At 33.8% G+C, this 485436-nt stretch overlaps 93 protein-coding genes, 4 long non-coding RNA genes and 2 other non-coding genes across 163 annotated transcripts; 56 read left to right on the forward strand and 43 right to left on the reverse strand.

Moving 5' to 3' along the window:
* The first annotated feature begins 3288 nt into the window (after positions 1-3288).
* Positions 3289-6900, forward strand: LOC127239819 (uncharacterized). Of its 2 annotated transcripts, none has more exons than XM_051258170.1 (6): positions 3289-3572; positions 3889-4149; positions 4236-4409; positions 4494-4600; positions 5651-5979; positions 6052-6900. In XM_051258170.1, the coding sequence occupies exons 1-6, from the start codon at positions 3450-3452 to the stop codon at positions 6609-6611; spliced, it is 1554 nt and encodes a 517-aa protein (XP_051114127.1). In that variant the 5' UTR covers positions 3289-3449; the 3' UTR covers positions 6612-6900. The 2 variants fall into 2 exon arrangements, with proteins under 2 accessions (XP_051114127.1, XP_051114121.1); XM_051258164.1 differs by having other exon boundaries at positions 3290-3572; positions 3886-4149.
* Positions 6901-8072: 1172 nt separating this feature from the next.
* On the forward strand, positions 8073-9993 carry LOC127239835 (mitogen-activated protein kinase kinase kinase 20-like). Its single transcript, XM_051258180.1, has 2 exons — positions 8073-8269; positions 8434-9993. Exon 2 carries the CDS (start codon positions 8482-8484, stop codon positions 9724-9726), a length of 1245 nt encoding a protein of 414 aa, XP_051114137.1. The 5' UTR covers positions 8073-8269; positions 8434-8481; the 3' UTR covers positions 9727-9993.
* Positions 9994-11168: 1175 nt separating this feature from the next.
* LOC127241354 (uncharacterized) lies at positions 11169-11786 on the forward strand. The gene is made up of 2 exons (XM_051260367.1): positions 11169-11354; positions 11430-11786. Exons 1-2 carry the CDS (start codon positions 11246-11248, stop codon positions 11663-11665), a joined length of 345 nt encoding a protein of 114 aa, XP_051116324.1. The 5' UTR covers positions 11169-11245; the 3' UTR covers positions 11666-11786.
* A 22-nt stretch (positions 11787-11808) lies between these two features.
* LOC127241347 (shikimate O-hydroxycinnamoyltransferase) lies at positions 11809-13556 on the reverse strand. The gene is made up of 2 exons (XM_051260359.1): positions 13100-13556; positions 11809-12807 (listed from the first exon to the last, which is right to left on the reverse strand). Exons 1-2 carry the CDS (start codon positions 13505-13507, stop codon positions 11917-11919), a joined length of 1299 nt encoding a protein of 432 aa, XP_051116316.1. The 5' UTR covers positions 13508-13556; the 3' UTR covers positions 11809-11916.
* Positions 13557-17645: 4089 nt separating this feature from the next.
* On the forward strand, positions 17646-18476 carry LOC127241154 (lamin-like protein). Its single transcript, XM_051260068.1, has 2 exons — positions 17646-17947; positions 18040-18476. Exons 1-2 carry the CDS (start codon positions 17785-17787, stop codon positions 18372-18374), a joined length of 498 nt encoding a protein of 165 aa, XP_051116025.1. The 5' UTR covers positions 17646-17784; the 3' UTR covers positions 18375-18476.
* A 27-nt stretch (positions 18477-18503) lies between these two features.
* Positions 18504-20919, reverse strand: LOC127241142 (putative receptor-like protein kinase At1g80870). Its single transcript, XM_051260062.1, has one exon. It carries the CDS (start codon positions 20678-20680, stop codon positions 18548-18550), a length of 2133 nt encoding a protein of 710 aa, XP_051116019.1. The 5' UTR covers positions 20681-20919; the 3' UTR covers positions 18504-18547.
* Positions 20920-22790: 1871 nt separating this feature from the next.
* LOC127266356 (phosphatidyl-N-methylethanolamine N-methyltransferase) lies at positions 22791-24821 on the forward strand. The gene is made up of 2 exons (XM_051296574.1): positions 22791-23065; positions 24292-24821. Exons 1-2 carry the CDS (start codon positions 22821-22823, stop codon positions 24539-24541), a joined length of 495 nt encoding a protein of 164 aa, XP_051152531.1. The 5' UTR covers positions 22791-22820; the 3' UTR covers positions 24542-24821.
* A 421-nt stretch (positions 24822-25242) lies between these two features.
* Positions 25243-28281, forward strand: LOC127239891 (uncharacterized). Its single transcript, XM_051258258.1, has 5 exons — positions 25243-26069; positions 27067-27124; positions 27219-27302; positions 27393-27534; positions 27720-28281. Exons 1-5 carry the CDS (start codon positions 25559-25561, stop codon positions 28083-28085), a joined length of 1161 nt encoding a protein of 386 aa, XP_051114215.1. The 5' UTR covers positions 25243-25558; the 3' UTR covers positions 28086-28281.
* On the reverse strand, positions 28221-29983 carry LOC127239898 (probable WRKY transcription factor 40). Its single transcript, XM_051258271.1, has 5 exons — positions 29700-29983; positions 29548-29610; positions 29116-29445; positions 28906-29022; positions 28221-28807 (listed from the first exon to the last, which is right to left on the reverse strand). The coding sequence occupies exons 1-5, from the start codon at positions 29799-29801 to the stop codon at positions 28466-28468; spliced, it is 954 nt and encodes a 317-aa protein (XP_051114228.1). The 5' UTR covers positions 29802-29983; the 3' UTR covers positions 28221-28465.
* A 6465-nt stretch (positions 29984-36448) lies between these two features.
* On the forward strand, positions 36449-41368 carry LOC127266425 (metal transporter Nramp6). Of its 4 annotated transcripts, XM_051296695.1 has the most exons (15): positions 36449-36552; positions 36729-36849; positions 37330-37408; positions 37492-37532; positions 37630-37708; positions 37798-37902; positions 38121-38230; positions 38390-38571; positions 38656-38725; positions 38810-38983; positions 39074-39178; positions 39383-39514; positions 39610-39705; positions 39840-40209; positions 40335-41368. In XM_051296695.1, exons 2-14 carry the CDS (start codon positions 36748-36750, stop codon positions 40185-40187), a joined length of 1623 nt encoding a protein of 540 aa, XP_051152652.1. In that variant the 5' UTR covers positions 36449-36552; positions 36729-36747; the 3' UTR covers positions 40188-40209; positions 40335-41368. The 4 variants fall into 4 exon arrangements, with proteins under 4 accessions (XP_051152652.1, XP_051152631.1, XP_051152645.1 ...); XM_051296674.1 differs by having other exon boundaries at positions 39840-41368; XM_051296688.1 differs by having other exon boundaries at positions 36518-36552; positions 36707-36849; positions 39840-41368.
* Positions 41369-41657: 289 nt separating this feature from the next.
* LOC127239361 (probable CCR4-associated factor 1 homolog 7) lies at positions 41658-43253 on the forward strand. The gene is made up of 2 exons (XM_051257470.1): positions 41658-41898; positions 42119-43253. Exon 2 carries the CDS (start codon positions 42243-42245, stop codon positions 43068-43070), a length of 828 nt encoding a protein of 275 aa, XP_051113427.1. The 5' UTR covers positions 41658-41898; positions 42119-42242; the 3' UTR covers positions 43071-43253.
* Positions 43254-43383: 130 nt separating this feature from the next.
* LOC127239370 (zinc finger protein 1-like) lies at positions 43384-50563 on the forward strand. 4 transcript variants are annotated; one of them, XM_051257488.1, is made up of 4 exons: positions 43384-43532; positions 43638-43712; positions 46035-46747; positions 50450-50563. In XM_051257488.1, exons 2-3 carry the CDS (start codon positions 43682-43684, stop codon positions 46724-46726), a joined length of 723 nt encoding a protein of 240 aa, XP_051113445.1. In that variant the 5' UTR covers positions 43384-43532; positions 43638-43681; the 3' UTR covers positions 46727-46747; positions 50450-50563. The 4 variants fall into 4 exon arrangements, with proteins under 4 accessions (XP_051113445.1, XP_051113456.1, XP_051113439.1 ...); XM_051257499.1 differs by lacking the exon at positions 50450-50563 and having other exon boundaries at positions 46035-46392; positions 46486-47358; XM_051257482.1 differs by lacking the exon at positions 50450-50563 and having other exon boundaries at positions 46035-46942.
* On the reverse strand, positions 49370-52134 carry LOC127239393 (uncharacterized). The gene is made up of 4 exons (XM_051257513.1): positions 51754-52134; positions 51568-51617; positions 51413-51465; positions 49370-50510 (listed from the first exon to the last, which is right to left on the reverse strand). The coding sequence occupies exons 1-4, from the start codon at positions 52026-52028 to the stop codon at positions 50169-50171; spliced, it is 720 nt and encodes a 239-aa protein (XP_051113470.1). The 5' UTR covers positions 52029-52134; the 3' UTR covers positions 49370-50168.
* Positions 52135-52893: 759 nt separating this feature from the next.
* Positions 52894-56414, reverse strand: LOC127265975 (uncharacterized). Its single transcript, XM_051296035.1, has 9 exons — positions 56143-56414; positions 55085-55169; positions 54509-54583; positions 54092-54128; positions 53884-53967; positions 53733-53793; positions 53526-53632; positions 53338-53403; positions 52894-53183 (listed from the first exon to the last, which is right to left on the reverse strand). Exons 1-9 carry the CDS (start codon positions 56222-56224, stop codon positions 53088-53090), a joined length of 693 nt encoding a protein of 230 aa, XP_051151992.1. The 5' UTR covers positions 56225-56414; the 3' UTR covers positions 52894-53087.
* A 3499-nt stretch (positions 56415-59913) lies between these two features.
* On the forward strand, positions 59914-60902 carry LOC127241025 (ethylene-responsive transcription factor ERF003). The gene is made up of 2 exons (XM_051259908.1): positions 59914-60179; positions 60358-60902. The coding sequence occupies exons 1-2, from the start codon at positions 60097-60099 to the stop codon at positions 60779-60781; spliced, it is 507 nt and encodes a 168-aa protein (XP_051115865.1). The 5' UTR covers positions 59914-60096; the 3' UTR covers positions 60782-60902.
* Positions 60903-63129: 2227 nt separating this feature from the next.
* Positions 63130-67715, forward strand: LOC127241262 (ABC transporter D family member 2, chloroplastic). Its single transcript, XM_051260190.1, has 10 exons — positions 63130-63613; positions 63689-63887; positions 63991-64058; positions 64764-65090; positions 65255-65419; positions 65840-66068; positions 66379-66611; positions 66707-67007; positions 67085-67344; positions 67415-67715. Exons 1-10 carry the CDS (start codon positions 63344-63346, stop codon positions 67595-67597), a joined length of 2235 nt encoding a protein of 744 aa, XP_051116147.1. The 5' UTR covers positions 63130-63343; the 3' UTR covers positions 67598-67715.
* Positions 67716-71792: 4077 nt separating this feature from the next.
* On the forward strand, positions 71793-75291 carry LOC127241388 (uncharacterized). The gene is made up of 5 exons (XM_051260415.1): positions 71793-72234; positions 74385-74435; positions 74527-74589; positions 74684-74752; positions 74942-75291. Exons 1-5 carry the CDS (start codon positions 71905-71907, stop codon positions 75179-75181), a joined length of 753 nt encoding a protein of 250 aa, XP_051116372.1. The 5' UTR covers positions 71793-71904; the 3' UTR covers positions 75182-75291.
* A 323-nt stretch (positions 75292-75614) lies between these two features.
* Positions 75615-79506, reverse strand: LOC127241376 (acetylornithine aminotransferase, chloroplastic/mitochondrial). Of its 2 annotated transcripts, XM_051260398.1 has the most exons (4): positions 79369-79506; positions 77616-78115; positions 76330-76764; positions 75615-76244 (listed from the first exon to the last, which is right to left on the reverse strand). In XM_051260398.1, exons 2-4 carry the CDS (start codon positions 78021-78023, stop codon positions 75705-75707), a joined length of 1383 nt encoding a protein of 460 aa, XP_051116355.1. In that variant the 5' UTR covers positions 78024-78115; positions 79369-79506; the 3' UTR covers positions 75615-75704. The 2 variants fall into 2 exon arrangements, with proteins under 2 accessions (XP_051116355.1, XP_051116361.1); XM_051260404.1 differs by lacking the exon at positions 79369-79506 and having other exon boundaries at positions 77616-78151.
* LOC127241359 (BRAP2 RING ZnF UBP domain-containing protein 2) lies at positions 79369-83024 on the reverse strand. Of its 3 annotated transcripts, XM_051260372.1 has the most exons (13): positions 82615-83016; positions 82017-82132; positions 81836-81944; positions 81620-81734; positions 81096-81193; positions 80856-80962; positions 80545-80779; positions 80367-80420; positions 80141-80290; positions 79943-80007; positions 79789-79843; positions 79524-79707; positions 79369-79430 (listed from the first exon to the last, which is right to left on the reverse strand). In XM_051260372.1, exons 1-12 carry the CDS (start codon positions 82960-82962, stop codon positions 79531-79533), a joined length of 1629 nt encoding a protein of 542 aa, XP_051116329.1. In that variant the 5' UTR covers positions 82963-83016; the 3' UTR covers positions 79369-79430; positions 79524-79530. The 3 variants fall into 3 exon arrangements, 2 of the variants coding, with proteins under 2 accessions (XP_051116329.1, XP_051116326.1); XM_051260369.1 differs by having other exon boundaries at positions 79369-79707; XR_007836506.1 differs by lacking the exons at positions 79369-79430; positions 79524-79707 and having other exon boundaries at positions 80095-80290; positions 82615-83024.
* A 384-nt stretch (positions 83025-83408) lies between these two features.
* LOC127239204 (putative UPF0481 protein At3g02645) lies at positions 83409-85046 on the forward strand. Its single transcript, XM_051257242.1, has one exon. It carries the CDS (start codon positions 83409-83411, stop codon positions 85044-85046), a length of 1638 nt encoding a protein of 545 aa, XP_051113199.1.
* A 15-nt stretch (positions 85047-85061) lies between these two features.
* Positions 85062-87289, reverse strand: LOC127241370 (amino acid transporter AVT6E). The gene has a single exon (XM_051260384.1). It carries the CDS (start codon positions 86942-86944, stop codon positions 85505-85507), a length of 1440 nt encoding a protein of 479 aa, XP_051116341.1. The 5' UTR covers positions 86945-87289; the 3' UTR covers positions 85062-85504.
* A 739-nt stretch (positions 87290-88028) lies between these two features.
* On the forward strand, positions 88029-88555 carry LOC127239210 (phosphopantothenoylcysteine decarboxylase subunit VHS3-like). Its single transcript, XM_051257254.1, has 2 exons — positions 88029-88088; positions 88247-88555. The coding sequence occupies exons 1-2, from the start codon at positions 88029-88031 to the stop codon at positions 88553-88555; spliced, it is 369 nt and encodes a 122-aa protein (XP_051113211.1).
* Positions 88556-89487: 932 nt separating this feature from the next.
* Positions 89488-94054, reverse strand: LOC127240944 (zinc finger BED domain-containing protein DAYSLEEPER-like). Of its 3 annotated transcripts, XM_051259828.1 has the most exons (3): positions 93906-94054; positions 90556-91669; positions 89488-90393 (listed from the first exon to the last, which is right to left on the reverse strand). In XM_051259828.1, exons 2-3 carry the CDS (start codon positions 91666-91668, stop codon positions 89665-89667), a joined length of 1842 nt encoding a protein of 613 aa, XP_051115785.1. In that variant the 5' UTR covers position 91669; positions 93906-94054; the 3' UTR covers positions 89488-89664. The 3 variants fall into 3 exon arrangements, with proteins under 3 accessions (XP_051115785.1, XP_051115783.1, XP_051115774.1); XM_051259826.1 differs by having other exon boundaries at positions 89488-91622; XM_051259817.1 differs by having other exon boundaries at positions 89488-91669.
* Positions 94055-97365: 3311 nt separating this feature from the next.
* On the reverse strand, positions 97366-102840 carry LOC127239955 (uncharacterized). 2 transcript variants are annotated; one of them, XR_007836267.1, is made up of 12 exons: positions 102340-102840; positions 101933-102001; positions 101628-101717; positions 100940-101064; positions 100571-100766; positions 100153-100328; positions 99794-99923; positions 98931-99091; positions 98451-98542; positions 98087-98183; positions 97561-97669; positions 97366-97425 (listed from the first exon to the last, which is right to left on the reverse strand). XR_007836267.1 is itself a non-coding variant. In XM_051258354.1 (11 exons), the coding sequence occupies exons 1-11, from the start codon at positions 102655-102657 to the stop codon at positions 97624-97626; spliced, it is 1500 nt and encodes a 499-aa protein (XP_051114311.1). In that variant the 5' UTR covers positions 102658-102840; the 3' UTR covers positions 97366-97623. The 2 variants fall into 2 exon arrangements, 1 of the variants encoding a protein (XP_051114311.1); XM_051258354.1 differs by having other exon boundaries at positions 97366-97669.
* Positions 102841-103042: 202 nt separating this feature from the next.
* On the reverse strand, positions 103043-105760 carry LOC127239967 (uncharacterized). Its single transcript, XM_051258369.1, has 5 exons — positions 105423-105760; positions 104569-104701; positions 103877-104070; positions 103462-103635; positions 103043-103354 (listed from the first exon to the last, which is right to left on the reverse strand). The coding sequence occupies exons 1-5, from the start codon at positions 105612-105614 to the stop codon at positions 103268-103270; spliced, it is 780 nt and encodes a 259-aa protein (XP_051114326.1). The 5' UTR covers positions 105615-105760; the 3' UTR covers positions 103043-103267.
* A 1796-nt stretch (positions 105761-107556) lies between these two features.
* On the reverse strand, positions 107557-109952 carry LOC127240631 (adenine phosphoribosyltransferase 5-like). Of its 2 annotated transcripts, none has more exons than XM_051259423.1 (7): positions 109691-109952; positions 109367-109477; positions 108949-109041; positions 108690-108839; positions 108503-108561; positions 107980-108050; positions 107557-107876 (listed from the first exon to the last, which is right to left on the reverse strand). In XM_051259423.1, coding segments are annotated over exons 1-7 (576 nt in total). In that variant the 5' UTR covers positions 109782-109952; the 3' UTR covers positions 107557-107875. The 2 variants fall into 2 exon arrangements, with proteins under 2 accessions (XP_051115380.1, XP_051115371.1); XM_051259414.1 differs by having other exon boundaries at positions 107980-108062.
* A 5557-nt stretch (positions 109953-115509) lies between these two features.
* Positions 115510-126667, forward strand: LOC127240716 (pre-mRNA-processing-splicing factor 8A). The gene is made up of 26 exons (XM_051259539.1): positions 115510-115985; positions 116838-116961; positions 117070-117162; positions 117299-117689; positions 117929-118415; positions 118514-119304; positions 119408-119493; positions 119601-119783; positions 119868-120182; positions 120338-120642; positions 120723-121177; positions 121290-121416; positions 121511-121752; positions 121865-121988; positions 122069-122258; positions 122344-122451; positions 122558-122811; positions 123167-123783; positions 123864-123970; positions 124087-124341; positions 124432-124905; positions 125025-125186; positions 125273-125470; positions 125565-125843; positions 125928-126170; positions 126264-126667. The coding sequence occupies exons 1-26, from the start codon at positions 115678-115680 to the stop codon at positions 126453-126455; spliced, it is 7110 nt and encodes a 2369-aa protein (XP_051115496.1). The 5' UTR covers positions 115510-115677; the 3' UTR covers positions 126456-126667.
* A 108-nt stretch (positions 126668-126775) lies between these two features.
* Positions 126776-128730, forward strand: LOC127240725 (phosphatidylcholine:diacylglycerol cholinephosphotransferase 1-like). 2 transcript variants are annotated; one of them, XM_051259550.1, is made up of 3 exons: positions 126776-127406; positions 127636-127773; positions 128142-128730. In XM_051259550.1, the coding sequence occupies exons 1-3, from the start codon at positions 127065-127067 to the stop codon at positions 128421-128423; spliced, it is 762 nt and encodes a 253-aa protein (XP_051115507.1). In that variant the 5' UTR covers positions 126776-127064; the 3' UTR covers positions 128424-128730. The 2 variants fall into 2 exon arrangements, with proteins under 2 accessions (XP_051115507.1, XP_051115516.1); XM_051259559.1 differs by having other exon boundaries at positions 126776-127232.
* A 1582-nt stretch (positions 128731-130312) lies between these two features.
* On the forward strand, positions 130313-131850 carry LOC127266657 (protein LURP-one-related 5-like). Its single transcript, XM_051296998.1, has 2 exons — positions 130313-130925; positions 131039-131850. Exons 1-2 carry the CDS (start codon positions 130695-130697, stop codon positions 131411-131413), a joined length of 606 nt encoding a protein of 201 aa, XP_051152955.1. The 5' UTR covers positions 130313-130694; the 3' UTR covers positions 131414-131850.
* Positions 131851-131987: 137 nt separating this feature from the next.
* On the reverse strand, positions 131988-134173 carry LOC127266641 (glucan endo-1,3-beta-glucosidase 14-like). The gene is made up of 3 exons (XM_051296978.1): positions 133762-134173; positions 132621-133642; positions 131988-132527 (listed from the first exon to the last, which is right to left on the reverse strand). The coding sequence occupies exons 1-3, from the start codon at positions 133826-133828 to the stop codon at positions 132444-132446; spliced, it is 1173 nt and encodes a 390-aa protein (XP_051152935.1). The 5' UTR covers positions 133829-134173; the 3' UTR covers positions 131988-132443.
* A 135-nt stretch (positions 134174-134308) lies between these two features.
* On the reverse strand, positions 134309-136664 carry LOC127266646 (methyl-CpG-binding domain-containing protein 11-like). The gene is made up of 3 exons (XM_051296989.1): positions 136446-136664; positions 136245-136350; positions 134309-135320 (listed from the first exon to the last, which is right to left on the reverse strand). The coding sequence occupies exons 2-3, from the start codon at positions 136314-136316 to the stop codon at positions 134544-134546; spliced, it is 849 nt and encodes a 282-aa protein (XP_051152946.1). The 5' UTR covers positions 136317-136350; positions 136446-136664; the 3' UTR covers positions 134309-134543.
* A 448-nt stretch (positions 136665-137112) lies between these two features.
* On the reverse strand, positions 137113-140962 carry LOC127266666 (uncharacterized). 4 transcript variants are annotated; one of them, XR_007842211.1, is made up of 9 exons: positions 140669-140962; positions 140059-140245; positions 139624-139711; positions 139210-139318; positions 138878-139128; positions 138697-138770; positions 138238-138321; positions 137764-137862; positions 137113-137669 (listed from the first exon to the last, which is right to left on the reverse strand). It is a non-coding gene; the product is annotated as an uncharacterized LOC127266666 (long non-coding RNA). The 4 variants fall into 4 exon arrangements; XR_007842210.1 differs by having other exon boundaries at positions 138238-138336; XR_007842202.1 differs by having other exon boundaries at positions 138697-139128.
* Positions 140963-141637: 675 nt separating this feature from the next.
* On the reverse strand, positions 141638-145455 carry LOC127265958 (phospholipase D alpha 1-like). Its single transcript, XM_051296011.1, has 4 exons — positions 145275-145455; positions 145093-145195; positions 142895-144791; positions 141638-142261 (listed from the first exon to the last, which is right to left on the reverse strand). Exons 2-4 carry the CDS (start codon positions 145183-145185, stop codon positions 141828-141830), a joined length of 2424 nt encoding a protein of 807 aa, XP_051151968.1. The 5' UTR covers positions 145186-145195; positions 145275-145455; the 3' UTR covers positions 141638-141827.
* A 3774-nt stretch (positions 145456-149229) lies between these two features.
* Positions 149230-150297, forward strand: LOC127241056 (ethylene-responsive transcription factor WIN1-like). Its single transcript, XM_051259950.1, has 2 exons — positions 149230-149410; positions 149549-150297. Exons 1-2 carry the CDS (start codon positions 149334-149336, stop codon positions 150078-150080), a joined length of 609 nt encoding a protein of 202 aa, XP_051115907.1. The 5' UTR covers positions 149230-149333; the 3' UTR covers positions 150081-150297.
* A 645-nt stretch (positions 150298-150942) lies between these two features.
* Positions 150943-162335, forward strand: LOC127266558 (pentatricopeptide repeat-containing protein At1g80150, mitochondrial). Of its 18 annotated transcripts, none has more exons than XM_051296901.1 (11): positions 150943-151100; positions 151278-151378; positions 151502-151619; positions 151828-151943; positions 152548-152722; positions 153018-153142; positions 153245-153310; positions 153744-153823; positions 158766-160235; positions 160386-160453; positions 161152-161780. In XM_051296901.1, exon 9 carries the CDS (start codon positions 158798-158800, stop codon positions 160052-160054), a length of 1257 nt encoding a protein of 418 aa, XP_051152858.1. In that variant the 5' UTR covers positions 150943-151100; positions 151278-151378; positions 151502-151619; positions 151828-151943; positions 152548-152722; positions 153018-153142; positions 153245-153310; positions 153744-153823; positions 158766-158797; the 3' UTR covers positions 160055-160235; positions 160386-160453; positions 161152-161780. The 18 variants fall into 18 exon arrangements, 10 of the variants coding, with proteins under 10 accessions (XP_051152858.1, XP_051152832.1, XP_051152801.1 ...); XM_051296875.1 differs by having other exon boundaries at positions 153018-153138; XR_007842179.1 differs by lacking the exon at positions 158766-160235 and having other exon boundaries at positions 153018-153138; positions 161152-161749.
* Positions 162336-162571: 236 nt separating this feature from the next.
* LOC127266628 (transport protein particle 20 kDa subunit-like) lies at positions 162572-165146 on the forward strand. Its single transcript, XM_051296951.1, has 6 exons — positions 162572-162788; positions 162901-163017; positions 163130-163215; positions 163341-163401; positions 164681-164767; positions 164899-165146. Exons 2-6 carry the CDS (start codon positions 162937-162939, stop codon positions 164989-164991), a joined length of 408 nt encoding a protein of 135 aa, XP_051152908.1. The 5' UTR covers positions 162572-162788; positions 162901-162936; the 3' UTR covers positions 164992-165146.
* Positions 165147-165834: 688 nt separating this feature from the next.
* Positions 165835-166599, reverse strand: LOC127266635 (MAPK kinase substrate protein At1g80180-like). The gene has a single exon (XM_051296964.1). The coding sequence runs from the start codon at positions 166401-166403 to the stop codon at positions 166029-166031; it is 375 nt and encodes a 124-aa protein (XP_051152921.1). The 5' UTR covers positions 166404-166599; the 3' UTR covers positions 165835-166028.
* Positions 166600-169946: 3347 nt separating this feature from the next.
* On the forward strand, positions 169947-174457 carry LOC127266073 (uncharacterized). Its single transcript, XM_051296184.1, has 10 exons — positions 169947-170485; positions 170865-170990; positions 171637-171724; positions 171968-172053; positions 172151-172366; positions 172631-172797; positions 173318-173476; positions 173565-173645; positions 173722-173776; positions 173919-174457. The coding sequence occupies exons 1-10, from the start codon at positions 170375-170377 to the stop codon at positions 173985-173987; spliced, it is 1158 nt and encodes a 385-aa protein (XP_051152141.1). The 5' UTR covers positions 169947-170374; the 3' UTR covers positions 173988-174457.
* Positions 174410-175354, reverse strand: LOC127266078 (uncharacterized). The gene is made up of 3 exons (XM_051296195.1): positions 175200-175354; positions 175040-175105; positions 174410-174894 (listed from the first exon to the last, which is right to left on the reverse strand). The coding sequence occupies exons 1-3, from the start codon at positions 175248-175250 to the stop codon at positions 174622-174624; spliced, it is 390 nt and encodes a 129-aa protein (XP_051152152.1). The 5' UTR covers positions 175251-175354; the 3' UTR covers positions 174410-174621.
* A 1073-nt stretch (positions 175355-176427) lies between these two features.
* On the forward strand, positions 176428-178837 carry LOC127266474 (uncharacterized). Its single transcript, XM_051296737.1, has 5 exons — positions 176428-176591; positions 176977-177090; positions 177786-177865; positions 178152-178276; positions 178548-178837. The coding sequence occupies exons 1-5, from the start codon at positions 176539-176541 to the stop codon at positions 178617-178619; spliced, it is 444 nt and encodes a 147-aa protein (XP_051152694.1). The 5' UTR covers positions 176428-176538; the 3' UTR covers positions 178620-178837.
* A 538-nt stretch (positions 178838-179375) lies between these two features.
* On the forward strand, positions 179376-181688 carry LOC127266459 (uncharacterized). The gene is made up of 2 exons (XM_051296725.1): positions 179376-179694; positions 180349-181688. The coding sequence occupies exons 1-2, from the start codon at positions 179522-179524 to the stop codon at positions 180983-180985; spliced, it is 810 nt and encodes a 269-aa protein (XP_051152682.1). The 5' UTR covers positions 179376-179521; the 3' UTR covers positions 180986-181688.
* LOC127266448 (uncharacterized) lies at positions 181683-184089 on the reverse strand. Of its 2 annotated transcripts, XM_051296716.1 has the most exons (9): positions 183982-184089; positions 183706-183820; positions 183208-183244; positions 183057-183126; positions 182855-182959; positions 182575-182725; positions 182381-182463; positions 182164-182257; positions 181683-182066 (listed from the first exon to the last, which is right to left on the reverse strand). In XM_051296716.1, the coding sequence occupies exons 1-9, from the start codon at positions 184010-184012 to the stop codon at positions 182000-182002; spliced, it is 753 nt and encodes a 250-aa protein (XP_051152673.1). In that variant the 5' UTR covers positions 184013-184089; the 3' UTR covers positions 181683-181999. The 2 variants fall into 2 exon arrangements, with proteins under 2 accessions (XP_051152673.1, XP_051152663.1); XM_051296706.1 differs by having other exon boundaries at positions 183057-183244.
* LOC127266482 (uncharacterized) lies at positions 182065-188326 on the forward strand. Its single transcript, XR_007842151.1, has 4 exons — positions 182065-182242; positions 182372-182979; positions 183059-183272; positions 188195-188326. It is a non-coding gene; the product is annotated as an uncharacterized LOC127266482 (long non-coding RNA).
* Positions 187179-192544, reverse strand: LOC127266469 (cytochrome c oxidase subunit 5b-1, mitochondrial-like). The gene is made up of 6 exons (XM_051296732.1): positions 192182-192544; positions 191955-192037; positions 191765-191815; positions 188391-188457; positions 188222-188301; positions 187179-187595 (listed from the first exon to the last, which is right to left on the reverse strand). The coding sequence occupies exons 1-6, from the start codon at positions 192330-192332 to the stop codon at positions 187527-187529; spliced, it is 501 nt and encodes a 166-aa protein (XP_051152689.1). The 5' UTR covers positions 192333-192544; the 3' UTR covers positions 187179-187526.
* Positions 192545-193293: 749 nt separating this feature from the next.
* On the reverse strand, positions 193294-194876 carry LOC127241130 (probable 2-oxoglutarate-dependent dioxygenase AOP1). Its single transcript, XM_051260040.1, has 3 exons — positions 194422-194876; positions 193973-194303; positions 193294-193717 (listed from the first exon to the last, which is right to left on the reverse strand). The coding sequence occupies exons 1-3, from the start codon at positions 194805-194807 to the stop codon at positions 193478-193480; spliced, it is 957 nt and encodes a 318-aa protein (XP_051115997.1). The 5' UTR covers positions 194808-194876; the 3' UTR covers positions 193294-193477.
* Positions 194877-198268: 3392 nt separating this feature from the next.
* Positions 198269-198353, forward strand: TRNAM-CAU (transfer RNA methionine (anticodon CAU)). Its single transcript is given in 2 exon segments — positions 198269-198306; positions 198318-198353. It is a non-coding gene; the product is annotated as a tRNA-Met (tRNA).
* Positions 198354-199172: 819 nt separating this feature from the next.
* Positions 199173-200576, reverse strand: LOC127266150 (protein CDI). 2 transcript variants are annotated; one of them, XM_051296316.1, is made up of 3 exons: positions 200496-200576; positions 200380-200418; positions 199173-200295 (listed from the first exon to the last, which is right to left on the reverse strand). In XM_051296316.1, the coding sequence occupies exon 3, from the start codon at positions 200277-200279 to the stop codon at positions 199485-199487; it is 795 nt and encodes a 264-aa protein (XP_051152273.1). In that variant the 5' UTR covers positions 200280-200295; positions 200380-200418; positions 200496-200576; the 3' UTR covers positions 199173-199484. The 2 variants fall into 2 exon arrangements, with proteins under 2 accessions (XP_051152273.1, XP_051152265.1); XM_051296308.1 differs by having other exon boundaries at positions 200380-200576.
* Positions 200577-201326: 750 nt separating this feature from the next.
* Positions 201327-202999, reverse strand: LOC127266174 (auxin-responsive protein IAA16-like). The gene is made up of 5 exons (XM_051296340.1): positions 202737-202999; positions 202246-202424; positions 202022-202124; positions 201858-201919; positions 201327-201601 (listed from the first exon to the last, which is right to left on the reverse strand). Exons 1-5 carry the CDS (start codon positions 202931-202933, stop codon positions 201579-201581), a joined length of 564 nt encoding a protein of 187 aa, XP_051152297.1. The 5' UTR covers positions 202934-202999; the 3' UTR covers positions 201327-201578.
* A 10087-nt stretch (positions 203000-213086) lies between these two features.
* LOC127266183 (uncharacterized) lies at positions 213087-219608 on the reverse strand. 3 transcript variants are annotated; one of them, XR_007842090.1, is made up of 8 exons: positions 219497-219608; positions 218779-218898; positions 217842-218085; positions 217462-217724; positions 214903-215015; positions 214699-214813; positions 214211-214290; positions 213087-213481 (listed from the first exon to the last, which is right to left on the reverse strand). XR_007842090.1 is itself a non-coding variant. In XM_051296350.1 (7 exons), exons 3-7 carry the CDS (start codon positions 217999-218001, stop codon positions 213429-213431), a joined length of 399 nt encoding a protein of 132 aa, XP_051152307.1. In that variant the 5' UTR covers positions 218002-218085; positions 218779-218898; positions 219497-219608; the 3' UTR covers positions 213087-213428. The 3 variants fall into 3 exon arrangements, 1 of the variants encoding a protein (XP_051152307.1); XM_051296350.1 differs by lacking the exons at positions 214699-214813; positions 214903-215015 and having other exon boundaries at positions 217462-217537; positions 217695-217724; XR_007842091.1 differs by lacking the exons at positions 217842-218085; positions 218779-218898; positions 219497-219608 and having other exon boundaries at positions 217462-217537; positions 217695-217807.
* Positions 219335-222610, forward strand: LOC127266139 (probable sulfate transporter 3.4). 2 transcript variants are annotated; one of them, XM_051296296.1, is made up of 11 exons: positions 219342-219851; positions 219944-220151; positions 220229-220400; positions 220486-220551; positions 220638-220751; positions 220859-220975; positions 221055-221181; positions 221257-221734; positions 221830-221915; positions 222031-222107; positions 222237-222607. In XM_051296296.1, exons 1-11 carry the CDS (start codon positions 219464-219466, stop codon positions 222378-222380), a joined length of 1977 nt encoding a protein of 658 aa, XP_051152253.1. In that variant the 5' UTR covers positions 219342-219463; the 3' UTR covers positions 222381-222607. The 2 variants fall into 2 exon arrangements, with proteins under 2 accessions (XP_051152245.1, XP_051152253.1); XM_051296288.1 differs by having other exon boundaries at positions 219335-219851; positions 221055-221734; positions 222237-222610.
* A 987-nt stretch (positions 222611-223597) lies between these two features.
* LOC127266164 (uncharacterized) lies at positions 223598-225999 on the reverse strand. Its single transcript, XM_051296329.1, has 3 exons — positions 225269-225999; positions 224049-224120; positions 223598-223743 (listed from the first exon to the last, which is right to left on the reverse strand). The coding sequence occupies exons 1-3, from the start codon at positions 225869-225871 to the stop codon at positions 223738-223740; spliced, it is 681 nt and encodes a 226-aa protein (XP_051152286.1). The 5' UTR covers positions 225872-225999; the 3' UTR covers positions 223598-223737.
* A 115-nt stretch (positions 226000-226114) lies between these two features.
* LOC127266221 (uncharacterized) lies at positions 226115-227010 on the forward strand. Its single transcript, XR_007842099.1, has 4 exons — positions 226115-226251; positions 226349-226404; positions 226738-226779; positions 226862-227010. It is a non-coding gene; the product is annotated as an uncharacterized LOC127266221 (long non-coding RNA).
* On the reverse strand, positions 226952-228705 carry LOC127266198 (60S ribosomal protein L37-3-like). 3 transcript variants are annotated; one of them, XM_051296369.1, is made up of 5 exons: positions 228591-228705; positions 228332-228467; positions 227923-228024; positions 227768-227816; positions 226952-227082 (listed from the first exon to the last, which is right to left on the reverse strand). In XM_051296369.1, the coding sequence occupies exons 1-4, from the start codon at positions 228591-228593 to the stop codon at positions 227770-227772; spliced, it is 288 nt and encodes a 95-aa protein (XP_051152326.1). In that variant the 5' UTR covers positions 228594-228705; the 3' UTR covers positions 226952-227082; positions 227768-227769. The 3 variants fall into 3 exon arrangements, with proteins under 3 accessions (XP_051152326.1, XP_051152332.1, XP_051152322.1); XM_051296375.1 differs by lacking the exon at positions 226952-227082 and adding an exon at positions 227443-227461; XM_051296365.1 differs by lacking the exon at positions 226952-227082 and having other exon boundaries at positions 227536-227816.
* Positions 228706-229316: 611 nt separating this feature from the next.
* Positions 229317-231691, reverse strand: LOC127266489 (uncharacterized). The gene is made up of 3 exons (XM_051296748.1): positions 231092-231691; positions 230753-230938; positions 229317-229899 (listed from the first exon to the last, which is right to left on the reverse strand). The coding sequence occupies exons 1-3, from the start codon at positions 231584-231586 to the stop codon at positions 229618-229620; spliced, it is 963 nt and encodes a 320-aa protein (XP_051152705.1). The 5' UTR covers positions 231587-231691; the 3' UTR covers positions 229317-229617.
* A 1277-nt stretch (positions 231692-232968) lies between these two features.
* LOC127241465 (glyoxylate/hydroxypyruvate/pyruvate reductase 2KGR-like) lies at positions 232969-238543 on the reverse strand. 4 transcript variants are annotated; one of them, XM_051260524.1, is made up of 5 exons: positions 238424-238543; positions 235510-235850; positions 235220-235253; positions 234370-234863; positions 232969-233678 (listed from the first exon to the last, which is right to left on the reverse strand). In XM_051260524.1, exons 4-5 carry the CDS (start codon positions 234802-234804, stop codon positions 233160-233162), a joined length of 954 nt encoding a protein of 317 aa, XP_051116481.1. In that variant the 5' UTR covers positions 234805-234863; positions 235220-235253; positions 235510-235850; positions 238424-238543; the 3' UTR covers positions 232969-233159. The 4 variants fall into 4 exon arrangements, with proteins under 4 accessions (XP_051116481.1, XP_051116499.1, XP_051116491.1 ...); XM_051260542.1 differs by having other exon boundaries at positions 235205-235253; XM_051260534.1 differs by lacking the exon at positions 235220-235253.
* On the forward strand, positions 235788-237996 carry LOC127241457 (rho guanine nucleotide exchange factor 8-like). The gene is made up of 7 exons (XM_051260519.1): positions 235788-235920; positions 235998-236114; positions 236222-236376; positions 236455-236529; positions 236623-236898; positions 236986-237306; positions 237383-237996. The coding sequence occupies exons 1-7, from the start codon at positions 235824-235826 to the stop codon at positions 237779-237781; spliced, it is 1440 nt and encodes a 479-aa protein (XP_051116476.1). The 5' UTR covers positions 235788-235823; the 3' UTR covers positions 237782-237996.
* A 117-nt stretch (positions 238544-238660) lies between the features above and the next one.
* LOC127240598 (protein CURVATURE THYLAKOID 1C, chloroplastic) lies at positions 238661-240633 on the forward strand. Of its 2 annotated transcripts, none has more exons than XM_051259350.1 (7): positions 238661-238734; positions 238844-238949; positions 239730-239812; positions 239965-240051; positions 240166-240228; positions 240317-240354; positions 240444-240633. In XM_051259350.1, the coding sequence occupies exons 2-7, from the start codon at positions 238844-238846 to the stop codon at positions 240496-240498; spliced, it is 432 nt and encodes a 143-aa protein (XP_051115307.1). In that variant the 5' UTR covers positions 238661-238734; the 3' UTR covers positions 240499-240633. The 2 variants fall into 2 exon arrangements, with proteins under 2 accessions (XP_051115307.1, XP_051115318.1); XM_051259361.1 differs by having other exon boundaries at positions 238663-238729.
* A 147-nt stretch (positions 240634-240780) lies between these two features.
* On the forward strand, positions 240781-240854 carry TRNAT-AGU (transfer RNA threonine (anticodon AGU)). The gene has a single exon. It is a non-coding gene; the product is annotated as a tRNA-Thr (tRNA).
* Positions 240855-241103: 249 nt separating this feature from the next.
* On the reverse strand, positions 241104-244356 carry LOC127240303 (transcription factor bHLH133-like). 3 transcript variants are annotated; one of them, XM_051258909.1, is made up of 8 exons: positions 244305-244356; positions 243417-243780; positions 243210-243287; positions 243036-243101; positions 242219-242284; positions 241985-242038; positions 241807-241854; positions 241104-241485 (listed from the first exon to the last, which is right to left on the reverse strand). In XM_051258909.1, exons 2-8 carry the CDS (start codon positions 243708-243710, stop codon positions 241264-241266), a joined length of 828 nt encoding a protein of 275 aa, XP_051114866.1. In that variant the 5' UTR covers positions 243711-243780; positions 244305-244356; the 3' UTR covers positions 241104-241263. The 3 variants fall into 3 exon arrangements, with proteins under 3 accessions (XP_051114866.1, XP_051114847.1, XP_051114856.1); XM_051258890.1 differs by lacking the exon at positions 244305-244356 and adding an exon at positions 243905-244254; XM_051258899.1 differs by lacking the exons at positions 241807-241854; positions 244305-244356 and adding an exon at positions 243905-244254.
* A 3120-nt stretch (positions 244357-247476) lies between these two features.
* LOC127240289 (peroxisome biogenesis protein 2) lies at positions 247477-250935 on the reverse strand. 3 transcript variants are annotated; one of them, XR_007836321.1, is made up of 9 exons: positions 250619-250935; positions 249894-250007; positions 249644-249797; positions 249207-249343; positions 248929-249029; positions 248549-248666; positions 248304-248470; positions 248020-248207; positions 247477-247792 (listed from the first exon to the last, which is right to left on the reverse strand). XR_007836321.1 is itself a non-coding variant. In XM_051258869.1 (8 exons), exons 1-8 carry the CDS (start codon positions 250754-250756, stop codon positions 248081-248083), a joined length of 1056 nt encoding a protein of 351 aa, XP_051114826.1. In that variant the 5' UTR covers positions 250757-250935; the 3' UTR covers positions 247477-248080. The 3 variants fall into 3 exon arrangements, 1 of the variants encoding a protein (XP_051114826.1); XR_007836320.1 differs by having other exon boundaries at positions 247477-247862; XM_051258869.1 differs by having other exon boundaries at positions 247477-248207.
* Positions 250936-251826: 891 nt separating this feature from the next.
* LOC127240315 (protein THYLAKOID ASSEMBLY 8, chloroplastic-like) lies at positions 251827-252595 on the reverse strand. The gene has a single exon (XM_051258921.1). The coding sequence runs from the start codon at positions 252538-252540 to the stop codon at positions 251911-251913; it is 630 nt and encodes a 209-aa protein (XP_051114878.1). The 5' UTR covers positions 252541-252595; the 3' UTR covers positions 251827-251910.
* A 1238-nt stretch (positions 252596-253833) lies between these two features.
* On the reverse strand, positions 253834-256001 carry LOC127241122 (protein JINGUBANG-like). Its single transcript, XM_051260029.1, has 2 exons — positions 255638-256001; positions 253834-254945 (listed from the first exon to the last, which is right to left on the reverse strand). Exons 1-2 carry the CDS (start codon positions 255999-256001, stop codon positions 253834-253836), a joined length of 1476 nt encoding a protein of 491 aa, XP_051115986.1.
* Positions 256002-261585: 5584 nt separating this feature from the next.
* LOC127266349 (probable aquaporin TIP2-2) lies at positions 261586-262876 on the forward strand. Its single transcript, XM_051296569.1, has 3 exons — positions 261586-261851; positions 261975-262225; positions 262324-262876. Exons 1-3 carry the CDS (start codon positions 261725-261727, stop codon positions 262693-262695), a joined length of 750 nt encoding a protein of 249 aa, XP_051152526.1. The 5' UTR covers positions 261586-261724; the 3' UTR covers positions 262696-262876.
* Positions 262877-264646: 1770 nt separating this feature from the next.
* On the reverse strand, positions 264647-265213 carry LOC127239222 (uncharacterized). The gene has a single exon (XM_051257280.1). The coding sequence runs from the start codon at positions 265211-265213 to the stop codon at positions 264647-264649; it is 567 nt and encodes a 188-aa protein (XP_051113237.1).
* Positions 265214-273056: 7843 nt separating this feature from the next.
* Positions 273057-281672, forward strand: LOC127266086 (ABC transporter G family member 35-like). The gene is made up of 22 exons (XM_051296209.1): positions 273057-273451; positions 273588-273797; positions 274006-274090; positions 274189-274348; positions 275034-275110; positions 275192-275245; positions 275560-275650; positions 276969-277270; positions 277338-277936; positions 278016-278176; positions 278245-278354; positions 278437-278590; positions 278668-278823; positions 278898-279073; positions 279153-279485; positions 279594-279884; positions 279969-280052; positions 280125-280258; positions 280340-280567; positions 280659-280830; positions 280913-281167; positions 281255-281672. The coding sequence occupies exons 1-22, from the start codon at positions 273093-273095 to the stop codon at positions 281525-281527; spliced, it is 4464 nt and encodes a 1487-aa protein (XP_051152166.1). The 5' UTR covers positions 273057-273092; the 3' UTR covers positions 281528-281672.
* Positions 276826-282132, reverse strand: LOC127266095 (uncharacterized). The gene is made up of 6 exons (XR_007842077.1): positions 281965-282132; positions 280336-281493; positions 280100-280234; positions 279583-279828; positions 277402-279456; positions 276826-277235 (listed from the first exon to the last, which is right to left on the reverse strand). It is a non-coding gene; the product is annotated as an uncharacterized LOC127266095 (long non-coding RNA).
* Positions 282133-285250: 3118 nt separating this feature from the next.
* On the forward strand, positions 285251-289880 carry LOC127240250 (NADP-dependent malic enzyme, chloroplastic). The gene is made up of 20 exons (XM_051258813.1): positions 285251-285458; positions 285555-285859; positions 286472-286592; positions 286687-286761; positions 286857-287008; positions 287094-287199; positions 287293-287358; positions 287439-287534; positions 287622-287693; positions 287786-287869; positions 287946-288044; positions 288119-288166; positions 288263-288316; positions 288414-288512; positions 288614-288703; positions 288795-288872; positions 288953-289027; positions 289116-289206; positions 289285-289413; positions 289526-289880. The coding sequence occupies exons 1-20, from the start codon at positions 285429-285431 to the stop codon at positions 289612-289614; spliced, it is 1959 nt and encodes a 652-aa protein (XP_051114770.1). The 5' UTR covers positions 285251-285428; the 3' UTR covers positions 289615-289880.
* A 2845-nt stretch (positions 289881-292725) lies between these two features.
* On the forward strand, positions 292726-294772 carry LOC127241249 (histidine-containing phosphotransfer protein 4-like). Its single transcript, XM_051260180.1, has 6 exons — positions 292726-292813; positions 293139-293269; positions 293475-293543; positions 294295-294366; positions 294440-294512; positions 294620-294772. Exons 1-6 carry the CDS (start codon positions 292766-292768, stop codon positions 294662-294664), a joined length of 438 nt encoding a protein of 145 aa, XP_051116137.1. The 5' UTR covers positions 292726-292765; the 3' UTR covers positions 294665-294772.
* A 1727-nt stretch (positions 294773-296499) lies between these two features.
* On the forward strand, positions 296500-302600 carry LOC127266517 (protein PAF1 homolog). Its single transcript, XM_051296779.1, has 12 exons — positions 296500-298026; positions 298634-298702; positions 299468-299575; positions 299655-299838; positions 299928-300001; positions 300087-300206; positions 300826-300931; positions 301467-301553; positions 301644-301712; positions 301797-301868; positions 301949-302092; positions 302188-302600. Exons 1-12 carry the CDS (start codon positions 297128-297130, stop codon positions 302326-302328), a joined length of 2073 nt encoding a protein of 690 aa, XP_051152736.1. The 5' UTR covers positions 296500-297127; the 3' UTR covers positions 302329-302600.
* A 5591-nt stretch (positions 302601-308191) lies between these two features.
* Positions 308192-310769, forward strand: LOC127266526 (auxin-responsive protein IAA26-like). The gene is made up of 7 exons (XM_051296789.1): positions 308192-308308; positions 308397-308625; positions 308725-308848; positions 309692-309981; positions 310189-310324; positions 310397-310461; positions 310585-310769. Exons 2-7 carry the CDS (start codon positions 308472-308474, stop codon positions 310623-310625), a joined length of 810 nt encoding a protein of 269 aa, XP_051152746.1. The 5' UTR covers positions 308192-308308; positions 308397-308471; the 3' UTR covers positions 310626-310769.
* Positions 310770-310861: 92 nt separating this feature from the next.
* On the reverse strand, positions 310862-313286 carry LOC127239231 (hexokinase-1-like). Its single transcript, XM_051257291.1, has 9 exons — positions 313013-313286; positions 312772-312937; positions 312489-312671; positions 312341-312415; positions 312097-312252; positions 311913-312011; positions 311471-311601; positions 311276-311357; positions 310862-311200 (listed from the first exon to the last, which is right to left on the reverse strand). The coding sequence occupies exons 1-9, from the start codon at positions 313282-313284 to the stop codon at positions 310862-310864; spliced, it is 1503 nt and encodes a 500-aa protein (XP_051113248.1). The 5' UTR covers positions 313285-313286.
* A 2228-nt stretch (positions 313287-315514) lies between these two features.
* LOC127241101 (protein IQ-domain 26-like) lies at positions 315515-317171 on the forward strand. Of its 2 annotated transcripts, none has more exons than XM_051260001.1 (4): positions 315515-315601; positions 315935-316291; positions 316358-316528; positions 316619-317171. In XM_051260001.1, the coding sequence occupies exons 2-4, from the start codon at positions 315938-315940 to the stop codon at positions 317105-317107; spliced, it is 1014 nt and encodes a 337-aa protein (XP_051115958.1). In that variant the 5' UTR covers positions 315515-315601; positions 315935-315937; the 3' UTR covers positions 317108-317171. The 2 variants fall into 2 exon arrangements, with proteins under 2 accessions (XP_051115958.1, XP_051115963.1); XM_051260006.1 differs by lacking the exon at positions 315515-315601 and adding an exon at positions 315683-315777.
* A 3903-nt stretch (positions 317172-321074) lies between these two features.
* Positions 321075-323001, forward strand: LOC127239237 (protein CHUP1, chloroplastic-like). Its single transcript, XM_051257305.1, has 4 exons — positions 321075-321228; positions 321311-321390; positions 321466-322017; positions 322168-323001. Exons 1-4 carry the CDS (start codon positions 321075-321077, stop codon positions 322999-323001), a joined length of 1620 nt encoding a protein of 539 aa, XP_051113262.1.
* Positions 323002-323587: 586 nt separating this feature from the next.
* Positions 323588-324484, forward strand: LOC127239244 (uncharacterized). Its single transcript, XM_051257316.1, has one exon. It carries the CDS (start codon positions 323588-323590, stop codon positions 324482-324484), a length of 897 nt encoding a protein of 298 aa, XP_051113273.1.
* A 1798-nt stretch (positions 324485-326282) lies between these two features.
* On the forward strand, positions 326283-328363 carry LOC127266030 (60S ribosomal protein L28-2-like). The gene is made up of 4 exons (XM_051296109.1): positions 326283-326426; positions 326510-326676; positions 327028-327188; positions 328024-328363. Exons 2-4 carry the CDS (start codon positions 326529-326531, stop codon positions 328150-328152), a joined length of 438 nt encoding a protein of 145 aa, XP_051152066.1. The 5' UTR covers positions 326283-326426; positions 326510-326528; the 3' UTR covers positions 328153-328363.
* A 1151-nt stretch (positions 328364-329514) lies between these two features.
* LOC127240978 (serine/threonine protein phosphatase 2A 55 kDa regulatory subunit B beta isoform-like) lies at positions 329515-335684 on the forward strand. 4 transcript variants are annotated; one of them, XM_051259855.1, is made up of 14 exons: positions 329515-330091; positions 331248-331351; positions 331440-331538; positions 331707-331826; positions 332370-332582; positions 332854-332945; positions 333392-333510; positions 333735-333858; positions 333990-334113; positions 334625-334693; positions 334776-334867; positions 334980-335057; positions 335133-335224; positions 335294-335684. In XM_051259855.1, exons 1-14 carry the CDS (start codon positions 329974-329976, stop codon positions 335428-335430), a joined length of 1581 nt encoding a protein of 526 aa, XP_051115812.1. In that variant the 5' UTR covers positions 329515-329973; the 3' UTR covers positions 335431-335684. The 4 variants fall into 4 exon arrangements, with proteins under 4 accessions (XP_051115812.1, XP_051115820.1, XP_051115827.1 ...); XM_051259863.1 differs by having other exon boundaries at positions 332370-332579; XM_051259870.1 differs by having other exon boundaries at positions 329516-330091; positions 335154-335224.
* A 2378-nt stretch (positions 335685-338062) lies between these two features.
* LOC127241207 (inactive protein kinase SELMODRAFT_444075-like) lies at positions 338063-342228 on the forward strand. Its single transcript, XM_051260140.1, has 10 exons — positions 338063-338303; positions 338833-339129; positions 339423-339580; positions 339658-339752; positions 339836-340803; positions 340872-341032; positions 341122-341198; positions 341272-341419; positions 341487-341636; positions 341744-342228. The coding sequence occupies exons 2-10, from the start codon at positions 338934-338936 to the stop codon at positions 341942-341944; spliced, it is 2154 nt and encodes a 717-aa protein (XP_051116097.1). The 5' UTR covers positions 338063-338303; positions 338833-338933; the 3' UTR covers positions 341945-342228.
* Positions 342229-348911: 6683 nt separating this feature from the next.
* On the forward strand, positions 348912-354417 carry LOC127241034 (beta-galactosidase-like). The gene is made up of 19 exons (XM_051259916.1): positions 348912-349215; positions 349289-349384; positions 349483-349595; positions 349681-349747; positions 349831-349923; positions 350021-350164; positions 350329-350417; positions 350495-350600; positions 350686-350773; positions 351134-351252; positions 351328-351492; positions 351573-351748; positions 351844-351953; positions 352056-352165; positions 352254-352364; positions 352437-352547; positions 352628-352833; positions 353421-353757; positions 353830-354417. The coding sequence occupies exons 1-19, from the start codon at positions 349066-349068 to the stop codon at positions 353938-353940; spliced, it is 2502 nt and encodes an 833-aa protein (XP_051115873.1). The 5' UTR covers positions 348912-349065; the 3' UTR covers positions 353941-354417.
* Positions 354418-354917: 500 nt separating this feature from the next.
* On the reverse strand, positions 354918-358779 carry LOC127241047 (transmembrane 9 superfamily member 7). The gene is made up of 7 exons (XM_051259940.1): positions 358543-358779; positions 357561-357725; positions 357286-357395; positions 356994-357102; positions 356806-356918; positions 356449-356599; positions 354918-356365 (listed from the first exon to the last, which is right to left on the reverse strand). Exons 1-7 carry the CDS (start codon positions 358639-358641, stop codon positions 355208-355210), a joined length of 1905 nt encoding a protein of 634 aa, XP_051115897.1. The 5' UTR covers positions 358642-358779; the 3' UTR covers positions 354918-355207.
* A 1167-nt stretch (positions 358780-359946) lies between these two features.
* Positions 359947-368015, forward strand: LOC127241042 (protein ROOT HAIR DEFECTIVE 3-like). The gene is made up of 23 exons (XM_051259926.1): positions 359947-360211; positions 360921-361070; positions 361293-361359; positions 361437-361539; positions 361931-362001; positions 362099-362162; positions 362242-362307; positions 362416-362463; positions 362574-362636; positions 362728-362784; positions 362999-363157; positions 363243-363311; positions 363413-363504; positions 364043-364121; positions 364736-364901; positions 365204-365328; positions 365668-365930; positions 366072-366168; positions 366261-366422; positions 366611-366715; positions 366886-366980; positions 367125-367221; positions 367389-368015. Exons 1-23 carry the CDS (start codon positions 360208-360210, stop codon positions 367635-367637), a joined length of 2451 nt encoding a protein of 816 aa, XP_051115883.1. The 5' UTR covers positions 359947-360207; the 3' UTR covers positions 367638-368015.
* A 1381-nt stretch (positions 368016-369396) lies between these two features.
* LOC127241189 (NDR1/HIN1-like protein 6) lies at positions 369397-370265 on the forward strand. Its single transcript, XM_051260118.1, has one exon. The coding sequence runs from the start codon at positions 369471-369473 to the stop codon at positions 370257-370259; it is 789 nt and encodes a 262-aa protein (XP_051116075.1). The 5' UTR covers positions 369397-369470; the 3' UTR covers positions 370260-370265.
* A 544-nt stretch (positions 370266-370809) lies between these two features.
* On the forward strand, positions 370810-372938 carry LOC127266225 (uncharacterized). Its single transcript, XM_051296397.1, has 2 exons — positions 370810-371301; positions 372234-372938. The coding sequence occupies exons 1-2, from the start codon at positions 370863-370865 to the stop codon at positions 372692-372694; spliced, it is 900 nt and encodes a 299-aa protein (XP_051152354.1). The 5' UTR covers positions 370810-370862; the 3' UTR covers positions 372695-372938.
* A 1144-nt stretch (positions 372939-374082) lies between these two features.
* On the reverse strand, positions 374083-375476 carry LOC127239251 (transcription factor MYB26-like). The gene is made up of 3 exons (XM_051257329.1): positions 375344-375476; positions 375113-375242; positions 374083-374929 (listed from the first exon to the last, which is right to left on the reverse strand). The coding sequence occupies exons 1-3, from the start codon at positions 375474-375476 to the stop codon at positions 374083-374085; spliced, it is 1110 nt and encodes a 369-aa protein (XP_051113286.1).
* A 7347-nt stretch (positions 375477-382823) lies between these two features.
* Positions 382824-384940, reverse strand: LOC127240760 (protein IQ-DOMAIN 8-like). The gene is made up of 5 exons (XM_051259609.1): positions 384646-384940; positions 384247-384498; positions 383831-384040; positions 383637-383750; positions 382824-383556 (listed from the first exon to the last, which is right to left on the reverse strand). Exons 1-5 carry the CDS (start codon positions 384709-384711, stop codon positions 383098-383100), a joined length of 1101 nt encoding a protein of 366 aa, XP_051115566.1. The 5' UTR covers positions 384712-384940; the 3' UTR covers positions 382824-383097.
* A 215-nt stretch (positions 384941-385155) lies between these two features.
* Positions 385156-386961, forward strand: LOC127266236 (uncharacterized). The gene is made up of 2 exons (XM_051296416.1): positions 385156-385286; positions 386615-386961. The coding sequence occupies exons 1-2, from the start codon at positions 385244-385246 to the stop codon at positions 386824-386826; spliced, it is 255 nt and encodes an 84-aa protein (XP_051152373.1). The 5' UTR covers positions 385156-385243; the 3' UTR covers positions 386827-386961.
* Positions 386962-391185: 4224 nt separating this feature from the next.
* Positions 391186-394199, forward strand: LOC127241218 (GDSL esterase/lipase At5g03980-like). The gene is made up of 5 exons (XM_051260152.1): positions 391186-391431; positions 392007-392231; positions 392630-392790; positions 392899-393169; positions 393844-394199. The coding sequence occupies exons 2-5, from the start codon at positions 392183-392185 to the stop codon at positions 394092-394094; spliced, it is 732 nt and encodes a 243-aa protein (XP_051116109.1). The 5' UTR covers positions 391186-391431; positions 392007-392182; the 3' UTR covers positions 394095-394199.
* Positions 394200-400315: 6116 nt separating this feature from the next.
* LOC127265982 (acetylajmalan esterase-like) lies at positions 400316-402827 on the forward strand. Its single transcript, XM_051296047.1, has 5 exons — positions 400316-400638; positions 401417-401638; positions 401737-401897; positions 402036-402306; positions 402407-402827. Exons 1-5 carry the CDS (start codon positions 400371-400373, stop codon positions 402652-402654), a joined length of 1170 nt encoding a protein of 389 aa, XP_051152004.1. The 5' UTR covers positions 400316-400370; the 3' UTR covers positions 402655-402827.
* A 2814-nt stretch (positions 402828-405641) lies between these two features.
* Positions 405642-408331, forward strand: LOC127266362 (acetylajmalan esterase-like). Of its 2 annotated transcripts, none has more exons than XM_051296584.1 (5): positions 405642-405954; positions 406557-406799; positions 407082-407239; positions 407601-407871; positions 407963-408331. In XM_051296584.1, exons 1-5 carry the CDS (start codon positions 405693-405695, stop codon positions 408211-408213), a joined length of 1185 nt encoding a protein of 394 aa, XP_051152541.1. In that variant the 5' UTR covers positions 405642-405692; the 3' UTR covers positions 408214-408331. The 2 variants fall into 2 exon arrangements, with proteins under 2 accessions (XP_051152541.1, XP_051152549.1); XM_051296592.1 differs by having other exon boundaries at positions 405647-405954; positions 406578-406799.
* Positions 408332-413887: 5556 nt separating this feature from the next.
* Positions 413888-416844, forward strand: LOC127239259 (acetylajmalan esterase-like). The gene is made up of 6 exons (XM_051257340.1): positions 413888-414223; positions 414710-414952; positions 415339-415432; positions 415529-415697; positions 415793-416063; positions 416153-416844. Exons 1-6 carry the CDS (start codon positions 413950-413952, stop codon positions 416416-416418), a joined length of 1317 nt encoding a protein of 438 aa, XP_051113297.1. The 5' UTR covers positions 413888-413949; the 3' UTR covers positions 416419-416844.
* A 9359-nt stretch (positions 416845-426203) lies between these two features.
* LOC127240891 (probable phospholipid-transporting ATPase 4) lies at positions 426204-431622 on the forward strand. The gene is made up of 11 exons (XM_051259743.1): positions 426204-426322; positions 426805-428797; positions 428876-428986; positions 429078-429354; positions 429465-429553; positions 429619-429703; positions 429798-430007; positions 430094-430219; positions 430325-430423; positions 430533-430724; positions 430799-431622. The coding sequence occupies exons 2-11, from the start codon at positions 426993-426995 to the stop codon at positions 431468-431470; spliced, it is 3666 nt and encodes a 1221-aa protein (XP_051115700.1). The 5' UTR covers positions 426204-426322; positions 426805-426992; the 3' UTR covers positions 431471-431622.
* Positions 431623-432617: 995 nt separating this feature from the next.
* Positions 432618-435661, forward strand: LOC127241229 (uncharacterized). The gene is made up of 14 exons (XM_051260163.1): positions 432618-432850; positions 432961-433001; positions 433173-433242; positions 433329-433477; positions 433574-433669; positions 433741-433811; positions 433947-434008; positions 434104-434167; positions 434251-434335; positions 434420-434546; positions 434627-434709; positions 434779-434883; positions 434957-435196; positions 435308-435661. The coding sequence occupies exons 1-14, from the start codon at positions 432661-432663 to the stop codon at positions 435413-435415; spliced, it is 1491 nt and encodes a 496-aa protein (XP_051116120.1). The 5' UTR covers positions 432618-432660; the 3' UTR covers positions 435416-435661.
* A 377-nt stretch (positions 435662-436038) lies between these two features.
* Positions 436039-436371, reverse strand: LOC127239267 (uncharacterized). The gene has a single exon (XM_051257346.1). It carries the CDS (start codon positions 436369-436371, stop codon positions 436039-436041), a length of 333 nt encoding a protein of 110 aa, XP_051113303.1.
* Positions 436372-440021: 3650 nt separating this feature from the next.
* LOC127240426 (mitochondrial import inner membrane translocase subunit TIM23-1-like) lies at positions 440022-440978 on the reverse strand. Its single transcript, XM_051259122.1, has one exon. The coding sequence runs from the start codon at positions 440908-440910 to the stop codon at positions 440335-440337; it is 576 nt and encodes a 191-aa protein (XP_051115079.1). The 5' UTR covers positions 440911-440978; the 3' UTR covers positions 440022-440334.
* Positions 440979-442390: 1412 nt separating this feature from the next.
* On the forward strand, positions 442391-445704 carry LOC127240411 (protein phosphatase 2C 16-like). Of its 3 annotated transcripts, XM_051259099.1 has the most exons (5): positions 442391-442467; positions 442549-442652; positions 443368-444019; positions 444103-444208; positions 445181-445704. In XM_051259099.1, the coding sequence occupies exons 2-5, from the start codon at positions 442639-442641 to the stop codon at positions 445531-445533; spliced, it is 1125 nt and encodes a 374-aa protein (XP_051115056.1). In that variant the 5' UTR covers positions 442391-442467; positions 442549-442638; the 3' UTR covers positions 445534-445704. The 3 variants fall into 3 exon arrangements, with proteins under 3 accessions (XP_051115056.1, XP_051115065.1, XP_051115048.1); XM_051259108.1 differs by having other exon boundaries at positions 442409-442652; positions 443382-444019; XM_051259091.1 differs by lacking the exons at positions 442391-442467; positions 442549-442652 and having other exon boundaries at positions 442667-444019.
* Positions 445705-446101: 397 nt separating this feature from the next.
* On the forward strand, positions 446102-448533 carry LOC127239919 (60S ribosomal protein L18a-like protein). Of its 6 annotated transcripts, none has more exons than XM_051258319.1 (7): positions 446102-446212; positions 446317-446373; positions 446505-446557; positions 447155-447223; positions 447453-447585; positions 447656-447773; positions 448005-448533. In XM_051258319.1, the coding sequence occupies exons 4-7, from the start codon at positions 447214-447216 to the stop codon at positions 448056-448058; spliced, it is 315 nt and encodes a 104-aa protein (XP_051114276.1). In that variant the 5' UTR covers positions 446102-446212; positions 446317-446373; positions 446505-446557; positions 447155-447213; the 3' UTR covers positions 448059-448533. The 6 variants fall into 6 exon arrangements, with proteins under 6 accessions (XP_051114276.1, XP_051114290.1, XP_051114262.1 ...); XM_051258333.1 differs by having other exon boundaries at positions 446505-446519; XM_051258305.1 differs by lacking the exon at positions 446505-446557.
* A 491-nt stretch (positions 448534-449024) lies between these two features.
* LOC127239906 (polyadenylate-binding protein-interacting protein 4-like) lies at positions 449025-457644 on the reverse strand. 2 transcript variants are annotated; one of them, XM_051258292.1, is made up of 16 exons: positions 457500-457644; positions 455120-455320; positions 454909-455049; positions 454682-454815; positions 454268-454458; positions 453801-453978; positions 453469-453705; positions 452383-452504; positions 452157-452226; positions 452036-452069; positions 450466-450716; positions 450155-450301; positions 449960-450052; positions 449820-449879; positions 449474-449520; positions 449025-449400 (listed from the first exon to the last, which is right to left on the reverse strand). In XM_051258292.1, exons 2-15 carry the CDS (start codon positions 455253-455255, stop codon positions 449491-449493), a joined length of 1824 nt encoding a protein of 607 aa, XP_051114249.1. In that variant the 5' UTR covers positions 455256-455320; positions 457500-457644; the 3' UTR covers positions 449025-449400; positions 449474-449490. The 2 variants fall into 2 exon arrangements, with proteins under 2 accessions (XP_051114249.1, XP_051114241.1); XM_051258284.1 differs by having other exon boundaries at positions 449025-449520.
* A 6038-nt stretch (positions 457645-463682) lies between these two features.
* Positions 463683-465143, forward strand: LOC127240621 (protein BIG GRAIN 1-like A). Its single transcript, XM_051259403.1, has one exon. It carries the CDS (start codon positions 463959-463961, stop codon positions 465048-465050), a length of 1092 nt encoding a protein of 363 aa, XP_051115360.1. The 5' UTR covers positions 463683-463958; the 3' UTR covers positions 465051-465143.
* A 5575-nt stretch (positions 465144-470718) lies between these two features.
* On the reverse strand, positions 470719-476004 carry LOC127241273 (developmentally-regulated G-protein 2). The gene is made up of 12 exons (XM_051260213.1): positions 475905-476004; positions 475586-475675; positions 475181-475248; positions 474986-475062; positions 474540-474720; positions 474369-474425; positions 474165-474239; positions 473275-473394; positions 472114-472284; positions 471870-471983; positions 471590-471760; positions 470719-471112 (listed from the first exon to the last, which is right to left on the reverse strand). The coding sequence occupies exons 2-12, from the start codon at positions 475653-475655 to the stop codon at positions 471017-471019; spliced, it is 1200 nt and encodes a 399-aa protein (XP_051116170.1). The 5' UTR covers positions 475656-475675; positions 475905-476004; the 3' UTR covers positions 470719-471016.
* A 1765-nt stretch (positions 476005-477769) lies between these two features.
* On the reverse strand, positions 477770-483293 carry LOC127240165 (uncharacterized). 2 transcript variants are annotated; one of them, XM_051258679.1, is made up of 9 exons: positions 483073-483293; positions 482692-482826; positions 481980-482160; positions 480982-481058; positions 479765-480583; positions 479172-479306; positions 478608-478889; positions 478462-478518; positions 477770-478142 (listed from the first exon to the last, which is right to left on the reverse strand). In XM_051258679.1, the coding sequence occupies exons 2-9, from the start codon at positions 482791-482793 to the stop codon at positions 477963-477965; spliced, it is 1833 nt and encodes a 610-aa protein (XP_051114636.1). In that variant the 5' UTR covers positions 482794-482826; positions 483073-483293; the 3' UTR covers positions 477770-477962. The 2 variants fall into 2 exon arrangements, with proteins under 2 accessions (XP_051114636.1, XP_051114629.1); XM_051258672.1 differs by having other exon boundaries at positions 477770-478154.
* Between the last annotated feature and the right edge of the window lie 2143 nt (positions 483294-485436).

Below are 485436 nucleotides of genomic sequence, written 5' to 3' on the forward strand. Positions count from 1 at the left end.
GATATTTGCAAATATGCAAGTATTTGATATCCGAATCAAACTGAACTGAACAAATATTCGAAATCACGAATCGTATTCGAAGCAAAAATTTCGGTTAACCGAATTTTCGATTAACTCTAAACCCTAAACCGAATTTTAGGTTAACCGAAAATATTTGCAAATAATTTGAACCGAACCGAAATAAAATATAGATACTGCAAAATAATTAAAATTCTAACTAAATAAAAATATTTTCAAATATTCAAACCGAAACTGAATATAATTATTAATATAAATTTAAAATATAATAATATAAATATATTCAGTTCAGTTAAGCGAATTAAAAATATATATATATAAAAAATTGAAACCGAATCGAACCGAATAAATATCAAATATACAGTATTTGTATTCGAACCGAATTTGTTCAGTTACTTTAAAATTCAATTTGATTCAACTGTTCGATTCTATTCTTTTTTGCCCAACCCTACCGGCCTCTGCACTGTACTAAGAATCAAGTAGATTCTACCCTACAAATTTGTATAGTGACATGTAGAGAGAAGAAATAAAGAGGAAGAAACATTCATTCTGCAATGTATTATTACTACTGAAAAATCTTCAACTTATGGACTACACATGTACGTTATTTATATACATACCAAAATCTTTATTTGAATCTAAAAAGCCAAGTTCGAAAAATTTCGAGCCGTGCTTAGCCCAGCACGAGTATAAACAGAGCCATGCTTGGCCCAACTTGATTTTTAAATTAAATATAATTTTAGAAAATATTTTTATAAAGATATTGACAAATAAATTTACAATTAAAATAAAGGTGGACTAATAAAGGTGTAGTCCAATAGTTTAGTCTGTGTAGTGTAGGTATGACTTCATTTTTACACTTAATATAAAAAAAAATGTTTGAAAAGAAAATAATGGGCCAAACGGGTCGGTTCGGCTTCGGCACATTTGAAATCGGACTATACTTGGGTTTGGCTTTTCAGGTCCGGATTAAAATTGGGTCATGTCTATCTGGCCCAAAATATTATTGGGTCGGGTCTGGCTGGGCCGATTTACGACCAGTGATTAAGTATTTCCCTTTAGTGAAAATTGAGAAGGACCACTATCAAAATGTATGTACACTTACCTTGAGTTCCATGTAATAACCAGCAGTGTGATTAGAAATGTATTTAGACTAAGGGTGTGGTTGTTTGGTGGTTTGGATTTTGAGTTGGGATTTGAACAGTAAGAATTTTGAATTTGAATAGTTGTTGATGTGATATAAATAGGTATTGATGTGATGTTTTGAATATATAATTAATTTTTAGTATAATATAAAAAATAAAAAATAGGTGTTTGATTTGATATTTTTTAGGGAAAAAATTGAATAAATAGTGGAAAAAAAATCCAATCCCTCGAACAAACACACCCTAAACCGACTTCTTGACATCCTTTCGCATAAGGTGTTTTTTGGGGTTTTACGGTAGATTAAAAGATATATTCCATCCCTTTTATCTGTCACGTTCACATATTGTTTTTGTTCGTTTTATATTTTATGTTATTTTTTTTTCGAAAAATAATTACACATATGAATCTCATTTTAAATTTTTTTAATTTAATTTTTTTATTTTAATTAATTAGTTAGTTATCTTAATTTTAATTTTTAATTATTTATATTATAAAAAATTATTTTTACTAATATATTTTTAATTATCTATTAATTATATTTATCATAAATTCACGTGTGCAGTAGTTTTTTATATTTTTGTTTTTACCTTTTGTATAAAAATAAATGTACGTATAATTAGTAGTTTTGTAATTTAAATTTAAAATATTATAATAATAGGATATGATTAATTTTTTTAAATAAAAAATAAATATTTTAACGTGAGACTAATAAAAATAATAAAAAAATATTTATATTGAAATAAAAAAAAAATAATTATACTTAAAAAAGATAAAATTGATGAACTTGATGTAATACAAGTTTGAAAGTGGAGACATAATTCTATAAATAATTAAGGACAAAGGTGCATTTATTAGTCGAAATGAAACACAATTAAACAAGACACGATTTGATTATTTGATTTTATTCATTTTATTTTTCCGATCACCGTGACAGAATCATTAGACAGCCGCCGGAATAAATTACGTCTGAACCTCCTCTCCACTACACGACAAACTCCATCATTATCCACATCCACGTGTCACCATCTTCCAATCGCCACCGTTGCCTGCTGGAAGAACCTTCAAGAAAAAAAGAAGCATATACAGTAGTATATATTTATATATTTATCCACTGCATAAATAAATATATAAATAATCCTTTATTCTCAAGAAAGTACTCCCTCCATATACAGGCATACGAAAATCTATAAATTAAGTCCACGGCCGCTGGCGCAAGGTTGGATTTGTAATAATGAGATCATGAGTTCAAATTCCTGATATCTTAAGTTATTTGTCATACATAATTTATCTAATTTAATTTTTTTAGCGGACAAATTTGAATATTTGTTGATTTTTTTTATTATAATTTTATACAGAATAACTAACAAAATGTAAAATAAACTCATGACCGTAAACTTATATATTATCTTTAATTATAAATATATTGAACGTTCATATATTATATTATTTATATTTTTGTTAACATAAAATGAACTATATATATGATAGCTTTTTAAAAAAAAAAAAAAAAACAGCTAATTTATACTTATATTTAATTTGTTTATATTTTTTATTTTTCTCTTATTCCACCTAATTTAAATTTTTTTAAAAAATAATTACATATGCATTTTAAATTCTATTTTTATATATTTTTATTTAAATTAAATTAATTAATTATTATAATTTTAATTTATAATTATTTATATTATATAATAATTATTTTTATTAAAATTTATAAATTATTTACCATTTATATTCTTATTTAAATTTTTGTATTTATAAAAAATTGAATAATTAAAAAAAAGTATAAAAATAGTATTTTCTCTATATTTTTTTTTATTTTCGTTTATTTATATTTTAAAATTTATAATTTATATTTTTTTATTTTTATTAAACTATTTAGTGAATATTTTATTTAAAAAAAATTATTACAGCAATACACGTAAATCTAGTAATTAATGTTTTTACTTTAATTAGTTTTCTTTTTTAATTAGGAATATTTAAATAATAGCCACCGGAATGGATCGTCCAATAATGGAAAGAGGCGGTGCGGCGCACGTGCCGAGGCGCCCAAGGCCGAATGCTGTGTGGCGGCGACACGTGTGGCGGCGTGTCCCAATTAAACATGTCTGTTCACGCACAAGTTGAGCTCCATCGTCAATTTGTTCTTCTCCCAATAAAATCGAAAATCGAAAAGAAGGCGACTCTGCAGAAAAGGCTAGGTTGATCTCGCTTCTCTAACTGTAGCTAATTTGTTGTTGATCCCATAGTTGGGAAAAAGAAGGCAGCTGTTCGAGTGCTTGTTAATGCTGCAGTCGATGAAGGGCGGCGAATCGGGATCTCAAACTGGAAGGATGGCGGCGGCGGCGAAGATTGAGGTGGAGGATTTGTCGGAAGAGGAGCGCGGGCCACTCCACAAGCGGTCTAAAGTAAGTTTCATTTCTTCAATAGATTCAATTTGAAGCTTTTTCGAATTTGGCACTTGTTGTAAACCTAATTTAAGAGAATATGAAATCGATACTCTGAGAACTTTTAGTTTGTAAGTTTCTTGATGCAGCTTAATTTATTGAGAACACAGTTTTGTTGTGGAGATCAAGTTCAGATCAGTAACGGTTACTAAATATAATTATCGTTATTGATTTGATCAACTAGACCTAATTAAGCTTCTGTTCACGAGAAATGTTTTTTTGTCGAATCTGGTTCTGTTGAAATCGATTGTTGTTTATGATTTTTTCACTGCAGCAGCAGAGTTTGGGATTCAGTGGTGTTGCAGTGTCTGCTTCACAATACAACCCTCTTGATGAGCCAAGTCCATTAGGTTTGAGTCTCAGGAAAAGCCCATCCCTTCTGGAGTTGATTCAAATGAAGCTCTCCCAATCGAATTCATCGAAAGGTGGAAATCAAAGTCATCGTAGTAAAAAAGAGTCCAGATCAGGAGCTGCTTCTGGTGATAAGTTGAAGGCCTCTAATTTTCCTGGTTCAGTTTTAAGAATTGGAACCTGGGAGGTACATTCTAGCACATGATCTTTGGATGTGCTAAAGTAGTATAGTTTATGTTTGAAATTTTGTAAGCGTGTTTATTGGATTTTCAGTACAAGTCGAGATACGAAGGAGACTTGGTGGCAAAATGCTATTTTGCAAAGCATAAGTTAGTGTGGGAAGTTCTTGATGGGGGTCTCAAGAACAAGATTGAGATCCAGTGGTCTGATATTATGGCTTTGAAGGCGAGCTACCCCGATGACAAGCCTGGCACATTAGATGTTGTGGTAATAAGCATTATCCATTCTGCTTACTGTTTTAGAAATTTGATGTTTGACTATCTGTAATGAATCTTGGTGGTGTTCTGGCAGCTGACAAGGCAACCACTTTTCTTTAGAGAGACTAATCCTCAACCTAGGAAACACACTCTTTGGCAAGCAACATCAGACTTTACTGGGGGGCAAGCTAGTATGCATAGGTAAGACTCTTGCTTTGTCCATGATTGGCTGCATAGAGTTTATATTAAGCGTATAAAACTCTTGGGAATTCTTGATAATTGCTTTTCAATCGATGCTCTTGCATACTGTTAATAGTATACACCTCTGCTTAGGATGTTATGCCACGGAAATTTCCATTTTGAGCATTGCTGTACAATGCATGATAGCTTTTTCTGATATTGGAAGGAGAACTGTTTATCACATTAGAGTCTTGAAACGTTTAGGGTTTATTGATATTACAAGCCATTATTCAGGTACTTTAATTATCCTCCTGACAGTGGATCATATGTATAGACCAACTTGGGCATCTGCCATGACCTATAAGACCTTCTAAAAGCTACCCTGTGATGTAGTAGAGCTTTTAATACATAAAACAGGAGGCACAATTTATTTTCAAATAGGGAGTTCATATTATATTTTTCTCCTTGGAACATAGAACTAAAAGTTTTTCCCCAACATAGAAGAAATGAAAAGGAAAAATGACCATAGCAATCAGAAATCTTCTGTTGAAGAAATCCAGCAAATTCATCTCGTGAGAGTTCTCGAAACTTAATTGTAGAGATTCTTCTTAGTTATTTGAATTTATGAGGACGATTGTGTGTGCTGCTTGCTTCTCTTTTACTAGGAATGTTCTTCAAAGAAATGTAATCTGGAATTATCTTTGGCCATTGCTTGAAATTGTACCTATTCTGAGACCCTGAGTTAAACATTTCTAATATTGCAACTTGCACTATTATGTACATCCTCTGTCCATGAAATTGAGTGTGTGAATGATTATGTTATATTTTCAAATAAGTCTAATATAAATTAAAAAGTATGTAAGAAACTTTTGCTATAAATAGAAAATTCTTTTTTTTTTTTTTAGACAAATAAAAAAGAAAGCAGACATATTATTATGAGTTCGTCACTTGGCAGTTGGGAGTGAAATCTGTAATGACTACCTGAGCTTTCAATATGAAATGTCATGTTTCATTTTTAGTTTTATTAAGATCCTATCACACGGTCCTTGCGTTGTAACTTTTACTTTGCAGGCAACACTATCTGGAGTGCCCACCAGGTCTGCTGGGAAAACATTTCGAAAAGCTTATACAATGTGATCCCCGACTGAACTTTCTCAGTCAGCAAGGAGAGATCACAGTGGACTCTCCATATTTTGAACCAAAAATAATATCCGGCTTTGATGAAGAAAATGAACAAAGCAGCGAATTTGATTTGAATACAGAAGGAAGCCCTTCCCTTTTCAGCTTACAGGACACTACTTCGCCGTCTAGAGCTCAATCCTCTTCCTCAAAGAATGATATAGATGTCGTCAGCAGACATTCCGAGTCTTACCCTCAGGAAACACTGTCCCCAAGCTCAGGTAACCTTAACTGTTTATTTCTTATTTATTGCATAAGTGGTTCTTACAAAGTATCCATGGTGGATCTCTCAGGTAGGGGTGGAGGGCCAATAGTCGAAGATATAAAGCACGGTGGATTTGAGCAGCTGAAGGAGCTCAGCAACTGGGATCAGATCCAGGTTCCAGGCCTGCGATCCTCCATGTCCATGACGGATCTGGTGAGCCATCTTGAGCATCGGATATCGGAACAGGGAGCATCAAACAAGCCGAGTCTGTCCACTGAGGAATGGCAGAGCCTGCAGATTTTAGACGACATCAAAAGATGCTTGTTCAGCGACGCACAACACTTGCCACACTCTGACGAGAAGTCCCTCATGTCCAGGGTCGATTCTCTCTGTTGCCTCCTGCAGAAAGATACACCCGAGCAATTCAAAAGCGACGACGAAGCTGCTGCCACCAATCTCTCACTGGCTACAAAGCAGAACGTGGAGGATGTTAAATGCAAAGATAATTCCGAGGCGAGGGAAGACGCGGCTGGAGCCATGTCGAGGAAGGACTCTGTCGGGGATTTGCTACTGAACCTGCCAAGAATAGCTTCTCTCCCACAGTTCTTGTTAAACATTCCAGAAGATTATGAGAACCAAGCTAGATAATATCTATCTATCTATATCTCTATATATATATAGATACATAAAATCCAGGTGCAGCAGCAGCAGCAGATGCAGATGATGAATTTGCCTCAGTTAACTTGTATATGACGATAAATCTTAAATTAAGATTACCCTGTCTCGATCAATATCTGTGAGTAAATTTGGTGGTGTGGTGTGTAGTATTTAGGGATTCGGAAATTTTAAGATTGATGATGAATCCTCATGTAATATGTTCGTTTGTTTTGTCTCCTCCGAGGTATGATGAATCTTGGTGGGTTTCTATTTTTGTTTACTTGTGTGTTTTTTCTTATCCATTTTGACCAAAGTCCAAATCCCAGAATGAGTGATCATTCATTCATTCAAGTCCAACTATAAAAAAGTCACTTAACTTGGCTATAATAGCTGAGTAGAGATGTCTGTTTCTTTCTTCGATTCCATTTCGAAGAAATGTGTCGTGACGTGTGGTGTGTGGTGTCATCAGTCAATCATCAACCCGTTGAACAACAAACAATAAATGCACGCTAGTCGTATTTGTTTTATTTTCTTTGTATGGGTCAATAAATAAATCTATTGGTAACGCGATTCCAATAAATGAAGTGAGAAGAGAAGAGTCACATTGTCACATTGTAACCAGCTAAGGATGTTTGTGTATGTGTGCCTGCAAGATTCAAAATTAATATTAATAATAATAATAATAAGTGAGTTAACCTTTACTTGAAGAAAGCTAAAGAAGCTTTACTTGGGTGCCACATTACCACCCTCTTCTTCTTCTTCTTCCTCATCCTCATCTTCCTATAAACTAATCTCTGTATTATATAATAATATGCCTTCTCTGCATCATATATTATGATGGTGGTTTCTTTAGTTATTCCTAATTTTTGCATTAATTTATTCTACGTGCTGATTTATTATGCATGTGGATTGTCGTCAATGCAAGTGAGTAATAGGTAGTAGTAAAAACTGCATGTTGTTTGGAAGAGAAAAAACATTATGTATAAAAATATATATGTATGTATTTAATTAGTTTATGTTTATGGGGTGGGTTTAGCTTTAATTTGCTTTGTGTGGTTATCAGAACAGCATATTGCATTACTTATAACACACGCATTATATACATTATCAAGAAATATTAAAGAAAAGAAGAAACAGTTAGCCTGCAGAAATGAAGTCTCTTAAACGACGTCGTTTTAATGGCTGGCAAGCAAGCAACGAAAGAAGAAAGGGAGACATTGCGCATACGCTATGGTACCCATGCCATGGCTATGGAGAAATACAACATGTGACCGTTATTACTGTTATATTATTATTATTATTATTAATATCACACAAATATATACACATACATTGCTGGCTGGCTTTGACGCTTTTTTGGTGCAAGCAATCATTTTAATTCTAATTTCATTTTTTTTAATTTTTTTTTTTATTTTGAATTTATTTATTTTAAATAGAACAGAATAGAATAGAAATAGATGGTGTGGTGTTGATGCTAAATAATTTGTTTGAAGATTCAACAAAGCACGCCTCTTTTGCAAAATCTTCCCTAAATTCCAAACAGGAACCCGCGGAGAAAGAAGACCAGACCAGACCAGACCTAGCACAACACTTGGAGGAGGAAGAAGAAGAAGAAGGAGGAGGAGGATTGCAGTTTCAATTGCAATTAGGTAAACCCTAATTAATCTGCAATTCAATTCAATTCCCTTTCTTTCGCTTTTGAGGAGTTTTTTCAAGAATTCGGTTACCCTAGCAAATTAGCTTAACTCTTCGTTTCTCGCTCGACGCATTCATTCGTTCATTCGTTGATTTCCTGCAATTTGTTAATTCGTAGTCGCAGTGCTTCTTCGTTGTTAATTTCCTGCAATTTCTTGCTGCTCCAATGGCGGACAAGGGCAAATTTGGCGACGGCGCGTCGTGGATTAGGGGTTCAATCATTGGAAAGGGGGGTTTCGGCTCCGTCTATTTGGCCACTCTCAAGAACCCTAAATCCAAATTCAGTTTCTACCCGCCGTTAATGGCCGTCAAATCGGCCGAGGTTTCAGCTTCGGCTTCGATTCAGAAGGAGCGGGAGGTTCTCAGCAACATCAAGGGTTGTCCCTACGTAATCCGGTGCTTCGGCGAGGAGACAACAATGGCGGCCAACGGCGCCATGGTTTATAACCTTCTGTTAGAATACGGCGCCGGCGGTACATTATCCGACAGAATCAGGCAATCCTCCGCCGCCGGCTTGCCGGAATCGGAAGTCAAGTTATTCGCAAGGTCGATTCTCAGAGGACTTAATCACATCCACACCGTCGGCTACGTCCATTGCGATTTGAAGCCCGACAACATTCTCCTCGTCTCCGATCCCCGCCGGAAAATCGATCCGAAAATCCAATTCAGGGCTAAAATCGGCGATTTTGGATTGGCGAAGAGGGTAACGAATTCGAAACAGAGCAAGAAGAGGAAGCTGGAGCCCTACTGGCGCGGCACGCCGATGTACTTATCGCCGGAGGTTGTCCTCGACAATGTCCAAGAGCCACCGGCCGACATTTGGGCATTGGGTTGTCTTGTCCTCGAAATGCTGACAGGGAAGCCGCCATGGGAGAGGGGCGGCTCCACCACCGTCGACGACATTCTCTGGAGGATCGGCGCCGGGCGCCAGCTGCCGGAGATTCCCTCCGGCCTATCAAAACCCGCCATTGCCTTTCTAAAAGGATGCTTTGTGAGGAATTCTAAGTTCAGATTGACGGCCGAGATGCTTTTGGTACATCCCTTTCTCGAAGGGCTGCCCGAGGATGACTTCAGCGCTGATGATCTGTCGGAAAAGGCTGAGAATTTGGACGAGGATCAGCTGATCTTGGTGTTGTCTGAGACCGAGGATGACAGCTGCGACTCGTTCGATTTGTCTGAGGACGAGGATTCATTCTCAGACGAAAATGCAGAAGAAGACGAAGACGAAGAAGAAGAAGAAGAAGAGGAAGAAGAAGAAAATGTGTCGGGAATTTCTGAAGAAACAGAGTGCAAAGCGCGAGAATCCTCCCGAGCAAGAATTGATCCGCCAAATGAAAAGGCTTCGCCAAAAGTCCCGTCTCGGAGTAGACAGCATTATCCGGTTAACATCATTGTCCGCGCAGGCGTATAGCTGTTGCCTGCCTACAGACACATTTGGTAACATTATAGACTCGAATTTTTGCTCTAGTGGTAGATATTATTCGATTCATTAAGGTATAGCCGTAGGCTATCCTCGATTCATATGTCATAGCCATTCGTTTGTCTTTACTAATTGTTGCGAGTTTCCTGCTCGAAGATCAACCCTAGTCGATCCATGTCTCAGACTATACATTTCCCGGTCGGATATTTTGAACATATATATATATATAGATTTCGTATATTTGCTCATTATCCTAACTGCATTGTTCCTTTCGATTGCGTAAATTAATAGCATCCTCGGCTGCGAAAGCTCAAATCTTTCGATCTTTTTCAAGTTTTCCATCTCATACTTAACCTACATTGATCATATTCAGACACTATGGTACAAAAATGGCGTATGTACTTGCATTATAATCCTAATTCCATGGCTGTTTTTACATCGCATTACGGTAGTTATTGCTGCAAGAAAAATTTGCAGAAAAGAATGATTGCATTTGCTTTCAAGATCATGAGAATTAGTCACTCAAAATTGACTCCCACTTAACCTATAATGTAATGGATATCGATCAAATTATCCACTCTATCCTTTTCTTGCAGTCCCTCCAAAAAATCATACAACCTTTGCAGTCGAAAAGATGTTCGATCATTTCTGCGTTGCATATCCTTACCCCTTTCCCCATTCTTCGACACAGACAGAAATCTCTCTCGAGAAATCGAAGCCACCACCGCGCATTTGCTGCAAGAAGATACGACAATCAATCTGCTGAGGGCAATCCTCGAGAAAGCCTCGGCAAACAAGATTGAATCTTTAAAGTTACTAGGCCATGTATAAAATATAAACAAGAATAAATTCTTCGATTATCCCTCTCGAGCAGAAAGTAGAGAGGAATATGATTCTTATTACAGCCAGCGGCTAAAGGAACTGCAAGAATTAGTTCTGAAACCAAATATAGTTTAGTTATACATTCATCTTTGAGCATAGATTCCTGTTGTCCTTAAGAAGTAATAGATTTCGCCAATAAATAGGTCGATCGTCAAAATATTCTCGTGCGAATCGAGCTTTATCTTGCGCCCAAGGTCCTACCAACACAAAAAAAGTGTCGAATCCGCCTGATGCTAGAAGAGTATGCTAAAAAACTAGGATCATTCGCCGTAAGCTGTCCACAACAAAATTAAATCTCATCTTTTTCGAAAGCAATATTCCTAACTCAACCCATCTTCCCTCAGCATGATCTTTATAGATACATATATACATATATATATGCAGTTTCATGGTAGGTGAAAATGTTGGCCATGGCTGTCTGAAAGAAACCACCACATTTGAACCCCACCTGATATCGAAACATCTTTTTAACAGTGACCTTCCATACATTGTAAGGGAACTCATTTTCTCTCTCCCCCCCCCCCCCCCCCCCCCCCTCTCTCTCTATATATATGTATATATCTACATAATACCTTCATCTGTCATAATTTGGAAAGGGATTAAGCTCTCCTTGACACCCTCCATTGAAATGAAGAAATCTCTCTTCTTGCTTCTCTCACTCTGGGTCTTGTCATCTGCTGCTACTTTGCTTCAGTGCTTGGCTCGCGAAAGCTCGAAAGATCGAGAACATGGCCATGGTGAGAAACTCTTCATCGATCAGATCTTGAAACTTGTTTAGCAAGTGAATGTTTTCTCGTGTGGTGTGTGTTCAGGAATAAACTACACGAAGGTAGCGACGAAAGAAGATCGCAACGAAAGAGAACTCGCGGATTCAGACAAGATTTATTCGACAGAAAAGTCCGGTAAAGGAACTAAAGGATCCAACGGCGCCTCCAACGTCGTCCATCAACACCCAGGCGAAAAGAACGCTGCTGCACTGTTCTATTCGCCTTATCTCGTCGGCTCTATCTTCTTTACGCTTCTTGCTTTCGTTGCGCCGTTAATCTGATGTCGATATTGCCTTATCTGTAGTTGTCTTTGAGGGTGTGTTGTTTAGTTTTTGTTTGTTTTGCTAATCAGTTCTGTGTAGAATTCTTCCCAAGAATGTATACAGAAACTTAATAATCTCATAGCATTTTATCAATAAGAAGATGAAAACAAAGACAAATATCTTTGTGCATAAATGTATCTTAAAACAGGACATGTTGTAAATTTAAGGCCTTGCCATGTCTAAAAACATCGATTTTTCGAGCGACTCGATTAAATATCGTAGAGGAGCTTCTCGAAAACCTTCATATGCTCAGCCTGGAGAGAGATCGCGACGGATAAACTCCCATCGTTTGTCGCGCTAGGGATGATGAAGCTGAGGCCTTCGTACGCGATCCCGCCCGGTCCCATGAAGATCGGTCTGCCCCATCCGAAATCGGCGTCGTGGATAGGAAGTCGAACCCAGCTCGTTATCCCGAGATTAGGACACTTAAAAGTGTGCGCGCCGCGAACCAAGGCCTTAAGATCGGGCTGGATTTCGAGATAATCGAGAGCCGATCTTAAGTACTCGTTGTCCATTTGACCCAACGCGTCGTGAATTTTACTTGCGGCATACCAAACAGGCTTCGAAACGAGATCGCCGGACGCGGCGATTGGCGTGGTTGTGAAGATTACGTTGCCGAAGTATCCCTCCGGGAGCGGAGGCCGGAGCCTCGACCGGCCGTCGGTCGCGATGTACAGCTTGGTTTCTTGATCCTCCGGCAGGTCCCGGGACTTGCAGACGCTGCGCCAGACGTGGCCGGAGAGCATCTCGTAGGAGCTGTAAGTGACCGTGTTGCCATCCTCCTTGGACTTGGCCTTGAGGGAGGTGAGCTGATCACGAGTTAGCTTGAATATCGACACGGCCGTGTCGGGGACCGTGTTGGTGATTTTATCCCCTGTTTTCATTGACGGAGGCGGCTGGTACTCAATGTGCTTGAACTGCGGCTGCGGCGGATCTCGTGCTCGGAGCAGTGTCCTGTCGATGTACGGCGCCACCGTCAGGTCGAGGCCGCGGGCCATGTCCGACCACGTGTTGACGAAATGGAGGCCGGAGAATCCGTCGGCGACGTGGTGCTGCATACCCACGCCTAAAGAGACGCCGCCGCATTTGAAATGCGTGACCTTCAAGCAGCCATTAAAAAAACAGTTGGTAAAACGGAAATTTTGCAGGTAGGAAAAATCAATGTCGAATTAATCGCAATAAAATAGTGTTGTTCATTTCTGAGATTGCAATACGACGACAGATTTGCAGGCGATTCGATTTTCGAGGAGGATTGTGAGGCAAAAATAACTGTTTTATGTAACAGAGTAGCAGCCAATAGGTAGAGAGGTTGAAGAAAGCTAGGGTTTCGTGAGATTTAAAAAATAGGATTATAAATTTTCACGCCAAAACGACAATCTAACTAAATCTCACCTGCAATACGAGAAGTGCGTAGCTAGAAATCCCCTGGGAATAATCGACCGCCGGAATGAGGCGGCGGAGCTCCAACGTCGGAGCAAAATCGCCGAAATCGTCGATCGTGCCGTCGGACTCCGCCTCGACGAACAGCACTCCTTCGCCGTTGCAATCGATCTCGATTCGTCCGTCTTCGTCTCTTTTGAGTCTTCCTCCCATCGGATAGAACGGCACCAAGGCGCGGGAGAGCGCCGCCTTGAGCACCGCCGCGTCGAAGAAATTCTCGGCTCCGGTGGGACGGTAGAAGTAGACGCTGGGGGTGTGAAAGTTGGGGACGACCAGGTCGACGTTGGAGTTCCAGAGGCTCACCGTCGGCGTCGCCGCCGCCGGCCTCACCATCGTCGAATCCCTAATTTCGATCTTCATTGCAGAGAGATGCTCGCCGGCGGAGATCAGTTTAATTGCCAACTTTGGAATGAAGAGAGTATGGCAACCGCGTTGAGTGCGTATTTATATATATAGTGCGGGAGCCGAGTCGAGCCGAGCCGAGCCGAGCCGAGCCGAGCGGGGCCCATAGAAGCTGACTCACTAACCAACGTCATTACCACGTCACCGTCTACTCTAGAGCGCTTTCTAAAAATTTATACTTGGCTAGTTTAATGGATCTTCTTTTTAAAAATACTTCCCCCATCCAAAATATATATGTTATTAGTATTAAATTAAAATAATATATAAAGTAGAATGTAAACAATTACATTCTTTAGTATAATTTTGTTATATAATGAAAAATCATGATTACTAAATAAATAAATAGGACAATTGTTTTTTAGATAGACGGAAAAAAAAATTTCTTGTGGGACGAGGAGGGAATATAAATTAATTGAATTTGAGTTTTTTTTTTTATTAAATTTCAATTTAAATAGTATTTGAATGTTGTATTTTTTCTTTCATGAAATTAATTATGATATAAGTATCACTATAAAAACGTATTAATAAGGTAAAATAAAATTTTGAATAAGTTCAATGTATAAATGATTGATATTTTTGTAAATAAATATAATATTAAATTTGTTGAAATCATATTGGGTGAATTATGTGTAACATATAATTTTAAATTATTAAAAATTTAAACGATAACTTCACAGTTACAAGTTCAATTCATATCATTTTTTACAAGATAAGTTCAAAAACTTTATATAACATCTGAATTCGTAAATGCTATTTGACAAAAAAAAAAAAAACAGCAAGTTATCACCTTGTTATTACAAGATATTAGGATGTGTTTGATTGAAATTTCAAATCAAAATTAATATAATTTAATTATTACGATTTTTAATAAAAATATATTATTTTTATAAATATTACATAAATACCTTTTGTTTTTAAATAATAATAATAATAATAAATCAACATATTATTTCAAATTAATTTTAAATCATCAAACAACCATTAGCAATACAACAAATTAAATACAGCTTACGTTCTAATTCTATTAAGTCGATTGGAATCGACCAAACTCATTATAATAATATATTAATTATTTAAATTTATATATCGGACTTAATTAATTACACGTGTCCAAGCCACAGCACGGCTAAGAAGGTATGATAATTCAAAAAAATTAGAATGTACTAAATCGGAATTGGGTTGGTGAGACGGTGACCTATATTATTTTTTTTAAATAAAAGATTTTATTATTTTTTTCAAATAAAAATATTTTATTATTATTATTATTATTACTTTAAAATAAAATATTAAGGTTGAAGGATTGGTTATATATGGCTATATATCATTGCATCTAACCATGGTTATTCTCACCAACCTCCACAGACACTGAGTGGCCATTTCATAAATAATTACAAATTTTATTTATTACGCCATCTATATATTGTTGGAAAATGATTTTGCCTTTCTCGAAATATTATTATTTTTTTATTATTCATCCACAATATTATATTCAAACTTTAAACACTATTATTTTAAAAAATATGTTTGATACTTATTCATGTAGGGCAGTTTTAAATTTGAAAATTATTGAATAAAGATAATTTTTTAAAATATAATATTTTAAAGAGACGTAGTGTATTTATTATAAATTGTACGGTGCAAAAATAGCTACTTACTAATAACCATATAGGGAAATTAATTGCATAATTTTTTGGTAGTTTGAAATAATTGCAAGTTGGTGGGGAGAAACCAAATGAATAGGCAGGCTCATATAATGGAGGGTAGGAGATAGTTCGGACCACATAAATGGTGTATTTTTTTATTTTTTTTATTTTTAATTAGTTTGATTTTAATTACCAATTTTTTTTAAATATATATATATATATACTATTCCCTCCGTCTCAAATACCATGTCCACGTTGTCGTTTCTATCCGTCCCACATATCATGTCATTTTCTTTTTCTGAAAAATTATTACACACTTTAATCTCATTTTAAATTTTTAAATTTTTTTTTAATTTTAATTAAACTAATTAGTTATTTTAATCTTAATTTATAATTATTTATATTACAGGATAATTAATTTTTCACTAATATATTCTTAATTATCTACTAATTATACCTCTTTTAAAATACCGTATATACAATGTAGCAGATACGGTATTTGAGACGGATAGAGTATTATTTAAATATTGTTGGAGTTGGTGAACGTAAATGCAACGTTAGCTAGAGTGGATAAGGGCTAGCTAAGGTTAGGTTACTGCGGCTGAGGTTTGGGTCATCACGTGTACCCCACGTGCCTTCAGGAAGAATAATGAGTGAGTTGGCTTACCCGTGGGACTATTCACTATTCTATTAAATCATTCAATTTTTTTTTAATAAATAAATATATTTATATATGTATTCAAATTTGTTATTTTTAATAAAAATAATTTATATCAATTATATATTATTTATTCGCCTTTTATAGAATTTTATTTTTTATAAAATAATATTAGTATTATATATATACTTTTATTGAAATAATTTGTTTTTTTATATATTTAAAAATATTTTTAGAATGTTTTAATTATATATACTGCATCATAAATATATAAATATTAATTAAAAATCATTCTATCTCAACATCTAATTTAAATCTGAATAGATTATCTAAGGCAAGGTACACCCAATGTCATTTTGCTTATAATTAGAATTAACAATGGATTGATTCGTGCCGGGTTGAATATTTTAAACGGGTTAAATTACTTAATTATAACTTAATTCATTTATTATCGTGTCGGGTTCGTGTTAACCCGTTTATTATCGTGTCGGATTCGGGTTGACCCGTGTTAACTCGTATATATAATTAAGTCGAATTTTTTGATTCAAATTAAATACTCCATTCGTCCCAGATACCGTGTCTACTACACTGTATACACGGTATTTTAGGAGGGGTGTAATTAGTAGATAATTAAGAATATATTAGTGAAAATAATTATCCTATAATATAAATAATTATAAATTAAGATTAAGATAACAAATTAGTTTAATTAAAATTAAAAAAAATAAAATTTAAAAATTTAAAATGAGATTAAAGTGTAATCATTTTTCAAAAAATGAAAATGACATAGGTATGTGGGACGGACAGAAACGGCAACGTGGACATGGTATCTGGGACGGACAAAAACGACAACGTGGACATGGTATCTGGGACGGAAGGAGTAATTTTTTGCTATGTTAGTTTTTATTGGTTTGATAGTAAATTAGGTTGAATTATTTAAAATTGAACTTAGTTTAAATTAATTTATGAGAAAATTATTAAATTATAACTATTTTACATATATAATAAATATATTAATCAATATTAATATATTATAATCGGGTTGTCGTATTGGGTTCGAGTTGAGAGCCTCAAATCTAACCCAACCTGTTTACTATCGTGTCGGGTTCGTGTCAACCCGTGTACATAATTGAGTTGAAATATTTGACCCAAACTCAATTATTTTGTATCAAATTATTGTGTTGGATCAATAATTTTTGCTAACTCTACTTATAAGTAGTGCCTTAGTTATCATTTTGCCCGTGTAGATCGTCTTTAAAATGAGATTTTTTGGGTTGAAGATAACAAATATAGTCTACAAAAATATATGATGTATTACTGAAATTGATTTAAATTTTTATTTAAATGGTATTTTAATTTAATATTTTATAAAAAAATAAATAATATTAATTTTTTAATATAACATTCTTCATGGGCTTATCTTAACCCTCGTGTTAACATCCTTCAATGAGCCCAAGCTCCTTTGAGGACCTTTTTATTTAAAATTTGTTTTGGGTTTATGTTACGAACGAACATAACATTCAAATTTAAAATACAGAATCAAATAATTGCGAAATAAAAACGAAATTGCAAATAAACAAAACAAAATGAGACATTTTGTACTAGTAGAGAACATGATCCAATAAACAGGGCCCCACGCACGTGATGATGACGTGGCCCTTTACACTACACGCTTATAACAAAATCCGATCTTTGTCCCCCCCGCCCCAACTTGCCAGTTGCCACTAATATTCAAAACTCCACTTTCCTATACACGCTCTACCAGCCGTCGATATCTAGTCAAACCAATCCCCACCGTCCGATCCAGCGATGGGCAAATTCTTAACGGCCACTGCCCCGCCGTTAACGTTCCGTTATCCATCCGTTATCGACAATTACTCCTTGCAACTTTAAAACCCCAACGCTCCTTCCTACCCCCAATTCCGTCTTCCGCCATGTCCACCACCGCCACCGCCGCCATCGCCGCCGCGCTCCTCCTCCTCCTCCGCTACGCCGCCGCAACCGACCACATTGTCGGCGCTAACAGAGGCTGGAACCCCGGCATCAATTACACCCTTTGGGCGAACAACCACACCTTCTACGTCGGCGACCTCATCTGTAATAAACCCTAATTTCTAATTTTCCCCCAAATTTCTGAGCTTAATTTCCATGGATTTTTTGAGCTAAAAAATTGTTCTTCCTTCCTCCAGCTTTCAGGTATCAGAAAACGCAGTACAACGTGTTTGAGGTGAACCAGACGGGCTACGACAACTGCACCACGGAAGGCGCCGCCGGAAATTGGAGCAGCGGCAAGGATTTCATCCCGCTGAACAAGGCCAAGAGGTATTACTTCATTTGTGGAAATGGCGGATGCTTCAGTGGAATGAAGGTCTCCGTCCTCGTCCACCCGCTTCCTCCTCCGCCGTCTTCCTCCGTCGCGGGACGCCCGGAGAATTCCGCCGCCGTATCTCCCCGCCGGCGAGTTCTCGGGGCGGCGCTCGGTGTAGCTCTGTCAGCCTGGATTGGATCTGCTAGTATCTTCTGAAAAGCTTCTGGATAAATAGATAATCAATCCCACTTCCCATTTTTCTGTATAATTTTTTATTTCATTTTTTAAAATTATGTATGAATTTATGAGTGAACATTATTTCAATCGTCATCCAAATTGAGCAAAAAAAAACGATCAAACTCAATCCAATCACAGCCGTCCAATGCACTCTAATCAACGGCGCTGATGATCTTCGGCTTCCTCTTCTTCCTGCTATACGCGTTCGCCGGCGGCGACGGCGAGAACTCAAACGGCAGCTCCGGCAGCTCCATTTCCCCGCTGAGTATCCGTACAACATCTCCAACGTCCGGTCTCAGCTCCGGCGTCCTCTGCAGGCAAGCCAGAGCCAAATGGATGCACAAACTCGCCTCATTCTTGCTATAGTCATTTTTCAGGCGACCGTCGACCAAATCGAGCACATTTCCGGCGAGCGCCAAGCTCCGGGACCAGCTGATCAAATTAGCTTGCTCAAGCTTCATCGGCGACGATAGAACGTGCAAAGGACGCCGTCCCGAAACAATAACAAGGATCAACACGCCGAAGCTGTACACGTCGCCCTTCTCCATCAAATACCCGAACCCGCCGCCGTACTCCGGCGCGACGTAGCACAACGTCCCCCGCATGCTCGTCGTGCTGCTCAGCTCCCGACTGAAGAGATCGCCGCTCCACATTTCGCTCCCGATCGACTGCGCCGCCGCGCCACCCGTCTTCTTCCTCCACCCCTTCCGGAAACTGAACTCGCCGCTGTCCCGTTTCTTTTCTTCCTTACCATCCTGGCTCTCAGACAACATCGTCGTTCCATTCCTAGCCAACACGAAACATTTCCCTAATCCGAAATGCGGCACAAGTCTTCGCCTACTTCGCCTCTGTTTTTCCGAGTCGTCCATTCGCTCCTCCTTCCACCATTCGTGCATCTTCCGATGATGCATCTTCCATTTCTTCGACTCCGCCTTCTCGCCGCCGTCGAATGCAGATTGTTGTGCCGCCGGAGGAGCATTCTTATCGATATCCGCCGCGCATGATTTGTCTCGACCGGCGCTGCCTTTCTCCTCGTCCCAATCGAGTTCATTCGAATTGGGGCCAATCTGGCTTCCGATCCATTCCATTACATAGTCTTTACTACACAACTCGCCGCTCCCGTCCTGCCGCCACCACCAGTCCTTCCCCCATTGTTTGCCGCCGGCCGCCGCCTCCGGCGGCGGTGCAGCATTTAAGTTCAAATCATTACTATGATCATCCTCCTCATTATAAGACGCATCCTTACCCTTCACGTTCTTACTTTTGACAGGACGATCATCCTTATCATTATCATTATCATTATCATCATCGTCGTCGTTGTCACGCCCAATTTCAGAACTGAAATTGAAATTCAAAGAATTGAAAGCTAACCCTAATCCCATCACATTGTGGTAAATTTTACAGCTACTTTTCGACGAAGACGAAGCCTGCAAGGCCAAAGCGAAGTCCACTTCATCGTTTTCATGACTCTCCAATGGAGTCCCAATCGCAGGGCTCTCAATGTCGCCGGCGCCGGCGCCGGAATGCCGCCGTGAAAGCTCCTGACTCTTCCCCAAATCCTGGCTGAACAAATCACCCCCAATTTCAGGCTCGATTTTCAATCTCGACAGCCCAAAATCAGAAATCTTCGCCCTAAAATCCAAATCAAGCAAAACATTGCTCGGCTTGACGTCGCCGTGAATCACCGGCGGGTCACACTCACTGTGCAAGAAATTCAGCGCCTTTGCAACATCAAGAATTATATCGAACCTTCTCCCCCAATTCAAGGCCGGAGCTTTGTCGGAAAACAGACACTCTTGCAGGCTCTTATTCGGCATGTATTCGTACACGACAATTCTTTTCTCCTTCTCCAGGCAGAATCCCAACAAAGAAACCACAAATGGCGACGACGCCGGCTTCAGCCCGCCGAGAATCTTGAGCTCGTTCTGAAACTCCATTTCGCACTGGTAAGAGCCCGAGTCTAGAAGCTTCACAGCCACCATTTTCCCGTTTCTTAAAATTCCTCTGTAGACAGTGCCGGAGCCGCCCTTACCGATCGAATTCGACCCGCTGAAATTACACGTGGCATTCTTCAGCTCTCTGAAGCTGAACCTCTGCAACTTGTTCAGCGGGGAGGGGGCGTCGAAGGGGCTGGTCCGGGAGCGGCGGAGCAAGGAGTACCAGAGGTAGTAGAAGAAGTAAAGAATGGCGGAGACGATGATGGCCGCGGCGGCGACGGTGGCGGCGAGGAAAACCATGGTGGTTTTAGGGTTTTGCGGGGAGGAGGATTTATGGGTTGAATCCATTTTTTGTTTGTTTTGAGTTTAATATTCGGAAATGCGGGGTTTGTTTGAGGTTCTCTTTTAGGGTTTTTTTCAGAAAGATGGGTTCTTTCTTTTGGTTTGAATCGGGTCGACCGCCATGGATGAATTGGAAGAGGAGTGAGTTGCAGGGAATATATTATTGGAAAAATGGTTTCTTCATACTGATTTCTTGGTTAATTTTGTTTTCTTTGGTGGGATTGAGTTGAAGAATTGAGGAAAAAGAGGTTGCCTTTTGACCACACACAGCATTTTGCAGGTTTGCAGGAAGAAAATTCTGGGGAGACTTTTGAGGCATATGGATTTGAAAGGTCCCGGGAGTTTTGATCCTAAGAAATCTGAACTAGTAGTGAGGCGCTACAATGGTGTAGATGTGTCGGGTGTTGGAGGTCCTAGGCGTTGTTAAGGATTACCCAATCGGTGAGTAAAAGCCAAAGTAAATTCCTTGATGATGATGATGATGATAGTTGATTTTTTTTTTTCAACTTTTATTTTAAATTTGTTTGTTTTTATTTTTTATTTTTTTGTAAGTGAAAATATCGCCTTAATTGTTTTTAAAATTTTAAAATTGAGTGCATGAGGCTTTAAAGCAACAATAAAGTGAAGTATACTTGAGTGTACTTTATCTACTCATAGAGAGTGGCTAATACAAGGATGATGGCCTATTTCATTTTTTATATTCTTATTTAATTGTATTCAATTCATAAATTTTAATTTTAATGGTTAGAAAAGGGCAATAATAGTATAATTTTAATTTTCCTTTTGAATGCTACCACATAATTCCTTAATTTTAATTCCAAAAATACTTTCAACCAATAATTTGACATGATTAATTATAATTTTAATAATATTAATTTGTATTAACTAAAATGAAAGACAATAATTCTTGATATTGATGTTGATCATTAGTGAATCCATTTGCTAGTGAAAAATAGTTATAACCCATCCTTTTATCTTGTCTCTTCATTATTTGTCCAAAAAAAAAAAGCCATAAAAGAAAAAGGGTGTCTCTAATAAAGTCATGAGTCATCATTCCACTTGATGGATTGATTGTAGCCCAAAAGAGGCCACAAAAAACCATTCCCAACTTTCACTTAACAAAATTACCAAAACCCCTAAAAGAAAATTACCATCTCCTTATTTGAAGTTTGTTTGTTTTTTTTCTTTTAGTTATAAAAAAGGCCCACCTTTTTTTGTGAGTTGGTCAAAAGGGTCATGCTAAAAAGTGGCAAGAATTTACCCAAAATTGTAAGGGAAATCCCACTCAACTAAAGGGTTGGTTACATATCTAATATCTAATGTCCCTCAAGTAATAAATGCTTTTTTAACTACCAAATCCTTATTGTTATTTAATTTATCTTACCATCTTTCTTGCAATCCACAACATGGTAAACTCAACAGTCATTTTCCAATAGAGACCATATGCCCTACTTAGGAATAGTGCTATGCAAAACAACATGGATGGTGGGCCCATGAGATTCTTGAGTTTTTATTTTATTTTATTTTAAACTTTTTTCATGGCACATCTCTATCTCATAAATTCTTCAACAATTTAACCACTTTCCCACAATCTTTTTTTTATTTTTTATTTTTATGTGGTGTACAGCTATGTATTATATATATAACTATAATGTTCTTTATTTTTTTTTATTCAAGTAGTTTCTTGCAAAGATACATATATATATATATATATACATTGTATATTGTGTTTTATTATATGTATAAAATATTTTGTATGAATTTTTTATTATTATTATGTTAAAATATGCATAAAGTACTATTTTTAATATTTGCATTATTCGTAAATGTGCACTTAATTATATAAGTGTTATTCGGATAAATTAATTTAAGTAAAATATCTTACATATAATTTTTTTTGAATAAAATAAATAAAGCAAAATTTAATTAATTGTTAATTTTATAGTTTATAAAAATTAAGTGTGTATTTACTAACACCATCAATGATTTTACGCAAAAAATTTATAATAAAATATACTTCACTTTTAAAATTGGGTTAATAATTTTGTATTTATGGCCCAATATTGGGCCCAAATAAGGAAGGCCCAATTGAAGTCTCTGAAAGAATGGCGGACGAAAGCTCCGGGAATGGCTGCTGCAGGAGGAAATGGGGATTTTGGCATGCATAGGAGTGATATCGCCATTTCCATTCTACTACTGGCTTTGGAATTATCCGCAGGCATGGGTTGATCTGTGCGGCAGAGGGCGTGACCCCTGCAGAGTTATGGCGCTGGTCGCGCATTTCCTCAAGGTTGTCCAATTTGTGTCGGTGCTGTCTGTCTCCACGCTTTCGTGGCCGCCGCCTTTCTACTTCTGGCCGCTGCTATTCATCGGGCAGTTCCTTAATTTCAGGTTCGAGAAGGAACTCATTTATTGTGTTGTCTTTAATTTGTTCGATTAGGTTTTTGGCTTGTTGTTGCGTTTGGTGCGTACAATTAATTGGTCAATCGTGTGTTTGGAGTATATTCTGGATCCTTAGGATCTAGGAAGAACTTTTTTCTTGTTGCTCGATTGAAATGTTGTGGTTTCTGGCTTTTTAGCGATTATCCATTTGAAATTTGGAATCACTCCTCTTTTTCCTTTTTAGGTCAAAAAGAGGATCAGACTATGGTGATTAGATCGAATTGAATAGACAGTACTTTTGCTTCGAATATTTGGTCTGAGTTTGATTCATATCTGAATTTGGCTGATCACATTGATTATAGCTAATTTGATTGAAATTCATGCTTGCTGGCTTGGTGTTTATTTTCTATCTATGGATGAATTGAGCTCAAATTAGGTTTTGTTTATCAAATTCAAATCTGGTTTGAATTGATTCATACAAGGTGGATGAATGCAAGAAAATGTAGTTACAGACTCTACATTCGAATCTTGCCTTGAGTTGAATACAAGATGTAGTTCTCTATTCGTTTTCTTAGTTTCCCTTTTCCTTTTTCTAAGATAAATATGTTTGTCTACTAAAGTTTCTATACTTGATTGTTGGTTGGTGCCAATTCCGGGTTTTTGTCGCCTCTTTGTGTTATATTAAAGTGTTTAGAAAAGGGAAGCATTATTTAGGTCGGCATTGGAAGTATGAACATGAATCTAACTTTGAAAGTTCGTTTGTGATTTGGTATTTTAGAGTGTTTTGCATTTCAAAGTTTTTCAAATGGAAAGTAAGTTTTAGATGTGATGTTTATAGAAGAAAAATTGGTAGCATTTGGATATAGACTTTTGGGGTTTTGAAAAAATTTAGAAAGGTTAAAAAGTTAGTATTTGACGATGTTTTTGAAAAAATTACCGAAGATGAAGTGCCAAAAATGTCAATATAAACAGAACATTATTTTACTTTGGCAAAATTGCCCATAACTTTTCCGTATTTTAGAAACTCAGCGTACTTTAAAGTATAAAGAGACGTCATACAATTTTTAAAGTACATGGGTATTTACGCTGAGTATTGAAACTACATGGGAATTTTGAGTAAATTTTGCTTTTACAGTTTACTTTTGTGAAACATGATTGAAATCACAAACATTGCATTTGAGAGTGATATTTGCTTTTGCCGTAGGAATTACCTATTCCCATTTTGGATAATTCAGGGTATTCAAGCTGCTGGGGGAATCGGGAACATATTATGGCATACGATTCGGGAAGAACATTCCATGGGTGACAGAATTCCCCTTGGGAACAATCAGAGATCCTCAGTATGTCGGAAGCATCTTGAGTCTCCTTGCTTGCTTCCATTGGACCCCCTTGGGGTACATTTTGCTTTGGATTATCGGGTATCTCATCATCATGCAAGTCGAGGCCAAAGAAGATCCATCGACTCGGGCGAAACCGATATCGTGAGCTCATTCAGCTGCATGCGTATCTTTCTGAGGCTCTTACTCATGCTCAAATTTTGCATCTTCTTTTGTCTGGAAGATCAGTTGTTCTGTATACTTGCTAATTTGTGAGGATGGAAATAAGCAGTTTCTTTGGGGGTACTTTCGTCATTTCAGTCCTTGCTCTTAATTTCGATTTTCCTTTTAGCTGAATAAATTTGATAACTAACTTTTGTCGGTTAGTGATGCATTGATTAATACAAATCATCAAATCAGATATTTACACCGATGTGTATATATATTTTTTATTTATTTTTTCATATATAAATTATCAGTGCAGTTCCTGTGCTGAGTAGGTGATATTAGATTATTTCATTAACACAACATATGATGTTGAATTTGTATTTATATTGAACCAGCAGTATACATTATAGTAAAATATATAATTAAATTCAATAAAAATAATATATTTACAATTTAAAATAAAAATTAAATATATTTTTATATTAATATATAGTTATTTTTATTAAAATAATAAAAATAATATTTTGAATTGAAAAAAAAATATATATATTTAGTATGTCATTTATATTTATATAATATGTTGACGGTCTTTTTACAGCATAAATTATTTAGGATATATTAATAAAAGTACAAAATTAGATTAATAAATTAAAAGGAAAAAAAGAGTTAATTAATAAATAGGCTGCCTTGTCTGAGGTGGCAAGCATTTAATGGTTCGTAGTGTCCTCACCTACTTCTCCCTCTCTAGAAACATCCATAATTGCTCTCCCCGTCGCTGATCGGCCGCCGCACCAATTTCTCCTCCGCCGTCAGTGGCAGCGCCGCCACACCGGGACTGGATCGTACCTCTGTGGAATGATTTGTCCACTATCTCTCTAGTGTATTGATCGATTTTCTGCCATCGTCACTGTGCCACGATGCGCTGCCCGGAGAAGCCCTAATTACCTTTCTGCAATGCTCGTTCTGAAATTCCGCTTTCTAACTGTGATTTTGAGGAGCCTCGCGCTTGGATTCGACAATGTCTGGACCACCGGTGGCTAAATCGATGAGTTTTGCGGACCAGGAGGCGCGTTCCGTGCTTGGACCAGCTGGAAATAAAGCCAGATCTGTGGAGTTACGGAAGCCGGTAGTGAAGCTGAAGAGCGAGAAGGTGCTGCATTCGTCCGAGACGGCGTTTCAGGCGCCGGAAATGACGGTGGAGCAAATTCCATCTCCGGTGGGTTTTAGGAAGAGTGTAAGCAATGCCGCCTCGGTTCTGAGGCAGCGCCAGCATAATTTGTCGCTAAATGCTTCGTGTTCTTCAGAAGCCTCGACGGATTCTTCACACAGTAGGGCTTCTACAGGAAGGATCAGCCGTCGGACTTCCGCTTCGACTCCGCCTTTGAGGAGGAAGCAACAATGTGGCTGGAAAGGCGAGAAAATTGAGAAGATGGAGGGAAATGGGAAGATAATTGGAGCTGAGAGTGAATGTACGATGGTCGATGGTTCCATGGTTAAGAAAAGGTGTGCTTGGGTGACTTCCAATACTGGTATGATTTTCATGCCCTTCTTATTCAATTAGATGAGTATTCTCTCTGTTCGGTGTTGGATTGTGGATGTTCGTTACTGAATTAGGGTTTGTGATGTGGTATACAATGTAATGCAAGCGATGAATTTACCTTAAATTTTAGATTTGTAATCATAATCTGTTTCTGATTTCAGTGTCAGGCCATGAAATTTGACAATTTGTTTTGATCATGGAGGAGGATGATATAGCAACTAGAAATGCATATAGTTCTTTCTAACTGCAAGTCATGTTTTTTTGCACTGACGAAACTTCATAGTTTTGATCTTTTATGGTCTTCTTAATTTAGCTGGTCGATTAATGCTCCTTATGTGTGTTTACTCGTGTTTTTTGGTTGTTTTGGATTTGAATTTTCGGAGTGGAAAATAGTAGTTGCTCGTGATATTTGGGGTAGAGCTTGTGTCTAAAATGATGTTTTTGGGCGGAAGTGGAAAAGAAAAAGCTTGAAAACACAATGGAACATAGTGAAAATTATTGTTTGTTGAAGACAACTTTTCTTTTCATGGGGTATGGACCATCTATGATCTTCAAGATTCGTATGTTTGATTGTGTGTCTCGAATGGAGATACAGATACCATATAAGCATAATATTTGTTTAAACCCTCCGAATGAAATTTCTGTTACAGCCCTTTAAAGGCATTTATGCACATCTTAACCTCTGAAACTTGTCTGTGATGAGATCATAGAAACAGAATATATATATCGCAAGGCTTTTGGCAACCAAATCAATACGGCAAAATGTTTTTTCGGACCCTTTCTTTTTCTTTTGATATGGTGCCACACCAGTTTGATGAAATGAGTCTTTACCAAAGTTTAAATGACAAGATGTTTTGTTATTACTTGCATTTCATTTGTCTTTCATCTTCTATTGATTGCTTGAAACATTTCGATGATTTTCTTAAATGCATATAAAACTGCATTTTCAATTCTGTATGCTGATTTCTTTTTTGTTTTACAAAAAGAACCACTGTACACCGTATTCCATGACGAAGAATGGGGGCTTCCGGTTCATGATGACAAGTATGTATCACCACTTGCCCTATTCACTTAGAATCTAAATGGTCGCTTCCTGTTTCTCCAATCTTTTACTCATTTACCTCAAAACATTTTTCAGGAAACTTTTCGAACTGCTTAGCTTATCTACTGCATTGGCTGAACTAACATGGCCTGCCATTCTTAGCAAAAGACACATATTCAGGTATTACAGCATTTTGATGCGAATGCTACGGTTTCGTTTTATTCACTTTCTGTGGATACTAATTTGTCGCGCTTGTGTTGGATTTTACAGAGATGTCTTTATGGATTTTGATCCGGTGGCAGTGTCTAAATTAAATGACAAGAAGATTGCATTGCCGGGAAGCCCTGCAAGCTCTCTTCTGTCTGAACTAAAGCTACGAGCAATTATCGAAAATGCACATCAAATCTGCAAGGTATATGTCCCCAATCCCTTATTGGTATCAATTCTGCATCCTAAGTTAATCCTAAGTGCTTAAAAGTGGAAATGTTCGATGAAAATCCACATAATGTATAAATGAATTGAGAGAATTTGTCGAATACCAATGTTAAGTGTCCATGGACAAAAGAATCTGTACAATCTTTCGAACTTCTCCTGCAGATTATAGATGAGATCGGGTCATTCGACAAGTACATTTGGAGCTTCGTGAACTACAAGCCTATCGTTTCTAATTTTCGCTATCCTAGACAAGTCCCGATCAAGACATCGAAAGCAGATACCATTAGCAAAGACCTTGTCCGAAGAGGATTCCGGGGAGTTGGCCCTACTGTCGTCTATTCATTCATGCAAGTCTCGGGAATCACCAACGACCATCTCGTCAGTTGTTTCCGATATCACGACTGCATAATCGCCAGCGATATGGGATGTAAGAACAACGACGAGACAGAATCCAAGAATAAAGACAAACCATCCGAAGATCAGCTCGATTTATCTGGAGACATCGATGATTTAAACCTGTCGAGGTAGGAAAAATCTGTGTCTCATTCATTCAGTTTATCATCATCGATATCCCGCAACACTTTTCCCTGCTTATGTACAAATCCTTATAAAATTGTTTCCTCCAATTCGTGTATATTACGATAGAGCTTGCTCGCAAACCCGTCTGAAAATGTGAATTCGCTCGATAATTCTTACAGTTCCAATACAATCTCAACTAGGAAAATCGAATCGAAGATGTCTACGCTACACGAGAACTTCTCAGGAGGTTACCCATCGTAGTACAATATCACTATTTTCTGCTTTAACTTTTTCGACTCATTTCAAATGAATTTGATCGCGTCTTTTCTCCCGTCGCTAACGATATATATATATATACATACAACCGGCATTGATCGATCCTGCTGTCGCTACCATTTCTCCGTCCGATTCTTCTGCTGAAGAAACTTCCCGGAGATCGCCGCCGCCAGTGCGGCTTTAAAATTCGGATCTTGAGTCAATGTATTCGCCATTTGTTCCACAAGGTAATGCTGCAATTCTTGCCCATCAATTTTGCCTTCCTGACTAAGTTTTGGCTTAGTCGGATCGGTCGTCACTCCGGAGGACCCGACGCTGGTCGAGCAAGGCGGGGGCGGCGCCAAGGTTCGATTAGTCCCGGTAGCGGGAATCTCCGATTTCGACGAGTTTGGGTGGTTGTGTTCCCCCTCATAAGTTGCTACTACAACTGATTGATCCTCTACACTTCTCTGGACCTGAAAATTGACAAAAACATACAAAAGACACCAATGAAGAAGATGAAACAGAAAAAAGACACCATTTTTTGTCTGAATTTGAGGTTGTTTTTTCGAACCTTCTTTTTGACAGGACAGCTTGGAGCAAAAGAGCATTTGAAATAAGCTCTTGGACAAGGATTGTCTCTTGTAACCTTCTGTCCGTACTTCCTCCATTGATAACCATCCTTCACTATCTGCAATTATCGATCAGGCCATGAATAAACAAATCCTTTTTTTTTTTTTTTAAATCACTGCAACAATAGACGATGAGGTTCTGTTGTTCTTACAAGGCTGGTGTCGGAGGGGTCTGTACGGACATAAACGCGGGTAATTTTAGCCTTGATGTGTTCTTCCCTAGGCTTCTTTGAAGAAGAATCTTCATCACTTGAGCTGCACTCAGATGGCCCAATATTAGCAGCAGCAGATTCATTGTTGTTGTTGATAATGGCTTCTGCTTTCCTCTTTCGAACATCATTTGGAATTGGAGGATTCTTGGCTGTCTGAACCACCAATTGGCTCCTCAATTCATTGTAATTTTCACACAAAAGTGTAAGCATTTCTGTGAGCTTCTTGTTCTCTGCACTAACTCTGTTCAGCTCCTCAATCAAAGCTCCTTTCTGAGACAAAACATCCAACACGTTCAGGGCATAAAACTTGGTTAAATTTAAACCCCACTTTCTTTATTTTATTTTTTTTTGCATCCATTAATAATTAATTACCTCTTCTTTCACATTCACTTGTCTCCTAAATCCAATGAAATCACTCTCCACCACTTCTTGTTTCTAAAAACACCATCATCATCATAAGTCTCTAAAATTAAAAAAAATATATATACTAAAATTAAAATTCAAAAATTGAAAATTGTAGATACCATTGAAGAAGGGGTTTCATCAAGAAACTTGATGGGCTTTGAGTTAAGATCCAATGAAGCAGCTGCAGCAGTGTTGTTTGTAAGAAGACTGGTGAATTCCATAGCCCCTTTTTGCTCAAACGCCAATTGGATCAAAGACAAGGTTTTGAGAGGATTATAAAGACACCCACAACTTGTGTAGGAAGGTTCTGAGGAAGAAGAAAGAAGAACCACACGGATAAAATTAATTAATTAAATAAATAAGAAAAAGGGGCAAATGGGTAGAGAGACCAGAAGACAGAAAAGAGGTGTAAATTGGTAAGATCTGATTTAGAAATCAAAAACACCCACACACACTACTACTACTGAGTCAGTGTGGGGTGGGTGGGGTGGGGTGGGCAAGAAAAGTATTAAACCAAAACCATAATCTTGTCGGTTCATTTCATCCAAAAGGGATTTTGTCAAAACAAATTAAAATTTAAAATAGCCTTGAAAAACAGGCATTGAAATGTTGAAATTCTTGGGGCAAAGTCAAAGTCAAGCCCACCTAAGAAAAAGGGTAGTGAAGAAAAGGCCACACCAATTTAATTAATTAATTAATACTTCATTTCCTTTGTAATAATACAAATATTCCTTTGTGTTTATTTGATTGGACACGAATTCTAATAAAAATGAATAATAATATTTTTTTATAATAAAAAAATATAATAATTTTTTATTTAAAAAAATGAGAATATTTTTTTGATGACGACCTAAAAAAATGAGCATAAATTGTTGAATTTAAATGTCTGATCCTTAAAGCGGAAGCGTACCTGATGAAGCATATACAAATCTTGGGTAATTAAAGGTTTGGTCTTCCAAGATCAGAGAGCCGGTTTCCTTTCTGTCCTTTACGGGTGAGGAGCCGAAACTGCAGGGAGAATCAGATATGGCGTGCTGATCCTGGAGATCTAAACTTAGCCTATTTATAATAGGACAAACATAATTGCAATTACAATTATACCCTTAATTAATATCATTAATTTATCACGTCACGAAAATAATAATATTATACGGGTAGCTGCAATTTCATTCCATAACAATCAAACTTATCGGTCAAAAATTAATTAATTAGATCACTTACATAATAAGACTGAATAAAATAATAACTTTAACAACATATTCGATACATATATTTGATCCCAAATCCAACATAAATTTGAAGGATGGATGGAGTATATTTTTGTAACAAGAAGAAGCAAAGAAGCTCAACTTATTACATACAATCTCCATTGACCATTCTTTCCTCTTATTCTTTTTCCACTTGTCCTTATCTCCTCACTCTGTGTTTGTAATAACAAATCGAGGGTACTTTCGGTATTTCATCTCTGCTGGAGCGCACGCGCATTTCCCACGTTCCATTTCTCTTTTTATTATTCCTACCTACTAATTTCCCTTCACGCGCTTTACCCCTTCAATTGTTTTTCTTTTTTATTTTCTAATATTGGTGGTTTTAAATTTATTTAATTTGCATTTATTATTATTTTTTAAAATATAAAAAATGAAGAAACCCTAAATTTTGTATATAAATAATAAATTCCACGACTTATTATACGTAGTGGTCTTCGTTTTCATACTAGTGAATAATTTATCATAAGTATAGATGATATGTAGATGGAAATATCAGTTTTTAAGTTTAATGAAATTATTTCATGGTGATTTTTTATTTTTTATTTTTAAATTTTAGAACTTTGCGTTTAGAGATGGACATAATTATTGTATGATTATTAGGACAGATACGCATGCTAATTTTATTTCTTGTTAATAAATTAGTAATAATGAGAACGTCCAATCATTTAAGCCATAATAAATAAATAACCCTTCTAGAAGGAGGAGATCATGATTTGCACACGTTTTTATTGTCCATACCCAACAACAAATTGTTTTTATCATTTTTTTACATATATATATTTGTACTCATATATTTTAAATGATTAATTCAAATACAAGATGTAACCTAAAACAATTAGTGGGATATTTATAGTTAGATTTGAACATATCTTTTAAAAACTTTTTAAAAAAATACATGTAGTTTATATGTACTGTTTTTTTTTTTTTTTTTTTTTTTTTTTTTTAAGGGATGTCAATGGGACGGATTTTGCAGGCCCGGGACCTGCTTCGCTAGAAAATTTTAGGATCCAAGATCTGCTCCGCCCCACTTCAACCCGGTCTCAGGACCCGTCTCGCTCCGAACCCGGAGGGTTCGGGGTCAATCCGATAAATCCGTTTTTTTTTTCAAAAAAAAATTAAAATAATTTTTTTAAATAATTTAATACTAAAAAATATAAGTATGCGTCAAAGTATCAAAAAACTATAGTTCTAATAATAAGAACAATCAAATATTGAACATAGTTCGTAGTGATGGCGGTTAGCAGTAGTCACAATTATAAAGAAAATTGTAAGAGAAACAAATGCGAAAATAAATTTGATTTAGAATTAAAGTTCTATTTTATATTTAAATTTTTTTAAATAAAAAAATAATATAATTTATATTGTATAAAAATATAAATAAATTATTATAATTATTAAAATATTCGGGTTCGGGTCCGGGGTGGGACGGGACGGATTTATAGTAAAACCCGAAACCCGCCCTGAACTCAGCCGGGTCTAAAACTCAAAATCCACAACCCGGCCCGAACCAATTTTTTTAGACCCGAACCCGTCCTATTAAGATCGAGTCCGGAACTAACCCGCCCCATTTGACATCCATAATTTTTTCATCCTTATATATTTATTTGACGTAATAATATTAACTTAAATAAGTATACATTTGAAAATATTTATAATTTAATGTGGTTAAAAAATAAATAGGTAAATGGTATTTCCTTGTATGGGCTAATTATGTTATTTTATTATTAAAATTAAGAAATAATAGTAAAAGTTGTGGATAAAAAATAAAATAGAAGTATTAAATAACTTTATAAAAAAAAATGATAAAAATAGTAGAATAAAAAAACAATGAAAAATTAATTATTATATAATAAAATTAAGAAGAAGAGTAAAAAAATATTAGCATGATTATAACGAGAAAATTGCATATGACATTGAAAAATTGAATTGAGTAATGTAGGAGTCACCAAGTGAGTCTAATAATCCTTTCATTTCATAGTACAATTTGTTAGAAAATCAAATGCAATGAATTGAATTAGGATTTAGGACAACGTGTCAAAGTTTGCTATGTTTATATATATCCAATAAATATTTTTATTTTTATTGAGAAATTGGATAGATTTTGGGGCTTTGTAGACGACTTTGAAAATTGACACGAATTCTGTACTTACGAGGTGGGGATCTTACAATTCTTTTTATTATTATTATTATTATTATTATTATTATTATTATTATTATTATTATTTCAAATATATGTAAATATAATTATATATTTACCAGAGCTGTAAATATAAATGAATTGATTGCGAATTCAATTCAAAATTTAATGAAATTTTGTTAGGGAATTTTAAAAAGTCCATCACAAGTGAAGATTATAGTCTGTTATAATTTGAAAAGTGGATTCATTTTTTATTTTTTTTTCTTTTTGGGTGAATTTATATGTGCAAATTTTGTTGTAGAAAAAATATAAATTAGGATTATACTGTAAACAAGTTTAATTTAAAGAGTTATATATATATATAATAGTAATAATAAAAGCTCGAGTAGCGATTGGTGGTTTAATTGAAGGGTGTGGCAGTGGTGTGACGTAATAAATATTAATAAAGAAAACAAATTATTATGTAATTTAATTTGAAAAAAAAGTCAAAATCTGTGCAACACTATATTGACTTGAGAATGGACTGAATAGCTATCCAGGGTACAAGTGGTGACAGCGTGGAGTCGAACAGGAAGGAACCTGCCCAGTTGTACCTTTGGTTTTTAGTGGGGCCCACGTTTCCAGATTTTTAAGTAGTATTGTTATTATTATTTCTAATGCTCTATAAATAAATATAATATTTAAAAAAATATAAATTAAATAGTGTCTAACAAATCATTTACCATAAATTGAAAATAAATATTTTTTATAAAGAAGTAAAAAATAAACATAAATCTCATGGACAATGAAATACTGCTATTTCTGTATTTAGATTTTATTTATTTATTAGAAAATAAATAATTGTATTTGTTAATTGTTTATTTATTTTTATTATATAAAGACCAAAAAGACAGTAGAGCATGGGAAACAGGGGCGGCTGATTTATTATCTTTAAAATTGCATATTTTGACGGAAATAAAGTAGTCTCGTTTGTTTTATATATAGATCGTATACGGACAATACGACGTCGTCGGAAGAAAAATTTATATAGATTTTTGTATTTTTTATTAATATAATATTTTTGTAAATGCCACTTTTAATGTGGCAATGGTTTGCAAATTTGACACGCCTTTCTTCTTCAACTTAATTAATTAATTAACACTGTATGTACGTAGTAAGTATTAACGTGGGTTGACTTTTGGCGGTGGTTGACTTTCTTTTCTTCAATCACAGACATGCGGATGTAGTTAACCCTCCATTATGTGACCCATCAAAGACTTATTAATTATCTCATGCAGTCATGCATGACGTCATCCAGAAGTTTAATTAATTCATTCATTACCTCAAAGTACAATTAAATCATTGCTGTATTAATTCCTACCTTATGTTTAATTTATTCTCGCAACTTGTTTTTTTTTTTTTTTTTAAAAAAAACTGAGGTAATATTTTAAGGTTTATCTGGTTGGAAATCCAAGAATAATAAAAAATAAATAATAAAACAAAAAATTTGACATAATAGAAATATAAATATAAATATACGTATATTTAATTTAATATAATATAATTTAAGAATAAAGAATAATAATAAATAACATTAGACTAGAACGAACTCTAGGGATTATTACAGTATTTCTTTGTCCGTACTGAATGAATGTTCTTATGATTTGACCTTTTATTTTAATTATCATTAATATTAGTATAAAAAAGGGATGATGGCTTTCTAAAATAATTCAAATTCAGCAGGACCATAAATACGTTTCAAATGTTAGATTGAATATTAATTATGTGGTAAATAGCTTGGTCAATCTACTAAGTCTTTTTTAATTTATTTTTGTAAAGTGTACGTGTGAGATCAGTAGTATTTGTTTATTTAATTATTTAATGATATAGATATATATATGCTTTAAATGAATTTCTTACAAGACACGAAGTGGCCGACATTGGAACAGCAGTTGACGTCGGCGTTGCACATTTCTAATTATGCACACAACTATTAAAATATTATTGTTTTTATTTCAATCTTTAATAAATAAATAAATAAATAAAATATTCACACCAACAAAGATTCATTAATAATCAACCTTGATCTGTTCTGGTTTTTCTTTTTAATTATTTAATTTAATATATATATTTTAAAAATATTAATATACTACTAATGGACATATTTTTTTGTATAGGCGTCCACGACCTTCAATATATTTTAAATAAAATTAAAATAATGACTTAATATAAAAAATAAAAATCAGATTTCAAATTAACAAAATTATTTTAAAATTTTAATATTTCTATAAAATAAACCTAGTCCAAACAAAAGAAAGTAGTGCATATTGCATCAGTGGCTCCAGTATTGGGCTAAGATACTGGGCCATTTTAGACTGGGCCCAATTAAATTTATTAAACAAAAATAAATAAACAAATAATGACTTCTTATATAAATAACTAATTTGAAATATAGTTATGTTCATTAAATAATATGACATGTGAACAGTTACTCTTTTTATATACATTTTTTTTCTATAAAAAAGTTATTATTTATTTTTCAAGAGTAAATTAAAAAAAAAAAATCACACGAAATATATTTTCTCAAATAAATATTAAGTTAATACTTAATTTTTTTATTATTGTCAAAACTTTTGAAACTTAAAAAAAAAAAAAAAAAAAAAAAAAAAACTCCTATTTAAATAAAGTGTGAGTTAGATTTAAGCTAATCATAAAAATCACATATGACTACCAAATCTTGCAATAAAATCTGATTCATCCAAAGTGCCTCTGCTTGCACTTTTCTCTTTTGGACCCAAACCACTTATTTACTATTCTCTACTTTAAATGGTGGGCATATATTAACCCACCTATTCCCTATTTTTTAACTTAATTAAACAAAAATTAAATAAAATAAAATATCCCACTTATTATTATTATTATTATTTTATAATTTGTATTTTCTATTTTTAACTCCATTATTTGTACAAAGATTTTTTTATTGAGAATTATAAACTAATAAAAAATTAAATATTTGATATTATAATTTAAAAATTATTTTTTAATAAATAACGTGAAAACTTTCAAAAATACATATATGAACAAAACATCTTCTTTGATAAAATTTTGTTAAAAATAAACTACTATTAGTTTGTATGTTATACTCTTTACCAATACATAAATGGTATGAATTTATTTTTTATTTTAAAAATATTGCATTCAATTAATTATTTCAGACATAATCTAAAATATTTTAACTCAACAAAGTAAAGAGACATCACTAATTTATAATAATAATAATAGTAATAATAATAAAACACCATGGATTGATTCTGTCTTATAAATAATTGAATTCCATTTTTTGCGGCTTTAATGGGATGCCATTTTTATTTATTTATTTATTTTTTAGCTATATAATAGTAGTTAACTTTGATGCTCTTTGTGTGTGAATAATTAGAATTATTATTATTTTTAAATAAAAAATAATAAATTACTAAGCAGGAATAGAGACATAAGTCACGAGCATTGGTTGAACTATAAATGCTTCAGAGATGGCAGTTTACAGTTGAAGCAATTGGCGAGAGCAGTGGCTACAGCGAGCGAGCCAGAGTAAGCATTTCCATTTCTCGATTGTTTTCCATCTTGATTGCTTTCAGTTTTGATTTGTGAGTATTCCTGGTTTTGTTGATTGCAATTTGCATGTATGGTGCTTCGTCGAACTTCGAATTTTTGCTGTTTTGATTTTAATAGATTGAAATTTTAGTTTTCGCGAATAATTCATTCAGTTACAGAGAGCTTAAAAGCATGGCGGCGCTGCCATCGCAACAGCCACAGTTCATGACCAGAGCTCGAACCAGTGAGCCGCTTATCGATAATATTGAATACGAACAGATTGTTGTACCTGAGGCGAGTTCTTCTTTTGCCTTTTTGTATATATGGATGTATTGGCTATTGATGAGTCGCTATATTTAAAGTTGAGATTTATTGGAACAAAATTTTCAAAAATTAACTACGAGGAAGTATTGATTAATTATTTAATCATCAGTTTCTACTCGATAGGTTGTTCAGTCATTATCTATGTTGTGTGATTAGTTTTTTTGAAGCAGTTTACATGAAATAATTAACTCACTACCAGTTTCTGAACTTAAGCTACATGAGTTTCTACGGTGAAGTAACTAAAGTGATGCAGTAGATATTCTAGATGATCTTACTTACTTCAATGGACTTTTTGTGAAATTAATAAACGACAGACAGATATATATGTTGTCTTGCAATAAAACTCAAAAATGAAAATTTACATAGTTTTCACCAAGATTTATCACATCTAAATAATGCATCTTACTTTTTATGGATAGCATGAATTTCTTTGCGTTCTTTTTTCAACAGAAAGAAAGCTGGAAGAACTTATTTGCATACATGGGTCCCGGCTTTCTTGTCTCCATTGCCTATATTGATCCTGGAAATTGTAAGGCCTAATGATTACGTTTTTACCTTCTTCAATGTAACATCCATGGTTAGTGATTTTTTTCATCTCCTCTGCGTCAACAGTTCAAACTGATCTCCAGGCAGGAGCTCAATACAAGTATGGGGTGAGCAAAAGTTAGTTGTGGATCATGTAAAAGGTTTACTAATTTGGTAAATTCTCTCCTGGCTGATCAATTGTGTATTACTCTATTTATCTCACAGCTGCTATGGATTATATTGTTAGCTTCATGTGCTGCTCTTGTCATACAATCTCTTGCAGCAAACTTGGGAGTTGTTACAGGTTCAGTATTTCTTCAATTGTGTCCTTGCACATGAAAACCAGAGGTTCTTCTTTTTGGTTTGATTTCTAATGTAATGTATCTTCCACAGGGAAGCATCTAGCTGAACATTGTCGAATGGAATATCCAAAGGCCCCCAATTTTATTTTGTGGGTCCTTGCTGAAATAGCTATTGTTGCTTGTGACATTCCTGAAGGTTAGTTATTGTCAATTAAACACACACATACAGATACAATGATAAAGAGATGCTATGCTGCAGTTTACTTCTTGCTCATGCTTTAAGTGATAATGCAAAAATGAGTACCACTTTTGTATATTAACTACAACAATCGTGTTGTTAAGACAGAGGTTGCTAACGTAATGTTGTCATTTGTTTTCTTCACTTTCCCTTGATTATGCTACTTCTCGTTTCAGTTATTGGAACAGCATTTGCACTAAACATGCTTTTCAAGATACCACTTTGGTGTGGTGTTCTTATCACGGGACTCAGTACATTGATTCTTTTATTACTGCAGCAATACGGGGTACTTGAAAGTTTCATGGCTTTCATATAATTATCTCTGTGTTGTGTTAGTAGTAAGCAATGTAAATTTAGGGAAAAAAAAATAATAATAATTGTGTTACACAACCAGTATGATAAGTGATGTCCTGCTCTTTATAAAATCATATGTGAACTTTTACAGGTTAGAAAGCTTGAAATCCTTATTGCTTTGCTAGTCTTCACAATTGCTGGCTGCTTTTTTGCTGAGCTTGGATATGCAAAGCCCAAAGCTCCAGATGTTTTACATGGCCTTTTTGTTCCCCAACTTAGTGGTAGTGGAGCAACTAAGCTTGCCATTTCACTCCTTGGTGCAATGGTTATGCCGTGAGTTTCAATGCATTTTTCTATCAACAAATTGTCTTGCCATTTGATGAGTTCTAACTGTTACTCCTCCTAATTTTGCTTCAGGCACAATCTTTTTCTCCATTCAGCACTAGTACTCTCAAGAAAAATACCTCGTTCTGTTGGTGGTATCAAAGTAATAGTTTCCTTCTTTTTTTATTTTTGGTTGAAGTTATTGCATTTCTGTGCGAAAGCCTTTTATTATTTCTTGTCTTTGCAGGAGGCGTGTCGATTTTATTTGATTGAAAGTGGTTTCGCTCTAATGATTGCCTTTATCATCAATATATCAGTCATCTCGGTTAGTGGAGCTGTTTGCAATTCACCATATGTGAATGCAAATGACCTTCAAAGTTGCAAGAACTTGGACTTAAATGAGGCTTCATTTTTACTCAAAGTATGTGACTAGCATAATTACTGCAAAATATAATACTTCACGATTCCAATGTTTCATCATAGTTCTATGCTATATATTGTTTAATTACAGAATGTGCTAGGGCATTGGAGTTCCAAGCTTTTTGCAGTTGCTTTGCTGGCATCAGGTCAGAGCTCTACAATAACGGGAACATATGCAGGACAATATGTTATGCAGGTCAAATATCTTATTCCACATTTTCATTTAACCATGTATTTCATATTCCTGAATGCACTTCGTGCTACTTAGTTTTTCCTGTTATACTGTTCTGGCAAATTTTATGGATCTATATTGACATTCTTGAATTTACATTCAAAAAATGACCATCATATTTGCCTTCACACCTTGTTTTCTAATACCTTTGTCATGTTTTTCATATAGGGTTTTCTTGATCTACGATTGACACCATGGATTAGAAACTTTTTGACAAGATGCTTAGCTATTGTCCCTAGTCTAATTGTAGCTATTATTGGTGGATCTGAAGGGGCTGGAAACTTGATCATCATAGCATCGGTAAATACTCTTCTTGCCTTCAGCTTCAGTTCAATGTCATAACTACTTTACATATTACAGTCATTTTTGTTTCTTGAAATTTATTGATCTGGCAGATGATTTTATCCTTCGAACTTCCTTTTGCACTAATTCCACTTCTCAAGTTCACTAGCAGCAAGACCAAGATGGGATCATACGCCAACTCAATCTCAGTAAGAACTAATAAAACATCAATCCTTTCCACATATATTAGTACTATCTCATAACATTTTTATTTTGTCATACACTTCATCCTCATTTCGATAAACATCTTGAAACTCCATGTTACACTTACACCCCTTTTCAGGTTTCGGCCATCACATGGATCATCGGCTCCTTCATCATGGGGATAAACATCTACTACCTCGCCGAGAAGCTAGTTACTTCTCTTCAACACAGCCATTTGAACCTCGCAACCATTGTGCTCTGTGGCGTGCTAGGATTCTCAGCAATGCTCGTTTATTTAGCGAGCATTGCGTATTTAGTCGTCCGCAAGAACAAGGAGGGCTCCCATTTGTTGGCACTTACTGCAGCCGAAAATCAAGAAATGGCCAACGATAATGCACAAGTTAACAACCTACCTAGACATGATCTGGTAAATATGCAGTTGCCACAAAGAAGGTCCTCCTCATCAGCTCAAGATGATCTTCATTGAAAGCTGCTGCAACCATTATCTGGTTTGTTTTCTTATTTATGACTTCAAAATTCCTTCACTTCACTTAGATATATTAATTTGTCAATAAATTAAAATGTAACCATATTATTGACAATGCTTTAGATTGATGATCGTGTCCTCAAATAGGTACAGGTAATATTTAGGATTTCTAATACAAAACTTGAAGATGATCATTTTTTTCTGAAGGCTTGTAACTGTGTGGCACAAACACATTGGTATGAATTTCAATTTTGAATTTTAAATTTTGAGTTTTTTTTTTTTAAGTAAAGTTTTTTTCATGTGAGCTCAGGGAATCATCGCATGCTTGTATATTATTAAAAAAAATGATAAATAACACGAAATTGAAATTGAAAATGATATTCTCAAATTTAGACCAGTTTTCATTCAGGCCATCATTATAAAGTAGCCCAAATAGATGTTGGGCCGAAATAAGGTCCAAATAAAATTTGGGCTATTATTTTAGTGGCCCAATTACACATAAATGGCAATGGCACTGTTGCTTGTACTCTGATCCATCCACCACGCCTCATATCATATGCCATAGTCCATAGACTATAAAATGGAATTATTTATTTTATTTATTTTTTCTAAAGAAAGAAGGGAAGTGGGGAAAAAAGAAAAGCAAAGGTGCATCTGAGGCCACGTTTGGTTGTCGGGTGCATTTCCAGCATCTATATATATATATATATTTCTCTCTTTAGTTTCCTTTGATCAAAGATCAGATCATACCACAAAATCTCTATTAATTAATTAATTAATATGTAGTTTTGGTTGAAACCTTGATCGTTTCATCCCAAATTTCATTTCATGACAAACAAACCAGAAGAACAGAAGAGAGAGATAGAACCTTCATCATTTATTCATTATTCATATACATATATAGAATTATAGATGCAGATGCAGATGCAGTGCACACAGCACAGCACAGCACATAGACAGCAAAGCCCCAACCTAATTAGGGGAGGGGGCCCACCATTAACAAACCATGCTAAATATACCCACATACAAAAATTAAAAAAAAAAAAAAAAATCGTTCAACCCCACTCCAATCACATCACATTCATACACAAAACCCATACACTAATAAAGAAACCCTTTTTATTCCATTCCCCAACCCCATTCAATTTAATTAATAACCTCTTTCTTACTCTAAAAAAAGAAAACAACCCCACGACAGAGAACGTTTGAGATTTAATTTCAATTTTATTTTATTTTAGTTGTAATTAAAGAATTTCTATTAAAAAATACAGTGAAGAAGAATAGACCAAACTCTCGTTTCTAAAGTGGGCCCGGCCCATTCCTCTTTGGTCATCCTTTTTAATACTTTTCCTTTTTTCCTTTTTTTTTTCAAGAAAACAACAATAAATTATTTAAACGATGAAATTAAAATTAGAAAATGGGATTTAATTTAATAATAATAAATAAATAAAGAGGTAGTCGTCTCTAACCTCTGTTGTAGAGTTAAAATGGGAAGTATCGGTGAGTAGTGTTTTTTCTCCTTCCTTAGCCGCCTTACACTCCTTATCATTTTTCAAACCCTAATCCCCTTTTACACACGCACACACACACATATATATATATATATATACCCCCTTGGGGTAGTACGCCGTCGGTGTTCGTCTGCGAGCAATTTGGTACTGGATCTCGACGTTTTCGAGCCAAGATCTCTCCCTGCCTGTTTTGATTTAGGGTAAGTTTCTATGGTTGAGGTTTATCGAAATTTTTGACCTCGATTTGGGTTTATTTTCAAGGGAATCTGGGAATTAAGTGAGAAATTAGCTTAGATCTGGACGAAGGATCGCCGAAAAAGTTGTAAATCGTTCTAAAAGTTTGGAGGGTTATGAGGTTTTGTTGGGTAGGGTTTATGCCGATCTCGAGCTGATTCACGCTTCTCTTCAAATATTCTGCAGATTTTGCTTGGAAACCTCAGATCTGTCTGGAAATTGGAACTTTGACTTGACTGATTCGGAGGGTGTAAATCTGGAGATTTCGTACTACTTTAAGCCAAAATTGCTCAGATTTCGTTCGTGAGAAATGTCTCTTCTTCCCAAAAGCGATTCGATTCAAATCCGGGAGGTTTGGGCTGACAATCTGGAAGACGAATTCGTTTTGATTCGTAACATTGTCGATGAGTTTCCTTACGTCGCCATGGATACCGAGTTTCCTGGAGTGGTTATCAGACCGGTGGGAAATTTCAAAAACTCTACTGATTACCATTACCAGACCTTGAAGGATAACGTTGATCTGCTGAAGCTGATCCAGTTGGGGCTAACCTTCTCCGATGAGCAGGGGAATCTTCCGACTTGTGGAACAGATAAATACTGCATCTGGCAATTCAATTTCCGCGAATTCAATCCAAATGAGGATGTCTTTGCGAATGATTCGATCGAACTGTTGCGCCAGAGTGGGATCAACTTTGTGAAGAACAATGAGAATGGTATTGATGCAAGAAAATTTGGGGAGCTCTTGATGTCGTCAGGGATTGTTTTGAATGATAATGTGTTTTGGGTGACTTTCCATAGTGGATATGATTTCGGGTATTTGCTCAAGGTGTTGACATGCCAGAACCTTCCGGACACGCAGGCCGGGTTCTTTACTTTGATCAAAGTGTACTTCCCTGTGCTTTTCGACATTAAGCATTTGATGAAGTTCTCAAACAGCCTTCATGGTGGGCTGAACAAGCTGGCTGAGCTGTTGGAAGTTGAAAGAATTGGGGTTTGTCATCAGGCGGGTTCCGATAGTTTGCTCACTTCTTGCACTTTCAGGAAGCTGAAAGAGAATTTCTTCAGCGGCTCGATGGAGAAGTACACCGGTGTGTTGTATGGATTAGGAGTTGAGAATGGACAGAGTACTTATAGCTAACTTTGTTGTGGAAAAAACAAATTAAATAAACAAAAAATTTAAATAAATTTGTGAATTTTATGTGTTGATTAAAACTACATGTGTTGTGCACAGCTTGTTAATGATGCCACACTGTTGTACAAGTTTCTGCAGTGCTGTAGTTCTTGAGATTTAAATTTAAATTCTGCTTTGTTCTTGGTCTTCTGTATGTTTGTCTTATATTTTGGTTGGATTCTTGCAATGTTCAGTGATCTGAAGTTGTCGGATTTGCCGAGCCCTGGGGTACAGAGAAGTGTTTAAGCTTTAGGCTTTGCGGGCATGGTGATGTATATATTTAGCCGTGTGCCATTGTTTTGTATTAAACAAAGTTATTTTGTTGTGTAGCAATTTGATTTTGCAGGGCCAGATGACCTGTAAGTTACCAGCATTCTTTGAAAGTCAGTGATTTATCTACAAAATGGCACATGTTGGTGTAGATCGAAGGTGATTCATGAAGTAGCAAGTGCCCGCCACTGGATTTGATTTTATTTCATTTTGTGTTTTGGTTTACCCCTTGCTAATTCTGATGTTGTCTTTTCTTTGCAACAGAGACATATCTGCAGAGCGACGAGTGGAATTTGTGGACAATAGTGATGCGGCGTCAACCAATTTCTACTGCTAGAGGTAACATTTTACTAAATTTCCCTTCTTTTACTACAGAATTAACAGTTGAATCTGCATTTTTTGTATTTTTTTATTTTTTATGATTAGAGGGGAATGGAAGTATTGAAAGTAATGAATTAGTGTCTTCATGGCATGGCTTTGATCTTGCAAAGTTGTATCGATATTCTTAGAGAGATATGTTAGTAATGTATAATTTGAGTTCTGAAAGGATCCTTGTCTACAATCTCACAATGGATATATATATATATATATATGTATATATTAAATCCCTAAATATGATAGCAAAAGCATTTGATAAAAGAAGGAAAGGAATGATGGTATTTGAGAGTGGACTCTCACTTATTACGCAGAGATATTCAGACAAGGAGATCCATTGACATCTCAAGCTCCATTTCTTGAGCAATATATAAAGCCATTATTGCCGTTTTTTTTTTTTTTGTTTTTTCTTCTACATTTCATTACCAAACAATGATGAATATCTAACTGCATTCATTCATGTTTCACTTATTCAAATTTTCTCTTGCAAACTTTTTGGATGCGTTTCGAGGATCATTTGTCGTCGAAGCTTGTTTTGTGATTCACATGGTATCAAAGTGGTTAAATTATGCTTGTTTGAGTAAAATTTTCATTGGGTTTTGCTTAAAAGATATGAACCTTTATTAATATGTTGGCAGCCTTGATTCGACTCTCATATTGATATCATCTTTATGTGCAAGGGTTAGGATCATTTGTTTGATTGATTTTAAAATTGTATTATTGAATGATGACATAAAATATTTACCAAGCTTTACACGAAATTTGCTGAACTGTGAACCTTCTTATAAATATATTGAACTTAATTGTTGAATTATAGTTTAAATCTGTTAAATATATATATTAAAATATATTTGATCATATCATACGACTCCCACCGTCATCTTCATTACAAAGTTGCTAGTCAATATCTCTGCCAGCTCAACCATGATTGACGCCATATATATATACACTGAGATTAAGAAAGTAACAAGTAGTAGTAGTTGAAATATGTACAACTGATTCTCACCAGACAGCAGATAATGAATGATTCATACAAGATATTTTCACCACTTATGATGATTACATTTATGGTGCTTTGACCTTGACCTACACACAAATCATACATTATCATTAGCTTTCATATGCATAGTCAGTCAATTCACTAGTTATGAAGAAAATTCAACACCCATATTTTGACAAAGGGATTTTCCATTCCAAACACCCACAATAATTAACAACACAAAATAGCACTTATTAGTAACTGAAACACAATCAAGAAATGCCAAAATAAAATAAATCATGATCATTGAATGAATAAACACATAAGCAATCAGGGTGTCAGAAATACTCATCTTTATGCCAACTTTAACACACTCCACGTGGTTGTGTTCATCCACATATTGCTCTATTTGGCCTAATATGTGCTCACTATTCATCAACAGTCATCGTTCTATAAGAGCTTTTGCATGCATCACCCTATATAAAAATTGCATAGCATATCTTCCCACTATGGAGACAAGGTGGAGTGAGCATCCATGTGATTGTGATGTTGATATAATATGATCATGAATGAAAATTAAAGGGAATACAATGTTTCACCAATCAAAATCCAAATAATTTCTACATATTTATCTTTTTCCCTCTTGTTTTTTTCTAAGGGGGCTTTGACACCCTAACTATCTTGGATTTCAAAAATCCTCTAATACTATACATGTATCAAGTAGGCCCTTTACTTTAAAATAGAAATCACAATTATTTCCACTAAACTTTTAGAGGGCTTTTTTTAACATTTCCAATAATGCTAAAAGTTGTTTCTATTGCTAATCTTCATAGCTTCACACCAAACATTCCCTAAATGTGTAACCCAAAATAGAGAGTATTGCCCTTTGGACACTAAATGTCAAAGATGACATGAGAAAAGCAGATCAACACATTTAATGGGGTATGCATGTCAAGAATGTGTTTCTTTCATTAGTTTAGTTCCTATCACAACTTTACCACACATGCACACCTTCCCCACCTCTAAGTTCTGTAATTCTGAGATCAGTCAATAAGACCTAATGGTTTAAGTTCATCAAGCTTTCAAACAAACATATAATATTACAACCCCACGCTTTGTTTAATTCCCACAAGAAATGTAGATCAGGTTAGAGTAGGGCCTAACTGCTAATTATAAATAGATGTTCTAACCATAAAATCTCTCCCATCTAGATGGTACCATATAATCATATCATATTCCATACTTCTTCCTCAACCCTCTCCAAAATAACTAAACTTAGCCTGAAGAATTCAATGATCAAATGGAAGCAGGCAAAGTTCAAGAACAAGAAGGGCTCACCAGAATGATCGACTGCTCAGATCGCCTGGTGTTGGATCTAAACCTCTCGAGCAAGGAACTAGACGGAAATTCAAAGCAAGAGCTCATCCTTTTCGACAAGAATGATCAAGCTCAAAATGCCGGGAATGAATCAGACCAACCCCGGGTTTTTCCATGCAACTACTGCAACAGGAAATTCTACAGCTCACAGGCTCTTGGAGGCCATCAAAATGCTCATAAACGGGAAAGGACCATAGCCAAGAGGGGAGCAAGTAGCAGTATCTCCTTTGGAAAACATCGGTACCTTAACATGGCCTCTCTCCCTCTACACGGCTCTGCTTTCAACAGGTCTCTTGGAATTCAAGCTCATTCCATGATCCATAAGCCAGGTTTTACAGTCTCGACATCATCTAGTTTTGGTAGGATTAATCCCATTTACAGGCATTCAGGGTCAGTCCGAAAGCCGCTTGAACAGCAGCCAGCAGTTGGACGGCTAATTGCATTGGAAAATCGCCAGGTTATACCATCTTCTACTGGACGAGTGGCCTGGTTTGACGGTGGTCAAAAGCTTTCTCCAGCAGTAGATCGATTCGGAGGTGGATTCAGATGGGATTCCGGCTTTCATCTGAAGACTACCAACAAGGAAGAGTTGAAGCCATTAGACTTATCTCTCAAACTTTAGTGTTCTACTTTTATGTCTCATGTAACTTTCTAGCCTTTCTTAATTCTTCATATGAATTAATTTCTGTATTAGACTTTTTCTGTTTTTTGGAATTTATTGCTGTTTTTTTCAGTTTCTGTATACATATTTATGTATAAATTCTCAATGTAAATTGCAGTATAGATTTCCATCTCCAGAGAGTAAATTTGGTTCATTAAAAGGAAAGAAACCTATACTTGAGCTATTTTCAGGCAGATCTTGCAATCTTACAACTGAATTGTTTGAAAAATATTCCAGATTTTTTTATTCTTTAAGTCTATTATAAGACACCACCACTACAGAGATTATCAATCATTACACTCTAAGAGAAGAGAGAATATGCAACAAATTATTCATGCATATCTTCCTAAAACAATTAGAACCATTGACTCAAAGCATACACTACATATTGGATGGTTAAGATTTGCCCTGGACCCTAACAAACAGTATTGCTATGGCCCATCTACAGTTTAGCAGAAATTGACTTGCTGAGCATTGATGTTTCTCATTTGGAATCTTAAAGTAGTGTTTGGTTAATCTTGGATAGTTTTCCTTAACTTTCAATGATGGATTTTTATAGAATATAAATAATCCTTAAGCTCCTAAATTACATCACCTTTCCCAATTAAATGTTCACAAAACTGGAATCTTAACTTGGTGGTTGGGCCAAATCATTGCCAATTATAGTCATGTTTCATGTTAAACATAGTATTGATCATTTCACTCTCAAGAAACACAAACATATCTAATCCAGATCACACATGATCTTATTTTAGATGGCTTCTTTTTCAAAGAGTGTACACTACAAGTAACGTTCCGAGAATGCATATTTAATTTCATCGTACACCTAACATCATATAATTTCCTTAACCATACCTTTTTAAAATGTGTTCATATAATTTCCTTAACCATAGCTTTCAAGAAAGGGTATCCTTTTTACACAGTATTTTCAATAATGCATAATTAATTTCATCATACAACAAACATCAGGTATCCTTAATGTTTGCCATAAATTCTATAGCAAAAAGGAAGCTGTACTATCATTACATGGTTTGTTTTTAGGTTTTAGGTAATGATTCAGATGGTTATGTATGAGAAGATGATTGTTTGTTTGGAGGATTGGATTGGATTTACACTATTCATCCAATTTTTCCCTCCCAAAAAATCAAATCAAACACCTATTTTTTATAATTTATATTATACTAAAAATCAATTTTACATTCAAAACATCACATCAACACCTATTTATATCACATCATACAACTATTCAAATATAAAAATTTTTCTATTCAAATCCCAACTCAAAATCTAAACCCCCAAACAAACACACAAATTCTACATAATGATATGCCTTAGGAAAGTAGCCCCAACGGCGTGCTATGTAAGAGGAAATGATGATGTGGGGTTGGTGGGTAGAACACCAGCCTCTCTAATTATATCAAGGACTACGAAAAACACACAAACAAGTTCTTTAAAGTGTTTCTGTGAGCCATCAAACCTTAATATATATGTGGGACACAACACATAAATCATACCTGGTTTGACACTTCCTAGTTAGAGGATGTTCTTATTCACTTTGTTTCAATGAGAATAATCTATGTACTTTAACAGTAAACAACCCCAACTACATCATTTCCTTGATACAAACACAAATGACTTTTATAAGCTCCTATTTCTATAGTCATTTAATTAAAGCAAAAGAGATTATTGTGTTTGGATACAGTTTTGAATTGTTGGTGATTTGAGAATAGTAAAAAGTCAGAATGGAAATAAGTGTTGGATATTACTCTCTTTAGAGAGAAATTTTGATGAATATTGTGAAAATAAAATTGAAAACATAAGGAAACAAAGCATTTCAATGAAACATAAGGCGAATCTGACATCAACACAGTGAAACAAGTAACAACCACTGTGTGGATGCAGAAAAATGAAAATAATTACCATATCTCTAAAACTAAGAAAAGAATTCAAAGTTCTTGATTTAACTGATTTTCCTGATAAATTTTGTGGCTTTTAAAACTAAAGAATAGGCTCTTACCCTGAGCAAATGGGGAATGTGGTACCTACTATTCTCAACTGTGATGGGACTGGCATGAAACAGTAGTGTAAATAACTAAAGGAACACCTGCTGTCCCTAACTGTCTATCTTATCCAAGAGGACATTGATCATCTGTGATAAAGTAGTTTTGCTCAATGAATAGATGCTCAACACTGACAGCTTTTGGGACCTCTTACTGACATCATTGGCCATATATTCTCCTAAACACACTCATCACTAGGTCATATCAATCTGCTTTGCCTACATTAGTACATCGTTCATGTGTTATATATATGACTCACCAACAAGATCATTTTTTCAGAGAAATGCACTAGGTTATTTTCTCACTTAGTGGTTTGAGAACGGTAAATTTCAGCTCAATACCTGACATTTTCTTTGAAGACTAGGTTATTCCATTGAAAACATTATATCTTTGAAGACTAAACAAACCAGTTGATAGCATTCAAGGACTACCAGAACAGATTATATGAGTAGAAGCTTTACCAAAATGAAAAGAATTTGACCTTCTCTATCAGGTAGATCAACAAATTCGAATTTACCATCCTCTGCAGCCACTTATTATCCTCATCTGTGTGTACATTGGATCGATGTGGTAACTAATTGTCCACGTCTACCATAATCTGAAAGTAATGAGAGAAACCTATAAGAAACAAATTATCACTACGATCATGCTAAGCATAAGAAGGATTAATTTAAGGGTTCGTGTGTAATTATAAAATACCCAACATCTATTATGCAATGAAGTTGTCTGGAACACAGAATCATCGTCCAAAAGCACATCCTTCATACTTATAATGGTCCGAACAGAATGCTACAACTAGAGTAATAGTAAAGGTTTCACTGCAGAAATTACTATGTAAATAAGATTGGCAAATTAAAGACATATGTAAAAAATTGTGAATCGCATTGCCAACTGCCCATGATTATCTAGAAGACTTCAAAACATGGTTATATTTGCCCTTTAAGAGACACAGGGGGAAGAAGCTTCAACAACCTTCAAAAAAACCTTGTCAAGAAGAATGAAATTTCATATGGTAACAAGACAGAATAATGCCTTGGGCAACCTCAAAAACAAGACATTTAAGTATTTGAGAAGAATCTCACCTGGAATACAGGACCTCAAGCCTACATCTTGAAAATTACAACTAGAAACAAGTATTTCCGCAAAATCTTCAAGTCACTTTAATTATAATTTACAAAAAGAATCTGTTCAAGACATGTTGTTCAACATCACCCGATACGGCCTTCAATTGGCTAGTTAGAATCTTGTAATGCTTTTCTGCAAAATGCTTCCATGCTACAGTCAATAAATTTTTGAGAAGTAAAGCTAGGCCAATCGCTATTCTGTGCATCCGGGAAGGTCACTCATATATTGTTGTCCTTTTGATTAGTTTGTGAGGGATGAGTAGCTGGTTCTGCTCCTCTTTCTTTTGTAGTCTTCATTGATGATTCATTTTGACTATTATCTGGTTCCACCTGAGTAGCACTTCTATTCTCACCAACTTCTTGTCCATCTGTTACGGATTTACTTGGTTGCTTCTTAGCTACCTCAACAATTTCCTTAACTCTTTCTTCCAGTTTATTTAGTCTTTCTTTCACCTCCAAAAGCTGGGGATTTGACTCCATTTTTTCTTTTTCTTTTGCAGCCTTGAGCTCCATTTCCTTTGCTTGTGCCTCAAATTCGGCTTGTTTCTTTTTCTCCAATTCCTAACAATCAACCATGATGGACCCATTTAGAACCCATGGTTTCGGACTCACCACAAATAGTGCTAGCATGCATCAGAAACAATATCTTTGCATTTTGTGGAATTTAAAGCATATAGTTCTCAAGTACAAACGAATAAAAGCACTGTTGATGTGTCTCTAACATCGAAGACTGCCAATTACTAAAGTATGTGATCTGAATCTTACATTAGCTGTAGAAGGCAAAGAAAATATGTTTGCTTAAATAAATATTTCAGTCAAACACTACATTTTAACATTATATTCTGAGGTGGGCATGGTTTCACTAGTGTGAGAAATGATGCATCAAATAAAAAAAGTATCCATATTCTCACAATTCCCATAGATAACACTGAACACATTTTGTATAACTGATGTTTATAACCATTTATCCATGATACTTCCGCACACAATTTAATAAACTTATATGCTACAGAGGCATGCCTTAATATGAAGAACCCATAAAATGGATCTGTTAGTGTGCGCTTGTGGGATGAGATAGTATCTAGAAGGTAACACTAAAGGTTATTCTTGTTCCTTCTTCATGATTCGCCAATCCATCAAAGTTCCATTGCACATAAACTTATAAGTGGAAAAAACATAGAGTTAAATATATAATAAATTTATCTTTGCAAAGAGATACCCCCAAGAACATGTTTCCTTATTTTTCAGATTAAAATACATCCCAGTATTTCCATTGCAGGCATATAATGAAGCAGTCTCGATAAATTTAATGCATCATTCGCATGTTACATTCTGAATTCATATAAAAATATCACCTATTGACTTTGCTATAGTATGGTATTCAGATTTATTTTGATAAATCATTTCCAGCAAAAGGAGATTCAAATGCAAATCATTATGAGCAACACAAAATGATAGCATACCGCATCCATTCTTCTCATTTCACTGCGAGCATACTGAGCAACAAGATACACGGCTGCAATAGAAATTCAAATAAATAACCTTACATCAGACCGAAATCCAAACCTAAAATCTAGTGTGTGTGTGTGTGTGTGTTTTAATGAATAAATTGATGTACCCAATGATGGCAAACACACAAAGAAGAGCTGCACCAGGTGGAAATCCAGCCTAAAAACCATCAAACAAGCTAATCATCAGCAGAAAACCAGTGAGAATATCCATTCAATGTGAGGTCAACATAGAATAACTATGCTTTTCGCGAGTAAAAGCAGCTCGCTAACACCATAACACGGACGAAACACACCCAAATTTCTTCTTCTTAGGAGGATCGGAAAAGAGAATCTTTGCGGCCGTCGTGAAATCAAGCTTCTCAAGGGCTTTATACTGCTCTCCATAATTGCTCAACGAAGGTGCTGGCGAAGGGGCGTTGCTGCTGCTGCTGCTGCCACTGTTAACGACGGAAGGCTTCTTACTGCTGTTAGTGTTTGATGAACAAAAAGTTCTGTTCAGAATGTATTTCAGCCGACTCGAAACAGAACTGCAATTCGAAACACTCTTCCACCTATAAACCATTGTCATCCTTTTCGATTCTACATTTCACGACGAATCACCATTACAGAAAGTGCAGCGCAGAGAAAGAGCCAGCAGCCTGCAGGGAGAAAAAGTCGCCACGACCAACTGGTGCTCTCAATACTCTCTCTACTTATGGGCCATTTGGGCCTAGAATTCATCATGGTCATTTGGGCCCAGAACTATTATGGGCTGTAGTAAGATAGTGGCCCGGAATAAATAACTGGTGTAAACCCGATAGGCCCAATTTATATTTATCAACTTCTAGCACAAAAATTCAAATCTACTGTGTGTTTGTTTGGGGGTTTGGATTTTGAGTTGGGATTTGAATAGTAAAAATTTTGAATTTGAATAGTTGTATGATGTGATATAAATAGGGTTTGATGTGATGTTTTGAATGGAAAATTGATTTTTAGTATAATATAAAAAATGAAAAATAGGTGTTTGATTTGATGTTTTTGGGGGGAAAAAATTGGATGAATAGTAGAAATCTTATTAAATCCCCCAAACAAACACACCAATATAAACACAATATTAATAAAGCTCAAAACATAACTAGGTTTTTTAAATTTAGCTCCTGTATTTGTTTTTAATTTATATTTGGGCCCCTTGGCCCATTTTAGTTTATTAGGCTTGTTTGGGGTGCAGCCCATTATGGATCGTTAGTTTCTTTATATTATGTATGGGCCTCGCCCATTTTTTACATTAGTAAGTTCATTTTGATAAACAGAGCGTTATGGGCTCTTAGCATAAGTAAACCTGCATTAGACCCGAACCCTACCCAATTTCTGGTCAAACCCGGACCCGGGTCGGGTTGGGTCCTGCCGCGAGTATGAAAATATGTGTATATATATGCATGAAAATGAGCAACATCAAAGCATCAAAAACGCTTTTAACTTTCCAGACATCATAATTATACAAGTCCCGAACACGATTTATACTAGTAAACAATCTCCTCAGTATTGTAGGAGTTGGACGACAGGATGCTCTAAAAAACACAGGACACTGAACTGATGTATGTGCTGGAACGAACAACATCAACTAGTGATCCGGCGAGAGCCGGCGGGCTCAACCGCGCTTGCATCTTAACCATTCGACAAAATTGTCCAGGATCACCGGCCATGCAAGTTCTGGATCATAATTTTGGAGATCCAGGAAGCTAATCTGTTACAAGATCATTATCAATAGGGGGCCTGGATTAATTTCAGAACTGCATTCAATTCCATCATCTGCAAATTCTTAAAATGTCTGCAGATATGTTGAGAGGAAATGAAAGGGATCCAGGAAATTTCATTCCAAGGGATCAATAGTAAGTTACCTCATTGCAGAACCGGCGGAACCCCAACCACTGATCCATGTTAATGACCTTGTAATCAGTTTGTACCTGGATATCATTTTATTAGTTATTTTGGTTTTTCGAGTGTTAGGGAAGATAAAATGCCAAGAACATCTGAGTCACAGGTTAAAGTGTAAAAATAGCAATTGAATGTCATTAAAACATCAAACCTGCAGATACTCAACAAGTGCATCAACTTGAGGCCGATATTCTGATTTAAGAACAAGATCCAGCAATACACAAATTGTTTCGATATCTACTGTTTTCTGCTTTTCCTCTGAGAAAAACAAAATAAAATAGAAAGCCACACGTTAAGCAGAAGAATGGGATGTTCAGCTTCCACAAAAGAGCTCAAAACATTGGTTTGGATACGAAACCTGTCAAGCAATATTTGAATGCATAGGCATAGAAATCCGCAAAATTCGATGGCCCTCTGACCTTTTTACAAGGAGCATAAGAAAGGAATGTGGTTAGTAACTAATTGCATCCAGTACTTGATTTCAGGTGCACCAGTCAGTAAATACGCACCTCTCTCTCAAGGTGTGGAAGTGCCTTCTTCAGTTTAGGCATTGTGTCGGCTTTCAGCGCTTTAAGACCTCTTCGCCACTCATCCTAACAAATAGAAGCAACATATGAGAAGGGAGTACACATCATGTAACAGATTAATTTGGCAAAGTTGTAAGGCTAAGAAATGATTTTTCTATATAAACAATGAGCATTCGAAAAGGAACCTTACCAGGGTGAAGAATCCTTGTTTCCCTGCTTGCATTTTCCTGAGACCAAAAATCTCCCAAGTAAGGTTCCATATGGAAGATACCGATAAAAGATCGATATAACTGTTAGGAAAATTTAAATTCTCTCATACACCTTGTTGGAAATTTTCCAAAAAAATGAATTTTCCGCCTAGAATGTAAGAAAGGCGGGAATAAACAAAGTGCACAAACAATAAAGAAGGAAAAAATATGGGGTGGGAGAGCCCCACAAATGCCGAGACTTTACTCTAAACAATAGAGAATTACAATTTGGACAAAAGAATGATCAGTGGATACAGTCACCATTCCTACCACACAAATATAATTCTTTGAATAACGTTTACAACGGCTACTAGACTTCCAATAAACATTGGATTACAGCAACAATGCCATTAACTCACCATGCGAGCATTAATATCCGCACATCTGTATGATTGACTCCCAAATCTGAGCAGAAATTCTCTATTCCTTCTGGTCTGGTCACAAAGATCCCAAACAAGCAAGAATATAAATAAAATATAGTAGCGAATCACAGACAGCAGAAACGACAAATTTGTCTCTTACACATATAGGAAGACAGAGTAGAGATTTCAACTGCTATTGCATTGGATTTAAAGTTTCAACTTCTAATGATCACAAAGGAAAAAGGGAGCAGACAGACTGGAGAAGAACAAGCTACTAGAGGAACAAAACTGGAAAAGGAAGGTGTAGAAACAAGCAATAGAAATTCAAATCGTCTAGTTCTAAAATTTAAGGGGGTGAGAAGGAAACATCAATTATATCACATCCTCTTTACATAATTTGAAGATGATAGCTTTAGATTTTTCTGGATGAAATTTAATATCAGGTTTCTGGAGAAGAAATATATGAATTAGCAAATTTATTAAATTGATACTCAACGAAGGTTACATTAACTTCATCTAGCATAGCATATATCATCATGTGAACAAATCAGAGTGCATGTTGAGGACACTTACTCAATCATACCCGAGGAGTTGTTATAATATGCATAAAAGAGTTGATCAATCCTCTCCAGCTCTTTGGAAGCCGATCTACCCGAAGCTGACGTGACCAAGAAAAAATGAAAGAATGTCAAAAAGGAACAGTAACAATGTCAGATAATTTTTGTCTTCTCTTTATTTCGTCATAATCATCCCCATCATTCAGGGAGTTCATACAAGCTAATTTCACTCATGAAAAAAATCTATTTAATTTCATTTCCAAAATTCTCATAACCTGCTGTACTCTTTTAATGAGAATAAACCGAATAATGTACAAGCTAGTCCATCAGTTGCCTTTTTCATACACACTTATATCCTTTTATTTGACTAACATTCATAAAATTCTACCACGATGGCATTGTCTCACCTCCATACTTGGGAATTCAGCAGCTCACTATCTCTTTATTAAAGTAATTCCAGCTACACACCCACACTCTTTCTATATTTACATTCAAACCCACCATTGAAGTGTTCAACTGAGAAACTAATTTCACCATTTTAGCAACTCAAGAATGCTTAAACATGACATTTCAGTGTTCTTACGTAAATTGCATTCAGTTGTTGAAGACTTGCTTTTCCCTTTTGACTAAACATTGATTCTTGATTGAGAAGTGCAATCATTATCAAGTGAAAAGGGACCACTTCGTCTCCCAATCCCAAACATTTGTACTCAATTAAAAGCTAGAACCATTTCAAATATATATATATATACATATATATGTACGTATATATCATTCAGAAGGCCATATTTCAATCAGGATCAAAACCAATTGTTTAACAGCATGATAATAACTTCAAACAACAAATGCAGTAGAAAGCAGAAATTACAATTTACAGCTGCAATCCTTTCGAATACAATACTGATAATTGTATTTCAACAGACGGACGTAAAGATCACATTTGTAAATCAAGAGCTAAACAATACAACAGAATCGAGTGTCATTCTCATGTCATGCTCCCAACAGATAAGTAGTATTAATTCAAAAAATAAATAAATAATTCCCGAATTCAATCCAAATGGAAAGGCATAGAACCTGCACGGAAGAGATCCACAGCCGATGAATTGCACGATGCAGCCGCATTCGCGGCGCCTTTCCTGGATGAAGCGCGAGGCATGTTTCAGTTCAGCAATTCCGATTGATTTTATTTTAAATTCAGAAACGCCCTTCTCTTCTCTGTCCTTCCTTTCAACGAAGAAAAAGAAAGAAAAGAGAATAGAGGGGCTTTAGCGAGGAGGAGCGGAATCTGCCCTTCCGAAGGAAGAAACCTCCAGAGCAGAGACGGTGCGCGATTTCCTAAGCGGATCTCGCGCTGCCATGCCTTGAAGGCGGCGTACGATAGCAGTTATGGGCTCAAAAAAAAAATTAATAAAAAATTTGGGCTCTGATCCAAAACTTCTAGAAGTTCTTTATTTTTTTCCTTTTTTTTTTTCAACTTGGGCCAATGGTGCAAAAACGGTTTTAATTTACATATCTAATAATTAATTGTACTTAGAACTATTAAAGAAATCAAATTGTTAATTTGATTCGATTCAGTTCGATTTGAACTCGTTTGCGAAAATAATCGATGGAGACGGTGAGACTCGAACTTGAGATTGAGATCTAACCTAAGGTTTGATATTATGTCGGATATTAATTACCGTCTCATCTAAAAGTTCGAACAATTAAAAAAACTAAGCCATAGAGTCCCAACAGAATTGTATTATTTTACTTGACATAAATAGTTTATCTGTTTATGATATTATGAATATAAAATTAATTTTTTTTTATATAATATAAATTTTATTTTTTTTATTTTGCATTTTTAAAAAAAATATATAATAAATGATATAATTAGAGTTGGAAATCACAAACAACATAGGCTAAATAATGTCAAAAAGGGGTTTTGGACCATACATAGGCACAGACATGCAGTTGTGAGAAAATTGTCTAAAGTTAGATGATTATTGAATAAAATCGAAATGTTAAATAATGAAATAATTGAAAAGGTTGGGAATTAAAAAGGAAAAGCAAATAAAAAATATATGAATGTTTGGATTGATGAGTAAATGTGAAGAAAGGGAAACACTAATGATTTCTCAATGAATCCTTTTGTGTCTGATCCTCAGTGCATGCGCAAATCTTACCACTTTTTTTGGCTTTGTCATGTAGCCCCCTCAAAGCCCTATTACATCGTTCATTATGCCTTATCTAATATATTGAAATCAAATAACATAATTCTAATATTATATAATATAGTATAATACACTCTTCCCATCTCCTACAAATATATATACTTCTTTCGTCCCATATCTATTTCTCAATTTGTCTTTCATACGAAATTTTAAAAATATTTGTATTATATTGAGATATAGTATAAATAAATATAAAAAGAATAAACTAAATTTATTAGTATTGTATGATATAAAATTAATGGCATTTGTGTAATATATTGTAAATTGAAAAGGTATTTGTAATATTAGGTAGATAGTACAGTTACTTAAAATTTTTTTTTGATATTTTGTTATAAGACAGAGCAAAATGAATAAATTGGTATAGACGGAAAGAGTAATAGATTAGTGAATAATACTAAGGTTTTTTTTTTTCATTTTGGTTTTGGTTTTGCTTTGAATTTGAATTTTTTTTTTTTTTGAATTTTTTATTTAAATAATATTTTAATATGATTGAAGAAATAGTAGTGTATAGAGAGAATACAATTATTATAAATTCATTTTTTATAATTATTTTCTTACAAATAAATAAGGTTATGATTACACTTTTTTTGAAAAAAAAAACAACTTATATTATTCATTGAAAGTAATTTTTTCAAAGAAATATTATATCAAATACATATTTTCATTTTTTTTTCAAAAAAAAAAAAATCAAATACTAAATTTCTTATTACCTCTAAAATTCTTCAAAATTTGTTATATAAACTAAGTTATGCAAATTATAATCTAGGAAGAAATTTAAGTGTATATATATATGGAATCATTGTCCAATAGAATGTGACTAGGGAAAATAAACTATAAGAAAATCCAGTATAAATAATTACAAAATTATGTGTATATATATATAATAAATTCAATGCAAAATGCAAGGTGGTGGTAATAAAGTAGTGTTAAGCAATGATGCAAAAAAAACCTCTCATAATAATGATATTGACACACTTTGTTGAGACATATGGAAAAAGTAAAATTGTATGGACTCGGAAATAAAGTCATCAAACTCATTATCATAATTGAAATAATTTCTCATAAATATTTTATATAATATTTAAAATAAAAATAAATATTAATTATTTTAACACAACTGAATTTATTCGAAGTTAATAGACATTAAAACTAAGTAAACATCGAGATGGGGCGCTGAAGTGCGCTCTCGGCGACGCTAATTTAAAAAAATTATAATTAAAGAAAAAAAAAAGGAGAAACTTCTAAAAATAATCCATGATGTGACCACGCCTAAAATGTTCTCTAAATTATGGATAATAAAATGTATTTTTTTGTTAAATAATATTTTTCTTTTTTTTTTTTTTTTAATTTTTGAATTGAAAAGTAAATAAATGTACCCATTATTTAAAATGATTTTAAAAAACAAAATAAAATTCAAGCGTTCTTCGTATACAAAATTTCTGATACCTATAACAAAATGTATGGCGAAAATTATTTTATTTGAAAAGCATACTCAAAGTTATACCATGATGTTGAATTAATAAATATAATAATAATAATAATAATAATAATAATAATCATCATCCATACCCTATTATTTTAACCCCAAAATATTATTATTATAATATAAAATAAAATATATATTATATTATTGGATAGTCTTTTAAAAAAGTGATCAAGGATGACTCTATTCATTGGGGTTTAATTATTTGCATGATTACTACTGATTAACTCCCACCTGGTCATGTTTTTCATAATTATTATGTGTGTTTAATTTGTATACATTATACATTTTCTCAATTATTTCATTGGTATTATTATTTCATTACGTATCTTTATAGCCGTGGCTATTATGGTCAAATATAGCAGCTGTTGCAATGAAACCCCTTGTCGCAATTTTGCATGGATGGGTATGGATATTGGATTTTAATTTTTTTGTTTAAATAATAATATAAATATAATATATATGTTTGTAGGATGAAATAATACTATATTTCTATGAAAAATTATAATAATTTCAAAAAAAAAAAAAAAAACTTGAATAAAATTAATATCCTGTTTATTTTTATTTTCATCCACACCACCTATTCATCGTTTACCGACTTCGAGGAAGTAATTTTTTAGGTTGTCTCAAGTCAAGTCCAATTTCAGTAAAAAAAATGGCCTATGTGGCGATGTACTAATGACTGTGGGGTAATGAGTTCAAATTCCGATATTTTAGGTTTTGTCTTCCATACATCATAGTGTGACTTGTCTTGTGGAGATGAACTAGTAATCGTGAGGTCATGGGTTCAAACTCCGAGATCCTAATGTGACTTATGTTGTCGGGTTCGACATTATCTAAAAAAAGTAATATTATCTGTATCTATGTGTATTTATAAACCCCTCATTAATGATCTTCTACACATTCAACACCTCTCACAAAGAATATACATACATACATATACATATATATGTATATATATAGTCTGTCGTTTTAACAGACATCGCAAAATCTATGAATGATATTTGGTCTGAAAAAGAAACCAAAATGATATATATATATATATATGTATATTTTATATAACAAAGAAGGGTCCATCTCATAAATCCCCTAAATATATATACATACATATATATATATATGTATAGTTATTGCATTGCAGTTGCATGCCAGCTGAACGCCGCAAAGCATTGCCTTCCTACATAAAACTCTCCACACCCCTGAAATTACTCCGTCTTCATTTCCATCTCCCTTCTTAATTACAACATTAATTACATACCTTAAATTCCCCGAACTGACCAACCTCCATTTCATTCTCACACACACAAATATATATATATATATAATATATATATGGCGAGGCCTCAGCAGCGCTACCGCGGCGTCCGCCAACGTCACTGGGGATCATGGGTCTCCGAAATTCGACACCCTTTGCTGTACGTATCTAAATATCTATATATATATATATATATATTCATTAATTTTGGATGCGCAGAGTGACTGTCTCAGCTCAACCTATGGATACACGTCATTAATACACATTGAATGTCTATATATGTATATATCTGTATCTATTTGTATGTATAGGTTGATTAACTATACGTTGGTTTGCAGAAAGACGAGAATCTGGCTGGGGACATTCGAGACGGCGGAGGATGCGGCGCGTGCGTACGACGAGGCGGCGAGGATCATGTGCGGGCCACGTGCGCGGACCAATTTCCCTTACAACCCACACGACCCTCCCTCGGCGGCGGCGCGGCTGCTCTCGGCTACGCTCATGGCTAAGCTCCACAAATGCCACATGGCGTCTCTTGCATTAATGACGACGACGACGACGGCCAAGAATAATAATAAGCCGTCACCGGCGCCGCCGCCGAAGCCGCCAGTGTTCACTACAAGAAATGATGATTCAAACACGGCCGTGTTGGGGAAGAATGATATTAAGCCCCAGCTGGAACTGGAAGACGACAGATTATACATAGAGCAGATGATCCAGGAGCTGCTTGATTGTGGTTCAGACATTGAATTTATTAATTAATTAATTAATAATTAGTTATTACATATTTATATATATATATATGTATGTATGTGTGTAAGAAGAAGCTATGATTTATATATATATATATATCTCGATGGACCGACGAATTAATAAAAATCAATCGATGAATATAATTTGAATGATGAGCAATAATTAATTAATATGTAGTATAATGTATGAATAGGGTTTGATTTGGGTAATAATGGTGTGTTCATATATGGAGGGACAATGCAATTTGATGAAATGAATAACAGCTGCTGCACACTAGTCTAGTCTAGTCTAGTCCAGTGCAGATTCCATCATTTCAAAAAAAATAAAATAAAAATAAAGCATGCAGCTAATTATAAACTGGTACTGTTTTTTCTTCCCCTTTTGACCACTCATAATCATCAGTTCACATGTAGAATGTTTTTTTGTCAATATATATATATATATATATATATATTATACTGGATCGTACATACACATCCAATTTTGGTATATTTGTTGTTTCCATTCACAGATATATATGGGCCTGTCTGTTTCTATGTTTGTATACACTTCACTATCATCTTCTTTAATTTGTGGTTAATACTTTCTAATTTCTTACACCATCCACTACTGTAATAAACTAATTAAGTTAGAATATTTAGGGTGTTAATTAGGGCTGATATTAACATTAATTTTTATAAGAATGTTGAAATATTATTATTATTATTATTATTATTATTATTTTTAAAACAACACCTATCAGATAAAAGAAAATAATAAATATAAGGGCGAGATGCATGAATGAAGGTAGAAAATTGATGGTTTAGTTATGATTCATTTTCCAACATTCATTATGTTCCCGCGTGCAACTTCTCTTCTTACAAATCCATTTGAAAATAAGTTTTTATCGGATGTTTTAAATTGAAAACATATTTTTAATACAAAAAACTATATATTTAATTTGATATTTTTCAATAATTTCATTTTTGTTATAAGATTCGTGCTTGAAAGTAACATTTGTAACAAATTGCAATGAAGTCATAGCCTTATTATTTGTGATATATGTCAACATTCAAATTACACATTGGCATTTTTCTTTCTTGCCACGCATATATTCATTTTGTCTCTAAAAATGGATTAAGACGCGGATATTATGCTAGCATGATATAATATTCAATAATTCTCGGCAACGCTGTCCAAACCGGGTTGCCAATTATCACAAGACACGAGCTTTAATCGTGGCGGTGGAGCCGCCGCCGCCGCTGCCGCTCCTCCCCTCCGATCGGCCGGAAAATAACCCCAATCATCCTCTTTTTTACTACTACCATTTTTTCTCGTCTCATCGCTCGATTTTTTCTTTATTACAGCGTTCATACTCGCCAAACATCCGCTATCGCTCTCGCCATCGCTACTCTTATTCGAACTCTTGAACAACCAACACGGCGATGACAAATCGTCGTCGCCGTCCCTACTCTCATGAAACCGATCATCGGGAGCCGGGGGAGGGTGCTGTAATCGAAGCTTCCTTATCGTACTAACCGGAACCACATAGTATTTCCGGCCGGGCATCAGCATTGTCTCCGGCCGGACAACATCATACGGCTGGCGGAACACGGTGGGATGCGCGACGCAGCACTTGGGGTTGCGTTCGAGGACTTCGGCGGCGGGGATCGGCCTATCTTGGAGCTCCACGTGTCCCCCGGGATGGACGATCTTGATGAACGAGTTTTTGGAGCTGTTACTACATAGCCACCTGGAAATTGAACTCATTTTTGCCTTTGCTTTTCTTCTCGCATGAAATATTGTTCTTAATTAAGCATATGTTGTTTGGATTCGAACCAAATTAAGAATGAAAGAATACATAGGCCGGCCGTGAATATTAATTATTCTGTGGTTGGGATTAAATTAATTTAATTAGTTAAGTTTGATACTGTCGGGGAATCCTATGATTCGTCTTCGTAGCTTCTTATGTTTGGAGTTAACTGTCGGGTTCCGACAACTGTGTGTGTTCTCTGTGCCTATGGTGTGCCGTCGTAAAATTTACTTTATAAGTAAAATAAAAAAGTTCAAAAACAATTTACATTTTTACTGATCAATTAAATATTATTAATTTTTAAATTTACTAATTTCATCCTTGAGTATTTTATACATAAAAAAATCCATTTAAACTACCGGTAAAATAATACAAAATGAAAACAAAGATTGAAATCCAAATAACACACATTGTAATTTAAATTTGTTTATATAACTTTTTGTCTTGAATTTCATGGACGTTTTGGGCCTGTGTACAGAATCCAACTCGTCTGCCTGTCGAACGAACAGGCCACGAGGATGAGGAGAAGCATTCAGTGGGCTCGAAGCAGAATCGGCTGCAGAGTTACAGACGACGTGGCTTCGCCAGAGCTCTGCAATTCTGAGATAATTCTCCCTCCACACGGAATCTGGATTTTCATCCTAAACAGAGTCCTCTAATTTCGAACAAAAGTTCAGGAGCGAGGCTCCCGCCGATCGAGTGCACAATCACCAACGTCTTTGACTTATTCCGCTGGCAATCTACAACTTTGGTTGATTGATGCTGCTGCTGTATGCAATATGATTGGATTAGGATTGGAATCCTCTGCACATCTACCTGCTCAGAAATTCCAAAGAGCTGAAGTTTGTGGTAGGGCGACTGGATTCCTTCTTAGCTGCTCCCAAGGCTATAAGGTCATTGAGAGGAAGCAGTACCGCCTGGCATTGCTGAATTACCGCTCGTTTTCCATCTCTAGAAGACGGCCAAAGCCAATTCTATCTTCAGTCTCAGCTACTGATTCGTCTTCTTCCGATTCACCGGCGCCGCCTGGCTCACAACCACCGAGTCAGGTTTGACTTTGAACTTTTTTGTTTGAGCTAATTTTGGCTCCTTTTCTTCTGAATAATTAACACGCATGTGTCCAGGGTGATTCCGAAAGAAAGGCTCCAGATGTGCAAACCCTAGCTAGGAGGTTTTGGAAAGTGGCTGCTCCGTATTGGTTCTCCGATGATAAAGTTGGGGCGCGTTGGCGGCTTGCGGCTGTTTTTGCTCTGACGTTGGGAACAACTGGAATCAGTGTCTGCTTCAATTATCTTGGCCGTGACTTTTATAACGCTCTTGCCAGTAAGATATCTTGAATTTCCAGTACTTGTTGGTTTCTTTGTTACCTTGTATCCGGTTATTTTGCTACTGTGATTTACCTTTTACACCTTCTGATTCATTGAAGACAAGGACCAAGAACAATTCACTAAACAATTGTTGTACTACCTTGCTGGTTTTGCTGTTGGAATTCCGGTGAGCTCATTGCTCCACTTTCTTAGGTATTGCTTGTTTGAAGTTTCTCTGGATTTGGTATAGGCGTGATGTAGCTTTTTATGTACTTATCATTAATTTGCTTGTGATTTGTTCTTCCTTTAGTTGATTCCCTTTGGAGTGTGGATCCTAATTCATAAGAAAATTCATCCTCCTAGCTGTTGTTTGTCTAGGTTTAGTATATTGCTTGTTGCCTCTAATTCTAGCGTTGGATTTGCAAATCCCATAAAGATGTGCTTAGTTATATATGAACGATGAAAAATAGTTACCACTGTAATCTTAAAGTGTTGTTTAGCATGTTTGATATAGAGGACCTAGTCGGTATTTATTTTCTTGGTACTCTGGAAAACAAGCATTATTGAGTATCTCAAGAATCTGTCTTACGTTTCTTATCTTCAATAGATGCACGTTACCTTTTTGCCTTCAATACTAGCTTTTACAAATTTTTGGTATACTATATTATGTTACATGAAGGATATAGAGGATCTGGATCATTCATCATTTTCTTTTGTTCCACTTGTTTTTCATCAACATCTACCCCCCCCCCCCCCCCCCCAGTAGATCTAATATGTGCTTGGTCAAGGATTGCTTCTTTTAATTTTCTTCTTGCTACTGTTTTTTAGAAATTCAGCTATAGTGTTAAAGTTCTCCTGATTTCATGTCATTTTTGAATTTATTGCTGATCAGGTTTTTGTTGTGAGAGATTATGCCAAAGATACACTTTCTTTAAGATGGAGATCTTGGATGACAAGCTATTACATGGATCGCTATCTGAAGAATCGAACATTTTACAAAATACAGTCTCTGTCAATAATTGATAACCCGGATCAGCGAATTGTCGATGATTTAAGTTCTTTTACTGGAACAGCTCTCGCATTTTCCTTGACACTCTTCAATGCTACTGTGGACTTGATATCTTTCAGTAACATTTTATATGGTATCTATCCTCCCCTTTTTCTTGTACTACTTGGTTATTCTCTTGGTGGAACCGCTCTCAGCATCTTTCTTGGGAAGGTAATATTTCATCTTTGAAAAGTTTTCTAGCCATGATTATCACTATTATGTCAGTTGAATAGTACTTTGTCCTAATTCCAGTTGCCTGTCATTTTTATTTTTTTATTTTGGTATTATTTGTATGTGAAAGTTTTGCTTCTGAATAACAAAATGTTCTTCTTCAGGGATTGGTGACTCTAAATTTCTTGCAAGAGAAGAAAGAAGCAGATTTCCGATATGGGCTTGTGCGCATCCGAGAAAATGCTGAGTCCATAGCATTTTATGGTGGGGAGGGCAATGAGATGCAGCTACTGTTGCAACGGTTCCGCAGTGCATTTGAAAATCTTTCGGTATGGAAAATGCTTACTTATTTTAAAAGAGTGCTTACAAGTTTTATTCTATTTGGTGCTGATATGTACTTTTGCTTCCTCCATGCATGTGAAGAATTTGATACTTTTGTGGCAGCAAAAGGCTTTACTGAATTTTAGAACATAAAGTAGCCAGGGACAATTTGAGAGATTCAATATTAAACATATAGCTTCAAAGTGGTGAGAAATATATGCGGAGAAATGTGCATACTCTTAATCTGTTTTCTGTTGAGTAAATATTGTTAGCGTAGTCTATACACAGGATTAAGAACATCTTTGTTAGGTGGCAATACGCATTGTTCATTGACTCTTCTTAAAAATTGGTTTCAGAACAAATGTGTGATGCTTGATATCATTAATTAATTATAATGATCATTTCTATGCTATCTTTAACTTTTACAGAAATTGTTGATATCTTCCAGAAATCTGGAGTTCTTCACAAACGGCTACAGATACTTGATACAAATACTTCCCGCAGCTGTTGTGGCTCCGATGTATTTCTCCGGAAAAATTGAATTTGGTGTCATAAATCAGTCTGTGTCTGCGTTCAATCACATACTTGGAGATTTTTCTCTTGTTGTATACCAGTTTCAGGCTATCAGTGCCTTCTCTGCCATCATAGATCGACTAGGTAAAGTACTTCCCCTCATACCCACAAAAGTAAGGTGTTAATATATGCATAAAGAAGTACAGAGATATCTTAGAAGAAGATTGATATATTTAAATATGAACAGAGTTAACGGTTACAATTTTTAAGAAAATCATCATAAGGAAGCAGTATTATCTGTAAGTTCCTTCAAGTGAGGCTGCTTAGTTTTCATGCCTGTACATGTCAATGACATCTCAGTAATTAAACTGCATAATTGGCCATAAGTCTATTAATTGCGGAAAATGAATAGTGTTTTGTTAAAAGAATTCTGATGTATTATATCATGTATTAGGTGAATTTGACGACCTTTTAAGTAGTAGTGAATCAAGAAGTGATGATGAACTCCCTGAAGAAATTCGTCGTGAGCACTGCAGTATTAGCAAACCTGGAGACTCTAATGGATCTATGCCCCTTGGTAGAGGTTCAAAGTTACTAACCATCGAGCATTTGACCTTATTGACTCCAAGTAAAGCAACTCTTATTCGGGACTTGTCCTTGGAGATTTGTGAGAACGACCATGTTCTGGTTAGTCCTTCACTTACTGTCTGTGATTTCAGCTTAGGATATTTTTTGACATTTTAAGGTTTGGATTGATTCCTGGTGGATAGCTGCATTAACAGATTACAGGACCGAGTGGCAGTGGTAAAACCTCGTTACTGAGAGCTGTAGCCGGTCTCTGGAGCTACGGAAGAGGAACCATCACATTCTTCGAAAATGATGGATGCAACTCTTCTGAAGTACCTTCGGTGGATAACATCAAGAACAGTTACGATGAACCAGAAAACAGCAATGCAAGAGGTGTATTTTTCCTTCCACAAAAACCATACATGGTTTTGGGCACTCTTCGTCAACAACTACTTTATCCCACCTGGAGCGTCGACATTGATTCTGCAGCACTGCAAGACAGTGAAAAATCGAATGGTAAAAAAAGCAAGAAAGACTCGACTTTACCAGCTCCTGTTTTGATGCTAACTTTGCCAAAACATACTTTCCTTTAGGTTCACTTCCTTTCCTGACGCGTACCAAAGGCTCAGACACCCGAAGAGCTAAGCCAACAACTGATGATATAATCAAAGTCCTAGAGGATGTTCGACTCGGCTATATACTGTCGCGGTTCGATTTGGACAGTATATACGAATGGTCAAGTGTTTTCTCCATCGGCGAGCAGCAACGTCTGGCATTTGCACGGCTGCTGCTTTCAAAGCCGAATTTGGTCCTCTTGGACGAATCCACGAGTGCTTTAGACGAAGCTAATGAGGTAATAAATGGATCGGGACCAACCCATTTTCATATCCTGCAAAATTTATGGATTCAAACTGTGGTTTCAGGCACATTTGTATGAGCTAATTGAAGGTTCAGGAATAACTTATATAAGCATCGGACATCGAAGAACTTTATTGGAACATCACAGGAATGTGCTGCGTATAAACCCTGCTGAGGCAACAAGTGATCTCCCTAATTGGCAATTTGAGGAGCTCAATAAGGATTTGATCATAAGCAAACCAGGTTAGCAATCTTGAGCACTAACATGTTTTAATAATGAAATTGTTGATATAATATATGTATATTTGTTTATTTTATTTTATTATATTGAAGCATGTGCAGTGCTGAAGTGATTCCTTTCTACTCTGTTTAAGTGTTAGTAAGATCTGTTGTGAGTGTTGTCTGTAGAGGAAATACATAAATACACGAGAGTGCTTATTTGCTCTCATTAGCAAATATAATTAAGGCAAATAGCATATATGTAATAACATATGATATGATTTCAGATAGCATATATTATGTCTTGACATTACATAATAACATATCTATACAATACAATAGGGGTGGGTAAAAAAATCGAATCGAATCGTCGAACCGAATTGAATCGAACCGAATTTTCGGTTAACCGAGCAAATTCGGTTTGAATACAAATAATGCATATTTGATATTTGTTCGGTTCGGTTCGGTTTCGATTTTTCATATTTTTTTCGGTTCGGTTAACCGAACCTAATATATTTATGTATTTATATTATTATATTTTAAAATTTATATTAATAATTATATACGGTTCGGTTTCGGTTCGGATATTTGAAATATTTACAAATATTTTTTATTTAATTAGAATTTTAATTATTTTTTTATATATTTTTTCTTAATTTCGGTTCGGTTCGATTTATTTGCAAATACTACAAATATTTTCGGTTAACCGAAAATTCGGTTAAGCGCACTTTTCGGTTCGAATACGATTCGCGGTTTCGGGTATTTGTTCGGTTTGGTTCGGTTATTAAATACCTGCATATTTACAAATAACCGAACCGTGTCCACCCCTACAATACAATACTTCTATACAGCACAACACAACGTATGGATCTGAACTTTCAACTTAAAATCAAATTCTATTATTAGGATGAGTGACCCTTCATTCTTACAAGATAAGAGAATTCTCACATTATATCCAAGGTGATAGATAGTCAATACTTTTCATCAAGATGATAATGTAAAAAATCCAAACAGTATCAATACTCAATACGGACATCGGTTTTGATACTATGTTAAAAAACAATCTGAACTTTGGTATTAAGTGGAGTGGTTTTTTACTCTTATAAATCATATCTAATGTGGGAGATATTCAACATTCTTTTCTTGAGATAATAATGTAAAAAAGCAAAACAGTATCAATACTCAATTTTGATGTTGTGGCTCTGATACCATATTAAAAAATAATCCGAACTTCTAACAAATTGATACCAGGTGAAATGACCTTTCAATCTTATAAATCAAGTGAGTTTTCATACAGTCAACTTTACAATGGCCCTAAAATTTGGATGTGGCCTTCTCTGCACAAGGCAGCATCCATGGTGTTTTTTTTTCTTCAATTATGTGTCTTTTTGTTTTTCAAAAATGAAAAAATTTAATAATAATAATAAATAAACAAACAAACCTCAGATGCTATATCCGGTCTCTACAAATTATCCATGGTATGCTAAGCGCATATTCACGAGTCTTATGGATTAATACGGAGAAAGCATGTGGGAGCTGAACTCCCGGGAGTTTTGTTTGTAGGATTCTGAATGGTTGAGGAAGTGAGATTTGTGGGAGGGAGGAGAGCGTGAAGTAGACGCTCCAATGATAAAGAGAGAAGGTTGCTTTTTGGTAGGATTCAGGTGAGAGTGTGGGGTCCCACACTAAAAATGGCTAATGATTCCTAATATGAATAGGCATAGAAACAGGAATGAATGACTCTAACCGTCATCACTACTCACCCACACCCGACGGTATAGATCCATCCGGTTCTGAGGACCCGGGACCGTCCAAATCCTGTATAAATATAGTATTAACCTTACACGCGTGGGCCCCACGCATTTACACAATGGAGCGTGCTGTCACGCTCCTCACCTTCACGGTCACACGCCAATACTATGAGTATATAAATATATGTTTTTTTAAAAAAAAAAAAATTCAGAAAACATGTAGGAGTTATATAAATACAAGTAAAATAATAAATTGCCAATAAAAATGCAATAGATAGATCGGTAGATAAATGCGGTGGCATTATTTTATTAATATTATTAGGTGGGGATGGCTGGCACGTGTGGGGCTTGCTCTTCAACTTATCCATCAAATTTATTTCATTACCAAGTTCATACATGATTCGTGTTTCTTGGCAAATTATAGAGATACATGGTAGGTTTGTTTGCTCTCTTTTTCTGTGCATCTGTTTTCTTTTTTTCAATTTTGTTATATTTGAAGTTAATTTGTTATTAAATAATACTATAATAGTTCGAATAGAAAATAAGAGTTTGATGTAATAAAATGAGTTTTGAAATAAATATATATATATCATAGTATAATAATAGGTTTCTAATGTACTTTGCAAAAAATTAACCATCATCTTCATTACCCAATTAGAAATCTTAGCCTTTTTAATTGTCTTGTCAAATCTAATATTGACTATGCCTTTATCCCACTTACTCATTTTTGCAATAAATGGTTTTGAGTGTGGGCTCTTGCTTACCTTTTAAACAATGTACTATATATACTATTTACTGTTTAGGGCATAAATTTTGAATTCTAATTAGTCTCTTTCAGGACTATGTTCTTTTTAGATTATTTTATTTTTTTTAATTTTAAGATTTCTTATAAAAACTACACTAATTTTATCTCTTGAAATATTTATACTTGATTATATATATAATAAATTAAACACAAAAAGAACAACCTCTTGACTCTAAACACTTTGTTCCAATGCATTAGCTTCTCTCTCGAAAAAATTAAAATGAGTAAAGCTATAAATATGGAAAAGTGTTAATGAGAAGAAATTGCAATACATAATATTAATTAGGTGTCTATAAAGAAAGGAATATTTATTCATCAATCACATGGAACTTTTTTTAGGAAAGCCAAAAATTTTCATGATTTGTACTTTTATTTTTATTTAATTATTTTTATTAAAGCCTAGAAAAAAGAAGGCATTCAAATAAAAGCACAAGTTTTTAGTAAAGAAACACACACACTCTCCTATCTTTAATTATTCTTGTTTTTATAGCTCATTTTTTAAACCATACAATTTATAATAATAAAAGATTTTAAATTTTTAAAAATACTATTATTTCAATAAAAAAAAAAAAAGTTAAAGCAATCCGGAATATCTAGAATAACAGCAATATCAATAAGAAACATACGCATAGTGTAGCTATATATAAATTTATATATATTGAATATATAGAAAGTACTATATAGTTAGAAATTAAATATGAATTAAACCAAGGCTTGCCGTTCTCGCTGCACCACTAATTTAGTGGGAGCTCCGGGAGTAGCAACACCGTAGATCTGCGCCGTGCCCCCGCGTCTTTAACGGTGTAGATCTCCCCGGCGTTGCGGAGGAGCAGTAGCAGCCATTAAAAAAATAAAATAAATATTATTACAATAAATACATACACACATACATACATACATTGGATAGGAGGCTTGTAATAAATGCACCAGCCCATGCCAATGGCACACCTCACTCATGGGCCCCACTTCCCATACTTGGACTCGACTCCACTCTTTTTTTTTTTTTTTTCCTCTTTTAATTTAATCAATTTTAATTATTTAAATATTTCCAGTCTTGAATTAATACAAATAAATTTCGACTTTGTTCACCCCAAATCGGTTTTTTCATAGGATTGTTATTGAATATTATTAAAAAATATATATTGCAATATAACATATATTTTATCCACTTAATTTAATTATTCAATTTAAAATATTATTATTTATATTAAGAAAGCTTATATGCTATTTAAATTACTATATAAATATATATAAAAAATAAGAATAAAATACAAACAAACACAAAATTGTTACTAACCAACAATGACTATACTATACTAGAAATCAAATCAATTACAACAAACATGTCCACCAAATTATTTTGGAAAAAATATATACACATTTATATTAGGAAATTTAATGACTAGTACCGCTATTCCCACACTTGATCCAACGGCGTAGATCATTTCTGGACCTCCAACTCCCGGGAGTTGCCAAGAAAAACCACAAGAAGTTGTCAATAAGCATCTTCACCCCCCACACACAAACACACACGCACACGTATGTATGTGTGTGTGCATATACACGTATGCATACAAAAGAAAATCACTCATGTCATACCTTGAGTCCTCATCACACACACACACACACATATATACATATATATATACATATACATGTACATATATATATGTATAGTGTGTATTTAGTGAGGTTCTGATTTTCTTTGCCACCACCATTCCCTTTTCCACGCCTCCACACTCTGAACCCTTTTTTTGGCCCTTTTTTCTGATCGGAACTTATGAGCGCCGCCGACGAGGAGTGGGTCAAAGCGGCCATGTCCGACGACGCTATGGTCGTCGAGCTACTGGTGCGTCTCCACGGCGCCGCCGGCCGGACGAAGGCGGCGGTGGCGCTGCCGCTCGAGTGGACCGTCCGGCAGCGGAGGTCGAAACCTATGTCGGTTACCAACAGCCTGAAGAGTCAATCGCAGGCACAGAGAGCTAGCCCTACCACGCCGCTGTCGTGGAGCGGCGCCACCTCCAACAGCGGTGGATCTGGCGGCGCCGGCTGCGAGGAGTCGTCCAGCCGACCAGTTCCGCCGAAACCGTCCTGCCAGAGAAGATCTAAGGTTCGTTTCACTCGAAATTTCCTCACGAAATACGTGTATATATATATATATATATCTATTCCTGTGTGCTCGTACGCGTTCCTTCGCCGGCGACGGCGTCGGAGCGTCGTCAGGGTTTGCCGCTGCCATAGCTACAGAGTTCGTTTTTTTATCCATCTTCATCAGAGTCTCGTGTCAGTTACCATGTGAATTGACCAAAACACCCCCTCCCAACCCTGATATTCCCCTCCCTTGCAATCCGCGTGGCGAATACCTCCGCCACTCTTGCCCAATCATCGCCGCCGGAGATTCACCGGAATCTCTTCCTTCCTCGATTCCGCCGCCGTATTCTAATGGCGATTCAACCCCTCCTCCGGTCAGACGATCCGGCGGGTGGAATTTCTCCCCACTTTTCAACCCAATCCCATCCCAATATGCGCCTTGTTGTCGCACGACAGCTTATCCACCAAATGACCAAAACAGCCCTCTCTATTGTGGTCAATTTGTCCGATTCCCATTCCTGAAGTGACCCAGAAATTACATCCAAGAAAGTCCACGTTTCGATCGGGTCATCAGACTATTCCCTCAACTCCAAGTCTCCCAAAAGCTATCCCTAGTCAATTTCCTCCCCAAACCATTTTACTGGGCACATGTATTTTTTTTAATTTTTTTAAAATTCCAAAACAACAGCCTACCAGATGACGTCATTGAGGAGACAGGTGTGGAAGGCAGGGACAATAGGGTCATTTCAGTGGCCCCACCCTGGTTAATCGGTGGCGTGTTTTCGTGGCAAATAGGGTTGGGTCGAGTTTGGTGGGGGGCGTTTTAGTGGTTGTGCACTTTATGCATAATAACCTAAAGCTTCCAATTCTTGTAGTTTTGTGGAATGGCAGCAAATCTGGACCCTATATTGTAGACTAGTATTCATTCTTAATCCACTCTGCTTGCTTGCTTGCTTCTTCCCTTCATGGTTTCGCCACTCTTTTGGTGCCATATGTATGTGCTGCCAATTCTTGGTACTTGTTTTGTTTTCTTTTTCTTTTTCTATCATCGCCTTTGGATCAGTTGTATAGACGACCTAACAGGCCACATGGTCATTCCTTTGGTTTTAGCTTATCAAGTGTTGATAAGGGATGATGCATAGTAGGACAAAAAAATCAGTTAGGGGGAGTGAGGAATGTGACAGCTGCTTTTACAGCCTTTCATTTTTATCTACAGAATGAAAAAAAGAATCTTGGTGAGGTTTTCTTGCAAGGGTTCTTCTTAGTAGTGTTTTTTTTTTTTTTTTTTTTAATAACTGAGAGCATTATTGGCCATGGGGATTATTTGGGGGGTTTAATTTGTAGATTGCTGATGGAGTGGGGAACTCTGATGAAATGAATATGGCTTTGCTTTAAAAGAGTTGCAGAATTTTAAGATTTACTTTGCAGTCAAAAGTTAGGTGTGTTACTTTTGATATTTTAACCAGTGGGTAGAAGAAGTTTGAAGAACTGGATGGTTTTCAATGTATGTGAGGATCAAAATCAATTTATGGGCTGTGTTTGTTCTTTTAGTTTTTTGGTTTTCATAGTTCCTTTTTGTGGGTCCAATAAAGTTTGATCATTGATTGAATTGAATGTCCTTTGTGCATGAAGGATTAGAAAATGAATAGTGCTGGAGGTGTGATTTAGTAGAATTTTGTGCTTAAAGTTGTGTGGTTCGAATTAAGTTTTTGTGGGGGATAGGGGGGGACCATGGTGACATAGTTTTGTCACCAAACTATTTGGTTGTAAAAAGGGTTGATGTCACATTGGATAATCAACATCTACAAGTAAGCTTGCCTTCTTGGATTCCTTCAAGTAACTTTCCAAATGTTTATTCATTTCCTTTTGGCCACAGTTGTCTATATCCACATTGGTTGTGATATTATGGAACCAATTATTTATTTGGCCCTGAAAAGATTAGCTATGTCTGATGATAATAGAAGAACAATAATGTCTCCATCTAAGGGCCCTTTGATTACCATTTCTTTCTTCCTCTTGTTTTAGAAAGAATGCCCTTTGCATCAAGCGAAGTAGACCTTGCTTGAGCTAAGAACTTATGGTCGGGCAATTGTTGTCCTATAGAATTCAATAATAATATTCGGCATCGAAGATCATCTTCTTACAGTTATCCACACAATTCTGTTGCAGGTTAATGGAGATACTGAGAAAACAACCTTGAAGAGGTCAAGAAAGAAGAAGGTGATATCTATTGCAGTTGATCTGCAAGCCTTCAGAATTTTGTAATGTATACAATATGCCTAATTCGGTTTAAATCTTTGGGTTGCTACAGACCTTAGCTGAACTTCGAGTTGAAGAGAGCACACTACTGAAGGAAAAAAGAGAGTTGAATAGGGTACTAATTACTACTATAGTATACTTTCCTATGAGCTCAAACAGATTCACCCGTGCTGGTTGCTTAAATTTTGCTATTGTTCTTTACTTTGCAGGAAATAGCTGCCATACGCCTCAATGTCGAGAAACAAAGAACTACTAATGAAAGCTTGAAGAGAATGAAGGTGAATCATAATAACCAAATTCTTCACATATTGATCGATGATATTTCTAAGTTCAGCTTCATCTCAACCATGACCCTCATATCTAAGATCAAAAATTATAATCTAATTCACAGTACTTTTAGCATCGATCTTCATTGATGCATTCAATAAAGCATATAATAATTACCTGAACCCATCTTCTATCCGCAGATTGAACTGCAATCGCTTCCCGGTGGAGCCGAGGAATCAACATCTGACCAACTGAAGCAAAAGACAACGACGACCTGTTGTCCTACCCCTTCCATCACTCGACAGCCCTCTTTGCCTAACGGCTGTCCTGAACCAGATGATCCCGCTGCTGCATCCAATCCTAAGCTCATGCTTCCTGATCTAAACATCCCCTTTGACGAGAATCCCTGTCCTGATGTTATCTGGACTCGGGTCGGGTAGATGCCTGGTTGATTAGTGGTGAAGGTTTTCTTCAACTATGCGGCAAAACACACACAGCAGATGACAGATTCCTATACACTACTAAATAATGCCTATGCTAACCTTGCTTTAGGATCAAGTGTAATGTACTATACATACATATATATATGTATCACAGATCATTTTACCTTAACACACCCTTAGTGTGGTGCCTTGTAGCTATGAATATACTACCGGTGGTTAGGATCTCTAATGTTTTTGTTTAGTTATTACTGAAGTCCTGACTGAGTATAGACAAGCTTATAGATTTCAACATCAAATGTTCTAACATTCTTTTTCTGGCTGTATTCTACTAAAGTAGATTATGTTAGTTCCTCCATGGAAATTCTTTCCATGTTCGCATAAAAGAACTGAGTAAAAGCCAACATGGTGCACATAAAAAGAACACTAGGAATTCAGTCCATGGAAGAAAATCTAACACTTCATTCACTTTATTACATCCAAAGCTTAATATAAAACAAACCTGAATGGGAAATGTAGACTGCTACCTTTTGGCAACTTGATCAAGAACTGGAAAGCACTTGACCAAGATCTCAACAGCCTGGGCCAATTCCTGCTTGGTTATGATCAACGGGGGCACAATCCGGACAACGTTTCCTTTTCCGGCTGTCAGAATGAGAAGGCCCGATTGTTGGCATGCTTCCACCAAAGGGGAGGCAGGCCCGTCAAGTTCTATCCCAATAATGAGGCCACAGCCACGGATTTCTTTCACGTGGGCATTTCCTTGTAGTTTCTCGACTAATAGATCCCTCAAGAACTGACCTTTCTCCACCACGCTAGCCAGGAAGCTCGGGTTTGATATTTTTTCCAGCACTGCAATTCCGGCGCTGCAAACAAGAGGATTGCCTGCAAAAGTGCTGCCGTGATCTCCATAATTAATGGCTTCGGCAACTCGCTCGGTGGTCAGTACAGCACCAATGGGGAGACCTCCAGCAAGAGGTTTGGCAAGAGTCATTATATCAGGGTAAATGCCATATGCTTCATGAGCCCAGAGATTTCCAGTTCGACCCAAGCCACATTGTACCTAGGCAGTCGCCAAGAAGTCTTTCATGTTAGGATTGCACGCAAAAGCTACGCTGTTGGTTATTTCAAGGTAAAGAAACAATTACCTCATCAAAGACAAGAAGGCTTCCAGTTCTATCACAAGCTGTTCGCAAGGATTGGAGGAACTCCTTTGTTGCACTGTGTATCCCGCCTTCTCCCTGTACAGGTTCCACAAATACTGCAGCAATCTTTCCGGTCTGAATCAAATCTACTGCTGCTTGAGAATTGCCATATTCTAAGAAAGTCACTCCGGGCATGACGGGCTCAAAGGGAGCTCTGTACTGCTCTTTGCTTGTTAGAGCAACAGCACCCATGGTTCTGCCATGGAATGAATTAGTGAATGCAATGAACTCCATGGGCGGATTCTTCTCGTCTGGATGAGAAAACCTCTGGAATTTTCTTGAAAATTTAATTGCAGCTTCATTAGCCTCAGTTCCAGAGTTGCAGAAGAACACACGCTCGGCAAAAGAGGTTGCAACCAGCTGCTTTGCAAGCTCTATCTGCAGAAACAAACATGGTCAAGAAAAATCACCAATTGAAAGACATAAAAAGGGGCGAAGTAATCATCAAAGCTAGGAAACAACTGAAAACAGACTCGGGATGCCAATCTAGAGTTTTCAAACAGTGTCGGGATGCTAATATAACATCTAGAGTTTCTGAGGCTTTCATCAAACAAGAGACACATAACATTCAAAGCTTAAAACAATGATCCACGTTCTGTGCTGAATAATGCAAGGGATGCATAAGAACTATCACAATAAGACAGAGAATCGAAAAACAAGACAGAGATTCAGATTATCCTTTTTTATGGTTGTATGTATAGCCCTTAGTGTAGAGGCAAGGGGCTAAGGATCCCAACCCTCATTTCAATAGATCTTTTTACACCATTCAAACTTATAAGGGCTCAACCGATTACTGACAACATTTTTCACTATATTTAATTATAAATCTCAATCAACAATTTTCAGATAAAGATTGGAACAAAACTCTGAAATAAAATCTGGTTGCATACAATCAATCTTCATGATATGTACATCCTACAACAAGAAGACGTAACAGTAGCAAACTTCTATTGTCAAGCAAACTACATAAACTAGCTTCTCAATCAGAAAACAATATTTACAGCAAGCAGATTTAGAAATAGTATTTTAACGTGATTGTTATCGCAAGAGATAATAGTGAAATTTTATTAGCCATGGTGAGAACTCATAGAGAATCATATCCTTGATGATCATAATTTTTAATTGCAAACAAAAAATTGAATATCCTACGGCACAATTCTCGATCAAAACAATCTGTACTATGAAAGGAATAAAAATGACAGTAAGCGAAACAGAGAGAAAATCCTTGCCTGCGGAACGGTGTAGTAGACATTGCTAGTGTGCGCCAGCGCTTCAGCTTGATTTACTAAAGCTCGGAGCCAATCGGAATCCCCGTGCCCTAGGGCATTCACGGCAATACCAGAAGTTAGGTCGATATACTCCTTCCCTTCAACGTCGTACAATTTAGAGCCTTTCCCGGCCGAAATAACCACCCGCTGCCGCGCATAGGTTCCCACCAGAAATTTCTTCTCGTCGGCGATTATCGCCGAGGTCTTGTCCTCTTGAACAAGGTGAATTTTGGTCGAATCGGCGGCGGGGATGTCCACATTGAGGCATGCTTTGGATGGACCGGCGTAGCAGGGAGGTTTTAGGGCTAGAGAGCGACGGAGGCCAGGGGATAGCGAAGTGTTGAGCGAGAAAGCCGTCGTCCAGCTCATTATGTCGGCGGTAATATGACAAAGCGAGGTTGCTGAGTGGCGGCGGCGCGGCGAGGCTGATACGATCTAAGAAGATGACTCTCGTATTTATTCTATATAGACAAAATTGCCCGTTCATCTCGGTCAAGGATGGCTCGGTATGAGGTCATGGTTTCAAACATGTCAGCTCACTTGTTAAACATAGTTCACCATCTAATTCGTTATTAGTGTAACCAAGGTTTCATGAACAATTTTTGCTTCAATATATTCAATATGCAAAATATACCATTTATTTATTGAAATTTGAATTATAATTTTACGATTACAAATTTATGACATTTTTGATAATTTTTATAAATAAATAAAATATATATATATATATTATATTTTATTAATATATTATATCTTTTATAATATTTATTGAGTTTTGGCAAACCTTTGTAATTTCTTTCAAATTTATTTATTTTGTATTTTAAATTTGAATTTTTTTTTTTGTTAGTATTTTGTATGTATATGTATTATATTTTGTAATAATACTTAATTGTTAAAAAATTTAGTTAGAAAATAAATTAATTATGCTCATTTGAATCTTAATTTAAAATCTTTGATTATAGTTTAAAATTAAAATTAATATAGGATGTTTATTTAAATTTTTGTTTAAATAATTTTTTTAATGCGAAATTTCTGGTAAGATAAAATAATAAGTATATTTTTATTGATAACATATGTAGTAAATAGTAATTGTTTACATTTGAAATTACAACCAAATTACTATTTCTATCAAAATATTTTATTTTTTTCTTTGTAAATGTTAGAAGTTTTGAAAAAAAAATTATAATGGTAGAAAATCTAATACTCACTCAGTACCAAATAAAATTCTATTTTTATCATAAAAATAATCACATTAATATCAAAATAATACATATGACAGAATATTAAAACTATCTTATACATTTATACTAACCAAAGTAAATTCCTTTAAGCTGGAGAGTATGTATAATATTTTGTTGGAAAGAAGAAAAAAATTAATATATAAATAATTTTAAAAGTATCCATAAGACTTTTCATTTGTTCGGTGAAATAGTAATTCTATAGACATCCGTGGTCTGTAAATTCATAGCGTACGTATGTTAATTACTTCATTATTAAATATACATCTAGATATATACATAATTTAAGCACAAACTAAAAAAAAATAAAAAAATCCCAATCTATTTAAAGAATTTGGGAAAATCTCAAATTGTAACTGAACACCCGCAAATTCTAAAAGTTACCAATACCATTTGGCCTACCTTAAAATGAAAAAATGACATCCTGAAACTAAACCATTTTCTTAAGATAAGAATTCGATAGACAAATTATTTACCAGTAAGCAAACGAGGAAGAGCACAGAGCATTTCATTTTTACTGTGTAGTCTCCTTAGGCACCTATGCATCATCAAAATTATTTTTGCATCAAGCACATCGGGAATTTACGGGCGTATTCATCGTATATCCAATGCTGCATTTGGAGAAGCTTACCTCAAAGTCATCCCTTGTTTTTTCTTCGGCTGGAGGTCTTCTTTGAGGTGCCTTGGCTGCTATTTTTGGAAGATGATGATTCTGCAACATGGGGGGATGGGTCGCCGACTGTTGATTCATTTGTGGTTGGTGCTGACTGTTGCTCTGCATTCTCAGTTTCGAGGCACGCCATCATGGCCCTCAACTGCATTCAGTGGGGGGAAAGATTTTATGTCATGTAAGTGATGAGTAAAAGAACATATATGGGATAAACATGAGATGATACCTGCTCCTCTAATTCCGATATCTTTTTGTCCTTCAGTTCCAGAAGCTTCTTCTCCCTAACATGACAGAAAAGCTCAGATCCATACGTAGGTGAATGGTAATTATGAGTTACGTCAAATAAGTTGTCCTTCATATTCGGTGGAAGAGTGTATTACCTTTCTTCGATCTCTTTTATCTTAGCTTCCCATATGCTTTCATTCCTCAAAAGATTGTCATCAATCTACATGAGATCAAAATTAACCACTATGAGACCAAAATCAACAATGTAGTAATAGAGTGAATCCCGAATATGCAGACTCTAAATCACCTTGCATTGACTGTATACAATAAGATTTGCAGTGCAACATACTCACATCATCGAGGAATTTCTTCTCCTCAATAAATTTGTCTATCTTGGCCTGTAATTTCAGCAATTTTGGATTATGAGTTAAAGCTTTCTCAACAGCTGCAGACATTTCTCGTTCCGTGTCTTCTTCAACTTCTTGCAGCAAAGATTCAAAATACTGTGGCAAAAATAAGAACTTTCAGAATAAGCATATGTATATATATATAGTCATGCACAACAAGAAAGAAACTCACGATTTTCTGGTTTTCAAGTTGCGCAGTAAGAAGCTCGTTATACTCGTTCACTATCTGTACCAGATATGTTCAAAATTATTAAAGGATTGTAAACAATAAAAAGAATAATTAAATAGATTAAGAACCAAAACAAGATTAAAATTATGATATGAAAAGATGAATTTAAAGCTGAAATTACAAATTCAACTTCACTGTCCAAAAGAGTGTCATTGGATCCAGTCGAATCACCCTGGCCATCATTCTTGTGCACGCAATGGCTGTTCAACTCGACCAACTTTCCATCAGTTTTAGATTGGATCAGTCGATGAACATAGTTGTCACCAGCATAGTCCCACACCCTTTGTGTTTCCAGTTCAAGGGAATAACAATGTTCAGTCTCTTTCCAATGGCCTATGGCGTGCCCTTCTTTGTACCTACACCAAATTGAGTGATGACAAACCAGGTTTTATGTGTCAGGGTTTTGAATTGACAACCAGAAGGATAAATTACCTGCCACAACCGACAAAGCCACAAATGATACACATCCAAAGGTTTTCTGAGGTATGACATATATAGCAAATCGATTTTTCAGGTTGCTGCTGGCAATATCGACATACCTAAATAAGTTGCAGCAATTATCAGTCAGACATCCAAGATGTGGGTTACAAACCCCCAAAGAACACACACTAATCCTAAGGCCTAAGAAAATCCATGAAATTGTAATTTCAATCAAATCAAAAGCGTACACACCGGGCAAGAAGAATCTGTCCATTTAGATATACAAGAGCAGTGAAAGGAATGGTTGCAGATTGTTGTAAGAATTCCACTGGTATCCTGGTCCAGTTTCTCTGCAAGTTGTGTGTTTGTGATAAAAACATAAGTAGCAGCCAGTTGAGTGAAAATTCTAGTTAGCTAGCAATAAATTTAATCACTACATTGAAATAAAAGTAAACAGAAATTCTTAAGAGCAGCTGACAAGAAAGATTCAATTAGCTTCCGGCACATAAGCAGTATGTATTATTATCATGGAAATTAAAATCTTCCAAACAGATGGCATAAAAAATACTGATAGTGGAAATCTAATATCTTAAATACTAGTAATTACTCAATAATGTATTTATTATGTATTGATGTTTTTCAAAGAACAGAAAAACACTGCAGCAGCCTACATCCACTTAACAATACTGTGATTCAAGTGACAATTGACTTCCAACATCTACAATCTTCCCTACTACTTCAGACTCTTTTCCGCAATGAGAGTTCAAAAGCAATACCAAGACAAACCGGACATGAGGGCTGATCTATATGGCTTGGAGGGGAGGGTTGCGAATGCTCAATGGATCCAGTGTACTGTATATCAACAGCAAAAAATACACAACAGGTTTCCTCCTGTGTTTAAAGAGACAAATAGTTAAGAAATGGAGAGCTCCTTCACAATAAATAATCCTTAATGCGTCTGAGAACATAGACAGTGTAAGGAGCAAAAGTACCTCAAGAGATGAAAAGAGCTTTCCATTGAAATGCTTGTGAAAAGAATCAGCTGAATTTTGCTCATCAAGTCTAATCAAAATACTATAACGATCCTCCAACCCCTCAGTCCTGAAATGTATAGGAGATCAATAGTGACAGACTATCAAACACAAAATTGACAGCCATAAACCAGAAACAAACCTGACAATTCTCATTTCCGATATGTGTTGAATAAATGAACCACAGAATTGACAGAAATCAGCATAGGTCATGTGATTGGGAACCCCGAGTATAACAACAAGAGGCTTCCGTTCAACCTAAATTTGAAGATGATTATTAGCAATTGCATGTAGTCGGCAAACCTCAAAACAAAATGCAATTCCAACAGAACATCCTTCATTTCTACCTTACATCTACTCCGTTTAACAAAACATGTCTCAAAACAAAGTTGCAAGGCTATCCTAAGCAAAATTACGCTAATTGATTAATTATACGTTCTGCAACAAGTCAATGAAATTAAGTATAAATACAGCAGGAGGATAACTTCCTGCCTCAAATGAGAAGTAGCAAACAAAGAAAAGAGAAGATGAAACAATTTTACACATTAAGAGCGAACTGTTTGAAGGAAGAAGAAAACGCATACACACACATTAAATCGTCTAATTTTACACAAGTTGACATGTTAATCGCGTAGTCTTTAATTAGGTTCAATTGAAGCCAACTGTTATTCCATACACCACACAAAACATAGAGACAGTCGCGCAGAAATCAAAGGAGCTAAAGAGCACATCCAGCTCACCGGCAGTTGAGCGGAAGAACGAGAGAGATCATCGCGGTAGAGATGCACGACGCCTCTGATCTCTTCAATTCTAGGGTTTCCGGAAGAGAAATGCAACGCCTCAGCAGTAGCGGAAGCGGAAGAATCTCCAGCTCCTATTCTGGAACTGGTTGACGTCTCTTCGAACATCTTCTGTCCCCGTAGAGTAGACGACGCCCCAGCGGTAGCAGGCGCGGAGGAAGAATCTCCAGTGGCGCTCAAATTAGTCGAAGAATCTTCCATCATTTTTCGCTCCGGTGCAGACGACGCCTCAGCGGCGGACGAATCTCCGGCGACCAAGCTAGAGCTCGTTGAAGTCTCGTCCAACATCTTCCTTCACCGTAACACCACGCGAAATGGATTGTAGCCCTATTTATACATTCTACCTAACAAATATTTAAAATTACGTTCTACTGCTTCCTTTTCTCCTTTTTCCACATCGGCCCCTCCACTTTCTTAAATTGCATCAACTCCACATAGTTAGATCTCCTCCCGGACCTGCAAGTTAAGGGGCGGCTCTGGATACAAAATGTTACTATATTTTAAGTTTTTATTTATACCATATTATATAAGCTCTATAACAAATTTAAAAAAATGTTATACAACAAGTTTTCCGAGTTGGCTTCCTACTGTACTGTTACATAAAAAGAAACAAAAAAAATTGATGTTATAACTTCTAAAGATCATTCACTTCACCTATACCTTTAACAGCCACAAACCTTTCTTAAATGCATCCATTGATTCATTCACTGCAACACAAGAAAACAGCATTAGACATGTATTCTTGTTCTTCGTCTTCCCATCCTCTTCTTAGCCACATCTCCAACACCATCATTGACGAGCACCGTTGGATCATCCATATCCGCCAGGCACTCGACGACGACGAAGATCTCGATCAAGAATCCGACGATATCCCAGTCTCCATCTTCGCTGCTCCTAAAGCTCTAGTGCAAATCAGCCCCGAATCGTACGCGCCGCAGCACCTCGCCATAGGACCATACCACCATTGGAGCCCGGAGCTCTACGAAATGGAAAGGTACAAACTTTCTGCGGCAAAGAAATTGCAACGACAGCGAAAGGGCCCGAGATTTCACAGCCTTGCAGACCATTTAGCCCGGTTCGAGCCGAGGTTTCGAGCCTGCTACCACAAGTATTTGAACTTCAACGGCGAGACATTGTCGTGGATGATGGCCATCGACGCGTGTTTCCTGCTCGATTTCCTTCAGATCTTCGACGGGAAAGCGTCGGCAACAGGGCAAAAATCGGGGCACATCGCCGTTCTGAGGGACATTGTGATGCTCGAGAATCAGATACCGTTGCTTGCGATGAGGAAGGTGCTCGAATTCCAATTAGGTTCGGTCGATGACGACGACGAGCTCCTGTATCCGATGCTGATCGCATTCTGCAAAGAGCTTTCGCCTTTTAAACCACTCCAAGAATTGCCCGGCGTTCGTCAGGTTACGAAACGCGCTCATTTGCTCGACCTGCTGTACTTTATGATTGTCCCGGAAGTAGAGGGATCGTGCGGAGGAATTGGAATCGAATCGCCAGAACCTGAAAAGGAACGAGACAACGAAAGAGATGAACGTACCAGTTTCCAGAAGGTTACTTCGATCATCGAAGGAGGCGCCGGCGCAGTGCGTTTGATCAAACGAGCGTTGATCTCGAGACCTGTTAAAGCTCTCATGGTATTGCCATTGAAGATTTTGTCGAATCTTCCAGGTATAATGATTTTAAGGCAAGCTGAGTACCTGTTCTTCTCTCGGGAGGCCGGAGGGGAAGCCGAGCAAGAAAATCGAAACAGTGACTGCAATGAAGGCCTCAACAAGCCACCATTAATGGAGGAAATAGCAATCCCTTCTGTAACAGAGCTCTTCAAGGCAGGAGTGACGTTTTCAGTTACAGATTTAGGGATTTCCGGGATCAAATTCGACGATAAAACAGCGGCGCTGCACCTGCCGGCAGTTCGTCTGGATGTGAACACAGAGGTGACAATGAGAAACCTGGTGGCGTATGAGGTATGCGCCTCGTCGGGGCCACTGGTTTTCACACGATACACGGAGTTGATGAACGGGATCATCGACGTACCTGAGGACGCCAAGATTCTGCGAGAACAGGGAATCGTTTCAAACCATTTAAAATGCGACGAGGACGCAGCAAACCTGTGGAATGGGATGAGCAAATCCGTTAAGCTGACAAAAGTCCCCTTCTTGGACAAAGCCATCGAAGACGTAAACAGTTACTACAACGGCAGATGGAAGGTAAGAATCCGAGGATTCGTAGAGACACATGTTTCAGGATCATGGAAGCTCCCGGCGTTCCTCGCAGCCACTATCTTCCTGTTCTGCATCAGCTTGAAAGCTTTCTGCGCAGTCGTTCGCTGCACTCAGAGATCGGGTCATCTCAAGAACTGATTAGCAGCAGTAACAGATTATAACAGCCACATACCTTCAATTCATCCTGGAAATGACAAATACTTTGCAATGTTCTAACAGAATACAATCAATTGTCTGAACTGAACACAGATCAAGATTGTTCTGAGTTCAATCAACATTAGAAGTAACAGAAAAGAAACATTATTTTCAAGAGATGCATTTCAATATAAGACAAATAATACATAAAAAGATAGATCGATGTATAAGTGGTGCATCAGAAGCAACACTAAAAAATATTGTTATGTATCTCTAGTAAAGAACAAAGTATAAAGAAGAAAGGCATCGGATTTTCGAACTATTACATTTATTCAGCAGCAAAATACGTCTGCTAAGTCGATCATGCTTCGCTATTAGAAATACTCTGTCACCGGAAAACTCAGGCAAATAAGCAAAATCATCGTCTCGAACGAGCAAGAAACGAGGTTCTTACATTCGGTTCAAGCACTGTTGAGCGTATAGATATTTCCGATAATTCCAGCAAAGCTAACGATAATCGCAAGCGAAAGCATCGACCACGACAAGCATCTTTCGACACGGCTCAATTTGGTTCCTCCTTCTTTGTTTAACCTCAACGCGATGAGCGCTGGAAACGTGAATCCCAACGACACGGCTGTTGTGGCTCCAGTGAACTTAAACGCCATCCAAATATTTGGGATCATAGTCGAGCCGAAATATACGAGCCCTAATAGCACCATAGTTAATATCAGACACCTCTTCCGACTCTCGGTCAGCGGATTAAGCCCTTCAAAAATTAACGAATCGACCGTCTGCCTCAACGAAAAATGAATCACGGGGAACACGAGAACCAAATGCAGAATATAACCGACGCGAACGATGTAATCCAAAGCTGTGCTGAACCGGATGCCAAGATCCTCGTCAAAGTTAGTAAGCACGTCGGATTCGGTATCCTGCCCGAAGAGCAAATATCCTGCAATGGCCGTCGACGCATACACCAAGATGCATATAGTAGTCGTGATTCTTCCCACTTTGTACATTTTCCGCGGGGATCGATCCTCGAGCTCATTATAAATCGGCTGAACATTGAAATGGCACACGTAAGAATTCGACATGACTGGAATCACCACAAGCAATTCGAAAATCGCGTTGCTGGAACTGAAGTCGGGAGCCATTCTCGGAAGCTCGACTTTCCCCTCAACAAGTTTTATAGCGGCGACAACAAACACGATCACTACAAACACTACTGCAAGTGCTACAGAAGCGGCTGAAGTTGTGCTCAGCGAATCGATCTTATCTAACGAGCATAACGGCGCAAGAAAAATCACAACCGTTATTAGAATCAAGAGCTTCCGGTGATCCCAAAAGCCATGGCCGAGCCATTGGTCGAAAACACCAATGTGTCGAATGGATCCCGACATTACATCACCCATGATGATCAAATAAACAATCAAAACGCCGGCATTGTTAATTATTATGCATATTTCGGATAAAACCTTAGCCGTCTTCCCCAATGCAACTTCGACAACTTCACCATACGTATTCGCCTTACACAAGACTGCGTACCGAATCAACAATTCCACGCTGATTTCCGACAAAATGCCTATAAGAAATATCAGAATCACCCCCAAAACCAACCCTAAAACTTTCAATGTGGCAGGCAAAGCCATAATTCCAGCCCCAATAATAGAGGTAGTAAGGTTAAACACAGCGCCATAAATCCCCGATCCAGATTTCTTCCCTCCTTCACCAAAAATAAGAGGCAAATCATCAAAATCAACGTTGTGTTCGACATCCGAATCATCCGCATTGCGTGGATACAAATACTCGTCTCCTTCATCGGGTAAGATCCGCCGTAAAGACGAATCTTTCAATTGAAGGCTTCCATCTCTCGCCTCTAATTTAGAGTAATTACTATCCATCTAGATTCCTCACCACATAAATGTACGAATAAGTACAAAAAATTTCAAACACGAAGGCGTAACAACTGCAGCTGTCGGTGGAGCAATCGCCGGAGACTCGACAACAAGAAGAATAAAAAAAAACACAAAAACGAAAAGCAAAAGAAGAAACACAAAACCGCAGAAATTGATGAGGCTTTACCAGAGATCAATTGCGATGAGGAAGGTATAGATCTCAGAATCAACGATTGAGTCGTCCTTGTTTGCTTGACGGAGAGAAGATTTTGGGGGTCTGCCGCTTTTCTATTGGAGGAGGATTCAATTGAACTTCTGCGCTCTTTTTCAACTTTATTTTTTCATTTTTTATTTTTGTTATCCTTTGGGCCAACACAACAACGTAGTATTATTTGAATTGAATTAAAAATATCTTATAGGGGTGTCGAATCGTACAAGGTCCCGGGAGTACAGCGCCGGGATGGAAATTGTGTGTGTTTATTGGGCTAGACCTGGAGGCAAGAGTAGAGTAGCCCATTAATAGGCCCATCAGTGTATTTTTTTTAATTATATATTCCATTTGTTCTATATTTTTTATCCATGTCATATATTTCTTTTTCTTTTTTTGGCAAAAAAAAAATTATATATTTTAATTTTACTATGAATTTATAAGCACATGATTATGCACAGTTAAAAAAATAGCAGCTGACTTGCATGTAAGAAAATTATAACAATAAATAAATAATAAACATGGAAGACAAAGATTTAATCTTTTTAAAAGAATAAATAGATATAAATGCATAGCAAGAATGCATATGGGAAGAAAAGATTACCTTACAGAATGGGGAAATGGAAATTACTTAATATACACTGTATGTAATCTTAAGATCTTTGTAATTATTATTAGTAGTAAATGATTGTACTAAACCTTGACCAATTACGGTTTTTTGATTCTTGGCCTTCCACTTTCCTTGTCTCTCCAAATTTATATTTTTATTTTTGGCAGTTTTTCTTCTTCTTCTTCTAATTATTATTATTATTATTACAAGGTTTGTTTATTCAAAACTTCATATTATTGCAAGGTGAGAAAAAACAAGAAAAAGGGACGGATATGGAGGTAGAGAAGCTCAGGTCTGCAACTGCTTCTGTGGAGAGGATGATGATGATGATGGTGATGTGTTCTCTTTCTTTGATTGATCGATCTTTTATTGGTACATTATTTGTGGATTGAGCAACATTTTGAGGATTTAAGCCTTATAGTTATGATATAACCATCCTCAATGAGCACATGATTTGTTGGAAAAACTAAATATGAATAATTTTTTGTAGAGTGGAAGAGTGGTGGCGCTGTCCGAGAGGCACCATGATTCGGGAGATGGTGGAAAAGAAGACAACAAGGATGGCGGAGAGGATAATGGCGGGGATGATGATGATGATGATCCTTTGGAGGAAGTAAGTGGAGATGAGGATGGTATGGATTCGGACATTGAGTTAGAGTTTAATGGAGATGATGGGAGTGACAATGATGATGACGAGGACGACAACGATAATGTTGAAGATGATTATGAGGATGATGAGGAAGAGGAGGAGAGTGAAGACGAGGAGGAAGGTAATAGGCCATCCAAGAAGAAGAAATGAAGAAAAAACAAAGGGTGCGTGATTTTTTGTTTTAGTTTAAATTTACTGTTTTTACTATGCAATTATTATGATATTTTATATAAAATATATATATATATATATTTACTATTTTTATTTCTATTTCAAAATATCACATATAAAAAAATAAAAAATAAAACAAAAAGATCAAAGGTGAACATTTGAGTGTTTAGGTTTATAAATTGGGGCTTGCATAATGCATTGCAGCTGAAAAGGAGAAGAATTGATAACTGAGAGGAGTGGGGCTCTAAGAACAATTTTATGTTTAGATAGAAGTTTAGAAAAATCTTGAAAATAGTAAAAATATTAATATATATTTTCTTTCATTGTATAAATCTTTGCTTAAATATTTTGGATAGATGAATAGTTATTTTTTTTTTTACGGTAAATAAATACAAAAAATAATGTACTTATGAAAATAAATAAAAATACTTTTTTATAATCATCAAAGAAAATTTGAACAGTGAAAAAATATATATAATATTGTAAAAGAAAATTACATTAAGAGAGAAATTTGAGTAAGAAAATAAACTAAGAGCAATCACAATAATTACTCTTAAAAAAGCTTGGAAATTCACATGAATTGAATTTGAGTGGACGAAAGAGAGAGAGAGAGAGAGAGGAAGGATAAAAAAGGAGGGAAAAGGGTAAGAAGAAGAAAGAGAGAGAAAAATAAAGTTAGTTGACACCCACAAATAGGAATCTAGGCATTTTCAACACACCATGCATGCAAGCAATCTACAATATAAACGTATCTAGTGTTGTAGTATAAACAATCCAACCACTAATTTTCACTTCAAAAAACTCAAATTCTAAACAATCCTAATTCAACATCTGTGGATAGACAAAACTAAGCGCATGCATAGTAAGTAAAACGAGAAAAGAAGCAAACAAATGTACAAAACATACTCTACTAAAAAACATGTGGTTTGTAAAACATTAACATACATCACTTCACTTCACTTACTTTAAGTCACTCTACTCAAAAACATGTGGTTTGTAACGATAACAACGAACAACAAATGAATGGCGCGTACCTTACCTTTCCATTCCCATAAATAGCTAGCTGTCGTACGCTACAGACACCTCCCTCAGAACAAACGGAAAGTCCCGGGAGTCCCCGAAGATCCCTGCCGCAGCCAGTCCTTCGCACAGATTAGCGCCTGGAGCGTCGCATCTTTCAGCGAAGTGTGATTCCGATCCAGCTTCCGGCCCCTCGTGTCGAACACAGATTCGCCATAGGCAGTCGAGAGGGGAATCGACAGAACATCACTAGCCATCTTGGCTAAGGTCGGGAACCTCGACTTGTTCTCTCCCCACCATCCCAACACGTCAAATTCATGGACGCGGGGGAGGAGAGATTCTTCCAGATACTGATCCAGCTCTGAACCCATGTGCTGTTCGCCCATTATATCAGAGAGGTATATGTCGAAATCAGTGACGCCAACGCTGTTAGAGAGGAGGAAGCCATCTTCATGAACGGCAGAAAGCGGTGTTGCCGCCACTGCATCGATTCCTTCGATGAACGAGGGTGCGGGTGGCGGGAGGGGAAGCACCGCATATTCGAGATAGAGTTCCCGCAAACCGTCTTCTACAGCCTTGATCCAAGCTTCCGCATCTTGGCCATATAATTTTGAAAAGCTGAACTCCACGAGCTTCATTTTGAATCTTGGGTCCATAACAACAGCAACGGCTAAAACCATATTGCAACCTTCCCAATACGTAGTGAAGATATCCAACAACGGTTTAGTCAGGCTGCTAACAAAGGGATCCTCGCTAACAACCGAATTCATCAGTTCAAGGTGAATCTTGAAGGCCTCCTGGAAGAACATATTTGTTGTCGGGTACACCGGCAAAGTCAGAATGTTAGCCGCCTCGTAAAAGAGTTTCAGGTATCCGCAAAGAGTTTTTATCTTGCCCCAATCTTGCATCGACAGGTTGGGACGGTACTCTGGATCAAAAGTGTCTAAACAAGCGAATACCTCCTTGAATTCTGAAGCCGAGATCAACATTTGATAGGTTGTATTCCATTTCGCAAGATCATCGACCACTAAGTCCTTTGTGCTGGGCACTTGAAGTTGTTCTTTCAAATTGTTAAAGCTTTGCTCACGCCCCGGGGAAGTTTTAATAAACTTCACACTGTACCGAACTTTCTCAACAACTTCCTTATTACGCCCTATAGCCTCCAGCGCAAGATCTTTCAAAAGACGGGCATAACAGCTGTTGATTAACAGCTGGCCACTGAGAATGAAGGGACTCCTCAGCGACAATATATATCTGGTTATTTCTCTTGTCGTTTCATTGGCAAAAGAGCGATCCAGAGCGAACGCAAACAACTTGCCCTCCGAGCACCAGTCATTGAGGCAGTAGGCAATGGCATGACAATAAGCAGTGTCAGATTCCGGATAGTGTAGTGTAACAACATTCATTATCCGTCTCTGGAGTTTCCAATTTTCATCGACAAAGTGACCTGTTAGAACAGCATATGCCGAGCTCTGATCAGAAGTCCACAAATCAACTATGAGGTTAAGGCATCCAGAAACCTCATTAAGAACATCAAGAACCCTTTGCTTCTCCCTGAAGTAGATGCGCATGATTTCTTCCTCAACCGCAGCGATGCTAGTAATGTTGAACTGTGGCTGGAGGGCAAGTGCGAAATCACGAAATCCCAAGTGTTCAACCATGTGAAGTGGGTAATCATGCATGATTATCATCATCGCAAGTTCATGGCAACAGCTATCACCATTAAAAGCATGGGGGCGCTTTCTTCTTACTTTGGTCCGACTTCCAGAAGTCTCAGCTCTGCGTGCTGACATCATGAGAGGGCCCGATCCTTCTGCCACTTGTCTGTGACGGTAGACAGGGCAGATTCCCAATGTAATATGTCGTTTTAGGTGACTGGTGCCTGATATTTTAGCGCCAGATATGTAAGAAAATGATTTTTTGCACTGGTTGCAACAGGCCCTCATGCAATCAGCATTAACAGTTTCGATTGTGAAGTGTTCCCAGACCAAGGACTTTCTCCGCCTTGGTTTATTGGACTGGGCACCTGAATTTGGCAAACCATTTTTATCAGATCCATCCATTGGGCACATGCTGCATCAAATAAGGAAATCAGAGGCATGAATTTCTTTTATCTAAGAAAAAAACAAAATTGGATGAGCAGTAATCACTCGATGTTGAAAAATGCAGGAGCCTCCTAATCTAGAAACAGAAACATCTAAAAACTAAGCACCCACTGGTGGTCTACGAAAAAAACACTTCTTCATAAGTAATCCAAAATGATCTCTGTAAGTTATATGAATTCTAAACCACAGGCTTAGTATCAATCACAGGGACAATCTACTTATTCACTATGGCACTTCACTGAATCCATTTACAGGAACATTAACAAAATATAGCGGGACAAACATTTATCAACAATGGTTAAGTGTTTGGAGAAAGATTGCTCAAGGGCGGTGAAGTTCATGGCAAATGCCACGTTAGTATTAGACAGAAGCAAATGTTATTTTGTGAGATGCATAGAGAAGAAACAATTCACTAGGCTAACTATTCAGTATTCCCATACACAGTATATAATATAGCAAGCAACAAGAGGATACGATCAGGGATATACTATAATTGTAAGTAGCACGTGGCGCAACATGGCATATGTGTAAAGTCAAGAGAAAGGCATAGAGTGGATGAAAGATGAAACTGTGTGGCATAAGTCCAGATTCTCTATTTCAAGATCAGAAAGCCCAAAGCCGTTGCAATGCTACATAGCAAGGCACACAGCGTGGCACGTGGCAAACACCATAAATATTAATATATACTTAATATGCAAATATATATGTGCAATCAATAAATATTTAATGAAGTATTCGCGTCACATAGTACATAATCTAGCAACCAACAAGCGGATATGATCAGGGACATACAATAATTGTAAATAGCATGTGGCGCAACATGGAATATTTGGAAAGGCGAAAGCAGGCTACAGAGTGGATGAAACTGGTCTGGGCATTAAGTTCGGATTGTCTACATCTAGATCAGGAGCACAAGGCCTTTGCCACGTTATGCAGCAAGGCGCACAGCGTGGCACGTGGCACACAACGTAACTATTAAACTATTAATAGATAATTAATACCGAATGATATATATGTACGACCAATAAATATACTGTGATCTATGTTTTAACTGTTAAAGTCTTCTTACAAAATCTTGTATTTTGTCGTTAGTATTGGAATTTACAAGTATGCTATAAAAACAATATAATGTTATGACATAAATGACTCAAACTAAACACATTGGTCGCAAGTGGATAAATAGCAAAGCAGAGTAGGTGAGAGTCGAAAAGTAGGAAAGTAAAGGAAGCAGAAAGATGATTTTAATGCTAAAAACACCCTAAGATTTGGTGTCTAAAATACAATAATGAACGCAAGTCCAAAAAGAGCAACTAAAACCCTATAGCAGACAGCATTGTGCCACACACAGATATACGCACCATTTCGCACCTTTCGCGCCATCGGGCTCAGAAGTTTGATCTGGTGTGTATCTATTTGATTTCATATGTAGATACAGACCCATGGAAGGAAGGTATACCACGACAAAAATGCAAGCAAATTAGGTGCTATTTCACAAAAAAGGTTTTGCTACAAAAGACTTTGTAGTGGAAGAAAAGCATGGATGGTTTTCTAGGGCAACAGAATTAGCTAACTGAAGCCCCAACTAAGGTAGACTCATGTGGGAGGCTGCATAGGACTGAATTTTCAGTACTCATAATCTGAGATGCTGAGGAAGGATTTGGAAGGATCAATCAATCCTCCTTTGTAAAGGAGGGATGAAACATTCTACATATGGTTCTCCATTTTCCTTGCTATGGATGCTTACATGATTTTTTGACTCTCTGACGTTGGAAATGGAAGTCCGGTCAAGAATAAGAAGTGATCGGGGGTTAGGGAGAAGATGTTCCGTACGATCTCGCCATTTTTCTGAACCACATCGTGCATGAAACGAAACAAACGTATCAAAGCATCGAACAACATACTTCAATTACGATTCCATCTAATCAAGAAGAAACAGCGTCGATCGCTACCACGTTTCCAACCTCCGACATGGTTTCGACTTCGATGAAACTTTAATCATCACCAAATACTTCAATCCAAGACGCAAAACCACAAAAACTAAAAATAAAACCTATACGCCGGAAAATCGGTAAATATACATAATCACAAACAGAGATACACTACACAGAAGAAGGACGTAAAATCTCAGATTAACCATCGGAAATTGAAACTGCTCAACGAACGAACATTCATGTAACGGGAGAAGAAATGGAGACAAAGATCACCTGAGAAACGCAAGGAGATTCCGCGACGGAGAACCCGCGAAAGGGGTTCGGGGTTTTAGGAAGCACTGTTGTTGCTTATTTAAGGGAAGGAGTGATGAAGAAGACGATGCAGGTGGGCTCCGAAGGCTTCAAACCCTATGTGGCGGCCTATTTCGATTTGTGGACTCAATAATCGATATATATACATGTCTTATATATATAGCTTCTCTAGGATGTGCTCTCAGCCGTTCGATTGCGCCACCGACTTAGCTGGGCACATTGTAGCCGTCGATTAAGTCACCTACTATTACTTTTATTATTATTATTATAATATTTTTCAAATATTGGACAGTTTCAGTCCGGAAATGTCAGACAGTGACAACTCATATTTTTTTTTTTGAATTTTGATACTCCCTCTCTCCCCGTATTCGGATTATGTAGACATATAAATCTAGGGAAATATGATTAATGAAATTAAAATATATAATTATTTTTTAAAAAATAAAATTAACATAAGATGTTAAACAAATATAAACTATGTATAAGGTGTGGGACCGAGGAGCACTATTTGAATTTTTAGAAGTGCCACATTAGTTTTTTGTTCTTACAAATATTGCTTCAACGCTAACTAGTTGTTTGGCATTTTATTTGACATAATTTTAATATATATTTTATTTTTCAAAAAAAATTAATATTTAATAAAAAATACTCCCTCCGTACCGCATACCATGTCATTTTTTTTAAGATGATTACACACTTTAATCTCATTTTAAATTTTTTAATTTTATTTTTTTAAAATTTTAATTAAACTAATTAGTTATCTTAATCTTAATTTATAATTATTTATAATATGGGATAATTATTTTCATTAATACATTTTTAATTATCTATTAATTACACATCTCCTAAAATACAGTGTAGCATGCAGGACAGAGGTAATATTATTTTATATATTATCGATACAATTTTTTATATTTTATATTAAAAAAAAAATAAATCAAAACAGTAAACAAACATACTCCTTCCGTCCACCGTCTATCTATTTGTTTACTTTATGCACATAGATTTTAGTATATTAGTATTATATTGATATGTGATACAATTGATATACATAAAACTATTATATCCCTTAATATTTATGGTATTAAGTGGTGTTATTTGATTGCATTTGTGTAAAAGGTGGGATAATTTTATATTTTTGTGAAGTGAGTATTTTCAAATTTATCAAAGTTTGTTTGATTTTTATTTGAGTTTTTATTTAAATATTATTTTAATATAATAGTTTCTGATAAAAAAAAATAATATTCCCTTCATTAACTATAGATGACCTTTTTTTTTTCTTTGTCTCTTATAGAAGATAATTCATTTATTTTAGTAAATTGATTCACTTTAATTATATTTAACAAATATAAATTAATTTAATTAGAATTTTAACATCGTATACATACTACTCATTCAAAATCATTTTATTTATGTCTCTCTTCAATAAACAAATATTTTTATTTATATTTAAAACTTTTTTATTTTTAATAAAATTAATTTTAAGTTAATTATAAATAAATGAATATACATATTTTATTTATTTGTATTATATAAAATTTTATTGTCTACAAAATAATATTCATATTATATATATTTTATTGAAATATAATTTTAAAAATATTTAAAATAATAATAGCATTATTCATACAAAAAATAATATTAACAATTTGCTAATTCATACTATCTAAAATATTCCCTCTGTTCCCTCAACGATCTATTATTTTTTATTTTAGTCCGTTCTCATAACAAAATCAATTTCTTTTTTTTACAAATGGTATCATCTACTTAACATTACAAATATCCTTCCAATTTACAATATATTACACAAATGTCATTATCTTTATATCATACAATACTAATATGGATAATTTAGTCTTTTTATCTTTATTTCTACTTTATCCAAACTTGGTGCAAAACGGATGGAGTATATTTGTTTATTCTTTATTTCATGTGGATTAATTATTCATCGAGTTTGAATTTATTTGCTTTTAGTTATAAATTTGCTACCTTTATTTTATTAGATTTTAAAATATTTATTTTGTGTTTTACTATTATTTTATCAATTTTCAGCATTACTTTCAGTCCTTTTACTAATTCTTCTGTATTTGTAGGTGTCTAATTTCAAATTTTGTAAGATCAAACTCCGACCTTTTATTGAATGGATTGGAAAATATACTTCCAAAGTCTTCCGACTAGCCAAAATGTGGCAAACCATCTAAATGAAGAACTTCATAAACAACTATACTATTATGTTTCAAATTTGTGAATAATGAATATTAATATGTAAAGATTTTCTATTTTTACATTGAAAACAAATAAATATTTTTTTGTCTATGTTACCATTTCAATCATTTTTATATTTCTTGTCCCATTCCCTTATTTTTCTAAGATTACATACTTTATTTATATTTAAAATTTGGTTGTTGTAGATCCAATGCTGATGGACATACATCAGCACTATATTAATCATCTCTCAGTCGTTTGATGAAAAGGCAATAGTCTAGATCATACAAGAGTATGATGATCTTTATCTAATTCAGATATCTCATAGAGCAATTATGCAAGTCCTTTTGTTGTAGTTCATGTTGTTGTTGTCCCACCGTCGCTGCCCCTGCCACGGTTGTCACTGCTACTGCCACTGTTTTGACAGTGATCTTCATTTTATGGTAAAATATATAGACTTGGTTGATGGATGAAAAACCATTGATGATAGATGGCAAATCGTTGATGTTGAGCTAGATGTCATTTTAGTAGTATGGAAGGATTGAACAGAAAACGGCAGTTATGGTAGAAAAATGGCGATGATGGTAATCGGAAGACTAATGATAAAGTTTGTATCGACAACTAATATCGTGCTAAATAACATAGTATAAAAAGATCTTGATGCACGTAAATGCTAAAATCAATGAAACAAATGCTTATTTATTTTAATTAACAATAAGATTAGTATTTTTATATAACAATGTATGTTTAAATAGAATGAAATTTTTTTTTTTAATAATATCTTCTTCTCTTCTTCTTTTTTTCCAACAAAAATTAATATTATAAACTATATTTATATCACATATTTTATCGATAGAATACATGGTTGTGTAAGATAGGATAATTCACCATTAATCAAGATAATACATATAGTTATTGATGCATAATATTTTTAAAACAAGAACAAATTATGGAATCAATTTATATCTATATTTTAGGCATTTTCGAACCAAAATCAACACTATTTATTTACACCATACGTTACCTAATAAAAATACATCATTTTCTCTCCCAATACATCAAATGAAAATACTAATTAAACAAAAATTTAAATAAGCGCTTCATTTTAAATCAATTTGAAACCACAGCCAAACAAACTCATACTAATTTTACCTCACATATATATATATGTATGTATGCAAAAACCATGTCAATGTTATCCCAGAAAGCAGAAAAAGAAAGCAAGAAGAGCAAAGTGTACCTTGAAATACTATCAGAATGTGGTCTGTCATTCAGGCTGTAGTAACAGAATAGAACTGAGATGAGCTACAATTTGCAGCAGTTCAGAGAGGGAAAAATTAAAGAATTCATCCACAATTCTCATCCACTGATGAGATTCCTTGTTTCGAATCTACTAGAGAGTGAAACTGACCGGCAAAATCCATGGCGCCTGCTCAGGTGACTGTTTATGCTACGGGTACATGGTGACGAGAAGTTACATGTTATCTTTGAACCATTTCATAGCTCCACTTGCAATGGATCTGCAAGGAACCAATTGTTGTTACTGCATAAGTGGGAAAAAATATACAATGGCAGGGAAAAGAATGCTAACTGAAGACAGGATGATAAAGATTCATTGCTCAATTTATTTACATTGTGAAAAAGACAAATCAGTGTGGCGTTTTTAGTTTTACTTTGTTTCACCGAGCACAATTATGGCCATTATTTCCGTGTGGCTTAAACAACTGCCTGAGTGATTCGGACAAATGCTTTTCATATAACATTTGATTACCTTAACAAGAATTATGATCTTTGGACAAGATGACAAGCAATGACATATGGAGGAAATATAAGAAAAATTGAAATGCAAATTTGTGTGGCGTGAATGGGATAAATCTAGTAACTCGACGCAAGAAACTCTAGATAGTTAGTAGGAAAAGGAGAAGCAGAAGGTTTACCCGGCGAAATCTTTCAATTTCGTCAACAAGTCACTTTGATCTTCTGATTCATCTTTGTTTTCTGCAATGGTGTCTGTTTGATTCACTGTACTCTCAACTGAAATATAAAAAGTGGAGCTGCTGTTAGCATATGTAAATTGCTGTTTCAGATACAATCAATCATACAAATAAAGTATATCAGAAATATTGCATCGCAACACACAAAAAATAGCTGTCGTCTAAGTGTACCATGCAACCAGGGCATCAAATCTCAAGAGTTAAAAATAATAGTCTTAAAAGGTTGAGTAATGCAACAAATATCAAGCATTAAAGATATAGGGTTGAGTATAGTTTACAATTTTGTTACATATATGGAGCTACTCACCAGATTGTTGAACCTTTGTACGAGTTTTTGACGGATTGACAGGGGCTTTCCCAAGAGAAGAAAGCTCCTCAAGCAGTTCACGTTCTTTTTCACTGAAAATAAAAATAAAAAATAAAAGGAAAGGAAAGGAAAAGACATCTTAAATTTAAATCAAACTCAAGGGCAACAAATGTCTATAAACATTATTTAGTGGACAAAAAACATATATGTACAGGCAATAGCGTAAAGTATTGAAATAGATTATGTAATTTGCTAGACTCAAAACGCTACAAGAAACTATTTGTGCCAAATCTCTTTAACAACTGTTCACAGCCATTAAAAGAGGATTTCAGAAAAGCAATATTTAAGAAATGTGTAATTCAGAAAATGCGTGTGTGTGTAGGTAACTATATAGCAATGGCCTATGCACTAACATACTAGAATCTAGAATTCAATGTCTACAATAGTCATAGCAATGAAGGACAAAGGCCTTTGACGAACCTGACACGCTTCGGAATATTAACTTTAACGGTGAATAGATGATCGCCACGTATTGATGGCCTATTTAGCTTTGGAGCACCTTTTCTTGCCAAGACGAGCACATCCCCAGGTTGTGTGCCTGGAGGAATCTGGAGGTCAGCCATCCCATCTACCGTCTTAACCTAATCAGAAGCCACATATCAACATTTATCAATTTGCCAACACCAACAAAATACTACACTTATTACCATGCCATAATTGGAACATGATTACCTAGACACAGTTTTTGTAAGAGAGAGTCAGAGACAAGGTCATACTAAAGATACGCATGTTACAGAACAAACTTTATGTCTCTGAATTTATGATTGAATAAATTGTTTTCTTGCTATTCCGAAAATTGTCTTCTTACTAACGTCCCATAGAAGAAGATAGATAGTACTTTTTGTTTCTTCTTCCATTCATAATAGTAGCCACAACCAACATATGAAAAACTAATTAATTCCGCATACTGTTTGGAAAAAAAAAAAAAAAAAAAAAAAACCTTCCATGCTTCTATTACCCAAAAAAAAATGCAATGATAGTAAGATTGTTAAATTAAATACAGACTGTTCAGATTTTTTTAAAAAATAAAGGAACAAACCATATAGGCATGTTAATAACTATGCTTATTGGTCACCAAAACCATACGACTTTTCAATATACTCAACATAATATGTATATTGTACCTTGCAGGGAATACTGTTTGGATTATTAACCCAATAAAAGAACAAACCATATATGCAACTCAGGAACTGTGTCACCAAAAGTGTATGGTGTTTCAATATATTCAACATAATGTGTATAGATTGATTGTAACTTGCAGCGAGAAATGAAGACAAAAGTACCTTTACAACAGTCCCCAGTATAGCATCCAGATAGTTTATTGAAATGGTTGAAAGAAGATTTATGCCATCTCTCTGAATCTCTGGTATCTCTTTGATATCAAGATAGACAAATAGATCTCCTGGTGGCCCCCTATATAATTAGATAGAACCCCTATTAACACAGAATCCAAGATAAGGATCTCTAATTTTACTAGAATTCACAACAGACTAATTTGTATCAGCCACAATAATGAATGGACAAACTGTTCATCCATGGCATATTTCTTTGCAGTATTGGTAACAACTAAGTATGAAAATCAAATGAAGATATTATAGAATCTGCACCTGAAGAAAATACAGAAAACCAGCATAGTACATACCCTTTTAACCCTGCATCACCCTCTCCAGCAACTCGAAGAATGCTTCCCTTGCTGACTCCAGGAGGAATTTTGACTTTGATTTCTTTTCTAACCCGCATCCTTCCTGTGCCAGAGCATTTACGACATGTTTCTGATATCATTTCCCCATCGCCTCCACAACTCGGGCACACTGAAACCTAATTCATTCCGCATGTAAGCGCATGTTTTAAATAACTGGATGTTTCAGAATGCAGATAAAGCAACAAGCACTAAACAAAAAATTAGGTTAAAGCCTGCATAAACTTCTTGAAAACATACAAGAACTTTCAAGCTGTAAATGGAATTTATAAGTAGGTAGCTATGCAAGCAAAGACACAGCACAATCTTAAATAACTGGCATCGTTTGAAACAGGAGCAAACCCCCTGCATAGATAAGTACCTGTGAAAACATGCCAAAAGGTGTTTGCTCAGTTCTCATGACTTGACCTCGCCCACCACATGTTGAGCATACCCTCATTTTGGACCCAACTTTTGCTCCAGTACCAGAACAAGCATCACATGATTCAAGATGGGACAGCTCAAATTCTTTTTCGGCACCAAATATAGATGCCAAAAAGTCCAATGTCATGTCATAACTGCAATCCATTTTAACTGATATATCAATACTAATGAGCCCAAGTTGTTGAGAATACTTCAATACAGCAAATGAAGTCATCATAGAAAACTATGAAGAACCTAGAAGTGATACCCATGAGACTTGATTATGTATAGGAATGTTAAAAGAAAAGTTCTCTCAAAATTGACTCACCGAAGATCTTCACCTTTGGAAACTGCACTACGACGAGTTGATCCAAACGCTGATCCCTCCATTCCAGCAAATCCACCCATGCTAGGCCCAAAAAATGCCTCAAATAGATCAAAAGGGTTGGTTGACTGTGACATAAGACATTATCATCAACATATGCTATATTTCTCAAGTTCAAGTTGCTAATGAAGACTTGATGAAGCTTGAAATAGATGTTTTCCCAAAAATTAATCTATTGTTTGGAGATGCCATATCCATATAAAAAATGAGAAGGGAGTCATATTTGGTGTAATAAGCAAGAAGAAGATGAGCAGCCATCCAATAATACTTTCCTGTCTGACAATGGTGTGTTCTTTAGTGTTTTTCTCTCTCTTTTTTATCCTATTCAAATTACCATTTTTCCTCTAAAAACAATACATCCAATGCCTATTTTCTATATAAAACATTACTTCCAACAACTATTTTACCTCGAAATTATCAAAACCAAAAACACAACAAAAGTAAAAATGAACACAGCCACAATTTGCATTCAAATTTAGATTACAAAAACAAGTGTTAGCTTATATTTAATTAACCACTGAAGACCAAGAGCCTTGCCCCAAAAATTGGAACAGCTTGGGGAAGTTCATTCAATAAAAATGTGTTGCACTAGAGGAAGAGGGGGGAAAGGGTTAAGAAGTTCCGAAAATACCGTGTAACCACCTGCTCCACCTACGCCAGTTTTCAGTCCATCCTCACCATATCGATCATACATGGCTCTCTTTTTGTCATCTGATAGTACCTGACAAAGTGACAATATTGTGCTTCAAAATTATCATCACAAGAAGGGTACAATACTGCATAAAGCAAACAGAACTCTAGTTATAAAATTTACAACATATTAACCCTGATACTCTTTCAAGAAGATACATCTAAACGGATACTTCACAGCAACAAGACAAGCAGATAATAACAACAAACAAAAATATACATGAAATGATTACCTCCTGTGCTTACCTCATATGCAGCACTAATCTCTTTGAATTTTTCAGTTGCTCCAGGTTCTTTGTTGACATCAGGGTGGTACTAGGGAGAAAAACGAAATGCCATTCAGCAATTCTAAAATCAATGTATCGACAATGCAATGTTATCCCAGATAAATGTCCGATCGGTTGTCAATTCAACGTAAATAACAATGTTTATATTGTATGATGCCGAAGCACAAATGACGTCTAACTAAGCTGCTCCACGATCATTTCACTATGCTAGATAACGTACGGAAACTAATAAGACTCGCAGGGATCAACCTCATCATACACACGCTAAACAACGCTCGAATTCCATAAAATCTAGCCGATTTCTATTTCAGCCTATAAACTTTTGACAGAATAACAAATAAAACCAGGCATTTCCTGCACTTATACCTGCCTTGCCAGCTTCCTGTAAGCAGCCTTAATCTCCTTGCCACTAGCAGATTTTGTCACTCCAAGAGTTGAGTAATAATCAGCTGCAGCAACTACAACCACTCTCGAAAACCTCCTCGCAGACATTTTCTTATTCAATTGCGCGGCAGAGGATAACTGAACTTGCATAAACTTCCCACCCGCGAAGAAGCAGGACGATGAAGAACACAAAGGAGCCGAAGGATTGCTCTGGCATAGCCGCGTATAGCTCAAGGAAGAAGGAAAAGCCAACGCCGACGATGTAGCGGCGGCGGAGGCGGCGGCAGCAGCTACGGCCATCGGAGATTAAACCCACGATGTTGTCACTGAAAATTAATTAGGGAAAAGTTTTGAAGTCACTCCCAACAAACGTTCTCAGAGACTGCCGAGAAATCTCGGATTTTTTAAAAATAAAAATAAATAAAATAATTGCTTCCGAATTTATTTTAAAATTCATTATTTATATATTCTTTTCAATTTATTTGTGTGGGTGTGGAGAAACGAAACTGCGGCAGGCATAACCTTACACGTAAACGCTTTTGCGTCGGTACCAAAGCACGTTTTTATAAATGCATCACATTGGGCAAAAAGAGCTTTTTACACAAACAAGTAGATAAAGCCTAAAGGAGCAAATTATATTCCGGAAAAATAGTAAAAAAAATAAAAATAAAAACAGTAAAAACCATATAGAACAAGAACAGCTTGCAACGCCTAGGTTAATCAATCATACAGTAATCAAACTCATTAGTCATTACTCATTACTATAGACCATCCCGTCGAAATGGTTGCGAGTTCTTTAAGTAGTTCCGCGTAAGTATACGCATTCTATCGAAACCGTTTTTTCAAGTAAATCGACATAGGCCACGAAGAATTATAGCATATGTAGCTCAGAGTCAAATGGATTGTCGATTTAGAAGACGTCAGGATTAAAGCGTCCGGGAGTAGCGTTGCTGAGCTGAGCCTGTTGCAGACGGAGCGTCAAGGCATAGTTGTTAGCCTGCAAGGAATTAAGACAACATGGAATTTTGAGGATTCTGATGTCTCGTCGGGTATTGTAATAATTATTGTAATAATTAAGAAAATTGTGAAGTTTATGGGACTAACTGAGAGTGTTCGCAGTTGCTCCTGACACTGTGCTGCCAACTCTTTTAGTTGGAGGGCCTCTTGGTTCTTCTCGTCGTACTCCTTGTGGCGCTCATGTTGGATGGCCACAGCTCGTTTGAGGATGCCATTTTCCTGGAGAAGGGTATCGATTTGTTCCTTCAGCATTTGGTTTTCCTGGAAGCATGAAAAGTAAAATGCAGACAAAGACGACATTAATATTCATCGGAGGACTAAAATATTATACAGAAATGAACATAAGGATAAGAAATTCAATAGTCGGTTCCATCTATTTCTGAAATATATTATTACCTCACTACTCAGTATCGGGGACTTATTATCACTTATCAGCAAGAAAAGCTTTCACAAATTGCAAATACTGATACGTTGAATCGTGTATTTTAAATATTAATCAAACCTTGTGAAATCCTTCCGCGACCTCAAAGCTAGCACGAACACTGATGGACTTCTCCAAATTTTCTAGCACTTGTGCTGTCCGGGTTCTAGCATCATCCACGCTGCTGGAAGCAGATATTTGGTTTACAATATATTCCACCCATTCTGCACCGCCTATTGGCAGGTTGTTGCGGACTTGCGCCTCTTCCGAAGGAACTGCATTACCGCAAGTCAGTATTGTGCATACCACAAATGTACAATTATGACTACCAAAAGTTTTAGTAAGACACAATGACCAGAATAAGTGCTAAGGATTATATGCATCCTGCGTAGTTCTAAATGTGGACAGATGGCATGGCCAAATACACATCGTTTTCAATCCATAAAACTTTGAGTATGTCAAAGGCATCGCCATTCAGCAGACAGGAAAATACATCTTATATAAATTTTGATAGATACGCCATCGCCACATGGCTTCAGACAATTAGCTCGTATCTTTTTGTTGAAATGACATTAATGAATTAACAAATATAAACTGAAAGTTCAATAGATAAACGTGTAATGGATAAGGTATAAAGACGTGGACATGGGATTAGGGATATGCGACAAAAGTGAATATTACAGAGACACGCTTCACAGAAGTCCATATGTGAAGTGGAAACTCCAACCTACCAAAACTTGAATTCACAATTGTTCTGTTATGTAAATGCATACCTTTTCCCACGTGTACGTTTGTTTCGACAGCTAAGCCTGTATCGCACTTTGAATCTCCAAGATGTAATTGATTAAGGTTATTAATTGCAGATTCTAAGTCGCTGCCAGACTCTTCAAATACTTTCTCAAGAAGCTGAAAATAGTAAAGCAAAGTGATCACTCATGACTCACGATTGGCTGGCTATGCATTACTATTAACATCATGGAAATAAACAACAACAATAACCCATTGAATTTGCCATAATATCTCATTGAACGGTTTCACAAGGTCGAACCTGGACAGAAAACAAACTCTAAAAACTATGTACAATTAACTTCGCAAATTTGGCATCGTGTGACCAAATATACAGCATTATAATGGAAAGTTACCATCAATTATAGCAATTAATCAACATTGCACCGAATATTCAACAATGGAGTAAAGAACTAATCAGAATCTGCCACAATAAATTTTCAAACCGATTCTATCAAGATTACTTTGCAGACAACCAACAACATTATAATTATATTTTGGATTATGCATTGGTCTAGCTCCCAGATTAACAGAATTTTTTAATTATGCATCGTTCTCTACATGTATATATCTCCTCCAATGGTAACAAAACCTACCAAGAACTGATTCAAGCAGGCTGCAGATCACAGGTCCCTCGCATATTGTTGCAAGTAATAGAGCATAATTTCTCAGCACAAATAAAGCCATCCTAAATACATGCTTCTAAAAGAACCAAGATAAATCAACAACACAAAGCGCGCAACCATCAATCATATCAATCGTCTCCAAAAGACAAATAAACTAACGAGCAAGTGAAATCCACAAACGCCATACGAGCATAAAAGAATTCCCAAACACGCACCTTAATTTCCATATCAGGAAACAATGCCCTGAGCTGATCAACAGGACTCGGATGGACCGGCGGCGAACAAGCAAAACGGACCGGAGAAGTTGTCGAAGCGCACCGGAACTTCTTGTAAGCCGGCGGGGACGCCGACGCTGCCGATTCGATGTCCTCGAAAAACGATCGCTTCCCGCACACGATCGCGGACATTATTCTCGCAAGATTCGAATCGATTCGGTACAACAAAAATTAAATCGATCCTTCGGGTGCTCTTCCCCTCCAAACTCCCAAAATCTTTCCAGTGAAATCAAACGAAATGAAGATTATGGAGTAGGGTTTTGGAGAAGCACGCTTGCGCGGTGGGCTGGCGGGTATATGTGCAAACAGATGCGGCAGGCGATTGCAGAACACGCGATCAGGCGCGTGGTTGGACATTTTTCCGGAAGATACAAGTTTTTTGGGCCTTATTTTTCAATATTGGGCTGATCCATATTCATTCGCCGTATAGACACCGCGTAATTTGGAAGTATATTTGATATGTGAATTTTTTATTATTATCATTATTATTATTTTGTATTTTATATTTGTAGTTTTAATTAAATAGTGATTTAATACTCCTTTTGTGTATACATAGGGTTTGTTTGTTTGGGGGTTTTAGATTTTGAGTTGAAATTTGAACAGTAAAAATTTTGAATTTGAATAGTTGTATGATGTGATATAAATAGGTGTTGATGTGATGTTTTGAATGTAAAATTGATTTTGAGTATAATATAAAAAATAAAAAATAGGTGTTTGATTTGATATTTTTAGGAGAAAAAATTGGATGAATAGTAAGAATTTTGCAAAATCTTGCAAACGAACACACCCATAGATTGTTATGCAACATGAGTATAAATTGTTAAATGAATTATGTCAATATTATTCAATAATAATATATATTTATAGTATTGTATCATTATATGTATATTATATTTTTAAATAAAAAACGGTAACAACCAAAAACAATAACAGAACAAATCCATTATTTATATTTTTTATTTTAATTAAAATAATTTTAATCATTTTAATCTATAATTATTTTTATTAAATTATAATTATTTTTACTAATATATTTTTTAATTATTTATTAATTATACAACATTTTAAAATTTTATGCTGGACAAAAGGAGTACTATGTAAGTAGATTATAAATGCATGAATTTTTTGCTCTTTTTTATTTTTATTTTTATTTTAGATTTTTTCACTATATATTTTTTTATAGTAATAATTATTGTATCACATAAAATATTGCATCAATTTAATACACAAAATAGAAACACAAACCAAATGCATTGGTTAATTTGTTTAGGAGTTTAAATTTTGAATTGGAATGTGAATATTAAAAATTTTGAATTGGAATGTGAATATTAAAAATTTTGAATTGAAATAATTATATGATGTAATGTTTTGAATATAAAATTATTTTTTAGTATAATCTAAAAATTAAAAAAAAAAATGTTTAATTTAATTTTTTTAAAAAATAAAATAAAAAAAATTAGATAAATAATAAATTTTGAGTATAATCATGCAATCGAACACACCCTGGAAAAAACTCCCCATATGCAATTACACCCAAACATTTTTATTAATACAATTTTTATGGATATTACTTAATATATATATACTATATACATAATTATATAAAAATATATAATATAATATATATTACCTATTTACGAAAATCAATAATACATTACAATAATATATTTTTTTATATTAGCTACATACATTCATTCAAAAATATAAACAAAAAATACATTGAATTATAATATCCACTAACTATAATTTAAATACTCCATCCATTTCATTGAAATGTTGCATTTTTTATTTTCGTTCGTCCAAAACAAAGTTATTATTTTCTAATTTCGTAATTGTACTGTCTACTTAAGTAACCTTTCAACTTACAATACGTTACAGATATGTCATTACTTTTACTATAATCCAATATAATACTAATATTCAAAAATTCATGTGCAAAAAACAACCGTCACCCTTCAAATGGGACGGAGGGAGGATAATATTTGATTTCACTTTTTTTACTATAAATCAATTACAGTTATTCTTATAAATATATATATATATATATATAATTTTTCTGTTACAAAATATCACATTCAAATCATAAAAAAACTAAAATCAAACTTCAAATGAATACACTGTAGCCGAAAAATGACACAACATAACACTGATACAGCAAATGGCAGGTGTTAAATTTCCAGTAAATTATTAGCATTTGAAGAGGTTTAGTAGGCATTTCATCAACAACAAGTAGAGAATCCTAACTCAGATATCCAACAGACTACTATGTTCATAGAGCATGCCTTAATATGAAATAAGGGATCGAGCTCGGAGCGTGTTTACCTAACGAGGATGAGCAGAGCAGCCACTCGGAGCAATTAATGTTTCGCCACGAAAGGGATTGTCAATCCCAATCTGATCAATATATGCAAACAGAAAATTAAAAAGAAGGCTGTTAGTTTCGACAAACGCCATTAACATTAAGGTCATGGTTCACTTAGATGTTATGAAACAGTACCAAAAGAAGGGACCGTATTGGCGAGGTCCAACGAGGATGTAAAGTGGTTTCCCGTCCAACCTGCATCGGCCCTGGGGATAAAGCTAAAATAAGAACATAATTCAAGCTCAAAATCGACAAAAATGTGTGGAAATGAGATATAAAGTGTGTCGAAAAAATTCCATAAAATTAACAAAGCTCCAATATATCACAGTAACTTTTGGCACTATTCATTATAACGTTTCAAAAACAATCACATCAAATTCTAGTTTTTAAAATATTCCCGAATATTTTCAAAACTCGAAAACTCCAAAAGCCTCTGTCTAAACAAAGGCAGCTTTCAACTTAGATGATGACAGATCACATTCAATTTATTTACTATGCAATTTCACGATTTATTGACAAAATACTATATGTTTCCTCTCGCAACAGAACACATCCAAATCCTGAGTAAATCACAGCAACCACACAACACATATAGAATGTTCCTTCAAATATGCATTCACATCGAGGGGCAAACTTAAAATGGAATTCTTGAAGTTACCTCTGCCTCGGGCAATCCAATAACACATGCACACTCGACAACCTCTGCTCCGTTGCGTTCTAATCAATATTAAATAATCACAGTTAAATGCATTTCGAAGGAACCAAACAAGCACTCACAGTTCACATACACAGCTCAAATTAATGTGTGTGTGCTAAAAAAGAAAAATTCAACTACATGAATGCACCTAAAAGCCTTATGGCTGCAGAAAGCGTCCCTCCCGTAGCAACCAAATCGTCAATGACCAATGCACGTTCCCCCCGTTCAACAGCACCGACGTGCATTTCTAGACAGTCCTTCCCGTACTCAAGCTCATACTCTTCAGAAATAACTTCACCTTCCACATTTGAACTCAAAATGATTCAAATACAGAGATAAAATTCCAAATTGTCAGCTAAGAACATGCCACATGAGGCTGTAATCTCGATTAGAAGGCCAAATTTTACCAGGAAGCTTTCTTGGTTTACGCAGAGGAACAAATTTGACACCGATTGCCAATGCAATTGCAGGAGCAAATATGAATCCTCTTGCTTCAATCCCTATAAATAGAATTTGATTAAATTTGATAAAGATTTCACCAACTATTCCACAATTCAAAGCTTTTAGTCAACCAAATTTGAGCAGAATTCCCAATTATTGGCACCTAAACCAAAATGGCAGCTTACTTTTCTTTTAGGACTTTTGACAAACACTTAATCAGGATGCAAATTGCAGAACAATACAACCTCCTATCAAATCAAGTAGGCAATAATTTCTGGATTTGCTAAAGTGGCTATATTTGGCACTTGTCATCAATCAGAAAATTATGATTTCCACATGAAAGTGTTTGCAATTACCAGAAATCGAGCAAAAAAAGCACATTACCAGCAACAACAGAAATGTCCATATCTTTGTATCTCTCTACAAATATATCGATAATGTCCTTGAACACCTTGTGCTTGGAGACGATTGCTGTTATATCCTGAAACATAATTCCTACAAGCAACAGATAATAAATAAATAAATAATAAAATTAACAGCAGAACTCCCCCAAATGTGTGCTCGCACATGCACACAATTACTTCAAGCACAGAAACATGAGCAGCAACAGAGAAAAAAAGTGAAAAATTAAAACTTAAAAATCAAAAGATGGAAGCTGCGACAGCTATTCAGCAGAGCGGATAATAAAATACAATAGAATACGATAACCTGGTATCGGAAAGTTGGGGACAACTCTAATGGCGTCAGAAATGCCCTTCAATCTAGGGTCATCCTTTAGCCCATTCTCTGCTGCAAACATCTTCAGGTTCTTCCTATTATTTTAACTCTGCTCCTGCTGTTTCTTCAGAGCACTTTTGTGTGTGTCTTCTTCTCTCAGAAAAAATTCGCGTGTGTGTGAGAGAGATGGTGAATGTATGGTATGGATGGTTGGAGCTCTCCACTGAGGAAGATCCATCAGCTCAGTGGTGCCATTATTTATTTATACACCAACTTTTTAAGCTAAGAAATTATATATATATATTTTATATATGCATACAGAGAGAAAGAGAACGATTTGATGTTTTTGTTTTTACTCAATATATTGGTGAATAATTATTTTTTCATTTTATTTTTTCGTACTTATAAAATAAAAATTTATTGTTTTTAATAAAAATAATAATAATATAAAGCTAAATTTTGATTTTGATTTGTATTTTAATTTAAATATAATTTTTGATCTAATATATATAGCAATAGTAAATAATACAATTATGGATGTGTTTTTTTAACCCAATTTTTTAAAATTTTATTATTTGAACTATGATATTTTTAAAAAAAAAATACTTTTTTTTTTTTGCAAAATATTCTATTAAATATTATTTAATATAAATCAAAACCAATTTTTTTTAAACTAAATCAAAAGAAACAAACCGTATATTTTTATTAAAAATATAAATAAATAATGTTAGATTTTAGTTTAAGCTAAAACGGAATAAACTTGTGTAATGCTCTTTTATCATTTCATTTTTTTTAATTCTCTTTCATCAATTTTTCTTCTTTTGTTCTATAATAAAAAATATTGCTTTAATATTTTTATTATAAAATAATTATATTTTTACACTTTTTTTTAAAATTAACAAATGAACATAAATTTTGATAATAATTGTTTTTTATAAAAATAATAAATAAACTAATTAATGGGCTAATAAAATATTATATTTAATATATTTTTATTTAAAAGGCTATATTAAAAAAAAAAGAAGCTTATTTTACAATTATTTATAATATAGTTTATTATTAATAATATTATCTAATTTTATTTTTACTTTTAAAACAACTCCTTATGTAAGTGATAATTTAGTAGTGTTAGTGAATTCTTAATTTTATTCGTTAAACATGATTTGTCTAATGTGAATAAGTAGATAGTTATTAGGTTTGTTCTTTCTACAATTTTTTTTTTTACATATTTTTTTAAAAATATTAATACACTGTAAATATTTATTATTTTTATATTTTATATACAATTTTTTATACATTAATTAAAATAATAATAATAAAAATTATTTCTAACAATCTCGCTGAACAAACATGCTCTATGTTGTTTGAGTTTATGTTTAAAAGCACTAAATAAAATATTTATATTTTTATATTAATATTAAAGTTCAATTCTTTAAAACTATCTAGATAAATTTTCGGTCAATTCTAATAATGTATAAACTAGATTTTGCAAAGCAAACTACATTAAATAACTATATATAATTTAAATCATTCATATTTTTAATTTTAACAAATAGTATGAGGTATTATTTGTATCAAATATATAGATAACTATCAAATGTTTGGTAAGATTTTATTTGATTTAATTTTGACTATTTGATTATCCCATTCTATGATTTCAGTATTATAGAAAATACACTATATTGCTATTAGTATTATTGCTTCATTGTTATTTGTTAAATGCACATGTTTTTCTTTTCTATTATTTTATACTCCCTCCGTCCCAGAAAATATGGGACTATTACTGTAGATACGGAAATTTAGGTAAGTAATTAAGAAGTGTATTAGTAAAAATAATTATTATTTAGTAAAAATAATTGTAAATTAAGATTAAGATAAGTAAATAGTTTAATTAAAATTTAAAAAATTATAAAATTTAAAATGCGATTAAAGTTCATAATTATATTTTCAAAAATAGAAATGACAGTTATGTGGGACAGACGAAAATAGAAAATAAGGACAAATAATGTGGGAAGGAGGGAGTATATCTTATCAATCATCTTATATCTCTTTGCTATTTGGCAATATTTTATAAATATTTCCATTCATTAAATAATAATAATCACTATAATAATAATAATTACTCCATCCGTGACACGAGAATTTATAAGAAATATGATTATTAAATATTTTCTCTGTCCCACGTACCATGTTCATATTGCCGTTTTTGTCCGTCCCACATTTCATGTCACTTTTATTTTTTGAAAAATGATTACACATTTTAATTTTATTTTAAACTTTTAAATTTTTCTTTAAATTTTAATTAAACTAATTAGTTATGTTAATCTTAATTTATAATTATTTATATTATAAGATAATTATTTTTACTAATACATTCTTAATTATCTACTAATTACACCCCTCCTAAAATACCGTATCTACAGTGTAGCAGACACGGTATGTGGGAAGGAGGGAGTATATATTAGTAAAATTAACTAAAATATAATTATAGATTAACATTAAAAATAAGATAACTAATTAATCTAATAAAAATTAAAACAATTATAAATTATAAAAATTTAAATTTTAAAATATGATTAAAAGATAAAATACTTAAAAAAAATATAACGTAATATGTGGAACATGCGAAAATAAAAAGTGTGACGAACATAAATGAAAAGTGTAACATAAATATGTGAGACGGACATAACAATATAAATATATGTTGCTTGTATATCCATTTTTTTGAATAACTATTATTATTATTATTACTTACTTACTCAAAATTTTAATGTTCTTATTTTTAAACAAAGCCACCATAAATCTTTAAAATATTAATTTCAATTACTGATTTACAAACACTATACATGATGTTTTATAAATACAAATAGTCATATATGATATTTTTTAAAAAAAAAAAAACAAATTTATTATTACTAAATAGTATCAAATTTTTTCCACACACACTCTCACATATATATATATATATATATAAACATAACATTACCTAATCCAAACCTTAAATTCACCACCATTGTGGTTTTGAATTATTTCAAATATTTTATTATTATTATTTGTTTATGGACAACTCAAAAACTAAATAAATATTTTTTATTAAAAAAATAAGAATAATATAATAATATTACCCTAGAAAAATAGATAATAAAATAATGAGAAATAATGCTATTAATTTAACAAATAATTGAGGAAATAATGTCAAGAAATAAAATAAAATAAAAAAATTCGTCCATAAATTTATTACCATTAATTTAACAAACAAGAATCAAATTATTTATATTTTTTCTAAGTACACATTATTTTTTAATAGTTTTAATAAATATCATATAATATTCCATTTTACTTGTTATATATCTCATTTAATATTAAACTATATATTGTTATATATTAATCTTTGTATATATAAAAAAAACATATATAGATGTTATCGAACTGATGAAATATCTTTTATTTAATGATTAATCAACTTACATTTAATTATAAATTATTAATGTAATAAAATGAGGATAATATAAAGAGAGAAAATAGAGCTTGCATAAAATAGTCAACTTTATAGTGATAATAACAAAAATTAATAAGAAGTCAATAATGTCTCAAATCATAGGGCCCTCGGTGGCACAAAGGTACAACACTATTTAAACGCACGCTTGGTTGTACCATCAGCCCATCATCATTTGGTTCTGTTTTATTTTTATTTATTTATTTATTTTTTCATATTTTTACTATTTGGGGTTTTTCAATCAAATTCTATACTTTCTATTTTGTCCGCTTTAATAAATAATTAAAAATATATTAGAAAAAATAATTATTATATAATAAGAATAATTATATATTAAAATTAAAATAACTGATTAGTATAATTAAAATTAAAAAAATATATATAAACTAAATTTTTTAAAATAAAATTAAAGTGTATAATTCTTTAAAAGAAAATGACAAAATAAATGAAATGGACGAAAATGAAAATATGGACATGAGATGTGGGACGGATGGAGTACTATTTTTCTGTTTACAAAACATTTAATTGTATATTATTTTAATACAAAACTAAAATTAATTTTTTTTCAAACTCATAAAAAAAACCATACCCAAGATTATTGTTTATATATGATTCGACCTAGTGTAACTTTGTTTTATTCAACCTACTTTGCAGGAACGCATTAATCAAGTAGTTGTTGCGGGTTTTCACGTCATAAAAATAAAATGGTGATAAACTTTATATCAATTTATCTAATAATAATAATAATAATAATAATAATAATAATTAATATAATTATTTATATATAAAAAAACCCCTATAGTATACATATGTAGCTATATCAAATGAATCGCCATGATATAATTAAAATCACACCAATTAATATTATCCAAATCCAAACCAAACAAATGATGACTTTGGCTAAAATAGTGTCTGTGTGACTGTCCCACACAAAGCATCGGATCAGATCTCTAATGAATAAAATGATTTAATCATAGACTTTTGTTTTGGTACACACACCTTTTCGTTGCACGTCAATTATTATCATTATTATTATTATAATTAATCAAAATTATTCGTAATTCGTTTATGTACTACTACCTCGTATTGGTACTAAAAAAAAAAGAGAAATTAATATTTTATATATGAATAGTTAATTTTATATTACAGATGTAATATTTAATTAATTAGAAAGTTAATTTTCAACATGGGATGTATTTTAGTTATGTATTTTAATTTAATTAATAGATGAATATACTGTTTTGTAAAAAAATATTTTATAGAAACATGAAAATTGTATAAAAGATACAAGAAAAAATAAATCAAAAGAAAACATAAACCATAATTGATTTTAATTTTTTTTTCAATTAATTTAGATAAAATAAATTATTCTCTATTGATAACTTGACAATATGAATGGAGAAGTACATAACATTTATAATTATTTCAACAAACAGTTTTTTTTCACAATTAATTTCATATAAATATTATAAAAATACAATATATATATATATAACCTCACACAATATTTCTAATAAATATGTATGTATAACATTACATAAATGTAATTAAATATATTAATTAAGTATGAACAAGTGACCAATTGAAATTTTTCTTTTAAAAGTATGTCCAAATTACATGGGAGGGGATCTTTGCCCCCTCCTCCCCGCTCCTTGTACAAAATAATGTATATAGACTATGTGTATGTATATAGTATATGGATACATACATACATATATATTTAATTTGTTGTCTCAATATATTTAAATGAATTGATTTTTTATGTATGGTATAAAAAATTGAATTGATAATATAAAAAAATTAATAATAATTTTATGTTGAATTATTGATTTTTCACAAATGAATGATATACATATTAGATTAATGTATGTATATTTGTATTTTTCTAATAATATTTATAGAAAATTCTTTAGTTACAAATAATAAGTGAATAAACTAATTATATGTATTAAGTAGTTTGTATTTTTGGGTTGTTTTTACAAGGAGTACTTACAATATTTTATTTCAAATATATTAAATTTCTTATACATAATTAAAATATTATATTGACATTATTTATTAGATAATATAATAATATTTAAATTTAATTTTTTACTATTTAAAATTCAATTCCAAACAAATATAGTAAATCCTAACAAATAAACCCTAGCACCAATTATAAACGTGGATCAGGTTATGGGCCGGGCGGCCGTGACCCGGACTTTATTCGGGTTAGTCCCATACAAATGAAGCCCATATCTGTAAGGCGGTCACAGACCGCCTTTGCAGAAAGGCCCACAGTATAAATACGATGTCGTAAGAGACAATCGCCCAAATGCTCACTCACTACTTCAATCGGAGGGGAGAGGTCGAAAACTCATGCTCGAACCCGCTGCTTTCCAAAACCCTGATTCATTTCTAGCGATTTCAAGGGTATCTTGTCAGATGCTGTACTTCTTTGCGAAGTGAGTTCATTTTGGTGGAGTTGTAGGTAGATAAAATCATGTATAATAACGGGCAAGAGATGTGGAGCGACGGTATTAGTAATCCGGCGCCGCCGGGGACGAGTGTGGGTGGAGCGATGCCGCCTGTTATGGCGCCGCCTGGAACTAGTGGAGCTCAACCGGTTGCGCCTCCTCAGCCGCCAGTTCATCCGTCTTACACTGTTGTGCCGACTGAGTCGCAGCTTGATGAGCGTGCGAGGAAGTGGATGCAGCTGAACACGAAGAGATATAGTGATAAGCGGAAGTTTGGATTTGTTGAGGCGCAGAAGGAGGATATGCCTCCTGAACATGTTAGAAAAATTATTAGGTTAGTGTTACTTGGTTTGATTGCACCCTTTTATTCTAGGGTTTCCTGCTTATTGAATACTTAAATCTGGTCCTATATACTTCAGTTACTTCTTCCGCTGTTCATACTTGATTCAGTGTAGTTTTTGCGAGGAACTGGTAATAGCTCATTGAAATGGGATATCTGCGAGCTATTTTAATCCACACATGATATTATGTATAGTTGTTTTCTTCCATATATTAATGACGAACATTGTGGCACTGCAATTGGTTTTTCTTGGGATTTTGTCTCGAGTATTCTAGTCGAACAGTTTCTGGACTGCATGATACTTCTTGAACCTAGATAATATATTCTTTGCCCTTTCCCTAAGATTTACAAGTGAGTTGCGATATTTGCACAAGATTGTTATCTTGCTCTATTTGATTAGGGCATCCTTCGGATAGAGCCCTTCGATGTTCATCTTGCTAATTCTTTCCACAAACTGCATGCTGGAATTGTTTCTTGAAATCTCAGGTTAGATGCCTTTTTGGCAATGGGCCATTTCCTTGGAAGTTAGGTTAATAACTCATTGTTAGGTGGTGCTGTTCTCAAGTTCTCTATAATAAATCAATCAGAGATGTTTATTGTGTATTTTTATTGGGTGAACCTGGGTTCCTGCTATATGGCTGTTTGATGTTTGATTATTGTTTTGGGTTATTATGAAAGTAGTATGTTTGATGACTCTGCTGCATAAATGGCGGGGCATTTATTTATTTGCATCGCTGTTGGCACCTATCCAAAACTTCAATGTGGGACACTTTACAGATACACAGTCTAATATTTTTCCATGTTTTTCTTGAATTGACTGAAATTGAACTTAAAATTTTTTTGCAGGGACCATGGTGACATGTCATCAAAGAAATTTAGGCATGACAAGCGTGTATATTTGGGAGCTCTTAAATTTGTACCCCATGCTGTATACAAACTTTTGGAGAATATGCCCATGCCTTGGGAACAGGTATTTGTAAATTCTAAAGTAGTGGCAGTCCCTTCTGAAAATTGCCTTTTAGTAGGTGATCTTTTTAATTATGATCGTATTAAAATTATTTTAATTTCGTGTTCTTAGGTCCGTGAAGTGAAGATCCTTTATCATATTACTGGGGCTATCACATTTGTTAATGAGATTCCATGGGTTGTTGAACCAATTTACTTAGCACAGGTATGATGTTTTCTACAGTGCACGTCAAATTCAGTTCTTTACCAACTACCTTTCTGTGATTTTCTTATTGTGATATCCAACCTGGTGCTTCTAATGATTCTGTATTGTTTGGCATCTAATTATTTTGATTTGTCAGTGGGGTACTATGTGGATTATGATGCGGAGAGAAAAGAGGGATAGAAGACATTTCAAGAGAATGCGTTTTCCACCTTTTGATGATGAAGAGCCTCCCTTGGATTATGCTGACAATCTTCTAGACGTAGATCCTTTGGAGCCAATTCAGTTGGAAATGGATGAGGAAGAAGATTCAGCTGTTTATACTTGGTTCTACGACCATAAACCTCTTGTTAAGACGAAACTTATTAATGGACCCAGTTACCGGAAATGGCATCTCTCGCTTCCAATCATGGCAACCCTGCACCGACTTGCTGGACAGTTACTCTCGGATTTAATTGATCGCAATTATTTTTACCTTTTCGACATGGAATCGTTTTTCACAGCCAAAGCATTAAACATGTGCATACCTGGTATGATCATTTTTTATTTTCTGATGAGCATTATACCGTTTGGTCTGTCAGTATATGATTGTGTATGTACATGTGATGGTTATGCGCTTGATCTATGTTCTTAGCTTCTTTCTTTGTCAATTCTATTACACCCTTTTCAATTGTTTATTGTCTGTAAGCTATGTAGTTGATTTCATACTACTACTATAATATAAGAATCTATATGGTAAATTGTTTCTTTGTATATTATTCTTCTGCAGGTGGTCCCAAGTTTGAGCCATTGTATCGTGATATGGAGAAAGGAGATGAGGACTGGAATGAATTTAATGACATTAACAAGCTTATCATCCGATCGCCTTTGAGGACAGAGTACAGGATTGCCTTTCCCCATCTTTATAATAATAGGCCTAGGAAAGTAAAGCTCAGTATCTATCACACTCCAATGGTGATGTACATAAAAACTGAGGATCCTGATTTGCCTGCATTCTACTATGATCCTCTAATTCACCCGATAACAAGTACAAATAAAGATAGGCGAGATAAAAAAATTCATGAAGACGAAGATGATGATGATTTTGTTTTGCCTGAGGGAGTTGAACCTCTGCTTACAGATGTTCCAATTTATACTGACACTACCGCTGCTGGGATTTCACTACTGTTTGCCCCACGGCCCTTTAGCATGCGTTCTGGTCGGACAAGACGAGCTGAAGATATACCTCTCGTGTCCGAGTGGTACAAAGAACACTGGTAAGAAAGGCTTTTAATGAGATCTGTTTTACAAAGTAATTGCATTTCCTTCAATGCCTTTAAGTGCTTGATCTTTTCCTTTTTTGTTCTCTTGGCAGTCCTCCATCATATCCTGTCAAAGTTCGTGTCAGTTATCAGAAGCTATTGAAGTGCTTTGTGTTGAATGAGCTGCATCATCGACCGCCAAAGGCTCAGAAGAAGAAGCATTTATTTAGGTCTCTTCAAGCTACCAAATTTTTCCAGACGACCGAACTTGATTGGGCTGAAGCAGGTCTCCAGGTTTGCAAGCAAGGGTACAATATGCTGAACCTGCTGATCCATAGGAAAAATTTGAACTACCTCCATCTTGATTACAATTTCAATTTGAAGCCTGTGAAGACTCTTACTACTAAGGAACGAAAAAAGTCACGGTTTGGTAACGCCTTTCATCTTTGTCGTGAGATTCTGCGTTTGACAAAGCTTGTTGTTGATGCAAATATCCAGTTCCGTTTGGGAAATGTCGACGCATTCCAGTTGGCTGATGGGTTGCAATACATTTTTTCACATGTGGGTCAGTTAACGGGTATGTACCGTTACAAATACAGACTCATGCGGCAGATTCGGATGTGCAAAGACTTGAAACATTTAATTTATTACCGCTTTAATACTGGGCCTGTTGGGAAAGGTCCTGGATGTGGTTTCTGGGCACCTATGTGGAGGGTGTGGTTGTTTTTCCTTCGTGGCATAGTTCCTCTTTTAGAAAGGTGGTTGGGGAATTTGCTTGCTAGACAATTTGAAGGAAGACACTCAAAAGGAGTGGCTAAAACTGTGACTAAGCAACGTGTTGAAAGCCACTTTGATTTGGAGCTTCGAGCTGCTGTTATGCATGATGTGCTTGATGCCATGCCAGGCAAGAGTCCTGCCATATCTGTCTTTCCTTTGTTCTCGCTTTATGTGTTGTGGTGGTCCATTTTTGTTTGTTAATTTTGCTAACTTTGGCCTTTCTATTGCAGAGGGTATTAAGGCAAATAAAGCAAGAACTATCCTTCAACATTTGAGTGAAGCATGGCGATGCTGGAAAGCAAATATTCCATGGAAGGTTTTACATCTGTTTTCCCCTTGTTCTTTGGAATGGTTTGATGCTAGATCTTAATGCTGCTTTCTCTTTGTATGGTGGCTGACATTGTGCTGCATGTTGTTTTTAAGGTACCTGGTTTGCCTGTTCCCATTGAGAACATGATACTTCGTTATGTCAAGTCAAAAGCTGATTGGTGGACAAATGTTGCACATTATAACCGTGAGCGTATTAGAAGGGGAGCAACTGTTGATAAGACTGTTTGCCGTAAGAATCTCGGAAGACTGACCCGACTTTGGTTGAAGGCAGAACAGGTGTGTACCTCCACACTGTATGCTTTGCAAATGTGATTAAAATATGGAAGCCTATATTTAATGTTTTCTTATCTTCTTTTACAGGAGCGCCAGCACAACTACTTGAAAGATGGTCCTTATGTCACCCCAGAAGAGGCTGTGGCCATATATACGACAACTGTGCATTGGCTGGAGTCAAGAAAATTCTCTCCAATTCCTTTTCCTCCTTTGTCTTACAAACATGATACGAAGCTCCTCATTCTTGCCCTGGAGAGATTGAAAGAGTCATACAGTGTAGCTGTTAGGTTAAATCAACAACAGAGAGAAGAGTTGGGGTTGATTGAGCAAGCTTATGATAACCCACATGAAGCTTTGTCACGTATTAAGCGTCATTTGCTTACTCAGCGTGCCTTCAAAGAGGTAAAATGGTAGTGACTACTTCTTTCTTGCAATTTCATAGATGTCGAAATGATTCGGTTATCCACATCATTATTCATTACACTGGTAGACATTTTTCAGTTATGTACTGATTTATTTGTTTATTTATATGAAGCTAAATATCAAGTGTATTGCAGGTTGGAATTGAATTCATGGACTTATATAGCTATTTGATTCCTGTTTATGAGATTGAACCCCTGGAGAAAATCACTGATGCATATCTAGACCAATATCTTTGGTATGAGGGTGATAAAAGGCACCTTTTCCCCAATTGGATAAAGCCAGCAGATTCAGAACCACCACCACTATTGGTCTATAAATGGTGCCAGGGCATAAACAACTTACAAGGCATATGGGACACTAGTGATGGCCAATGTGTTGTGATGCTTCAAACTAAATTTGAGAAGTTCTTTGAAAAGATTGATTTAACCATGCTCAACAGGTAGATAAAATCCAAGAACTTTCACGCTCTTTTGAGCTATAGCTGGTTTTTAGGACTAACTTTATATCATGTATGTGCAGGCTTCTCCGTTTGGTTCTTGACCATAACATAGCTGATTATGTCACTGCAAAGAATAATGTTGTTCTATCCTACAAGGACATGAGCCACACAAACTCCTATGGACTCATACGTGGTCTTCAGTTTGCATCATTTGTTGTTCAATACTATGGGCTTGTCCTGGATCTTCTCCTCCTTGGTCTGACTCGAGCTAGTGAGATAGCTGGTCCACCACAGATGCCTAATGAGTTTATTACATATCATGATACCAGAGTTGAAACACGACACCCAATCCGTTTGTACTCTCGATACATAGACAAGGTGCATATATTGTTCCGGTTCACTCATGAGGAGGCTCGTGACCTTATCCAGCGGTATCTTACAGAGCATCCAGATCCAAACAATGAAAATATGGTCGGTTACAACAATAAGAAGTGCTGGCCACGGGATGCTAGAATGCGGCTCATGAAGCATGATGGTATGCTTATTTATTGTTTTAATCCTTTAATTTGTTGGATGCATCAATTTATTTGCACGTCCGGGGATTTTCGGGGTTCTGATGACTACAACTTGTGCGGAATATTTTTTAGTTAATCTTGGTCGAAGTGTCTTCTGGGATATGAAGAATCGGCTTCCAAGAAGTATTACAACCCTTGAATGGGAGAACAGCTTTGTCTCCGTCTACAGCAAAGATAATCCAAACTTGCTGTTTAGCATGTATGTGTAACATCTCCCTGGTTATATGATTTTGTTACCTATTTAATAAATGTAATAATTAACCCTATAATGATAAGCTGCTTTTTGGTCATAGGTGTGGTTTTGAGGTGCGCATCTTGCCCAAGATAAGAATGACGCAGGAGGCTTTCAGCAACACAAGAGACGGAGTTTGGAATCTCCAAAATGAACAAACAAAAGAAAGGACTGCAGTTGCTTTCTTGCGTGTTGATGATGAACACATGAAAGTGTTTGAGAACCGAGTAAGACAGATTCTCATGTCCTCAGGTTCCACAACATTTACTAAGATTGTCAACAAGTGGAATACAGCTCTTATAGGTAATTGAGTGTTTGAAATTGTATTAATCTTCTAATCCTCACTTTCATTCTCTTGGTGTTAAGCTTTCTTGCTGGTAATTTCCTGCTGAAAAAATTTGTTTAATTGCTGCAGGCCTCATGACATATTTCCGAGAAGCAACTGTGCACACGCAAGAATTATTGGATTTGCTTGTTAAATGTGAAAATAAAATACAAACTCGAATTAAAATTGGGTTGAATTCCAAGATGCCTAGCAGGTAATGTACTTTATTTGTTTCTCTGTATTTATTATAATATTTACATTTCTGTACTTAAAAAAATATTTGTGTGGTGTCAGGTTCCCACCTGTCATCTTCTATACACCCAAGGAAATTGGAGGACTTGGTATGCTGTCGATGGGTCACATTTTGATTCCCCAGAGTGACCTTAGGTACAGTAAACAGACTGATGTTGGTGTAACTCACTTTAGGAGCGGAATGAGTCATGAAGAGGACCAGTTGATTCCCAATTTGTATCGATACATTCAGGTATGTTGAATCATATCTTGCTCTACCATCTTTTAATCAAGTTATTAAACTGATCCCTTCTGACCCTCTGATTTGGCTTTGGCAGCCTTGGGAGAGTGAGTTCATAGATTCTCAGCGTGTCTGGGCTGAGTATGCATTAAAAAGACAGGAAGCCCAGGCCCAGAATAGGCGACTAACCCTTGAGGATTTGGAGGTGTGTTTGACATTTAGTTCTCATTATCCATGCCTTTATCTTATATGTCTGGAGTCTCTCTTAAGTCTGCTTATTACTATGATCCATGCATTTTTCTGATATTCAGGATTCATGGGATCGTGGTATACCACGTATTAACACACTCTTTCAGAAAGACCGTCACACCCTTGCATATGACAAAGGGTGGCGTGTAAGAACAGATTTCAAGCAGTATCAAGTACTAAAACAAAATCCATTCTGGTGGACACACCAAAGACATGATGGAAAGCTTTGGAACTTGAATAATTATCGAACTGATGTTATTCAAGCTCTTGGAGGTGTTGAAGGAATTCTGGAGCATACATTGTTCAAAGGAACATAGTAAGTTCGCCTATTCATCTGTATGCTTAGTGCTCTTCATTCCTTCCTATTTTTTTACTGTTTCTATAATCTAGTATCCTTGGTTTGGATGAACTGTCTGAGCTCTGTCTTTTATGCTTAACTATTTTCTTTTAGTTTAACGGTTTCTAGTTTTTGGTCATGGAATATGGACTTGTTAATGCCTTGTTTGTATTTCTTCTATCTTTGATCTTGTGAAGACTGGATATTTACCTCAACTTGCTGGATTTTTGTTTTATTTTCATCCTTTTGTTTTATTCCACCTGCAAGATACTCATGAAGTTAATGACTGTGAATGTTTCCTAATGGAAGTTACTATTACTGTCCGGCTTTGCAGCTTCCCAACATGGGAGGGTCTTTTCTGGGAGAAGGCTTCTGGTTTTGAGGAGTCTATGAAGTATAAGAAGCTGACTAATGCCCAAAGATCTGGGCTCAATCAAATACCGAACCGAAGGTTCACCCTTTGGTGGTCACCCACTATAAACAGAGCAAATGTGTATGTGGGTTTCCAAGTGCAACTGGATCTCACTGGAATTTTCATGCATGGGAAGATACCAACTTTGAAGATATCTCTGATTCAGATCTTCCGTGCTCACTTGTGGCAAAAAATACACGAAAGTGTGGTGATGGATCTTTGCCAGGTTTTGGATCAGGAGCTTGATGCTCTGGAAATTGAGACTGTTCAGAAGGAAACCATTCACCCTAGAAAGAGTTACAAAATGAACAGCTCATGTGCCGACATTCTACTTTTTGCTGCCCATAGATGGCCCATGTCAAAGCCCAGTCTTGTGGCAGAGTCGAAAGATGTGTTTGACCAGAAAGCTAGTAATAAGTATTGGATTGATGTGCAGCTTCGTTGGGGTGATTATGACTCCCATGATATTGAGCGGTATACCAGGGCCAAGTTTATGGATTACACAACAGATAATATGTCCATATATCCATCTCCAACTGGTAATTTGGTTCCTTAATTTTTTATGGTAAATCTAAATGGGCAAGTTCATGTTATGTTAACACGATAACTATCCTTGCAGGGGTTATGATTGGAATTGATCTTGCATATAATTTGCATTCAGCCTTTGGAAATTGGTTCCCTGGGTCAAAGCCATTACTTGCTCAGGCTATGAATAAGATCATGAAGGTAAAATGCATTGAATAATTTTTTTGTTTTTAAACTATGATTGATATGCTGTTTGATCTCTTTCTTGGTTAAATTGAGAAGAGAGAGAGAGAGTAATGTGTTTTTGTGTTGTGCAGTCAAATCCGGCATTGTATGTTTTAAGAGAGCGAATAAGGAAAGGGCTGCAATTGTATTCTTCTGAACCTACAGAGCCGTATTTATCATCTCAGAACTACGGGGAGATATTCAGCAATCAGATAATTTGGTTTGTTGATGACACAAATGTGTATCGAGTCACAATACACAAGACTTTTGAGGGAAACTTGACAACTAAACCAATCAATGGCGCTATTTTTATATTCAACCCAAGGACTGGTCAGCTTTTCCTGAAGGTTGTTCCATCACCTTTTTAATTTGGATTCTCTTTCTCCATATTTTGATGTTCACTCATGACATTTGTTCCTATTTTTCTAAATCTGCAGGTGATTCACACTAGTGTGTGGGCTGGGCAAAAACGTCTTGGTCAGCTGGCCAAGTGGAAAACTGCTGAAGAAGTTGCTGCTCTTGTCCGATCATTGCCTGTGGAAGAACAACCAAAGCAGATCATTGTGACACGGAAGGGAATGTTGGATCCCCTTGAGGTTCACTTGCTTGATTTCCCAAATATTGTGATAAAAGGGAGTGAGCTGCAGTTGCCTTTCCAAGCTTGTTTGAAGATCGAGAAATTCGGTGATCTAATACTGAAGGCCACGGAACCTCAAATGGTCCTCTTCAACATATATGATGATTGGTTAAAGAGTATCTCATCCTACACTGCCTTCTCCAGGCTTATATTGATTTTGCGAGCGCTTCATGTAAACAATGAGAAGGCAAAAATGTTGCTGAAACCTGACAAGACTGTTGTCACTGAGCCCCATCATATCTGGCCCTCTTTATCAGACGAACAATGGATGAAGGTTAGTGATTTTATATTAATATCTGGTGCAAGGTTACAGAAAATTGCAGCGAACTTTTCTGTGCATACTGCATTTAGTAAGCAATGCATTTCTTAGATGTACATCCTCTCTTGATGCAGGTTGAAGTTGCCCTCAGAGATCTGATTCTTTCTGATTATGCCAAGAAGAATAATGTGAACACATCTGCGCTTACACAATCTGAGATCCGTGATATTATTCTGGGAGCTGAGATTACTCCGCCTTCACAACAGCGACAACAAATTGCTGAGATTGAGAAACAGGTCAGCACTCCTGTCGTATTTACCATTTATTTGTCTCAGTTTTCTTTCTTTGCTTATCTAGTGCTAATCTATGTTTTCTTTTCTAGGCCAAGGAGGCTAGCCAGCTCACAGCTGTCACCACAAGAACCACAAATGTGCACGGAGAGGAATTAATTGTTACCACCACAAGTCCTTACGAACAGGCTGCATTTGGATCTAAGACCGACTGGCGAGTGAGAGCTATCTCGGCGACCAATCTATATCTCAGGGTGAATCATATATATGTGAACTCAGAAGACATTAAGGTACTTACTAAAATTTTCATGGTGCCACCCGTGTTGTATGTCTCCAAAGATTTCGCTGATAATACATGTCCTGCTGGACTAATTATTTGTGCAGGAAACGGGGTATACTTACATCATGCCTAAGAATATTTTGAAGAAGTTCATATGCATAGCCGACCTGCGCACACAAATTGCTGGATACATTTACGGTGTAAGTCCTCCGGACAATCCCCAAGTGAAGGAGATCCGATGTATTGCTATGCCACCGCAATGGGGTACTCACCAGCAGGTGCATCTCCCATCAGCACTTCCCGAGCACGAATTCCTGAACGACTTGGAGCCTTTAGGATGGATGCACACACAGCCAAACGAGCTTCCTCAGCTGTCTCCTCAGGTCAGTCAGCATTCAACTCTTTTATGCCCCTGTTTTCCATCATATTGCCTAATCCCTACATTTTCTGAAATATACATAAAATAGGATCTTGCTGCCCATGCCCGAGTCTTGTCCAACAACAAACAATGGGATGGAGAGAAATGCATAATTCTGACTTGCAGTTTCACTCCTGGTTCATGCTCTTTGACTGCCTACAAGTTGACCCCATCAGGATACGAATGGGGGAAGAGCAATACCGACGCTGCCAACAATCCCCACGGCTACCTGCCAACGTACTACGAAAAAGTCCAAATGCTCTTGAGCGACCGGTTCCTTGGTTTCTACATGGTAAGTGAATATTTTCCTTCGACTTTGAACTTAACTACCTTTTTTGTCGCCATTGCCTGCGTTTTATATAATGCTTGATTCTCGAATCTGCAGACACCCGATAACGGTCCTTGGAATTACAATTTCATGGGAGTGAAGCACACTGTAGGTATGAAATTCGGCATGAAGCTTGGCACGCCCCGTGAATACTACCACGAGGATCATCGGCCCACTCATTTCTTGGAATTCAGCAACTTGGAGGAAGGCGAAACAGCTGAGGGTGACAGGGAAGACACCTTCACGTAATTGGCTTTTTTTACTATCTTCCTTCAAACGACACATACCTATATATATATATATATTATATTGCTTAAATGCAAGCATATGATATGTCTTGTACTCAAAGTATATGCTTTTGTATCCATTTCACTTTCCCTTTTATGTACAATTTTGTAGTGTGCTATAACTGCTAAGTATCCTACATTCGTGATTTTAACATGTCATCAGTTCAGTAGTGATGGACACGTGTCCAACCCGGCCCCCTAATCCCCCAATTTAGCATTTGACTTGAATGAACGTTGTCCTCTTTTCAGGTTCTAATTTAATGACCTTATTTAATGGACGTGTACCAACGACCAACCTTAGCCTGTAGGCGGAGGCGCAGAATAATGAGTAAAAGTAAAAAACGTGTTTTTAAAAAAAGCCGAGTATTTTGACTACTGCGCTTTCCAAAATGCGACTTTCCATACAAAATCAACCAAGGTTATTCAATGTGCGTGTGTGGATGTCTATATATACCGTACTGTACTCCCGTCCATTTCTCGTGTGTTTGGTCGATCTGAGCTTCGGCGATCGTTGCTGTGCGTCCGCTCTCTTGTAACCGGGCGCAGCCGTCCGATTTCTCTCGTGGCAGCAATGGTCGTGGCCGCCCCGCGCCGCCGTTCTCCTCCGAGCAGAAAATCTGCTGCGCTACGCGCTATGGACGTCAATCCTGCACCGGCGTCCTTCCGCCGCGGATTAGCCAACGCGCATTTTCTCAAATGGAGCGCTTCCGACGTAATCGGCATCGCGCGGAACCACAAGGTGATGTGCGCTTTTGCCGCCTCTCTTTTTTTCTTCATGGCGGTTGAATACACTCTCAGCATGGTTCCGTCGACGGCTCCGCCGTTCGATCTCGGATTCGCTGCTACCGCGATGCTCAACCGCTTTCTAGCCGCTAGGCCTGATTTAAATAACGTTCTGGCTGGGCTTAATACGGTATGCATTTACATTGCTAATTGCATGCCTGTGTATTATGAATGTTCATGCAATTTTAACCTCCGAACGAGATCCGTCCTTTAAACCTACAAAACCTAATTTCAACATTCCGCTCTGAGGAGAAATTAATATTTATTTACATATTCCTATGCATTGAGACTTGAGAGCAATCCACGGCGTTAGTATTGAGATGTATCTCTGTATAAAACCGCGGTTTGTGGTTACACAGGTCTTTGTGGGAATGCAAACAGGGTATATTCTGTGGTCTTGGCTAATTGAGGGGCGATCCAGAGCTACCATTGCAGCACTCTTCATGTTCACATGTAGAGGAATCCTTGGATATGCTACACAGCTTCCATTACCTGAGGTCCTCAACGAATCCATCATCTGTGTTTACATTTTCTGTACATGCATAAATGTGTGTATATATATATATCGTTGAAGTAACTGATTGCTAAACATTGAAGATAATACAATAAATTTGTATACTACAAATATCTTATTTTTCAACTAGAGGTCGTAGTCCTCGTTCATTCAATTTAGTGTCAGATCTATCTTTATTCTTCACATGTCTCTTCTCATTACAAAACAGATGCTTCACCTGTTAGTTTCAATAAGAGTACCACAAGCATGGGATTGAGATAAAAATCAGATTATTGATGGCTTGATGCATTACAAAATGGTGAATTCTATGTTGTTTCAAATTGAAAACTAGCTTTGTTGTTGTGGTGGCAGGGGTACTTGGGGTCAGGTGTGGATTTCCCAGTGGGGAATGCATCGTTTTTCCTGTTCTATTCCGGGCATGTTGCTGCAGCAGTTATTGCCTCACTGGACATGAAACGTGTGCAGAGATGGGAATTGGCATACTTATTTGACTTGCTAAATGTTTTGCAAGTGATGAGGCTGCTAGCAACAAGAGGGCACTACACAATCGACTTGGCAGTAGGGTTGGGGGCTGGAATTCTGTTCGACTCCCTTGCAGGCAAGTATTTAAAGTTAAGATATGATATCAAATAATTACACACACACACACACACACACACGGCCTTCTCCACACTCATCTTGCTAGTTCACAACTAACATATTGCATCAGTTATATATATATATATACACACACACACACACCATACAAGAATGCCTGTTGTAGGAAAAAGAATGAACCTTTTTGCGGTTCTTCCAAGTCTTGATAATTTCTTGAAGTTGTGAGTTTGGTTTATATATAATCAAGCTATGTAATATGATATTTATATACACACGCACAAATATATATAGTAGTAAGAGTTGTGCTTTTTTTCATTAAATTAACTTCGGTGTTTTGATGTTAGATTTGGTACAGCAAACTTATTCCAGTCATAATTAACTTTCCTTGGATCATTTTACGTAGTTATGTTTACTGTTTTGAAGAAATATCACAGCACATCCTATTGACAAAAGCATAATAACACTATAGGTTTCGCCATAAGTTTTGTAGTACTTTTAAGTCTCTTTGGCACTGGAAAAAATATACTTTAGATAAGAGTTTTGGAGCATAGGAGAAATAAAAAGTTTTGGTATTTGATGTAATATTTTTTTAAAAATAATTAATTAATAATGTCAACTAGAATAATGTGTACGTAAATAGAACTATTTTTTATTCAATTAGCATAAAATATTTATCATATATTTTGTTTCATTCCTTGGCTAGTCAACTTGCTGATGTGTATAACTGTGCATGTGCTATCTAATTCACTAATAAGATAGATGATGGTTTTGATACCTCGTAGTATTATTTACGTTAGAGAATTGGAAAAATGAAAATCACAAAATTTAATATGAATACCCAAATTAAACTCAAAATTGAATTCTAGAAAATTAAAATGATAACTATACAATAAAAAATAATACATGTTTATTTTAAGGGATGAGACTAATAATTTCAGGATTAGTTTGAAGATTATTCTTCGCACCAAGACATTTTTACGGGGTAACAAGGCATTTATTTACTTGGTTATTATTTTTAATTTTCTATTATTAAACTTTCACAATTTTTATAAAAATATAGGAGTAATATTTTATTTAACAAACATGATATCCAAATCATAATTCAACCAAAAAGTTAAAATAAGAAATACCAGCTAAATATAGAAAATGTTTAAAAAGGATATTCCTATATTTCAATTTCAATACATTCGAATCAACAAATATAGGGGTTTGTGTGTGAATCATCTTTAATTCTTGATTCTCATTTGTTTTTCTTCCTAAAATTTATAAGTATATCGAATCAATTCCTTGGATTTCACACTGCTTTGGAAATGGACGGTCACTAATTTTGTGCGTAGTATAGATTTTAGAGCATTTTAAAATATAGAGTAGGTAATAGATATTATATTTTAAATAAAAAAATAAATACTATTAAAGATAATGTATTCTTTTATTTCATAAAACACTTTACAATGTATTACTTGCTGTAAAATAATATGTAAATTACATCCACCCACAAAGGGCATCTTTTATTTAATATCATGACAAATATGTACAACAAAGTGACAAAAGTGACCTATGTTTTTGGTCAACTCATTTATTTGTAAATATTTTCCACGTTTATTACAGGGTTTGTCTAGCACCCCCCCCCCCCCCCCCCCCCCCTTTTTTTAAACATATATATTTACACCCATATATAGAAAGTAAGAAAATTGATCTTTTATAGTGTAATTTAGGATTTATTCTCTTAAATAATAAATTTATTTATATATTTCAATTATAAAAATATATATTTTATAAAAATCAACTAATATATAATTAAAAGAAAAATCAACACTATGCTCCAAAATAACATAGCATTCAAGGGTTTGTTTAATTGAAATTTAAAATTAATTTGAAAATTAAATATTGATTCGAATATTTTTTTTTTCAATATTATTTCCATGTTATTATTTGTAAGAAAATATTATATTGTTATTAGAAATTATATAAAATGAATAATGTGTATTTAAATTTATTAAAATTTAAAAAATCCTAAATGTCACTTACATATCACGCGCACACGCGGGTTCTAATCGGAACACAAATTTCCCAAGAAAAGAATGCCAATAGCCGAAGCTGGCTCCTCAATGTATACTTGTACATTTAAGGACCAACCTGTGTATATATCCCCAATTTTCACAATTTTAAATTTAAAATCAACAATTATTATGAAAATATATTTTTTTTAAAAAAAAATTAAATTAGATACCATAACATACACACACGCTCTCTCTCTCTCTCTCTATATATATCGACTATCGTACTCTGCTAAATAAGAGTACAGTCATGAGTCATCTCATGGCGGTTTCGGAACACGCCTCTCCACACAAAGAAGAAATAACGCATCTCACTGTACGCAAAACTTCCCTCTTCTTCGCCGGCGACGGATTCACCGCTTACGATTGCAGCGGTCAGTTAGTTTTCCGAGTCGATTCCTACGGCCGCGACATAGGCGACACCGGCGAACTCGTTCTCATGGACGCCGCCGGCGGTTGCATCCTCACTCTCCGCCGCAAGGTAAAACTAAATACAATTGTTTGCTTTTTTACATTCTCTTAGTCGTCGGTCGATCTGCTGCAGCTTAGATTCCGAGCTTCGATTTTGATTAAAATCGTTTGATTTGGGAACAGAGGCCGAGCATGCACCGGCGGTGGGAAGGCTACGCCGGCGAGAGGATCGCCGGCCAGAAACCGGCGTTTAGCGTTCGGCGATCCGCGATTATCGGATGGTCGAACGTGACGGTTGAGGCGTACGGCGATCCAGGCGAGGAGTACCTAATCGAAGGCTCCTTCGCTTGCCGGAAGTGCACCGTCTTCAATTCCGAGAAGGAACCGGTGGCGGAGATCCGCCGGAAGGTGGATAACTGCGCCAATATCGTTCTCGGAAAAGACGTGTTCATACTTTCCGTTCAGCGCGGATTCGATCTCGCGTTCGCCATGAGTTTGGTTTTGGTGCTCGATCGGATCGACGGCGATGATAACGCCGTCCACAAAACACGATTTTAGCTGCACCAATCCAATTTACCTTCACATATATAGACCACGACTTCTAAGAGTCGTGTTCCTTCCTAGCTAGCCCTTGGTTTTAGTTAGTGATAACGGCTACTTACTTCAAAAGTCTTTCTCTAATTAATCCGTGAAAGCTTTTGGGCAATTTTTATGGAACAACCTTCCTTTAAGTAAATCAATGAAATGATTGTGAGTTAAAAATAAATCTACAATTGATAGCATAATGACAATTGCTGATGTGTGCTGATTGGATCTAGTTATATTCGAGTAGATAATCATCATATATAAAAAGAATTTAAAATTTAAATTCTAAACTCTATTTACTTTTATTTTAAATTTTATTATTGTAGAATTCATGATTATATGGAAGTGAACATACTTCTTTAACATGATGAGGTATTTTGATTTTGAATAGCAAAATTATGAATTGAAATACTTTATTTTTTATACGATATAAATATGTCTTAATGAGTATTTTGAATGTAAAATTCAATTGTAGTATAGTATGATAAATAAAAAATAAAAATTTGATTTGATTTTTTTTTGTGAAAAAAAAAATTAAAATAGTAAAATAAAAAATAAAAGTTGACAAGTACATACATTCTATATAAAATTGGATGAAATGGATTCAAAAGGCAAGCACACACTCCCAAAACATAATTAAATGCACTCAAGTTATTTTTCATAATACACGAGGAGCTAGCTTGCTTAAGATCATGTCATGTGACTATCTTCCCATTTAGAAATCATATACCAAACATAATCTTAAAAGATGATATTTCTGATATTCCATCGACCCCAACCACATGTCCCTAGTTGATAGATAGCACTAGAAATTCAATCTTAGTGAACTACTACTTGTAAATGGTATTCAGCTAGACCAAGTATGTATGTACATATTTGTATGTCCCAATTTTGTACACAACATAAAAGAGCCTCAAGAAAACTCGGTACAAATAAAATCAATAGAATGTCGAAACACATAACAATGATCTCCCCCACCCTTCTTCCACAACAAATCCTCAACTCAAATCAGGGCAACCACAGCTGCTACACAGCATATTACATGAACAGGAATCTTCAGGTGCCGGAACCAGCATTTGCCGTCGAACTGTACATTAGATTAAGATAAAACCTTCCGAAAGTTATTAGACAGCCAAAAGAGAGAAATAAACAACTCGAGAAACAACAGCGTTGTTTTTACCTTGATCGAACCAAGAAAGGCGGGAGCTGAGCTAGGGACGAGCCCGGTGAACCCAATATCATAGGAAATGCTACCATCAGCCTTGAACAAGCCAAAGTTCCTCTCAGAAGTCGGGCCGGGCTTTAAATTTTCGTTGAAGAGGGCGAACACGTAAGCCTTGACTACCTTCTTTGGCCTGTAGGGTGTGCCTTTCTTCTTCAACAGCCTCTTCCGTAGGTTGTGATTGTATGTCTTGGCATTCTTCGGGTTTGTCCCGGGCTCATCCGGATCGCCCTTAGAAGCCCACCCCGTCTCGGACACAATCACTTCCATCTTATCAAAACCGACCTTTTCTAGAGCAGCATATGCAGCATCTACCATGGCATCAAACATGTTGTCGTAGTGCAGCTTAGTCTTGGCGTCGTATATCCCGGGATTCTTGAGAAAGAGGGCATAATTCAGATCGATGTGCTCCGGATCGCTCTTGTAGGCGAGAAATGGATATGCATTGATGTAGAAAGGCGTCCCGACTCGCGAGAAGAAATGTAGGAGTGGTCTCATGTATGGCATGAGGCTCTCCTTGAATGCCCCAGCCGATGGCGGATATGTAATGGCGAAAACAGCCTCCGAATGTGGGCTCGACACCTCTATTTTATCTGCCAAGTGCAGTCGATTGAGGGCAATATAGACATTTCTCACTGCCGGCACGAGAACCTCCCAAAGTGCCATATCAGTGCCCCCTAGAACCTCATTCCCTACGGCAATACCCCGGATTAGTGTCCCCGGAAGAAAAGGTTCGACATTCTGTTTCACCCATTCCATGGCGCGGTCTTGGCTGGCGCTTATCTCTGTCAAATACTCATTCGGGAGCCCGATGATTATCTCTATCCCAGAACCCTTTAAGGCCGTCAAAACTCCATGATCAGCGTCATAGATTCGGATGTTCTTTATTTTAGCTGCTTTTAGAAGGGTGACTACGCTCTCCGGTGGAGGGATGTTGTCGGCTATCCTACCGTAGTTTACTCCATATGTACCTGTGAAAGCTTCAACCATCGATAGAGCCAAAATTCAAGAATCGAGAATTAGTAAGATATCTCATGAAGCTACATCATCAAGGTTACAAATCAAATCAAATCAAATAAGAAGGATTAGATGCTCATACCATCCGAGAAGGAAAAACCGAAAACCAGAATGAACCAGACGACGAAGGAAAAGGATCCCATCATCATTTTCAGTGGGGACACTATGCAATGCTTTTGAACTAATAAATATTAAGGCTATTGTTATAGCAGCTAGAACGATGGACGCAGAATGCTTCCTCCGAAGGGATGCCATGGGCAGACAGAGAAGGATGATACAGAGACTAAACAGTTAAAAAAAGATTCCTAACCTTAACCAAAAGATGAGTAGAAAATATGGTTTTCAGGGTTTATAAAAGTTGTTTAATGATGTGGGATAGGAATGAGATTCCAAACTTTTCACTGCCACAAAGCCATACCTTTTCACATTTGATGCTTGAATGAATCTTGATCATCACTTTTTGTGACTTACCTTTTTGTCTTTACTGCTTTCTGAAGATACTCTGCATCTTTCTCACTCTATCAAAGTCTCTCTAATTAGTCTCTGCTTCCTCAGAATCCTTCCCTTCAAAATGAACAAGAGGAAACAGAGAGGTTAGATCATTAGTTTTAGGAAGAAATAAGAAGGGCTGTCGAACATTTCCTGATATACATTACACAGAAATATCGGCGTACAGTCACATTATACATAAAGCTATAAATGTGAGAAATGATCCGTGGATCAACATCCTAAACAAATCCTAGTTACCGATAAGATTACAGTCATCTAAGCACATGGGAATGTCGATACACAAGGTACAAACTGCAAGGCAGAAGTGGCAGAAGTTAAAGTCCTATGGCATTAACGTAATGCGAATTTGGTCTTTTAACAGCTAACAGGCGTTGGAGAAGGATTGTGCGGTGCTTGGTTATCTTTGCGGTTTTTAAGAGCATCCACGTTTAAATTCTTGTCTTTATCTTGATCTTGATCTTGTTCGGTCATTTTAGATTTTTTGTTGCTCTCATCCTGGACTTGGCTGATTTCATCGACCTGTTGTGGTGCAACTTTATTCACTCCCTTTGAATCTGCTCCATCAGTGCCTACTCCATTGCAATCATCTGTAACTTCCTGTTCGACATCCTTGTTTTCAGTGTCAAAAATCTTAATTTCTGTTTCCCCATATTCCATAGCAACATCATCTATAGCAGTCTCCTGTTGGCTCTTCCCTTCAAATTTGTCATCACCTCTAGTTTCTTCCAATGGTGCTTCTTTCTGCAACATCTGCTCAGCCTTGTGCTCTGTATCCTCTTTCTTATTACTATTCTCATTAATTCCAGCATCTTGCATTTCAGTTTCTTTTAGATCATGGGGCTCTTCTTTTCCGGGATCCATTTGTTTGCCTCTCCTTGTAGATGATGATCTTTTGCGCTTATTCGGCGTGCTAGTCTCTTTCGATGGAGGTGTTGCCTTTGCCCTCTGGCTGATCCTAGCTGATCTTCTTGGAGTTTCACCTGTGCCCCAATCGAATTCAGATAGCGCAGGACTACCCTCATGAGCCTTTAGATACTCCTCCAACTGTTTGCGGCTGAAAATCTCCTCTCCAGTCGGAGCAACAAATAATATCTCATCCTTCTTGGGCGTACCTTCCTTTTTCGGCATATACTGAAGGACAAAAATAAAATCCCAAAACATTTCAGATATCATAGATAAGAATACCAAGCAATGCATTACTGCAGGGGATGACATATTACCCTACCCCATCTGCAAATTCAACATAATATAACTGTCGAAAACAAGTAAAACAGCAGCTAATGGCTTATGCCTGCGAACTTAGATTTAACACACTGCTGCCAGTCCAAGCCACACCACACCTTCTTCTCAATCTCTGCGATTGATCCAACAGAAAGAATCCCCAAAATTCCACACTCACATGATGAGGCTCTCTTTGCACTCAATATGAGGATGATCCAAAGAGAGCCCTTTTCAATGGAGAGATCACTGTTCAAGAATTTTGGTTTGCAGTAAACTAATTTTTGCCTTTAAAAACCATGGCATCCAACGACTCTATTTCATTCACAAAATCAATGCAAAACTTATTTTAGGTTCAAAATATTTTCAAATCCAAACATCTCACACAAATCACTCGAACATGGGAGGTTAGCTTCAGCTCTGATATCATTACAAATGTTCAATCCAACCTATATCTTAGGTGACATGGAAATGCATAGCTAACTATATCATATAGTCTTCTAGCATATCAAAATCCCTAGACACATTCTCTCTTGAAAATGGAACCTGCTACTAATTCATTCAGCTCTCTCTCTCTCTCTCTTTCACCCCACGTGTCAAAAATGTATAAGAAAAAACGTTATCAACAGCCATATCCAGTGAAGAAAAAAGACAAAAGTACACACAGAATCACCGCTAGGAAATCCAATAAGCAATACAAGCAAACAGTCAGATCTAAGAAATAAATCGAAACTACACAAAATTTATGATCACTACACTCTCCATATGCCTAACCCTAGTAGTTCAAAAACGCAGGAAATAAACTTCACTCAAGCAACCATACACAAATAAAATTACCAATTTCTTCCAAGACGCAGGCGCAGGAAGCTCCACAGACAGAACATCCTCCTTCCGCTGAATCTCCGCCATTTCCTCTCCACCTACAAAGAAATTACCACAAAAACTGTAGAACAAACGATCAGCGAATTGCCTGAACGAACTCCGCAAACCAAATCAAACAATCTTAAGAGAAGAGCTCGCAGGAATTTCTTCACCTACCTCTCTACTCTTCTCTTCTCTTCTCTCTCGTCTTCGTCGGCACGGAAAATACGCTCCACTGGCCACTCCTTGTGAGTCTTCAACGGCCTTACTTGTGGGAAGGGGAAGGATAATGCTAAGCTCACCTCAAAAGGTACAGACGGGTTTCGTCACAGTCCACGTGGCGTATTTACGGAACGCGGATTTGACCGTTAGAGGCGCAGTTTCTAATTACGAGAAGAAAGTTCTCGAGTAATATATGGGGACACGTGTCAGCATCTGGGAGTGGCCTTCAGTGTCCTGTCGTCATCGCCTGGTTCAACCTTCATTCGAAAATCCGATTATTTTGTATAGATTAGATTGTACTAGTATCAGGTTAATATTTTTGTCGGCTCTTACTGTTTATATTCTCATGCTACGATTTGACAACTACACGCGAGGAATAAGCGCGTGGTGCATACGGAGGATTCTCGACCGTTGGATGGGATTTGAACGGATTACCGTACCCAAATGGGTTTAATAACTGGATTGGAGAGAATGGCTTGGGGTCCGGTGGACCCTCCTTCTATTTGGGTTTGAATATATAAATAATTGGGCCCGGCCCAAATAAGAAAATGCTTATTCTCTATTTCTTTTTGAAGATCAGAAAATAAATAAAAAAATTGAATTAGAAATATTTACCGAGGGGGGCAATAATGGAATGCAAGAAACAGTGATGTTTGTCGAGTGGAAAACAGTGAAATGATCAAAGGCTCCAACAGACATGACACCACCTTGTTCATTTGGTCGTATTTTATGAAAGGGTAGTACACCAATTCTGACCATGTTCTTACAATGATGCATGTTATGTTATGGAGTGTCAAAAGGGAGAAAAAGTTAACCTGAGGAGATGTCCAATCAAATAGAAGAGAGAGAGAGAGAGCGAGAGAGAGGGCCCTATATTACAGTGAGAAACTGAATAGAACAGGAACTAACATACACAAAAACAAATTAACCAAACCAGACCAGATAGAGATCAAGAACCACTTCAAAAAGAAACCCTAAACAGACATTATTGATTCACACCAAATCAAGGGCTTGTTGGGATTATATATATATATATGTACGTGTTTATTGGGGTGGGGTGGGGCGGGGTGGGTTTAGTTAACATATTGAGCAATGATGATGATGATGAGGCTCTAGGGCTGGTAAAGCTTGTTCCCACACCTGCATTTCCATGAGAGGAGATAGTAGCTGCCATCTTCCCTGTGAGATGAAATTACATAATTAGCCTTTGTGGTGGTGATCATCATGTGGGGTGGGATGACTAGGGTTGCCTGGCATGGCCTGCAGCTCATACATCTGTTCACACATGACGGTGGCTTTGATCCCAGCACCTGTTTCTTCTTAATTAGCTGTTGCTTAATCTCGTTCATTGGTCCTGCCTTCAAGTTCCCACCTGCAGTATATATATATATGTCATGGCAAGGTGTGCTTTAGTATTAATTGAATTAAGCACCACCATTTAAGAAAAAATAATAGCATGAGCCCGGGGTTAGTCTTCTTCCTCATCATCACCCTCATCCTCAACATCCACATACATATATATATACATATATATATATATTCACACAGACATTACAGGGTTGGCCATATGGATCCCATGTTGCCAATGTATCAAGGTCTAATTTTCTTGCGAGATATGAACAAAAAGAAGAAGAAACATGGGATCGGAATGATGCATTTTGCTATGTGCTGGAGTTAGTTCTTCATTGCTGCATATATATATATGTCGAACAAATTTTAAAAAATCAGGGTTTTCACAAGACTTAACCTGTTGAAGGAGGCACCATGTTGATCAAAGAAACGAGGATCAAGATTGCTGTGATGGCAAGACTTGTGAATAGCTTCTTGTTTCCTGAAAAATCCATCACTACATACACACAAATGCATATACATATATATAGATATAAATATTGAATCAGCTCTCTACATCTACACTACAGTTTTACGCATGAATATGCATTTATACATATATATATATATATATATACACACATGCAAGGATATAGGTGGGGTGGTGGGGTTAGATTTTCTGAAGTAATAAAGGGGCCTGTACATGTCTGGGAAGAATGTATGAATTAGTAATAGATTATAATAACAATAATAATAATGTGTCGAAAGGGACAAGGGATGACACTGTGGCAAGTGCATGGGACGTGTCAGCTAAAGCCTGATATTATGGGCTTTCCTCAATCTCTCCCAACTTTCAAAAAGACATGTCATAACGTACCTCTTCTCTTCTCTTCTCTTTAGGTATTGGTGAAGGTTAATTGGGAAATGACCACCTGAGAATCTTCCAACTTGCTGTGGTTTTTTTTGTTTTTATGCAAAATTACCACATGGGATTTTTAACTAATTGGGATTTTATTTTATTTTATTTTATTTTTCTAGAGAACTTCAAAGATACTTACTTTGTGTTTCCCAAATCTTTGCTTCAAAGCTGAAACAGAGACATGATATATAAAAGCCAGAATGCAGTTGAGTCAAGTGAAGTTGCAGTTCTAAGATTGGCCTGAATTAATAATGTGCCATATTTTTTTATTTAAAAAAAAGAAGATGGTGCATAGTTTTTGAATAAATAGTTATGCTGAGTTGCTTAGAGTTCTCTCTGCTAAAACATTCCTTCCTCTTCCCAAGTATCCACCAGAAATTCGACCATTTCCTGCCGGTGTGTGTAAATGGTATATGAAAATTTACTTCATTTTAAGATAAATGTTGCAAGAAGGAAACTTATAAAGCTTACGCGAAGTGGGATAGGACGCCGATAAGGTTTGTTGCTGCGAAGCACGGTCTTAGAGTTCGACTCCCAACTGCAGGGCCAACACTTGGTAGCCGAACAGAGAGACAATGTTCTGGTAAAATAAAGTCCAAGAATATAAGAATAATTCAAACTTCCATAGCCCTTTAATCTTTCATGTGAATTGGTTATGAAAGATTGTGCATTTAAGCTGAAAGATAGATGTTGCTCTGTTTCCACAGACATTTTTGGAGGTTTTGGAACTATTTCTATTCATCAATCGTAACTTTTTTAAAGAAGTTCCGATCAAATACTCCACTAACCTTTTACTATTTTCAGTTTTTCTCAAAACTCTAAAGCTACCAAAATCTCTGTGTATATGGAGTAAGATCTCTAACTAAGTTGAACATATTATCTAACCTCAATTTGGGATCAAACATCTGTTTTGATTGATTTTGAGGCTGTTTCTGAGTCCATTTCTGTCTAGTTTCATTCCAGAGAATAAGACCTACAGGGAAAGCCATCATGGATTAGATTTTGCCAGAAAGTTCAAAGAACAAACGAAAATAAAAATTGCAACGGCGATCGATGAAAACCAGTTAGCAGAGTCATAGTGCAGTGCAAGAGCATTTCCTCCAAAAAGATCACAACATCTACTTTAGCATTGTCTAGTTTTTAAGAGCATCAAAAAAATTGAAAAAGGCTGATACATCGAAAAAGTATTTCCTCCCTAAAGATGTGACATCTGTTTCAGTAACATGGAAGGAAATTTTGAAAAAACAGAACCAAACATTTGTTTTCGCACAATGTATTATGCATTAGCATAGCCATGAACCATGTGTGCAATTAACTTACCATGATTAACAAATTCAGATCGGTTTTCGGTTGAATCACTTTGACACAATTGCACCAAACCAACATCCATCACAGGAGGTTGGTTCATTGTCTGAAAATCTTCAGATAGCTTGTGAAGGTCTACGAATGCAATTGTTCTCTTATGAAGTGAGGATATCCGTTGGGGCTTCGCTTGTCAGCCACTGCCCTGTTTCAAACAAACATTGAAAGTTGCCAACATACTATATATATATATATATATATATTCATTCAATCCAACCTATACCACCAACTGCACTTCCCAAATAATTCAATGAATTTCAGGGAATAAATAAGCTAAGTTAAACCTCAGAACTTATGCATAGAATCATATAATGGTGTTCTCTTGCATTCATAAGTTCTTAGCTGTATTTTCAGTTTCCCTGCTTGTCTAATGAATGAGATCATCAATCTCAACAGATCAACAATTATTATAATCAGAAGATCAAACCAATTTATTTTCCCCAAAACCAAAATAGTCGTACAATCTCAAATTGTGTTTCAACAGAAGCTAAAAAATTCGGGAACGCATAGAATATCCACAAAATTGACGAAAAACCTAGAATTATAAAATCAAAGCAAATGTAATTACCGCAGGAACGCAAGCAATGCGAAAACCCCAAGCGGAAAACCGATTCAGCCGTGAAGGTGCTCCGATCCGATCAAATGCATCCATTTGATCAGATATAATTGATTCCTTTCAGTTTCACAACGCTCTCAAATCCAATCCAATCATTTTTTCTGTTAATTTGTGTCATTCCCCAACAATTACGGAATTCCACATTTAACTTAGAAGAGAACGGGCGGCTGCAATTCTCCGCCTGAAAATTGAAATAATCGCTTCACTTCCAATTTCATGCTTCGTGTCATGGATTTTTTTTGTTTTTTAAATTAACGTTATTATATTACGATTAAACTTCTTTTTTTTTTTTTAATCTAATCCCTTGCAATTTATTTAATTTTTCCATCCAGTTCAATTTCAACTTATTTTAGTTTTAAAGACTAAATTGTTTTTTAATAAGCCACGCTTGATCATCATTTCAACAAGTCCTGTACCGAGTAAGCCGTCAAACAACTAATATTCAATGATCTAACATAAATATTTTAACATTTAATTTAATTTATTATTAATATTTATTTATAATTATTCAAATATTTATAATATATATTTTTTCACATTAATTCAAAATATAAAATAAAAATAAATTTATAAAAATATTAAGTATTTTTATTTCACACATGAAACCTCGCTACGATCCATCACATATAAGTGGCGAAAGAAGAAGATGACGATGAGATTTGTCCCATGTTGAAAATAATCATTTTAATTTAAATTGTTTGGCCTTCAATAATTGAAAAAATTTAACTAATTGAGGTAAAAGTTGGATTGGGCTAAAGTCTGGATTTTGGGATGAGACTCTTGTGAGGTTAATAAGTTCACACGATTAAATGTCAAAAGACGAGTCTTGGATCTTTCTTCCTCGTTTCATTAATAAGTTAGGTTAATAAGTTCACACGATCGCGTGCAACGCAAAACTCGAATTCTGTTAATTAATTTTCTACTGTCTCAACTATTCGTGTCATATTTCTAACCCATTCAACCAACACTTTCTTATTCAACCACATTATTCAAAATTCCTTACAACAATGTCGCCTCCAAACATCTTATTTCACAAGGAGCAGAAAAACAGCAACAAAAGTAGTAAGAAAGCTCGCCTTTAAAAAATCTCGAAAAATCGGAATAACACACCTCAGGATGTAAGGATCGGGGGGAGCAGGTCAGATTTGGCGCCGAGCACACGGGCTGTGGTGTCCGGGAAGCACTCGTGCTGAGGCATTTCCATTACAGCTCCTTCGCTGGAGACTTCGATAGGGTAGCGTAATAAATGCCCGGGAAGGTCTTGCCGGAGTTCGGAGCTGGCGTAGATTTCCCAGTACTTCTCGGCCAGTTCGTTCACTTTCCTAGCGCATTCCTCGCTGTGAGGTTGAAGAAACGAGTCGTGAAGCATCCCCAGGTGCTCGTACCATAAGGCCATCCGGAAGCCATGAACTTGGCCCCTCGCTGGCTGCCGCCCTGCTAGGTGGTGCGGCTGGTAGGCTCCCATGGCTATCTCCGAATCCCTCGAACCGTCCATTGAACGTTGGTTGATGTTGGCTGATCCGACTATTATATATTCGTCATCGACTGCAAGACAATAGAGGGAGGGGTAAAATCAACGAACTGTTCGCGAACTCAACTCAGCTCAGTTCCGTTCATTAAAAGTTCGTTCGCTAAACTATACGAGTCAAATTTGAACTTAAATTTTGGCTCGTTATATTCACGAACCAGAACATATATATATTAAATTAATTTTTTAATAAATACTGTCGAATGATCACGAACGAGCTCAAGCTTGTTCACGAAAATTCGACTGTGTTTGTTAAGAAATTAAATTAATATATTTATACTTAACAAGTATACATTTGTAAATATCATAACTAATTTTTTTTATATAAATTTATTAATAAATAATAATAATTAACTGCTTAACGAGCCGAGTTAAATAAAATTTTAATTTTGTATATCTCAACGGACAAACATGAACTGAGCTTAAATATAAAAAACTCTGCTTAATTCGGCTCGTTAACAGCTGAGAGAGTGTTATATAGTCGTACATATCGAACTATCAAATGATTTATCACATGATTTAGTTCGATTTAGAAGATTTTGATTAAACATGTCCTATGATTATATGATTCACCTCAAGAACAGCTTGCTATAACTAAATCAAATCAAATCAAACAAGAACTTATATGTATAGAGTATATCTGTGCTTACCGATCATCATCTTCGAGTGTACGTAGATCATGAAGCGCCGCGCTTCCTGTGCTTTGTAGTAATCCGTTTCCGGTTCCGGCTTCTCTGTTGGCTCATATTCACCGCTCTTTTTCACCTCCCGATTACCTAAACAAAAGAAAGTCAAGTAATTCCGAGGATCGTCGTCCATGCCCCTCTCGCGAAGGGCGCGCACAATGTCCTTATACATCATCTCTATCGTTCTCCGCTGCCAATCCAAGATTGCCTGAACGGACGCGCTCTCGGGAATCCCTTCCGGCCACATAGGCACCACCACATATGCCGTGAACCTTTCCCCAGCCTCGATCTTACCGGCGATCTTCATCGAGAGTTCCTTCGGCACAAGATGCAGAGCTCCGACTTCCTCCAAATTAACATCGTCGCAATCCCATGCGAAGCTCGACCCCAGAAAATACTGATTTTCGATGTAGATAAAATTCTTCGCGCGACGAATGGCATGGATGTACGCATCCTGAATGCTGCGGTCGATCACGTTGTCCTTCCCGCTAACGAGCCCTGCATTGGCTGCCTCCTCGGGGCTCTCGGGGAAACCGAACGCGGCTCCACCGTCGATCGATCGGAACAATTGGACGTTCCATGTCTCGTGATCATCGGGAAACATTACGGGAGACGGTGGAATGAATACGTCTTCCATTTCGATCAGTTTCAGCAATAGATCCTTCCCGCCCTGTTTCCGCCATCTCTGCTCGAAATTAAACATCACGTCCCATGCAACGGGGCCTTCCAACCGGCAGTGGATGTCGTGCCACGGTTCCCGCGGCCCGCCTTTGCTGATTGCGCCTTCCGTGAAGTTCGGCTGGTGGAAATCGTCGTTATGCGCAGTGTCGAGCGTCCTGAACAGCGAATGGAACGCCGTGTCGTATCTCCCATCGCAGAGATCGATCCCCCCGACGAAGCTTACGATTCTCCTCTTGTCCATCCCTTCGCGGGGCATGTCGCTGTCGACAACCACAATTTTCTGATGATGCGTGAACATTGTCGAGATCTGCAAGTTCTGCACAATGCTTCCACCGTCGTCCGGATTGCGCGGACAAAGCACGCAGTGCACCTCCGTCCCTTCAAAGTACTGCGCCGTCTCCTCGTCGTGCGTAGCCATCAGGCCGTCTTTCTTCAACATGTTCACCGAAGTTCTATCGTCCCAGACAAGCATAAGAACCTTAACACCCTCGTTCGCCTTCTTCTTAAGCAGCTCGCCGAGGGTCGTGTCCCCTCCCGGCTTCTGCCTCCGTGAGTCGCGTACCAAACTGATCTCAGTGTACACAGACCAGCCCGTGATGTAAATTAAGTGTCGCGCTTTAGTAATTGCATCAAATACATCTTCCCAGCATCTGTGAGGCTCGTAATACTGCCCTCCCGAGAGGGGAATCTTGGGAATGAAATTGTCGGGGACATGAGCATCCTGGTACAAGGTCACCCGACACCCGGTTTTCTGCGGAAAGAAAGTGTACGGAACACCGGGATACTTGGCGCTCTTTATGCCATGTCCCCAATTACGATCGCGGCTAATTTCAAAATACTGCAGCTTGACATGGATCTTGGAACCTGCACTGATCGGATTCTTTTCTTCGTCCAAGATCTCCACCCACTGATCCAATTCATCTCCATCCAACACATCTTGAACCGGGACATAAGCTCGCCCAATCAATGTCGCCCCGATGGGATCGTCGTCTTTGACAGAAAAGACTATGTTCGACGCCATGTGCGCGCAGTATATGTGGAAGGACTCGTACCAACGAGGATTGTTCTCATTCTCGATCAACCTCGTCCTCCCGACTCTACACTTTTCTAAATCCAAAGTTGCATAGATTTTTGGAGTCCCTTTGCCTATACCAACAGTCTCTCCAATGTTCTCCATAAGCTACAATACACGATAATCTCAATCAATAGCATCAAATCTAACCGGTAATAGTTATAAACACACAAACATGAATCAATGGCATCAAATCTAACCATGAAAACACACAAATATGAACACCACAACCAGATAACAATCACAAAACTGTATTATTGTAAAAGAGTTCTCAGAAGCATTTTGTCGAACATTTAATAAGCAATCAAAGGTACACATTGCCGAAAACAATCAGGAAACTAATTATTGTTCAAAAAAAATAATCTCACGAGCATTTCGTCGAACACTTAATAAGCAATCAAAGATATACCTTGCCGAAGAAATTCCCCCCTCCGTCATTGCTGAGCTTATCCACTTCATAGATCGTGGCTTGTAAAGTCCCGTGGAGCAGAACCTGAGACATTGAGCTTTACCTGCAATTTCGAACACTAGAGATTAATGTTCTTCAAAAACTAACTAGTTTTAATCATTAAGAAGATTGCTGCGCGACACCTTGGAACACAGGGAGGAGTAAATTAAACAATGGAGGATCGCACAAGTGGAATTTCTTTAAAGGTAAGTTTGGTGATGCCATAGGAAGGAATTCGATCCGATTTTGCTGCGCGAGTGAAGTGTGAGGCGTGAAAAATAGTGGAGCAGTTGTTCGTTAAAACTGGTTCATTCGTTTTTGCAAAATAACGCAACATTTACGCGGCGAACAGCCAAAAAGTTTTTAGCAACATAAATTTGAAATAATATTTGAGTAATGATTTAATATATATTTTATCAAAATAAATTTAAAAATATATATTGAAAGATTAGAAAATTATATTTCAATAAAATATATTTATACTACAAATAAATATATACATAATTAATACTTCATAAATTAATATTATAAAAAATAGAGTTGATTGAAAAATATTGAAGATAAAAAAGAAAAATTAAAAATATATTAGGAACTAAAGTTGAAAATTCAATGAAAAGACACGTATAGTTTAGTATAAATATATAATTCAGTAACAAAGGCAAAAACAAGAAGCAAATGGTCTTCCTTCTTGTGTTTTGGAATACAATTTTTGTACAATGCAAAGTATAATAACACATTTATTTAATAACAATCTTTCTATATACATATTATATTTAAAACACAAGGTTATACTTCCTCCCACATCATTTTCTTTCAGGTACGCCGCACATAAAGATGATTTTTTTTTATTTTTTTATTTTTAGTAAATTTATCAATTTTAAACGTATATAACAAATATAAATCAATTTAATTAAATTTTTAAATCTCTCACGTAGCACCATTCAAAACCCTTTATTTCTATCACTCTCATTAATTAACAAATATTTTTATCTACCTTTAAAACATCTCATTTTTTATATAACTAATTTATGGTAATGATAAATAAATAAATATATTTTTTTATTCATTTAAATTATATAAAATTTTATTATCTATATTTATATTGTATATATTTTATCTAAAAATATTTGAAAATATCAACTAACATTACACATATAAAAAATAATAAAATATTATCATAACTTATTATTAATAACTTAATAACATACGTTACCCAAAATACCGTATTCCTAGTTAAAGGCTTATCTTTCGCGGGACGGATGGAGTATTTTAATATTTATTTTAAATATTATATTCAATTCAAATATTTTTATTATTATTTATTACTTAAATTTCTTTTTTTACTGTTATGTGTAATATATTTAATTTTTTAGATAATCTTTTTAAAAATTGGTGATGAGTGTACTTGTTTGGAGTTTTGAATTTTGAACTTGAGATTTGAATAGTAAAATTTTTAAATTAGATTAGTTATATGATACAGGTGTTGATGTAATGTTTTCAATGTAAAATTAAATTTTAATATAATATATAAAATAAAAAATTGATATTTATTTGATATTTAGAAAAAAAAAATTTGGATGAATAATTAATTTTTGTCAAAATCCTATAAACAAAACAAACACACCCCAAATGAACACATTTGTTCTTTTGTATGTATCCATTTTGTCTCTACTCCGAATTATCAGTTAAATCTATACTCAAAGAATTTAGCCATACAAAATATATAAACAAAGTAAAGATCCATCTATTCACATCCAATGTGCTATGAATTAACTTGATGCAAGTCATTGAATCCGTTCCGATCTAAAAGGGATGAAGGCCTCGATCCTATGCAAGAACCAGGATGGTCATAAATTTGCATAAATTTTGTTTTATTTGATTGTTCGCCGTGAATATATTTATTTCTTTTTTATATGTTCATCTTTTGTAAAAAAATATACTTATAATTTAATATATTTACATTAATATTATTCAATAATTTTTTTTTAAAAAAAAAACATAAAAGATGAAGGTTGTGTTCTTTCATGGGTTTTACTAAAAAAAAAAATATCATATCAAACAATTATTTTTTTATATTATATTACAAATTTATTTTACATTCAAAATATCACGTCAATCTCTATTTATATCGCATCAAATAACTATTCAAATTCAATTTTTTACTATTTAAAAATCCAAACCCAAAATCTAAAACTCACAAACAAACACACCTAAAAGGACTTTTCAATTTTTTAATCTAACATGAATAATTTTATACAATAAATATTAATATTTTCTAAAGTCTATATAAAAACTAAAAAATAGATATTTTTGAGAGAGTATATTAAAATTAAATATATTGATACATAGATAAAGACAGAGTGTATTTTTATTAAATTATTTTGAAAGTAAAATAAGTGATTTTATTGTAATTGGATGATAGTTGTGTGTCGGGTACATAGGTGGAAACACAGCCAACTCCCTAAATCTTCTTCTCCTTATTATCGTCCAAAAAAGTGGACTATAACACTACATAGCCTTTCTTAGGGTAAACACTTTATTTACTTTATTGACTCAAGTACAAACCTCTAATTGACAGCTTTTGAATGAACCAATTATTAATTTATTTTTATTATTTTATCAAAATAACAATTTATAATTAAGTAGCTTGGGTGGGTAGGTGTATCCCACTCTAGAACTCATCTAATTAGACCTATATATCTATTTTGACATAGGCACGAAAATTTGAAAGGTGCAAAATTGCAATTAGGGCAAAGTAGCTCTAATTATTTGTTTAGCCATAAATATATAAAATAATTTGAAATTACAGCTAATTAAGGAGTGTGGCTACGCAAACAAGTACAATAGGCCTTTTTAGCAGCTACCAATAAATAATTAAAAATTAAACCTAACTTATTTTTTATCCCAATTATGTACCAAATAATGCACTTGTCATTTGCACACCAAAATTGCCTCACTGCCATCGCTATTATTATTACTATTAGTATTATTGTTGCTGCCTGCTGTTGTTAATTTGTGATTTACATTAATTATAACATGTAATTTAATTCTTTCTAAATGGACCACATTATTATTATTATTATTATTATTATTATTATTATTATTATTATTATTATTATTAATCTAATTTTATTTTGGCCCTAATTGCTGTATTATTCTAGTTTGATTAATTATTTAATCATAACTAATGTCCACACACATTAATGTTTATTGAAATTCGGTAGTCTTGAAATTTATAACTATGCTATTAGATAAGTAAATGTTTTATATAATGTAATGTGGAAATTATATGGTGAATGATATGTAAGATTAATTGAAAATTGAATGTAATGCTGATTAGATTTGAGGATAAAAGCAATTTAAAATTTTTATTATTGAACCACCTTATAATTAAAAATCTGAAACATATTATTGGCATATATTAAAACAACTTAAAACAATAATCCATTGAACCGTAAAAATATATGTTATTTACTTGATATGTATAGTGTATAAATTAAGTTTTATTTTTACGGTATTATGGTAGATAATACTTATTTATGTAAATATAATATAAATGCAAATATATAATTAATAACACATTATTTTTTTATTACAAAAAATTATGTACCCCCATAGTATGATTTTATTTATTATTATTATTATTATTACCATTTTATCCCTTTACTTAATTTGTTCAGAATAATTTTGTAAACCATACTACAAAGGTAAAAGAAGCAAAAACGTTGGAATAAAAGGAGAGTATCGAAACTTTTAACAGGTCCCAAATTAAAAGTAATAGTAAAAATACTGGGAGAGATTATGTATAATATTTATTTTTTAATTTAAAAAATAATTAAGAAAAAATTTACATAATACTCCTCAATGGTAAACTAACTATAGGAAACACACCCTATATTGGCATGCAAATCCTGAGCAGCCTTCGTAGGCTTTAGGTAAACGGAACGGGACCAGTGGTCCCTCCCTTTCTGTAAGAATACCGACAACCAGATCATTGCCCTAAACTGCTATCAATATCGTTCTATCCACACCTATATATACATGATACATATATATATATAATTATATATATATTCATTGGCAACGACTCAGTGAATACGTACGTATATATATTGCATGTACGTATAACGTATTTCTCTCCATGCCTTCTTCTTCTTCTTCATCTGCTTAATCAAATTGAATCCTGCGGCTTCCGATCGACCATGGTTCAGAAGAAGTTTCGCGGCGTGAGGCAGCGCCATTGGGGATCCTGGGTTGCAGAAATTCGCCATCCTTTGCTGTAAGATTCCAATTGATTTATTTTGATTTGATCCGTCGAGTTCTGGATAAACCCTAGAATTGGATTTAACCCCTTTTTTGTTTTTCTGTGTGATTTGGCGGAATTGTTGAGAATTTGGGGTTTAATTGCTTAATGTAGGAAGCGGAGGGTTTGGCTGGGGACGTTCGAGACGGCGGAGGCGGCGGCGCGGGCGTACGACGAGGCGGCGGTTCTGATGAGCGGGAGGAACGCTAAAACGAATTTTCCGGTGGCGGCGGAGGAGGATCAGAACAGTGACGTGGTTTACAGCAGTAGTACGAATTCTCCGATGCTCCGGCCACCGTCGTCGTCGTCGCAGCTGTCGTCGATTCTCAACGCGAAGCTCCGCCGGTGCAGCAAGTCGCCGTCTCCGGCGTCGATGACGTGTCTCCGTCTGGACATCGAGAGCTCGCACATCGGAGTGTGGCAGAAACGGGTCGGGTCGCAGTCCGATAAGTCCAATTGGGTCCTGACAATTGAACTTGGGAACAAGAAGAAGGATGAGCATCATCGTCCGGTGGGGAATGGCTGCCCGGCGCCGCCAGCAGCCGCGGCGGAGGGTTCGACGGTGGAGATTAATGGGGTTGCAACGGACGGTGTGGATGAAGAGGAGAAGATTGCGCTGCAGATGATTGAAGAGCTTCTGAATTAATTGAAGATTATTAATTATTTATTATTTTTCAGTCACATATATAATTAGTATTAATTAAAAAGTTAGTGTGATGGTACTTTGAGAATTTGCGTTATGACCCATTGGTGATTAATTAGTATATCTGAGAAATTAATTATATATTGTTCTGATTGTGGTAAGGTAACTGAATGATGTATGTGGAAGATTCATTCAAGCTCTGTCGCTTCTTTAATGTGGGAAATGATGACATGTTTCTGTTCATTTATTTATTTAAGTAAATGGGACTTTGAGGTAATTTTATATAAAAAAATAACTTGAATATAAATATATTGTAATAAAAGAATTGCATAGAAGTGTAGAACATTCAATTTTTGTTAGTATTATAATACTAATATAATTATTTTGAATATATTTTAAAAATAAATTATATGTTTTTTAGAATAATAAAATATTTTTGTTGTTAATATTATAATAATATAAATATCAATATTTTTAAGTATAAATATTATTTTTAAAAATAAACAAAAATCATACATATTCTTAATGATCATACTCAAATTTTAAAAGATCTGATCACTAGGGATTTCATTAGTATTATTAATATAAATATTATAATATTTTTAATTATAAATATTTTGAATTTTATTTTATTTTTGTAGAAAAAAAACCCAAATCATACGTATACTTAACGGTCATAATCAGATTTTAAAAGATCTGATTACTAATGATTTGATTAGTACTATAATAAAATATTTATTAATATTTTCTAATTATAAAAATTTTGAAAAATTATATATATTTAAAAAAACCCAAATCATCTATATGCTTAACGGTCATAATGAAATTATATATATAATGGTTTCGTTAATTACAAGTCACCGACTCAACTCAAATACATACTTGGATTGGGGGAGAAGAAAGAAATGATAGGGAAACAGAGCAAGAGACGGAGAGAAGAGAGTGCCCACGAGAGAGAAGAGGAATCTCGTGAAGAGGAAATAGAATCTGTTTCGTCTACCCCGTCGGCCGCGATAAGAAGAAGTATGTTCCTAATCATCATATAGAATTTTCGTTTTCATTTTCGTTTTCGATTTCCATTTTCCGTTCAATCGCTCCTATTTTGCATCTTCTAGAATTTTCGTTTTCGATTTCCATTTTCCGTTCAATCGGTCCAATTTTGTAACTTCTTTCATTCGATTTTTGTTTTTCCTTCTATAGGTCCGATTTTTCAGCTTTCTTCGTTCGATGGCACAAGAAATGGAGAGAAAAGGAAAGAGACCTCTGTTCGGTCTCTGTTCCGCTGTGCCGGCCGTACCGCTGTGAGTGTATACTTGTGCAATTGGTTTTCTGTTCATTTTCGATTCTATTGGTCTGATTTACAATTTCTTTAAGGTTTGCACTGTTTACATTTGGGGCTCATGAAATTTATGGTACTTAATCAGCTGATAAAGATAAGCCCACAACCTGAAAAATCTTAGTGCCGATGCACTTAATCAGCTGATAAAGATAAGCCCAGAAGTTGTTGAACAACACCAACCAGCTGCTATTGATTACCTAGAGGTGATAAATACGGTACTTTGATTTATGGTATAAAATTTGAACTAGTAGGCAGTAGGTTTGTTTGGTTTAACCTCTTATTTTTTTATAAGGGTTTATATTATTATTTTTTATTTTTTTTATTCTTGTTTCTGTCCAGGACTAGATGACACCTTTTCAATTTTATGTTACAAGGCCTCACACTGTTTTCTTTACCTCTTTTATGCCATAGGTGTTCTGCAGGGTCTTTGGGGAATCTGGGACTGCAAATGGGAAATATCCTGCCTCACATATTACTGGGAAGTTGTGTGATGTAGTAGAGGCACGTCCGGAGGACAACACAGTGAAGTAGGTATCTAGTTTCCTAATGCAGATTATAATTATGGTGCAATTATATTTTGCATGGAAATTATGTATTTTTTGTGGCCAACTTTGGTTTATTGATATTTGGAAGTCTTTGTTCTTTGTGCGCTAAAGAGGTGTTTTAAATTTTGTTCAGCCTTTTTGCAATCAATTTATATCTTTCAATGCTATTCAATGCAACTGATTTCCTGTCTAATTTTCTTCATCCTGCTGGGAATATTGAATTGTCTGAATGGATTCTTACAAAGATGTCACGAATGTGATAAATTACTTCAACGAAACTCTCATATGTATTGATTGTGAACTGCATGTTGAGGCTTAAGTAACTTTTTTGCATGAGATGCCTTGATGTTTGCAACTGATGATTTGGTTTGATGCTCGAATAATTCTAGAGTTATGGAATACTAGTTCTTATTTGATAAATTGTGAAAATCAAAGTATTTAAAAGGTTGTGGAGTACTAAACAAGTTGTTGTTCAAAATATGTTGTTAAGCTCTTCGGTGTTGTGATAGGACTTCATTGCTGCATGTTTGATGTATAACTCTAGTTGGATTGTCATGATCATTTGTGTCTGTATGATAAATCAAAGAGAAGCGAAAAGAGAAGGAGGAGACAAGAATATTATAAACCAAATAAACCAAAGAAAAGTCAAGGAATAATTTAGCAACTCCATCCTCAATGCTCTCAAGAAGCTTCCAACCGTTAATTATATGACATCGGAACTGGTTGCATAGCTGCTGCTTGGGCAAACCTTACGAGAATTGGTATGTACTTTTCTTTCAATTTGTTTTGATCAAACCGATGCTTCTTATTGCCGTATATTTTTCATTTTGTTGAGATCAAACTGATGACACATCACATGAGGTTGGTATGAACTTTTCTTTCAATTTTTTTTGATCAAATCGATGCTTCTTATTGCAGTATATTTTTCATTTTATTGAGATCAAATTGATGCGCACACTCTCTCTATGTTGGTTGAATAGAAAACATGGGGACACCTCACATTGGGAACACATCATCTCAAGTGGGGGTATAATATATGTCTTCTTGTTTCTGCAGCGGAGAGTCAAGGAATAATTTAGCAACTCCGTCCTCTACGCTTCTAAGAAGCTTCCAACCGTTAATTATGACATTGGAACTGGTTGCATACCTGCTGCTTGGGCAAACCTTACAAGAGTTGGTATGTACGTTTCTTTCAATTTGTTTTGATCAAATCGATTACCATAGATTTTTTATTATATTGAGATCAAATTGATGCACACTCTTTCTCTATCTTGGTTGAATAGAAAACATGGGACACATCACGTGAGGTTGAAGGGGCAAGATTTAGAAACCAAATCTGATAAGAATTGGTATGTAATTTTCATTCATTTTTTTGGGGTTGATGCTCCATAGTAAAATAGTGGGTTTAGAGGGGCAAGAAGAGGCCAAATCTGACATGAATTGGTACGGAATTTTTTATTTTTTTATTTTTTTCATTTTGTTGGGATCAAATGGGTGTTTTATTGTGCCAAAACTTTTGTTGGGATCAATTTGGTACATTTTTTTCTCTATATGAGGTTGAATAAAAAATATGGGACACATATGAGGTTAGTGGGCAAGATTTAGAAGCCAAACGCGATAAGAATTGATATATAATTTTCTTTCATTATTTTGGGATTAAATTGATACTCATTATCACAATAATGAGTATGGGAACACAAGTGGGGTGAGGGGGACAAGACTTAGTACTACAACTCTTTTGTTTTGTTAGGATCAAATTGATGTGTTTTATTTCTATTTGAGGTTGAATCAATTACATGTGGACAAGTACATCACGTGGGTTTAGAGAGGCAAGATTTAGAGGCCAAGTTTGACAACAATTGGTATGTAATTTTATTTCAATTTGTTTGTGTCGAGTAAATATTCTCTATTAATGGAAGCAAATTGTTTTGCAAATAATCCTTGGATATAAGCAAAAAATGTATACGCAATAGTCTACACTATTCGGATGCAAATTCCAGTCAGCTAGCAACCTGCACTTTGGATACTATAACTCTTAATATTGTTATTGTTTTTTTATACAGTACGATGTTGCAATGCTTGATTTGGACCATCTCATTGATATTCCTAATCATCCAATCCGTACTACTGCAAATAAGCCTATTTATGTTTTTTTTTTTCAATCATATACTTATTTTGTGATCTTTCTATACATGCGCTTTTCTTTTGTGTCGAGACCAGGTGTACCTGAAAGTTTGGACGATGTGTTAGGGATAGACGATCCTGAAAGCCTGCGTACCTATATGGACATTGCTTTTTTAATTTGTTGAGGCATGTATACTTCATTTTATATAGGCTGTCTATTTATTATTGGGGCATGCTTGAACTGTGTGTTTGCTTTTTATTTAGGATAGACATTCGCGGAAGTTCAAATATTTTGTTTTGATTATGTTTTGATGATTTGTTTGGGGGAGGCATGCCGTTACCCATGCATATATGCTTTGATTGTGTGCTTATTATTTATCGGGTGCAAGTATGTTTGAGCATGTATACTTTGATTGTGTGTTTATTATATATTGGGGTTGGCTTCCTCAAAAGCTTGCATATATGCTTTTATTGGGGATAGGTGTGCCTAGACGCTTGCATGTCAATTTTTGCAGGATGTGTATCATTTTTCAGGAGTGTACTTGTTTTATGTTGAGGGCAAGTATTCCTGAAACTCTGAATGCTTTTAATATATGCTTCCATATATTATATGGCTTCCTCAAAAGCTTGCATATATGCTTTTATTGGGGATAGGTGTGCCTAGAAGCTTGCATGTCAATTTTTGCAGGATGTGTATCATTTTTCAGGAGTGTACTTGTTTTATGTTGGGGGCAAGTATTCCTGAAACTCTGAATGCTTTTAATATATGCTTCCATTGTGTGCTTATTATATATTGATAGCATGTCTGCCGGGATCCTATATCTAATTTATTGCATGCATTATAGTGATAGCATGTGTGCCTTCATATATGTTCTCATTGCATGCTTGGCATGTGTGACGGAAGCCTATATATAACTTCTTGTGTGCATTCAATTGATAGCATGTGTGCCTCAAACCTATAGAGGATGGATCTATACGATATATTATTGAAAATATTGTATAACATATTGAGAAGTTCGGTATTTATAAATTTATAGGTATTATACCAAAATTTTAGTATGAAAAATACAGTATATTGATTTTTTTTTTTACTATTTTTCTTATATAAAAAAATATCAAAGCATACTATATACCATACTAAAAAAATTGGTATTTATAAATCCATAAAAATATTGTATTGAAAATTTTGGCATCTCTTAATACATGTCCATACCGTATGGAAAATTTCAATATGGCAAGTATATCAAAATAAAAACTATGATATACTAAAAAATTTGACGGACTCTCTGTAGTTCTTAGTATAATTGTTTGATTGTGGGCTTGTTTTATGTTGGAGGTAGGCATATTTGAAAACTTTCGTATTTATTTTGATTGTTTGCATTTTTTGTTTAATTTATATGTTTAGTTGATTTTTTTTGGAGTAGATACGGTAAAAGTAAAAGTTGCATATTTTTTTGAATGTGTTTTTTTTTTGTGGCTATTTTAATTGTATATTTATTATTTGGAGTGCCCGAGGATGTAACAAGATTGGTTGTGTGTTTATTGTATGTTTTGTGTATGTCTTATCTATTGGAGGTAAATGTACCTGAGGTTAGTGTTTTTGTTTTAATCACAATCACATATATGATAACGTTTGGAGTAGACACGATAATATGGTTGTTTTTTTGTTGAGGGCATGTATGCCTTAAAGGTTGCATATTTGTTCGGATGCCTTTTTATATTTGTGCTTCTTGCGTATTTATTTTAATTGTATGTTTATTGTTTGAAGTGATCGGAAGCATGTAATAAGATTGGTTGTGTGCTTATTGTATGTTTTGAGTATGTCTTGCTACTTGAGGTAGAAGTGCTCGAAATTTATATTTTTGTTTTAATTACGTGCATGATATTGATTGGGGTAGACACGATGAAAGTAAAAATTATATGTTTGTTCAGATTATTGGTTGCTTTTAGTTGAGGGCTTGCGTGCCCTAAAGGTTGCATATTTGTTTGTAATGTGTGTGTGTTTTAATTTGTGGTTGATGTTGCATATTGATATTAATTGTGTATTTATTATTTGGAGTGATCGCAAGCATGCAGCAAAGTCGGTTCTGTACTTGTATGTTTTGAAGGCAATTGTACTCACAACGGTGTGTATCTTTGATAGTTGTCATGTCTTATCTACTAGGGATAGATACGGTAAAAGTATATACTTTTATTCAAACTATGTAGTTACTTTTGGTTAAGGGTTTTAGAGTCTAAACGATTGCATAGTGTTTTTTATTTTTATTATATATATATTATACACCTTTTTTTTTTTTTTTTTTTTTATTATGATTGTCCAAATCTTCTTTCTATTGGGGCAGACGTAACCAAGGTTTTGGAGTAGACATTGTAAAAGTATAAGTTTGTCTATCTATTCCGATTGTGTGGTTTTTTTATTGTGGTTTTTTTATTGGGCTCCTTAAGGGTTGCATATTTGTATATTTGTGTTTGTTGATGCGTATTTATTTAATATGTGTGTTTATTCTTTGGAGTGCCTGAAAATATGGAACAAGATTGATTGATGCCTATTGTATGTTTTGAGGGCAATTTTATTTAATACATCTTTTATGATTATTCATATTTTATCTAATGGGGGTTGTAATTTTGTTTTAGTTACATATCTCAAATTGTTTGAGATGGACACTATTGAAAATTTTGATATCTATACATTCTTTCTCAACAATGGATACAAAACAATGTTGGGGTTGTGTTTTTGTTTTAATTATGTGACCCCAATAAAGATAAATATTTATATGTTTGTTCGGATTATCTGGTTGCTATTAGTTGAGGGCCTACGTGGCCTCAAAGATTCACAAGATTCACATTTGTTTGTAATGTGTGTATTTTTTTTATTTGTTGTAGATGTGCAAATTTATTTTGATCGTGTATGTATTATTTAGAGTGATCGAAAACATGCAAGAAGATTGGTTGGGTGTTTGTTGTATGTTTTGTGGGGAATTACTCGGAATAGTGTATATTTTTTTATAGTAGTCCATGTCTTACCTATTTGGGATAGAAACATTCAAAGTTCGTAATTTTGTTTTAATTACGTATCATTTAGAGTGAATATGGTACAACTATGTATTTTTATTCCGACTATATGATTGCTTTATTATAAGTATTAAAATTTTCGGCTGAAAAAAAATATATATATATGTTTATTCTCTTTGAGATGTGTGCTACATTATTTTGTGCATGTATGTAAGAAATTTTAGGAGAACTATAATTAGTGAATGATTAAAAAGTATATTAGTAAAAATTGTATATTTATTTCCTAAGATTGTTGAAAAGAATTTTTTTTTATATAGGTATAGAAAATTGCTTAAAAAATATAAAAATAATGAATATATAGTATATTAATTCTTTGAAGAAAATATGTTGGAAAAAAAACATAGAAAAAACAAAGTCAAGTAATATAAATAATTATAGATTAGTATTAAAATAATTAAATAGTTTAATTAAAATTAAAAAATTATAAATTATAAATTATAAAATTTAAAATTTAAAAGGTAATTAAAATGTATAATACTTTTTAAGAAAAAAGAACGGACAAAACGGAAATGAGAAAAACTAATATTTCACGTGAGATCGAGAAAGTATAACTTAACAGGTAACAAAAATAATGACATATTTTGGGAGATTTATAAGAAACATTATTTAGGTTTATAAAATATTACATTAAAATAATATTTATAAGTAATTTTTTATCAAATGCTCAAATTAAAACCAAACAAACTTATATAGCCTCAAAATATTGATTTCTTATGTTGTGCTGATAGTTATTGTCGTGTATAATTGCTATTAAATTTGAAAATTTTAATTTTTTTAAAAAATTATACTCCCTCCGTCCCACATAATTTGTCTATTTTCGTCCGTCTCACATAATTTGTACATTCCTTTTTTGGAAATATAATTATACACTTTAATCTCATTTTAAATTTTATAATTTTTTTAATCTTAATTAAACTATTTAGTTATGTTAATTTTAATTCACAATTATTTTTATTATACGATAATTATTTTTACTAATATATTTTTTAATTACTTGTTAATTACACTTTACCTAAATTACACGTTAATAGACCCATAATTGGGACTGAGGGAGGGAGTAATAAATTAGCAGGCTTGTTCATCAGTATTTATTGTTTTTAAATAATATTAAATTAATTTTTTTTATTAAAAAAATATGAAATTAAGAACTGAACGGTGTTGGATGTGTTTCGTGTATACCGCCTGTAATTATTATGATTATACTAATCTTAACTGAATGACCCAATCAAAACCATCGGCAATTATCGTGGAACCGCGCACACCAGATTGTTGAATAAACCCCAAATCTGCTGAACCAAAACCCTAACCTAAAATCGCCACGCGAACACCTCCACCACCATTAGTTTCTACTTCACTCGCCAAACTTCTTTTCATTTCCTGATTGATTACGTTCCTCGCAAGAATACAGATTCCGAATCCTCTCGGTTCGCACTATTGCTATTCCATTGCTGCCTAAATTTTGGATTCCGTCGATTTTTGCATTCCATTCAATTTTTTTTGGTCATTGCATTACACTGCACTGCGATTTGTTGATTCTTATTTTCCGAGACGAATGATTTGGTTTCCGATGGTCTGTATGGTGAGATATTGACGTAAAATTGATTTTAGGGATGTGTGGGATGCTGGGGTTGTTGTAGAACATGCTCTCATCTTTGCGATTGGTTCGCAGATTCGGTACCGTCCCCAATATTGCTCCAATCTCTATTTCTTCTTCTTCTTCATTATCTGTTGAGAAGGAGAAAGCTAGCTCGGTGACAAAGTGCCCGAGAAATCCGCGGATAGAATTGGAGGAGCCTGCATTGGTTAAGCTAAAGAAAGAGAGGGACCCTGAGAAGCTATTCAATTTGTTCAAAGCCAATGCAAGTAATAAAATTGTTGTTGAGAATCGGTTTGCCTTTGAAGACACTGTTTCTAGATTAGCCGGCGCCGGTCGATTTGATTATATAGAGACTCTTTTAGAACATCAGAAGAGCCTGCCGCAGGGCAAGCGAGAAGGTTTCATGGTTCGGATAATAATGCTTTATGGGATGGCTGGAATGACTAAACAGGCTCTTGATACGTTTTGTGATATGCATTTGTATGGTTGTAAGAGGACTGTGAAGTCATTCAATGCTGCATTGAAGGTGTTGGCTCAATCCCGAGACTTGGAGGCTTTGGAGTCTTTTTTGGGAGATTTCCCCTTTAGATACAATATTGAGATAGATGTATATTCGATTAATATTGTTGTTAAGGCTTTTTGTGAAATGGGTGTATTGGATAAGGCAGGATTGGTCTTGGTTGAGATGGAGAAGTGGAGAGTGACTCCAGATGTCATCACTTACACTACTCTTATATCGGCTTTTTACAAGGTGAATCGGCCTGAGATTGCGAATGGACTGTGGAACCTAATGGTGTTAAAAGGTTGCTTTCCTAACGTTGCAACGTTCAATGCGAGGATCCAGTTTCTAGTGAGTAAAGGCCGAGCTTGGGAAGCAAATAAGTTGTTGGGTTTCATGCGCAGCCATAAAAAGTTAGCTTTATGTCCTGACGAGGTTACATATAATTTGGTGATTAAAGGTTTCTGCAGAGCGCAGTTTCTTGAAATGGCTATGCGAGTGTACTCAGCCTTCCAGGGAGAGGGCTATAAGCCAAATCAAAAGATTTATCAAACGATGGTCCACTATCTCTGTAAAGAGGGAAAATATGACATGGCGTACGCTATGTGTAAAGATAGTATGCAGAAGAACTTGTTTCCTAGTGTGGAAACTATCTATAGTCTACTTGAAGGCCTGCAGAAAGATGGCGGAATCAACAAGATACAGAAGGCTAATTTTCTTTATAGCCTTGCATTGAGAAGACAACCTCCATTTTCTGCTGCAGAATTAGAAACCATGAAAGCTATATTGTCAAGGAAGTGAACTAACTTCAATGTAGTGTTAAGTTCCATCCTTCGCTGATTTATCATCTTGAGTGGAGCAGATTTGAAATCATTAGTTTTTGAGGAAAAGTTAAAGGGAGGAATTCTTCCATGCTATGCCTGCATTGAATATCTTCATCTAATTATGGTATTACTGAGGGGAAGCTTGCATTTCTCGTGAGGTTAATTTCTTTGGTTTTGTATTATCACAATTATTTCCGTACATGCTAGTATGTTACTATGCATAATCCTTGCATTTGTTAAGCTTATTTGTGCCTTCTCATATGCATGATTCTGATTTTGATTTTCTGGGTATTGCTGGTCCTGTGCAGATATGTATCGATGAGCTTAATGAAATAAAACCCCTCCAGTGTAATATCTCGGGAGCTCTGCTGGCTAGGTAAGATTGTAAAGCTTCAGCAGTAACTTGTTCATTCTGATACATATATTATTCTTTATCTGATCAGATCAGATAAAATACACATGAAATGTTGACTGCATACCGGTGTTGGGTGTGGTGGTTAAGAGGCTGAAATTTCATGATTTAGTATATCACATGATTTCGCATGATAGATAGACTAAAGCTCAGTGGCCATGCACAACAAGTTTCTTTATTTGCCTGGTTTTTTTGCCAATCAGAGCTCTTATTTCTGTGAAATTTTCTTTGTTAAACCGTGTCTGTAAAATTGAAGATCAGAGCTCTATAAGGGTTTTTATTGATTGTCTTATAGATATAAAAATTTCATTATGCAAATCAGTGGGTAATCCATTTGACATGCTTTTTAGTAATTGTGATGGGAAGGATAATGCAAAAATATATCAAAAAATACCTTATATTTTCTCATTTCAACGAAGTCAAATGGTTAGTGCCTAGAATTCACAAAATGTCCATTATGGGGCGTCGTTTTGCTGGTGTTTGTTATATGCTTTGAAATTAAAAGTCGCAAGTTCCTACAGCTGATTGATCAGTGCTATATTGCTTTGATTGTTTTAAGCTGGCTGTTTTTCTGACAGTATGTGCGGCTTTGATAGTAGAAACTTGCTGAAGGTTTTAATGAGTGAAAAATAAAAATTAAAGTTGAATGTTATGTGCTACAGAGAACCAGAATTCAACATGATAGCTGGTGGAAGCTGTGAGGATTGGAAATGCTTTGTAGAGAAATGTATATTACAAGTGAAAGAACAATTGGCATGTCTGATAGTGTACATAAAATAGGGACCCCCAAGGTTTCTTATTAACCGAATTCTTCTTTGAGAAATACATACACGTGATGAAGGAATAGTTATTCTTTTATTTATTTCATGAAAAATACTTGCCATGCGGACGATTGACGAAATTGTTATTGTAGTCGCGCAGAGAATATAAATAGAAGATCTAGAGGAATATCTTCTCCTACTATTTGCTTTACAAGTACTCCTTCGTTGAAACTGAGAAAAATAAACTTAGAATGTATTTGTAGGTTACATTTTGAGTAATTTAAGTTTACATTTGCTTGATCAGTGTGTCTACTCTTTTGTCTTGAGATGTTTTTGGTGCTGAGAATGTATGTAGGTGCAATTATTAAGGCTTTGTTAACAAAAACCAGGTTGAATAGTAAAGAAATTGAAAGGATATGAAAAGTAAGTAAAGTTGATACTCTTATTTGATAAGTGTGTACTTATTTTAAGTTGTTTTGGATTTGAATTTTCAAAATAAAAAATACTTATTTGAGATTAAATATTTTGTTTAAAATTTAAATGTTGAAGATGGTGTTTTTGTGTGAAATTGTACAGGTGAACACACCAAACATGACCAAAGCATTGTATATTAGTTAAAAATCATCTTTCAGAAAACATTATAGGCATTTATTTTATACATTCTAACCATATTTTATTTTGATATATTAAGATTCATAATTATCTATCACTCCATATACTAATTTATATAAATATTCCATAGTATCAAATAAATAATACATACAGAATTGTACAAATAAACTTACATTCTATGCTAACCTAATAAAATAGTCATTGCCAAGAATGAAAACATAGATGTGACTCAAAACACAACATCTTAAAGAAATAATTCTTGTTAAGTTCTTGCCAAGCCAACAATTAAGACCATCTTCATTCTAAATGGCCAAAGCTCACTAAATACACTAAACAATACGAGATTTGTTATCCACCCGATCGGTGAAAAATTATTATAATTAAATAATTATTTTATTTAAAAATTATTAATAATAAAAATATTGAACAAAAATATGTAATATTTCACATTATCAATAGACACTAGAGTGGAAAAAAATGAGAAAGAAAAAAAAAATGTTTGCGCTCTCTTTATGCAACAATTTTAGAAATCTTTGTTATTATTTAATTTTCACATCAAATATTATTATTATTATTATTATTATTATTATTATTATTATTATTCATAAAATATAGCATGAATTATTATTATTATTAACGAAATTTCAAAAACTCAAAAAAAGTCGTTCAAACGGAGCCTGTTCAAAATACACAAAAACACAAAAATAAATAAAACGGTAAACAAAGACAATGTAGAAAAGGTATAATCGTAATTTCAAATGTCAAATTTTGGGCCGCTGTTTCATCGCAATTCTTTAGTTCCCAAAATCAATTCAGACGCCAAAGCAATTCGACGAGGAATCGCGGCGCGAACATCAGGAACCTGGCATTATCTTCTGGAATTTGGGAGTAGCGAGGCTGCTTTGAATGTGTTCGCAGCAATTTTGGTTCGATCTTTTTTGTTCCATCTGTTTCAATTAGATTTTATAGAAGTTTCAGTGAGCACATTTCAACTCTGATCTTCGGTTTCTTCAACCTTTGGATCGTTCTGTGGACTAGATAATCAGTTGGAGAATTGAACTGGAGTGACGATCGATGGCGAGTACTGCGTGTTTTATGATAGTTAGCAAGAACGATATTCCGATTTATGAAGCCGAGGTTGGTACTGTCCCGAAGGTAAGGGATTCCGTTTCACTTTTTTCTCGATTTTATTGGCTCATCTTTGGTTGTTCTTCAATTCCTCTCGGATTGTGCTGAATTTGTGATGAATTAGTACCTGATTTGCTAGAAAGAGGATGCTGCTCATCAACACCAGTTCATATTACATGCTGCTTTAGACATTGTTCAGGATGTGGCCTGGACAACAAGTGCTATGTGAGATTTCTACTTTTGCCTTTTCTGCCATTAAAATTCGCGCACTCATATATGGAGAGAAAGTATCTTGTCTTGGCTGGCTGTAGGCTTTCTAGCCTTGAATAATTTTTGTGTTTGTGAATCAGGTTTCTTAAAGCGGTAGACAGATTCAATGATTTGGTGGTATCAGTATATGTGACTGCTGGTCATATCCTTTCTATTAACTTTACTGATTCAATTAACTGCTTAGTAGTTTACGTGTTTTTGAAAATTACATGGAAATAAACTAAATAATGTTTTGAATCTGAATGTTATGTGATGACTTGATTATTCTGTTCATCTGAAAGATCTTTGAACATTATATCTATTACTTGGGGAAAAATAATGTAACTGTAAATTTTCCATGGCAAAGCTGATTGCTCTGTGCTGCCGTCGATTTCTTTTTGTGCAACCAATTGGTATTCTGTAATATTGGCTGCTTTCTTCCCAGGTGCAAAATCTCGCTCATAAGGTGTTTAGTAAAATCATAATAGTTGAATGAAAATCACCAGCACTGCCACTTTGCACCATGTTTATATTCTTTGATTCATGTAGAACTTGAGTTTTGTGGAAACCAATACATCTTTTAATTCTTTGTTCGCCTTTTGCCGCAGTTATATTTGTAATAATATATCATTCAGTGATAAGTTGTTTTCCGGTGTTTCGATCCTGTGATGCACATTGAAACTTGATCTTCTTTTTGCATGTTTCCTGCATTTCTGTGTGGATTAGTGAACCACGATTCTACAATAGGCTTTCAATGTTTGTGAACTTCCTGTAAGATGCTTGAAGTAGTCAAGATTTTCGAGCAATACATGACAACAAATGCTGGAATTTCATTTCCATCTAATGGATTTGGGACGACTGAGCTTGCACGATGATGATTTAACTTTATTAAGACACATATGCTGGGTTGCAATTATGAATTTATTCATTACTCTGGAACATTCCAGAAAGGTAATCTTTAAGTCTGATGAAATCTCTAAACAGCCTCTTGTCTTTGCGATTTGTTATTGCTTTCTCAATGTGTTATCTAGTAGAATGCATTGCTGACAAAGTGAAAAGCGTGATTCACATTTTGTTCTAGTCGTATTTGGAAATAGAGTCTAGGATGCCTTTTTGTGCAGGAAAATTGGCCAGCAATGCATTCATAAGACATGATTTGCTAGAAATAATTGAAAGTAGCAACTTTTTGTTGAATCTATTTAATGCTAAAATTATATGATGCATTTGATCGTTCCTGAAAAGCTACATTTACTTGAATGTTAATTATTTACTAATTGCATCTTACAATTGAGAATGTCCCAATTACTTTAGCTGTGCTCAATGGTATAGTTTTCCAATGAGATTTTTCATGCTTGTGTAACTGTTCCAAATTTTGCCCAAGTGATTGCTGCTGTTTCACAAGTATCCTTGTTCTTTGATTCTTTAACTAATCAAAGGTATACATACTCGATTGATGCTGCTTCATGATTCTCGCAATGATGATGGAATAAAGAGCTTCTTCCAAGAGGTTCATGAGCTATACATCAAGGTAAGTGCCGTTCCACAAGTTTTGAATATCCGGCTGCAGTTATAATAGCCAAAAAAAATGATTCTCTCTTTTTAATCTATTTGAGACGTTTGAATGTCAAAACTGTTGATCTGTGATTCATGATTTTTCAGACACTTCTCAATCCTCTTTACCTTCCGGGGAGTCGTATCACCTCATCCCATTTTGATACAAAAGTTCGAGCCCTTGCTAGGAAATATCTATGAAGCTATTTCTTTGCCGACGATAGCCATATGGGAAGCTGCTTTCAGGTGCTTTTCTGTTTTAACATTGATTTATACTATACTGAACAGTCTTATTTCAATTCTGTAATGTTTGAGCTCTATCTACACCCTATATAATTTCATTACCAGTTCGTTCACTCGGGTCATCTTTTATTCTTGCCATGCTGCATTCATTTGTCGACTCGATTTGAATAGTGCAGTTGTATGCCTGTCTTAAATGCCCTCATTATATGGTGGATTTTCATCCATTTTTAACACATTATGTGACTTCTCTCTTTGTCTATTTAGATGAACATAGCCTGCCCACAATTATATATGTACCCAAGATTATTAACCTACTGATAGTGGACCAGAAATTGCAGATAATATGTGTTGAATCTGTAATATTATTATATTTTTCTATATGTATATTTAAATTAGGGGAATGTTTAGTTAGAGGCACTGAAAGCATCTCGGAAATGAACAATGACAAAAGAAAAAAGAAAAAAAAATGATGGGGCTGTGTTGTTATTTGGATTAAAAAAGACCTGCACATTCTCTACATTTCTTACACAGCTGGCTATTTGGGGACAGAATTAACATTTAGCTAAGTGTCGAAAACCTCTTATGTTTGTCTGATTGCGCATTATTATTAGTTTTGTTCGTTAGTTTTTAGTTGATTTGTTTGTTTCCTATGAAGATAACGTGATTATCCTCTGTTCTAATATGAGTTCATATATGAAAATGTAATTCATGAATAGGTACCAAAATTATGCGTGAACAATAGATAGCCCTAACACTTAAAAAATAAAAATAAAAAAAAATTAACTGTACTTAATTCTATGGCCTTGAAATCTAGGATTAGAAGAAAATTTAAAATTCACAGCAGAGGTTTGATGCTTCAATTTGTTGATCCATTCAAAAACCTACAACTTAACTAACGAACATGAACAACATGCATAAATATATATATATATATGTATGTAGCTGCGAGCGTGCACCTTGATGTACCGAATCCCTACCTCCTTCCAACTTATCTCTCACACCGCGCGCTTAGCACCGGTTGGTTGCGGCCGGCGGTGTGTTTTTTTACTTTTCCCGAAGGCGCTGCAAAATCCGCATGCTGAAACCTTCGGAGACGGAGGCTCGATCGCCGGCGACACTCTTCCGGTACGGAAATTCCGTCCGCCGTTGGATCGGCTCCTCTCGATGGTCAATCCGTCGGGCGGCGGCGAATTCCTGCCTGAATCTTCTTCTCTGTTCTGCAGTTGAGACTTGGTGTTAGTGTTACGGTCCTCTTTGTTCTGGTCGGCGAGCTGATTGAGCTCGCCGGAGAGGAACTTGTCGTCCCATACTATCCCCGAGGAGCCTTGCCTCCTGAAGGAGACTGCGGATCTCTGTAAACCTGCCATCATCGATGACCTCCAATTGACCTTATCGATTGGATTGTTGTTGATGATGATGATGATGGAGACTTGATTGGGAGGAGATTATCGCTTTTGAGCTCTGATTCAGTGTTGCTTTAGGATGCTGAATTTTGATAATTGGCATCACGCCCGCCGTATATATATATACACACACATGTATATATATATGGGTATATATGTATGTGTGTGTTCCTCAGTGGTCACCACATTCATGGCCTAGACAAAAGGGAGTAATCCTTTTTTTTTTCATCATTTTATTTTTTCTCATCACAACTCAGCATTTGGATACATTTTTATTAATTCTTTATATTTTCAATTTTGTAATTGATTTTTTTAAAATGGTGTTATATTAAACATTTATTTTAAATTATGTTATTATATTTAAAAAAATAATTTTCACTTTAAATACAAATTGACATTTCTAGGTTATGAGTTTTTTTATTCGAAATTTGACTTAAATAGTATAATATAATATCTTATCAATAAAATAATATTTTTATTGCAACAGCTGGTTGTAGTAAAAAAGGTGGGTTTGAAATACAAATTAAACAAATCCTATAATTTATTGTGTGTTTGTTTGGGGTTTGGATTTTGAGTTGAATTTGAACCGTAAAAATTTTGAATTTGAATAGTTGTATGATGTGATATAAATAGGCGTTGATGTGGTATTTTGAATGTAAAATTGATTTTTAGTACTCTGTCCGTATCCATTTACCTTTTGCGTCATTATAAGACACTAATAGAAATATATTTGCAATTTTTTCTTGATTTGTAATACGTTTTGATATAATAATTAATATTCAAAGATCGATATGCAAAAAGTAAATGGATACTTATGAGACGTAGGGAGTATAATATAAAAAATGAAAAATAAGTGTTTGATTTGATGTTTTTTGGGAAAAAAAAAAGGATGAATAGTAAATTTAGATTCCAATGCCCCAAACAAACACACCTATAGTTTTGAAATCCCAACATTCCACAACTAGGGTGTGTTTCGATTTGTAGATTGTAAAATTTAGGAATTGATTACTATTCTGGTTGGAAAAAATTAGTATTATCAGCACACAAAAAACTAAAAAGTGTTATTTGAAAATATGTATTATTTGTTCATATTTAAGGGTGTGCTCGAACAATATTTATTGTGTTGTGATTATTATAGTATATCGTTAGTTAATATATTGTATTGGTATTGTTAAATTGTATGTTATTCATCATTGTATCATGTGTTAGCATTCCGTCGAATTATGCAAAATTCAATACAGCAATTACAACTATGATATTTTGAATATTTTTCAATGTAATATGTTAAATAAAAATATTGTATTTGATTTAATGATTATTTTAGAGAAAAATTTTGACGAATAATGTGAGATAAAAAGAAACATATTAATTCTGAATATTTAGGTTGACCTTTAGGAACTTGTACAAGTTTGTTTGGCTGTGTTTTTCAGAGTAAAGTATATGCAATACATTATAAAAGGAGTATGTGATTAACGTTATTGTTTCTAAATTAGGTGTAAAATATCAATAAATGGTAAGGGTAGGGCAAATCTAAAAAAAATATTCATGCATGTGTGCAAGTAATTGTAAGTGTATGTATATTACTGTATGTGCATATGCATACAAATGTAGGTTGGGAACAAGAATGGGAATGTATATTGGATTGGTTAGCAAAAAACCCCAAATTCCAAATTATGTCTTTCATTGCTTTTGTTCCATTAGCTAATCTTTTCTGTACTTTTTGTAATCTTGTGTGTATATATACACACATATGGATACGTCACTGAATACTTTCAAGTTCCAATGGGTGGTGACAAATTTCATTATCCTGCTCCAATTACAGACTTATGTTGTTATTATTAAATATTTATCTGAAGTTTATCTAATTGGGTTTACTCTTTACAATAGAGTAGTTTTTTTTAAAAATTAAAATTAAAATTAAATGTGTAAACACACACAGGCAATAACATTGGTATGATACAGTTTTTTTTTTTTTTTTTTTTTTTTTTAAGTTCAATTATACTCATTTCATGTTATGCGGATAAATATTTATTCCCCATTAAAAAAACAAACAAACACACCCTAACATATGGTTCAACGCATCTTCATCCAATTCCATAATCGTGTTTTTGTTACCTACGACTTTTCGAAAGTGACAAGCTGTCATACGCCACTTTGGTAAGAGTCGTGCTGATCTTATAAGTATAAAAAGAAAATTAGGTATTCATCACCATTGCCAACAACAATTGTATAGAGATAAAAAGAAGAAAATATTCCTTTCAAAACATGGCTGACTTTTCGTGTATAGCTTTTTCATTATGTAAACAGTTTGGTTATAATCATCGCCGTGTAATTTTTTTATTTTTTTATTTTTATTATATAAAATATTATATTTAAATTATTATTATAAAAATAAACTCTATAAGAATGTAACTTTGTGCTGAATTATTATAGCATCATAAATGATCATTAATTTATTTGAATGCATTTTCATTTTGTTTTCTTATTTTTCACCACCATTCTTCCTAAAAAAGATCAAAATAAAAATTATATATTTTATATATATAATTCTAATGTTTTTTGAAGTAAAATCATCGTTAAAATGTACTAGTAATATTTTATATAAAAAGAAGTGTTAGACTTCAATGTTTTTGGATTGAAACAGAGAGATTTTGAATAATAAATAAATAAAATTATATATTTTATATTACACATTAAACTGTTTAGGATTCTATTATCTATACATTTTTTTTAAGTTTTGATTTTATTCATCAATCATTAACTATTTTTTTTTTTTTTTACTTTTTTCGTATATTTCAAAATCCTCATAACATAGGACATAGACATGGATCGAATTGTTTAATGTAATATGAAGATTGGATACGACCAAAAGTCAAATATATAAACACATTACATATACAGATACTATACAGGCTATACCAAGTCATCATCGAATCTGTCTACGGCTATGGCAATTAAAAACCCCAATTCACAAACACGCACACACACAAACAAAAAAAAGAAAAAAGAGACGATTCAATGCCAGGAAACCTAGCTAGTAGAACCAGCCAAGACTGCACTGCACGACCATGCACAGACACACGCACCATACTTACTCTCCTTGCATGATTGCGTGAATTTTAATTGCAGAAAGGGAATAAAGTAGAAATCTCACATAGCACTTGCTGTTCGGGTCACATCCGCAGCATGTAATATGAAGTATGAACTGGTGTTTGATGAGCAGAGCAGCATCCTCTGTCTACCACAATCAGACACCAATTCATCGCAATCCGAGCAGAATTGCACAACAACCAAATGAAACAAATTGCCTTACCTCGAGGACATTGCCAAGTTCAGCTTCCGAAACTGGAATATCGTTCCTGCTAACTACCGCAAAAAAACGCAGTAGTAGCCATCGATCGTCACTAATATTCAATCCTTCGGCTCGATTACCCAGCTAATTATCAATCGAGCCAACAAAATAAGATCCAAAGTTAAGAAACCGGAGATTGAAGATTCAAGTACTCTCAGAGCTGATCGTCCGCAGGGAGCCATGACAGTTTTTTCCAGAGGTCTCTGGAGTGACCTAAAGCTATGTCTTCAGTTAGGCTTACACCATATATATCATATTTGGAAATGTTTTGGGCCGTTGATGTTAAAGAGATCGACGGTCAGGAATACGGGTGCAGATTAATACCGCTGTGAACTACCACACTGGATATTTACTCGGCATAAGCTCCAAGAACCAAAACGAAACTGTTTTAGCTCTGGACTTAAGTCTTGCTGTAGCTCTCTATTGGATCGTAGTATATTTGAAGAGACTCTGGGAAGGACGAATACTGTTTAGGGCAGTTCTATGGGTGATAGGAAGAATTCTGGATGATAATAGCAGAGATACATTGATTTGTAACATATAAATTGTTGATCGACGTATTTGTAGACCGACGAAGCGGAAAAAGATGACTCTAGCGAGTGTGAAAATGTCGGAGGAAGTGTGGTGGACGTGTCTGACCCATGCATTGTCCACCGAGTCTGAGGAGATCATGGGGCTTCTCCTAGGTGATATTCAGGTTCGGGGATTACGAATTTTTTGTTCTGACTTCTCCATTTTAATGAACTTTGGTTTTTTGAGATCGTAGCTTTGCTAAATTTCTTTTATCAGGTTTGTGTAGGAAGGATTGGAATCTTGTTGCATTCTTCTTCGGGTAGTTTAATGGATTTTCACTAAGTGATTGGGAAATGTGATCCTTGAAGAAGTTTAGAATATTAGCATATGAAGTTCATCTGGTTTATGTAACAAGTTTGGAATTGATGGCTATCGTGAGTACAATATGTGTTTTACAAAGTTTGTACAGAATTGTGTGTTGTTTAAGATATGGGTTGTAGTATTAATGATATCACAATAGTGATGGATGTTTCTCTAAAATTAATATTTGGTTTCTGGTGCAGCATTCGGAGAATGACAATGTGACTGCATTGATATGGGGAGCACTCCCACAACCGCGTTGTGATCGGAAGAAAGATAGAGTAGAAACTAACCCGGAGCAACTGACTGCTGCAGCAATTCATGCGGAGATATCCTTTTGCCTCTGCTGGTTACTCATGACCTTTTTCAAAAAATTTGTACTAAATTATGTGTGTTCTGTGTGTTTAAATGATATATGTATTTCCTTTCTATGCTAATTTTGCATAATATTATTATTTTCTTGGTGTGTGTTTTATCTGTTTAAATGGCATATGTATTACCTTTGTATGCTAGTTTTGCATAATATTATTATTTTCTTGGTGTGTGTTTTATCTGTTTAAATGGCATATGTATTGCCTTTTTGTGCTACTTTTACATAATATTATTTTCTTGGTGTGTTTTATGTGTTTAAATGGCAACTATGCTACTTTGCATAATATTATTTTCTTGGTGTGTGTCTTATCTGTTTAAATGGCATATGTATTACCTTTCTGTGCTACTTTTTGAATGATATTATTTTCTTGGTGCTACCTTGGCTAGTAGATATTCAGATGCCAAGATGGTTAGAAAATAGAAATTTCAAATTAATGAACACCTTCTGGAAAGCCCTGAAACAAACTGGTTGCATCAGTGCTGCCTGTTGCCTTCACATAGACAAGATTAGAACAATATATGCATGAACAAATGTACATCTTATGCCGTATGTGTTACACTTAATTGATTGCTGGTGATGTTGTCCGGTTAACTTCAAAACACAGAATGACGATTGTTACTGGAACTACAACCAGAGTGATTGGATGGTATCACTCACATCTTCATACTACTGTCCTCCCTTCTCATGTTGGTGAGTTTTAAATAAAGAAATGGTTTTGAGAAAATGATACGAACCTTAATTTGCCCTTTTTTGGTGTGAGGTATTCTGCAGGAATGCCCTTGACAAAATTGAGCGACTTTTATAGTTTTATAACTTAATGAAATTTTTCCTTATTTGAAGAAACTTCAGTTCTTATATTTTCTCATAGTTTTTTATACATGCAAATTCTTATATGTTACATAAATCAGACACTCCTCTTTGGGATTTCTGCAGATGTGGGGACTCAAGCACTGTATCAGCTGTTGGAGTCTGGATTTATTGGGTTGATATTTTCTTGTTTCAATGAAGATGCACATAAGGTTAGTGTTCCTTAAAATGTCTCTTCACCATTAATTCCATCAATATATATATATATATATATATAGTGTAATTCATAGTTAATTTGAATCATTGTAGGTTGGACGAATTCAGGTCATGGCATTTCAGTCTTTGGATGGGAAGCAAAATGTTGCATTGCAGCCTGTTTCTATTGCCTCTGTACAAGAAGATTCTCTTATTGATAGTGGCATGTCCATGAGTTCCTTGGATAACACTACTGCCATTCTAGCCTGTTCCGGAGGAGAGAGTATTGAACTAGGCCCTGGAGATTCACAGGCTGCTATAGCTTCAAAGGTAATCCTAAATCAACCAACACCTGTAATGATTATTGCATTCTTTAGTTTATGTAAAAGCAGTGCTTCTTAATTTTGGGTTTTTGTATTTTTTACTTGAGATTTTACCATATGATTGCTTGGTTGACAATAAGTCATAGTTTGTCTGTGGAATGTGATTTTTTTTTTTTATTTATTTGACTACCCATGTTTCCTTTTCCATTTATGGATTTTAATTGTTTTTCTTGACACTGGGTGTATTATAATTGCAACTTTTTTTGGCTAGGGCAACGGAAGATCGATGTATTTGGGAAGTTCTTTTGTGAATGCTGATGCTAAGACAGGAAATAAGGACGATTATGATAGTTCGAATAATGCAATTTATGATTTGGATCCCATGGACATGGCAGAGGATATGGAAGAAGCTATGCGTCTGTCAAACTTGGAGCGGAGGTTTGTATGTGTGTGTGTGATTTATCCCATCAATACTTAATTCTTTTTTGAAAAAGAAAAAAAAAAGAAAATCTGTGTACATTGATCAAGAACAGTCTTGCAATAACATTGAAACAAGACACATTATCTAAGGAAGCACTGAGGATGACATTGCGTTAGAAATTCTGTTTAAACTAACCAAGCTAGCCATTAACCTGGTACCGTAGCAGGGGACGTGTCCATATTTGTATCTCCAACATTATCCATCAATTAAAAAGTTTCACATCCTAAGGCTTTACTCTAAAAATCTCACCTGCATGCGAAGGATTTTGTTGGAGGAACTATATATGAATGAATACAGGTTGATGCATTCCATAACTCATCAAAGCCAGTTGACACAGTCGAACTTAGTGCATACATAAACGTTTTTCTCAATGGATCTGCATATATTTTTTTGTACTACTGTGTCAGAAAACATTCTTTTAGGTAAATGTCAAGTTTTCTTACAATTATTTGAGATGATTTTGTTTTTTTCTGGCAGTGGAGCAGAATATGTGGGAAAGGAAATCCCTCTTCTTGTTCTTCCCGCACCATCCCTTCTCAATCTCAATGATACTTTGTCATCATTTTCAAATTTGCAAAATGTAATATATGAAGAGGAGAAGACAACATATTACCAAGTAATGGAACAGATTATTAGGTGAGTTCATGTGAATGTTGTACTAGAGCTCCTTTCTAACCTGCACTTGCAATGCCATTTATTAAATCATCTTTTTGTGCATATTCAGGGATAAAAAGGTTCATCCTCTTTCATTCATTCATCATGCATCAACATACAAGGCTTCTATGTGCAAAATGATCGAATATTGGTAAGCAACATTAAAGTATTTCTCCCAGCCGTTTGGATTGGCCTTTTGGTCACACTTGCAGTGCTTCTGATTGCAGCTTGGGTCCTGCTATCAAAGTTCTTCAAGATCGCTTGAGAGAAAATGAACTTCTGGTAATGTACTTATACATAAATTCAATGCTTTGTCACCTGCCTTCTTTGAGTGAATCATTTTAGGATAAGTAAACGTCAATCTTTTCTTGATCATTTCACTTGCCTTACCTTTAATCTGCATTTCACATTTCATTAAAAACAGATCAAACTTCTTGGTGAAGAAGCCATTGTTTTGAAATCAGAACTTGAAAGCGGCAAAGGCAGCCCGTGACGCACCTCCCCATACTCTCCACCTCAAGGCTTTTGAATTGGCGACTCCTTAATCTCTTCCTACAAATGATAGTAAGAAGCTCATCTCACTTACCCTCTCACTTTTGCATTTCTTCACTTCTGAATACTGATGCTTGCTTCTATTTTGATAATCCTTCCATTTATTGAGTTTGGTTTAACAGTGTTGCAATGAAAAATTTTGAATTTCATCACACTTATAGTAATGAGCCTTAGTATATTTGAACCATAAAATTTTTGTTCAGTGATGATTTTTGTAGGAGCCTTAGGTATTATTGAGTTAGTGGTATTTCTGTTTGAGTGATTGTTCAGCTATTCACTACAATTATTTAGAGGCGGGATGAACTTACAACACAGCACAAAATTCGAATACACAGTAGATGAAGTAATTAATAGAAATAAAAATGTATAAAAGAACCTTAGTATATCATCTTTCAGTAGGGGGAAGGAATCCCAACACTACCCATAATATAAGAAAAACTAACCACAAAAAAGGAACACAATTAACAAATAGCAACTAGGAAATGAAATTTTGTAAAAAATACTTCAATCTCCATACTGGGATTATTTCGGCTGTCTAATTGAAATGGTCTGATGAGTCATTCGACTAGTGTTGCCTAGTTTCTTTTGTCCACGTTAGATGGCATATTACTAGGAACATTGCTAGGATTGACTCCAGACACATTAGGATTGTTTCCTGAGGCAGCCGGGACCGCAGACTCGTTGCTTGGATTGTTCGATCCAAAAGTGTTCTTGACAGCATCAGCAGCCCCTTGGGCAATGTTGGCTGCCCCTAGGGCCGCCCCACGGGCCAAGCTAACGACCCCCTGTGCTGCCCCCACACCCACATCTGCTGCCCCTGATGCCATAGTCTTGACATGTGTTCCAGTCTTGCATTGTTGCATATATCATCATGCATGAAAAGTTTTGATTTAGAGTTAATGACATGAAATCATGAATAGGGACACCCTATTTTTTTTTCCTAGATTAAGAAATATGATTATTGAAAAGACATGGTTGTATGTGTGTGTGTACCTCTTCAAAAAGGCCTGGGTTTTGGAGATGGTTGATTTTCTGACTGTCATCCATATCTCTTTTCATCTGCAATATTTAAACATTTTGTACCACTATATGTGTATATATCTGTTCATTTGTGTGTAATTGAATTTGTGTTCAAAATGTTTGAAATTATTACCTGAGACTGAGCTTCTACTGAAGCATTGGCAGGGTTGTTTGTGCTGTCCATGCTGTTTCTTGTTCCTTTGAATTAAAACTTGTATTGAGAGAGAGAGAACTAGAGAGAGAGGTACATGGGAATGGCATTGTTGGTGGTGAATTTATATGTGGGTTTGGGGTCATAATTTCTGCCTGACTTTGTGCATTACTCTACACATGTTTGGACCATATTATTTCAAACTTATCTTCTTCTATTGTAGGACAGTTTGTTGATCACATTTTTGGTTTTATGACCTGATAATGATTTTTAAGAATCTATTTTGGGAACAGTAAGGATAGCTCCCCCAAAATAGGTATATTGTCTTTATTAGTTTTTCTTTTTTATGACTTTACACTAAAAATATTAAATATTATTATTTGTTTGTTCTTTTAAAATTATTTTTCAACTACGATTCTAAAAAAATAATAATAAAAAATATAAAATATTTTTTAAAAAATAAAAAAATCAAAATACTTATTATAAAAAATTAAAAATTTATTATAAAAGTTCAAAAAAAAAAATCAAATATTCAAATATAATTTTTTATATTACACTCAATAAATTATTTCATCCAAAAATACATTTTAATTTTATAAAAAATTAATACTAATACATCTAATAATTTGTTTTCTGTTATATAAATAATACTCCCTCTATCGTCCCATGTAATATGTGTATTAATTTAGATAAAATATAATTAGTAAGTAATCAAGAAGTGTATTAGTAAACATAATTATTATTTAGTAAAAATAATTATAGATTAAGATTAAAATAAGTAAATAATTTAATTAAAGTTAAAAAAAATTATAAAATTTAAAATTTAAAATGCGATTAAATTAAAGTGTATAATTATATTTGTAAAAATAAAAATAACGTGAGACAGATGAAAATAAAAAATAGAAATAAATTATGTGGGACGGAGGGAGTAATATAATATGCAGAATATATATATATATATGTATATACTATGCGAGTCCAAATATAATAATATATGTATGTATATGCGCATAACATTTTCGTCCTAATCAATTATGAATGCATTGCGTATCCACAGCCGCCACCGCCACCGCCCCCGCCCACGCCCACGCCCACGCCATGTCCTTCCTCTCTACTTCAATTCTCTCCTTTCTTCGTTTTTTGGTTTTTTTTTTCCTTCTCTTTGGAGTATTTTTTTTCCAAGAAAATTTTTTTAATACTGAACCGCCGGTTCGAACGGTTTCCGGTTTGAAACCCGAGAACCGCCGGTCCGAAATCGATTGGAGTCTACGGAATACCAGCGTGCAACCCAATTTGGGGATTCCAGTAGGGACGAACGAAGATGTTGCTCGCAGTTCTGATCGCCAATTCGGAAGGCAATATTCTTGTTGAACGGTAATCATACTTCTTTCCATTGTCTCGCAATATCTTTTGTGCGTCCCTGCTCTATGATCTGCTCTATATAGTAGATCTTTTGTTTCAGTTCATTTCTTATGCAAAATTTAATTTTGTAGCATTAGTTACAGCAAAAGGATTTGAACCTCTTGTCAGAGCGTTTATATTTCTGGGATTTTAGGTTATGGAAACTGTAGCACGACTGTGCTCATAGTAAGATCGGAACAATGAAGGTTACTTTTGTTGCAGAGATTTCTGTCGTGTACTGAATTGCTGAGAATCAATATTAATTTCACGGATTTGTTCTCATTACTGGAAGTGAAACTAAGGCGCTTATGATGAATAGTTGAAATGTTAATTTATAATTAGGTTCTTCTATTTGTAGTTTCAATGGAGTGCCAGCGGAGGAACGATTACACTGGAGGTCGTTCTTGGTGAAATTGGGAGCAGATAATCTTAAAGGAGTCAAGAATGAAGAACTACTTGTTGCTAATCACAAGTATGCTATACTTATTACTTATTATTTGAGCACTTAGAGTCTGTATATTTACTTGCTGTGGATAGAAATCTAATGTTTACGTATTCTTGAGTTAGCTATGGAATATGGGTTGGGAGTATGCTTGCTTGACATTGTACTTCTTTCTCCTATAAAATTGTATATGCAGCTTTCTATGATACCTTCATGTTTGCAGTGGTGTGTATTTGTAATGCACACAACTTAAAACAATCTAAGATATCTATTGCAAGTAACTTTTGTGATTGTGTGAATCTATGCATTGATAAGCATGGTTCTTGATGTGATGTGGTCTGACTTGGAAATCAGTAAATTTTAGTTTTCTTATAAATGTTCATTCTCCTCTCTGGAACTAGAAAATGACTAATAATTTGTTCGTGTTTCAAGTTTAATTTAAGCACTCTTCACACACTCGTTGGATGCATTTGTGAATTCTACAAGATTTGTGGGTTTTTATACATCATTGGTGGTTTTCGTCTTTGCTGCTAAAGGGAATATAGTATAATTATCACTTTCAAAAGTGTAAAGAATCAACTTAAACACAATAGCATGCATATCTTGCAAGTGTGTGTAAAGATTATTACTTTATAGATTAGAAAATTATTATTGCATCCTATTATTGGTCATAATATGTATCTTTGAAATGTTCTAGCTATTTATTGGTTGTATTTCTTGTACAGGTCAGTTTACATTGTATACACTGTGCTTGGGGATGTCAGTATATTTGTTGTTGGCAAGGATGAGTACGATGAACTAGCCTGTAAGTCTCGTCAATCTGCTGCTATACTTATAGAGGATAGGGAAATTTACACTGTAAACATGCTCCAATTGGAATACCAGTACCCATCTTCGGCTTTCATCTCAACATTTTTTATAGTATAACCACCGTATCATGTAAACTTCATATACGCATATTCGTGCCTTACCTGCTTTAGATGATACATGGAGTTTCAGGTCTCCATGCGTACCTGCTGTCTCTGGTCCTATTATCTTACATTATCAATCTGTCTTAATGCTGTTTTTTTATTTTTCTTTCTTTAATCTAGTGTCGGAAGCAATCTTTGTAATCACCTCAGCCCTGAAGGATGTATGTGGGAAACCTCCAAGTGAACGCCTTTTTCTTGACAAATACGGGAAAATTTGTTTGTGCTTGGATGAGATTGTGTGGAAGGTGAGTAGATTTTTCTCCAGCTACTCCATAACTGCATTTTGGAGATTACCATTCGATATTTTGATCTTTGTGGTGTCAATGTTTGGGTGTCTCATCACTCGTATTTTGATATTTTGATCTTTACCAGTCACAAAAACAGTCTTCACTGTTGTTGAATCTTCGTATACAGTTATTCATACACCTTCGCCACTTCTCTATGTTTTCTGCATCCCATTTTGAAAATATGAACTGCAGTTCGACTAATGCAACATTTACACTTTCTTGTTCGAAGGGCCTGCTGGAGAACACCGACAAAGATCGAATCAAGAGGCTTATACGATTGAAACCACCGACAGACTTCTAATCGGCACGCATCGTTCCTTCTACACTATTAGAAGGAAAACTACTTCAGTCCTTGCTGCAATTCATGTGCATGAATCTGTCTTCCGGCAGGCTTTAATTGCTTGTTTGGTTCTATCTTCCTTTACTAATTAATTATGTAATTTTCGCCATGGCCTGGATCATATCTACACATTTCTTATTTTCTTCAAATTAAAATTCTCACAGAGCATTTTATTTTAACCTTTGTTAATTTCTCATAAATGTTATGTATGCAATTATTCAGCTATGTAATATTTGCCTCAATGCGCTGGTGGTGGTGTCCGGTGGTGCATTCCCACTTCAAGCCTATCTATAGACTATAGGTGAGTAATTCTACAATTTCCATCTTTTAAAAATAATAAAAATACATATTTTATTAAATATAAATGGATATTGAATATAATTTTTATATAAATAAATATATTTTAATAAAGATAAAAATATTGTTTAATTTTTAATAAACATATACCGATATATGTGTAGTTGACTGAAATGCATAAAAAATTTAGCAGCAGACTGGGGGTATGATATCCATTTCAGCAATAGATTAGGGGTATTATAGCAATTTCAGAAGAGCTCTCTCCGTCAGTCCTGAAAACATCATCGATAACTACGCATCCTCTTCAGACGGCGGTGGGATATCATATCTCTCGCAGGGAGTCCTCGACCATAGGAACCTTCTGGAGTCTTCTATCACACGGTTTCAATAATCAATTGGCATAGGTTCGAACATTCTTAATTTTGTCGTTTTTAATCCCGGTATGGGTCAATTGTTTGCGATTTTGTGTCCGGTTGTTTTGAATGATGTTCGGTTGTTGTGTTGGAAGTCTATCGCTGGGGGTTAGGATTTTTGATTCTTGATTTGCTATTTCCAATTCTTTGGAAATGGATTGGGTTGTTTTTGGTGCATTCAATGTTGGGACTGTTTTGATAGATACAGGACATCAGTTTTATTTTATGAGGGTTGATTTGGTTGCGATTAATCGTCTTTGGGTGGTTGGAGTGGTCACTGTTACTCGACGTGCTGTAGCAATTTCCTATGTGAACGTTCCCAAGCGGTATTATGTCATGTATTCACTCTCTGTTTTTCTGAATGATGCGAATTTTCCATTTACGAGCGAAACATATCTGAACAAATATTATTGGGAATCCCTCATTTTAGATCTAACTTAAAACAAAAGCGGTGTGATTTCTCATTCTCAGTTGTTGATTGACTATGGTGGATGATTTTATATGGAATAGGGTTATATACCGATTAGCTTGATGGATTTCTCGTTTTCAAAGGAATCCCTCATCTAGATCTAATTTGAAACACATGCCGTGTGATTTCTCGTCTTCAGTTGCCAATCTCTTTGATGGGCAGTTTATATATTTGTGCTTTATGTTTTTTGATGTTTGTACGAATAATTAGTAAGTTTTTATAGTGAATAGTGATAAATTGAAAAAAAAAAAAAAAATCACAGTAAAAATAGCCTTATTTTTTATTTTTCCCTTTTTTATTTGTATTTACTAAAGGATTAGCTATTTGGTATGAACAACAGGGAAAGCGGTTGTCTGTCTCCATATCCTGCTAACACAAGTTGCCTCTAAAATCTGTTCAAGGATATCTCGAAGCAGTGATATAATAATTTTTTGGCTCTCAAGGTGCCGAAAGAGTGAAAAGCAAACTCATCATCTTTTGACCGTGTTATGGTGTCTCCCTATTCTTGCAGCTCAAAGAATTCAAGCCAGAGTGATTGTCTCCTTGATGTTGGGGATGAAAAATTTTGGGAAGAAGCACGGTGCCCAATTTGTATGGAGCACCCACATAATGCCATCATATTACGTTGTTCATCCCGGGATAAAGGTTGTCGTCCTTTCATGTGTGATACAAGTTATCGTCATTCCAACTGTCTTGATCAGTTCTGCAAATCAGCTGCTGCATCCTCTGTGCCAAATTTACATATAGAACAGCAAGCTAAACTTTTGTGCCCCCTTTGTCGGGGAGTGGTAACTGGATTGGATGTCGTGCAGCCAGCACGGAGGTTCATGAACTCCAAAACAAGAAGCTGCTCTTTGGAAACATGCAACTTCAGTGGAGATTATGATGAGCTAAGAAAACATGCAAGGCAGGAGCACCCTTTTGCACGCTCATCTGAGGTGAGCCCCACCCGGAAATCCAATTGGGAAAGACTAGAGCAAGAATGGGAAACCCAAGATGTGTTGGTACATCAATCAGGTGTCGATTATGACATGAATGCCTGGGAAAATTTTTGGGGTGGCGTTTTGGATTTCACAAGTGGAATATCTGACAGTGAGGATGATTTAGCAGATGAGATGTATGCCAGCCTGCCTTTCCCCTTGGTTTAGTCTGGATCCACCTATGCCAGAGGAGGATACACGGAATTTTGATAGCACAAGAAGTAGAAACAGATGCCAGAGGACAAGTGTATCATCAAATTCAGGTTTGAGGACAAATAATCATGTAAGAAATGTGTTGCCAATACCAGGGTCTGGATCTAGATATTCTGGTCAAAATGTAGCAGATATAGGAGAAAATTTTTATATTGGCTATTCAACGCCAAGAAGTTATCTCAGTGAAAATCCGCAACTGGATCAAGTAGTCCTGGTGAGGACTATACCCTCCTAGTGTTAGGAATAGGTCAAGATGAAGCCATCTGCTACTTAACTTAACATTTCCCTGGCACTTCAAGATGGCTGGATTCTCATATAGGCCATGAAGAATATCCACAACTGACGGCTTCTACTGCTGTTATTTAGGAGGATGGTAATGAGATTAACTTTTTATTGTTTTGAAATGTTGAAGCTCTTTACAATTCGATTGATTTGGGTTTTGGTTTTTGGTTTTCCTGGGATATACCTCGGAGTATATCCTTTTTCATGTATTTGATGTAGTTTTCAAATCTTTTACCTTCTTGTATCCCCACCTTGCAACTAAAGGACTAAAATGGGTATGCCATGATATATATATATATATATATATTTAAAGAATGAAGTAGCTTGGATTGTTCCTTCTCAATGCAAGAAAAAATCATTCCTGACTATGTGGGAAAATGAATGATCTTTTATTGCATGAAAAATATACTATACTTAATCACAAAATATAACATAGAATACTCACGCCAATACATCATTATCATATACTACTCTTCTCGACTATGGTGCAACCAATATCTAATATATGTAAGTTATGTTTCATCTTGACTGTACTGAAAAGAAGTCAGCCATGACCCAGCAACTTCTGTGTTTCTGCTTTGTCCCATTTATGTATGCATGCTCTCCCTCCTTCCTTAGCCTAGCATTACTGCTAAGTTAGTTTCCCGCTTGTTGAGACCGTGAATGGCACCCCTTAGATATGGCATTCTAAAATACCATTCTTAACCAGTTGCAAACATCATCCATCTCTTTAGGATTTGTGTAGTGCCCCATCCTGAGAATGAGATGAAAAAAAGTCAGTATGTTCCTCTTAAGATGATCAAGGGTTCTGGGTTAAGGTGAAAATGAAGATTTTGGTTATGGTCAAGTACTCTTCATATGTGTTAAACACAAGGTTTCTGAAACCAGCTATGCTCAAAGCACGGTAGGATCTCTCCCCATGTGTGTAAGGTACGACATCATCACCTGTTACATAGAATCTGCTAATTAGATCAATGTGCTATATTTTGTACAATTTGTGCTTTATGACTTCTATTTGCACTAATTCATGGTTCTGGTAAATAACGTGTATTTTGACAGAATACATACAGAGGCCATGAGAGAGAAAAATTGGCAGCCAAGCAGCACGCCTGGCAGCATCAGCAGATGCTTCAATCTTGTTTCTCAGACTCCTGCAGTTACAGAATTGCCAAAAATTGCATCCAGAAAATCAACATGCTTCAAGTTTAATACATCTATTAGTATGGATACTATAGGAGAAGAAAAATGAACAGGAAACCAACCTGGCACCAGGAAGCCAACCACTAAGCCCGATAACAGCTCTCAAATTAACAGGAAAAGGACTTCCATTTCCGTATTTTCCCTGTGCAAAGCAAGTTGCAGAGTAGAGTGCAGCTGCTGCCCCCATACTGAAGCCTCCAACAGCAACTTTAACTATATCCAGCAATAAATTTAGCCCAAAAAAGGAGTTAGATGCGAAACATGGTACTGAAATGTACCTGCTTTAGGAAAAAGTTAAAGCACACAGTTTGGACAAGGGAATTTAGTGGTGGAGAATATTACTGTTGGCAGGTTCTGCAGACAACAGATTAGCAATATGTGCTGCTGAGGCATCTAAACCTTCTATGTCATCAGGTCCTTCATCCGAAAGTTCCCCCGTATCAAACCCTGGTATTGATTGAAACACAGTTGAGTAAATGTTGTCTTGAAGTTTATAATTACTGTCATCGGATAGTCTAATTGATAGTTTTTTTTTCCTTCTTACAGGCAGTGCAGGGGAATCCACCAAGTGAGGTCACATGGCGCGTGGGAGCAGTAGGACATATCCATTTTATCTGCACAGGAAAGTTCCATTTCAGGTTGTAGATATCAACATTGATAGCAGCATATCGTTGACCATGAGTATTAAGACTTACATTTGGAAGTGGGAGACTCTCCAACATCTGTGACCAACTGCAGAAGATAAAAAGTTCGCAGAAAGGTAAGCAGACAATTCTATTTCAAGCCTTTTGTGTCCATATTAAATAGTTATTTTTATCTGTGATTAGTACAGCATGATCATCTGAGTTGCTATTTGTTTCCTGAGCTTGATTAATGGATGTATTAACAAAACTGAGCTACTATGGAGCTTAAAAATATGGTGGAATATTAAATCAGAAGTTGACAGAGTAGCAAAGATATATGCCACACACTAAATGATAGAACTAACAATTAACACACTGCCAAATTTCATGAATATTCTTTTGGAAGAGAACGGAAGAAAAGCATGTTTTTGTTTGATTAGTGTTCCACGGAATTAAGAATGCTTTGATGGTCCCAAAGTACGCACATATGCTTCTCAATCTAAGATATCCTAAAAATCCAAGAAAAAGCATAATAAAAATGAAAATGTAATTACAACACATCAGAATTACCTTGAACCATTGTCGCCAAGGCCATGTAACCAAAGTATAGTCGCCTGGTGTTTTCCTTTAGGCCTAACAACGTATGTGCCTCCGAATTCAGGTGTTCTTCTAGCTGCTCTACTCCCTGAAAGTTTCCATAATGAACTCATAATATGGCTTGAAACTATCAAGCTATCTTAAATAGAACTTAGTCATTGAAAATCATAATTCAACATTCTCTAGACTTAGCAATAGTGCAGATATGGAGAATTGATTATAGAGAAGGAACTAGGAATTGCTTCTAACCAGAGCTCATCGATGAATTTGAGTAGCTCATTCTGACTAGTTGAAACCTGAACCTTAACTTCTCTGAAATCCCTTTAGGTAGGCAATGAAGACAAGTGAAACCTCTGCAGGCCTATTTATACACAATCTAGTGTTGAAAACGAATGGGATAGAATATGAATGTGTGAACAGCAGGAAATTCTCTAGAAACACGAAAAGGGCCAATAAGGGCATCGTTGAGGAGAGGCAAAAAGTAACTAATCTTTCCAGTAGCAAACAGAATGAGAATCAAACTAACAAAAAGGGTAAAAAAAGGAAAACACGCAGAATTAATAACATCTATTCCATGAATTCCCCTCGACCGTTGAGGTTGGAGGCTATTGACATGTAGCTTAGGAATGGAATCTGTGCTTCTTGGCTGTGCAATGGCTATAAATGAAATGCCCTTACAGCTACATGCAACTTCAAGAACATATTAGTTTTTAGACAAAAAGAAGGAAAATATCTCCCTTGCAATCATTTGTTTATGCATTTGTGATGATTGGGAGATTCTCATTGTCTTGTCTGTGAAGATTTAGATCCAAATTTATGAAAACATTAGGCAAATGTTGTTTTCCCTGCCATGTATAGTTTCACAAAAACAGCTAACTTTGTTTTCTTGAAGAGCAAATCCTATTCTGTCCTTTAATGATTAAAAATCAAATATGTAAGGAACTTTTTGGGAAGGGTTCTTGTTGTGTGGATCCCATCTGGTCTTGGGGCTCAGAAACTCCAAAAAATAAGTAAATAAACATATAAATGCTTAACTCTCCAAGAATCAACCTTTAATGCATAAGAAAGAAACCTGTGGCTAAAATAGGCTCTCTATAACTTCTTAGTATTAGGATTTGACTTTTGGTTATGACTTTTAGGCAATAAATTCACAATGATGGCTGTAGTTTCAATCAAGACAAAAGACTTTTAGGGATCCTTTTATCCCTTCTTTTAGGAAGGCGTGTTATCTTTATAGTATGTCAACCCCATATTACTTATTGCCCAGAAAAGTGAAATCCTTGTTTAGTTTTGTTCAATTTAAAATTTTAAAAAAGAATATGCTGTTGGCACTCTCGCCTTTAAATAATGCATATTTATTGATAATTATAATATATGGTGGAGTATTATGTGAAGAAAAAAAGATGTGAGAGTGTATGCTGGTTAGCACAGTGAAGATGCATAAAGTTGTAAAGGTGGTTTAGTTAGGTGGAGTGATTATTATTTTAATTGGTGTGGAGCTGATAAACGGTGGGGAACAAATGTTCCCTTTTATTTATATTTATATATAATGAATATAGAAGTGTAAAGTGGGCATATGTGAAAATCTATTCTGTTTTTTTCTCCATGCATTTGTTTCTCTTCTCTTTATGCATATAATTAATAATACCCCCCAAGGAATCTGGTATGAATTCCTTTCCCAATATTGGACAGGTTTAGATGTGAGACAAAGCGGCCTTTTTTTAAAAAAAAAATTATAAGCAATCAATTAATTTATATTTGATGCATTTGGGTTGGGTGTGTGTGGGAGCAGCTTTTCATTCTTTGTTTAAGCCTAGCTCCTGAGGGAAGGAGCCGCTGTTAATAATGTATGCAATATAGTATGTCAATAATTGAGGTAGAAAGATTCATTTTTTTACAGTGGGAATATACTTCTTTTTGTTTTTTAGGCCTAAAATTAAATATAAAGGGCCTTTTTTGGGCTGAAATTGCCAATTTGTCTTAGACCCAGTTACAACGATATGGGTCGAATCCCGTCCCCATGATTGGGCGTAGCCCACCATTATTGATCAATTATGAGCTTGGGCCCACCCACCCTTTATATGCCCATTCTGTTTGCCTTGGTGGGCCCAGATTGAGTTATGGGCCCATAAAAGACAAACCAATATGGGCCTTTGGGCCAAACCTAGCGAATATGGATTATGGGCCAGGCCAAGAAAAATGGGCTGAAATAGCCAGTTACACTGGGCGCCCAATTAGATCTAATTGGGCCAGATTCCATTTCTATGATTAGGCCTGGTGCATTATTGGTCAATTAAAGTGGGCTTATTATAGCTTGGGCCCACGCCACATATGCCCATTATGTTAGGCTTTGGTGGGCCGCACACCAACCTATTATTGGGCCTCCTAGATTACGTTATGGGCCCATAAAAGCCCAAGCATTATGGGTTGGGCCAAACCTAGCGAACATTGGTCATGGGCCAGGCTAAACTTAATTAATATAATTGGGCTGAAATAGCGATTAATTTTAGGCCCAGTTATAACGATATAGGCCGGGTCCTATTTATATTATTGGGCCTGGCGCATTATTGGTCAATTAAAGTGGGCCTCTTATAGTTTAGGCCCACCAAACATACGCCCATTCTGTTAGGCTTTGGTGGGCCGGACCCAACCTATTATTGGGCCTCCAAGATACATTATGGGCCGATAAGTTTCTATTAACTATAGAAGCCCAAATAGTTTGGGCCTTTGGGCTAAACCCTTAGCGTCAAACCAAAGGGGCAATCTCTGAGCTATTTTTAAGGCCCAATAAGATGGACTCTCAGAATGTGGCAAGCCCAAAATAGGCCATAGAGAGAAATTGTCTGGCCCATAGTGAAAAGTTTGGTTCATGGACTAGGCTGAAAAAATTCGGGCCGATTCTTGACGACACAAGCCCAAACCAACCAATTTCAAAGATTCTATTCCCTTGGCCGAATTCACCTAAGCTTCTTGCATCGTAATAGCACAAATAGGACCATTTTAAGCAGGACCCGAAAATTTAAGATTATGTACCCTTTCAGGCCTTACACGGGCTTTGCTTTTAAAGATTAGTTAAACTACTTTAAGACTGTAGGCGAGGCTATTTCAAAAAAACGTTCACTTAATACATTTAGATTAAAATATATTTGAATAGACAAATTTAATTTTGAATTCAAAACATCAAATAAATATATTTATATCATCAAACAATTATTTCTAAAATTGAATTTTACAATCTAACAAATTTACCGTATTTATGACAAACAATTATTTTAATTTAAAAAGTTAAAACCTAAACCTAAAACCAAAATCCTACGAACAAACATAAGTTAATGAAAAATATAAATAAATACAGCATACAAAATAATCTGCAATAAGAATCATTATCAAGCCATGAGAGAGAGAGAGAGAGAGAGAGAGAGAGAGCACAACCTGGAGCAGAACCATGAAACAAAATGTTTATCTATCATCAATCAATTATTGAAAACCTCAGGAGACGGAAGGGGGTTGAAAATCCAATTTCCAATAGGGGTGGAAGAGGAATTGAAGATGACTCACCACCATGCTTTCTAAAATCCAAAATCCAGAAAAAAAAAAAAAAAAAAAAAGAACAGCAACAGGTAGGTTGGTAGGGTAGGGTAGGCAAACAACATGATTTTAAACTGTTGCCAAAGCAACCTAAACCCGCAATAGAAGAGCTTTTCAATACTGAACAAGAATAATATAACATAGTGTGTTCCTCATCTTATTCTGCAAGTAAAATTTGACATACCTTTGTATCATCATCCTTAAATTTAATGATGATGACCATCCTCAGCATCATCGTGTCCATCTGGCGATCCTCCTGGCCCAACTACTTCCAACTGTTCATTCCAAAAAGAAATCATACATTTTATATGAATTAAAATATAATATACACCAAAAAAAAACACAACACACATTCTATCTCTTTATGCATTTGTGATGATTGGGAGAGATTCCCTCATTGTCTGGTATATTAGGCAACATAAGAGTGTCATCTCTGAAGCTAAGCGACCTTTTATCTTTTATTTAAAGGGAAATTCGATCTAAGTACCATCATACAAGTGAGATAGCTGAATAATCTATTAATATAAAATACTTATTTATTATGCCTACAACACACGGTACATCAGCTGAATAAACTGTCGATATGAGCTACTTATCATGCCTCCAACACACCATAACTAGTTTCAGCTGCAAGACAAATGTGCTCTCTTTTCTTGCATCCCCATCAAATGTAACTTTAGCAGTTGCAATAATTCATCCAAGATTGTGCATTAAAGCCGGTAAATTTTTCCTAACATATGTGTGATATGTGGACTAGGTGAAAAGAATCAGAAAATCATGCAACTGTAAACATGCAAAATTATGGTCAGATTTTGTTTTTAATGGTAATGCACATGAACCAACTAATATCCACTTTGTTTACTGAATTATACAGGTGATGTGGGGGGCAGCCGTTACTTACCACAAAGTACTGCGAGCACACAGGGCACTCATGTGGCTTGCCCTTCTCTAGCCAGAACCAAACAACATCATGCTCATCCTCTGCGAATCATCATTTGTGCAGGGATTAAACTGATGAACCTTACCAAACAAGACTTTATGCAAATGGAAAGGAAACAGACAAGTGTTACCTCCTTCACCACCAGGGCATCCAACAATTCTTTTGTCATAATAGGACTTTACCACAGCAGGTTCTTCCTGCAGGCAACAAGAACAGATACATGGATTTTTCATCCGTAGCATTTTTAAAAAGGAAAAGAAATACAGATGACAGGCTCATAATGTTATTTGTCTATGACAAAAGTGTAACAATGCAGCTCAATCTGATGTAGAAACTAACAAAGTAATAAAGAGAGAATGAAACATATATATATTTGTGTGTGCAGTGTATACTTGCTGGATATGGTTAACTAGATCGATTGGCATCTAAAGTATTCTGTGAACCTGCAGCTCTGGTTCCCAATAATGGAGAATATAAATGGATGCTCAACCCATGCAGAAACGAGTGTATACATACATGTAAGCACATGATGGTAATAATAGGCACGGATATGTAAACAAATATTAAGGTTGCATCCATGCAAAAAACAAGCCTAAATATTTATAGGCTGGATCCAGAGTAAAAAAATACATAAACCATCTGGGACAGGCTGGAACGGGTGTACATAGATATAGTCAGACAAAGCTAATACAAGGCACGCTTATATATATATATATATATCAAGGATGAAACCATGCGAAAAAAATGCCTATGAAAGTGTAGGCTAGATCCAGAATGAAAACATAAATAAACCATTCGACACAGGCTAAAATGGGATGCATAGATATTTCTCAAAAAACTAGAGACAGTACTGGTTAGCTAAACATATAGAGTTCTGATTAAGATGTCATGCACCACAAATCTATTATGTTCAATACTTACTTCTGAATAGCCATTTAATAATCGCGAATAACATGATAATAAACTCCGTTAAAATCATCTGCAGAAAGGTTGAATTGATGAAGCAAAAGGCAAGGGCAATAATATGTCAGGGTGCGGAAAAAGCTGCAGGGTTAGGTAAGGGCAGAGCCAGACACCACCATAAGGCGCTGAGGGACAACATTCGGGGAATCATGAAGCTGGAAATTCGTCATCTGGCCCGCAGGGATGGAGTCATGCTTATTAGTGGTCTGATCTATGAGGAGACCAGAGATGTCCTCAAGATATTTCTCGAGAACATCATATTAGACTGGCCTACACGGAGCACGCTCACCGGAAAACTCACTGCCATGGACATGGTCTACACTCTCAAGAGACTGGGCTGCACTCTACATCGGTGGATGATTGGATTTAGGAACTACATGTAAATTTGTGTTTTAGTGGATTTTTTATGGCTTGTAATGAATATTGATTTTTCGTATCAGCTATTCAGCATTTTGAACTGCTGTAGCTTAAGTTGGTGGATTTATCTTAGATGTAATTTTTCTATTGGGTTGGGTTCCCAAAACACAAAAAAGAAGACTCCCTTAATGGCGATGACTCTAGTGAGAAAAAGAATAACCCTGATCAAGACCCATTGACTGATATGATAGACTTTGAATTCTACTGCTGTTATTTGCAAAACCGCATGAGAGTTTGCCAGTAAACTTAGGGTGTGTTCTCTTATCCAATTTCCTCAAATTTCTACTATTTAACAAAAAAATTTCCTCCAAAAACATCAAATCAAACACCTAATGTTTCTTTTTTATATTATACTAAAAATCAATTTTACATTCAAAACATCACATCAACACCTATTTATATCACTATCATACAACTATTCATATTCAAAATTTTTACTATTCAAATCCCAACAAAAAAATCCAAACCCCCCAAACAAACACTCTTAGTTAAACGAGACATCTTAGCTTGCAATTTTGAAGAGACAGAAGTGGGGTGTTATGAGGTATCAGCTCCTCTCTGGGCTATGGGTGCTCTATCTTGATGGCCCAGAGTGAGTGGGATTGAACATGAAGTCAATTCCATTCCACTGGTACTAACCTGAGTCACTAGATAGTGGCAACCCTGTATGGGTATCTTTCTAATATGAAGAACTATGAATACATGAATAATATTCAAGCTGTAAGCCCAGCAATTCATGATAACAAGGTATAGTAGAATTTTCTTTATTGTTCTAGCCGTAACCGATAGAAATAACCGTTGAGTAGTCATAAGCCCACTATAGCAAAAGCTAGTTAGATTCCATGTGTGTGCACACATTGCGTTCTCTAATCTTCTCCAAAATGTCAATCATGCCCTTTTCTTTTATATAAGTGATGATATTACTGATGTGGACATACAAGCTCTATTAGGATGTTTTTGAATTCAAAAGAGAGAATGTTTTTGAATGAAGGATTTTCTATTAGGATGTAAACTTTCTTACACAAAAGTCAATTTCTGAATGTTATTTTTAATCCTAACCATGAGTGAGTTGAACACTTAGGGTGTGTTCTTTTATCACATTTTATCAAATTTCTACTATTCATCATTAAAAATTCCCAAAAAAAGATCAAATCAAACATCTATTTTTCATTTTTTATATTATACTAAAAATCAATTTTACATTCAAAATATCACATCAACACTTATTTATATCACATTATACAAACTATTCTAATGCAAAACTTTTACTATCCAAATCTCAACAAAAAATCAAAACTCCAAACAAACACATCCTTATTATGCACATTAATTTCTGTCAGGCCTTAACAGTATGTTATAGCAGTCAATGTTAAGAACATTGGCCTTATAATCGGAGTATGGCAGTAACTTTCCAACTTGAGCTAATAGAAGTGTTACATCCTTATTCATGTAAAATAGTAGAATGGTTAGTGCATAGAGATGACTTCCATTGTCTAAATGGCATATCTCATTCATGTAATAGTCAATTTCAAATGTTATACAACAATGCATTTTTCCCATTCAATATGACATCCTTTAGTTCATAGTTATAAATGGCGCATGATGTCGATAAGTATTACTATATAATTAATTTAAACATATACACACAATTGATATATCTCTAAAAGTTTTGTTACAAAATTTACATTGTGCATTGTTTTTGTTAGTACAATTTTTTCCAATTAATTGCGTAGTTGAATACTTCAAAACAATACACTATTCCTACTAACCTTTAACATAAAACAAATTAAAATAAACACATATGAAATCATAGCTTATCCTCTTTAATAAAACTGAAAGATTTACTGATTAAAATTTGAAAGTCTTGTTGAAAAAAAAAAAAAAAAGAAGAAGAAGAATCATAATAGGCAAAAGATGGGCAGAGGATTTGAGTGCGCATGCAGGACGGTGGGCAAAAGAAGCCATAAGATGGTTTTATGGATAGAAAGCCCTAAAATGTTAAAAACTAACAGCGAGAAGCACCTCGCCAGTTGCCATGTTGCAGTGTCGTATAGTTGTAAATGTAATCTAACATTAAACCAAAAAATGTAATCTCACTCGGCAATATGAAGCAACAATACTGACCTTCGTTCCAAAAGGACCAGACGGGTAGTTGATTTCCAAAATGTTCTTTCCCTGGTAAATAAATTGAACAAAAATGTGCAAATTCGTTACGTGAAAAAAAAAAAAAAAAAACAAACAAACAAACCCTAAGTACTCGCCCCGAACATAAAACAAAGGAATCAATATTACAGTTGGAAGATAAACAACTAACCTGGAGTTCAGCTTCGAGCTCTTCACGCTCATGGCCAGTCGCAATCGGCATTATATCTTCAACTCTTTTAGCAGTCGTATTCCCTAAGTTAAATATTCAAATTAATATATACAGACAAAAATCACATATCAAATGAATCTATCGAAGCGATATTTGTTAGCGTTTGACCGATAAATCCCCGATTTAAACAATGACCGAAATTAGGGTTACAGGAGACACACACATACCAGATTCAGTAGAGAAACTCCGAGAGAAGGCAGAAAAAGCACGTACGGCGTTCTTCGGAGCGGTCAACGATGTATCGGCGCATCGGGCGGTGTTGTGGCCGGATCGAGCCGGCGCGAGAGTCCGAAGGTGAACAGATAGCCTTCTCCACATGATTGGGGTCCGATTAAGATGTTGCAGTTGAACTAAGGCGGCTCCCAATGTCTCCAACGTTGGATCTCCCTCTGGAAACGACGGAAATGGAAGGGCGGCGCTGAATATCTCTTAGGGCGTAATCACAAAACCGCTTCATTTGCAAATTGCAATTGTTGATATTGAACTGAGATGAGTTGAGAGGCCTCGCACGTGCCGCACTTTTTTTTCTCCCCATTTTACCCCTTTCCCTTACCCTTAGCCCGCTCCGATTTTGGGACATATACATACATCAACACGCCCGTTTCAGCGCATGGTGTGAGCTGCTCGTATATTTATTTCACCGCCTAAGAAATCAACCGGTAATCAGTGGTCAGTCAATCTTGTGAACACGCTTTCTATTAAAACGGGTTTCTAATTTGGAATTTAATTCAGCGACTTTGCTTTTATAAACAACATTGGGCTGCTGCTGGCCAGGCCAAAAGGAATACGCATAAAAATAGTTAAACGAACGTACCAGCTCGCGAACCAACTGAGACGTAATGCCAAATTAATTAATAAAGCCCACTAGCAATAATGATAATAATAATAAAGCCCACTTATATGCTGACCTGTCAAAATGTACGGCATAGGTTTGTATATTTGCTTGTACAACTTTTAGCCTAATTATACTATTCTAACTTTTTTTTATTAAAAAATAATAATAGTATATCAAATTAAAGCCCTTAATTTTTTATTTATAACGAGTGTGTTTGCTTGTGGGATTAGATTTTCAATTTTACTATTTTAACTTCTTTTTTTTTTTCAAAAATATCAAATCGAATATCTATTTTTACTTTGTTATATTATGTTAAATTAGATCTTATATTCAAAACATCACATCAATACATATTTATATTATATCAAATAATTATTTCAATTCAAAATTTTACTGTTTAAAATAAAAATCTTACAAATAAACACATCTTGTATTACACAAAATTTTAATTTTATATTCAAAACATCACATCAATATAAATTTATATCACATCAAACAACTATTCTCATTTAAAGTTTTACTATTTAAAACCAAAAATTAAAATCTGTCAAGGAAACACACGTACGTACATACATACATACATACATACATAGAGGGGACTTAAAGTGAATTAAAGTCAAAATCAAAGTCAAAGTCCACAGTATGTCCGAATGGCAGATGCCATGGTGGCCCCTCCTGCCTTGCAGTAGCGGAGGAATTCCAAGTTCCGAAATGGCTTAAACCTGAGAGGATTCTGGTCGTCGACGAGCTCTGGGGGCACACTCACCACCCCTCGTATGAAGGAGAATATCCCAATCGAATACTTCTCTTTACTTTCATGAGCAATCACTTTGTGCAGAGGACAGTATATTCTACCATTGCTCCATGCCTTATAATTACAGCACAACAAATTATATCAATAATAATAATTAATTCAAATGTTTTTTAAGTAGTGACTTCTATATAGGAATTCTTACATCAAAAGTGTTTATATATATATAATATTATTATTAGAACAACAGTCACACCGGCCAAGATACTGTACCAACTTTACTATCATGTGGGACTAAAAAAAATATTTTTAAATTATGTATAATTTTTAATAAAAATATATTATTCATATGTTTGCGAAGGTGATAAGTACCATAAGTGCTTCGCCGACGATGACGATGAAGGAGGCCGGCGAGGGGTGGAAGTCAACCCAGTCGCCGGCGGGGGTCTCGATCTGCAGACCGTTGACTTCATTAGTCCCTATTACAGTCATGAAGCTCTTGTCTCTGTGGGGAATTATCCCCACAGAATCCGAATTACTATTACTACTTATTTTGTACTTCATGATCCTCGTCATGTACAGCGGCGACGCCGTCAATTCATTATGGTACTTGTCCGTATCCAGGCCGTAGCTGCTCACCACCATCCCCATTACTGTTCCGTACACTTCCAGCAGCGCCTTGCAGTAGGCATGCAGGCTTTCCCTATAATAGTTAGACTCAGCTTTCACCTTATAAATCAGGAGAGTTTTCACATATTTACTAATACGGAATAATATTAATTTAATATATGTATAATAATTAAATTAAATTAATTACGTACGAGAAGGTGGGGTGGCCGTGGGGCCACATAAGGCGGGTGAAGCGTCGGGCAGCGTCGACGGTGGCGCCGTCTTCGATGCCGAAGTACTCGAAAAGGGGCATTAGGGAGAAGTTTCCGCCGTAGCCGAAGCCGGGGAGGTCGCTCGTGTGCTTTATTTTGGTCGACGGCGGGAGAGCGAACAGCTCCTCCAATAGGCCGGAGAACATCGCCTCCGGCGGGGGTTTGTTGTCGCAGGCCACCACCAGACAGCCGTCGGTTTCGAGCGCACGCCGGACGATCTCGGCCGTCGATTTCCACGAGATGGAGCCGGGAGTTGAGTTCAATTGGCTCAGTCGTACCGAGGGGAGCTGCAGCTTCGAGTGATCAGACTCATACTCGGAACCCATTTTTGTTGTGCCGTTGGCTTGGCTTCCAATCAATGTCTTTTATAACTGGAAATTTTGGATGCTATACATAATACATGAATATTTATTTATATTAGATGGTATAATTATTGAAATTCAAAATTGTTATCGTTCAAATCTTTAAATTTCCTAAACAAATGCACCGGTAGAGTTTACTTACATTTTAATTATTTATATAAAAAAAAAATATTTAAAAAATATCAAATTAAATATTTTGAGTATTAGTTAAAGAAGATTGGATCCTCTCGCTCAAAAATAAAATTTATCCATCTATCCCCACACATATAATATGTTAAGTGTGTAAAGATAGAAAAATAAGGTTTATCTTTTAGACGGAGAATCCTAAAAATATTTTTTATTTGAAATATAGAAAATTGTATAACTAATATTAAAAATAATATTTTCAAGTATTTTATGTTTGAATATGAAATATAATATATATATCAATGACATTTCGCTGCAACAAAATATTTATTTTTATTTTTTATATTATATTAAAATAAATTTTCAATAAAAAAGTCAAACTCCTTAAAAAAAAAAAGAACAACGGAGTATAAGGCACTTTACATACTACTCGGTTTGATTTATTTTTCAAATTATTATTATTTTTATTTAGTATCACAATTTACAAAAAAAAAAAAAGAAAATGCTATTTACTTATACAAAATACGTTACATTAAAATAGTATATAAATCCAAACATAAATAAATAAATAAATAACCAAATCCAAACACAAACAACACTCATATATTTTCAATTTTTTTGTGTGTATTATTCATTAATAATCTACTTTTTCAAAACAAATGATTTATTAAATTAAAAAGTGTAGAATTATAAAATTATTTTCTATTAAAAATATTACAACTAACAACAATTTATATGACATTAAATAAATATTTTAAATTATCTTCAAATCTCAAAGATATCTAAACACAATCTTGGTTATGCAAAGATCAAAAAGGAATTGCATACATCATAATCAACGGACGAGATCATTCCAGCCCATTTGATAGGGGTAAGGTCGTTATTGACCATGTCATGACGTGGTATGACGATGGGGGGAAATAAATTATGTATGTAGTACTATCATTTATTTATTTTTTTATCGAAAAAAATATATATATATATTAGTATATTTTTTATTTTATAGCGTGGGAATCTGTAGCTGAATCTAATATCTTTCAAATTAGATTCGACTGGCAAGTCACACTAGGCGAACCATGTCTGACAGTTGAACACATGACCTTACGATTACACCTCCAAGCCACACACCCATCAGCCGTTACGGAAAATGAAATATGGGGATTTAATTTGCAAATTATTTTTGAAAATGGTCTGTTTTGTAATGAAAAGGGATTTGTTTTTATTTATTTATTTTTGTAAAGTGGGGGAAGATTTGAATGTGAGTGAGTCCAAAGGATTTGATTTTAATTGGTTTGATTGGTTGGTCCCCAATTTCAGTGAAAATCAATCTCCACCCCAATCACCAATTTAATATTTTTAGCAAAGACCACCATGATGTGTCCATTATCAAATACTTCCTCCAGTCTCCTAATTTTGTATTCAAAATCTTTTGGCATGGTTTACAGGATATGTTTATTTTGAAAGAGTGTTGAAAATAATAATAATAAATAAATAATAATTATTATATGCCAATATAGAAAATTATATTGAGAATATAAAAATAATAAAATATTATTTTTTTAAAAAAAAAACTTGTGGATATAAATATATAAAAGAACAAAGCCTTAAGCCTTAGTGTGTAGAATTTTAATTGAAATTTTTTAGTATTTTTTTTTTATCTTTATAATAAAAAAGATTTTATCCGTCCCATATAAATATTGTCATTTTTTTTGTTCCTCTCAAAATAAAATTGTCACTTTCTTATTTGATAATTGTATTATATACTTAATATTATAAATATTTTTACTATTTACAATATATTACAAAAATATCATTACAATACTAAAGTTAAAAATCTACTTACAACCATCATGTTTCAAGACTGAGTGAGTATATATAAAAAGTGGTATAATTTTTTTACTAAAAAGAAAATAATTTTTTTTTTAATGATACAATAATAATAATAATAATAATAATAATAATAATAATAATAATAATAATAATAATAATAATAGTAAACACCGTTTTAGGAGATAATAATAATAATAATAATAATAGTAAACACCGTTTTAGGAGATAATAATAATAATAATAATAATAGTAAACACCGTTTTAGGAGATAAAAGGAGTATTATATTATTTACATATTGTTGAAATTAATTTATAATAATTTTTTTTAAAAAAAATGTTGATGCTAGCATAGTTGGCTTGCACATAGATATTAAAACTTTTGAGGGTGGTGACCATTTTTCCACAAAGATAAAATGATTTTGGCATCTGGTTTAGATGACAGTTTAATCAAATAAAAGAAAGACTAATCAAATGTTTATTTTTGATTTAAAATATTATAACTAACAACTATTTATACAACATTAAATAAATATTTTAAATTATCTTCAAATCTCAAAAATATTTAAATACAATCTTGATCATACAAAGATCAAAACAAATGTCATGGATTCAAATTTTTTTATTATAATTTGGCTTGTGAGACCTAATTTACAAGTTATTAGATTTGACTAGTGTTTATCCAAAATATATTCGAAAAATAAAGATACATACATCGTAATCAACGGTCGAGATCAATCCAGCGCATATATGATAGGGGTAAGGTCGTTATTGAGCAACTAATGAAATGTCTTGGTGTGGTATGACGATTATTGATGTACTATAATTAGTTAGAGAAAATGTATGTAATATGGGGATTGAATTTGCAAATTATGATTGAAAATGGCCTGTTTTGTAATGTTTTGTTTTTATTTATCTGTTGTGGGGGAGCATATGAATATTTGAATGCGACTGAGTCCAAAGCGTCACCTGATTTGATTTTAATTGGTTTGATTGGTTGGTCCCCAATTTCAGTGAAAATCAATCTTCATCAATCACCAATTTAATATGTTTAGCCAAGACCACCATGATGTGTCCATTTATCAACTACTATCTTCCCTCCATCCGCCAAATTTATTTTCATTTTTTTAGTCCGTCCCTAAAATTTATCACATTATTAATTTTGACAAAATCAACAAATCAATATTTAATTATTATCATTTATTCAACGTTTATTTACAACAAATATCACTAACTTTATTACATTCTCTCTCTTCATTTACTTTTATTTTTAACTAAATTTTAAAAAATATTTTAAACTACCTATCCTTTTTCAATAAAATATTTATTTTTCTTAAATTTCGGATCCAAATGGACTATTTTTAGTGGACGGAGGGAGGGAGTAGTATTTTATTATTCCTACATCACTTTGTATTTTCATTAAATTATAAATAAATATATATATATATTTTAAAAAAATTAAAAGCACAAAAGGGGTGGTGGCGCAGTTGGCTAGCGCGTAGGTCTCATAGCTTCTGAGTAATCCTGAGGTCGAGAGTTCGAGCCTCTCTCACCCCAATCCATTTTTATTTTTCTTCATTTGTTTTTAGGCTATTTCAAATAATTTTTTGAAATACTGTAATGCATAAAAAGAAACTTTAAACAAACACACCCTAAGAGTTTTTTTGTGTTTTTGGATTTAAATTTTGAATAATTGTTTGATATGATATAAATAGAGGTTGATGTGTTTTTTTTTTTTCGGTTTTAAATTGATTTTTTTTTTGTGGGTTTTAAGTTTTTTGAGATTTGATTTGTTGCTCTAAATTGAGATTTGTTTTGCTCTAAATGGGAAGTTTTAGTGACTGAATATATGGTTTGCTTATATTTGAATTTTGGTTTTGTGAAGTTCAGTGGCTGAACACAGTTTGTCGATTAGGTATTGGGGATTGTGATAGTGTAAATAAAGGAAACAATATTTTGTAAGTTATGAATTGTTAATTTTTAGTGAATGATACGTATTTGTCGGATAATATTTTTCTTGAGAATATTAATGAGTGTTCTTTTTTGCTTAAAAGAGGAAAAATCAATGTGATTTTTATTTAAAAATATGAATATTTTTTATATGTATAGAACAATATAAATATTAAAGGAATTATAATAAAGCCTTAATGTTTCATTGGTCTATTTTGCCAGCAAACATTAAGCAGCTTATCTAAGCCCAAATAGAATAAAAAAAGTTAGGCAAATTACAGAAACAAACATAAACTACAAATACAAATTCAACCTCCACAATCATAAAATAAAATAAAATAAAATAAAAACTAACATTTATCTTTGATCCACAAGATCTGAAAAATAGTCTAACCTGTCCAGCATAATATAATCCAATCAAGAAAATTGCAGTAAAAGAATAAGATCATTCCAAAGAATTCAAGTAGCTACAACAATGTTTACCAACATAACATTGATCTGATCAGATCATATATTCATATCATACCATAAATGCTACAACAAATTCAAGTCATACAAATCCAATGCAACATAAGATAAACTCCCCAGACAAAACATAGGCAAACGTACCTCAACTTAAGAAAATGTAGCTACTCCGCCGAAAGAAACTCCATTGTTGATGATCACCGGGGATTCGAATTCCACGATCAATCCCTAACCAAGCCAATCCAAGCAAAATGCCGGCGTCCCGAATGCCTACTACCCCTTCTTCTCAAGGGACTTTCTGTAATCCTCCAATTCATTCAACCACTGATCCCCAAATTCACAATCCTTCCACTGATCGAACCACGGCCCTCCGAGAGTGTAATGTATGGCCTTAGGGAACGTAGCCGGATTGGCCTCGACAACCTTATTGTGCCCGACGAGGAAATTCCACACGAAGGGGACCTCCCCGATCTCATTATCCTCTAGCCATTGAAATCTATGGAGGAATGCACCTGTCTCCTTGTTTACAACATCAGGGGTCAATACTTTGTTCTTAGGATGGCTGCAGTTATACAGCACCATTGATGACCAGTTCTTTCTAGGGTACACAGTCTGCACAGCTCCATCCATTTTTGTAGTCTCCTTTGGAGCGTAATCGTGCTTCACGCACATAATGGCGAACCGATCATCAACAGATTCAACTAATTCCTTGATATCGCCTAAGTATAAGAAATCACAATCGACGAACATCGCCCAACCGTCGTAGTTCGCTAAGTATGGCGTGAGGAAGCGCGAGAACGAGAACTCGGTGCTCTCCAATTTGCCTCGCTCGCGCCAGTAAACGCCGCGCTCGCGCAGCTCGGATTGCTTGATTGGGGAAATCTCGACAGGAATCGAAGATCGCTTGAGCAAGGAATACTTACACACCTCGTATGCCAGATCCTCACGCGGATCGTAGCCTACGAACACCTTGAACGCCTTCGCGTCGCCGCTTTTCCCATTCGCGTTGCCGTTAATCGTCGTACTCTCCGGAATCGGAGCAGGACTCTTCGCCGCACCGCCTGACATCAAATCCGTCCGAAACCTGCGAGCGATTCGACAAAATGTGAATGATTAATTCGAGAATTCGAGCAAATATCGCTTGAATCGAAGGAATTGTGGAATGTACCTTGCGTGCAGATCCGAGATTTAGATTTTCCTTGCTTGGCTGGGAAAGCAGAAGGATTTGAGATCGACAGCTTAAATAGGAAAGAACAATGATGGAATCCAGAGATTTGCTGTTACCCAATCAAGTTTGCAGATTCGATGGCGCAGAAATGTCGGCAGCGTTTTTAGCCACGAAAACCGTCGGCAGAAGAGGAAATGGCGCCGACGGTAATTGCGGTGATATTTCTGTGGGAAAATTAAATGGGCTGTTAATCGGGTCTATTCTGACCCATTTATTTGAGCCCATATACGGCCCAACCTTTGGAACTATTTTGATGGAAAAGCCCATTTAAATTTTCAATTAAGGTTTTCATAAACAATTTTTTATTGTATCTCTATGTTATTCAAAATACTCAAAATCCTTATATTTAATCACTGATTTAAAGAATAATTTTAGATAACATATTTATTTGGATACACTGCGGGTTTTGTTTGGATTTTAATTTTAATTTATTAAAAATATTAGTATATATATTGGAACGTAAAATAAAGTTGAAATGACTAAAATAACTTATTAGTATGTGTGATATAAAAGTAATGACATTTCTGTAATACATTGTAAATTGTTAAAGTATTTGTAATAGTAGATAGATAATACAGTTATAAATAAATACTTTATTATGAGACGAAGAGAATAAATTTTTTTATTTAAAAGCATACCGATCGAATTGCAACGGGGGAGGGGGACGTGTTGGTTTGTTTGGTTGTGTTTTTAGAATAGGAAAAAAAATTGAATTTATATAAATATAAATTAATATTTAATATAATGTTTGTATATATTTTTTGTATGTAGTATATTAAATTAATTATTAAAAATATATTACATTAATATTTTATTTTTTTATGATGTAAAAATTCCCTATCCGAAATTGCACATTTCTAAGTCAAAATTTAAATTTACATTCCAGATGAGAGGACTAAATTAAATTAATCATGGTGGCCAAATGTGACAGCAAAAACCCATCAAAGAAAAAGCCCAAAAATATACATCTGGATTAAGTACGCGACAAGTGTTACAAAATAACTAATTAATTCTTGAAACCTAATTTAAGTATGAATCAAACTTCTTGAGACACCAAAACAAGGCCTCTCTGTACAAGCAGCTCTTGAACTTGACCCAAATATTCCCACATATATATATATATATATATCACCAATCATCTAATGGACAAAACCCTTTGAAGCTGCAAAACAAAAGGGAACCAAAATAAATAATAAATAAATAAAGTTTATTAGCTAACACCTCTTTCTGAAAAAAGAAAATTTAAATAGAGAGGAAACCACTCTATATATGGTTCTTGATTTTATCACAACATGTCAGCACAAAAAGACATGCAAAAAACTAACATTTGTTTATCGATTTAATTATTAATTAACTAAACCCAAATTTAATTTTGCGGCAGCAGATCAGATAGAATAATAAAGGGTTGTTGTTTATACCTAATCCTCTAGCCTCAGAACTCTTCATCAACCTCATCCTCTTACATGATTCTACAAACATTCTGCCAAATATTGTGTAATAATAATATTAATAATCAGAAGCAGATATAACTTAGGGATAAATAAATAAACAAACACAATAGGATCAAATCAAGAATGCTTACTTCCAAGGAACATCCCCAATCATCATCCAATCCCCATCTCTATCCTCATATGTAGGCAGATATTCTGTGCCATTTGCTGGATCCATGATCTTCATCTCATCACCTAGTGAATCCAAGAAGACAATTAAATTATAATGAATGTTGATCAATTCATGCTAGCTGTGCTATTTGATCCTTTATGTATGAGCAATAAATTAATTAAACTTGATCTGAGATATGCTTACATATGGTTAAGCATGTAAACATGCTCTCCAGTGCAGCCAACAAGTGCTGATAATTGGTGTATATTTCCAGATCAATTTTTCTCAAGTAAGGAGCTCCATCTACAGCAACTTTCACGTATTTGCAGTTTTTCATCATGTTCTTCCTGTACGCTCTCACCGGCGGCCATCCAACCTGACTCCTGGAATTCAGAAAAATTCACATCTAATTAGTGAATGTATAATACAAATCTCAAATTAACCAAACGCACTACGCAGACGATCAACGGAATATATCTCTTAGAGCATTGATTTCTAACGAAGTAGATTGCACTTGCACGGGAAATTTCTACGTTTTGGAACTGATTTCAGTCTGTAGAGAACAGAATCATCTCGTAAAAGTCAATTACAGAAACTTCCGATATCGAGCAAATTGCATGATAATCGATACCGATAGAAGCAAATTGAGTAAGAGAATTAATTAATTAAATCAATCAATCAATCAATTAACTCACTTCGACGAAGGCGGAGTCGAGACGCTAACTTCATCGTCCTCCGAGCTTCCACACAATTTGAATCCAACCGTCTCCGAAAACCGCCGCTTCCCGCCCGATTTCACCGCCTCCGCCGCGCCTCCGCCGGGCAAACCCAAAGTGAGCTCCGTTTTCAGGCATCCTGTTTCCGGCAAACCACTTCCTCCGTCCGTAAACATCAAACAATCGAAGATTCAGTAGCTCTTCACGAGTAATGCGTGATTCGTGAACATTCATTCATCCCAAATGGGAATATAAAGGAAAAGGAAACACAACGCAGCTACAACCATAAAAATCAGCTGTTGATCAATCGACACGTGTCCATAATCGGAGGGCCGTAATTGGTCCAATTTCTCAAATTAATTATGATGGTAAGCGTGTGGGTGTATGAGTTTCCTAGCTCTTAAGTGCTTTCAACATTTGGGCCCTACACTGTACCCTATTGTCTCTTTCCTTTGCTGTGTAAGCTTGGCTGTTATACCCTGTTTGGCTGTACAATTTTGCATTTCTGCAATATTTCACAATTTCCAAGTTTGGTAATGATTATTTCTTCCGTTATATATATTCACCCTCGTTTGTATCTATATATTCATTTGTTTTTTTCATAAAATTTTAAAAATATTAGTATTATATTTTGATAAAAAAACTAAATTGTATGATATAAAGATAGTATTGTATAATATAAAGATAATAATATTTATGTAATATATTGTAAATTGAAAGGGTATTTGTAATGTTAGATAGGTAGTACAATTATTAAAAAATGAAATGAATACTACTTTATTATGAGATGAATCAAAATAAAAAAATAGATAGATTGTCAAAGAACAAAGGGAATATTTTTTTTCAATCTACCAATAAAAATTCATTTATTTTTATTTCTCTTTTATTTTTATGTATTTAGATTTTTCAATTTTCTATAAAATTAATTTTAAATGAATTATTATATTATATTTGTTGATACAAATTTTTCAACAATAAAAAGTAAAATCCGAAAATAGAGAAATATCTTTCAATTTGATAGATGATTGCCTGAGATTAGGGATCTCTAAACTATAATACATAAAATAAAATAGGGAAAATAAAATAAAATACTGGAAAATAAAGTGGTGATCCCAAAAGTAATTCTCTTGAATTTTTTGTTGATTGAAGATACTTTTTCAGAATAGACCTGAATCCTTAAATAACCCCTTGAAGAAAACGGTTTGAACCGTCGTCTGGTCGGTTGCAGCAACCGCTGTTCAACCGCCCAGAAAACCCTCATCTGTCAACACGTGTGTTAACCGATCCACCAACCGCTCGCGCCAATTACAGCACTCAACTGCTCAGCCGACCACCGTGTCGTCCGACGCAACCGACTGCGGACCGCCTGACCTGCTCAACCGACTTTGGACCATCCGACCTATTTAACCGACTGAGAACCAACCGACCACAGACCAACCAAATGTGGTCCCGACCACGGACCAACCGACTGTGGTCCCACTTCTTCCTTGCCCGACCTTCTTCTTGACAGACCTCCGTGTCTGTCCGACTTATTTTTTTCCCGATTTCTGGACCGTTTGGCTTATATCCAGACTCATTCAAAATCATACTGCCATTATTTATTATTATTATTATTATTATTATTCACATTATATACTCTGTCCAACCCTTTTAAAATGAATATTTTGAGATTTTGTAATAGATTAAAAATTAATAGTATTTTATTAGTTAGCGAAAATGTATAAAAAATTCTGATTTTTTTTTGTCTTTTTACCGTATAGAGTAATTGTATGTCTAATGATATTTTTATAATTTAAGTAAAATTTAACAGTATTTTGGTATTAGTGTATGATTATTTTTCTAAAAACAGATATACTTTAACTAAAACAAATAAAAATGATAAAAATAGTTATTTGAATTGAAACGAAAATAATATATTTTATTATGATAAAATATTAAAAATATTAATAATATTAGTTATAAGAAAATAATAAAATAATATCATAATTTATTATTCTTTGTTTCTTAACAAAATTATTCCCTTTTTTTATTATTTTGGTTCGTAAATATATATTTTATTTTTAATAACCATATTGTCTAATTAACATTATACATAATTTTTTAATTTATAATATATTATATAAATATCATTACTTTTATATGGTATTATATTAATAAAATTAATTTAATCTTATATTTTTTATTTAATTATATTTTAATATAATATTAATATTTTTAAAATTTTATGTAAAAAGTAAATAAATATATAAATTCAGTAAATATGGTACGGATAGATAATATTAAATAAATGGGTGAATGAAATGTTATGGCGCGGAAACTTTGCAATTTCTGTGCCGTACAGTAGATTTATTTTTTATTTTTTGGATTGAGTAAAAGTGGGAAAGGCAAACAGGGAATTGGGGCAGTAGGTCCCACGTGTCGGGTTTATAAAGGTAGAAGGTCAACTAGGAATCGGGTGGGGCATGGAGCAGTGGACCGCCATGTGACCCTGTTACTGCTTTGTCGGGAAAGTAGTCTCCTATAACCACAAACCGACACGTGTCCAATGTGGGTCCCACCTCTTCCTTCCAAGACCACTCTATGGTACCATGAATTAAAACCGCGGCTGCATGGATCGATAATCAATTCATCAACATTTTTTTTTTCAATAATTTTTTTTAGTAGGTAAATTATATTATTGTTTGTTCATTCAATCATTTTTTAATAGTACGATATTTCATGAATATTAATATAAAATTTATTTTTTCATAAAATATTAATAATTTAATAAAAAATAATATTATTTTTTATATTATTAATAAACATTTTTATCTATCATACAAAATAAATGTTGTGAAATTATGTTAAATTCATTATTTTATGGTCAGAAGTTCAATTCTCATGTTACTAGATAAGACTAAATAATGTCAAAAAAATTTAAATTTATGTAATAATTAAAAATGTTAAAAACATTTTATTACAAAACCCTAATATTATTGTGAATTGTGACAAAGAAAAGTATAAATTTTTACATGAACACCATCCAGCAGTACCAGTTTTTTAAAATTGTTTATACGAAATATTTACATAAATCTATATAATTAAATATTGAAGCAAACACATTTTTTCCAACTTCTTGATAGCCCTTTTAGGGTAGTTCAATAGGAACCGATTATTGACTTGCCTGTGGTCTTAGACATGCTAATATCAATAAATTCATTTATTTATATCATAAAAACAAATTATTAATTAAAAATATATATATTTATTTAGTTTTATAATAAGTTATACTTTCTCTGTCCTAAATTTATTAATATTTTTATTTCTAAATTAAAATATCTCAAAATTTTGCAACAGTTTATTATTTACACTTTTTTGTCATTCTAAATATTGTAATTTATAAAAATTATTAGAAATAAAAAAGTAAAGAAAAAATAATAACAAAATCATCAAAATTGTACTCTTTGTCAATTTATGTCTAATTTTTTAAATTGTCATAAAAATATATTTTCGTTTATTATTTTTAATAAAAATATCACATTATATATATATTTACTAAAAAATGATTTTTTATTTTTTTTTAGTTAATTTCTAAAATATTGTGCCAAAAGTAAAAGTTGCTACCTTTAGTTAATTTTACCCACCATATGAGTAAGAACAAAATGCAATAGAAGTAGTATTATATATTGACATGAAAAAACTAGCTCTGCTGTTTTACTGACTATATTAATTTTGGACGTTTAAATAAAATTATGAGTTAGGTTTGGGGGTATCATATTGATAAAATTAAATTATAGAACATTGCAATAAAAATGTCACATGTAAGTGAATCCCTAACCCAATGGAACACAGCCAAATTAGAGTAACTACCACACTAATTAATTACTGATGTCTTCCACTAAATATTTGAATTTTATCTATTTCCAGTACAATTTAATTTGGCACAAACTCAAATTGACTTCACCTAATGTATCCACCAAAAGTGGTCACAATCACCATGTGCCTATTAGGCACAAAATTTTAACTTTTGGGTCGGCATATTTTTAAAATGTTTGGCCAAATTGGGATGTGATTAATTAAATTAATTTGCTCATCACATAACGAGACAATTCATCTTTATGTTTATTTTTTTTATTATTATTGTTCTAGGAAAGATAATCCAGCCGTCCCAATTCTGCCACGTGTACGTTATTTGATAGTTATTTCCTAATTTGATTAGACATTGCACATTATGATAATGAGACGTAATTAATTAGTGTCTGGCATTTATAAATACTATGATATGGACATATCATTATATTCAACTAAAATGAAATGAAGTAAGAAAACAACTGAAGTATATTGTACTATTATTTAAAATAGAAGGGTAGTGAAAAATTAATTTTTGATATAAATAGTCAATTAAGGGAGTTAATATGATTTTGATTTTTTTCTAATTAAGAGTACAGTGTATTTGGACAATTGGTGATGATGCAAGTGTCTGTCGATCCAGATTTAATTAATTTTATACAATACATTGATAAATATATGTGATATATATAAATATATATATATATATATATATGAAATGAATTAATAGGTTCAGTGAATATGAGGCAGTAATTAGATTCATGTTGATGTCCATGTTGGTGCACTATTACTTTAATTAACTGTCCAATTCAACGAACTTAACTAATATCGGTACTTTAATCAACATCTTTTTTTTTATTATTATTATTATTTTGACCAGCCATGATTCTCCAGCTACTTTTGCTGTTTTGAATTTGAATTTTTATTTAATAATATGAGTTATGTTTTAAATGAAAATAATATTAACTTTAAATTACATAACATAGAATCAAAACAAAACACAAACATGTCTAAAGGATGGCGTGGCCTGCTGGTATGGGTTAAACTTGTAACTATGAAGTCATGGGTTTAAATTTCTGATGACGCCTCATTGTAGTATAATAATCGGAGGTAGTAAAGACGAATGCCTCTCATAGTAGGTTGGTGTGCCATAAATTTTTTCTTTTTTCTTTTTTTACCTTAATACAAAAAAGACATGAATTGGTGGAGGAAGCTTCAATAACTAAGCCATTGCTCTTAGGGTAAGTGGTCTAGGGGGCACACGTGCTAATGCCCCCTTAAGAATCTAATAATTCCCAACAACCCATATAACTGATCAGTTTGATGTCTAAACACAATCTAATGTCCTAACGAATAAAGCTTAATTACTCATACACACAAACACAAAAATATAATATATGTGTGTTATTTTGACAAGAAATTGCATATGTATTATATAGGGAAAATAAAACAGTAATCAATCATGAGATGTGAAGTCTGCTGGAGTATCAGACATGATTGACTATTGTTTCTGCGATGAAGGGTCAACGAGATTTATGGGTGGATCTTTTATTTATTTTTCTGCATAATAAGTGACCGGTAGAATAGGTCTTCTTGTTGAGTCTGTTGAGACTTTTTCGAAACTGCTATTTCTTTCTTTTGTAGTGGCTATTTAACGCCCAACTCGATTACTGAATAAACTGTCGAAGCTTTCTCGTGCATATTGATTCTTTTCTTCCTTCTTTGCTCTAATATCTGGTATCAGAGCCAAGTTAGCAAGATTGATTAGAATCTGAGGAATACACGAGTGAAAAGAGAGAGATGTCGAATGAAGGGCAGAACCTACTGACGATCCCAAAATTCGACGGTGACTACGACCATTGGAAGATGCTGATGGAGAACCTACTCCGATCAAAAGAATGGTGGCATCTTATCGATCCTGGCTATACGGAACCTGCAGAAGGAGCCAAGGAGACCGATGAACAAAAAAGTGCAAGAGCAGAATTGAAATTGAAAGATCTGAAGGTTAAGAATTATTTATTCATAGCCATTGACAAGAGCATTCTAAAGACAATTCTTCAGAAGGAGACGGCTCGGGAACTTTGGGAATCAATGAAAAAAAAGTACCAGGGAAGTCAAAGGGTACAAAGATCTCAATTACAGGCATTGCGAAGAGAGTTCGAAATTCTCGAGATGAATGAGAGCGAGACAATCACAGAGTACTTTGCCCGGGTGATGTTGGTTGCCCACAATATGCGCAACAACGGCGAACGCTTGGAAGATACTCAGATCGTCGAGAAAATATTGCGAACCCTCACCGAGAGATTCACCTATATTGTGGTGTCCATTGAAGAGTCAAAAGATATTGATCATCTAAGTGTTGATGAACTACAAAGCTCTTTAGTTGTACATGAACAGAAATTTCGCAGAATCATAAAGGAGGAAGAACAGGTACTAAAGGTGACAAATGAAAATTTCAGAGGAAGAGGTCGAGGTAGAGGTCGATGTATGACAGGAAACAACCGAGGAAAAGGACAATGGAGGCACCCGGTAAACAAAGCGACCATTGAGTGCTATAATTGCCACAAATTAGGACACTTCCAATATGAGTGTCCTACTTTGGGAAATAAGGCAAACTTCATTGAAACTGATGCTGAGGAAGAATTGCTCCTTATGGCATGTGTTGAAGGGAACAAGGCCACGAGAGATGAGGTATGGTTTCTGGATTCTGGATGCAGCAACCACATGAGTGGTAATCGGGAGTGTTTTTCAGAATTGGACGAGGATTTCAAACACACTGTGAAATTAGGGAACGATAGCCGCATTGCAGTTACAGGAAAAGGGAGTGTGCGCATGAAAGTAAACGGGTATGTTCAGGTCATTTCAAATGTATATTATATACCTGAACTTAGAACCAACTTGTTGAGTATAGGACAGCTTCAAGAGAAAGGCTTGTCAGTGCTAATTCAGAATGGAACATGCAAGGTCTACCATCCAAAGAGAGGAGTGATTATGAACTCAGACATGAGTGGTAACAGGATGTTCTATTTCATTGCTGAAATGGAAACACAGTTCCCCATGTTAATGAAGGCTGAGTCTTTAGAAGTGTCACACCTATGGCATTGCCGTTTTGGACACTTAAGCTACAAAGGGTTGACTGCTTTATCAACTAAAGAAATGGTGGAAGGGTTGCCCCAGATAAAAATTCCACAAAAGCTATGCTCAAGTTGTTTGGTAGGAAAGCAACATCGGGAGAGCTTCCCAAAAAGGAGCGCGTGGAAATCAACACAGAAGCTGCAACTGATCCATTCAGATATATGTGGTCCCATTAATCCAACATCAAATGGCAACAAGAGGTATATTTTGAGTTTTATTGATGATTTCTCACGCAAAACTTGGACGTATTTCTTGAATCAGAAATCGGAAGCTCTTGATGTCTTTATGAGTTTCAAAGTACGTGTTGAAAAAGAAGCCGGAACAAGCATACTCTGTCTTAGAACAGATAGAGGAGGTGAATTCAACTCAAATGAGTTTGCCAAATTTTGTAAAGACCAAGGAATCAACAGGCAACTAACTGCAGCTTACACACCTCAACAAAACGGTGTCGCCGAGCGGAAGAATCGGACTGTAATGAATATGGTTCGAACTATGTTGGATGAAAAACAAATGCCAAAAGAGTTTTGGGCAGAAGCCGTGAATTGGTGCACTCACATTCTCAATAGATGCCCAACGTCAGCTGTAGAAAATATGACGCCTCAAGAAGCTTGGAGTGGCAATAAACCAAAAGTTGATTATTTTCGAGTATTTGGTTGCCTAGCACATGTACACGTTCCAAATCAAAAACGAAGAAAATTGGATAACAGAAGCAGACCTCACATATTCATTGGTGTTAGCAAGGAGTCTAAAGCATACAGGCTCTTTGATCCGACAACAAACAAAATATGTATCAGCAGAGATGTTGTTTTTGAAGAAAACAATGGCTGGAACTGGAAAAAGGGTACTGCTGAGGTGATCCCAAATGCAATTACATGTGGAGATAATGGTGACGCAGATGATGAGAAAAGGCCAGTTGACGTCTCATCGGAAGGAGAAAGTGATTCTGGCACAACACCAGCAGAAAAATCAGCAAGCTCATTAGAAGAAACAGGTTCAGGAGAAGAGGAGGAATGCACTACTCCGAGTGCCCCGGAAAGAAGGCCACGCACAACTCCCACATGGATGGTGGATTATGTTTCTGGGGGAGAACTATCTGAGGACGAAACAGTCATGATGATGATAGAAGATGACCCTGTAACCTTTCAAGAAGCTGTGAAAAATAAGAAGTGGAAAGAAGCAATGGCAAAGGAAATGAAATCTATTGAAAAGAATGGCACTTGGACGTTGTGCACACTACCAAAGGAGACCAAAGCTATAGGAGTGAAGTGGGTATTCAAAACAAAGTTAAATGAAAAAGGAGAAATAGAGAAACACAAAGCAAGATTAGTGGCTAAGGGGTATGCGCAACAATATGGAATTGATTACACAGAAGTTTTTGCCCCAGTAGCTCGTTTGGATACCGTCAGGCTTATTCTAGCTATAGCGGCAAAGAACAAGTGGGAAGTACTTCAATTTGATGTCAAAAGTGCATTCCTTCAGGGAGATATCAAGGAAGAAGTGTATGTGCAGCAGCCAATGGGATTCGAGAAGCAAGGAGAAGAAGAGAAAGTCTATCGACTACACAAGGCGTTGTATGGTCTTAAGCAGGCGCCGAGGGCTTGGTACAGTCGAATTGAAGCCTACTTTGCTCGTGAAGGATTCAAGAAATGCACAAATGAACACACTTTGTTTATTAAAGTGAAGGAGGGAGGTGAACGTTTAATAGTAAGTCTTTATGTTGATGACTTAATCTACACAGGGAATGATCCAGCTACGCTCGAAGATTTTAAACGTTCAATGATGGGTGAGTTTGACATGTCTGATTTGGGAAGAATGAAGTACTTTCTTGGAATCGAAGTTATACAAAATGATCAGGGAATCTTCATTTGTCAGCGCAAATATGCAGAGGAGGTGCTGATTCGTTTTGGAATGGAAAACAGTAATGTGGTAGCAAACCCCATAGTGCCGGGAACAAGACTTTTGAAGGATGAGGAAGGTCCAAAAGTTGACCCAACAATGTTCAAACAAGTTGTCGGGTGTCTCATGTACCTAACCGCTACTCGGCCAGACATAACATATGGGGTTAGTCTCATCAGTAGATTCATGTCCTCTCCAACAGAAACTCATTGGAGTGCAGCAAAAAGGATATTGAGATACATCAGAGGAACTACTCAGCTTGGAATTTTCTACTGCAATGAAAGAAAAGGTAAATTGGACGCATATTCGGATAGTGATTTTGCTGGAGATCTTAATGATAGGAAAAGTACATCCGGTTATGTTTTCTTGCTTGGAAAAGGAGCTGTATCATGGTCTTCAAGGAAACAACCTGTAGTATCATTGTCCTCCACAGAAGCCGAATACATATCAGCTGCATACTGTGCAAGTCAATGCATATGGCTTCAAAACTTGCTTGAAGAACTTGGTGAAAATGGAAGAAGAGGTACTGTGATCAATTGTGATAATACTTCGACTATTCAATTATCTAAGCACTCTGCTTTTCATGGAAGAAGCAAACATATAGATGTGAAGTTCCATTTTCTAAGAGAGCTAGTGGATAAGGGATCAGTGCTACTCAAGTATTGCAAAACACAAGAACAGGTTGCAGACATTCTGACGAAGCCGATAAAGGTAGAGCAATTCGTGAAGTTGAAGAAAATGCTTGGGATGATTGAAGCAACAAAGATAAACTACTTGCTGCCGCATTCAGTTTAAAGGAGGGATTGAAGGGTCAACGAGATTTATGGGTGGATCTTTTATTTATTTTTCTGCATAATAAGTGACCGGTAGAATAGGTCTTCTTGTTGAGTCTGTTGAGACTTTTTCGAAACTGCTATTTCTTTCTTTTGTAGTGGCTATTTAACGCCCAACTCGATTACTGAATAAACTGTCGAAGCTTTCTCGTGCATATTGATTCTTTTCTTCCTTCTTTGCTCTAATATGCGATCTAACTTATAAGTTGTATAGCCCAATTTTGATCTAGAAATTGGACTATATATATATATATTTAATGTCAAATATTTCATGTAATTTGCATTCTTTTATTTTTCATATTCATAGTTTAAAACAAGAAAGGCTTGATAACAATGCTCCGAGAAAACATATATATATATAGAAAAATAAAACTCTGAATAATCAAGATAGCTACAGCTTATGGATATGAATATATGAAAAACGTTAATGGACACCTTTTCTTGAAAATGACTTACATATATATCAATTATACTATTAATTTGTGGATCATACCCTAGCTTTGTGGATCAACCTACACCATACATACATATATATATATATATATTTATATATATACCATGTATATGCATATGAATATACTCAGTACAGTTCGATTTCTTTTGCACAAATACCATTCTCAACCCAACCATTTTAATATATAAAATATTACTAATTTACATATTTATTATGAAAGCAACAACTCCAACCAACCAAAATAATCATCACCCATAAACTTCACACATGTGCCAAATTTCGAATTCAGTATGATTGAATTAAGTCTGTAGTTTTAGGTTATAAATATAAAGGTCGTTTTGTTTACTTATGTTTTTTGCACTATTCACGAAAGCTTAATATTTTTTAACACAGTTTGTTATTATATTTAAAATAATTATATTGAATTTATATACTTCTACTACTAATGATAACCATTTGGTAATATATACCTGGATCATTTCATGAAGACTGTAGCACCATCTGCATGGCCACCTTGTGGAACAGTTACCCCATTGATGCATGCATTGCCATGAAATTGCTCCACACAAAACAGCAGACTGTAAAAAGCAATATATATCATCATGTCTTAACTATATTTAATGATTATATCATGCTTATATGATATAGATAATCATATATATATGTTGTATCTACATTACTACATTCACAATATATGTAGTAATTTCATATCTTAACCATATTCAATGATTATATCGTGCTTATATGGTTATTGTTTTACAACTTACAACCATCTTGGGAAAAACATGGTACCGGAAAGAAAGTTTCAAGCACTTTATGTATGATGCATTTGCATTATATTAACTCGAACTTTGTGTTGTTTATTCATATTTCATGTGTCGATCTCTATATTTAACGTGTTGTCAACACCATGCTGAATGATATATTCATTCAACATACTACAACAGCACATTTCAGAGGTATCATGTAACTAATATGGTATATTTGCTTGTATTTTCGACTCTATTTTCATACTATACAATCTACATAAAATTGTTCCTCTTAAAATTAGGATGAGTCAGTGACAGTAAAAATTATGAAATTGCATGCCTTAAAGAGCTGATTGCAGTACTCTATGATAGAAAAACTGTTAAGAAGGGATCTGAATTTTCAACCTAAAACCAATTGGTGATAGGTGGAGTGGCCTTCACCCTTATATAATAGGGGAGTTCCCACGTATTTGGTAATGTGGGACAATATTCAACAAAAATCATTCCCAAATGGAGCAGCACAACTAAAGCATGTTTAGAGAAAGCACCAATCCATACCATGACGACATAGAACGTTTAGAGCAGCTAGCATTATCATATATCCATCTTGAATCAACTTCAGCGTGATGAAATCAACACTGTCAAGCAGTAACATAGGGGAGGGGAGAAATAAGAAGCAAGCAGATGGAATATTAGAATATCATCTTCAACTATCACTAGATCTTCACAAGCATCGCAGTTAGGAAAATTGTAAACAGAAATATATATATCTCATCAATCCAAACGATTGGAGTACTTTGATTTCTAGTTTAGAGAGAATAAACAGCCTCAGTTAAAAATAACAGTGTCTTCATATCTTAAACGCAAGTATCAAATCCCCAAAAACACTACGTATCCAAACTCCAAATGTATAGCAACCAAAACGTCAAAATTGACATCAATACGATTCCAAAACATAATTTATACCATTCCTAAACACAAATCTGACCTAAGATGCAACCGAATTTCCGAACCAATCCAATCCCTATAGAAGCATTCAAACTCACCATCCTAAGAGATTAATTCAGTGTCTCCAACTTCTGAAATTCGAGTGCAGGATCCACCAAGAGCGAACAAATCGATAAGCACGCAATCGAAAGCTGAGATCAAGAGCTAGAAATACTACGCAGAGTGTACGAAGATTTAGGGATAGAATTATAGAAACGAGCAAATGAAGAATTTCACAAAGTAAAAAAAAAAAAAGACTCAACCTAACTGCCAGGAGCGGTTAGAGTAAAACCATTTCTTATTCTCTGTAATCCTGGCCGTTGATTGTGTGTTGACCACAGTGTAGACGGTCTAGATTGCGATTCGCGTGTACGTTCTACTCTTCCAAAAATTTAATATAATCAATTAACATAAATAAAATAAAAACATGCAACAATATTATCGTGAAATATACGATTGACTATTGGGATAATAAGCAAACAGCTCCGTTAACCACATACACTGCAGTCTGCGGGTGAGTACCCAATCCAGTGCAATTTTATAATGAAAATTACAATTACATAGTCCCAAAAATAAATCTCTCATTTTTCTTTTTCCTGTATATTAACAGGAGTCCGAGTCCTGTCCCCTCTAGTGCCTCATCTTTGTCAATGGGTTGCATACTTGTATTAGGGTAGGTTTCAAATATGTCTAATGCTTTTATATATATATATATGTTACAATATTTGTTTGTGTCTAAAATCTACCTAACTAGATATGTTCGGATAGCTCCCCAGCCAAACTCAACCCAATTCATTAACAATTCAACTCAACTTATTTATAAATAATCAAGCCAAACTTGAGCTTGAGAATTATAATTTTTATAAGCTATTGTCGGAATATTTAATTAAACTTATTAGTGATTATATATTTATATCATTTTATATATATGAATATAATGATTTTTTTTTATATTAAAATTTATATTTATTAATAAAATTTGAATATTTTATTATAAAAAATTATGATTAAAAATAGATGTATTTAATTTATATATTAATATATATAATAATATTAGACCTAGCTGACAACTCAAAATTAGACATCTGTATGTATCTTGTGACCGAACTAACCAATCCAAAATATGCACTTCTTGAAATGTAATGGGTAGCACTATTTCACTAAGTTCACCACTTTGATAGTCAAATAATTGCAATATAAAAAAGAAGGCCAACAGAATGGTGTTCATGCAATTTTCTTTTTAACTTTATTCATTTCTATTTCCATGAATAATGTTTATATTGAATATCATATTATAAAATTAATAAAAATATTTTCCAAATAAATAAAATCCCAAAGCATAAAAAAATAAAATAAAATCCAATTATTTATATCTATTCAATGGTTGTTTCTAAAGCACTGGGAAGGCAGAAGGGAGCGCACTACATATATGCCCACATTTGCCAACCCCAACTCTTCAACAACACATTAGTTTTGATATATCTATAGGAGTTTACTTAAATGATTAAATAACAAAACAAACACGTCCTTAATGTAATACTACAATCTATGCGTTGCCCATACTGTTAAATTTAATATAAATTACCAAAAATGTAATTGGATACAATACTTAAAATAACATAAATGGTCATTACTTATAGACCTATAAAGAAAAGAAATATAACCTAGACCATATATATAATTCATAACTTCCATTCAATATAACAAAAATATTGAAAAGGTTCATCAAAGTATTTGTTAGTATTCTGTCAAATGAGAAAAACTACATACATATAGTGGGGGTGGGGGGCAGGATTCAACATGTTTTCTGTATTTAATTCAACATAATACTAGTATTCTTCCAAATAATATATTTGAATGTGTATAACGGCCCAACAAATAGAGCATAAAGCAACAAAATGTATTACTTTTACTATATTGAAGTAATTATCATTAGATAATTTGGTTTCACCTTGACAAGGTGAAGATGTAGTAAATGGCACTAACAAATTAAACCAACTACTAATGATGTAAAGTTGAGACATAGTAAACTGTCAAGTCACACATCACTGCAAACACAAACTAAACATCCTATCCATTTATTGACAGTGAAGGTTGATGACGATCGTAGAAGAAAGGAAATAATAAAATAACAACCACCCAAGTTTGTGGAGGCAGACACATTGATACATGTCCAACTCTTCTTGGACAAAGTTGACTCAATTCAAGACCCCAAACAAATACAAAAAAAAATAAAATAGCTCCATCAACACACATATTATATATATATATATATATGATATTAATAACCAACCCTAAGAAAGACAATTCAATCTTGCCATGATTATAAAGCACCACTAACACACTCACAAGCAATATGGGTGTAATAAATGCTGTAAGGTATATACCAAGAATAAACCTGTCCACTACACTATAAAAACATTAAAGAATTTTATTAACCGTTGCTGTTTTTTTTTTTTTCAAAATTATTTTATGTACATACACACAACAGGCAACAGGTGTGTGTTTGTGATTTTTGCCTAGATTCTAAGCTAGCCTCTTTATTCCTTCTCTCTCTTTTAACCTAACCATAGCCATCAAATATTAGCAGGTAGCTTAATGGGCTCTCACCACTTTTCTCCATGTATGTATGTGCCTTTTCATGATAGTGCAGCAGGCTCAAGTGAGGGACGTATTATTATTAGGGTTTTCTTTAACCTTAATTTCACATATATCTATATAAATAGACAAACTTACCTATTCACAGAGTTTGGTTAGTTAGGTCAGTCAAATGAAGGTTTTATGTACAATATAAAAGAGTAATTAGTCAATGAAAGACTAACCTGGTGAACTTGTAGAGAGATTTTCTGGTATCGGCTTTGATCAGGTCCATCTGATCAATCTCATTTGAATATATACCTGCAAAGGTTTAAGTTTCATTACAAGATTAAAATAAAGCTTCTATACCTTTTGATTTTGCTAGTAAGTTTCATTAAAAGATCGAAACGTGGCTTGATGGATCAGAGGCAGACAACATATGTACACCAGATGCTGATTATGTATATAGAATACGAACTTTCTTGGAGCAGAGTGTGTATATGTTTTTCTGCAGGACAGATGAGGTGTTAGATTTCAGACCTCAGAGACATCAATAGTGTTCTATATCATGTTCAATATTCCTCTGCAAGAACAAGGCGGAAAAGTTTTATATTTGGGTGCTTACTTAAGTGGCCTTTTGATGCCAAATCACTTGCACTGAGTCTGGTCCATCCATTGTGGCCACCCAACTTAGATTTTGACAAGATTTCCAATATCATATTAAAATCTTCTCTTTTTATGGTAAAGTAGCTTCCAAAAGCATCCACCACTCGCGGCGTATTCATTCCATCTTCTGTGCATTCCTTCGAGTACTCAAGTTCGAGAATTATGAATGATTCTAATTTTTGTCAGTCCCTGTAACACAAACACTTGAAAGGGCAAAGTTTTTCTTAGACGAATATCAGTTAGAAGATGAATGTAAAATACTGCATTCTTCTCCATGAAGATTTAAATTGCTTTATTGGACATGCTAATTTGGGGGGAGTCTTTATATTCTGTTCTTTGAGGGAAATTCCTTTTTGACTTGATGCCCTGATAATTTTGAACTTTCAGGCTTCAGCAATAGCAATTATTTGACATGAAATATAATAGAATAGCAGTATGATAAGGTACACCACCACAAAAGAAGCCTAGGTTTTTCAAAGCAAATACTTAAGATGAACAATCATGTATCTTTTCATGATTTCTCTACACATGTTAGTCTACTGGACAATAAGAAAAAAAGAACAATTTCAACTACGCCAAGACAGAATCATACTTTCAGCAATAATTAAGCCCAGCTTTGTGTATCTGATCTTTTTTGTCAAAGTATCTACATATATTTATTTATATGAACAATCATATATCTTTTTATGATTTCTCTACACATGTTAGTCTCACTGGACAATAAGAAAAAATATATTCAACTACGCCGTGACAGAATCATACTTTCAGCAATAATTAGGGTGATTTTTCTATATCTGATCTTTTTGTTTAAGTATCTATGTATATTATATATACAGATAACAGACGGTATTGCTATATCGATACATGAGGTTTTGTCAACCAGGCCAAGGAATTACCTTGGTCAAAAATCTTATGCACGATTAAAGAATCTAGAACTGGCATATAAACTGGACGGACCATATTGATGCGGCCATTTTGCCTTGTCAGGGGCCAAGATTCTGAAGTTACTACGCAACCTGGAAAAGATTGATGTTCATTAACATCATTGATGTAAACATGGACAAGTTGTCATTTGTCCTGCGGAACGTTACAATACTGCAAATTGTTTTATGCTGATGTTTAGAAAAGAGAATCTGGTGCAACCATGTAGAGTAGAAGAATGTACATGTATAGTGTTTTACAGCACATGAAACATGTTTATTTCCCATTTTCAGGGCATCATATGCAGTAAGATCAATTCCTACAGCCACAACTAGTCTAGAATTAAACCAAACTAACACATAAGAATGATCAGCGAAGGCAATCCCAAATCAAGTTGATATTTTTGTAATAATAGACAAAAGTCCCCTTACATGATAACTAATTCCCAAACGTGATTATGCAATATCTGGCAAGTTTGAAAATTTAAAATATCTCTTTATCTGACAGGATTCTTGCAAAGTTTATCTTAAACAGAACTACTTCTACTTTTATCTCAAAAGCAAGTATTATTCAAATACCAGAGAACTATAAAAGAGCAAGAAGTCTGGACAAATCCCGCACCACCCTCAACCTCCAAATCTCACACACATAAAACATAATATGGTCGTAAACTCAAGTAGGGTAGAAAATTACCCGAGTCAGGCAGCACCATTTGGATGGAATGAACTCACTGCAAATGCTGCAGCAACAATGGAAATACACAGAGTCTGTCTGCCACCATCCAGAACCACCATGCAGAAACTTAGGCATCACCTTGCTGAGATCTTCTTCCCTGATGACCCATTGCACAAGTTTAAGAATCAGACTTGGGTCAGGAAGCTGGTCCTGGGGCTTCAGTATTTCTTCCCCATTTTCCAGTGGGTGCACAATTACAACTTCCACTTATTCAAGTCTGATGTTGTCTCTGGTCTTACCATTGCAAGTCTTGCAATTCCCCAGGGGATTAGTTATGCAAAGCTAGCAAATCTTCCGCCAATTATTGGACTCTGTAGGTGTTGAGATCAAGCATCATTTTCACATAACTTACTGAACGTAACTGTTTTCTAATATCTTAGTTTTCTGTGGTTGGTTTTTGAGCAGACTCCAGTTTTGTGCCACCTCTTATATACTCTGTTCTTGGAAGTTCTCGGCATCTTGCTGTTGGACCTGTGTCTATAGCTTCGCTTGTAATGGGTACAATGCTCAGCGGAGCAGTATCCAGTGCAAAAGAACCAACTCTTTACCTTAAACTGGCCTTCACCGCTACATTTTTTGCAGGCGTATTTCAGGCTTCCCTGGGCTTTCTAAGGTATGAGTTTGCAAGTGCTTGGTTAATCTATTTGAACTTGATGGTGTTACATCCACTTGATTGGTATCCTTTGGCAGATTGGGCTTCCTCATTGACTTTCTCTCAAAGGCAACTCTAGTTGGCTTCATGGCCGGAGCTGCTATCATTGTTTCATTGCAACAGCTAAAAGGGCTACTCGGGATCACCCATTTCACGGGAAAGATGCAGCTAATGCCTGTGTTATCTTCTGTCTTCCATCACAAAGATGAGGTAGAATATCATTGTTAGCATTGGCAGATATTCGAGAAGGATAGAAAACTATACCTGAGTCTTGGACTTTAACTAATGTCTGCAGTGGTCTTGGCATACAATAGTCATTGGAGTTGCCTTTCTACTCTTGTTATTGACGACAAGGCAAATTGTAAGCATCCTACAATTTTTTTGTTGCAAGTTGTTGAAGATTCCTGTCTCCATTGATGACAATGTTTGGACAACATAAACATGCAGAGCATGAGAAAGCCAAAACTATTTTGGATCTCAGCAATTACCCCATTAGCATCAGTAGTCCTGTCAACCGTACTCGTTTTCTGCATCCAGTCCAAAGTACATGACATTCATATGGTAAGAAGCCATGATTATAATGCTTTCACTTGTTGAGCAGATTATTACAAGTTCGGAACTTGCACCAAATATCTTCAAAAACCTTTAACTGTAGAAAGTTTCTACAGATTGGCCACTTGCCCGAGGGACTCAATCCATCATCTGCAAACATGCTTTTCTTCAGTGGCTTTCATCTGGCACTTGCTGTTAAAACTGGTATCATCACTGGAATACTTTCTCTCACGGTAAGCTCTTGATTTTGCATTTTCTTAGATTCTGTTGAAATCATGTACAATCTGACTTTCAAATTACTCTCATACACAGGAAGGAATTGCAGTGGGGAGGACATTTGCAGCCCTGAAAAACTATCAGGTTGATGGAAACAAAGAAATGATGGCGATTGGGATAATGAACATGGCAGGATCCTGTTCTTCATGCTATGTCACCACAGGTAAGGCACCCTTGTGTCCACATTTTCAAGATGGGAAGATAACCATTACAGTGCTGAAACTCTTCTGCTCTCCAGGATCATTTTCGCGATCTGCGGTGAACTACAATGCTGGAGCACAAACTGTGATGTCCAATATAATAATGGCTGCAGTAGTCCTCGTGACTCTGCTGTTCCTCATGCCGCTCTTTCGGTACACTCCTGATCTCATCCTGGCAGCAATCATCATTACAGCTGTCATTGGCCTGATTGATTACCGGGCAGCATACAGGCTCTGGAAAGTCGATAAGCTTGACTTTGTAGCCTGCCTGTGTTCCTTTCTTGGTGTTCTGTTTATCTCAGTGCCCATTGGTCTTGCCATAGCTGTTGGAATCTCAATCTTCAAGATTCTGCTGAATGTCACACGACCAAACATTGTTGCTTTGGGAAATATTCCAGGAACTCAGACATATCAAAACCTCAGCAGATACAAACAAGCAGTTACCATTCCATCTTTTCTTATCCTCTCCATCGAGGCTCCTATTTATTTCGCAAATTCAACTTACCTGCATGAAAGGTTGAACTGGATTCACATAACCTGCAAAGTAAATTTATCTCTACAGAAATGATAGAATAAAATGTTTGACCATAACCTTAGTTCCCAACCTGCAGAGTATTGAGATGGATCAGGGAAGAGGAAGAGCGGGTGGCATCAAACAACACAAGCAATCTCAAGTGTGTTATTCTTGATATGACAGGTATCTTTTCTGTATCCAAATGCTCATGTTTCAGGGTTACATATACACACTCCATAGCTGCAAATGCATACCAACTTGAATAATCTTCACTCCCTCATTTTCCATTACTTCTCAGCTGTGACAGCAATAGACACGAGTGGAATTGATATGATCAGTGAGCTCAGAAAGACACTCGAACAAAGATCTCTGAAGGTAAGCTGAGACAGCCATATGCATATCATAGCCACACTTTGGCCTCTTCATACATAACCGTTAAGCCATTGTTTTCAGCATGTCTCGATAAAATATTATAATGACAAGTCTCTGCATATCCTCGTGTAGCTTGTACTGACAAACCCTGTCGGAAGTGTCATGGAAACACTGCACCAAGCTGACATTTTGGAGTCATTTGGAATAGAAGGGCTGTATTTGACAGCTGAAGAAGCAATTGCTGACATTTCATCTTCATGGAAGGCTCAACCATGACACCACTTCAGTGTAAGCTGTAGGCAGTTCATGGAAGGCTCAACCATGAAGATTTTGAGAGCTCGCCCACTTCTGTGTAAGCCGTAGGCTGCGTTTTTGTCCCTGTTTGCCTTGCTAGCAGCTATAGAAGATCAGTGCAATATATCTATATATAATGTTAAATGTAAGAACTCTTTCCTGTAAGAGTTTCGGTAATCATTAATCAAATTATTTCAGACTCTTCCACCTATGATCAAACTTTCTTCTCTCCCAAACTGGCCCTAAGACTCCTTTTTATTTTTTTGGGCTGCCGATTAACTTCAGTTATGATGGGCCTTGGGCCCATTGAAAGTATGAACTTGAAAACTACAAACCCATCTGGATTAGAAGACTGATCCAATGTGATCTTAAGCACAGTCACAGCCATGGGTGGTGCTCCTACAAAACACAGACATCTGACACGTGTCATCAAAGAATAACACTTAACACAGAAAATTCCCTCCACAAGGATAAGTACAGCAAGAAATATGGGACAATACATACCTGTATAAAGACTGCAGCCAAAAGCTATCCCTTTCTGTGAATCAATCCCCAACCTTTTCCAAACACTAAATGATATATTCCTACCTTTCAGATATACCCTCTCCCTTTCTTCTCCTCCACTGCTTCTATTTCCTATATCATCCCATGATTCTCTACTTCTTCCCCACACAAAGATGTGCTACCCAGAAGGTGCCTATTCAAAACCTTCTTGTGATTATGCAATCCCCCTCCGGGAATTGGCTCCGCGACGGCAATTAGCAACAAATACAGGGGTTGGGATACAAAAGGTGTGTGTGTGCTCACCTACCAGTCATCCAGGGTCTTTCAGGTGCCGGCACCACCACAGAGAGTATCAGTGGGGAAGCCGGCAACCAGGATGTAGGCCAATCAGTATGTAAATTTCAATCTTGTGCGCACCTGTGTTCATTTCTAGTCTTGTGCAAATTAACAAAGGCCTATAAGATGAATGTATGTAGCTATGCTCACGAGTCTCTGATTATTTGTTCATATGCAGCAAGAGTAAACAACACATACACAACAAAATGTGGGCAGAAACCATTTGTTAATAAGTAAGTCATATTTGAAAAAAATAGGAAACAAGGTACGAAGATCATTTGTTCATCTATGAGCAACTGTCACATTTGTGGTAAAAATGCATCAAATCAAATATAATGCATTTATAGCAATATTTTCAACACATATTTTCATATCCTAGTCCTAGCTATATAATTAGATAAAGGTGCCTAGGGGTAATCTCTTGAAATATATACATCGTTACTGCGTGTTATTTGGATTGCCCTGGTCCTACAAATAAGTGCCCTCTTTATCTCATTTGTCAAACCTGCACAATAATCAATATATTCATTAGAATATGTTTATGCTGTTCATTTATGGAACTTAGATAGTGTTCATTACTATTTCAATGAGATCAAGAAAGGGCCTATTGCTGGCCATACATATACATATATATTGTTCATTTCTTCACTATCTGTGAATGAAAGAGTAACAAAGCGGCTTCTAAAAACAATAAGTACAAAGAAAGAATTTACCCCAGCCATTTTCAATCATTGATTCCATCCGAGTTATAAATGAAAGGATAACCAATCAGCATATTGATCAAATACTAATATTTAAGGAAAAGCTTACCTCTGGGTAGCAATTCTGATGAGCAATCGTTTGATTATGTGTATCTACAATAACTTCGCAAGATATTTTTGTCTGTACCAGGTTATAAACAATATTATATCAGACATGTTTGCACCAGTTATCAACTTGAAACATCACAATAAGTTCGTAACCATAAGAGGGGTTTTGCAATCATAATTTAAAGTAGCTTAGAAGTTCTTACTTACTATTCAATAAGAGAGTTACACATCAGAATCATATGAATCTCCTAACATAATTGAAATCAATATTCATATGAAAGGCACAATGAATAATTTCAATACACTGCAAATCACGCACAGTGGATGTAAACAAATTGCCAGGTTTTAAATGATACAACATTATGTTATAAAAAGAACCCCTAATTCTCAGATTCGGCCTTACGATCCTATTCTCTTTCAAATCTAATCCCACAAATATCCATGAAATCTCACTGTATAAAATTGGATTCAAAGTATTGCTAAAACCCCAATAGCACAAAATCTTTATACAATTTGACCACGGTCTATCATGCCTCTTATTAAACTTGGTTTGCTACTCCATGAAGGTGGGTGGCATATAAAATTCAACATCGTTCTTGGTTATCAGTAGAATCAGTTTAAAATACAGCCTCGTTTCAAAAGCAGGAGGTAAGTGCCACTATAATTCGACCACCACTATCAACTAATCTTGCAAATTATAATAAATAAATAGATTAACAAATTTTATTATGTATGCCTATATGATAATCAAGTTAAAAACAAATGATGTTCAATCGGCCTTCCTAAAACTCCGCACTTCAAGATAGTCTCACTTCTTCTGACAAAGTCAGGATGACTTATAGAATCAACAGTGGGATTGCACTGAAAATAAATACATATTACTCCATGTAATTACATCCTACAATTGTTCTTCGGTTCTAAAAAATATGGGTGTTTTATTAGGTGGACTCTAAGTTTCCCAAAAATAGTATGTACTTTTTACAAACCCAAAGAAACACACCCACCCTAAATTTCAATTCAATCGCCACTAAAGATCCATTATCCGCGTTCTACTCCAAATTAATCCTAGTAAAAATAAATTCACCGTAAGCAATCAAAAAGTTACTGCTAAAGATCGGAATTCCATGAAGGTAACTCTAAAACTCTTGCTTAAAGGCAACTCCTAAATGACTAAATCGAACGATTTACTCAACCATAAGTATAGTAAAAAACAAGAAATACCTTAATAGGCAGGGCAATGAAGAGAAGACTAAGCTTTCCACTGATCTCTGACACTGTATCAAAAGAAATCGAGCCTTTAGCCAAATCATCGAGGAACAAAATGACATCATGCAGCATCTCCACGCCGTCCACCTCAAGTGTAGCGTTAACGTACGACGAACCACGCGGCTTGATATACCCACCATCCGAAGACATATTTCCCAACCTCCTATCTCTGTACTCGATCGCGACGAGCAATGACTCGTAGTCAAGTGAGTAAAAATCTTTATTCCGAACCCTGACAGTCAGGTCTAGGGTTATGTCGAGTGAAATTTGGGGGCGCGTGTGGAAGTGGATGCGATCGAGACCGACGCGAACAATTTGGAGCTCAGGATCAGACGGCCAGAGCAGGTAAACACCAACCAAGAGTAAGACAACGACAACAGCCGAGCAGATTCCGCACCGCAGACACGATCCTCGGAGGAGGCGGTGGCGGTACGGCGGTAGGTTGGGCGGTAGAACGACGACGTACTGCGGTGGTTGGGAATGAGGAGACTCCGATTCCGGTACGGCAACCAGCGGCTGACGAAGCGACGTCGTATCGGAGCGTCTCGCTGCCGCCATTGAGCTCAATGGACAAATCGGATCAACTTCAATAATCTCTGCATTTTATAGGAAGTTGGAGTGCTCTGAAAGTACAAAGGTAGCTATGGGATTGGACTCCATGACGCGGTGGGACCGCATGTGGTTTCTGCGGTTCCCTCGCTGCAGTTCTATCCAGTTTGAACTGTACACGTAACTTATCAACAAATTACGAATTGGTATACGCCAGAGGCTAAATACGACATTTCCATCTTCCGGAAACTGCGTCGTATCCTATATCAATTCACGGCAGCTACTGACGTATAAATAGCATTTGACCGCTGCTAAACTCCGAGGTTTGGGTGAAAGATACAGACCGTTACCCTCCTCTTGGAAGAATCCAAACATGTCGACCAAGCAAGGTAAATCTACAGTAAATATCTTGGACCTAATAATCTCTCTGTTATGGTTCACGAGAGGACGATGGGGGATTGCTGATCGTGTTTTAACCTGAAACAGGAGGAAAAGCAAAGCCTCTCAAGCAACCTAAGGCTGCAAAGAAAGAATACGACGAGGTATTGTAAGAATTGAATTAATACATATGTGATATGATCACAGCACCACCTGTTGTAGATAATTGTATTGAGAATATGAAGACATTGATTGCTAGGAAATCTAATTTTAGGCTATGCTGTAGGCAGGAACATGAATGAATGTAAAAAGTATCTATAATTGCTTTTGCACATTGTTGATCATCTATGAAAAATACATGAAAGTGCTTACCATTGTTGTTCTGTCATAAAGCTCCGGGATGAGGCAGGAGCTCGGGTCGCACCTAATGATAAAAATAAGAAGCAATATTTCCAAATGTAGGACTCTTCTAACACAAGAAGTTTGATTTTGTGCAGATCGACAAAGAAACTCTTAAAAAGAAGAGGGAAGAAGAAAAGGTAAGATTATCGCAATGTACTCACTTGAAAATTTAACTTTCTGCCACTGTAACCTGCAGCTGCAACAAATGATTCAATGCAGGCTCTCAAGGAGCTAAAAGCTAAGGCTCAGCAAAAGGGTGCATTTGGGGGCACTGGTTTGAAGAAAAGTGGGAAAAAATAAATTGAATTGGCTTCATGGAAATTCTTTCATTCTTTTGTTGTATTCTTGACTTCTAGGAAACAAACGCCTCAGCAGATTCCCCATTGTCAGTTATACACAATTAGCCTTTCTCTAGTGCTTTCCTAATGTGTTGTTTCCTCCTGCTTGATACAAATAACATGCGCCAACCCAAATTAAGCAGCTGAACATACTCAAATTTAAAGCATGTAGAGCATTTCAGCATATGTAATGTTTACATGTTCATTGTAATCCACTCTACTGTTCAACGCTAACTTGGGACCTTGAAAGTTTATATACCCTCATCCAACTTCAACTTCAGACAGGCCATCATGAAAAATGTAACAACATTTAAAAGAGAACATCGAGTATTTAAGAATGAAATCAAGATATAACAAATTTAGTGCAAAGAATAGGAAGCCAATCAAAGTTGAACCAAACATATATACCAACATGAAAGTCGAGGATTCTCGTAGAACCCAACAAAGTGGTGCAGTGCAGCACAAACCCTCATCAGGTTCTCTTCAAAATCAAATAAAGTTCATAGAGTATATCAGGAAACAAGCTATGGAATATAGCTTACTTGGTAATTGGTATGATTTTAAAATGGGATTTCTTTTGGGTGTGTTTATCAATGCCATAGTGCAGCTTCTAATATACAAAAAAAATATATCATTTCGTGCATTTCCAATTTTCACTGCTTATCAATAATATGCTGCAGCTTTCTAGAATAACTGATTGTTCAAATGTAATAATATACAACATTTAATTGTTCTCTAATGCTTTTTGAAGATAAGAATGACCATAATAAGCTACTTCTAAATATACCCTTAGGCGGAAGCAGCTGCAGTCTTCTTCCTTGGTGCAGCTTGTGTACCTACATTCCAAGATGATGAAAATGAAATCAACACAAGCAACACTACACAAACAATGTTTAAAATGAGTATCAAAATTCCTCAACAAAACAGTGGTATTGTTCAAACCTTCTCTGAAATTTGTCTTGAATCTGCTTGGCACGTGACGGAGGTACCTCATCCGTCCAGTTCCAGTTGTCTTCCTGCTAGTGGCCTTGACACTCCAGTTGTCTGAAATGAAATAATTATTTGTGTGATCGAACCATCTAGATTAAAAAGTACAAGCCAAGAGAATATGGAAGAACATTTAGCACTTCACATTAAAGTAGCGAATTCACACAATTCAAATCAACAAGATATCAAACTTTCACAGAAACACCATTAATAAGTAAAGTTGAATGAATCAATCACCGGAATCGCACGGATGAAAACTCCATTTCCATGAGGATGCGCACGCTTTAAATAGAACTCATAATAAAGGCAAAAAGCAGTTTCACAGCGAAATATATAGAGTATCCACGAACGAGGAATGACATACATGTTCTCTTGCGTGCAGCAGGGTAAGCGCAGGCGGCACATCGGCTCTTCTGTTTGTGGAAGCTACGGCGGCCGCATCTAGCACACAGCACATGTGTCTTGTTTCTTCTCTTCCCAAAGCTACCAGTTCCCTTGCCCTGCAAGGAGTGCGGGAGCACACATCATTTAAGAAAACCATACGCATGAATTCATTTGCGAATTGTAATTGAATCCAAAATACACATATCGATAGAATGTAACACATCAGAGGCTGCATTTACCATCACTGCGGCCAAGCAGTAGAAATTGTAGATTCCTCTACTTCTCCGCTCTGCAGCCGAAGAGGCAGCAAAAGAATGTGCACGAAGAGGGAGACGTGATGAAGCGCGAGGCGACGAATTTAGGTTGGGTTTTGAGGTATTGCAAATCGGCCTTTTTTTAAGTGATAATTTTGGGCCCAAATTAAATATAAGCCCAAATTTTAAAAATTCAAATCAAAATAATTTTATAATTTATTTTGTATATAAAATTAATTTTTAATAAATTATAAAAAAATAAACATTTAATTTAGAAGGATTTGGCTAATACTAAATATTTAGCAAAATATACCCAAAAAAATAACACACCGTTCATATTTATATTACTTATTATTTATTTTATAGTAAAAAGCAAAATTATTGTTCGATTTAGACTAAGATGTTTGTAGTTTTAGAAATTTAAAAATAATAAAAAAAAAAATTGTATTTGATGTAGTAATACTTTTTTTTTTTTAGAGAAAAACTTGTTTAGACAATATTTCCGGGTATTTGATACCATTTAAATTTTTAATTTCTTTTTTTCAAAAAAAAAAAAACACATTATACATACACTAAATTTTTACTTTTTTTTTTTTTTTTCAAAAGTCTAAATGATCATGGTATTTGATGGAATAAATTTAAAAATATTATCGTTAATAATAGTGTCAAAATGATGATGGATTAGACAGAAATCATGTATGATATATGAATTTGAAGACGTTAAAAATTTAAATTATGACTTAAGGATGACAAGTTCACCTATACTACCATGTCATCTATTACGGCCGCATGCGTAGTTGAGCTACATAACAATCACATGTTCGTTTCTATATAATACTCCTGTATTATATATATTATACAAATTATTACAACCTTTGCAGTTCCGAAGAATGACAAACAAAAAATGATTCAATTCGTACAAAGACAAACAGACATATCCAATTAATAGTATATATATATATGTATGTATGTATGTATATATAAAGTTGAGTAGAGTGTAGAGCAGAGTTCATCAGGCGTAGGTGCAGGAATCCCTGTGAAATTTGATGGGTTTGCTGTTTCTAGAGTCGATGACTAAGTGGCACGAAACCCGGCGCCGATGCGTCGTCGTGACGAGTTTTCCGACGACGTCTCCCCTGGACCGGATCTCGAACTCCAACCTTAACGGAACCCTAACGGCGTCACCCGCCCTCACTTCCAGGCTCGACCCCGCGCCGTACAGCGGCACCCTCGTCCCCTCTATTTGCACCTCCACGTTCTGCCAACTCTTCCGTGCCTGAAAATATTTCCGAACCTGCACCATTTTTTTTAATTAATTAAATTATATATAGATATATATATATATATTCAGTCAGCAAAACGGCGTCGTAATTACGTACAGCTCAATATCGTTTATATATGGTACGATGACTACGTATGACGTACTGTATTTTAATACAAATACAGTCATCACTCAGTATGTTCATATTTTATATATATATATATATATATATTAACATGGTGTAAATTTGGAGAATTTTAGTAACTATAAAAAATTAATAATCCACATGGTGTGTTTGTCTGGGTTTGGATTTTGAATCGGAATTTAAATAGTAAAAATTTTGAATTTAAATAGTTGTAGTAAAAATTTTGAATTTAAATAGTTGTATGATGTGATATAAATAGGTGTTGGATTTAATATTTTGAATGTAAAATTGATTTTTAGCATAATATAAAAAATGAAAAATAAGTGTTTGATTTGATATTTTTTGGAGAAAAAAATTGGATGAATAGTGTAAATCCAATCCAATTCCCCAAACAAACACACCCATAATGTAAATCATTGTTAAATGTAAGTATATATATAAAAAAATGATAATAGAGTATAATACTTCCTTATTTCCAGTATTTTGAACAAAGAATTTAAGAAGAGTATAATTAATCAATAATTAAAAATATATTAATAAAAATAAGTATCATATAATAAAAATAATTAACTAGCTTAATTAAAATTTAAAATAAAATAAAATTAAAATATATAAATTTTTATTAAAAAAAAAAGTGACAAGAATAAATGAGATAAATAAAAAATAAATAAATAAACACACGACAAGTGAGACGGATAAAATATAAAATTTTATTGGTAAATTTTTATATTTATATATAACCTGGCCGGTGGCAACGACAATGTCGGAGTATTTGAGGTCGATGGAGGAAGAGGTGACGTGGACACCGTAAAACGTGGCGGGATTGTACACGGCGAATTTTAACGTCCCGTTGATGTTAAGCATCTTTGTGGCGACACCTGTGAAGTCCGAACCGGAGCCCATGTAAATATTATCCACGGACAAACTCTGCAAATTAAATCAAAATTCGAATTAAAATTATTAATATACACAGATAGAGTGTGTTTAATGGAACAGATGAAAAAATAAGACTAATATTTTTCTATAAATGTTGACAGTAAAAGAAAAAATAAATCTATTATAAAAAATAACTGGTCGTACTCCGACAGAAACCTCGGCCTCGTACGGCCTGGCGGCGCTCCAAATGACGAGGCAGAAGACGGTGAACAGCGCCAGAAAGGCGGCGGCGGCGATCACCGCCTGGCACCACCGCGTGAATTTCTTATCCTCCTCGTACTCCTCGTAGTTCCCTTCCTCCATAATTACATTACACTCGGGCCATCCCTTGTCGTTGGGCGGCTGCGGCGGCGCCGCCGCCTTTCCGGCGGGGGGCCTCCGGCCGGAAAGGGAGCGGAAAATGCCGGAGAATCTGGTGGAGGAGGAGTTGCGGGAGTGGCGGCCGACGGAAGGATGCGACGGAGATTCCATGGGGCTGACGAAATTGGAAGTGGTGTGGACGGAAAATTTGTCGCCGTCGTGGGAGGGGCTCTGGACGTAGTAGAGGACGGCGCCGCCTCTCTTCGGCGGCGGCGGCGAGCGCGGCGGCGACGAGGCGGCGAGGCTGGTGACGTCGGAATCGGACTTGGAGTGGTGCATTGGGATTAATTGGATCGATTGGATTTGGATGGAGAAATGAAACTGAAAGTGAAATTGAAATTGAGATTGAAATGGAAATAATATTGGAAGGGGACAACGAAGCTGATGCCGAGGCTGCGTACAAGTTTGGACGTATTCGTGTCGGCAGGCGGTGAGCGTCGCTATCGACTGTCGGAAGAAGACTGGACTGGACTTGCCGTGCAATCTTAATTTGGATATTTTTGAGGAGGTGAGTAAATGCTCGCTACTGACTAGTAATAGTCATCAATATATATATACATATACATTTGTATGATGCTGAAATTTTTGGCCAGTTAATTTTTCGATTTGTAAATTATAATTTGAAAAATATAACATGTTCGGTCGTGAAGGCATCAATAATGATTTTGTCTGCAAATTATGGGGGCAAACCAGCCGAGTAAGCCATACTAAGCAAATCTTGACCGAAAAATGTCGGCAAAATTGAATGGGTGATCTTTCGATCATAAGTTCATCCTCCACTAATTACGATTCAATTCTTGGTGTTTGGTGATGGATTTGGATTGGGGGGTATATTGGGTACTTTGAAATTTTGGATCTTTGCTGCAATTGAATTCAATTATATGATCATTTGTATTTGTATTTGTATGTACATATTAATAATACTCAGATTTGGATGGAGATATGTTCTATAAGAATAAATAAATAAATACAGTAACTCTGGTTAAAATTACAAAAACTTGGTCTAGCGCTATGCTGAATATGTACATGAATATGTGTGTATTTGGTTCAAGTATGAAATTGAATTTCTGATTCTTTGTTAGAAAAAACAATATATCATTCTTAGGAAGAATAATTAAAAATTGATTTTGAAATTATAACAAAAAATATATTTTTTTATGAAAAAAACGTATGGACAATAGTGCATTTTTGTTCAATGTTCCGTGCATGTTAAGTAACATACGGATCTAACAGCCATTTACAATAACATACTTATTGCCAATTGCATCTACTTCCTGTTTAAAACAAGGGTTTACTCGTCAGATTTTGGTTTTGAGTTTTGATTTCAAATAGTAAAATTTTAAATTGAAATAAATGTTTGATGTGATATAAATATATATCATGTGATGTTTTGAATATAAAATTAGATTTTAATATAATAAAATAAATAAAAATTGAGTGTTTGATTTGATGTTTTTGGAGAAAAAAAAAATTAGAATAGTAAAATTAGAACTAAAATCTTAAAAGTATGCAGACCCAAAATAAACTCAAAGCACAACTATACAAAATCACACTATTCTCAACAATTTTCTCACTCCAAAATCTAGACCTTGTCTAATGTTTTCAAATCACTGCCGACCCTATTATTAACAATATTTAAAAAATAACAATAATAAAGTCAAATTTCTCTTTTTCCTATAAAAATATTATACTCAGTATTTAAAATTTATTATTTTATATACAAAACATCAAATTAGATATTTATTTATATAAATATCCAATTTTCATTCAAAATTTCATCGTTCTCAAACTCCAAATCCCTTAAAAAACACATCTAAAACATAAAAAAGACATTGAAAAACTGCAATTTTGATCAAATTACCTGAGTCAGCAATGGTTTTCCCATGAAATGGCATTCCAAGTTGGCTACAACAAGGTCAGCCATGGCTTTCGCAGTTTCGACGGTATCGCTTCCAACATGAGGCAGCAAAACAACATTTTCCATCTCGAAAAATGCTTCAGAAACATGCGGTTCATTTTCAAACACATCGAGTCCAGCCCCAGCCAACCTACCCTCCCGCAATGCAGAAACTAGCTCCGGTTCATCTACATGTGCCCCCCGTCCGATGTTGATGAGAACCCCTTTTGGTCCCAGGGCATCGATCACCTCCCGGTTCACAATGTGCCTCGTTTCTTCAGTCAGGGAGCACGAAACAACGAGAATATCGCAGTTAGCAGCCAAGTCGAGCACGCTGGAGTAGTACTTGAAGTTTGTGCCGTCTTTCTTTTTTCTGGAATGGTAACCAATTGTGCAGCCAAACGCCTCGGCCCTTTTAGCTATCGCCAAACCAATCCTGCCCAATCCAATTATCCCAATCGATTTACCGCTGAACTGGAAATGTACAAAACCAATAACTCAATAACCCTTCCGAAGATACTAATTGGCAATTGATTATCAATAAACTCACAAATCGACAAGATGTTATTGAAGTTTAGCCGAATAAGTCCAACTACACAATTTTATTTCCCATTTAACTGAAAATGGACATGAATTTGACAAAGAAAGTATGAATGCAAAGAACTGATCAACAGATTCGAACTTTCTAGTCAAGTAACTGGCAATGGATAAGAAATTCTTGAAGCAATAAGCTAAATGATTGTCTCGTCTAAAAACTTAAGCTATCAATGCATTAATTTCATACCTATTCATGTTTCTTTACCCATTTTTACAGGGAAACCAAGATCTACTATCCATCAATTCATGACAATGGAATCCAAAAACAACCCTTTCACATGCATCATCTTTGATCTGTTCATAACTAATTCTTTCTACCACAGAGTATGAATGTTAAAAGCCATCCAGCCTAATTCAATGTGAGGACTTAATATGTAAAGGAGATCAAACAAAAACAAAGCCCAAAATCTATAGATAACATATGTCCAGCAATGTGAAGAGCAACTAGACACATATGTAGTTGTAAACCCTAATTAGAAAATCCAGAACATAATTGAATGTGATTATATTACCTATATATAACCTACGAAGGGCAGAGCAAAATCAAGAACTGTGTAGGATCACAAACCTTAGAAGCCAATTCAAATTTCCCATTCCTCCAAGATCCATTCCTGACAAACCGATCGGACGGGCAAATTTTCCTCAGAGTAGCCAATGCCAGCCCAATTGCAATGTCTGCGACATCATCGGTCAGAACGTCTGGAGTGTTGGTAACCCTAATTCCTCTCTCTTTGCACTTGCTCAAATCGATTTTATCCAGCCCTACGCTGTAGGTCGCCACGATTTGCAGGCGTGGCAGCGCGTCGATTAAATCCGTGTCAGCGCCGATCGTGGCGTTGCCCACCACTGCTATTACTGATTCGGCGTGCCTAGCAAAGAAATCGGAGTTCGAAGGGAAAGTCCAGAGCTTGAAGAGATTGAAACGCTGGAGAAGCTGCTGCTCGAGGTAATCGGACATCGGACAAGTCATCAGCACGCCCGCATTCTCCATTGTCGTCCCCATTTCTCAGCCTGGAAGCCATGGACCATGGTTGCCGCCTGAAATATCTCCAAAAATTGGGCCTGCCAAAATATATATAGTCAACCATGGTTAGCCCTTAGGGCCCTTCTATAAAAAAGCCCATAACTTTTGTAGATAGAAATTGAAATATACAAATGATTCAGACAATAATTTAAATGCAAAGAACACCAAATAGCTATTCAGCTGTTGACACCTAATCATGGTAATGCCCAAATCACAGTTGAAACAATCCATTCCAGAAATCCCAATGTATGTAAATTAAATATTCATATGTTAGAATATATATATATATATATATCTTAGTATATGCCTATGCTTCAAATTGCAAATTGTAATAAATTTCTGAAACTAATCCTAATTTTGGAATATGTGAATAATTTACCAAAGAGCTTCTCACCGTCGAATATTACTATAGTTTGTTTTCTTTCTTCCTGCAAAAAAATAATGACCCTCCAGAGTCAAAATTAAAACGTTCCATTTCAAGATATGCACATAAAGAAACAAAAGAATGATTGCATGGAACAGAATAAACCCGTGTCTGCTTATAGCCAAGACTTATCTGAATGATCTGTCTTAATTCTTTAATCCTATTCTGAGACATGCAACCCACTTTCTTCCAACAATTCACGTCTTCAAGAAAATTAAGCAAATAAACAAACCAAAGAAAGAGAAATAAACAGCTATTACCGAATCAGAAGGTCGCATTTTTTTTTCTTTCCTGCAGCTTTTTTTTCCCTTTGCGCACCTGAAAAACCAATCATCATCTCCTCCATATCCTTATTACAGAAGATCTATCTATCTCCATTCCCCCTCCCGAGTTTGCATTTCTGTTCGAACCCATTTAGGAACAGAGAATGGTGTCAGCTGAGGAGGAGGAATTAGAAATCTACAAATCCCGGTTGGATAATCTGACATCAATGTATGAAGATGAGGGGAGACAGAGCAGGAGCATGGTTATTGACAACACTGGCTCGTTGTCCCCGGCCGATGGTGATCGGACGATGTCCAAAAGCTCTGCTTGTGAATCCCTGCAAGATAATGAACAGCCCAAAATCAAAACAAGTACATCACACCCTGTTGTAAGAGATAGGCTTGCAGGTAAGGAAGAAATCAATCATCTTAAATAATCTTATTCTGTTTCTTGATCCTCTTTTTCTGGTTGATGTAATTACCAGATATGGAATTAATGAAGGAAAGGTTTTCAAAGATGCTTCTTGGTGAGGATATGTCTGGTGGGGGTAAAGGTGTTTCGTCGGCTCTGGCATTATCAAATTCAATTACTAACTTAGCAGGTAAATGATGGGATTCACAAGAATGCAATTGAGCAACACAACAAATCTTTATAGTTTTGAAACTCTAAGGTCTTAATCTTGATCCTTGTCTTTTGATTGAGTTTCAGCTTCCGTATTCGGAGAACAGAGAAGATTAGAGCCTATGGTACCAGAGACCAAAACAAGATGGAGAAAAGAGATCGATTGGCTCTTATCTGTCACAGATCACATTGTTGAGTTTGCTCCAATGAAACAAACGTCGAAAGATGGAACTACTATGGAGGTATCTATATCCTCACCCTCGTTCATTCCCCGTGTTTTTTTCCTGATCTTTGTACTGACCAAATATGTTCTTTTCTAGATTATGACAACAAGACAGAGAAGTGATCTCCGCATGAACGTTCCTGCCTTACGCAAGCTCGATGCAATGCTCCTAGTAAGAGCCGATTTTCCATAGATTCATGTCTCGAATTAATGGACTTGTTGGTTGGCATGGGTTATTCATAATCCGATGTCTAAACCTGGACAGGATTGCTTGGACAACTTCAAAGGCCAAACTATATTCTATTATCCATCAAAGCATGATGAAGAATCCCAGAAAGGAACACCACCAACAAGACAAGATGATAAATGGTGGATTCCCAAACCTAAGGTCCCCTCGAATGGTCTGTCTGATGCCGGAAGAAGTTGGCTGCTAAACCAGAAGGATGCAGCAACCCAAGTATTGAAGGCTGCTATGGCAATAAATGCTCAAACCCTGACTGAAATGGAGATTCCAGAAAGCTACATAGAATCCCTGCCTAAGGTATGGAAAATCTTAAAGATGATTCCTCCTTGAGAATTAGAAATTTAGATGTGTTAAATGTTAATCTCCCTTTTTTATGCATAACAGAGCGGGAGAGCAATCCTTGGAGAAACTATGTACAGATACATTACAGAAGAATACTTCGATCCAGACTATTTTCTGACTTCTATTGACTTGTCGTCCGAGCATAAGATAGTCGACCTTAAAAACAAGCTGGAAGGATTAGTGGTGATTTGGACAAGGAAACTGCATTGCAAGGATACAAGGTCTTCTTGGGGTTCAGGTGTTAGTGCAGAGAAGAGAGAGATTTTCGAAGAAAGAGCAGAGTTGATTTTGCAAATGCTGAAGCAAAAATTCCCTGGACTTCCTCAATCAGACCTAGAAATCTCCAAAATCCAATTTAACCAAGTAAGACCTTTTATTTTGTAAAATTCTATGTGATCCTGCATTGGCAAGAGAATTCAATATTTTCATGGTTTTGCAGGATGTGGGGCTGGCAATTCTTGAAAGCTATTCAAGAATTATAGAAAGCTTGGCTCACACAGTATTGTCAAGAATCGAGGATGTCATGCACGCCGACACTTATGCTAAAACTCCGAGTATAGAACATAGAAGGTTCTCCTTTAAAAGGCCCTCATTTGTGAAGCCACCACAGAGGGTTCAATCTGTGACAGAAGATGATTCTAGTCATACACCAACATTGTTTGACATGATGGGTTGGAACACCAATGACCAAGATAACGAAATGGAAACGGATCTTCAAGATGAAGATGATCCAAAACAACTCAACAAATTTTCTAACATTGTCACAGACAATAAAGTATCCTACACAGAGAGAGTAGAGAGTTTAGGTGGTCTTCGAAGCCCAACGGCACGTCACTAGGATTCTTCTATTCGACAAGACTTACATGCATTTTGGACTTGTACATAAACAGGAAAAATCATAACAATTTTCTATCAAGTCGAAGTCCTCATTCTGCACTCTTTAGTCATCCCTGATCAGTTCATTCATTATTCTTACATTGGTAACTGCATCTATCCTATCACTGAGCATACCTGTAAACTAAATTTCATGTGCAGCATACATTCTAGTCTCCAATGTCCAACTAAGAGATTGAAATGGCAGTTTGAATTAGATACAACTATTGAAGCTAAACTAATACATTTCTGTCATAAAATCCTACAGAACTTCTCAAGCAAGACGATTAGCATATGAAAGCCATTCATTAAGTATTATTGCATCATAATGAAAAACTAATCAGAGTTACAAAAACAGCTGAGATAAGCTTGAAGACGTGTAGATTCAAACATATGATTGATCAAATACAACAAACAGATAGAAGAATAGCTAGATTATGATCAACAGAGAAACGCTGGAGAAAGGCGCAGCAAACATATCGATGAAAAATCGATGACGAATTTCAAAGCCACAACAATCATACCTCAGGATCACATATAATTTGGCAACTAATTCATAGAGTTCGCAATAACCACGTTCAATGCACAGATAGCGTCAGAAATTCACCTGTTTCAAATGCCTGTCATCCTAAATCCGGACTCCTCTACGCTCTCCGCGTGCTCCTCTGTAATCAAGGCTTAGCGATCGTTGCAAGGAACATCCTCCGCTGTCAGCCACCGGAGCGGAGCCATGAAGATGCTGAAGAATTCAGGCCCAAATCTACAACCGACTGGGCCCAACATTCTGAGCCCATTTATAATTGACCCATGGAAGACTATCCTTTTATGGTGTAATAAATGCTACTGCTTTCCTTTTGCGTTTGTGGTGCTCCAAACGGCTTCTGTCTGCGTCTCTGTAGCTTCGAATTTCTGGGTAAGGTAAGCTCAAGCGCTCGCTTCTTATACTTTCAGAGCATAGCTTGAATTCCTGGACAGTGGAGCTTAAATTCATCTCCTTTTCAAAGCTTTTTGGTGTTGGTGGTTTCAGATGGCTTCTGTATTGACAAGGCTGCCTTGCCTGCCAATGATGGTGGTGAATGGAAGACACCCCTATTTGGGGACACTTAAGAAATTGGCAATGCCGATTGTTAGAGGTAATTCTCGATTTACTTGTGAGTGATGCTTCTAACATATATTGTTGTCATTTGTTTCTGCTGATTGTATTGAATTCGAGTGTACTGTCCAAGAAATATTAAGGCAATGGTGTTTGTAGATAAATTATGGAATTACACGTAGTTTGAATTGAAAGTGTGGCCTGGAGGATGAAGCTCAGCCATGGAGGACAGGCACTTAACGGACTCTGAAATTTGATTATTCTGTTCCTCGTGGAAGCTCTAGTGATTTTGAAATTGAGTTTTGCTTGAAACTGATTGAATTTCTTGAGTTAGGAAATGCATGGGATTTCGAAAAACTGGTCGCAATGCTAGATTGATTGAAGGTATATTATGAAAGTTATGGTGATTACTGATTAGGGTTCTTCCCTTAAATTTAGAGTTTGAACCTAAGCAGTGTGGTTAGCAGTTGAAAATACTCTTCACTGCATCCTAAACTAGGATTGTAAACTAATCGAATCAAATTGAATATCTGCTTTGGAATTCGAATCACAAAATTTGAATCTAACAAAATTATTTAATACGATTATAACCCTTTCATAAACATGATAGAATGGAAGAGTTGCAGAGACATGATTTTACCAAGTACCTAAACAATGTCTCGCATACAAAAATCTTCAGATTGGGAATGGAGAAATTGGAATAAGGAACTTTAGTCTTGGATTTTATGAAATTGGAATGACTGACCTTGGAAATCTTATTAGTATGAAAGATTTTTCAAGTAGAATGTAGTTAACTCGAGATGGATTCACAACGTCGCAGAGAGACAGAATCGCTTCGAAGTAGCAACCAAAGCAACAGATAAAAGCTCGGAAACTTCAATTATCAAGTCTGTTCAAAATGTTGTAAGTTCTACACCCCTCTATTTCTCCCAGGGCTCTATGTCAAATTTTCTAACCGTATTCGCCTATATTTTTACTCAATTTTTCTTTAAATTCGCTAATACAGTATCGTTTATTGCCACTAATCATTTACCATTTTTAACTCATTTAACTAGTGGGATAAACCGGAGGATCGGCTGGGCCTGATAGGATTAGGATTTGCTGGCGTTGTAGCTTTGTGGGCTACAATAAGTCTCGTTACGGTAACTCCACAATTTCTTATTGAACTTCCACAATTTGGTTTTCTTGTATTTAACATTAACTTACTACTTCTTATGTTAAATTTTTTGTTCGAATTCTTGAAAATGTCCATGCAGGTCATCGAAAAGTTCCCTCTTGTCCCAACTATACTCGAGCTCGTTGGAATATTGTTTTCTTTGGTAAGTGAAAGAGATTTTACTCAACAATTCATTGTCAACACCATTATTCTACGAGTCGAGCTCCTAACTTGTTGCTTTCTACGTCTAGTGGTTCATAAACCGGTATCTCTTATACAAGCCTACCCGGTAAGGCATTGCAATTGTCCGATCAAAGGCTTGACATGAAGAAACCTGTTACGCTAACACCAAAATTTCTTTTGCGCTTTCGATTGTAGGCAAGAGCTTTCTCAGGTGATCGGCAAAGCAATATCGGATATCCTCGGGCAATAATTCGAAGGCCGGATCGAGCTACCGGCTTCCGGATGCTTTGCTGTATAAGTTTCTTGGCTTTTAGCAGGCAAATGATATGCTCGTATGGAGTTGTTACATCTATTTTTGTGTTATGTATAAGTTGCATCTTCTTTATGGTGTTTGATGCACTATTATATATTTGAAATTATAGTAATTCTTTTAAATAGACATAATATTACATATATATCTTTGTTGTCTAAAATCATATGTACTTACATCGGTAAAAGTTTAATAAAATAAGTTTTTTACATAATATTGTAAGCTTTCATAGCTCAGTTGGTTAGAGCACCCGTTTAGTAAGCGGGAGGTCTTGAGTTCGACTCTCAATGAAAGCATTTTTTAAACCTTTTCTGAATTGGGTATTCATTACTTTAAAATAAAAGAAGTGGCATAATTATTGAAGATTTTTATAATTATAATGAAAAAAAGGGTGCAAGCCTTTTGGGTAGTGGAACGGCGGTGCATGAGATTATCAAAATAAGTTGTGCACTATAAAACCAACCAACGTAATCAATATATATATTAAACGCCACTGCTTTATGGTTATGGGTATGAGGATGACGCATTTATGACGTCATAATGGCGTAATAAGGGCCTTTCTTAAAAAATATTTATGTAAGCAGACTTGCTAAGCATAAAAGGGTTATCACGTCATTATTGACTAGTAATATCAATGAATGTCAAATATATATATAATTATTAAACAATTGTAAAAGTACTTGAAGAAGCAACTAATGAGATGAGTTAGTCAGAGAGCCTAAGCTTCCTAGAATAGCTGCTGCTGATGTTATTACAGAGCAGCTCTGTGTTCGAATATGATGAAACGACGTCGTCCCTCCTTGCATTGCGGAATTCAGAAGCCTCCGCCGGCGCCGCCGCCGGAGCCCAGAAATCGGCGGCGCTGTCGTCGGCCACGTGTTGGGTGCAGGAGATGGGAACTAGACACAGCCCTCTGCTGGTCAAGTCCTGTACATTAAATAACATCCATATGTATATTTCTTAATGCTATTAATAACGGCAACTTTTTATATAATGTAATAATAATACTACAAATTAATAATAATTGGAAAGGACCTTTTTTTTTTTTTTTTTTAATATCATTAATCTAAAAATAATTAAGAAAAATGTATCCAACAAAACTTAGGGGCAAAAAGATAATATATATATATCAAATTAAATTATACTCCTATTAACTAAGTAAAAAAATCATGCCAAATTAAAGTAAATTCCAAGCAAATAAAATGGGATGGGTGTAGTTTTAAAGTTGAATATAAATGAAAGAAGTACCTGAATAGGGTTTCCTCTGCCATCCATATTCATATGCTCATTCATGAACTAACAAAAATAATTAAATATGTTGAAAACAAAATATTTTCTAAATTTTAGAATAAAAAAATGTTGATTATATTTGAATATAAAAATATAAATTAACATATATTTAATCATTCTTGATACATTAACTTACAGAATGGTGGTGAACAATTGTGTTTGAACTTGGCATGTAAGGAGAGCTCAATGCCTGAAAATTGAACCCATGTTTGAAATTAATTATTTAATAATCTGATCAATAATTTATAATCTTCATCAATTATTAAAATATTATTTAATTAATTAAAGAGAAAGCATTTATCTTTTATAACCCCTTTTTTTTTTTTTTTTTACTCTCTGAAATTAATTAAATTCAGAAGTGTATATATACCTCAATTTGAGACTGGAGGAATCTTATGTAGCCAATGGCTTCGGACAGCACAGAAGCTGTATCAGTCTGCAAGAATATTGTATTTTGTCTTGAAATTTAAAATTTATATAAATGCTACGTAAGATTTTAGAATGAATAATATAAATTTACAACAATACCTCAAAAGATCAAACAATAATCAATAAAAATGACAAGATGAAAATAATAATCAAACATTTATCTAAGCCTTAGCCCTTATTTTCGAACTATTTATGTGTATATATATATATATTCTCTAAAAATATTACATCGAAGATACCATTTTTTGTTATTCAAATTATCATATCTAATTTCTATTTACTTCACATTCAATACATTTTTTTTATTTACATTTTTACAGTTCACAAAACAATAATTATACATAACTATGGAGGAAACCTTTAGATCATGTTTGGTTTGATAAATTTAGATTTTGATTTTGATTCATAATGCATGAATTTATATAATTTCATATTTAAAATATATCGAAATTCAAATCATTGTTCAGATATTATCAATATTACAAAAAGTATATACATGAGTACTGTTAAAAAGAATTCAAGAAAATTAACTTTAAATTTACATTCGACCAATTTTGTACTATATATCATATTGAAAGCTAGTAATGAATTTCGAAAAATTAAAAATTAGGTCGATTAAATTTAAGTTACTCAAATTTAAACTACCCTATTTTATTTTGTTTTATGGTTAAGAAAAGATAGCTAGTGGTGGCCGCCTAATGTAATAATTGATGTATAGGAAGGAATAATATATTGCTCAAATAAATTAAATAAAATACCTTTCCAAAAGGGGAAACTAGTTGGTGAAGTGCTGTTATTCTGTTCCCTAATTTCTCCTTCCTCACCTATCATCGTATTCATACATGCATTCGAATTTTATTTCCAAATTTGGAGTATTAATTTATAATTAAAATGGTGATGTAATAAGGAGATTTAAATTATTTAATTATCACCTTGAGAGCTGGCTGTGCTGAAGAGTGTTGTACCCTAGGCTTCTTGGGTTGCACCCAACCATTCCCTTTGCTCTTGCACTTTTTTTTTTTTAAAAAAAATAAGAAGCCATTGATATGATTATTAATTAGCAAGAAGAACAAATAAAAATGATCAAAAACTAAGAAATTTTAATTTTTAAATTAATAATTATGTAGTTGATTATCTACCTGATCAGGATGATCACTGTTCTGGCGTCTCTTCCCTGACGGCGGCGGCAGAGCGGCGGAGGAAGGGATGGTGAAGGCTGGTGAAGAAGTTTTGCTGGAACATGAATCGTTTGGGGAAGAAATCAATGGAGGCCAGGTGGAATTATTGTTTGTAGTATTGGTCTGATCGATGAGGTTGAGATTGTAATAAGTAGTGGATAATTGATTAGATTGAGGTGGAGTGAATAATAGTTTTTCTTGCTTCACATCATCGTCATCTGCAGAAACCCTAATCAAATTATCAGATGGATTCATATCCAAAACTTGATGATGATGATGATGATGATCCTCCCAATTATCTTCGTCTCCACCTGCCAATCCTCCCCTAATTCATCAAAATTAAATCATCAAATTGATCAGCTAATTAATTAATCAATTGATAAATTCCACGTATACATACAGATACATATATATATATATATACAGAGAGAGAGAGAGAGAGGGTTTACAGAAGGAGTTGGCTCCAAGACCTAATTGCAGGAAAATGATGAGCAGAAGAAGAAGAAGAATGAGAGGATGATTGTGAAGAGTGAAGCATGCCCCAGAAATGATTAGGGTTTCCAGCCATCAATAATTAATTACGAACACCAACAAGAACACGAATTAATTCAGCAATCAATCCCCAAATTAAATCAGAAACCCTAATTCCCCTTTCTATTAAATAATTTGTTTAATTCAGCAGCAGGAACACGAACACGAAGACGATCGACACAGTGGTCTTCTTATAAAACAAAACTCCCGAATATAATGATGATTTGCTCAGACGACCTTTAATTCGAACACGCACAGCACACAGCACACAGCAGCTGCTTTAATTAATTAATTAATTAATATCCAATTAGAGTTTACCTTCATTTTCTCTACTCATTTTCTATGGAGTATATACCAAACAAGCCTCTCTCTCTAGCTAACTATACATACATGCATACATATATATATATATATGGGTGAACTTTCGTTACTAAATAAATAAATAATACGTATTCTTAATAACTTAAATATTTAGTTAAGACAATGATTTTGAATTATACATTATTCACGTGCAAGATTCGTATCCTTAATAGCTTAAACTCGATAGACAATCTATATTTGATGTAATATTATATATATATATATAGTTAATGAATCGATAGTTAATAAAAAGAAAATATTGGGTTGAAATCTCATTTTAGGATAAAATCATTTTTAGCTATTTTGAAAATTGCTAAACTAAACACCCTCAATTTGTACCATACAATTCACAATAATTTATATTTTTTTAAAAATAATACTCCTTCCCTCTCGTTGAAAGGTTACCATTTTTTATTTTCGTTTGTCCCAAAACAAGGTTACTATTTCCAATTTAGTAATTGTACTACCTACTTAACATAATAAATACACTTTCAACTTATAATATATTACACAAATGTCATTATTTTTATATTACACCATACTAATAAGGGTATTTTTATTTTTTTTACTACAATCTAATATAATACTAATAGTAAAAAATTTACTTGCAAAAAGCAATGTCATCTTTCCAACGGGACGGAGGGAGTATTATATATATATTTATCTATTTTATTAAAAATTGCATAATTCTTCTTCTTCTTCTTTTTTTTTTTTTTATCAGGTCATTCGATATATGCTGAAAAGATTGTTGCTTTGAGTAAGGCATTTGTTCTGCTTTTCTGTATGCATTATGTTTTATTTAATTACTTGATTACTTAAGATTTAGTGTTCATAAGTTTTTATTATTCAATTGAATAAAATTTAATCTTTCTTCAACATTTTATAATTTGGCTATTTCGCCTTGAAAACTCAAATCAAAATAATTTTTTACTATTTAATTAACATAATTTTTAATGAAAATATATTATTTTTTTAGAAAAAACATTTTATCAAAATAATGACTCAAACCTAAATACAAACCAAACAAATTCGATATTCCGTGTTTTTTTTTTAGGTGAAATAATTTATATATATATATATATAACTTTTATATATTCTTATTAAAAACAATAAAATTGTTATAGAAAAAAAAAAAAAAAAAACTTAGCATTGTATTTATATATATAGCGGGTGTACTAGTACTATATAAAGTTTTACATATTCATAATTAATTAATTAATTGTGTTTTTTAATGACATAATTAATTACAGTGAGTTTGGCATTAGAGCAATGAATAAAAAATAAATAAATAAAAGGGGCTTTAGGGTTTTGGCAGTCGTTTTCTTGTTGACATCAAATATTAAACTAAGTACAAAAATGATATTGCTAATCTACTCTATCAATATTTTATAATTAAAATACCAAAAGGAGAATATTTATTTGTTTTGCAAGATGCTAAAATATTAATTTAAGACTTTCCCCTATTTAATTATATGGTCGCCACCCCCCTACTATATTCAATATTCTTTCAAGATTTATTTATTTATTTCATAAACTTTTACTTGCATGTTTTTATTATTATCCTTTTAAAATTTAATAATATATACATATAGGTTGTTTCAATTAGTGCTATAGTGTCTGTGTTTCTCGAGGTTTTCCACTCGACTAGAATTAATGAAGAAATTTTACAATCAATTATTATTTAATTTGTGCAAAATTTTTCAAGATTTTAAATAAAAATAATTAATGATAAAAATCATGAATCAAATGGATATATTGCTGCTAAACATTAATTTAATAAAATTTATTCGGATTATTTTATTGGACACGGTTGTATTATGTCCATCTCTTAATTTGCTCCCATCAAAATTTATAATTATAACATTAGCAAAAAACTAATTGTAACGTAATTTTAATTTAAATTTTATAAAAAGACCAATTATGATCGTTTTATTTAATTTTCTAACTGAATCATCATCATGATTTTTAGGCACTCTAAATATAATTTACCTATTCTTTTCAGCAAATTTGTCAGATACATATATGCACACTTACAGGTCCAGTCTTGATCATCTTGAGTGTCTTTATTTCATATTTATAATTTTAAGTGTTTTATTGTTTAGATATATATATATATATATATATATAAAGCATAAGGATATTTTATATGTTTTCATTAACTTTTATTTGTTTTTTACTTTTGTTAACTATTATTATTATATACTCTCTCCGTCCCACAAAATATAGGACTATTACAGTAGATACGAGAATTTAGATAAAGTATAATTAGTAAATAATTAAGACGTGTATTAGTAAAAATAATTATTTAATAATAAAAATAATTATAGATTAAGATTAAGATAACTAAATAGTTTAATTAAGATTACAAAAATTATAAAATATAAAATTTAAAATATGATTAAAGTATATAATCGTATTTCCTAAAAAAGAAATGATGGAACGAACAAAAATAGAAAATAAGAATAAATTATATGAGACGGAGGAAGTAGTAATATTTTTAAAATTATATAAAAATAAAATATTAAGTGTACTATATATTATCTTCGTCCAACTTCAAAGTCCAATTTACTTTTTGTACGTGATCTTTAAATATTAATTTTTATATAAAAATGTAGTACAAATTTTTTTTTAAAAAAAAATACTTCTAATGTTAAGTTACGCAAAAGTTAAATGTGAAACTGAGACGAATAAGGGAGTATATTGTATCAAATGTTTATATGTATATAAATATAATATCCTTTCAAACACATACCGTCAAAAAAGTTGCATGGAAGAATTTTAAATTTTAAATATGTTAAATAAAAAGATAACTGCTAAAATATTTTATATTTTTCCTAACAAACCAAATTAAATACTACAGTAATTTTTTATTATTTATTTATTTTTTAAAATTTTAAGAATCTTTCACAATACTTTTATCTAAACGGAGCGGGTACCATCCCCACAAATAGTGATGTAACGATGCATTTTGGATTTCTGTAAGCCATAATAATAGCCACGTGCATTATTGTCCAATTCACAACAAATACAATACAAGGGCTACACTACACTACCGGTTAGGATAACAAATATTTATATATATAAAAATAATAATAAAAAAATAAAATAAAATTGCTGAACAAAATACACATAAATAAAATTTCCCCCGATTATGTTAAAATTTCTGCAAAGATAACAGTAAATTATACAATTAATTGTAAATAGAATATTCCCTGCATTTATATTAAAATATTACTAGTATGATCATTTTCACCCTAACAAGCTTCTTCTAAAGAACAAATTCTGACCAGAAAACAATTTAGGCATTTGAATTCTGTGTTTGTGCTTCACAACAACAATACACAAATAAGACATACATATATATATATATATCATTTTACCTGAAATTACCACTTACTTTTACCACAGAGCCTCATCAATAACAACCATCTTCTGCTTCTGCTGGCCTGTAAGTTTCGACCGCAAAAGATCGATTTACAATCGAGAACTGTAGATTGTTTTCTGGAACTATCGATTCTGGTAGAAGACATGAAAAAGGCGTAATCGGAGGGGAAAAAATTGAGCCCAGAAAGCTATAGCATATATATATAGAGAGAGAGGTAAATATTTGATATTCATTTGGACAATGGAGTGGAGCAGGAATTTGCTTCATCAAAGAATCGTGTTTTCTTACTAGGGATCGATGGCGGAGTGTGGATGCTCTTCCTAGATTGTTCGGTTGTTTCGATGTATTCTCAGTGAGGCACATTGTCGGAATTTCCTACATGGCGCTGCATAGCAACAACAGGCTCGTTGCACCGGGAGCATCTGAATGACGTCGTGGCTGCAGAACATCTTGTCTGAAGACAGTAGTAGCAATACCTGCCCGTAGATTTTGGTTTGATAAAGACGACAGTTTCTGGTAAGAAAACATTTGGGAACTTTTCAGACAATGTAGCGAGAATTCGATGAAGTTACCTGTGTTGACACGGGAGCGCTAAAAATGGAGTGGTTGGGGTGGCATGGCAGAGGGGGCATAAAGCATCGTCTCCCTCTGAGTTCGATGATTTATCTTTGGAGAATGGGCGGAGGAAATTTTTAACTGACGACGAATTGAGGAGTGGGAGAAGCAACAGCAGCATTTCCTGCACGCATCATGCTTAAGAATCTTAACTACGAAATCGAAATCTTAACTTGACTCTTAAAGAGGTGAGGGAAGTTACCGAAAATTCATTCCAAACCAACTGTCGATTCATGTATTCGAAGCTTACAGCTCGATTCATATTAGGGCTTCCATAGACGAGTCTTGCCTTTAAGGCCCTCTCGACAAGATTCCTATACCTGCGAGCAATTAATAACTCCAAATTTATTCCTAGTCCTAATTCGTTCTCAATGGAAGAAAAATCTTTCGGAAAACCCCCAATTATGCTCACAGCTGGCTCATCGATGCAGCCAAAACCATTATCAGTTATCAATAAATATATAATCTTCATTGATCAAAGAAATTTATGCAAATTGCTTTGTCGACATAACATTGACAGAGGAATATGGAATGCCATAGTTGGGACATGCAAAATGATTTTTAAAAAATAAACATATCTACCTTCCTGTAACAAGAAATAAGAGTAGATTTCCGAAAGATGCAGCCTTATAGAATCCTTCAATTTTTTGCAATAAGAACCAGCTCCAACGAGCTAGTGACCTCTGGAGGAACGAAAAATTAGCCTGTCAGTTTCTTTGTGCAGTATGAACCATGAACAGAGTTTGATTTTAGAGATACATGAAACTTAATCCTAACTGCAGACATACATTTCATTATGTGTGAGAAATGACCGCGTGCAACAAGAAACTGTTATTTCATATTGCGGAGATGAGCCATACCTGTTCTGTGTTACCCCATCTACGAAAAGCAGAAAATGATTGAAGGCGTGACCATATATATTGACCACCGACAGTAGCAATGCAGTACCACATTTTCTGAGAAGCAGTTAATCCCGGCCCTTCTAATCCCGTTCTAACTACAATTACATATAAAAAGATATAGTCATTGAATTTAAAGGTTTGAGCATTTGATCGAATACAGATAGCAAAAACAATCGATCATCAAAGATACAGTAAATGAAGTATGTGTTCAGTTTCATCACAACTAGGACTTGGAGGATACATGTTCAAAAACCTAATCAGCTTACACGATTCAACAGCAACCATGGAAATAAGAAGTGTCAGAGCATATCCGGCAGGCAAATAATTCACAGCAAGGGATTTTGTAACCATAAATTGATCAATTCAGCAATGCAGATCATCGGAAAACCACTGACCTTTCCCGGTTACTTCAACTGCACGTTCATCTCTATACCTCAAATTCATGAGAGCATTACCGGGAGTAGGCTTGTCAACCCATATGGAAAATCGCCATATAAGAAATTCGAGAAAAGCATCAAGTTCGGGTTCATATTGAAATAGAATTCCTGGCTAATCCCAAAAAATGGAAAGGATAAATGGAAATGCCCAACAGATTCTTCAAATTTTCATCGATCTGAACTGATGTTCTAGCAGAACAGCACTTACCTTCATCAAAGAAAAAACTTTAACCAACTGTTCTTTCAGCATGGCCGACATTTCGATATCTAGCCTTGCAGCATCAACCTGATTAACTCTGGATATATCAATTGGGATCATTACCTAACAACATTAACCCAGAAACAACATCAGTTCGTCGAATATTTATCTTTCCCCAAACCTCCCACCCCCAAACAAAACCACAAACACGGCCGGATACCATCCAACCTAATATCTTTCATTTACCATTCTAGCCTGGAAATTAGAATAATGCTTTACATAAAACCCCACATTTAACAATTAATGCATCACTCGAACTTTCACAAAAGCAATTCATATTCCATATAGTGATAAGAACGACAAGATATTTAGCCATTACAACACTAACAGGAATAGTTGTACTCAAATTTGGGGCATTATCTCTTAATTAGATAGTTATAATTTTGCAACAAACTATGAACAGATAGTCTCCTCTATTTTCTGACGAAAACAAATTTGTTTCCAAATTAAAAAACACGAAATCCAAACCAATGAAATAACTACCATTACCATAAACGCAGAATTCACCACACAAAATTCAAGCCACAACGCAAATTAACCCCAATTAAGTAACCGAAATAACAACCCTCGCCACCGCAATATAAAAGGGATTCATTTCTGCTCAGCCAAAGTACAAAAGAAACGACAACTACAGAGAGCCATTGAATCAGGGGAATTTGTTTTTTCCACTTTACCCGGCTGGCAGAGGAAACTGATTCCCACTGAGGGAATAACTTGAGATAAGTAGTAATCCAAGCATCTTGCGGCGGCGAAGGGTTGGCGGAGTCACGACTGGATGATGAAGACGATGAAGCTAGGGTTTGTCCATCCATTAATTCTTCGTAAAAGGGGCTTATACTACAATTGTTTTTGCAGAAGAATTGAAGAACAAGGAATGAAGATTTTGATGGCAATCGGGTGATGCGTTTATCACCTGGGAGAACTCAATCGCGGCTGCGGCTGCTCTTCGTCACCACGCAGCTGTCGAATTGTACTGAACCGGACGGTTCTTTTTGTACAGAGGTTGGATTAACTGCTATTGAATTATTATAAAATGGTAGGGGTATTTTCGTCTTTTGACATATAGGGTGGGTAATCCCGCATCTCAAGGGCGTTGAACGTGAAACTTTTTTTAGGATTAGATATGATTTCATGATATGCATACCGAGTTGTTTGTTTTCATTATTATGATTTTTGTTTATGAAATTTAGTATTTAATAAACACTCTAAGTGAAGATTAAATGAAAATTAAGCATTTTTTTAAATAAATAAATAACTCCTACATTCATCTATAATTGATGAAACAATTAATGGAGTAAAAAAATCTCCCTCATTTATATTTATTTCTAAAACAAAAAGTCCACTAATTAAAATGATTGGCATGGACTTTTAGAGTTTGTTTGTTTTTTATTTCAGAATTATTTTATTTTATTCAATTATTACGATTTAAATAAAATCTTTATTTTATTTTTATTTTTTTACAAAAACATCACATTACAGTGAGTGCTATTATAACTAAAATTTGAATTAAAGTCTCAAAGTCAAATTAAAATGGAAAACAACCTTATGCATTGTGTAAAGCGTTGAAATTCCATTGAATATTACGTTAACTTTTAGTATAATAGATTAGTCGCATTAGGATGATTAATAAATTAAGGTAACAAGATGACACGTCACAAATTATTTATTAATATCATTTTTCACTAGCACAATTGAAATGCTTTCTCTTATTGGGACTACAATGTTATTTTATTTAATTATGCAAATTAAAATACTAATATTTTAAAATAAGTAAAAAATAAAATATATATTATATAAATTATTAAATATAAAAACTAATAAAATTAGGTATAAATTTAACGGAATGAGCAACATTGATCGGTAAATATCTTCAAATAGCATACACGTAATTGGAATAAAATTTTATATTAAAAAAAAAAAAAAAAAAGTGAATATCAGCAACAAAACAAAATCAAATCTGAAACTTTCAATTGACGAAATTACCCTTGTAAATACTCTCTACTTCTTTAGCCAATGACACCTCACCTAACCGCCTCAAGCCTCTGCTGAAAACCCTCCCCAAATACTCGTCCATTTCGCATCCACTGCTCTTCACCATCGCGTAAATCCTGACCGTCGATTCTCTCCTCCCGGCGCCGACCACCGCCTTCACCAGCCGCAGCACCGCCTTGCCGTTTCCGCGCCGGATTCCGCCGTCCTGCTCCAATTCGTCGACCAGTGAATCGATTTGCTCGGCCAGTCCATTCCTGGCCAGCGCAGCGGCGAATTCGGCGTACGCGCTGAGGTCGGCGCCGTGCTCCGATCGGAGAGTGGAGAAAACTCCGGCGGCGATGTCCCAGTGGTCTTGCCGCAGAAGCTCGTGCATCGCCGAGGTGAGGTCGGCTTTTATAAGGCGGGTGAGGATGTGAGTGGGGAGATTCGCTGGATCGATCCTGTGCGCTCGTTTCAGCGATTGGATGGCTTGGATTGCTTCGGTGCTGAGAATCCGACCTTTCATGATCGGCGGACGATTGTCGCGTGGACCGCATCGGACGGCGGCAATGCGGCGGACGGTGCTGGGAAGGAGCGCGAGGTTGCAGTGTAGCGAGGCGGCCATTGGCGGCGGTTGTGACCTCAATTGAAGATGACGATGATAAAAATCCTGCACTTGAAATTGGGCCACTTAAAATTGGGCTCAATTATAAAATTAACTTATTTATATATATTTATTTCACTTTGTAGTCTCTTCATATATAAATTGGTCGCCGTTACTTGCTATATTATATTTGGGTTGAATTTAATTATAAATTGTATTGTTTTTTATTTAATTGCATATATTGTACTAAATACAAAATTGTGTTGTTTCTCTACTTAAAAGTCATATCCTAAATGAGGAAACTATAATATACAAATTTGTAGTGAATCTATATTTTAAATTTGTTAAATAAGATTATCGATATGATGTTGATTTCTCTCGTTTAGCAATTGTAAACTGGACCATTCTTATAATACTTTCAAATAGCACTAAGTTATGACATATTATCTCTATGGATTTATTTCTTGTGATAAATTATGTTACTATGTCGTTGCATTTATATTATATCAAGTATTGTTATTATTCTGTATATATTGTTTGTTATGTTAAATGATCAAATCCAATACAATAATTGCTACTATCAATCAACCTTTGATCCAAGGACTAGAGAAATAAATAAATATTATACGTGGTTTAACATAAAATTACATTACATTACATAAGCTTTGAGGCACTCTCTAGCAAGGCCATGTAAGAAGAGATCACAACCGTCGGATCCACCCTTCAATCTGAATCTCCACCGTAGATCAATCCGAATTTGTATCGTCTTGGCGTCGCCGGAACAGGGCGCAAACAGCGCACCACAGCAAGCGAAGGCCGATGAGAATTCCGACGAGGACGAGAGCCGAGAGCACGTACGATTTCACCGACGAAGGGTTGCAGCCGAATAGGAGGCCTAGACATTCCATTGAAGTTAATTTAACAAAGATAGTAGTAGGTATTTTGGTACCAATATATATATATATATGTGTGTATAAATGATAGAAATTATTATTGTTGTTGATATATGTATATATATATATATGCTGTCCCTTTTCATATTTTGGTGGTCACCCGCTGTCGAAGAATGGAATAGTTAGTCGAGAGAAGAGAAGAGACGACAGACATTGTTCCAATCCAAAGGCACAATAAAGTGCCTCACTTCTTGTCTCTTTTCCTTACTTTTCATAATATTTTATTTAAGTACAATTCAATCTCACATCAACTAGTAATAGAAGGTGTCCTTCACTCTTATAAATCAAGCAAGTTTTCAACAATATCACCAATGTACTAATTTATTTTTAAACATTATTTAACTCAAATATATACCTATAGTTAGTAATGACTGCCGTGAATCTTCTTTCGAACCCACGAAGGCGACAAAACAGGGCTCATTTTGCACACATCATTATTATTATTATTATTATTATTAATAGTATCAGCCTCATCTTCTTGTAATTTTTTGCCCTTTGCTCTTTCATCGTCAACACCAAAAACCTTCACTCTCCAAACCTTAAGCGTTTTATCCAAACTCGCACTGTAAACCAACAGCCCCATCTTCGAGGACTCCGAGGTTCCATTACCTTCTAGAACCGCCGCCAGGCACGTGACAGGCCCGTGATGCCCATCAATCACAACCAAACAAGAATGCAACCCGCTCGCCTCCTCCCGCCGCCACACCCTCACCGTCGCATCCTCCGAGCCGCTCACGATCATCTCCGGCGCCGCCGCCGGCGCCGCCAGACAAAGCACCGCGAAATGATGCCCCTGCAGAAACCCGCCGTGGTTGTACCTCCCCGACGCCCCCTCCTTCGTCCAGAAATTGATCAGCCCGTCGGAGGACCCGGAGTACAGAAAACACGACGGCTCGGCTCGGCGCCGGCTCGCGCCGACGCTCAGGGCCAGCGCGTTGACCGGCGACGGCTGGAATTTCAGCGTCACCGTAAGAATGTGACAGCTGTCGTCCTTACACACGCGTCGCCATATCTTGACCGTCCCGTCCGACGAGCAGGTGAAGACGCAGCCGTCGATTTGGTTCACGACGACGGCGTTGACCTGCGCGTCGTGGGCCGCGAAGGAGTCAACGCAGCGGTTTTTCGTAATGCTCCAGACCTTAACGGTCTGATCCCACGACGCCGTGTAGACGAGCATGTCGGCGGCGTTGATCGCGACGGCGGAGATGCGGTCTTTGTGCGCCGGAATTTTTTTCCGGCTGAAGAACCGCCGCTTCCGCGGCAGCGTCGTGAGTTTCTTCAGCCGGAATTTGTCGCCCGCCGGCGGCGAGGATCCGGCGATGTTCCAGAGGCGGATTCGGAAGTCGGCGTGGACGGAGACGAGGAGATTCCCGGCCGCCAAAATGGAGCGGATTTGGGCGGCGGAAGATTCGGCGCATCCCATGTCGGCGAGATCTGTCGGATTCCAGGCATGGATTCTGGTGCTCGAAGATCCTGTTATAAAATTTTTAAGTTATATATATATTAAATAATAAAATAACAAGATTGATGAATCTAATCAAAATCATTAATTTTAATAATAATTTTTAATGCTAAAATTATAAATACAAAATTTAAGGTCAGAATTAAATTCAGCCAATGTTGAACTTAATTACTATGTAGATGAATTTTACTTATTATTAATCAATAAACACAAATAGCATTAATTAAAAATAATAAAAATGTAAATTAAATAGATTAATTTTACTTTATTTTTTTAAAAAAAAATAAAAATTGAGTGAGTGATTGAATTCGAAAAGAAGCCCGTAATAAATGACAACATAACAAAAGAAATGACGCAGACGATATAGGACAAGAATAAAAGGTAACAATGATGATAACATGATTGAAAACCAACTAAATGAACAAAAAAAGTAATAATAATAAATAAACGATGTTAAAGGGGGTGGAAAAATAAGAATTATAATAATGTGAGTGATAATTTAGCTAATTACATCATATTTCAATTTTATTTTTATTTTTATTTTTTTTTGTAGAATATAGGTAATAAATTAGGATTAATTAAAGTGAATAAGTATTTGAAACTCTGATACAATCTTGTCAATTTAACAACAATTATATGATATATATATATTTTTAATTTAAAGTAAAGAAGTAAAATGAGAAAGTATATATATATATAAGACCTGTAACGACAAAATTTTTGGCGACGGCGAGGGAATAAACGCTGCCGTCGCCGCGGTATAATGAGGCGAGGCAGTGATACGTCAGCTGGTGGGCGGCGGAGGAATCCCTAACTGGGGAGCGTATCCAGGGGGAGTCGGGACAGACGGCGGCGCGGACAAGCGGGAAGGAGGCGGCGGAGACGCAGGAGGTCTTGGGGGAGGAGAGTTGGGAATAATTAATGTCGTCGTCGTCGTCGCCGTCGTCGTTGTTTTGGAATGAGGATTTTCTCGGCAGCTGTAATACGGTGGCGCTGCTCCGGCGCTCTTCGTCTAGAAGGCTCTGGAGACTTCTTCCGGCGGGGGACGGCGGCGACGGCAACTCCATGGAAAGGGAGGAGGGATTTGCAGGGAATGGAGTTATTGTGGCCTGGTGCATTTTTTATACGAATTGAGGAATAGAATTTTAGAGTAGAATAGAATAAGTGGCGTAACTACATGGGGCAAGGGGGTTCCAGCCCCGCTCACCCACCCAACTCACCCCTTAATTTATTTATTTTTATTATAATTTATATACTTTTAAAATTATATGAATTTAAAAAATTAAAATTTTGATATATACAAATTTTTATTTTAAAAAATACTAAAATTTTAGTATATTAAAATTTTGATACGATATAATACCATATTAAAAAAATTTAGTACATTACTATTTTTGATATTTTTAGTATATATGTATATATAAATAATTTAATATATTGATACTAAAATTAATATTTTAAATTTTAGTATTTGAATACGAAATATATATATTTGTTATACCAAATTTTTTATATATCAATTTTTTTTAAAAAAAAAAAGTAGCCCCCATTTTATTTTCGTTCTGGTTCTGCAGCTGAAGAGGATAGGTCCACAGCACATGCATTCTAAGTAAGAAATGCATTGCAGAATGGTTTAATTATTGCAACCTCCATTAATGCTTTTCCTTTCTTACATTCTCTTAATTTTTTATTTTTTTTTTTACACACTATTTTTATAACTCTACATAAAGAGACATTATTCCCCTAGAAAGGACACATAACTTTAAGAATCCATAAAAATGTAACGAATTAATGCAAGTAAGTTATGTATAAATTATTGTTTGCAATAAATTAACATTTGTATTGAAAAAAAAAAAAAAAAAGGAATGGTAGAAGCTAAAAATAATAGGTAGGGAGAACGAGACACAATTATTATGTATATGTAAATGGTAGAGTGGGGATGAAAGCTCAAATTATGGTATGGTACGTATTAATAGGTTCAGCTCCCACATTAAATATTCCTCAATTATTGCCGTTGCAATTTTGTACCCTTTTGTTTTTACTATTTACAATTCATTATGGGAATATATATATATATATATATTGTATATATACATTTGAATAAAATCAAATTAAGCATGGTTTAAAACCATATCAGATCTAAGGGTTTTTTTAGATCGAATAATTATTAGATGTAATATTTACAGTAAATAGGATTGAAATAGTTGTTTTATTTGTTTAACTTTGAAATCTTCCGAAAATCAAAAGAAAAAGAGCACATAAATAAATAAAGAAATAAAAAAAAAAAAAAAATGCACAAAATGTATTCATCAAATTAAAAATACTAGTACAAATATGATTCATTACTCCTGAATTCACCTAAATACAAACAAATAATACCCAGAAGACCAATGCGAGCATGAATGTTCACCGCCTCAAATTTCTTAAAAAATCACTGATCAATCAAAATTATTAAAGACAAATAAAATGTTTGTTTACACGATAATAGTGGACAATATAATACTTTTAGAATTGAGTTTAGGTTAAATGGATCGGTTAAATTACTCATGTTAATCATGTATGTGTATATATATATATATTTTGAAAATTCATCTGAAAGAATGATATAATTAATCATTATTATTTTAAAGTAATTTTTGGATGGATAACTCTCTAAAAACTTTTCATAATACCCTAAGTGAGAACAAAATATATTAAAAGAATTTTCGTTCGCTAGTTGGGTCAATTTAAAATTTTAACATGCCTGACTTGTGGGCCCGAGTGTTGTAATGAATTAATCAAAACAATATAATATATTAGGGTTATATATAATCAACTGTCACATAACAAACCCCGCATCCGCCGGTCGTCCAATTGGGTCGAGAAAAGAAATGGGCTGGATTGCGGAATACAATCGTGGGTCAAAATAAATGAATTAGGAAGTGTTGGGCCTTCATAATTGGTCATGGACCAAAATTTATAATAATGTTCTAATGATATTATTTATGAGATTTGTAATTGTTTGACATAGTATAAATATATATTATTGTGATGTTTTGAATATTAAAACAAATTTCGTGTAATATAATAAATTAAGAAAAAAGTTTTGATTTAATATTTTTTTGGAGAAAAAAAAAATTGAAATAATAAAATCATACCAAAATATCACAAGAAAAAAAAAAGTTGAATTAACTAAACTTTTTAAGAAATATATAAATTGGTATTGAATTTGATAATTTAGAATTATAAATTTGTTTTTATATATTAAAATATATAATTTGTGTATAAATATTTCAATTCTATGTGATATTTTAAACTTGATATTCAGTATAATATAAAGTATAAAAAAGATTATTTTGATTTCATATTTTTTGAACGAAAAATTATTGAATAGTAAAATTTATAATAAAAAATTCACCAACCAAACACACGTGTAATATTTTTCTAGGGATTCTTATTTCATCTATGGAAATAATTTACCTTTTCATCTTTTGCATTTATCAATATATATTTTTCACCAACCAAACACACATGTAATATCTAATGTAAGTTATTACCCAAAATTCATTATTCATCAAATTTTTTCTTCTAAAAAAATCAAATCAAATATATATTTTTCAATTTTTATATTATACTACAAATTAATTTACATTCAAAATATTACATCAACATCAATTTATATTATATTATACAATTATTGCAATTCAAACTTTTACTTTTCAAATTCCAACTCAAAATCCAAACCCCCAAACAAACACACCCTTATTTTTAGCCATAAAATTTTCTAGGATAAAAGGAGCCACATCCTAATATACTCTAATATGTTTGTTTGTTCATTTGTATTTGTATTTTTATTTTGTATATATATATATATATATATTACACCATTTAAGATAAAAAAAAGTTATTTAATATTTTTTGTCTTAATTTATTTACTATTATTTTTATTTTGAGATGATTTTAAAATGCTTGAAATTTTATTTTACTTTTACCTTTTCATCTTTTTCATTTATCAATATAATTCATTAAATAATCATACATAAAATGGAAGAATTATATATATAGTTATTAAAAATCAAAATTATACTCCTTAAAATATATATATATATATATATAGTTACTAAATATTAAATTCTAGAAAGAAAAAAAAAAAAAAAAAGGTAAATAGAGGTCGCCATTTCCTCCCCCTCGTTTTTTGTATTAAAAAAAAAAAAAAAAAAACCGATCCTCCAATTGTAGTTAAATGGAAGATTCCATCCATCCATCCATCCAACCACAATTATGCGTAATTATATATATACATATATATATCGAATTAATTAATTAATTAATTAATTAATTAAACTAGTAATAATAAACTGCCCTAACTCACTAGCTAACTAACAATATTATCCCCAATTATATATCAAACCCTAATTATTCTTCTCGACACACACACACACACTAATTATTGAATATTTGAATAATCCAATTGTCCAACCATTACCCAGCCTGTTTGCGGGCCCAGCTCAGAGCTTTTTTATAAACTGCCGCCGCCGCCGCCACCACCACCGCCACCGCCGGCCGCCGCACCACCAATTGTTAATTAGTTTATTATAGTTATGTTATATATATATATATATATATTCAGACATAACGTCGAACACCTTCCAGACAATTGCCATCACACCACGTGTATGCTAATGGCTTTTCAGACTAAATTCATTATTGATGGATGGATGGAGAGTGAATGGATAGTAGTGCCACATCGGATTCAATCGAATATATTCCTTTTCTGGTTAAGTCTTCCTTCATCCCAAAATTCTATATATAATAATAATACTCACTTTGTCGGATTAAATAGATAATACTATTAAATAGAATAAATTGAAAATAAGGTGAGGTGAGGTGACTGAGAAAAAAATATATATATATTTTTCAATTGAATAATGTAAGTAGATTAAATATAATTAATTATTTCATAATAGTCTTAAATATTGAGAATTGGTAAGGTGACGAAAGAAAAATATATATTTATTTATTTATTTTAGTGATGATGAAATAAAATGTAATAGTCTACCAACATGTCTCATTATGTGCTAAAGAATGGATAAATGCCATCAAACAAAACTTAACCTAAGGCTTTAGTATTATGTTAAAATAATATAAATAATCATCTCGTCTAAAAGTTTAAACTATTAGAGATACATATCATTTATTTATTTATTTACAAACGAGAGTCCACTAACGTCAATAAATTATTTGAAAAAACTAATTCTCAATCAAATTAACTTTTTAACTTATCAAACAGAAAGTTGAGTAAATTAACAATAGATAATAAGAGGGTTTACTCAGTGCGCACTTTCGGGTAGCGACTGCAAGTTCTCACGCCATCAAAGAAAAAAAAAACAATAGATAATAAGCTATCTGTCGGACTAGTTTGCAGAGTATTAAGTTCGACCGAGGGTTTAGCCATGTAAGCACTTTCGGTAGAGGCTGCATGTTTATAATAATAATAATAATAATAATAATAATAATAATAATAATAAATAAATAATAAGCTATTTACCAAACATGTTGTTACAAATTAATATCAGTCAGACTTGATGATGATATATATGTATTGCAGTGTGCTGTTGCGCTTGTTGACTTGTGATGATGATATATAGGAACCATTTTTATTTGGCTGTGGCTGTTACGTGTAAAATTCATACTTGATAAATATATAGTGGAATCAATTCCTTAATGCCACGTCTCTCTCAATATATATACTACTCTTTTGATATAATTTTGATAGCTTTTTTTATTTTATTTTATTATTATACATTTTGTTTGAAACAATAATTTTATAAAATATATATTTAAAATTGAATATAAAGGATGAAAGTTACAATATCAATATATGGCCAGGTCAGCCGGTAGGATGGTCGGTCATTGTTTATAGTACATGGCAATATATAATTCAATAAATTTACATCTTACTTTCATTGTTTAAATTTTAAATAATTTATTTTTTTATATATGTGGTTGAACCTGCATTGAGCTTTCTACCATATATATATATAAAATTGGGGACCTTTATTACATCATGAAATAACACTAAATGATAGGAGTAATTACTAAGGATGATGGTACGTACTATTATATATTTCCACGTAGGATAGGGTGTGTGCTTGCATTGAGTTCATCCTCATCCGATTATGTCCACCCTATGATTAGAAAGCATATGCTATGTATCCAACGCCAGATGCTCCACAAACTCATCAAATAAATATATAACTTTCAAGAATTGAAATAAATAAAAAATTTGTAACCCAAAAAAAAAAAAGTAATAATTTTGTAAGCTATTGTAAATTTGTATGTGCATATATATTCTTATTATTGAAATATGAGAATTTAGTTTTATATTCTAACATATTTAACATTAGACATTTTATTATGGACCTTGAAATTTTATAATATTTTTGGGTAAAATAAAAAAAAATTATTAAAATAGAATTAAAGGAGCAATTGAATTGAGTAATTTTTAACATGCCTCGATCGTTATAACTCTTCCCACCAAAATCCCCCAAATTAATTATTTTTTTCAGTGAATTTTAATTCGGGTTAGCTCGTCAACTAATCTTCATTAAAATATATATATATATATATATATATAATGGTTGGCCTGCCAATGAAGAGCTCCTAAAATGGATAAACTAATGACTAATTCTCTCAGTGGTTTGTCTATATAAATATAGTGCAGATAAGAGAGAGCTGTATCGTAGTAGTGTTCCATTTTCAAGAATACTTTCATTTTGGAATTTTAATTTAATTTAATTAATTAATCAAAATGCCTGCGATTGCTTTTGGTAGAGTTGACGACTCTTTCAGTGTCGCCTCCCTCAAAGCTTACGTCGCAGAGTTCATCTCCACCTTGCTTTTCGTCTTCGCCGGCGTCGGCTCCGCCATTGCTTACAGTACTAATTAGTATTCTTATTACTACTATTATTTTCGATTTTTCATTAATTCATTTCAGGTTATTACATAATTGATTCATTAGGGTTTGAATTTTATAGTTTGAGTTATTTAATTAATTTCAGACAAGTTGACTTCCAATGCCCCCCTCGATCCGGCGGGCCTGGTGGCGGTCGCCGTCTGCCACGGCCTGGCGTTATTCGTAGCGGTGGCGATCGCAGCCAACATCTCCGGCGGCCACGTCAACCCCGCCGTCACCTTCGGCCTCGCCGTCGGCGGCCAGATCACTCTCCTCACCGGCCTCCTCTACTGGATCGCTCAGCTCCTCGGCTCCATCGTCGCCTCCTTCTTGCTCAAGCTCGTCACCGGCGGCCTGGTACCCTCGCCGGAATTATTTCATCGTCGTTCAATTACAGCCGTCCGATCACGTCTCCGATGATTAATTTTATTTGTTTATTATAATTTCTCCGGCAGGCAATTCCGACGCACGGCTTGGGCGACGGCATCGGCGCCGTCGAAGGGTTGGTTATGGAGGTCGTCGTTACCTTCGCCCTGGTGTACACAGTTTACGCCACCGCCGTAGACCCCGGCAAGGGATCCATCGGAATAATTGCGCCGATCGCCATCGGGCTGATCGTCGGGGCCAACATCTTGGCCGCCGGTCCATTCTCCGGCGGGTCGATGAACCCGGCTCGATCCTTCGGACCGGCCGTCGTCAGCGGAAACTTCGCCGGCATTTGGATTTACTGGGTCGGACCGCTCGTCGGCGGCGCTGTGGCTGGGATCGTCTACACCTACGTGTACCTGCACCAGGACCAAGCTCCCGTGGCTACTAGCGAGTTCTGATTGGTCGAAATTTTACGTGTGATTTTCTGATTTTGATATTCCTTTTCGTTACAGTTACAGCATTTGTCTATGCCTTTGTCGTGTTTCTGTCTATGTTGAGTTTGTTTTTTATTTTAAATATTTTGTGAAAAATTGTAATTAAGTTGTGGAATTTGAGAGCCAAGTTATATATATTAAGTGATGTCTATGGTAAAAAATTAATAAAGATTAAATTTTATAATAGTTTCTGAAAATTAACTTTGCGAATTAAAAAATAGTTTCTTGAAATTTTATTAATTACTAGTTACTAACAACTATTCGATGCAATTATATATTGGAACTAAGTAAATGTTGCTTAGCTAGGGCTTAGAATCGGGTCGGGTCGGATCATTGGATATGGGCTTTGGATTTTTTTTTTAATTTCGCGTCCGGCCAAATTTATAAATCTACACATGTACTTTTTAAAAATTTTAGATAACTTTATACAAGTGTAAATAGTATAATTTTTTTTTTTTCATATTATAATTTATGTTATCCATGACAATTTCTACATATTTTAATTTTGGCTATGTTTGTAAATTCAAATATTTTTTACATTATTCATCTATATCATTTTGTGAAAAAAAAAAAAAAATGTATTAAATCAAAATTTTATTTTTTCCTTCTCTTAAAACATAACTATCCAATAAAATTGAATTTTTAAAAATCATACAACATTGAACCACTGTAGGTTAATTTTGTAATTGGACTCTACATATACACTTTCTAGCCCAATGAAAACAAGCCCATTGTTCAGTTTGTTTGCTCTATTCGGCTCTTTTTATAATTTATTTTTGGGTTTTCAACCCAATTTCTATTTTTAATTTTTTCTTTTATATTTTCAAAATATCATATTATATATATTTGTCATGATTTATATTTTATTAAAGAGATAAATTTTACATTAAAAGTGTTATATCAAATTTATTTATATTAGATTGTACAATTATTACAATTCAAATTTTTTCTACTCAAAATTACAGACCCAACTACAAACTCACAAACAAACAAAACCTAAGGTTTTTTTTTTCCCCGAGTTTTATTACAGTCGCCACAAATTCTTATTAAAAAGAAATTATTACTATTATTTTTTCAGATAAAAGGTCATTTTGAATACAACATCTTTTTGTATTCTAAAAAAATATAGTGTAAAAATTAATAAAATTGAAAATACAAACAAACATCTATTATCCTTGTTAGCAATGTATGGTGTGTTGATAATTGATGCGAATTCTTATCTAATATTATATTCGCATTTATCAGTAATATCGATTATTTTGTTTTCAAAAAAAAAAATTATTATTATTTAGTTTATATTTATCTATTTATATCACATTACACTTACATTGTTATTCCTTTCACAATTTACTATTCAAAACTCTTACTAATGTAATTTCATAACTTTACAATATATTTGGGTGAGTACATCAATATTTACATCACAATTAATTATAATTAGAATGAAGTCCATATCCCAATAGGTACATGTATACAAAATTTCAACATTTTTATTCTTTTATAAAAATATTACTTTTAATGTATATTTTTCACTCAAATATCACCCCAAATGCCATGCCCAAATAACTATCACTGTAAAAAAAATAAATTGTATATTTATAAGGGAATTGTGTTCTTAAATTTAGTAATTTTATCTCTAATTTCGTCTTAAATATCGTCACTAACGAAAAATAATAATTTATTAATGAAAAAATCTCATTACATAAAGCAATATTTTCTTCTTGTAGCGTGTAGTGAGCTAAACATAATATTTAAATCTCAAAATTAAAACAAACCAATCTACAGGGAGTAATTATTTTGGCTATTTTATTTTTTTTTTTATTCATGGAAAACTGCGTAGGTTACAGAACATGATCAAAACATCACTGATAATACACACTAATTTATTATTATTATTTTTTTTTAAAAAAAAAACTTAATAATAACCTAAGAAATTCTGCTGTCTCAAATCCTTATAGAAATTTGCAATAAACTCCTCAGCCGCTTCGTCTACGTAACGGTCTTCCTCACCGTCCCGTAACGGAAACGGCGAGTCCGTTATCCTCAACTGCCTCACCACCGGACTCCCCCCGAATCCCGGCAGCGCCGGCGACGCCGCCGCGGCCGAGCTACTAACCATCAATTGCGCCGCCGCCATTAGGTCTCCATCGGAAGGTTTAGAATGCTTGCGCTTGTTCAGGCGGAAAGCTCCGCCATTAGCAGGACTGTTGCTGCAGCTGAACTCGTAATCCTTAGAATAGCCGGGGAAGGCGATGTGGCGGTCGTGGAAGCGGCTCCGGCCGACGGTGGTGGCGCCGCCGCCGTAGTGGTGGTGGAATTTGAGACTGTGTATCGCCGCCTTCCCGGCGATTTTCCCGCGCTTCAACATTTGGCTGAGATCGGCGACCAATTTTGCCTTTGAAATGCTTTTCCTGAGCAGGAAGTACAACACTCGGACGATTTTGAATATCTTCTTCGTCACGATCGTCAAATTCTCCTCCATTTTTGCAGTTCGGAGCTGGAATTTGATCTCCGATTCCGATCAATTTGTCGCCGGAGAGAATCAGGAGTCCGATCGGAGAAGAAGATTGGTTTGATCGAAATGCACAGCGACGTTGAAGGTATCGGTATTTAAAGCAGGAGCAGCGTGCATTGAGGGGTTGTACGTTGGGTGTGGTTTGACCAAATTGCCCCTGACATCCATGCAAATTAACAAAGCTGTTTCATGCTAATCTCGTAGTGAATTAATTAATGGTCGGGAGATAATTACGAAAATAAATGTTAAAAAATGGTTTATTAATTTGTGAAGAAAACAAACGTGGAAAAGTTGGAAGTAATTTTTGTTTTTAATAATTAAAATAATTTTCAGACGTGGACAGTTGATGAAAGATCAAAGTGGGCAAATTAAAGTAGTAATTTGAATGAAGTATTTGCCAGACTGGGACAAGGTTTAATTAATTAATTAATTAATTAATTAAAGGCGGTTGGGGGGACACGTGTCCCCGTGATTTGTTAATAATTCGAAATTAAAACAAACCCAATGTTGTAAGGAAAGTACGATGTGTTTGGCGTCTTCCGTGGTTGTTGGAATCAAATCATTCAACAACTTAGATGTGGATGAGCTGACAAAACTTGACACGACATAATAATTTGATATCAATTTAATACAAGTTAAGGTTGAAGGTTTTAAATTTGAATTCGACACAGCAATTTCAATTATAATATATTAATAATAATTAAATGTTTATTATATATATAAAATAATTCTAGTTTAATAATTAGCTTATATTTTAATATAAGCTAAATTCAATTTTAAATAATTTAATATAATTCATTATACACATAACACTAAAATAAATACATAAAAAATAACACGATACAATAATTTTAAAAAAAAAAAGATTTGTATAAAGGGTTTTGATCCAGTTATGTATGAGTTAACACTCTGATACGATAATAAACGAGTCAACACGAATCTGACACAATAATAAATGAGCAGAGTTAGAATTGAATGATTTAACATGTTTAATGTATTAATATGACATGAATCAACTCATTGTCAACTCTAATGCTTGATTTCTATATTTTACTTTGGTCAATATTGATTTGCTAATTTTTGTTAAAATTTTGGTTTTTCTTTTACTATTTTACTTTTATTTTTATTTTATGTGATGATTTAAAATATAAAATAGATAAATTTCGAATTGATCCATCCATTATTACTAATAGTAACAAAAAAAATCCAACTCAAGAACAGGCAGCCGTGTCTTTATTATTGATAAAATTGGAAAATGTTTATTTAGTACTATAATAATGAGTACATAAAATATTGGACCTTGCAATGATTATTTGTTGTATGATTAAATAAAATGTGTAAGAATCCATGTAAGAATTTGCTTCTGATTGCAATAATAATTAAATAATAAATAAATATATAATCTGAATCTGAATCTGAGAAACCTAAAACTATAGGACATGTGTGCATGATGTCCAGTGTTGTGTATCAATCACACGCAATAATTAATATAGAGAATTGTGAGATATTTTTTTTACACTTGTTAATCACTTATGCATACGTGGCACTAGCAAACCATCCAGTCAACTCAATTTCTGGCTCAGATCGAGCCACGTGTACTGTGCTTGTTATGACTGCCTGGACTTCGACCAGTCTACGTGTCCTTCCTTGTAATAATTCATTTATAGAAATGGAGGATTCTTATCTCCATAGGCGATGCATAAATAAATAATAATAATAATAATAATAATAATAATAATAATAATAAACATTATATATTTTTCCAATTTTTTGTAATACATAAACATATTCCTTAAAAAAATATTAAATTATATATTTTTTATTATTTATATTATAATAAAAATTAATTTACATGTAAGATATTAATAAATACTTATTTATATTAGGTGAAACAAATATGTTAATTCAATATCCAAAATTCAAACTCAAATTCCACAAATAAATGGTGTATTACTACACTTTTTTTAAAAAAAAAAAAAGAAAAAAAGTAAAATACAATTTCAAATACTCCCTCCGTCCCCGTGGGTATTGTAGACACTAAAAATATATGTCTAAAATCAATTAAATATTATATATTTTGGAAGAAAATAAAATTTCAATAAAATAAATATATGGTATTTAATTATGCACATATGTTAATTTTTGTACAATGAATATCAACCATTAATGCAAAAATATGCTTAAAATGGAAGATATCGTACAAATATTACGTGCATAAATAGAGCCATAATAAATTTGGCAGCAAAATAAATTAATCTTGTTAATAAATGAAGTATATAAATTAATATCTTCCAAAAAAGACAATGATATAAAGATTTTGGCGAGAAAGGAAGGTGCACAATCAAATCCTTCAAGAATGGAAAACAGCATCTAATGGAAAATGAAAGATTATAACATCTTTCCATACACGTGGCACCATCCGTAAAGGAAGCCAAGGCCACTCATCCTCTATAAATAGGAGCCATAGCCAATTCATTTGAGACACCGAAGTTGCATCGAGAATTCAAGGAAAGGGGTAAGTCTCTATACTCTCTTTGTATTGTTCTTCATGTTTTTCGTGTCCTTCGAAGTGTTCTTCGTCGAAAGTCACTAATTTGGACAAATGATCCAATATTGGTTGACGAATCGATGAAGTTAACATTCTTCGTCGTATATCCAAGCTGGAGGAAGGATCAAAGCTCTCAAAGCCGTCGAGGAATTCGTCAAAGTCAAGGGAAGGTCTTCAAAGTTTCTCTCAAAGCTTTGAGGTGTTCATCGCGTTCTTCATAAAAGGCGCAAACCAGGCACTCTTCGATCCAAAAGTCAAAGGGACACGCCGCCAAAAGCGTTATGGAGTACTAAATCCACCTCTTCAAGGATCAAAGCTCTCAAAGCCGTTGAGGAATTCGTCAAAGCCAAGGGAAAGTCTCCAAAGTTCATCCCAAAGCTTCGAGGTGTTCATCGAATTTTTCACCAAAGCAACAACTCGGCCATTTTCGATCCAAAAGTCAAAGGGACACGCCGCCAAAGCTCTAAATGATCAAATGACTCATTTAGAGAATAGGACCCGCTTTGAATTCAAATCAAATATAATTTGTACAAATTTTTGTGTTTATTAAAAATAACACTAATTTTTGTCCACAGGTATAAAGTAGAATATAAATGACTAAAATGTCCTTATTTTTTTAAGGATTTTAAAGAGTGTTAGACTAATAATTAGGGATAGTGTGAAAAAGTAGAAATAATTTTTGTTATAAAGTGGGGATCACGACTACTAAATAAGGAAACAAGACAATTATTTTATAACAAACAAAAAATAGTAAAACAAAACAAATCTTTTGGGATGGAAGGAGTATCAATTTACATTTACTTAAAACCATTTGTCAATTTAAAATTTTACTCTCTCCGTTATTTATGTTTACTTTTTGCATAATTATACACACATATGTATATATATTCCTCTTCTCAATTATAAATCAAATACTTAATTTTCAATTATAATAATTCATCTACATAATGTAATTTAAAAAAAAAAAAAAAAAAGAAAAATCATAACTATGTAATGGCGCTAGTAAAAAATCCATTTATTATTATTATTATTATTCAAAGGCATTGTTGTTAAGGAATAATTAGACTGTAAATTAAATTAAATTAATATTTAATTAAATGAACAGGGCATTGTCAAAACACTTTATTAATTTGCTCTTTGGTGAGCAATGATTATGGGAATGATGTGTAGATTTTTATTTATAAATGTTACAAGTAATTTGATTGCAGATTATGTGTGCCAAATGGCCTACAAATGAACTTCCTTCACAAATTATTGTCCAATAAAAGGAATTATTTGATCCGAATCAAGACAAATAATACTAAAAAATAAATAAATAAAGTCTGGACGGTGACTTCAGAATTAAATTAATAATGGGTGGAGTGACAATGGGGTTAATATATAATTAATATTGTTCAATTATTGAAACCCATTTTATACAATGTTGGACAAATCAAATCCCAATCATTCATCAATTTTTTCAGTATATCATTTTCACCCAAAATTGATAATAATTATCATCAACAATAAATTTAAAAAACATAGAAAATTAGATAAAATTATTCTATCTTTCATTATACAAATTCTTTAAGCTTTTTTTTTTTTGGATTTTTTTTACATATATATTTTTACTATATGATTTATTTACGATTTCTATCAAATAAACTATTCGTTTTTAATGAAAAACTATGTTCAAATCACTATTCAAAATAACAGTCAAAACAATTAAATAAATAAAACACTATTTTCTATTGTTTTTATTTTTTTTTTTTAGAATACATTATTTTGTATGCAAATTACTATTTAAACTAAAATTCAAAATTAAAACATAAAATCAAAATAAAACCAACAAAAGCTGGGTGTGTTTGTTTGATATTTTTTTAATAATAATTTAAATGTGATATTTAAAAATAAAAAAATAAAAAAATATATTTTTTTTAAATGAAAATTTATGAAATTTGTATGGTAATTTCTATTTTTTTATAATTATTTTAAATCACTAAATAAGTATAGCCCAATAGGAATTGGATTGTTTTGCATAATTAAAAGACAAAGGCCAATAGGCCCAAATGGATTATACCTTCCAGCCCAAACTTTCATAAGAATAAATATAATATTAAGAAGAGTTTAGGGTCATGTTACATTTGATGGATTTAGTTTTAGTAGAATTGAAAAACCCTAAAATGAGGGTTTGTTTGGTTCTTTATTTCAGTTTGAAATTTTTAATTTGAAATTTTGGTTTAAATAGTATTTTTTGATATGATATTTTGTGAAAAAAAAAAAAAATGTGTTGACTAAATAGTAAGATTTTATATTTAATAAAAAACAAACAAACCCAAATATTTCATAAATTTGAAGTATACACTGCATTTAATTCCAAACACCATAATTGACTTAAAAGATATAATTTGAAATTCAGTAACTAAAAATGACTCCAAGCAAATGGAGCCTCAATTGGATTTTGTTTATTTTGATTAACAGTTTAATGTAATAATATATATTATTCATAAATAATTGTGATGAATACATAAAAATTAAGAAAATAAAATTCCCCTTAATTAAAATGGGTAGAATGCAAGGTGTATTATTTTGATTTAATTTATATAAATTGTCAGTAGTTAACCTACATGCAGTCCAAGTAATGTAAATATATACACCCAGTCAAAATTTAGGAGATATCCCAACAACCATATAAATATATATATATATATATATTGAAATTAGTATTAAATATGATAATTTAAAAAAATAAAAATAAAAATGAAATAAAGTGTAAAATGAAGATATAAAAGAATAGAGCCAGTGATGTGCTAAGAATATTATATTTGTCTAATAAATTTCATTTTTAAAAAATATAAATGATATTATCATGTTGAAATCATGCTTATGCAAATATTAAAAAATATATATATATATTAATTCGAAATAAAAGATATTGATTATCTAATAATTAAGTTGGATTGAGGGGTGGCGGACCTACCTAATACAATCGAATTAATTTATATATAATAAAATCATTAATTCAAAATTTTCCAAAAGAGAAGACTCCAGTGGTTCTGGTGTGCATGCCCAAAACTGATCAATAAAGAAACACTAATTTAATTATTCACCTAATTCAAATTATAATAATCTTTTACATCATATTACAATATAATTTATTTAATTTTGTGTTACATGGATATATATATATATATAAATGTAAAAGGAATTTGCTTTCACTCCAAAATTTCCACTCTACTGTTGTGGGATTTCATCATAGGTATCTCCTTTGTTAGGTGAACTAGATTGGCCCTTATTTTCTTCCCAATTATTATATTTATAAGTATTATTTTTAGGATCAATTAGTAAATAAATAATTGTATTCTTTATTATACTTGTAGCAATTTTATTGGTGGAATCAAAATGTGTGAATGCAAATTATCCTCGCATTATATATATATATATTGTATTATGTTAGCAGCATATCATATATATTGTGTGGACTATTATTATGTATTGTTAATTTATGTACTATTTTATATAAATGATGTGATGTTTATCTATATTGTTTGAATATATCTACTTTTTTTTATATATTATTTATATATATATTTGATGTATTGTCAATAAAATATTAGTGCATATACATAGATGATAAGGTGGGAGCTAGTACGTACATAGAGAAAAGGGACCATAAAATTCAACGTGTGTGGAAAATAATGAGTCCTAAAAAGTCCTCGATATGACAAACTATGTAAGAACGATTACTTTGGTCCAAAATTCATCGACCATGATGAAATGCTTAAGTCATTTTTCTTGTATTATATATATATATATATATCATGGTCGGAATTAACAATTATTAATATTATTATTATTTGTTGATATATGTTTAATACTTCATCCGTCTCAAATAAGGTGCAATATTTGTTTTGGATACGAATTTTTAGATGGGTACTATTAAATAGAATAATTTAGAAATCAGATCATGCGATGGTGAAAAAAAATATATATTTTATTTTTTTATTTGGGTGATGTGATGAAATAAATTAGGGGATAAATATTAAGTATAATTAATTATTTCCTATTTTAGAAATATTGCAGGGTGTTTGGGACATAAAAAAAAAAAATGTTGCACTGTGTTTTGGGACGGAAGGAGTATTTTTTAAATATATATCTTCCCATGATAATTCAGTGTTTGGATAGATGATGATTAGGATAAAAATCACAAATATACATGTTGTGTGTTGTGTGTTTAAAATTTATGTATATAAGTATATTGTGTGTTTAAAATTTATGAAAGTATTAAAAAAAACTATAGAATTAATAATAATAATTTTAGTGTGATGTTTCTATATATATAATCCAGCTCCTGAACTGTGTTATGGGAAACACCTGTCAATATTTAAAATAACAATCTTGTTTAGTATATTAATTAAAAATTATTGATTTTATTTTAAAGCTACTGACTATTAATATTATCTTTGATTAATAATTAACCTATGCTTTTATCTCACTCATATTCGAACATGAATAATAATGCCACTTATAAAATTTAAACAAGAGTTAATTTACCACATGCAATGTATGCGCGTGTATACATACAGTTAATGATTTGATTGTTTGTAAATATAAAATTAATATTCAAAGTAATATTTTTTTAATTTTTTATTGATTTAAAAATAAAAAAATACAGGTAAAAGTAAATCAAACCTCGATTAGGACAAGTAATTTAATTCATTCGTAAAATATTTCATTAATCAATACTAAGCATCCTCATTATCGACACATAACCGCTTTTAAAAAAATAAAATTATGATGTGAAAATCCGCAGCAACTATTTTTCGAGTGCGTACTGGGTAAACCTTTTACCGAATAAAATAAATCATTATATATATATATGTGTGTGTGTGTGTTGCAAATAATCATTTAATTAGTTTATATGTATGTATAAACCCTAATTCATATATTTCTTGGTGACCTATTCACTTATTATTGGTAAGTGTAAAGGTAACATCCATTTACTTAAATGCCAAACAAAAAATACCAAAACATGTCAGCTTTGTAAATAAAGATGAATCAATGATAACAAAGTTCAAAATTAGAAATATATATAATAAATAAAATTTGGTGATATTATTAAATTAAATTAAATATAGTTATCATATATATTTCCATGCAAACTAACTCCCACACAGACCAACCCCCACTCACCTATATATATATATATATTCCCTCAACCTTCTTTGAAATCATTGCCCCAATCCAAAACCCTAATTTCATCAATCTTAGAAAGATTAATTCGACTTTAATTTAATTTAGGGGAAATTAAAAATTAAAATGGAGGAGATAATGCGGGCATCACGGCGGCAGAGGAGCGGCGGCGGGGGGCGGAGCAGTAACTGGAGCGTGGAGGAAGTTTTTTCCGGTGGGAGGCGCAGCGGCGGAGCTGAGGAAGACGAAGAGGCTCTCCGGTGGGCGGCGCTGGAGAAGCTGCCGACGTACGACCGGCTCCGGCGGACTGTCCTGAAATCGTTCGTGGAAACGCCGAATCGCGGGAATGTTAAGGTTGTCCACAAAGAAGTCGATGTACGGAAGCTGGATGTAAACGAACGGCAGGAATTCATCGACAGATTCTTCCGCGTCGCCGAGGAGGACAACGAGAAGTTCCTCACCAAGCTCAGGAACAGAATCGACAAGTAATTAATTATTAGTATATAATTAATTCAATTCAAATTGTTTAATTAATTATAATATTAGAATTTAGAATTGTCTTGAGAATCAAGCTAGCATGCAATGTCTGAAAACGAAGGACGACCTGTAATGATCGATTAGGGTTGGAATTACGCTTCCGACGGTGGAGGTGAGGTTCGAGGGGCTGACGGTGGAGGCGGAGTGCTTCGTCGGCGACAGGGCGCTGCCGACGCTGGCCAACGCCGCCCGGAACATCGGCGAGACGGCGCTGGGCTGGTTCGGAATTAGGCTCGCTCAGAAAACGAACCTCACCATTCTTAAAGACATCTCAGGCATCATCAAACCCTCCAGGTACCTATATATATATGCAATAACAAAATATTATTAATTAATTATTATCTAAATTTATTCTCATTATTATTTTTGTTATTTATAACAAATACCATTAACTTTATTAGATTCATGGTTCCTCTTTATTTTTATTTTTATTTTTTTCATGGACAAAAGGAAATATTATATTATGAGTTTTATTTTATTTTATTTTTAAATAATGTGACAGGATGACCCTTTTGTTGGGGCCGCCGTCGTCGGGGAAGACGACTCTTTTGCTGGCCTTGGCAGGAAAATTAGATCCTACTTTAAGGGTATATTTAGTATTTTAATTTAATATAATTTATTATTAGAGGGTTTATATATATATATATATATAAATTAATGATTTAATTTGGTATGCATAAAGTAGACAAGGGGAGAAATAACGTACAACGGACACATGCTGGATGAATTTGTGGCACAAAAAACGTCTGCATACATTAGCCAAAACGATGTTCATGTAGGAGAGATGACCGTTAAAGAAACACTCGATTTCTCTGCCAGGTGTCAAGGGGTTGGATCAAGATACGGTATTATTCTATTTTTAAATATTCTACTCGATTTATTATTTTAGTTTATCCAAAAAAAAAATGTGTTCATGTTATATTTGGTTAACAAAATTAAATATTTTTTTAAATTCTTACTCACTATTTATTCTCCATTTACATTATTGTCACTGGCCATACATATTTTTGGCACTCAATCTATTTATTAAGTAAAAAAATTATACTACTAAGATTAAAAAAAAAAAAAAAAAGTAAATTAGAAAAATTAATAATACATTAAAAGAATTGGAATCGATCATAGAGTATTTAATACTCCCTTAGTCTTAGGGTTTATTCTTTTAATATTTTTCAAATCAAACTCAACATTATTTGTTTGATATAATTTTTAAATAAACATACACTATTTTATCTTAAAAAATATTACATCAATATATTATTTTAAAATTCAAACCAACATTTTATTTTAAATTAATTTCAAATTGCAACCAAACAAACCCCAATGTCTTTGTTAAATTTACTTTTAACATGTTTTTTAAGAACATTTCATTAATTTTGTTTATCTTTATTCTTGTTTGAAATAGTTTTATAAATGGTATTTCAGATAAGAAAGGCAATTTATTTTAGTTAAAATTCATGATTTTTTTTTTAAAAAAGATATTTTTTAGTTTTGATTTTAACTAATTTGTGTGTAAATTTATTGGGAAAATAGATCTGTTGAGTGAGCTTGCAAGAAGGGAAAGGGAAGCTGGAATTTTTCCAGAGGCTGAAGTTGATCTTTTCATGAAGGTCATTTTTAATATTTTGCATGGATTAAATTTAAATCTAATTATAATATATATCTTTATTAATTTAATTTGTCATGTACAGGCAACTGCTATGGAGGGAGTAGAAAGTAGTCTTATTACAGACTACACTCTTAAGGTAACAAAAATAAATAAATAAAATATTACAAAAGTCAAAGATAATCATAATATATATATATATATATACACATCGAATGTAATTAGTGGAACCAAATTCATTTCATACAATTTGAAAGATTGGTTCCAACAACTATTACATATATATATCTTTAATTTTGTGTCAAAAATCAATCCTCACCAACTCCATGTATCTTATCTTCATCACACAATGTTTTCAGTTGGGCCATCAAGAAACTCACCAATTTCAAAATAAATAAATAAAAACTTACCAACATTATTGACAAAAGTAAATGAAATAAAATAAAATTGCAGATATTGGGGCTGGATGTTTGCAGAGACACAATTGTTGGAGATGAAATGATAAGAGGAATTTCAGGAGGCCAAAAGAAGCGTGTCACAACAGGTAAATTAAATTAATTTAATCCATATATATATAACACAAAATAATTTGATAAGAACACAAACAATTATTAATATTATTATTATTATTATTTGACTAAATCAAATTAAAGCACTTATTAGTGGAATTACCAAACATGGAATGTGACAACCAACAACTAATCTCCTGTTTTTTTTTTTTTTTAAAAAAAAAAAAACTAGTCAAATTACTTGTGTTCTTTTAAGGTCTGATTTTATTTTATTTTATTTTCATGTAATTTATGATAATTGTATATTAAAAAATTGAAATAAAATTCTATATGAACACAATTATTATTTCAACAAGCAACAAGAGGGTCCCCATAAACATAACTGGTAATAAGTCCAGTCCACTTTTTAGTATACATATTTTCAAGCTGAACTCACCTAACACAACCACACATATTTGTTTTTGTTTTTGCCATTTTGGGTTTAAAATATTAAATAAAATGTTTTAAATAAAGAACATAAAAAAATAATAGTTGAACAGTATAATATTTCGAATGAAAAATATGCATTAAATATTTATGTCTTAAATAGTACTTCATCCCATATATGACATTACTAACAATGTAGCCATGTAAATTAAAGAGTAATATGATTAGTAACAATAATTATAATACAATATAAATAATTATAAATAAAAAAAAAAATATATATATATACTAAGTAAGATTAAAACGTTTAAAATATAATAAAAATGTGGACACTCATTTTTATCAATTCGATGTTTTTTCTTTTTATTTTCTAATAACTATATTGTCATAGATAATGGGTGAAGAAATAAAAAAATAATAAATAATAAAGCTATTATATTTTGTAGTATATATAATATATTTTGATACTTTAAGCCTATAATAACTTCTTTTTTTTGGTTTTATACATGATTAAATTTCCTATAAACTTATGCTTAAAAAAAAAAAAAAATGGGTTTAAAAAAATGTATCCCCTAATACAATGAATTGATCTTGTAACATACATCATCATCTCTACACTTAAATGGGTTTAAAAAAATGTTACATTGTCCGCATAGATAGATCTTTTCTAAGTTTTTTAATTTTACAAATAATAAATAGAAAAAATCAAATATTAGATGTAAATATTTTGTAAAAAAGAAAACGATATTTCATGCGATAATTTTCGAAAAACAAATGTCATACATAAACAAATTACAAAGATATCATTTCTCTAGCATTCAGAACCAAAAATCAAACAAACTAAAATGCAACTTCTAAGGTTAAAGAAACTTACCATTGTCCATGTCTACCAAGTTTCTGAGCTGCTAAGGATGTAATGTAATACAGGAGAAATGATCGTCGGCCCGACAAAAACACTATTCATGGACGAGATATCGACGGGCCTCGACAGCTCGACGACCTTTCAGATCGTCAAATGCTTGCAACAAATAGTGAACCTTACTGAGGCCACGATTTTCATGTCCCTCCTACAACCAGCCCCGGAGACATTCGATCTCTTTGACGACATCATTTTATTATCCGAAGGCCAGATCGTCTACCAGGGCCCGAGACAAAACGTCGTCGAGTTTTTCGAAAGCTGCGGCTTCAGATGTCCTGAGAGAAAAGGAACTGCTGATTTCTTACAAGAAGTGAGCTAATAATATATAATACGATCCTCAAATAATCGAATCGAATAATTATAAATTTTTTCGACAGGTGACGTCGAGAAAAGATCAAGAACAATACTGGTCGGACAGAAGCAAGCCGTATCGATACATACCGGTCAGCGAATTCGCGAGGCGATTCAAGCGATTCCACGTAGGGTTACGTCTCGAAAACGAGCTTTCGATACCTTACGACAAAAGTCGAAGCCACCAAGCGGCGCTGGTGTTCGAAAAGTACACCGTCCCAAAAATGGAGCTCCTGAAGGCGAACTTCGACAAGGAATGGCTGTTGATCAAACGAAACTCGTTCGTCTACGTGTTCAAGACCGTGCAGATATTCATCGTTGCTGTCATCACGTCGACTCTGTTCTTGCGGACTCACATGCGCAGCCGCAACGAACAAGACGGCGCGGTGTTCGTTGGCGCGCTTTTGTTCAGCATAATCTGCAATACCTTCAACGGGTTCGCCGAGCTTGCCCTCACGATACAACGACTTCCCGTCTTCTACAAACAACGGGACCTTCTTTTCCATCCGCCGTGGGCTTTTACGCTGCCGACGTTTCTGCTGAGAATTCCGATCTCGATCTTCGAAGCGATCGTTTGGATGGTCACGACGTACTACACGATTGGATTCGCCCCCGAACCTAGCCGGTATATATATACACACATAAATGGATCAAATTCTATCACAACAGAGGTGTTCTTACCATGTTCTTGTTACAATCTTTAGATTCTTCAAGCAACTGCTGCTGATCTTTGTCATCCAGCAAATGGCTGCGGGGATCTTCCGGCTCACCGCGGGAATATGCCGAACGATGATTATTGCAAACACCGGCGGTGCGCTTACGCTGCTGCTCGTGTTCCTCTTGGGCGGCTTCATCCTGCCTAGAGGTTAGTGATCGAATATAATGAAAAATATGAAATCAATTATTTATCGTAACAGCTATTTTCGAATGCAGACAAGATCCCGGACTGGTGGGGGTGGGGGTTTTGGGTGTCGCCGTTGAGCTACGGGTACTACGCCGTTGCAGAAAACGAGATGTTCTCGCCAAGATGGATGAACAAATTGGTAAGTTTCAATTTTCAAACAATGGATTAAAGACTGCATTTTTACGGGGGGAAATCGAACTAAAATGTTCGATCTTGTCCAGGCCTCAGACAATGCTACAAGATTAGGGGTGGCTGTTTTGAACAACTTCAACATTTTCGTCGACAGAAACTGGTATTGGATCGGGGTGGGCGCTCTTACGGGGTTCATACTACTCTTCAATGTTCTTTTCACTCTATCGCTCATGTATCTAAATCGTAAGTATCGATGATCTAGTCAACCTACTGTGTTAGTAATCCATAGCTAAGTTCTTTGTTATCCTACGACACAACAGCTCTTGGAAAGCCACAAGCAATCATATCTAAAGAGGAAGCACGAAAAATGGAATCGGAGCAAGAAGGTACGGATGAATCGCCGAGACTTAGAACAGCAAAGTCGAAGAAAGATTCCTTTCATCGATCCCTGTCTTTGACCGACGGAAACAACTCAAGTAAGAAACAATATTTATTTGTCACTTCATACTATCGTTGTACATGCTAATCGAATGTTTTCTTATTGTTTTAGTGGAAATGGTAACGCAACGTATGAGCAGTCTTTCGAACGTCTACGGCCTAAGTAGAAACGACAACTCGACTCTCGGGACAGAGAGAGCAGTTGCGCCGAAGAGAGGAATGGTTCTTCCATTCACTCCTTTAGCCATGTCTTTCGACAGCGTAAACTACCTCGTGGACATGCCACCGGTGAGAATAATTTACGCTGATTTTAGCTCAATCGACTATTTTTATATCGTGACGACAAACTTGTTCTGTTTTTTCACAGGAAATGAAAGAACAAGGTGTGACAGAGGATAAGCTTCAGCTACTTAGGGAAGTGACGGGCGCATTTAGGCCGGGAATTTTAACTGCGCTGATGGGAATCAGCGGAGCAGGTAAAACTACGCTAATGGATGTTTTAGCCGGGCGAAAAACGGGTGGATATATTGAAGGGGATATTAGAATCTCTGGATTTCCGAAAAATCAAGAAACTTTCGCAAGAATTTCTGGATACTGTGAACAAAATGATATTCACTCACCTCAAGTAACCGTGCGCGAATCTTTGATTTACTCCGCGTTCCTTCGGCTACCTAAAGAAGTTAACAAAGAACAGAAGATGGTAAGGCCTCTTTCTGATCATTACTCGAATGTAGAGTCAAAAACTACAATTGTTTAATAAGTAAATTCAAATAAGTAAATTCAAAAAACTTGCTTACGTCGACTGCAGGCTTTTGTTGATGAAGTGATGGAGCTCGTCGAACTAGACAATCTCAAGGACGCCATTGTTGGGATTCCGGGAGTTACTGGATTGTCGACAGAGCAGAGGAAGAGATTGACTATAGCAGTTGAACTTGTCGCCAATCCTTCGATTATTTTCATGGATGAGCCAACTTCTGGTCTTGACGCAAGAGCAGCAGCTATTGTGATGAGGACAGTGAGGAATACGGTTGACACGGGGAGAACTGTGGTTTGCACGATTCATCAGCCGAGCATCGATATATTTGAAGCTTTTGATGAGGTAATAACAAAAAAGATGCATAGATTTGCTTAATTATCTGTAGGAATATCGAATATTCGACAATGTTTTTCGACTTTGCGATAGTTACTTCTAATGAAAAGAGGAGGGCAAGTGATCTACACGGGACCATTAGGCCGCCACTCGCACAAAATCATAGAATATTTCGAGGTATGAAATCGAACAAATTTTGTCAACGCTATAAAGAAAAAAAGTACCTAGTGATGCTGCTGTCGAATGTAGGCGATTCCCGGAATACCAAAAATCAAAGAGAAATACAATCCGGCGACATGGATGCTTGAAGTTAGCTCGATGGCGACAGAAGCTAGGCTCGGAATGGACTTCGCGGAATACTACAAGACAACAGAGCTGTATAAGTAAGTGACGAAAATTAAACAAAGTCCGGATGTACATTAAATTCGAACACGCTGATCGATTATATGTTCATCGCTACCTAGGCGAAACAAAGATCTGGTAAACGAGCTGAGCACGCCGGCTCCAGGAACAAAAGACCTGTTCTTCAACACACAATACTCGCAATCGACGTGGGGACAATTTAAGTACTGTCTCTGGAAACAATGGTGGACTTACTGGAGAAGTCCGGATTATAATCTTGTCCGATACTTCTTCACCTTGGCGTGTGCGCTTCTTGTCGGGACAATATTCTGGAGAGTCGGCACGAAAAAGTTCGACGCCATTTTTTTCAAAGAACACTTCTTTTTCAACCTTAAGCTGTATTCACTGATTTCACTCATTCCATTTTTTTTTCGAGTTCAGGAGCACAGATACAGATCTTTTGACGATCATAGGAGCCATGTATGCTGCCGTGTTGTTCGTCGGAATCAACAACTGTTCGACGGTGCAGCCAGTCGTAGCAGTCGAAAGAACCGTGTTTTACAGGGAAAGAGCTGCGGGGATGTATTCTGCGCTGCCGTATGCCATGGCACAGGTGAAGCTTATATTCTCGAATCTGTTCGAACCAGGTGTTGAACATCTCGAATTTAAGATTTCTTCGGCTGTCTGAAATGCAGGTCGTCGTAGAAATACCATACGTGCTAATTCAGGCGACATACTACACTCTAATAGTGTACGCCATGGTTAGCTTCGAATGGACAGCTTCCAAGTTCTTCTGGTTCTTCTTCGTCACATTCTTCTCCTTCCTCTACTTCACATACTACGGAATGATGACTGTTTCCATCACGCCGAACCACCAAGTAGCCGCGATTTTCGCAGCAGCCTTTTATGCACTTTTCAATCTCTTCTCCGGCTTCTTCATCCCCCGACCGGTAAGCTATTTTTCACCTCAAAAACATCGGCATCAGATAAAAATGTGTATTCATCGACAGTAACTTTTTCAAAACTTGAATTCTCAGCAAATTCCGAAATGGTGGGTGTGGTACTACTGGATATGCCCCGTGGCGTGGACAGTATACGGGCTGATCATCGGGCAGTATGGAGATGCACAGAATACCATCACAGTAGCCGGAATGTCGACACAGCCGACAATCCAGAAATATATTCAAGACCACTTTGGATATGATCCCGACTTCAAGGGCCCGGTCGCGGCAGTCTTGATCGGATTCGCAGTCTTCTTCGCCTTCATGTATGCTTACTGCATCAAGACATTGAATTTTCAGATGAGGTAAGAAAATGTGTGTATGCAAGATTCTTCCTGCAATCTGTACAGATGTTTTGAAGCGTTCTACACCATGAAAACTATAGAGATCATGTCCTCTGATCTTGTCTGTCTACAAAAACTTTGCATTAATCAGATGTTAATTTTACTTCCTATTTACATTTCTTGAACAAGAAATGAAAGAGAGAAGATATAGTTATGATTTTGCTTATGGACAAAACGTCGAACACCTTGTGTGCATCCGAAGGATTCTGCTACAAAACGAACCCTAATTAAATTCAAGTTTCCCCAATCAAATCAAATCCCTTAAACCCCTAATTAAGCAGACATCTTCATGGATTTCGATTCGAAAATATTTTTCACGTGAATTCAGACAGGACCATATTGGATTGCAACTTCACCATGAATTTAATTACCAATCCCAGAAAACAGTGAATAATTTGAAACCTGTTTTGTTGCATCTAATAATAATGTTTTTGTCGGACCACATTTCCATGGGACAATGAAAAGGTGAGAAGATAAGCAGCGAGTAGACATGGCAGCACATCCGCCACAGAAATAAATTTTCAGACACCCCACAAATGCACACTGTCAAAAGATTGAGGACGATGTAATGACAGCCAAAATGGTTGGTGGGTCAGCTCAGTGTGCGTCGTAAGGACGATAAGATCGATGACTTCGACGCCGACGAGGTGATAAGATAACCCATAATTAGGTTCGATTATCTCAATTCGTGCAATCGACATTAGTAATATATGATGCGAATTGCCTATATTTTTATATGTTTTTGAGTTTTGGATTGGAATTTAACGAAATTCTAAACAAATTATTCAAAACGATCGAACAAACAAATTAATTTTCAGTCAGTCAAAATTGTTTAGGGATAAGGGGACCGTGGATAAAATTTAAAGAATATTGGTATAAATTTTTATCAATAATTAGTATAAAAAATAATAGCATTTGATAATAATAATTATATAAAAACAGATGTAACTTTAAGGTGATATGTCTATTTATTTTAAAACTGACAAAAATGATAAATAATTGTTTAAAATAGGGTACTGTTTTCTATGGTATATCAAAGTATTATTTAACCAAAAATTTAATATTTCGTCCAATAACAAAATATTTATTTTTTTATTTTAATATATTTCATAACAAAATATTTATTTTTTTTTAAGTAATTGTACTATTTATCTAATATTACAAATACTCTTACAACTTACAATATATTACACAAATGTTATTACTTTTGTATCACACATTATTTTAGTCATTTCTACTTTATTTCTACTCTATCTCGATGTAATACTAATATTTTTAAAACTACGTGCAAAAAGCAAATAAATATTTACTTTTGGGACGAAAAGAGTATTTTATTCAAATTAATTTCAAATCTCGTTCAAACCACTTGCATTTCTAGTTTTTTTGGGAGTGTCCCAAAATTTTGTAATTATTCATATTTTTTTGTTTCCTTATTCCGTACTTTGGAATTTCTGAACCGATAGTATTGTTCGTTTTTATTAATTAAATTAAATTTGATTTTGATCCACAAACTTTTTTTTGGCAATCATTGATGCAATTTGCCTAAATTTTTATTTTTTGAGTTTATATTTCATTTGAAACAACTTAAACAAACCAATTAATTTTTAGACATACAAGGTTCTTTAGGGTATTAAATTAGTGAGTTTTTCTATTTTTAGGGTCTTTGATTTATGCTTTGTTTACACAACAAATTTTAAAATTTATGCACTAATATTTTATATATATAAAAAAAAAATTACATTAAATATATATTTTTTAAAATATTACATCAACTACTAATTTTTTTTTTACTAAGGTTAGCTTTTGTAATATTTTCTTATATATTATTTTATTTTTCTTCGTATTCAATGTCTATATTTTCATTAACAAAATTATGTAGGATCTTTATCAACAATTTCTCTCCCATTCGACTATTGTTAGTTTGTGCAATCAGCATCAATGGCTTTCATCCCTGAATTATTGGTATTCATTGTGGTGGAGGTCCATGGCTATGTCCTCGACTCTATTGTTGTTAATTGTAATGAGGCAATAATTTATTCGAGATCGAAGGATATCGGGTAGTGTAGCTATAATATAAGTTATAAGCACGATTACATACTCATATATTTTTTAATGCGTCAAATTTAAAAATATTTATAATTGTTTTTATTTCAATGGCATAAAATACAAAATAAAATTTCACTTTGAATTCAATGTTTATATTGGAAATACATTATTTAACATACATTTTCATTGTATTATTCAATTTTGTTCGTTTTTAATTTGACTAAGGGTCATTTTCTCAACCAACTCTGTATCTATTCATCGCTTTCTTTCGGAGCGCTCTCTGTTTCCCATGCAGTATAATAAATATATATATATATATATATAAATTTGATGATGTATAAATAAATATTGTGTATAATATTTTATATAAAGAAATTAAATTTTTAATATATAAAATAATTTGAAAATATATAGAAGGGGTCCGATCGGGTATATTATTGGATATTAGGTAAGCACAAGGTTGTAATAAAAATGTGATCCCAATGAACGTTGGACGGATACTCCGATGATGCAACAGTTCCAAATAGTTAGGTGTCATGTGGCCTCTTTTCTTGCCACATATTACAATTCTCTCTAATCTTGTCCTCATCCTCTCCTTCAATGGACCTCTTTTACCATTGCCATTACTTTTTAACAAATTTCGAATGAAAAAAAAAAAAAAAGAAAAAGAAAAGAGGATTTGTTTGTTTATGGATTTGAATTTTTTAATAGTAAAAGATTGAATTTGAATTGTTATTTAATATGATGTGATATTTTGAACGTAAAATAGATTTGTATTATTTTTTCTGTTCGAGAGTTGAAATTGAGACCTTTCATTAAGGACATTGCATTTTATATAGTGTTGATAAGTAATTTATTAATAATAAATTATTATATTATTTTGTATATAAATAACGTCGTTGCTATTTTAAATATTTTTACAATTATATTTCAATAAAATATATTTAATATGAATACCATTTTGTAAATAATAAAATTATATAATACAAATAAATAAATAAAATATTTATCTATTTACAATTAACTTAATATTAATTTGATAAGAAAAAATGAAAAGTTTTAAAAAATAAAAATATTTGTTTATTAGGGAGATATAGAAATAAAGAAATCTTGTGTAAAATTAAAAGTTTAATTAAATTAATTTATATTTATTAAATATATTTAAATAAATAAATTTACTAGAATAAAAATAAATTAGTTTTATGAGACTGACAAAGATCATTATCGGTTACGAAATGAAGATAATATAATATAAACATAAAAGTATAATTATTTTATTTTATATTTTTTAGAAGAAAAAATGAGAATATTAAAAATATACAGTAAAATTTAGAAAATAACATAATTATAATTTTTTTAATTTAAATGAAAAAGTATATTTGTTTGTGGGTTTTAATATTTTAGTTTGAATTTTTAAATAATAAAAAATTGAATTTGAATAATTATTTAATGTGATATAAATATATATGAATAAAATATTTTGAACGTAAAATATATTTATAATATAATATATTTGATTTGATATTTTAAAAAAATAAATAAATTAAATAGTAAAAATACGTAAAAACAACAAAATAACACTACCATAATTACTGAAAAAATAAAAACACCGGATAATGGCAGCTGCTGTGTCCAAATATTATTATTACAGAGAAAGAAGAAGGCATTCAACGGAGTAAGAGTGAGGAGGAGAAGAAGGGGCGATTGAAGGCAGCAGAAGTGCTTCCGTACTCCTCTCATTTCTCTGCCCGATCTTGTCCTGTCTTCGCAATCTAACATCCTCGACACTCTCGAACTCTCCGCCGAGAATTTCAGCCGCCATGTTTGCCCTAAGCGGAAGCAATTTTCTGGTAATTCCGACCTCATTCATCCTTAAAAATTTTATCGAACAAGTTTCTTTGTTGAAATAAATCGCGATTTCAACTTTTTAACCTTACTTTTTGCAGAACAATCCTGTATTGGGAGGATTGACTTACTCAAATCAAAGAAAGACAGCAGCAGCTTCACGATCGATCGTTGCTTGCGTGAGTTCAAATGGAAAACCAGAGGCGGCGGCAGCGGCGGCAAACGTTGGTGTCTTAACCGATAATAGCTCGAAGGAGACGATGGAAACCCCTTCCTCGTTATCATCGCCGCCATTGATCGATAACGAATCTAAACCGACCGTCTGCGGCGGCGTCCAGGACGTCTACGGTGAGGATAGCGCCACGCAGGATCAGTACATCACGCCTTGGACAGTCACTGTTGCAAGGTAAAATTCATTCAACTGGTAATTTTTTTTTTTTACTTTTTTTTTTCAATTTCTTGAGATTCTTTGGAAATGTCGATATCTTCTGTTTCTCCTTTTCTTTGAAATTGCATTTGTGGTTTTTTTCGAAGATTGGGTTTATAAAAAGGGCTTTTTCTTGCTTTGATCTCGCTGCCTTATCAATCACCGTTGATTTGAAGTTATGCTAGAGTAAATATATACTCCCTCCTTCCAATTTCAAAGGGTGATTTGGGATTTTGCAGTAAATTAAAAAATAATATAATTTCATTGGTCAACGAAAGTATGCAAGAGATTTTAAAATTTTTGCTATTTTCACTTTATATACCGAGAAATTGTACGTGTAATGTATGTTTGTAATTAAGATAAAAGTTAAAAAAAAAATATTTTGATATCAGTATACATAATTACTTTTACAAATAGTAAAAAAGGGATATTTAGAGTGGGACGGACAAACGGTAGAAAAGGTACTTTGAATTGGGACGGAGGGAATATTTCGTAATTCACAAAAGATCGCAGCCTTAATGTTATAAGATGAGATTGTTTTCGCATACTTGTTTGGATGTAAGTATATGGCTATCGGCTATTCTATTACAGTGGATATCCATTGTTGCGTGACCCTCATTACAACAAGGGCCTCGCCTTTACGGAGAAGGAAAGGGATGCTCACTTCTTACGTGGTCTTCTCCCGCCCGTGGTTATAAGCCAAGATATCCAAGTTAGCATCATAGGCTCTGAATTCTTTGTTTCTAACATCGACGATGATTAATAATTGTTTTGATATCTATTTTCGCGCTTATTTATTGCAATAGGTTAAAAAGATGATGAGCAACATGCGCCAATATCAAGTCCCGCTACAAAGATACATGGCTATGATGGATCTTCAGGTATTCTCTTCGTCTAAAATGGAATTCTCGAATGCTTCCGGCTGTTATTACAGACATTTTTGTAAGTTATGGCACTATTCACCGATTGTTTCCAGGAAAGAAATGAACGACTGTTTTACAAGCTTCTAATTGATAATGTTGAAGAGTTGCTACCTGTTGTCTACACTCCGACAGTTGGCGAAGCATGTCAGAAATATGGTAGCATCTTCAGACAACCTCAGGGCCTCTTCATCAGCCTGAAAGAAAAGTATTTTACACGCCAGGAATAAATAAAGTGCTGCATTGATTCTTCATCATAGTTACGCTAAAAATTTTCAGACCCGTATTTTCAGGGGAAGAATTCTTGAGGTGCTGAGGAATTGGCCCGAGAAGAAGATTCAAGTAATCGTCGTAACAGATGGGGAGAGGATTTTGGGACTCGGAGATCTTGGCTGTCAGGTAAAAAAAAAAAAAAAAAAATCGATCCAATTTGTTATGCCATTAATTTCTGCATTCGACTTACCGTTTCGGTAAATATTCCAATTTTACCAGGGGATGGGAATACCTGTCGGAAAACTTTCACTGTATTCAGCTCTCGGTGGCATTCGACCTTCTGCTGTAAGTGTTAGAACCAATACGATAATTTTGTAATGGATCGGCCTTTCATATGTACTAAATTGATGTCCGATTCTTCCCAGTGCTTGCCGGTGACTATTGATGTTGGAACGAACAACGAGCAGCTGTTAAACGACGAGTTTTATATTGGTCTTAGAAGGAGGAGAGCAACTGGGCAGGTTTAACAATCTTTAACTACAAATTCGATTCTTTGACGATACTATTTGGGTTTTCGCTGATTCAGTGCAATTTTTGGACATCAACAGGAGTATTCTGAGCTGTTCGACGAATTTATGTCAGCAGTGAAGCAAAATTATGGAGAAAAAGTTCTTATTCAGGTAAGTTGTATATTATGACAACCCTGTGTTTGCCAATTTTGTTTAGTGATTGTTAATTCATTCTATCGAACGTATTGTCTGAGGATTTGTAGTTCGAAGATTTTGCAAATCACAATGCTTTTGATCTCCTCACTAAGTACGGCCCGACCCATCTTGTTTTCAACGATGATATTCAGGTAAAATATAATCGTGTGGAGCATTCGATCGTTCTGTACTATCGACGATGTTTATCTCGTTTTTCGATCGTATCAGGGCACAGCATCGGTAGTTCTTGCCGGGCTTATGGCGTCGCTTAGAGTGGTTGGGGGTACATTGTCCGAACATACTTACCTATTCCTCGGAGCTGGAGAGGTGATTTTTCATTACCTATCATAAAATTGTAAATTATGAAATATACGGTAACAAATTCGAACATTGTTGTACAGGCCGGCACGGGAATTGCAGAGCTTATAGCGCTTGAAATATCGAAACAGGTGAAAGAATGACAACGAGAATTCTTTTCGGGTAATCGAACATTTTTTTGGCCAATTTTCTTTCTCTAAAGAAGTCGGAAATTCTTTTGTATGCAGACTGGCGCTCCGTTGAAAGAGGCTCGCAAAAGAATTTGGCTCGTCGACTCGAAGGTATTCGGCTGAACCTCGTTTTATCTTCTCTTTTTTTATCGATTCCATTTTTGAAATCTACCGTCGAGATATCGAACGCCTACACACTTTCTTCCAGGGGTTGATTGTTAGATCCCGCGTTGAGTCGCTTCAACATTTTAAGAGACCTTGGGCTCACGAACACGAACCTGTCCGAACTTTGTTAGATGCTGTGAAGGTACGGTTACAATCTTACGTTCATATATATATACATAGGTATATATGTATCGTTTTTGGAAGTGACGGCGCAATCGAATGGTGGATAAAATGTCTGGACAGGAAATTAAGCCCACAATACTAATCGGATCGTCGGGAGCGGGAAGAACCTTCACAAGAGAAGTGATCGAGGCAATGGCGTCGTTCAACGAGGTAAGAATTTCGATATATCTTCACGTTCTGTATTCTCGACGGAACTTATTACAGCAGTTAAGGTTACATAAAAAATTTCACGTGCTGTTAGAAACCGGTTGTTCTTGCCCTCTCGAACCCGACCTCCCAATCAGAATGTACTGCCGAAGAAGCTTATTCATGGAGTGAGGTATCAGCTACACGATTTTTAAATACACTTGTCGCAATGCCCGATCGATTTTAGCGAATTCGTTTACGTCGCTTATGTAGGGTCGAGCAATTTTCGCTAGCGGGAGCCCGTTCAGTCCCGTCGAATACGACGGCAAATTTTATGCTTCCGGCCAGGTTCCGTATAACCATTCATGATTCGTCGACTATTTTATTTAATTTTTCGAACTTTTGCGCTTACGGCCATGTTAATTTCTTGATTAAGGCGAATAATGCTTACATTTTTCCTGGATTCGGGCTCGGCTTGATAATATCTGGCGCCATACGAGTTCACGACGACATGCTTCTAGCAGCTTGTAAGTTCTTACCATTTTACGTTGTGTCTGATTCGAGACAAACTTAAGTAACTAACTCGGCTGCGCCTATCTTAACAGCGGAAGCATTAGCTGATCAAGTTAGCCAAGAGAATTTAGACAAAGGGCTAATATACCCGCCCTTTTCGAACATCAGAAAAATCTCAGCCGAGATCGCGACTAGAGTGGCAGCTAAGGCGTATGAGCTTGGTAATAACATCTTCATTTTTGGTTCTAACATGATCGATCGATCATCCTTATTTATAGCAAATTCGTCGTGTCGTAATAAAATTTTGTTTTGCCTGATTTGGTCGCGCCATAGGTTTGGCTACTCGGCTCCCGCAGCCAAACAACCTCTTCGCCTACGCGGAAAGCTGTATGTACAGCCCCATTTATCACAATTACCGTTGAACCAACGACTAACGGAACGGACCTATCGATTGCAGCCGTCTCCGATATGCATCGGCGGCACCGCCGTCTTATCCCGTCGGGTTTTGCTTTTTTTTTTTTTTTTTTTTCCTTACAGTCCTGTTCTGAGATTATTCTTATCTTCTCCGAAACTTTGCAATTTGTGTGTAGAAAGTAGGATTAGGTCACTGGATTATGTTGCTTGTAATAAAATAGGATTTGTCGAATGTTGTTGCAATTTTCATGTTTAAACATACACTGTTTTTTTTTTTTTTTTTTAAAAGGATTCCGTTATCTGTATATTTGATTGGATTTTACTTGACAATAGGACAAATTCTTCCCGGTGGGAAGAATGTCAACCAGGATATATATAAAATCTAAAAAAAAGTTAAACAGCTGTTGGCCGATGTGGAACAAATGAACTGTTTGCGAGGTCAGTCGGTTGTGAAGGTTTGATAGCATTTGTGAATATATGTTTTTCATATTTAATATATATATCTATAATTTTAATTTATTTTATAAATTTGTGAATAAATAATAATAATTATTAATTGAATTTAAATATAAAAGCAAACTAGAATCGACAAATGATCACATTAGGCAGATTGTGTATCGGCAGACCAAATTTCAAAATGTCGGAATTTAAATTTCACAGCGACGAGTCCATCGTCATCTCTTGCGGGACAAGTCAACACTGATAGGATAAATAGATGTAACAATTTCGGGCCGTCCAACATAAGATAAACTAGGTGGGTCAGAATCAACCTATAAAACTATATCTTCATTTTGAATATAACTATATTTGGATAAAATTATTTCATTTTAAAATATGCTATTTTCATTAGGTAATTAATATTTTATAAATATACAATATAATAAAAAATAGTATAATGTCTATTTTACCATTGATTTTAAAGTAAAAGTAATGTAAAAAGTAAAACTATTGATATTTTGATATTTAGCTGACAGTTAAAATAAATTTTTTTGAATTAAATTCACTAAAATAGTAAAATGAAAAATTGACTTGAAAGTTAAAAGGAAATTTATTAAACCGGGCCGGGCCAGGCCAGATACAAACTTTCATACTTTCATACGCCTTGTTAGAAGTTTTGAGGTAAATAATGAGACTGTGTTATTAATTGTCTAAATAAGGAGCCTATATATAGGCAATAAAAAACCGATAGACTTAAATCTAAATAATATAATTTATGGATAAGACTATATCTAAATATAAATCTACTAAATTTAAAACTGAATATCTAAAATATTCCCCCTCAAACTCAAGTGGTATAACAGAAACCAACTAGAGTTTTGATACGAAAGTTGAACATAAACGCAAAAACAAAAATAAAAATAATAGTTGACTCTCCATTGGAGCCGGAAACGAGATGATTTTGCACCCCACCCCGGAGCAAAAAATGAGATGACTCCACCGGAGTCGAAAACGAGATGACTCTCCACCTGGCCGAAAACGAGATGGCCGAAAACGAGATGACTCCACCGGAGCCGAAAACGAAATGACTCAATCGGAGCCGAAAACGAGATGACTCCACCGGAGCAAAAAAATGACATGATTCCACCGAAATCGAAAACGACATGACTCCACCGGAGCCGAAAAACGAGATGACGCTCTACCGGAGCCGAAAATGATATGACTCTACCGGAGCAAAAGCCGACATAACTCCATCGGAGGCGAAAACTAGATGAATCCACCGGAGCTGAAAATGACATGACTCCACCGGAGCTGGAAACGACATGACTCTACCGGAGTCAAAAGCAACATGACTCTCTACCGGAGTTGAAAATTAGAAGACTCTATCGGAACCGAAAACAGTTAGATCGCAAATACCAAACATATCGCATGTAGGCAACAGACAAGCAGTGGATAATTTGCAGATCGCAGATAGATTTCAAGATTTCAGATTGCATGTAGTCAATAGACAAGCAATGGACAGATAACATATAGCATGATCTCAAAATCACAAGACCTTCTGGTACAATCGAGAGGTTGAATGTACCCCGAGAAACAAGATTGATAGGCTATATTTACAACATCAGAAAAATAGGCTCTGATACCATGTTAAAAAATTTTGAGAAAAATAATAAAATTGTCTTTTATCATAAATAAGGAGTCTGCAATACAAAACCGACTCCATAGTAAGCAACATATGAACCCAAAACAGTTTATTAGTTGTGTCCCGCTGAATCGTTCCGAAATTATTCGAACTTTTTTTTATTTAAATAAACTAATTTATATTACAAATATATAAATTTTATTTATTATAGTGAATATTAGTCTGCTCTAAAGCAGCCATATATTCTGTGAATTAAATTTTCGGAGCAGCCAATTAAGACACAACTTAGGTAAGCAAAGAATCAGCTTGATACTGTCCATCTGTTTGCCAGAATATAATATTATCATCGACTAAATCAAATCATACCCACACCAAATTAATTACAGAATCAAATTTTACTGTTACCAATACCTACATACACTTCTTTATATATATATATATATATATATATAGGGTTCATTCTTTCTAGCATTACAAAAAAAAAAAGAAGAAAAAAAGAATCAGATGTGGCCTAGGACAGAGATTGAAATACGAGATTGAGTACAAATAAATATTATTATAAATCATCATCATCAATCACTCTTTATAGTAAGTAGGCTTTATTGTGTTTGTCTGCAGATTTGTGGGCATATATTTGTGAAGATAATATTTAGTTTTAATTTAATGTGATCCACACCAACAGATAGATGATTTTTTTTTCTTTTCTTTTTGTATAATTAAATTAATTAACTAGGAGAGAATGGAATCAATTTAAAACTGATGGGTTATGGTAGGATTCTATATCATACATATCATATATATATATATATACTGATGCTGTACAACTTTATTACAACACAACTCTCAAAAATAAACAGTTAAATCCATCCAAACAAATTCTGTGTTGTCTGTTTGTCACCTTTACACAAAGAATATTCTATAGGGGAATATATATATATATATATTATATAAATTTAAGATTTGATGAGTGTTTAGTAAGATCGATCTATATAAACCCTCCCTCTCCATATCCATTCTTAGATCGATCAAATCAAATCAAATCAAATCAAACCCTAATCTTGAAATTAAAAGAATTAGATATGCAGAGGTCACAACTTGCCTACATGAAGCAGTCCCTCTTTGATCAGGTCTCTTTTCTTACATTGTAATTAAGCTCTCTACTCTCTTTCTATTTATATTTAAATATAATTTAATATATTCAAACAGTACTTCAAACATAATCGAGCACTTAACGCATAACAAAATAGACAAATGTTAGAAGTTAGAACAACATATATGTTTCTATTAACCTTAGGACATATCGCACATTACAAGTCAGAATAGCACCCGATAGACGAGACAAACTAATAATATTTTAATAACAATTGTATATTGTGTATATTATTACAATACGCTTGATTGAGGTAATTAATATGACTCGATCAGTACCATAACCGGTCCCTTCATGCACAGGGGTATTTGGACGAGCAATTTGTGCAATTGGAAGAGCTTCAAGATGACACAAACCCTAATTTTGTGGAAGAAGTTGTTACATTGTACTACCAGGACTCCGCCCGACTTATCGGCATCATTGAGCAAGCTTTGTAAGTTCATTACAGCCGGAACTTTTGTAATTTCTTATATATATATATATATTCACTTCGTATAATTTTCTATAAAAATATATTATTTTGAAATAAAATATTAAATTCAAGCACTATTGATTCAAAATAGAAACATAAATGCAAAAATCGAAATACATACATTATTGGAGTAATTATATCATGATTTGTGTATGTGTTTTTTTAGGGAGAAGAATCCTTTGGACTTTGCTAAGCTGGACAGCCACATGCAGCAGTTCAAGGGCAGTACTTCAAGGTATATATATAAAAAATATATTTTTAATTTAATCTCGAAAATTCCGAGGCCATTTAATATAATAAAATATATTTTTACATTGGTCTCGGAAATTCCAAAGTCATTTATTTTGATTTCGAAAGTTCTGAAGCCATTTTAACTATTCGAATCCATCTGATTTTAAAATATATTTTATTTGTATTTTTACAGCCTCGGAATCAATTCCGAGGCAATTTTCCAAACACAAATCACATTTTTTATGATAGTGATATATGTATATAGGGTATTAGTGTCGAAAAATTCCGTACACGTACATGGGACGTGTTGATTAACTCTCTTATATATAAATAAATAAATAGTGTGTATTCATAAAACTCTTAGACGATTATTTACATCATTTAATACAATAAATAGACAACGTATAAATCATGAAACAACACATTTATGGTGTGTTTGTTTGAGGGATCTGTGAAGATTTGTACTATTCATCCCATTTTTCCCCCCAAAAATATCAAATCAAACACCTATTTTTTATTTTTTATATTATACTAAAAATCAATTTTACATTCAAAACATCGTATCAATACCTATTTATATCAGATCATACAACTATTCAAATTCAAAAATTTTACTATTCAAATCCCAAACTCAAAATCCAAATCTCCAAACAAAGTATTACTTTAATTTATTTTAATAATCTTCAATTAAGATACTTTTCTTTTTTCTTTTTCCTTAGGTTGTTACTATTTTCAATTTTTTTTTTTTTTTGCAGCATTGGAGCTAAAAGGGTGAAAGAAGAATGCACTCACTTCAGACAACACTGTGAAGCTGCAAATGCTCAAGGGTAATAATTCTTTTATCATTTATATATTTATATATATATATATAATTTTATTATCATATTATTCTGCAAACAGATGCAGAAGAACTTTCCATAAACTGAAGAAACAATACACTACTCTCAAAAACAAGCTGCAAGTTTATTTTCAGGTTCCAAAATAATTAAATTTATAGTTCTTTCTAATTTAATTCAAAATAAAAATAAAAATCATTCCTAACTGTTCATAAATATTGTTTATCATTCATTAATTGTGCAGATTGCAAGACAAGTTGGACCTGTTTATTCTGCTTCTCGTCGATGAAACACTTCGATCAACTCATGCTATCGAAGTGTCTATGATTTCTTGAGATTTTTGTTATTAATCTTTTTTTTTTATATATAAAAAAAATTGATGAGTATTGTTATGAGTGTACTAATTAATTTGAGCCGAGGAAACTTTCGATTACATGTTTGAACAATCTTTGTAATAGAGTTTTATTAGTGTCCTTGCAATGCAATTTGCACAATTACACTAAGCTAGTATTTTCCTTCAATAAGATAACATAAATACTTTTTATTGATAACATTCAATTACACATTAATTTTTTATTTGAAAAATTTAAATTTAAAACTTATATTTCATTATATATATATAATTTCGAATCCAAGTTTTAATGTCTTTTCCGTCAAGTCTGTCACACATAACTAATTATCTAATTGATTTTCCTAAGTCACATGATTTATAAGCTATTGCGGATAGAATTTTATTCAATATGTAATCAAAATTAGCAACTTTAATTTTATTTAATAAATAAATAAATAACATGGATGATCAATTTATTAAAATAATAAGTAAACAAATACAATGAATAAATGGGTTTTAATTTCTTTAACAATTCTCAAATTTCCATAAAATACAGTGCTTTACATTTAAACTACTATTTTGATAAAAATTCAAAATTAAAATACAATATTAAACCTAACATACCCAAACATAAGAGTTTTGTTTACACAAACATTTTTAGAATTTTGGTACTAATTTATTTTTTTTTAGAAAATATCACATCAAATATATTTTTTGATGTCATAAAATGTCAAATAATAATTTTTTAGAAGGTGTTTGGTAAATAATTTTTTAGCTTGTTGAAGAGATTTCAACAGTTTGACCAGTAAATTAGCGTTTTCAATTAGTTAATTGGATATAGAAAATTAATTTTGAAAAAGCTGTATAGCTCAAAATAGCTTTTTTATTTTAATTTTCTATTTGCTTTTAAAATTAATTAATTCTTTCACATATATTAATATTTTTTTTATTACACTATTTATTAATTCTTTGAATATATTTTCTTCTAGTAACTTATAAATTTGTGTTTATAAATTTTAAAAAATTATTTTTTTATATTTCAATTATTTTATTTATAAATTTCTTTAATTTTTTTTAGAATACATGTAATATAAAAATATTAATATTATTGATAATTTATATAGTATTTTACATCACATAATATTTTTATTAAAAATGAATATATTTATTTAAAACTATAAATTTAATGTAAATACATATTAACTAAATTAAATTAATAAAAATGCATATACTAATAATTTTTGTTCTTTTATATTTATACTATTTCTAATGAAAAAAAAAATATATTTTTTAATAAGTTTGCATTAATTCTTTACAAAATATTTTAAAAATAAATATCTTAATAAAACTTTTTAAAATTTTAAAATTAATAATAAATTTTTTAAGTCTACCCGCCGAAAAACTAACTAAATATTTTGAAAATAAAATATAAAATATTTTTAATGGTCATTTTACGTATAAACGGTTAATATAAAACCGTTATTTACTAAACACTTTAATACACACCGCTAATCTAATCAACTAGTCAAACCAACTAATCGAATCAGCTAACCGTTGTGAAACCTACCTTTAATCTTTACAAATTATTTAAAATAAAAAATAAAAAATAAAAAACCTCTTATCTAAAGTCCAAATTCAAAAGTTCATTGATTTTGAAAGAGCTGGGCCAATCTACATGGAAGCCCAAATTACTTGGCAATAATAAATTAATAGGCCCATTTATAAATGGGCTTTGAGGCCCAATACCTACAAGAACAGCATGTGTCCATCTCTACTAAAATCGACATAAAGAAGCACCGTCATCTCAGGTTGCGCAATCTCGCATCGGCAGGATTGAACTCCGTCGCCGTCTCACCCTTCTTTCCCAACGCGCACACGCTTCGCTACGCATAATCAATCATAAGTGTTTCAGGAGAATCTTCTTCGAGCTGGAGTGCAATTTCGTGGAGGGAATTTGTTTGGATTTGTTCCTGGTGGAATTTTATTGAGGATTTGTGTTTGAGTCGATTTGTAGGGTTGTTTTCTTCTTCTATTCCCTTTTTCTCTCAGCATAGGCTCTTGAATCGTTAGTTTGATAGTTCCAAAGGGATTAAATTCAATTTTCGCCTCCCAATTTTTGTTGTTTGTTATTGTGAGTTGTGATTTTTCTTTCCCTCTTTGAAACCCTGATTGAAGACGGCGGCTTCTTTGGTGTGTTTTTTTTGTTCTTGCTAGGGTTTCGGTTCTGAATTCGAACTTTCAGGAAATCTTGGTCCGCCAGTAGTTTTTTATTTCCATTTCCATTCGAGCTGGAGATTGTTCCGAAGATATTGATTTGTTGGGCGTGTTTTCGCTGGGATTTAATTCTTTGTGCCCTAAGCGTAGAGTTTGAAAATTGCAGTCGTGCCTTGTGGTAGCTGAGTCATACACAGAAATCCGTTCATGGCTTCATACCGGCCGTTCCATCCTCCGCCGCAATCGACATTTACTCCACCACCCCCGCCGCCGCCGCCGAATCAGAACGCTTTGCAGCCACCGCCTCCGCCTCCACCTTCACGCGGTAGCAATCAGTATCCCCAAAATTGGGGTCCCGGTTACAATCAGAGCTATTCCCAGACGAACCCTAGCTCCAATTATCAAGGCTATGGATCGTCATCATCACAGTATAACCCTCCGGGAAGAAACCCGCAGCCACCACCACCGCCACCGCAACACCAACCATTTCCGTATCAGCCTCCACCTCCACCTCCGCCGTCAGATTCTTCTTATCCCCCACCTCCTCCACCGCCCCAGCCTGCCCCAGCCACAGCCCCTCCATCTTACTATCCGCCATCTCAGTATTCTCAGTTCAATCAGCCTCCTCCTATGCAGCCACCCCCACCCCCACCTCCCCCTTCTTCTCCTCCTCCACCCCCACCACCATCACATCCATCTTCGCCCCCTCCATTGCCTTCTTCTGCCCCTCCTCCAGGTCCAAGCAATGAGAATAGGCAACCCCATGCCGGGCCCTCATTTAAAAAGGAGCAGAAGCCTCCACAGCCTTTGAGTGGCAAGGGATTAGGTGGGCATGGGCCTTCTGGTAGGGTTGAGACAGAGGAGGAAAGAAGGTTGAGGAAAAAGAGAGAGTATGAAAAGCAGAAACAAGACGAGAAACACAAGCAGCATCTGAGAGAGTCACAGAATAAAGTGCTGCAGAAGACCAATATGTTGGCCTCTGGGTCCAAAGGCCATGGCTCAATTAGTGGGTCGCATATGGGTGACCGGAGGAGTACTCCTTTACTAAGCAGCGACAGAATAGAAAATCGACTGAAGAAGCCAACAACATTCCTTTGCAAATTGAAGTAAGTATATCTCAGATTCTCAGCAGTTTATTTGAGTATGCTGTTCTTTAATCTTAGTTTGGCATATTTATGAGGTAACTGTTAAGATTATGTTGATTAATGATTGCAGGGTTTTAATAATATGAAACATTACTACTCAGTTTTGAGTAATGTAGTGCTGAACATTGCGCCACCATTAATTTCAAATAAGAGGGATAAAAGATAATATTTGATCATCTTGTTGTAACATGTAGGGATAAGATGAACTCGTAGTTGTATATTATTTGGATGATAACTCCATTGATTATCAACGACTAGTTAAATGGGGTCAATAATATGTTACGTATGTGCTTGCTTGTTTCGGTGTGTATCACTGTGTATGAATTTGGTATCTTGTATCATAATTGATACATCTTTTCATTTAACTGACCACCTGAGGTAAATTGGCTGGTTATGTTAAAATTGGAATTTGGAGACCTAAGCCAGATATAATCTTGTTTCTCTTCTTTTGTGCTATTATTTATCAAGTCGTAGCAGTCATTAGCATGAGGGCTACAGACTTAGTTTATGATGGCACTTCAATTCTCTATATTTTTATGTGGAATGTCTGATTTATTGTCCTTTGTAGGTTTCGAAATGAGCTGCCGGATGCATCTGAAAAAATGAAGCTTTTAACCATGAAAAGAGATACAGATCGGTATGACCAATTATTTATTATGTTTTGATATTGTTAGAATTAATCTGTAGAAGACACGAGTTCATGTCAGATATTTTTCTTATGCTATGTATTTGATATCTGTAAATTGGTGAAGAAGTTCAGTTCTAGAATGTGCGCTGGAGTTACAACAGAAAATGATGATCTGTTTTGACTAATTCTGGAAATAGATGTTTATATGTTTCGGTTGCTCACCCATCTAACTATTGTAAGTCGAGTTTCTACGCCTCTGCCTCAGCAAGTGTTTGGAATCATGGACCAGAAGTGTTTAAAGACCTTGTAAGCATTTTTAGGCAATGGTGAAACATAATCTATATTCACTTTTGACATGTATGGAGGGTGTGGTAAATTCCAATTCCCTGGTGCCGCTTCCACCACCAACATATGAATAGCCACTTAACAAATGCTTGTGCTGAATAAGTCCTGAAATTTTGCCATTACTGCAGTGGAATTTTTAGGAGTTGACAAAATGAAATAATAAATACATCTTTGGAGATTGTAATTTGTGTATTGAGCTTCCTGACAGTCACAGAGAGGGTATAAAATTGAAGGAATGATTGAGGTAATTGTACATATTGAATGCTTGTCCTGCCAATATTGTAAATCATCAAGATTACCCTCTCAATTCCATTTCCAGTATGTTAATAAAAATTCAGGTAGTTGAAAGAGAAAAAAGTGTCGGAAGTCACTCGCCCTTTTTCACTGTTTCGATCATTTAGACAGAAATTGTGATTTGAACCTCTGCAGATATTGCAAATATCAAATTACATCATTGGAGAAAAATTGGAAGCCTCAGCTGTATGTGGAACCGGATCTTGGAATACCGCTGGACCTTCTTGATGTGAGAGTGTACAAGTAAATTTTCTTAACCTTTATTTGGTTTTGTTCTTTGTGTAGTGGTTTTTATCTGATATTTTCTCTCTTTATCGATCAGTCCTCCCAAAGGTGAGAGGATACCCCTTGATCCAGAGGATGAAGAGTTGTTGCATGATGATGATCCTGTAACTCCAATTAAGTCAGATGGCATAAAGAAGAAAGAAAGGCCTACAGATAAAGGTGTTTCTTGGCTTGTAAAAACTCAATACATATCACCACTGAGCATGGAGTCAACCAAGCAGGTGCGCGCCATTTAAGTCATTTGTAGTATGTAATTGTTAGTAAAAAGCACGATTTGAAGCTTGACTAAAGAATTGGATGTTAAATGCAGTCACTTACAGAAAAACAAGCGAAAGAATTGCGAGAATCTCGAGATCGACTTCTTTTGGAGAATCTCAATAGTAGGTTAGTGATCATATTATTTTCTGTTTATGATTGAATGATTTACAGTTGTGATGTTTGGAAATTGAGTTCTATTTCCTTTATTCAGGGAAAGGAAACTGAAGGATATTTCAACTTCGTTTGAGGCGTGCAAGTCCAAACCTGTTCATGCTGTGAATCGAAATTTGCAACCGAAAAGAGTTCTCCCTCTCTTTCCTGATTTTGACAGGTATAGCCAACTTATAGCGTCTTTAGGTTCAATGCGCATTGTTTATTTCCTTTGTTTTGCTTTCATTATTATGGTTCCTTGATGGTATTACTTGTGCCTTATCTCTCTTATTCACAAATTTCATCCTTCGGATCATTTTGTTGAGGCACATAATTTTATATGATTAATTTTTAACAGCACTTTGATACTAATCAGATCTAATTTACTATATGCTCTATTTTACTTTCAAATACTACCTTTGTCCTTCCACTATTATTTCTAATTTGGGACGTCTCAAAAAATGTTTGTAATTTTTTTTTTGTACGATTTTCCCCTTTTACCCTTCTAAATACATTTTATATAATCATTTCAAGCAAAAAATAAGGACAAAAATGGTAAAAAAACTTTATTAAAATAATACCACGGCGCCAAAACTAAAGAAAGCAAATTGGGATGGAGGTTGGATCGGAGAAACCATAATTATTTTATAATGCATGTTTGCTTTTAAAAATGGTTGCCTAAATTGTTACACTGACCCAATATTATTGTCAGGGTTTATAACACCTTTCTTACATTTCTGTATGGAACATCCCTTTGTGCTAGTATCTGGACTCTCAATGAATGATTCTTGTTTGTCCAGGTATGATGACCAGTTTGTGGTTGCGAATTTTGATAGCGCTCCAACGGCTGATTCAGAAATATATGGAAAACTAAGTGCAGCAGATCGAGATGAGTATGAACATAGAGTGAGTGATATTCATATATCATAAATATCTTACTATTGATGATATTACATTAATGAAATTGCTTTAACTTAAATCTGCCAAGTTTCATTTGTTTGGTATGGAAGAATTCATTTATTAGATCGAAAACCATGATCTTAAAAAGCTTCTGATCAAGTGTTTTTGAATGTCATTACTCATTATGCTATTGCTTCTGATCGTAAAATCATTAAGTATTGTTGATCTTCCTGGTCTTGTCTCTATCGGCTATTAAAAGATTAATCTTCCTGGTTTTGTCCCTGGTGGCTATTAGATATTTAATCTTCCTGGTTTTATTGCTAGCGGATATTAGATATTTAATCTTCATATTTTTGTCGCTGACAGCTATTAAATATTAATCTCCCTGGTTTTGTCGCTGGTGGATATTAGATATTTAATCTTCATATCTTTGTCACTGACAGCTATTAAATGTTAATCTTCCTGGTTTTGGCACTGGTGCCATTTGTTGACAGTGTTGCAATACCAAAGTTATGCTGTTAATGCATGATTCATTCTGCAGGCAATTTTGAAGAGTTTTATGTCCTCAGTCTCTGATTCGGAGAAGCCTGATAAATTTTTGGCATATATGGTGCCATCAGTCGAAGAGGTTGATTCTCTCAGTCCAATATATGAAGGCTTCTTATTAGATACACTCTGGTTGATAATATTTTATTGATATTCCACTTTTTTGGTGCAGCTGGATAAGGATCTATACGACGAAACTGAAGATATTTCTTATTCTTGGGTTCGCGAGTATCTCTGGGATGTATGTATATGCAGTCTTATATCATACTCTCGATTCTTCCTGCAACTTGACATATTATCTCTTTTAAATGCTTGCGACTGACAGGTGCGCACTGACGATGCCGAAGATCCCACATCATACCTTGTGACATTTGGTGAAACTGAAGCCAAATACCTGGTCAGTTCCTATAACTTTGTCCCATTTTGCAAGTTCTCGCATTCGATAGCACGATAGTGCTGACCCCTACCTTTATATAGCCGCTTCCATCAAAGCTAATGTTACGGAAAAAGCGCGCAAGAGAGGGTAAATCAACTGAGGAAGTGGAACAATTTCCAGTACCTAGGTCGGTGACTGTTAGGAAACGAAGCACACTAGCTGCATTGGAACTGAGAGACGAGGCGGTACAGATATAAATAAATATTCGCAAAATTTAAATTTTATTTGACCGCGCGTCCATTTTATATCAGTCACATTCTCATTTGTGTTGCATACCCAGGATTTCCAACCTCAAAAAATCTCACGAAATGGAAGGGGAGGCATGGATGGCCACAGCGGTGGTCGACTGCGCAGGATGGTGCAAGAGGCCGATGCTGATGCCGATAATTTCAGCGAACAAGAGGATGACATGTCTGAGTAGTGGTTTTCCATGGTAAGGATGAGATCCCTTTCTTTTAAATTTGTGTTTTATAGCCTTTTGGGATATGGGAGCTTTTTTTCTTTTTCTTTTTTCTGTAAGTAATTTGAATTAGTACTGTCAAGAAAGAACAAAAAAAAAAAGTTTTAAAAGAAACCAATGTACAATTTTGCTAGTGCAGCCAACCACATTTTATCAGTTTCTTTGCCATTCTTGATGGCATGTATTGGTATCAGTAACTATTAGACGAGGCTAAGCATATTTATTTTTTTTTCTTGTTGATTTTAATTATATTCCATTTTTACCTTCCAATATGGGTGAATTTAAAAAGGCAAAGCACCAAGAAAATGGAATATGATCATATGTTTGAGCATAGGAAGGAATGGTTAGGGTTCTAAGATATAGATAGATAGCATCTTGTTTATTAAGAGTATGTGGTGTATGATCTTTTGTGCGGAAATTAATGATAGTATGTGAAATGTGAACTATTATCATGTGCTATTTGTATGTGATATGTAAATGAATTGTTACTTGCTATTTGTATTATATTAAGATAAAGTTTTTGCTATTTGATTTATAGTATTTCATGGGATGTCTATTTATAATTCAGCACAATGTTAATTAATAAATATGATTCAGCAGTGACATGGAGATTATATTCGGATTGAGATATATATATATATATATGTGTGTGTGTGGTCCATTGGTTTGGAGTCCCAAATATGATTGAAGAATGTGATCATATTCTTGGTGGGATTAGATTATGCATCTAAAGGGTTTTGTTTATTTGCACACACCTTTAGTCGGCTAAACGAATCAGTTATCCATATTTTTTTTTCAATTATTTTATTATACTTTTTCTCAAAAAAAAAAAAATTATATATTTAAACAACTGTAAATATAAATCACCCAATGGTTTTGTTTACTTCTTATTAGTATGAAATAAATTTATATTATATATATTGTATATAATATAATTTTATATTTTATGATATGACATTTATGATGAACATATTTCATTTTTTTATAAGAAAATATACATATTGTTGATGTAATTTTTCAACAAAAATAAAGTAAAATTCAAAGATATAGAAAATATCCTTAAACTTGATTAATTAGTGCCTGAGATTAGGAATCTCTAAACACTGTACGGTACAGAAAATAAACTGGAAAATAAAAGACTGAAATTTAAAGTGGTGATCCCCAAATCTGACTTTGTTTTGTTGAAGTTGATTGAAGATGCCTTGCCAAATGATGATCCAAATCCTTAAATATTCTTTGAAGAAAACGTTCAGAACCGTCGCACTGTTTCACCAACCGTTCCCACCAGTTACAGAACTCAGAACTGCCTCTTTCATTGACACATGTCTTTAACCGCCTCGCCAACCGCATAACCCAACGACCGACCAACCGACTAATCTAGATACATAATTGGTCGCCAGATCAAAAGACTCACTGGTCGCCCCATCAAACGACCACTATTTGGTCTCTTCAATCGTCTGACCTATCAACAGACCTTTCTTCGCCCGACTTCCTTTTTCGACCGACCCCCATAGCAGCCAACCTTTGTATCAACCGACCCATTTATCCGACTGCGGATAATCCGACCTGCTTGTCCGACCGCGGACCATCTGACTTGCTTATCTGATTGAGAACCAACCGACTGAGAACCCACCGACTGACTCTGGATACCTTATTATTATTATTATTATTATTATTATTATTTTTTGTGCGTAACAACATGCCTCCTCCTCAAGACTCCTAAGCATCATTTCTTATGATGTTTTAGGAGTTAGTAGGTTAGCATCCGAGGCTACGTCAGCCTCAGATCCGACCTCCATCCTTTGAGGCTACGTTGGACCCGACCTCCATTTATCGCGGACTGGTGCTGGCCTGGACGTTGGTCGATCTTGCACTACCATTGTATTCAGACTCCCGTCCGACTTATTCCTCCTTTCGGCCACTGTTGTTCTGTCATTCTTTTGCTCGCCTGAAAAGTTATGGTCGGCGACCTGACCCGTGTCCGTCCATTCGGCGGGGTCCTCCTGACCTGTATCCGTCCATTCGGCGGGGTCCTCCTGACCTGTATCCGTCCAGGTTACGTAGTCCTCCCGATTTTTGTCCGTCCAGTCGACGTGGTCTTCCCGATCTGTATTCGTCCAGTCGGCGTGGTCCTCCCGACCTTTGTCCATCCAGTCGGTGTGGTTGTCCCGACTACGGTCCGTCCATTCGGTGTGGTCCTCCCGACCATGGTCCGTCCAGTCGGTGTGGTCTTCCCGACCATGGTCCGTCCAGGCGTCGTGATCCTGCCGACCTGTCTCCGTCCATTCGGTCGTCCCTGGTCGGGCCTGTCCTCCTGTTTGGTCCTGTTTCCAGTCTGTCTGACTGGGTATATACTCAGGAATGGCGTTGTCCGTTTGGGGGCATGACATTTCTGGCGGTGCAGGAACCGAATTCAACATGAATTTTGATTGCTCCATCAAGTTTTGCATTGCGTCATGTATTGCCTGCAGATTTGCTATCTGCCGGTCGTACATTTGCCGAAAACATGCTGTAAAACCTGCTGTCAATTCGGCCCGTAGTTGGGAAGCTTCTTCTGCCGTGATAAAGCCAACGGCTGTACTGTGGAATTGAAAATTTGCCATATGGATCAGCAATTTTCTCCCACTGTGGTCGCCAATTTCTTGATGTAGGATCAGCAATCTTGTCTTTCTCCCACTGTGGTCGCCAATTTGTTGATGTAATTTTTCAACAAAAATAAAGTAGAATTCAAAGATATAGAAAATATCCTTAAACTTGATTAATTAGTGCCTGAGATTAGGAATCTCTAAACACTGTACGGTACAGAAAATAAACTGGAAAATAAAAGACTGAAATTTAAAGTGGTGATCCCCAAATCTGACTTTGCTTTGTTGAAGTTGATTGAAGATGCCTTGCCAAATGATGATCCAAATCCTTAAATATTCTTTGAAGAAAACGTTCAGAACCGTCGCACTGTTTCACCAACCGTTCCCACCAGTTACAGAACTCAGAACTGCCTCTTTCATTGACACATGTCTTTAACCGCCTCGCCAACCGCATAACCCAACGACCGACCAACCGACCAATCTAGATACATAATTGGTCGCCAGATCAAAAGACTCACTGGTCGCCCCATCAAACGACCACTATTTGGTCTCTTCAATCGTCTGACCTATCAACAGACCTTTCTTCGCCCGACTTCCTTTTTCGACCGACCCCCATAGCAGCCAACCTTTGTATCAACCGACCCATTTATCCGACTGCGGATAATCCGACCTGCTTGCCCGACCGCGGACCATCTGACTTGCTTATCTGATTGAGAACCAACCAACTGAGAACCCACCGACTGACTCTGGATACCTTATTATTATTATTATTATTATTATTATTATTATTATTATTATTTTTTGTGCGTAACAACATGCCTCCTCCTCAAGACTCCTAAGCATCATTTCTTATGATGTTTTAGGAGTTAGTAGGTTAGCATCCGAGGCTACGTCAGCCTCAGATCCGACCTCCATCCTTTGAGGCTACGTTGGACCCGACCTCCATTTATCGCGGACTGGTGCTGGCCTGGACGTTGGTCGATCTTGCACTACCATTGTATTCAGACTCCCGTCCGACTTATTCCTCCTTTCGGCCACTGTTGTTCTGTCATTCTTTTGCTCGCCTGAAAAGTTATGGTCGGCGACCTGACCCGTGTCCGTCCATTCGGCGGGGTCCTCCTGACCTGTATCCGTCCATTCGGCGGGGTCCTCCTGACCTGTATCCGTCCAGGTTACGTAGTCCTCCCGATTTTTGTCCGTCCAGTCGACGTGGTCTTCCCGATCTGTATTCGTCCAGTCGGCGTGGTCCTCCCGACCTTTGTCCATCCAGTCGGTGTGGTTGTCCCGACTACGGTCCGTCCATTCGGTGTGGTCCTCCCGACCATGGTCCGTCCAGTCGGTGTGGTCTTCCCGACCATGGTCCGTCCAGGCGTCGTGATCCTGCCGACCTGTCTCCGTCCATTCGGTCGTCCCTGGTCGGGCCTGTCCTCCTGTTTGGTCCTGTTTCCAGTCTGTCTGACTGGGTATATACTCAGGAATGGCGTTGTCCGTTTGGGGGCATGACATTTCTGGCGGTGCAGGAACCGAATTCAACATGAATTTTGATTGCTCCATCAAGTTTTGCATTGCGTCATGTATTGCCTGCAGATTTGCTATATGCTGGTCGTACATTTGCCGAAAACATGCTGTAAAACCTGCTGTCAATTCGGCCCGTAGTTGGGAAGCTTCTTCTGCCGTGATAAAGCCAACGGCTGTACTGTGGAATTGAAAATTTGCCATATGGATCAGCAATTTTCTCCCACTGTGGTCGCCAATTTCTTGATGTAGGATCAGCAATCTTGTCTTTCTCCCATTGTGGTCGCCAATTTGTTGATGTAATTTTTCAACAAAAATAAAGTAAAATTCAAAGATATAGAAAATATCCTTAAACTTGATTAATTAGTGCCTGAGATTAGGAATCTCTAAACACTGTACGGTACAGAAAATAAACTGGAAAATAAAAGACTGAAATTTAAAGTGGTGATCCCCAAATCTGACTTTGCTTTGTTGAAGTTGATTGAAGATGCCTTGCCAAATGATGATCCAAATCCTTAAATATTCTTTGAAGAAAACGTTCAGAACCGTCGCACTGTTTCACCAACCGTTCCCACCAGTTACAGAACTCAGAACTGCCTCTTTCATTGACACATGTCTTTAACCACCTCGCCAACCGCATAACCCAACGACCGACCAACCGACCAATCTAGATACATAATTGGTCGCCAGATCAAAAGACTCACTGGTCGCCCCATCAAACGACCACTATTTGGTCTCTTCAATCGTCTGACCTATCAACAGACCTTTCTCCGCCCGACTTCCTTTTTCGACCGACCCCCATAGCAGCCAACCTTTGTATCAACCGACCCATTTATCCGACTGCGGATAATCCGACCTGCTTGCCCGACCGCGGACCATCTGACTTGCTTATCTGATTGAGAACCAACCGACTGAGAACCCACCGACTGACTCTGGATACCTTATTATTATTATTATTATTATCATTATTATTATTATTATTTTTTGTGCGTAACACATATATATTTATATTCAAACTTATTTTTTAGTTATATTAGATCCTCATACAAATATCTTTTCAAAACCGAAACAATCCATCTGTAAAAGATACAAAAGTCATATGACATACTACGGTAATGCATTGAATTTCTTGATCTTTTTAAGTAGCTATATCATCATAACTAAGCCAATTAAACAATAAAAACGGTTTCAAATATACGAAGCCACAATTACACCTCATTACACACACATATAAATATATGTATATATACATATAGTTTTAAAGTGTAGAAAGAAAACAAAAGGGCATGTCTCTGTCGAAGCTGGTGAATAAATTCCTCCCCCACCCCACCCCCTCAAAAGCTTGCTTTCTTGATCGGCTCCAAATTAAATTAAATTAAAAAGGGAGCTTTCAGATTTATTAGTTTAGGGCCAGCCAGGCACCTCTCACCCCTCTATCCTAAATAAATAAAATTCTAAGAGAGAGAGAGAGAGAGAGAGAGGGGAATGAAGAATCAAGAATCAAAACAATGGTGATGGATAGATAGATAGATAGTCTTGTTTCGTGTCACTCACTCACTGTTCCATTGATGTGTCCTTTTGGCTATATGATGGTTGCGTGCACTTTGCTCTAAACCCTTTTAAATGAAAAAACAGATTCTCACACTCACTCACACATTTACTACAATTGTTTCCTCCTGCTTTTCTCTATCTATATTTCCCTTGTTTCCTCTCTCTCTCTCTCTCACTAGCCTAGCCTAGCCTGTCCATATTTATGAGCGAGAGAAAGAATAAAGAGATATAGAGAGAGAGCGAGAAATCTTTCATCTTTGTGCTTTTCTTGACCTCAAACCATTTCAAAGGTAAGCTGATCTTTGCTGCTCCAAATCTTCCATTTCTTTACAACCCCTTCACACATCTCTCTTTAATTTACACTAGTCTTTCTTGCAGATCATTCAAAAATTTTCTTCAAGAAAATGCTTCACAAATCCAGTCTTTGAACAAATTATTATTATTATTATTATAATGGAAGAAGAAGGATGTCGACAGTTTCTTGAGTTGCTCCCAAATCAAGACAGGGAATGGTTTGTCCTAAAGCAACAAGAAACAACAACTGCAAGAAGAAGAAGCCATTATCTTTCAGAGGATAAAAAGCTCGAACTTAGCCTTGGCCCACCAGGTGACAATAAATAAATCATAATATATATACATATATAACTAAAATATTCTCAATTCATTTAATCTCCTCCATCTTCATCTTCTTGAATATAATCATCAGGAGGGGGGCCTGCCATGGTCATGGAGGAACAATCTGATGAGGGTGAAGATGGCCTGCAAATTTCAGACAAGAAGGCATTCTTGCCAACAAAGACAGCTGTGCCTATTCCTAATGCTCAAAAAAGGTTACCTTTTTTTATTAATATAATTATATTTATTTTCTTTTTATTTAATTTAATTATGTTACAGTGTTGTTGTCCACTTTTCCCCTTTTGCTATAGTTTTTGATTTATTTAATGGCTTTGGACAGCTGATGGGATATTCATCCCACTGTTTGCTTGCTGTACTCTCTGTTTTTTTGTTTTCTTATTTTTTATTTTTTTACAATTGCTTGCTTTGCTGGCTTGTGGTCCATTCCTTGTAATAAATACAACAGCCTATCTCATGTTTTTTCATTATTTATTACTCTGCTGACTGCCGTGCAGTATGTAGTGGGAATAATGCTTTGTTTATGTTGCACCATTGGACCGCTCGAACCGGCGGTTTTTTATTTTCCGTTTCAAGTTTTGGTTCCGATATGAACCGTAAGCTAATCAAAATCGAATTTAGTTAGTTACTCTATTTATTTTATTTATATTTGATTTCATCTTTTTTAAAACACTAAAAACTTAGTATATGATGTTTAATAAATATATATATATATATTTACATGATATTTTATAGTGTCAAAGTTTACAAAATACTGTAACCATTACTCTCTCCATCCCGGGATATGAGATTTCTTAATAAATTAAGAAATAATAATATTTAATAATTTAAGTAAAAGGTATGTTATTTCAATATTAGCGGTATAATTATTTTTTAAAAAAATAAAAAATTGATACTTTGAATGGTAACAAACAAAAATTGTAAAAATGTTACTGTGAATTCAACCGCTTTGAACTACACATTTTTGTCGAGCAAATTGAAAACTTATGACCATATGTCTAATGTTCTAACATTGTTACATATGTCTCTGTGTGTTTTAGGACTGTCTCTGCTCAAGTGGTTGGTTGGCCTCCCGTTAGATCATTTAGAAAGAACTTTGCTACCAGTAGTTCTTCCAGATTAGCTTCCGGTTATTCGACACATTCAGCACTGCAGCCGTTGCCCGACAAAGTTTGCGAAGAACGACAGTTACAACATTGTTCGAAATCCCGGTTCGTAAAGATCAACATGGACGGTATTCCCATCGGACGAAAAGTGGACCTCAATGCATACGACGGATACGAGAAGCTCTTCTACGCCATTGACGAGCTCTTCCGCGACCTTCTCGCAGGTTCACCGCATTCGTTTTCGATTACTCACTCCAAGAAAATATCATTTTTGTAACGAGGTTTTTTCGTCATAAAATTTACTCTAGGGACAGAATTCCGTTGCAAATATACTATTTTTTTTTTATTTTTTATTTTTTGCAGTGACTTGATATTAATCAATCCGTTTTAGCTATTTCATTACATCGACCATTGTTTTCCCTTGGTCGCAGCTCAAAGTGAGTGTTCTGTCGATGCGAATGTTGCGAGAAAAACTAGTCGAGGATTGCTGGAAGAAAGCGGAGAATACACGCTCGTGTACGAGGATAATGAAGGGGACAGAATGCTCGCCGGCGATGTCCCTTGGCAGTGAGCATCGACTTTCTTCCTTAGTCAAAACTATATTAAAATTTTCTTACAAAACATCGTAACTTTTCGCAGGATGTTTGTCTTGACGGTCAAAAGGCTGCGCGTACTGAGAAGCTGCGAACTCCCGTCATTGTCCCGTAAGTTGATAGTAATTTCAAAAAAAATTTTCACGAAACATTATATCGAATATTTTATTTCTACTATTTTTGAAAATTTTCAAAACTTGAATACTATTGAACTATGTATTGTTTACCATATAGGAGGAAGCAAACATGGCTGTGTTCCAAACATGCTCGAATGATCGAAGTTAAGATAGGTCTCTATTGTCTTAAGATCATTACAACATTGAGTTTCTGTAATTTCTTGTCATTCTGTTGAATTCCCAGCAAACATTAAGATCTTATCTTCCGTACATTTTCAAATCAATTTTAGTCACGACCTAATTTTCATCGAAACATTACAAAAAGATTACATTTTGAAACAAAGACCTCAAGACTTGCCGGAGATACAAAATGAGCGGTGTCTTGTCTACTGTAACTATTCTTCACTGCGGTAATTTGAATACGCCGCTGCAAGGAGAGCCGCGCCAATTCCGGAGCCGTCGTTCGAGTGCTCGAATTGAATGCTCGTCGCCGCTCCCGCCCCGAGCAGCTCCCTCAGCGTGCTCTCGAGGGTGTCTCGATACACCGTGTAGTGTTCGTACAGCCCGCCGTCCATCGCTATTACAGTTTTCTCGCTTGTCTCCCTCGGACTGTCCCTTCCCATCTTCTTCAGGACCCCCAAGATTCCGGCGGCGGCGAGGCGGGCCCCTCGCGTGGCGATGATGTCGCAGAGTCGGACGACGAGTTTTCTTGTCCTCAACGATGTATTCAGTATCTGAAGATGGATTGTCGTGAAAATGTCAATGTAATGAAACTTTTTTTAGGGATGTGATGATGTGTCGGAGTTTACCTCGAATATGCTTCTGAGTTTCTCGTCGACGATTCTGAGATCGGAGGACTTGTCGTGATGCATCGCTGACATCTCCGGCGTGCTGCGAAATTGCACGATATGTTAAATCATATCTATTGCAAAAGTGTGTCAGAGACAACTTATGTCTAGAGTTCAGACAGGAATCAAATTCGGAAGGTTTCCCGCCTATAGTACCTTAATATTGACGGCATTTTGAGCTTGGGAGGTACGTCGTCGCCGAACAAGAAAGCTTCTTCTGCCAATCGAACCAAAACCTGGCGAAGAATCTCTCCCAAGTACATGCCCGAAGTCAACTTCTCGAATATCTGCAAAATTAAAAATTATAGTAAATATTAAATTATCATTTCATCTAAAAATTTATGTCTAAAGGATACATTTTGCATGTTTGCCAGGATTATGCATAAAAAAATCATAATAAATACCCCCTCCGTCCCTCCAGTAGAAAATATACGTATTATTTCTATTTTGAAATATTCAATTACAAAATAAATATTTTATTAAATATTTTACTTTTTTATTAAATATCTCATTTTTTTTCACAAATACATTTGCTTTACATTATAAATATTCAATGATGATCTCACCTACAAAATTGAGTTTAAAGGATACACTCTACCTGTTCGCCAGGATTAAGACTTTTGGCGTCCAATGCTTGATCGTACTCCGTCACCGGAAGATGAGTCGACCGGAAGTTGCCCCACTCCATGTTTATAACCTAAGGAGACGACAAAGAGACGAGGGCGTAAGCGTTACCTTAGTCTGTAATATTATTACATACAAAATGCGCGCATGGTCCTGACCATTTCTCCGGACGTGGGCATCGGACCGTGCCATTTAGGAATCGCCTGCGCGCGCTCGATGTATGCAGCGTTTGTTCCTGTCCCCAAAATCACGGCTACCACAACATTCTTGTTTGTATATCGCCCTCCGGCTAGTGTCCCAATCGTGTCGTTAACCTGGTACAGTCGTGACAACCATGAACTACTACGGATAAGAGTTTATAAACGACTTCGGTTAATTAGATTAAGACAACATCGATCTCACCAAAGCTGCGACGCGCATTTCTACGCCTTTTCGCTCCAAAGCTTTCGAAAGCTCCTCTACGACGTCTTGTCCGACCTTAAAAACAACAATGTGGTTAAGACAACACTCTTTCGACCCAAAAAAACTGCGCCGACACAATGCAACTTACGGCATCATCAATGTTGAATCCCTTCGTCCACCGGATAAGTGTCCCGGAATTGATCGAATTTTGCAGGACGGGGAAGGAGAACGTGAAGCCTAACTCCCTCTGCCTCCCCGGCGGCGGATGGAACATTCTTTCTTCTTCTTCGATGAAATTCGAGAGCTTTTCCACGATGTAGTCAAAGAGTGCCTGCAATTACATTCGTCGTCTTCGACATTTAAATCATCGAACAAGTAGTAATCAGACAAGTTGTGGTTCGTTCATTGATCACGAACATAATAATTCTTACATCCGAACTTCCACTCATCAGCGCCGGAGGAATCGACGCCTCGGCGAATTCCTGGTGGACAATGCCGCCGGCGCCGGCGTCGGCGTCGCCGCCGGCTAACTGCACTTGCAATACACGAAAATTCGTCCCGCCGAGATCCAGCGCGTAGTAGACGCCGTCTTCGTTGCTGATATGTAAGAAATAGAAATTCATATATATATATATATACGTATATATATATATCTATAACCTAATTACGTACCCCGTGGGGAGGCGATCGACGAAGCTTATGAGCATTTTGAGTCGGCTGCCGCCGTCGGAGGCTAATCCGGCGTGCATCTCCACCGTCATGGCGTCGGCGATCTGCTTCAGCTTCAAATCGGGGGTCCCACACTTGTCTTCTAATTCCTTCACAATCGCCATTGCCCGGGCCCACCGGCCGGAATTTCTCATGCGGTGGCGGACCACCAGTGCCGTCACGCCAACCACCGCAGCGGCGCCGACCACCGCCACCCCTACCGCCACCCGACCCATATCGCCGATCGATGGAGGAGAAATTAAACCTGTTAGGGATTAATTGGAGATATCGATCGGAATTGATTGGGGATGGTAAAGAGGTCAAAGGCCCGAGAATTGCGAGGAAGATTAATGGCGGAGGATTCAGACACGACCAAAAACCATGGGAGGATTTAATTTAAACGTTTGTTTAGTTTAGTTTCTTGTCTGAAAGGAAAGATTGCGTCGTTTGATTAATCGTCCGTACATCGGTTCATGCCCTCCCGAGCTCCCGGACCATGTACGCACCGTCATCTCTTCTTCGTACTTGAATGATAAAAACTGGGAATTTGGGTCTGTTTTTCAAATTAAATATTTTAAAATTTTATTATTTAGACTTTGTATTTTTTGATTTTTTTTATATGTAAAATATTTTATCAAATACTTTCTCCTTTTCATATCTTATGGTTTTTCTTAAAAAAAATAATTACTCATTTTAATTTTATTTTAAAGTAATTTATAATAATTTATATTATAAGTTTAATTATTTTTACTAGCATATTCTTGATTATCTATTAATTATATCTATTCTAAATTCATGTTTCTACCAAAACACCCTGGGACAGAATTAGTATAATTTTAATATCAAATTTAAATAATTTTTTTTTATACTCAACAAAAGAAAAACCTTCTGAGTTTGTGCTTGTTTGGTTGTATATATATATATATTATATTGAAAATCAATATAATATAAATGTTATATTATTATATAATGTAACATATGTTATTTTTTTTAATAAAGATCATATTGTCATTCCATGAATAGGAGTATTTTCAATTGAAGTAGAAAATAAGTTACCAAATTTCCACTTGCTCTACCAATTATTATATTATTACATAAATATGGCGTTGATATGAATTATGCATATTAAATACTATAATTTATATTTATAATGAGAAATAGTTAAATATTAGGATAATTGGATTGGATTAGGATTAGGATTGAACTTGCTCTTGTTATTCATAATTATTGTTAAATGATCGTTATATACCTAATACATAGTCTATCAATAGCTAAGTTACTTTACAATATCATAGGTTTGTCACACAAGATTTCACTTATTAGGCTGGATTGAATAATTCAGCATTAGATTAATACAAGGCCTTTTTGGGCTTCGGAATTCGGCCCGCTAAATAGAAAATGGGCCGAATAAGAATATACATTAGGCCCAATATCTTGAATTAAAATTTTCTAGATCGGCCCAAAATGAATTCACACACCAGCCATGAAAGTGAAGAAACGACAAATGATCTTAATCTTTGTTTTTTCTTGCAACAACTTCAAAAATTCAAACTTAATTCTTCCAACAACAATCACATCAACTGACTTTTAACTCTCTCTCTTGATTTCTCTCTCTCTCTCTCTCTAACTCCCGTCATGGCTTCAATCAAGTTACCCAATTTCTTACCCTGCCACTCTCTAGGCTGAAAGGATATTAACTTCACCTTTGTGAAAATCAGGAAATTTGAAAATCTCCCACAACAACCCTCCTACGCTGTCAAAATAAGATTTTTAATTTTTTTTTACATCCTCAAGATTACGCCTTGATTGTTTCCACACTATGTTGTACTGTCTGTGTTTCTGTCTACACATTAAATAAATATATACATATATTTTTTAATTAATTAATTTTCTGGGTCGACGAGATTCTTCCTTCTTCTCCTCCTTCCTCCATGAGATCTCTGAACTGTACGTACAAATTAAAACAGATATGGACTGAAGTCAACATGTATAGGGTCCCAAATCCCCACAAGATTTGCCTCTGTACGTATGTATATATATGTATGTATATGTATATGTATATGTATATGTATATACGATCTTTTTAGAGGCAGTACAACGGAGGAATCCCATTCAGCTGGGCAACTTTTGATCTGGTAATTCTGGGTTTTATTTAATGTGTAGAATCATGTGGGCTCAACCTCCTACAATTATTTATATATATTTATATAATTAATTGATCTGTAGTGTTTATTCTCTTGCCTGAAATGAAGCATTTATTGTCATAAATTTTTATTATTATTACATATATTTGCCAACAGACATTAGGATTAGATGTATAGAGATTGATACGATGGTGCAGTGGGAAAAAGATATTCTACCATATGATGTCAGCAGCCTTTAAAACATAAATATATATATATATATAGATACAGATATATGCTCTCACACACATCTAAGTTGTGTTTCTAGAGAGAGAGAGAGAGAGATTGCAGCATTTGATGTTAAAAGGGGTATTTGAATTTGAGTTGGGGTTGTTTTTTCTTGAGTGACTTTTAAGGAATAAACACTTGAGTATGTTCTTATTCTTTCTTCTTCTTATCCATCTTCTTCTTCTTCTTCTTCTTCTTCACTGAAATTTGAATTTCTGACCGACAGTTTTCTGGAAGCATGAATTTTGTGAGAGAAATGATTGTGTTTTTTTCTTCTCAGAATGAGGGAGGGTTAATAATCAAATCATCCTCTGCGTGGTCTGATTTGAATTTCTTAATGATGACCACCATTAAATAAAAACTCCATCTTTTTTCAATTTTTAATCTGAATCAAACCCCTTTTTTTAATTAATTAACTTCATATGTTTATCTATATATATATATAATTGTTTTCTGTCTTCTTATTACATTACAGAGAATGGGAAGAGCCACGAGGTTTCTCAAAGAACTGTTCGGAATGAAGAGAAGAATTAAAGACGACAGTTCCAATGGCGTCGACAAAAAGGAGGAGAAGAAGAAAAAATGGGCCTTTGTCAAACCCGGGAAGGTTTCGTCCGGGTCGGGTCGGATCCCGCCGGATTTCGCCTGGCCGTCCTCGTTGGAGCAGAGCAAGCACGCAATTGTGGTGGCGGCGGCGACGGCAGCCGCCGCCGACGCTGCGGTTGCCGCCGCCAGGGCGGCGGCCGCCGCCGTGGCGAGGCTGACAGGTCACGGCGGAGAAGCTCGGTTTGCCGCCGCCGTCAAGATTCAGACAGTTTTCCGTGGATTTCTGGTAAAAAAAAATATATATTTAATACAATTCAGACACGAATTGATTTTAATCCTCGTGTTCTTCCAGGCCCGAAAAGCCCTTCGGGCCCTGAAAGCCCTGGTAAAGCTGCAGGCCGCCGTCCGTGGCTACATCGTACGGAAACGCGCCGCCGCGACCCTGCACAGTATGCAGGCCCTGATTCGGGCTCAGGCATCCATCCGGGCCCGACGCGTGTCCAACACCCAACCCGAAGTAGCAGTTAAAAAAAACCCTGACCGAATATTTCCAGGCCCGATTTCCATTTAAAACATCTCATCCTAACAATGTTTTTTTTTTTTTTTTTTTCAGGACATCAAAACCAGCAACAATTTTCACAGCAAACGTCTGGATCCAGGCCAAATCGAGATCCCGAAAATTGTCAGAATCGACACCTGTAAATCCCGGAGGATGAGCGGCGCCGGAAATGTCGCCGCCGGCGATCACCATTACTGCTACAACACAATGTCGTCCCCGCTGCCCTGTCCCGTCCCGACATCGGCATTATCAGATTGTCACTGGGAATTTGACTCCTACAAGTTCGCGACAGCACAGAGCACGCCGAGATTGTCTCAGTCGGACAGGATCGTCATCAATTCTCCGATCACCGAGAGCTTGTTGAATTATAATTACCCTAATTACATGTCTAATACGGCGTCGTTTCGGGCGAAGGTTAGGTCTCAGAGTGCACCAAGACAGAGGCTTTTGGGGAATGAAGCAATGGGAAGAAGAAGCAGTTTCAGTGCTGTAAGAATGCAGCACCAAATGCAAATGCAAATGCAATTTCATCAAGTTCAGTAATCAATTAATTAAAATTTTCACGATTTCTTACAGTATTGGATCTGTAACTGTAAATTCATTTTTGTCTGCATTCTTCACTTTGTTTTTTTTTTTTTTTTTTTTCAAATAGTATTTCTTTTTTATTTAAGGTATTTATATAATTATTGAAACAATTACATGTTTGCTTGGTTCTAATTTGAGGTTGAAATTTTGATTTAAACTTTAGTTAAATAGTACTTTAAGATAATATTTTGAATTAAAAAGTATAATACAATATTCTTATTAAAAATTGTAAATATTAAATAATATACTTCAAATTTAAAAAATCATAACAAACATACATTGTACTTTAAAAATTGCGTTCAAACAAGCATTTCCAAATTTATTGAATAAGCATTTTTATGTGAATTATAGAGAATTGTGTAGATAATATAAAAGTAATAAATGTGTATGGTATATTACTTTTTTTTTGAAAAAAATATGTTACAAATTTTTTTATTGAAGAAACAAGCCCTTGTTTTTTAACATTTTATTCGTTATATTATTTTATTTTCAAATTCAACTTCCATCCAAACTTTAGAGAATACGTCCATCTTTTAAAAAATAATAAAAAATAAAGATATAGGACACAGATGAATATCCTCTTTGACTCTTCTCAATAAAAAATAAAAGAAAAGATTTTGGATGTGTTTAGGAAAAATAAAATAAAATAAATGTTTATATTGTTAGTTATTAAAAAAAGTGTGAAGTTATATTTTAGAATATTTTATAAAATAAAATACTATTTTATATGAAAAAAATGGTATTGATTTTATTTTTTTATATTTAATAAGAATTATATTTTATAAAAAAATTAATATATTCTTATAAAAAAAAATTATAAATTTATACATAATAAATAAATAAATAATGGAAGTTAGAGAGAGTGTAATTTGTAAATGTAAAATAAAGTGCAAAAGCCACTGACTTGAAACCCCTTTGCTGCTGACTCCCTTTTTCTCTTATCACAGAATTTGAGAAACAAAAAGAAAAAGTTTAGTTAGAAATTTCATTACGGCATGGAGGGATCTCTTCATTCTTCAAATTTGTGGCCTTTGCTTTTTTGTATTTTTTAAAATTGTTTTTGTCATGTCGAAATTACAATAATTATTATATAATCCTTCCGTCCCAAAATTATAATCTTGAGTTGTGTTTGACACAAGATTTAAAAAATATTGATATTATATTGATAATGAGTAAAAAATACGGGTAAATTTTTTTTTATTCTTGTAAGTGTATTATTAGTGTAAAAAATATTGACAATTGTGTAATAATAATGAAAAAGTAAATGTAGTTTTATAGTGATATGATTATTTATGAAAATAAGACTATTGTTTTAAAACGGACAAAAATTATAAACATAACTATTGTATTGAAACGGAACGAGCACATAAATATGTATGTAATTGTAAATATTCAATTAGTCCAGCAGGCTCCCTAGAACAAAGTTATATTTGAGCACCAATACTTCAAGAAATTTGAAAAAAAAAAAATGCATAGAGGATAATAAATATATTACTCCCTCCATTCCGCAACAAGTGTACCGCAGATCATTTTTTTTAATATTAATATTATATTAGTTTGTAGTAAAAAGATAAAAATATTTTTATTAGTATGGTGTAATATAAACGTAATAATATTTGTGTAATATATTGTAAGTGGTAAGAATATTTATTATATTAGGTAGATGATACAATTACTAAATTAGAAAATTGTACCATTCTTTTAGAATAGACAAAAGTAGAATAAGATATCCTTCTTGATGGAGTATTTATATTAATATAATATAAATATGATACAAGAACGAACAATACACATTATATTCATACATATATATATATGGCACATGACAATATAACATATTCTTATAAAGTACATGATATACTTATATATATTATATGATATATTCTTATAGAGCATATAACATTGTTATAATTTTCTCAAACAAGATCGATTCAAAAGTTTAGAAAATATTATTAAGAGTCTATAAAACAATTAAAAATTAAGAAAACAAATACTCTTTCCTTCAGCCAATTTTATTTTTTATTTTTCTTTTTAGTCTGTCCACTCAATTTATCTTATTATTAATTTTGGCAAAGTAAAGAAATCAACATTTAATTATTATTATCAATTCAACAAATACCACTAACTTTATTATATTTTTTCTCTTCATTTACTTTACTTTTAGCTAAATTTTCAAAAATACTTTCAACTATCTATCATTTTTTCAATAAAATACTCCCTCTATCCCAGAACTATAGTCCGGGTTGTGTTTAGCACGAGATTTAAGGAATATTGATATTATATTGGTAGTGGGTAAAAAGTACAGGTAAAAATTTTTTTTGCCCTTGTGAGTGATTAGTGTAAAAAGTAGTGGCAATTGTGTAATAATAATGAAAAAATAAATGTAGTTTTATAGTGATATGATTATTTATAAAAATGAAACTATTGTTTTAAGACGGACAAAAATAGTAAACATGACTATTGTATTGGGACGGAGGGAGTATTTATTTTTATTAATCTTTATGCCGTAACCAAGAGGGCTAATTTTAACGGAGAGAGAGTATATATATATATATTTTTTTTTAATTTCACAAAGAAAGTCTTATTTAATTAATAGTACAATAAAGGAAATTTCAAAAATAAAGATAGGATGTGTTTGATTTAATTTTGATTTTTTTTTTTTAGGGAACAAAATTAATAAAGCACAGAAATTATTGTGGCCATGAGATTTACCTAGAAAGGTCCAACATTTCTTTACTTTTATAATTAATAGAAATTATTTTTATAAAGAGGACATGGGAAAATGGGCTGTTTATTTCTTAAAGTAGAACTGATAGAATGTCTTTGTTAGCTTTCTTCAATAAAAATTTTACCCATTTTTTTTTTATTTTTTTTATTTTTTTATTTTTCACACATACTTAAATAGTAAAATGGAATTGCGTTTCTTATTTGGGCTTGACAAATTTGGTTGCGTTTACATACGTTTTAAGAATACTTATAAAATATTTAGTTGATTTAAGAAAATAATAGAAGTTTAAAAGGAAAATAAATATTTGCTGCAAAATAAATAAAACAATTAACTCGAAACAAATAATATAAAAAAAAAAAGCAAAATGAAACAATATTTATTAGATGAATAAAATATAACATTTTTAGGTAAAAAATAAAATTGAATTCAATATTCTTAAAGAGAATTTTCATGAATATACAAGTTTGAAAAATAATAGATCTACCCTTCCTTTTTATATAATTGTCACAAAATATTAACAAGTTTTCTTGACATATATATATATATATACTTTTTTTAATTTACGTTTCTAAATATAATTTTAAAATTATTTCAAAGGAAATATAAAGGAAAAATAATAGTAATGAAAATTTTTAAAATTATATCACTTAACAAATTATGTCAAAAGTAAATATAACAAATATATATATCTTTTCTATAAAAAAAAAAAAAGAAAAAAAAAGGGGGAAATTAAAGAAAGAAAGAAACACGCATTATTTGTTGGGCCTTCTCTAAGCTATTGGGCTTGGTAAGCAGGAAGGTGGGCTCGAAGCCAGCAGGCCCAAAATCCACTACGACGTCGTTTCAATATTTTATGCTGCGATGATTTCTGGCCGTGGATTATGATGTGACTGAATTACGACCGTTGGATTACGTAGTATTTTATTTTTTTTGGGGATTTCGTACGTTAAATCTTTTTCATTAAGGATTCTGGGTGGGTAATTACAAGCACCGAATAATTGTAATGATTAGAAAAGATTACGGAGATGCACACCTAATCATAATCACAATATGATTATTAACAAAGAAATACGAAAAACAAGAAGAAGAAGAAGAAGAACATTTCATTGTTCCTGTCCCGCCCCTTCAATTTCTTAAAATTTCATGTTTTTCGACATGTTTAAGGAATGAAGTGCTGACAGGATGATGGGCCTGAAAATGGCGGTGATGGAGAAGAGGGATGTGTGTTTAAGGTTCAATGTTGGTGTCGCCATGGCCATTTCTGTTGGTGGAATTGTTTATGCTTATTTCACCATCAAGAAAATTAGGAAAAGGGCCAATGATCATAATAAGAACCCTAACCCTCCTCCAGGTCTGTTTAATACAATTTCGATTTTGTTCTTGCTTCGATTAGATTGATGATGTAATTGAATAATTAATAATCATCCCCACAGGCAATTCAAAGGAAAATGATTCAAGAAATGACCAAACTGTTCATGACGACGATGACGACGACGAAGATCTTGTTTTTCTGGTAATTAATCAAATTTGGATTATGACAATGTCAAGAGCACAAATTTTGACACACAATGCTGATGTTCATTCGCAGGATTCGACTCTAAGGAGAGTTTACTCGCATAATTCGATCGGCCGGCGATCGTACTCCGGCGACGGCGACGGCCTAATGTCGCCGGATTTCGATAACCTCATCGACGAATGCAACATTGTCGTCGCCGAGTGTCGTAAGAACAGCAATGGCATCTCGGAGGACGATGACGACAAGGATCGTATCTGCATGCAAGAAAGGCTTGAGATTAGGCTTCACGACATGGAGGCGAAAATCGACAATTTAAAGATCGAGTCTTTGGCGTCGTGTAATCGGAGGCTCGAGACGCAGCTAGCCGCGTACGCGAGGCTCGTCGCGGAGCTTGAAGCCGAGAAGGCGAAAACGAGGATGTTGCGGAAGAAGATCAAGATGGATGCCGAGCGAAACAAGCACCACGACGGGAAAGCGCTCGACCACGACGAGCGGAAAGAACTCGAGGATCGGCTGGCGGAGATGGTCGAGGCCAATCAAGCTTTGAAGCAAGAAAATTCCGAGTTGCTTCAAAAACTTGACTATGTCCAAATGCTCGCTACCTCCGCGCTTGAATCCGAGGAGGTAAGACGGCAATTGCAGTAATCATATGTTGTGTTAACGTGTGTATTCAGTAGATGCTTCTATGTGTTGTATAAGATTATGTCATGTATGAAATCAACTGTAGCATGTGTTAGTTACGTAGCTTTATTGATTTCTCGCATATTTGTGTAGGTGAATGAGCTAAAAGAAGAGAGTCGATGCATAAAGCAACGGAATGAGGACTTAACAAAAGAGATCGAGCGAATCCAAGCCGATCGATGGTCGGACATCGAGGAATTAGTGTACCTACGATGGATGAACACATGTTTACGGTACGAGTTGAGAAGTTGCAAAGCCGACGTTGTCGAAAAACCGACCCCAGACCACGTCGGGAGCGCACTAAGTCCCAAATCGGAGGACCGGGTCAAGCAACTACTCATCGAGAACGCTTTCAAAGAAAAAGGCCCGACCGATATCACGGATGTCTACTCCGAACGCGGCTCCTCCTCATTGCACTCGTGCGTCACCGACTCTGGCGACCAAAACGAAGCCTTGCCGGCAGACTCTGCCGACAAGACGATGAAGACAAAGGCAAAGGTATTTTCCAAGCTTAAGAAACTGCTGACAAGAAAAGGGAATTCTCGTAAGAAATCGAAGCCTCTAGAAAGAGCCGTGTCCGTCGACAACATCGCTGCCACATACTCTGGCTCGAGCGTCGACGACGCCGTCAAGTCGTGGCGGAACTCGTCGGCGGCGAGCTCGTCGCGGCTGTCGTTCGACCTGCCGAGGACAAGCTCGAGGAGCGGTAATAATTCACTGAGGAACAGCGATGTCGGCTCCACTTCGACTATTACAAGGATCAATTCGCTGACGGACGAGGAAGAGACCGACTGGCCGTCGCCGGGAATGTATCAGCAGCAACGCCATGACGTGAAAGATGAGCTCCTGAAATACGCCGAGGCTCTGAAAAACGCCCGCCCCGGCCGCCCACCGCCGCCGACGGCGGCGGCGGCGGCGGCACGGTGAACTGCAGCGTTAATTTGTCTGTACATATTTATGTCGCCTGACCATTTTACGGCTTTGTTATGTTCACTTCTCAATATACACACAAATTTTGCCGTCTAAATTATTTTCACTATTAAAAAAAAAAAAAATCTCAAACATTTTTCTTAAATAAAAAATCACAAAAGCATATGATTCAATTAATTTTTTCACACCTCAGATCATGTAATTATATTATAACATATAAATTGGCAAACTCTATTAATTTGCACCAGCAATCAACCGAAATTATTAGTTATATAAATTTAATAATTATCAATATTGCATTTACCAAAAAATAGTTATCATCCCATCCTTTCTTTCAGGGGAGCCTCTCAATTTCCAAAATTCCGAAAGCCTCCCCACAGAAATCCAAAATTACAATTACACACGCCCGGTTGCCCGCCACGTGTTCGACGAAATGCCCGAACGAAAGAACATTGCATCTACAACGTCGTCCATCACAAATCTCCTCCACGCATCACCCAGACAACGATAATTATCACCATTAATTATTTTAATCCCCAATCTTAAATCGACGTTTTTTTTTGTTTTTTTTTTTTTTTCGGTCATGGCTCACGATCGTGGGTCGTTGGCTGCCAATTCGCCGGCGGCCTTCGGCCAGAAGCTCTGCAAAGATCCGACGACGAACAAAACCGCTCAAGCCACGGTCACGTGCGTGTACCGTGCCAGGATCGCCGGCTTCTGGCGCAACGTGACGGCCTTGTGGGGTAAGAATTTGATGAACAATACCCTCAGCCTCTCCATCGACGCCGTCGATAATGCCGCCACCGCCGCCGCCGCCGCCGCCGTCGTCTACACCTGCAAGATCGACCTGAAGCCGTGGCATTTCTGGACAAAAAAAGGGTCCAAAGCAATCGAAATCGACGACGGATCAATAGTCGACGTGCACTGGAATCTCCGATCGGCGAGATTCTCCGGCAGCTGCCCGGAGCCCTGCTCCGATTACTACGTGGCGATTGTCTCCGACGACGAGGTTGTCTTATTATTGGGAGATTACAAAAAAAAAGCCTACAAGAGGACGAAAGCGTCGCCGACGTTGGTGGACGCGAAATTGTATTATAAAAAAGAGAATCTTTTTGGGAAGAGATCATTTTCGACGAGGGCGAGGTTTAACGGTCGGAAGCCGGAGCACGAGATTGTCGTGGAGAGCTCAGCGTGGGGCCCAAATGACCCGGAAATGTGGATAAGCGTCGACGGGGCGGTGGTGGTGCACGTGACCAATTTGCAGTGGAAGTTCCGGGGGAACGAGACGGTGGTGGTGGACGAGGAGACGGTGAGAGTTTTCTGGGACGTTCATGCCTGGTTGTTCTGCGCGCCGGGGACCAGTTATGGGTTGTTTATATTTAGGTCCGGCGACGGCGGCGGCGGCGGCGGCGATGGCGGCGGTTGGGAGGAGGATTCGTTGGGGTTTTGCCTGTATCTTTATGCGTGGAGGATTGAATGATTGTGTACATTCATTATATATAATTCTATTGTGAATTTGTGGAGGTTTGATTTTAATATCTATTTTGATGGGAAGGGATTGAGAAATTTTTTTGTTAACCCGAGAATATGCATTAGCTATTTTTCGAGTGTATTTTGGGTAAATTTTTGGCTGAATTTATAGTTCTGATATGGTAAATCTCATTAGTCGAATCATGTAAGGTAGACGAGACCTGAATTAGGATATGTGCAGTGGTTTCATCTCTTTTTTAACGATGAAATCGATTTTTAAGTGAGATTCTTTTATAGGTGGTTGCTATTTTCGAATGTGTTCATAATAAACTTTTGATTAAACTTAATAATTTCGGCAAAATAAACTTTTGATTAAACTTAATAATTTTGGCAAAATAAATCATATCAAATGAACCATAAGTAGCTGATACGTGGTGATAACTGAACGAAATACTTACAGTTTGATACATAATCAATTATCTATCTCTTTTTCAAACAGTCGAATGGATTCGATAATTAATATTCCCCTTTCTATCAATTTTGTAGGAGTGGAATTTTTCCGAATCAACATTATATCCAAACTCATTTCTTTTTCTTTTTTTTGAATCGAGGATGAAAAAGATTCCAGTAACTTCAAGCAAAGGAGAATTGTCGACTCAAGGAAAAAAAAAAGCCACTCGAACTCATTATTTAAATATTATTTAGCAATAACTTTTTTAATAAACATCGTATATAAAATTATTATAAATAAAGAATAATGACAAATGACCTACCATATAAACACAAGGTATTAGTGTACAAGGGATCATACTTAACCAAAAGACTTGTATAAGAAGCTAATTTCTCTAATATTTCACTTTGCTATGTATCGGTAAGATTGTGCAGAAGTATTCCGACTCTACTTAGATAAAAATGAAATAGTAGGTAAAAAAAATTAAATATTCTGAGAACATATAGAGCGAATATAATAAAAAAAAACTTCTACATACGCTAAGATGATTGTGTTTCCATTTTAATATTTACTTAAGGTAATAATACTTTCGTCTCATAGCAAAGTATTCATATTTCAATTTTAGTCCGTTTCATAACAAAATATTTATTTTCTTTTTTAGTAATTGTACTATCTACCTAACATTACAAATTCTCTTGTAACTTACAATATATTATACAAATAACATTACTTTTATATCATACAATACTAATACTTATTTTAGGCATTTCTGTTTTATTCCTACTATATCTCAATATAATACTAATATTTTTAAAATTATGTGAAAAAACAAACGAATAAGTAGGTTCGGGTTTTTTTTTGTAAATATTGTACCTATCAATGTCCTATTGCTTTATTGGGTACAAAAATATTATAGTCCGATAGTGTAGAGAGTGAACTTTTGACCGTGAGATCATATGTTTAAACCCCGACACCTTCAAATTCGTCTTTCACATATGGTTTATCGTAGTGTAATTTGTCTTATCGAAAATAATATTTTCTATAAAAAAGTTAATGTTCAGATATAAACAAACATATACAAATTTTATACAATACAAAAGATAGAATATTTTAAAAATGATATTTTTTTTAATAAAATAAATAATTAAATATTAGTTATAGTTTTGGGTGTTGAATTTTAAATAAAAATTTAATTAAATTAATTATTTAATATAAAAATATTTATTTACTAGTTTCGGATTTTTATTTTTATTTTTTATATAAATAATAATAATTTATCCAAATCTACAAATACACACAACTCAAATAAATAAATAAAATTTTATAATAAAAACCCTTCAAATGTGAAGGGTATTTTTGCAATTATAGATGCTCTAACACACCCTAGGGTTTTAAAACTTACCGTCTATAAGTATCAGAGGCTTCCATCGTCGGGCCATATTGCTGCGAGCCGTGGTGGAGAGACTGTAGAAGCACATCTACTTTTTGATTTATTTGGAAGGTGAATCATCGACTCTAGTAATGCGTGGTTATGGAGTCGTGTATGGGTTTGTCGTGACGTGTTTTCTATTTGGTGTGAGTTAGGGTTTCTGCGACTTGAGGAATGGCGACGGTACCGGGGCAACTCATATGGGAGATTGTGAAGAAGAACAATTCGTTTCTGGTGAAACAGTTTGGCAATGGCACCGCCGGCGTTAAGTTCAGCAAGGAGCGTAACAATCTTTACAATTTGCACTCCTTCAAACATTCCGGTTAGCTTTTTTTTTTTTTTTATTAAAATTAATTTGGATGTTTTTTTTACGTACTGCATAATCGATCTCCTTGGTATTCGAATGTTTTATTTGATGGAATACGTTATTGCTTTGATATGATTCATGGTTTTGGGCTATGGATGCCGGATTTCTTCTCGCCTAATTTTGTGTATATATTGGATTGGTTTTATTGCTATGAATCAATTTTTGCTTGCACGACTTGATTTTAAAATTCATTCAATATTGGGATGTTATCTATCAGTTGTTTTTTCAGAATAGATTAGAATTCTCTGTGATTAGACTACAACTACACATCCTGGAATGGTTTTGCCAATAAAATCTTATTTACAGGTCTGGCAAACAAGAAAACTGTGACAATTCAACCTGGCAAGCATCACACTGTGGTGTTTGCAACAACCAAGATAAAGAAGCAGAACAAGCCTGGAAGTTCACTTCACAAGTCTGTCATGAAGAAAGACCTCGATCTCATGGCTAATGCTGTTTCAAACCAGGTATGAGTTAGTTTGCTTTTGTTTGTGCAGGCCCAGTTTGATGCTTGCAGTTAGTTTGATCATGTCTTGATAGAGATTAGCAAGCTAATCAATTCCACAATTTGTTCTGTTATCATGGGACTCCTTTATTTGCAGCTAGAATAAACTGTTTTTCTAGATCCAAACATTGAAAGCATACCCATTGGCTTTTTTCTTAAGAAGGCAACAGATGTGATCTATCGAGTAGGCAGTTCAATGACTGGAAAACTTGTGTTTGTTTGTGGGCCTTTGAAGTTGCGTTTGGGGTTTTGAATTGTGAAATTTTGAATTAAAATAGTTGTTCAATCTGAGATAAATAGGTTGTAATGTATTTGCATGTAAAATTGATTTTTAGTGCAATATTATAAAAAATAATTAATAAAAAACCAGAGGTTGATTTGATTTGATATTCTTTTTTTGGTTGATAGATGGTAAAATTTGCTACATGTATCTGTTTGGAGTCATTTGTGTTTCCATATCTAACGATTGGATCTTATGGTACGATTAGTTTTTATTTGTGCATACATCCATTGAGTATAGATGTGTATATATATTTGTAGCTGAGTTTTCATGTTGGCATTTAATAATGATCGGATAGCAAATGACTTTGAGTATGTATGAACTTATCTTGGAATGGAGGTGTTGTGCGCGCAATCAAATCACGTAGAATATACTTGTTCACCAAATATCTTAGTTATAGGGGTGCATTTATCGAGAGTTATGTTACATAATGTGGTAATTGCATCTAGTAATAATTGGATCTCGAATAGTTTTTGAATGTACAGTATGCTTGCTTGCCCATTGTTTTTTGATATAGGTGGGGGATACTTATTACCGCTGTGATCTTAAGAAGGCAGCTCTAGCAAGACTGTGCGTCGTCCACAGGAGCCTCAAGATTGCCAAGTCTGGCCCCAAGAAGAGGAATCGACAAGCTCACAGAACCTGATTTTCATTACAACTTCAATAAGTCAGGCATTGTTTTTTGTCATTTTGAAAACTTCTTTTTTCTTTTGGCAATTAGCTGAAGTTATTGCATCTTGGTTTTGGACACAATTACTTCCATTTTTTGCTGTTCTTGATTAGCATGAGAAACTTCATTTTAATCCTTGTTTATTTGTATTTTTCTCAATGCTATCAATCAATGAGTTATTTCTGAAGGGCTTTTCAAATTAATCCATTGCAAGCAAGAACTGTTAGATGTTCTTTCGAACTTGGTGAAAACATGTAGTAATATTTCACAATTGGGCTTTGAAGTCTGAAGGAAATTAAAAATCATGGCTGAACAAACTACGTGGTTCAGTTACAGTACTGAAACCTCTCAATTGGAAAAGATGAGATGAGGTGAGCAGAGCAGAGCAGGAATCAAAATTAATAAGTACTAACCGACTGGATAGATACAGATACAAAGTGGAAAAGTAATGAGGAACAAGACAAGGGGCATTTATGTCATTGAATTGACAGCATCACCGAACCGAGTGAGGCTGAGGCTGAGGCTGAGGCTGAGGCATGCACACAACGTAAGCCCGCGTTTGCCACCTCAAAATAGTTTTCTTAATGTGAAGGTTTAAGGTTAATGTTAGCAGAAATTTATTTTATTTAAGAGGGATAAAAAAACTATCAACTTTTATTCGTTCATATATTTTTAATATAAATTTAATTTTTAAAATCCATAATACTATTATTTTTTATTTTATAATTAAAATATTATTATTTTTTAAATTTATCTTTTAAAATAGACTGAAAAAAAAAGTCCCCAGATGAACAATATTTCTCGGTGTCTGTTGTTTTTCAAATCAAAATAAAATTATAATTTAAATAAAAATATATTATTTTTTATAAAATATTATTTAAATAAAAAAATCAAATTTAATACTACATTAATTACAAACCACGATCAAACAAACCACTGAAATTTTTTGTTTTTTTCTAATCATCTTTCTATTCAAATTTTAATTTTGATCATTCTAATACCAAAGCAACTTTAATTGTGTTTCTTTATCACCAAAATCTCAAATTTATATTATTTAGATAATATATTTTTAACAAAATATCTCACCGTATATTATTTTAATATCAATCTCAAAATTTTCAAACCCAATTAAAAGAAACAAAAGTAATTGCCAAACATGGCCTTAAATCCCGTCCAAGCTGTGATATCGTTGCGTACATCGGCGGGTGAGATTAGTACGTCACGGGAGAAAATCATCGAAAAATAAAAAAAGAGTGCAGGGCATAATATAATTTAAGAAAAAAATAGTTACTGTTATATATAAATATATATATAATAAAAAAAATATATTGATGAAAGATAGAGAACTCTGTGTGTATTGACACAGAACGGTTTGATACACTGAAGGTTAAGAAAACAGAGCAAAATAATCCCCGGATTTCTTCCCCCATACATCACCGTTTGTCTGCATATGGATTCCCATAGACAGCCTTAATCATCCTCAGTTATTGTACTAACCGATGCTGTAGTTTTTATGCACCGACTGAGAAATGATTATTGAATCTGAATCCTTTTATCGGCTGCTGCTACTGCTGCTTCGATCTTTCTTTAGTTTCCTGACCTAATTTGCTCCTCCTGCTGCTGTTGCTTTGTTTCTTGTTTTTTTGAAAAATAAAAAAATTCTGGGTTTTGTTTGTGGGTTATTGTTGAAGTGAAATTGGGAAGGGGTGAGGGAAGGAATCAGTTGCTTTTGTTGGAATTTCTTGTTGTTTTGTAAGTACTTTTATTGTTTTTTTCGGTTCTCCATTGTTGGGAAGAATGAACAGTGGTGATGGCGGGGGAGAGACTTCAACTGCGGCGGGTGCACCTGCGCCGCTGGAGTGGAATTTTTCTCAGGTCTTTGGTGAGCGGGCGGCCGGCGAGGAAGTACAGGAAGGTGAGGAATGGTGATTTAATTGATGGTAAATGGATTCGTGTGCGTTAGGTTGGGATCTTGTGTTTAGGGTTTTGGTTCTTGTGAATTTGATGCATTTGGGGGTCAGTTTGTTACTTGATTTAGTAGGAATAAGCGGTGTTTGTCTAGATTTTGGATAAGTGATCGGCACGTTGTGTTTTAATCAATGTTGTGATTAATGGTTGAGTTGTACCTAATGGATTCAGTTCAATGTTACATATGTACTGGTTTTTCTTGCTGCCTGCGTTGGGGTTCTTAAGAACAGCTGTAAAGTGGATTTGGATCTGTGGAATTGCATTTAATTTGCCTTTCCAAGTGTCTTCTACACTTTTGAGTTTTGATCTAAACCTAGTTACATGTTTAAGCTGCAAGGATAGAATCTTTTGATGTGTTGAAGTTGCAGTGGGATCGAGTATTCGAATATATACATATCCGGGTGCTGCCAAGTGTGTCAAATTTATTGGGCTCGGGTTCTTCAGTCAACTAACTTTAATTCTCACTGTTATATCGATTGGAATTTTCCGGATGATTACTTTATTAGTTTAGCATCATTGATTGGGGGACATGCCATGATATGATCAGTAGTTTGGCAATATCCGGTTTGAAGTGGCCGAGGGCTTTACAAGTGTATTATTCCGATCGGTAGGGAGAAACTTCAGAGAATTCAAAATGATGTTTTTTAGTTGGTACACAACAATCTCTGCGTCATTTCATCCATTGGCATAATAAGTTGGTAATAACGACAAAAAGGACGTCAATTTTAGGTACCAGCCGTTATCAAGTTTTAAAATAGTAACGACTAAGGATTGGCAGTTAGGATTCAGTGTGGATTTTTTCTTTTCCGGCCTTAGAGGATATTCTAGTATAATTATATCAATTGCAAGGTCATGCATCTTTTTTGCAAGTTTATGCAATGTTCAGGTAATCCATGCTTTTAGTAAGGAATGTTTTTATGCTTTGTCTGTATTATCTAGAACCCTAGATATGTATTGAATCTTACACTTTGGCTACCCTTCTTTTAGCTTTGTCAGCATTGCTGAAGACATTAACTCTTTTTCTACTTATCTCATGATGGTTCAAATAAAATGGCTTTGTCTACCACTTACATAGTTACTTATAATTTCGCTTTTCTTTGCAGTGGATATCATCTCTGCCATTGAGTTTGATAGAACTGGCGATCATCTGGCCACTGGCGATCGTGGTGGAAGGGTGGTGTTATTTGAAAGAACAGATACAAAAGACGTAAGACTCTACCATGAAAAAAATACATGTGTTGATGATATATCTATCTATTTTACAGATGATTTCTTTTCTATACGTATATATGCAGCATGGTGGCAATCGAAGAGATTTAGAACAAATGGACTATTCAGTTGATCGACAACCTGAGTTCCGTTATAAAACTGAATTTCAAAGCCATGAACCCGAGGTTTTTATTTCGAACTTTAGATTCTTCTCTCTTGTTGTTATGACGCTCCTGCTTATGTTCTAAACGTCAGTTGCAAAATAAATTTCTTTTTATTATATTCACCCTTTCTTAGAATGGGTTACAACTCGTATATAATTATATTTGATGGATGCATGTCTTTGTCTTCAGTTTGATTATCTCAAGAGTTTGGAGATTGAGGAGAAAATCAACAAGATTAGGTGGTGCCAGGCAGCTAATGGTGCCCTCTTTCTTCTGTCTACTAATGACAAGACCATCAAATTCTGGAAGGTGGGGTCTTGAATTTAATTTTGTTACCATGTAAAAGAGGAACATGTAAAGTAGATGTCCAAAATTTAAGGTTATTTAACATTGGTGACTGGCTCACTATGCTCGCATCTTCCCAATCATTTTGGTTTTCAATTTTCACATATGATGCACTTTTTTTTTCTTTTCTACATATAGTTATGTTTGTCTATGGCTTTTGTTACATGGGTTCTTCTTTACTGGGATGTTCTGGTGTCTAAGGTTTGATAGAAAATGCTATCGTGCGTCTATATCTTCTTGATCTTGATAGTTTTCCTTCTCTAGCTTCGTCTAAGCAAGGAAAAAAAATTAATAACTAAATTCAAGTCTAACTAAATTCAAGTTCAGCTGGAGGCTATGCATTTCTATAATAATCCGGGTATCTGGGGTTTGAGCTAATGAAGATTTATTTTACTGCTTCACTTCTCTCATGTTAGTATTCATATTTGCTATTATGTCAGTCCAAAGGACTCGTTTTTTAAAATAGAATGGACAGTTTTGTAATATTCCAATTTCCCTATTTAACAGGTTCAGGAAAAGAAAGTGAAGAAAGTTGCTGATATAAATGTCAACCCATCTAAAGCTTCTGGAAATGGTGGAAGTACTGCAAGTTCTAGTGTCTGCGCTAGTCCTAGGCAGTGCCTTGATAATGGTGGCTGTTCAGATCAACCTTACAACTCTTTGAGCAACGACTTTTTGTTTCCACCTGGGGGCATCCCGTCTCTGCGATTACCAGTGGTAGTTGTATTTAATTCAGTATACTACCCGAATAAGAATTTGATTACAGCTCTTCATCTTTGGATTTTGGTTTGACTTTTTAGGTATTTATTTGGAGTGAAAATTGCCAATGTGTCTTTATGAATATACAGACATATATACCTATATATATATATGTATCTATATACTTTATTTTTTGTTTTCCTGCATTCCAGTGCTAACGTTAACGCTATTTAATTTGCTAAAATTAGGTGTTTCTGACTGTTTCTCTTGCACTTGGCTGTGTAATTTTTAGGTCACAAGCAATGAGACCAGTCTACTTGCAAGATGTAGAAGAGTATATGCTCATGCACATGACTACCATATCAATTCCATCTCAAACAACAGGTGACTGTGATTCTTTTATTATCTAATTCTTTTCTATTCCAAATTATTTGTGCCAATTGGATTTATTATACAAACTTTAATATGAAGCTTGGTGTTGATCCTTGTGCTAAGTATTTCCACTTCCTAGAACATGATGCATATCTATGAACAACATGGTAACTTGCTCCTTTTGCTTCCTTGAGAGAGTCGTGTTGTTTAACCATCAAGGTGAGAAAGATTTTGCAAAACAGATGGTATCATATATATATTTTTCATCGAATCTACTATTGAAAAAGACAGGTCACCTTGTTTTGCATTGGTTTTTGGCATACAGTGACGCATTTTTTGTTTGTTTTGTATGTGCCACAAATCTCGACTTCCTCTTAGAGTCCTGCTTATAGTTAACCAACTGAGCCATTCTTTCAATGTCATATTATTGAATTGATTCTATTTGTGATGCTTGCCAGTGATGGTGAAACATTTATATCAGCTGATGATCTCCGAATAAATCTTTGGAACCTGGAAATAAGCAATCAAAGTTTCAATATTGTTGATGTGAAGCCAGCAAATATGGAGGATCTGACTGGTAAGTTATATTTTTACAAGCTGAAGATTCTTGTCTTCTTCTTTAAATGTTCGTTGATTCTAATAATTGAGTGGCACAGACTGGAAAAAAGGCTTGATGAATTTACAAATCAAGTAATCTGAGATCGTCATGATGCAAAAAAATTATCAGTAAACTGACCTTATTTGATCCTCCATTGTGACGGCTTGTATTGGCTGATACTTGATACTCGTGCCTGATTGCAGAGGTGATAACATCGGCAGAATTTCATCCTACTCATTGCAATATGTTGGCATATAGCAGCTCAAAAGGCTCCATTCGACTTATTGACTTGCGTCAATCTGCGTTGTGTGATTCACATTCTAAACTGTAAGTTCTATGTTAGTTTATCTTCTTTAATGATTCTTTTGTCTGCAAATAAAAGCTCTCTCTGTTTATTACTGAGCTTTTATGCTTTTGAGCAATTGCTCTCTTATGATCAATTTTCTGATTTTGTACAGATTTGAGGAGTCTGAGGCACCTGGCTCGAGATCATTTTTCACTGAGATAATTGCCTCAATTTCAGATGTTAAGTTTGCTAGGGATGGCAGATATTTGTTGAGTCGGGATTACATGACCCTTAAGGTTCGATCTTATTTGGTATTTCAATTCTTTCAGCGATGTTTTGGCCAATGACTCCAATCAAATTGTGGTGATCTTTTTTCAAAAATATTTCTCTTTTCTGTCTAACTTAGATGATGATAAAGATGCTTTTTCTTTCATGAAGGATGCTGAAAGGATTTGGCAGTTCTTTTCTCTGTGGTGCTTTTTGTGATTGAAAAACAAACACTCAATAAATCAAAATACATCACCTGATACTCGGGGTTAGAAGTTTTAGAATTGGTGAAGATTCTAAACAAAAGCCATCAATTTGTTTTAAACAATATGTACAAAATAATGTTGTTATCAAGATTAAGCTAAGTAGCGGTGATGTTGAACACTCTTTCATCTAAGCCTTTTCAAACTCTTACATTAATTGTCTAATTATTTTTCCTCATTTACTTTTTGGGTTGCATAGGACGCAATAACCTTTACATCTTAACCTTGGATGCATAATGATATTCATACTTCTTTTAATTTGTAATATTGGTTGCAGTTGTGGGATATCAATATGGATTCGGGTCCTGTGGCCGCCTTCCAGGTTCACGAGTACTTAAGACCAAAGGTAAATCATTCCACTCCATGATATTTTGGCGTCTTAAGTTTTTTCTTTAGACCATTAACATCTTGTATCTTGATAATTCCAGCTCTGTGACTTGTATGAAAATGATTCCATTTTTGATAAATTTGAATGCTGCTTGAGCGGAGATGGTCTTCGAGTTGCAACTGGTTCTTACAGGTAAATTTCAGTTTATATTCAGATTTATCGTGTCTTTTACCTAACAAAATACACACTCAACATACATATATTTATATATAATGTATATATATACACATATATACTCTCTCAGCAATCTATTCCGCGTATTTGGTTGTGCTGCTGGTAGCACCGAGGAAACGACTCTTGAAGCTAGCAAGAACCCAATGAGGTAACTCTTTAAAAATCAATTTCTGTTGTCCTCAAATTTTCAAATTCTAAATCGAAATCTCTGTTGTTGCTAAAGCATTTTCTCGATTCCTCCCAGACGACATGTCCAGACCCCTTCAAGGCCTTCAAGAGCCCTCGGCAGCAGCATTACCCGTGTTGTCAAACGCGGTAAGATTTCCCATTCCCAAACGTCTCTACATCCCCACACCGATTCTTTCTCATCCCCCACTTTTGCAGGCGCAGAAAATCAAGGAATCGACGCCAATGGAAACACTTTCGACTTCTCCTCAAAGCTGCTCCACCTGGCGTGGCACCCGTCAGAGAATTCCATCGCCTGCGCCGCTTCAAATAGCTTGTACATGTACTATGCATAGAAAAAATGCTCGTCTTCAACCTCCGCCGGGTAATGATCTGTGGCCAAAGTGGCCTTTGAATGTACCAAAAGTGGTCCGGGATGGACGGAGGAACAAACAAACAAACGAACGATAGATCGAAACGGTAGAACAAATGAACGAACACAATGAACAAGCTGCGGATTATCGACCCTTTTCTCTCATTTGATTCAACAGCCAGTAGTGATCCTTGTTAAATGTTTCCTTAATTTAGGTGCTGCTTCTTTTGCATCTTATCCTCCTTATTTTTTGGTTATCTTTTTCACCCTCCTCAAATAGGATAGATGTAGCAACTCTGTGTTCTTCGTTTGTGTTAGAACTTAGAAGTTGTAGGCAACTATATAATATATATATATATATAGAGAGAGAGAGAGAGAGAGAGAGAGAAGGAAATAGATTTGTCCGTTTGCTAGTTAAGAAATTTGTGCTCTATTTACATACATAGAAGATTTTAGAGTTTTGAAAAGTTTTGAGTAAAAATTGATAATTTGACTAAATATCAAAACTTTCGAAATTTTTATGTAAATAGAGCCTTATATGCTTGAAGAAAGCCCAAATTTCAAGTAGTAAGCCATATGATCTTGTTTAAGTGGTTTCTTGAAAATATAGAAGCAATAGCACAAAATGACATGAAATCTAGGCCCAAAAGAATTATTACAATGACAAGAAAAGGGCCACTCAATTTTGTCTTTTATATTGTGCATATTGTCATATTGTGGATTGGAAGAAGTAGAAAAAAGACATTGGAGAGGCCCACAAGATAAGGGTTGCTAGATTTTGGATCATTTGATACACGACATTGCAATAATGCAATGGGCCATGTAGGACATCCTAAGATATATATACACATATATACATACATTATAGTTATAGATGTTTCATCACTTTTTTCACAAAATCATAACTAGTTATTTCTTATTAGTCGCAATCACTTTTTCCCACTTTTGATTGGATCAAAATATTTAGGGTGTGTTTGTTTGAAGGATTTTGGAGGATTTCCAATGTTCATCCAATTTTTTCCCCCCAAAAACATCAAATCAAACACCTATTTTTCATTTTTTATATTATACTAAAAATCAATTTTACATTCAAAACATCACATCAAACCCTATTTATATCACATCATACAACTATTCAAATTCAAAATTTTTACTATTCAAATCCCAATCCAAAATCAACACACCCTTAGAGTCATCCTAGTTTGCAGTATATTATATTTGGTTGAAACAAATAGGGGCTACGGATTTCTATATTTAGGATCGTAAGAAATCACTTAATGGTGTGGAATGAATTTGCCATAGTGGGTCATAAATTTAAATTTTGATGCTTTTATAATTTAAAAATTTTAAAATATTTCAATACTTTTATTTAACGGAGTCAACTTATTCAATAAAATATTATATCTATTTTATTTTATTTTTTACAAAATATCATTTTAAATATTGAATTATTTACTATTTAAAAAAAATTTCATAACTTCCAAAACTTTTATTGTTTTGTGCAGGTGATTGTGCTAAAAACAACTGAAATCCCAATTCTTGGACCACTAAAACATGTGTGAATATGGCCCATGGTTTAAGGGACAAGCAATATGTGGATTCATTTAATAATTTGCTAAGTTACAAAATACTAAGGTTAAATAAATTAACTATAATCTAAATAATACTTTAATTAAAGCTAGATTAAAATACCAAATATTTGCTCACTTTGAGGTGTGTACCTTTCCAATAAATGCTGGCTTATCTGATTGATTTAATTTAAATAAATGAAGCCAGTCAGTAGCCAGCAATTTTGGTATTTTTTTGGGTAATGATTTAAAATGGGATCAGATTATGATTAATACAAATCAAGGATTTTGTACTTAATTAGATTGCAATTACCTTTTTTTTTTTTTTTTTTTTTTGTCCTATTCAATAATTACATTAATTAACTTGTCGCTTTTATGTAATTATTAATTTAGATTGGACTACAATTAATTTTTTACAATATTTTGATTTTATTACATCCTCGATCTTCACAAACTATTAATTTCGGAGGTTCGAAAAGCAGCGGACCTGGCAAAAAAGTGGGGCCCTGTCTGGCTGACGGCGGCCCTCCGTCAAACGGAAGCGGAAGCGCCGTCACGCAGTGACTGATTGCCGTGACGTCTCCGTTAAGTCAGGCACGTTCCCTACGTTAATGAATTTACAATAATACCCTTTAGTAATTACAATGTGAAAATTTGTGACAGGCTTTTTAGTAAACTGCGCATTTATTGTTGTAGGAATTGATTTGAATGCTAACCTGCGCACGTAGTAGTCTTCACGTCTTTATTACATACTTTTATTTAAATTTTTTTTTTTAGTTCTTTTAAATTTATAATCTATAATAATATTTGGATTATTTAAAATAAGACATTAACTTTAGTTTAAATTTCAAAATGGTTACTTTCTTAAAAGTGTTTGTCAAACTTTGCACCTTTCCAATTGAAATTATCTATACAAAATTTCGAGGACACAGACGTAATTAAGCAAAAAGGCAGGGGCATTCTTGGAAAAGAAAAACCCCGACGACGCCGCTGTCAGAATGCAGTAGATATAAGCGGGACAAAATTTAAAGAGATTTCTTCAGCCCCATTTGCAACTGCACAAATTTTCGTCTTCGTTCATCTCTCGATTGCGCTTTATACAAATTTGAGTGGGGCATTGGTTGAGTGTATTCCTTTTCGAAGATGACGATAGCTTAAAGGAGTAAAAGATTTCATCATAATTGCAATCTGTGGTTTCGTCGATGTCTTGCATCATTTTTGGATTTAGGGTTTGTTGGAGTTTGTTCGACTTGAGACCTCACGCCATGTGACGATGATGATGATGATGGTGATCTCTCTAATCTTTAATTTCCTTTTTCTTTTTTAAATTTTAATTTTGTGATTGTCGTCTTTGTTGTTACCCGTCGTTGTAGTTTAGCTGCTCTGATGTGAAATAATGAGCAAGAAATGGGATATTATTAACTTTGCCTCTGTGTTTTTGTAGATATGATAGAAATCATAGTTTTTCCAAAAAGCCAAAAAGAGAGTAATATATTTAACTTTGTGAGTTCTGAAGGGTACTGAGTTCCACGTTTCAAAGCTCTTCCAATTATTGGCTATTTTAGAGAGAGAGAGAGAGAGAGAGTTTTAGAGAGTGAAAGGATTGTGGGCTCATTTGGGATCTGGAAAACAGCTCATTTCACCTGAGTCCCTTTTCCATTTTCTCCCCCATTCAAAATCATTGCTACCTCCTTCACATTGACTTCCCTAATTTAATTTGATTTGATTTGATAGCTGCCTGTTTCATCTGCTTTCTTGTTCATGTGTACCTTTAATCCTTCGTTTCTTTTAATTTGTTGTTTCAATTTTGTACTTAGATCCATTGATGAGGTTCCTGCCTGGACAATCACATTAATTAATCTGTAGTTCTTGGGAAGGAAGAAGGTTTTGGTGATCTGTTTAATTTGGATTGATAATCATGAGCGAAGAAGCCATGAACAACAAATTAGTGACGCAGACTGAGAACAAGAATTGTCGAGTGGTCGAGAAGGTTGTTGTGGCTGTCAAAGCATCGAAGGAGATCTCAAGAACTGCTCTTGTTTGGGCCTTAACTCATGTTGTCCAGCCCGGACATTGCATTACCCTCCTCGTTGTCGTCCCTTCTCGTCCCTCTGGTATTATCATTAACTTTCTTACATGAATTATCGATTGTTTGCTGCAGAAGCATAATCTTTTGTTTCGATTTGAGCTTAGAATTGAGTTCGACAACAAACCATTCGAGCATTGCTGATTGTTTGAGATATTTTAGATATTTTTAGTTTTTGTTGGATTTGATTGGTTTAGATTATGATTTGGTTGCATTTGTTGTTTTGATTTGAGTCTATCGAGTCTATTTTATTATCGATAAACAATTCTGAAAATTCTGCAGCAATGTAACAAATGTGATGTGTGTGTGATGCTTAATTAGGGAGAAAATTTTGGGGGTTCCCGAGGTTCGCCGGAGACTGTGCTAGTGGCCTTAGGAGATCGCATTCGGGGACGAATATTGTCGAGCAAAAATCCGATATAACGGATTATTGCTCGCAGATGATTCTCCAGCTTCGCGACGTTCATGATCCTAATAAGGTGAGGTTTGCTCCGTAGTTAGTTAAGTTCGGAAATGTTAATGTACATCATGAAGAACCTGATCCAATGCTTTTCAGATCAATGTGAAGATTAAAATCGTGTCGGGGACTCCATCCGGTGCAGTTGCTGCAGAAGCGAAACGAAATCAGGCTGATTGGGTTGTGCTGGACAAGTAATTCGCGCCCGCGTCGATTTTCGTACGTATCCGGTTGTTGTCTGTTTTTGTCGACTGATCTACGAATGTTGTCCGCGCAGGCATCTTAAAAACGAGGAGAAATGTTGTATGGACGAGCTGCATTGCAACATCGTTGTTATAAAACGATCGCAGGCGAAGGTTCTTCGACTGAATTTAGTCGGATCGCCGGTCGAGCATAACGATTCGACGAGCAGTGATAGCGATCGACCGTCGAAGGATACGGAAAGCAAGAACGATTCCTCGGATTCGACTCGCGGTCCGTTCGTCACCCCATCGAGTAGCCCCGAGCCGTTCACTGCAACCGAACCCGCAACTTCGTCGGTCTCCAGCTCTGACCCGGGAACTTCGCCATTTTCCACCGACCAACCGATTGTTTCCGTCAAGAAAGAGGAACTAACCATGCCCGCCAAACAGGATCGAGATCTCGATCGATGCAGCTCGGATTCAGACAGCGACGACTTATCTTCCTCCTCGAGTTTAAGGTTTCAACCGTGGATGGCGACGATCGTCGCTTCCCGCTGCCACTCTTTGGACCGGATAAACGAACCCCGTCTGGCGCTGTCCCGAACCCAAGCAGGATACGGCTCGCCGAGCTACCGATCGAATTTGGATTTCAGCGGCAGTTTCCGGGAAGCGATGTCCCTCCCGAGAACCGCGACTTCCGGGCCACCTCCATTGTGTTCGATATGTCAACACAAGGCTCCGGTGTTCGGGAAGCCTCCGAGGTGGTTCTCGTACGACGAACTCGAGCTCGCTACCGGGGGGTTTTCGAGAGCCAATTTTTTAGCCGAGGGCGGGTTCGGTTCCGTCCACCGCGGAGTCCTTCCTGACGGGCAGACGATTGCGGTGAAGCAGCACAAGTTAGCGAGTTCTCAAGGAGATCAAGAATTTTGCTCGGAAGTTGAAGTGCTGAGCTGCGCTCAGCATCGAAATGTGGTTATGTTGATCGGTTTCTGCATCGAAGATGGGCGACGACTGTTGGTCTACGAGTACATCTGCAACGGATCTCTCGACGTTCATCTCTACGGTATATTCGATCTTAACGTAAACTTTTTCGATCAACGACACGCTCCTAAACCGTACTTTCGTCTCCAGGGAATCGGAAAAACACGTTGGAGTGGAGCGCGCGCCAAAAAGTCGCTGTCGGAGCAGCGCGCGGATTGCGGTATCTTCATGAAGAATGTCGAGTTGGATGCATCGTTCATCGAGACATGCGCCCGAACAACATCCTTATTACCCACGACTTCGAACCGCTGGTGCGGATAGCCTCGTATCTTTGTCAATCTTTACCTAGTAATTCTTATTTACACGTTGTTTTGATTTTTTTCCATCGTCGAAACTTTAGGTCGGAGACTTTGGCCTAGCTCGGTGGCAACCCGATGGCGAGACAGGTGTAGAAACACGAGTGATCGGGACATTCGGGTGCGTTTTCTACTAATGACATGTTCGTTCGTTCGATGTTGTGTTCGATAGTAACGATTTCGTTTTCGTTTAGGTATTTGGCTCCCGAGTACGCGCAGAGCGGGCAGATTACCGAAAAGGCAGACGTTTATTCGTTTGGGGTGGTGCTGGTCGAGCTCATATCGGGACGTAAGGCAGTCGATCTCAACCGGCCAAAAGGCCAGCAGTTTCTTACAGAATGGGTGAGGTTCGATTCGACGAATGTTCGAATGTGATCGATCGATCGATGCTAACGATGTGTTATTACAGGCGCGGCCGTTGCTCGAAGCTCGTGCGATTGACGAGCTGGTGGATCCGCGGCTCGGCGGCAACTATTCGGAGCACGAGATCGACTGTATGCTGCACGCTGCGTCTGTCTGCATACGTCGCGACCCTCAGGCGAGGCCGCGAATGTCTCAGGTGATGACGACGGCAGATTGCGCCAAATATTCGATTTTTTATTATTTTAAAAAATTTCTGTCGAAAAGAAAGCTTTGATATTGATTTAGTTCGATTGTAAATGGTAGGTACTTCGGATACTTGAAGGAGACATGGCGGATTTGAATCCTGGGATTGATGTTGGAAGTCGGAGCGGCAGAATTTGGTCCTCCGATCATCATCTCCGATACGAACCTGCCGGCGCCGGCGGCTATTCGGTTGTCCGGGAATCATCTTTGGGGAGAAATGTGGAAGATTTTAGGACAGCATCAAACAATGACAGTTTGTAGATTATTGCAATTTAATTAGTTGCTTGCTATTGCTACAGCTGCATATGTCAAATCTGCTTGGGTTTGTATATTTAGTAATGTTTTCTTCTAAATAGTAGAATTTTGTTTGTATATTTAGGGTGTGTTTGTTTGGGGGTTTGAATTTTGGATTGGGATTTGAATAGTAAAAATTTTGAATTTGAATAGTTGTATGATGTGATATAAATAGGGTTTGATGTGATGTTTTGAATGTAAAATTGATTTTTAGTATAATATAAAAAATGAAAAATAGGTGTTTGATTTGATGTTTTTAGAGGGAAAAAATTGGATGAACAGTGGAAATCCTCCAAAATCCTTCAAACAAACACACCCTTAGTGTATTTGTTTGGGTTTGGTTTGAAATTGATTTGAAATGACAAGTTGATTTAAATTTTATTGAAATAATATTTTGATGTAATATTTTTGGAAAGAAAATATTGGATCCATTTCGTCTGGGATTGCATACTTAGAAATGGGCCCACTCAAGTTGGGCCTATGTACAACCCTATTATGAATTGCCCAATGTAATATGGTCCTTTCTCAATAATTGGCCCATCATGTCATTATAGGCTAAATTAATTTTGGTGATGTAATCGATGGCTTTTTCGTATTTGGTTTGCAATATTAAAGGGTCCATTTAATTTGGGCTGTACATACTAAATGGGCTCATGGAGTTTGGTCTAACTCTTTAATGGGCCCATCGAATTAGGATTGAACTATTTAATGAGCCTTTATATATTGGGCTGCTTGCCCTTCCCATTTTATTGGGCCTATTCAATATCAGTGAGCCATGAAAGCCCAATACTATAGACAAAATCAAGACTTGTGTCTTGTAAACAATTTATTTTTGGGATAAATTAATAAAACTAATAAATTAATAAAATGGGCATGCAATTATGATTATGGGTCGACATAAAGGAGAGGGAAAATATTCTAATGCAAAAACAATAATAAGTAAATTCAATTAAAATAAAATATCGAATTCAATTAAGTATAAATCCATATATTTTGTATGCGTGGCAACCCTATCCATTTAACACTATCAAGAATTAATGCACACCTCATTGTATATATATATATATTTATATAGTATTATTATATTATATTATATACATTTCCCAATTTATTATCAAAAACATTTAAAAGGGACAGGTGGGGAATAAGATGATAAGATCAAATAACACACAGATGCATTTATCCATAAATTTAATTTAATTTAATTGAATAAAACTTATTAATACAACTAAGTGTCACTCACTGTTGACAGAGATATATAACGGCTGACAAATGACAAATGTTATTCTTTAATTGAATTAGCAGCAATCTTTATCAATTTTCCTTACATTTATGTTTAATTATTATTATTTTTTCTAAATTAAATTAAATTTCAAGTTTGTAAGTCATTCATTTTATAATTTATTTTTGTCTGTGCATTTAATTCAGCTTGGGTTTTTATCCATACAATGATGGTATATATATATATATATATTTGGGTCACATTTTTTTTTGAATTTTTATGTGCATGGTCCAATAATTTTTTATTTTTATTTTTTGGCAAACTTTTAGATTGCAATAATTAAAGTGGTCCAAAATAGGCTGAAAAGTGCAATTGGTTGGCCAGTTTTCAGTGGATAACATCTTATGAATTCAATAAATAAGCAAACAATAGTTTTGATTTTTTAGTTTTATTATTTCCAATAAATTAATATTGAGTATGTAACAAGGAATATATGACCAAAAATCCTATTTCCAGAACATGGGTTTGGGACCCTCCTCAACCAACACATTTCATAATTTCATGCAAAAAAAAAAAAAAAAATGATTTAAAGAAATAAAAATAAACAATTAGGGGGGTGAATAATAATAAAGCCTAAGTTCTTGTTATTGAAATCTTGAAAATGTTATCCATTGTAGTTGGAAATTAATAATGAGTTGGGCAGACTTGGTTTGTTGATTTGGGGACTTAATAATTAATTATTTCACTTTTATAGAAAATAAATATATAAATTGTTTGAAAATACAAAACATTCTGCATGGATTATAATAAGATAAAAGTCGAGACTCAAATATTATTCTCTAAAGCATCATACAGTAATTGGAAATATAATAAATAATTTTGTAAAATAATTGCTTCTCTAATAATAATAATAATAATACTCCCTCCCTCCGTCCACAAACTAATGTCCTATTTTTTTAGTTTGGACGTCTAATAATTATTGTCCTATTTCTTTTTTTTTTTTAAATACAAATTTTACATTTTTATCCTTTATTCAATTATTACTTATAATATTTATCATACAATTAAGAGCAAATTTGTCAATTCATAACAAAAAAAAAAAAACAATCATCTAAAAAATCGTACAAATATATAGAAATTGGACGGATGAACTATTAAAAAATGGCATACTTGGGCTTAAACATTAGGCCCATTTAAGTACTTAACCTTCTGCTTGCAATTGTGGATTAGTTATGGCCCATCAAATCCATGTAACCACAAATTTATTTATTTAAAATACTCATATATTGATAATATTTTTAAAATAAATCAAGATATTCACAAATGTATGATATAAATTCATAATTTCATAGTCACAAGTGCTATCTCTTAAACAATAATTTTGTTCATTATAAAATAATAATAATAATAATAATAATTTTGTTAGTGAAATATGTGGATGGATCGAATTTTCGACTAGTTTCTTACAGCAAAATTGATTGGTTTGTCATTTATTGCAATTTGGGCCCCAAATTTTATGATATTTTAATATTGAAAGAATGTGACATTTAAATGTCATCCTCTTTAAGTTGACGAAATAAGAAAAACAGATCAACACAAACTTCCCTTTCCTATTTGCTGACTCGGATTCTGAATAGACAACAAATGTTCTTTCCTCAGTGATAAATTTATTTTGACTTTATTTACAACATTTAAGGAATAAGTATATATCTAAATTTTAAGTTACCACTTATATCATAATATATGAATTTATATATATATATATTAATTTTCTATTCAATATAGTATTTCTTCTGTTTGGCTCTAAAGATCTTATTTACTTTTTGCGTAATTGTATTTAATATTAAAAATATTTTTATAATATAATTTTTTTTTGCACAAATGTCATTATAATAGTATTTAAGACACTAATAAAAAGTATTTTTGTCATTTTTTCTTGATTTGTATTACGTTTTCACATAATAATTAATATTTAAATATCAACGCCCAAAAAATAAATGAGACTAGCTCTTAGAGCCGGATGGAAATAGTATTATATAAAAAATCTATTAAAGAATATATTTATATCAAATCAAACTATTATTTATAATGCAAAAATTTAATTATTTCTAAAAATAATGCTTATTTAAAAAAAATACTCTCTTCGTTCACAAACTAATATCCTACTTTCTTCATTGGGACGTCCAACAACTATTGTCCTAATTTATTTTTTAAACACAAATTTTATGTTTTTAACCTTCATTCATTTATTACTTTTAATCCTGTCATACCATTAAGGACAAATTTGTCAATTTATAACAAAAAAATAATCACCTAAAAAAACCGTACAAATATACTTTAGGATAATAGAAATTTGACGGAGGGAGTATTGCTTTTTAACTTTTTTGTTTTTTTTTTTACTTGCTTAACTTGATGTCATAGCAATGTAACTTTTATATTGGCTTCAACAAGAATAATCATTATATATATATATTATATTCTGTGTGTGTGTGTGAAGCAATTAAGATGAACAAAGTATGGCCCATACATATATATATATATATACATATGTGTGTTTTTATTTGATAGAAAACAGCTTGATTCCATTACTTCATCCAGCTATATAATTATTCCATTATTATTATATATATATATATATACATATTATTGAATGAATGATTTTATTCAATAGCTGTGACATCTTAACAGAATATCATTAAAATTTTATTTAAATTAACTCATAGTCGAATCATTGGTGATTACACAGTACACATTTTAATTTACTGTAATGATAATATGTGCACCAAATTCTTATCATAATTGCTTTTAAATCAAGTTTTCTGTATTTGCTTGCTGCCAAAAATTACTGTAAACCCCCCATTACTTTAATTAATTAATTAATTGCCCAAAATGCATCATTTCTTCAATAATGCGAAATAGTGTTCAACCGCTTGAGCTACAGTTCATATTCATGTGGTTACTAATAAATTAAATAAAAATTATTATTTAGAATTAAATTTCAAAAATCAAATTCCAAAAATTAACAAAACAAATGATAATTAATTTGAATTCACACTCTACTTTGACTCAATTTATACTAAATTAATTGATATTTCATATTCAAATCTTCAATAATATATAATTATGTGACAACTTCAATTGTTGACTTTGATCTCATCATGCATTAACGTTGTCTGCATGAAATTTAATTAATAATAATAATTACCCACAGACAAATACATACACGTATCTGTATCTATGCATACGTAGAGTATATATATATATATAATATACGTACATGTATACGTACGTCAGTGAGTATTTGTTTGAAAATATATTTAATCTAAAAAATATATATATAAATTCGAATGCCAGAAGTGTCATAGCCCAGACACAATTTAATATTTATTACAATTGTAAATTACTGTTACACCCAATCTAATTTAAATTTAATAATGTAAGTATTATTATTATTATTATTAATTAAGACAGGAAAATTTAAAATTAAATTAAATATTGTAGGCACCCCTCACGGATCGGATCTATTGATGCATTAAGGTCAAATCTCCATTAATTTAATTAGGTAGTGCTAACTAGCACACCATAAAATGGGCCATAAACAATTATTTAATTTATTATTATTCGTACCATCGAACTCTATTCAGAATGAAGTTTTTAAATAAAATAAAATTAAATATTTTATATATAACTTTTAAAAAATTTATTTTAATGAATAATTTCAAAAGAAAATTTAAAACTATATATGTAAAAAAAGACCTTTGATTCTAATCAAAGAGGATGTTCCAAGATAAAGATCCAAAGCATGTCAAAATCAATGGTTCTATTCTTTTAATTTCACTTTTTTACTATTTAATTATATATATATATATATTCTTTAATAAAAATCAAAGTTCTATATTAAATATTATACTCAACAATTATTTTATCCAAAATAATAATAAAAAAAAATAACACCAGACCTTGTGAGTCACCATTTCAATCATTAGTTAATTTACTTATTTTAATTATTTATCTGAAACTTTATTACAAATAAAATATCTGTAAAATATAATAATTAAAAGATAAAAATTTATAGTATTTAATAGTATAATGTTACTAAAATTAAGAAATTAATGAAAAATAATCATTAGTTAAAATTAACTCAACTTTTTTTAAAAAAATTCGAAAGTAAATCCGGCTGGATCTAATCCAAAACAGAGTTACACTAGCTTACATGCTAATTTATTTTTAATTTTTTTTTTTTTTGTACAAATTCTAGATCTATTTTTTTTTTATGATTTATTTATATATATAATATTACTGTATTTATTTAATAAAATAATTACTTAATGAATGTAGAGTGAATGCATGCTATCATGGGGTTAGTTGGAGGGGGCGGTGGCTCTGTTTCTATTTATGCCAGGCCAAACACGGCTTTGTACTATTTCCTGAAAACAAAAAAAATAAAATAAAATAAAATAAAATAAAGGTGTCATCACAACTAGGGAAATGATAATGAAATATTAAAGATCTTTTTACGCAATATATTTTCATTCGTTTAATACTATTTATTTTTTTTAAAAATATCACATTAAGGGTGTGTTTGTTTGAGGGTTTGAATTTTGAGTTGAAATTTGAATAGTAAAAATTTTGAATTGTGCTAGTTGTATGATTTGAAATAAATAGGTTGATGTGATCTTTTGAATTTACAATTAATTTTTAAGTATAATATAAAAGAAATAAAAAATAGGTATTTGATTTGATTTTTTGGGGAAAATTTTTTGGATGAATAGTTAGATCTTCGTCAAAATCCTTCAAACTAACACACCATAAATATATTTTTTATCTCACAAAATATTAAATTAATTACTAATTTTTTATTTATTTAACTTTTTTTTTTCAAATTAAAAAACTCCTATCTAAACAAACCATAATTAATTCAAATTAAATTCAAATTTAAATCATTATAATTAATTACTTTTAAAATAATTTCACCAGAACACGATGAAATGCCGATCGTGACGTTTAAACTGAATTAGCGCACTTAAGAACGTAGAACGAGATACAATTTCCACCTAATAATAATTTTTACTAATTTGCTCTTTTTTCTTTTTTTTTTTAAAATTTTTTATAAATGTAGTATATAATTTTAATTAAAATTTTAAAAATTATAAATTATAAAATGTATAATAATATTTTTAAAATAAATAAATTATATAAGACAAACATAAATAAAAATAAAAACAAATGATGCAAAAAAAGAGTAAAAATTAAACGGCCAAATTAAAGTAGTACGATTAATATTTAATAAACCCTACATCAACATCTAATCCAAAATCAATTACTAAAATCACCCACCTGTCACAGAGCTCAATCTCACGGCTAATCAGAACCGTCCATCTACCGCACGTGAAGATAACGCAGGTTATCCAAGAAATAAGACAAACGCATTGGACCGACTATATCGGGATTGACCAAAGAGAATCTTTGTGTATGAATTTGCACAGAATGAGTGTTTTCTGGAAGCAACTTTTTAAGCAACAGCCAAACAATGCTTTATCACTCACAGTTCTCTCTGTTCTCTTTCTAACCACTTCTTGTTTGAATCCAAATACTGATACAAAGATGTTTAAATTAAATTCAAATTTTGAGGTGAAAAAGGGCAAAAAAGATGAAATTTTTGAAGAATGGTGGGGCAGAGCTTGTGTGGTCCAGAAGCCATTAAAGTCTCTTTAAAAGCAGCGGCAAGTTTGCCATTCTCAAAAATCCCCAATCCTCATTCACTGATGCTGCAGGAAAGGCCTCGATAGATAATACGCGTTTGGACATTTGTTCGTTCCTATTTAATTTGCTTTGCAGAGCTGCAATCGAGTTTTCGAAGATTGAAATGGGAAGTGCATTGCTGTTTGTGGTGTTTGTTCTGTTGATTTCTTGTGGAGAAGCTTCTGTTAGCTACGACCGTAAGGCTATTTCAGTGAATGGGAAGAAGAGGATTCTGATTTCAGGCTCCATTCACTATCCGAGAAGCACGCCCGAGGTATGTTCGACGAAATGCATCTTCTTCTAGATAATCCTCAGTTGTTCAATTATTAATTTTCTTGGTAATGTAGATGTGGCCAGATCTTATTCAGAAAGCAAAAGAAGGGGGTTTGGATGTGATTCAGACATATGTGTTCTGGAATGGGCATGAATCTGAGCCAGGAAAGGTTTGTATTGTACTGTATTACAATGTCTTAACCTAATTTTTGGGGATTCTTGAAGAAGCCTTAAATCCATAATGTTTTCGAATTCTTGTTTGTTGCAGTATTATTTTGAGGGAAGGTATGACTTGGTGAAGTTTGTGAAGCTCGTTCATCAAGCAGGGCTTTATGTTAGTCTGAGAATTGGTCCCTATGTCTGTGCTGAATGGAATTTTGGGTATGGCTGTTGAATAGAGGAAAAAAATTTCAGTTTTCTTGACAAAGTTGCAAAGTGTTGATTTTATGTTCATTCTTGGATTCAGGGGCTTTCCAGTATGGCTGAAGTATGTCCGGGGGATTGATTTTCGGACGAACAACGGTCCTTTTAAGGTCAGGCAATCGATTCGATGATGATGATCGAACTAGTGTCAGAATTTATCCTTTAATTGTTTAAATGATTTCTTTAACACCAGGCTGAGATGCAGAAGTTCACAACCAAGATTGTGAACATGATGAAATCCGAAAGACTATTCGAATCGCAAGGCGGCCCGATCATCTTATCGCAGGTAAGGGAAATGCGGGAAATGCTCACAACACTGTGAGTCAGCTCTTGTCGACATTGTTGGAGATATAATTGGATTGTTTTTGTGGGCCATCTGATAGGTTGAGAATGAATACGGACCGATGGAAAACGAGATCGGCGCGCCTGGCCGAGCATACACTCAATGGGCTGCCAAAATGGCTGTGGGGCTCAACACCGGCGTCCCGTGGATAATGTGCAAGCAAGATGATGCCCCTGATCCAGTTGTAAGCACTGCCACTTGCTCGATTTTGATGTTTAACGTTGTTCTGTGTTGTTAAGGTTTCGAATTTATTTACTGTAATTTGATCGAGCTAGGATAGTAGGTAAACTTGCATCCGTTTCTTCGTAAATTTGATTTCAACTCAATGATTTAATTTCGATTGTGTAGATCAACACTTGCAATGGATTCTATTGCGATTATTTCTCTCCGAACAAGGCTTACAAACCGAAGATGTGGACAGAAGCCTGGACTGGATGGTGAATTTAGAACACTTCTTGTGATTTTTCGAGCAAAATTTCGAGGTCGTGTGATGATTTCGTGAATCTTTTTACAGGTTTTCCGAATTCGGTGGCGCGACACCTTATCGACCGGCTGAGGATTTGGCATTCTCTGTTGCAAAGTTCATTCAGAAGGGAGGCTCCTTCATCAACTATTATATGGTACGTTAATCGTAAATCGACAATTGATAATACAGTATGATTAACAACTTATCGCTGATCATCGTTCGATGTTCTTTTCTGACAGTACCACGGAGGAACAAACTTTGGAAGGACAGCTGGTGGCCCGTTTATTACAACTAGCTACGACTACGATGCACCTCTCGACGAGTATGGTAAGCGCGCGGATGATATTACATTAGATTCCCGAAATGTGCTTTTTTGTTTATCCTCGTAGATATTTTGAGCTTGATTTATAGTATGCGAACTTTTCGAATCCATCCACGCGCTACTTGGCTTGATATGATTAAACGTAAAGTAGTGACATATATTCTCTTGTTCTTGTTTGCTTCGCCGCATCATTTGAGATTACGACTTCTCCAATTTGACCTCTATAACAGGAACTTCTTATCACTATGTTTCGACTAAAAAACAACTTATGTTATGTCCCTTCCCGACAAGACTTTTCGACGTAAAGTTCGTTTAAAACACACACATCGACAAGATCCTATTTTTTTTATTTTTTTTTCTTGCAGGACTATTGCGGGAGCCGAAATGGGGTCATCTAAAAGATTTGCACAGAGCTATAAAGCTCTGTGAGCCGGCTTTAGTATCGGCAGATCCGATCGTTACATCACTAGGACGCTCTCAGGAGGTGGCTCATCGTTCCTCCTTCGTTCGACGTACTTATTATTGTTCCAAATTTCAAATTTTTTTTCGTACAATGTAGGCGCATGTTTACAGATCAAGATCGGGAGGTTGCGCTGCTTTTCTTGCAAACTACGACCAACATTTATACGCAAGGATCTCGTTCGGGAATATGCATTACAATCTGCCTCCATGGTCTATCAGCATCCTTCCTGATTGCAAGAACACTGTTTACAACACAGCTCGGGTAAAAAAAGAAATCGTTTACTCGATTTTAAATATCTCAGTGAAGTTCATTTATACTCATCTGATTTGCACTGTTTGAAGATCGGTGCTCAAAGTTCGCAAATGAAGATGACACCGGCTACTAAAGGCTTCGCCTGGCAGTCCTACAATGAAGAGACGGCATCATCATACGGCGAGAACTCATTCACAGTGTCGGGATTACGGGAGCAGATAAATACCACGAGAGATAACACCGATTATCTGTGGTATTCTACGGAGTAAGTGTTTGTTTGGTAATCAGCAAAAAACTGAGCATCTAAATGAATCTATGCTGTATTTCTCCGTTTCTTGATGTTTATTGTCTCGTCTTCAGCGTAAGGATCGATCCTAGGGAAGGGTTTCTAAGAGGCGGCAAGTGGCCTGTTCTTACAGTCTTATCCGCTGGACATGCATTGCATGTATTCATCAACGGGCAGCTATCCGGTGAGCAAGAAAACTATCTGTCGATTTATACGATAGTATGATCTACGAATCCTCAATGTTATTACAATATAGTGAATGCATGGATTCGATTATCTCTTGCAGGAACTACCTACGGAAGTCTAAGTAGCCCCAAAATAACTTTCAATCGGGGCGTAAATCTAAGAGCTGGAATCAACAAGATATCTCTGTTGAGCATCGCTGTTGGTCTCCCGGTTCGTCCCACTTTCCCTTACATCGTATGCGCCGCGCCCGGTTCTTGCGCAATACACGATATTTACTGCTTTTTTGTCGCGAGCGCAGAACGTCGGTCCACATTTTGAAAGGTGGAATGCCGGAATCCTCGGACCAGTGAAGCTCGGCGGTCTCAACGAAGGGACGAGAGACTTGACGTGGCAAAAATGGACGTACAAGGTTGTTATTACAGCTTTCGAAACCAACTTCTCACCGGCATTGCTTTCTAAATTGCTGTTTCGTTTTCGACAGATTGGTCTAAAGGGAGAAGCTTTGAGTCTTCATTCACTCAGCGGAAGCTCTTCGGTTGAATGGCTCCAAGGTTCCCTCGTCGCTCAAAGGCAACCGTTAACTTGGTACAAGGTCGGTACTTTTCTCGATTGATTATCTTAATGTGTTCGAAGCTCCCGTATCTTGAGACTTGATTGTTTCGTTTTTATCAGACGACTTTCAATGCACCCGGCGGAAACGAGCCATTGGCGCTAGACATGGATACGATGAGTAAAGGTCAGGTGTGGATCAATGGCCAAAGTATCGGGCGTTATTGGAATCAGTACAAAGCATCGGGCAACTGCGGCGCCTGCAACTACGCGGGATGGTTCACCGAGAAGAAATGCTTAAGCAACTGTGGAAAGGCTTCTCAAAGATGGTACGATAAATAGTCGATTACTTATAACATACTTGTGACTTGAAAAGTCTACCCTATTCTACATAATTAAACATCTTTATCATTTTAGTCCTATAACTGAAATATGTCTCAAGTTAGTCCCGTAAGTGAAAATTTTCCGCAGTTTTAGTCCTCCGGTGAGCCATGCAAGCATCTCCGGTGCTGGAGGACTAAAACTGCAAAATTTTTTCACTGGGACTACTTTGCGACATATTCAAATTATAAGACTAAAATGATAAAATTGTCTAGCTACGGGACTAGTTTGCGACAGACTTCTTTTACAAGACAAATGATAAAAGGTCTAGTTACAAATTAGTTTACAATAGACTCCAGTTACAAAGACTAAAATGATAAAAAGATCCATTTACGGGACGGAAAACAGTTCATTAGAGAAAATATTGTTCTCAATGTTTTCTAAAACCCAAATCTCGTGTATTTTCTAAATTACGAGGGAGAATAGTGCAGATTTTTCACACTGTTGCCTCCTCGATCTTATATTTCCCAATTTCTTCGCTTTTATAGACAAAATGCGGCTAATTGAGCATGGAACCGTATTCGTTTTATTACAGGTACCATGTCCCTCGATCATGGCTGTACCCGACGGGGAATCTGTTGGTCGTGTTCGAGGAGTGGGGAGGGAATCCGGCGGGAATCTCGTTGGTGAAACGGGAAGTATCGAGCGTGTGCGCCGACATCTACGAGTGGCAGCCGACCTTGATGAATTGGCAAATGCAAGCTTCCGGGAAGGCGAACAAACCGTTGCCCCCGAAAGCGCACCTCTCGTGCGCGGCTGGTCAGAAGATCTCGTCGATAAAGTTTGCTAGCTTCGGGACGCCGCAGGGAACCTGCGGCGGGTATCGGGAGGGAAGCTGCCACGCGTTCCATTCATACGACGTTTTCCAACGGGTATGTTTACATTGAAACTCCCGGCATTGCGAGTTGTTGGCGTTGTCTGACTGTTTTGACTTGTTCTTGCAGTACTGTATCGGGCAGCAGTCGTGCACGGTGCCTGTTGCTGCTGCGATATTTGGCGGCGACCCGTGTCCGAAGATCATGAAGAAACTGTCTGTGGAGCTCGTCTGCAGCTAAACGGGTAAGAATTCGCCGGAAAACAATTATCCGGTTGAATTCCGGCGAGGGGCTTAGATATATACATATATATATATATTATATACACAATTGGTAATGGTATCCAATCCAATTGGTATTTGTTGTGGGCATTGTTGGGTGAAGTTGTACATAAATATATTATATATACAACACACCACATCTAGCAAAGCCCCCCATATATGGTAGTAATAATTATTGTAGTTATTGGAGATGATGTTGTCATATGTGGTTTAGAGAGAGAAAGGGGGTTTAAATTAATGGGGTATGAGAAAGCACATCGAGATGATAGGGATGAATCCAAGTGCTTTTCATTCCATTCCATGTCAATCTATTGTTGGTTAGAAAATTCAAGATTCTTTCTTGGATATGTATGTTATGTCTATGTAATGATATTTCTTTGTCAATAAAGCAATCATTTCATTGCTTTAGCCTTATAGATGAAGATATTTATGTCAATATTTTAGTACTTAGAGTTGCAATTTGGAGTTCTTTGCCTTAATCTTTTGGGCCAAATATTGTTTCTCTTAAAATGACCAACAATTAGAACAATTCTTTGTTTGCATGGGGAATAATAAAATTACATACAATTGATAGTGTACTAATTAGCATTATGCTGAAAATATTACAAACATATAATAGACAATACAGATTGTTCAGTGTGTTGGTATGTATTGTCTGTTATATTTTATATGTTATCTTTATTTTGTGTGTGTTGAACTATGCTAATAAATCTTGTGTTCTGAAATTTGTTTGTTGTACTCTAAAAGGGTTTAGGGTTCATATTCAACCTATTTTCAATCCCAAATTTGGTTACTCCCCAAACAAAACCTAAAACAGTCCAAAAATACAACCAAGACACATTGTTTGCAGAAACTTATGTCATAAATTAGGTTGCAGATACCTACTAAGATTACAACACTAATGCACACAACTATGATCATAAAATTAGGTAAAAATTGAATAAACATGTTGCATAAAGATGAATGCTCATTAATTAAAAACAAACAAAACAAAACAAAATATTGAGTATGTATGTATGCAAGCATTTTGAAGCCATAGAAAGATCACTAAAATAGTTCCAATTGTACAATCTCTGCCATCTATCAGAATCATTTCTAATTTTTACAGATTTAAAAGCTTAGAGAGAGAGAGAGAGAGAGAGGTACCTGATGATTGCAATTATCTGGAGAGAGAGACAGACAAGGAAAGAGGTGTCCCTTTTGATTGTAACTCCATTATACAAAATTCAGTCGATCTTAACGGACGAATAGATCTTTCGGACGAACCAGAAGCAAGCATAGAAGCCGATGGTCCCAGTCAGCACGAAGAAAGCATACGACGCAATCATCATGTAGCCAAAGTACAAAATCCCGGATACGAATTTCGTGATTTCCAGCTTGGTGAAGAAGTAGAAAATGGAGTACAGAAAAAGGTAGAGCGCAGAGGATCCAGCAGTCAGGTAGGCTCTCCACCACCAGTTATAGTCTTCGCTGCACAACTGGAAATAGCAGAGAACGATCGTTATCTCTGCACATGTGATTATCAAGATCACAAAGACGATGAAGAGGAAGCCGAAAATGTAATAGAACTGGTTCAGCCAGATTGATGTAAGGATGAAGAACAATTCGATGAAAACAGCACCAAATGGTAGAATGCCTCCAATGAGCACAGAAAATGTCGGTTGCATGTACCAAGCCTGTTCAGGTATCTGCCTCGGGATTTTATTGGTCTTCACAGGATCTTCAATGGCAGGCTTTTTGAAACCCAAATAACTACCAACGAATACCAAGGGCACCGATATTCCAAACCACAAGCACACAAGAGCAAACATTGTGCCAAAGGGTACAGCTCCGGATGATTTTTCTCCCCATATCAGAGCATTCAGCACAAAGAAGATGGTAAACAGGATACCTGGGAACATAAAGGCAGTTTTTAAGGTATTCCTCTTCCATTCCGTGCCCTTAAACATTTTGTACAGCCGAGCCGAAGAATATCCACCGAGCAATCCCATAAAAACCCATAGCAGAACCATGGCTGTCATAAGCCCCCCGCGGTTGGATGGTGAGAGGAACCCGAGTAATGCAAATATCATCGTAACCAGCGTCATTGCAAAGATCTGAACTCCAGTGCCCACATAAACACACAGCAAACCATAGTTTATGGGTGCCCTGAATACATCTCCATGAAGAAGTTTCCATCCTGTTTCTTCTTGAGCTTCATCTTGGGTTTCCAGTTGGTTATAGTTCGCAATATCTTTATACAAGGTCCGCATCATTATCATCGCAACCATCCCAGAAAGGAAGAGAACGATCATCAAAGAATTGATGATTGAAAACCAATGAATTTGATCATCATTCATGAGTAGATAGGTATCCCACCGTGATGCCCACTTAATATCACTTTCCTGAGATGAGATTGTACGGTTATTTTAGAAGGAAAAGCACAATCTGGTAAAGACTAACAAAATTTTAGCCATGAAAAAGGTACCTTGAAAGTAACATCATAACTGAATACAATGTCCTTCCCAGATTCCACTTCCTGTGGAACAGCTCCTCCTTGTACTAGATTTTTTGTGTTTTGGTTGCACGTTGTCACCTTAGGATTTTTCTCATCCCACTCCTTGTACTCGTGCTTAATGCTATTGGGTAAATATGATATTAGCCCGAAGTTAGAGAAAACAAATATTCAAATCTTCTATAAAAATAAAGCCCTCGAAGCATTCAATGTTTTAGGTTGAAAATGTTTGCGCATGACGAAATCTATGCTCACATCATCATAAAGAAATTTCTGAGGACAGTTGGTAAATGCAAAGGAAATTAGTTCACTTCCATAAAAACAGCAGACCTGATCGGAGAAACTTCAAAGCCAACAATTCGGGCAGAATTAGATTCGGTATCTTCATGATACATAACTCTGAAGCTTAAGTGGTTGTGAATAAAATATTTCTCCTCTTTGCTCTGGAAACAAAGCCCATAATTCAACAAAAGGAAAAGCACACAATTCTTCAAGAACACTGAAAAAATGTAACTAACCCCAGCGTAATTCCCCTTGAAACCAACACGAAAACCATGCTCATAAGTTTTTGACGGATTTCCATCTCGCCTTTGTCTAAGTACAGCTACTGGAAGATTATCCAGAATCCTGTTTGCAGGTTTAAATGTTAGCTACTACAGAAAACTGAGAACTACTTACTAAAGTTCACCAAAATGTTCGACATTGAGGCATTATTAGCATGACAAGAACATTAGATGAGGAAGATAAGAATGAAGAAAACATCCTGTAAATAACCCAACACGAATGAAGGTAAGTCGATCGTGTGCTTACATATTGACTCTGTATTCATCATCAATCTTTTCCTTAAAATCCTTGGCACTTTGAGCATCGAGAGTATGTTTGCAAGCCACTGTGCAGGATTTTTCTTCCCTCATGCGAAACTAGTATTACCCAAAAATATATATATACACACACACACACATATAGACACTGCTGTAAGAAGATGCATAACAAAGGGATGGGGTGGGAGAGGGGCTGACACCACACATACAAAGGAAATATAAAGGAAGCATGTCTAATTAGATTGTGTTTTTGTGGACACTCACAGTATAGACAGAATTCTCTATGCGGTCACCACGGAGGACTTCTCCCAAGTTTTCAGCAACATTCATGATTTTTTTGGGCTTACAGTATTTTAGAAAATAGTAATCATATGGAAGTTGTGTCTTGGTAGAAGACAGCTTGTTCACTTTCACTTGGAGTTCGTCACCCTGTTACGAAAGTAGACAACAATACATGTGAGTAGAACCACAAATCACTTCACAAGCCAAATAAAACTTCCAATTCATTTTAGGGTAACTAAGAAACATGCTGAGCAGCAAAAAGGCTAACAACAACCAGTTATATTGCACAGAATTAAATATACTACAATACACTGGTGCACATGAAAAACAAATATGATCATAATAAGATTTCTTTTCTCCTACTCCATCTCAAACATCTAGAACAACATAATTTTCAATTTCAATCAGCACTTCCTACATTATATAGTGAAGGAGATCATTCCATCATGCTTGTGTCCCAAAACCACCATTAGCAGTCAATATATATATAAGGATCACACTTTCGTATCATCATAGGCCAAAACCGTGCAGAAATTGTCACTCGCACATAACAAATGCATATAAAATTTAATTTTGCAAACAGAAATGTAAGCGCAGCAACACGCAGCAACTTTAGAACTCTAAGAAATATATACTAGTGCCACAGCAAGTGATAATTTCGCATCGATCATTCACATTACGATAATCAGTACAGCTAAATGAATTAGAAAACGAACACAAATGGATCAAAGACACGTTTCGCATATATTCATAACCCACGCCGGCATTAAACATGCATCCGCGCAACAATCACCGCCTAAATCATTGGAACAAGCCACAGATCTTCATCAATAATCACAAGATAACAAAAAAAATCGCATTGAAATCCCAACACAGAGCTCATCGTCCTCCAATTGGAACAAATATCACTAGATTAGCTCGTAATCAGCAAATACTGAGTTTGCAAAGCAGAAACCAAATGTACCCGCGAAAAATCGCGAGGCGCCACTCCTGGGAGATAGAACGAATAAGCGGATGAACATAAGAAAAGGAAGCAGACACCAACGGTAGCCGCCGGACCCATGATTCGATTCCCGATCCAAATTCAGCAGCTACAGAGTTGTGTGCGCTGAAAATGGGTTTTTTTTTTTTTTTTGCTTCGTCTACGGCAGAAGAAGATTCAAGAAGGAAACGCCATAAGTCGCAAGTTCCAGAAACGCGACTTCACGGAAGCATTCCTTCTCAATTACATACGGCGCGTTTGCTCACAAATAAACAATCGGTATTTATTTTTTGCTTCGTGTTTTGGTATTTTTTTTTTAAGAAAAGAAAATACGAGTATCATTTCGGTATTGTATTATTTTTAATAAAAATATATTAAAGTATTATATCATCTTGTTTTTTTATATATTTTTAAAAATATTAGTATTATATTAAAATTAAATATAAATAAAATAAAAAAAAGACTAAATAATTAGTATTGTGTGATAAAAGAGAATTGATATATTATAAGTTGTACGAGTATTTTTAATGTTAATAAAAAATACAATTATTAAAATAAATTGATAATTTATTATCAAGAAGAATCAAAATAAAATAATAAATAGATTGTTAAGAAAGATGAAGTATTAAATATGATATGCTATTATTTATAATCAGAGCAATCTCTGATTTTTTTGGATTTGAGTAAAAATAAATTATAGGTCCTATAAATATATTATTAAAATAATATAATTGATTGACATTGAATTAACTGTACGGCATGATGTAAGATAGAAAAATATAGACAACTATTCAATTTGAAAAAATGAGACGAAACAATGTTAGTTAAAAAAAATAAATATATATATATAATTACTAAAAAAATATAAATTACAAATTAAAATTTAATAATAATAATAATAATAATAATAATAATAATAATAATAATAATAATGATGAGTAATATTTTAAAATTTAAGTCATTTATTAATTAAGAGCTTGACCCGTAGTTCACCCTACTGCTGAAAGCCCCCTGTTTATAACATAGGATTTCATCTAAGCCTCGGACCATTTTCTTTCGATGGAGGCTATCATTGGACGGCGTGACTCACCGCTGGTGGCTCGCGGGCCGTATAATTTTAAACTGTAAATAGGACGGCTGGGCGGCTTGGTGGGCACCCACGCCATGCCGCCGTCACACCGACTCAGATAGCCGCCACGTCACCATTCTTTTTCCTTTTCCTTTTTTGGGTATTTCGATTGTAATAAGTAAATACTCAATAAAATTTTATTTTAATAAATAATAGTAAAAGAAAATCTAGATTATAATGGAAAATAGTAGTACTAATAAAATAGATTTATTGGAGTATTTATTTATTATAGTCACCACTGTAAAGCTCTTCAAGACTTCAATCCCCAAAATTCACCGAGCCTCCTGTAGTCTACACCACAATAAGATTTTTAATTAAAATCAGCAAAAACCCTAATAATTTCCCCCCTTTTGTTGTTATTTATTTGTTGCTTAATCGACTGAATCGACTTTTTTCCAGACACAGGGAATATCGCTGGATTGAGGTCACCTGCTCCGATTCCATCTTTCGGTTCCAATTTGGTATTTCTATCTCAATCTCCGGCGACCTACCGCCGTCGATCGGACTTTGGCTTCACCATGGGTGCGATGCGGAATCCGATCTGTTATTATCTGAACTAGTTATTCAGTTTTTTATTTGTTAATTACATGATTTGTTTTGCAGTTATTGTTAGGAGTTAGGTGTAGGCAACCAGTATTGGAACGTTACTTCATTCCTCTTGTTATGTAGTGCTTTAGTTGATTATCAGTTTCCTGATTCAATTTCGTCGATTTTCTTTTCTGTTTGGTGAAATGATTGGTTGAATTCGTATTCGATCGGCTCACTTGGATATGATTATGCTTCTGAAATGTCCTTCGTAATAGGCAAATCTTACATTAGATAAGTTTTTTTCTAAGTAATGATGACTAGGACTTCAAGTTTTGAAACCAACTTTTTGCTTGAATTGGATAGTTTTTTTTAACTTCCCTAGGGTTTTAGGGGAAATGTTCGAGACATTATTTGTAAATTTGTTTCGGGACTTTAAGCAGATGCCTGGAAAAAAGTTTTATTATGTTATTGTTAGGGCCTTTTTCTTGTTTGATATTGATCAGATATTTGGTCTTAGCATTGCATTTCCTTTTGTTTTTCCGCCATTTTTCACTCAATTGTGTCATTTCTTGCTGTTTATGCGAACTATGTTTATTCGTAAGGAATGGTTAACTTTGTTGTGTTTATTCTGAGGTAAATGGTTTAGTAGACGTTATCTCTGCTTCTAATACTAATTTTACTTCTATTTTATAATTTTGTCTAGATGTTAAAGATCATTGTTGTTCAACTCACCTCATAGATGGGGATGGTACATTTAATGTTGCCGGGATCGACAATTTTATTAAAGAAGTGAAACTTGCAGAGTGTGGGCTTTCGTATGCAGTTGTAGCAATCATGGGTCCCCAGAGTAGTGGTATGTAATCTTAATTGCAAACATAGTTTTTCACTTCCAGGTGTACTGGATATTGGTCAGCATGAGTGGGGCTTACTCTTTATATGACCGTTACATTTCCAGCAACTAAAACCCCTCGTTTTTCCATCATATGGGTTATGATATTCACCCTGTGCTAATTGGTGCTGCCAAATTCCTTCCACCAATATTTTTGTTTAAATCCAATTAATGGTTTTTTTGCAGGGAAGAGTACCTTGTTGAATCATTTGTTTGGTACTAATTTCAGAGAAATGGATGCTTATAAGGGGAGGTATGCCTCTCTTGGATCTGCTGTTATATTTGTCCCTTGTTTGACTGTAAAAAATGCTGAAAGTTTGAAGCTGCCAGGTCGCAAACCACAAAGGGTATATGGTTGGCACATTGTGTTGGTATTGAGCCTTGCACTCTTGTAATGGATTTGGAGGGAAGCGATGGAAGAGAAAGAGGAGAGGTGTCATATTCTTTCTATTACATTATTATGTTTGATTTGGCATTTCACGATTCATCATCTGCATGAGAGGCCTTCCTCAGAGATGTCTTCTAACTCAATTCTCGACCTAGCTCCCCCGGAATGTTTAATGTCAATCCTTTTTTTAAGACTCTACCTTCTTCTCTGTGAATGTTACTTTTTATTTTTATTTTGTTCGGTGATACTGAATGTTACTATCCTTATTTTCATTCTTCTGAAGGGTTGGCGGCATTTGGAACATATATGTTAGTCTTTCGATTGTGTGATTCTCTGGACTTATTATGAAAATATATAAGTGAATTCCACTGACTACTTTTAATGAAGTGAAATTTTTCGTTTTGTTTAAGTGATGCTAATTGTTTCTCATTTACAGGATGATACTGCATTTGAAAAGCAGAGTGCACTCTTTGCACTTGCAGTTTCTGACATAGTGCTTATAAACATGTATGGTTCTTGCAATGCCTGATCTCATATTTGTTGTTATTAAGTTGTTTATCTTGCTTAGTTTTGAGAAGCTCTCTTGGAAAAATGTTATGTTCAGGTGGTGCCATGATATTGGGCGTGAGCAAGCTGCAAATAAACCACTCTTGAAAACTGTGTTTCAGGTTATCTGTCTTTTGTAATAGTACACTCGTTTGCTCTTAGCAGAGTAAGTAGTTTCTGATTTTTGTTGCTTATGAACAGGTTATGATGAGATTATTCAGTCCTCGTAAGACCACTTTAATGTTTGTTATTCGTGATAAGACAAGGGTATGCGTTTTATGTTCCAGTTGATACTTTACAATAGTATTGTATTTGTCCTTTTGAAATTGCTATTCATATGCTGACACATGTCCGTTTATGGTTTCATGGCTGCAGACGCCTTTGGAAAACTTGGAGCCCATTTTGAGAGAAGATATTCAGAAGGTACTTTAGATGCACACATCTTCCTTTGCGTATAGCTGAGTGAAATTTCTGTTGGTTTCTAAGTGGTCCTCTGTTCTACTTTTTTTGTTTTTCTGCCTCCCATTCTGAAGATTTGGGATTCTGTTCCTAAGCCACAAGCTCACAAGGAAACTCCACTAAGTGAATTTTTCAATGTAAGGTGTTTCAAACCAATCAATTTTATCCTACCTTTGAATGTGCTCTGGAACTTAAACGGTGCTTTTCTTCTAAATAATGTGGTGGCAGGTTGAAGTTGTGGCTCTGTCTAGTTACGAAGAGAAGGAAGAACAATTTAAAGAGCAGGTTCTTGTTCTTGTTCTGAAATGTACAAAGTTGTGCTCATATACTTTTAAATGGCTGTCCCTTGAAGGAGTCTGTTTCATTATTTACCCATTTATGCATTTGTGTTTTTTTCTTTCTTTCTAATGGAGAATCATGGACACTCTGTATCACTATATTTGCTCTTAGATGCGTTTGTGATTTTTATTGCTTTGCATTTTTATTTTTATTTTTGTAGGTGGCAGGTCTAAGACAAAGGTTTTTCCATTCTATTGCACCTGGTGGGCTTGCAGGGGACAGACGTGGTGTGGTCCCTGCTTCTGGCTTTGCATTTAGTGCTCAACAAATATGGAAGGTCATTAAGGAAAACAAGGACCTTGATCTCCCTGCACACAAGGTTTTGAACTAAATATCTATTTCAAATCCATAAGTGAACTGTAAAAGATGTTCTTCACTAATGCATAATCTGGTTAAATGTGTAGGTTATGGTTGCAACTGTACGCTGTGAAGAGATAGCTAATGAGAAATTCTCCTCTTTTGTGGAAAATGAGGTACTTGTCTGATGGTATTGATCCCTATTTGGTTTCAGGAGAGTACTTCTGAGAGATTATTTTAACTGTTTGTATTGGATCATTCTATTGTATATATTCAGGAGTGGCGCCTGATAGAAGAGAAGGTTCAATCTGAGCCAGTGCCTAAGTTTGGAAGGAAGCTCACGTCAATTCTTGATATTTGCCTATCAGAGTAAGTGAGGTTTCTGTGGGTCATGATGATACCTTCATTGCATATAACTACATCAAGAATCAATCAACGCACCATTTTAAAGAACTACGCTAATTAACAGGGATTTGCTCCATAAAATAATAATGTACGAGGTGTTCAAATTTTGAATTATAAGTACTCTGATTTCTATCTTGGAGGATATATGAGTTTTAGTTTGATAGATTTTAGGCTATTCTTCTTCCATTGTTACTTTGGGGAAGTGAATTGAGTTTCTTAATCAGGCCATTATAAAAAAGGGAAAAGAACGAAAAAGAATGGGAGACTAATCCATCTGCTCTCATTTCTGTTTTTGTTATGGCTTTAAGTTTCACGTTTTATGTTTGGATATCTTGATGAATGCGCATGATGAATAATTATAATTTGTCAAGGGAAGATTGCAGTACATATCAGTGTGTGAATCATGCATCTTCTTATGTTGCAATTTAGTTAACCATTGTTGCACTAAATACCTGTTTTCTTACATGTGCACCTGTTGTTTTCTATTCTCTAATCTGAATAGGTATGATGCTGAAGCAACATTTTTTGATGAGGGTGTCCGATCTTCAAAACGAAAGCAGTTGGAAGAGAAACTCCTGCAAGTAATTACTTATTAATTCTATGCTAATGTTCTGAATGTCATGTTTTAGAACATTAATATTGTTAAAAGTCTTTTATTTTGAATGGCAATCATAATGTATTTTTAAAACGCCAATAGAATGTAGATTATAAGCTTTAATTGAGCACTTAATGAGCTGTATACTTGCATCTCAATATCACTAGTCAATGGTGTGAGGCCAAAGGTGTTGAACAGGAAATTCTGATTTTGAACTGTTAAGATTGCCTAACATGTACTGCAAGAAGCAAGAGCTGTTTTGTCCTATCATCTCTATGGTACTTAATAGTGTAATAAGCAAATTCTGAAGAAAACACTTATACATGAGAGGAGTTTTGCTCCCTCTGGATTTTGTTTAGTTTTTGTGTCTTTGAACTGTGGGCATTCTAACAATTGACGCTGTAGTTGCGTTTTTCTCTGTCATCCACGTGCAATTTAGAAATGCTATGAAGTTATCCTTATTCTCTTGTCACTAACATGAGTTAATGATGCCCATTTTTGGTGGGGATGGGTGGGATTAGGGGTAGGTCATACATATTGAATATAGTTTTAAATTCTTTTCTACTTCTTTATGCTTATTTCTCTCTTCTGTTGTTTTAGCTTGTCCTACCATCTTATCAACTCATGTTGGGACACATTCGCTCTGGAACCTTGGGTAGATTCAAGGAAGCATTTGATATTGCCTTGAATGAGGGTAAAGGGTTTTCTGCTGCAGCACGCAATTGCACGGAGTATTATATGTCAAAGTTTGATGAAGCATCTGCAGGTATACTTCATCACTCTCCTTCTCTATTATTATCTGGGCACTAGAACAAATATTTTGCATCAACATCAATATGTTCCTTAGAGTAACCATCTAAAAGAGCACTTCAAAGGGGAATGTGGTGCCTGTTGTCTTATCCTTGTATTTGGTTCTTCGAATGTAACTCATGGGCTTCAACCTTTAGTGGCCAGAGAAAACTTTTTATAATGAAATGTTGAATTCATGTTATTGTTGGTGGCTGATGCATAGGATAGAGCACAATGACCAATTATAGCAGCTGAGTTTGAAAGTTGACTAATTTTCAGATGTGCACATTGGTCAAGCAAGTTGGGATTCCTCTAAAGTAAGGGATAAGCTTAGGCGTGATATAGATGCACATATTGCTGCAGTCCGTGAAGCCAAGCTGGCTGAACTTACATCTGTGTATGAGGTATGAGAAATTATTTTGCTTATATTCCTCTTGGGGGGGGTCATTTCAAGCACAGGGCTTTCTTCGCTAATATTCTTTTCAGCTGTAAGAATGCAGAAGGGAAGATGATCTTCAATTAAGAAATTTATTGATCAAGTGATTAGTTTTCCCTAGGCAGGGGCCTGGACGGGTTCAGGACAGGTCCCGAGTCCAAAATTTTTCTGACCGGGATGTCTTGTGTCCTGCAAAACCCACACTGTTGCCATATCCCTAGCTTTCCTACACAAGCAAAAATAGTTAGCTATCTAAAGATTTATGTTTTATTTTTATATTGATGTCTTTTGTACTGATAAATGGCAGAAAAAATTGCATGAAGCCTTAGCCGGGCCTGTTGAAGCTTTATTGGATGGAGCCAGTGATGATACATGGCCATCAATAAGAAAACTTCTCCATCGCGAGACTGATGCAGCAGTTAGTGGGCTTTCTAGTGCACTATCTGGTTTTGAAATGGATGAGGTAGCAAGGGATAAAATGATTTCGAGGTTGGAGGATTACGCTAGAGGAGTAGTGGAAGCAAAAGCCAAAGAAGAGGCTGGAAGGGTTTTGATGCGTATGAAAGACAGGTGCTGATTTTTTTATTTTTATATATTTACTTTGATTATATCATGGCCCTGAAAAAAAAACCATATATGTGTCTATATGTTGATTTATAAATCTCTATTAACGCTTCTATTTATGGAAACTTACCGGTCTATTACTGGCAGGTTTTCTACATTATTCAGTCGTGATTCCGATTCCATGCCACGTGTCTGGACAGGAAAGGAAGATATTCGTGCAATTACCAAAACTGCACGCTCTTCGGTATGATACTCTTTTCTATTTGTTTTGATGGGATATTGAATCTCTTATGGAATATGAATTATTTCTTCCTTGTGTTTCTGTATTGTTTGTAGTCTTTAAAGCTACTGTCTGTGCTCGCTGCTGTTCGTCTGGATGACCATACTGCTGATTCTATAGAGAATACATTGTCCCTTGCTCTCATTGATCCAAAAAGTGGTGCTGCTGGCAGTAGAAGTGTCTCAGGGGATCCTCTTGCGTCGAGTAGTTGGGATGAGGTATATAGTTCATTCAGTAATTAATAACAATATTGCTTTTCATACAAATTATTTTGCACCAACGCTAGTCATTTATGTCAAGTTCTTGGGGTTGATCTGGAGCATAAAACTTGTCAACTTTTACATATCTCTTTGTACTGTGTATGTTGTACTCATTCTTAGTACGTGGTTGAAACCCTACCCCCCAGGTTCCGCCATCCAAAACCTTGTTATCTCCAGTCCAATGCAAGTCGTTGTGGAGGCAATTTAATATTGAGACAGAGTATGTTGTTAGTCAAGCCATTGCTGCTCAGGTACACACTTCTGTACATATAATAATGCATTGGGAAATATTGGTGCATTTTACAGTTCTTGTTGTATGGAATTATGGATCGATAATATTCTTTTCACAAGTGACATTCATGTGTGTGGAATTGACGATCTCTAGATGCTTTCGATAACTCTAAATCTTTTCCATTTTCAGGAGGCTAGCAAGAGAAATAACAACTGGATGCCACCTCCATGGGCAATTGTTGCATTGGTGGTTTTGGGTTTTAACGAGTTTATGACCCTTTTAAGGTATTTAATCATTTTTATTGTTGCTGCTTTAGTCTTGCGACACCACTATTTTCGTTTTCTAATTTTATTCTGTTTTCTGAGCGTCCCCCTTGTAAATTATTTGGCTTTGCTTGTCAACTTGCTGATGCTTCCTTCTTTTGACAGAAACCCTTTGTATTTGGGCGTCATATTTGTTGCTTTTCTGCTTATAAAAGCCCTTTGGGTGCAATTGGACGTCTCAGGCGAATTCCGAAATGGAGCTGTAAGTAATATATATATGTATTTACTCCTAGTTTGCAAGCTCTGAAAAAGTTGGAATTGATATATTTGAAAACTTTCCGGCACAGAAAGGCCTCCTAGTTCGTAGATTGATTAATTTTATTGCTCTCTGAATTTTAATCTCCTCTCTCTTTTTCTAATGGCATACAGCTTCCGGGAATTCTCTCCCTGTCCACGAAATTCCTCCCAACCGTCATGAACCTTCTAAGGAAACTAGCCGAAGAAGGACAAAAGCCGGGCAACCCTGATCCTCAACACAACCCGCCAGCCCCGGTAAAGACCTTACACAGCGGTACACATGACCATTCTAATCTCTCATCTAGCGCTTCCTCTGAAGTAATATCGTCAGAAAATGGAACCGAGTACTCGAGTCCCTCTACCAACAACAGAGTCCAGTGAGCTCTCATTAGCCACCCAACCCTCTTATTTGTCCAGGTATAACTCCTACACTTGTTGGGGTCAAATTGTACCAGAAAGGAAGGGATATATATCATTGAGAAGGATCTATATTTAAATGTCGACGACCAGGGTGTGTGTTGCCTTAGAAATTATTCATCTCTCTTCCTCTTCTTGCTTCTATATATATAGTTTTTGTGTTTAATGGTGTTTTATGATTGTGATTTCACATCTTGTTTCAGTTTTGTATCATTAGAGGTTGTGAATGTGAATGTGAATGTGAATGTGAATGATTCCAGTATTCTATGTATTTTTATTTTATGATACTGGGAATTTTATGACCCCATCCATCTATTTAAAGCAGAGAATTGTTATTTATTATTGTGGCTGGCAGACACAGATCCTCCTTATGCCTTATAAATCTGTGGTTTTTCTATGTTTCTTTCGTATCATTTTATTCTAATTTAATGATTTTATTTGATGTCCTTCAAACATATTTATACTTGCTTTTTAATGTATACTATGTAAACATGATTTAACACATTTTGTAATTTGTACACCGTTTATTGTTGAACAATATTTATTTATTTATGTATTTTAATAAAATTGAACAATATAAAATTTATAACAATTTTATCACACGACCTAAACTTATATAATGAGTACTAGAAGAGCTTTCTTGGTATGAAAATTCAGGGGTAGATTTTCTTAAACAAATGATAGTATAAAGAAGTTTTGATCAATAAATTGAAATTATCTGAAATGTAATATATATCTATTTTATTCGTTCATAAAAGTGATAAATTTGTGCGTTTCATCTATAAAACAAAAGACAATTTTTAAAACCATTTTCTATACTTTCAATAATCAATTTGCTACACATAATTTGCCTAGTGTGACTTGTCTGTCGGTATTAGGTTTGGTCGGGGGTTTACCAGTGCGCAAAAAGAAAAAAAAAATAAAAAATTCAATCTGTGCGTTTCTATTTCTTGCCTTGTCGGGTCTGCCACACATTATTCACCTAGTGTGACTTATCTTGTTGATCTAATTTGCAGATTATTAGGTTCGACCGAAGGTTTACCCGAGCACATCCGAGTGGTAGCTGCGGTTTCTGTATTTTCGGATGCGGCTGCAGTTCCCGCATTATACAAAAAAAAACCAATAAAATACTTCAGAAGATAAATTTAAACTACTGACGCTTCCGGATTTACTTGCTACATATTATCGGCTTAATAAAATGTATAATAACTGAAAATTTTAAAATAATTAATAAAATATTAGTATTATTTTTAAAATTTATGCAAAAGTACATTCATTTGGGACTAATGGAATATTATTTTTAAAATAACATACTTTCCGTCGTTTAACTACAACTATTAATTTATCCATTTTGGTTCGTTTCATAACAATATATCACTTTTGTTTAAACTCTCCAAAAATCATTTTTGTTTAAATAATTTACCAAGGTTCCAAATTTGACTAACCTCAATTTATATATCAATACAATCATTTTACGTTTAATGTATGATTTATTTATTTATTTTTAATTTAATGAGTAATATTAGTAATCAATCTATTTATGATTCTAACCATCTCCCCGCCTACTTACTATATACATAATGCCCTATTCAAATTAGGTCAAGATTTCATCATATCTAATTTAAATATGAAAAGGAAATCCAACGGCTACGATCAAAAGATTTTGTGATTACCATAATGTAAATATGTAATTAATCAGGCTGATATAAATGGTAATTAATTATTAATTAGTAAAAAAGGGATCCCTTACGTATCTTATATTATGTCTTCTTTCCAAAGCCTTTTGCATCTCTACAAATGACCGCGCAAACAGTCACCAAACCTACCGGCGGCGGAGCCGCCGGCGAATCCACCGCCGTACCTGCAGCGACGAAAACAGGCTTAAATCCAGTATTTCCGGTGAACAATCAGAACTACATCACGCAACGTCCAGCCTACCTCCGCCTACAGCCTCCGCCGATGAAGATCCGCCGGCGGAGATGCTGCTGCCGGTGCTGCCTCTGGACAGCTATCGTCATCTCCTTCCTCATCCTTCTCGCCGCCTTCGCCGGCGCCGTGTTTTATGTCCTCTACCGCCCGGAGCGCCTTAACGTAACCGTCAATTCTCTTCGCCTCGCCGATTTCAACCTCACTGAAACGAGCATAACCGCTGCCTTCAATTTCTCAGTCACCGCGCGCAATCCGAACAACAGAATCGCATTCAATTTTGACGGAATCTCGCTGTACTTGCGCTCCGCCGACGTCGACGTCGGGGACGGATCCTTCCCTGGCTTCATCCTCGGCGAGAACAACGTCACGACTATGAGATCCGTGATTTCCAGATCTAACTCGCCGATTCCCGAAGGAACTGACGTCTCGGCGCTTAAATCTAGCTTGAAGATCAAGCAACTGCCGCTGAAGATTGTAATGGAAACCAAAATGCAGGCACAAATCGGAAAACTCGCGACGAAAAAGCTCAAAATCAGATTCACCTGCGATGGACGCTCCGTTCCCCTCCCCGTCGCAAAGGCGCCGCCGCCATCGACGGTTTCCGGCGTCCGCTGCAAGGCTAAACCGATAATCAATATTCTCGATTGGACCTTATGATTAGAATAAAAGTAGCATTAATATTATTTCATTTGTTCCTTATTTTATTTTCTTCTTCCGTAATTTTGTTCATTGTTAAAGGTTTGTTTGATTTATATTTGAATTTAAAAATTTTGTTTGAATTTTACTTCAAATAAATTTTATAAGTAAAAAATAATATTGAAAATCCTATCATTCAAATATAAATGTATTTGTTTTGTAAAATAATTTGAATAAATATTTTTTAATATAAAAAATAAAAAAATAAAAATAATTAATGTATTATACTCTGTTTCATAACTATATATCTATGGACAGAGAAAGTATTAATATTTTTGAAAAAATAAATATAAATTGATTATTATTTAGCATTATCTACATCCAAATATAATGTAATATTTATTTTTTTAATATAAATTTACTTATTATTCAATCGTATTATTCAAATAAAAAATAAATATAATTATTTTCTTTGTATTGCCATAACTAAAAAATCACTCAGAATGAGAAATGCGCTTTTATAGTTGTATGTACATATCTATCTATACATATCTAAAAAAGCGCGTTTTTGTCGTCGTTTCCGTACCAAAGTCTGGCGGTTTCTTTGACCGAAGCATAGCTACGATGGAAATAGCAGGTGCGGACGGAACCAAAGTGGAAATCAATCGGGGAGAAACACTGGAGCTCGGAAGAGGGCACGGCTTCAATTCTTCTGACAAGACCATCTCTCGGCGCCAAGTTTCGTTCTTCATCCCCAAAATTGATGGAAATCGAGAGGTCCGCGCTCAGTTTGAAGTTCTGGGTAGAAACCCTATCTACGTGAGCAGGAACAATGGAGTCGAGATACTCCGGAGGTTCGAAAGAGGTGAAATGGAGAGTGGAAATATGTTTTGCGTTTCGGCGAAGGATCCAGTTTGGTATACGTTGAGAGGAATTAGGGATTGCGGCGCAAGTGTTCGACGAAATGACTTGGAGCGTGAAGTGCCTGTGAATTTGGACAGCGGAGAGGTTGAAGATTTCCAGCTAGAGGATGTTGATATCTCCGATATTGATCCTGTAAAAGGTTAGTTCATCTGCTTCTTGCCTTGGATTATAATTTATATTTAGCTCATCGTCTAATTTTCTGCCGAATCTGTTGATTGAGTTTGTTAATCTTAGGAAATGAATTAGCTTGCTTTAGCCGTATCTTGATTATCCTTTGTTTGGCATTTCGATCATGGAGTTTGGCTGAAAGTTAGATCAGTGTTCAATCAATGAACAGTTAATAACTTTTTCATTTCTAATTTTTTTTGCATATAATTAACCTCCACATGATTATTTGGATAATTTCTCAGATTTGATCCACGATCCAACTTTCGAATTCATTAATTCCGTTAATTAAGAAGGAGCTTTTTCATAGGGGTGAATTTGATCCTATCCAAATTGAAATTTAAAATTTGATTCGGATTGGTTGTTTGGATTTTTGGATCGGTTTGAATTGATATAATAAAAATCCGAAGTAATTCGAAATCCGAAGTACATCACATATCTTATTATTATTATTATTATTATTAATATTATTATATATTTAATATGTTAATAAAATATGTTAAAGAAATAAAATTCTCAAAAAAATTTAAATATATTATGCAATTTCGGATTTTTGGGTTTGGTCCGAATTTTATAATTTGGGCAATTTGGTACGGTTTGGGTTGGTTTTTTTCAAGAAAATTTGGACTTTTGGATTGTCCAGATTCGACAAAATCTTATTTGAAAAAAAGAATGCTTACCCCTACTTTTTTTCAATATGTATGCACCCTTCATGATTTTTGTAAACATAACTCGAGCTAAACTAACACCAGCTACAAAATGATGCCCTTTCTCAATCAGGTCTTTTTAGATTCTTAATTTCGAGAATAGTTTGAATTTGGCCTCCTTTATCATGGAGTCTATTGTTTGGCTGTGGATAATCGATTAGGGTGAGTTTATGAACGGTTGGATTATTTGTTGTTGCAGAATTTGGATTCTTTGTGATAGGGCATGAGTTGGATTTGTACCCCAAGATATTGATTCGCGATGTGAAGAAATGGGATTGGTTTCTTGACGAAGGAAGAGGCAATGAGGATGACGATGAGAATGGAGGAAAGAAAGGTAGAAAGAAGAGGAAGAAAGGAGCAGAGGTCGATGATGAGGATTGGACCAGCGAATGCGACGAAGACAGTGTGTTAGTTAATAAACCTAAGATCCCGCAAAAGCCAAAGTATGCAATGAGGTCCAAGGATCGTGGTAAAGCGAGTAAAGCCTCCGATAAAGGAAAGAAAATTGGGGATGTGGATGATGAAGTTGATGATGAGGATGAAGATGATGAAACGTTGGGGGGCTTCATTGTGGATGATGAAAACTTGGACGATGATAAAGAGATCGGTGAAGAAGAAGACGAAGAAGAAGAAGAGTTTGTCGATGAAGATGATGAGTGAAGGTAGACAGCAAATTTTGATGGCTGGATTTCGATAAGGTATGTGTATTTGTTTAAGTGACGTGTTGTTATTGTAAAGTTCTTTCCCTGGTTCTGAATGGATTTGATTTACATCGATAGCAGATAGTGTAATTTTATACTACAAATCAAATATCGATTGCTGACTAACACTTGGAACAGCCTAAGTTACTGCTGTGGTCATATTTATATGTTCTTTTTTGTACCCAAAGCAATTTCATGCATCATTGATGTATTTATTTGTGTTGAATTATTTTTGATAAAAAGATACTACTTCCTCCGTCACGTCACAGAAGAGTTGTCTTGTTTTTCTATTTTCGACAGTCCCAAAACAATTGTCATGTTTTCTTATTTAGTAATCGTGGTTTTCACTTAATAACAAAATTATTCATACTTTTCCAAACTACCCATAATTATTACTCTAACCTAGTCATACTTCTTCTGGGACGGAGAGAGTAATATTTAGTTTTATTTTCGTTTTATTAACAATAGTATATATTAAATATAATATTTTACTATTAAATACTAATATAAATATATACTGTAATATACATTTTGTCTGATTGTAAACTTGAATATTGAAATTTTAAATCTAAATAACTCTCTCTATTCAATAATAGCATAAAATATAAAGGAAGTGAAAGTATAATTTTGCTAATGAAGGGAGTAATTAAATTTAAAATGTAAACTTAATATTTTATATAATATAAAAATAAAAAGTAAATATTTAATTTAATATTTTTAAAAGTAAAGTTTGTTTGTTTTTTTTTTTTTTTTTTAATTTTATGAATAATAAAACTTGGTCTAAAATCTTATAGACAGCAGTGAAACACATTTGCTAATTTTTACCTAACTATCCGTGGTAGTACTTTCCATTACAGTTGTTTTCATATTTTACCAAGGAGCTGCGCTCCCGGGAGCCTCCCAAGAATCAGTACCACGTTTGTACGTCAAAATGCAGAGAAAATACCTGTACAAAATAAATTCAAGCTGTCAACAACTGACTGCGAATTAAATTCGAGAAGATACACATACAGTCATGATGAAATCATTTTCCACAATTTTTTTAAATATTTTTCTATAATGTCTTTGAAAAATTCAAGCTCATTCACTCAAAAATAACCGTATAAATAATAAAATAAAAATAAAAATAAAAATAAAATAAAAATATCTATAATATTAATTACTCGTTCATTTATGAAGCAGACGCAATACAAAACTAGAAAGAGTCTGAGGTTTTTAATTATTTATTTAATTAATTAATTACATACCCATAAACCATAAACCATAAATTGTTTTTTTTTTATTATATATTTATTTATTTTATAAATATCATTTAACACATCATCACATATATATATACGTATAATGTCATGGACGAGGGCCCCACATCGCCGGAGGCAGGCAAGAGTCCGCCGGGAAACTGCTGTTGCACGGCGGCGGGGGTGGCGGCGGCGGAGAGGCGGAGGCGGAGGCGGCGGTGGAGGCCCAGGACGCCGGACTAGATGAAGCCATAAGAGATTCAATGTAGTCCATTGGATTAGGAGTAGCTGACGTCGCAATAATATCAACGGCTGAGATTCCTCCGACGAAATCCGTCCCCAAAATCCCTTCACCAGAAACTGAGTTCTGCATCAGAAACCCCATCGCCGCCGCCGGAGGATGATCAATCACCGCCAAGTCTGGATTTTCCGGCGCCGGATTATTAACCAGAAGATGAAGATTATTATAATTGTTACTATTATCCGCCGTCAGCAGCGAATTAGGGTTTTCAAATCCGAGCACGAAATTATTATCCATCTGGTGGGGCTGGTACGAGTAATTGGGATTTAAACACGACGATTGATCAGCGGAGAATTGATGAAATTGGGGAAGAAGAGGATCGATTTGGGGATGATTATGGTTGGGGAAGATTCCGGCGTGGTGGGAGGTGGTAATCAGGTAAGGAAGATTGGTACAGCAGTTGTCAGAGGAGGATCCGCCATTGTTGGACCTTGAAGCTCCTGAGATGAATCCATTCTCTGCAGCGACGACGTAATTATTACTATTATTACTAACATCAACACCATTACTACTAATATTATTATTGGTTAGATTATGTTGTTGTTGATGATGATGATGATGAGCAGAAACAAGCTTCTTCTTCACACTCGAATTCCAGAAATTCTTCACTTCATTGTCAGTTCTTCCTGGCAGATGCTTCGCAATCTGAGCCCACCTGCAAAATCAAAATTAAAATTAAAATGATTTTATTATTGAATTGAAGAGCAAATTCAGATTATTAATTCCACTCCATATTTCCATTCAATTCCTGCATGCACATATATATATATATATATGTATGATATGATATGAATTAGGGTTTGTGGATCCCTAATTAAATTAAATTAAATTAAATTACCTGTTTCCTAAAACCCTGTGAAGGTCGATGATCAAAGTGGCTTCATAGTGAGAAAAGCTGCCTCTTTTCAAATCAGGCCTCAGATAATTGATCCATCTCAGTCTGCAGCTCTTTCCACATCTTTGAAGCCCTAATTCATTAATTAATTAAACAATCAGAAATCATCTCTCTTTCTCTCTCTTCTCATTAACCTCTCTCTCTCTCTCTCTCTCACTCTATATATATATATACCAGCGAGGCGGGGGACAGTGCTCCAGGAGCCATGGCCATAGGAGGAGATGTAATTGATGAGTTTCTCGTCTTCTTCAGGAGACCAAAGGCCTCTCTTCACTTTCTGTTTGTTGCAGCAGGTGTGATGCCCCATTGATCCCAATCTCTGATCCGATCTCAATCGATGATGATGAATTGATGATCCAGTTATTATATATATATATATATGATATGATACTTATGTAAGCTGCTGCAGCATTAATTGTAATCTGCAACCAAAATGTAGTGTAGTGTACACACACAAAGATATATATATATATATATATATGAGAAACAAACAAGGAAGAGGGAGATCTGCAGATGATATATATATATGATCAATAGCACACTAGACTAGGGTAAATTAAATATTATAGAGAGAGAGTGAGATATGATTGTGTGAATTAAATGAAGGAAGATGTGAATATGTAAGAGAAGAGAATAGCAAAGAAGAGGGCCCCATCACCCCTCTCTCTCTCTCTCTATATATATATATATATTTTATACACAAGGGTTTGTTGTGTCTGTGTCTGTCTGTCAGTCTCTCTCTCTCTCTCTCTGTATATATATATGTATATGTATGTATTACCTTGTGTGTGAACGCCATGGAAATTCATGGTAGATTACTCCCATCCATGCCAGCAACTTCTGAGTCGAGTCTGTTATTCAGGTTTTGTTTTATTTACTTATCCAATGGTATATATTTTTATATGACAATCTAAATCTAAAGAAATACGTATAAATTTAAATGAAAAAAAGAGCTTATTTTATTAAAAGATGTTAATAAATAGAGTAAAACTAATAAAGATAAATATTGACATAACAATATATTTTCTCCATCCAATTTGGTAATTTCCTATTAATTGTTTCTTTTCCTTTTATATTTCTAACAATAATACAATTTAAAAAATCACTACTCATAGCAACGAAAAAATAAGGACAAAATGATGAATATAAATAAATCATTAAAAATTATACCATCTAAGAAATTGTATCTAAACAAAAATTAACATTTATTTTGGGAAGCAGGTTGTATATATAGTTTTTTTTTTATTATTATTTTTTAAATGTTTGTATGCAAATTAAATTAAAATAGAATATTTTTCTTTCTAAAATATACTACATAATATAATACAAATACAACCAATAACTAATAATAAAGAATAATAATTCATACAATACATAATACTATTAATTTCATATGCTTTCAACTAAGACAATATGTGCTGGGATAAGTAAAAAATATATTCTCCATCCTTTATCTATTTGTTTTTTGTACGGAATTTTAAAAATATTAGTATTATATTATGATGTTGTATGAATAAAATATAAAAAGACTAAAATAACTTATTAGTATCGTGTGATATAAAAAAATGGATAAATTAGTAAGTAATAGAGAAAATATTATACTTATTTATGTTCTATGTGTTGATTAGGCTAATCAGTAGTGTAGATTAACCAGCGTTCTAACTCATTCATGATAAATATATATTTTTTAATAATAATAATAAAAAAAAAAAAGTAATAGGTGGAATCAAATGTTAAAATATACACTTTATTTACATGAAAAAAAAAATTAAAATAAATAAAAATAAATGGTACAAAAGTATATTTGAAAACTGATGTAAAACACAATTAAGCATAGCCTTTTATAAGTATGTACGAAGAATTAATGTCCACTGATAGACATGTAATTATTGTACTAAGATGGACAAACTCGTGCAAGTAATTAAGGGTCAATAATAATAATAATAATAATAAATAAATAAATCCTCCAAAAAAATATATATAAAAAAAGGATATAGTAGTTCCTATTCTCATTATGCAAAAATAATCATTTAAAATTTATTATTAATTCTTCATTTTGATTATAGAGGGTACAAAAATTTAGGATTTTATTTTATATTTTTAAATCATGAATTAGCTAGACAAATTTTCATTATTATCGTTAAGTGAATTAAATGTATGTTTTAATGGTCCATTTCATACATCAATTGAAATTTGATGCATGTGATATTCAACCACATTTGGATATTGTAACCTATTTCACTATATATATATATATATATATATTTTTTTTTTCTTATTTTTAGGTTGAAGGTTTTTTTTTTAATTATTATATATATATTTAATGGAATATTCTTGAATATATATATATGTATATATATATCATGCATGTATCTTACAAAATTATTCCTTATTATTTTTAAACTAGTTTAAAATCCCTTTTCTTCTACATAATTTAACTAGGGTTGTTATTTTGTGTTTTGTGTTTTGTTTTTAACATTTTTTATTTTAATTTTTTGAAGTGAAATAGTTCTTTATATAACATTCTATATGATAAATGAGTTGTGTGTGTGACATTTTTAAAAGAAAAATAAAAGACTGAAAAAAAAAAATCAATATTCAACACAAAGTATAATTTATTTATTTATTTTTTATATTATCGATATAATTTTTTATATCTCAAATAAATAAACACCTGAAACTAAAATACTAAATAAACACACTCAAATGCAATATTGGAAATATTATTTTATTTCAATATCGTATTGATATGAATGGATGACTATCTTATGTACCTTAAGTAAGACATAGGAAGATCATAATCATTGTTTTTCGACTAGTTTATTTTATTACTATTATTATTATTATTATTTTTCCATGTACAAGTAGCTAAAACAGCTAAAGAAAACATGTAATTGACGAGTTCGGTATATGTAATCGATAAATTCGGTTTACAATAAATTCTACGGTTTTTGGAAGGATTCGATGAAACAGGACAAGTGCTATGTCAATTTTGTCTTTGTTCAATTTTATCCTTCGGTTGGTTTGTTCAGCGACTTTCATCATCTTTTTTGTCCTAAATAAATGATGAAAAAAAAATCTGTTTTCATTCTATTTTTATAGGAAAAAGAGCTCGTAGTTTGTTCCACCTTGATATTATCGACCATCTTGAGCATTGGTGTTAAAAAAATTATAAGAAAAACAAATTAACAATTATAGGATAAAAACTATTCGAATTAAAATGAATATATTTTGAACGAATAAATATATATGCGGCATGAAAATAAAATAACCGGGGCTAAATAAATGGTTAATTAATTTATTCTTCGTGAGGTATTTTTGTGCGATTTAAAGTTAAAAATTGTGTTTACTTTGTGGAATATCTAAAGAAAGAAAATATGCAAAGTGAAGTAATAAGTGTTAGAAATAAACTATCCCACACATATATAAATCTATTTCAAAGATCAATAAACATATTATCTAAATTTCAATTATATATTTTCATTCAAGAGAAATTTTCAATTTTTATAATGTAAGTAGGGTATATTACCAATTTAATCATTCAATATTGATGATAATGTTAAATGTTGTAATTTGGTTTTGGTTTGAAATTAATTTCAAATGAAGTATTAATTTAATTTTTATTATTTAAATAGTATTTTGATATAATATTTTGTAAGACAAAATAGTTAATTTTATTAAAAGTTAAGAATAGTGTTGATTATGATTTAAAATCACACAATCAATAATTTCTAGCAAAATCTTTTAAAATTAAATGATTAACTTGGAATTGAGGTCCGTAATGAATTTCCGTTTATAGTTTAGTATTGATAACGATTAACATAAATCAACATCACAAAATAATGACAATATAAACCTAATGATGTTTAATGATTAATACCGCGGCATTATGCCTTTGAATCCATATCGTTGCATGTTCGACTATGAATTATCGATCCCTAAATAATTATTGTCAATAACTTTTTAATTATCACAAAAAAAAGGAAAAAAAAATATCTTAGTTTTCATTTTTATAAATATGTGAAACTATTATATCGATATTTAATTTAATTATTTCAATATGTTGTTCATCATATATATGAAAAAAATAATTTTATTTAATTTCAACAATATTGCACTCATTCAATATTTTCTTAAACTATTGATTTTGCAATTTTGCGTACGCTTTTCGTGTAATGTCTTTGTTGGATTAATATGTGTTTCATAGTTTTATTTAGACAAAGAATGTAATAATGAATTGTTTATACTAAATAAGTGAAAGTAAGGTCGTAATTTGTTTTTGTCAAAAGTTATGTTCGAGAAGATTAAGTAGTCTTAATAGACTTAGCTTTTGCTTTGTGTTCGTGCAATGTTGTGTCATTACATATTGAGTAATTTTTATCATTTCGAGAAATTGTTGTCATTATGAAAGGCTATTTGTCTTCCTTTGTTTTTTTCTCTATTTTTGGTCGGGAGAACAAGAATGAATCATTAATGTTTTCTTAACGATTTTCGTTATTATTCTTAATGTTTAGAGATCGATTAAAGCCATGATTTTATTTTATTTTATTTTTCCATTGTTGTATTTCAAAAGGGTTACCGATGCTATATATTTATAAATGGCGTCGAATATGTTTATGAGTTTCAAAGCCAAAAAAAAAAAAAAAAGGAATTAACTAGATGTACTAGAAATATATTTGGTCATAAAAAAAATATCATATCAAAAATACATTTTCTATTCAATACATTATATTCATATATTATTTATGTTTTCATTTAAAACATCACATTCAATATATTTTCTATCATTACAAAAAAATAATATATTTGTTCCGTCCCTAAAGTTCACATAGCTAACGTGATTTCATTCCTAATTCCGTTTCTAATGTTATTAGTAACAGAAAAAATAGATTTAGAGACAAAAATATTTTGTTACATAAATGATTTTTTTCTTGCAGTGTATTGTAAAAAAATACACATTTGTATTTTTTTATAATAATTTTTTATTCAATTTTTTTAAAAAAAAATTCTTTCAAATAAATCATATCAAATACCTCAATTTTCTATATAGAATATCATATCTAATTAATATGTAATAACCATTTTACCTATAAAAAAACATCAAATTTTTAGTCAAACCCTAAATACAAGAGATTTCATCAACCTCATACATACACACAACATATGTGTGTGTACACACATAGATATATATATATATATATAGAGAGAGAGAGAGAGAGAGAGAGAGAGAGAGAGAGAGATGAACCTATATATACTGAATCATATTCTAGAAAAGTTAAAATTACATGCACAACTTTGAAAGTTTTAACACTATTACTCATAGTAACTTTCTCCTCAGCAATTTGAATACAAATATATAATATAAAATATTTATTTTTTATTTAAATTATCACATTCTAAGCTATTTTGTAGACAAAAACTTTATTCAATATTTATTTATATCACATTAAATATTTTAATTTTTTACTATTTTACTAAATTTCAAAATCCTTATCTGAATGGAGCCTTGAAAAATAATATTGAAAGTAAAATCTGTATATATATATATATTGAATGAGATATAAAAAATAAAAAATAAATAAATAAATAAAAAAACAAATTGACTACGTGAGTGATTTAAAAAATTGACAGGTTGGTAAAATCTTGGTAAAGCAATTCCACTTTTGGGTTCATAACTAAACAGAAAACCAGATTCTCATATATCTTATGGTTCTTTTAACCCCACATTTAATTTAATTTAATTAAAAACTACTATTACTATTTTCTATATATATATATATATATATGCTTGTCACAAAAGCCTCGACTTCACTTTATAATTATTATTATCATTATTATTATTATTATTATTTCAAATTTAAAAATGAAGAACAATAATATATGAAGCAAGGAATAAAATCAATATAATAGTAAATAAAATAAAATAAAATAAAAAGAATTGAAGAATCTTGATGAATATAATGCACATGAAATAATTAATGAGGTGAGGCTCCATTTCTGCATTTGGTGAGCCACAATGGGACATAACCTCTGGTTCAGTTTTGTTTTTTCCCATTCCATTATTTATACCCTAAAAAGATACATATAAAATTAAAGCCCTTGGGGGAATTTTGTCTTTTAGACCATACACACACACACACACACATATATATATATATATACAATTAATTAATTTCATTTTATTTAAATATATATTTATAAATACTTATATATATATAACATATCTTGTGTGGATGGATGATACCTTGACGAGAAAAAAATAAATAAAAATGCTATCAAAGGGCACAATAATTTGTATATAAAAAATATAGATTAAAAATTATTATTGTAATATCATCTTATCTTTTAACATATTTAAAAAACTACCTCTAAATAACTTTTCTAAAAGCAATCATAAATCAAAGGGTTTTTTTTTTTTTTTTTTTTTGTTACATTCAATGAAATTACTTTTACACATAAAGGGTATATGTTTTGAAATGCATTTATGTATTTTATTTTATATAAATATTTTTTGTTAAAAAAAAAAAGTATAGTAGCAAGTGTATCGTACTGCATACAAAATTTGAATAAATCTATATCAAAATTCAATATACATGCATCCTATGGTGTTCAATATAATAACAAATTATTGAAGTTATATTATCTAATCATTATTATATTTTTGTAATTACGTAATGATAATAATAAATAAATTAAAAATGTAATTGCAGAAATTAAGAACAAGGCACAACGTACACACACCATTATAGTTAGTACTTTAGGACATTAATAAAAATGTACTTAACTCACTAATAAAGAAATGGGTCACTCATCAATTTATTTAATTATTCACAGACAAACTGTCCTAAAATCCTTCATCACTTGTCATTTTCACATTCTTACTCATTATTTATTATTTATTTATTTATTTGTTAAGTACCATTATCTTAAACTTAAACATGCAATAATCATGTCTCTTACCACAAAGGTCCATGGACTTCCAAACCTCTAGGCACTACACACCATTCAATTCACATTGGGATTGGGAACCCACGTTATCAAGGAACTGTTGGCCCAATTTGACCTGGACCAAAGGTCCCGGGACCAACTTGTCACTTCCTCCATTTGAACGCAAAACCAAATCAAAAATCAAACTTAATTTTACGGTTTTAAGAAAAATATATAAAAATAAAAAATTTAATTATTTGAGTAAAGAAAAAGTATAAAAAATTTGTATCTCTTTTACTAAGAAAAAACAAAAATAAATTGAATGAAAAAAAAAGAAATAAAAATAAATTTAAATAACAGAGAGATAATAACAAAATTTTAATATATACTCTCATATATATATATTTATTTTTTATAGGTATAAATTCATTTGTATTAAGTAGCAATGTTTGTAATATTATGTAAAATATATAAATCTTTTTAATTAAATAAAAAAGTATTTTCACTTAAAAAAAATTAATGATTTTAAATGAGATCGAGAAAAATAGCAAAATAAATACATATAATTCAAAAGGAAAAAGTTCAAAGTTTTGTGTAAAACTAAAACTTACCCAACTAAAGCAATTTATTGCTTACAACAAATTCTCACATTATAAATAATAATAAAATAAAATAAACATTAACAAAATGTAAATCAAAATTTATAACTTTCGACATCCTTAAGGAATTGACAGCCAAACTGTATTCAAAATTCCAAATAGCTTAAACCTCTGGCAACAAAATTCGATCTTTTTGTCAGTTAAGATTACTTACTTAGGACTAAGAATCAATCATCTGTGACAAAAGTTTTCATAAGTTTCAGACAGTAACAGTTTATGCTAAACCTCTAAGTTTTACAATCTCTTGTATCTATCAGAACAGTTCTCGCAGCGTCGAAAACTCCGGCGACAACGGGCAGTCGGAGTTGTCGCAAAGTCGAGTTTTCAAACAACTTTTGCTAATCAGAAATCTTCGCCGCAATGCCTCGGACATATCAGCTCGATAGATTCTGCCTCGGCGCTCCTCCTCGCCTTCCCTTTCGACAGCGGGCTCGGTTTTCTGTGATATCGCAATCCCTCGACGGAATGTCGCTGTAAGAATTGGCTGTGCGAAGACGCGCTGCTGCCCGTCTGCTGTTGTCTCTGCTTCGCCTTGATCGACTTCGTCGGATTCATGTAGTTCGGTTTCGCGCCTTTCGATTCAAAAGTGTCGAACGAAACTGGCGCTGTCGACGAATTCGAAGTCGTGCTTCTTTCACATGTCGATTCGACGGAACAATCGCTCGAAAACGATTCGTCGCATTTCACCGAATTTAGTACCGTTTTCGGCGTCGTCTCCCATGGCTTCGTCGCCATCCATCGCTCCAGCCAGTCGTCGTCGTTCTTCTCCACCCTCTTCGGCGTCGCCGTCTTCCTCAATTGCTGGAGAAATTCACTTGAATTTCAATAATTTTTCATCAAATATCATATAAAAAATACTATTTAAATCAGAATTATATTACTTGTCTCGACAGGGCATACGCGCCGGCTCTCTCCCGTTTCACGGCGCCTTCGAACTTCATCTGCATCTTCGTCTTAACTTCCTCGACTGTCCCGGGGCTATCGCACCATCCACTCTGTAATAACATCGACGAAACAATCGTGTAATGTTTCTTATCTTAGTTTTGATCGAATTTAAGAATCGTAAAATCCAAACCTCGGCAAGTTTTAATGGCTCGACTCCTTTTTGATTCTCCGGCTGCTCTCCGGCGGCTTGTTGAGTACACTGAGCCCTGATTCGAGCCTGGACTCGGACCATTGCCTGCATACACCTCAGTGTAACCGCCGCCTGCTTTCGGACATGGCGGCCGCGGATTATTGCCTGAAGTCGGACAAGCGCTTTCAACGCCCTCAATGCCCGTCTCGCCTTCGACAATTCACACAAAAAGGTATAAACAGAAACTCTTCATTACAGGGGAACGATCCAAAACCTCAATCACTGTCAATTTCTTACCATCAATGGCTTGATTGAGCTAATTTATAAGAAACTTAAACAGATAAAAGTTGCAGTCCAGATTTAACAATTCTGCAGAATTGGGGAAACGACGAAGTCGAGGAAGAAAGGGGAATTACCAGAAAAGATCGAAAAACGGCCTGGATTCGGACAGCAGCCCACTCTCGCCGGACCGCCATGAAATCCTTGGGGGTAGCTTTGGACAAAGCAGCCATGGCGGCTGCCATTTCAGAGTCGAGAGCATAAGAAGCCTCAGATGCGTCTGTCTCCGTCGCATAGCCTATACTTTTTTGCCCTTTAGCTGATCTAGTCATCCCCCCAGATGAACTCCGCCATAGCCTCCATTTTCGTCCCTTACTTCTCCCATTCTCCTGCACCAGAAACCCTAATTAGAAAATTTGGAGTAAGTTGAAGATACAAATTAGGGTTTATATGCTCGAGCAAAAATTCCAGCAAATCAAAACCGCCAAATTGAATTTCACCATCACAGTGGCACAGAATCGAAGTTTTTAGCTTACGGATTCGTCATCGGAGGGCTTCTTGAGGCCGATCAGCGATTTAATCCACTTCCCGGGAGGACCCATCAAATCGGAAAACAGAAAACCCAGTGAATAAACAAACAATCAATTAATTTATTGGCCTTCTAACCAAGAAATGCTCTCTGCAAAACGCTGAAACTCTGCTGCTAAAAGACACAGTCGAAGAAACGAATACAAAACAGAAATCTGCTTGGGGAAAAGAGCTAGGGTTCTCGAACTTCGCCTGAACTTTTAATCTGTAGGTGGAGCGTAGCTGGAGTTTTGAAATTTGAAATTTTGAAAACGAAAAGCTCAACGGATAGTTGATCTGCGTCAGACAGCAACGGATTTTTACGTTGAAAGCACACGACGTCGTTTTGGTGAACTCAAAAGAATAGTAATAATAAAATTTTGGGCCTTTACTGTTTTGGGTGAAAGGCCCATTGGGTCTTTCGCTTTCTCTACATTATCTTTTTTACGGAAACCTACAGTGAGAACTAAAATCGCGAAACGTGTATTGTTTTAGTCCGTGTAAGGATAAGAACGTGGTTGGGCGGTTAATTGAAAGTAGGCTGAATGCATTGGGCAGAAGATTCCGATGGCCGATCGAGAACGAATGGGGAGTGCAGTTTCTAATTCCGGTGCGATTTTTCTTTTTCTTTTCTTTTCTTTTTTTGTTTTTGGACATTTAATAGTTTATTCCTGTGTTTTGAAATTGTTTTCGTGACTTGCTTATGCTTCAAGTGAGTGGTTTTAGTTGTTCTTCCATTAATTGTTTGCGGGATGATGAAAATTATATATATGCTTGTCAAAGGTTTCTTGTTGTTTGGATAAAGTATTGGATTGCGTCTTTGATTTGTGAATTTCAATAATCTTTACAGAGAGAGGGCAAACTAATGGATTATTATGCTTTGTTTAGAAATGTTTTGGAATTGATGTATTGGATTGATTTGGAGATAGTACAATTTTGAGTGAAAATTTGGTGTTGGAGGTTATTGATGCAGTGAAATAGGGGATAAATCTTTTCTAATAGTATTAAAACAAAGTTGAAAACACAAAGTAAACTATGAAAATAAAATGAAGTTGTTGTTTTTGAGAAAATAAAAGTTGAGAACACAAGAAAACAATGAATAGCTAGCTGTCAACTACTGATTAACAGTAGATATCAAGTAGAAGAAATTGAATTAAATGGATTTGTTAATTTTGCGAAAGATCTTGTGAGAAAGTTGTGCTTTGGAATACTTGGAGAAATAAGCATGAAGTTTTCACTTAGGATGTTTGGAAACATTTGGTTTTTTGTTCGAAACTCTGATGGCTGTTGGGAATCCTAATGTTAAAGAGTTATTATCACTGGGCTTAGAGGTTTAGGGTTCGATTGTTGGTGTTCTATTGTATGAATAGCATATCATATAGATGTTATTTCCTCTCTTTCGTAAATCCATTTATTATCGATCATACATGGCAATGGTATTATTAAAAGTTTCGAATTTGGATGTTTGTGTACACGGGTTGTGAATCTCATATATGTTCTATCTTGTGTTCCCTTCATTCATTCATTTTCAATAGTATTAAATAAATTTTCCGGGATTTGGATAGAACGCCTAATAGTTTAGGAAACTATTCCATGGCTTAGTATTGAACATTTTGTTGTGGCCCTTGGGATTATCGAGCATTGAACTTAGGTGATATTTCCTTTCTTTCCCATATCCATTTATTATCAATGGTGTTGGATAATAAATCACGCCTAAGAGGTCCAATTTTCTTGACAGCGGAACTATGAAATCCTAGGAGATGTTATAATACAGATTTTAACACGTGGTTATCTCATGGATGTAATTTCTTGTGTTTTCTTTATATATTTACTTTCGATAGTAGTAGTAAATAAATGTACTGACTAATGATCCTATTATGTACATGGGCTTTGCTCGATTGTACTAATTCATCGTAATTACTCGGTCTATTCCCATAGGCAAAGATGGTGATCGAGCAAAGGAGAATCACCATGTTGTGAGTCACAGTCGTAAAACTTCCTCGCCTCGTCATTACAAGGAAACGCACGGTACAAGCAATGACATTGATGAGAAAACGCCGGTCAATGAAGTTAAAGGCCCGAGCATCCTTCAGCGCGCCAAGGAAGAGATCGAAGCTCTAGCCGAAACTATTGTGCACCCAAAGAAATAGTTTAAAGGATTATGACTTCATTTTTACCTGTTGTATGTAGTGTTTAAAACATAGTCGAAATATTATATTTTTTTTCTTTTGTATTTTCAACCATATTTTTGCACAATTCATTTTACTATTATTGCTTTTAGAACATTATTATCAAACAAACATATACTACTTCGCTACAAATATATCAAAATATTTTTATAAATAATATACCTCTACAATTTAACATATACTAATATTCAATATATTTGAAAACAAACATAAATTAGATGTGTAAATTTATATAGTAATTTGAGGTATTTATAATATGTAAGTATTTTTTTGTCTTTGTATATTAAATTGTAATGCTATTTCTATAAATAAGTATAAGTTTGAAAATTATTTAATGTATAGTATGATCAAACTTATTAATATATATAATTAAAATTAAATCAGAAAATATTAATAGTAAAATTTTGCATTTATTGGTTGCACGTGATACTAGGTTAGATGTATAAATTTAAATAGTAATTAGAATTATTTGTAATATGTAAATATATTTTGTCTTTGTATCTTAATGTTAAACTATTTCTATAAATAAGCATAAGTTCGAAAATATTTTTAGGGTGTGTTTGTTTGAAGGATTTTGGTGGATTTTCACTATTCATCCAATTTTTTCCCCCCAAAAATATCAAATCAATCACCTATTTTTCATTTTTTATATTATACTAAAAAATAATTTTACATTCAAAACATCACATCAAACCCTATTTATATCATATCATACAACTATTCAAATTCAAAATTTTTACTATTCAAATCCCAACTCAAAATCCAAACCCCCAAACAAACACAAATGAACAGTATGATCAAACTTATTAAAAATTAAATGAGAAAATATAAATAGTCAAAATTTGCATTTATTGGTTGCAGGTGATAGTAGGTTAGATGTGTAAATTTAAATAGTAATTTTACTTATTTATAATATATAAATATTTTTTGTTTTGTATCTTAATTTAATGCAATGCTATTTCTGTAAATACGTTTGAAAATATTTCTAATGTATAATATGATCAAACTTATTAGTAATATATATAGTGTATTTTTAAAAATTAAATGAGAAAATATAGAATTTGTTCACTTTTAGTGTTTTTCAATTCAATGATTCTCCAAAAATATTGTTAAGAAATATAAGATATATATATTAATCACTATATATATATTATTTATTCATAAAAATTTAATAATTTAATACAAAATATTATATTAATAATACAATATCTCATATCTAACACCAAAATACGCAACAAAAGGTGAACAATTAATACTTTTCAAGTAAATTAAAGGAGTATAAGATCCTCACTCCTCATAAAATTATGTCGATTTTTTTTTTCTTTTACCCCATTCAATTGTCACTTTATATAAAATAATAATAATAATAATAATAATAATAATAATAATAAATTTATAATAATTAAATCTTAACTAATTAAAATTAATCTATTTAGTATGTATTTGATTCTATGAGTGTGTAAAATATATTCTCCATTATATATTATGTGAACGTATTATATTGTATTTTTTATAATATTAATTTTGAAATGTATTGAAATATTTTTGTTGGGTGAACACATTAAAAAAATTTACTTGTAATTATTTTAATAATTTATTTTTAATTAGAGATAAATATATATATATATCGAATTGTCAAAATAACACGCATACTATCGAAAAAATATCAAAATTTCGGTATATTAAAAAGTTAAGTCTTATATTATATTGTACAAAACTTTTTTGATACAATATCATTTTATAGTCATTGACCAACCGTTTATGCATGATCTCAAACAAAATGATATACTCTTTCCGTGTCATTTAAGATGATGTCTTTTTTTTTTTTTTTATGACGTGGGAACCCGCAATCGCTACCCCGAAAGTGCGCACTGGATAAACCCCGGCCGAACCTAATACCCTGCAAACCAGACCCCACGGAAAAGACACACTAATATAAATTAATTATTTAATTATTGTGTAATAGAAGTATATTATACTATTGATTAAAAAAATTTAAAATAAATGTTTAAATATTTATAAAATTATATCTCATTAACATATATACAACAATATAATATCATTTTACATAAAAAATAAAATTTTATATGATACAAATAAATAAAAATTATATATATAAAAAAAGTCATCATTTATGAAATAGACGGAAAAAAAAATGTATGAAGCAAATATTCATATGTTCAATTGATAATTCTTTTTTTATTTATATACTAATCCTCACATTTTTAGGAATATTATTATTTTTTTTTTCTTTTCTTACAACACAATACATCTAAACTATTCAAATTAAAAATTACTAAACACGACTGTGTAGTTTTGGAAATATTTTGAAATCATAAATTTAAAAATTTGAGTATCTAATCTAATAATATTTTGTAAGAAAATAAATATTTATTAAGATGATTTAAATATATAATATATATTATATATCAATAATATCAAAAGCACTGAAGTCTTCAATTTCCAGAGCCTTAAGATATATATATTTTATACAGATGTGTGTATTCAATTGGTGCGGTTCAAATCGTACTAAACTTTAAATTTTGATTGATTTACAATTTATAAGAATTGAAATCAAATTGAACCAAAGCTTTTCAAAATCAAGTAAGCCGAACTAAATTAGTTCGGTTCGACAGTTTAAAACTAAAGAAATCCAACTTTTGTTTATTAATATAATTTACATATTGGGTCAAATACAAATACTCAAATTTATAATATTTATAAATACTTAATTTTTTAGTTAATTTTTAAAAGTTCGATCTTTTCGATTAATCGAAAATAAACATTAAAAATCTTAACCGAACTGAAATCAAAATTTATAAATTTACTTTTGGATTGAACCAATCAAATAATCGAATCGTCTCAACCAAAATTTTTTTTTTTTTCTTTATTTTTCAGTTTAGATCGAACAATGCTCACCATAATACTTCATCTCCTCAACTAATATATTATTTTTATTATTTTTGTTCATCATATTTAAAAGTATCTAGTTTCAATTTAGTAAAATTAATTATATCTAAATACTAAAAGACCTCCAAATTTACAAAAAAAAAAAAATCATTTTATTTTTATTTTAAAAAAATAAAAATTATATTAAATGGAACTGATGAAATATATGTTATATATGCATGTGTATATATATATATATATATATTTGGTGCCGAAGATTCTAACCTATAACAAAGGTAATATTCGAGTATATCTAAACAGATATTTAGGCTCCGTTACAAGGGTGTGATTGTTTTGTAAAATAATTTAAAGATATATATATATATATTTTTGTGAGATTTAAATATTTTTGTAAATAATATAAAAATAATGAATATGTATAATATATTAATTTTTTAAATATGTATATAAATACTTCATACATCCCTTGCAAAGGGTCACGTCTATTTTTTGCATGTAGATTTTTTAATATTAGTATTATATTGAATTATAGTTAAAAATGACAAAAATAATTCTATTAGTATTGTATAATATAAAAATAATAATATTTGTATAATATATTGTAAATTGAGATGAAATTTATTATGTTAGATATGTAGCACAATTATTAAATTTGAAAAGAGTAATTTTATCTCATGACTGACGATAATAAAAAATGACTATCTTTTTATCGGACGGAGGGAGTATTTGAAATAATATTTTTTGGAAAAGTTATTCTTTGTAAATAATATAAAAATATTTATATAAACACAATTTTATTTTATTGCTCCCTCCGTCGTCGTCGTTGTCGTCATCGTAATCTATTCTCACTTCCCTTTTTTGGTTATCATCTAAATTTATTCTCGTTTCTCTTTTTAGTAACAAAATACTATTTTTTTATTTTTTCTTTACAAAAAAAAAATCTACTTTGATAAAATTGCAAAAAATATCATATATGTTTGCAAAAGTTGTTATTTTGTCATTTGGCCGAGCATGACGTTCACACCACGCGCGGTCACGTGCAATTACAAGCAGTTACAAGCCGCTAAAGGATAAAAATAGCGACTTTTACAAAAATGTGGAATATATTTTGCCAATAAGATAAATACAAAGACAAAAGTGATAATATGGTATACACATATGGATATTTTTTTGCAATTTTTCCTTTTTACTTTTATTTATTTTTCTTAAAACTCATGCCCGGTCAAATAAGCACACAATTGGATGAGGTTGGGAGTATTATCTTTTGTAATGTATCCATGCAATAATCCCAAATAATTCTCCCAACACCTTTATAAATAGGTACATATCTATTATCTACCACCACAACAGCCTCATCAAAATCATAATTTTACTTCAACATGAACAATAATAATAATAATAATACTAACTTTGAAGCTCTCTTCTTCTCCTTCTTCTTATTCTTTTCTTCGATTTCCATTGTTTCATCGAAGAACCCTATCTGCCCTTTCGATTATGCTTTCCATTTCGGCGACGGCGTAACCGACGTCGGGAATTCGGTTCTTGTTCTTCCTCCCAAGAACAAGATTCCGCCTCAATTTTCACCTTATGGTGTCACGTATCCGGGAAAACCTAACGGCCGTTGGTCCGATGGCCTAATCGACTTCGACTTCTCTGGTTGGAATACTTTCATTATAAAACATTTACGATTTTTTATATTAAAAAAAATATTATTTACTTTCATAATATTTAAAACGTTTGGTTATGACATTTACTTTTATGTTAAAACAATCAACACTTATATTAACAAAATGTACGTTGCGACAATTGAGATAATATTTGTTATTTTTTGTAGCTCCTTATAATTTTATGTTTTTTCTCTTTCACCATACACAAAACTCTAAGTTACAAAATTTATATATCAGTCATTTGGTGGTAGTTACAGTACGGTGTTGATAGCACAATACGATATATTTAACAGCAAATACTGCAATTAATCTCATCACACAAAGTCTACTAATACAATCCATATAAAATAGAATTGACAATACATATTAATATTTTTATACAATATGTGTTATCTGTTTTATTTTTATATATTATTTATAATATTTTTATAATATTTATAATGTTGATAAGTCGCCAATTTATTTTAACACTCTAACCGAAGTGTAGTCGTTAAAATAATTGACACTTTTAGTAACAAAATGTATTTCGCGACAATTTAGATAATATTTGTTCAATTTTTGTAGCTCCTTATCTGGGCTTCCCACACCCGATACCATACTTGACGCTAAACCCGGACAACCACACGAGCGATGGCGAATCCGTGATTTTCTCCACCGCTAGAAGCACGGTGCTCGACCGCGCCTACTTGGCGTCGAAAGGAATCGAAATCCCAAGCTATGCTGTTTCATCTAGTGAACAAATGGAATGGTTCAATCAATACCTTTTAGCTCAATGCTCAAGAAAACAAGGTTCATTTATTTAGAGTCTTTTACTCGTGATTTTATATTTGTTATCCTCGACAACTTTCGTTTAAAATATTTTATTCAAAACTTATTTTTTTATAGAAAAGATATTACCTTCGTTAAGTTCTAAGGATCTCATTTAAAGGACATTTGTAAAAAAAATTATACAAATATAAGAATGTTTCTAATGTTAAGTACAATGATACAAAAAGTAAATGTGATCCTTAGAGGCGGACAGAAAGAGTATTATATTCAATATTTATTTATATGAGGACAAGTACATATTTTGGTTCTGACATTACCTTAAATGGCATATCACTTAAAAGTTTAAATTTAAAGATACATGCATAATTTATTTATATATTATAGAGTTAACAAAAAATGAGATGGTTTCTTTCGTGTAGATCCATCTCGTTGTAGCACTGATATCATTCGGAATTCTCTTTTTATGACCGGCGGCATCGAGGCCAACGACATTGGCTATGCGCTAATTCAGGGAAAATCTATCGACGAAGTATATGATCTCGTTGCGACACTAATAACGGAAGAAATCAACATGGCAAGGGTAATGATTAGTAAATAGGAATTTGATAGAAAAATATCGTATCATATGGTCTTTAATTAGCAACTACTCATGAGTACTTGTTTGTCATTATTAATTCGCTCGACCTAGGAGCTCATCCACATGGGTGCGACAAAAATGTTGGTAGTCGGGAGCTCCCCCATCGGGTGTTTTCCCTACATGCTCACCGCACGAGCCACCGAGGATCCAGCGGCTTATGATGGTCTAGGTTGTCTGAAAGATGTCAACGAGGTCATATCAGTGAAAAACAAACTTTTGAAGCAATTTGTCGAAGGTTTGAAAACGGAATTCCCACATGTCGGAGTAGATTTCTCTGAATTTGGCAACGGCGTGCTGTGGTATCTTAACAAAATAAGCCAAGGTTTGTATCTATCTATGTATTTGTATACAATTATACATCTAAAGCTAATTCCATAAGCTGCGGTTTTCTTTAGGTTTGGATTGAGAAAATTTTATTTGAATTTTATATTTATATAAAGAAAATTATAAAAAAAAATCTCATATATATATATATATATCCAATTATCACTTTTATCATATATTTATCTCGCTGGCATAATATATCATACATATTTGTAAAAGTCGTTATTCTTTTGTAAATATAAGATATATTTTGTCAGCGAGATAAATACAAGGGAAAAGTGATAATAGGGTATAGCTATGAGATATTTTTTGCAATTTTCTTTATTTGAACAATACTCCCTCCGTCATCCAAATATATGTTCATTCAACCAGACACATATTTTAATAAAAATGAGTAGTAATTGTTACTTTTTTCTTTTATAATAAAAAAGTGCAAAAATATAATGATTTTTTATTTTTTTAAAAAAAACTATAGTATTTTTTTATGACAACCCAAAAAAAAAGTAAACATATATTTGAATGACGGATGAAGTATTTTATAAGAGAATATATAAAGTTTAAATAGTAAAGTTCTAAAAAAAAAAATCTCCAAACGAACACACTCTATATAGAGTAGATTGATGCAATTCATCCATATATTGTTTGATTTATATATTTTTTGGACGTCGACAGGTCCTCATAAGAACACGATGCTGAAGTCGTGCTGCGGGATTGGAGGGAAGTATAACTATGATGCGAAAAGGTTTTGTGGGAGCAAAGGAGTCCCGGTTTGCTCGAATCCTAACGACTATGTGTTTTGGGATGGATTGCATATTGCTCACAATGCCGCCTACCGTATTGTCGAGCACATTCTCTCCACCGCCGTCCCCACAGTAATCAATTGCACACAACCTCCACCGCCTCCGGCCACGGCTACTATTTGATCCAAATAAAATATTCTGTTGTTTTCGATCTTGGGGATGATAATCATCGTGATCAATCTAAACTATTAGTTTGTCGTTTTTGTTTCAATTTGAGCCGTGAATAAACACTCTCTTGAACTTTAATAAAGTTTTTTATTATTTGAACTTCAACTTATATTAGAAAAATGTACTTTTTAGTATTATTTTTATTAAAAATCTACATCTCCAACCTCAATTTAAATCGAGAAGAAAAAAAAACACACACACACCCAAAGTTTTTGGTGTGTATTCTCCACTATGTTTCTAAAAAAAGAAATAAGACTATATTCATAGATATTTTTGAAATTTTCTACAATATTCATTAACAAGAATCACTTTTTTGAAAAACAAGAATCACTTTTTCGAAAAGTTATAGGGCAGAAGTATTTTTATGTTAGATAAGGGATGGCAAGGGTTGAATTGATAATAAAAAATAATATTTTGTATTGAATTGTTGATTTTTTATGAATGTATAATATGTATATATTATATATATTATGTTAATATGTATATATATTTTTTTTTAATAGGAATTATTCCACCTAAAAAAACTAGGGAACATATCCATAATATTATCAAAGATATATATATATATATATTCCCTTTTATAAAACATAACAACAAACATTTAAATTTGTAAAATTTTCAAACTTCAAAACTCTATTTTATTAATAATAATGACTGAAGATTAGCAATCGTGGTGAGTTATCTCATTTGTCAATTAATGTAGTAAAATAGAAAAATATATCTTCATAACTTTATATAAAAATTATAAATATTTTATTAATTGTGAAAGCTTTAACTGATAAAATATAGTGTCAAAGGAGAGTGTTATCCTAAAATTATTTTGGAATTAAAGTAATTAATATTTGAAATTTATTTTGGGCTTAGGAGTAAGCCATCGAGATGAATACGCAAGCCCAAACTAAGAAAAGTTTCTGGCCCAAGTTGAAGCCCGGCCCAAACCATATTTGGTTGGATAAATATGATATTAATTAAACATTATCATTTAAATTTAGATATATATATTTATTAGCATATAAAAAAATAAAATAAAATATTATGTTCATGCAATCGAACATAACACAGTAGATAAACTTTGGATAAAGAGTATATTAATTTAATTTAATTTTCAAAATGAAATTATTATTTATTATCGTGTACTAATATAATATTATATTAAAAAAAAATTAAATTTTAAATCCAAACAAAAAAACAAAACACTTTAAAATTTAAATTTGAATATTATAGTATTTTTATAAGTACGTAGCCATGTGAAGGGGATCTTGCCCCACAGCCTCAAACGAAATATTAATAGTCAAATGTTCACATTTATTTATTTTAAAAGCAAGAAGAAAATGTTCACATTTATTGATTGCACGTGACAAGAGGTTTGGTGTGAACCCTTTTTTTTTTTTTTTTTTTTTTTTTTTTGGAGTGGGAATCCTCATTCGTTATCCGAAAGTGTACACTGGGTAAACCTTCGATCGAAACTAATATCCTGCAAACTAGTCTCGACTAGTAAGAATTTTGGAAATTTAAAAAGGTAATAATAATAATTAGTATTCCTTCTGTCCAGCTAAAAAGTATATATATTTCTATTTTGGGACGTTCAATTACAAGTAAACATTCTATTAAATATTTTTTTTTCACAAATACTATTATTTTACATCACATCATTACTTTTACACCAAAAAGTAAAGGCAAAAATGACATTATACTACTTTTAACTACCCATTATAATTAAAATATTATTATTTTTTAAACACTGTCCCAAAAATAAATGTATACATTATAAGGTATTTGATTTGATATTTTTTTAAAAAAATATATATATATTTAATGTGATATTTTTAAAAAAATAAATAGTATCAATAAATGAAAGTTGTAATGATTTCTCAACATTAATAAAAAAGTGGAGTACTAATTTTTATATAATTATTTAGTGTGTTTGTTTACATTCAAAATCTCGAAGTTTTACTATTTAAATTTTGTGTTTTAAAAGAAAAAATTATTTTTTGTTACAAAATATTATATTATTAATATCAAACTGAAATGAAAAATAATAATAATAATTCAATTCCCATAAAAAAAAAAAAAGAAAAAAAAGAACACACCAAGTAGTATTTACTAAAATACATACCACAGTATTTTAAATAAAAACACATAAATGATTTGTTTTAATATGACGCAATCCTAATGACGTAATAAGTATGATGTGTTTCTTTCTAGTTTTTTACATATGAGTATATTATTATTTAGATTTTATATTAAATATATATATTTTATTTTTTTCTAAAATATTACATTAAATTTAAGAAAAAAAATAAAATCAAACTTATCAAATGTCAATCAAAGCAGAAAAAGAAACTTGTCCATTAAAAAGAAAATTAATATTTTACATTTGAAAGAGTGACAATGGCAAAATCAATACGTTCTGCTTTGAGTGAATGGAGAAAAATACTTTACGGGATATAAGCATATATCTTATTCGTTTCAAAACAATAATTTTATTATTATTTTCTTTTAGTTTTAAAAAAATAATTTTATTTTTATAAATAATTATGTTATTATAAAATTATATATATTATTTCATAATTATTACATAATTTTTATTATTTTTTGTATAAATACATTTACAGGACACTTTAGTCTTTTATCTATTTTTAATATAATAACTATTATTTTTTAAATCTCGTGTCCAACTCAAATAAAATTATTATCTTGAGAAGGATTTACTTCAATTAAAAAAGAAAATCGAATATTTTAGAGATTTAACTTTTTTGTTTTTATAAACAATAAAAATAAAAAATTAAAACAAGAATAACCAGAGTGATTGTCGTTGACCACGTGATATGTATAATATGTTTAAAAAATAAAAAATGAAGTTTTGTATGTTAGATCTTAGACACATAACTTATACTAGGATAAGTTAATATATTTTTTCAAAAAACAATAATATACTCCCCGTCCAATTTCTATTGTTCTAAGGTATATTTATACTATTTTTTAGGTGATTGTCTTTTTGTTATAAATTGACAAATTTGTCCTTAATTATATAGTAGAAAATAAAAGTAAAAATTAATAAAGGATAAAAGTGTAAAAACTTGTGTTTAAAAAAAAAAAGACAATAGTTATTAGACGTCCCAAATAAAAAAATAGGACATTAGTTTGTGAACGGAGATAGTATTATATATATTTATATTTCTTACGTAATTTTTTATATTTCATATAAAAAAATTTCCGTACAAATTAAAACACAAAACAAACAATAATTATAATGATTTGGGATACATATTCACTATGCTCGTCCAAGCAATTTCTGAACTGCTGTTCCCAAAAATAAGAATAAATAACATAAAATATTTTTTATAAAAGTCATTATTGTATTGGCCCCAAATCTCTCTAAAATCAAAAAATTAAAATACTGTTACAAAAAAAAAAAAACTAAAAAAAAAATCAATCAAATATTCAATTTAAAATAATACTTCCTCCGTCTCAATAAAATAGTCATGTTTATCATTTTTGTCCGTTTTAAAATAATAGTTTCATTTCCATAAATAATTATATCACTGTAAAACTACATTTACTTTTTCATTATTATTACACAATTGTCACTACTTTTTATACTAATACACTCACAAGGGCAAAAAAATATTTTACCCGTATTTTTCACCCACTACAAATATAATATTAATATTATTTAAATCTCGTGCCAAACACAACTAAAACTATAATTTTGAGACGGAGGAAATGTTTTTTTTATATTTTCAGCACAATTCCCTGTAACATACAGAAAAATCAATTTATTTATTAACGCCAACGCCATAATTGATATATTGATGTAGGTTACTAATTTCATATTTGTAGTCTATAATGATTTTTTTTATTTTTTATTCTGTGATACTCCCTCCGTCCAATTTCTATTGTCCTAAAGTATATTTGCATGGTTTTTTTAGGTGATTGTCTTTTTGTTATGAATTGATAAATTTGCCCTTAATTGTATGGTATAAATTAAAAGTAATAAATGAATGAAAGATAAAAATGTAAAATTTGTGTTTCAAAAAGAAAATAGGACAATAGTCGTTGAACATTCCAAAAAAAAAAAAAAGACATTAGTTCGTGGATGGAGGGAGTATTATTTTTACTAAATTAGATAATTAATAACCTAAATGTAAACAACTATCTCTATATATTCTCTCTAGAGTTTTCTTATTAATTTATATATATATATATATATTATTTTATGTTACAAGGTGTCATGATGAATGACTCTTTAAATATAAAGACAAGATAGATGCAAAGGAAGGACACTAATTATATATAATTAGTAATTTTTAATGAAACGTGGTGGCATCGTGCTAATTAAAAATAATTAGGTAGAAGGATAAGATAGATTAGTTAGAAAGACAATTTAGCATTAGTGTTCACTATTAAATATTGCAATTTATAATTTATATATATATATATATAAAATATTGTTATTTCTATAAAATATTACATCCAAACAACTTTTTAAACAAGAAATAAAAATAAATAAATAAAAATTACCAACTAAAAATTATTTGACATAATATTGATATTACAAATTCAACTTTCTTTCTTTTTTTGGTTAAATAAAATTTATATTGATCAATATATAATTTTTCAATCTGAATTGAATTTGAATTATTATTTTTTAAATAAATTTGATTTAAAATTTTGTAAATAATAATAATAATAATAATAATAATAATAATAATAGAAACCGCAACTCTAAATAGTAACATTAAAAAAAAAAAAAATCACAAGCACATCACAATTTTTGTATTAATTTAATATTCTAATTTCAGAATAAATTTAAGATTCCATTGTTATGATCATTTAAGCGCATTGAATAGTTGTCAATGGGTTTGATGACTAAATATTTTTTATATTATATATAAAAAGTTATACGGATAATAAAAAAAATTAAAATTTTATATTGAATTGTTAATTTTGTGTAAGTAGATAAAATTATATATTATATATTAAGTTAATATTTTTGTATATTGTATTTTTATATAAATATTTATAAAAAAATTGTTTAATTTAAAAATACTAAGTAAACAAAGCATATTTTTCCAAAAGCCTAATTGTTACACAGTATTTGGAATTTGTTTAAGTATATATATCTTTTAATTTTTATCAACAATAAATTTTTTTAAGAAAAAATATTATATCAAATATATATATATATATATATCTTTCCGTTTCACGTAACATCGCATTGATTATCAAAATTTTAGCTATTTCTAAAATTTCTTTCGAAATAGAACATAAGGGTGGAAATGAATTAGGACCAGCCAAATCCGAATTAACATAATCTGGCTATACTTTGAACTTCATTCGGCTTTAAGGGTCTTATTTATTTGATATTATAATACTAATTATTATATAAAAAAATAGTACAAATTAAGACAAAAAATACTTTTATTAATGTCTTATAATACTCCCTCCGTCCTATTTCTATTGTCCTAAAGTTTATTTGCACGGTTTTTTAGTTGATTATTTTTTTTGCTATGAATTGACAAATTTGTCCTTAATTATATGATAGAGATTAAAAGTAATAAACGAATGAAAGGTAAAAATGTAAAATTTGTGTTTAAAAAAGAAAATAGTACAATAATTGTTGGACGTCCCAAATAGAAAAGTAGGACATTAGTTTGTAGACGGAGGAAGTATTATTATAATGATATTTGTACAAAAAATTATACAAATAAAATATATTTTTAATATTAAGTACACACACAAAATGTAAATGAAACCCTTAGAACGGGACGAAGGAAAATATAATTATATTATATTTTTAGAAATTATTATTATTTTTTAAAATATAATTAATAGGAGTATATTGTTCATGTATTATTGAGAAGTTCAGGTTCGGATCCAAATCGAGTTCACATCGAGACACCAAACCCAATCTGAACACAATTAGAATATATAATATCCAACTCACATTCAATTCGATATTCAAATAATTAGATCTAACTTCAAATAAATAAATCGAGTCTGAAATTACAATATATTGTCATCCATAATAAATTAATAGTAGAACCTTAATATACATAATATATATATATATATTAATATTCCTTGCTCTACGTGACAAAACGAAATAAATAAATAAATACAAGTTGAATTTAATCAATTTATAATGTACCCATCCTTTATAAATTAGGTACATATCTATTATCTACCACCACAACAGCCTCATCAAAATCATAACTTTTCTTCAACATGAGCAATAAAAATACTAACTTTGAAGCTCTCTTCTTCTCCTTCTTCTTATTCTTTTCTTCGATTTCCATTGTTTCATCGAAGAACCCTGTCTGCCCTTTCGATTATGCTTTCCATTTCGGCGACGCCGTGACCGACGTCGGGAATTCAGTTCTTGTTCTGCCTCCCGAGATCCCGGTTCCGGCTCAATTTCCACCGTACGGTGTCACGGATCCGGGAAAGCCTAATGGCCGCTGGTCTGATGGCCTCGTCGACTTCGATTTTTCCGGTTCGAATACTTTTTTCGACATTTTTTATATATCTTGTGCTAATTTTACCGTCTATTAAAAATATGTTCATGGTAAAAAATAAATGAAATGTTTATTATTTCTATACATTTTTTTACCGATTGTTTTTTCACTATTGATAGGGATGGACTATACATATTTCTTGCACTTGTTTTATTTTAATTAAAGTATTTATAATACTAACTCTATTAAAGCTTAAATTTTATCTGTCACAAAAAAAATATTATTTTTCTTAATTTTTATATCCAAACTTATTATAATATGTTAGCAAAAAAATTTGTGCAGATCGCATCATTAGTCAACACAAAAATATATTATAAAAGAATAGATACTTTTAGGGTGTATAAAAATACTCATTCCATTCAGATTATTTATGCCACAATACAACACATAATTTTAAAAATAATAATATTTTAATATAAATATAAATAATAATATTTTAATATAAATGTACAGTAATAAACGGAAAAAGATGTATTATATATAAAAATTTTATTAAAGAGTTAATAAAAGAAACAGTGAGATAAATAAAGAAAATAAACTTTTTAATTATTATTTGTTAAAATAAGGATAATAAAATTCTAGATTGATAAAATTGTTTATTATAAATAAATTATGAATAAATTTAGCTTGACAATAGAAAAAAATAAAAATTGCCGAGGGTGCGTAACTCAAACGATGCTTAAAGTTAGGGGTTCGATCCTCGTCGAGTGTGCATGTAATATATTATCTGATACTAAATATACTTCATTTTTGTAGCTCCTTTTATGGGCTTCCCGAACCCGCTTCCATACTTGTCGTTGAGCCCGAACCACACGAGCGATGGCGAGGCCGTGATGTTCTCCACCGCCGGAGCCACAGAGCTTGACCGTTCCTTCCTCGCCGGGCTCGGAATCAAAGTCCCAGCCTGGTCCGCTTCTTCCGGCAAACAAATGAAATGGTTTAAGAAATACCTTCATACCCAATGCTCGAAGCACGAAGGTTCGATTAATTTAGTCAGTATCATTACATCGACGACGCCCATGTCTTTCTTACAGTACATATAATAGAAATATAAGTACGCGGTTTCTTTCGTGTAGATCCACTTGCTTGTCGCACGGCTATCATAAAAAATTCTCTTGCAATGCTCGGCGTCATCGAGGCCAACGACTTAGGCTATGCGCTAAGCCAGGGAAAATCGATCGAAGAAGCATTGAAGCTCGTTCCACTGATAGTAAAGAGTGAAGTTGCCATGGCGAGGGTAATCGCTACTTAAACTTCAGAACACTTTCAAAATATATCTAAATGCAACTTTAGTAAATAAAATTTGGTGAAAAATAAATAAGTTTATATGATCGTTACTCACGAGTACTTGTTTGTCATTATTGGCTCGACGTAGGAGATCATCGAGATGGGTGCGATAAGAATGGTGGTCGTGGGGAGCTCCCCGATCGGGTGCTTTCCTTACATGCTCACCGCGAGAGCCACTGACGATCCAACGGCGTACGATGATCTAGGTTGTCTGAAAGATGTCAACGACGTCATAACATTGAAAAACGACCTCTTGCAAGAAGAAATCGAGAAAATGAAAAAGGAATTCCCGCACGTCGACTTGAATTACTCGCAATTCAGCGCCGGCGTGCTTCAATATCTTCGCGAAATAAGCCAAGGTTCGTTTCTATCTATCTATCTATCGATGTAGTTTAATTAGATTGATGCAATCCATCCGTATATTGTTCGATTTTTTATACATTTCCCGGAAATCGACAGGCCCTCATAAGGATACGATGCTGAAATCGTGCTGCGGAATTGGAGGGAAGTATAATTACGACGCGAAAAGGTTTTGTGGGAGCGAAGGAGTCCCGGTTTGTTCGAATCCCAATGACTATGTGTTTTGGGACGGGTTACATGTCACCCACCACGCCGGGTACCGTATTGCGGAGATCCTACTCTCCGGCGACATCCCGACGTTCAATTGCACACTTCCTCCGCCGCCTCCGGCCACGGCTACCATTTGATCCATGTTTTTTTTTTTTTTTTTTTCTCGAATTGGGTGATGAAAATGATCGTGATCGTGATCGATCTAAGCTATTGGTTCGTCGTTTTTATTTCGATTTGAGCCACGAATAAACTCTAGAGCCTCTTTGTGTCTATTCTCCATGGTGTTTCTAATAAACATGTGTTTCGATTAGTCTTTTGCCCATTTTTTAAAAAAATATTATGTCAAGTTTATTTTTAATTAAAAATTTTAAATTTCAAACTCTCAAAATACTTTAAAATATGAACCTTATATTAAGGTTGTTATGGAGGGATTGAATGTACTCCAAACTCCAACTTAATCTTCACAATATAATATCAGTATTTCCGAAATCCTAATATATATATAATGTTGATTAATTTAAACACATCCATTTGAAAATACGGTGTGTGCATTTTTTTATTGAAATAATTGTGATATTAATATGATATTTTGAATCTAAAATTAATTTTTAATATAATTTTTTAAAAATATATATATATATATTTAATTTGATATTTTTTGTTTTTTTTTTTTTTTTAAAAAAAAATTGATTTGAACAATAGAAAGCGGGAAAAGTTGGCAAACGAACCCGTGACCTCCAAAACCTTAACCAATATAATATACTGTACAATAGAAACAAGTTGGGTCTGTCATTGTATAAAAAATTTATATATTAATGTTTGAGTGGTCCATAATTATATAAGCATCTTTATATATGTATATATATATATATAGCACAATAATTTTATTTTTTTTAAAAAAAATCATATAATTAAAATACTTATTTAGTCTTACAAGAGATTAATTAAATCGAATATTTAATGTTTTATTGTTACTAAAATATTTCAAAACTATAAAACATCTATCTAAACAATGTCTTTTCATTTGAATTCATAACCATAATAAATTTTACCAATAATTGAATTCAATTCATGTCCAAATTATGATAGTACTTAGGATGTTGAATAATATAATTCACAACTTTACTCACAAAACATCAATACATAGACATACATAACAAATAAATAGAAAATATATAATTTATATTAATGTAATAGAAATGCATAACATATTAATACGATTGATATACGATATATATATATATATATAACTTACAGTAATATACTAATGATATACATAACACATTATTTCGACAACCATATAATTGGTCTATTGAAACCAGGGGCGGATATATGTGGGGGCAAGAGGGTTCCCTCTCGCCCGCCTCACCCCCTTTTAATTTTTTATTTTTATTTTATAATATATAATATAAAAAAATTGCTAAAAATTGATAGAGTATTTATGTAAAAATTTAAGTTTTTAATTTAAATTTGAATAATAAAAAAAAATTATATCATAATAATTATTTGATGCTATAAAAATAGATATGACCAAAAAAGTAATAAATAATAATTAAAAATATATATATATAAATTTTCAAAAAATTCTCAACCAAATACGTAGGAGATGATATTTTTAAGAGCTATTTTTTTTAATAAATATTTTTACTATTTATCAATTTCATATAATACAAAATTCACATAGGAATATACAGTTGTCACTGTAGATTAATATTTTGCAAGATTTTCGAAATATGATAACTTAATTGATAAAATTATTGGATAACAAATAGATGATGATCGTTTCAAAATTTGAAAAATTAACCCCCCTCCCATCCCATCTGGTTCCGCCTCTGATTGAAACTTTTCAATAAAATAACGTAAAAAGAAAAATTATTTAGAATTTGGATGAAGTTTAAAAAAATGTTCTACTCCACCAGAAAGAAACTCTAATAATAATAATAATAATAATAATAATAATAATAATAATAACATAAATTACATAAAAATTAATTTAAAAACGACAAACAAACACTCCAACACTACCTAACACAATAATTTCAAATTTAAATCATAACAACATGCAAAACATGAGTTCCTATTTTTCTAAAAAGTAAATTAAAAAGCAATTACCTTTTAAAAAGATGAACACTAATAAAAAGAAGATTAAAAGAAAAAAAAAAAAGGCAAAAAAAGAATACAACATAACAAAAATATATAAAAATAAGCAAGTGATAAATCATCATTAAGATGAACAAGGTTGTAGATTTTTTACAAGATTTTACTATTTATTTATTTTACTCTCTTTGTCCCGGAGCAAGATTATCATTTACTTTTTGCAAGTAGGTTTTTAAATATTAATATTATAATGGATTATAGTGAAAAAGATGAAAAAATCTCTATTAGTATTGTATAATACAAAAGTAATGACATTTGTGTAATATAGTGTAAGTTGGAAGGATATTTATTATGTTTGGTAGGTAGTATAATTATTAAATTAGGAAATGATAACCTTGTTTTGGGACGGACAAAAATGGAAAATGACAATATTTCAATGGGACGGAGAAATAATTTTTTTTTAAAAAAAAAATTAAATCAAACAATTATAATAGTATAATTTTCATTTTATATATTACGTACTATAAGAAAATAACATTTTTGTAACGAAATACTTTCATTTTTCAATTATCTTTTTTCGTTACTAATGACGCTAGAGATGAATTTAGGGACGAAATTACGTTAACTACGTGAACTTTAGCAACAGAATTCCTTACAAATATATTTTTTTAAGTATACTTTTAAAATAACTTCACATTCAAAACATCTTATCGTTACCTATTTATATTACATCAAATAATTTATTTTTTTAATGTTTACAGGATATACTCTTGGGTCAAGCGCAACAACGTTCAAAACGATACCAGCAAAGTAAGTCACCCTAATCAGGTTTACCTGATTTAACCTAAGCAAGTTATGTGTGACAGACTCGACTAAAAAGACATTGACATAATTTGAGCTTGTCACTTTGTAGTGATTCGCTTCTACACCCCACCAATTCGACCACTCATTACGCAAAAAAATTCCGACTATTATTGCTCTATTGAAGATTATATGTCAAAATTTGGGATCCCACCACCTCTATAAGTTAGGTCATGATCTTAATTATCTACCACAATTTTATATCCAAATTTTCAACATGAGCATAAATAGTAACTTTGATTATCTCTTCGTCTTCTTACTCTTTTCTTTGATCACTTCTATGGTTTCATCGAAGAATCCTGTGTGCCCTTTTGATTATGCCTTCCATTTCGGCGACGGCGTTACCGATATCGGGAACTCGGTTCGTGTTCTTCCTCCCGGGTTCACGATTCCGCCTGATTTTTGGCCTTACGGTATCACGTTTCCTGGAGCCCCTAATGGTCGATGGTCCGATGGCCTCGTCGACTTCGACTTCTCCGGTTTGAATACTATAATATCTGTGTTTTAATGTAAATGTATACGATATTTTAAGTAAATTTTATTGCATAATGTACATTTGTGTTAGCGGAAAATATGCACACAAGTGTTTTATACAATGAAATTTACATATAACTTACTTTAATCTCAGTCAAGAATGATTATGCATACTGATATTAAAAAATAATAATATTTTAATATAAAAATAAAATGTATAACCAATAAAGTGAATATATTAATTATAAGATTTTTTTTTTTAAAAAAAAAGAATTTATAAAAAATACAGTAGATAGAAAAAAAAATTAATAACAAACTGATTATATTTGTTATAACATAAGTAATGAAATTATGAATAGATAATTTATTTACTAATAATGTATCATGTATAAATTTAGCAAACATAAAACAGAAATATTGTATAGAAAAAGTAAATTATAAAAATTTATGTTAAAAGCATATAAATTTTTAGGAACAAAATAGCTTTGTCTATTTTTTTTTTTTTCCCCTTTAACTATGCAAAACTCTCATTCAATTATTTTTTTTTTATAAAAAATATATTTATTATTTTTCTTATAAAATATCATATTTATCGTTGCTTAAACAGAATTTCGGTTAATTTTCGTAGCTCCTTTAATGGGCTTCCCGCACCCGGTTCCATACTTGTCGTTGAGACCGGACCACAAGAGCGATGGCGAAGCCGTGATCCTCTCCGACGCGGGAAGCCCGGTGCTCGACCGTTCCTTCTTCGCGAGGCATAGAATTAAAATCCCAGGCTATGCTGTTTCATTTGGTGAACAAATGAGATGGTTTAAGACATACCTTGATACTCAATGCTCCAGAAATGAAGGTTCAAATAATTTAGTTAGTATCATTACATCATACATGTCTATTATAACCCAATTGTAATTTGAAAAGTCTGCACTATTTTCCTCCATAATTTAAATTTTGCATAAACTCTTTTATGTTTTAAAAATATTGCACAAAAGGAAAATTTTATATAATATTTTCAAAATAAAAGGAAATTTTATACAATTTTTAGGAGATTTTGTAAAATGTTTTTTAAAATACAAGGAATCATAGTGTAATTTTTTAAACCTCTCAAGTAAGTTATATGTAATTTTGCCATTAGATCTTGGTTGTCGCAAGGCTATTGTTCGAAATTCACTTGTTATGCTCGGAGACATCGAGGCCAACGACTTTGGCTACGCACTAAGCCAGGGAAAATCTATCGAGGAAGTGTTGAAGTTCATTCCATCGGTTGTAAGGACCGTAATCAATATGGCAAGGGTAATAGCTCAACCGTATACAAACAATAATAAATAAAACGTTGCGTTTAGCTATGTTTTGAAATTATTTTTTTTTTCCAATTTTTAGTTAGTTTGAGAGTAATAATAAAAATTAAATGACATATAGGTAAATATTCTGAATAGAGAAATATATTTTTTATATAATCTTTTTATTGAAAGATAAATATTAGTGATTTTTTAAAAAGGAAACTGATAATGAACAGTGCAAAAATAAAGTTAAAAACATAAGCAACGAGCTCACATATGTTTTACTTGGTAAATAAAATTTCCTAAAATTTCATATGATCGTTAATTTCACAGCTATTCACGAGTACTTGTTTATCATTATTGGCTCGACGCAGGAGATCATCAAAATGGGTGCGATAAGAATGGTGGTTATCGGGAGCTCCCCCATCGGGTGCTATCCCTACATGCTCACCGCAAGAGCCACTGATGATCCAACGGCCTACGATGATCTAGGTTGTCTGAAAGACGTCAATGATGTCATAAGATTAAAAAACGACCTCATGCAACATCACGTCGAAAATATGATAAAGGAATTCCCAAATGTCGACTTAAGTTACTCTCAATTCAGCAACGGCGTGCTTCAACATCTTCGCGAAATAAGCCAAGGTAGGTTTATATATCGAAATCTTACATTTAATTTTCATCGATATTGCAATTCATACATCGTTTGATCTATCCGTTTCTCGGACATCGACAGGCCCTTACGGGAACACGACGCTGCGATCGTGCTGCGGGATTGGAGGGAAGTATAATTACGACGCAAAAAGGTTTTGTGGGCACGAAGGAGTCCCGGTTTGTTCGAATCCTAATGACTATGTGTTTTGGGATGGGTTACATGTCACCAACGCTGCCGGCTACCGTATTGCGGAAATTCTACTCTCTGGCGACATCCCCACGTTCAATTGCACAATGCCGCCGCCGCCGCCTTCGGAGATGGCTACCGTTTGATCGATATAACGCGTTGCTTTGTTCCCTCTGTTCTCGACAATGATGATCGATCAACCGAAGCTATTGATTCGTCGTTTTTAGTTTGCCTTAAGTCGTGAATAAATTCGAGATTTCGTCGCATGTTGTATGTTTGTTTTAGAATTTTGATTGAATTTTTATTTTAAATAATACTTTGATACAATATTTTACAGAGGTAAAATAATATTTCATCTATATATTTTGGTTTGAAGAAGTATGATTAATAAATAATTAAGATACAATACAACATAATTATAGATTAATATAGATATAAATAACTAAATTATTTTAAATTAAAAAATTAAAATTTAATTAAAATGACAAATACCAATATGAACATGATACTAAGGATGAAAGTATATTTTATTGAAAACAATCATCATTTAAAGTTTTTAAATAAATTGATTTTTTGTGTGGTACGAAAAACTGTGTTGCAAAAAAATAAAATTGTCTTAAATGATTGACTTTCTATGAGTGAATAATTTATATATTATATTAATGTATATATATATATATTCATAAAGAATTGTTTCATTTAAAATTACTAAATAAAGGAGGGAATGTAAATTAAATAATGATAATTTAAGTTTAAAATATAAAATAAACATCCAGTAAGGTTGTGTTTGGTACCGAGAAATGAAGTCAAATAGAAATGATATTATTTTTCTTGTTTGTTTGAGTAAGAGAAATGGAACTTGAGAAATAAATCATTTTTATTTCTCTTGTTTTCATTTCTCTCTCGGAGAAAAACAAAGAAAAATGATGTTGTAGTATATATTTTTAAAATTTTTTTGTACTATATAATTTTTATAATTTTTTAAAAATTATATTATTTCAATTTTACAAAAAAAAAATAATTTATTGTTAAGGTATTTAATTTTTACGATTTTTTTAAAAAATTATACTAAAATATAATTTTAAAAAATATTGTATATAATTTATAATTTTTTTAAAAAAATCACTAAAAATATTTTTCATGAATTCTCTTTCATATAGCTGCTTTTTTTTTATATATTTCATAAAATTGTATTAAATTTTCTTGTTTGATCATTCATAGCTATATTTTTTTAAATATTTCTCAACTCAATTTTCTATTTTACCAAAATAATTAATACGTTGTTTCACAACCCGTTCTAAGTTGTCTTGGACTCTTGTAACTCTGGAAATTTTGAGAATTTAATAATGTACTTATTAATTAATTACTATAATTCTTATCCATAACACGTGTCTTTGGTTGTATTTTACTGTTTGCAAATATCTACTATAATAATGTAAAGCATATTTGAAATAATTTAGGTTCATTTATACGGTCAGGCACGCACTCCAATGTGATAGAAGATAATTGGATATACTCCGTCCGCCGGTCCCACATAATTTGTCCCTATTTTTTATTTTCGTCGGTCCTACATAACTTGTCCTTTCTATTTTTAAAAATATAATTATACATTTTAATCGCATTTTAAATTTTAAATTTTATAATTTTTTTAATTTAATTAAACTATTTACTTATCTTAATCTTAATCTATAATCATTTTTATTAAATAATAATTATTTTTACTAATACACTTCTTAATTACTTACTAATTATATTTTACATAAATTCTCATGTCCACAGTAATACACCCATATTACATGGGACGGAAGGAGTATATTTTTAAGTTTATGTTTATATTTAAATTTTAATAATAATAATAATTAAACAACAAAATAGTATTAATTCATAAAATATTAGGCCCACTTTGAACACATAATTAAGATACAACATTAAATTCTGACTTCGATCTTATTTGCAAAACATGATTCTTCTGATCTGATTTGTCTTGTCCAACCTGTAAATATGTATATATTGTTGTTTTGATTATAAGTACTAATAAATATTTAAATGAAATACTAACTTTTAATAATATCTCAAATAAAAAATATATATTTGATTTATTGATTTTAGAAGGAAAAAAAAAAAAAAAAGAATTAGTAGAAAATTATGTTCATACCTTCAAGAAAATGTGTCTGCAGCTTCATAAATCGAAATATATTTGCTCTATAACAAAAATCTTTTTAATTAAATTATTTTTCTTGGTTGTAGAACATCATTAAAAAATAAATAAAAATTTGTATTATCAAAAGATTCTCTATACTGTTATTACCAATATAGGCAAATCAACTAGACTAATAAGAACCTGATTCATATCACGTGTAGCCCATGTGCCTGAATCATTGATAATATAAGTTCTAGTATACAATATTATCCGGGAGATTTTGTCGGAATCATTGATTAACATTTTCTGATTTTATTTTTTGTATATAAAAATTTGCACATATTCGATAACATATTTAATATAATACTCAATCTGTTTATTAATAAGTTTATATTTACCATATATTTAATATTAAAAATATTTTTATATTTATTATATTTATATTATAAGACACTAAAAGACATATTTTTTTTTCTTTAATTTGTACTATATTTTGATATAATAATTAGTATTTAAAAATCAATACACAAAAATAAATATCAATCTTGTAAATTGACGGAAGGAGTATATAATAGTATATATTTTGATAATATATTAGCTATTTGCAATGTAAAATTTATTTTTACATTTCTAGGAATCTTTTCTTTGCCATATCATATTAAGAATCCAACAAAATATTTTTCTTGTACAATTATTGTGATTTTATATACAAAAATACTTTTTTTATTACATAATATTACCTCCAAACTAATATTGAAACTAAATAAATAAATAAATAAATAATAAGAAACGAAATACGCTCAAAAAAATACAATTAATATATTGTATAAACTATTTTAGCCAAATGATGGGTTTGAAAAAATATTGATTTGGATTTAATATTAATATAATGTATTATCAGATATTTTGTAAGAGAAAAAAAAAAATATTCCCTCCGTCTCAAAACTATAGTCTTAATTGGGTTGGGTATGGGATTCAAAGAATATTGATATTATATCGGTAGTTGGTAAAAAGTATGAATAAAAGATTTTTTTGCCCTTGTGAGTGTATTAGTGTAAAAAGTAGTAGTAATTGTGTAATAAAAATGAAAAAAATAGGGGTAGTTTTATGGTGATATGGTTATTTATGGAAATAAGACTATTGTTTGGGACGAACAAAAATGGTAAACAAGACTATTGTATTGGGATGGAGGGAGTAGTATTTTTTTTTAAGTCTAAATAATAGAAATATGATATATGTGTTGGTTGAAACAAACCCTAATATTTTAAACATAAACTAATACTCCCTCCGTCCCTTAACAATTTATCTATTTTTTTATTTTGGTCTGTCTCGTAACGAAGTATTCTATCTAACATTACAAATACCTTTTCAATTTACAATATATTATATAAATGTCATTACTTTTATATCATACAATACTAATAGGGTTAATTTAGTCTTTTTACCTTTATTTCTACTTTATCTCAATGTAATATTAATATTTCTAAAACTCCTTGTAAAAAGCAAATAAATATATAGATATAGGCCGGAGGGAGTATATAAATATTATGTTGGTTGAACCATGTGTTAACTTTCTACCTAATATGGGTTGAAAGAACAATGTTAATTAACCTTAATCAATTTTTCTAACTCTTTCACATAGTGATTATATAATACTCTCTCCGTCTATTTTCTAATGTCCTATTTGATATTTACACGCGTTTTTAGTTAGTTAGGATTTTTTTTTATAAAATGACAAATTTGTCCTTAATCTTGTGTATAGAAAATGAAAGAGTAAATAAAATAAAGGTAAAAGAATAAATTTTGTGTATAAAAATAAAAAGATGACAATAATGATTGGACATTCCAAATAAAAAAGTAGGACGTTAGTTTGTGGACAGAGGGAGTAATATATATATATATATAATGAAGAAAATTATGAATATTTTAAAATAAAATAATAGCAAATAAATTAGAATGAATAAATCAATATTTAACTCTAACAAACCAATATGGCATACATGAATTAACTATATTAAATGAAAGTGGATAACATTTTAAAATAAATGTAGTGATAATTTATCCTTATCATGATCAAATTCACCTACATATATTAGAAATTACAAAGGTGTCTTCTTCCACTAAAAAATTTTCAAACACGTTTTATTATTAATATTATAAAAATATAATATGTATATTCAATTATTCGTATAAATATATATCTTTCTTTTGTTATTCAAATTTATTATTATTAGTACTATTATTTGTCATCCAAAAATATTTTTATTTTTTTAATAATAAAATATCATTTTTTACTTTTTATTTATTTTAAAAAATATTTTAATTTTTACTATTTCTATAAAAAAATTCGTGACCGATCAAATTGACATAATTTTACATGATAAAGAAAAAATATATTTTATTTATTAAAAAAATCATACAATGAATTCTCTAAAAAGTAATGTTTTTACTATAATACTCCCTCCCTCAGTCTAAGGGTCACATTTATTTTTTTTCGTCGTTGTATTTAACATTAATAATATCCTTATGTTTGTATACTTTTTTTAATAAATTTCCTTCTATTATCGTAATTTATACTATATTTTAATATAATAATTAATATTCAAATATCAATAAATAAAAAATAAATGAGACCCTTCAAAACCGGACGAAAGTAGTATATTTTTTTTAATATCTAATATAAAATATACTTTAAATTAAAAGTATAAAACAAAGGCGTCCAATTTGACGCCAAAATAAAACAAACTATGTGGGTTTACACTGCAATTTTAAATTTCTCACAAAATATTATATCAAAATACTGTTAAAAGTTTAAATCAATGCTCTCATTTCAAATCAATTTTAAACTACAACCAATCAAACCTTTGTTTAATTCATTATTTTGGTTTTGGATTGAAATTTTATTTTGAAAAATATGTGTAATCACATGTGTTAATATATTTGTTTAATTTTTAAATTTATATTAAAAAATTATTATATATTATTTTGTTTTGATCTAGGTTTGAAATTTTGATTAAAAATATATTTTAATGTAATATTTCATTTTACTTAAAAATATATATATATTTTTATTAATAATACAAACCGAATAGTTTGCTTTTGCCTTGTGATATATATGATGTTCAACCTCTTGAGTATACGTGATTTGCATTTTATAGATTTTTGTTTTTATAGTTATTAAGTAAAATAATAGTTGAATGCGGTATTTTATATTAAAAATAAATATTCCTTCTGTCCCAATATAATAGTCTTGTTTGCTATTTTTATCCGTCTCAAAATAATAGTCTTATTTTCATAAATGACTATATTATTGTAAAACTACCATTTATTATTATTATTATTATTACACAATTATCATTACTTTTTACACTAATATACAAGGACAAAAAAATCTATTAATCTATACTTTTTACCGATTAATATAATATCAACATTTCTCAAATATTGTGTCCAAAACTATATTTATGGGAAGGAGAGAGTATATTTTTATTGGTGTCTAATGAAACTCCAAATTGGTTTGTTTCTTTAATTCTAAATCTTTCAAATTTTATTATTTAAATTCTATGTATTAAAAAAAATTATTTTTTTATAAAATATCTTATCATACATTATTTTAATAATCAGTCTTGTCATCTCCTCTATAAATAACATCTCCCGTGATGTGCTACAAAAGCAAATCCGCCGTAGACATATATCCTTCATTACATCGATCTTGCTTCAACTACATTACAACGTTTTCAACATGTCTAATAATAGTTATTATTATAATTACAACTATATCCAATCTGTCTTCTTCTTGCTCTTCCCTTTGATCATTCTGGTTTCATCCAAAAATCCTGTCTGTCCTTTCGACTATGCTTTCCACTTCGGCGATGGAGTCACCGATCTCGGAAATTCAGTTCTCCTCCTTCCCCAGCCAATCACAATTCCTGCCGACCTTCCGCCCTACGGCATGACCTATCCGGGCAGCCCGAGCGGCCGCTGGTCCGATGGCCTTGTCGACTTCGACTTCTCTGGTTAGAACAATACTTTCAATTTTTACATGCCTCGATGCTATGACGATATTTTTTCTATATAATTTCTTACTGTCTCTGTCTCTTTTGAAAGTGGTCATTTCGAATTTTGCAGTAGATTAAGAATAATATTTTATTTATTAGTGAAAAAGTGTAAAAGATTTTGATATTTTTGTCCATTAACTTTTTGTACAGAGTAATTGTATGTGTATTTATGTACCTTACTTTTAGTAAAAGTTAAGTGCATTTTGATATTAGTGTATAATTATTTATTTTAAATTAAAAATAGATACTTTAAAATAGTACCGACAATATTTTAAATCGGGATGGAGGGAATAATAAAAGGTTTGTAATTTTTTTACTATGCAATCACATAGAAATATATTTAATTTGGACATAGGTCAATGACATTGTTTTTTTACTTTATTATTTTATGTTGAGAAATATTACATTCAACTATTATTTTTTTTTTTTTTATTTTTTTTGCAGCTCCTTTTATGGGATTTCCGCACCCGTCTCCTTACTTGTCGTTGAGCCCGAACCACACAAGCGACGGCGAGGCCATGATGTTCTCGGACGCAGGAAGCACGGTGCTCGACCGCGACTTCTTTAGATCCAAGGGGATTAAAATCCCAGCCTACGCGGTTTCATTTGGCGACGAATTCAGATGGTTTAAGGCATCCTTACTTCTCAATGCTCGACGGATGAAGGTTTATTTATATTTTTCAATCTCGTAAATAAATTCATTATCATTTTTAGTCTTTTAAATAAATATTGTTCTCTCTGTCTAGCTTTAAGGGTTACATTTAATTTTTGCGTACTGATATTTGAATATTAATTATTATATCAAAATGTACTACAAATTAAGGAAAATGACAAAATTATAATACTAATATAATGATATAAAAAATTATACAAATATAAAAATATTTTTAATGTTAAATACAGTACTGTAAAAAGTTAATATAATCCTTAAAGGCGGATTGAAAAATATTTGATATTAGCATATCAGCTATTTCGAACATGTTATTTTAGAGTTGGGATCCTCAACCTCCAATTCTTCCTGGTTCCCGCCCCGACACTCATAGCCTATACATACAATTTTTTTGTATGTATAGGCTATGAATGCACGGATAGGGCGACTAAAAAGGATTGGATGCTACACATAGCTATTGAAGGGTCGGGTTGTGTCGGTGGTTGGGGCTCTGTCATGTATTTTAAGTACTTCAATAATGTTGATACGTATGCCCATACATCGATATTTTTCAACACTAAAATATTAAAATTAGCTTAATTAAAATTAAATAGCGCGTTATATACATTAGGTTGCATTAAGGGTATCGTTAGGAACTCTCTTGTCATGCTCGGCGACATTGAGGCCAACGACCTCGGCTATGCACTAAGTCAAGGAAAATCTATCGAAGAAGCGGCGACTTACATTCCATCAATCCTAAAAACCGAAATCGAGATGGCAAAGGTAACAATAGCTACATATAACATTTTTCATAGGCTCGAGCACTTAAGATAATCTTTAGCAAATCATGATCACGTGTTGTTATTTCCTCGACGTAGGAGATCATTTCCATGGGCGCAATCCGTATGGTGCTTATCGGGAGCTCTCCCATCGGGTGCTTTCCCTACATGCTCACTTCAAGAGCCACCGACGATCCAAACGCTTACGACAATCTAGGATGTCTAAAAGATGTCAATGAGCTCATAAAACTTAAAAACTCCATCTTGCTGGAAAATGTTGAAAATTTGAAAAAGGAATTCCCAGAAGTCGACCTAAATTACTCCCCATTCGGCGACGGCGTGCTCCAACTTCTCCAAGAAACTAGCCAAGGTTCGCATATATTCACATCGATCTAAAACTAAACACTTTTTTTTTTTTTTTCTTTCGTACTCCAACCCAAATTGTTCAATTCTACGTAGGTCCTTATTCGGACAACTTACTAAAAACTTGTTGTGGGATCGGAGGAAAGTACAACTACGATGAAAAGAGGTTTTGTGGGGGTAAAGGGGTTCCGGTTTGCTCGACTCCTAAGGAATATGTGTTTTGGGATGGATTGCACGTGACGAACCACGCTGCTGCTCGTATTGTCGAGATTCTTCTCGGGGAGGGCGCTCCGACGTTCAATTGCACGGTGCCATGGGATTCATCGTCATCCTCGGCCTCAGTTGCTGTTGCTGCCATTTGATCTACAAACATATCCATGGAGCTTTTTAAGGGCAAATAAATAGGGTATCATATATATATATATATATATATAAGCATACTCTTCACAATGCTAGGTAGTTGTTCTTTGCATTGTGTTTCTGTGTATTTGACGATGATCGAGCCAAGTTATTGGATTGGTTAGTTTCGATCCCAGGTAGTTCTTTGTATGTGTCGAAGTTTTGGTATTATTTATGTAATTTGCGAGTAATGTTTGGTGTTGGGACGAGGCGAAAAGGTTACGTGATTACGAGTGAGTCGTGTATCTCACTTGTCGTCGCGTAGTTAACGGTAGGGATGTCAACGAGGCGGGTTCAGGACGGGTTTTGCAGGCCCCGGAACCCGCCCCACTAAATATTATGATCCAAGACCCGCTTCGCCCCTCTTCAATCCGGCCCCAGTACCAGTTCCGTTCCGGGTTCGGGGACAAGTCGACAAATCCGTTTTTTTTAAGAACAAAATATAATTTAATACTAAAAGAAATATACGTCAAAGTACAAATAAATTATAGTTATAAAAATAAGAACAATCAAATATTGACAATAATCCGTTGTGATGGCGGTCAGTAATAGTCTCGATTATAAAAAAAAAAAAAAAAAAAAAATTGTAGGAGAAACAAATGTGAAGATAAATTTGATTTAGAAATAAGGTTCTATTTTATATTAAAAAAACTTTTAAAAATAAATAAATAATACAATTTATATTGTATAAAAATATAAATAAATTATAATAATTATTAAACTATTCAGGTTCGGGTCCGAATCCGAATCCGGGGTGGGGCAGGTATATAGTAAAATTCGTAACCCGCCTCGAATCCGACCGAATCTAAAACTCAAAATCCACAACCTGTCCCGAACCAAATTATTTAGATCCGAACTCGCTCCATTAAAATTGGGTTCGGAGCGGGTCGGGACTAACCCGCCCCCGTTTGACATCCCTAGTTAACGGTAGATGTGGCAATTTCGGGCCGAGTCGGACAGGTCCAGTCCGATTTGAATTCAGACTTGGAACCAAGCCTAGGTACAACCTGATTTCAAACTGTGCCGGCCCGGACTTGTCTAATGTTTTATTTCTCTATATTTTCTTTCTGTCCAAATTAATTTGTCCACTTTAGTTGGGTCACAGAGTTTTAGATATTATATAATTAAAAAATGTATTAATAAAAATAATTATGATATAATAAAATTAATTGTAAATTATATTAAGATTAAGATGACTAAATAATTTAATAATTAAAATAAAATAATTATAAATTATGAATTTTAAAATGCGATTAAAATATATAATTATATAAAAAAAGGAAAGAAACAATTTATGTGGGACGGACTGATATGAAAATAGTGGACAAATTAAGTGGGACGAAAGGGGTATTAATTTAAATAGATACAATTGTGATAAAATTGATATTTTTATTGATAATTAAAATTTAAACATTAAATATGTAATTAATTTTATAATATATTGTTGTAACGGATTAGGATTAGTAGTTGAATAACAAACATAACGTAAATAAGACAAATTTGCATGGTTCACCAACAACCTGTTGGCTACATCTACGGGTAGAAACGAAGAACATATTTATTGAGGAAGAGCTATATTACATATTACAGATTTGATATTTTTAAGTATATTCAACAAAATTAGAAAAATAAGTTCAATCCAATATCAAATCCAAAGTCTAATACTACGTACTGTCGGGCCGGGGGCCACTCCGCGTCTCCGGACCCAAGCAAGGGGGACTTTGTTCCCCGTTGACCCCTGACTTGCTGCCCGAGCAACGAGATCTCTGCGAAAACTTAGCAAAACGATTAAATTATATTTAAAGTATATCATTATATTTTTTAAAATTATTTGAAATTATTTAACGAATCAGCTACCTTATTGATTTTGATACACTATGTAAGATGATTGATTATTGGTCTTATTCAATATCATTTTAATGCTTAAAATGATAAATTTTATAACTTAGATAACCAAAATTACACTTTTATGGGGAAAAATTGGATTTTTTTTAATACTTACACAATTCTTAATAATTTTTATAGTATATTTAAAAGTTTTAATAATTAATAATATTTTTTTAAAAAAATGTTTGGATTGTTTTATAGGAATTTTATTATTCATGAATTTTCCTTTATAAAAAATACTATTACTTTAAAAATTTATTTTTTATTTTATATTATACTAAAAAATATTTTACATTTAAAATATTCTTTTTAATATAGATTAGGTTCAAATGTTTGGATATTTTATTAAAATAATATTTGGTGTGATCTTGTAAAAACAAAATATAAAGCAAAATTACTAAAAATCAGTATAAAAATTGAAAAAGAACGAATTCAAAGAGTTTAAAGTTTGTTTATTCTGTAAAATATTTTGAATGAATAATTTTTTTATGTTAAATATATGTAATTGTATAGATAATATAAAAATAATAAATATATGTAATATACTCCATCTACAAAGTATACATATTTTTATTTTAGGACGTTCAATTATAAATTAATCATTTCATGAAATACTCCATTTTTTTTTTCATAAAAACTCTTACTTTACATAACATCATTACTTTTATACCAAAAAATAATTGCACAAATATTATTACACTATTTTTATCTACCCATTACAATGAAAATATTATTACTTCTTAAACTCCGTGCCAAAAATAAATGTATACTTATTTTTTGAACGGAGGAAAGAGTATTAATTTTTGGAGAAATATGTGTGTTTCTAAATATCAAAAACCAAACCATTAGATTCTGCGTTTAAGTTTTAAATAGTAAATTTTGAATTGAAATAATTGTTTAACTTGCTCCAACCCATAGCTTCTTTTCGGCTGTAATAATTTTTGCAATTTTTTTTTTTCTATATGATTATTACATTCAATAATTACTTTATTAAAAAAATATTAAAAATTAAAGTACAAACTGAAAAATAATTAAGTACCATATAATGTGAAGATATACTAAAAGGCAGATAAATAAGCCATCATTTTCTTATTGTCAATATTTTCAACAATACTATTTCCTTTATCTAAATTACTTAAAAATAAACTAATGAATTAAAATAAAAATAAGAATGATATTATATTTTATTCCTACACAGAGGCCGCCGGATTTTAATATTCATGACATGTAACCCTCTAAGCCCACCTTAATTGACTCATAATTAATTAAAGATAAACACACTATAAAATAAAATTAATAAAAGAAAAATAAACATTAAAATACTAATTTTTTTTTAAAAAAAAAAAATTTATGCTATACTGCAATTTTCACTTATAAATATTAAGTATCATGTATATATTTCATACATTCTAAATATTAAAATTACCAAAAAAAAAAAAAAAAGAAAATTATATTTCTTCCCGTTCACATTCATTATATCTAATTATTATTTAGTTAATATATTTATTTTAAAATTAATAAATATAGTAAAATATTTTTATAATTTATTACCCAACCGTGTTTGATTGTGATTTAAAATTGATTTGAATAAAAATATTTATTTAAATTTTTGTTTAATTATTATTTTGACAATATATTGTAAATATATATATACTTTTATTGAAAATTGTATATAACGAATAATATTAATTTCAGGTAGAACAAGTCTACTTATAAGTTTGTGTAAATTTTATTAAGAATATATATATATTTTTTTATAAAATATCCCAAAAAATACTATTTGAATTAAAGTTTAAATTAAAAATTCAAACTCAAATTAAAATTATTGCTTCCTTTCGCATCGGATTAAGTCTGAAGGTTAGAATTTTTTATTTAATTAATATTTAATATTATATTTTATAAGATTTTTCTTTAAAAAAAAAAAAAAGAAAAAAGAATTGCAATCCAAAGAGTAAAAAATGAATAAAAATGACTATGAGACCCCCTCTAGGTCACTTGTCAACACATTATTTGTCTAGTGTGATTTGTCTTATCGAACTTAATTTACATAGTAGTAGATTCGATCGGAAGTTTAACTAATGCGTACTTTCGAGTACCGATTGCGAATTCTCACGCTAAAGAAAAAAAAAAAAAAAAAAAGGTAGGACGTGGCCATGTGGTGAACATTGTTGCAATAAAAATTATCATATTTAATATGTTTAAATACCCTCTCAATTATTCATCATAGGTCAACTTTCTAGAAACATATATATATAATATAATCATTATTTAATTAAAATATTATATATACATATTAAATTATCTTCAATTTAGACATTTATATATTATTTTTAAGCTTTGTTTGTATATATATATATATATATTCAAATTTCGTGATTTTATTTATTAACAATAAATTAATATATATCATATAATTTTTTATATATAAAATATTATATTAAATACTTTTTTTGAATTATTTTAAAATTGTTAGCCAAAATCTTGTGGTTTTGATCCGGATTTGAACTCGAGAACGTGTGTATGTGAAGGCTAAAAAATTTGTTTTTTCTTTAAGAAAAAATTCAAATTTCTATTAAAAAAAAACAATATTGGAGTCGTTCTCTGTATTATTGAATATTTTTATATATTCTATTTTTTAAATATATATATATAATCAAATTATTATTTTTTATTATTCTCATTTTTTTTAAAAAAAAAATTCTAAAAGTTCCTAATTAAACGGACCTTTCGTGTTTCGACATTTGTCAATATTAATAGTCTCGTAGATTGAGATGAAATATTTACCTAAGAAAATGTGTCAACTTTAAAAATTTAAACATGTTCAGATAAGACAAATGCTAATCCAACTTTATATAAATTAATATATTATTCCTCATTCCCAATACAATAGTCTTATTTACTATTTTTGTCTATTTTAAAACAATAGTTTTATTTTTTCATTTTTATTAGATAATTGTCACTGTTTTTTACACTAATACATTCACAAGAGCAAAAAAGTATTTTTTTATCTGTACTTTTTACCAACTACCAATACACTACAAAAAAGTATATATATTTGTAACGGAATTTCGTCCCTAAAGTTCACGTAGCTAACGTAATTCCTTTCTTAATTCCGTCTCTAGTGTCATTAGTAACGAAAAAATAGATTTAAAGATAAAAAAGTTTTGTTACAAAAATAATTTTTTCTTATAGTGATATAATATTAATATTTTTTAAATCTCGTATCCAACCCAATTAAGACTAGAGTTTTGGGACGGAGAGAGTATTTTTTAAACTAGTTTTGTAAGGCTATTAGGTTTGGCCGAAGTTTACCGAGTTTGCATTTTCGAATAGCGATTGCGGATTCCCACGTCATCAAATGTATATATATATATATATATAATCAATGTATTTAAGAATATAATACTCCCAAGTTGTCTCAATAAATCGATTCAAATTCATCGAATCCACTAGTCATCTATCTATAAATGCATTGCCACCCAACTCCATATATATCTAATTTTTTTTTAAAGAAAACAATAATAATAATTTACAAATTAATTTCGCCATGTCGCGCCGGGCGTGGTCGATGCTCTTCGTCGCACTTCTTGCGCTTTCTTGCAGCAACAGCGACTGTATTGTCCGAATGGTGGCTGCCCAGTCTTGCGAAGAAGGTTGCGAGAACACTTTTCACGGATGTAAAAATTCATGTGGTCGCAACGAAAACTGCATCAACAATTGTCGAACAAAACGCGTGAGTTGTATGGTTGGCGGGTGCGGCAGTGGAGGCTTCACTTGATGAATATTTTCGTCGATCGCGTGGTGATATAATATATATATATATATGTATTCGATATTATTGGTCACAATGCTTACGGATGATAAATCTTGTCATTAATTAAGGTAGTTTGAAATTTGTGTTTTTTGTGGCTCTTTGTAATGTTTATTGCCGATGTTGTGTATGTCTTAATGTGTTAACGTTGTTTGATTTGCTTTCGACTGAGATTTGTTTTAGATAGAGACTTTGACGGTTTTGAAAATTGAATAATAATAAAAAATTAGTATTTTACTTGATATTTTGGTAGAAAAAAATATATTTGATTTTATATTTTTTAAAAATTAAATAGTATCAAAGCTTCTAAAGTTATTATGTAAAAAGAGACTATTTGTTTAATTGTGTTTTAGTACTTTTAGTTATTTTTTTAATATTGTATATTTGTATTTTAATATTTTAGAGGTAAGATAATTTAGTTTTAGATAGAAATTTTCAAAAAAGATTTTTAAAAATAAGTAAAATATATTACAGGTAAATAATTTTTTTCTTAAAGAAATTTAAGTAGTATATAATAAAGATTTCATCTAAATATACTAAATTAAAAATGTATATAAAATAAAAAAGAAAAAAATAAATAATAGACAAAAGTCTCAAAATCGATCATTCAATAATAACTCAGAGTAGTATTAATTTAATAAAATGTTTGGTCTTGAAAATATATATTTAACTTTTGTAAGAGAGTTTAAAAAATAATAATATTTTTAACTATAATAGATGGTTAAAAATAATTTAAAGATAATTTTGATTTTTTTTTTATAAAAATAATAATATACTGATAAATTAGAGATGTCTGTAAAAAAAAAATTAAAATAGCATTTTGTATTCATAATTGAATAATTCATAATAAAAATATGTATACTTATTATTATATTATATATACCATTAATAGGGTACGACGGCATGTGATGAACATTGTTTTAATAATTTATATCTTTTAAGTACCTCTCAATTATTCATCATATATATAATCATTATTTAATTGAAATATCATATATATATATATATATATATAAGTAGGGACGGAACTACACTAGAGTTTGATTCCAAGCCAATTTTTTTATAATTTTTTTAGTATTAAAAATATTAATTTTTATGCATTTATATACAATTTTTCTCAAACTATCTAAATTCATATATAATTCTGTCATTATTGTTTATTTAAATTTGTTAGCTAAATATTAAATAAATTATAATATTTTGCCCCCCGAATTTAGATGCTAGTTTCGTCACTGTATATAAGTTTAGACTGTTATCTTTAAGATTTGTTTGTTTCTATTTTCAAACTTTTGATTTTATTTATTAACAATAAATAAATATAGCTTTGTTCTTTCAATTTTACTTTTTTTCACACGATTTTTTCAAAAATAAATATTGATACACTACATTTATTATTATTTTTATATTTTAACCCAATTTTCTATATTTCACGATAAAGAAAAAAAATTAACAATTTTACAAAACAAATACATCTTATATCATTTTTTTTAATAAAATATTACATAAAATATTTAAAATTATTTTAAAATTTTTAGTCAAGACCTTATAGGTCTAATGTTTTGGCATCCCATACGAGGGTTTTGATCCGGATTTGATCTCGAGAATGTAAGGTTAAAAAAATTAATTAATTATATCTATATATATATATATATTATGTAATATAATTTATATAATCAATGATGTAAGAATTACTTCCAAATTGTCTCAATTACTTTATATAAATTAATTAAATATATATATATATTATGTAATATAATTTATACAATCAATGATGTAAGAATTACTCCCAAATTGTCTCAATTACTTTATATAAATTAATTAAATATATATATATATATTATGCAATATAATTTATATAATCAATGTATGTAAGAATATAATTAATACTACCAAATTGTCTCAATAAATTGATTCAAATCCATCAAGTAATTATCTTTCTATAAATGCACTACTACAAATCCAACTCCATACCTACCTTTATTCACCCATCTTTATATATATATATATATATATTGAAAATAAAAAAAAAGTTATAAATTAATTTCGCCATGTCGCGCCGGGAGTTGTCGATGCTCTTCGTAGCACTTCTTGCGCTTTCTTGCAGCAGCAACGACTATGTTGTTCGAACGGTGGCTGCCCAATCATGCGTAGACGGTTGCGAGAACACTTTCAAACAATGCAAAAGTTCTTGCGCTATTGGCAATGAAAATTGCATCAATATTTGTCGAAAATATCGCGTGAGTTGTATAGTTGGCGGGTGTGGCAGTACTGGAGGTTTCACTTGACGAATTTTCGTCGATTGATAAATCTTGTTATTATTTAAGGTAGTTTGAAATTTGTGATTTGTAGTTGTTTGTAATGTTTCTTGTAAATGTTTTGTGTATGTTTTAATGTGTTAATGTTGTTTGATTTTGCTTTCGAAAATTTTGAAATTTTAAAAATATTAAAAAATCTAATATATAATGTGATGTTTTTTAAAGAAAAAATTATACTTCATTCGTCCCATAAGAAATGATACTATTTTCTAATTTTATCTGTTCTAAAACAAGGGTACCATTTTCTAGTTTAATAATTGTATTAACTAACTAACATAATTAATACCCTTATAACTTCCAATATATTATACAAATTCCGTTACTTTTATACATCATAAAATTTAAGAAAGACATCATTTTCACTGTAAATCAATATAATACTAATATTCAAAAATCTACGTGAAAAAACAAATGTTACCGATCTTATAGAACGGATGTAATATTAAAAGTTTAAGTAAAATTTTAAAAATTAATTTTATTAATATATTAACAAATAATTTATATTTAAAATAAAAGTATGGTCTAATAGTTTAACTCTTAACTTACAAATATCATGCGTTTTCAGGCCCGGATTGGAATTGAGCTTTTCTTGTCCGGTCCGCAAATATGTTTGGGCCGGAATGGCCCAGCATGAAAAATTGGACCGGACCAATTTACCACCTATAATGTCTAACACAACTTAATCTGTTAAATTTTTTTTAAAGGTTTTAAATTAAAAATATTTAAATTTTAAAGCATACAATTACATTATACTCTCTCAGTCCAAACAATAAGTATACAATTACTTTTGGTGCGAAGTTTAAAAATAATAATATTTTAATTATAGTGAGTAGGTAAAATTAGTGTAACAAGTATTTTATAATTGTACGTCCCAAAATAGAAATATGTATACTTTGTAACTTGATCGAGAGTACAAAATATTTAATTTTTAAAGTAGGCAATTATTTTAGTTAAATGACAAAAATGTCATAAATTTTGTGTATTTTCATTAACTAATAAGATAGAGTTTTTTTTCTTTTTTTTTAATAATGATAAAGAGAGTAAAATATATTATTGAAAAGATAAATAATTAAATCAATATAAAATAGAAAGATATACACTTAGAGTGTGTTTGTTTGAAGTTTGGATTTTGGGTTATGATTTGAATAGTAAAAATTTTGAATTTGAATAGTTGTATGATGTAATATAAATAAAATTTGATATAATGTTTTGAATGTAAAATTAATTTTTAGTATAATATTAAAAATAAAAAATAAGTGTTTGATTTGATATTTTTGGAAAAATATTTTGTGATAACGGTAGAAATTCTACAAAATCCTTCAAACAACACACACTTAGGATGCGCGGGGTTTGGATTTTGAGTTGATATAAATAAGCTTGATGATGTTTTGAATGTAAAATTAATTTTCAAGTATAATATAAAAAATAAAAAATAGGTGATTGATTTGATGTTTTTGGGAGAAAAATATTGGATAAATAGTGTAAATCCAATCCAATCCCTCAAACAAACACACTTAGAAAAAATTAAATAAATAAATAAATAAAAGAAAAAAGAAAATGAAACTAAAAATAGTTTAAATAGGGAATGGATTTGAAAATTTTAGAAAGCAAAAATGGAGGGAGAGAGAGAGCGAAGCAGAAACAGTGGTGTCGTTGGCTCGTCGCTACTATTTTTGGCTTCTCTTTCACACGCACCCACTCTCACCCATTAACCTTCTCCCCATTCCTCCTTCCTTCCTTCCCTCCATTGTCATCCCCGCCCTCCAATTACGTTTCGGTTTCCTCAGATTTCGTGGTATTCGCTCTGTTCCGCGAGACGACGGAGTCAGAGTCATCATCGCTTCATCGACTCTGGTATGATGGATTTGCGTCTTTGTCAATGCTGCATTTTGTGCTGAATTGGACATGGAATTTGGGTTTGTGTTCGTTAGCTGCAATTGTGGACACCCGAGCTGCTTTGTGTGATTATATTTACGTATGGAGTTGTTTTTTCTGCAGGAGAAGGCGTTGAATTATGCATAGCGTTTGATTATCTGCCATGGATTCGGATCTTAGTTGTGGATAATTAAAATTTGAGTCAATATAATATTTGCCTTTTCATTGAGCCTTTCAATTCAGCTTTCGATGTGATGGCGTTTAGTGAATGATTTAATCGACCTAAGTGTGTTAAAAATGTGTGAAACAGCATGGGATCTTTTCATCAATCATTATAAACAAATATATGCATTTTCAATAGCTTAAAAATTTTGTTGCCAGGACTAAATTTTGTGAAGTTATACATAAGTTGAAATGTATGTAAATGTTTTTGTTAAAATTTGTTGTCAATTTGTTTTCAGGTGATTATCTTCATAGGTAGCTTGAATTGTTTATCATAGGCATCTTGTGAGTGCGATTTCGGCCGAGCAGAGAATTCGTGGTTATGGCTGAAAGCCCTTGGCTTGCAAGGTGGAGGAAAGTGTTGTGGTTTTCTGATTGTAATTCTGTGGTAGCAAAATAACTTTGGGGGGTTCAAGCCTGTGTTCAAATGGGTCGGGGGAGGTTAAGGGCGAGGATTCGCCGGAGCCATCTTTATACATTTGGTTGCACGAAGCGCCCTGCTACTGATGACGACAAGCCACATGACTTCCAAGGGCCTGGATTTTCGAGGATTGTATACTGCAACCAACCTGAAATGCATGATCAAGAGCCACTTAAGTATTGCTCAAACTATGTTTCCACGACTAAGTACAATATCATTACTTTCCTTCCCAAGGCCTTATTCGAACAATTCAGACGTGTCGCCAACATGTACTTTCTTCTAGCTGCAATATTGTCATTAACTCCTGTATCTCCATTTTCTGCTATGAGTATGATTGCACCATTGGCCTTTGTGGTAGGATTGAGTATGGCTAAGGAAGCTCTCGAAGATTGGCGAAGGTTTATTCAGGATATGAAGGTTAATTTGCGGAAAGCTAATGTGCATAAAAAGGATGGTGTGTTTGGTCACAGGCCATGGATGAAGCTAAAGGTTGGAGATGTATTGAGAGTAGAAAAGGATAGCTTCTTTCCGGCGGATTTACTTCTTTTATCTTCTAGTTATGAAGACGGGATTTGTTATGTTGAAACCATGAACTTGGATGGCGAGACTAATTTAAAGGTGAAACGAGCCATGGAAACTACTCTATCCCTCGATGACGATGAAACTTTTAAGGACTTTAGTGCAGTGGTAAGATGTGAGGATCCTAACCCCAACCTTTACACTTTTGTTGGTAATTTGGAATATGATCGTCTGGTTTATCCTATTGACCCGAGCCAAATTCTCCTTCGAGATTCAAAGCTTCGAAACACAACTTATATCTATGGAGTTGTGATATTCACCGGCCCTGATACCAAAGCTATGCAAAATTCAACAAAATCGCCATCTAAAAGGAGTCGAGTTGAGAAACAAATGGACAAGATAATCTATGTCCTTTTCATAGTTCTGCTACTGGTCTCATTGATCAGCTCCATTGGTTTCACTGTGACGACTAAATATTATTTGCCGAATTGGTGGTATTTACGGGTTCCTGATAACAAGGGTCTATATGATCCAGGGAAGCCACTGACTTCAGGGATTTATCATCTAATCACTGCTCTCATATTGTATGGATATTTAATACCGATATCCCTTTATGTGTCGATTGAAGTTGTTAAGGTCCTTCAAGCATTGTTCATCAACCAGGATCTTCATATGTACCATGAAGAGAGTGGAACTCCGGCTGATGCACGGACTTCAAACTTAAACGAGGAGCTGGGACAAGTCGACACTGTCCTGTCTGATAAAACCGGCACATTGACATGCAACCAAATGGACTTCCTTAAATGCACCATTGCCGGCACTCCATATGGTACACGTGCTAGCGATGTAGAACTTGCTGCCGCGAAAAAGATGGCTATGGATAGAGATGATCAGAGCCAAAATGGTTCTACTAATGGAGGAGAATCTAGTGAGAAGGACTTCACCGATTCGGAAATTGAATTGGAGACTGTTATTACCTCAAAAGATGAAGATGACAAGAAGGCTGCTGTAAAGGGATTTAGCTTTGAGGATAGTCGCCTAATGAATGGGCAGTGGTTCGACAAACCGAATGCAGATGACATGTTAATGTTTTTCCGAATATTATCCATTTGCCACACTGCAATTCCCGAGCTAAATGAAGAGACAGGTGTCTTTACCTATGAGGCAGAATCACCAGATGAGGGTGCATTTCTTGTTGCTGCGAGGGAATTCGGGTTTGAGTTCTACAAAAGAACACAATCGAGCATATTTGTTCGCGAAAGATATCCTGTCTTTCAAGAGCCGATTGAAAGGTGAGTCGGTAAACAAGTAAATTCTGATTTCTGCTGTGAAGATTGCTTCTTGAAATGCAATGCTTTCTGAATTTTCAGGGAATATAAAATCCTCAATTTGTTGGATTTTACGAGCAAACGGAAGAGAATGTCTGTTATTATCAAGGATGAGAATGGTCAGATCCTTCTCCTATGCAAAGGAGCTGATAGGTGTGCTGCATTGCCATTCCTTGTTTTCAAAGCTCGAGCATTGTATTTGTTTATGTGCTTGTTACTCGAAACTGTGTTTCTTTCTTCACAGCATCATATTCGAAAGACTATCAAAGAATGGGAGAGCATACGAGGAAGCAACCACCAAGCATTTGAATGACTATGGGGAGGCCGGATTGCGAACCTTAGTTCTTGCTTACAAGAAACTTGATGAGGAAAAGTATTCTGCGTGGAACGATGAGTTTGTCAAAGCGAAAACCTCAGTAGGCGGCGACAGGGATGCAATGCTCGAACGTGTTTCTGAAATGATGGAAAAAGATTTGATACTTGTTGGTGCAACTGCTGTGGAAGACAAATTACAGAATGGAGTAAGCCATTGCATCTACAAATGCTTCAAAGATATTAACGAGCACTTTATAAGTCCACCCCTACCTTTTCTTGGCCATTCATTGTGTTTTTTCGATTATGTTGTCCACAGGTACCTCAGTGCATAGACATCCTGGCGCAGGCCGGTTTGAAAATCTGGGTTCTGACCGGCGACAAGATGGAAACAGCCATAAATATAGGGTCGGTATTTCACCTACAGAATGTGGCTTAATTTAAGTTCATACTGAAGCTCTTTCGACGTGCAGATTTGCTTGTAGTTTGCTTCGACAGGGAATGAAGCAGATATGCATATCGATGAACACAGATGCAATAGTCCCGGATTCAAAACAGGTAATTTATCTGCGCTAAAAGTATGTGTATATCGATGATTAGAGAGGGAATAAACATGTGGAAGCTCTTGTTCTGTTCTTCCTTTTCCTAGTAGGCTATAAAAGAGAATATACTCATGCAAATTATAAATGGGACACAAATGGTGAAGCTAGAAAAGGATCCAGACATGGCGTTCGCGTTGATCATCGATGGGAAGACGCTAACTTACACACTAGAGGACGACATGAAGCATCAGTTTTTGAATTTAGCCATAGGCTGTGCTTCTGTCATTTGCTGCCGTGTCTCACCGAAGCAGAAAGCTCTGGTCAGACGTTGTCTGCTTTCTTCCCTAATCGAAAATATTACTGATGTCATTCCCTGTGTTCCTCATTCGAGGTTCTTGACAAACAGGTAACAAGATTAGTAAAAGAAGGAACCGGGAAAATCACATTAGCTATTGGCGATGGCGCAAACGATGTTGGTATGATTCAGGAGGCAGATATTGGCGTCGGCATCAGCGGATGTGAAGGAATGCAGGTTGGTTCAAGAACTATAATTTTCTTGCTTCGAATCCTCGTAGAAGTTAGCTTAGGTGAAGATCTTTAGCTTAAACTGGCTGACTTAAACATCAGCTCTTTGCAGGCTGTGATGGCGAGCGACTTTGCGATCGCGCAGTTTCAGTATCTCGAGAGGCTTTTGATCGTACACGGTCATTGGTGTTACAAGCGAATCGCTCAGATGGTACTCACCGGTCATCATCAAAATCGACATTTCTTAAAAAGACATTTTCGATGGATCGAAATCAATGTTTCACCGTTCTAACTCGACTCGACCTTTTCTCGCAATGCAGATATGCTATTCCTTCTACAAAAACATCGCATTCGGGCTCACGATCTTCTACTACGAAATCTACGCGGGCTTCTCGGGACAGACAGCATACGTCGATTGGTACATGATTCTATTCAACGTCGTCCTCACTTCGCTCCCCGTCATTTCGCTCGGAGTGTTCGAGCAGGACGTCGACTCCGAAGTCTGCTTACAGGTACACATTTCACTCGAAAACTAAACATCTATTACGTAAACATCGATAGTCACTCCACTCGACACAAAATGCAGTTCCCGGCGCTGTACCAGCAGGGACCGAAGAACCTATTCTTCGACTGGTTCAGAATCTTCGGGTGGATGGGCAACGGGCTCTACACGTCGATCATGATCTTCTTCCCGTGCATCGTGATCTTCTACGACCAGGCGTTCCGCGTTGACGGGCACACAGCCGACATGACGGCTGTAGGGACCGCGATGTTCACGTGCACGATCTGTGCCGTGAACTGCCAGATCGTCCTGTCGATGTGCCACTTCACGTGGTTCCAGCACTTGCTCGTCTGGGGCAGCGTCGTGCTGTGGTATGCCTTCCTCGTTGTCTACGGCGAGCTCCCGTACTCGCTGAACGACAACGCCCACGGGATCCTCCGGGAGGTCCTGGCCCCGGCGCCGGTCTTCTGGTCGACGGCGATCGTGGTGACGCTGGCGTGCATCCTACCGTACCTCGCACATATTTGCTTCACCCGAGTCTTCAACCCGCTCGACCACCAGATCATACAGGAGATCAAGTACTACCGGCAGCACATCGAGGATAAGCACATGTGGCGCCGGGAACGGATCAAGGCGCGCGAGCCGACCAAGATCGGGTTCACCGCCCGCGTCGACGCGAAAATCCGACAGATTAAAGGTAAACTAAATAAGAGACAGTCGATTTTGAGCATTGTACAACGACACCACCATTCGTAGGTAGTTTTTTTTTGTTCTACCTTTAGGCTAGCTGGCTTCCCCTGCCATTGTTGTCTCTTCATTGTTTTGATCATCTTCATTCCTCCCTCTGGTTTTTCATTCCTTAATCTGAATTCTCAGATTTGTGTATGTATGTTTGTATAGTCATTGTTGTGAAGAAGAAGAAAAAGTTTACTTTTATGTGTATCGAAATTTAAATTCCAGCATTAACATGTATAATAGTAATATTCTCTTCCTCTCAATATTTATTATTTTTGTCCGCTTCAAAAACAATACTTCTATTTTCATAAATAATCATATTAATATAAAATTATTATTGCTATTTTTTATACTGATACATTCCGAATAAAAAAAAAAGTTTTTTATCCATATTTTTTTACTTTCAATATAAAATCAATACAACTAAGACTATAATTATGGGATGTATTATTTTATTGAAAATTGCATAGATAAAGTCAATTTTTTATTTTATTATTTTAGTCTTTAAAATTTTTATTTTTTATTTTTACGTTATTTTTTTACTTTAAATGTGAATTCAAAATATATACTTGAATAGTCTCATTTTCTAATATATATATTTTGTAAATTTTTATGTTACTTTCTAATATTTTTATAAAGGTTAAATATATATTTATTAGTCTTAATAATAGTTTCAATTTTTTAAAATACTTATATTATTATAAAATTATTTTTATTTTATTATTATTATTATTATAGATATATTATTATTTTTTTTATGTTATTACACTTATAAAATAAAATAAAAAAATTATTAATTTTTTTGTCGACTTATTATTATTTTTTAAATATAGGTGTCTTATACAAATAGGACTATTTATGAGAAATAGAGGTTTACAGTAGCAAAAAAGTAAAATGAAAAGCTAATTGACTTATATATATATATATATATATTTATTTCAAATAAGAAAACAAAGTAACGGATATGTTTTCGTTACGATATGTTTGATACATTCCCCTAATTTATCTCATTCAAATAAATTCAAAAGTACTTATTTCCGCGAAACGACGTCGTCGAGAGAACTTTTAAACAGCGGTAAAATAATTCGAAGAGCAGGGACGGACACGTAAGCAAATGCAGGGCATAAAAATGGTGACGTGTAAAAGCGTACAAAAAGAATCTACGAGTTCCGATTGGATCGAAGAAGATGACTTCCCGATAGTTTCTTCGTATGAGCAAATGTTCAGTTGCTTGTTGCTATTCTTCGCACTCTGCTCAACTCTTGGAGCTTGATTTAATTTCGGGAGATACGGGCTTGGGGATTGGATTCGAGTACCGGAGTTCGATGGAGCCGCGCGTGGCGAACAAGTTTCGATTGGGTAGGAAAATTGGGAGCGGCTCGTTTGGAGAAATTTATTTAGGTATGGTTGGTTAGGGCATTTTTTCGAGTGTAAGATTGATTTCTAGTTTGAATTTTCGTTTGGAGCTTCAATTCAGGTCTATTTTTCTGTTTGGATGATTTTTTTTGTAGGCACGGATATACAGACGGGTGAGGAGGTTGCAATCAAGCTTGTGAGTATTTCAAAATTTGTTGGAGATGGAACTGTTATTGTTTACTTGCATTGTAGTTTCAGTGGATTGTGGTTCTCTGTAATTGGATTTCTTTGTTTACTTCCATTTTTGTTGATGTTGTAAAGTGCGCCATATGCTCATTTAGTTTCTGTAAAATTCGATTATGTTCAGGAGAATGGGAAGACGAAGCATCCCCAATTGTTTTACGAGTCTAAGCTGTACAAATTACTTCACGGAGGAAGTAAAAATTCTTTTGATTTTTTGCTTTCATGTTGCAAAATTATTTGAATTCTTCTATCTTAGGTTGAAATTTGTTAATTTTGATAGATGGAATTCCAAACGTTAGGTGGTTTGGGGCTGAAGGAGACTATAATGTTCTTGTAATGGATTTATTGGGGCCTAGTCTTGAAGATTTGTTCAATGTCTGCGGCCGGAAGTTGTCTCTGAAGACTGTTCTCATGCTTGCAGATCAGATGGTAAATGTTAAATGTTCTTCTTGGTTGTGTTTTATTGAGGTTTTGGACATTTTATGCTTCAAAATGACCGTCAGGATCTCAAATATTTTCTTTCAGATTAGTCGGATTGAGTTTATTCACTCTCGATCTTTTCTGCATCGAGATATTAAGCCTGACAACTTTCTCATGGGATTGGAGCGGCGCACGAATCAGGTTCTACCATTTTCATTGAATTTTCATGTTTATAACATGCAGAATCAAGAGCATGATAATTTCATCTGCAGGTTTATGCCATTGATTTTGGACTTGCCAAGAAATATAGGGACTCGAGAACTCATCAACATATAAGATATAGGTAAGCTCTCCTCTTTGTGTGGTTATCTATAGACCATTGGTGTTGAATGGTGTCTGGCAGTATTGTATACTTTAGGTCATTTCGTATACGATTAACAGATATTAATCCATATTATAATTATTCTGTGAAATGCAGAGAAAATAAGAATCTTACCGGAACAGCCAGATATGCAAGCATGAACACTCATCTTGGCATTGGTACATGCATAGGCTTTGCATATATTTTCCCATTTTTACTGTTGAGTTGCATTGCATCTATCTTCATGTGTGATTCTGCATTGTTCGATGAATAGAACAAAGTCGCAGGGATGATCTAGAGTCACTTGGATTTGTTCTGATGTACTTCTTAAGAGGAAGGTGTGTGTGTGCAAGGGCTTGGTTGTTCATTTAATAGCGTTTAATTCTTGTGATATTTCTGGTTAATTCTCCAAAATATGTAGTCTTCCATGGCAGGGACTCAAAGCTGGAAACAAAAAACAGAAGTACGAGAAAATCAGTGAGAAAAAAGTTTCGACCTCTATAGAAGTAATTTCAGAATTTGCCGTGCTTCTGGATTGCATTGTGTTTCTAGTTGTTTCGTTACTGATTCTAAAGTTCAATCTTTTATAGGCTTTATGTCGTGGCTATCCAACTGAGTTTGCTTCTTATTTCCACTATTGTCGTTCCCTTAGATTCGAGGACAAGCCAGATTATGCTTATTTGAAGAGACTTTTTCGCGATCTTTTTATTCATGAAGGTTTTTTTAAGTTCTACTTCAGGTTTACTTCAATTCCTGTTCATTTCACCGTCATCTTATTGTTGAGCCTACCTTGGCAGGTTTCCAATTCGACTACGTATTTGACTGGACACTTTTGAAACAGCAGCAACAGCAGCTCGCGAATCCTCCATCCCAAGCTTTGGTAAGTAACTTTACTATAAAAGCTTATCTTCCTTAGCCCCAAGATGCAACATCATGAACTTTGGGACAGGACACTGCTGGTTCGAGCGGCGCTGATGCTGGAAATGTATTGAATTCTGAAAATTTGTCCAGACAGAAGGGTCCAACAGCAAACGATACTGCCATATCCAAAGAAGTAAGATTTACCTACCCCTGTCCATATATCTCCAATCTCCAAACAAACTCATTATTCATGCTATTTTCTGCAGCTACCAACATCTCATGTTTTCGAGCAAATGGAATCACTAAGGGATCTAGAATACGATAATGAGCCTTCTACACACACAGAAGATGTTCTCCCCAAATATTCCATTGTTGCACGAAGAAGTTCACCAGCACGCCCTGCACCCACACCATTGAACAACCAATCATCTAAACCCTCCAACGGAAATAATCTTGAGATTCCAATCAAGGGTGTTGAGCGTCGGAACTTTCGAAAGGATGAGAAGGTGCATTGTAGCATGACTGGTAGCACTTACCATTTCTTGTTTGTTCCCTCTGTACATATCAGAATGCTTTCGATCTAGCACTAATAAGAAGATATCTGTTGCTATATCCAGCAAATACATCATCCACGGCCGCAGTTTGGCGTTGGTACGTTGATCAGATTGTTTAAGAAGTGCATAGTATTCAAGATTCCATCAATCCATTCAAGACAGCACAAGTGAGGTTCACTCTGCTCCACCCCCTTGGTAAATCTCGACTTAAGTTGACATCCCGCATACTTTTCTTTTGCGCAGTACATACTCGATTCTTTTGCTATGCCAATATAATGCTCGAAAATTGCATAAAGATAAATGGTTATTTGAAGTACATAAGCATAGGTTGCCCTCATCGCGCCTTTTAAATACAGATGTACATAATAGAGTATTCCCAAATTCTTCTTGCTGCCTGATTTAATTTCGAACGCTTCTTGCTAAAAAACTACTAACACGCTCGAGTAACCGGATCATAGCTGTTGAAATCTCGAAAAATAACCTCCTGCTGACCAATTAACATTTCTTGCTCTTAACCCTCTAAAGTTTGTGTTAATTCTTGATCACTTTGATGCCATTCTTGATTACTAACATGCTAGTTTAGTGCAGTTCATGTTTTAGAAGCTTTATTTACATTCAATACCTATTTTCTTGGTTCTGTTCTAGAAACAAAATTGAAAAATCAATGAACATCCCAAGCTTCTTAACATCAAAGGCATTAGGGCACAATCTTCCCCTAAATGCCAACAATCTTATTGAAAAATAGAACAGGCAAAACACCAAATTACAATAAATAAAAAAAGTAAAAACAAAAATCACCAGAATCCATGAACAACAACATCTTTAATCCATCTGAAGCTCTTTCTAAAAGAGTTCTTGAGTCTGCCCTCCACCCCATATGCCTTGTACCCTGCAACTCTCTTCTTCCTCTGCAACTCAGGGTCGATTGTGAAACCCTTAGATGACTTACTCCCTTTCTTCCCTTTCACCATTTCCTTGAAATTGTTGTTGTTATAACTGTTCTGATTCTGGGATGTTGATGGGTTGTAATCTGATGTGCTGTAGCTTCGAAGATCATACATACTTATGGGTTGTTGATTTCTTGCATAATCTTCTCTGCTCGATCTGGATCTTGAATAGTTATCCATCTTTTAAAGATTAGATTAGATTCGATTTTGATTTTGAAGTTTAGATTTTCGGACAAGAAAGATCCCTTTCTGAGATCAGTTCTTGGCCTTGGGGGGGGGGGGGAATTTCGGCCACTCTGTTCTTGCAGCTTCTCTTTTGTTTGTTTGTTTTTGTTTTAGGGCTGATGGGGGCCGGTTCTTGGGGGGTCCCGGACCCCCCCGGGAACAGACTCATCCACACCGTACATCGGGTGGATCTAATATTCTAACATAATTGAGTCCAACCAGAATTTCCGTAGAGTGGAATATCTTAAAAGCTCCCCCATGTGATGATGTTAATCATGTTGTCATAACTGTATTATTATTATTATTATTATTATTATTATTATTATTATTATTATTATTATTATTATTATTATTATTATTATTATTATTATTGTTATTATTATTATTATTACCTAAAACTCAACCTAATTACCTAAACATGAGGAAATTCTGAAACCATTATAGGTATGACTTATTCTTGACTTTTTTTGGTTACTAAGGATTTCTTGCTCTTATAATTAATTATTTATATAAATATACAATTTATTACTACATTTAATTACTATCTAAACACAAATCATAAACATAAAAACAAATACAAATGGAGTACATTGTTTAGTTTTTGTTATTGTGCTCTTTTTTATATTTTAAAATGAAATAAGTGTTGAATTAATTTTTTTTAAATGAATACAAAATATATATGTATATATATATAAAGGAAAAAACCCAGAATAAACAAATTTTGTATATACTGTTTTATTTATTTTCAAAAAATGGTAGCTATAAACCATTGCTTTAAAGTTTGAGAATAATAAAAATTAAAATAAAAATAATATATGATATAATATAAAAATAATTTTACAATATATTAAATAAAACTAAACATTTAATACAATAATTTTGGAAAAATATTTTTGATAAATTATGTGTAACCGAAAACTAAATAAAGTAATAGACCCAACAGTTTTATAATTTAGTATTTTTAAATGTGACAATAATCTATAAATATTATTAAAAAAATTATAATATACAAACATATTAATATAATAAATAATTTTATATTATTATATAATTTTTCATATTTAAAAAAAAAAACATATATATTAAAAAATACTCCTTCCGTTCCCAAACAAGGTGCAACATGCTTTTGGCACGGGTTTTTTAGGTGGGTAGTATTAAATAGAATAATTTAGAAATTAGGTGATGCGATGGAAAGAGAAATATATATTTTATTTTTTTTATTTGGATGATTTGAGAAGATAAAGTGTGAGGTAGAGATTAACTATAATTAATTATTTTCTATTTTGAAAATATGTTTGAGACATATATAAAATGAAATATTCCAGAATGTTTGAGACGGAGAAAAAAATAAACAAACTGTGTCACCATCTTATCAATTTGTCTAACTAGAATCATATAAAATGCATATATTTTTCGTGGGATAGTAAACTATGGGAACTCATGTTATAAAATTCAACCATATCTGTCTCTCTCTCCTCATCATTGACCAAATCTACCTTTTATTTCACTACATATAATTCTTTTCTTTTCTTTTCTTTTATGATTATATTGAATACATTACTGAACTAATTTTGTCTTAAGTCATCACATATAAAATACACAAGCAATATATAATATGTTAAATAAGCTGAATGTGTTGCTAAAATAATAATAGCATATGTTAATTAGGACTATGCATGATGATGATTCGGGACAGGACTTTCTTACGCACATGTAAAGTGAACTCCTAAGTGTTTTTAGTAATAAAAATTAAATAATATTTTATACTCCTTTCGCCTCACCTAGTGTATCCGTTGACACAAAAATTTAAGATAAATATAATTAATAAATAATTACAAATATATTAATAAAAATAATAAATTAAAATTAAGATAATTAATTAATTTAATTAAAATTTAAAATATATAAAAATTAAAAATAAAATTAAAATATATAATTATTTTTAAAAAATAAAATAAAATGAGATATGACGTGTGTGACACAATTTTCTATGAATATTACTAAAATATACAATATATAAATATATTAATACAAACATATATATTTTATATATTCACAAAAAATTAATAATTTAATACAAAATATTACCCCATTCACCTCAACTACTTATACCACTATAGCTCCGTTATAGAGATTGGACTTGTGTGACCGTGATGTCATAGGTTCAGACCCTAATAAACTTGTAAACGAATAAAATTATCCCAAATTTAGGAGACAACGAATGATATAATTATCCCAAATCAAAAGAATGTTTTTTTTATATTATTTATAAGATTTCACGAATTTAACATAAAAACCATCCAATACAAAGTAAACATTCACTAAATTGTTGACCTTTTGTAGCTTTTTATGTGCAGATAGAATATAAATAGTATATATATCATGTAAAAATACGTATATTATATATATATATATTTAATAATATTTATAAAAAATTGTATAAATAAATAAAAATAAAAATAAAAAATAAAAAATTGATTAACTATTGGCAATACAAAATTCCTACTATAGACAAAAAATCTGCAATATCTCGCATACAGGAAATCAAATCATTTCCACATACATACACCCTTCCAAATTAACCCTCTGTTTATATACATATTTCCATTTTTAAGTCTGAGCATATTATTTACTAAGAGCAATTTTTTCAGAAAACATCAAATAAAATAACCTATTTTCTCTCAACATCGACTTATTATTATTTTCAAAATTCTCTTAAACTTGAAAACTTCCAAAAAAAAGCCTAAATTTCATTCAAAACATCACATCCAACTTCTATTTACCATTCGAATTCAGCGTCACATAAACACCGGAATGAAAAAGACCATCAACAAGCCAACCATGGGAGTAACACCACAAGGTATGTATACTTTAGATACTTAAATTACATACACATATCATATCACTATACTTTTTCCGAAATGAAATCACTAAATTCATAACCACATTACCTTTCTCCGTATCCAAAATCCCTAATTCAAGTGACGGAAAAACTTCTATCATAACTCGTCCTCAATACTATAATCTATCTCAACACTCCGAAAGATTATGGCAACTTTTTACGCAATGAAATCACTAAATTCATAACTATAATAACTTTTCTCCGTATCCAACATCTCTAATCACATCCCTTTGTTGAAACCAACCTATAAAATTCAAGTGACATAAAAACTTCTATCATAACTCGTCCTCAAAACTATAATCTATCTAAACACCCCGAAAGACTATGGCAACTTTTTACGCAATGAAATCACTAAATTCATAACTATACTAACTTTTCGCCGTATCCAACATCCCTAACCACATCCAATTGCTCAAACCATTCTACTCAATTCAAGTGACGTAAAAACTTCTACCATAACTCGTCCTCAAAACTATAATTCATCTCAACAATCCGAAAGACTATGGCAACTATTAAATGTATGATGCTAGATTACCCCTCAACAAGAAACTATGAAATTTTAGCATATCATCAAACCTATAACCGGCTATGCAAAAAGACAACAGCCAACAATCGAACTATAACAAATGCAAGAGCAAATTCATATCTTCAAATATCGAAAACAACAACAACTATATCAATAGGATGATATCATATCATGAAATTAAAAACAATGCCCCACATCAATGTTCCTCATGGATTTATTCAAGAAATCATGCCCTGTTTTCAGATAACATGACAAATTACACCACCAAGACGATTGCGGGCGTGTCGAATTGTCGATATTATATACGAACAATAATGAATGATCCTTGCATTATCTGTAGGCTACTAACTCAATTCTCATCATCTAATCAGTTTATCAAAAAATTTGCAGTTCCAAAGACCACATGGATTGTTAATTCATCAATTAATAAGATCACCAAAGCAACAGAAAGAAGAAGAATGATTATGGAAATTCGGAGAAGAAAACTTCCCTAAATCGGCACATAGCGCTTCAAAGCTTGTTTCCCGGTGACGACGACCCCCACAACCACTCCGCCGATCGCGCCGGCCACGGCGGCGGACCTCGGCCCCGCCGCCGCCTTGTATAGAGCTCCGGTCCCCAACCCCGCCACCACGCTGTTAATAACGTCGTCCGCGTCCCGCACCGCCACCATACCGCTCTCCAGGGCGGCGTACATCAGTCCGATGACGCCGCAGCGGTTACCAATCTGCCGTCCGGCGTGCCCCGACCCGTTCAGGATCCGATTGATTTTCAGTTTCAGAGTATCGGACGGCTCGATCGACTTCACGCCGGTGGCTAAACCCTTGGCGGCGCCGCCCGTCGCTCCAGCGAGATATCCGATCCCCGTGTAGTAGGTCAGATTCTCTCCCCAGGATCGGCGCTGTGCGACGGCTTCCTCCTGGAACAGGTACTCCGGCGAGGTCGGCAAATTGTACATCGTCCGCGTAGGGATGTTCAAATCCTGATATGGATTGTACAGACGGCGATTCTGGCTGTTTTCCTCATCGGCGATTCCTTGACTTGGCGCACGCGGCTGATACGCCATGGCAAAATTTCAAGCTCTAGGGTTTCACACAACAGATTATTCGTTCTGAGAAAGGAAAGTTTCAACTGGGAAGAAATATACAAACCGGTCTGAGTCAAAAGTCGGCGAACTTAACTGGCCCGGTCCGGTCCGGTCCGGTCCTGTCCTGAACGCCTCAAAGTAGGGCAAATGATATATATAAAATATTTTACTGCTTCGTAATTAAGTATCTGTTTGCTTTTTATATGGTAATTTTAGAAATATTAGTATTATATTGGGATATAATAGGAATAAAGTAGAAATGAGTAAAATAACCTTATTAGTATTGTGTTATATAAAAGCAGGGTCGTCTCGGACTTTTTTTAGATCCTGAGTGAAAGTAAATTATAGGCCTTACAAATACTGTATTTTTAATAATATTACTGATTGGCGTTGGACAAGATATTGAACGTGATCGCTTAGACAATGTCAATTGAGAAAAGAAAGATGAAAGACAGTCTGTTTGAAAGTTCGGAAAACAAGAACTGAAAGAGGGTTAAAGATATAAGAAAAAAGATGAGGCAAGTTTGATCGAGTTGCTGGACACAATGCAATAAGGTGTAAGATAAAGAAGGGTAGACGATTAGAAAGAAATAAAAAATATATATATGATTAAAAATTAAAATTTAATTTTAATATTAAATATGATAATTATAAAGGAAGAAAATATAAATTAAAAGTTAGAATTTAATTTTAAAATTTAATAATAATAATAATAATAATATATAATATTTCAAATATAGGCTTCTGTTAATTAGTGGCCACCTGCTCCTGCTATGTAATGTTATTTTTGTAATATATTGTAAATTGTAAATGTATTTGTAATATTAAGTAAATAGTATAGTTAATGAAAAAAAAATGAATACTTTATTATTTGTTATGTAACAGACTAAAATAAAAAAATGAATAATTTGTTATAAGACGGATGAATTATATTTTCTTTATTCTCTAAATAAAATTTAGGGTTCAGTCACCTTATCTTCTATATTAATCCATCACCATTTGTCATGCATATTTAAATTTTTTATTTTATTAATTTTTTATTTTAAAAGTAGACATGACGGATATTGATTGATCGATATAGGAGAAAAATTATACGTTTTGAGGTTAGGATAACACTGAACCCGTGGGATATGCTAATTGGATTAAATAAATACTCATTTTTTATATTTATTTATCTATTTATTTTTTTACAAAATTGAAAATATCATTATATTTGTATAATTTACTTTACAAATATTATTATATTTGTATTATAACATACTAATAGATATAAAATAAAAATAAAAAAAAATAAAAAAAAAAAGACTGAACTAAATGCATAGTTTGTTAAGAGTGACAAAGTATAATTTAACTAACTAAAAGGATCCACCGCCGTAAAGTATAAGATATTTTTTCAAATATAAATGACGTCATATTCCGCCATGGACAGAAATTTGAAAATTCAGAAGCGATTTATTAAAGTGATCAATGGAGCCTTCCCTGTCGAGATCGGACGCGTGGTGTTGCCGATGTCGGCATCACGGAAAATGCATGACCGTACTTACAAATAAGCCATTCAAAGTTCCAACTCGATTCTATCTTTTACCTTTGATGATTCCTTTTTCCTTTTCGGTGCAGAAGCATTGATTGCGGTTGCGTGATTGAATCTACACGTGTCCGGGGAAGATTTGCACCGCCGCGAAGCCATGGGTAAAAAGCCACCAGACGATGCGTTCTATAAGGTACATCACTTCAAAATCCTCCGTCTCTGTAATTCGATTCATTGCATCAAATTTTGTTGGGAAGCTGTTCTGCTGAAGATTGAAATCGTGATACATTTTGCCGGAATTTGTTGGCGCAAATTCGTCGATTTTATTGACGAAGAAGAAACCCTAACTTTCTGATTCCGATTGCCTTAGATCCACGAAATCCACACTCCATGTGGCAAAAACTTAGGGTTTCCATGTGAATATTGCCATGGTTTGGTTTCCTTTCCTCAGATCTTTCTACGCTATGGATAAGCCTTTGATTTTGTCGTTTTCCTCCATTCTCCATAGTATATAAAGGATTGTTGCCATGGATGAGGTTTGAAGAATCAATCGATTCTGCAAATCTCACATTCGAAATCTTCGAATCTCTGTTTGAAACTCTTCGTTCGAAATCTTAGAATTTCCAATTGTGGTAGCATCCATCCAGCATTTCGAATCTAATGGATGCATTTACTTACCCTGTTTCTGAGCAATCTTCATTTGAGCAGAACTCAGCTGCAGATTAACTGGCTGAGTTTCGAATAGTTTTGTTACCTTATCATCTGTAGATGGATTCAGTTACACTTATTTTAAGCAATCCAGTGTATGAACTTTCCGGAATTTCGAAAACCAGAACATTCGAATTCGTGTCGGAAACATCGACATCTTTGCTGTTAGACTCATCTCTGATGCTGGATGGTAATGCCAGTTGTGTTTTGACAGTATCCGTCGAAAGGAACGAAGAAACTCCAAGTCGAACGGTAGCAGAACCGTCAAAGGAGAAGATTCCGACCACCGGCGGCGGCGCTAAGAGCGTATTCGAAGTAGACTGTGTGCCGCTATGGGGTTCGGTTTCCCTCTGCGGACACAGGCCGGAAATGGAAGACACAGTCACGGCGGAGCCTAATTTCATGAAAATCCCTGTCAAGATGTTTGCCGGCGGCGATTCCTCCGTTGATGGAATAAGCCCGGATTTAAACAATTTGTCATCTCATTTCTTCGGGGTGTTCGACGGCCATGGCGGATCCGAGGTTGCGAGCTTCTGCCGCGACCGGATCCACAAGGTTTTGATCGAGGAGTTGAACAATTGTAGAGATGATAAGGCGGCGACAAATGTCGGCGCAAGGCAGGTGCAGTGGGAGAAGGTCTTCACGAGCTGTTTCTCGAGAGTCGACGACGAGATCGGGGGAAAGGTCAGCCCGGATTTAAGTAGTTTCCACCCGATCGCCGCTGAGACAGTCGGGTCGACGGCTGTGGTCGCGGTTGTTTCGTCGTCGCACATTATTGTGGCCAATTGCGGGGATTCGAGGGCTGTTCTTTATCGAGGGAAAGAAGCGATCCCGTTGTCGGTTGATCATAAAGTAAGCTGAACCCTAAACCCTGAACCTCGTTGTTGTTTCATTGTTTTTGCATGATTTTGCTTTGTTTGTATGTTGTACGTTAGCCAAATCGCGAAGATGAATATGCTAGGATCGAGGCGTGCGGAGGCAAGGTCATTCCGTGGAACGGGCACCGTGTCTTTGGCGTTCTCGCAATGTCGAGGTCTATCGGTAGGCCTATTCTATTTGTCCGCATTTGATATGATATTTTAAATGAAAATATATTTAATATGATGTTTTGTACCGATTAAAAAGTTTATATTGAGGGAGAGATTAAGGTTCCGACTAGGTTAATCCTCAGTAATAGCAAATGGTAATGTTATTACCAGCACATGATTGCAACTATAAACCGTATGAGTTGTATAGGCTGATTTGATCGGGTTAGTATATGTCATATGAATAACCTGCATATGTTTATAATAAATATCTTATATTATAATATAAATATGTTCAAATATGTATAAATATATATTAGTGATCTTTATAACATATGTTAATCTGGTCAAATCATCACAACACTGACTTACCGGATCAACAATTAATCTATGTTCGATCATTATGTATTATATAAACTATTATCATGCAAAGTTCTATCAATATTAACATATAATTTTAACGTGTATTGTATATATTACTATCATCGTATACTCATTAGAACTACTCAAAACAATGTTGATTACCCCTCGTCAAACATATTAACCGCTATCATTTATAGTCTATAGTATGCAGAGTGCAAAAATAATAATAAAAAAGTCGTGATTGTTGTCAAGTCAGGCTATAGAACTTGAGTTCACACAAGTAGTCTAATTTAAAGCTGATTAGTGTTGGCTGTAAATCTTGTGCTGATCTGGCCATCGGATCAGCATATGCTATAGGGGTGAAGTGACCATCATATATTTATACATATCTCAGCATATTTTATATTATAAGATAGCATATGCTGAGTTATAATCTAATACATGATTGTATTATAAATATATGTTGATCATTCATATAGCGTATACTAATCCCATAAAATCAGCATTATGCTGACTTGACGGAATCAACATCTAATCTATGTCCATTTGTGTTATTTCATTTATCATACGTTTTATTCATCGCATGACACAACCTCGTATTTGTGCGCCTACGCCTACCATGTAGGCGATCGGTACATGAAGCCATCCATCATAGCCGAGCCGGAGGTAATGCTCGTGCCACGTGGCAAAGAAGACGAGTGCCTCGTCTTGGGCAGCGACGGATTGTGGGATGTCATGAGCAACGAGGAAGTGTGCCAAGCGGCAAGAAGGCGAATACTTGCATGGCACAAACGGAACGACGGGAAGCCTTTACCTAATCGAGGCCAAGGCGCCGACCCGGCAGCGCAAGCCGCCGCCGAGTATCTTTGTAGTCTTGCCCTTCGAAAGGGGAGCAAAGATAACATTTCTGTCATCGTAGTTGATTTGAAAATTCACCGAAAATTTAAGAATAAATCTCCTTGTAAATTTAGTTGTTAGTGTTCATAGTTTGTGTAACGTCGTCAATATTATTTCGACGAGCGAAAGCATGTATGTTTTTATATATCGGATCCTCTGTTCCATTAACACATCCTATCCTCACAGACACAATGTATATATACGTACTCGTGTGTATGTATTAGTGTATATATAATACAGAGTTTATTTTTAGGACTGAAAATCAATAGGTTTTTTTAATGACAGAATTTGTTGGTTTTTTTTTTTTGTTTAATTTTTTTTTATAAAAGAATACCACATTTTTTATTATTTTTTATCCTAAAAAATAAAATTTTTATCTTTATCTATTTTATTTAAAATTCGTACCCGATAAAGGAGTACATATCGTGTACATAATTAGATGAGAATAGTAGTTTTTTTTTATTTTTTTTATAGAATATTATATTTAAATTATTATTTTAAACACAAATATCAAACTTCGACGGCGGTTGTTATGGTAAAAGACAATCAATAAAAATAAAGGATATAATGGTAATTTCAAACATCAAAATTTTATATAGTTATATTAGTATATATATATATTTCATGGGGTTGATTTGAAAATAATCCTTTCTTGAAGTGGCATTTGTTTGAAAAGATAAACGTATATAAAACTCTCCTGGACGGGACTAGTAACAATGGCAAAAGCCTAAAAGTGATCGCGCTGACTTCAGACTTCCGCGTAAGAATTTCCTAAGACTTTCTGCGTCGATGAACTGCTTCATCATTGATCCGATGGTAATTGAAAGCATTATTTGTTTTTTTTCCTTTTGAATTCTTTCGTAGCAAAGAAGGAAGTTGAAGATATTTTGACTCATAATTTGCCGCTGGGATATTTATAAGGTATGAAGTTGGAATACCAGTCAATCAGTGTTTTTGTTCTTTTACAAAATGATAAATTATTGAGTTCTGTTTCGTTCCTTCTCTTGGATTATGCTCGACTGGAATTTCGCACATGCGTTGATGCTGTGGAGGCATTTACGATCTCTGTATGTTGAATAATCACGCTTGTTGATTTTGCGTTTAGGTATAAATCCTGAATTGTGCTATTATTCCTGAACGTTTTGATCGAATTGAAGTTTTTCTCCTGATCGTGAGGTTATTTATTGAGGTTTTGTGATTTATTGATATTCGATTCAACATACAAATAAAAATAAAAATTGTTGAGTCTGATATTTAAGCAGAGAGGATACTTGTTTGCTGTCAGAATTTGAGCTGTTTCTTGACTAAGGATCGTGTTTGAATTATGTAGATTAGGTTTTCTTTATGTAAATTAGGGGTTTGTTCTTAAACTGCATTTGTGCAACAGTGTAAGTAGAAGTTGCTTGAATTTAATTTCATATTATACATATTAGATGCTTAAATCAAATCCGGGTAAACTAGGTGTGCTTGTTCATGTTTTCTAGTGTTTTTAGATGTTTTGTAATGTTTTACTTCGAATTTGTTTTAGTAGAAACTAGAAAGTAGGGTTTGAACATGAGGTTTTAAATGGAAAATAAATGTTGAATGTGATGTTTTGAATCGAAATTCGATAGTGGATTGGATGTGATGTTTTAATCGAAAACCAATATGTTTTGAATTATAACTATATTCCTAAGCTTGTTGATTTCATATATATATACAGGACAATAGGAGGAAGTTTGAGGTTTCTCCCATACATACAGATTCATCTTACCAGGAAGAATGGCTCAGAGTACGTCGTGTTTCATAACAATTCCCCTTTGAACTATTGAGGATACGACAATTTTAAGATCATGATGGTTATATATCGTTAATTTGGGCTTCCGACATTCATTTTTGCATACACTGACCAAAACATAATACTGTGATTGTTAATCATTCTTCATTTGGTTACGGTTGCTCTGTTTATAATATACCGATAGCTTGTTCAAACATTGACTGAATTCATCTTCAATTTTCAGGAAATTTTAGTGAAGATAATGATGATGAGAATGAGAACGACGAATATGTGTTTTTGGGAGGTTTGGAGGATGGCCGGCCCGGAATTTTCGACAGGCCTCTTCCTTGTTTTGGCTGTGGATTAGGATGGTTCTGGTAAGTTTGAATTTTGATATGTTCTGCAGCACTTTTGTAATTATAACACTGCGTATCTTTTTTCTTACAGTTTCCTACTCGGGTTTCTGTTTCCTTTGATGTGGTACTTCGCCACCATTTTTTACTTCGGAAATTACTATCGCAAAGACCCCAGAGAACGAGCAGGGCTTGCTGCCAATGCCATAGCCGTAAGTCCTTCAATTTCTGCTGCCTTAAAAAATGCAGAGACATTCGTCGATTCAGTAACTTCGATCATATTAATTTAAGCTCAAGGAATGCTACAAAGTATGAAATTTAATCCTCATATCGCCTTGTTTGTCCGAATTAGTAAAATTTAAACAGCAAAGTTGCTCAGTAGTTGACATAAGAGTCGAAGTTCCCTTGTCCCTCTTGTAACCTCATTTTATTTTTCATTTCAGGCTTTGGTTTGTTCGGCGGTGGTGTTGATTGTCGTTGCAGTCATCATTTTCTAGAGTCCGACGCCAGAGCTCTGCTGGTTCGACCACAGGTGTGTGCAGATGAAGTGTTACATATCACACAGGTAATGAAAAATTTCCCGATTCCTATTTACATGAAGATGCAAAGATGTGTATATGAATTGATAAAATTTGCAAGATTGGAGGGTCTGTTTTGAAAAACGTAGTTGCGAAAACCATCGGTCTTCTGAAGGTTATACCAAAAATTGAAAAGCGATCCGACATGAGAAATTCGGAGATGGTTAGTTAGCTAACTAGGACGAATAATCCATAAAACATCTCTAAAAGACTCAAGAAAAATTTGTCCCCCAAGTGGTGTGGAGAGTGAACTTGGTCACAAGTTCAAACTCCGATACCTTCAGATCCACCTGTCACACATAGTTTGCCTAGTGTGATACACTTTCGGATAACAATTGCGGATTTTTACATAATACAAAAAAAAAAAAAAAAAAAAAAAAAGATTCAAGAAAAATTCACATTCTTAAGCTTTCACTAGAAGGACAAATAGCTCGAACAAGAACTTACTAATACTCATCTAAATGTGAAACAAGATTTGTTGAATGTTAAATGAAGGATACGCTTAATTAATTATATTAAACATAAGAAGGATAAACGTAATTAAATATATTTTTAATGTACGAGAGTACCCAACATTGCACATATCTTGTATTACAAAACACAAATATCAGTAAAAATATCACATCAAAACACAACAATATCTAACATTCGATATTTATGGGGAATATATATCCATAATTATTTTTAGTAAATCAAGCTCATGGACAACAGCTATTTCCAGAATTCAATTGACATTCTACTTTCACGACTTCAATTTTTTTAAAAAACAATTCACATCAAATATCTACTTTCTTTTATAAAATATAACATCAAATTCATATAGTTCTTACTATACCAATATAAGTGGATGGGGTGGGGTGGGGTGGGGTGGGTTGAGCACAGATGTATTTACAAACTAACATTCAAATCAGTATTGTATCACAACACATGCTCCACATCACAAAGAGTCGAACCAACAATGGACAGAACACAGAACGACCAAAAACAATTAGGAAGAAAAAAAAAAAAAAAACAAAAAAAAGGAAAAAAAAGACCAAGTAACACATTAGTCAATAACTCCAAAGAGGACATCAAACGAGGATACATAGTACACGACACCAACACATACATTTCACGATACGATACGACACATTTGCACTCCGACCAAGATATAAACCTAAAAAGAGAACCAACCTTCCAATAAGAAAGAGAGAACAGCCGCCGGAGATGCCTGCGCGCGATAATTCTGTGGGTGTTTTCGCCCTAAAAAATCGTTGCCCAGCTGAAATTTGATGTTGTCAGAATCTTTTATTCCCCACAAACAAAAGCAACCGTTATCACGCCTAAAACTTTACCCTTCCGGATCACACAGTTAGAATTCCCTGCCGTTGTATGGCATTTCCTGCACCACCATTGTGTCGCACCATGATGTTAAAGATATAGATAGATATCAAGAAAAAAAAAAAAAAAAAAAAAAAAAAAAGACTCTAGATTTATTCACTTATGTTTTCATCCCCAATTTCACACTATTATTAATCGACACTAATATATTCAATCAATCAATATAATACTATATTCATTAAAACTCTTGTCATATTTCTTCATATTCAAACTATCACTTGCATCTAATATCTACTTTTCATTCGAAAAAAAAAATTTAAAATCCAAAACATAAGTAAACTGTGAAGAGGCAGAACTTACAGTTGGGTATGGCATGTATAGGACAGGTCGAGGCTGCCCGTACACCATCTGCTGTCCGTACTGCATGAAAATCCCGTTAGGCTTCCACGCTACTACACTCATTAGCCGAATATTATTTAATTTTATACCAAGAGACAAACCTGAGTTGTATTTGGATGATAATACGGCTGCGGCATTTGTCCACCCTGTGGATTGAACATCATCGGCGGCTGACCAGCAAAAGAAGGTCCCATCTGCAGATCCAGAATTTGATCATCAAAATTCAAAAATTCGTTCAGCATAAATGCGTAGAACAATAATTTCAAGAAAGCACGGGGTCGAGGATTTCAACTCACCCCAATACCAATGGGCAGGCCGTGCATCTGCGATGGAGATGTAACATTGGTTGGGTAGTAGTAGGAGCTTTCAGGAACGGGGGAGGACGGCCTCAGAGTGGTCTGGGACGGGACAAAACTCTTTGCATTCGGGTTTAATTTGAACTCCTGCAGAACAATCATATCAAGTGGAGAAAGAAAAGGATTAGCTCGGCATGTAATGGAGATGCTGTACAGTACAACAGGTAAAAGAAACTAGATGGTTCAAAGTTACGGGAGGATAAGGGGTTACAAAAGCCATGGCAAAAGATTTCACTTTTGATTATCGTAACCTTAGCATGGGGATTCAGTGTTGACTTTTCTGACGACAGGGAGCCGACAGATGAATTTGACGACAATCCGCGGCCAGCAGAAGTTGAAGCAGCACCTCCACGGTCAGAAGTAGATGAAGCAGAACTACTGGGACGAGCAACAGAACTTGGCGCTCCTTGAGTTTTGGGGGGTGCTGCCGCCTCTGCTGGCTCATTAGTGGTGCTCACTGTTTCCTGGTTTTTTGTGGTTGCAAGTGATAACGGTTCGAATGCTGCAGCAGATGGAGACATAGAGATGTTACCAGAAATTTTGTTTTGATTTTCATAATTAACAAGTTCAAAGTAAATCCAACCTACACAATGAAGAACAGAGGGGGAAAAAACAGTTTTCACAAAAGCGGCGACAAAAAAGGCATCATATTGAACAAACGGCAGAAACTTTAATAAATTCATTCACTTGGATTTGACTCCAACTTACTGAAATACTCCTCTACATAGCCCAGCTGAGCAAAAGCAATAGTTTAACAGGTCAAGAAATTAGTTTCATTCTAATGCTTACACATAATCGAGCTAAAATTGTGCTGCCACACAATAAGAAATAGTAGCTCTAGACAAGATTTATTTATTTAATTTGGAATGTGAGCAAAGCCTAATTAGAATTGCTCGGAATAACATATTTATAGGAACGTGAATAGCAAGACCGGAAGTTAGCATATCACTTTTCGTAAATGGTCATCAAACCACACTGATCAATCCCTCCCCACCCTCACATGAACCTATGGATATGTATGGTACTGAATTATGTGACAATAATAATAATAATATTTTAGATATTTTTTATTCTCAGATTTATCATAAAAAAACCATCAGATGTTCTATTATATAACATAGTGATCAATGTAAAGTGAATAAAATGTCTTCTTAATTTATAGCATATGAACGATTTGAATTTCCAATCTCATACGGTCGTACCTTTTCCTTTCCGCAGTCCTTTCAATACTCTCATATACAGCAAGAATACCCTAAGGGCCCTTTTGGTTGGATGGATTGGAATTTAAGGTTGGATTTTAATTACTTTGAATATGACATGTGTCATAATTAAAATCAATAGTTTGGTTGTAGGATGTATTTAAAATGACACTGTATTAAAGAATGGAATGGATTTGAAATCAACGGCTAACTTTGAAGACTTGAAATTTACCACATGCCAAATAAAACTAATGAATTTGGTAGTCACTTGAAATGACACTGTATTAAAGAATTAGTTCAAACATTCAATGGAATGGATTTGAAATCCACAGCTAACTTTTAAGATTTGAGATTCATCACATTGACAAATGGAACTAATGAATTGGTAGAATCATATGAAATACCTCTAACTCAAATCCCTCCAACCAAACTGGACTATCTTATAAAACTACTTAAGAACCATGGAAATTGAACCCATACTCATCGAACAGCCTAACTTTAGAAGTAGAAAAGAACACTAGCACAACATCCAAAAAAATCATTTTGGTAAAACAGGCAATTAATATCAGTAAGGATTCAAGTCTAAACAACACCCAGAAGACTTACACCCCACTCAACTCACCTTCTGCTTTAGATGATCGATTCTGATCAAGTACCTGTACAAGAAAAGAAATGGATAAGAAACGACCATATTAATAGCGAATCACAACCAAACTCAAGGGCAGCAGTAACCAAGCACTAACCGGTTGCTGTTTATTATCCTCTTTAGGGCGACTAATTTTGGCATGTCCTGCAAATTGGTTTTCCTGAACCCTGAATGAAAATATTCCGAGAACCACTCAGTGGAATATCTCAGATAATGATGGACATAAATGCAAGCACCATTGCCTCCACATTGTCATAACAAGCATATTTGTCAACTTGTTGATTAAGCCCTGTCTTGACAAAAGTAGACAACAATAATAATACCTGCTTGCCCCAATCACAGAGGGCGGTTTAGGGAAATGCTCAGTTAACAGCTGCCGTGCATGATCCTCAGAACCAATGGTAACATCCCTGCTCACAGCAGTCAGAGAAGATTGAACTTCACCCTAGAAATAGATAAAGCGAGTGTTAATGAGAAACATAGTGTGCTTGTTTGGGTGTTGATCTTGTTATATGTAATCCACTGTAAATATATTTTTTTTTCCATAAAAAGTTCACATCAAACACTTATTTTCATCAAAAACACAACATTAATAATCTGTTTTACATTTCAAACATTACATCTAAAAAACCAACTAATATATCATACAATCAAATTAAATACCTACATGCAACTTCGATCTGCCTCCCTTTTACATGCACGTCTATATACACAAGTAACTCATCAAAAAAGTATAATTCTAGGACTAAAACCTTCCCATCAAAGAACAACAAGAAACAGCAAGGAGATCATATTCTCTCTCATAATTTGGTTACAAGCTGCAAACAACGTCTCTGAGAGTTATACAACAAAACTCAAAAAGAACAAATAATATAAATAGAATTGGATCTTTTTACTAATATCTATTCCCTTATTTTTACAATAATTTAAATGACATAACTAAGAAAGTTTTCATTGTGGATTTAAGACACCTGAACAGATTCCAAAGTAATCTATTAGTGTCTCTATTTCAAAGTTCAAACCAATAGAAAAGAAGGGAAGTGGGTGATGATAAACAAATGGAAGAAAAACATTTGAAAATTTCATCTTCAAGAAAGGGTCAAAGAAATGCCCCTAAGTATCTCAAGCATTGGATATTGGCCATTTGTTTCGAACTAAATCAATCTACAATTCCACAAGCCTAGATAGGGGTGTAAATCTGTTAGTTTTAAAAATCGTTTTCCTAATTAACTATGCCATGTGAACTGTCCCCTCCTATAAAATTCAAGCATAAGTGACTTCTAATGAGGAGAAATTAGCCCTAGTAAAAAAAGTTTTAACAGTCAAAAGAACTAGAGATGGCAAACAATAGTTATTGACAACTTGAGGCATTATCAAAGAATAGCTATTTTTTACAGAAGAAGAATTACCCTTGATGAAGATCTTGATGACGATTTTATACCATCACCAGCACTACCAGTATTCGCATCCATCAAAGGTTTAGCAACTATAGAATCAGAGACATCTCCAAATGTTTCATCATTTCGTGAATCCAATAATATATCCTCGACCTCATCATATCCACTGTCATCAGCTCCACGGTAGACTGATGAATACAGTGTTTCTTCATCAAGTTCAAGATTTCCAACAAGCTGAATTCCTCTCTCCTACAATAATAATAATAATATAAATACAAAAGTGAGACTTAGAGAAAAATAAATAAATAATTAAAATAAAATGAACAAACTCAAATCCATCTAACCTCTGCTAGATGAAGATCAAGGGTATCCTCACCCTCAATCTCTCTAGCAATCCGGGCAGCTTCCCTTTCCAGTTCTCTCGTTTGTGGACCTCTCTCAAGTTTTGTGGTGTAAAGTTCCTCATCGAAGGTGCTGGTCACTCCAAATAGAGTTGCATTTGCTTCAAACTGATCCCATTGTCTATCCAAAAGTACAAACGCAGCATTAGTCAAATGGAAACAAGAAGATGGATATCACTTCAAGGAACTTGTCCATGTCTAGTAAATATTATTCAACAATTGAATTAAGTAACAATAATTTATCCATAATACCAAAGGGAATGGTGTGGTTTTCTCAGAAACAGCAATTGAATGCAATACACTAAATCTGTATTGAAAGCTTTTTCAGTTATTTTAGACTTTAGAGTGATATTCCAACAGTACAATTATGCATGTCATAAAAAATTAGAGAGGAGATGCAACTCCCAAACCTATTCCAGGGCCCATCAAAGATATTCTCCAGCTCAGGGAAGCTAGGATCATTTTCATCAGGGACCCAACGCTCCAGCTCTCTGCCCACCTCCACATAGCGGGACTGGGATATAGAAGAATCTGTCATAAGTTCCAGCTGCTTTTCATGTTGAAGCTCATTTGTTAGAACATCCCTTGTTATAGGCACTCCCTATACCCAATTCAACAAAAAGACAGTTACTCTCTTAGGAAAAACCCTCCAATGACATACTAATCAATTAATCAATACATAAAAAGTGCTTCTTACAATCAATCAACAAATGAATTGCAACAAAAATATAACACATAGCAGAGTTTTCAATTTGTTGATTTAAAAACCCAACACAGCTGATTAAAACAAAGTTGCTAATTTAATGGAAGGAGATCATTTGAACCTTTGCGATCACTTGCACAAGATCCTTAGCTTGTATGATAAAAGTATGAGCAGAAGGCTTGCTAGGAGAATCCCATATACTATTCTGTCCTCCAGAACCATCTTTATTTAAATGAGCCATTTTCAGAACAATTTCTACACCAATAAAGACCATTATCAGTTAAAAATTGCATTCAAACTCCATACTCATGATTCAGATGATGCCCCCACAGAAGGTTTTAAACGTACCAAAATCGTCAGCATTTGCTGAATGAAAAATTCCAGTATATATTGATCCATCCAACACCTGGACATCCACTTGATGCCCAATGAGACATGTGGTTAAATATATTAGTCGATCACGAGGCGCCTCAAATGCCCCTCCTTTACCTAAAGTATCATCAGTTAGAACAGAGGAGAACATTGGATTCATAAGCAGTACAGAATCATAGGTCCATACCAAATACAGCTCTCTTGGAATTTGTTTTATCTGCCTGAAACTTACTGTCAGATCTAACCACAGCATCTTTTTCAACTTTGCGACGGCCATAACCATTAGAAGAAGATCTAGGCTGCACAAGTTGCTGCATATTCATCTCGGAAAGATGAGCTCAACAGAATACGCAGGAGCTGGTTCAGATAGTGCCAGGAAAGCAACAAACTGCATAAAGGGGAAACCATTAACCAGGCACAATAATACTCACTTACGATCTTCCAACCATATATTTCACAAAATTATAGCCCTAGCTACTACAGCCACAACCTCAGGTGTCCAAAGAACAATTACTACCCATTACTTTCCATCTTCCATGTTAACTTGTGGAAAACAATATTTAGTAATGGCACATGTTTTGATAATCCGGGGAAAATGAAATCCACAGACAACAATTAACAACAATCAGCTTAACCAGAGATAGGGGAGCTTGGAAACATGTCCACAAACTCAAGCAACTACAGTCCATCAATGGAATAATGGAACTCATGGAACCATACTAGTGAAAATAAGAATTACATAATCTCTAAAGGTTCATCTAATTAAGAAGAAATTTGCATGAAAGTTCCTTGTATAGCTTGAAAGAAACTCAGAAATATACACATTTTGAATAGTTCATGATTGGGCACAGCTACTCAGATTTGAATTTTAGATAATGGGGAGACTCCTACATCTACTTGCTTTTATCTGTAGATTGTCTCAAGATACATGTCACTCATTTTTTTGCAAGTATAGCAGCAATTATGAAATGAAGGAGTTGGAATTAGCAAGATCCTTCATAAGGAGAATTGTAGAGATTGTCAAGCAAGTGAGCATTGTTTAAGGACAGTACAGTGTTGCATTACAGTGCTTGAATGCCCTCCGGGGCAGTTTGAGTGCCTTGAAGGGGCATTTGCAACAACATGAAGAACTAGGGGGTTTCAAGGTGGTATGATCCTTGAGATAGTTTTAAATGTGGAAACTGGAGAGTGTTGAGTTTGGTGGATTAAAATTCACTTTGTAAATTTACACAAATGCATGAGCATCAGGAAGATTAAATATTATGCTTTGATTCTAAAGGGGCAAGGCAAATTATTTCAGCCTACACTGTATTGGAGACCTAGCGTTAACAATTATCAACCAACAACCCGATGCGCATACACTTCTTCACTCCTCAATGCATAACACATAATATAAATAGAAGAAATGTAGACAGCAGAATAACCTGAAGCATATCTATTCAATTCAAATAACATTTCAATAACATCAAAGAACAATATTGTGGAAATGAGTGCTAACAAAACACCTCGCAACCTAATATGTTACAAGTCAGATCATACGCCAGCCTAATTCTTCTTGACACTACAAGTCTACAACCTCTAGATTTGTATCAAAGGGCTGCAATCTTTCCCAATATTTTCAAATTACTAGAGCTCATACAACCATATCATTAACCTGATGCATATACTCAAAATCCATAGATATCAAATATTGTCAATATAACGGACCACTGGACACCACTGCTTGCAACAAACAACCAACGCAAACATATTTATGTGCTCTGAAATCTGAATGCATACAGGTAAATAAAGCACTGAAGGACACATTCTTAGAGATGACACATTAAAGCAACACCACTATTCAGACAAAAATCTCTCCCCCCTATGTGAAGAATAATAAGCCGCAATCTATAAAATCCTATAGACATTCTAAATCCTATATGCAAAAACCTTTTATTTAATTAGTTGCAGAATCCTCTGTAGAAAGCATCATCCGCATTCAAAAATAATGAATATCTAATGAACTTAAGGAAGAGCCACAACAACTGGAAAGCACATAAATACACAAAGCACTCTCCATATTTGATTTACCCTTACAAAAATGTACCAAACGATAAATGCAGCCTCCCTAAGGATAATAACTTAGCTACTTCAGCATAGTCACAAAAAGTCCCAAGAAGCAATCAAGAACTACCAAATCAAAGAAGTATATCCATAAACCGATAAGCAACCACAGTTCCCAAGGAAATCTCAATCCAAAAACCAGAAAAATAATCAAGCAACTGAGAACGAAAGCAGAATACTTGAGTGCAGAGCGCACGCATCCAAAAATACAGACGAATCATTCAACGCAACATAAACAAATTCACATTTCATTCATTTCGGAAATCATTATAAATCGAGCAGCATAAAAAATAAAAAAAATAAAAAATAAATACAAGCAACAAACGATTGAAACTCTTCAACAAGCGAAACCCTAGAACCAAAAAATAATAATAATAAATCCATTCCCAAAACACGATGATCGATGAAATGAAGAAATAAACGAAACCTAGAGAGCGCATGCAAGATTGAGGAGAGATGCTTACAGAGGAAATGAGGAGCGCGAAAGGGGCGGCGATCGGGGAGGAGAGGGAGGGAGGGCAGATCAGGGAAGAAAACGATGTCGTTCTGGGCAGGGAAGGGGGTGACCGTGTCGCAAAATACGGGCCCGAATCAGAAAAACGGAAACGAGTTCGGTCTACCAAAGAGAATAAAAATGCTGTTCCATACGGGTTGGATAACCCGACCCGGTTTAGATCTCCCCACTTTGGCTCTTTGTATCACTTATTTTATTTTTTTGTTTGATTATGTAAAGATTGAAATTTTTTAATTTAAATAATTGTTTAATATAATACTAATATATATATATATTAATTTAGTATTTTAAATATAAAATTAATTTTTAATATAATATACAAATAAAAAATATTTAATATTTTTAAAATTAAATAAAATATATATAATAAATCATCCGTAAAAAATAAATATTATTTAGGAAAAAAAAACAATTTTGGTCTCACTATAATCAAAATTTATCAATTTTGGTCTCAATATAAAAAGTTCATCGATTTTGGTTCCAATATAACCAAAATTTATCATTTTTTGTCTCAATATAAAAAAAACTCATCAATTTTAGTCCCATTATAAACAATTTTAATCAATTTTGGTCCCACCGTTAAAAAACTAACGGAAATTACCACGTCACCTTCGTCATGTCCACGTCAGCAATTTCCGTTAGTTTTTTAACGGTGGGACCAAAATTGATTAAAATTGTTTATAATGAGACCAAAATTGATTGAAATTATTTATATTGAGACTAAAATTAATGAGTTTTTTATATTGAGACAAAAAATGATAAATTTTAGTTATATTGAAACCAAAATTGATGAGTTTTTTTTATATTATGACCAAAAGTGATAAATTTTTATTATTTTGGGACCAAAATTGATTTTTTTTTCTTTATTATTTATCTTAATAAATTACCGCAAAACAAAAATTCTCCATATAAAAAATATTGGGTGTGTATATTTAAAATAGTATAAACATTAAAATATTAATAAAAGAATATAGTATAACATTAATATTATTAAATTAATATATTTATTGTTCGTAAATATTTTAAAGGACGAAATATGCTATTACTATAATATTCACAATGTCGTCACATTATTCATTGTATATTTTTATTTTTAATTAGTTCCAACTTCATTGTACACTAAGAAACTAATTTAACAAAAGACAACAACAAAGAGTTTATTTCTTTTTTACTATTTTTTATATTTATATATATATATCTCATCATATCATATATTATTTTAATGTCAAACTCAAACAAAAAAATTTTAAACTAAACAAGAAACATAATGAATTTAGCAAAATACAATAATAAATAATAAACACAAATCTAGTTAAATTGTCCAAATTAACATACAACCCTCACCCAGGGCTCATTTGTGTAAGAGGCCCATGTCCCTAAGAATTATGATTATATATACAATATTATATTTGTAATTATTTATACAATAAAATTTTGTCTTTGAAGAAAACAAAATTGTGCAATAATATTTTTTAGTTGTTTTTATATAAATTGTTTTGATATTAGTATTTAATAGTAGTTGTACTTACAACAACTTTTTAATAAATAATTATAATAATAAGATCTCGATTAATTTTTATGCACATTGTCGAAAAAGAACTATAAACCATTATTCATGTTATGTCAATTGCAGATTTTGGAAGTCAGAGTCTTTTAATTGCTCTACTTGTATAACTAAAAATATATCATTTTTGTTTGTTGGGCCTAATTTGCAGAGTATTAGATTTGATCGGGAGTTTACCCAGTATGCACTTTTGGATAGCGACTGCGGGTTCCCAAGTAATAAAAATAAAAAATAAAAACAAAAACATATCATTTAGAAAAAATAAAAAATAAAAGTTTGCAAAGAGTTGAGGGCCTCGTGGCTATTTTGTAAGTATTCTTTTATTATATATTTCTTTATATAACGTGGAAAATTGCAGTCCGCCAGACCTAGTAACCCCAATAAGATAAGTCATTATTTGTAGACTTCCGTTTGTAGATAAATAAATAAATAATACGTATTATAACATCTCAAGTTGTTTCTTCGCATTTCTTCGAGTACATTCAACCTGAAGTGTACCCGGATATCTCTAGGTATGTTTCTTTAGCAAAGTTTTCCCAAATTTTACTATTTGCACTATGTGTTTTTTTTTAAAAAAAATGTATTTTTTATCTCACAAAACATCCCATCAAACATTATTTTCGTATAAAATCCAAACCAAATTTTTTCCAACTCATCAAAAGAAACACACCTTCTAATTTTGAGATTTTTAGTTAAGATTTTATGGCGTCAAGAGAGCTGTTCTAATTTTGAAACCTACTTCCGACTGCATTGAAAATCCCATCATTTTTCGGTTCCTATAAGAATTATGTGCGAACTATATGTAACAAACAAAATTTGAAGGGGTCGCAGTTTGAATAAATAACCTCACAGTCACTGTCCACCCTTATATTATCAGATCATCTCGTAACTTACGAGACTATTTTATAAATATTTTTGAATGAACTAAGCTTTGTTTGCTTAGGTAAAAGCAGTCTGTGCGAATTGAATATGAATGGAAGAATAAATAGACATAGCCACAGCCATGGTGTTTTAAGAATTCCTTTTGTTTTGGCAGAGAAAAAAAGGTAAAGAAGTTGTGTCTTTTTATTGCAGTACTAGTGCTATTTTGGATCCAACTTTCTTTTAAATTTGTGTACTATTTCATTTGGGTTCTTGGGATTGCCAAAAGCAAAAACCCTCATGTCATGTTTATGTTTTCTTTTTCTTGATTTTCTTTTCTTGATTCCCACGTCCTTTCCCTTTTAACTAAATCCATATTATAAAAATAAAAAATTATTTAAAAATAATAAGAAAAATTGAATATTTGAAAAATAATAGTAAAATATAGAATTATGGTTTGAATAAAATTACTGTAGCAACTGCATCTAGAATTAAAACTGTATAAATAGAACTGATGAGTTGGAGATGATCTTATATAGCTGAGGTTGTTGCCTTTGGGTAATTCTTACCCCTCTTTTGCTTGTTTGTTTTGCGCATGGATTATTATTTTTTTTAAAATAAAAAAGAAAAAAGAAAAGAAAAGGGTTTTATAGTGTATGCCATGTTCCATTAGGAGATGAGCTTCAATTGGTATTTAATATTGAGTTTGGTCTTCACATTTGAGGTAGATATGATGATCAAGTTCAGAAAGTGTTTCATTTTACACAAAAGTAGTGTTAGATTTACGAGCTGGATTCACATGGAAGGTTTCCTTCTACACTCATTGATAAATTGAGGGTGTGTTTGTTTGGGGTTTTGGATTATGAGTTAGAGATTTGAATAGTAAAAATTTTGAATTTGAATAGTTGTATGATGTGATATAAATACGTGTTGATGTGATGTTTTAAATGTAAAATTGATTTTTAGTATAATATAAAAAATGAAAATTAGGTGTTTGATTTGATGTTTTGGAGGAGAAAAAATTGAATGAATAGTGTAAATCCAATCCGATCCCCCAAACAAACGCACCCTGAGTTTATATTTTACACTATTTTCCATATTACATACAAGCCTTTTTGAGCACTGATAAATACTACTCATTCTGTCCCATGTAATATAGGCGCGTTAATATAGATACGAGAATTTAGATAAAGTATAATTAATAAATAATTTAAAAGTTTATTAGTAAAAATAATTGTAAATTAAGATTAAGATAATTAAATAATTTAATTAAAATTTTAAAAAATATAAAATTTAAAATGAGATTAAAATGTATAATTATATTTTTTAAAAAATGATAAATTATATGAAATGAACAAATATAGAAAATATAGATAAATAATGGGGAGAATATGAGAATTTTAACATAGAGTAATAAAAAATAAAAAATGGTTGTAAACTTATTCATCTTTCATTGTTTTATGTCATGTATCCTTTTGTGGCATGCTATTATTATTATTATTATTATTATTATTTGATTGATTCATACTCGTGCACACTGACACTGCACACTGCGTACACTGTCTTCTCTCTTTGTTTTCTGTGTCCATTTTGACATAGACATGACATGACACCCACACTTTAGATATAGCATTCAATTATTTTATTTTTTTTTAGTTTTAATATTAGTATAAAATTAATATATAATATTTTTTGAATTTAAAATATTCTTTTATTATTTTCATCTATTTTACTTCAAAATATTTAAAAAAAACATAATCATATATTAATGTCAAAATATCATTAATTTTTATTTAAATTACAAATATACTATTACACGTATATTTACTTTATACATGAAATGACAAAAATGTTAAAAATACTTATACACTTCAATTAACTAATAAAATATTATTATTTTTTAATTTATTACAAAATTCTAGACGACCCTTTTAAATTGAGACAAAAAAATACAAACTAAGCGAAAATAACAAAAATAACTTTATTAGTATTGTACTCCCTCCGTCTCAGATACCGTATCTGCTACATTGTAGACACGTTATTTTATAGACACGGTATTTTAGGAGGGGTGTAATTAATAGATAATTAAGAATGTATTAGTGAAAATAATTATCTTATAATATAAATAATTATAAATTAAGATTAAGATAATTAATTAGTTTAATTAAAATTTTAAAAAAATTAAAAATTTAAAATAAGATTAAAGTGTGTAATCATTTTCCAAAAAAGGAAAGTGACATAGTACGTGGGACAAACAGAAACGGCAACGTGGACATGGTATCTGAGACGGAGGGAGTACAATATAAAAGTAACAATATTTGAATAATATTTTATTGTAAAAAATAATACTCCTTCCGTCCTAGATAAGATGGCGCATTATTGTAGATATGAGAATTTAGGTAAAGTAAGTAATTAAGAAATGTACAAGTAAAAATAATTATTATTTAGTAAAAATAATTGTAAATTAAGATTAAGATAACTAAATAATTTAATTAAGATTAAAAAATATTTAAATTTTAAATTTTAAAATATAATTAAAGTGTATAATCAATTTTCCTAAAAAAAATAAAAGATAAATTATATGGGATTGACGAAAATAAAAAATAAGAATAAATTATGTGGGACAAAATTTTATGAAATATACATACGTAAATACGTCACAGCTGACATATTTTAGTTGATGCATCATCTACGTGCATAATTTTGGAGCTTCCCATTGTAGCATTTAGTGGGCTTACTCATGTTGGATATATATATATATATATATATATATATATGAAAAAAAATTTATATGAGCTATAAAAATTTTATGTCATTTGAACAGAAATCTAAAAAATAAATATTTTCTTAGAAAAATGATAAAAGTAAAAAAATATATATTAAAAATATTTTTTAAAAATTTAATTAAAAATTAAAATAAATGAAAAATAAGTTAACAAAAATAGTGGTATTTGTTGTAAATGAATATTGAATAAAGATTAATTCAAAGAATAAGTTCGAGGGACAAAAAACTACAATTAACACAATATTTATTGCATTGTAACACAATGTATATTGTGTTATGTAAATATATATTGTTTATGTTTATTACATGTATTACAATATTAATTTGAACAAATTAGCAAAAATTTGAAGTACATTTTTTATATCATCTCAATTTTTATAACACTAACAAGACAATAATGTTCCCTTAAAAAACAATGTATATGTATTTTTGTACCAACTAGCTTCAAATATCAATTTTTTATTATTTTAAAAATTTTAAAATAATATTTCACTCGTCCCGACTAATTTGTCCACTTTTAGCTAAAAATAATTATAAATTAAGATTAAAATGACTAAATATTTTAATTAAAATAAAAAAAAAATATATAAATAATTGAATTTTAAAATGTGATTAAAATGTATAATTAATTTTTTAGAAAAAAAAAAACAAATTATACTCCCTCAATCCGTCTCTAAAATAATTGATTTTTAAAATATTCACATTTATATTTTGCTTCTTGACATTAAAAATATTATTATATTTGTATAATTTTTTGATACAAATATCATTTTATTAATATTATAAAAGACTAATAAAAGTATTTTTTTTTTAACCAATTGTACGTGTGTATGTATATCAATCTATATATATAAATATATATATATATATATACACGATTAGTAGTAGTGGTGTGAAGGCTGCTTTTATTGTTTTCACCAGCAGTGCAGAGCAGAGTCTGTTTTCTCCATCTCTATCCTTCACATATATCATCATTATCAAAAATGTCTCCATTTCTCTTCTCTCCTCCTTTGGGTTGCTGCTGCTGCTGCTTCCTTCCAACACCTTCGCTTTCACTCAACTCATCATCGACATCACCATCACCATGTTTGCCGCCATTACAACAGCTTTTCCTTTAATTAATTGCGCTTTTTGCAGATTCCTCAATTGCCTTGCACCTACCTACCTGCTGATTTGAAGAAGATTTTAAAAAACTAACAATGGTGGATAGAATCAGGAGGTACAGTTATCCGCGAGATAATACCGGTAGTGGAGAAACTGAAATCTCCTACTACTGTTCCAACCAGCAGTCCTTCTCCTCCACTTTGCTTGATGCGATTTACCGCGAAATTGATCGAGGAAATGATATTCCGGAGGAGGATGTCGCCGCTGTTTATCGGAAGAAGAATACCGTCGCGGATGAAAAAATCGTCGCGCCTGCGGCGGATGTGAAGAAATTGAGGAATGGTGGAGCGAAATCGAGGTCCTGTTCTGTGGATTCCAGTGGCGGTGGATTCTTCTCCGCCTCCGGCGAAGGTGAAGCGTTTCCTAGCCGCAGGACGAAGACGGTTCGCACCGGAGGAACGGAGTTTGAAGTTCACGTCGATCGTGAAATTAATCGTCGATCTGAGGAGAAGGCGAAGCACGAAGGAGGATTTCTGAAGACGAAATCGCGAGCGCTGAAACTTTACGGAGAATTGAAGAAAGTAAAGCAGCCGATCTCTCCCGGCGGCAAGCTCGCCGGCCTTTGGAACTCTCTTCTCTCGAAGAAACCGAAACTCGCCGCCGGCGACGATTCACCTTCTCTAAAGTCGGCGACGACCAACACGTCGTCGTCCACGTGCTCCTCAGCCTCCTCATTCTCCCGATCCTGCCTGAGCAAAACGCCGTCGTCCAGAGGCAAATCCTCTGGCGGCGAGAAAAGGTCCGTCCGGTTCTTTCCGGTGAGCGTAATCGTCAACGAGGACTGCCAGCCGTGCGGACACAAACCATTACATCAGGAAAGCAACATCAAGTCCGCCATTGATGAAGAGCTGATGCTCCACATCATGAGTTACCAGAAGAAAATCGAAAACAACAGGCGAATCGAATCTCCGTTCCATGGAACAACAAAACCTCAAGGATTCGTTCATCCAGACGTCGACGACTACGACGATGAATTCGACGGATCTAGCGAATCGAGCTCAGATTTGTTCGAGCTTGATAACCTCTCCTCCATCGGAATGAATCAAAGGTACGTCGAACAACTACCTGTGTACGAAACCACTGATCTCCGTACCAATCGTGCCATTGCAGATACTTTTATTTTCTAATTTTTTTTTTTTTTTAAAAAAAAAACTCTAGCTAATGTTTGTATGCGGCATGTGTATTTATTTTAATAATAATTAATTATTGTTTGTTTTGCCTTTTTTTTTTCTAACTTCTATTAATAAATTAAAACCAGTAGAAATAGTAATTAAATATTCTCGCTCCTTTTTTAAAAAAAAATTAAAATAATTAACTGTAAATTATTTTAATATAATAAAATAGGAGAATAAAAAAAATTGCATTGAATAATTGAACTATATTATTAATTTATGGAGAGTAAAAATATAAATAACTAATGTATGTGGAATAGTAAAAGAATAAAGGTAAAGATTCTTGAAGATTGATAGTAATGATGATAATTAAGGTGAAATCAAAGCAAAAACCACCCCCACAAAATTGATAGTTTTGGATTTTTGAAAATTCTGATAGCAGTGAAAAAGATAGCATATGATGTAATATTTTATAGATAATTTTTTAAAAAATAGTGCAAAAATTCTAAAAGTATTGTTTAAATAAAGCCAAATTTTAATATTAGTAAAAGGCTAAATATATAAGTATGATAATTTATGAGAAAAAAAAAATTAATTCATTTTTCTACATTATTATTAATAAATATTTATTAATTAATTTTTATAATTTATATATACATAAATATGCCGTTTAAACTGTTGAAAATATTATACTTTAAATCACCATTCAAATTAAAAGCAAAAAAAAAAAAAAAGATTTTGGGACATGAAATCTATGGGTGAGATTTGGATTTGTGTACGTTGGTTGGAGTGACAGAGCAATAAAGTCAAAAGTAGGAACACACATGTTGTAATGTCTTTCTCTCTCTCTCTCTCCTACCTTAATTAAGATGGTGAAAGTGAACTTACGAGACTATGAGTTCAAACCCTGATATTTTTAAGTTCATCTCAGATACGTGATTCATTTAGTGTGATTTATTTTGTTAAGCTTAATTTATAAAGTATTAGATTCAATCGAAAATTTATTCAGAGCGCACTCGTCGGGTAGCGGCTGCAGATTCGAACATTATAAAATATATATATTGACATTGCTAACATTCAATAATTTAAGATCATGCTATTTGAATTTTATTTTATTTTATTTTTTTAAAGAAATTAAATTTATTACATATTTATATCAATTCATTACAATAAATGTTTATATTAAGTTGTCTCATAAAATGTCACATTCAATTAAAGATGTGTATTCGGATTTATGATTTCAAATTTCAATCGATATGAAATCATGAATATCCAAAATTTTGTAAAAAATTGATCCGAACAAAATCCAAATTTCAAAAATTAAAATCTGAATTATAAACTTTTAACTAAATAGAAAAATTCAAAATTGCAAATATCCAAAATATTGAGCACATAAACCATCTCCAATCGTCCATTCTTCTATTTTCTTTAAATGTTATTCTAAATTTTAACTTTAAATTTTAAACATATTTCAATCTATTTTATTTTTTTCCTCTAAAAAAATTATATATATTCTTTATTATTAAATTGAATTTAATTAAATCTAAACAATTTTTTCTAAAAAAAGAACATTTTATTAAAAATCACCTAAATATAAAATCAAACTATTTATAATTTTAATTTTTTCTTTTAGCTTCTACTTAATTTTTTAGCCAATTCAAGCAGACAGTTAGGGTGTGTTCGTTTGTAAGATTTGTGCAAAATCAAAAATCTTACTATTCATCCAATTTTTTTCCCCAAAAATATCAAATCAAACACCTACTTTTCATTTTTTATATTATACTAAAAATCAATTTTACATTCAAAACATCACATCAACACCTATTTATATCGCATCGTACAACTATTCAAATTCAAATTTTTTACTATTTAAATCCCAACTCAAAATCCAAACAATGAAATTAACTAAATAATTATTTATATATTTATTACTCCATCCGTTCTGATACAATAATCTTGTTTATTATTTTTGTTCGTCTCAAAATAATAGTCTCATTTCCATAAATAATCATATCACCGTAAAATTATATCTATTTTTTTATTATTTTTACACAATTGTCACTACTTTTTACACTAATATACTCACAAGGACAAAAAAGTCATTAATCCTGACTTTTTATCAACTATCAATATAATATCAATATTCATTAAATCTCGTACCCAATACAATAAGACTATGCTTTTGAGACTAACGGAGTAGTCATTAATTACATTGCATTGCTTTCTTCACTAGAATCATCACAACACATCATGCACTTAATAAAAATATAAATTATGTAATTTTTCCTCATTTGAATAATTCATTATTTATTTTTTTACCCTTAATTTCTAATAATGTCTTCTAGAATTTCCATTTTGCTTTAATCATTTTAACCACAAAAAATAATGATAACTCCCTCTATATATATATATATAGCAATATTTGGCGAGAAGAAAAAATATAAACTGATAGAATATAATTTCAATAATTACAATAAATATTGTAGATTGTTATTATATATTCCTACTAAATAATTTATATTTATATTTATATTTTTTAATTTTAATTGAAAATATCATCTTTATTATTATATTAGTATGTCATATCAAAAATATTTCTTTTTTATTATAATAAAAGTAATCAAACACTAATATTAAAATATTTATAATTTTTACATAAATTACAAATATTAATTACATATACAATTAATTAATACGTGAGGTACAAATAACAAAAATATCAAAATCATCTTACACACATTCACTAATCAATAAAATACTATTATTTTTTAATTTAACATAAAAATATAAAAAAAAAAGTACTGTTGGAATGAGACAGATGAAGTATTAGTATAAATATCGTGTAATTTTTATTGACAGTGAAATACTTAAATAATATCATTAAATAGTACTCCCTCCCTACCACTTTGGATGTTTGGGTCACTGTAGACACAATAATTTAGAATAAGTATAATTAGTAGACAATGAAAAATATATTAGTGAAAATAATTATCTTACATTATAGATTAAGATTAACATAACTAATTAGTTTAATTAAAATTAAAAATTTAAGATGAGATTAAAGTGTATAATAATTATTATTTTTAAAGAAAAATAACATGAGATGTGAGACGAACAGAAACGGCAATATGAACATACTAGGTGAGACAGAAAGATAAACATAAAATAAGTAATGAAAGGAAAGCTGAGGGGATAAATATTGATTAAGATGATGATAAGTAATATAAATCGATTTCTTCTTCATCATCATCATTATTATTATTATTATTATTATTATTATTGGTTATAAATTAAAGATGTGGTTATATGTATGATCAAATTACACATGAATTTATAAAAAAATTACTTGCTCCGTCCCAAATATCGTGTCTGCTACACTGTAGACACGATATTTTAAGAGGGGTGTAATTAGTAGATAATAAGAATGTATTAGTGAAAATAATTATCCTATAATATAAATAATTATAAATTAAGATTAAGATAACTAATTTATTTAATTAAAATTAAAAAATAAAATAAAATAAAAAAATTTAAAATGAGATTAAAGTATGTAATCATTTTTCAAAAAAGAAAAATGACATTGTACGTGGGACGGACAGAAACGACAACGTAGACATGGTATCTGGGACGAAGGGAGTAATTAATTGTGTTTTAGAGACAGGGAGACACAAACAGCAGTGTTGTTTAGCATTTGTATGTACAAAAAATCTTCTTATTGCTGATTTGCTTAATCTTCTCTTTTGTCCTTATATTATCTCTCTACTTTATATTTTGCTGACTTTAGTTCCAACCCTCACCACCAATTTTATTTTATTTATTATTATATCCTCTCATCTCATTTTTTTTTTTTTCTCTATCAAATATTATCATTAAAACTCAAAAGAATAGAATATTTGTTTATGTAAGCAATTTTGTAATGATTTTTAATATGAATTATGATGTTGGGTATTATATTTCTAAAATTATATATATATTGATGTCGCCTATATCAAATTATATTTACTTAATAATTGAGAATGTATCAATTGATTATTTATTTATTTTCATACCCATTCCCTACCATTAAAAAATGTTATCCAGAATTAGTTCAAAATAAATGCTGTCTGTATAAATTCAAAAAATAATAGACAAGTAAAATCAAGTTCTAGTTGTGAATTGATTTCTAGTATATAATTTTCCCTCAATAATTATATAAATAATATAATATTATGAATAATTATAGTTTAATCTCCCTCAATATTGTCGATGGCCCACTTTACACGTGTGTGGATCATTCTTGAGCCCAATGGGCCCCACTACCTTTATTATTTGGCCCAATAACAAGACTATGTGGCATTACCATATCACATCACATCCACTTGAAAATTAATTCATTTATTATTTCATTATCATTTTAAATTATTATTAGCTTATAAAATTGTTGATTGATATTATTTAATTTATAATAATAGATAAATAAGGTGTGGAGGTGAAATATAATGATTAAAATACTCCACCAGTTCAATATATATTTTTAATTAATTTTCTCCTCACATTCTCATTGAAAATATTTAGGGCGTGTGTTTCGCAATTAGCTGGTTAGCTGATTCAATTAGTTGGTTTGATTAGCTGATTCGATTAGTTATTTATATTAAAATATTTGATAAAATAACTATTTGATATTAACTGTTTATACATAAGATGACAATCGATAATATTTCTATTTTATTGTTGTTTCTAATATATTCAATTATGTTCTTTTGAGTTTAGAATGTTTAAAATTTTTTGTTATTAGTTATTGAAAATTGTAAAAGTGTTATAAAAATATTTATTTTTATTACAGTTATATTTAAAAAAGAATATATTTTTATTAAAATATATAAATAGTTTTTCTATGTAATGTATAAAATAATAAATTTTTCGTGTATATATTTATTATGTTAGTTATCGATTAGTTCATTATATTTATAATTTTCAATAAATTTAATTTTTAATTTATTTTTAGTATAAAATTTATATAATATAATTTTAATATAAAAATAAATTATTAATATTTATATTTTTTATATTTTATGTAAATTTTAATAAATTTATATATTTTACAATTAAAATAATTTTTATATAAAAATTAATTATTTTAAATTTATAAAAGTAAAACTATAATATAATAAAATATTCTAATATAATTAATAAATAATCAAAATATATTTATTTGTGTAAAATGCATAATAAATTTTTAAGAGTATATAAGAAATAAATTTTATTTTATTTTATTTTTTCAGAAAAAGCTATTTCAAAACGCTGGTTAAGTTAGCTTTTTAAGACTAGCTTTGGGTCAAAAAGCTAATTTACCAAATACTTCAAATAGTTTTGACTAGTCAAACAGTTAAAAGTTGTTCAATAAGCTAAAAACTCTTTTAAAAAAAAAAAAAGTACTTAGTCAAACACCTGAGTAAATTGATTATATTGCCATATGATTAATTTAATACCATATTTATTTTCCTTAATTAAGTATAGAATAATATATACTTTTAATACAAATATAAATATTTCATGGGATAAATTAATCTCACCTTCATAGGAGAAATTGATTATCCTTGCTTAATCCTAAACTCTTTAGTCATCTAAAATAAACATTATCCTAAATCCTTATCAATCAAAATAAACATATCCTTACTTTATATAGGACTGAAATAAAATAAAATAAAACAACACAAATAAACCATTGAAAAATGTTTGTCACTTGCCACAAAATCTCAAGCATGCTAAGAAAACAAGCATCACATAATTCCTTCAAAAATGGAAATAAACACAAACTCTACAGTACAGAGCTTACTTACTAAAAAATGGTTGCCACTTGAGAGATAAGAGATTACTTACTTATAAAAGGATTGTTATAGTTATCCTTCTTGCCGCATCATCATCATCGTATCGACCAGAATAATTAGATGTAGTCGATAAATAAGCAGGGAGAGTAGTTCTTAGTGTGCATCATTCCAGCTCTATGTCTTCAAAGGAGCCTTCTTTTCTCGATCAGAAATCCGAGCAGGCGCATTTGTGTGAGATTTGAACCGCCCTCTTCCTCCATCTTCTTTCTCCTGTAGAAATATTGTCGAATATGATAAATCCCATTTGTGTGGAAGCACATTGTGTAAATAAAAGTGGTGGATGTGCTATACCAAATTTCACCTAAATACAGTACTCCCTCTGTCGTCCATTTGCATGCTCATATGATCGGAAACGGGTTTTAAAAAAATATGTAGAAATAGAAACATTTACTTTTTAGGGTAAACAAAATAGAAAAAATGGTATTTTTTTACTTAAAAGAAAGAAATCGGAATAAATTTAGATGACAGAGGGAGGTTAATATAAAGCCATAGGTCTGTCAAAATTCTACAACCAAACAGGATTTAAGATTTCGGAACTCAGTCTTCCATGTTTAAGATTCTACTGAGTTATGTGACATAAGGATCATGTGCTGATGTGCATATCATGAAAAACATTCTGGATTGGACACTGGTTTCTCTAAAAAAGAAAAGAAAAGAAAGAAACTTCAGTAGAGACATTTCATTTACCTTTTTCTTGACAATTTGCACTACATCCTCATCCTGAAGGCCATGACCAAGGCCACAATGCTGGGGGTAGTGCCGAGCACTTATGCCCCACACCAGAACATACTTCACATCTTTTAGAAGGCTCCGGTGGATGTGGTTACAAAAATCTTCGACAGTGCAGCCGCCTCGACCCTAAATTCATTATCCAATGGAAATAGAAAATGCTTTGTATTGTAATGAGGAAATTAGAGTGAACTGTTAACTGGTGTACTGTATTGAATAAATGTGTCAGGAGACATACAGCAGAGAGGACCACCGGTTCTGAGAAGTCGGGTTGCTGGCCCTGAGGCTTTGTATAAATTCTGACAAGACCCATTTCCTCCCACATTCTGGAAAGCAATCTGTCCAGATTAAGCTGTCCGAATAACATTGGCACACAAGATTAAATGAATGCAACAGCTGCTTGAAGCCATGGACACCTTCTATCTGTCTTCTAATCAAAACTACTCAATATTAGAGATGGCAATTAGTTTAGTACAACATACCCTTAAGTTGCAGCTAATGACAATTGAATTAGGCTGTCGTGCTAATCTGTCCACATCATCAATACCAATAACATCTATCTTGTTGTACACATATACACATTTAATGTACTTCCGATTGCCCTCAATAACATCAATAAGATCGTCCACAGTTGCATCTTCGCGAAACAAAACCTGAAGAATTTTAAAAAAACATCAAAAGCATTCCCGGCCCTAGGTGGGTGCTCAGTCTGCATGATTCACCTTAAGAGGATGCCATTGCATGGATATTTAAATAGCACATATAGTTATAATTTATATAATTGTAATTCAAGAACTACAAATAGAATAGTGCAACAAGGAGACCATGGAGAGAACCCCATAATATTTAGTGAAGGAATAAGGAATTATTTTTCATAAAAATGGTACTTCAAACTTAGAAAAAGCTTGGTTATCATCTCTATGTCATGCATATGTCTCATTCAAGAATTGGGTGTGCTAACACAAAGTTCCATAGCCTTTTCATAAGTGCCTACTTTTACAGAGTGCAAGTCATCCTGATTAGTTTAGTTTAATACAGATAATCTTTTCTCATAACATCATTAGCTTTACAGAGCAGGATATAAAGGTATATAAATTCGAAGGGTAGTTAAGAAAATAGTAAATACCATATATACATGTTTTACATTTTGAGAGGTTCAATGCAGGCAGCTTTCAGTGAAAAAACTATGAATATACAGTAAGGGTGTGTTTGTTTGGAGGATTGGATTTTAAATACACTATTCATTTCATTTTTCCCCTCCAAAAACATCAAATCAAACACCTATTTTTCATTTTTTATATTATACTAAAAATCAATTTTACATTCAAAACATCACATCAACACCTATTTATATTACATCATACAACTATTCAAATTTAACATTTTTACTATTCAAATCCCAACTTAAAATCCAAACCCCCAAACAAACACACCCTAAATGCAAGCTGTTGGGGCTGTATTCTTTTTTCTCCACATCTAGGAAGCAAATCGATTTTGGCAGACTAATAAATCAAATACTCAAATAAGGTCAAGTGTGGAAAATCCAGAAGATGAGAGAGACTTTAGCTTCACAACAATGCAAAGATTTGTCAGCATCTGTTAGAATTTAGTTATCATGTTGGGGGGGGGGGGGGGGGGTTTACCTCTGCATTGTGAATTTTGTACTCGTGCAATATTTGATAGCAGAGCTTCTCATCCACATGTGTCAATGGTAGTGTACTATTGAAAGATATTCCCCCAGTTTTTTTCTTTTTGAAGTATATCTGTCATCAGGAAGAATCACGAGTCAATAATGTCAAAAGGTAAAGGGTCAAGGTTCAAAGAGCCAAAATAAAAAAGGAAAAAGAAAAAAAGAAGATTAAATTCATATAACAAATCTAGTCTTGTCTTTATATATCTCAGTTTAATCTAATATCCTCAGACAAAACTCTTTCTCATTAAGACACTAGAAATATTTTTCCATGGAGCTTCTCTGCTTATCCTCTTTCCATTGATTAACAGGAGAAATGGCCAAAATCTATAATACTAACAAGTACCTTAAGTTCCAAAGTGTCTTTTAAATTGCAAAATTTTAGACCAGAGATGAAGCACATCAAATGCAATGGAGAAGCTGTTGCAGCTATTTCACAAAGAGCCTAAGACTTCAGGAACTACTTTAAAACCGACACACTTTCTAAAGGATAGCTATGCTCTACATTTTAAAATTCTTCAGGCAGAAATTGAAGCCATAAAACAGACATATCATGTCTATATATAAAGATCAGACACATTACCAACCAAAATGTTGATGTTGCAATTCAGGGTAATCCTTGCCAGTGATACTTCTTTTGGCAAATGATAGTATTATGAAATCAAGGCAACAGATTTAGTTCAACATCAAAATTGTAAGATAACTTCATTACAAGAAAAATATAAACACAGACACCGATATACACAAAAAAAAAAAAAAAAAAAAAACTATCAGGCAATATGTACAAGCCTCTACTCAAGTTTAATTACTCTCAGAGAATATAACATAAGATGAATACATTACTTGAGGTGGATATTTGTTTAATCGCAAGCCAACAGCTTCCAATTCCTTTGTTAAGATTTGCCGGTGTCCTTCGCTCTAGAAATTTTCATGGGTCAGCATCAAATTCAGATGGAATAATCTGTAAGATTTAGGAAGTGTGGGGTGGGGGTGCAGTAACACAAAGTAACCAAATGGATGCACAATTATCTCAATAACTAGACATACTTTGGAAGCATCCAGAACCATTAGTACAAGATCTGATGATTTGGCAACTGCAATAACCTGAATCAAAACAAATATGTTTCTGTCAGGATTTATCTCAAATTCATGTCAACTCAGTTCCACTAGGCAACAGTGCAGTAATAATATCATGTTACTCAACTAGAAAATGGTCACCTGTCTACCACGTCCCTTTCCTTCAGATGCACCTTCAATAATCCCAGGAAGATCAAGAAGCTGTATTTTAGTGTCGTTGTAGTGAATAATACCAGGGATACATGTAAGCGTGGTGAATTCATACGATGCCGCTTCTGAGTGTGTTCCAGTCAACATAGTCAAAAGTGTTGATTTTCCAACACTGGAAGCAAAAGCAGAGTCACAGACACATTCAGAATTAGGAATACCACATAATCGTGCATACACATAAACATAATTGAATAACACAACCACATAAACTAACCCGGATTAACATAAAAGCTAGAAAAACAACCCCCGTGTAGTTCACCAAATAATCAGTCTATATCCACTACTGCGTAAACTGAGCTATTTCACTAGTTTTAGTGCTTAAAAGTTTCCCCTTTTATGTTCAATTCTATACATTTAAAACGTATGACCAAACCAACCTGGGAAAACCTATCAGTGCAACACGTCCATGGCCATATTTTGTGACTTCAAAACCATCTCCAGCTCCGCTAGAACCCTGAGCAATGGCAAAAGCTAAATCATCACAATAGGGATCAAAACTGAATATAAAATGATTTCCATGGAAGCGGCAACAAGGCACATAACTATTATTAAGAAACCTAACGAATTCATACCTTTGGGGGCTCCAGCAGCTGCGTACGCAGCTTTGCTATCTTAGCCTTGAGCTGTCCCAAATGATATTCTGCACCGTTACATTAAAACATTAACATCATTATAATGCATCTTACTGGATCATAGTGTCTAAGGATGGCCATCAAACATAAAACCAGGTAGATAAGAGCAAGCAATACCACAAAGTAATCCCAAGTATTCAAAGTTATTTACCATAGTAAAATTATATCAGCTAAATGAAACCAAGCATGAATAAATGAACAAGACGCCACTTCAATCACTCATGTTCTCATTCAATTTGGGCATAAGAATTAAATTACCAAATATCAACGCCGAACTCATCAATAATCACACCCTCACTTCCATAATTTCTTTTTTTTTTTTTTAAAGAAAATAAAAAATGTCACCTGTGGCTTTGTTCTTCTGGGTGCGCGCCATCTCGGCTTCAATCTCTTTAATCTTTTCTATAATCCCCATTTTCACTTAAAAGTAATCACCTGAAACAATTGTAAATCAACATAAAAAAGAAGAATCAACACACGAATTATTCTTCGAAAAACAAAACATATAGCCAATTACTAGCTCCACACATTAAGATGGAAAAATAAAAATAAAAATTCAAGAAATATTCGTAGTGGATGTAAGTTGAAGCAAAATTGCTCCAAGCTACACTAACATCTTTGCATAAACACAAAATTAGTGTAGAAACACAGAATCGAAAATCACCGATTAAGCAAGTGCGGGTTCAGATTCTTCTACCGAGACAATTGATGAGTGCGATACAGAGGCAGCGGAAGCTGCAGATGATGAAAATAATTTCAATTCGAAGCAGAGTAGGAGTCAAAAATAAGACGCAAGGAATTTGATGGGCCTCACATGGGCCTCCAAAATTAGAAGTAAAACTGGGCTGGCTCTATTTTGTATAAACGAAAATACTTACAGCAGTTGTGGTATAATTTAGTAATTTTAACAGTTCTTTGACTTTTTTTTTTCTATTTTTTTTGTTAAAAATAATTTTATTAGATTATATATGTAATAGTAAAAGGAAAAAAAAATTAAAAAAAAAGAAAAGAAAACGACATATTATCAGCATTGTAGAAGATAATCGTTATTAATTTGGTCCTTTAAATAAAATTTGTACAATGAATGTCATATACAAAAACTTAAAAATGCGTTTATCCTAAAAATTAGTATAAATGAATAGAAGTAGGGATTTTGTCGTACAAAATTGAGTATAAATAAAGATATTTAGGGCATTTTGAATTGGCTTAAAAAAATAAGTTTGAATTATTTTATTAAAATAAAAAACTGTTGGAATGTAATAGAATTAAAAATGCTTGATTAAAATTACTCAAAATGATATATTTTTATTTATAAAAATTCTATATACTTCCTCAGTCCCATTGGAAGGTGGCTTTTGCTACCCATTTTTGAATATTAATATTATATTTGATTGTAGTAAAAAAAAAAAGACAAAAATACCCCTATAATATGGTGTAATGTAAAAGTAGCGACATTTGTGTAGTATATTGTAAGTTGAAAGGGTATTTATTATGTAAGTAGGTAGTACAGTTACTAAATTAGAAAATAGTAACCTTGTATTGGGACGGACGAAAATGAAAAATAGTAACCTTTTAATGGGACGGAGGAAATACAATTTTAAATTTTTCTAAATTATATTTAAATATTTAAATAAAAATATAGAAAATATATTTCAAAAATTTAATTATTTATATTTTAAAATTTTAATTTTAAAAAATTATATGAAAAATAAAATTACAATATAATAGAAGTATTAAATTATTTGTATTTTTCAATTTATTTTAAAATTTTATAACTTATATTTAATAATTTTAGTATAATTAAAAAAATTATATACTTCTATTTAAATTTAGTATCTCAATTATAATTTTAAATTTTAATTCAAATATAATATATAAATTAATATTAATAATATAATTATAATATATAGATTAATTATTTTTTATAATATAATATAGTATTGTATTTATTATTATTATTATTATTATGAATAAATTAATAATTTTAGCTAAAAAAATATTTCACTTATTTCAGAAACTATTCTCAATATAATTTTAAAAAAACTTCAAAAGTTGCAACTACTCTCAATATATTTCTATAAAAAACCTCAAAAGTTGTTTTGGCTTTTTCACATAAGCCAATGCAAATCGATACAAAATTTTTTTTAGAAACAAAACAAAATATATAGTTATTAATTAGAAAGTCAAGTGTATATATGCTAATTGATATTTTTGTCAATTAACAATACTTAAATACTACAAACGCATCTTCAAGACCCCAAATTCAGCGTAATTTTAATGGAACGTCAAGCTTCCTTTTTTTTTTTTTCTTTTTTTTCTAAATTTTTAAAATTTTAAATTTAAATTTTATTTTTCTAAATTTTTTAAAAAATTATTTTAAATTATATAAAAAAAAAATTCATTTAAAATAATAAAAAAATTTTAATATTTGAAGAATAATAGTAAAAAATAAAGTTATAATTGAAGTAAAATTACTGTAGCATATTTAGAGTTAAACTACATAAATGAAATTGATTGATGGATTGGAGATGGGTAAAAGCAATGAAATTGGAACTAGCACAATCTTATAATACATTATACATACATACATCAACAATTCAGCAGCCAAAAGGGCAATAGATTTTTACACAAACATCACAGATTTGGTACACTGCTTTTATTGGGACTTAAGGCAAACAAAAACATATATTGATATATATATATATATATGTACCTAATTTTACTACAAAAACCCTGACCTTGGTGCTTCTTGTTTCGCAGTTCCCGCGGGGTTGGGATAAGCGTCTGGTTTGGTCGGACTGGAGCTCGATGGAATCTTAGCTTCGATGTTGGCTAGTTCTCTCACACGCGTTAGGATTGGAGCGGGGATGAGGACTGAAGCTTGTTTCCGAGATCCATGTACCTGTTTGTCCGGCTAGGAGATCAGGTTTAGTTAGCAAATGCATCGATATTTTCTAATGTAAACAAAATACAATGCTCCAGAAGAAATAATTTTGGAACTCTTATATGAACAAAATTTAAATTATACCATCAGCGTATACAACATTGAAGTTAAACATATTGATCCAATTGCCTCTACAATGTTAAAAGACTCGACAAGTTTATGGTTATACGGACAAGGTTCTGCATAATGTTTAAGGTTGAAACAGAATTTTAAATCGACGAGTAGGGCATAGTGAAAAAATGGAAAATCGACAGCATAAAATGAACATGTGTATTACCACATTTCCGGTAGCCAATTCAGAAAGGCTAGCTCGCAGAAGATTCCTCCACTTGTCCTGCACGGCAATGCATCTATTTAATCTAACAGCATAGCTTGAGGCTTGGCGTAACATTTGCAATCTTGATTAAAAATTATAACTTCAACCTTTAGGTCAACGGAGGTTCGGTAAGAATACGAGGCAAATGCAAGTCGTTTGATTACCGACCATCTACCAGCGCCATATTTAGCAACCCCTTCAACCAGTTTAACGACTTCAGATAGAGTCCATGGCCGGTGATGTTTCCTCCTCGTCCCACTATTGCTACCTAGTATGGCAGCAGGTTCATCATCTGCATCAGTCTTGCATGATTCCACGTTCTTCACCTCCTCAAGCTCAATTTTTTCGGTTTCTACATAGAGGTTGCATGTCTCGGGAGAAGCACCAACCTAGGGACATAAAAAGGCTCCGCGAAAATATTATAAGCAAATGCCAAGAAAGAAATATAAAATAGCTAATGACATATATGAGTACTAAGAGAAGTAAAAACATGTAAATCTACAATGTACAATTTGTAGCCACAGCCAATTCAATCGAATTCGAGTCTTGAACATAGGATTATTTATCTGTTAAAATCTTCATATAAGTTTCAGCTCAGATAAGTGTGACAGCTTTCATCAGATATCCGACACCAGAAATTACTGAAATTAGCTGGGTAAAAACCAACTTACGAGCTCATTAATCCGGCTTGAAGACGAGCAATTCTTGACTACTTCATTCTCAATTACTTTTTCAAGCACTTCGCACGATGTAACATCATTCTCTTCCATTTTGGTTGAGATGCCAATGCCACTTGGATGAAGTTTCTGAACATTAAAACTGATAGCAGGTAAATGACAATTTCTAACACCTTAGCTAGTCTTGATCCCCATTCTTATATGAAGTTCTACCCTTACCAAAGTCAATTCATAGTTTTCAACTAAATACAAGAAACATAACACTGCATTTACTTTAATTATCGCAAAAGAAAGGTTAATTAGAAAATAAAAGGTTAACTAATAACACATGGAAAGCTCATTCAAACAGATCCACCCCACAGGAATTGGGGTATTTCTTATCTGGAATAGCTAATTCACAAGGTCGAGCATTTATAATAGAAAAGAACAACTAATAGACTTGCAGGTTATGCAATGAACTACAGATTGCTCGGACAGATATTGTGAAGACGACAGAAAAATATTTCTAGATTATCAATGCTTCACTCACATAAATATAATTCTGGTTTCATGGTCAATAGAAACAAGTCAGTATTATTTCACATTACCATAAGCGCCATAAAGTTCTCCCTGGGGCGGCTCCTTCGGGTTCGGGAAACATATGGAACCTGAATTCCAGTCCCTCCGATAGAATCTTTTCTGATAAGACACTTCCCATCTAGTGTGAAATTGTGAAGAGGTTTTGCGCAAGCTGCTGCAGGTGACCGGTCACATAAAGGTTGTTTAATAGAGGATAGGGGTTTGGCACCAGAATCCTTGGTTTCTCCTTCAGAAAGTTCTTCAATGTATCTTTTTGTGGGCTTCCGAATCCTTTTTGTTGGTCGGTGCTCCATGCTAGCATCTTGACTTCCATGAATGTCTTGATGACTTGAACTTTGTGAGTTTGTCTCATCAGCAACTAAGGGAATTTCAACTGGGGTATCATCCAAACTTGTAGGACTTTGATGGCTTTCAATCGCAGATGGAGATACACAATCGATCGAAACAGAGCAGTCAGCACTTTTGCAAGTTTGCTCTTTCCCTTTCCTGACTACTTTATTATCTATAATAACAAAACTAGTAGTTGAGAAATCACAGGAATTTGTTAACCCCATAATAATCCTCCTCTTGAGCCATTGTTTGTCCTTCACAGAAGTTTCCCTCCCAAATGTTGCTCTGAAAGTCTCCTGAAGATCCCTCACTGACAGGCACTCCAGATGTATTTCTCCATTCAGCAAAGAAAAATCAGGTTTCAACCCAGGACCAACAGTAGAACTTGATGGTTGACTCTCATCCAATCTACCTGGAAGCTTGACGCATCCCTCTGGGCTCCCAGATTGGCTAACACTTTTATCGCTTGAATTTGGAGTCAATGAAGAAATTATCCTCTGCACAAACAGTGCACATCATCACTAGGTCCTTTCAGTTTAAGAAGACAATGATTTTTCAGTAAGCTATCTAGAAAGAGTAAAGAAGCATTGATTTGAAGTATGCATCTAATTACTTCATATAATATAGGATAAAAATATTGATATATTTTTATTTGGAAAGTAGAAAGGCCTAAAATCCCATCATAAGATTGTACTGAGACAACACTGACCAGGACCAGATTGAAATTATTGATAAAATATATATATAATAAAAACCATTATTTATAAAATTTGTATGAATGTATCCCACTAAGATCATTAAAATGCACCAGCAATATGATTATATACATACATATAGTTAGGGCAACAAATGTAAAGATTAAAAGAACATCTTATGAAAGAATCAAATTGAATACCTCATCTTGGTCAACTGTAGGTACAGGTGGTACATTTGGCTTTGCTGCATCTACTGGGGCCTCAAGCTGTTCTTTACCTGGTACATTAACTTGATTAGCAACCTATAAATATAACCTAACCAAAGTAAAAAAATGATAATATGATCAAGCAGATTGTGAAAACCCAACCTCTACCAATTGAATTTCATTGGAAGAGCATAATATAGCCAGTCATAAAGTGGATGCCAAACTTCAATTGCTTACAATTAGTTGAACAATTTGTTCAGTGAAGCTTCACAGCACTCACTCACTCACTGGGACTGACATAAGGCTGAAGTGGGACCAGGGAGCTGGTTGTAAAGAAGTCCTAATAGATGAGGTAAAGTGCAGTTCCTTGTCTACATAGTACATAGTAGCAATCACCTAGTGAACCATCATAGCCATCCCCTTATATCCCAACAACCAGAATTGCCTTAGTCTGCTTGCACCAACTAGAGGCCTAGAGTGAAGAGTAAAACCTATCTGAATTTGCCATTCCTTTCAAAAGACTGATTAGAAATCTCCCAGTTATTCCAGATAGAGAAAACAGATATGTTACCATTTTATAGCATGTTTGAAATCAACTAATCAGAAATTCAAGCTACGATTTCGATTCGTTAGCCCAACTCTTCCATATCCTAGAAGGAACCAGTAATATCTAAAGAAAGTATGTATATTACCTATTATTTTCTTCTCCTACATTGTCCTATGGCAGAATACATGTTTTGTGGATTTTAAAACAGCTCACAACTGAAATGGCTGGAAGAGAATAATTAGAAAAGAAAACTTTGTTTAAAACAAGTGAGAACAGTTAAAAAGAAGACAAAGTCAAGCTTCTCATAAAAGAAATCTTCAAATTCTCAGCAGAATTAAAAACAGAGCACGTGTACAGTTCAAAAATATGCATAATTACTATTTACAATTATCACAAGGCAAAGAGTGAGAATAGCTGAAAAGCATTTATAATCTTTGAGATAAACCTTCTGATCCTTTGACCTGATCTTTACGTGAATCACAAGGTGCACACCCATAATCTGTACTGGTCTGCAAAGTTTGCCCAGTGTCTAGTGTTCTAAATTTACTTTTGCAATCGTCAAGTAGGTCTTCGACTGCCATAACCTCATCATCAGTTGCAGGCACTAATATCCCATTGCCATCAACCTAGAAATTTAGATGATATAACAATTTAATTAACTCATGAACTACATCTCCCTCAAAATTACACCTGAAAGAGAATCACAGCATTAGAGGCGACAGATTCACATTATAGAGGTAAGCTAAATTGTGACTGTCTTGAGGTAGACTTTTAGGAATGACTCAACATGGTCAACCACAAGAATGAAACTGCCTACGTAATAGATTTCCAGTAAAATTTATCTCCTAGAAGACAAAGTTTCAATTACTTATTGGCAGACATCAACCAATCGAGGTAACACAGAGATCCGATTATTCACTGCATGATCATGCAAAGAGGCATTGCATTGAAAGATTACATATATATTAACAATCTTATGGACAGGCGGTGAGCAGGCAACTGATTAGAAATCTAGTAGAAAAAATTCATTAGAATCTAAAGCAGCCACACTACAAAGCCTTAAGTAAATGACTCAACCAGCTTAAATTGTAATCATCCGCCCCCTAAAATGAAGTGCCCTAGACAGGCAGATAATATCAGCTAGAAAAAAGCTGTACCCGAACAAGCTGATAAACAACTGGATCCGCAGCTTCTCCTGAGGCGATATAATCTTCAACTTCAGCTTCCTGATTCCCCACAACGTCAACAGCAGTTTCCATTGAATGTGCGGTATAAGCCACTCCCAGACGAGACTGCCAAATCAAAACAAACGACAATTCTCCAACAACATCAGTTTCTAAAATTCAGATTTCAATCGAAAGGAACATGCATGAGGTGCTACAGGATCCTAACCCTAAGCATAACAAACTACGGTTCTTCGACATTTAACAAAATAATATTGCTCCAGTCACCAACAGTTAAAGAAAGGGCCATGTAAGGGCATCAATTGAAAATATCAAACAAAAAAACACCCAAAATCACGCTGTGAAACAACTCACAGAAGATTTTCATCCGAGCTTGCAATAAATTGGAAAAGTTATATTCCAACGAAAGCGCAGAGCTATGTAGGCGGGTCTAGAATGAAAATCTAAAGGTGGAGTTTCATTCAAACAGATTCCTGGACGGATTTCCCTTTTTGGATGCAAAATTTCTGTTTCAGCGCCGGCTCTTCTCCGCTTCACTCTCTCTCGTTGCACCCAACCAAACGAATGATGCTGCGGAACTGAGGGGCGCGAATTAAATGTATTTCAGCGTAGTCGTGGAGTCCGGATATGTTATGCGCGAATTGACAGAAACACCCTTTAAAGAAATGACTGTTCATCACTTGTGTTTAGTTGTGATGCGTTGTTTTGGATTTTGATTTTGATTTTGATTTTGAATAGTTAAATTTTAAATTGAAATAAATGTTTGATATGATATAAATATCTATTGATATGATATTTTTAGTGTATGTTTGTTTGGGGGATTGGATTAGATTTTCACTATTTATCTTATTTTTTTCCCTTAAAAAAATATTAAATTAAATATCTATTTTTCATTTTTTATATTATATTAAAAATTAATTTTACATTCAAAATATCGTATCAACACTTATTTATATCACATCATACAATTATTTAAATTTAAAATTTTTACTATTTAAATCCTAATTCAAAATCCAAACTCCAAACAAACACATCCTAAATGTAAAATTAATTTTAGTATAATAAAATAAATATAAATTAGATGTTTAATTTGATTTTTTGAAATAAAAAAAAATTGGAATATTAAAATATGAGTAAAATCTTACGTGTAAACAATTACCATAGGATATTTTTTAATTATTTTTTATATTCCCTCCGTTATATTATTTTTCCATTTTGTCCATAAAAAAACATATTATGTTCCTCCTTCATCCCATTTTCTTTAAGGGTGTGTTTATTTGGGAGTTTGGATTTTGAGTTAAAATTTGAATAGTAAAAATTTTGAATTTAAATAGTTGTATAATGTTATATAAACAGGTGTTGATGTGGTATTTTGAATGTAAAATTGATTTTTAGAATAATATAAAAAATAAAAAATAGGTGTTTGATTTGATATTCTTGGGGGAAAAAAATGGGACGAACAGTGGAAATTAAATCTAATCTCCCAAACAAATACACCCTTAGTGTCTCACAAAAGATGATCATTTTCTATTTTTAATAAGTCTATCAATTTTAAATATATTTAACAAATATAAATCAATTTAATAAAACTTCCAATATCTTATACACAGGACTCTCTCAGAATCCTTTATTTTTTATCTCTCTCTTCTATTAACAAATATTTTTATCTACATTTAAAACTCCCCATTTTTTATAAAACTAATTTATGGTAATGATAAATAAATATATATATTTTTAATTAATTTGTATTATATAAAATTTTATTATTTACGAAATGATATCTATATTGTATATATTTTTATTGAGATATAATTCTAAAAATATTTAAATACCAACGACACTACATATATAAAAAATAATAAAATATTATCTTAACTTATTATTAATAACTTAATAACATACACTACCTAAAATACCGTATCCGTAACAAAAGACTCCATCTTTCGCAAGACGGAGGAAGTATTTTCTAATCGTACTACTTACCTAACATAATTAATACCTTTACAATTTCCAATATTATTATACTATAAACTTATACTCCATCAATCCCATAAAAGATATCTCATTAGAAGTGGACACGGAAATTAAAAAATAATAATATTTAATTGAAAGTGGGTATGAATTATAAAGTAAAATACTAAAATATCCTTGCTTTTTAATGATTTTAAAAAATAAGTTGGAGTAATAATTATGGGTAATTTGAAAAATTATGAATAATTTTGTTAAATAAGGAAACAAGACAATTGTTTTGAGACGAACGAAAAAAAAAGACAACTCTATTAGGACGGAGGAAGTACAATACTAATATTAAAAAATCTACACAAAATATTCTCTTTTTGCCGGAGGGATGTAGTGTAATTAATAATATTGATAGTTATAAAATAATTTTAATATATGTGATTAAAAATTAAAATATATATTTAAATATTTTAAAAATTATATTGTAATAAAAAATATGTAATATAAATATTATTTTCTAGAGAATCAAAATTTTTATAATATAAGTAAATAAAAAAAATACTTTTGTTTATTTATAATAATATAAATTAATTTTATAAAAGATATAAAATTTTAAATGTAGATAAACATATTTATTTTTTTATGAGATATAGATAAAAAAATATCTTTTGAGTGAATCATAATGTATGATTTTATATATTATATAGTTGATTAGATTAGATTTATATTTGTTAGGCTTCGACATAATTGATACCTTTT

This window comes from Andrographis paniculata, unplaced genomic scaffold (assembly GCF_009805555.1).
Source record: "Andrographis paniculata isolate CXL003 unplaced genomic scaffold, ASM980555v1 Contig18END, whole genome shotgun sequence".
NCBI lineage: Eukaryota > Viridiplantae > Streptophyta > Magnoliopsida > Lamiales > Acanthaceae > Andrographis > Andrographis paniculata.

Excerpts from the sequence above, each read along its gene's own strand:
- LOC127239819 (XM_051258164.1), top strand. The coding sequence starts at position 3,450 with ATGCTGCAGTCGATGAAGGGCGGCGAATCGGGATCTCAAACTGGAAGG. Across the intron at positions 4,150-4,235 it reads TAAGAATTGGAACCTGGGAG|TACAAGTCGAGATACGAAGG; the intron begins GTACATTCTAGC and ends TTGGATTTTCAG. Across the intron at positions 4,601-5,650 it reads GGGCAAGCTAGTATGCATAG|GCAACACTATCTGGAGTGCC; the intron begins GTAAGACTCTTG and ends TTTACTTTGCAG.
- LOC127239835 (XM_051258180.1), top strand. The coding sequence starts at position 8,482 with ATGGCGGACAAGGGCAAATTTGGCGACGGCGCGTCGTGGATTAGGGGT.
- LOC127241354 (XM_051260367.1), top strand. The coding sequence starts at position 11,246 with ATGAAGAAATCTCTCTTCTTGCTTCTCTCACTCTGGGTCTTGTCATCT. Across the intron at positions 11,355-11,429 it reads AGATCGAGAACATGGCCATG|GAATAAACTACACGAAGGTA; the intron begins GTGAGAAACTCT and ends GTGTGTGTTCAG.
- LOC127241347 (XM_051260359.1), bottom strand. The coding sequence starts at position 13,507 with ATGAAGATCGAAATTAGGGATTCGACGATGGTGAGGCCGGCGGCGGCG. Across the intron at positions 12,808-13,099 it reads ACGCACTTCTCGTATTGCAG|GTCACGCATTTCAAATGCGG; the intron begins GTGAGATTTAGT and ends GGCTGCTTGAAG.
- LOC127241154 (XM_051260068.1), top strand. The coding sequence starts at position 17,785 with ATGTCCACCACCGCCACCGCCGCCATCGCCGCCGCGCTCCTCCTCCTC. Across the intron at positions 17,948-18,039 it reads CTACGTCGGCGACCTCATCT|CTTTCAGGTATCAGAAAACG; the intron begins GTAATAAACCCT and ends TCCTTCCTCCAG.
- LOC127241142 (XM_051260062.1), bottom strand. The coding sequence starts at position 20,680 with ATGGATTCAACCCATAAATCCTCCTCCCCGCAAAACCCTAAAACCACC.
- LOC127266356 (XM_051296574.1), top strand. The coding sequence starts at position 22,821 with ATGGGGATTTTGGCATGCATAGGAGTGATATCGCCATTTCCATTCTAC. Across the intron at positions 23,066-24,291 it reads GGGCAGTTCCTTAATTTCAG|GGTATTCAAGCTGCTGGGGG; the intron begins GTTCGAGAAGGA and ends TGGATAATTCAG.
- LOC127239891 (XM_051258258.1), top strand. The coding sequence starts at position 25,559 with ATGTCTGGACCACCGGTGGCTAAATCGATGAGTTTTGCGGACCAGGAG. Across the intron at positions 26,070-27,066 it reads TTGGGTGACTTCCAATACTG|AACCACTGTACACCGTATTC; the intron begins GTATGATTTTCA and ends TTTTACAAAAAG. Across the intron at positions 27,535-27,719 it reads ATGCACATCAAATCTGCAAG|ATTATAGATGAGATCGGGTC; the intron begins GTATATGTCCCC and ends CTTCTCCTGCAG.
- LOC127239898 (XM_051258271.1), bottom strand. The coding sequence starts at position 29,801 with ATGGAATTCACCAGTCTTCTTACAAACAACACTGCTGCAGCTGCTTCA. Across the intron at positions 29,446-29,547 it reads AAGTGAATGTGAAAGAAGAG|AAAGGAGCTTTGATTGAGGA; the intron begins GTAATTAATTAT and ends GTTTTGTCTCAG. Across the intron at positions 29,023-29,115 it reads ACCCCTCCGACACCAGCCTT|ATAGTGAAGGATGGTTATCA; the intron begins GTAAGAACAACA and ends CGATAATTGCAG.
- LOC127266425 (XM_051296674.1), top strand. The coding sequence starts at position 36,748 with ATGGCGGCGCTGCCATCGCAACAGCCACAGTTCATGACCAGAGCTCGA. Across the intron at positions 37,903-38,120 it reads TGCTTGTGACATTCCTGAAG|TTATTGGAACAGCATTTGCA; the intron begins GTTAGTTATTGT and ends TTCTCGTTTCAG. Across the intron at positions 38,572-38,655 it reads CTTGGTGCAATGGTTATGCC|GCACAATCTTTTTCTCCATT; the intron begins GTGAGTTTCAAT and ends ATTTTGCTTCAG.
- LOC127239361 (XM_051257470.1), top strand. The coding sequence starts at position 42,243 with ATGTCTCTTCTTCCCAAAAGCGATTCGATTCAAATCCGGGAGGTTTGG.
- LOC127239370 (XM_051257488.1), top strand. The coding sequence starts at position 43,682 with ATGCGGCGTCAACCAATTTCTACTGCTAGAG. Across the intron at positions 43,713-46,034 it reads ACCAATTTCTACTGCTAGAG|CAGGCAAAGTTCAAGAACAA; the intron begins GTAACATTTTAC and ends ATCAAATGGAAG.
- LOC127239393 (XM_051257513.1), bottom strand. The coding sequence starts at position 52,028 with ATGACAATGGTTTATAGGTGGAAGAGTGTTTCGAATTGCAGTTCTGTT. Across the intron at positions 51,618-51,753 it reads CCTAAGAAGAAGAAATTTGG|GCTGGATTTCCACCTGGTGC; the intron begins GTGTGTTTCGTC and ends GATGGTTTTTAG. Across the intron at positions 50,511-51,412 it reads AAATGAGAAGAATGGATGCG|GAATTGGAGAAAAAGAAACA; the intron begins GTATGCTATCAT and ends GTTGATTGTTAG.
- LOC127265975 (XM_051296035.1), bottom strand. The coding sequence starts at position 56,224 with ATGCCTCGCGCTTCATCCAGGAAAGGCGCCGCGAATGCGGCTGCATCG. Across the intron at positions 53,968-54,091 it reads AACAAGGATTCTTCACCCTG|GATGAGTGGCGAAGAGGTCT; the intron begins GTAAGGTTCCTT and ends TCTATTTGTTAG. Across the intron at positions 53,633-53,732 it reads ATTCAAATATTGCTTGACAG|AGGAAAAGCAGAAAACAGTA; the intron begins GTTTCGTATCCA and ends TGTTTTTCTCAG.
- LOC127241025 (XM_051259908.1), top strand. The coding sequence starts at position 60,097 with ATGGCGAGGCCTCAGCAGCGCTACCGCGGCGTCCGCCAACGTCACTGG. Across the intron at positions 60,180-60,357 it reads GAAATTCGACACCCTTTGCT|AAAGACGAGAATCTGGCTGG; the intron begins GTACGTATCTAA and ends GTTGGTTTGCAG.
- LOC127241262 (XM_051260190.1), top strand. The coding sequence starts at position 63,344 with ATGATTGGATTAGGATTGGAATCCTCTGCACATCTACCTGCTCAGAAA. Across the intron at positions 64,059-64,763 it reads GTTTTGCTGTTGGAATTCCG|GTTTTTGTTGTGAGAGATTA; the intron begins GTGAGCTCATTG and ends ATTGCTGATCAG. Across the intron at positions 66,069-66,378 it reads TGCCATCATAGATCGACTAG|GTGAATTTGACGACCTTTTA; the intron begins GTAAAGTACTTC and ends ATCATGTATTAG.
- LOC127241388 (XM_051260415.1), top strand. The coding sequence starts at position 71,905 with ATGAGCGCCGCCGACGAGGAGTGGGTCAAAGCGGCCATGTCCGACGAC. Across the intron at positions 74,436-74,526 it reads AGAGGTCAAGAAAGAAGAAG|ACCTTAGCTGAACTTCGAGT; the intron begins GTGATATCTATT and ends GGGTTGCTACAG. Across the intron at positions 74,753-74,941 it reads AAAGCTTGAAGAGAATGAAG|ATTGAACTGCAATCGCTTCC; the intron begins GTGAATCATAAT and ends TTCTATCCGCAG.
- LOC127241376 (XM_051260398.1), bottom strand. The coding sequence starts at position 78,023 with ATGAGCTGGACGACGGCTTTCTCGCTCAACACTTCGCTATCCCCTGGC. Across the intron at positions 76,765-77,615 it reads TCTACTACACCGTTCCGCAG|ATAGAGCTTGCAAAGCAGCT; the intron begins GCAAGGATTTTC and ends TTGTTTCTGCAG. Across the intron at positions 76,245-76,329 it reads GCCTTCTTGTCTTTGATGAG|GTACAATGTGGCTTGGGTCG; the intron begins GTAATTGTTTCT and ends GCGACTGCCTAG.
- LOC127241359 (XM_051260372.1), bottom strand. The coding sequence starts at position 82,962 with ATGTTGGACGAGACTTCAACGAGCTCTAGCTTGGTCGCCGGAGATTCG. Across the intron at positions 81,735-81,835 it reads AGCTCTTTTCATCTCTTGAG|GAGGAAACCTGTTGTGTATT; the intron begins GTACTTTTGCTC and ends CTTTAAACACAG. Across the intron at positions 81,194-81,619 it reads CTCATGTCCGGTTTGTCTTG|AGAAACTGGACCAGGATACC; the intron begins GTATTGCTTTTG and ends CACAACTTGCAG.
- LOC127239204 (XM_051257242.1), top strand. The coding sequence starts at position 83,409 with ATGTATTCTTGTTCTTCGTCTTCCCATCCTCTTCTTAGCCACATCTCC.
- LOC127241370 (XM_051260384.1), bottom strand. The coding sequence starts at position 86,944 with ATGGATAGTAATTACTCTAAATTAGAGGCGAGAGATGGAAGCCTTCAA.
- LOC127239210 (XM_051257254.1), top strand. The coding sequence starts at position 88,029 with ATGGAGGTAGAGAAGCTCAGGTCTGCAACTGCTTCTGTGGAGAGGATG. Across the intron at positions 88,089-88,246 it reads AGAGGATGATGATGATGATG|AGTGGAAGAGTGGTGGCGCT; the intron begins GTGATGTGTTCT and ends AATTTTTTGTAG.
- LOC127240944 (XM_051259817.1), bottom strand. The coding sequence starts at position 91,668 with ATGTGCCCAATGGATGGATCTGATAAAAATGGTTTGCCAAATTCAGGT.
- LOC127239955 (XM_051258354.1), bottom strand. The coding sequence starts at position 102,657 with ATGGCCGTAGCTGCTGCCGCCGCCTCCGCCGCCGCTACATCGTCGGCG. Across the intron at positions 100,329-100,570 it reads CTTTTGGCATGTTTTCACAG|GTTTCAGTGTGCCCGAGTTG; the intron begins GTACTTATCTAT and ends GGAATGAATTAG. Across the intron at positions 98,184-98,450 it reads TACAAAGGTTCAACAATCTG|TTGAGAGTACAGTGAATCAA; the intron begins GTGAGTAGCTCC and ends TTTATATTTCAG.
- LOC127239967 (XM_051258369.1), bottom strand. The coding sequence starts at position 105,614 with ATGTCCGCGATCGTGTGCGGGAAGCGATCGTTTTTCGAGGACATCGAA. Across the intron at positions 104,702-105,422 it reads TTCCTGATATGGAAATTAAG|CTTCTTGAGAAAGTATTTGA; the intron begins GTGCGTGTTTGG and ends TACTATTTTCAG. Across the intron at positions 104,071-104,568 it reads AAACGTACACGTGGGAAAAG|TTCCTTCGGAAGAGGCGCAA; the intron begins GTATGCATTTAC and ends GCGGTAATGCAG.
- LOC127240631 (XM_051259414.1), bottom strand. The coding sequence starts at position 109,781 with ATGTTTGCAGCAGAGAATGGGCTAAAGGATGACCCTAGATTGAAGGGC. Across the intron at positions 109,478-109,690 it reads CCCCAACTTTCCGATACCAG|GAATTATGTTTCAGGATATA; the intron begins GTTATCGTATTC and ends TGTTGCTTGTAG. Across the intron at positions 108,063-108,502 it reads TTGGATTGCCCGAGGCAGAG|CTTTATCCCCAGGGCCGATG; the intron begins GTAACTTCAAGA and ends TTCTTATTTTAG.
- LOC127240716 (XM_051259539.1), top strand. The coding sequence starts at position 115,678 with ATGTATAATAACGGGCAAGAGATGTGGAGCGACGGTATTAGTAATCCG. Across the intron at positions 115,986-116,837 it reads CATGTTAGAAAAATTATTAG|GGACCATGGTGACATGTCAT; the intron begins GTTAGTGTTACT and ends ATTTTTTTGCAG. Across the intron at positions 123,971-124,086 it reads CTATGAATAAGATCATGAAG|TCAAATCCGGCATTGTATGT; the intron begins GTAAAATGCATT and ends TGTGTTGTGCAG.
- LOC127240725 (XM_051259550.1), top strand. The coding sequence starts at position 127,065 with ATGGTCGTGGCCGCCCCGCGCCGCCGTTCTCCTCCGAGCAGAAAATCT. Across the intron at positions 127,407-127,635 it reads TTCTGGCTGGGCTTAATACG|GTCTTTGTGGGAATGCAAAC; the intron begins GTATGCATTTAC and ends GTGGTTACACAG. Across the intron at positions 127,774-128,141 it reads CACAGCTTCCATTACCTGAG|GGGTACTTGGGGTCAGGTGT; the intron begins GTCCTCAACGAA and ends TTGTGGTGGCAG.
- LOC127266657 (XM_051296998.1), top strand. The coding sequence starts at position 130,695 with ATGAGTCATCTCATGGCGGTTTCGGAACACGCCTCTCCACACAAAGAA. Across the intron at positions 130,926-131,038 it reads TCCTCACTCTCCGCCGCAAG|AGGCCGAGCATGCACCGGCG; the intron begins GTAAAACTAAAT and ends ATTTGGGAACAG.
- LOC127266641 (XM_051296978.1), bottom strand. The coding sequence starts at position 133,828 with ATGATGATGGGATCCTTTTCCTTCGTCGTCTGGTTCATTCTGGTTTTC. Across the intron at positions 133,643-133,761 it reads CGGTTTTTCCTTCTCGGATG|CTTTCACAGGTACATATGGA; the intron begins GTATGAGCATCT and ends CGATGGTTGAAG. Across the intron at positions 132,528-132,620 it reads CCTTTCTTGGTTCGATCAAG|TTCGACGGCAAATGCTGGTT; the intron begins GTAAAAACAACG and ends TCTAATGTACAG.
- LOC127266646 (XM_051296989.1), bottom strand. The coding sequence starts at position 136,316 with ATGGCGGAGATTCAGCGGAAGGAGGATGTTCTGTCTGTGGAGCTTCCT. Across the intron at positions 135,321-136,244 it reads CTGCGTCTTGGAAGAAATTG|TATATGCCGAAAAAGGAAGG; the intron begins GTAATTTTATTT and ends TTTGTCCTTCAG.
- LOC127265958 (XM_051296011.1), bottom strand. The coding sequence starts at position 145,185 with ATGTCTCAGGTTCTGCTCCACGGGACTTTACAAGCCACGATCTATGAA. Across the intron at positions 144,792-145,092 it reads GGGGGAATTTCTTCGGCAAG|CTTATGGAGAACATTGGAGA; the intron begins GTATATCTTTGA and ends CGTGTATTGTAG. Across the intron at positions 142,262-142,894 it reads ACACTCGAAGATGATGATCG|TCGATGACGAATATATAATA; the intron begins GTAAGCACAGAT and ends ATTGTCTTGCAG.
- LOC127241056 (XM_051259950.1), top strand. The coding sequence starts at position 149,334 with ATGGTTCAGAAGAAGTTTCGCGGCGTGAGGCAGCGCCATTGGGGATCC. Across the intron at positions 149,411-149,548 it reads GAAATTCGCCATCCTTTGCT|GAAGCGGAGGGTTTGGCTGG; the intron begins GTAAGATTCCAA and ends TGCTTAATGTAG.
- LOC127266558 (XM_051296844.1), top strand. The coding sequence starts at position 158,798 with ATGCTCTCATCTTTGCGATTGGTTCGCAGATTCGGTACCGTCCCCAAT.
- LOC127266628 (XM_051296951.1), top strand. The coding sequence starts at position 162,937 with ATGGCGAGTACTGCGTGTTTTATGATAGTTAGCAAGAACGATATTCCG. Across the intron at positions 163,018-163,129 it reads AGGTTGGTACTGTCCCGAAG|AAAGAGGATGCTGCTCATCA; the intron begins GTAAGGGATTCC and ends CTGATTTGCTAG. Across the intron at positions 163,402-164,680 it reads CAGTATATGTGACTGCTGGT|CATACTCGATTGATGCTGCT; the intron begins CATATCCTTTCT and ends ATCAAAGGTATA.
- LOC127266635 (XM_051296964.1), bottom strand. The coding sequence starts at position 166,403 with ATGATGGCAGGTTTACAGAGATCCGCAGTCTCCTTCAGGAGGCAAGGC.
- LOC127266073 (XM_051296184.1), top strand. The coding sequence starts at position 170,375 with ATGACTCTAGCGAGTGTGAAAATGTCGGAGGAAGTGTGGTGGACGTGT. Across the intron at positions 170,486-170,864 it reads TTCTCCTAGGTGATATTCAG|CATTCGGAGAATGACAATGT; the intron begins GTTCGGGGATTA and ends TTTCTGGTGCAG. Across the intron at positions 172,798-173,317 it reads CTGTCAAACTTGGAGCGGAG|TGGAGCAGAATATGTGGGAA; the intron begins GTTTGTATGTGT and ends TTTTTCTGGCAG.
- LOC127266078 (XM_051296195.1), bottom strand. The coding sequence starts at position 175,250 with ATGGACAGCACAAACAACCCTGCCAATGCTTCAGTAGAAGCTCAGTCT. Across the intron at positions 175,106-175,199 it reads CAGTAGAAGCTCAGTCTCAG|ATGAAAAGAGATATGGATGA; the intron begins GTAATAATTTCA and ends TAAATATTGCAG. Across the intron at positions 174,895-175,039 it reads ACCCAGGCCTTTTTGAAGAG|ACTGGAACACATGTCAAGAC; the intron begins GTACACACACAC and ends CAACAATGCAAG.
- LOC127266474 (XM_051296737.1), top strand. The coding sequence starts at position 176,539 with ATGTTGCTCGCAGTTCTGATCGCCAATTCGGAAGGCAATATTCTTGTT. Across the intron at positions 177,091-177,785 it reads CTACTTGTTGCTAATCACAA|GTCAGTTTACATTGTATACA; the intron begins GTATGCTATACT and ends TTTCTTGTACAG. Across the intron at positions 178,277-178,547 it reads TGGATGAGATTGTGTGGAAG|GGCCTGCTGGAGAACACCGA; the intron begins GTGAGTAGATTT and ends TCTTGTTCGAAG.
- LOC127266459 (XM_051296725.1), top strand. The coding sequence starts at position 179,522 with ATGGATTGGGTTGTTTTTGGTGCATTCAATGTTGGGACTGTTTTGATA. Across the intron at positions 179,695-180,348 it reads TATGTGAACGTTCCCAAGCG|CTCAAAGAATTCAAGCCAGA; the intron begins GTATTATGTCAT and ends CTATTCTTGCAG.
- LOC127266448 (XM_051296706.1), bottom strand. The coding sequence starts at position 184,012 with ATGAGCTACTCAAATTCATCGATGAGCTCTG. Across the intron at positions 183,245-183,705 it reads CTTGGCGACAATGGTTCAAG|TTGGTCACAGATGTTGGAGA; the intron begins GTAATTCTGATG and ends TATCTTCTGCAG. Across the intron at positions 182,726-182,854 it reads GTCTGCAGAACCTGCCAACA|TTAAAGTTGCTGTTGGAGGC; the intron begins GTAATATTCTCC and ends TGCTGGATATAG.
- LOC127266469 (XM_051296732.1), bottom strand. The coding sequence starts at position 192,332 with ATGTGGAGAAGGCTATCTGTTCACCTTCGGACTCTCGCGCCGGCTCGA. Across the intron at positions 191,816-191,954 it reads AGCTCGAAGCTGAACTCCAG|GGAAAGAACATTTTGGAAAT; the intron begins GTTAGTTGTTTA and ends TTTATTTACCAG. Across the intron at positions 187,596-188,221 it reads TGTGCTCGCAGTACTTTGTG|TTGGAAGTAGTTGGGCCAGG; the intron begins GTAAGTAACGGC and ends TGGAATGAACAG.
- LOC127241130 (XM_051260040.1), bottom strand. The coding sequence starts at position 194,807 with ATGGGTTCCGAGTATGAGTCTGATCACTCGAAGCTGCAGCTCCCCTCG. Across the intron at positions 194,304-194,421 it reads CACGGCCACCCCACCTTCTC|GGAAAGCCTGCATGCCTACT; the intron begins GTACGTAATTAA and ends TAACTATTATAG. Across the intron at positions 193,718-193,972 it reads TCGTCGGCGAAGCACTTATG|GCATGGAGCAATGGTAGAAT; the intron begins GTACTTATCACC and ends TGTAATTATAAG.
- LOC127266150 (XM_051296316.1), bottom strand. The coding sequence starts at position 200,279 with ATGTCAGGCGGTGCGGCGAAGAGTCCTGCTCCGATTCCGGAGAGTACG.
- LOC127266174 (XM_051296340.1), bottom strand. The coding sequence starts at position 202,933 with ATGTTTACGGACGGAGGAAGTGGTTTGCCGGAAACAGGATGCCTGAAA. Across the intron at positions 202,425-202,736 it reads TCGACTCCGCCTTCGTCGAA|GAGTCAGGTTGGATGGCCGC; the intron begins GTGAGTTAATTG and ends TCTGAATTCCAG. Across the intron at positions 201,602-201,857 it reads TTCTGAGGCTAGAGGATTAG|CTTCAAAGGGTTTTGTCCAT; the intron begins GTATAAACAACA and ends TTTGTTTTGCAG.
- LOC127266183 (XM_051296350.1), bottom strand. The coding sequence starts at position 218,001 with ATGAATACGCCGCGAGTGGTGGATGCTTTTGGAAGCTACTTTACCATA. Across the intron at positions 217,725-217,841 it reads GGCATCAAAAGGCCACTTAA|AAAAACATATACACACTCTG; the intron begins GTAAGCACCCAA and ends TCTGTCCTGCAG. Across the intron at positions 213,482-214,210 it reads AAACGTTCTATGTCGTCATG|TCTGCTGTTTTGTGTGGAGC; the intron begins GTATGGATTGGT and ends TGCTTTTTACAG.
- LOC127266139 (XM_051296288.1), top strand. The coding sequence starts at position 219,464 with ATGGTCGTAAACTCAAGTAGGGTAGAAAATTACCCGAGTCAGGCAGCA. Across the intron at positions 220,752-220,858 it reads AAGTACATGACATTCATATG|ATTGGCCACTTGCCCGAGGG; the intron begins GTAAGAAGCCAT and ends AAGTTTCTACAG. Across the intron at positions 222,108-222,236 it reads TCGAACAAAGATCTCTGAAG|CTTGTACTGACAAACCCTGT; the intron begins GTAAGCTGAGAC and ends ATCCTCGTGTAG.
- LOC127266164 (XM_051296329.1), bottom strand. The coding sequence starts at position 225,871 with ATGGCGGCAGCGAGACGCTCCGATACGACGTCGCTTCGTCAGCCGCTG. Across the intron at positions 224,121-225,268 it reads TCATTGCCCTGCCTATTAAG|ACAAAAATATCTTGCGAAGT; the intron begins GTATTTCTTGTT and ends AACCTGGTACAG.
- LOC127266198 (XM_051296369.1), bottom strand. Across the intron at positions 228,025-228,331 it reads TGCTGCACGCAAGAGAACAT|ACAACTGGAGTGTCAAGGCC; the intron begins GTATGTCATTCC and ends ATTTCATTTCAG. Across the intron at positions 227,817-227,922 it reads CAAGACAAATTTCAGAGAAG|GTACACAAGCTGCACCAAGG; the intron begins GTTTGAACAATA and ends CTTGGAATGTAG.
- LOC127266489 (XM_051296748.1), bottom strand. The coding sequence starts at position 231,586 with ATGCACCACTCCAAGTCCGATTCCGACGTCACCAGCCTCGCCGCCTCG. Across the intron at positions 230,939-231,091 it reads AGGCCGAGGTTTCTGTCGGA|AGTTTGTCCGTGGATAATAT; the intron begins GTACGACCAGTT and ends TTTAATTTGCAG. Across the intron at positions 229,900-230,752 it reads TTGTCGTTGCCACCGGCCAG|GTTCGGAAATATTTTCAGGC; the intron begins GTTATATATAAA and ends AAAATGGTGCAG.
- LOC127241465 (XM_051260534.1), bottom strand. The coding sequence starts at position 234,804 with ATGGGGACGACAATGGAGAATGCGGGCGTGCTGATGACTTGTCCGATG. Across the intron at positions 233,679-234,369 it reads AATTTGAATTGGCTTCTAAG|TTCAGCGGTAAATCGATTGG; the intron begins GTTTGTGATCCT and ends GTACATTTCCAG.
- LOC127241457 (XM_051260519.1), top strand. The coding sequence starts at position 235,824 with ATGTCCAAAAGCTCTGCTTGTGAATCCCTGCAAGATAATGAACAGCCC. Across the intron at positions 235,921-235,997 it reads TGTAAGAGATAGGCTTGCAG|ATATGGAATTAATGAAGGAA; the intron begins GTAAGGAAGAAA and ends TGTAATTACCAG. Across the intron at positions 236,899-236,985 it reads ACATAGAATCCCTGCCTAAG|AGCGGGAGAGCAATCCTTGG; the intron begins GTATGGAAAATC and ends TATGCATAACAG.
- LOC127240598 (XM_051259350.1), top strand. The coding sequence starts at position 238,844 with ATGGCTTCTGTATTGACAAGGCTGCCTTGCCTGCCAATGATGGTGGTG. Across the intron at positions 240,229-240,316 it reads TTGGAATATTGTTTTCTTTG|TGGTTCATAAACCGGTATCT; the intron begins GTAAGTGAAAGA and ends TTCTACGTCTAG. Across the intron at positions 240,355-240,443 it reads CTCTTATACAAGCCTACCCG|GCAAGAGCTTTCTCAGGTGA; the intron begins GTAAGGCATTGC and ends TTTCGATTGTAG.
- LOC127240303 (XM_051258890.1), bottom strand. The coding sequence starts at position 244,023 with ATGGCTGGAAACCCTAATCATTTCTGGGGCATGCTTCACTCTTCACAA. Across the intron at positions 242,285-243,035 it reads TAGTTTCCCCTTTTGGAAAG|ACTGATACAGCTTCTGTGCT; the intron begins GTATTTTATTTA and ends ATATTCTTGCAG. Across the intron at positions 241,855-241,984 it reads CAATTGTTCACCACCATTCT|TTCATGAATGAGCATATGAA; the intron begins GTAAGTTAATGT and ends TATTTTTGTTAG.
- LOC127240289 (XM_051258869.1), bottom strand. The coding sequence starts at position 250,756 with ATGGATGGACAAACCCTAGCTTCATCGTCTTCATCATCCAGTCGTGAC. Across the intron at positions 250,008-250,618 it reads CAGTTTCCTCTGCCAGCCGG|GTAATGATCCCAATTGATAT; the intron begins GTAAAGTGGAAA and ends TAATGTTGTTAG. Across the intron at positions 248,208-248,303 it reads GCGCTCCCGTGTCAACACAG|GTATTGCTACTACTGTCTTC; the intron begins GTAACTTCATCG and ends ATCTACGGGCAG.
- LOC127240315 (XM_051258921.1), bottom strand. The coding sequence starts at position 252,540 with ATGGCCGCCTCGCTACACTGCAACCTCGCGCTCCTTCCCAGCACCGTC.
- LOC127241122 (XM_051260029.1), bottom strand. The coding sequence starts at position 256,001 with ATGGAGTTGCCGTCGCCGCCGTCCCCCGCCGGAAGAAGTCTCCAGAGC. Across the intron at positions 254,946-255,637 it reads CAAAAATTTTGTCGTTACAG|GATCTTCGAGCACCAGAATC; the intron begins GTCTTATATATA and ends ATTTTATAACAG.
- LOC127266349 (XM_051296569.1), top strand. The coding sequence starts at position 261,725 with ATGCCTGCGATTGCTTTTGGTAGAGTTGACGACTCTTTCAGTGTCGCC. Across the intron at positions 261,852-261,974 it reads CGGCTCCGCCATTGCTTACA|ACAAGTTGACTTCCAATGCC; the intron begins GTACTAATTAGT and ends AATTAATTTCAG. Across the intron at positions 262,226-262,323 it reads AGCTCGTCACCGGCGGCCTG|GCAATTCCGACGCACGGCTT; the intron begins GTACCCTCGCCG and ends TTTCTCCGGCAG.
- LOC127239222 (XM_051257280.1), bottom strand. The coding sequence starts at position 265,213 with ATGGAGGAGAATTTGACGATCGTGACGAAGAAGATATTCAAAATCGTC.
- LOC127266086 (XM_051296209.1), top strand. The coding sequence starts at position 273,093 with ATGGAGGAGATAATGCGGGCATCACGGCGGCAGAGGAGCGGCGGCGGG. Across the intron at positions 278,355-278,436 it reads CAAGATGGATGAACAAATTG|GCCTCAGACAATGCTACAAG; the intron begins GTAAGTTTCAAT and ends GATCTTGTCCAG. Across the intron at positions 278,824-278,897 it reads GACCGACGGAAACAACTCAA|TGGAAATGGTAACGCAACGT; the intron begins GTAAGAAACAAT and ends TTATTGTTTTAG.
- LOC127240250 (XM_051258813.1), top strand. The coding sequence starts at position 285,429 with ATGTTTGCCCTAAGCGGAAGCAATTTTCTG. Across the intron at positions 287,870-287,945 it reads TTTTCAACGATGATATTCAG|GGCACAGCATCGGTAGTTCT; the intron begins GTAAAATATAAT and ends CGATCGTATCAG. Across the intron at positions 288,167-288,262 it reads CGCTTGAAATATCGAAACAG|ACTGGCGCTCCGTTGAAAGA; the intron begins GTGAAAGAATGA and ends TTTTGTATGCAG.
- LOC127241249 (XM_051260180.1), top strand. The coding sequence starts at position 292,766 with ATGCAGAGGTCACAACTTGCCTACATGAAGCAGTCCCTCTTTGATCAG. Across the intron at positions 292,814-293,138 it reads AGCAGTCCCTCTTTGATCAG|GGGTATTTGGACGAGCAATT; the intron begins GTCTCTTTTCTT and ends CTTCATGCACAG. Across the intron at positions 293,544-294,294 it reads TTCAAGGGCAGTACTTCAAG|CATTGGAGCTAAAAGGGTGA; the intron begins GTATATATATAA and ends TTTTTTTTGCAG.
- LOC127266517 (XM_051296779.1), top strand. The coding sequence starts at position 297,128 with ATGGCTTCATACCGGCCGTTCCATCCTCCGCCGCAATCGACATTTACT. Across the intron at positions 300,932-301,466 it reads GAGATGAGTATGAACATAGA|GCAATTTTGAAGAGTTTTAT; the intron begins GTGAGTGATATT and ends TTCATTCTGCAG. Across the intron at positions 301,554-301,643 it reads TGGTGCCATCAGTCGAAGAG|CTGGATAAGGATCTATACGA; the intron begins GTTGATTCTCTC and ends TTTTTGGTGCAG.
- LOC127266526 (XM_051296789.1), top strand. The coding sequence starts at position 308,472 with ATGGAAGAAGAAGGATGTCGACAGTTTCTTGAGTTGCTCCCAAATCAA. Across the intron at positions 308,626-308,724 it reads ACTTAGCCTTGGCCCACCAG|GAGGGGGGCCTGCCATGGTC; the intron begins GTGACAATAAAT and ends TATAATCATCAG. Across the intron at positions 309,982-310,188 it reads CTTCCGCGACCTTCTCGCAG|CTCAAAGTGAGTGTTCTGTC; the intron begins GTTCACCGCATT and ends CCTTGGTCGCAG.
- LOC127239231 (XM_051257291.1), bottom strand. The coding sequence starts at position 313,284 with ATGGGTCGGGTGGCGGTAGGGGTGGCGGTGGTCGGCGCCGCTGCGGTG. Across the intron at positions 312,253-312,340 it reads AAATGCGCGTCGCAGCTTTG|GTTAACGACACGATTGGGAC; the intron begins GTGAGATCGATG and ends CGACTGTACCAG. Across the intron at positions 311,358-311,470 it reads AAAATGCCGTCAATATTAAG|CACGCCGGAGATGTCAGCGA; the intron begins GTACTATAGGCG and ends GCAATTTCGCAG.
- LOC127241101 (XM_051260001.1), top strand. The coding sequence starts at position 315,938 with ATGGGAAGAGCCACGAGGTTTCTCAAAGAACTGTTCGGAATGAAGAGA. Across the intron at positions 316,292-316,357 it reads CAGTTTTCCGTGGATTTCTG|GCCCGAAAAGCCCTTCGGGC; the intron begins GTAAAAAAAAAT and ends GTGTTCTTCCAG. Across the intron at positions 316,529-316,618 it reads ACACCCAACCCGAAGTAGCA|GACATCAAAACCAGCAACAA; the intron begins GTTAAAAAAAAC and ends TTTTTTTTTCAG.
- LOC127239237 (XM_051257305.1), top strand. The coding sequence starts at position 321,075 with ATGGCGGTGATGGAGAAGAGGGATGTGTGTTTAAGGTTCAATGTTGGT. Across the intron at positions 321,229-321,310 it reads GAACCCTAACCCTCCTCCAG|GCAATTCAAAGGAAAATGAT; the intron begins GTCTGTTTAATA and ends TCATCCCCACAG. Across the intron at positions 321,391-321,465 it reads ACGAAGATCTTGTTTTTCTG|GATTCGACTCTAAGGAGAGT; the intron begins GTAATTAATCAA and ends GTTCATTCGCAG.
- LOC127239244 (XM_051257316.1), top strand. The coding sequence starts at position 323,588 with ATGGCTCACGATCGTGGGTCGTTGGCTGCCAATTCGCCGGCGGCCTTC.
- LOC127266030 (XM_051296109.1), top strand. The coding sequence starts at position 326,529 with ATGGCGACGGTACCGGGGCAACTCATATGGGAGATTGTGAAGAAGAAC. Across the intron at positions 326,677-327,027 it reads GCACTCCTTCAAACATTCCG|GTCTGGCAAACAAGAAAACT; the intron begins GTTAGCTTTTTT and ends TCTTATTTACAG. Across the intron at positions 327,189-328,023 it reads CTAATGCTGTTTCAAACCAG|GTGGGGGATACTTATTACCG; the intron begins GTATGAGTTAGT and ends TTTTTGATATAG.
- LOC127240978 (XM_051259855.1), top strand. The coding sequence starts at position 329,974 with ATGAACAGTGGTGATGGCGGGGGAGAGACTTCAACTGCGGCGGGTGCA. Across the intron at positions 331,539-331,706 it reads TTCAAAGCCATGAACCCGAG|TTTGATTATCTCAAGAGTTT; the intron begins GTTTTTATTTCG and ends CTTTGTCTTCAG. Across the intron at positions 333,511-333,734 it reads AAATATGGAGGATCTGACTG|AGGTGATAACATCGGCAGAA; the intron begins GTAAGTTATATT and ends GCCTGATTGCAG.
- LOC127241207 (XM_051260140.1), top strand. The coding sequence starts at position 338,934 with ATGAGCGAAGAAGCCATGAACAACAAATTAGTGACGCAGACTGAGAAC. Across the intron at positions 339,753-339,835 it reads GATTGGGTTGTGCTGGACAA|GCATCTTAAAAACGAGGAGA; the intron begins GTAATTCGCGCC and ends TTGTCCGCGCAG. Across the intron at positions 341,199-341,271 it reads CGAGTGATCGGGACATTCGG|GTATTTGGCTCCCGAGTACG; the intron begins GTGCGTTTTCTA and ends GTTTTCGTTTAG.
- LOC127241034 (XM_051259916.1), top strand. The coding sequence starts at position 349,066 with ATGGGAAGTGCATTGCTGTTTGTGGTGTTTGTTCTGTTGATTTCTTGT. Across the intron at positions 349,596-349,680 it reads TGTGCTGAATGGAATTTTGG|GGGCTTTCCAGTATGGCTGA; the intron begins GTATGGCTGTTG and ends TCTTGGATTCAG. Across the intron at positions 351,954-352,055 it reads CATCAACGGGCAGCTATCCG|GAACTACCTACGGAAGTCTA; the intron begins GTGAGCAAGAAA and ends TATCTCTTGCAG.
- LOC127241047 (XM_051259940.1), bottom strand. The coding sequence starts at position 358,641 with ATGGGTCCGGCGGCTACCGTTGGTGTCTGCTTCCTTTTCTTATGTTCA. Across the intron at positions 357,726-358,542 it reads CGCCTCGCGATTTTTCGCGG|GGTGACGAACTCCAAGTGAA; the intron begins GTACATTTGGTT and ends CTTTCGTAACAG. Across the intron at positions 356,600-356,805 it reads TTTGAAGTTTCTCCGATCAG|CATTAAGCACGAGTACAAGG; the intron begins GTCTGCTGTTTT and ends TTTACCCAATAG.
- LOC127241042 (XM_051259926.1), top strand. Across the intron at positions 361,360-361,436 it reads ATGGATGCTTATAAGGGGAG|GTCGCAAACCACAAAGGGTA; the intron begins GTATGCCTCTCT and ends TGAAGCTGCCAG. Across the intron at positions 363,505-364,042 it reads CTTGATATTTGCCTATCAGA|GTATGATGCTGAAGCAACAT; the intron begins GTAAGTGAGGTT and ends TAATCTGAATAG.
- LOC127241189 (XM_051260118.1), top strand. The coding sequence starts at position 369,471 with ATGACCGCGCAAACAGTCACCAAACCTACCGGCGGCGGAGCCGCCGGC.
- LOC127266225 (XM_051296397.1), top strand. The coding sequence starts at position 370,863 with ATGGAAATAGCAGGTGCGGACGGAACCAAAGTGGAAATCAATCGGGGA. Across the intron at positions 371,302-372,233 it reads CGATATTGATCCTGTAAAAG|AATTTGGATTCTTTGTGATA; the intron begins GTTAGTTCATCT and ends TTGTTGTTGCAG.
- LOC127239251 (XM_051257329.1), bottom strand. The coding sequence starts at position 375,476 with ATGGGGCATCACACCTGCTGCAACAAACAGAAAGTGAAGAGAGGCCTT. Across the intron at positions 375,243-375,343 it reads CACTGTCCCCCGCCTCGCTG|GGCTTCAAAGATGTGGAAAG; the intron begins GTATATATATAT and ends TTAATGAATTAG. Across the intron at positions 374,930-375,112 it reads CACAGGGTTTTAGGAAACAG|GTGGGCTCAGATTGCGAAGC; the intron begins GTAATTTAATTT and ends TTGATTTTGCAG.
- LOC127240760 (XM_051259609.1), bottom strand. The coding sequence starts at position 384,711 with ATGGGTCCTCCCGGGAAGTGGATTAAATCGCTGATCGGCCTCAAGAAG. Across the intron at positions 384,041-384,246 it reads CCGTTTTTCGATCTTTTCTG|GCGAGACGGGCATTGAGGGC; the intron begins GTAATTCCCCTT and ends GAATTGTCGAAG. Across the intron at positions 383,751-383,830 it reads AGCCATTAAAACTTGCCGAG|AGTGGATGGTGCGATAGCCC; the intron begins GTTTGGATTTTA and ends ATGTTATTACAG.
- LOC127266236 (XM_051296416.1), top strand. The coding sequence starts at position 385,244 with ATGGCCGATCGAGAACGAATGGGGAGTGCAGTTTCTAATTCCG. Across the intron at positions 385,287-386,614 it reads GAGTGCAGTTTCTAATTCCG|GCAAAGATGGTGATCGAGCA; the intron begins GTGCGATTTTTC and ends CTATTCCCATAG.
- LOC127241218 (XM_051260152.1), top strand. The coding sequence starts at position 392,183 with ATGGAATGGTTCAATCAATACCTTTTAGCTCAATGCTCAAGAAAACAA. Across the intron at positions 392,791-392,898 it reads AAGAAATCAACATGGCAAGG|GAGCTCATCCACATGGGTGC; the intron begins GTAATGATTAGT and ends CGCTCGACCTAG. Across the intron at positions 393,170-393,843 it reads TCTTAACAAAATAAGCCAAG|GTCCTCATAAGAACACGATG; the intron begins GTTTGTATCTAT and ends GGACGTCGACAG.
- LOC127265982 (XM_051296047.1), top strand. The coding sequence starts at position 400,371 with ATGAGCAATAAAAATACTAACTTTGAAGCTCTCTTCTTCTCCTTCTTC. Across the intron at positions 401,639-401,736 it reads CCAATGCTCGAAGCACGAAG|ATCCACTTGCTTGTCGCACG; the intron begins GTTCGATTAATT and ends TCTTTCGTGTAG. Across the intron at positions 402,307-402,406 it reads TCTTCGCGAAATAAGCCAAG|GCCCTCATAAGGATACGATG; the intron begins GTTCGTTTCTAT and ends GGAAATCGACAG.
- LOC127266362 (XM_051296584.1), top strand. The coding sequence starts at position 405,693 with ATGAGCATAAATAGTAACTTTGATTATCTCTTCGTCTTCTTACTCTTT. Across the intron at positions 407,240-407,600 it reads CCGTAATCAATATGGCAAGG|GAGATCATCAAAATGGGTGC; the intron begins GTAATAGCTCAA and ends GGCTCGACGCAG. Across the intron at positions 407,872-407,962 it reads TCTTCGCGAAATAAGCCAAG|GCCCTTACGGGAACACGACG; the intron begins GTAGGTTTATAT and ends GGACATCGACAG.
- LOC127239259 (XM_051257340.1), top strand. The coding sequence starts at position 413,950 with ATGTCTAATAATAGTTATTATTATAATTACAACTATATCCAATCTGTC. Across the intron at positions 415,433-415,528 it reads GGTGGTTGGGGCTCTGTCAT|CGCGTTATATACATTAGGTT; the intron begins GTATTTTAAGTA and ends AAAATTAAATAG. Across the intron at positions 415,698-415,792 it reads CCGAAATCGAGATGGCAAAG|GAGATCATTTCCATGGGCGC; the intron begins GTAACAATAGCT and ends TCCTCGACGTAG.
- LOC127240891 (XM_051259743.1), top strand. The coding sequence starts at position 426,993 with ATGGGTCGGGGGAGGTTAAGGGCGAGGATTCGCCGGAGCCATCTTTAT. Across the intron at positions 429,554-429,618 it reads GAAACAGCCATAAATATAGG|ATTTGCTTGTAGTTTGCTTC; the intron begins GTCGGTATTTCA and ends TTCGACGTGCAG. Across the intron at positions 429,704-429,797 it reads TAGTCCCGGATTCAAAACAG|GCTATAAAAGAGAATATACT; the intron begins GTAATTTATCTG and ends TTTTCCTAGTAG.
- LOC127241229 (XM_051260163.1), top strand. The coding sequence starts at position 432,661 with ATGAGCAAATGTTCAGTTGCTTGTTGCTATTCTTCGCACTCTGCTCAA. Across the intron at positions 433,243-433,328 it reads CAAATTACTTCACGGAGGAA|ATGGAATTCCAAACGTTAGG; the intron begins GTAAAAATTCTT and ends TAATTTTGATAG. Across the intron at positions 434,009-434,103 it reads GAACACTCATCTTGGCATTG|AACAAAGTCGCAGGGATGAT; the intron begins GTACATGCATAG and ends TTCGATGAATAG.
- LOC127239267 (XM_051257346.1), bottom strand. The coding sequence starts at position 436,371 with ATGGATAACTATTCAAGATCCAGATCGAGCAGAGAAGATTATGCAAGA.
- LOC127240426 (XM_051259122.1), bottom strand. The coding sequence starts at position 440,910 with ATGGCGTATCAGCCGCGTGCGCCAAGTCAAGGAATCGCCGATGAGGAA.
- LOC127240411 (XM_051259091.1), top strand. The coding sequence starts at position 443,228 with ATGGATTCAGTTACACTTATTTTAAGCAATCCAGTGTATGAACTTTCC. Across the intron at positions 444,020-444,102 it reads CGTTGTCGGTTGATCATAAA|CCAAATCGCGAAGATGAATA; the intron begins GTAAGCTGAACC and ends GTTGTACGTTAG. Across the intron at positions 444,209-445,180 it reads CGCAATGTCGAGGTCTATCG|GCGATCGGTACATGAAGCCA; the intron begins GTAGGCCTATTC and ends CCTACCATGTAG.
- LOC127239919 (XM_051258319.1), top strand. Across the intron at positions 447,586-447,655 it reads TGTGGATTAGGATGGTTCTG|TTTCCTACTCGGGTTTCTGT; the intron begins GTAAGTTTGAAT and ends TTTTTCTTACAG. Across the intron at positions 447,774-448,004 it reads TTGCTGCCAATGCCATAGCC|GCTTTGGTTTGTTCGGCGGT; the intron begins GTAAGTCCTTCA and ends TTTTCATTTCAG.
- LOC127239906 (XM_051258292.1), bottom strand. The coding sequence starts at position 455,255 with ATGAATATGCAGCAACTTGTGCAGCCTAGATCTTCTTCTAATGGTTAT. Across the intron at positions 454,816-454,908 it reads AGCAAATGCTGACGATTTTG|AAATTGTTCTGAAAATGGCT; the intron begins GTACGTTTAAAA and ends TTATTGGTGTAG. Across the intron at positions 453,979-454,267 it reads TTTGATGGGCCCTGGAATAG|ACAATGGGATCAGTTTGAAG; the intron begins GTTTGGGAGTTG and ends ACTTTTGGATAG.
- LOC127240621 (XM_051259403.1), top strand. The coding sequence starts at position 463,959 with ATGGTGGATAGAATCAGGAGGTACAGTTATCCGCGAGATAATACCGGT.
- LOC127241273 (XM_051260213.1), bottom strand. The coding sequence starts at position 475,655 with ATGGGGATTATAGAAAAGATTAAAGAGATTGAAGCCGAGATGGCGCGC. Across the intron at positions 475,063-475,180 it reads AGCTGCTGGAGCCCCCAAAG|GGTTCTAGCGGAGCTGGAGA; the intron begins GTATGAATTCGT and ends GCCATTGCTCAG. Across the intron at positions 473,395-474,164 it reads TAAACAAATATCCACCTCAA|ATATACTTCAAAAAGAAAAA; the intron begins GTAATGTATTCA and ends TCCTGATGACAG.
- LOC127240165 (XM_051258672.1), bottom strand. The coding sequence starts at position 482,793 with ATGGAAACTGCTGTTGACGTTGTGGGGAATCAGGAAGCTGAAGTTGAA. Across the intron at positions 481,059-481,979 it reads TCAGGTCAAAGGATCAGAAG|GTAAAGAACAGCTTGAGGCC; the intron begins GTTTATCTCAAA and ends TTAATGTACCAG. Across the intron at positions 479,307-479,764 it reads AGAACTTTATGGCGCTTATG|AAACTTCATCCAAGTGGCAT; the intron begins GTAATGTGAAAT and ends TTTAATGTTCAG.